We start from the raw sequence: 576716 nt of genomic DNA, 5'->3' as shown, positions 1-576716 counted from the left end.
TGATCCTGTCTAAATGCTACCGCTACAGAAGTATGTTCCTACGATCAGTACGGGATGTACAGAGCGCGGATATCTACTTGTAATGAAACATTTGTTAATGATGGGAGTACCTTACACAGCGTTACTGTACTTAAATATTCCTGACATAGGTTGGAGATTAAGTTACATGCGTCTCACTCCATTGCAGCGCTAGATTACTGGGTATTTTTTCCATAGCAAATTACATTTACAAATCAGGATGGAGCCTGTATGCACATATATGGCATGGAAGACTGTAGTTTTAATGGAAGATTTGTTAATCGAAGAAGGGACTACCACACACAGCGTCATTGTCCTTTAATAGCACCGTCTGATGTTTGGAAACTAGGTGACAGTATTTCGCAAATGGATGAAACATCGATACTGATTGGTCTAGCTTCTACCTGTTGGTTAATTGGCTCTCTACGTACGATAGACTGATAAGCGTGTAAGTATTAGTTTACTTCTAATTAAATAACTACACTAAGCATATGCATACTGTCATGTGGCTACACTCTGTTCTAGACAGAATACGCTACCATGGCTGGTCCACTCCCGAAGAGCACGAGGGCACCAAATGAACAATTCTGTGATTAAACCTCGAATCTGCCCCTACTCTCGTAGTACCTCTGTATAGTGCGTGGATGTGCGAGGCGCCAGTCATTTCGATATCGATGAACTGCAGATGTATCAGATTTTCTTTGTGCAGTCTTCGTATAGTAAAGGTGCAGCATTAAAGATTACTTGGCAATTAAAAAGCCTATATCTGGAGTAGCGATCATAGAACAGATTAGGGTATATACAGAGGCATACATACATTCATTTTCAATCGATCATTACGCACGTGAGTGGAAAAAGAACAGAAGAAATTGATAATGCTGCTAGAACACAGTACACGCCGTGTTGTGGTTTGCGAATTATAAACATTCAGGTTCAGAAGAAACGGAACACCCTGAACGACTGGAGATAGTACGTTCATATTCACAGGACACGTATATTAGTATCTTCTGCAGAAATGATTAGCATTTGAACCACGTCAAACGGCGGGTTCAAGGTCCACATCAACATCACGGCGCAACACCACCTACCGGTAAAGCGTGCTTGCGGCTCTCGTTCTAGCTATAAAACGTAGGTTTGGAGTGTGAATTTAGCAGATGTGTAGAATTCCTCGCAGACATATGCGCTAACCGCACCGTCAAATCAGTCTGAAACAGAGCTCATTGTTGGCATGAGAGAATGTGATGCATCCATCTTGGAAAATGCTGTTCGTATGGGACGAAGTGTTTCGGCAGTCCAACGAGTGTGTGCAGAATGGTTAATCGAAGGTCATAGAACACGACGAGTTGTGTCAGGTCACACTACCAGGACCATCTCCCGAGAAATGGACACCTGTGGCTAAGCCATGTCTCCGCAATATCCTTTCTTTCAGGAGTGCTAGTTCTGCAAGGTTTGCAGGAGAGCTTCTGTAAAGTTTGGAAGGTAGGAGACGAGGTACTAGCGGAAGTAAAGCTGTGAGGACGGGGCGTGAGTCGTGCTTGGGTAGCTCAGCTGGTAGAGCACTTGCCCGCGAAAGGCAAAGGTCCCGAGTTCGAGTCTCGGTCCGGCACACACTTTTAATCTGCCAGGAAATCTCACCTATGAGGATATCTGAAGTCATTTGTGTTTGACGCCCCAGTGGATACGGGATGGAATTAGTTGCCAGAATTGTACCTGCCTGTAATGTGATTCGAAACACACCAGGGATATTTGCCACCGGGTGTCAGAATCTTGTTTACCGATGTCATGCTTGCATTGGGATTCAAGGCCGTCAATTTCGGAACATTTTGTAAGATACAATACAAATGTTACGTTAATTATGTCAATGAGGCTCTTTGAAGTTAACTGTAACTAATGCAAATAAAAAAGTACACAGTAATGTGATTTTATTTCTATTATCTCCCTTAGCTAGTTGCTCTGACCCCAGGTTCACATGATGGATAGACGCCTGGACAGCTTTCTAAGTAATGTAACAATGCCATCACAAAGTGATGCGATTTCGAAAGAAAGCAGAGGTATGTGATTTGGTGGGAGTACATATTACTATATTGTATATCGAAGACTGGAAGTTTCATGCAAATAAGGGGGTAAGTGATAGTGTGACAAAATGGAGGCAGAGATGAGATCTGTTTACCGCTTCCTCAAATTTTTATGAGTAAACGTATTGGTCCCTCCCACATATGTCCCACGAAGTGACTGAAATGACAAAATTAGCGACTATACGTCAACTGATCGAGAAAGTATAAAAATATTCACGGTAAGACGGTATTAGAGTTATGTAAGTACGGCGAAACAGTGCAGTGTAGCCATGACGATTTAGCTGTAGGAAAAAAAAGTGAATAAATCTAAAAACAAATGATCGTCAGGAGGACTGACGCAGCTTAGAGAAAAGTAAAAAAAAAAAAAATCGTTCGTTGGAGTAAAATGGAAGGGTGGTAACATTAAGAGTGCAATGGGAATCCCGCTGTTAAACTCAAAGGAAAGAACGAATAGGTGGGAAGAGTACACTGAAAGACTCTGTGAGGGGGAGAACTTGTCCGATTACGTAATAGATACAGAAAATGCAGTCAATAAAAGTATCCAGTATTAGAGTCAGAGTTTAAACCTTCTATGGAAGACTTGAATATAAATAAAGTAGAAAGGATAGATAACATTCCACAGGATCTTTTAAAATCATTAGGGGAAAACGCGACCAAATATCTATCCAAGTTGATGAGAAGAATCTATGAGACTGATGGCATACCATCAGACTTTTGGAGAAATATCAACCGCACAATTCTGAAGATAGAAAGGGCAGACAGGTGTGAAAACTAATGAACGATCAGGTTAACATCTCATGCAGTCAAACTGCTGACAAGATTAATTTACAGAAGAATGGCAAAAAATTGAGATTGTGGCGACATCATTTCGATATGTAGGACATATTACGTTTACAGATCTGTTGAGTATGTGATGAAGTTGTGTGAATAATTATCTAACAGTGACTGAAAAAAACTATTCGACAGAAGAAGGTTGCTGATGATTCATTAAAATCTACAGCGTTAGAGACATACATTTCAAAATCATGATGATGTAAGTTACAAATGTATATGTAGTCTCGCATGTTAATATCCAAAATGGGTGTTTGGATGCTTCTGGATAGTGTCACATCAGCATGTGTCGATTTCATTAGCTTATTGGAGTTCCATCTACTCAGAGGTATGTATACTAAAACTCTGCCTACTAATCTGGTGGGGTCCAACCGGAATACTTATTAAGGGGTCAAACCCAGGCCTGAATTTGGTGGGAACCAATAGGAACGCTTCTAGAGGGGGAGGGAGGGGGGAGGGGAACCCAGGACTGTAGGTTCAGATACACTCCTGGAAATGGAAAAAAGAACACATTGACACCGGTGTGTCAGACCCACCATACTTGCTCCGGACACTGCGAGAGGGCTGTGCAAGCAATGATCACACTCATGGCACAGCGGACACACCAGGAACCGCGGTGTTGGCCGTCGAATGGCGCTAGCTGCGCAGCATTTGTGCACCGCCGCCGTCAGTGTCAGCCAGTTTGCCGTGGCATACGGAGCTCCATCGCAGTCTTTAACACTGGTAGCACGCAGCGACAGCGTGGACGTGAACCGTATGTGCAGTTGACGGACTTTGAGCGAGGGCGTATAGTGGGCATGCGGGAGGCCGGGTGGACGTACCGCCGAATTGCTCAACACGTGGCGCGTGAGGTCTCCACAGTACATCGATGTTGTCGCCAGTGGTCGGCGGAAGGTGCACGTGCCCGTCGACCTGGGACCGGACCGCAGCGACGCACGGATGCACGCCAAGACCGTAGGATCCTACACAGTGCCGTAGGGGACCGCACCGCCACTTCCCAGCAAATTAGGGACACTGTTGCTCCTGGGGTATCGGCGAGGACCATTCGCAACCGTCTCCATGAAGCTGGGCTACGGTCCCGCACACCGTTAGGACGTCTTCCGCTCACGCCCCAACATCGTGCAGCCCGCCTCCAGTGGTGTCGCGACAGGCGTGAATGGAGGGACGAATGGAGATGTGTCGTCTTCGGCGATGAGAGTCGCTTCTGCCTTGGTGCCAATGATGGTCGTATGCGTGTTTGGCGCCGTGCAGGTGAGCGCCACAATCAGGACTGCATACGACCGAGGCACACAGGGCCAACACCCGGCATCATGGTGTGGGGAGCGATCTCCTACACTGGCCGTACATCTCTGGTGATCGTCGAGGGGACACTGAATAGTGCACGGTACATCCAAACCGTCATCTAACCCATCGTTCTACCATTCCTAGACCGGCAAGGGAACTTGCTGTTCCAACAGGACAATGCACGTCCGCATGTATCCCGTGCCACCCAACGTGCTCTAGAAGGTGTAAGTCAACTACCCTGGCCAGCAAGATCTCCGGATCTGTCCCCCATTGAGCATGTTTGGGACTGGATGAAGCGTCGTCGCACGCGATCTGCACGTCCAGCACGAACACTGGTCCAACTGAGGCGCCAGGTGGAAATGGCATGGCAAGCCGTTCCACAGGACTACATCCAGCATCTCTACGATCGTCTCCATGGGAGAATAGCAGCCTGCATTGCTGCGAAAGGTGGATATACACTGTACTAGTGCCGACATTGTGCATGCTCTGTTGCCTGTGTCTATGTGCCTGTGGTTCTGTCAGTGTGATCATGTGATGTATCTGACCCCAGGAATGTGTCAATAAAGTTTCCCCTTCCTGGGGGAATGAATTCACGGTGTTCTAATTTCAATTTCCAGGAGTGTATTTTATGAACTGTTCAAATCCTTCATATCAACTTACAAACAGAACGTTGGTAGGAAGACAGGGAACATACCGTCAAACAGCCAGTCTTTCTAGGAATGTCTTTGATCCATTCACTTCCAATAAGGTGTCCCACATCAAAGCCAGCCACCACTAGTGCAACATTTTGGATGGGGTGGGTGTTCCAGGATGGTTTTGGAATGTCTTTGAAGCGACTGCTACAGAAGAGGGATCTAGTATTTCACCCCAGTTCAGGCGGTCAGTGACACTTAAAGAACTGACCAGCTTTTATGAGTCTGAGGAATGTCTTTGAAGCACCTGTGTGTGTGTGTGGGGGGGGGGGGTGAGTATGTGTGTATTTGTGGAGACAGGAAATGCACTATTCTTTCGTTGGTGTTTCGATGATCAGCAATATTTAAGTCCCCCAAGTGTTCGCCAGTCTTTCCTGAAAGAATGGATTGTCTTTGTTCTACTTGCTAGAGGTATATACAAGCCAGAGGCCACCACACATTTCTTTGCTAACCTTTGTGAGAGAGGTCAGAAGCGTTTCATTCTTTGTCAGTGCTTCAGGCAGTCATCGGCAGGGCACTTACGTGTGCAGGAGTCCCAGAGCTGCCACTAGCGCACTTCTCTAAGAGGATTACAGCGGTTCGAAGGCTGTGCTGAAGGCCCAGACGACTAGAAACAATAGCCAGGAAGTCTGCGGGTAGCGTCTGGCTCTTTAACAAGGCAGTTCTCTCCGCAGCCACCGTGTAATGCGAATGTGCGGTCTCGTGTGCCGAGTGCAGTGCGAGTTAGTTGCCCGTCCCGCCACACTGTTGCACTTGCGATGCGCGGTGGCGGGTGGCAGATAATTGTCCACTGATTGTCACGGTGACAAATGGTTCAAATGGCTCTGAGCACTATGGGACTTAACTTCTGAGGTCGTCAGTACCATAGAACCTAACTAACCTAAGGACATCACACACATCCATACCCGAGGCAGGATTCGAACCTGCGACTGTAGCGGTCGCGCGGTTCCAGACTGTAGCGCCTAGAACCGCTCGGCCACCGCGGCCGGTTTACCACGGTGAGTGGATGAAGAGGTTACGCACTCCGAGTACTTAGTGCCGCAGCTCAACGTATTGGCACAGCTGTCAGCAGTCCCACTGCACGGCGCAGTATAGTAATGCTGTTTTCTAGTATCGTGCATCTGCTCACAGCTGTTGGCAAACCGTGCAAGTATTATTACTGACTCCATTTGCAGAACGTCGGCTGCGTGTTTAAGATCTGTAGGTGACGTTTAGAAGTGTCGGCGAACTATATTTCACCATATTTGCAATATGTTTAGCTCTTTATTTTATTTGTAGGTGGAGTTCAGGGGAGGTTTTTAGCCATGTTGGGGTACCGTGTTCCGCAGTATTCAACGAATCTTTGCACGAGGTTTTTGTTCCCGTTTTTTTTCCAATGCGTGATTGGATCTATAACTGTGCTTACGATTTTTTTAGACTGATGATCTGTAACAGTGTAATTGGGACATGTAGTTGTTGTTTGGCCCAATAGGGAATTACTTGCACCTTCCATGCCAATAGCTGAGCTTTCCCGCCATTTACCACCTTCATCTTAAATAAACTTGGCAAAAATGCAGAGTGGCTCAGTTGTTACCTAGCACCACTACTTGTGTATCTGCAGTGTTTGCGCTACACAATTCTTTTGCATGTTTATTTATACTGCATGTCGAATTTCATGTTGCGTAATGCAATTTGCTATAAGACATGAACAGGCACATGTACATAATTAAGTCAGTTAGCTATGAGCAATCAGCAAAAGTACGCAGAATTTCATTGGTGAAGCATTTAGACATGTGAAAGCTTTAAATCTGATAGATGCACGTTGTTTGATGTTTGATTACATCTCCGAACTATGATATTCCGTGGCCATTTCAGGGTGTTGCTTAAATGTTTGGTGACTGTCAGTAATTATCGTAGTCCAGGTGAGCGTAATATTCTGTGAATCCCGAGGACAGCCAAAACTGCTTTTAGTTATTCCTAATTTACAAGTTATAAATCTTCTGCTCATTTAATTGTAAACATATTAGGTTTCCAAAACTTTTAATATGTTTTTTGGTCATATAATGCTTCATTTACAAAGATTAATCACTTTTATTAATAATTTGTATATGAACATGACCATTTCTGTTTTCAAAAAGTTGGTTCCAAGTTTTGTAGCAGTCTTAGAAATTTTTCCAGTGTTCATCTTAACCGTCTCCTCACAAGATATGCTTTAAAAATATCAACCACTGATCGCAAACTTTAACAGGGAATTGAATCTGCACGCCTAATATTGTTACGTTTTACAGATAGCAGACGCTCTACCTTACGCAATAGATCAAAATTGGGAAATACCAACTCTCAAGTATGGAGACTAATCGTTTCACTGTATTTTGTTACCTATACCCAGTGGTCCACAACCCCACGACGACTACCGCAGTCCACTTCACCCCTCCGTGTGCGATTCGGCCCCCGGTGGACCCCCCAGGGAACGTCTCACACCAGACGAGTGTCACCCCTATGTTTGCGTGGTAGAGTAATGGTGGTGTACGCGTATGTGGAGAACGTGTTTGCGCAGCAATGGCCGACATAGTGTAACTGAGGCGGAATAAGGGGAACCAGCCCGCATTCGCCGAGGCAGATGGAAAACCGCCTAAAAACCATCCACAGACTGGCCTGTTCACCGGACCTCGACACAAATCCGCAGGGCGGATTCGTGCCGGGGACCAGGCGCTTCTTCCCACACGGATTCGTGTACTCTTACATTCAGTCACTGATTTGTAATTCCATCATCATACTACTATGTACTTTCTTATATTTTTATTAAAGTAATTTTGCATTTATAGGCCGGTGGGATGTTGAGAACATGCGCAGTACGCTACGGTCACTCCACAGATATACATACTCTATGGTTATAACTACTGTGTGCTCTCATCGTGTATGCATAGCTGTTTTGGCTATTAGGCGTATAGGCCATCACCAGTCTAGGGGGTTCCGTGACTTTTTATCATTAATTCAAACTTTTTCCTTGCTTATGTTTTCACTTCCAGTACATCTACATTACACTCCGCAAGCCACCCTATGGTGTATGGCGGAGGGTACTTTCTATACCTCCAACCCTGTTACACTCGCGAATAGTGCATGGGAAGAATGATTGTCGGTAATCCTGTGTATTGGCTCTAATTTCTCGAATTTTCTCCTCGTAGTCAATACACGATATGGATGTGGGGGGAAGTAATATGTCGTCTGACTCCTCCTGAAAGCTGCTGCCCCGGAATTTCAATAGTAACTCTCTACGTGATGCACAACGTCTCTTGTAACGTCTGCCAATGGAGTTTGTTTAGAGTTTCCGTAACGCTCTCTCGCCAGCTAAACGATGCCGTGACGAAACGCGCCGCTCTTCGTTGGATCTTCTCTATCTCCTCTATCAGTCCTACCTGACAAGGATCCCAGATAGATGAACAATACTCAAGAACCGGGCGAACAAGTGCCTTATAAGTCACTTCTTTCGTGGATGAGTTACACTTCCTTAAGATTCTTCAGATGAATCTGAGTCTGGTATCTGCTTTTCCCACTATGTGTTTTATATGGTCATTCCACTTAAGGTCGCTCTGGATAATTACTCCTAAACGTTGTCTCTAGCTATTTGTCACCATTAGTGTAGCTGTACAGTAGTGGATTTCTTTTCCTCTGTATGCGCAATATGTTACATTTATTTACGTTCAGGGTCAACTAACAGAGTCTGCATCATTCATCAATTCTCTGCAGTCGTTCTGCAAATTCCTTACATCTTCTGGCGTTGCTACTTTGGTATAAACAACTACATCATCTGCGAATAGCGTTAAAGAGCATCCGACCCTTTCTACTAGATCATTTATATATACTGTGAACAGCGACGGTCCTATCACACCTCCCTGTGGTATTCCGGGAATTTCCTTTACATCTGTCGATTTAGTTCCATTAAGAGCGACGTGTTGAGTTCTATCTGCAAGAAAAGTCTTGAATCCAATCGCAGGTCTGCTTCGATACTCCGTAAGCTCATATTTTTTTCATTGAACGGCAATGCGGGACGGTGTCAAATGTCTTACTGAAATCAAGGAACACGATATGAACCTGAGCTCCATTGTCCACTGCGCTGTGGATCTCATGGAGGAACAGAGCTAGCTGTTTCGCAGGATCTCTATTTGCGGAATCCAACTTGATTTTTTAGAGGAGCTGTTCATTTTCCAAGAACATCACAATTCTTCAACATAAAACATGTTCCATAATTCTACAACAGACTAACGTCAACGATATAGGTCTATAATTGTGTGGATCTGTCTTACGGCCTTTCTTAAAAACTGGAATGACCTACGCTTTTTTCCAGTCATTAGGTACCTTTCGTTGCTCAAGCGATCTACGATTAATTATTGCTAAAATGGAAGCAAGATCTTTCGCATAATCTTTATAGAATCTAATAGGTATCTCATCTGTTCCTGAAGCCTTTCCACTACTAAGCGATTGTAGCTGCTTTTCAATTCCGCGATCGGTTATCTCAATATCTGCTATTTCGACGTTCGCACGACGATTGAAAGGAGGGACAGTGTTACGATCTTCCGCGGTGAAATAACTTCGGAAGACCGAATTCAGTGTTTCGGCCTTCTCTCTGTTATCTTCCTTTTCGGTGCCAGTGTGGTCGCTGAGAGAATCAATAGGTGATTTTGACCCACTTACTGATTTTACATACGACCAAAATGTCTTAGAGCTTTTACTCAGGTCGGTTTACAACGTCTTACTTTCAAAATCATTGACCGCTTCTCTTATTGCTCTCGTTATGCTCATTTTCGCTTCGTTCAGCTTTTGTCAGCTAGGTTTTTACGTATCTTGAATCTGAGATGAAGTGCTCTTTGTTTACCTAGCGCTTTTCTAACACGGCTATTAAACCATGATAAATCTTTCCCATCCTTTGAAACCTTACTCGGAACATACTTGTCTAGGGCATATTGAACGACGCCTTTGAATTTTTTCCATTTATTCTCCACATCTCCGTCCTCATCTCCGAATATTTGTTGATGATTGCTGAAATATTATGAAATTCGTAACCTGTCACCCTTGCTGAGGAAATATATCTTCCTACTTGTCTTAACATTCCTTGTATGACCCGTCGTCATACATGCTGTCACAGCCTTATGATCACGGATACATTCCTCTACGTTAACTGATTCGATAAGTTCAGGTCTGTTTGTTGCCAGGAGGTCTAAGACGTTAGCCTCAGGAGTTGGTTCTCTGACTATCTACTCAAGGTAATGTTCGGACAAGACATCCAGAACAATACCACACGATTTCCTGTCCCTGGCACCAGTTTTGTTGGTATAACACTCCCAATCTATAACTGGCAGTTGAAGTCACTCCGTATTACAACGCCATGATCAGGAAAATTACTAATGATGTTCTGCAAGTTCTGTCTGAAGCTCTCTACAACTACAGCTCCTAATGCAGGTGGTCTATAAAAGCATCCGAGCACCATTTTTGATCGTTCTTTGATACTCAGTTTCACCCAGATTTATTCACATTTGGAATCCGTGATAACGCTCTCTCTGGCTTTGGCTCTCTTCTCGGGAAGACGTTTCTCCTTTCCTATCTCTTCTGATGGTTCGCGAATTTCGTTCCGTTACTAAATGAAACTGTCACGACCACGACCGTATACCATTCTGGCTGATTGTTAGTTCTTTCTCCATACGACCTTCTACCCTTCTGACTGACTGTTAGTTTTTTCTCCAACTGTAGAGTGCCTCCATTTGTATGTCGTAGATGGTAGTGTACTCTGAACTTTGGTTCTGAATCCCCTGTTTTCAATTACAGCAGCCCTGACGTCCACTTCCCTGGCAAACATCCCAGATTCCACTCGATGCCTGAATGTAGTTTATGGATGTGACATTATAACAATACAGCCCGACCCGTGGGTTAACTGAAATGACTGATACCAACTGTTTTTTTGATATGTAACTGTGTAGTTATTGGACAATTCAGTGCCCTAGGGATTTGTATGTGTACCTATGTGTATTTATATATTAGTCTGTCGCATTTACTAGTAAAATTCTGTATTCGTTGTGAAAAGACTTTTATTGTCGTCATTGTTGTCATTAACGGAATTACATAATAAATGCCAAATTAAATGATTCATCAGCAGGGTGAGCTAAGAAATGTAAAGTAACAGATAATAAGATACTGTAGAAGTATTGGTATAAGTGGTCAGAGCCACTAATTACGATCATTTGGAACAAGAAATGTATTAGTATAGAAAAAGCTTCATTATCTTGAGAAACAGCTTTTTAAGTGATTACCAAGCAATGTATTCGTACTTGTTATTCATTTTATATCCTATTTTGAAATTAATGTACTTTGTAAACACATTTTGATTAACTCTCCAATTGTTTGCATCACACAATGTTCAGATTTTTCGTATTTCAGGGCGTATTTGTAACTTCCTTGTATACAGTCTGATAGAAAGCAGAATTTGTGATGTCATTAAATGTTAGTATCTGAAACCGAACTGTAATTAATTAAATAACTCAAAATTCACAAAAGACATTATTGTAATTAGAACCATATCGATTTTTAATATTTAAACCTAGTGATGACACTACAAAAATTACGTCAATTAATATTGTTAATTTTTCCTTATTCGGATGTAATGTCTGTTCGCAAACATTTTGTACATTTTAATTGTAACTTTGAAATTCTTCAGAATTAATAATGCAATATTTAGTGAGTGATTGTTAAAATTCTATATAAGCAGAGATGATGCGAGGTCAGGGTCAGTCAGTTGTTTGTGATGATTTCGGCTGGAGAGTCTGTACAAGTGACGCCTGTAAATAAATAATGTGAAGTGTGAAGAATTCTCCGATTTCTTCATCTAAAAATGAACCCCCAAAAGTTAAGTTTATAAATATAAAGCTGCTCGACGAACAAGTAGCTTTATAACATGTTAATATAACAGTTTCTATTTTTTCTCCTAAATAATGGGAAATGTATAGGTAGGCCGCCTCCTTGTATATGTTATTCATCTAGAATTCAAAACTTTTGTTTCTTTATTGTTTTCAAGACTGCTGCTACCTGCTGTAGGTGTAACCATATCAGTTGGCTCCATATTCTAAAGTTGTCTTTCGAGGAGTTATTCCATGCTGGGTACGGTATTTGCTCTCAACAGCAAATATTAGTAACGTTACTTGGTGTGGCGCGACTTAGGTGACTTACGAGGTGAACAGCAGCAGACTTTTGCAGTTTTGTTATTTAGTAGTTTTGAGTGATAAGTGTTAGTAAATCATTGTTCAGGTAGCTATAGTTCTAATAATAATATCCTGATCATGGTTCTTCGACATGACATGATTTAAGATACTTTGTATCTCCATTAACTTTTGTCTGAAAATTGTATTATTTTCTCGTCAATGAGCCTTTGTATTTTAAGAAGATCTGAATTTCGCTGAATGTTACTTCCAGCAAAGAAATCCACCTTTCCCGCATATATTGCGCTTTCACCATTAATATAAATGAGCGTTTCACTGTTCATATTTAAGAGCTTTTGTACAATAGACATAACCAAATAAGAACATAAATTTGAAACTGTGCTGGTAATTATTCCTTCTGTCCATGCAACAGATATTAAGCACAGGTTTTCACCTTTTCCACTAATAAGTAACTGTTATATTTAAATACTGCCATTTAGTGCATCACTAACGTATCTCCTAGTGCACAGCTGATAACAAAACTACCAGAAACAAAGAACTGCCCCCTGCAGCTACTTGATTTGACTCAAACAATAATCACGCAAATCCACTGCGGCGACAGTCGGCTGATCAGGACATGAGCAGGAATATTTTCTATATGTAGTGATCAGGAACATATTGTTCGTAAATGTATTAAGGGCTGCCGAAGACACGAAGCACATCTTGCATATAATGCAATGTGACTTTCACACTTGATTCTCTAGCCAGATACAAATTATGCAAGGTACTGGTGTGAGAGCTTATGCGTTACGTGTTGGTAGAAGCACATCAGCCCCTATCCATCACTATCTGGGTGCCAAGTGAATGTGGGGTACAACTTTAATAACCAAATAGCTAAAGAGCCTACACTTGGAGAAGATGCGACACATTGATTTTACATTGAAAGGATCGATATTCCACTGTCCAACGCGGCTTCATGCCTCTGAAGTTCACCAATATTGTTGTTATTGCTTCACATGAAATCTCCTCTGTAGGAATCGACATAGGTTCCAAAAACAACGATCGTGTAAAACTCAGCTCGCACTTTCGTCCGCGAGACCCTGGAAGCAGCAGATAACGGCGTCCAAGTCGATGCCGTGTTCCATTACAGGAAGCCGCTCGATACAGTTACGCACTGCCGTCTAATAACAAAATATGCGCGTACGGGATGTCAGACCGACTGTGTAATTGGACTGAAGAGTTTCTAGCAAACAGAACTCAATATGTCATTCTCAACGGACAGAAATCTTCAGACGTGTAAGTAGCCTCGGGCGTCCCCAAAGAGTGTTATAGGGCCATAACTTTTCACAATACGTATGTATAAATCACGTAGTAGACAAAGTTCTATGAGGCTTTTCGCGGATGATGCTGTTGTATACAGACTGGCAACGCTAGAAAATTGCAGGAACATCTGCAGAGGAACGACACTTGGTAGAGAAAGTGGCGATTGACTCTGGACATTAACAAATGTAGTGTACTGTGTGTACATACCCAAAAAGACTTATTATTCTATGATTACACGAGTACAGAACAGTCGCTCGAAGCAATTACTTCCATAAAATAATTAGGAGTATGCGTGCAGATGAATTTAATGTGGTACGAGTACATAAAAGTAATTGCAGGTAAAGCAGATGCTAGATTGAGATTAACTGGAAAAATCCTCAAGAAATGTAGACCATCAACAAACGAGATGGCTTACAAAATTATGGCTCGATTTGGAAGTTGCTTGTCAGTCTGTGATACGTATCAAATAGAATTGATTGAGGGATCAGAAAAGGATCAAAGAAGAGCAGTGCGCTTATTCACAGGTTCACTTAAGAAGCACGAAACGTCAAGGAGATGCTTCGCCAGCTGCAGTGACAAACGTTGCAAGAAAGGTATCCCCACGGTGAGGTTTACTGTTGGAGTTACGAAGGCGTATGGTCTCAGGAACGTCAACCAATATATTGCTTCCTTCTACATACATCTCTCGAAAAGACCTGGAAAATAAAATTAGAGAGATTAGCGTCCGCACAGGGGGGTAACCAGCAATCCGTCTCCCCACGCCATTCATGATTGGAACGGGAAAAGGGGAAGTGATAATGGTGCAAAAAGTATCCTCCGCCACTCACCATAAGGTGGCTTGCGGAGCATAAATGTAGATGTAAACAACTTAGCCCCCACAACCTTACTGGCAGATTTGTAGTTACTATTACTGTGGTCATCGGTTTAGTGACTATTTTGGTGGACCTCTCTATTCTATGCTATAATGTGCAAGTCTTCAGGTCTATGTAACTTCTGCAACCTTCATCCACTTGATTCTATTTACTTTTGTAATGCCCTCGTCTGTACTTACGATTTTTACCCCTTACTCTTTCATGCCTAACAAAATCTAAATATTCCTTGATGCTTCAGGCTATGATCTATCAACCTATATTTTGTTTTAGGCATGTTATGCCATAAAGCCCCAATTCAATGGAGTATCTCTTCATGACTTGATACATTTACCAATCCAATCTTCAGAATTTTTCTCTAAGGCCAAATTTCAAAAGCTTCTATCTGCTTTTTGTCTGTACTATTTGTCGTGCATTTTCACTTCCATATAAGCCTCCACCTCCTGATACTTAATTTTATATTGCATGTTAACAGTTTTATCTTTTTCACAACGCTTTCTTCGCTGTTGCCAGTCTGCATTTTACATACCAGTACTTTTTACTTCGTCCATCGTGAGTTATTTTACAGCTCAAATAGCAAAACTCAGCTACTGATGTTAGTATCTCATTTCATAATCTAATTTCATCAGCATTTCCGATTCAATTCGACTACATTCCATTATTTTAGTTTTACTGAAGTTCATCCTGTAGTCTCTTTTTAAGACACTGTGCATTCTGTTCATCTGGTCTCCCCATTCATATGCATTGTCTGACAGAATTTAGCTGTCATGAGAAAGTCCTAAAAGTTTTCATTTCTTCTCACTCAACTTGAATTCCTTTCCAAATTTCTACTTGGTTACGTTTAATACTCGCTCAATGAATGACTACGACAGTTTCTATGACGTGTGTTCGCCATCCTCAACTTATCTTTTTAGCTAAGTCTTAGATCGTGATTACAAGCGACGTGTTTCTCATCGCGAAGTACGTCAAATGTAGTTTCCATCATGATTCGTACAGTCTCAAAAACAACCAGTGGATATAGGGAACGAGGCTGTCATCGTGATTTGCAACTGCAGCGCTCTCCAGCTTCAGTTTTCGGCTATATGTCGCAGGTGAAACACATTTTGTTACGAAAATGGAAAAGCTTAAAATCACTATGTTCCCATAAAAATGAACATCTGCTATCTTGTCTATACGCTAAGATGTTGTTATGTCTCCGTCATGTTGCTGCTTGAAAGACCCGCGGAACTCGCATCAGTATACATAGCCACTAGTAATGGTTTGCATACCAACCTTTTGCCTTAACTGCAGCTGCACAGCATGACGGCATGGCGCCGACGAGGAGAGTCAGAGGATGCAGGGGGATTTTCTGCCATTCTTTAACCAAAGATTGCAATTATTGGTCGCGGCTGAAGAATTTTCGTCGCCTTAGCCTTAGATCGAGTTCCTCTCATAGGTTTTCAATAGGATTCAGATCTTGGCTTTGGCTAGGTTCTTTGATCGCTTACTTACAATTAAAGTTCAGTAGGACCAAATTGAGGAACAAATAAGCTCATGCAACATGTCAGTACATGACACTATAACATAAAAGTAATAACGGACAAAAATAAAATGTTAACGAACCCAGAAATGTCAAGCCATAAGTTAAAGTAAACGCAGTCAACAATGTAACATAAGAATCAGCTTAATTTTCCAAGGAACTCCTCAACAGAATAGGAGTGACCTACGACGAAACTCTTCTGTTTCGATTTGAAAGCGCGTGGATTACTGCTAAGATTTCTGAATTCTTGTGGTAGCTTATAGAAAATGGATACAGCATTACACTTGACATCTTTCTGCACAAGAGTTAAGGATGTCCAATCCAAATGCAGATTGCATTTCTGTTGAGTACTAACTGACTGAAAGCTGCTTATTCTTGAGAATAGGCTGCTATTGTTAACAAGAACCGACAAAAAAGAATATATATATATATATATATATATATATATATATATATATATATATATATATATATATATATTATTTTTGTTGAGAGAGACCAATGTCAAATTACCCAGACTAGTGAACAGGGTTAGACATAAGGTTCGCGAACTTACACCACTTATTACCCGAACCGCTCGTTTCTGAGCCAAAAGTATCCTTTCAGAATGGAAAGAGTTACCCAAAATATAATACCATACGACATAAGCGAATGAAAATAACCAAAGTAAACTAATTTTTGTGACGAACGATCACTCGCTTCAGATACCATTCGAATAGTAAAAATGGCAGCATTGATTCATTAAACCAGATCTTGAATGTGGGCTTTTCATGACAGCTTACTATCTATCTGAGCATCCAGAAATTTGAACTGTTAAGTTTCGCTAAGCATATGCCAATTTTGTGAAATTAAGACGTCAGGTTTTGTTGAATTATGCATTAGAAACTATAAAAACTGAGTCTTACTATGATTTAGCGTTAGTTTATTTTCTACAACCCATTAACTTATGCCATGAACTGCACTATTAGAAACCGAGCCAATGTTTCTAACATCCTTTACTATCAAGCTAGTGTCATCAGCAAACATAAATATTTTAGAGTTACCCATAATATTAGAGGGCATATCATTTATACAAATAAGGAAAGGCGTTGCCCCAATACTGATCCCTGGGGCAGCCCCCCCCCCCCCTCCCCCATTTGACCGTACCCCACTTAGAACCCACATCACAGCCATTCTCGACATTGTGAATAATGACCTTTTGCTGTCTGTTGCTAAAGTAAGAGGTGAACCAGTTGTGAGCTACTCTCTGTATTCCGTAATGGTCCAGCTTCTGGAGCAATATTTTGTGATCAACACAATCAAACGCCTTAGTTAAATCAAAAAATATACCTAGTGCTCGAAACCTTTTATTTAACCCATCAAGTACCTCACAGAGAAAAGAGTTGTTAAACGACTCCTAAAGCTGAACTGTACATTTCATAGCAAACCATGTGATAAAAATGATCAATTATCCTAACATACACAGCCTTTTCAATAACTTTAGGAAACACTGATGGCATAGAAACAGGTCTAAAATTGTCTACATTATCCCTGTCTTCCATTTATAAAGTGGATTTACTACTAACTATTTTTATCATTCAGGAAACTTACCATTCCTAAAGGAAAAATTAAAATATGCCTAAGTACAGGGCTACCATGTGCAGCACAGTACTTTAACATTCTGATAGGCACTCCATCCTATCCATGAGAGTCCTTAGTCTTCGATTATTTAATTATTGACTCAATCTCCCCATTGTCAGTATCACAGAGGAGAATTTCAGACATCAGTTTTGGAAAGGCACTTTCCAAGAGTGTTATACTGTATGTTTCCCTGTGGAAACTAAATTTCCATTTAATTCTCCAGCAATGTTCAGAAAATTGTTGCTAAATACTACACATATATCTGACTTATCAGTAACAAAAATATTTTTGCTTCGAACTGACTTTATATCATCGACCTTGTGCTGCTGACCAGACACACAATTGACCATATGGTTTTAATTTTATCCTGTGAATTAGCTATTCTATTTGCATACCACATACTCTTTGCCTTCCTAACAACATTTTTAAGCATCTTACAATACTGTTTGTATTGGGCTACTGTAGCTTGATTGTGACTACTTCTAACATTTTGATGTAATTCCCGGTTTGTTCAACATGTTATCCTTATTCCATTAGTCAGCCACCCAGACTGCCTTTTACTGCTAGTACCGATTTTAGAACGCTCTAATGGAAAACAACTCTCAGAGATCAGAAGAAACGTTTTAAGGAAAGCATTATATTTGTTATTTATGTTACCGGCGCTATAAGCATCTTGCCACTCTTGTTCCTTGACGATTTTTAAAAAACATTCTATTGCCGATGGATTAACTTTGCTACATAGTTTGTAATTATATGTGACATTTATTTGAGTACAAAAGCCTTTTAGTGTTAAATTTCCGTATAATGGTCTGAAAGGCCATTCACCCTTTTACTAACAGAATGCCCATCTAGTATTGAAGAATGAATAAAAATATTGTCTATGGCTGTGCCACTGTTCCCTTGCTTCCTAGTTTGAGAAAATAAAATCTGCGTCAGATTATATAAATTTAGCAGGTCTGCTAACATCCTTTTTCTTGCACCATCATATACAAAATTTATATTGAAGCCACCACATTTAACTAATTTCTGGTGATTCCTATAAAGCTTGAGCAAAAATGCTCTGAAGTCAGAGTTAAGGGACCTATAAACAACAAAAATTAGAAATTCAGTTTCACTAAATTCAACTGCCCCTTCACAACATTCAAATATCTTTTCAGTGCAGTGCCGTGATACGTCTATGGACTCAAGTGAAATACTGTTTTTTACATACACTCCTGGAAATTGAAATAAGAACACCATGAATTCATTGTCCCAGGAAGGGGAAACTTTATTGACACATTCCTGGGGTCAGATACATCACATGATCACACTGACAGAACCACAGGCACATAGACACAGGCAACAGAGCATGCACAATGTCGGCACTAGTACAGTGTATATCCACCTTTCGGAGCAATGCAGGCTGCTATTCTCCCATGGAGACGATCGTAGAGATGCTGGATGTAGTCCTGTGGAACGGCTTGCCATGCCATTTCCACCTGGCGCCTCAGTTGGAACAGCATTCGTGCTGGACGTGCAGACCGCGTGAGACGACGCTTCATCCAGTCCCAAACATGCTCAATGGGGGACAGATCCGGAGATCTTGCTGGCCAGGGTAGTTGACTTACACCTTCTAGAGCACGTTGGGTGGCACGGGATACATGCGGACGTGCATTGTCCTGTTGGAACAGCAAGTTCTCTTGCCGGTCTAGGAATGGTAGAACGATGGGTTCGATGACGGTTTGGATGTACCGTGCACTATTCAGTGTCCCCTCGACGATCACCAGAGGTGTACGGCCAGTGTAGGAGATCGCTCCCCACACCATGATGCCGGGTGTTGGCCCTGTGTGCCTCGGTCGTATGCAGTCCTGATTGTGGCGCTCACCTGCACGGCGCCAAACACGCATACGACCATCATTGGCACCAAGGCAGAAGCGACTCTCATCGCTGAAGACGACACGTCTCCATTCGTCCCTCCATTCACGCCTGTCGCGACACCACTGGAGGCGGGCTGCATGATGTTGGGACGTGAGCGGAAGACGGCCTAACGGTGTGCGGGACCGTAGCCCAGCTTCATGGAGACGGTTGCGAATGGTCCTCGCCGATACCCCAGGAGCAACAGTGTCCCTAATTTGCTGGGAAGTGGCGGTGCGGTCCCCTACGGCACTGCGTAGGATCCTACGGTCTTGGCGTGCATCCGTGCGTCGCTGCGGTCCGGTCCCAAGTCGACGGGCACGTGCACCTTCCGCCGACCACTGGCGACAACATCGATGTACTGTGGAGACCTCACGCCCCACGTGTTGAGCAATTCGGCGGTACGTCCACCCGGCCTCCCGCATGCCCACTATACGCCCTCGCTCAAAGTCCGTCAACTACACATATGGTTCACGTCCACGCTGTCGAGGCATGCTACCAGTGTTAAAGACTGCGATGGAGATCCGTATGCCACGGCAAACTGGCTGACACTGACGGCGGCGGTGCACAAATGCTGCGCAGCTAGCGCCATTCGACGGCCAACACCGCGGTCCCTGGTGTGTCCGCTGTGCCGTGCGTGTGATCATTGCTTGTGCAGCCCTCTCGCAGTGTCCGGAGCAAGTATGGTGGGTCTGACACACCGGTGTCAATGTGTTCTTTTTTCCATTTCCAGGAGTGTATATGGCCACCCCCCCCCCCCCCACCCTTCAAGGATCTCCTTAAAAAGCAGCCAGCTAATCTGTATCCTGGTAAAGTAAGGCTCTCAATTGTCAAATTATTTAAGAGGTGCCCTGATATACCAGTAATTTCAGAGTCAACATCTATAAGCAGTTCACTAACTTTTTCTCTATTAGCTCTTATATTTTGATGAAATATGCTAATACCTTCTCTACTTGGATACTTGACGTCCTCTGAAGGTGATTCCTTACTTAGAAGACTTTCTTTAAGCAGGTATTCCCATCAGCTAATTTCAGTCTAAAAAGGTGCATCTCTAATACCAAGTAATACAGGAATTTTCCTGTGAGTGATCCCACCACCCCCCACCACACCATTATCTATAAGCTTTGCCAGCCTCCCCTTCGCATACCTGTTGATGTCCAGGCTATGCCTAGTGAAAGCTGATCTAGTGATAGACTCAACTGGCACCACTCCAATGTGACCCATTCCCTTTCCCATCAGTGCCTTCTCCAGCCCCATGTTAACATGCCTAATAGATTCGATCTCCTGAACCTCTTGTCGCCATGGCTTTGCATGTCCATCTGCAATTCAACTATCTGTGCAAAGACACTTTCTGGGGTATGCCATCTTCTTCTGTTGTCTCCTGTCCTCTTTCGCCCCCATGACAATACTAGATTTCTCTGCACCCAATATCCATCACAGTAGCCAGTTGGTTGTGGCAGGGCCATCATGTACTCATTTGGTGGTAGCCCCCTGACAACACAGGGATCGCACTGCTGATGCCTGAGCTGTAAACTCGCCATGTATGCCAAGGAGCAGACGTCTATCCTCCTGGGGCATCAGGACTCCCAGCAATGGCCATCGTGTCAGGTGGCCTTTGCTGTGCCTGGGTGGCGCCCGTGGGGGGAGCCCCTGATCGGAGTGGGTGGCATCAGGGCAGATGACCCACGATGAAGTGGACTAAGTCATTTTTTGCTGGGGACCGATTGGTCCAGCAGTCTCTAAGAAAGGAAAGGTTGATTTCAATGCTGACAGGTATGACTCTAAATCGTTCCCCTCCCTAGCAACACCTTGAACGTAGGGCTACAGAGCGGCAGGATTCATATTCGCCACGTTACTTGGTGTGGTGCATAACCGATGGTTACTCCTTTCTGGAAACAAAGCCTCTGTTTTTTGTTGAGCACCTGGAGAATAAGTTTGGAAAGTGACAGCGCTGTCCAAAACACGCAATGGGTCGATTTTGATTCAGACAGCATCCCCAACCCAGTCCCAGGCGTTACTCGTCTGTGACAGGCTGGGTGATATTCCTGTTTCAGTCATTCCCCACAAAAGCCTCAATATGGTCCAGGGAATTATTTTTCATCGCGACCTACTGTTACAGTCAGGTGATGAGCTACATGCTAAATTTAGAATGACAATGTGTTCACTTCGTTTGGTGCGTTTACAGAGGACCCAAAATAATAGGGCTGCCACTAGTGCCTTCATCTTGGCCTTTGAGGGTGATTCATTACCTGAAAAGGCCAAGGTGATGGTGTGCCGATGTAACGTCAACACTCTATGTCCCCCACCCTATGTAGTGCTTTAAGTGCCGGAAATTCGGGCACATGTCCTCCTGGTGCCCTTCCAGCACCACATGTAGAGACTGCAGATGTTCGCTGCATCCAAATACTCCATGTGCGCCTCCTCCCACCTGTGTGACGTGTGAACAGCATCACTGCCCCTGCTCACTGGCCTGCCCAGTACTCTAAAAGGAGCGCAAAATTATGGCGTACAAGACCCTGGACAGGCTGTCTTACCACGAGGCTAAACTCAAATGTGAAAGACTAAAACCTGTTCCCATTCTGTCCTCTTATGCTGCCGCCACAACAGCACAGTTATTGATGACGCCATTACACCCATCATTTAAGGTTACTCAAGTGGACCCTCAAGGTCACCTATCTTCCTCCCTTCTCCAGTTGCCTGGGGGCACGTCTTCTTCCATTGCTCCCAAAGTATCTACGTTGGGAGCAACCCCCCCCCCCCCAACCCAGGGGACATCACAGAAGGGTTCCCTTGGGACCCTCTCTCCCAAGGTCTCCACTGATGCCACAGTGGACACTCACCAGTGGCTAAAGGAGCCTAAAGCTACTGGACAAAGAGCTTCACGATCTCCCTACATGCCTGAACCTACTTTGGACAAGTCTTCCCAGCAAGCCCCTAAAGAAAAGCGAGAGGATAAGCAAATGAAGAAGAAGTATAAGAAACAGCACCCTCAGTTGGCCCCCAACACCACCACTCCCTACCAATTCTGCTTCTGTGGATGAGGTGGAAATCTTAGTGTTCCCTGAGGACCTGATCTCGTTGAGGCCTCATCCACCATGGGAATGGATATAAATAGTCACTCGGTTGCAGCAGGTGACCCTGAGCCGTAACCTGCCTCCTTGTGAGCTTCATGCCCTCCCAGCCTCACGATAACGTCATCCTTCAGTGGAATTGCTGTGGTTTTTCCACCACATGGCCGAGATACAGCAACTGTTAAGCTTTTCACCTGCTTTCTGCATCGCCCTCCGGGGAACCTTGCTCCCAGCAGTGGGGACCCCTGTCCACTATGGCTATAAGGGTTATTACAAGAACCGTAGCGACTATCATAGAGTGTCAGGTGTAGTTTGCGCTTGTGTCCTGAACTCGGTATTTAGTGAACCTGTGCCCCTTCACACTTCTCCTGAAGCTGTGGGTGTCAGGATAAGGGCAATGCAGGAAATAACTGTTTGCAATGTACATTTCCTTTAGATGGTGTGGTACCCCTGAACGTCTTGGCTGCACTGATTCAACAACTCCCTAAACCATTCCTACTTCTGGGAGATTGTAATTGCGGGGTAGCACCATGCTTATTGACCGAGGTAGAGGTGTCGAAAATTTACCATCTCAGCTCGACCTCTATCTCCTAAATACTGGGGCCTCCACACATTTCAATGTGGCTCATAGTACTTACTCGGCCATTGATTTATCCTTCTGCAACCCATGACTTCCAGTCTGTCCACTGGAGAGCCCACGATGACTTGTGTGGTAGTGACCACTTCCCCATCTTCCTGTCACTCCCCAGCGTCATGCCCACGGACCCCTACCAAGATGGGTTTTAAGCAAGGTGGACGGGGAAGCTTTCACCTCTGGTGTCACTGTTGAATGTCCCCCATATGGTACCATCGATGTGGTAGTTGAGTGAGTCACTAGAACGATGGTTTCTGCAGCGGAAAACACGAGCCCTTGTTCCTTAGGGTTGCCTGGCGAGAAACAGTACCTTGGTGGTCGCCGGAAATTTCTGAGGCGATTAAAGTGAGTAGGCGGGCTCTACAGCGACATAAGCGACACCCTTCTCTGGAGGACCTAATAGCTTTCAAACGGTTCCGTGCCGGCGTTCGCCAGCTTATAAAAAGACGGGAACAGTAGTGTCTGAGAGATACATCCCGACCATTGGGTGTCATAATTCACCTTAAGTCTGGATGAAGATAATGGCTTGTTATTCACTGAAGCAAAGGCGATTGCTGCGCAATTTACAGAGCACTATTCTCGAGCCTCTGTGTCGGAGAATTACCCCACCCCCCCTCCCCCCAGGCCTTTCGCACTCTCAAACGTCAGATTGAAGGGAAAGTGTTCTCGTTCACTACACGCAACAGAGAACCATATAACGCCCCATTTACAGAGTGGGACTCTTCAGCACTCATGCACATTGCCCCAACACAGCTCCTGGGCCAGATCGGATAGTTAAACATCTCTTACCCAACTACAAGCGACGTCATCTTCAACTGGATCTGGTGCGATGGCGTCTTTCCATCGCAATGGCGGTAGAGCACCATCATTCTGGTGCTCAAACTCGGTAAAAACCCGCTTGATGTGGATAGGTGTCGGCCAATCAGCCTCACCAACGTTCTTTGGAAGCTGCTGGAATGTATGGTGTGTCAGCGATTGGGTTGGGTCCTGGAGTCACGTGGATTACTGGCTCCATGTCAAGCGGCTTCCGCCAGTGTCGTTCTACCACTGATAAGGTTGTGTCCCTCGAGTCTGCCATCCGAACTGCCTTTTCCAGAAGCCAACACCTGGTTGCCGTCATTTTAATTTATGTGTATGATACGACCTGGAGACATCATATCCTTGCCACATTATACTAGTGAGGTGTCCAAGGCCCACTCCCAATTTTTATCCATAATTTCCTGTCGCTTCGTGCTTTCCATGTCAAGTTGGTGCCTCCCATAGTCCGCAGTGGTTAGCACACTGGACTCGCATTCGGGAGGACGACGGTTCAATCCCGTCTCCGGCCATCCTGATTTAGGTTTTCCGTGATTTCCCTAAATCGTTTCAGGCCAATGCCAGGATGGTTCCTTTGAAAAGGGCACTGCCGATTTCCTTCCCAATCCTTTCCTAACCCGAGCTTGCGCTCCGTCTCTAATGACCTCGTTGTCGACGGGACGTTAAACACTAACCACCACCACCACCACCACCTCCCATAGTTCCTCCAATATCCAGGAGAATGAGGTCCCACAGGGCTCTGTATTGAGCGTCTATTTTTAGTGGCCACTAATGGTCTAGCAGCAGCTGTAGGGCTGTTCATCTCACCTTCTCTGTATGCAGACGACTTCTGCATTACTTACTGCTCCAACAGTACTGGTGGTGCTGAGCGGCCCCTACAGGGAGACATCCACAAGGCGCAATCATGGGCTCTAGCCCACGGTTTCCAGTTTTTGCAGCAAAGTCGTGTGTTATGCAATTCTGTCGGCGTCGTACCGTTCACCCAGAACGAGAACTTTACCTTAATGACGATCCACTCACTGTAATGGAGGCACATCAATTCCTAGGACTGGTTTTCGATGCCCGATTGACTTGGCTTCCTTATCTTCGTTAGCTGAAGCGGAAGTGCTGGTAGCAAATCAGTGCCCTCCGCTGCCTGAGCAACACCAACTGGGGTGCAGATCGCTCTATGCTGCTGCAGCTCTACAGAGCCCTTGTTCAATCACGCCTTGACTATGTGAGTCTGGTTTATGGTTCAACGGCGCCCTCAGTTGCGTTTACTCGACCCTGTGGACCACTGTGGCGTTCGACTAGTGACAGGAGCTTTTAGGACGACTCTGGTGACCAGCGTACTGATGGAGGCTGGAATCAGTCCATTAAAGGTTAGGCGTACACAACTGTTCGCCAGTTACGTTGCACACATTTGTAGTTTTCCTGAGCATCCGAATAACGGTCTCGCGGGCCAGGTCAGGGCTTATGATTGCGGTTCATCTCCGATCCCTTTTTTCCGAACTGGAATTCTTATCTTTACTCAGTTAACCCCGCCACTCTCTGCTGCCACTTCCTTTCGATTCTTGACGTGTTCTGGGCCTCTGAAGTGGTTTACACCGACGTCTCGATGGCTGGTGTTCATGTTTGCTTCGCCTACATCTACAGAGGCCATATTGAACAGCATTCCTTGCTCAATGGCTGCAGTGTATTCACTTCACAGCTGGTGGCCATATCTCTTGCACTTGAGTACATCTGTTCATGCTCTGGAGAGTCGTTTCTTCTGTGTACTGACTCCCTGAGCAACTGAAAAGCTATCGACCAGTGTTAACCTCGTCATCCTTTGATAGCGTCCATAGAGGAGTCCATATATGCCCTGGAACGGTCCAGTCGTTCAGTATTGTTTACCTGGCCCCGGGTCACGTCGGAATCCTAGGAAATGAACTTGCTGACAGGATGGCCAGACAGGCTACACAGAAACTGTTTCTGGAGATCGGCATCCCTGTCACTGACCTGCATTCATTATTACACCGCCAGATTTTTCGGCTTCGGGAGACGGAATGGCATAGTCTCGTTACACATAATAAACTGCATGTCATTAAGGAGGTTACGAATGTGTGGAAGTCTTCCACGCCGGCCTCTCCCACGGACTCTGTGGTGCTCTGTCATACGTGGCTAACACATGGTTACCTCCTACGTCGCAAGGACTCACCTAGATGTCGCTGTGGCTCCCCTATGACAGTCGTCCACATCTTGCTGGACTGCCCAATTTTAGCTGCTCTGCTGAGGACTTTTAACCTTCCCAGCACCCTACCCCCGGTGTTGGGCGAGAATGGCCCAACAGCAGATTTAGTTTTACGTTTTATTCGTGAGTGGGGTTTTTTATCGTACCATTTAAGGGTGTGTGTTTGGCCTTCTCTCCGGGGCCTGCACTCTTCCTCGATTTTAAGTCTCACCCTTTCTTTTCATTTGCTTGTCCTGGTGTTCGTCTTCTCCCTTCATGTGTTCATCTTGCCTTATCTTTTGAGGTGGATATATTAGTGTGTTGCAGAGTAGCTGGTTCATCCTCTTTTATTCTTGTGACCAGCCAGCCCAGATCTTCTACTCTATGGTTTTAATACCTTCTTCTACTTTTGCTTGTGGTGTTGGTTTTCCCCATTTTTTGTTCGTTCCATTTATTTTCTTTTTGGGTGTGGTTACGCATTCCTTTTCCCCCTTTCCCTTTCCCAAAAGTACTTAGGGTCTTGTTTTACCCTGAGCCTTTTTTGCGTCAGGAAAAAGGGACTAATGATCCTGTAGTTTGATCCCTTTATAACTCAAACCAACCAGCTAATACCAGTACCAACAAAAATTCACAAAACGTATTAGCTAAAGCCAAAAATTCAAGTGGCCACTGGAATACTCAACAAATTTGAAACAGTGAATGAAAATTTAATGTCCACCATAAAAAACTTCAAAAAATACAAATTTTGTTCATTGCTGTTGATTTTTACTTCGAGATACTTTTTAAAGAGATATTGAAGCTGGAAACATGGAATATGACGTTCACTAGAGAAACTGACATTTACTAGTGAGATTCATTTTTTTGTTTCAAATTTAACCGAATAATTTAAAACATACATATAATCTGATAGAAGAATTCATTAAAAACAATAAATATTTTTTCATTTAAAATCTAGAGTAACTTGCTAGATTACAATATTTTAAAGAGGTGGGCATAAAGTATCACCCCGCCCCCTCCCATCCTTTGCACTGCAAGGGTTAATGTCAGCTATTGGGTTGGATATTTTCGATCAGAAAGTGTATATTCATAGATAGTAAGTTATAATATAAAAACCACATATCATGGGTTTCATCTGCAAATGATGTAATCCAATACGGCGTCTCCTAAGTTCTGCTTGTGACGTAAAAGCGATTGTGCGCCTCACTGGGCATTTTTGTCTGATGGAAGCAAAAAACCGTGTCTGATTATGCCATTCCCACCTTAGAAAGCTATGTGAAAATCTAAGTTCTTACGTTACAGAACAGGGCCATCTACACGTCCGTGCTCGCTTTCATGTCTCGTCTGAGGATAGCACTACGGTCTACGTCTTTACTGCTGCTAGTGTTTATACACGATTGTGAAACCCAAACTGATTTTCACCAAGGTGGACGTGTTGCGGTTTTCCAGCAGCTGTTGGATACGGTGCAGCGAGTACTGCATGCCAGAGTGGTGATGCTGCCGCCGGAAGACGACACGGGCTCCGGCCAGTTCAGGGACGGCTCGTGGACGGGGCTGCTGGGCGCGGTGGTGGCGGGCCGGGCGGACATGGCGGTGAACGCGATGGCGCTGGTGCCGGAGCGGCTGCCCGCCACGGACTTCACGTACCCACACGTCGTGGACGGCCTGGCGTGGACCGTGCGCCGCGCCGGGCCCAGGCCGCGCTGGTACTCCCTCGCTGTGGTCTTCCCGCTCTCCGGCTGGGGCTGCTTCGCCATCCTCTACCTGACCGCAGCGCTGCTGCTGCGGGCTTCGAGAAACGCCCAGTCCGTCACCTCCGGGTAGGTCTGCCACAACACTCCGGTGCTGATAAGCTCACCAGGAAAAAAATCTGTTACCTTCAAGGCTCATACTCTGTAACACCGCCTCTAGTCGCGGTGAGCTCCCCACCAAGATGTGAAGGGCCAAGGGACGCCTACCACATCCACATGAGACCAGAGGGCACTGAGGGGTGTGGTCAGCACACTGCTCCGTTGGTCATCTTACAGACTTTTCACAATGTTGGAGCCGCTCCTACTAGGTCAAGAAAATCCTTATTTCGCATCAAGAGGCTAAGTGCACCCTGCACCAGTCCTCCCACCAAACAAAAATCCTTGGCAGTACCGGAAATCGCACCTGGTTCCTCCAAATGGCAGCCACCTACGCTGATCACTCAGTTACGAAGGCACACTCGAGCCCTGATAACTGCTCCAATTTGGAGAGGATGGGAGTCGCAAGTGACTTCAGCAGTGCTGTATCCACCTGACGACACTCAACCGTGATTAGATTCCTTTGTCCTGCCAGTCTGCTGGGATGTTAACTGCTACGTCGCATCCGCTATTGAAAATACTGTCAGACATTCTTTATGGTGTGGTGATCGAATGATTTAGCACAGCGCTCAAGATGAGATAGTGTGCATGAGCGTTCGTTAAATCGAGAACCAATCCATGTGGCCCTGTGATCACACCTTTTAATATTTTGGAAGGCAGAAGTGTACTCATCATGTAGGCGTAGATCTAGGGGCAACACACGATCACCAAAAGTGTTGAAATAAATATCCTGGTTCATGTTCACGTTATCTTAATGAATGGGCCCAAGTCTGAGTGAGAAAAACAGAGCCACCTCCAGCCCATCACAAAAAAATGGTTCAAATGGCTCTGAGCACTATGGGACTTAACATCTGAGGTCATCAGTCCCCTAGATCTTAGAACTACTTAAATCTAGCTAACCTAAGGACATCACACTCAGCCATGCCCGAGGCAAGATTCGAACTTCGACCGTAGCAGTCACGCGCCAGCCCATCACACTCTGTGTATTAAGCTCCTCATGGAGCTGTTGATGCCCTCTATTTCTTCCATCGTTTGAACAGAGGCAAAACTACACTCATCGGATCACACTACACGCCTCCACTCAGCTAGTGTCCAGTTTCTGTATTGTCTGGCGCACTGGAGACGAATAACATAATGTACCACTGTGAGTAAATCGTCCTTTTTGAGGTACCCGACTCCAAATGTCCATTTTACGCAATTCTCTTCACAATTTACGCTTGCAAACTCGATGAAGTGGACCTGTTTTCACTTACATCAGCAATTCCTATCGGGTTTGAAACCGATTTCAGTGATAAGGCGTGATACTCGGCTCTGATCCATCTGGAAAGGATCTTTTAAGACGGCTGTCCTTACACCACGTTACGTGGTACACCACTCGTACTAGACGTGTCGGATAGTCCATATCGAAACACCAGCTAATCTGGGAGCTTCATTCACGGTACAGTTATGGAGACGTCCAAACAAGATAGCTTATTTCTGTCATTCTACCTTCTCCCACGTTGGTCCCTGTGCTGATACCACACAACGTACTGACACGTACGCACCACTTCACTGCCATGACTTATGTGAACGGTGAAGGATCACATGACCGCTTGGTACCAGTTCTACACAAGCTACAGCACTCCACAGCGACCAGTGTGCTCCTTTTTTGTTAAGGGGATGGCTAATATTTTGTCCAGTGGGTTAAGATAATTTTTTTTGCTGCACTGTGTAATACAAACAGCTCATTGAAACTTTTGCACCATCCTCATGAGTTGTATAAGTTTTTTTATCGGTATCTTGATTTTCTACACTCTTTTGACCACATGAAATCTTTATGTCAAGTCTACAGTGTACTGGAGGTAAAACTAAATATTAATCGTCAATGCAGATTAGTAGCATGCGTTCTCTCCAGTCCTAAAAAGTATGAAGTAGCCTATGTACATTGTTTAGTGTTCAAATGTGTGTGAACTCCTAAGGGACCAAATTGCTGAGGTCATCGGTCCCTAGAATTTTGCACACACACACACAGACACACACATGCCTGAGGGAGGACTCAAACCTCCGCGGGAGGGGCCGCGCAATCCTTGATATGGCGTCTCAAACCGTGCGTTCACTCCACGCGACAACACTGCTTAGTCCCTCAACGTACCTCGAACACTAAATTCAAGGTTACACAAAGCGAACGGTGACACTTTACAGCAAGAAATCTTTTCAGCTAGAGAAGCAGAATCAGCGTACGCAACACATAACATAGAGGATCTGTCTCGTAGTGGTCACTCGCAGTGAACTGCTATCCACAAGTAATGGATACCGCGAAGGGTATGCGACGCTGCATTTTTGGGAGGCATTGTGATAGATGTGTCTAATGAGACAGTACGCAACTGTCTCAGTATGACCAGTTTGGCAAGCAGGCATCCATTTTAAACAACTCCGTTCGCTATGACCGTGGTGCTTGAATGACGAGTGCAAAGTAACAGTTGAAGTGGAACCTGGATAACTAGCGTCGGATTCCCTTCACCGATGAGTGTTGTACGTTGAGTGTAGTACGTAGAGAAATCTGGAGGTATCCAGTCCCAAAGGGTCATGTTTTTGGCCGGAATCACTTATGGATTTTACGCACCTCTAATCGCTGTCGAGGATAATTACATTACTGCGACACTATCCTCCAAACTATACTCCATCGTTACAGTCTATATTTCAACGATGTGTACAAGGAAATGATGCACGAGTACACCACACCTGCCTCATGCACAGCTTCCTCTAGGAGATACGAATCAACCGAATGGAATGGCCCGTGCAACATGACGACATGAACCGACCGAGCATGATTGAGGCCACTTGAAACTTGCAGTACGTGGTCACCGGAACCTCTGACACGTGGAGGGCCACCGCCTAAGAGTGGCACATACCTGAACAACTACGTCTCGATCATCTCGTGGTCACATGCCAAGGAAGATTGGAGCGTGTACAACGCGTGGAATGAAGCAGCATGGTGCTGAATGTTATATGCCATAGGCATAAATACTGGACCAGGTCCACTCGTGGAGCAGTCTCAGGTCGCACCTGATGAAGGTTACGAGCTACGTCACCGAAATATCGTGCAAGTACGACGCTGATATCCGGCAGAGCACCCGACAACCCAAGATGTCATTAGATCGCCGGGAAAGCCTGAAGAGTTGTACCAATGCTATTGGTTTCCATTCAGATTTCTACGCGGATTTGCAATGTCCATTTACCCGGAAACATTTGGTAACAATGAGACTTTTTAAGACTTTGTTAACATATAATCCTTGATTTTCATTTATGAATTCATATATGTTCTCACCAGATAATAGAGTGAAGACATTAACAACATTAGCCCAGGGAAATGTAGTAGTAAGTATGCACTTCCATACAGGTAGTCATTGTTTGTTAAATCGCTTATTAATTATCATAGCTACCAACTATTACAATGACTGTATCGTTAGGAGGTCTCCTTCTTTTTTTTTTTATGGAAAGCTTGACTTCAGTTGTGGCAAGTGAAACAAAAGAGGGTCATGCAACCCCATAAAAATTTTTCAAATCATAGTCACTCAAAGTAGAAAGTTTAGTGCATCCCCATAGCAGGTTAGTAGGGAAAACATAGTGCTGTTTCTCGCCGTGAGGGTTCGCCACTATTATAGGGAGTAAACTGCTGTACCTCTCTGATATCTGACAGAGTATGCTTGTGCGCAGTGACAGTCGCATGACTTTTTGTCTGAGACAAAAGCACTTTTTTCCAAACCTCACAGTATCTTGGTGGAACCATTAACAGTCTCTCGAAATGACCACGCTACATATTAATGCATCAGTAGTAATCTTGAGAGCACTTATTATGTTAGTATTACAAGGGTGGCTAGAAATGGTCACTTGTTCTTCGCAAATTCTGATATTGACGCGTTTCGGACACAGGCCACCTTCAGAACGTCTGCTAAACAAAATACAAAGTAGTAAACACAAGTGTAATTTACAGAAGACGTTAAGAATAAGGATACGGAAAGTGTTACAAAAATATTCAGAAAACAAAGTAATCATGCAACATGGAATAGCCTTTATACAAAGCACGTCGTCACATGTATGCGTCCTCATCATCAGTGCTAAACTGATGGAGAGTGGCCGTTACAAAACCTAGTTCAGAAGTACGGTATATCCAGACATAACGCAGTACAGCGTGCTGCACGCAGGCAAACAGGTGGGCTCACCTGGTGCCGCAACTCTCTCTGTCTCTCTCTCTTTCTCTATCACCTGTTGATAAATTCGTTACTCGGAAAGTTCCTCATGCCATTTTAGGCTCCTTCAGAAATATCCATTCTTCGCTATTCAGTGTTCCACGTTTTTACGGTGTGGTTCATCGGAATGTTAACTTGTTTTGTGTAGAGTTCAGATGCCATATATCAAATGTGACAAGGTCTTAGATTTTATAAAAATATTTGCTTAGTGCCTTTTCCTGTCTTTTTGTGTTATATGGAAGCTGCGAATGTATTGACGTTAAAGAACAATACAGTTTCCCTTTCCCAAATCTAATTATGAATCGTTCTTCTGTTTACTTGGTAATACTGTTGATCTGCATTTAACATGTATACATACAACGCAAGCGACTGTATAATGCATGGCGGAGAGTATCTTGTACCACTACTCGTAATTTTCATTTTTTATAGTCATTTACTTTCCTATTCTACTCGCAAACAGAGCGACGGGAAAACAACTGCCTGTACGCCGCCGTATGAGCCCTAATTTCTTTCATCTTGGGGTCCTTAGGCAAATGTACGTCGGTGGCAGTAGAATCGTTCTGCAGTCATGCAGGTTCTTAGTTTTCTCAAAAGTGTTTTCCAAAAAGAAAATCATCTTTCTTCCAGGGCTTCCGAGTTCACGAAGCATCTCCGTAATACTCGAGTTTTGATCAAAACTACGGCTAACAAATCTAGCACTCCGCATCTGAATTGTTTTGTTGTCTTCCTTCAGTCTGGTCTGGTGGCGTCTCCAAACACTCGAGCTGTACTCAAGAATGGGTCGCACTAATGCTTTATGCGCGGTCTCCTTTACAGATGAACGACACTTTCCTAAAAATTTTCCAGTGAAACGAAGTCGACCATTCGTCTTCACTAACACCGTCCTTAAATGCTCGTTCCATTTCACAATGCTCTGCAGTATTATGCCCAGATTTTTAATCGAGGTGACTGAGTCAGGCAGCACATTATGAGTACTGTATTCGAACATTACACGGCTGTTACACCTAATCATCTGCATTAATTACAATTTCCTACATTTAGAGCAAGCTGCCATTCCTAGCACCAACTAGAAATTTATATCCTCTTGTAGTCAGTCATCTACAACAACGCCTACATCAACAACACCCCGTAAGCCACTTGCTGCTTTGTGGCGGAGGGTACTTCTGTGCCACTAATTGGTCCCCCTTTCCCTGTTCCACTGGCGCATGGCAATTGGGAGGAATGATTGTCGGTGAACCTGTATATTAGGTCTAAATTATAGAATTTTTATTCGTAGTTATTTCGCGATATGGATATGCGAAGAAGTAATATGCTGCCCGACTCTTCGCGGAGAGTACACTCTCGAAATTTCAATAGTAAAGCGCTTCGTCGTGCATATCGCCTGTCTTGAAGCGTCTGCCATTGCAGTACGTTGAATGTCTTTGTAATGCTCTCGGGCCGCGTTTAGTCGACTAAACGCGGCGATACCTTCTCGTACATCACAGCATCTTCACCACAAACTAGTCGCGAATTGGTGCTCAAATTGGTGCTCACCCTGTCCGTCAGATGATTCATGTATGTATAGAGAATAAGAGAGATCCTGTCACGCTTTCGTCGGAACTCTTGGAGATGTCCTTGGCACTAATAAACACTCGCGGTCGAGGGCAATGTAATGAGTTCATTACTTAAAATACGTTCGACCCACTTACTTAAGATACGTTCCAGCCAATCACATATCTGGGAACATATTCCGTATGGTCGTACTTTATTAAGTCTGCACTGCGGCGCTATGTCAAACGTTTTCCGGAAATATAGGAACATGGAATCTATCCGTTGTGTTTGGTTCATGGTTGGTAGGATACCGTGCAGGAAAGGGAAGGTGACTTTTCCACTCTACATGGCGCCCAGTGATTCCTTCCTCTTTTCTCGAATGACGAAAGCATGGCGTGACATGATTTTCCAGAATGACGAAGGGGTGATTTTCGAGGCGAAAGGTTTCCTGAACAGAAAATATATTCATGAAATCATGTATTGTAGAGACAAATATGTCGCGTTGAAGGGTGGACATCATCAGCAAGTATGATGGTGATAGCTTGCTTGATTTTACCAGGATGATGGTTACAGCTTTGCGACTTGTAACTTATATCAACAAATTTGCCGGCCGCGGTGGTCTCGCGGTTCTAGGCGCGCAGTCCGGAACCGTGCGACTGCTACGGTCGCAGGTTCGAATCCTGCCTCGGGCATGGATGTGTGTGATGTCCTTAGGTTAGTTAGGTTTAAGTAGTTCTAAGTTCTAGGGGACTAATGACCACAGCAGTTGAGTCCCATAGTGCTCAGAGCCATTTGAACCATTTTTCAACAAATTTACAGCAGCACAGGCTAAATATAGCGTGCATAACGCTGTGTGTTTCTTGTAGGAGTGTCAGTTTCATTGTCAACAGATGGTTGCATGAAAAACTTAACACTAACATTTGGATAAGCTATCTGACTGCGTATTTGAATATGAAAAACTACAGGAACAAATGAGCCTGCAACAATGAATACCTAAGCTATCTGACTGCGTTTTTGAACAGGAATTTTCAAGCGATACAGAATCTGACTTGTGCAACGGAATTTCCTGGACTAGAGTGCATGACATGTTGTAGTGCGTCAGTGTCTCTGTTTTGGCCCTACGTTTTACACTCACCTCTTTAGATGACTGTGCCTTTTTCCATGTGGTTTACAGCATGCAGCAGCAGCGGCCAAAGCTTATTGTTAGTAAGAATGAATTTAATAAAAAGGAGTTTGCTGGGGCCCTGTTCATTACTAAATAACTTTTGAGAAGGGACTTTATTAATTAAGTCTAGTTAAAACTTCAGAATCATCATGAACAAATATTAATTATGACAATGACAAATGACATAAGTGTTAATAATGTCTCAGTGCCAGATTAGCAAATTATTTCGATTTCAAAATTGCATTAACATTTAGTAACCACAGCTTATTATTTAGTTGTGGAGAATAATTATTCTTATTATTTGGAACATAAGTAGACTTCTTTCACTGACAAACAAAACATGGGATTATTGCAAACTCAGACTAACAATCACGAGCCTAATCCTGCAATTGCTTTTACGCTCTATTTCCGGATCCCGCTCCAGCTACTGCCGAGTCTGGGTCATTTGGCTCGGTCGTCCCACCACCTTTCTTCCTCCACTTGTTGTCAGGTCACACCTCTCCTTTCCACAGATATTTTCACTTCCATTTTCCACCGTGTTCTTGGGCGCCGTCTAGGTCCTTTCCCATCCATCTTTAGTTCTTCCATAATTTTGGGGAGTTTCTGCCCATGCATCCTCTTAACATGCTCATACCATCTTACTCTATTTTTTTTTCAATTTCTTCTCTCATACTTTCTTTTTTAAGGTCCTTTCTAATATCTACATTCCTTACTCTGTCCATTCTTCTTTTTCCCTTAAATGATCTGAAAAATTTCATTTCTCCTGCTTGCAGTCTGCTCCAGTCCCTTTCTGTCATTGTCCATGTTTCTCCACCATAGGTGACAATAGGGAAGTAATAATTCTTATACATAAGGAGTTTTACTTTTTCTGAAACCTCTTTATTCCAAATAAGGTGTTTTAGTGTTTGGTAGAAATTACATCGCTTCTGTAACCTCCTATTAATTTCGTTAGTTATTCTTCCATCCCTTGATATTTAACTCCCTAAATAAAAGAAACTTTCTACCACTTTGAGGGGTTCTCCATTCAAGGTAATATTTCCGTTGATCCCTTTCTCTCTACTAAATACCATTACTTCATTCTTATCTTTATTTAGTTTTAATCCGTACCTTTTCATTATTTCCTTCCACGCATCAAGTTGCGCTGTGCTTGAGAATTTTAGCGTGAGTTCCATCTTCAAGAGTAGTTAAGCCATCTGAACCTCTCCTGGCTATATGAATGAAATCAGGCCTTGAGTGTGGTAAGATCTGCCACCACCGACGTGAGGGCACCGTTTTCTGTCTCCGAGCTCTCGACAGACACTACTGCTTCCACTCTCGCAGACAGACTTCGTCTCACAACAATGCTTAGAATCGCGCTCCCATGTTTCGCCCTCAGATTGTTACTATCGATATCTGAGCGCTCACAGATTGCAAAGAATAGCGTTAAGTTGGACGTATTGTTTTATGTAATGGAAAATTCTGACACACTCCATACAGACTACCCCTTGTAAACACGACTGGAGTTGCAAAGGGTGGTCTAGTGGTTCTAGGCGCTTTAGTCCGGAACAGCACGGCTCCTACTGTCGATGACGAGCAAAATAGTAGGAAATACATTTGAGGATAACTGAAGGAGGACTGGCAGCGAATGAACAACTGTCCGTGAACCAATGTTTGTTGGCAGCCTGTTGACTGCGTGGGCGGGTCTGATGCAAGTGCCGTCGGCGGATCCACGTCGGTGGCGGCGCTTCTACGCGCCGTGGCTGGCGGCGTGCTTCCTGCTGGGATCCGCCTACAGCTCCTGCCTCGTGGGGCTGCTCGTCGAGCCAGGCTACGAGAAGCAGGTACATGATGAGGCGGGCCTGCTGTTTATTTGAATTAAGAGAAAGTAACCACATCAGCCGCATTCGGGTTTTGAAATATATCTAAAGACGACAGGTGACAATTTGTGTCGGACCGGGACCTCGTTCCGCATTTCCCATTTAACGGAAGCGGTAGCCCTGATCGCTTCGGCTACCCTGGCATGCTTACCATCCGACCCAAATTCCTATCTTATCGTACATAAGTAGCGTCCCTGCCCATTCTTCTGCTGGCGGCTGATCCTGATTCCTACGGGAGTTCTGACGCAATGTGCATGCACATTGAAATAATTGTACGCGTTAGAGCCGTCGTGCTCATAGACATAAAGAGCCTGGTGTCTGTTCTGTAGGAGTTGTCCGACAGAAGAGACATCCAGCGTATATACGAGGGTCACTCCAAAAGAAATGCATACAATTTTTTTTTAATCCATCTTTCATTTTACATGTTTGAAAGTCTTACAGTGTGTACATACATCCTTTAGGAATAATATTTTCATTTCTCCACATATCTCCATCCCTCTCAAATGCCTTAAGCTATCTTGGAACCAGCGCCTGTAAACCCGCACAGTAAAATTCTGGCCCAACATGTTGGAGCCACTGTTTGGCAGCGTGCACAAGGGAGTCATCATCTTCAAACGTTGTTCCACGAAGAGAGTCTTTCAGTTTCCCAAAGAGATGATAGTCACATGGAGCCAGGTCAGGACTGTAAGGCGGGTGTTTCAGTGTTGTCCATCCCAGTTTTGTGATCGCTTCCATGGTTTTTTGACTGACGTGTGGCCGTGCATTGTCCTGCAACAGCAAAACATCCTGCTCTTGCCGATGAGGTCGAATACGACTCAGCCGAGCTTGAAGTTTCTCCAGTGTCGTCACATACGCATCAGAATGTATGTTGGTTCCACTTGGCATGATGTCCACAAGCAAGAGTCCTTCGGAATCGAAAAACACTGTAGCCATAACTTTTCCAGCAGAAGGTGTGGTTTTGAATTTTTATTTCTTGGGTGAATTTGCATGATGCCACTCCATTGCTTGCCTCTTCGTCTCTGGTGAAAAATGACGGAGCCATTTTTCATCACCTGTCACAATTCTTCCAAAAAATTCATCTCCACCTACTGTTCCAAAAGTTTGCTGCATACCGTTTTTCTTACTTCTTTGTGACCCACAGTCAACATCCTGGGAACCCACCTGGCACAAACCTTTTTTTACGCCAACACTTTCAATTTCTGCAAACACTTCCTTCCCCTATCCCAGCGTAGCGTGACAATTCGTTCACTGTGATGCGTCTGTCAGCAGTCACCAATTCGTTAACTCTCTACACATTGTTTGGAGTTTGTGCAGTACGAGGCCTGCCGCTGCGAGGACAATCCTCAATATTGCCATGCCAGCTTTCATCACGTAACCTGCTTGCGCACCAACTAACTGTACTGTGATCGACAGCAACATCTCCATACGCCTTTTTCAACCTCTTGTGGATGTTTCCCACTGTCTCGTTTTCACAGCACAGGAATTCTATGACAGCACTTTGCTTCTGACGAACGTCAAGTGTAGCAGCCATCTTGAAGACATGCTGTGATGGCGCCACTCACGGGAACAGGTTGAACTAAGTTTTAAAACAAGCGGGAAGGATGTATCTACACACCGTAATACTTTCACACATGCAGAATGAAAACTGTATTTTTACAAAAATAGTGTGCATTTCTTTTGGAGTGACCCTTGTATATGTATATCTGTTTTTGTTTCCTTCACTTCAGGCGTGGCAAGCTGTGAGTGGCGTGGTCTGTGCGTCTCCCGAGCGTCAATTTTTTGGATACGCCTCAGGACAAGCGAGGATGCATCTCTCCCTCCACCTGCTGTTCTTAGGCATCACTGTCACATGGCAGAATGTCACTATGACGTCACGGGTAGTTTTCCTTTTCATGGTATCTTCTAGGTATTCAGCCAAGTTGAAGATTCCATTTTTATGTTTCGAGGACCGACCCAATCGTCGTCTTCACATGCTACTGGATGTGTTGTTGATCACTCGGTGCCTGGGCCCCAACCAGACTGTGAACTATTGTTAGTGTGGATCTGTTGTTTGTAAGAGAGTTTGACTCCCAGCGCCCGCTAACAGCTTTGATTCTCGTTTATTTTCCAGACCCCGCACATTCTCTCGACGTTACCAGCTCTGGTGGATAAAATACGCGGCAAGACCTTAATAATCTGAGAGCGGAATCCCAAGGCTTATTTAAATGGAAACTTCTGTCCCTGTTTATTAAGTTTTCTATGTTTCGATAGACTCTGGGACATTACATACAGGCAGCGGCGAGACGCGCTAGATGCATGCTGGTTTGACAGCTGACTGGAGTTCAGACACAGGAAGCATCACCTGCGAGCAGCTGGCCACTGGAGTCGTTTGCTTCACTCAGAGGGTGACACTTTCAACCGCTGCATCTGGAGGTAACGAGAGACCACCAAGTTAGTCGGGTGGCAGAATGGGGAAACAGTTCACGATAGCTGAGGCAAACGCGATGTTATATTGTCGTCACATGTTGCATCGAAATCGGTAGGCTCTGTCTATCAACTTTCGTGCTCGTTCGATATTTAGGAGATATCATGTTGGATTTTGTAGTTTATAGCTGAAGCTCCTATTGTTGGGTGTCATTTGTGTCATATAAATAAATTCTGTTTCGAGTCGCCAGCACATTTAGGTCCTTTCGAAAATGAGTTGTTATTGATACTATTCCTTGCAATAAAATGACGAAAATCGTAAAATTGATGGTTAAAGAATGTTCGAATTTGTGTGTTTTCGTATTCTGACTTGCATGCTATGAAAGCATTCCGTTTCAAGTCAACAGCACACTGAATATTTATCAGAAACACGTCGTTTTTGGTACGATTTATTACAATAAAATTTGAGATAATGAATATCGGCGGTTAAAGCCTTCATAAATCGAAGTTAAAGGATACAGTTTAAACTTGTATTAGCTAACGGTGGTACATTGGATAGGAGCATGGAGTTACGAAATGTAGAGCAGGTGGCACGCATCATACTACTTCCAAATATTTTTTTATTCGGCTTCACCTTTCAAAAAGACTGACCTCACGCTTTCGTCATAGTTCGGTTCACAACGTCTGAGGAGAATGTGACGGTGAAAACAATAATATTCGCCGCACAGCGAATTGGAGGTTACGCTTTCTCTTTATCACTGGGTACGGTAACCTCGAAGTTTTGTTATTTATAAATGTGTTAATTTCTGCATTTATGTGGTCAGAACTGTCGATAAGGGAGTGATTAAATTGTTTGTAATAGTAATTCTGAAACCTACTGAAAGTGTTGTAATATATTTTTTTCCCTAATACTCCTACATTCATCGCGAAAGTGAGACGCCTTGGTGATTTACAACCAAAAAATGAGTTGAAGTCAGCCAGCACTGAATCGATTAACGCATGTACGCGACATTCGTCATTAAGACGACTCAACAAAATCAGTTTATTTTATAAAAACTGAAAAATTAGTTTCGTGAGATGGCCTATGATTAGAAAGAATGGGATGTCTTTCTTCCAGTATTAGCTAGGGGAATTACTTGTGTAACTCCTTTATTTATTGTGGATAATGACTTAAGCTTCAGTATTAGAAAATGGAATGTCTCCAATGGAAAAGTGAGAAACAGTGCCTCGTTTTACAAATAAAATAGACTTTGTAGTTCAGAGTGTACGGACAATACTAAATCACGAAAGTCGGTAGCAGGTCCTCCGCTTAACAATACAGTGTGTGACGAATAAATGACGTTACGTTGTCCCAGCCATTGACAACTGAGTGTTAAATACAGAAGGGCAGCAAGGAGTCTCGAGTGCTACTGCAAGTCGGTAAGAGCCCGGCCGCTTGGCAGTTGCAGGACGCATTCATTTCACAGTCACATAATTCATAAAATTCAACCATTATAGCTACAGATTACTCAAAAATACCAAACTAAACAGGTAAACGAGATGAGGAAGTGCATATAAACGCTTTCATGGTATACAAAATAGTACTTAAGATACTGAAGGTATAAACGTTGGAAATACCAATTGATTTAAAATTAATAGCTTCTAAATGTCTTAAGCGATTTTAAAAATCCAACTGGCCATAGGTGTCGCCTGATAAGTTCTATCGAAATACGGGGGTGAGCAAAATTATGGAAACACCAAAAGCACAACGCATTACTAAGCAGGCGAAATACGATGTAGGAAAACCGTTGGCTTTCAAAACTGCTTCCAGCCGTCTCGGAACGGATAAATTCAGGTCCTGTACAATCTTCAATATCATTATTCTTGCAAAATAAAGGAAATTTGATGTAACGATGATGGAGATCGATAGCGATGCCACAACGTTCTCTCCAAAGCAGACTACTAAGGCTCAGTAATATTGAGAACTGATGACAGTGGTGGTCAGGGTAGATGCAACAGTTGATCCACGTGCTCACAAAACCAGACTTGGACGATACGAGCTGTCTGAACACGAGCCCTGTAGTCTTGGAACACACACTTACCACATGGGATGGACTTGATCAGCCAAAATGGTGACATAGTCCTTGACAGTAATGCGACCTTCCTGAGTGACCATGGAGGTAACCAAATACCACGATATGGTTGCCCAAATCATCACCGAACCCCTGCAATGTTTCATTCCCGGAACGAGAACTCCGCCAGAAGGTGGAACCAATGTGAAACAAAACTCATCCAACCAAATGACTTTCTTCCGTTGCTCCACAGTCCAGGTTTTATGGCAGCGGCACTAAATCGTACAGTCACGGGCATTTGCATGACTGATCAATGGTTTTGCAATTTCAGCTCCATGCCATTCCCTGATTTTTAAGCTCCCTTCGTGTTGTTTTGGTGCTGATAGTGGTCGCGAGTCCGGCATTCAGTTCTGCAATGACTTTTTGTACCTGCCGTCCTCTTATCTTCCGTCTCATTTCTCTTCATTGGCCGTCCTTCACGATCACTAAACTCACACTTTATTCCGTGTTGTGACTTATCGGAAGATGTTTTTCCGCTTTTTCTGTATGCCTTATAAATCTTCGATAAAGTGCCTCTAGGAACCCCAAACACTTCAGCTACCTTGGTTACGGAAGCACCCGCCATGGGAGCACCGACAATTTTCCAGTATTACAGTCCACTTAGCGGCCGGCCGCGGTGGCCAAGCGGTTCTAGGCGCTCCAGTCCGGAACCGCGCTGCTGCTACGATCGGAGGTTCGAATCCTGCCTCGGACATGGATGTGAGTGATAGGCTTAAGTAGTTCTAAGTCTATGAGATGTTGAGTCCCATAGTGCTCAGAGCCATTTGAACCATTTGAATCCACTTAGCTCAGACGTAACGCACTCATACCTACACAGGACACTGTTCTGACCACAACTGACACTTGCAGCCTATTGAGGACACGGCACAGGCGCCGTCTGCAATAAAACACAGCAGCACAGCCTGCAGTCTTGGCTGGCATCTTCATTTATGGTCTAACACGCAGGTCTCACAATGTTTCCGTATTTCTGTCCAACCCCTGTAACTTTCTATTCACGCAATTGTGGTGTCTAACTCTCTTCGTGTTTTTGTAGTGCGTGTATCACGCCATAAACTGCAGCACAGTGTTCATATCTTGAAACTTCCTGGAAGATTAAAACTGTGTGCCGGACCGATACTTGAACTCGGGACCTTTGCCTTTCGCGGGCAAGTGCTGTGAGGACGGAGCGTGAGTCGTGCTTCGGTAGCTCAGCGGTAGAGCACTTGCCTGCGAAAGGCAAAGGCCCCCAGTTCGAGTCTCGGTCCGGCACACAGTTTTAATCTGCCAGGAAGTTTCATATCAGCCCACACTCCGCTGCAGAGTGAAAATCTCATTCTGTTCATATCTTTTTCATTTCATACATTGACGGTGTCAAGCTCACGTCGTTCATTACCAGCACAGCGCACTGCATCTGCGAGGCCCACTTCACATTATAGACTGCCCAGGTCTAGAATAAATCATGTACCTCAAATGTGTCAGCCTGCAGGTTATCTACCATATCAGGTGTTTCATGTCACATGACACAATATTTAGCTGAATTTACATCCTTCACATTTGAGTTACTTACCGCGTGATCGAAATTTAGAAGATTGCTTTTACTACTCAAGTGAATAACTTTACTTTTTTTTTTATTCAGGGTCAATTGCCACTCTTCGCACCATGCAGATATCTTATATAAATCATTTTGTAATTCCGTTTTGGTTATCTGATGACTTTACAAGACGGTAAATGACAGCATCATCTGCAAACAATATAAGACGGCTACTGAGATTGTCTCCTATGTCGTTAGTATAGATTAGGAACAATTTTACAGACATGTTTAATCCCATACCCTTGTATCAGTTCAGCCTGTGTCCCATGGGTTCCCTGTAATTGTCGGACATTATTTGTCCCATGAAATTGTAGTATACATTTTCAAAAGCAAGCCCAACTGATCTCTCAGAATCTGTCAGCAACAGTTCAAAGGTAATATCTTTCATCAAGTCACGGATCTGTGGCCCGATGAAAATATCTTCTTTAATTTTTGTACTACTAGTAGCAGGAAATTTAGATAGTAAAAACTGAAAACCTTGGCCATTTTTGTCCACTGCTTTCATAAAATTCTTCACGAAGCCTATTTCAGATGGAGTAGTGGTAGCAGCACACTGTCTTTATCAACAACGGGTTCATGTGACAGATGTTTTACACAAGAATTGAAAATTTCTCACAGAGGCCACTTTTTGAGTACACAGTGGACACAAGATTCAGCAATATTTGATGTAACCATTGTGCGTTCCCAGAAGTAGTCCCAGAACTTTGAGACCATCGCGGATTTTCCGTTTATGATTCGAATAGCTAGTATACTTCAGGAGTATCCTTATGTTCTCGAAAGTTTCCTGTAACTGAACGGAATGAGCGACCGGTGTGGAAGGTTTCTCGTTTCCATTATGTAAGAGAACAGCCTTGAGAGTACTCTCTGAAGAATTTATAATCAGGCACCATCGCAAATTCTGTAAGCAAAGACCAAGCTGTCGTTCACGGAATGTAATATTAGAATTTAGCTGTAACAGGTCATTTCTAGAAGACGAGACTCAAGTAATTCTGCTTGCCTCTTTGAAAGATCTATGTCTCTCACTAGATAGTTTAGTTCTGCCTGCGACAATGGCTGTAATTCTGCTACAGATAGCGTGTATTTAAAATTTTTATGATTGTCACGATCTGTTGACCTGTCACTATCATCGTCTGTTCCATTTTCCAGTATCCATTCCTTTGGCGGTTTTAAAATTGGGAGAGAATCTGGAAGCGGAAGTTTGAGAATTGCAGATTCCAATTTTGGATAAGAAACTGTGTGTTTTGATTTACTTGAGATATCTTTTACTTTCGCTAGGCAATCTGTAATGTGGTCTCTCGGTTCCCTCCACAACTGTGGTACGGCAAATGGCGTAGATGGGTGGGCTCCATGCAGTTGCCTCTTAAATAGCGGGACCGACGTGAGCAACAGGTCTGTGGTCCCTACACTTACTCCTACCTACCTCTGATTCAAAATACAACTCGTATGCCTTTTTGACGACTGGTGAAATGGGATGTCTTTGATACTTAGTCGTAAGGTCGCCACGCTCCTAACAGAAAAGATTTGGTGAATTAGCACGCTTCGTAGACAAAGCTGAGTATAAGAAACACGTGAATACGCACAAACAATATTCTTTACGTTAGCAGATATACACACGTCAAGAATCAATTCTGTGTGATCTCATAGTGAGATAGTCAGTGGTCGATAGTCGACTGACTGATGCAACTGCAACTTCCCTTTACCTACCCCAAGTGTTTATCTCCCCTTTACCTACTCTCACCACTAGGCAATAATATTCCTAAAACTACAGAATATGATAAGCGCCACTACAACATAAAGAACGCAGCCGAGCGCAGGTTAAACTCACATTTCCAGAAGAAAGTATGGGTGATAGCGAGCAGTGGTTTTCACCATTGCTATCAGGGCATTAAACTACATATTTTTGTTCTGCTGCAGATTTGATTGTCGCACTGTGTAATTTCATTAGTGACGGTTTTGCTTTTTTTGTTGGATCATGGCCGATATGAAACGACACCTCCTTCACCCATCCAACAACAGAGGCCACGAACCGCTGTACCAAACTTCTCAGAAAATATCGCTGCACAACCTCATAAATTTTATTGGAGTTCAGGTTCATTAGCTATAAATGGTTATTAGTATGTAAGACGAAACATAAGTGCTCAGCGGTGTATTTATGTCTTTTCAGGTGGACACAATGGACGAGATCCTGGCGAGTAAAAAGAGCTTTGGATTCCAGAGTGTGATTGATTACTTCCTGGAGGGTGACGACTGGCGACTGCGGGCGCTGCAGCGCGAGTACGCCGTTGTCTCGGCTCAGATGGTGGACTGGGTGGTCCAGCACGACTACGCCTACATATCGTCACGCCGTGTCGCCCGCTACTACCAGAGCTACGCCCCCAGGGACACAGCAGGGCGCTCACGCATCCACGTGTGTTCTTTCAACTTCGTCACCTACGGCAGCACCACGTATATCACTAAGGACCATCCGCTGCGCGACAGAATCAACGATATTGTCTTCTCTATTGCTTCCGCCGGTCTGGTAAGTCACGGAATCTGGTGGTTATAGCATCAAAAAACTAAACGTGCTCTCTCTGCTCCTGGAGACTTTTTGTTGACCAGAGCATTCACAAAGGCAATGTGATCTTTGTTATACAGCCATTGATTAAACGCGGGTGTTAGTGTAGATCACATTGACATACACTGAAAGGGAAAAATGAGGCATGAACACAATTACAAAGAAGAGATGCACAAAGAAACACCATTTTGTATCAAGTGTGATGACATGAGACAGTAAAGGGAATCTTTCCTTTCACCATGCTCCTTACAGAGCAAGAAGTACATTCGGAGCGTGTAGACACTGAGCTCCTAACACACACATTTGACTTCTACATCTACATCTACATACATACTCCGCAATCCACCATACGGTGCGTGGCGGAGGGTACCTCGTACCACAACTAGCATCTTCTCTCCCTGTTCCACTCCCAAACAGAACGAGGGAAAAATAACTGCCTATATGCCTCTGTACGAGCCCTAATCTCTCTTATCTTATCTTTGTGGTCTTTTCGCGAAATGTAAGTTGGCGGCAGTAAAATTGTACTGCAGTCAGCCTCAAATGCTGGTTATCTAAATTTCCTCAGTAGAGATTCACGAAAAGAACGCCTCCTTTCCTCTAGAGACTCCCACCCGGTTCCTGAAGCATTTCCGTAACACTTGCGTGATGATCAAACCTACCAGTAAGAAATCTAGCAGCTCGTCTCTGAATTGCTTTTATGTCCTCCCTCAATCCGATCTGATAGGGATCCCAAACGCTCTAGCAGTACTCAAGAATAGGTCGTATTAGTGTTTTATAAGCGGTCTCCTTTACAGATGAACAACATCTCCCAAAATTCTGCCAATGAACCGAAGACGACTATCCGCCTTCCCCACAACTGCCATTATATGCTTGTCCTACTTCATATCGCTCTGAAATGTTACGACCAAATATTTAATCGACGTGACTGTGTCAAGCGCTACACTACTAATGGAGTATTCAAAAATTACGGGATTCTTTTTCCTCTTCATCTGCATTGATTTACATTTATCTATATTTAGAGTTAGCTGCAATTCTTTACAACAATCACAAATCCTGTCCAAGTCATCTTGTATCCTCCTACAGTCACTCAACGACGACACCTTCCCGTACACCACAGCATCATTAGCAAACAGCCGCACATTGCTATCCACCTTATCCAAAGGATCATTTATGTAGATAGAAAACAACAGCGGACCTACCACACTTCCCTGGGGCACTCCAGACGATACCCTCACCTCCGATGAACACTCACCATCGAGGACTTTCTGAGTAGTGGTCTGCTGTTTCGAACATTTCACTTGGAAAGTATTGTGGTTCGCAAGCCTAGTTAAACTTTAAGTCCTGCTGCAACTAACAGGGTAAGACAGTTCAAACGTCAGTGGAAGGACAGGGCACATCGTCTTCCGTAGGATTATGTTTATCATAGCACAATACTGTGAAATATTCCTTCATGTTGTCGATAGCTTTAATTTACTGTGATAGCAAATATTACAGATATTCGAAGATTTACCGTGCCCTACGACAATGCGTTGATTTCGTTTTAGTTCACTAGTGATCAGTTACATTCTGCCAGAGTATAATCGAAAAAATGTTCAGGTAGTCTATATCTGTAACGCAACATGAGTGAAAATTTGTAATCAAATACTTTAGTAATTAAGTTGTGCCAGTTATTTTTGAAGCACCAAGAGTAGTAGGACAGTGTTCTTTCTGGCCAATTTTATCTGATTTATGACATGATCCCTGATCTCTGATAAAATTGGAACTTAAGTGATTGGTCTCTAAGTAATTGCACTCACTATCTACTCCCCTCTCACTCACTCCTTCCCTCCCTCCCACCCTCACTCATTGCTCCCATCCCTCCCTCACTCACTCCTCCTATCCCTCCCACACTCCTCCCCTCCCACCCCCTTGGCCAAATATTTTGAGGAGTTCAACAGCGTTATGTACTGGCGCCTTTCGGCCAATGGGGGCTTAGTGCTCGGATGCCCCTGATACTCTGCATTGTGTAGCTGTTCATACTATCGGCTGGGTGAGCAGTGGCTTAGTCAGACATCGTCCAAGTGCATCAGCACCGGCATCCAGTGACAATTAGCAAAAAGAATGTAAGTAACTGACAAATATTGAGACTGCCAACTATATTGTTGCTGTTATAACTGTTTTTTGTTCAGCACCTGTACATCAGTGTCCGATTCAGAGAAGCCTGCACTGAACAAGAAGGAATTTAACGAGTCTGTTTGATGTAAACATGTAGCAGAGAAATGTGACCACAGCTTTCTAAATCAGGACTGGAAGGGTGTGATAGTGGCGGAGACTGCAGAATGGCGGATAATTGTTCAGAAGATAATGGCTGTGCAGCAGAATGACAGGAAGGTGCATTAGGTGACAAGGCTTGAAATGATGGCGTCAGAAGATGGCAACTGTAAGTATTTGAAATGTATCATTCTCACATCGTAGTGCTAAGCATTCAATGTTTTCTATAACTCTTTAGTTGTCCCACAGCACGATTTAAGAGGACGATGATGATGATGATGGCATTTTCAGTACTGAAGGTACGATTGAAGCAACCTGTAAGTGAATGTCTGAAGAAAGAGAGAGAGAGAGAGAGAGAGAGAGAGAGAGAGAGAGAGCAAAATGCTATGTTTGCAGGGAACTGTAGCTGTCGAGAGTATGCAATGCAGAAGAGTCAAGACTAGGAGAGAAAAAAAAACCGTGAGGAATAATACTCTCGGTGAAACAGCCTTCAGAGTGATTACTACATGTGTTGTAGGTGTGTAAAAAAAGTTCTTGTAGAAAGACACATTTTTAACAAGTGCAATCACAGTCATACCACAGGCATGTAAGTGCATTCAGTCTTTTAGGAAGAGAATACACTTCCAGAATACATACCTGTACGCAGAAATTAATGCTGCACTCCCCAGACGAGTAAAAAATTCTTATAATTGAGCTCCCAGACTGTCTGTATAATTTTTTCCCCTTCAGCTTCATTACAGAATGCTGTGATTATAATAATAATTGCTGTCTGGAGCTAGCAGCGACATCACCTTGCGTTATAAACCAGTTACAAAGATAGCAACTTCTCCTAATATAACTTTCGGGCCATAATTCAAAGCACAGACTTTGTACAGGGTTGTTGTTCACTCGTAGCTGCTTCTGTGTCAAACGAGATATACTGAGACAGCTGTTTTTTTAGAGTGCTCCATAATTTTTTTTTCTCTCATGATATGAGGTCCCCACAGATGCCTGAGACATGCAGCTGCCCAGTGAGAGATACGGTAGGTGTAGCAGACTTCTTCGAAAAACTTTACATTGTTGTTGCATTTAAACATACACTAAAAATATAAGGCTGTATGTGTTCACTGCAGCTCAACCGTTATAAGGCTAGATTCAAATGCAGGTGGTAAGACCGATCTGATCTATGCTGATCACGTACATTTTGAAGAATAAAAAAACATGTGTAACAAGAAAATATTATTGTTAATATTCTTTTCTACAGCCAACATAACTCATTCTCATGAGTGGTGGCCCATCGATTGGACATCAGTCATTTGCATCATGATGTTTGCAACTGGTTTCATTTTTAGGAAGAACACAGTCATTTTTGAACACTTGCAGCAGCAAATGAAATCTGTGTGAGGTATCACACAACTGTGGTATAAGCTGCGTCGGTACTAGGAAATAATCTACAGCACTTAGGCATTGTAGTATTTTTGCAAGTTCTTTGTATACATCAGTGAGCACTCACAACACCAATAATACATTCACTGCCTGCACACAAGCCAGCTGTAAGAGCGAATGCCTGGTCTTAGTATCCAGAAACATGGCGATGCTATTCTTTGCTACTGTGCTCATTGTGTGTTTATATTTATCTGCCTCAAACGTTGCAACACTGCTAGCGGAAAAAAACCATAAAGGCAGCTGCCAACAGTTCAGTCACTGTCATGTGATTGAGTGAACGTCAATACATAATTTCATCGCACTGTTTAGCAGCAAGAAAGTGATCAGGGTAGTATTAGCAGTGATGGACATGGTAAATGTAGTCGGAGGAAAAAAAGGGATGGTTTTATATTCTATTACAGGTGTGGTGAAATCAGTGCCAATCCATATCAGAATGTCTTCAGACTGTGAGGTCTTTCCTATAGTGGTATTGGAAAACCCCAAATATAGTGACATCAAAGTAATACTTTCCAGAGACGAGTGGAATCACCTGTGTGATAATTCAATGCAGACTGCATCAGTGTTCCGTGGAAGTGCACAAGCACACTCAGTTGAGTCGAGAAACCATACAGCTACAGCAGGAATCTTGCAAACAATAAAAATCTATAATGAGAGCGAGTGCATGTACATACAGGAACCTTCCTTTCCCACCATAACATACGCTAATTATGCGATCCAGCAATAGCTACACTCCAGACTCAGCTGAAATCAACTGTTTAGAGTCTCTATGAGAAACGCCCTACACCCTGTCTGAGGAAATGGTTACTCAACAATATGACACCTGCAGCTTATTAGTGGATGGAACTATATATGATACAACTGTGGGCAGATAATGACATGGAGCTCAGATCCTATTTAATTACATTTCTATATCCAGCAATATGTGAGAGTTTATAATACAAGAAAAGCAAGTAATTCACATATGTATCTATGAAAAAGCCCAGCACAATAATACACTCCTGGAAATTTAAATAAGAACACCGTGAATTCATTGTCCCAGGAAGGGGAAACTTTATTGACACATTCCTGGGGTCAGATACACCACATGATCACACTGACAGTACCACAGGCACATAGACACAGGCAACAGAGCATGCACAATGTCGACACTAGTACAGTGTATATCCACCTTTCGCAGCAATGCAGGCTGCTATTCTCCCATGGAGACGATCGTAGAGATGCTGGATGTAGTCCTGTGGAACGGCTTGCCATGCCATTTCCACCTGGCGCCTCAGTTGGACCAGCGTTCGTGCTGGACGTGCAGACCGCGTGAAACGACGCTTCATCCAGTCCCAAACATGCTGAATGGGGGACAGATCCGGAGATCTTGCTGGCCAGGGTAGTTGACTTACACCTTCTAGAGCACGTTGGGTGGCACGGGATACATGCGGACGTGCATTGTCCTGTTGGAACAGCAAGTTCCCTTGCCGGTCTAGGAATTGTAGAACGATGGGTTCGATGACGGTTTGGATGTACCGTGCACTATTCAGTGTCCCCTCGACGATCACCAGAGGTGTACGGCCAGTGTAGGAGATCGCTCCCCACACCATGATGCCGGGTGTTGGCCCTGTGTGCTTCGGTCAAATGCAGTCCTGATTGTGGCGCTCACCTGCACGGCGCCAAACACGCATACGACCATCATTGGCACCAAGGCAGAAGCGACTCTCATCGCTGAAGACGACACGTCTCCATTCGTCCCTCCATTCACGCCTGTCGCGACACCACTGGAGGCGGGCTGCACGATGTTGGGGCGTGAGCGGAAGACGGCCTAATGGTGTTCGGGACCGTAGCCCAGCTACATGGAGACGGTTGCGAATGGTCCTCGCCGATACCCCAGGAGCAACAGTGTCCCTAATTTGCTGGGAAGTGGCGGTGCGGTCCCCTACGGAACTTTGTAGGATCCTACAGTCTTCGCGTGCATCCGTGCGTCGCTGCGGTCCGGTCCCAGGTCGACGGGCACGTACACCTTCCGCCGACCACTGGCGACAACATCGATGTACTGTGGAGACCTCACGCCCCACGTGTTGAGCAATTCGGCGGTACGTCCACCCGGCCTCCCGCATGCTCACTATACGCCCTCGCTCAAAGTCAGTCAACTGCACATACGGTTCACGTCCACGCTGTCGCGGCATGCTACCAGTGTTAAAGACTGCGATGGAGCTCCGTATGCCACGGCAAACTGGCTGACACTGACGGCGGCGGTGCACAAATGCTGCGCAGTTAGCGCCATTCGACGGCCAACACCGCGGTTCCTGGTGTGTCCGCTGTGCCGTGCGTGTGATCATTGCTTGTACAGCCCTCTCGCAGTGTCCGGAGCAAGTATGGTGGGTCTGACACACCGGTGTCAATGTGTTCTTTTTTCCATTTCCAGGAGTGTATAAATGCACAGTTGTTATCATGGCTGAGTGGACAAAGCACTGCTGTCGTAAGGATCTTGTAGTAATAAACTGGTCATGTGGTGATGTTGGAAGCCTGAAAAAGAAGAATGGATTGTTATTTCCTGACGAATTCAGAGTTTAATTTTTGGTGGTTCAGGGCGCGAAAAAATTAATCTAATTCTGCCACTGCTAAAATATCCCGAGGGGATTCTATTCAAGCGTGTGTATATATATTTTCAAGAACACTATTCAACCAAAATATCACTACTACAGAATATTTTACGCTGTATTGATGGAGTTACACACCAGCCATTCAGCGAAAGCAGTGATGTTCCACCACCAGAAAAGATAAAACCGAACACAGTGTTTATATTCGATGACATCACAATCGAGAATCAGGATCAGGTAGATAGATATTTCTGCTTTGGCCGACATGTAAAAGTAAACATTTTTTTAAGGCAGACGTACTCCTGGATTCCAAAGCAGCCAGTTATTGATAATACTAACTTCATCATCGCGTTCAAACAGGATAATATGACTTTATATCACATTTACCATTTCATATAGGGACTGACACGACATTCAATGAACGTTTAAATATCTGCACAGATTGCTGAAATTACACGTAGTATTGGTTTCTGTTTATAGACAAAACAAGAAATTTAATGATGGCTGGTATAAAAGAAATTTCCAGGAGGTCCTCTTTATTAAAAAAAAAGTATTGTCAATTTACAGTATCGAATGAATGTATTCAGATAGCATAAGAAATGACCAACATACCTCTAGGCTATATATATGATGATGACCCAAATGAAATAGTAGAAAGGTTGTATATGCTTGCAGCACCAGCTAGTATGAGAAATATGGCCCACTTGAATGAAATTATTTCAGTAATTTCAGAGTTATGGGGAAGATGCATCATCGGGTAAAATAAAAAATGGTGGTGGTCGTTGATGAATTACATAAGGCAGCACACTAAACATTGTCATGTAGATGTGTTATAACAAAAGGTTTGGACGATTGATGGAAGGTGGATCTTGTTGATATGAGATAGTATTTAAGAGTGAATAGTTATTTGAAATGTATATTAATGGTTATAGATACATATTCCAAACTCGCATGTGATCTGTCTGTTAAAGCAAAGATTATTTGTGAGGTTACACAGGTTTTTGAACAGCTGCTGCAGACGGAAATGAACTAATGCCTGCATAACCTGCAAACTGATCATGGTGGTGAATTCTACAATTAATATTTAAAGACTGTAACAGATGGTTATGGAATAAAGCACTATTTAACATATTCACATTTGAAAGCAAGTATTGTGGAGCGTTTGAACAGAACAATAAAAGCACGTATGTGGAAACAATTCGATCTTGACAGCTCATGGTTAGATATTCTCCTACAAATAATCGATCAGTATAACTGTGCTCAACACAGAATGGTCAAGTGCGTCCTATTGATGTCTGTGATAATGTTCTTATAAATATGGTGTATGTTGAAACTTCCTGGCAGATTAAAACTGTATGCCGGTCCGAGACTCGAACTCGGGAGTTTTGTCTTTCACGGGCAAGTGTTCTACCAGTGTTGTGGTCTTCAGTCCAGAGAATGGTTTGATGCGGCTCTCCATGCTTCTCTATACTGTGGAAGCTTCTTCATCTTCCAATAACTACCGCAGCCTACATCCTTCTGAATCTGCTTAGTGTATTCATCTTTTGGTCCCCCTCTATGATTTGTATCCTCTACGCTTCCCTCCAACACTAAATTGGTGATACCTTGATGCACAGAACGTGTCCTACCAAACGACCCCTTCTTCTAGTCAAGTTGTGCCACAAATTCCTCTTCTCCCCAATTCTATTCAGCATCTCCTCATTAGTTACGTGATCTACCCATCTAATCTTCAGCATTCTTCTGTAGCACCACATTTCGAAAGCTTGTATTCTCTTCTTGTCTAAACTATTTATCGTCCATGTTTGACATCCATACATGGCTACACTCCAAGGTAGAAATATAATGTAGGTTATTTGCTGCTTATTTGAAAATACAAGGGAGCATTCGAAAAAACATTTTTACCTCACTAGGCACTGGAGATAATTACAGTTTCGAAAGTGCAACGTACAAATCCAAGAGCTTCCATTTTTAAAGGATGACAGTGGACATGAAATAGCTTGGAGTTTTTACGCAGAAGGCTTACAGAGAAGTTATGAACCAGACGGCTATCTCACAGAACGTGTCATAAGACATTGAAGAAACAGGGCTGTGGTAAATTAGCTTGGATTCCCTTTTTCATGCAACTATAGGATGAATGCTAGAGATATGGTACATAACAACGTGCAGAACATCAAACAGTGTGGAATCATACCACGCATGGCAGGAAGCATATTATCATTGGAGGGAGAAGAGTATTCTGGATAAACCCTCTCTAGAAAAGCACCTCCAGGGATATAGCTTTCGTAAAGCTGGAACTAAGCTGGAGAAGCATTTGGTTTGTGGTGTCAAAGGTATTAATTTACTGGACGATGTGTGGAAGGAGCATGATATACCCTGTGCTGCTCATAAAGGTTCACAGAATGACATGCTGCAGACAGAATGTTATCATCTAAAGCTAGTGAAATACGTTGGGGGTATTGATATGGTGCAGTGCATTGCTGCTTTCACAGGTGATAAGGCAATGCAAACCAAACTTAAATTTGGAGCCGGAATAAACCTCAGTCACATTATTGGATGCATCCCACCGTGCATTAAAGCAGAAGAAAAACATGGAGAAAATAGTATTCAGACAGCTATTTATGCGGCTAAAAGTATCATGAAGTGGCAGAAGGGTGGAAGAAGGTGCTGTGTTAAAACGCTCAAAATTCGACAAATACCCAAGAATTCCGGTGGAATTGTCCCTCTTCTAATTCCAGCGTTTGCAGGACTATCTGCAGTTGACTGGCTGGCGGGCATAGTTGTGGCCGTAATTTGCACTGTGATGAACGTAAGAAGCAAAGAAGAATAGCTGAAGGAATCAAAGAGACGTTATAAAGCTATGGAATCAATATCAGGTGGTAAACGACTATACTTGAAACCGTACATCAAAGGTCTTGGACAATTTATTAAGAAAAACTCTGAGATCAGCCAGACCCTTGGCTAATACAGATGCTCACAGTGATTTTGAGTGGTCCCGACCACTTAGATCCGCATAATGGTTCGATTCCCAAGGTGATGACCACTCTGGCTAACAAACAGAGACGTCTCATTCACTACCATAGCCTACAGCAATGCCTCAGATTGGGAATGATACTTTTTAGAATCATCTGTAACGTCTCCTTCAACCCGAGTCACTGGTTAAAGGGGTTTATTGATTTAGGTACCGCAAATAAGGCACTCACGACTTGTGGTTTTGAATGAGATTTTTTATAAATTAATGAACATTTCGATTTTCGAAAAAATTATGGAAAATATTGGAGAATATCGTGATATCCCTTTTTTAAACGGATCACATTCTTCACAAAAAGATTAGTTGCTCTGGAGATGGTTAAGGGTTTCGTGTGGTTCACGAAGCCTATTTATGTTAGTATATGTGAGGTGGACCTCTTCAAACTCCACAAGTACCACTTCTATTACAGGTCCGCTAAGCATCACCTTGCTAATCCAAAGTAATTTTACATGGATTCAGAGTATCATCAGCTGTGTGCATGGATGCGGTCAATATAACGTAATTAGGTGCCATCCTGACGAATGAGACGCATCTGGATACACGCCCATTAATCCTTACGGTATAACACCACAAAACAATAAGGTTAATGGTCTGACGTAAAACAAGGCGAGTGGTTTGCAGATTGTGAAATTTATGGGCCTTTGATCTAAGAGAAATGCATGCTGTACAGGCATAGGCTCCACCCAAAGGCAGGCTAAGGTCTGCAGCATGTTGCCTCACTATCTCTGCTTGAGACGTACATGGCATGCAATTTAGATGGCACATATTGTGTATCGAGCAGACTTTCGATTGCGAGAGTGTGGTATACTGAAGGTCAGACTGTCACGTCATGATGACAAGAGATTCATCTCACAATACTCACTTGAATGTGATTTAATACAAGTGTTTAGATGAGGTATTTATTTATTTGTGAATAGAGATGGAAAAGTTTGTATGTGAGTACGCAGAATAGTAGTAGAATGAATTGCTTGTCATAGATATTGGTGAATGTGTACTTTCCTATCTACACATATTGTGTGTCAATAAAAAAATTCTGTGTGTGTGTGTGTGTGTGTGTGTGTGTGTGTGTGTGTGTGTGTGTGTGTGTGTGTGTGCGTGTGAGCGCGTGCGCAAGCCTTTGCTGTTGCAGATACGTACATACAATGAGTGAGAGGAGAGTAGACAGAGTGTAATTACATAAGATACCAATTAAGTAAGTTATAATCTTTTCAGGGGTCAGGGTCAACTGCAGTAAATGGGACAGAAAGAGCACTATTCTACTACAATGAAGTTTTCAAATGAATTACAAAAATGACGGTCAACATCTTTCGTTCTAAGCGTCACAGTTGCCGTCCGCAGCCCACTGCACAAATATTTTAGTAGCCAAAGTGTTTCTTTTCGCGCCAAACGTTTGTGTTGTCTTAAATGCAACAATGGAATTCACAGAAATTTTAATTGACACTCAGCTACAAATGTAGAAGTTACAATAAATGACCAATTAGTCATGAGATCCGTTCTAAAAAGAGGAGTGTATCGTTGCTTCTGTTACACGTGCCTAGAACTGAAAACATTTGAAATATTAAATGGCAATGTAGGCTCTCAAGGCGAATTTCACTGATGAATTGTTCTCGGGATATTAGCCAGTTGGTCGATGTGTAGTGACACTTCAGGACGTTTCTTACTTCCACCTTCTGGCCCCAAGATGCCAATTAAGGTATTTAGCGAAATATCGCTCCACATCAACCAGATGTTAATATACAGAAGAATTGCTCATAATATAATTCCATCAAAATTACAAAATAAGTGAGATATATTTGGTGAGCGTTTCGAGATATCGAAATGAGGTTTTCGTCAAATAATACTACACAGAGGGGCATGCAGTTTAACTCTTGCAATAATCGAGTTTCTGAAGCAAGAATTTTGTTCCTCAAGTGGAATGATATACCTTTTAGTGACGCTGGAATACTCTAGAAATGAAGAGTATAGTGACATAATGGTTAACGATATTGGCGTTGAGACTGTGCACAGATGTATCGACGAAATGTGAAGTTAAAGTGGGGGAAACGGAAAGTTGCGCTGTAAACATCACCATGTGGGGCTCGTGTGCCAGGCTCCATCGTTATATGCACCAGGAAGATAGACCTACACTACTAGGATGAAACGAGTTACCTCTTAGCCCTACTTCATGCTGCATATATTGTATGTTGCAGGAGGAATGGTCAATAAGCAGAGCTATGACAGGAACGATCATTCGAAACGAAAAAGTCTAGCAAACATGAGCTCCAAAATGGATACCGTAAGAACTATTAGAACTTCAACTTCGATAATCTGAAACAAACCTCTTCTACTGCAAGCTGAAGCTTTCCATATTTTGCGAAGACGCAGTATGGACCGTAACACGAAATAAGATGTCTAGTAAACATGCGCTCCAAAACAGATTGTTCAGAGAGGTAATGTGCTTCATAGTAGTAAAGATGGTCATAGCTCTTAATGTTCGCATTTTAGAGCCCATGTTTACTGGAGTTCTTTGCTTCGAATGATCGTTCTTGTCATATCCCTGAATATTGATCATTTCTCCTGTGGCACCCGTTATATAGACAGGGTCAGCTACTATTGTTCTAAATTGTATGCTCGCTACTAGCCTATCATATTGGGGTTACGAAAACCATTTCAAATGGTTGCATGTGCTCATTTTTAACTGAACTTCTTTTGTGGAAACAAGTAAGCCGTCGAAAGGGTTCAAACAAGGACGAGGCCTGTGATGAGTGATCCACGTGACGGTATTTGCGCCGTAATAACAGGTTCCATCCACCTAGTCTTTCAATTTTAGCCCTTTTCTCAGATATTTTTGTGAATAATTGTGTTAAAAAATATACTTGCCTAACTATCTTGGCTGATACAGCGTTACGTAGAATAAACGTAGGACAAAATTACGTGCCCCCCTCTGCATAATATCAGTTCCCGAAAGCCTTCTTTCGAAACATTGAACTGTTCACGGAACGAATGGGTTGTTGTGCTACTTACCCAGCACACACATGCCTAGGAGGAGCTGTGATACCAAGTCCATTCTCTCTCTCCCACTCACACACACACACACACACACACACACACACACACTTGCGGAAGCACTGAACCAATGGACACAATGGACCAACGAAGGCCAACGGATGACAGCCAGTGGATTCGGCCGAATGTTGGTCGCCAACGCATTGGCGTTCGGCCTCGGCCAAGAGATTCAGCCATGTGGACTCGCATTTGGCTCTGATAACTTGCCGACGCTGCTCCCGTTTTGTAATTGTTGTGAAGTGGCGAATTAATTACAATTTCACAGGCCACTGTTATGAGGGAAAAGGAGGATTTAGGAATTGTCACTTGTACAACTTTTATTTTACTGTAAGAAGCTGATCATCAGAAAACTCTGGTGAACGATCTCTCTTTTAAAAAATATGGAGCGGTATTGTGTAACAAAATTAATGTCTGACCTTAAAGCAGATCAGGATATGGGCTATTTAATATTTCTTTTCAGATTGAAAGCTAAAAATTTCGAATCAGTATTGAATTATATAGGCTTCAAAATTTCCAAAGATGACACCTCTTTTAGGCACCCTCACAAGCATCCCAAGTTTCTCTTTGTTGTACACGACGAAAAGACGTCAACAAAGACCTCATATTCTTTATTACATCGTCGCATTATTATCTAACAGCTCGCTTATTTCCCTCGGAGCGACTAACCTTTTCAATTTGGTTTTATAATCGCAGGTTGTAGGGTCCCATAAACATTATCGTTCATGATGATACTCTATCGGCTTTAATGTTGTATCCATATTTTGGTATTTTTAAATACAATAAATACAAGCCCTTTCAAGAGACACAGCAGATAGCTACGGAACCAAAGAACATTCGACCTGGCGTCCACAGTAGGAGAGGGGTCCAAAGGCCTACCAACCACCAACGCTTTGATGTTACCGCCAGCAGACGGAACCGTTGAAAGGGTCCTATAGTCCCCTTTCATTATCATTTTATTTGCTTTCCAGTGCACTTTGCATCCTACAGAAAAATTCGGGTGTTTTCGTTGCTAAATTTCGTACCAGAGAAGATTGAACTATGATTCAATGTAGCCGTAGCCTATTTCATTTTACGATTTGCAAGCATCGTATGGCTGTTATGTTGGTTCTTTTCAGACTTGTAAATGCGTCTAGAACTTCATTATCAGTCTCCCATGTTTTTGTATATAACTCGACTCACGACTATGATTCCACATCTTGTGTATCCCGTGTTCTCTTATTCCAAAACTCTATGGCATGCGTGAGTGAATGAATGTGGGTGTGTTTCATTTTACCGTACGGTGGTTTAGCCTGCTGCAGAGAATCAGCAGTAGTCTTACAGAATGGCCAACCCTTGTAGTTTTCAGGTAGGCAAAGAGGTTTTTCCCCTTGTGTGGAAGTTACCGGTGTTAGGCTGGTGGCGGAAGCCTTATCTCTGGGCTTTCCTGGCCACGGGGTTGTGTGTGAGACCCTCTCCGAGGGTCTGCAGCCGAGGTCTGTTCGATTTAACCGCGTGGCGCGTTGTCTCACAGCGAGAGGGGAGCTTTTAGATTTTGGCCTCGCGTTTTGTCTTATAAATATTGTTTTGCTGAGTCGCAGCAAGGAAAGCAAGGCTTTTGCAGACTTTCAGTTTGATTCCTAATGCAGACTTTGGTCCGTAAGAAGAACGCAGCACAAAGGTGTTGCGTATATTGAAGCGATATCACGTAGGAAGTGCACCCTTGGCTCAGTGTGAATGTCTGCGTGCCTGCGACTGCGTGTTATACATTCTAATCTTTTCCGAATCTTGATAATTTTTGCCTCTTCGTGAACTTTCTTTGTTTCATTACTATATGTCCGTTGGATACCATCCACGTGGGTTAATATTAGAGTTTGTTGACCCTCTGCCATTACCCTTTGTTTATTCAAATGTGTCCTCTGTAAAATGTTAATTTTTCGCGGCTGCGTGGTTTAATGTTGCTAAAATTTGGCCTCGGTATGTAGAAATTGTGTTTCCGCCAATCTCGCGGCCACATGAGTTAACTGTGAACCTGTCCCGTGGCTCCCTGTCTCGGTCATAGAGTTTACTTATTGCTCTAATTTTGTAATATTAAATATATCCTGTCCGGATTATTCAATTGTATTTGTGGTTTGTGATTTCATGTTAATGGGAGGTTTACTATCTCTGGCCCGAAAAAAGCATGTTCTTTGAGAATTTTTTTCTCAGGATGTGTTATAGATATCAATGTGAAATTTAGTCAAAATGTTTATTGATATTTTCTCTACAAGCTGGAAGTTCTTCGACCGGAAATGTAGAAGAGCAAAGGCGGAAGTGCCGTCGGAACGAAACAAAATTTCGATGTAGACCTCCACGCGCTGTATGTCAAAGGTCAGCCGGCTCGTCTGAAATCAAAATTGAGTTGACGTTAGGGAAGTATATAAGATTCTCTAGGAGTTGTACCTCGCTTAAGTTATTTGGACCTTAGGAAACAAAATGGCGGCCATTTGAAAAATATAGGGTATTTTTCATTGATTTTTCAGTTTCGGCGGCCAAGTAAAAATATTTATAGTTGATGGATCGGAACAAAAGTGGTACAACTCCTAGACAATTTAGTTAGCTTCGTCGGGAACAAAGAATCATGCCAATCGGTTCAGTAGATTTGAAGTTACCATACCGCGCGATAAAAAGAAGTAATTTCGAGAAAAACGAGTTTGAAGTTTTGACTACATATAAATGCAATATTTTTCTACGTACATTCAATCCGCCTTCCGGGTCCATAAACTAGTCCTTCCTCTTCCTCATAGAGGGCGTTCTGCTCGATCTGGGCCATCCTGCGCTGCTCCAGAGCCGCTCGTACGGCCGGTGACAAGCCGTTTTCGCCCGCTTGAATCCGGTGGTCGTCCGAATGCCTGGCGAACTGCGTCGAACAGAGTCCCAGGGTGACGTCCATCGTTGTCACTGTCTTCAGAACTGCTGAATACCCTTCGCTGAAGCTGCTCACTGCCAGGAAAGTCGCAGTCTCCAGTCTTCGCACCAGAATGCTAATGCTTGGGGGTAAGCTTCCAAAAACACGCATTCAAACTTTCATTTGAATTTGGTGTGTTTCCTCCCAAGCACCGGTACAGTAACTCGTCCTCTTAAAGAAAAAAAACAAAGACTGGTGCGTGAAATAGGCCGATTTCAGGCAGGTGCATTTTTTCGTTCAACCGCGAATAACAAACATTTCCGTCCCGTATTCGGAGAAACCGTGTCAGGGGTGGATTCTAAACGCTTTTATGGATCCAAAAATCTAATTCAAAAAAATCATTTTTTTAACCAAAAGATAGTAAACCTCCCCGTAAGTGCGTTAGCGTGTATGTGTGGCCCTCGTTGAGGCGGTTTCCCCAAACCGAGGTTCAACTTTAAATGCAAACGTGATATTCAGATCTACTCTTTTATTTAATCATTTCTCAACACAGCGGAACAAACCTCCTAGCTTCGTTGCATGTTGGTGCTGGGGCCGTCCTTACTGTTCTTTGAATGAATGTGGATCTGAAAGTGAGTATCAAACTTTTCCCTTACCCATCTAATTACGACCGCGAATCTAAATTAAGAGATGCTTTTGTGAATCATATATTACATTACACTACATTTATCATTTTCCATAGCATTTCACAAGCAATCGTACTTAGTTACCAGGCAACAGCAGTTATACAGATGTCTTACATCAATGTCTTAAGAAATAAATAATTTTTTTCATGTCCTATTCAGTGTACCGATGTTATGTCTCCTTCAACTACGCCATTTACCTTGTGGTTTCCTTGTTAGCCCATCCACAGCGTCTGCTTGCGCACAGGTCCAGTAATTAGTGTTCCCTTTTTATTTAAAACAAATTCTTTAGAATAGATCTTGTTTTCAGGAATGTTACTGCAAACTGCTCTTATTCACAATGTTCACACAGTTTTTACTTTATTTTAATGTTTGGTTCATGTAAACAGTCCCTGGATCATATTGATTAGATTTTATTTTAACAGGGAAGCTGAAACAGCTTAGGTCTAACCCACCACCGCCCCCACCGAAACGGAGTTTATTGTGCGGTATTGCCCCCTGCATATCTAGTGAAGCCAAGCAATGCCCTTGAATAGTACAAGGAGTCCCTCTTCCAGTTTTTTGTTAGACGCAATTTCTTCAGGTCTAATTGTTGCGAAGATTCTGTATCTTTTGCTCTCCAATGCCATGCATTCGAAGATAAGGTGTGATGCAGTTTCTTCACCCTCATCACAGATCCTAACTGGATCATATTATTAATTACATCCCATTTTTTGAGTGACGTTACAGTGAAAGTTCTTTTATGAGTTGTTTTCTTATAACTAGATTAATTAATTTTCCGACTCAGTCAAACCTGTTGTTTGTAGTGTCGCTAGAGTTGGTGGCGACCCAATCTTTTACTTTGATTTTAATGTCCGACAGCATTTCCATTTGCGTGTGGCTCTTTTAGCCATCAGGATATAGGGCAGAGCTCCAGTGATCTCATAAACACTACTTGAGTGTACGTCACTTACACCGCTACCAAGGCCAACCACTTCGCTGGCTCCGATCTTTCGTCCGTGGACATAAGCAAATCGTGGTCAACGTAGCAATCAGCTGTCGTTCTTTAGCCTTCGCTGGCCTTATATGTGTGCACCATAAGATGGGTTCTTTTCCAGTTTTTGAGTAGTTGTGTCTAAATTACATCTACATCTACATCCATATGTCGCAAGCCACCCGACGGTGTGTGGCGGCGGGTACTTTGAGTACCTCAATCGGTTCTCCCTTCTGTTCCAGTCTCGTATTGTTCGTGGAAAGAAAGATTGTCGGTATGCCTCTGTGTGGGCTCTAATCTCTCTGATTTCATCCTCATGGTCTCTTCGCGAGATATACGTAGGAGGGAGCTTGACTCCTCGGTGAAGGTATGTTCTCGAAACTGCAACAAAAGCCCGTACCGAGCTACTGAGCGTCTCTCCTGCAGAGTCTTCCACTGGAGTTTATCTATCATCTCCGTAACGCGTTCGCGATTACTAAATGATCCTGTAACGAAGCTCGCTGCTCTCCGTTGGACCTTTTCTATCTCTTCTATCAACCCTGTCTGGTACGGATCCCACACTGGTGAGCAATATTTAAGCATCGAGGAACATTATACTGAGTACACTATCCGAAAATTACCTCGAACAATTAAACAGAGAACCGACTCGTGGAGATAACATCTTGGACCTACTGATAACAAACAGACCCGAACTTTTCTACTCTATAAGTGCAGAACAGGGAATCAGTAATCATAAGGGCGTTGCAGCATCCCTGAATATGGAAGTTAATAGGAATATAAAAAAAAGGGAGGAAGGTTTATCTGTCTAGCAAGAGTAATAGAAGGCAGATTTCAGACTACCTAACAGATCAAAACGAACATTTCTGTTCCGACACTGACAATGTTGAGTGTTTATGGAAAAAGTTTAAGGCAATTGTAAAATGTGTTTTAGACAGGTACGTGCCGAGTAAAACTGTGAGGGACGGGAAAAACCCGCCATGGTTCAACAACAAAGTTAGGAAACTACTGCGAGAGCAAAGAGAGCTTAACTCCAAGTTTAAACGCAGCCAAAACCTCTCAGACAAACAGAAGCTAAACGATATCAAAGTTAGCGTGAGGAGGGCTATGCGTGAAGCGTTCAGTGAATTCGAAAGTAAAATTCTATGTACCGACTTGACAGAAAATCCTAGGAAGTTCTGGTCTTACGTTAAATCAGTAAGTGGCTCGAAACAACATATCCAGACACTCTGGGATGAGGATGGCATTGAAACAGAGGATGACACTCGTAAAGCTGAAATACTAAACACCTTTTTCCAAAGCTGTTTCACAGAGGAAGACCGCACTGCAGTTCCTTCTCTAAATCCTGGCACAAACGAAAAAATGGCTGACATCGAAATAAGTGTTCAAGGAATAGAAAAGCAACTGGAATCACTCAACAGAGGAATGTCCACTGGACCTGACGGGATACCAATTCGTTTCTACACAGAGTGTGCGAAAGAACTTGCCCCCCCTTCTAACAGCCGTGTACCGAAAGTCTCTAGAGGAACGGAAGGTTCCAAATGATTGGAAAAGAGCACAGGTAGTCTCAGTCTTCAAGAAGGGTCGTCGAGCAGATGCGCAAAACTATAGACCTATATCTCTGACGTCGATCTGTTGTAGAATTTTAGAACATGTTTTTGCTCGAGTATCATGTCGTTTTTGGAAACCCAGAATCTACTCTGTAGGAATCAACATGGATTTCGGAAACAGCGATCGTGTGAGACCCAACTCACTTTATTTGTTCATGAGACCCAGAAAATATTAGATACAGGCTCCCAGGTAGATGCTGTTTTCCTTGACTTCCGGAAGGCGTTCGATCCAGTTTCGCCCCGTCGCCTGATAAACAAAGTAAGAGCCTACGGAATATCAGGCCAGCTGTGTGGCTGGATTGAAGAGTTTTTAGCAAACAGAACACAGCATGTTGTTATCAATGGAGAGACGTCTACGGACGTTAAAGTAACCTCTGGCGTGCCACAGGGGAATGTTATGGGACCATTGCTTTTCACAATATATATAAATGACCTAGTAGATAGTGTCGGAAGTTCCATGTGGCTTTTGGCGGATGATGCTGTAGTATACAGAGAAGTTGCAGCATTAGAAAATTGCAGGGAAATGCAGGAAGATCTGCAGCGGATAGGCACTTGGTGCAGGGAGTGGCAACTGACCCTTAACATACAGAAATGTAATGTATTGCGAATACATAGAAAGAAGGATACTTTATTGTATGATTATATGACAGCGGAACAAACACTGGTAGCAGTTACTTCTTTAAAATATCTGGAAGTATGCGTGCGGAACAATTTGAGGTGGAATGATCAAATAAAATTAATTGTTGGTAAGGGGGGTACCAGGTTGAGATTCATTGGGAGAGTCCTTAGAAAATGTAGTCCATTAACAAAGGAGGTGGCTTACAAAACACTCGTTCGACCTATACTTGAGTATTGCTCATCAGTGTGGGATCCGTACCAGATCGGGTTGGCGGAGGAGATAGAGAAGATCCAAAGAAGAGCGGCGCGTTTCCTTACAGGGTTATTTGGTAAGTGTGATAGCGTTACGGAGATGTTTAGCAAACTCAAGTGGCAGACTCTGCAAGAGAGGCGCTCTGCATCGCGGTGTAGCTTGCTCGCTGGGTTTCGAGAGGGTGCGTTTCTGCATGAGGTATCGAATATATTGCTTCCCCCTACTTATACCTCCCGTGGAGATCACGAATGTAAAATTAGAGAGATTCGAGCGCGCACGGAGGCTTTCAGACAGTCGTTCTTCCCGCGAACCATACTCTACTGGAACAGAAAAGGGAGGTAATGACAGTGGCACGTAAAGTGCCCTCCGCCACACACCGTTGGGTGGCTTGCGGAGTATAAATGTAGATGTAGATGTAGAACAAGTGTACTGTAACCTACTTCCTTTGTTTTCGGATTGCATTTCCTTAGGATACTTCCAATGAATCTCAGTCTGGCATGTGCTTCAACGACGATCAACTTTATACGACCATTTCATTTTAAATCACTCCTAACGCCTCTCGCTTCCCACGCCCGGGTTCCCGGGTTCGAACCCCTTCGGAGTCAGGGATTTTCGCTACCTCGTGATGACTGGGTGTTGTGTGATGTCCTTAGGTTAGTTAGGTTTAAGTAGTTCTAAGTTCTACGGGACTGATGACCATAGATGTTAAGTTGCATAGTGCTCAGAGCTATTTTTTTGAACTCCTAACGCCTACTCCCAGATAATTTATGTAATTAACTGCTTCCAGATGCTGACCTGCTATATTGTAGCTAAATGATAAAGGATCTATGTATTCGCAGCAAATTACACTTGTCTGCATTGAGATTGAATTGCCATTCCCTGCACCATGCGTCAATTCGTTGCAGATCTTCCTGGATTTCAGTACAATTTTCCATTGTTACAACATCTCGGTATACTACAGCATCATCCGCAATAAGCCTCAGTGAACTTCCGATGTTATCCACAAGGTCACTTATCGTGAATAGCAACGGTCCTACGACACTCCCCTGCGGCACACCTGAAATCACTCTTACTTCGGAAGACTTCTCTCCATTGAGAATGACATGCTGCGTTCTGTTATCTAGGAACTCTTCAATCCAATGACACAATCGGTCTGATAGTCCATATGCTCTTACGTTGTTCATTAAACGACTGTGGGGAACTGTATCGAACGCCTTGCGGAAGTCAAGAAACACGGCATATACCTGGGAACCCGTGTCTATGGCCATCTGAGTCTCGTGGACGAATACCGCAAGCTGGGTTTCACACGATCGTCTTTTTCGAAACCCATGCTGATTCCTAAAGAGTAGATTTCTAGTCTCCAGAAAAGTCATTATACTCGATTATAATACGTGTTCCAAAATTCTACAACTGAGTGACGTTAGACATCTGTTCGACGTCCCTTCTTGAAAACGGGGATGACCTGTGCCGTTTTCCAATCCTTTGGAACGCTACGCTCTTCTAGAGACCTACGGTACACCGCTGCAACAAGGGGGGCAAGTTCTTTCGCGTGCTCTGTGTAAAATCGAACTGGTACATGCAAACGTGTCACCTGATGCAGCAGGCGCAGAAAAGAGTCCCCTGTTGGGAACGGTGGTATGTGTGTGCAGGTACCCAAGTGGTCATCAGACATCGAGTTTGCGGCGCGGCTGCAGCACAGCCGTACCACGGAGCCTGCAGCAGACGGGGGTTCCCCGCAGCCGCTGCAGAGGCGCCACCTGGACGCCGCGCTGGCGCTGCTGCTGCTGGGGCTGGTCGCGGCCGCAGCCGCCTTCGCTGGAGAGCTGGGCGCACACACCTGGCGGCGAAGGCGGAGGGTGGGAGCGACGCGTTCCTTTCACTCACGCCCGGCTGCGCTCTTCGGAACGGCTCCTGCATTTGGAAAACTCTTGGATATGCAGCCGACATAAGCCAACTACAGATCTGCTTACAAGCTGCAACATGGTCACGAATAGGACAGAGATTCGAAAAGTGTGGAATAAATTTCTTTATTTGCATCTATGATGACAAACTTGTTAGGCACTCAGCAATGACCAGCTTCAGACTTGTTTTAAACACACTTTCTAATAAAATAGATCGATAGTGGCATCATCAAAGAATAAAGAAAAAATCAGCTCATCATAAAAATGGTCATCAGTCCCCTAGAACTTAGAACTACTTAAACCTAACTAACCTAAGGACAGCGCTGCCATAGGTCAAACGGATATCAACTGCGTTTGTCTGAATAGGAACCCCCATTTTTATTACATATTCGTGTAGTACGTAAGGAAATATGAATGTTTTGGTTGGACCACTTTATTCGCTTTGTCATAGATGGCACCGTAATACTCACAAACATATGGCTCACAATTTGAGACGAACAGTTGGTAACAGGCAGGTTTTTCAAATTAAAATACAGAACATAGGTACGTTTGAACATTTTATTTCGGTTGTTCTAATATGATACATGTACCTTTGTGAACATATCATTTCTGAGAACGCATGCTGTTACACCGTGATTACCTGTAAATACCACATTAATGCAATAAATGCTCAAAATGATGACCGTCAACCTCAATGCATTTGGCAATGCGTGTAACGACATTCCTCTCAATAGTGAGTAGTTCGTCTTCCGTAATGTTCCCACATGCATTGACAATGCGCCGACGTATGTTGTCAGGCGTTGTCGGTGGATCACGATAGCAAATATCCTTCAACTTTTCCCACAGAAAGAAATCCGGGGACGTCAGATCCGGTGAACGTGCGGGCCATGGTTTGGTGCTTCAACGACCAATCCACCTGCCAAGAAATACGAGGTGCATTCAAGTTCTAAGGCCTCCGATTTTTTTTCTAATTAACTACTCACCCGAAATTGATGAAACTGGCGTTACTTTTCGACGTAATCGCCCTGCAGACGTACACATTTTTCACAATGCTGACGCCATGATTCCATGGTAGCGGCGAAGGCCTCTTTAGGAGTCTGTTTTGACCTCTGGAAAATCGCTGAGGCAATAGCAGCACTGTGCTCCCATAATGCCGCACCATACATTAACCTGCCAAGATCGCTGATGTTACACTTGTAGCACCCATCGTGGATTTTCCGTTGCCCAATAGTGCATATTATGCCGGTTTACTTTACCGCTGTTGGTGAATGACGCTTCGTCGCTAAATAGAACGCGTGCAAAAAATCTGTCATCGTCCCGTAATTTCTCTTGTACCCAGTGACAGAACTGTACACGACGTTCAGAGTCGTCGCCATGCAATTCCTGGTGCATAGAAATATGGTACTGGTGCAACCGATGTTGATGTAGCATTCTCAACTCCGACGTTTTTGAGATACCGATTGTCGCTCAATGTGTCTGCTACTGAAGTGCGGATTAGCCGAGACAGCAGCTAAAACACATACTTGGGTATCATCATTTGTTGCAGGTCGTGGTTGACGTTTCACATGTGGCTGAACACTTCCTGTTTCCTTAAATAACGTAACTACCCGGCGAACGGTCCGGACACTTGGATGATGTCGTCCACGATACCGAGCAGCATACATAGCACACGCCCGTTGGACACTTTGATCACAATAGCCACACATCATATCTTTTACGTAATTGGTAAACGGTCCATTTTAACACGGGTAATGTATCACGAAGCAAATACTGTCCGCGCTGGCGGAATGTTACATGATACCACGTACTTATACGTTTGTGACTATTACAGCATTATCTATCTCAAAGCGGAAAAAGTGGTCCAACTGAAACATTCACATTTCTTTACGTACTACAAGAATATGTAATAAAAATTGGGAGTTCCTATTTTAAAAAACGCAATTGATATCCGTTTGACCTATGGCAGCGCTATCTAGCGGGCCAATCATAGCGCCATTTGGTTTCCCTCTTCAAGCTAGACGAGTTTCGTTCTTTGTAGTTTTTTCTTTTGATGCTTATTTCGTGAGATATTTGGCCCGGTCACTATCAATGGACGACCCTGTATAAAACGTTTTATGTATACGCGTAGATCTGCGCTGGTCTACTGCACTATGGACAGTGTGGCAACAAAACTATGAGGTAGGTAAATCACAGCGCTTAGGGCATGCGGATCACAAGCATCGGGTGTGACCTTGAGGTGTCTATTTCTGTGACGGTCATTTTAGCATTACTGCACATTAATATGAGCTGTGTCCATCCTCCACCCTTCTCATGACTGCAGCTCTGTTGGTGACACTTCCAGTGATGTATCCGAGTGTCTGTGGAGCAATGGCAGCCCATTGTTCCTCAAGAGCAGAAACAACAGAAAGTAGTGGTGCTGGACGCTGGGAAGTCGACGTTCTAACGCGCCTCAAGGTGTTCCACTGCGTTCAGATCGAGGCTCTAGGTAATTGATTATAGGAATATTATTGTCCAAATCATTGCGTCACTTTTACCGTCATGCTGATATAATGAATGATCTCCCTGAGCTGTGGCCGGCCGGAGTGGCCGAGCGGTTCTAGGCGCTACAGTCTGGAACCACGCGACCGCTACGGTCGCAGGTTCGAATCCTGCCTCGGCTATGGATGTGTGTGATGTCCTTAGGTTTAAGTAGTTCTAAGTTCTAGGCGACTGATGGCCTCAGAAATTAAGTCCCATAGTGCTCAGAGCCATTTGAACCCTGAGCTGTTGCTCTACTGTACGCGGGACACAGGAGTGTAAAAATCATAGATATTAAGAAAGAAATAACACGTTTCACTTGTTTATTACAATCAAACTGTGAAAGAAATACATTTCGCATGTCACTAGACAGGGGGAGCTTCAAAGTTTTATGTTCACACAGACACAATCCCATGCACTCAGCAAGAACACGATCCGTTGCTCGAGAAACATCGAAACGGTAGTCCATTTTATTCCACACACGAATCTACAGGTCCAAATTTAATAAATCGACAGCTTCAAAACTCAGTTCAGATGTTTAAGAGTAGCTGCCTTGGGTGGGACAAAGACTCTCTTAAGTAACCCGACGGAAAATACCGCATGGTGTGAGGTTTGGTGACCTAGGAAGCCAAATGCAATGTACAAGATCTTGTTGTCCAGCACTCCCAATCCAGCGTTGTGGGGTAAGGTTGTTAAGGTAACGGCATACCTCAAGGTGAAAGTGAGGTGAAACGCGGTTATGCATAAAAATAAAAAAATGGGAATATTCGTGAATTTGAGGAAACAGACAATTCTGAAGCATGTCTCAGTTTGCTCTGCAAAAAAAAGAAAGGTCCATTTACTTTGTGAACAGAAATGGCATAAAACACAATCACTTTCGGTGAATCTACACTACTGGCCATTAAAATTGCTACACCAAGAAGAATTGCAGATGATAAACGGGTATTCATTGGACACATATATTATAATAGAACTGACATGTGGTTACATTTTCACGCAATTTGGGTGCATAGATCCTGAGAAGTCAGTACCCAGAACAACCACCTCTGGCCGTAATAAAGGCCTTGATACGCCTGGGCATTGAGTCAAACAGAGATTGGATGGCGTGTACAGGTACAGCTGCCCATGCAGCTTTAACACGATACCACAGTTCATCAAGAATAGTGACTGGCTTATTGTGACGAGCCAGTTACTCGGCCACCATTGACCAGACGTTTTCAATTGGTGAGAGATCTAGAAAAGTGCTGGCCAGGGCAGCAGTCGAACATTTTCTGTATCCAGAAAGGCCCGTAAAGGACCTCCAACATGAGGTCGTGCATTATCCTGCTGAAATGTAGGGTTTCGCAGGGATCGAATGGAGGGTAGTGCCACGCGTCGTAACACTTCTGAAATGTAACGTCCACTGTTCAAAGTGCCGTCAATGCGAACAAGAGGTGGCCGAGACGTGCAACCAATGGCATCAATTGCCATACCATCACGCCGGGTGATACGACAGTATGCCTATGACGAGTACACCCTTCCAATTTGCACTCACCCGGATGTCGCCAAACACTTATGCGACCATCATGATGCTATAAACAGGGCCTGGATTCATCCCAAAAAATGACGTTTTGCCATTCGCGCACCCAGGTACGTCGTTGAGTACACCATCGCAGGCGCTCCTATCTGTGATGTGTAGCTTCAAGGGTAACCATAGCCATGGTCTCCGAGCTTATAGTCCATGCTGCTGCAAACGTCGTCAAACTGTTCGTGCAGATTGTTGTCTTGCAAACGTCCCCATCTGTTGACTCAGCGATCGAGACGTGGCTGCACGCTCCGTTACACCCATGCGGATAAGATGCCTGTCATCTGGACCGATAGTGATACGAGGCCGTTGGGATCCAGCACAGCGTTCCGTATTACCCTCCTGAACCCACCGATTCCATATTCTGCTAAAAGTCATTGGATCTCGACCAACGCGAGCAACAATGTCGCCATATGATAAAGCGCAATCGCGATAGGCTACAATACGACCATTATCAAAGTCGGAAACGTGATGGTACACATTTCTCCTCCTTACACAAGGCATCACAACAACGTTTCACCAGGCAACGCCGGTCAACTGCTGTTTGTGTATGAGAAATCGGTTGGAAACTTTCCTCAAGTCAGCACGTTGTAGGTGTCGCCACCGGCGCCAACCTTGTGTTAATGCTATGAAAAACTAATCACTTGCATATCACAGTATCTTCTTCCTGTTGGGTAAATTTCGCGTCTGTAGCACGTCATCTTCGTGGTGTAGCCATTTTAATGGCCAGTATGGCGACGACGCCAGGTTTTTGTGGCCCCCAAATTCTTACATTACAGCGAATTACATTTATCCGCTGCAGGAAACGCCGATTCGCCAGAAAAGATGAGTTGTTCGGAAAATTTGTTCTCTGCCATGTCCTGGTGAACTGAAACACAAACTTCGTACCTTCTGTTATGGTCGCCTGGACGCATTTGCTGTAATAACTGGAACTTGTTAGGCTGCATATCCAGGCGTTGTTTCAGAGCGCTCTACAATCTTATTTGAGGAAGCTAAAGTTCCTATCCTCCCCGGTTTGTAGACATCTGAGGGCTCTGTGTGAACACATCTCGAATACGTTCGACGTTGTCGTCAGACGTGCGCGGCCGACCTTCCATTTGCATATACAACAAACTTCGAAGAAGTTTTTTATGCAGCTCATAAATCTGCTTGTGCAAAAGCTACTCATCTTGCTGAATCGACACGGAATGCACGTTGTTCTTGAACAATGGATTCAAAAATGGTTCAAATGGCTCTGAGCACTATGGGACTCAACTGCTGTGTTCATCAGTCCCCTAGAACTTAGAACTACTTAAACCTAACTAACCTAAGGACATCACACACATCCATGCCCGAGGCAGGATTCGAACCTGCGACCGTAGCAGTCGCACGGTTCCGGACTTCGCGCCTAGAACCGCGAGACCACCGCGGCCGGCAACAATGGATTGCCTTCACACAAATTCCAGAACACTAAATGGTTTCTCTTGTGGCGTAATCGGGACGTTGCAAGGAAAAAAATAATAATACCACCACAGGCCACGAAGACCCAACGGTTCCGACCGGCCGCCATGTCATCCTCAGGCCACTGGCGTCACTGTGGACGCGGATATGAAGGCGCATGTGGTCAGCACACCGCTCTCCCGGCCGTATGTCAGTTTCCGAGACCGGAGTCGCTACTTCTCAATCAAGTAGTTTCTCAGTTTGCCTCACAAGTGCTGAGTGCAGCCCGCTTGCCAACAGCGCTCGGCAGACCGGATGGTCACCCATCCAAGTGCTATCTCAGCACGACAGCGTTGAACTGCGGTGATCTGACGGGAACCGGTATTACCACAGCGGCAAGGCCGTTGGCAATCGGGACGTTGCTACAAACAAATAACAGTGCAGCTGTGTCAAAACTCTGAAGCCCCGTCTATTCAGTGACGTGTGCAAAGTGTTTTCGTCTTTTATAGTTTGTAATAAACAACTCAGATCTGTTCTTTCTTTTTTAATCACCCTGTGTGTTCGTATGCTTCCATATTTAACGTTTTCTTAAGTGCAGTAAGTGAGAAACATCGCCATACCATCATACTAGCTCCACGGTACGTCATAGTTGGCACTACACGTGATGTCAAGTAACGTTCTCCAGGTATTTGCCAAATCCAAATGCTTCGAACGGATTGCCAGAGTCTAGTGTGGTTCGTAACTCCAAGTTATTCGTTTCCACTTACACACCGTTCTGTGGCGTAGCTCTTTATACCACCTCGAGTCTCGCTTACCACTGACTACATGAATGTTTAGCTTTTCAGGAATCGCTCGAACATTATGTCCCATTATTTTTAGCTGTCAGCTCAACTGATGGTAGCTCTCTGGGACTCACCGGTGACTACTTGCGCTGATTTCATGCGAGTTACAACAACGCCACTCGCAATACTGGATTGTCTTGATTTATCTTGTTTCTCCAAGTTCCTGCTTCACAGTCGTCTTGGGCAGCATTAGAAGAGTTGAAATATCCCTGACGGGCGTCTTACTCAAATGACTTGCAATGACTAGCCCATATTTGAAGTCAGTGATGTCTCCTGGCCGGTCCTTCATGCCGTTTCTGCTTCTCTCTTAACAACACAGCTTTCCTCGCCTTCTTTTATACAGGTGCGACCGGCTCTAATAATATCTAACAGCCAATTTCAGATTACGTTACGACGTCCGGATATTTGTGCTCAGATAGTGTACTATGCATGGTGCACCGTAATTAATAGCGAAAATTGACTTAGGTGAAAAAATACGATAACAGAAGAAAAAACTTTCCAATAAAAATGGCTCCACGATGATCCATTTGTGAGGTAACTGCAAACATGTGATTACGAGCCACTGCTGACTTCAGTATGAAATGTTGTTCCAGTTTTTATAACATTAACTCAATGTAGATTTTTCTATTAGGTACCTGTATAATTGTATTCAAATGTCATCTGTTGTCTATCTTAACAATAAAAGCAATACCATGTCAAAACATGTTACAGTTTACTGTACACTCTATCTGTTAAAAAGTAGGATTTCGATGTGTCATCAACATGCAATTTGCACTTGTCTCTACAGTGAGTTACGTCTTCTTTCAACACCCAGAATCATCACGTGAATGTTTACAAGACTGTGCCACTCACTACTCCCGTTCTTCGGTAGTATCAGTGGGACTGTGACAAATAAGCGCATTCTGTTAACAAACAGCATTGGTATTCAGCACACTCGGCAGTGGGGTGGGGTGGAACGGTGAGCCCACAGAGATAGAAACAGCAGCATCATTCACAGTTCGAACAAATACAACAATTTATACAAATAAGACATTTAGCAAAATGTGTCAAGGCATTAGACTACTGTAGCTTAGTCACTGAGGTGACAGTCATGACTTATTGCACGAAAATCTTACAATAATTCTTTGGATTATTTATCATAAATGATAAAAGCTTCTACCTGAAATTCAAAATTATTTACAGATGTTAAGTCAATGAATTTAACAACATAACAGGAAACAAAATTCAGAATCTTAAAAACTTTGGTATAAATCAGTTGATAGTAGTAGGGTGACATTCATTCTGGTGCATTTTGTTAGTGCAGGTTGCATACATTTAAGGGCAAACTTGATCGATTTATGACCTCTCCCCCTCTCATTAACCTATTGTTCTGTTAATTGATTTATGATCTTGTTGGAGTTAATCTGTCTTTCTGAGAAACCCCCCACCCCTCCCCCTCCATGTCTGCCACCTCTCTAGTAAATCCCCTCTTCAGTACAAGCACATCTTTGATATCAAATTAATTGACTAATTAATTAATAGATAAATTAATTAACCCCTCCCTTCTGGTAAATCCCCCAGGCCTGCTCTCAACCATCACTCCCCTCCCCTCCAATGTCTAGAAATTAGCGGGAAAAGGACTCAGGCTATGCTAGAGAGGAGGAGTCTCATGACAAAAAATTCAGATCAATGTCAATTACATAGCAAAGGATTCACTGTTTATTTATAAAATTCAATTTCTAAGGGTTGGATCTCCCTTTTATTTTGTGGCAGAAGCTCTTCATTATCGGACACATTGGGTGATGCGGATCTTGTAAAATACATCGAAAAGAAGTAATTAAATCGATCGCTTTTTTTCAATCACGAGACGAATACTGTCAAGATATCAATATCAACATAACTCACCACACATAATTACACTGTTGAAAATTGTTCAATCCTGTCTCCACACTGACTGCAAGCCAAACATGCCAGGCAGTACAATGCGCACTCACGCACTGACTGCTTTGCTGGGCAGCACCATGCCCACTTGGACCCATGACCACTATCACTGGCAGCTGTCTCACAGTATTACCATATCCAAAGTGGCTATTTTCTGTTGCATGCCACTCCTTGAGAGAATTTCGACCAACCTGTCCAAACCAGAAGACCACAGTGTTTCAAAATACTGCGCTCATTACTTTTATGACTGTCCAGCAGCAAGACAATAGCCACAATCCCGGTCCCCTTTGTTCACAGTGGTGTCTTTACCACCTCAACAGGTTACTTCTGGTTGCAGCACCTGAACAATCTGCTCCCAAACACACACCTTCCATGTAGAAACAGCTGCTCTATGTACCCGCCTTGCTGTGCAGTTGCTCATTGTGTTCTGTCACATTACCACTGTCAGAGGACCCTGGGAGAGGAAACACCCTCACCTCTCCTCCCTCCAATTCCCTTCTCCGCCCCCCCCCCCCCTCATCACTCTCTGGTTGCTTCCAATCAGATAAAGCATCAGATGGACATAACTCTTTGATATTGGTACCTTACAAACCATCCAGCTGTGCATGTCTCAGAAATGTTCCCCCACTTTATCAGACTGATTGAATAATTATCTAATTAAATGTATACTCTTTCAATTAAATTGACACCCTTTGTGTGAGGGAATTTTTTTCTTGCATCCAACTGGTGAATACTACAACTGGTATATGTGGTGAGATTCAATCCCACATATGCGTGGTTTCCAGACACTTATCGATTTTTATCTTTTTTCTTTTGCCCTTGCCTGCTATTGGCAGATAATGCCACAGTTAGGTCATTTGACAGGAGATAGATTACTTTGGAGGTAGCTGAAAATTTCAAATTTCAGTTCAAAAGCATACTGTGTCCCTAAACTATTTGCTGAGGGTTCGATTGATGCGTCAAGTCTCTGTATCACTACTGGAAACAATAAATTGACCAACCTTAGATTTCACATCTCGGTTAGGAGCGTGCGGCATAAAATGATTACTGGAATTTCAAATTTCGGCTTGAATTTATAGCACCACAGTTGTGGAATTCCTGACCGCTGCAGGTGTCTTAAGTGTATTTTATAAAGTCGTAAAGAATTACAAAGTTTGTTGTGTCAGCTACACTAGGATGAAGGAGGAGAAGAGGGACTATCACGTGATAGGATATTAACATCAAATAGCACTACAAGACAGATTGCACTGCAATGCACTGAGAAGCACTAAACCACTGTGCTAGTATTTGTCATGGCTAGATGCCTGTGACTGATTAGAAAACTTGTATGTACAGTCCACTCTCCTCCCCTCCCAGATGTCCAAACGAAGCATGCCTGACCCACTCATACACCTACCGTGTCAACGCTCGGAAGCCAGAGAAAACAGCCATTGTGATCACAGTCACAGTAGTGAATGCACATATTAATTCACTATTCACCCATCCATAGAGCGCCGAAATTGGGACTGTGGGAAAGAACCGACTAGACAGCGAGTTGGAATTTTTATTACACCCACCACTCACAGCAGCCTTAAGCCAGAAATGTCAATTTGTTCTGGGCACTAGCTACCTCTGGCCTACGCCCTGCAAATCAAGTGGTGTCGTCCTAGGAAACAAGCTACATATTTATCAGTGTAATTACAATTAAATATTATGATTACAGCCCTAATCTGGTGGCATTGGACAATGAGCAAAATACTGGAAATACCTCCTTTTGATGGGTGTGGCTCTGGCAATGTCAGTTGCTCACACAAATCTATATCCTTCTCATGACTGGACGCAATTTTCCATGTAAAACCTTTCATCTCCCTTACGGCTATCGATGCATTGAAATAGCAATTTTCTATGTCAAATCCATACGTCGCTTATGACCGGACATAGTCATTTTCTTTGCACATATCAGAATACTAACCACAGTAACTTATACCGCAACACATATTTTATAAGCCTGCTAATTATAGCGAAATATCAAACATCCCCAACTAAGTATAATAACTCACAAATAACTGAATGCAGGTGCAACCAACCAATATTGCGCGAAAATTCAATGGTGGATGGACATGCTCCATTTGTTGCCCTTGCGAATAGTACCAGTGTGACTTAGAGAGACGTAATCATCTTGTAACCAACCAGCAATTAAAAACACGATCAAAACGACTATGTTACTGACACTTTGCATAAAAATCGGTCTTGATTCTACAGGCACACACAAGTATTGCTAACGTTATCCATGTTAAAAACAATACATGCTCTATAAATCGATAGCCGTGCAGTCTCAGGCGTCTTGTCACGGTTTCGCGTGGCTCTTGACCTCAAAAGTTTGGTCCCATAGTCCTTACCACAAATTTCCATTTTCTATAAATCGAGATATGGCATTGGTTCTGATTAAAGTGGCCTTCCATACAAATATCGTGACTTTGAATACATTCGGTGATCGCTGAGTGCACGTCGCCAGTGGAGTGGCCTCGTAATAAAATCACCATTCTCATCAGATTTAGAAAGTGATCTGCTAAGGAATGTGATATTAGCCGATATTTGCAATTCCCTCATGCCACTGCCAGATATTTTTCATGCTAACGAACAGTATTTGTAATGCATTCTACCTTGATGCCATGTAGACAGTGTAACAGAGGTTCTGCAATACATCCACAGGAATGTAGGCCAGAGAGGATGATGGTTGACTGAGAATGATAACACACAGTAGATGGTATTCTATGTGAAGAATCACTTTAAAAAAACCAATGCTAGATTGAATTCGTTAGAAATGTACAAAATCCTATGACCAATACTTTGGCTTTTCAAACATACAATGTTATGCTTTCTGATAGAAACTCTGTGTAGAATGATCACATACAGTAGATGGTGTTCTATGTGAGGAATCTCTAATAAAATCCAATGCTAGATTGAATTCGTTAGAAATATTCAAAATCCTATGACCAATACCTTGGCTTTTCAAACATATAATGTTATGCTTTTTGATGGAAACTCTGTGTGTGATTTGGAACCAAGTCTCTCCATACAACCACGCACTTGCGTTGGATCCTATGGAGATATCTTTTAATAATTACATTCACAGATGAATCATATTCGTGGCACTATCATGTCTCTCAATGAGTCATCTTTTTCGAACCTATCTGCTAAGAACCTCTTACAGCAAAACTCCATCGCGGTTTTAGACAGTCTCTCTACATCTTGTGACTGTTCCTCGATCTCTCCCACATCGTCCCTGCAGCTTTCTCCATCTGATCATTCCAGTTTAAGTCAGTGACTGATCGGAAGTCAGAGAGCACTATGTCTACAATCTTCTGCTTCTCATGGAGAAACAACATGAGCTGGGTTAATGTAAGACGACAGAGTTTTGACCACTCATTGAAAATGGAAATATGTCATAGATCGGCCAGTATGTACAATGTGAAAAACCAGCGCCAAACGAAGCTTTATCCTGCAACGCGAGGTAGTAGAAAAGACAGTGTGAGGAGTTACAGTGGTGTTTCTTAGCAGGAAAATTAGACAGACTTCACATCATATGTGAACTGGAAGAAGGATGAGCATTTAGCTACTGTGTTGTAGTGCATTTCCAAACTACATACAGGTACTGTAATCCAAAGATCTGTGTCTCCCAGGACGCATTCCTAAAGATTCTGCCCCCATCGTTATTTTGTACCATCCAACAGAGAAAAACTATAAAAACTACACTAATGTTGCCTAGTAGAGAACTCGGTAAGACACTACCACATAGCTGTCTTCCGATACATCAAAATCAAATACCACCTGTATGCTGACATCGAGCATATGTATGGTCCTATTAAACTTACAGGTGTTGATCTATTGGAGAAGGTGGCCAGTGATCGAAGTTACTTGCACAGACTAATGTAAAATTTCTTTGCCCGTACTGCAGGAGAACCATATCCCACAATCTATCAATCATGAGAGAGGGTTCCTGTTTTGTTCTTTCATAAGCAGTCTAGTACATGGTTTTAGTGATGTAACACATCTAAGCAGTATGACTACAGCTTTGTACACTGGCATACATTTTGTCTTTCCACCACTACTTCAAGGTCTGTGACAGATGCTAAATCAACATTAACATCTTTCGATCTATTGGCTCTCACAGGAAGCTGGCCATCACATGGTGTAAAGCACGTTGCTCTCACAACACACAGGATGGTTGAAATAAAAGACAGAGGCGGTGTTTCTTATTGACAAAAATGTGGAGGACATCACAATACATGGAAACTGGGAGCGTTTCTGGCATTGTGGAGCCTTTCGAAACAGTTGTACGAAAGTGATGGCCTGTACATTTACTCTCATCTTTCCCAGTGAAGGGGTAGCAGATGTTTCAGTGTTTCATTTTTCGAAGAGAGCTAGAGCATACATTCCTCATCCTGTCGGTTCATCTTCCAGCCAGCTACATAATCATTGTTTCTTAGGTGATTGTCAGACCTCCACGTCTTTGAACACTGCAACTTTCATTTTTATGACTTAGTGCACAACCGCATGTGGAACACTGGAATATTCCGTAGGACCTAAATCCATGGAGCACAGATGGTACGCACCATCATTAGTCAATTCCTCCAGTGGAGAAATGGCATGAATTTCATACACCCAGGCGAGCATGTAAGTACCCTCACCCCTCGACTCTTTTGTCATATTTTCTACAGTTTTATGTATCTGCCATCATATTTGAGTTCCTACAATTTTATCAGTGTACTTAAGTGCAGTGAGTCGTGTTGACATCGATTTCGAGACAGTGTTCCTTGTGTGTTTGCGAAAAAAAAAGCGATCGATGTAGTTTGCAAGATCTGCATTCCCCAATACAGCAGAGAATGACGAGCATTTGCCATCAAATGAAATGGAGATCCAACCCCTGCAAACTGAATTTTATAAATAAACAGTATATCATTTGCTATGTAATTGATATTGATTTGTATTTCCTGTCAGAGATCTTTCCTTTCCAGCATAGGCTGAGTCCTTTTCCCTTCGTTTTCCAGTAGGGGAAGGGGGAGTGGTGGGATGGCAGGGGAGAATTGGGGTATTTAGTCAATTAATTTAATATTAAAGGCTCTCTTGTATCAGTGAGAGGATTTCCCAGGTAGGTGGGGCTGGTGAAGGGAGAGGGGGAGAGGTGGGGCGTTTTCAGAAAGACAGATTATGTGCAGGGAGTCATAAATCAGTCAACATAACAATAGGTTAATGCGAGTGGGATTGGTCATAGATCGATCAAATTATTCCCTGAATGTATAGAACTGACACTATGAAAATGGACTAGAACGAATGTTACCCTACTACTGTTGCTAACTGCATCAGCAAATAAATAGTTTAACTGTTAACATAAAACTCAGTGAAGTGGCTCAGTAAAAATCTCAATAATTAAAGCTAACAATACTAAACAAGATATAATAATAATAGAATGTTTAAGCAAATTGTTTAGTTGGTCAGTGCTCCATATTAAGCCACAACGATACAACCATGTACGACATGACGCGGCTGCATGAGAAACAATGGCCGGGTCAGTGCAGCAGTGCTTATTAACAGTTGGTCAGACCAGACAGAGCACTACCGAAATCTGTAAAAAATGAAACTAAAGATACATTACACAATAACAGGCCAATTAACATACAATGCAATGCATCATTAGAAGAAGACCCAGAGAGAGTCGAGGAAGTAGAATGGCCAGGCTCAACTGACAAGGTCCAATCCTGCAGAAGACCTTTTAAGATGTCTCAGAAACCACAATAAAACTGACTTATGTATTAATTCAGAAATTCAAGAGATCATCTCATAACACGCCAGAGAGTGAAGGGCTTAAATACGTGGCCTAAATATAACGCCATCTAGCACTGAAATTAAAATTAAAAATTGGGCCAGTTCTCAGGATTCTGCTACTTCAAATAAGCAATTAGAAATATTCGTCTTACAACTAATGGCCGTAAGGACAAACAATAGACCCATAGAAGTCCAACTCAACACATACTCATATGGTTCAAATGGCTCTGAGCACTATGGGACTCAAGTGCTGTGGTCATTAGTCCCCTAGAACTTAGAACTACTTAAACCTAACTAACCTAAGGACATCACACACATCCATGCCCGACATACTCATACTCAGGTCATAGTTTACTGACAACTGTGAACCCACGATATAACAAGCGACCAGAAAGATTAATCAATATGCTCCCTTAAAGCTACTTATACAATAAACAAAGAAAGATTTCTGAATTTCAAGACCTTTAAAAACCCACAATAAAATGACCATTGCAGTTTGTAGAAGAATTGTATTTTAAAGTCACCAGTTTACTTGAGAATGGTAGAATTTAGAATAAGCACAGCTTTTGATCTATCCTGGTAGAGCGCCTTGCGGCCAACTGCACAACAATAACTGTCACCATTTAACGACCGAAAGATTCATATCAAAGTTTTAATTCGTTGGGGCAAGGTCCAGACAGCTCCTCCACAAGAAGGCAACGTCAGTCCGCAACGTAAAACAAGAGTTTCAAATTGCTCACCAGTTTTTTAGAACAGGAACCGGCCGTTCGCACCTGGTAGGGGATGTGCTTCGTAAGCTGGCTTCCTGAGACACAGCCCAGCAGGCACAAACAGTGGACGTGACTCAATCATCGCCGCGTTCCTTGCATGCAACACAGCTGGTGGCCCAAAACGTCCTCCTGCCCCAACTGGCTCGTGGTAGCAACACAGCGCTCCTCGGCCACTTCCTTGACACCGCGGCCCTTACTCTGACCCCTTACTTCTTGCAGCTTGTCTTCAAACTACTGAGGCGCCGCTGGCGCACCGCGGAGGTGCACTTGGCCAAAAACGGGCACACAACGGCACAATCGAGAGGCTCAGAGAGCTGTACTCTTCAAATTTCAGGTGACTCCAGGCAGAAAAATTCAGAGGGTTGAGGTCAAATGCTCATGGAGCCTGTTCGACTTTCATATCTTCGACTATACTGGGGCGGTAGATGTCTTACTCCAGCAAAAAAATGCTTGCATCATTAGACCTGTACCTTTTCTCAACCAAGGGCCATGTGTGAAACTTGAACCCAATTTTATGAGAATTTACAAGAAAATTTAACATTTGAAATAGATTTGTACTAACTAGGCTCATAACCACGGAGTTGCAATTACAGCTGTACTTGAAACTTCCTAGCAGATTAAAACTGTGTGGGACCGAGACTCGAACTCGGGAACTTTGCCTTTCGCGGGCAAGTGCTCTACCATCTGAGCTACCCAAGCGCAACTCACGCCCCGTCTTCATAGTTTTACTTCTGCCAGTATCTCGTCTCCTACCTTCCAAACTTCACAGAAGCTCTCCTGTGAATCTCGCAGAACTAGCACTCCTGGAAGAAAGGATATTGCGGAGACATGGATTTGCCACAGCCTGGGGGATGTTTCCAGAATGAGATTTTCACTCTGCAGCGGAGTGTGCGCTGATATGAAACTTCCTGGCAGATTAAAACTGTGTGCTGGACCGAGACTCGAACTAGGGACCTTTGCCTTTTGCGGGCAAGTGCTCTACAATCTGAGCTTCTGTGAAGTTTGAAAGGTAGGAGACGCGATACTGACAGAAGTAAAGCTGTGAGGACGGGGAGTGAGTCGTGCTTGGGTAGCTCAGATGGCATAGTGCTTGCCCGCCAAGGGCAAAGGTCCCTAGTTCCAGTCTCGGTCCGACACACAGTTTTAGTCTGCCAGGAAGTTAATATCAGCGAACACTCCGCTGCAGAGTGAAAATTTCATTCTACAGGTGCACTTCCTTTTAATGACATCGGTTACAACGACAACTCGCCTATAACGCCGGATTTCTGTGGTACGGCCGCATTCCTTGCAAGGAACATACTTGTCATCCTTGCTTAATACAACAAACTTCGTACATAACGTCATTTTCAGCCTCAGTTAGCAACAATATTTTTGAATAATCAGTGTATTATTGAAGAAAATCTGTTGATGTAATATGACAATCTGTCCTGTTCTTCTTCCTGCCCAAGTGTAGTATAGAATCCTCACCTCATTGTTACCCTAGCGCATTCATACTACGGTAGTGGTGACAACCATAGAACTCGTCAGCAGCACACGTGATGCCAGTTTCCATAACAATTCGTTAGAAAGTGCAACACATTTTAAAACAACATGCCCAGTAAAGGAAAAGTTTTAACGTTGGAAGAAAAAATGAAAATTGTTTGATGCAATCGAGAATGGAGTTAAATAGGTTGACGTGTGTCGTCAGTTTCTGCTCATAAAGTCCGCAATCCAAATGATTTGGAAGAACTGGTATAAAACTGTTAAGCTTTTGAACAAAATTGATCTAAATTCAAGCGGTTACGAAAAGATGAACGGAGCGACGTGGATAAAGCGTTGCTTGAGTGTTTTACGCAAAATAAAAACATCAATTTATCTGTTAATAGACCTCTCATTTTCGTGAAAGCAGACCAATTTACCAAGAAATTAAAAGACAAGGAATAGTGTGCAGCAGTGGCTGGACTGACAGATTCAAGCAACGTCATGGCATTACTTTTGGCAGTGCTTGGTGAATCCAACGATGTGAATACTGAAATAATCCAACAAAGGCTCGCTATCGTGTGACCTACAATGCGTGAAGGATATGCAGACTGTGAAATCTTTAATGCAGACGAGAGCCGGCCGTGGTGGCCGAGCGGTAGTAGGCGCTTCAGTCCGGAATCGCGCGACTGCTACGGTCGCAGGTTCGAATCCTGCCTCGTGTATGGATGTGTGTGATGTCCTTAGGTTAGTTAGGTTTAAGTAGTTTCTAAGTTCTAGAAAACTGATGACCTCAGATGTTAAGTCCCATAGTGCTCAGAGCCATTTGAACCATTTTTTGAATGCAGACGAGACCGGCATTTTCTTTAAATTGACACCTGACAAAACTCTGAATTTCAAGGGCGAAAAATGTGTTGGTGGCAAGTTATCTTAATAATAAATAACAGTTCTGGTTTTTTGCTAATTCAGATGGAACTGAGAAAACAAAAATACTCGTGACCAGTAAATCAAAAAATCGTAGGTGTTTTAAGCATGTAAAAAATCTGTCAGTACACTACAATTCTAATAAAAAGTCCTGAATGGCATCAGAATTCCTCGAATCTGAAATAAGGCATTAGGATCAGGAGCTTAGAAGCCCGAAGAGGGACACAGTAGTTCCTGTTGACAACTGTGGAGCACATCCTGCACTCTATTGGCTGGAGAATATTAAGCTTGTTCTTCTTCCCGAAAATACGACAAGCTTATTGCAGCCCATGGGCCAAGGAGTAATCAGGAGTCTGAAACCCAACCATCGTATGCTCATATTACTGAATATCATACGATGCATTGAGAAAAAGCATTATTCTATTACACTGATAGATCCCATCAGACGCATTACTCAAGCTTGGAGCTGGGTCACAGCCAAAACCATCAAGAACTTGTGGGATTTCAAAAATCTATGTACCCTCAGATTCAGAGTAATATTAAAAGTTTTGGCTGGTTTCGTTGTCTAGGGGCTGGGATATGTAGTTGCTGCATAACAAGTCAAATACTGCTGAGTCTACAGTATATAGTATAAATATACACATGAATCGAATGGTCAAAGGTTCCTATCACTCGGCAATTGCGAATTTTGAATGTAACATATAAATTTATAAATGAAAGACTGAAATTAAGTAAAATCTGTAGGTACTATTTTTAACGATTTTAAATGATGAGTACGACAGCAGAAGTACCTTTAAAATGCCGTTTATTGCTGCAAAACACTTAATGGTGTCGATGGTCCAGCAATTAAATGAAATATAAGTTGAATAACAAGGAAACAATAGATTCCTACTCCACGGAATTAGTTATGAACAACAGAATAGCTCGTGAGATATTCACTTCTAAACGTATACTACGTCTTCACCGGAGAAGCCACGGAAATCTCACAAATGCACATTCGTCTTTACAAAATATTTCTATCTCCAGCACAAACTGCTCAACACTCTCCAAGTATTTCCTGCGACCGTCCGTTACACCTTCCCATCCAGTACTCCCTCGTGTCCTGTGCGACCTGATGCTCCTCCCCCACTTCCATACAGTCTCTCCATTGACTTCGGCAGTGGCCTACCGAGTAATGGGCGCCGTGATGGGCTAGAGCGCTCCCACCAGGTCTCCAAGCCAACGAACGCTCACAAACGTATTGAAACACATACGAAATACTGGATTTACATTTAAATAACCTGAAATTAAATAAATATTCCTACAGCTGGACCAAATACACTCTCTAACGCACATTATTAAATACATAAACAGATTAAATAAACATATATCAAAGGAACAGAAGCGAAAGTAGGCAAGCAGCCTAATGCCTCTGTGATTTCTAAAACACAGTAAATATTTGGCCAGTTTATTTATTAATAACATATATCGGATGTAAACAAAGACACAGACGAATAAAAATATTTATAAGCATGCTGCTACCGTTTTTTCGTGTAACCGCGGAGTACTTATGGCGAACGAGATCAATAATAATTGGCCAATTTGACCTCCAGCAGCTCATGTACTATTCAAGTTACATGCCTGTAATTCATACCAATTTAGGTTTACACTTTGTAAAGACATGTCGATCGACAAAATCGGATGAACCGTTTAGATTTGGGAACTTCGTTGCTGAGTGTTACTTGTATAATTTACAGTCAGATATTAAACATTAAACTAATAAAGATATTGAAAATCTGAGTACACCGTCAGAATCGTCGTACAAATAATGGTAATGTACATGTTTCTTTTTAAGGCACCGTATCATGATTCCTCTGGCTATTATTAATATCTACATGAACTGTAAAATGTGTGCCATAATGGTTTCACAAAGTCCGCCATCTTTGGCAGTCTCGGCATGCAAATCTCCTTCATTGACACAAAGCACAGTCCTCGACACAGCTTCAACATGAAATTCCCATCCATGTGGTCGGCCTGGACCACACGCTGGGGCTACCCCTCTTGCTCCGGCTATGTTCAGCCCCATGTGGTTGCTGACGAGCCCTGGCTTGCTGAACGACCCATAAGGCCACGCCAACTCCGAATTTAGAATATTTTCAGGGCGCCGCAACTCGCCTGTTACCTCACAAACTGTTTTTGTAATGTGGGAATTACAACTGAAGGAATTCATCTCACCGAAAACTAAAGACACATCCGATGACATTGATGATCTGCCGCTGTCTGCAATGCTGCCAGAAATAAACGGTGATATTCTCAATCAGCGAAATGTATGCAACTACAGATGATGACCTTGTCACAATCAGAGTGCAAACTGAAGAGAAAAACGGAAATTGAAGAGTCAGGGTCACAGTGACCATGAAGTGAGCGAGGGAGATGAAGAAGAAGAGGAAGAAGAAAGAAATACGGTGCCGACCCCTACTGCGAGTGATGCTTTAGAAGCCATTAGAATTTTAAACATGTTCTATGAAGGGAGTAGTGAAATTTTAATGAAATGATAAACATAGGACGTAATTTAGAAAGGTGTATTCGGCAAACAGACAGCAGGGTAAAATCACTGATTTCTTCACTCCTAAGTAAAGAAGTTTGCTGGGTGCTCAACATATTGCTAGATACACTGTATTCATGTAAGCTTAAGAGTGAGTACTGTATGTAAACTAAAACAAGTCTAAATAAATCTGTTTTTTTTTCTTTCATTTGCCACCACAATAGACTGAAAATCCGAATCAACGACATAATTTTCAAGATCCCTTGAATGAACATCCAGGTTCCACTGTATCTTGCAACGGCTCGTTTGGCAGACTCAAGCTTACAGGAAAGTTTTTGCTTATGTTATAGTATATTTTCACATATGTCAGTATTCAACATTAATCATGATACACCTTGGATAAAAATCAGAAATGAACTTGGATGAAAAAGTTCTGTGACATATATAAAGCTCTTTATTGTGTAAATTATGATACGGTGATGAATATTTGAAATATTGTGGCGTAGTCAAAACTAGTGGCTCATTGCTTACATTGTATGTATAATTCACAAGGTACTGTGAATCATTTCCGAGACGATCACAAAGCGATCGTTATTCTGAATTTGAAGTAATCAAGTATGCTATAGCAGAATGATGTACCAGTGTGGTGTACCACCTGGTTCACTCTTGGACCCTTTATTCTTTCTAGTCTTCGTTAATGACTTCCCACTAATAATGTCATAAGATGAAAATTATGTCCATTTTGCATATGATAAAAGAATGCTAATAAAAGGGGCCATATCCTACTGAGAGGATATTTAACGAAATCCTACCTCGAGATGAAAGATAATGATACACGCGTTGCTAACAAGCTATCAGTATTATGCAGTAGCTGGTTATGTTGTGGCACAGTCTGCATTGTTGCCAAATTTCTTCATCCCCCAAATGACATAATCTATGATGTCATGGAACATAACCAGACTTCCTCCTGCCCCCTGACATAGGCCAATTGCATGTATATAAAACGGCGCAAGATTCAAAAATTAGTGGGAAATTCAAAACAGCCACGGTTTTCTCCAACTCCTATGACGTCACAGTAGAGGTATGGCAGTAACCCCAAGTGCAAAATGACAGGAAACTAAAAAACTCGAATAGCTATCTCATTGGATTAAAGTCAAAGGCGGCAACCTAGGGATTACTGGTAGAGCTCTATGACGTGTTGAATAGAAGATGGCAGACGTGTGGATACTGGTGGAGCCATGCAATATCAGAATCAAAGATGACGGACCAAGTGATACTGGTGCAGCTCTATGACATTGGGCCGGCCGCGGTGGTCTCGCGGTTCTAGGCGCGCAGTCCGGAACCGTGCGACTGCTACGGTCGCAGGTTCGAATCTTGCCTCGGGCATGGATGTGTGTGATGTCCATAGGTTAGTTAGGTTTAAGTAGTTCTAAGTTATATGGGACTAATGACCTCAGATGTTAAGTCCCATAGTGCTCAGAGCCATTTTTTTTTTTTTTTTCTATGACATTGGCATTCAAGATTGCTCGCCTGAGGATACTGGTGCAGCCCTATGAGATCAGAGTCCAAGATGGTGCTCCAGGGTGGTGGACTTGGTGATACTGCCACAGCGCTATGATATCAGAATCCAAGATGGCGGACCCTGGGATATTGGTGAGCCTGCATCTTTGTCAGATTCACCAGCCCAATGTCACAGCCTGCATGATTTCCAGGTCACATGTGCTAAGTATAGACCCCACCTCCAAGTTTAAAATGGTGGAAAATTTAAGAAAAAGGTTCACCTATGATATTATGCTTCATTTACCAACAGTTTAAGTCCTCTTGTGCTACGCTTAAACAGCTGGAACAACAGCTTTGATAAGAAAGGAATGTTTGTGCCCTTATTTAAACAACTATCACACCAGAAGGCCCCCACACAACCCCACCATTTGCTGCACATGCACAAATCCAGCCAATTCACCTGCAACGAGGCCACCATCAGACGTCTGAGTCATGATCAGCGAGACCCACTCGCATGGGAGTCTCACCAGTGTTGGCTGGTGACTGCTCAGCACCCAGGTCAATACAGGAATACTGTCAACTAAAATGCCTAACACATTTCTGATTTGCGACACTAGTATGATATTTCTGATGGCGCTGCAGTCACAGCCCGTATGCTCTAAGTTAAAATGCTAGATAAATCTGAAAATGCAAGAGTCACACTTATACTTTAACCCACATTAAAAAGAACAGCCCGTATGCTCTAAGTTAAAATGCTAGATAAATCTGAAAATGCAAGATTCACACTTATACTTTAACCCACATTAAAAAGATGACAGAAAATTGAAAATGACTGATAGGCCACACATATGTCATCCAGCACAGTGTTATTTCAAATTTCATGGATGGAAATCGAAAAATTGGAAAAAGCGCACAAGTTCATTGGTAAGAACCTGTGTAAATGGCTCACAAGGTAAGAAAAAAAGATTAAGGTTTTACGTAAAATTCACCACAAAAAATTTGTGTGTGTGTGTGGATGGTAGCTATTAACCCTTTGATTGCCAATTATATTTCAAAAAACTAATGCATAGCTATTTTAATTAACGTCTCAGTGAGAAATAATGATATAAAAAGAATTTTTGTGCTGTGTCGTTTTCCATAGGGGCTGGGGTTTGGGGTTGATGATTGGGATACCACATACAGGATTACTCGTGAGTTTTCTAGGTTACAGAAGAAGACTGCGCAAAAAGTGCTGAAAACGGACGCACAGCAGTGTACAGAGCATCTCTCAAAGTTCGTAATTCGCATTACAGATGTTCAGTATGAGCTTTGTTTGTGATAAGGCAAGCGTCATTTCGATTCAGCCGAGTCGACTGACGAAAGAAACGAACGAATAGTGTGCGGTCTGACTGGCGGGGGAGGCGTGGGTGGCTATTCGCGCGGCTCCGCAACCGGGGGGGCCACTGATGTCAGCGTAATCTCTTCATTGGTGTAACCTCTGCCCATGGTGCCTTTACGTTCGTAACTGATTGTGAGGCCGGTACGGCTCAGTGCACAGAGGGAGAAAAGGGAAATAGTTACGCATGCGTAAACAGATAGTCGATACCAACGTAAATATCCCGAAATCCTGTGGCGTTTACAGTTGGTTCCCAACTCGAATTAATGCAATTAATGCAATTGATTAGAGGACCCATGTTTATTGGAGCTTTTTAACTACTTTTGGCCCGTACTTTCCATGTGTGAATTACTGACCATCACTTCTAAAAGATCCTGCATACACCAGATATTTATCATTCAAAATGAGAACAAATTTTATACAAAGTGACAAGTCAAAATGTGACCATCAGACTGGCAAAAATACAAATTTATAAAAGAATGAGATTGTTTACGAGGCTAGAGCTCGGTAGCCTACTTGCATGAAACAGTGTGCAGTGGCACAAACTTGTCCAGCTGGGCTGAAATCTAGGAGCTGCTGCTACAGTGGTTTTTCCATAAATAGACTTCTTCGAAAATCAAAAGAACTGTTTACATTTTTCCTCCCTGACCAAGCCCTGCTACTGTGTCTGTACCTGAAGAGGTTTCCAAACCAAGGACGTGGCACTAGTTTCTCTGGCTGGCATCTCTTTCTGGCTCTAAAGTCTCATTTGATCGAAGGGGAGGAATGTCGCGAATTTCACGTGAAAAAACTATCAAATCTGTTCTACCGATTGCCACATTTTACTGCCTTCTGATCATGTATCTAAGACCTAGATGGGAGCTTAACCGAGCATAAGTCTCAACATATGTGGAAAACCGTTTGAAAACCACACCTGTGCTCTGCTCAACACGTTTCTAAAAATATTTTTTATGCTAATAGTATTTGCGCCTATACGTGGAAATTTATTCTCGCTTAAAGGTTACCGAGAATAGAGTTGTTAAACATCTTGCTCTCCATATAGTGTCTGCACCAACAGAGACATTACCACAACCAAGCTTGTCATGATGTAACTGTGTGGATGCGACTGAATTACGATGCTAAGTGACTTGAGGAAGGGCAGCTGAATACTCTGGTGGCTGCAGTCCTAAGTTTTTGTTTATCATGTCTATGTGTACTTACGGTGATATATTCATAGAAACTGTCATCCCCTAACACATATTTCTTTATTCGAACCAATAAATGAAATACCAATTTTTCACAGATTTAGTTTTAAATTATTTTAATACAACGAAATATTTTCACTTGAATTTTCATTGTCCATGTCAAATGCCAGTTTCATAGATGTAGCTTCAAAAATATTTTAGTAGTTCCTTAATAACTATTTATTAAAAAAGAAACATTTATTTAAAAAAAGAAAAACTACTAAGTGGCTGAATTTTCAAAAATGGTCAAATAAGTATTTGAAACTTCCTGGCAGATTAAAACTGTGTGCCCGACCGAGACTCGAACTCGGGACCTTTGCATTTCGCGGGCAAGTGCTCGGATACTGGCAGAAGTAAAGCTGTGAGTACCGGGCGTAAGTCGTGCTTCGGTAGCTCAGATGGTAGAGCACTTGCCCGCGAAAGGCAAAGGTGCCGAGTTCGAGTCTCGGTCGGGCACACAGTTTTAATCTGCCAGGAAGTTTCATATCAGCGCACACTCCGCTGCAGAGTGAAAATCTCATTCTGGAAATAAGTATTTCTTTATTTCTGACTGGTAAGCCAAATACCAATTTTCGTGATTCGACCTTCAGAATTACCGTAATAGCGATATTTCCAAAGAACCTTTCATTTCCTATTTCATCCTCTTAGAGGTGGAATTGCGAAAAATCCCTCCTTAAATGACGCCTACAGTGTACAATCAGCACCCTCTCCAAAATTAAGTTTCTGTCCTTAGTGCTTTGGGATGGGCGATGATGAGTCATGGTGTCGGTCGGTTGGGACATCGCCTTTTATATACAGAGATATTATGGCTAACACCTAAACACATACCTACCGAATAAGAGTATTCGTTTGAAACATCCATGTAATCACCATAACGTCAAGTATAAAAGTCGATATTGTAAGGACTACAAGCATGCATGCAGCGAGTCGTACAATCAAGCGAAGCGCGCAAGCTGCCATCATCTCGGATTCGTGATGAACAACTTGTGTCAGTAGAAGTGCATTCCGTCAGCACAATGCTGCCACAGCTGGCCTCCCGCGCGAGGACTTCGTCTCATCTCAGCTCGTTTTAGTCTCGATAAGTCTGTAATTACTCAGGGCTGCGGTGACACAGTGATGGCGTGGTGTGCATGTTATTATAGACTGTGTCTGGGAATGAATTGGTGGAAGTAACTTACTTGACGTCCTCGTATATTTGCTCCTCATGAAACCAATGCCAACATGGCCTAATAACTAGCACGTGAGGTCCTCAGCCGAAGATTGCCGCTTTGTTGTACTTAATCTCATTTCTGTAGCTTGTCGCCAGGTACAAGTTTGTCGTCTACAGCCCTTAAGGCCATACCGATACTCACACGACGCTTCAGGTCTAGGGCCTCTGGAAGAAATTAGTCGGGTCGACAATGGCGTACACGAAGACTATGTTTAGTTGACGTCAGATCATCGTTGACATACAGTCTGCCAAAGAGCAGAAGTTTCAATCCAGAAATGTAAGCCGATTAATATGAACGAATTTCATACTATTTCATGTTTCAGAGGCGCTAATCCAACAACTATGAATAGAGTTTGGCAGGAGAAAACATGCTGAGTTGAAATTATGGGAAGAGCAGTAATGTTATTTGGGAAGGCTGAGTATTCAGGCAAAGCTCTGATTTCCATTAATAGTCTCGCTCATAGTTTAAATTTGTCATGTGGGTTCGCAATATTTCTAAAACAATGGAATGACCTACAGAATGCAAAATATACTATTTCATTTCGTAGACTCAGCTTTTCTCGATTATCTTGTAAAACCTTTGTTTTCCGACAGTCCCTTATTACAATAGCCGAGTATCTAAACGAAATGTTGTTTACTCATTATTGTACTGTGAAGAATTTTTAAAGGAAACTTTAAAGTTTACGACGAGTATTTATTTAGATATAAATTAACCTAACACTGCCAAAACTACCGATAACGGCGGTAACGATTAATATATACGGTATTCTGTACGACGAAAGACGCATTTTGTCATCTCGTTCGGTTCGCTTTGGAAGTGTAACACATTTCATCCTTTTAGCTGTACGCATTCTCCACCGTGAAAATCCTTGCTCTGCATAGGAAGTTAGACAAGTGCAAGAGAGCGTGGAATGTTTTCACAGGAGTCGCAGTTCGCTGATTACCGTAGCAATTAAGATAATTAATTAGAAGATATGTTCGTTCAAATTGGAAGGAAAATTTACTTTACGAAAAAGTAACAAACACTATTCTAGATTACTTCGCAGTCAAGCTACATACTTTTGTATTGATTCGGAAATAAGAATTAGGTCCCCATTCCTTCTCTTCGACTCGACTTCCATATTGTCTCGTTCGGACACATCTTTTTTTTTTTTGCTTACTACATCAGGCTAACCAAAAAGAGGAAAAAAAGGAAATGACGTCTTAAATTCTTAGGAGCTTAAGAATCGTTAAGTTGTTGAAAATCACTGGCACAAGACGGAACTCCTGTCTTGATTATTGAATATATTAATGTCCTCTTGGCTTATTAGCGCCTCCCGGTACCTGGATACCACTGTAAACTGAGCACAGTGGCCTTAATTACCATCATCATCTTCTAAGATCTCGTCAGCCCCGATAGCACGGTAGTTCAGCGTGTGTAGTCAGAGGGTTAGCTGCCCTCTGTAATAAAAGGACTTAGTTAATGGATCAACGACGAACTGAAGCGGGTGTCTTGCAACGTCCGCCCCGAGCAGCTCCAACAAACGAAAACGAACAAATTGTGATTTAAAAAAAAAAAAAAGTGATTGGTCAGCGTGCCTGATTGCCGTCCTAAAGGCCCGGGTTCGATTCCCGGGTGGGTTGAGGATTTTCTCCGCTCAGGGACTGGGTGTTGTGCTGTCTTCATCATCATTTCATCCCCATCCGGCGGGCAGGTCGCCCAATGTGGCGTCGAATGTAATGAGACCTGCACCAAGGCGGCCAGATCTGCCCCGCAAGGGGTCTCCCGGCTAAAGACGCCAAACGCTCATTTCCATTTCCAAGGTTCTGTGTTGTAGTCACCTATTTCAGTCTCTGTCACCCATCCAACCACCTCTTACGAGGTCTACCTAGTTCGCTCTTTTCAGTCGGCCAATACCATTGTATTTTTCGGCAATCTATTTTCTATCATTCTATCAACATGATCCTACCATTTCATTCTATTCTCTTCTATCTTGTCATAAGCGGAATAGATCCTGTCGGTTCATTTCTTATTTTACTCATTTTGTTACAGCCCCTTGCATATGTCATGAACTTCATCTCTGCTGTCTGTACACATGATTTTTCTTTTTTTTGTTGCTGTTCATGATTTGGAAATATATTCGACAGTAGGTAAAGTTATAACAAAATAAACGCCAAAAAGTTGTGGCCATTATTTTGTAAATTATTATTACTTACCAAAAAAATGGGCAACAGCTAAGCAAGTAACCGCTGTCTACCAGGTTTACCGACTGCCATGCTACATGCGCGCTAACAGAAACATTTTCTTCTGATTTGGTCTCAAAATGCTATTTGTTTGATTTTCGGATCTCATAGCACAAATTTCATTGTATTACACCAAAATAGGGATCTCCCTGTACTCATTACCATCTAACATTCGGTAACGCTTGGGATATTTAAGTCGGCACCCTATAATGCACCAATCGCTAGTTGTCACGAAAGTTGTCTTTTTTCCTCTTGATACGTCTTTTCATTCTTAGATTGTAATATACCCTGCATTAATTTATACAATCCTTCCTTGCTATTTTTAATTGCGAGGTCTGTCTTTTATTCTTTTCACATTTCGAATATCCTTCCGATGCCTCGCTGCACCTTATTCCACCTTCCTTGACACACCATTACTTCTAGTTAAAACCATTACTGTTACTTTAGCCTTCCTGATTTAATTGAGATACATCCTCGCAATTTCTTTTTATTTCTCAATGCAGATGTACAATAACTCTTTTTCTCCTCGCTGAACGATTACGCTCTAGCAGAATTTTTGCAACAGTGCAACCGTTACTCCGCTGACCCCGAGAGAGCCGTCCCCGTACAGAACACTGATAAACAGCAAACATGCGTTTACATGCGATACATCTTCCGAAAGATGAAAAACCGAATTTCTGACACCATTTTTCGCTCTCTTGTTTACATGTTAAGGTCTGAAGCGGATTTGCTAGCCTGGTTCGGCGTGGCGCCTGGAAAACAACTTTACCGGTTTATAGTTTAATCAGCATAGTCGTTATTTGTTTTCACTTAAGTATTATGGGGGGGGGGGGGGGACATTTCGGAGGCTCACTCCAACATTTGTGTTTCTTCTTCACTTCATAGTAAGTCTCCCGACCCATCCATATTAATCGAGTATTTTGAAGAAAAAAAAGAAGAAAGACGTAACCTGACAATCCAAGCGCGTTTTAAAAACGGTTGTGCATTTATATGAAAGCGAAAGTCGATTGTGGAAGTGGAAAAGCGGCAGCTAGGAAAAGTTTTCCAGAAAAGTTTTGGACAGTTTAGATGACAAACCAGGAACGGTATTGTGAAATCGTTTTACGAAATCCTGTTTTGGGAACACCATGGGAACATAGTCGAACCACAGAAAGGTAGGATGGGAAAACGGCGTAAAGCGTGTGACTGGAAACTGAAAGGTCGAGCTGTCGAATTCCGATAGGACCATGAATTTTCCAGTTTGCGTCTTAACGTAGCATTCACCTGTCAATGATGTGCATATTCAGCGGAAACAACACTTGATTTGGAGTCCGCGGTTGAACTAGGGTCTCCGAAGTGGCGTCCAGTTCAAAGACTTCCAACAGACCACTGAGATACGCGAAATAACATTAATATTATTGTTATTAATCAACAATATTTCACACAACAGAATACTTCGGCTGTGAATAGATCAAGGAGTACCGGTAGTCAGTGAGAATCGGAGTTATTGCATATATAACACGGTAAGTCACACGGTTTATTCTTGTCAGTTGAGAGTTCCACGATAAACCGGGAGACAGCAGCTCTGTGTCTAATTTCACTACTGAGAACGTCGCCAGAACTTGTGCATGTAAGCGCTGGAGTGCAAAAGAACATTGCTGCCAACAGTAGTAAAGCATGTAAGTGTTCGGACCAGAAAAATGCTTTTCAGGGACAATTTATACAGATCTAACGATGGTTTGGGCAACTACGACTCTGATAAAGTTCTTGAATATGTTGCTGAACGCTAATGCACCTGAAAAATGAAGCTAATGAGGCAAAACTGAGTATTTATTTAAGTAAGTAAACAATTTTGTGCCGGCCGCGGTGGCCGTGCGGTTCTGGCGCTGCAGTCCGGAACCGCGGGGCTGCTACGGTCGCAGGTTCGAATCCTGCCTTGGGCATGGGCATGGGTGTGTGTGATGTCCTTAGGTTAGTTAGGTTTAAGTAGTTCTGAGTTCTAGGGGACTTATGACCTAAGATGTTGAGTCCCATAGTGCTCAGAGCCATTTGAATAATTTTTTAAAAACAATTTTGTGGTCCTTACCATAGTTTGCATTCCTTTACGTAACAGGGTGACGGTAGAAATGTTGTCATCCTGAACGCTGTTTGTGCTGCTGTAACAGTAATTTTATACCGCACTGAATCATGAGTGTGATTGTTGTACTTTATTATTGCAAAAACAATCAATGTAAATCTTAGTACCTATCAAAAACTGAAACAATTCGGACCTTTAAAATGTGCATTTTTGAGGGATCTCGCAGTAAAATTTCTTTAATTCGCCCAGAAAGTGAACAGTGGTAACCATGTTAAATGCACCCAGTATCGAAGTAAACGATGTCAAATAGCCACGAACTTTTAAGAATAAAATGTTGGGTAGAATTTATCATTTTAAAAATATGTAGTTACTGTAACCATATTTGAAAACTACGACTTATCTGGAAAAAATAGCACATTGCATGTAACTGAAATGACTTATTTATGCGATTTTATTCAAACTTGTGCATTTTCTCAATACAGCCATCTTGTCTTTTACCATTATTTATCTCGGATGACGCGTCTTCCGAGTTTGAATCTCACGTGTTTATAAATCTTTAAAATACTTAATCCAAGATGTACACACAAAGACAGCTTGCTTAAAATTAGTATAAAGCTATTACATTCGCACATTCTGAGAAAGACTAGATCATCAACTTTTAATGGCCAGTGTTATTGGGAGTGAGCGCTAATTCGGTGACTGAACTGTGACACGCTGTATACGACCCGGGACAACCGGGAAAAACCCGGGAAATTTTTCATCCGGGAGAAAACTGGGAAAAACCCTGGAATTTTTCGGAATTCCGGGAATTTTTCATTGTTTTAGCTTTCAGTTAAATTTTTGTAATTTTGACTGCAGAATTGATTCTCTAGCAAAGAATGTTATTGTTTCCTGCTACTGGAGAATGATACTGCAGCAATAAAATATAAACGAGAAGGAAAAAAATAAATCTTCAGTGGCAAAGGAAAAGTGCAATTTACAACAACAAAACACCGTGCACGCACAAGCGTGTGCAAATAGCAAAAATATGTCAAAGGCCGTAGGGCGCAGACTGTAATTCTTCGTAACAATAAACTGCTTGCTATGAGCATGACGTCACAACTGTTCACATTAGGTTCGTTTGACCTAGTTGCCAGCGGTCTGCTGCGCATGCGCATTTGATCGCGTATAAGCAGTACCTTCTCCAGTCTCTCCACTACTTGAAGTTTGGCTGTTAGCTGTATCGGTAGTAGCAGCAAGCAGCCAGATGCAAATGAGAAGATTTTTTCTCGCGTGCCATAGCTGCCAGATTCGCGCTTTCACAGAGTTGTCTGAGTTGTAGTGGAGAAGGGGTTAGTCTCCACCTGACCCGTGTTTACGTTAAGTAATTTCGCTGCTTCTCTTCGTGTACAGCTCCCACGTCAAATGAAAACAAAACGGATTTCTGTGGCCGCGAGCTATCAACTGAATTAAAATACATTCACATAATTACGGAGGGCAAAAGTATATTATTAATTTCAATTTTCTGATTTTATTTTATTTCCAAGTTAGGAGCAGTCAAGCATTAATCGCCTTGCAGAACAATGGAGTTATTTTTGCAAGTTTACTAAAGAAAATTGGCTTTATTAATCTTTCCGCTGAGGAAATCATTTTATTTGAAACGAAGTGTTTCATTCTACAGTATTGGCTAGTTCCAACTGTTCGCTGAATTTCAAGTGCAATTTCAAGTGCACGTTATCATCTTCTGCCATAATAAAGAACCAAAAATGAGATCGTAGAGTACTGGTACTCCAAGAAAATTTACATCCCAAAAACCACACTGAAAAGCTTAATATCAGATGGGACCTACTTCATTGTGAATCTGGAAAAAGCCAATTTGCACTTCAAGCCGAATTATGCATTTTAGTGTGGTTTACGAAATTCCGGTGCTCTTTGGAGTATCCTCTGATGCACTGTTGCTTTTATAATGTAATGTAAGCTCTCTTAGTGCTTTATACACACGAGCATGCGGGCTTCCTACACCACTGCAATTGCACACGCACAATAACGCCTGTTTTCTGGCGCTCTCTGGCAACTGGCAATTTGAACCTATTTCTAACAGTCTCCAGGAAGTACTGCGAACGGTGGTTAGAAAAGCGTTACTTTCAAGGTAAGTTTCTTTTTACGCAAGATGAAATAAGTTACGTGTGAGAAAGTGGGATGGATATCTAAATCACAGAGCGTTCGAAACTGAACAGTTTGAGAACCAGCCACTTACAAGAATTTCGAGCCGAGACATTTATGTCATAATTTTAAATTTACTGGCACAGTTGTGTGATGTATCTTAAAGTATAACATACGCAAAATAGATCAATATTACATGTGAAAGCTTAACTTCTGTTGTAGCGTGTTAATCTTAGAGACCAATATAATATGTGAAAGCTTAACTTTTCTTCTAGATATACGGTACTGTGTACATTAATGTAAACCGTTAACTTTTCCTCTTGTGTGTTCGCGCTATGTTACCAGTGATCTTGCTATTGGCTGACTATAACACGTGTCCTATGCTCTGAATAGCTGCTGTCATCGGCTGGCGAGACCTCGTGTCTTGAGATATGACTCGCTTACAAAAGGACATCGCAACCTCGGTTTCAACGCTCTGGAAACTAACGCGCTGTGTTTGGTGCAATTCGAATTTATACTTTCGTAATACGAAAATATGCAGCGTATATGTTGCTGCAAATCAAAGGCCCTTCCAAAACTTCTCTCATTTTTTAATTAAAAGTCTCTCCATACTTCTCTCCCCCGTCTTTTCTTTTTTTCCGGAAGTTCTGCGCGATTGTATAAAACGTTAACCATTCAAAGGATTGATAAGTTTTGCAGTTCCGAGGGAAAATCTACTGAAAACCTACTGTCACTTAGCACGGAAAAAGTATATTTTTTAAACGGGATATCCGGGAATAATCCGGGAATTTTTTTTCCTTGTCCCCGTATACACCCTGTGTGATCGTTTGTGTTGGTATTGCTCAATGCGGATTTTTCGAATCAGATTGAGGAGCACCATAGGCTGCGGCATCTCCATGAACTTTTCTTAATATCTACTTTCTTGTGCTACATGGGAATTCTTATCTGTAGTTTACATTTACGGTTTTTTTTTAAACAAAATTACGTACATGATACGGAAATGTTTCAATAACGTCGTAATTGACCTTAACTGGAAGTTTTTGATGGTGGATTAGTGTTCTAGGTACATTAAATTAGCTTTTTTTGAGCCATCTCCCTATTTTGTGGAATCAGTATAATAAAAGTATTAATTTAAAAAAACATATGATGAGAGGTAGGTTTTTGTCATTCTGTTTGTGCTAATCTAATTACTCTACAATTTTCAGCATGGCCTCATTTTTTATATCATGATGAGAGCTTTACTTTGATATATATGTATCCCCTACCTGCCTACAGTACAGATTTCAAATCATGTATCATGCAGTATGACCGATGTTTCAACCAAGCAAGGTGGCGCAGTGGTTAGTTCTCTGGAATCACTTCCGGGAGGACAATGGTTCAAAACCCACATTCAGCCATCCTGATTTAGGTTTTCCGTGATTTCCCTAAATCGATTCAGGCAAGTGCCTGGATCATTCCTCTGAAAGGGCACGGCTGAATTCCTTAACCATCTTTCCCTAAACCTATGGGACTGATGACCTAGATGTTTGGTCCGCTCCCCTGAATCAACTAACCAACCAACTGAGGATTCAGATCAGTGGTTACATGGCTGGCTTTAGTCGATGCACTCACAAAGGGACTGACTATGTGTTTCCAGTGCAATTGCCGTGTTTCTACTCTGACAGGAATATCTCTTGGCACATTACTTTGGACAGATACATGACAATTTATGTCATGTGTACATTGTGTAAAGTTACCTCCCCATTTCTGCAAAGAGGCCATACCTGCGCAGTTTGAAACAACTGTAATTCCACCAACCTCTCCCTCTGAAATCAGTAAAATAATAAACTCACTGAAAAGTAAAAGCTCTTACGGAATTGATGGCATTTCCAGCAAAGTACTTAAAGCTTGTTCCCCACAGATAAGTAGGATTCTCAGCCACGTATGTAATAGCTCTTTGGAGCAGGGTGTTTTCCCTGATAGACTGAAATATGCCATTGTAAAACCATTGCATAAAAAGGGGGATACGTCGGATGTCAACAACTACCGCCCAATCTCTCTTCTGACAGCTCTATCAAAAATTTTTGAGAAAGTAATGTATTCAAGAGTAGCCTCCCATATTTGTAAAAATAAAGTACTAACAAAATGTCAGTTTGGTTTTCAGAAAGGCTTTTCAACAGAAAATGCTATATATGCTTTCACTGATCAAATATTAAATGCTCTGAATAACCGGACATCACCCATTGGTATTTTTTGTGATCTCTCAAAGGCCTTTGATTGTGTAAATCATGGAATTCTTTTAGATAAGCTAAATCATTATGGTTTGTGTGGGGCAGTGCACAAATGGTTTAATTCATACTTAACTGGAAGAATGCAGAAAGTTGAAATAAGTGGTTCGTGTAATGTTAAAACAACAGCTGATTCCTCAAACTGGGGTGCTATGAAGCACGGGGTCCCACAGGGTTCGGTCTTAGGTCCTTTACTGTTCTTGATATACATTAATGACTTACCATTCCACATTGATGAAGATGCAAAGTTAGTTCTTTTTGCTGATGATACAAGTATAGTAATAACATCCAAAAACCAAGAACTAAGTGATGTAATTGTAAATGATGTTTTCACAAAATTATTAAGTGGTTCTCAGCAAACGGACTCTCTTTAAATTTTGATAAAACACAGTATATACAGTTCCGTACAGTAAATGGCACAACTCCAGTAATAAATATAGAATTTGAACAGAAGTCTGTAGCTAAGGTAGAATTTTCAAAATTTTTAGGTGTGTCCATTGATGAGAGGTTAAACTGGAAGCAACACATTGATGGTCTGCTGAAACGTCTGAGTTCAGCTACGTATGCTATTAGGGTTATTGCAAATTTTGGTGATAAGAATCTCAGTAAATTAGCTTACTATGTCTACTTTCATTCACTGCTTTCGTATGGCATCATATTCTGGAGTAATTCATCACTGAGTAGAAAAGTATTCATTGCACAAAAACGTGTAATCAGAATAATTGCTGGAGCCCACCCACAGTCATCCTGCAGACATCTATTTAAGGATCTAGGGATCCTCACAGTAACCTCACAGTATATATATTCCCTTATGAAATTTGTTGATAATAATCCAACCCAGTTCAAAAGTAATAGCAGTGTGCATACCTATAACACCAGGAGAAAGGATGATCTTCACTATGCAGGGTTAAATCTGACTTTGGCACAGAAAGGGGTAAATTATGCTGCCACAAAAGTCTTTGGGCACCTACCAAACAGCATCAAAAGCCTGACAGATAGCCAACTAACATTTAAATATAAATTAAAAGAATTTCTAGATGACAACTCCTTCTACTCATTGGCTGAATTTTTAGATATAAACTAAGGGAGGGGAAAAAACTAACTTAATCATTAGTGTCATGCAATATTTTGTGTAATGTAATTTCTTGTACAGACATCTTTTATTAACCTGACACGTTCCACATCATTACGAAGTGTCGTATTCATGATCTATGGAACAAGTATTAATCTAATCTAATCTAATCTAATCTGTTTGCTGAACAGTCACTCCTACTACTGTCAGACTGATGGCTGCACTTGGATATGGAATTTCGCAAGCACTTGTGACTGTTATATTTCACAGACAACTGACACATCAGCACTTTCCTGCCATCAAGCACCCCCCCCCCCCTCCCCCCCACATACCCGCTCCCTGGACTGGGTGCCCTCGTGCACCTGCTCCTCATCATTCTGTCAGTTGATTGCATTAATACAGTTTTCTTGTCACTGTTATAAAGAAACTGTATTTTGGAGAATGTACAGTTTGTGAGACACTTGCATTAAGCAAAGAAGAATTTGGCATTTCTATCTTTTTTAAACATCTGTCAGGGAAATGAATACAAAGCTTTCTTCATCAAGAATGAAAAAGCATAATAGTGGAGGAATGTATGACTGAAAACAGGAGGAATGCTGTTCAACAAGTAATGGCAATGCAACAGAATGGCAAAAAGATGCATTACAAAATTGGGTTCACCATCACACCATGCTACATGCGTTTGGATTGTATATCCATCTTAAAATGTCTCCTCAGTCTCCCACAGTGCAAGAAGCACCAGCAATTGCAGAAAATATTCATCCACTATGTTTGTTTGAGACTATACTTAGGACTTTTTGTTATTTTTACAGTGCTAGTGGAACTACTACTAGACCAGGAAATGATTTGTTCACAGCAACAGGAACAGTCCACGCTCAGGGGGAATATTGTAAAAAAACTGTAAATAGATATATCCCTATAAAGTGTTTATTTTATTTTAAACTCAGTCAGTTGCAGGTTGTAAAGAGGGTGTGCCTTGCCTACTGATAGGTCCAGGTTGTAACAGTGTGACAATGACTTCAAATGTACAGTGCCAAGGATGGTGCATTCTGTGAATGTGCCACCTCTTGACACTGAGGCACTTATCAGCCATGCAGTATAATATTCAGTACACAGCATATGTCATCTCAACAGTCACAGCTGTAACTACAGGACACACAAACCACCTATAATATTTTCCTAAATGTTTCAATCACTTATGCATAGACATGGGTGCCCCTAAATGTAAACTCAGTGAGGTGGCACAGTGCCTAGCATACTGGACTCATATTCAGTAGGATGACGGTTCAATCCTGTTTCTGGCCATTCTGATTTAGATTTTCTGTGATTTCCCTAAATCACTCCAGGCAAATGCCGAGATGGTTCGTTTGAAAGGGCATGGCCAACTTCTTTCCCTGTCCTTTCCTAACCCGATGAGACCAATGACCTCACTGTCTGGTCTCCTCCCCCAAACAACCCCAACCCCTAAATTTAGTAATAATAATAACAGTGATGAACAGGCAGTAGAGGTCACAAATTGTTTATGTATTTACAGTGATTGACAAATGGTTCACCAAGTTGTGAGACAACTGTCAAAGGTTAAAGATGTTGAGGCATATATCAATGCTTCCTGTTGTGAGATAGTGTAAATAATAGCATTGATGGTTACAAATAGGAAAATATATATATATATATATGCTTAACTAATAATTCCTTGCCGTGTAGGCAAAGTGAGATCATTCCAGCAATAGTCATGTAATGTGGAAATACCACTATTCATCCAAACACACTATTTGAATACCAGTGGCTGTAAGGTATGTCAGTAAGAAATCAAATTAGGAGTTCCATCCAGTGCTAGTATTTGAAAACCTTTGATTTTTGATATCAAAGTAATATTACCTATGTATGAATGGCATTGACTTGTCAATGTAGAATTCAGCCTTGTTGTATGGAAATGTGTATTCTGCATCAGTGATACTGGAAAGTCATACACTTTCTATAGGGGACTTCCCCAGGACAGTTAAAAATTTTAATAAAAGAGAGTGCAGCCATATGTCCACTGATTCTATGACACATTGTGGCATAATCTGTTGGAGTTAACCCTGCTAAATTCTCCACCCATCAGAAGAATCCATTGTGCCACTCTACAATGCTTATCAGGCATTGTGAACATCGAGATGTATGAGGGTTGTTTTTTAAGTAAGGGCCCTTTTTATTTTAAAAAAAAAGGATACAAATACTTTTGTAAAAAAAAACTTTTATTTTCTGATTCTACACACTTTTACCTATTTTTTTACATAGTTGTCTTGTTTATTTAAGCACTTGTCATACCGTACAACTAAGTTTTTAATACCCTCTTCAAAGAATTCGGCCGCCTGCTCCGACAGCCAAGAGTTCACGGCCGCTTTCACTTCATCATCATCATTGAAGCGCTGCCCACCAAGATGGTGTTTCAGTTACCGGAAAAGGTGAAAATCGCTAGGAGCAAGGTTGGGGCTGTATGGTGCATGGTCCAAAACTTCCCAGCCAAAAGAATCAATCAAATCCCGAGTCTTTTGAGAGGTGTGAGGCCTAGCGTTATCGTGCAGGAGCAAAACTCCTTTTGTCAGCATGCTGCCCCTTTGGTTTTGAATTGCTCTGCGGAGCTCTTTAGAGTTGCACAGTAGGCATCTGAGTTGATTGTCGTTCCTCGTGGCATAAAGTCCACTAGCAAAACATCCCGCCGGACCCAGAACACAGTTGCCATAATCTTGCGCTTTGACAGCGTCTGTTTGGCTTTGACCAGACAGGTGAGGTTGTGTGATGCCATTCCATCGGTTGTCGCTTGCTTTCGGGAGTGATATGGGATACCCATGTTTCATCTCCAGTGACAATTTGACTCAACATGTCATCCCCTTCTTCCTCGTAACGAATCAAAAAGTCCAATGAAGTGGCAAATCTCTTCCCTTTGTGGTCCTCTGTGAGGAGTCTGGGTACCCACCGAGAACACAGTTTTTTAAAGTTTAGGTTTTCAGACACAATTTTGTACAAAACTGATCTTGAAACCTGTGGAAATTCCAAAAAAAGAGTGGAAATTGTGAATCTTCTGTCCTCAGGAATCTTTGTTTCGAATGCAGCCACCAAATCATCAGTGATCACAGAGGGCGAGCCTGACCGTTCTTCGTCATGGACGTTTTGATGGCCATTTGTAAACTCTCTAACCCATTGACGCACTTTACCTTCACTCATTGCATTGAAGCCATGAACTTCTGTTAACTGACGATGAATTTCTGCAGCTGATAGGCTTCTCGCGGTCAAAAAACGTATCACTGACCATATCTCACACGTGGCAGGCGATTCAGTAATCGTAAACATTATAAAGTAGCACAGCGATGCGTACATGTCAGCTACAGAGCTCCAACTTGCATCAGTGTGAATGGGAAGGATGCCGGTAAGTGGCGCGGTGGCTTGTTGCGGTGTCCGCGCGAACTACGGGACTATACGTGCGAACGGCCCTTACTTAAAAAACAACCCTCGTATGATTCAGCTTTACCAGATGTGGGTGCAGAATTATGATCTTATTTAAGTTTGTTTCTATATCCAGCTATATGTAAGAATTTATAAAGTTTAAGAACTCCATGTGTGTTATCTGTTTCCCTCTAAAACACACTGCATCCTAATTTAAGTGAACAGTTCCCATCATGACTGTGTGGATGAAACAACCTCAAGGCAAGTGTCCTATAGTAAGAAATGATGCTGCAACCAGAAGACGAAGAGGAATGTGTTATTATTTCCCTGTAACATACGTGCTTTAACTGTCAGATCTTCAGACTGCGGGAAGACTAATCTTTTTCTAACACTGTTAGCACATCCTGAGAGAGTCCTTTTGAGCATGTATATGTTTTTTTCAAAATCCCTGCTTTAGCCAAAATATCAGCTATTACAGGAGATTGTGCTTGGCATTGAGGGAGTAACATACCAGATATTCAGCAAAAGCAGTGATATTCCGCTGCCTTGAAAAGGAAAGCAAAGTCATATTTGATGATGCTGCAGTGGAAAATAAGTGTGAGATTTAGGGACATTTTTGCCTTGGCCACCATGTGCGAGTCAATACATTTCATTTGAGCCAGATATAATCAAGCATCCCGAAGCAATTCGGCTGGGTCATGCAAACTTTTTTATTGCTTTCAAACAGGACAGTCTGAATTTAAAGCACATTTTTCAAGCACATGTAGGACCTGACATGTTTATTTATTTATCTACACATCAAGTTCCATAGAATCAAACTGAGGAACAAATCTCCTAGGTCATGGAATGTGCCAGTACATGAAGTTACAACATAAAAGCAATAACAGATAAAAGTAAAATTTTTATGAATCCAAAAAGAGTCAAGCCATAAGTTTAAGTAAATGCAATCAACAGTACAACAAAAATCAGCTTAATTTTAAAAGGAACTCCTTGACAGAGTAGAAGGAGTGACTCATGAGGAAACTCTTCAGTTTCAGTTTGAAAGTGTGTGGACTATTAATAAGATTTTTGAACTCTTGTGGTAGCTTACTGAAAATGTATGCAGCAATATACTGCACATCTTTCTACACAAGAGTTAAGGAAATGTGATCGAAATGAAGGTTTGATTTTTGCCGAGTATTAACTGAGTAAAAGCTGCTTATTCTTGGGAATAAGCTAATGTTGTTAACAAGAAATGACAGTAAGGAATATATATATATTGAGAGGCCAATGTCAAATACCCAGAATTGTGAACAAGGGTCGACAAGAGGCTCGTGAACTTACACCACTTATTACCCGAACCACCTGTTTATGAGAAAAAAATATCCTTTTATAATGGGAAGAGTTACACAAACTATAATACCATATGACATAAGCGAATGAAAATAAGCAAAGTAGACTTATTTTTGTGTCGAACGATCACTAGCTTCAGATACCATCCCAACAGTGAAAATGGCAGCATTAAGTCTTTGAACAAGTTCCTGAATGCGGGCTTTCCATGACAGCTTACTATCTATCTCAACACCTAGAAATTTGAACTGTTCAATTTCACTAATCATATGCTCATTCTGTGAAATTAAAACGTCAGGTTTTGTTGAATTGTGTGTTAGAAACTGTAAAAACTGAGTCTTACTGAGATTTAGCATTAGTTTATTTTCTACAACCCATGAACTCATGTCATGAACTGCACTATTAGAAACCGAGCCAATGTTGCACACACATCCTTTACCACCAAGCTAGTGTCATCAGGAAACAGAAATAGTTTAGAATTACCCGAAATACTAGAGGGCATATCATTTACATCAATAATAAATAGGGGACAGGAGTGGCCCCAACACTTATCCCTGGGGCAAATACCCCCCCCCCCCCCCCCTCCACTTGACTGTACGCCACTCAGACCCCACATCACAGCCATTCTCAACATTGTGAATAATGACCTTTTGCTGTCTGCTGTTAAAGTAAGAGGTGAAGCAATTATGAGATACTCCCTGTATTCCGTAATGGTCCAACTTCTGAAGCAGTATTTTGTGATCAACACAATCAAACGCCTTAGTTAAATTTAAAAAAAAAAAAATGACTGGCATATGAAACTTTTTGTTTAACCCATCCAGTGTCTCACAGAGAAAAGAGAATATAGTATTTTGAGTTGTTAAATAACTTCTAAAGCCAAACTGTACATTTGATAGCAAATTATGTAGTATAAAATGATCACTTATCCTTACATACACAGCCTTTTCAATAACTTTAGCAAACACTGATGACATAGAAATAGGTCTAAAATCGTCCACATTATCCATTTCTCCCTTTTTATAAACTAGCTTTGCTACTGAGTACTTTAACCGTGTAGGAAACCACCCATTCCTAAAGGAAAAATTACAAATATGGCTAAATACAGGGCTAACATGCGCAGCACGCTACTTCGATTTTCTGTTAGGCACTCCATCCTATCCATGAGAGTCCTTAGTCTTCAACGATTTACTTATCAACTCAGTCTCCCCCTTGTCATTATAACAGAGGAGTATTTCAGACATAAATCTCGGAAAGGCATTTGCCAAGGGAGTTGTATGATTCCCAGTGGAAACTAAGTTTTTATTTAATTCTCCAGCAGTGTTCAGAAAATGATTGTTAAATACTGTACATATATCTGATTTATCAGTAACATAAATATTTTTGCTTTGAACTGACTTTATATCATCGACCTTGTGCTGCTGACCAGACACTTCCTTCACAACTGACCACATGGTTTTAATTTTATCCTCTGAATTAGCTACTCTGTTTGCATACCACATACTCTTTGCCTTGCTAATAACATTTTTAAGCATCTTACGATACCATTTGTAATGGGCTACTGTAGCTTGATTATGACTACTTCTAACATTTTTAATATAGTTCTCAATGTTTTCTACAAGATATCCTTAACCCACTAGCCAGCCACTTGGGCTGCCTTTTACTGCTATAACGCGGTTTAAATGTTCTAATGGAAAGCAACTCTCAAAGAGCATGAGTAATGTGTTAAGGAAAGCATTATATTTGTCATCTATGTTATCTGCACTATAAACATCCTGCTGCTCTTGTTCCTTTATGAGGTTTAAAAAATTCTCTATTGCTGTTAAAATAACTTTACTACATAGTTTGTAATGATATGTGACATTTGTTTGAGTACAAAAGCCGTTTAGTGTTAAAATTTGTGCATTACTGTCTGTTAAATACTGTTCATATATCTGATTTATCAGTAATACAAATATTTTTGCTTCTAACTGACTTTTACTAACAAGATGCCCATCTAGTAACGAAGAATGAATAAAAATATTGTCTATGACTGTGCTGCTGTTCCTCTGTACCCTAGTTGGAAAAAACACAGTATGCATTACATCATATGAATTTAGGAGATCTACCAAGGTCCTTTTTCTTGCACCATCCTACACAAAATTTATATTGAAATCACCACATATAACAAATTTCTGTTAATCCCTATAAAGTGAAACAAGAACCCTCTCTAGCCTGAGCAGAAATGCTTTGAAGTCAGGGTTACGTAACCTATGAACAACAACAATTAGAAGTTTAGTTTTACTAAATTCAACTGCCCCTGCACAACATTCAAATATCTGTTCAGTGCTGTTCCCTGATACGTCTATGGATTCAAATGGAATACTGTTTTTTCTGTACATGGCCACTCCCCCACCCCGCAAGAAGCTCCTTAAGAAACAGCCTTGTAATCTGTATCCTGGTAAAAGAAGCCTCTTATTTGTCAAGTGGTGCTCCAATATACCAGTAATTTCAGAGTCAACATCTATAAGCAGTTCACTAACTTTATCTCTAACACCTCTTATATTTTGATGAAATATGCTAATTCCTTCTCTACTTGGAAACATGATGTCCTCTGAAGGTGAGACCTTAGTTAGAAGGACTTCCTTTAAGCAGATATACCTGTCAGCTGACTTCAGTCTAAACAGGTTGCAGCTCTAACACCAACTACTACAGGAATTTTTCTGTGAGTGATCCCACCACCACCCACTACAGTGTCACCTATAAGCTTTGGCAGCCAATATATGGGAACTGCTGGAATAACTTGGAATATGGCTTTGTTGTTGCACATAACTAGGAAATTGAATTTGAAGAGATTCCACATAAATGGCAGTGTTCCAAATTGTTAATGTTTCAGTATACTGTAGCCAGAGCCAGTAGCTGAGTGGTCAGCATGATGGAATATCATGCCAAAAGACCCGGGTTTGATTCCCAGCTGGGTCAGAGATTTCCTCTGCTCAGTGACTGGGTGTTGTGTTTTCATCATCATCTCGTTCCCATTGACACACAAGTCGCTGAAGTGGCGTCAACTCGAAAGACTTGTACAAGTGTTGTACACTCACTCACAGGATGCAGAAAACATCCACCTACACATTGGCAGAAAATTAGAAACAGCCAGTGCTAAATTAATGGAACTGGAAAGTCTTACTGAGGGGGTGGTGAGGTGTTGAATGCTACAATGAAGCATTGTACATTATACGTCAATGAGAAAATTGAAGGAGTCAGCACAGAACTAACTTACATGCATGAATATATCAAGATGATAGCAGAGCACTTGACTCTCATGACCACCAGTAGTCTCAGTAAGTTGTCCACAAAGTTAGCATGTAGTTATAGAAGTGCAAGAGGGCTATTCTACAGGAATTAGAATTGTTAAAATTATGGTAGTTACAACAAGATCGGTCACTTTCAGAAATATTTAAACCAGAAGGAGGAAGGAGAAGAAGAGGGAGTATATGCTGTTACTAAATTCATTAACTGTCACAGTAATGCTGAGTTAGACAGAACATACAGTGTCAGGTAATCCCCCCGATACATTTAACTGAGAAAGCAGTATGAGTTGGGAATAAGAAATTTGAAAGAACATCTGGTTTGGTAGAGCTAATACTCATAAAAACTTTGAATGTCACAAAGTATTTTTGAAAGTATGCATATGGTGAAGTGTTATGCATTTGGAAGGGTAAGACCTTGAAAGGACAAATAAAAGCCACAATGACTCACAAATACTGGAATGTGAGTACACTAACGTTGGCAGCAGCACATAGTGCAGGCAAAGAGGCTGAAGTTCAGCATAAATGACCAAACAATCTACCTCTGGAGTATATATATACTACACTGACTTGAATGAAATCAGAATGATTTGATTTAATTTTTTATTTGGTCCTGTTGATTACATACTGTATGAAGAATATATTAGTACTATAGGACAAGTAAAATGAAATAATTTAAAATTATGTGAGCATTTTATATATCATACAAATACTTATTTTCTATGTATGATAGATTGTGGACAATATTACAACCTGCATTTTACTGATATAAGTTCAAATGAATGCTTTAAATAGCAGAATGAATTGAGGTACACATTTTTATTCCATTGCCACAAATAAATAATGAAATTTACATTTTGACATTATGATTTACATTAAAATACAATATTTTTATCTTCATCACATGAGTAACTTCAACTAAATAATTAATAGTGTAGAATAAATGGTAGTATACATTTTAATCTATGGTGTAAATAAATTTACATTTTATCTTTACAATTTATGTTAAAAGTACACAATTTTGTCTTCATGAAATAAAGATTTGCTTTCCTGTATTTTTACTCAAAAAGATCTCTTATTACTCTAGGAATTCATTCATTTTGTAATAAGTTTGTTCTCTGACAAATATTTTCAGTTTCCTTTTGAATAACTCTATGTTATCAATTTCCTTTTGTATACTGATGGGAAGTTTGTTATATACTTTTATTACTGACTCAGTTACTTCCCTATGGACTTTTATCAGAGTTGCAGATCCTAAGTGGAAATTTTTCCTCTGTTTTGTGTTATGCTTGTGAATATTACAGTTTTTCTGGAATAATTCCTTGTTGCTGGCTACAAACATCATCAAAGAGTATATGTATTGATTTGTAACAGTAAATATCCTGAGAGCCTTAGAGAGACTCTGTTAGAGACCCTATATATCAGCCTCACTGCTTGTTTTTGTAGCTCGAAGACTCTTTCAACCCCTGTAGCATTTCCCCAGAAGATAATTCCATAGGAGCTCACAGAATGAAAATATGCAAAATATGAAAAATCAATTTTTCTCTGTTAACAGGGTGAGAAATAGTTCTCAGGGCGAAACATGCAATGCTGAATTTTTTGACCATCTGGTCAATTTGGGCTGTCTATCTTAGCTGGTTGTATGTCTGGATGCCTAAGAAATTTGTATGTGTGTTTTCATAAATTTTTTGGTTGTTGATCTTCATTTCAGTAACCCGGAGTTTTTTATTTACTCAAAGAAACTGTATAATGTTAGTTTATGAAAAATTTATGACTATTTTTGCTCTGTCATTAAGTGTAAATGATGGATCATTGAGGTAGATCAGGAAACACAGTGCCAATCATCAAGCCTTAGAGGACTCTGTATTTTAAATTTCCCTAGTCTGAGTTTACTGTTACACCTGCCACCATTGAAACAATTCTTTGCTTCCTGCCATGTACATGAGATTCTAGCCTTGTCAAAGATTTGTCTTTGATGCCATAATGTGGAAGTTTTTTTAGCAACGTGTTATGATCTAGAAGTTGGCAAGCTTTAGGAAGGTCACAAAAGATCCCCACTGGGTACCTACTGAGATTTAATTCACCTAGAGTTTCACCTGTTAGACTAAATATAGCTCTCTCTGTGGAAAAATCCCTTACAAAAGCCAGACTGTGTAGATGTCAGTAAGCCATTTAGTGTCATATGGCCATAAATCCTATAATAAACTACTCTTTCAAGCACCATTGAGAACACTTTTTTGGATGGGCATCACTATTGAATAGTTCAGTCTGTCTTGAAATGTCCTATTTTTCGTTGACTGGTAACATAAATAGCATAATATGTGACTGCTTAAGTGTGCACATGATTTTAGTATCATATTTGATTTTCCATCATATCCAGAAGATCCAGAGCTTTTAAATAATTTCATGATTTTTTAAAATTTCTTTAGGAGTTGTGTTTTTGAAATTAAGTCCTGTATTTGGTGTGATTTGCATGTGATTTAGTAGCTCTGTGTCTTCTGTGGGGGACTGTTTATTATGGTTCACTGTTCTTTCAGCTGCAATGAGAAAAAAGTTATTAAATTCAGAGGCTGCAACTTTTTGATTGTTGTTTTTGTGGTCTTCAGTCCAGAGACTGGTTTGATGCAGCTATCTACACTACTGTATCCTGTGCAAGATTCTTCATCTCCCAGTACCTACTGCAACCTGCATCCTTCTGAATCTGTTTAGTGTATTCATTTCTTGGTCTCCCTCTACAATTTTTACCCTCCACACTGCCCTCCAATACTAAATTGGTGATCCCTTTATGCCTCAGAATGTGCCCTGTCAATCTATCCCTTCTTCTAATCAAGTTATACCACAAATTTCTCTTCTCCCCAATTCTATTCAGTACTTCCTCATTAGTTATGTGATCTACCCATCTAATCTTCAGCATCATTCTGTAGCACCACATTTTGAAAGCTTCTATTCTCTTTGATTATTCCTGTCTAATCCACCACCAATGACTGTGGAGTCCCTGCTTGTTCAGACTTATTTTCATATTTGTCTCACTTTTTTTATGATTTTCCATATGGTTTTTACTTTACTGTTTGACTTGCTGATTTTTTCAGCATAATGAATTTGTTTGGCCTTCCTGATTACACATGTTAGAATTTTACAGCATTTTTTTGTAGTCTAATTTCATTGCTAGATTTCTACTAACACTTTGTTTTATATACAGGTCTCTCTTCTTAGCACATTATATTCTGATGCCAGCTGTTCTCCACTCCTCCCTTCCACAACAAATTGATTTCAGTTTAATCTGTCTATGGGGGGAGCTTTCTTTGAGTTTTAACTTCAACAAGAATATGCTATGGTGGCAAACAGTCAATATTCTCTTTTTTTTCAGTGGGAGATATATTTTTTTTATGAGTTCTCTTGCATCTGGCATGAGAGAATTACATGTGATTGTTTTGACTATTTTTTGAGCTATGAACTTTTTCCCAAGGCCATTCAAATGGAGGTAATGTGTGGTATGGAACCTTTGGCCAGTACTATTGATGTCCAGAACATTCACATTTGCCAACTGACTGCATATGTTTCGAGAGCTGTTCATTTGCAGTGCTGACCTCTTTGTTCACACTTTGTGTGTACCAGATAACCCAAGCACTTCTTTTTTTCTTGACAGGCTACCGAAGTTTCATTCCAGTACACATCATTTGAGCCACCAAATAGTACGACATAATCCTCCAATAATAACTTACCAGTTTCCTCCAAATGAATGTACTTCATTACTTGAGACAGTGTTGCCCCAGGCTTGATGAAGCCTGTTGCTTTCTCTGTTAATTATGACTACTTACAGCATCACCTACTGCAGGAAAGAAGGATCACACAAACAAAAGCACATCAGCCATCTCAGAGCTTTGTGAAAGATACATTACTGCGTAATTATGAAGATGGCTGTTCATGAGCTCCACAGGCTAGCATGGAAAACATTCCCAGACAGACATATGATAATAAAAAGTCTGGATGATTTAAGGCAGGCTGATCTCATTAATATGTGAAAACATTCATGATCAAATAAAGGTTTTAAGTAATGGTAATAGATACATATTCTAAATTCACTTGGGCTCTATCTGTGAAGATCAAGACAGGAAGGAGGTAGTGGAGGTTTCTGAATAATTGCTGCAGACTGAAATGAATTGGTGTATGCACAACCTTCAAACTGAGTAAGGGAGGGACTTTTACAATAGGAATTTCAGAGTGATAATGAAACAGTAAGGAATAAACCATAACTCAAAAGTCTCTCATTTGAAAGCTAGTATTGCTGAGTGGTTGAACAGGACACTCAAAAACCCTATATGGACGCAATTTAATAATCAAGAATCATACAAAAGACTAAACCGTCTATGGCAAATCATTGACGAGTATAATTGTACCACCCATCATGCAATGAAGATTAGACCTATTGATGTTCATGGTAAAGGGCTTCTAAATACATTATACAATTGTATTAAGATTGTGGATCCATGCAAGCAGAAGATCAACATAGGTGGTTTGGTACATATTTTGAAACGAAAATTGCATTTGACAAGTCCTATGTACCAAACTGGTCAATGGAGATATTTTGTTTCCAAAGGGTAGCACATAAATCAAGAACTTAACATCTTAAGTGATGGTGCAGAAATTGCATGGAGCTTTTACTCACAGGAGTTACAGAAAAGCTCTGAACCAAATGTGTTCCTTTCAGGGCAGGTCGTAAGTGTCAAGCGAGGTTAAGGATGCAAGCGATTAGTGAATTGGCTCTTCTTATCAAGGCACAACAGTTGTGTGAATGCTTGCAATTTGCTGTATTATAGGACACACAAACCTCCTCAGTTATAAGTTGACAGCTCATGATTTCACTATTAACCAACTAACAAAGCAGTTCCTCCTCAATAAGCTCTTTCATGGGTGGTGATGACATTTTTTGTACTCTTCGTGAAATATAACCCACGATGAATATTTATGAGATGGCTGTTACCAGGCTGGAAATCAAAACTGGTTCTCTGCATCCCTGCCAAATGGAATAACTCAAAATCTGTTGCCACTTGATTCCCTTCAAACCTCCGAAGTTCTACAGATGCATGTTCTGTTGATGCAGAATCACTTCTGGAATAAATGACAAAGCTCTTCACAGTACACTGCTATGTGAGAAAGATACAAGAGGTTATTCCTGTGTGCCCATCATTATAGACCAGTACTATGAATACACAAGAAAACATGAGTTATCTGACACTCATTAACCAAAGTTTCTAAATCATCACAGCACAACTACAGGCCTAGCCAAAGAGCAGATGACACTTGTTGTGGACTGACAACATGCAATTATGTTAGTCTATCACATTACAGTAAAGTTACATCCTTATTGCTAAAATGGATAACTTAGGATTCTTTGGTGTACAATTTTCTTTCATAAAATTGTATCTTAAAGATAAAAAATGCTTAACAAAGAGAACAAACAACTCTTACTATAGAGGCATAATAGGTTGGGGGGATCACACAGGGGTGTGCCTGATGTGTTGTCCCTGTGATATAACTGCTAAGTTAGGAGAGCTACTTAATGATATACATGAAGGCAGATCCATGTGGGGGTAGGTGATGTGGTGCTCAATTGAACTAGACACCATACAAGTGATGAAATCTACAAGTATCACTGATGGTGTCAATCACTCAAAGCTTTTTGCTACTTGATAATCTGACGGATGTCCCATGGTACAAGGTCAGGCAATATGGTAGGTGCTCGAGTATCTACCAACAGAAATGTCCAGTCTTGTTGTTAATGAAAGTCATAACATGGGGAGTATTTAGTTATCGAATAGCCACCCTATGTTGATGTTTGTCATGAAGAATAGAAATAATTTGACTAGTGCTTCAGCCTGTTTTTTTTTCCATTAGAAGTCATCCTGATTGGTAAAGACTTCACCAACACAACACTCTGAATGCCCCAGAACAGTCATAAGAAACTTATCTGAGATTGTTATTAGTAATCTCTTTTCTGGTTAAAAACTGCTCCACACCATTAAGACCAGCTTGTAGTGTTATGGTTAAAAGTTAAACCTGACAATGTGTTTTCCATAAAGTCATGCTGTGTGCTAAATGTTCAAGTCATGCTTTCATCCTCTGGTTCTTGAGGTCCACTGTGATAATTTTGTTGCAATATGAGAAGCTGCTTGATGAAGCATTCTGTTGAACGTGTCACTGCAGAGCTTCCGGATTTACTCAACAGATTGAGGTGACCACAGAGGGGTGTGCCAAATGTGTTGCCCCTGAGATACAACTGCAAAGTTAGGAGGGCTATGTGATGATTTACCTGATACCAGATCCATGTTGAAGTACTCGCAGGTGATGCACTTTTCAATTGAACTATACAGTAACCACAACTATGAGTATTCAACATGTAATATTTTTATTATGTTTATCTGTTTTGTGTGTTCACATCTCTTACTTTCACAATTTTACATGCTATTTAAGAGCTTTTAAAATAATTTAATGACTTGTAGGCAACACAGTTCATCACTTCATGTCATATACTAAATAATGAAAATGTAGAAATAAATAATTCAAATAAACTTGTTTCAACTCAGTCTATTTATTCATTTCAATGTCAGTCTAATTATTTAATACAATCTTCCAGAAAATTTTTTTACCATGGAACTTTCTAGAAAACAATGTAAAACGTGGTGGTTGCTTATTTGATATAAAAATAGTTCATGTGTTTATGACCATAAACATGACTTTGGAAACATTTCTGTGTATTGCATTAGTCATACTATTATTGCATTAGTTGTAGATTATCTGTAAAGAAAAGCAACTGAAACCTAAAATTATTTTGTCTATAAAACTAATATTGGTATTTCATTATTTAAAACAGGAAGTTCTCAACTTTTTGTGTAGAAATACATAATGTCTAACAAAAATTATCATCCCAGATTTTTCATTTTTCATACAGAATATGTAAACATACAAAGAATTATATGAACATTTAATTTTCCATTGAAAATTTGTAAATGTACCGACTGCTATAAGGTGTGTAATACTGTGATTGTTATTCAGATATTGAAGGGATGAAGCTCCTCACATGAAAGTTTCAGTATCAGTTACAGTAGTAGTTACAGAGCAAGTTCCAGTTTGTCTATGATGGTTTTGACACACAGTCCATTTCAGTCTATCATTGCAGTGTGGACAGCACACCACAATGCCAAGGCATTTTGGGACACAGTGATCCACCTAGTGTCTCAAAGGACCTAGGGTCTCAAAGGTATGGGGCTGACAACACAGATGACCTGAAACCATCCCACACATTATGTGGACATGTGGGAATGTCAGATCGATGCAGCATTGTGTCAATCGACTGAGCATGCCACTGCTTCCTGTCAGCGAAACTTCTTAGTATGAGGGTACTACAAATAGCTGCCTATCAGCAATGAATGGGTCAGTAAAGAGTTTGTTAAGAGAGTGCAGCAAACATGGGCGTCATGTTAGATAGCCTCCTTTAGTCATTTACACTCTTCAGGAATAAAGTAACTCAAAAGTCAGTGTTTCATTCTATAATTTATGTATAATCTTAATTGATTTCAAATAGCAATGTATTTGCATCAGTTAGAATTAAACAAGAAGTATGTCAGTTCTCAAGATAGCTATACAATCTATCATTCAAGCATATAAATGTTTAAAACTGTGCTTTTATAGCCATGTAATGAAAAAAGAATGAACATTAAAATAAGACTACCATGATTTATGTTTCATGTCAGCAACATTTTGTAATAGTACTGTAGTAAAATTGTCTAGAAAATTTACAGCCTTTTATCATGGTGTGAAAATATGCATATGTGAGCTTGGGTGACAAGATTTTAAATCTGTATGACAGAATAGCACCATCTATATATGCTGAATACACAAATATTGTATGGCTGTGTGTACTTAGCATAAGGTTCTTGCAACAACTGATTAATATTGATAAGCTCCCATAATAATGTAGCAAATATTTCCAAATTTATGACAAATAAATATAGTAATATGCACAACAGTGATGAGCACAGGAGCAGGAACCTGTACGGCATAATGTACCACTGTACATATCTTGAGATTTGACATTCTTTGTGTTTAATTATTAACTGATGCTAATACTTCCTGTATATGATGCTTATGTTTTAAATACTTGAAAATGATCCAGGATCAGAATCATATGATAGTGGGAAAAATAAGTGAAAATGACAGATGACTGACGTATGAAATCATTTAAAGAATTCTGTAGAAAATAAGACAGGAAGCTGATTATTTTAAGTATGTTAAAAGTAATACGTACTCCTGTCTTAACATGATTTGTGTAATTTTCCTCAAATTAATAGTATTTTTAGAATACATTTTATATTATGGTTTGGAGAGTATACCAGACTCTTCATGTGGTAGCACTAGGCATGGCATCATCTACATATGAATTTTTCCAGTAGTATATTTTCACAGCTGATTTCCAGAAGTGTTCAGTGTCAGCAGAACACTGTTTGCCAGCCACTGTAATTTCCAGTATACTGGTTGGGTCACTTTAGGGCAAATTTTTATTAAAGGTAAAGCTGCCAGATAACTAGGGACAGTTGCAACAATCAGTGTAGAAAGAACAAATGGCAAATTGCACAGTACAAATGGTAACAATCATAATGCATTTAGACTTTTCCATTAACATGCAAGATGCTTGTTCAGTAAGAAAAATGAGCTCCTTATATCTATGTATGTCACTGAAAAACCAAAACCATTTTGGAAGGTTTGCTATGCTTGATAAAACATCATCTGAAAGTCACAGAAGTTGAACAGATCCACTAAGATGGATGTAAATTATTATTACATTACTGTTGGTGTAATATGAGGGGAGAGTGGCTAAATACCAGAGGTGGAATAAAATCCCAGGCCATAGACCACTGAATGTATTGCTCTATGGGTGTTACGCTTCTGTAATAAATCTGGCAGCATACACAGTAGGAGTCCAGACTGTCTGTATGTCCCCATCAGAAAATGTTTTAAACTTCAGTAAGCAATGAGATAGGATACTGATAAGACTTCATAGAAATGACACGAATGTGATTGTATGTGAAGATTTTAATTAATAACACTGGTTGACTACATATTTTACTATACAGGGTGTTACAAAAAGGTATGGCCAAACTTTCAGGAAACATTCCTCACACACAAATAAAGAAAAGATATTATGTGGACATGTGTCTGGAAATGCTTAATTTCCATGTTAGAGCTCATTTTAGTTTCGTCAGTATGTACTGTACTTCCTCGATTCACTGCCAGTTGGCCCAATTGAAGGAAGGTAATGTTGACTTCGGTGCTTGTGTTGATATGTGACTCATTACTCTACAGTACTAGCATCAAGCACATGAGTACGTAGCATCAACAGATTAGTGTTCTTCACTAACGTGGTTTTGCAGTCAGTGTAATGTTTACAAATGCGGAGTTGGCAGATGCCCATTTGCTGTACGGATTAGCACGGGGCAATAGCCGTGGCACGGTACGTTTATATTGAGACAGATTTCCAGAACGGAGGTGTCCCGACAGGAAGACATTCGAAGCAATTGATCGGCGTCTTAGGGAGCACGGAACATTCCAGCCTTTGACTCATTACTGGGGAAGACCTAGAATGACAAGGACACCTGCAATGGACGAGGCAATTCTTCGTGCAGTTGACAATAACCCCAATGTCAGCGTCTGAGAAGTTGCTGCTGTACGAGGTAACATTGACCACGTCACTGTATGGAAAGTGCTACGGGAGAACCAGTTGTTTCCGTGCCATGTACAGCTTGTGCAGGCACTATCAGCAGCTGATTGGCCTCCACAGGTACACTTTTGCAAATGGTTCATCCAACAATGTGTTAATCCTCATTTCAGTGCAAATGTTCTCTTTACAGACGAGGCTTCATTCCGACGTGATCAAATTGTAAATTTTCACAATCAACACGTGTGGGCTGACGAGAATCTGCATGCAATTGTGCAATCACGTCATCAACACAGATTTTCTGTGAACGTTTGGGCAGGCATTGTTGGTGATGTCTTGATTGGGCCCCATGTTCTTCCACCTATGCTTAATGGAGCACGTTATCACGATTTCACACGTGATACTCTACCTGTGCTGCTAGAACATGTGCCTTTACAAGTACGACAGAACATGTGGTTCATGCACGGTGGAGCTCCTGCACATTTCAGTCGAAGTGTTCGTACGCCTCTCAACAACAGATTCATTGACCTATGGGTTGGTAGAGGCAGACCAATTCCGTGGTCTCCACGCTCTCCTGACCTCAACCCTCTTGACTTTCATTAATGGGAGCATTTGAAAGCTCTTGTCTACGCAACCCCGGTACCAAATGTAGAGACTCTTCGTGCTCTTATTGTCGACAGCTGTGATACAATACGCCATTCTCCAGGGCTGCATCAGCGCATCAGGGATTCCATGCGACAGAGGATGGATGCATGTATGCTTGCTAACGGAGGACATTTTGAACATTTCCTGTAACAAAGTATTCGAAGTTATGCTGGTACGTTCTATTGCTGTGTGTTTCCATTCCATGATTAATATGATGTGAAGAGAAGTAATAAAATGAGCTCTAACATGGAAAGTAAGCGTTTCTGGACACATGTCCACATAACATATTTTCTTTCTTTGTGTATGAGGAATGTTTCCTGAAAGTTTGGCCGTACCTTTTTGTAACACCCTGTATCTGGGAGGGTACATCAGGCTCCTCACCCCAAAAGTAATAAAATTTTGTGCTGGCTTGAGATGAAGATATCAACGTGACCTCTAACTATGGACCAATTTCCATCCTTGCTGCCTCCTTGAAAAGTTTTTAGAAAGTAGTTTTCTGAGAAGAGCCTTTTAACAGCAGCTCAGTTTGGCTTCCATAAGGGCTTCCCTACTGAGAAGGCAATATATGATCTTATGAACTCAGTTCTAGTAGAAGTAAAAAATAAACATTAGCCTTTTCATCTTTTTTGTGATCTTACCAAGGTCTTTGATAATATAATCATGAAATTCTGCTAGGGAAACTAAAATGATAGGACATTAAATATTGCCCTCTTACATGGCTGGACTGATATCTTAACATTAGAAACCAGAGGATCACATTAGCAAATGAATGGACAGGAATAAAATTAAATATAGTTGTGTTCAGTGCTTGGCCCACTCCTGTTCTTGGTCTACATAAATGATTTATTTGGAATGTTGGAGGGCTCATCAGAAACTATAATGTATATTAATGAAGGACCAAAACACATTCACTCATGGCAGACATGCTCAGAAGGATAATGAACAGGCTTAACCAGGTTCACAGGGAACAGGTGAAGCCTTAATATTTGTAAAACTCATATTATGTAATTCTGAACGAATTAAAACAACTTACGGGTACTATAAGTAGAGATAAATGGTTATACACAGGATAAATATCCGTATTGGAAGTTCCTGTGAATCCATATGTATTATAAGGTGAGATGACGGTAGCATGTGCACACACTAATGATAAGGCTCATTCCTGCATGCACCGTACTGAGAAAGCCTTATCATTGCGCTGATCTGCAGACAAGATTACTATCACATTTTGCATACTTTAATTCAGTTCTGTCCTGTTGGTCCTAAGGTATAATCTTCTGGCACATTACAGCTAAGGTTAGTCTACAGAAGTGTGCAGTAAGAACATTGTGTGAAGCTGATAATAAAACATATTGCAGATGCCTCTTCAGGGACCTGGGGATTCTTATAGTTACATTCCAGTACGCACATTCCCTGATCAACAAACTCAAAAATTCACAACCACAATACCAGGAGTAGAAATAAATTCCTCTAGAGTACATGTCCCTCTCAAGGGTTCGGAATCCAGTTTTATATTCTGGTGCACAAGTCTGTAACAGGTTGTTGGTGGAGACTAGGCAGGGAATTGAAGATCCCCGAATATTCAAATGCAAAGTACAAAAACACATCATTACCCACTTCTACAATTTAATGAAAACTTGGACTCAGGAATATAAAATTTCGCATAACTAATATTTGTATTCAGATGGAAGCTAAATTTTTCAATACCTAGATACCTTTGTAAAGTTATATAAAAACTTTTATATAAGTGATAGATGAAAACAGCATATAATTAGCATAGGAAAAGCAATTGGATTTTGGAAAGTAGCTATTTCTCTCCTATGTATTTACATAAAGTTATCTAGAAGTAATTACTATAATTGTCAGTGTAAGTAGAACAGCACTAATCATATGTTGTTAGTACACTTTATAGAAGTAGCCAGCAGTAACTGTTTCTACCTGTTGTAATATATAACTTGACTCATTCTACAGACCTAAAGGCCTTTCTTCATGTTGAGATTTATAGAACAGGGTGAATGAATGAATGGTTAGATTCTCTTGTTCCCAGTGAACACTGAATTTTTCAAAATGCAGTTTCCCATGCTCACTGAAATAGAAAATAAGTAATCTCTCAAGGCTCACAAATGATTCCTTTGGTCATTCTCAGTCATCTGATGAATGCGTTGAATGTTCAGTGGTGTTGCCACAGTTTACATTTGGCTGTGATGTAGTTAAATGGCAAGGGTTACTTCGTCAGCAGCAAATTATATGTGCTACATGCAGCAGGCACAGATCCAGGTTTCAGTTGTGTTGTAAGGACAACACATACCACATTACCTTATTGGCTCCTCTGCTCCCCCTCCCCCCAAAAAAGTATATATCCATTACTTCCACTTTTAACAAGCCTGAAGTTTCTACAATTTTAATGATAATAATCATAAAAACATGTTTTAGTATAATAAATTGTTTTAACAAAACAATAATACTTTTTCAGATCAGTGCTTAATGTATTGCTTTTAACATGACATCAAAGAAATTGCAGCATCTGAAATGCATACGTCCAAAAATTTGAGAAGTACATGAGTACATAGTTGATTCAATTAGTTTAACAACTATAGTAACAAGAAACTCTCACTACTTTGGCAAGTCATAATTTATGCAATATAGAAGTATGCACTCATCATTATGAATTTTTCACTTGGCTCTATGATTGTGAACACAGGTCTGCAGACTGTGGCTGTGTGAGCATGTAAATGGGAGATGCTATTGCCTTCGGATGTTTCTGACTACATTCCAGAAGTCAGTATGTACCTGGATCATTTCAAAGGTATTATGTGTCAGGACACACACGGATGGATATGTGTGTGTGTGTGTGTGTGTGCGCGCGAGTATATACCTATCCTTTTTTCCCCCTAAGGTAAGTCTTTCCACTCCCGGGATTGGAATGATTGCTTACCCTCTCCCTTAAAACCCACATCCTTTCATCTTTCCTTTTCCTTCCCTCTTTCCTGACGAAGCAGCCGCCGTTTGCGAAAGCTCAAAATTTTGTTTGTGTGTGTTTGTGTGTTATTTTATTGTGCCTGTCTACCGGCACTTTCCCGCTTGGTAAGTCTTGGAATCTTTGTTTTTAATATATTTTTCCCATGTGGAAGTTTCTTTCTATTTTATTAACTTGTCATTAACTTACAATGTCACTACCAGAATGAACATTGTCAAAAAGTCTGATGTAGGATTTTGGGACTACTAGTTTCTTAACTTCTAGCATTGTGTGCACACTAACATGATATGGGAAGGTACATTAATTTTGATCTACCTTATGTTTCATTTTAATTTCCAATATTTAGATGTGTGAACAGAAAATCATTCTTATTTTGTCACTCCTTGCTCTTGCTGTAACCAAATTATCCTTTTTTTGTGGAGATACGTAAGTATCCAGAACTATCTCCATTTGGAGGTTCTCATAGTCACTTCTCACAGCAGTTACACTGCATGCAGTTTTTTTTTTTTTGTTGATGTCACAGTCAAATGGTAGGAACATTATCACTATATTGATTGATCAATTGAAGCTTTGTGATTAGTTGGTGTGCATATACAAACATCAAAACAAATTTTGCATCACCCCAGTTCCCAGAACTCCTGAAGACAGATGATGACTGTGGAGACTGTATCAAAGACACAGTCCCTTTGACTGTTCAGAGAGCCATTAACACCTCCCATAGTTGTAAAGAAGCATGGATGAGCAATGCCTGTTAGATGGAGAGGTCCGACAGCCAATCAGTTCCAGTCATTCCACAAGGAAGGAGGTACATAGCTTGTGTTGTCTGCAGCTCAACCATGCCTTGATGGTCAATGCCGCAGTTTGATCATGTCCGCATTGTTTCTTCATGCCAGGAAGGGCTGTTAACAAGGGATGTGTCCAGGCACCTTGGAGTGAACCTAAGCGATGTTGTTTGGACATGGAGGAGATACAGAGAGACAGGAGCTGTCGATGACATGCCTCACTCAGGTTGCCAAGAGTTACTACTGCAGTGGACGATCGCTACCTACAGATTATGGCTCGGAGGAACCCTGACAGCAATGCCACCATGTTGAATAATGCTTTTCGTGCAGCCACAGGATGTTGCGTTATGACTCAGACTGTGCGCAATAGGTTGCATGATTCACAACTTCACTCCTGACTTTGATGGCGAGGTCCATCTTTGCAGCCACTACACCATGCAGCCCACTGCATATCGGCCCAACAACATGCCAAATGAACCACTCAGGATTGGCATCACGTTCTCTTCACCGATGAGTGTTGCATATGCCTTCAACCAGACAATTATATGAGATGTATTTGGAAGCAACCCGGTCAGGCTGAATATCTTTGACACACTGTCCAGGAAGTGAAGCAAGGTGGAAGTTCCCTGCTGTTTTGGGGTGGCATTATGTGGGGACGACATATGCCGCTGGTGGTCATGGAAGGTTCTATAATGGCTGTATGGTATGAGAATGCCATCCTCCATCAGATAGTGCAACCATATTGGCAGCATATTGGCAAGGCATTCGTCCTCATAAACTAAAGCCGCACCCCCATTGTGCACATCTTGTGAATGACTTCCTTCAGAATAATGGCATCGCTCGACTAGAGTGGGCAGCATGTTCTTCAGACATGAACCCTGTTGAACATGCCTGGCATGGATTGAAAAGGGCTGCTTATGGACAACATGACCCACCAACCACTCAGAGGGATCTATGCCGAATCACCATTGAGGAGTGGGACAACCTGGGCCAACAGTGCCTTGATGAACTTGTGGATAGTATGCCACCACAAATACAGGCATGCCTCAATGCCAAAAGGACCACAGTGGGTATCACTTTCATTTGAAGTTACACAATAACTGGAGTGATAAATGTCAACATCAGTAGATGCAGTTTAATATTAAGTGCACTGTTCTCCAGTTATTCATATCAGGTAAACTATTGAGGTAAGTATGCTTACAACATTGCATGCCTTTTGAGGAGGATTTTGGCTTAAATTTTACATGTACTTTCATGGAAGGAAGCAAATGGCTGCAAGGCTTGATTCATTACTAATGTCTGTGCTCATGATTTTGGACAAATCCTTAAACAGCATTTGAAACACTGGTAGCATTTCAGACTGTGTGCACTTTTCATCAATATAGTTGAACTGAGTAAAAGAGTGACTAATATGTATTTTTCTTACTGTTAATTGACATTTCAATGTATATGAACTTATGAAAACAATATTTAATATTGACTGAATTAAAGGAAACCCCTTACAAATGCCTTTGTCTCTGTTGCTGTGATCTTCAGTCCAAAGACTGAAATTAACTATTTTCCTATGCCTCAGCATAAGTCCTAGCAACATACCTCTTCTTTAGTCTCATTATGCCACAAGTTTCTTTTCCTCCTACTTTGATTCAGTATCTTTCATTAATTATCCTATCTACTCACCTAATCTTCAGCATTCCTCTGTAAGCTTATGGAGCTGTAATTCACTTCCTTGCATTGTGCTTCATCCTGTAATTGTTTCATATGGAAGTTCAAATATTGTAACTTTCTTGGTGATTTATTGATAATTCTTAAACCTGTCACATGAAAGAAAATGCACTGATTCTTTGGTGCTGCTATATCTGTACCATATACTGCTACTGTTCACATTTAATCAGAAGAAAGATAAATTTGCATTGATACAACCTTTTAGACAATGAGCCATTTTTGCAAGTACTTACAAACATATTTATTTGGTAAAGTGCCAAATTCATACTTACCACGTTTTTTTACCTTAGAATTTTGAACCATTTTTTATATTTTAGAAGAGCCAAGCATGTTGTTGGATATTAATAATATGGTAAACAAGTTTTTCTTTCTTTATTAGGGTTTTAAAAAATAACATGGTCTTTACAATTGGCAAGTACAATGTGCAGAAAATAAATAGAACTCTTATATAAAGTAACTGCAACAACTGTACAGCATATGCAATTGATGGGTAAAATCTCCAATGCTTTTGGCACACAACTCTTTACTTTTGTCACATATGTTATTAATCCAAAAGGATTTCTCTCAAAAAATAAAAATGTGCTTATATTATGTTGACAGTGCACTTGAAATGAAATTAATGATCTGTAACCAGAATTTTTTGTTTCAGAAATGCACAGTTGTATCTCGCATCTAAGTTTGCAGTATGAAATTGTATTAAAACGTGGCATCTAAGTTGTAATTGTGTTATTTATTATAATGCATATCAATGTATTGAGGAATTATTGGCAATTTAACTTTGTGAAGACCACATTAACTGTGAATAGAAACACCACTGTTATCTACTACATAAAAAAGTAAAAACTGGCAAGGGTTGTACTTATTTTGTTATGGTGCACTGCTAAATGCCTTACTAGGATGAACGAAGTTTTCAGATTTAAAGATAGTTCATTGTGCTTAGTTTGTGTGCATTGGAGCAATGCTGTACATAATACTTTACAGAAAAAATGGCTGGATGGCAGAACAGAACTAATGTTCAGTTGTGTCCATTAGTACAGCTGTGCTGAATGTCTCAGTACCTCTTTGGTATAACATTATTGTGCGAATACTGCTTTGTATATTTCAACGTACAAAATAGGCAGTTGTCATTGATTGGCAGTGAAAGTAACTCATTGTCATCATTCACAGATTCTCATCATTCGTGTCCCGTTTTTCAGGCATCGTTCGAAAATTATAAGTCAACATTTTTGCACTCACTACAAAGGATTACCTCAACTTTTTTTCTTATAAAGCTGAAGTCATTGCTATGACTTCAAAGGAAAGGGAATTTTCTTTGCTGATATTCCAGAAATCTTGTATTCTTAAACTGTGTTTGCTGTATGCTCAGCAGCATCTCTGGAAAACTACAGTAAAACAATTTTACTGAAACTGAGAAGTGACAAGTAATTGCAACAAAAGTTATTTGGCGTGACATATGATGCCTGTTTACATGGAATAGTCCTGTATTAATTAATGACCACAGGAGGCATGCCTTTTTATTCATTCTTCCTTCTTCTTGGTTCCAGTGAACAAAAGTTGTTGCACAGTAGGGTGATTGTAGAGGTTTACCGAAGCTGCGGCTCCAAGGCAGGATCCTACCCAGTAAACAATTATGTGCTCTTCATATGTATTTCCAGGGCAGTCATATTTCAGTGATGAGGCCAACACTGGGTTGAAATAGCCACCTGTGTAGTTGAATGCTGAAAACCAACAATTTTTTGAGATAGTGTGTATTTACTCTTTTGTAGAGTATAGACTGAAATGAATATTTGTGACAATTGAAACTATTTGCTGGATGAAAACTCAAAGCTTTATACTTTCATTACATGGGCAATACACTACCAACTCAGATCCCTCAGTATGGCTCATGAATCTTCTCAGGGCTTCAGCTAATTTGGAAGTTGTAAAGAGGAACTAGTGACAAGGTGAAGCGTTGAATCAATCAATGGCCAATCCTCAGGTAGCACAGTTGGTAGGATGCTGTCCAGGACAGGCAGATACTTCAGCAGGTATCTTGGTCTGGCACACAGTTTTAGCTTGTCACAAATATTCAGCAAGTTTGTGTCTTCATTGTGAATTTCAAAAATAAGGAAAACATACTAAGACCCATTGTTTAATTTTTTACATTGCTTAATATTAATTAATCGGGCAGGTAGGTTAGAAAATTTAAAAAGGGAAATGGATAGGTTAAAGTTAGATATAGTGGGAATTAGTGAAGTTCGGTGGCAGGAGGAACAAGACTTTTGGTCAGGTGACTACAGGGTTATAAACACAAAATCAAATAGGGGTAATGCAGGAGTAGGTTTAATAATGAACAGGAAAACAGGAATGCGGGTAAGCTACTACAAACAGCATAGTGAACACATTATTGTGGCCAAGATATATATGAAGCCCATACCTACTGCAGTAGTACAAGTTTATATGCCAACTACCTCTGCAGATGATGAAGAAATTGAAGAAATGTATGATCAAATAAAAGAAATTATTCAGATAGTGAAGGGTAACGAAAATTTAATAGTCATGGGTGACTGGAATTCGGTAGTAGGAAAAGGGAGAGAAGGAAACGTAGTAGGTGAATATGGACTGGGGCAAAGAAATGAAAGAGGAAGCTGCCTGGTAGAATTTTGCACAGAGCACAACTTAATCATAGCTAACACCTGGTTCAAGAATCATAAAAAAAGGCTGTATACGTGGAAGAAGCCTGGAGATTATATAATGGTAAGACAGAGATTTAGGAACCAGGTTTTAAATTGTAAGACATTTCCAGGGGCAGATGTGGACTCTGACCACAATCTATTGGTTATGACCTGTAGATTAAAACTAAAGAAACTGCAAAAAGGTGGGAATTGAAGGAAATGGGACCTGGATAAACTAAAAAAAACAGAGGTTGAACAGAGTTTCAGGGAGCAACTGACAGGAATGGGTGAAAGAAATACGGTGGAAGAAGAATGGGTAGCTTTGAGGGATGAAGTAGTGAAGGCAGCAGAGGATCAAGCAGGTAAAAAGACGAGGGCTGGTAGAAATCCTTGGGTAACAGAAGAAATATTGAATTTAATTGATGAAAGGAGAAAATATAAAAATGCAGTAAATGAAGCAGGCAAAAAGGAATACAGATGTCTCAAAAATGAGATCGACAGGAAGTGCAAATTGGCTAAGCAGGGATGGCTAGAGGACAAATGTAAGGATGTAGAGGCTTATCTCACTAGGGGTAAGGTAGATACTGCCTACAGGAAAATTAAAGAGACCTTTGGAGATAAGAGAACCACTTGTATGAACATCAAGGGCTCAGATGGAAACCCAGTTCTAAGCAAAGAAGGGAAAGCAGAAAGGTGGAAGGAGTATATAGAGGGTCTATACAAGGACGATGTACTTGAGGACAATATTATGGAAATGGAAGAGGATGTAGATGAAGATGAAATGGGAAATATGATACTGCGTGAAGAGTTTGACAGAGCACTGAAAGACCTGAGTCGAAACAAGGCCCCCGGTGTAGACAACATTCCATTGGAACAACTGACGGCCTTGGGAGAGCCAGTCTTGACAACACTCTACCATCTGGTGAGCAAGATGTATGAGACAGGCGAAATAGTCTGGTCCCTTTAATCCCACAAACCAACAACAGGCGAAATACCCTCAGACTTCAAGAAGAATATAATAATTCCAATCCCAAAGAAAGCAGGTGTTGACAGATCGGGGAAGATCAGTTTGGATTCCGTAGAAATGTTGGAACACGTGACGCAATACTGACCCTACAACTTATCTTAGAAGCTAGATTAAGGAAGGGCAAACCTACGTTTCTAGCATTTGTAGACTTAGAGAAAGCTTTTGACAATGTTGATTGGAATACTCTCTTTGAAATTCTGAAGGTAGCAGGGGTAAAATACAGGGAGCGAAAGGCAATTTACAATTTGTACAGAAACCTGATGGCAGTTATAAGAGTCGAGGGACATGAGAAGGAAGCGGTGGTTGGGAAGGGAGTGAGACAGGGTTGTAGTCTCTCCCTGATGTTATTCAATCTGTATATTGAGCAAGCAGTGAAGGAAACAAAAGAAAACTTCGGAGTAGGTATTAAAATCCATAGAGAAGAAATCAAAATGTTGAGGTTCGCCGGTGACATCATAATTCTGTGAGAGACAGCAAAGGACTTGGAAGAGCAGTTGAACGGAATGGATAGTGTCTTGAAAGGAGGATCTAAGATGAACATCAACAAAAGCAAAACGAGGATAATGGAATGTAGTTGAATTAAGTCGGGTGATGCTGAGGGAATTAGATTAGGAAAGGAGATACTTAAAGTAGTAAAGGAGATTTGCTATTTGGGGAGCAAAATAACTGATGATGGTTGAAGTAGAGAAGATATAAAATGTAGACTGGCAATGGCAAGGAAAGCATTTCTGAAGAAGAGAAATTTGTTAACATCGAGTATAGATTTAAGTGTCAGGAAGTCACTTCTGAAAGTATTTGTATGGAGTGTAGCCATGTATGGAAATGAAACATGGATGATAAATAGTTTGGAGAAGAAGAGAATAGAAGCTTTCGAAATGTGGTGCTACAGAAGAATGCTGAAGATTAAATGGGTAGATCACATAACTAATGAGGAAGTATTGAACAGAATTGGGGAGAAGAGAAGTTTGTGGCACAACTTGACCAGAAGAAGGGATCGGTTGGTAGGACATGTTCTGAGGCATCAAGGGATCACCAATTTAGTACTGGAGGGCAGCATGGACGGTAAAAATCGTAAAGGGAGACCAAGAGATGACTACACTAAGCAGATTCAGAAGGATGTAGGTTGCAGTAGGTACTGGGAGATGAAGAAGCTTGCACAAGATAGAGTAGCATGGAGAGCTGCATCAAACCAGTCTCAGGACTGAAGACCACAACAACAACAACAATAACAACAACAACAATAACAACAACAACAATATTAATTATGTGAAATAATGATGCAACTTTTGATGAAACAAATTGATCTGATGTACGTGGAGGACTAAAGCAAACAATTAAGGTTATAATGGTTCCATTAAAAAAAAAGTGTTATAATATGATTCGCAGTGTGTTAGTCTGAGGTTTTATATCAACATTATGAGAATAAATGTTTTATCTTTTTAAGGCTCTGAATATTTTCTGAGACTGACATGCCTTGCCTTTTAATATGGGTGTTGTAAACCAATAAGTTTAAATGAACTGCAGTTGTGAATTTTTTATATCGGTTAACTTTATCTCCGAATCTTCTTCTATCTTCACTTGCTCTTGATCTTGCTACATGTAGAAATTTACAGACAGTATAATGGCCAGTCATATCTTTTATCATACTGGTATGTCTGTTCTTTTCAGCATATGTAGTGGCCCTCAAGATACTTGTTGGATAAAGACTTCAGTCTAACTACACATACATGCAAATAAACACACAGATGTACAAAACAAAACTGTTCAGTTAAAAATTGTGGGAAAGGAAAGAACGAATAAAAATGAAGAAAAGTGTGTGTGTGTGTGTGTGTGTGTGTGTGTGTGTGTGTGTGTGTGTGTGTGTGTGTGTGTGTGTGTGTGTGTAATGGAGAGAAAGAGAGTCTAAAATATGAGCAATAGATCTTAAACCGGTGCAGTTTTCTGAGTGGATGTGTGTCTTTCCTCGGTTTTTTTTTTGTATAACTATATTTTACTTTTTTTATTCATTCTGCCTTTTGTTTCTTTGCAAGGAACAGATATTCAGAAGGGTTTGTTATTTATCTGCAACCCTGAAAAATCCTTCAGATTTTCGTGTATCTGTAATGTATTACAGATGCGTGTAACTATTGATGAAAGACATTGAGATGTAGTTAGATTATTAAAACAGTGAATGCAGTACATCTTCATGGACTTGGGCACATACACAGCCACAAACACAGAGATAATCACAACATATAGTTTAAGCAAAGCACATTAATCTGAGGCACATGACATCAATTTGTCATTCTAACAATAATTTAATCTTTGTAATTACTGGGATGGGCCAAGGGAGATGGGTCTATAATTGGAAGTGACTTGTTCACCTTCCCTTTTGCAAATGGGTACTAGTACCGCAAATTTCAGTCTTTCATAAAATACACTTCAACAAATATTTGAAACAGTTAATCGAGAGGGCTATTATCAAGTAAGCATCAGATTGTAATAACTTGATTGAAATATAATCTTACTTAGAAAACTAATTGGTTTTCATTGAGCTAATGATATTTGTGACATATTTAACACTTAATTTTGTGAAACAGATCATACTGGTGCCTATAAATATTGCAACTGGCAAACTTGGTGAATAGGAGTGAGTACAGATATATTGCATCCATCTCTTCCCCATTCTTCCTTATAATGTAATTCCTTCTAGAGTATTCATGCATAAAAATTTTAGGTAGAACTATTGTTGATATCCTGATCTACTATACAGTGGTGTGCTATTAAGTTGTGAGCTGATATGCTGTTCTGTATAACCATTATCAATTACCTAAGATGAACTCATTACAGCATGAGAAGTTTGCCACTGTTCGTAAACAAGGAGGATAAAAGAAATTTGCAATTCCTTTAGAGGATGACCTCACCTGTAACATGTCAAATCCATCTTGGGGCAGATCCTATATGCCACTCATCACGTCTCATATCATGCATGTCTGAAAGAACATTGGATTATTCTTCTTAAGCACCCATATACTCCAATATACCTGATACTGGGCAATGACTTTGAGTTCAAAAGTCCTCCACTATATGGGAATTATACAGCATGTGTAAAAGGACAGGTTGTGATGCAGGAACGATGACATATGGAAGTTTTGGTCTGGCCATGAGTCATGCACTGATGCCAATGCGGTTAAGGTGACCGCTTGAGTTAAGTGAGAAAGCGGGATTTGAATCCCAGTCTGGCACAAATTTTCATTGTTGTCATTCCCTTATACAGCAGATGGTTGTTCATATGTGCAACTGGAAATAAATTTTGTGAACTGTACTGTAGTCTCTGTGAATCATATGATGGTCCCCTGGACATTAAAAACACAGACAGCAATGCATACTTTGCAAAGTGCTCCCATGTTGGCCACAACATTGGTAATGCATTCCATTTCTCCAGAAGCATGATTGACAACTGCTGGCTGATTATTGCTACATTTGGACAGGTTGCTATACACCTCCAAATTGCATCCCATAGATGCATCCCATCCATGGGAATTACCGGTACATCATGCAAACATGCAGGCCAATCCATTCACCGAATATCTTCTCGGTCCAAGGAGCTCCTCCACTTGCACTGACACCTGATGTCATTGCCATCCATCGAAATGGAGCCAGGGCCAAATGCAGCCCTGGATGGATGCACATAGAGAAGAAGTTCAGAGTCATTATAATGTTGACTGCTGAGTGTGACATGTTCAAGAATAAGGTCATGGCACATTATATGTCCCACACCATAACATTTGGACCACCAAAACTATCATGTTTGACAATTTTCCTGGGTGCATTATATGTTTCCACCTCTTGCCATATGAGAATAGACCAAGAATCACTACTGAATCTGCTTACATATGAGTAGAGCACATGATCCCACTCCTCTGCTCTTGGCACCATCAAAAATAGTGCCATCATTGTACGGACATCACAATGTATTGGTCATTGACAAAGTGAGTCCCCCACGAAATCACTGTGCCACTGTGGAGGGTGCAGTACATTTGGCATGGGTTCCTTGTTGTCTATTGCACAATGTACCAATCATAAGCCACTGTAGCTGACCATGTTCAACCATCTTCTCTCCTTTGAGCCACAGCACCTATGGTTTGGAACACTCCCTATGCACTTGAAACAATGCTGTGAGCAATACCATACTTTTGAGCTACACATATCATGCCTCATTCTTCTTCAAGTTTCCCAACGATTCTTCTCTGTGTGAAGCTGTCCAAATGATGTTGTGAACACCACCACAGTGCATTGGAACTGCTTGTTGATTGACACACACTTTACTGGGAGACCTCTGGCAACATGGTCCTTCACTTTCATTTGATTCCAGTGATTGCTTTATCTATCTCGTCCTCAAATTTTGCAGAGCAATGTATAATGTATCTGAAACTTTTCAGTGTTTCCAGATCTCTTCGACATGTACAACACTCTTTCCTGATACTGAAACCAAGTGTTTGCAATGATTAAATTACGCTTTCAGTAAAATTCTACCAGGTGGTTTCTCCTGCTATTCACATTCACCAGGCCATGTTCTACTATTTTTTTCTTTTCCTTTACTAGTACCAAATCAAAATTAAAGTTCTGTCCAATTCAGTATCTGAATAATTAGTTTTGTCTTACATACTTTTTTCAATCTATATGCATAAACCAGTACTAGGGTGGCTACTACAATGTAGTAATGACACTGATCATAGTAGCTTACTCATATTTCTTATTTACTATTCATTATTAGATCTACTTCAGCATTATCCATGGTTGATTCTGTATTTGTAATCCTGTACCACAAGTCCTGCTCTTCCTGTCATTGCACTTAATTAATTCTTAGTGTATCTAATTTCAATTTATCTCTTTCCTGTTTTAAATTCTATAGTCTACTTACCCAGTTAGGGGATCTAAAACTCCATACTCTGAACCATAAAATTCCAGTTGTGTTTTTACTGATGAGGACACCATCCTGAGCAGCTTCTATTAGAGATCTAGATGGGGATCACTCTAGAGAATGCTATCATCATTAAACCATACAGTTAAGAATGCAGGGCCTTGGGGAAAATGACATCTGTAGTTTCACCTAGGTTTTAGATGTTCATCATACTAACATAACAATGGCTAATGTTACAAGGCCAGATCAGACAACCATCCTGAACATCCCTGAGACTACTGAAAAATCTGCCACACTTATTCAGGGATCACAGGTTTGTCTGACCTGTTCACAGATACCCTTCCATTGTGACTGCAAAGCCACCCCATCTTGGCAATGTCAACAGTTCATGGGGGAGGAGACAAAGTTAACTCTGCAATAAAGTCCATGGTACCATAAAAAATTGTCACTTGGCTGGTGCTTCATCCTTTGCCTTAGCAGCATTGAACAAAGTGTTGAAGAGAAAAATCATCAACAGAACCTTCTCCGGCCATCAGTACTGGTTTTCCAAATTATAAGCACTGCTTAACCTTCAAGAACTTTATTAGTTGTCATCAAGAGGGTGTATGGGCCCATTCTATTCATCTTATTTGCATTTTTAAATTTTGTAGTTGGTATATGAGTTAATTTAATAGCAGCTCATACAGTGTCACTTGAAGATAGCAGTCTTTTTTTATCAAAGGACAAAATGGAAATGATTCTCAGCAAAAATGGAATAGCAACAGAAGGTGATGCATTTGATTACCTGCAACAACTAGAGCTGTCGAAAAGAATGCATCGAGTACATTGGCTAGCGGTGTCTCCCTTTCGCTCAACGCACGTGAGACAAGTCGACAGGCACAGGTTGCTGCACCCTCTATTGCAGCACCAGTGAACATGGGTACCTGGAATGCATAATTTACTTGACATAGAAAACAATAAACATATATCACGTGTAATACTGCTTACTTGCTGAGCGTACACTGTAATGCCCTCTTTACAAATTGATAAACATAAGTTACATAGGTTAAATACAGTCTTTTGCAACTGTAAGAAAGTCTAATTAAGACTAAATGTATTTCATGTCATTTTAAAGCATCTGCAGTGGTCACTGTAACAAGATAGTTTTTCTCACCATTTTGTTTTGCTAGTATCATGAACAGTTCTCATGCTTTAACTTTGTACTATAAATAGTATTTATTACTCTCAGTTTTTTGTTTCTTACATCATTCTTCAGATTCATCCATATATGTGGTAAATTTTAGCACACAAAACTTTCACTAACATTAAATATATTCATATTTTTGTGTTGTGAAAACTACTGCAATCTCTCCATTTTGTGCACTTTGTTTTGATGCGTGGATTGTGTTCCTTTTTTGTTTATTTATGGTGTAAAGGAGATCATTTGCCATTGCTCTTTTTGACTGGTGCGTGTGGGTTTATGTGAGGTTGTATTTATAGTTTTTGACTGACTGTCAGGTGTGTATTATTGCTTTACTACAGTACAATTGTGTATGATCTGTGTGCAATTCATGGGCTACAACTCACAGAAATGCACAACACACAGAACATCCTAGGGCACCCCTGAGAACTACAACACCAAGAATTGTTTGTCGACTTTCGGCATGATCAATGTGTGGATTGTTTTCAAGATAATACTTTATTTATGTAAATGCACACTCAAATCACCAACAAAATTTACATTTTCACACACACCATGTCTTTTAGATCATATTTCCATGCTCTTGTATGTTCTTGATACCTTATGTCAAAAGTGCTGCTGGTCTGCTCTAACTAGAGTTGATAAATGCCAGATTTTTGGTAAATGTTGCTCTTGTCTTCCTTCTTGAGGCATTTCTGTGCTGAGTTGGTATGCTGTTTTTAATCATTGTTTCTTGAGGATGTCCCCAATTATGTACATCAGTTTGTGTCTCTATGTGAGTGTGTACCAGCTTGTCTGTTGAATTTCTGTGTTGTGCCTTGTTGTGTAGTGGTGGTTGTAATAAATCAGGATCTGACAGAACTTTAGTTCAGTTAACAAACTATATGATACCAAAATTCCAGCCAGATTTCAATTGATTTTTGTAAGTAAATTATATGTTCCATAATTGTGGATGTTCATAGAGTTTTCCAGTTGCTGTGTGCAGTTTTCCAGGAAATATAATTTTTCCATGTATGTATCAATATATTTTCGCAATTTAATTTCGCACAAAGAAAAGTGGTTGGCAAATAATTAACAGGAAGTGCTCTTAAAACAAATTGACATTATTTTTACTATTTTTATCATTCAAAATGCAGACAATGTAAATGTTCCTACTTATATTTTTATTTATTTTACTGTCATTATGTGATCAATATTGCAACATAATAGGAAGTTTCCAATTTTTATATTTGGTACTTTTGTAATCTTTGCTATCAGAGATTATTGGTAAAAATCTTCACATAATTATGGATCTTCTTGAGACATTCTGTAAACTAAATCTAATATATAATTCAAAAAACAGAAGTTATCTTAATATTATTTTGACTTATGGAATGTTATGGAACAAAGTACTTAAAAAAAACTAAACACTGCCCATACAGGCCATGAAGACACAATGGTACTGACCACCTGCTGTGTCATGCTCAGCCCACTGATGTCACTGGATGCAGATATGGAGGGGCATGTGGTCAGCACACTGCCCCTCCGGCCATTTGTCAGTTTACAAGATTGGAGCTGCTACTTCTCAATCAAGTAGCTCTTCAGTTTGCCTCACAAGGGCTGAGTGAACCTCACTTGCCAACAGTGCTCGGCAGACAAGATGGTAACCCATTCAAGTGCTAGCCCACACTTAACTTCGGTGATCTGACAGGAACCAGTGTTACCACCGTGGCAAGGCCATTGGCTGAACAAGGTACTTATGAGATCTGATTGGCACCAATTGCATCAGACTAATTTCCACTTGTGTTCAGTTCTGGTCAGACTCATACTTACTGCTTTTGACATGGCTTAAGTTAACAGCTAGGAACTCTTTGTAATTGATGTGGAGTTCTAAATTTTATGTTTTGATATTTACCTGTGGCGTTTTGAAAAGGTGTGAAATGTGTTGTGAGAGAATGAATAAAAGACATTTGAGACAGAAAAATTATTATTTCTGTGTCATTTTAAACTTTGGACCACAAACTGGACATTATGCAACATTACTACACTTTTATGTTTTGATGCTACTTTCCTTCAGCTCAAACACCCATTGCCTGTTAAACTCATACAATGTCAACATGAATTATAAACATACAATTAGTTAACAATTAGAATAAGCTACATCATGGAATTGTTGGTGAGCGTGTTTGTTGTGGATGTTGTTGGTGTCTGAACTTGTGTGATGTTTTATTTTTTTATTTTTATGTTTCTCTGGGTGTTCTTATACAATCTCATATTTAGAGGTTCAGCATTTTTTTCCTGCTATCTGAATTATAATGTCCAGCTCCTTATAGTTGTTTTTGTCAAGTGGTACTATATTTAGTCTGGGGAACATATCTCTCAGAGCTGCCTCTTTTTTAGGAGTGTGGGTGACTAGATGATTGGTGCAGTATTGTGTCTATTGTGGTGTTTTACATGTAGCTGCTGAGTGGGTGGTTATTTTTCATTGTGATGGATATATCTAGCTAGTTTATTTGACCCGATTGATCTTTCTCTAAAGTGAATTTTTATTTCTGTGTAATTTGATTAACTCTATATGCAGTTGTTCTATCTTCTTTTCTGGTGCAGCTACAAAGCAGACATGTCATCCATGTATCTCCACAGGCACAGTGTATCATATTTTACTGGTTCTATTTTCTGGTATATAGTTCCTACTGCTTTGTTCCTGAACATTTTAGCTAACTTTAATGAACTAGGGGATCCCATTGGTAAACCTTCTTCTGGTAGGTAGGACTCTTTATTAAATTCAAAGTAGGTTTGGCCAGTAATGAGGTTTAGAGTGTGCTTATCTCTGTTATGTGTTCCTATGGTAACTGATTGTAAGCGTCTAAGTCTTGTTATATTATCTTGATTGCTTCTTTGAATGCAGTTGTGTATTATGTGTTTTCTGCAGCAAGTGAAGCCAGTATAGTTGCATCTGGAATATATAAGTTGCTTATTTGATATAAGATACTTTTGACATTTCAGAGTGTGACTGGGCCAATGGTGAATGAATATAAATTACTGAAGATGTGACATTGAGCCAAATTATGATTACCTCCCTTTGCTATTTACAGTTAATTACTTTTTTTCCAAAAACACATGTGTCAAGGTTATCAATCGAAGATACACATAAATATGAGACTGAACAATTAGCACACTGAGATATTTAAACAAATACACCAATATCACATGCAACAAATTAGCAAAGAGTGATGTTTTAACAAATGCACATTAAATAAACTGGCCACTGCAACAAATACATGTCATGGATACAAGGATCTCACCCCAGCATCATGACATTCTGCAAAATGGAGGAAAATATTAACATAATATCTGATATAAGACACTTTGACATTTCAGAGTGTGACTGAGCCAATGGTGAATGAATATAAATTAATGAAGTCGTGACATTAAGCCGAATTATGACTATCTCCCATTGCTGTTTACAGTTAATTACTGTGTTAAAAACAATGACCTGACTATAAGGTTTCCGTAGAGGAATGTGACACTACAGCAATGTAGTAGACTTGTAAATAATGACAAAAAAGTGCACTCATAACGCATCGCCAAATTTACAATGTTAACAGTAACCACCACCACCGCTGCCATAGGATGGGGATAGCGTAGACATGGACTTCATTTACAATCCAAAGTAAAACAAACTCGACATGGAGATCCACATGTAATGGTCTCCATGCTTATCTTGCCATAGCACGCTGCTGTGCTGTGGCTCAGGAGCTATTGCTGATTGCTGCTGTGACAGCCCAATGCTGCCAGATACAGTGAACCATCTCGTCTCATCTTGAAAGCTGGGTAAGTATCTCCACGTATGCCGGAGACAACCCATGCAGGTAGCTGCTTTCAACAGGACTCAATATGCCTTAACTAACTGCTGAAAGCATCCCACACATCTGATAAATGAGAGAGAGCTGTGTAATAGTCTCTCTCTCTCTCTCTCTCTCTCTCTCTCTCTCTCTCTCTCTCTCTCTCTCTCTCTCTCTCTGTCACATGGGTAACAGCCAAGAAGCATTCCAGGCACTTGTGACAAGATTGGTGTGCTATCAGAAGCAGCCAACAGCAATGGCAAATGCAGACAGTCTGAAAAATGCATCTCTCTAATTCCCCAGCATATTTTCAGTAGTGAGACTTTTTTTTGCAATCATTACATCACAAGTGGGGAATCAACCATCAGTGTTGCACTCATTTGTATTTTCCTAAGAATGATCCTACAACTACAAAATTGGCTGGTTTGTATGATTTCTGCATGACAGCAAAAAACCGCTAAGAACTGTGGTGGAATCATTAAATTTGTTTTGTTGGCATATGCAATGTTAATCTATGGTCACTGTAGGTAACGGGCTGTCCAATGACAATACTATTTATCGTGTATCACATGTCAACAGCAAGACAACTCCACACATTGGTGCATATGGTGTAATGGTAAATGTTGTTACCTAGAGGAAGAAAATCTTGGTTTCCCTGTTAGGAACAAAATGTCTGTAAAGTAAAATTTTACATAGTCATTTGTTACAACAGCCCCGAATCTGTCTATCGCTATAAATTAACAGGGACTTTAGAAATACGAAGAATAGCAAAACGTTAATCCATACATGTCATCTTCCCGATTCCAGCCTTCTTATATAGCATCCCCATATACGTATTCCTCATTTATAACCGAAAATTTCTCAGTAAAATACCTTGCACTGACCAATGTTAGTATCTAGAGACCTACTAGTGGACATTTATGTTGGGAGTGTCTTCTAGAACAAATGCAGGCCATAGTTAAGGAATGCAAAACACAACTGATGAGGGTGTGACATGCGTGTAGGATTTGTGAGCATTTGCCTGTTTCGCAGTTCAGTTCGATAGTTGTTCATACATACACATATGTAATCCCTGTTTCTTAGCTCCGCAGTAAAATAGGATTCTATGGAAGAGTGTCAACACCCTACTCAAGAAAATCTGCAGGGTAATTTCAGGAAACATGCATTTGACGTAGGCTCTGCAATAGTTCTACAACAGTCATCATATATCTCTCGTAGAGTCCATAGGAATAAGATAAAAGTGAGACAGATGGGACAAAAAGTAGCTTTAAAAGTGCGAGGTATGTATCGCTTAACAACATGACAAGCAGAACAGTGAGATATGTAAAGATTTTGCACATTATTAATTTTTTCTACACTACGTTTAAGAGAGGAATGACTTCGATATCGGATTTAGTGTAGAGTAGCACCTATCTCTTTCATTTACTGAAGTAACCTTGAAGTCTATAAGACACATCAGCATGTTTTCTTAAGATTATGGAATAACAAGATGTACATTTAGTTACAATGTAATATCATCTTTAAGCGTATTTTGAAATAAGGAAGACAGAATTTGCTGTATATCTCGTAGACAGTAGTGAAGGGGGGAATAGAGTTATAGTTCTCCAGAGCAACAATCAGAGGAATCTTGCTTTTGTTCCTGTTATTTTACTGTACTTAGTACAGTATCTGCATGATATCACATTTAGACTAGAGTAGAGCACCCCCCCCCCCCCCCCACCCCCCACCCTTTCCATGGGTAGTGCATGAAGTCATCCCCTTTAGTTCTTGATGGTGCACTATGCAATCTACATATGATTTTTAGAAACTTAAACGACATACAAAATAAAACACGTGTCTGAAATCATTCTAGTGCTTCTACGAGATCAGTACTGAGAAAGTTTTTAACATTCACATACCCCCTCATGGTAGGTGGTGGAGAGTACATTAAGACTCATGCTACCTGACTCATGCAGAAGGAATTGCTGGTGGTAAACATCTGTAATTCCTCATTGCACTCATTTCATGAGCCATATGTGAGAGGAAGTAATATATTTTACCCAGTACACTCACTCCCATTTTTACAACATTAAACTTCTCTGTGATACACAATAACTCTAATGCTGTCACCTATTAAGTATGATAGATATAGTGGAGAAGCACTGTAAGCCAGTTTGAGGGTGTATGAACAACATGCGCCTATGTCATATAAAATGGGTTCCGCTGATGTTAAAATGCATATTCTAATCAATCAAGTGCATCGGCTATTGCATCAGCTTTTTGGATATAATGGAAGAGTTTTTTGGGATTCTTAACAAAATGTAGATTAGTGACTACCAAACATCAAACAATGACTTCTGCATGCAAGAGGACACAACCAGGGAAGTGCTACTGTTGTTCACAATTCATAAGGGCTATATAGATATGTGGAACTCACAGCTCAGCTGGTATGGTGTCAGATTATACAGTAGAAAAATAGGTTACTTCGATTACAGTACTGCAACAGCCAGTAATAGATTCAAATGAATTCATGCAGAGAGATGGCTATCACCCCTCAACTGGCTAGGCTGCAATGCCTGCACACAATTTTTCTAGAATCTTCTCCATGACTCTGATAATTAACTGAAAGTAGTCCTTGGGATTTGACTAATTTTAAGCCAGTTATCATAATTTTAGACATTTTTTTCGGTGTTCTTTCCAGCAGTGTCAGTGGTGAAAAATTCACTACTTTTGAAATATATAAAGCTGACTGATTTTGACATAAAACTACTCATTTGGGTGAGGATGATCACATATTGTTGATCTTGCAAAAAATAAAAGACAAAAATGGTTTGATGCTATTTACTATGTGCATATTACTTTACATGATACTTTGGACATTTGGGAAATTTAAAATAAACTGGTGTTTTGGGGGTTCTGCATAGTTTACACTGAATTAGAGAAACAAATTTTCAATTCATTGGAAATGGACAAAGATGTGGTACATGTGAGTCTCACTCATATCACATCGCTGTGTGGTAGGTCAAGCTGCTCAAGCTGCCTCTGACATTAGCGGCTCTGTTAATGCAGATTCCAAAAAAGATGATACAAGTATTAATATTAGTGCTATAATAAGGCTGTAGAAAATATTTTCTCAATCCATTCTCTACAGTATAGTCAAATATACATCCATGGTTTTCTGTACTCTAGGATGACCCAACTAAACTCCAGGCAAAATCCATAAGGCTTCATTCTTGTGGTATCACAAAGAAAAAGCACTAGGAAATTACTTCATGTTGGTATGGGGACACAACTATATTGAACCACTGGAGAAGAGCTATATGTTGGATGCATCAATATCTTTTAAATGCAGAATGTTCATACATGTACAAGATATAGATGGTAAGAGAGTGAGCCCCATTAGTGTGAAAATTTCAGTGTTGATGGAGTGAGTTTGGTTAAGGGGTTGTTAGTTGCTAAATTAGCTGTGGTAGACTGGCCAATTATGGACCATAACCAGCAACAAATCATCATGTTTTACTGCAATATCTTACTTCCTCCCACAAACATCTTGTGACAAGACAGCAATGGGAAAATCCTGAAAATTAGGGCTAATATCTAGGTTTATCGAAAATCGATCTTTAGAACCATTGTTGATTGTTTTTAAACCCATGGAATAATATTACAGATGCCGTTTAAGTTCCCAACAATCATATGAAAATGCACTGTGCATTTTCACACAACTAAGTGGACGACTGTGTTCAGTTAAATGGAGGGAGGATATGCTCTACTCTAATCTAAATCTTATATCATGCTGATACTATGCTAACCACAGTATAATTGCTGGTGCAGAAGCAAGATAACCCCTGATCATTTCTCTGGAGAACTATAAATCTATCTCCCGTACACTACTGCCTGCGAGATATACAGCAAATTTCGTCTTCCTTATTTTGAAATGGTGTTACCTTGCATTGCTGTGACAGCCCAATGCTGTCAGATGCAGTGAGCTACATCGCCTCATCTTGAAAGCTGCGTAAGTATCATCACACATTGGTGTCCTATGGCAAGATAAGTGTGGAGATCATTATGTGTTGGTTTCCAACAAACTTTTTGTTAAGTAAAATTTATCTCTATCCTATTCCTATCCTATGACAGGGGAGAAGCTGTTTATTATTTATGTTGTATATTTAGTGATTTGTTGTGAGGGGATTTTCTTACCATTATTTACTAATGTACTAAAGCTCTATAGTATCATTTTCCCTAATGGAACTTTATAGTGAAGTCTTTGTTTTTGACATTGTTATAATGCAGAGACAAGTTACTTATGGATTTAGTATGTATTTGTTGCAGTTTGCTATATTTTCAATGTGGGATGTGGGTACATTTGTTAAAATAACATAGTTTGCTAATTGTTTAACATGTGACATTGGTGTATTGTTTAAATATCACACTGATATAACTTTTCAGTTTTGTATTATATACGCCATTGCTTGACTATCTGGAGAAGTGTGTATTTGGAAAAATGTAATAAATTTTAGCAGCCAGAGGTGGTTATACTTTGGAATGCTTACAAAAAAGATATCATGACATCATTAATTTATATTAATTCAGTGCAGCCCAGTCACACTGCAATCTCTAAGTGTCTTATGTCATAGTTTACATTGACATTTTCCACAGTTTTCCAAAATATGCCATGATGTCATTAAATAACAATTAATCAGGTACTTCCCAGTCAGACACCGTAATGTGAAAATGTTATGGCATATACTGAGTTAATCTTTCCTGCTGTTTGTGAAAATATTTATGATGTCACTACATTACAGTAATTCAGCAATACCCCAGTCACACACTGAAATGTGAAAGTGTCACATAATATGTTAGATTAGATTAGATTAGATTAATACTTCTTCTATAGATCATGAATGCAACACTTCGTAATGATGTGGAACGTGTCAGGTTAATAAAAGATGTCTGTACAAGATATTAAATTACACTAAATATTGCATGACACTAATGTTTAAGTTGTTTTTTCCCCCTCCCTTAATTTATATCTAAAAATTCAGCCAATGAGTAGAAGAATTTATTTTTAAATGTTGGTTGGCTATCTGTCAGGCTTTTGATGCTGTATGGTAGGTGACCAAAGACTTTTGTGGCAGCATAATTTACCCCTTTCTGTGCCAAAGTCAGATTTAAACCTGGACAGTGACGATCATCCTTTCTCCTGGTGTTATAGCTATGCACACTGCTATTACTTTTGAAGTGGGTTGGATTATCAACAACAAATTTCATAAGTGAATATATATACTGTGAGGTTATTGTGAGGATCCCTAGATCCTTAAATAGATGTCTGCAGGATGACTGTGGGTGGGCACCAGCAATTATTCTGATTACACGTTTTTGAGCAATGAATACTTTTCTACTCAATGATGAATTACCCCAGAATATGATGCCATACGAAAGCAGTGAATGAAAGTAGGCACAGTAAGCGAATTTACTGAGATTCTTATCACTAAAATTTGCAATAACCCTAATAGCATACGTAGCTGAACTCAGGCGTTTCAGCAGACCATCAATGTGCTGCTTCCAGTTTAACCTCTCATCAATGGACACACCTAAAAATTTTGAAAATTCTGCCTTAGCTACAGACTTCTGTTCAAAGTCTATATTTATTACTGGAGTTCTGCCATTTACTGTACGGAACTCTATACACTGTGTTTTATCAAAATTTAAAGACAGTCCGTTTGCTGAGAACCACTTAATAATTTTGTGAAAAACATCATTTACAATTACATCACTTAGTTCTTGGTTTTTGGATGTTATTACTATACTTGTATCATCAGCAAAAAGAACTAACTTTGCATCTTCATCAATGTGGAATGGTAAGTGATTAATGTATATCAAGAACAGTACAGGACCTAAGACTGAACCCTGTGGGACCCTGTACCTGATAGCCCCCCCCCCCCCCCCCCCAGTTTGAGGAATCAGCTGTTGTTTTAACATTACATGAACCACTTATTTCAACTTTCTGCATTCTTCCAGTTAAGTATGAATTAAACCATTTGTGCGCTGCCCCCCTCAAATCATAATGATTTAGCTTATCTAAAAGAATTCCATGATTTACACAATCAAAGGCCTTTGAGAGATCACAAAAAATACCAATGGGTGATGTCCGGCTATTCAGAGCATTTAATATTTGATCGGTGAAAGCGTATATAGCATTTTCTGTTGAAAGGCCTTTCTGAAAACCAAACTGACATTTTGTTAGTACTTTATTTTTACAAATATGGGAGGTTACTCTTGAATACATTGCTTTATCAAAATTTTTTGATAGAGCTGTCAGAAGAGAGATTGGGCGGTAGTTGTTGACATCTGACGTATCCCCCTTTTTATGCAATGGTTTCACAATGGCATATTTCAGTCTATTCGGGAAAACACCCTGCTCCAAAGAGCTATTACATATGTGGCTGAGAATCCTACTTATCTGTGGGGAACAAGCTTTAAGTACCTTGCTGGAAATGCCATCAATTCCGTAAGAGCTTTTACTTTTCAGTAAGTTTATTATTTTACTGATTTCAGAGGGAGAGGTTGGTGGAAATACAGTTGTTTCAAACTGCACAGGTATGGCCTCTTCTATTAGTAGCCTTGCCTCTTCTGGTGAAGATCTAGATCCTATTTTCTCCAGAACATTTAAAAAATGATTATTGAAAATATTTTCAATTTCTGATTGTTTGTTAGTACACTTGTCATTCAGTTTTATGGCACTAAAGTCTTCCTGTGCTCTTGGTTGCCCTGTCTCCCTTTCAATAATATTCCAAATTGCTTTAATTTTATTATCAGAGTTACTGATTTCAGACATGATACACATGCTTCTGGACTTTTTAATAACTTTTCTTAGTAACGCACAGTAGTTTTTATAATATTGAATGATTTCGGTGTCAGTACTCCTTCTTGCTGTTAGATACAGTTCTCTTTTACGGTTGCAAGATATTCTTATTCCTTTAGTTATCCAAGGTTTTTTTATAAGTTTTCTTGGAATTATGTTTAACTATTTTCTTGGGAAAACAATTTTCAAATACCCTTAAAAATGTATCGTGAAATAAGTTATATTTCAAGTTTGCATCGGGTTCCTTATACACTTCATCCCAGTCTAGCTGCTGTAGGCTTTCCCTAAAGTTCGCAATATTTAAATTTTTAATTGAACGCACTGCTTTGAAATTCTCACCGTTTTTCAGAATATTTACGGTGCCATTACATTATAGTAATTCAGCAACACCCCAGAAGCCCGTTGTAATGTCAAAGTGTCTTACATCATAAATCATGCAATTACAGTGCACAGAGCACAAATGACGAATCTTGAACAATTTGAATAGTAATACAGAAGGGGGGAGCTTGATTCCCATTGATCTAGAGAGAATGGATGGAGGGAATGGGAGGAGGGGGAGGGCGACCTTAATGTACCCGTTATTTTATGTTTTACAGTTACGTGAAAGCTGTGACTGGGGTATCAGGTTACACACTGCCCTACAGGTGTGGGTGGTGCATGAGGGAGATACTCGGCAGATATACGGTTATATACTGACCATGAATGTACCATACACAACTGTCTGGCAGGTGGTGGCAGAGGAGGGGGGCTTCCCCAGAAGTGAGTGCACGATCTTGGTATAAGACCATCATCTTGGCCATTGCCAGAACTGCCCCGCTACTCTCACCTATGTTTATATTTTCCATACTTTCCCTAGATAAACTAAGGTGAATGATGAGACGATTTCTATGATTAGAAAACGACTCATTGCCTTCTTCTGGAGAATGACATTATCTCCCAATCTTCCTTGGAGGTAGATACATTTTTAAGGTGCAGAGTCGAATTCCAACTTCTTTTTCAGATTTATTGCTACTTATACCTAACTGTATTTATCACATTTTGACTTTCAGTTGCCGGTACTTATATGGTTGTTGCGTGGTCGTCACCATACATGAAATTTAATTCTAAAGGAGTTTCGTATACGAGAATAGTATTATATTAATATGAGATTGTGCCTCGTCTTGTAACTGTCTAAATAAGGTAGTCGCTCAGCTTTTTCCGTCGCGATTGAATAATAGTGTGCTTCCGGGTGCCTGGCCTAGTTGTGCATAAAATGGAAACAACAAATGGGCAGAACTGCCAGAAGCACACCATTAACGTAAGCAATCTGTTTTAAAGGCTGGTGTGACAAATCTCGCTCAATCCGGCTATGGCCATACTAGTTTTATGATGTTGAGGCCGCCCTGTCGTCAAATACCTGCTTCATTTCGTGTTCCATTGGCAGTGGTTGGCATTTGACAGCGAGAAAGCTGGACCGCTGCTGCCAGCAGTACACCAATGAGAGTCTGGCATTGGCGGCTCTCACTGCGTTGCCACCTCCACTACGCAAAGCTTTGTGGCAGACGTGAAAATTTCACCTATTTCACGAAAAAATATAACTCCGGCCGTAATTAAAATTAAGAACAGATTTTTGACATGCTTAAACAAGAAACAGAGACCTATATTAGCCGGGATTGTCAGAATGCTTTTATTTTTGTAAGAGATATGAACTTTAAATTTTGTGCATGTCATGATTTAAAGATCCTCCACTCCCAAGAAAGCTCTGTTTTTCGAAGGTTAATCACAGAAACGCAATGCGATACGATCCAGTGCCGAGGGTGGCAGTTTGGTAGTCAATGAGAGGACGTTTGTGAGAGTGGGAAGTTGTTTTTGAGATGTTGTGTGATAAGTTTGAAACCATTTCTAAGACGTGCAAATTTTTCGCGTTTAACAAAAAATGAAGCATAACTACGAAACCAATTAAATTTAAGATCAGATTTTTGACATGCTTAGAGACGGTATACAGTCGTGTACCATACACGGTTTTTCGTTATTATTGTAGATGATAGAGACTGGGAAACGATTTCTTACTGGTGAGGAGAGCGGAACATTGTGGCGGGTGCCTGAAAACTGCACTTGTCGCGATTTCAGACCTAAAACTTCAGGTGGCAAGTAATTTATTTCATAGTATGGTAGAGTAGTTCATACAGCTCGAACTGTCAAGTCGAATTAATCACTACATGAAAGGCGTTTTCATACCAGACATCAGTAATTCAAATGGTTTAATGTGAGTCCCTCTTCTCATCTTGCGTCAGATTTTTCGATTCTGAATACTTCCTGGAACCAATATCATTACTAATTTGCGTTAAAGGATTTTCATATTCTACATCTGTAATTGGAGTTGGGAAACTAAAATAAAGGGCACAGTGGAGAACAGATAGCGCCCCACTATAATTTTCTTCCTCCCCTCTTCCAGCAACGGACGGCCCTCGTGAACGAAGATGTAGGTAGCCTCCATATAGTACAGTATGTCCTCATTTTTACCCTGTGACCATTATGCTAGGCGTTTGTTGGATGCACTAATATTTTCTTGATTTGAAACGTGATCTCTTGGGATTTTGAGAGTAAGGCTCACTGAGATACACGACGTTTACCTTGTAGTATCTACCACAGTAATTTACTAAGAAATTAATTGACGTTTTTACGCTGACTGAAACGTAAGAGCAAACTGTACATCTCTTCTATGAATCTTCTCTATCCCCTTCGTGGTACCAATTTCGTATCAATGGTCCAGAAAGCTCAAGAATCTGTCGAACAAGAGCAACATTCTATTCAGTATATTTTACACCTCTGTAGTATTATACCGACAAATCTCATGCCAAAATCTTCCTTCTTCGCGGCTAAGCTTAGCTAGACATTCTATAGTGAATCATTCCCTCACTGCTTGACAAATCAAACGAAGTAAAACTTCAGGGGTTGAGATGATATACACTCCTGGAAATGGAAAAAAGAACACATTGACACCGGTGTCTCAGACCCACCATACTTGCTCCGGACACTGCGAGAGGGCTGTACAAGCAATGATCACACGCACGGCACAGCGGACACACCAGGAACCGCGGTGTTGGCCGTCGAATGGCGCTAACTGCGCAGCATTTGTGCACCGCCGCCGTCAGTGTCAGCCAGTTTGCCGTGGCATACGGAGCTCCATCGCAGTCTTTAACACTGGTAGCATGCCGCGACAGCGTGGACGTGAACCGTATGTGCACTTGACGGACTTTGAGCGAGGGCGTATAGTGGGCATGCGGGAGGCCGGATGGACGTACCGCCGAATTGCTCAACACGTGGGGCGTGAGGTCTCCACAGCACATCGATGTTGTCGCCAGTGGTCGGCGGAAGGTGCACGTGCCCGTCGACCTGGGACCGGACCGCAGCGACGCACGGATGCACGCCAAGAACGTAGGATCCTACGCAGTGCCGTAGGGGACCGCACCGCCACTTCCGTAGCAAATTAGGGACACTGTTGCTCCTGGGGTATCGGCGAGGACCATTCGCAACCGTCTCCATGAAGCTGGGCTACGGTCCTGCACACTGTTAGGCCGTCTTCCACTCACGCCCCAACATCGTGCAGCCCGCCTCCAGTGGTGTCGCGACAGGCGTGAATGGAGGGACGAATGGAGACGTGTCGTCTTCAGCGATGAGAGTCGCTTCTGCCTTGGTGCCAATGATGGTCGTATGCGTGTTTGGCGCCGTGCAGGTGAGCGCCACAATCAGGACTGCATACGACCGAGGCACACAGGGCCAACACCCGGCATCATGGTGTGGGGAGCGATCTCCTACACTGGCCGTACACCTCTGGTGATCGTCGAGGGGACACTGAATAGTGCACGGTACATCCAAACCGTCATCGAACCCACGTTCTACCATTCCTAGACCGGCAAGGGAACTTACTGTTCCAACAGGACAATGCACGTCCGCATGTATCCCGTGCCACCCAACATGCTCTAGAAGGTGTAAGTCAACTACCCTGGCCAGCAAGATCTCCGGATCTGTCCCCCATTGAGCATGTTTGGCACTGGATGAAGCGTCGTCTCACGCGGTCTGCACGTCCAGCACGAACGCTGGTCCAACTGAGGCGCCAGGTGGAAATGGCATGGCAAGCCGTTCCACAGGACTACACCCAGCATCTCTACGATCGTCTCCATGGGAGAATAGCAGCCTGCATTGCTGCGAAAGGTGGATATACACTGTACTAGTGCCGACATTGAGCGTGCTCTGTTGCCTGTGGCTATGTGCCTGTGGTTCTGTCAGTGTGATCATGTGATGTATCTGACCCCAGGAATGTGTCAATAAAGTTTCCCCTTCCTGGGACAATGAATTCACGGTGTTCTTATTTCAATTTCCAGGAGTGTATGATATTTCAGTGATTACAATATCGAGTCAAAGTTACCAAGAACTTGGCAGTATGAACCCACTTATGAATATTACATTACATCCACTCTGTAATGTATACATGTACTGATTCGATATGGAAGGCTGCGATAAATCCGTTGTATCCTCTACTGAGGGAAGCTGGCCCACAACTGTAGCTATTGGTCCTTGATATCCTGCATAGTGGCACTGGGAGAAGGTTAACGTCCGAGTTGGTCCCACCCTTGTTCTATCAGGGACAGATCTGGGGATCTTGCTGGCCACGAGATTATCCCACCATCACGCAGACAGTTCATACAGACAAAGACATGAGTGGAAGACCACGATACTGTCAGCTGACGGGGGAAAAGCATTAGCACACAGGATATCCGTGATGAAGTGTGGTGTGATCGCTACCAAGCGTGACTTGACGTCATACCCGAAGGCCCCACACACGCATGACGTCAGGAGTAACACTATTGTGCCTCTCCAAAAAAGTGGAAGAATGGTACGTCTCCACTGTTCACCGTCATACTCGCCTACAATGGTCATCGAGGTAAGCGCAGAACTGCAATTCATAACTGAACACATTGCGACGCCACTCATCAACTGTTTATGCTTCCCGGTCATGCCGGCCGCTGTGGCCGAGCGGGAACCGCGCTGCTGCTGCTACGTTCGCAAGTTCGAATCCTGCCTCGGGCATGGATGTGAATGATGTCCTTAGGTTAGTTAGGTTTAAGTAGCTCTAACTCTAGGGGTCTCATGACCTCAGATGTTAAGTACCATAGTGTTTAGAGCCATTTGAAGCATTTGATTTCCCGGTCATGGCATCACTCCAGCAACACAAACTGCCGTGACTGGAGTGATGCTATGACCGGGAAATAAAATGGTTCAAATGGCTCTAAGCACTATGGGACTTAACATCTGAGGACATGAGTCCTGTAGACTTAGAGCTACTTAAACCTAACTAACCTATTGCTGCTATTATCCGAACAGTGGTAGGGAATGACACATAATATTGCACGTAATAAGGGGACGCAGATGTGGAAGAGTTTCGAAGTGCTTGGTGTACAATACAGCGATCCTCCCTTGTGGCGATCAGACGCGACCGACCGGAACCTTGACGGAGAGCATGTCCGTCCTCACGTTCCTTTGTTGTCCACTTTATGACCACTATCATGTCCAAATGTCCATAAATTGCACTATTCGACCAGCCAGCCATATGAAGACCAACAATGAGACCCCTTTCAAACACTGTCATGTGCTGTTAGCGCTGCCTCACACGAAAATACACATCGCCGCGTCCTGCACAGTGATCACTCAACGTCTCACTTTGTTCACGCTGCTTAATACAGGCATGGTAACAACACTAAACACAAACAACCGCTGTGGTGACCGTTCTATCTGTCACACAATAATGCAACTCTAATCATTTTGATTCTCGTTGACGGCGTGTACGTGTACGAAGTTACATTGGCACCCGAAGTTCTCTTCTGGGTGCTTCAGTTTCTTTGTCAGGTGTGTATTTGATGACTGCTTCTGATCAGTCATTGTGCAGTTAAACGATGACGGATATTTCGTCTGTTTACGCACACTGGAATAATGGTTCAAATGGCTCTGAGCACTATGGGACTTAACTTAACAGCTATGGTCATAAGCCCCCTAGAACTTAGAACTACTTAAACCTAACTAACTTAAGGACATCACACAACACCCAGTCATCACGAGGCAGAGAAAATCCCTGATCCCGCCGGGAATCGAACCCGGGCGAGGGAAGCGAGAACGCTACCGCACGACCACGAGCTGCGGACACACTGGAATACTAATATTTATGCTTTATATCGTATATCAGTATCTCAATTGCGTGCTAATCGTCTTCACGGTCTTTGCATACTGTAATAATTGTCTAATGACTGTATGTTTTTGTGCATTACTGCGTTGCCCTCGAATAGTTTAATAAAGTGACAGACGCCCTTTGAGAGTACATTGTGAACAGTAACGGCCCCGTCACCCTACCTCGAGATATGGCTGATGTTACGTTCGCTTCTCATGAAATCTTTCCATGGAGGACAGCTACTGAAGTTTTGATAGGAAGTATTCAGTCTAATCACATGTTCAGGCACCCTATAAGCGGGCGTACTGCATGTTGCGTATTGCTGCGGAACTGTACCGAAGGCTTCCTGGAGTCAGGGAACATGGGATAACTCTGGAGTCTTCTGTTTATATACTGACAAATCTCGTCAGAACACAAAACAAGATGCATTTCATACGTTCGAACCTTCTGGAACCAGTATCAATTTCTGGAGAGGAATTATAGCTCCAAAAACGCCATCATCGTTTGCATTAATATTCGTATCTAACAGAAATAATTATCCTGAAACCTTCCACAAACATATCCTTCATTTTAGTATTTATTTCCTTATCACTTTATCGCTTAGTGTCTTTGGTGTCAAGCTGAATTCTAATATTCCTTTCTGGCTGGACGTTTGGATTGCTTTCAAATGCCTTTTCTGGAACGTTGGATATGTGGCGCGTACCGAGAATGTACAAAAGTTAAAGAGATATGAAGAATTAACGAAAGATAATTTTTTTGCTCTTCATAATTCACTCTGACATACGATTCGAAGCTAACAAGCATCAACCACTGGCTGAAAATGCTCTACAGCGGGCTGATATTTTGATGGCAAAGGTTAGCCACGATCAGAGGCACGAGCACTACCAGCCCAGAGCCTTGAAGCTCCTGCCAATTGAGGGCTACCCAGCTGGGGGGACAACGGAAAGTGCGCTTGCTGTGTACATCAGCACTTGGCCTGAGTGGAACTATGGAATTATGTGCGTGAAGGGTTTTAATGGGATGAGATCGAAAAAAATCGATTGTGGTATTCTGTCGAGAGTTGACGCAACACTGGGTTTCATTCGACGAGATATTTTTAGCACAGCATAAGGCAGAGGAGGACAGAGATTTGTGTAAACAAGACTTGGGAAACTTCGGTTTACAGTTTTCCTACAAGACAACTTACGAAATTAATCTAAGAGTACTCATGTGTTCAGGAAGCCACAATGGCGGCTTACATGTTTTCGCTATTAGGAGAAAACTACGGTGTGATACTAATTAGATAATGTATCTTTTCGTCCAGCGTTTACCGTCCAGACACAAGTTCATTAGAAGCGCACTTTGCTACTTATTATTCGTGACTTTGTGTGGCGTGCTTGGGGTAAGAATGATGTACAGCTCAGTTGTTGTTACAGATGATTTCGGGAAGCGATTTGGTCCTAACTTACGAAGACACGCCTGCTGACCAAACTGCGTGTTAATAACGTAGACCAATACTAACGATTTGGCAGTCAGAAATCGTTGTACGTTTTGGAGCAAAAAATTGTTCGTATGTGTTCCTTGTCATATGCAAAATTGATTTCAGTATGCAAGGATAAGAATAGCTAAGAATGTTAATTAGTGAGTGTTACTTTTTACTTATATTCCACTACATGTCTACACATTTTATTCTAAATGTGTTAGTGACGTCATTTCAAAGTAAGGTTAACAGTTGTTGCTCAAGGTACTCAAATCTCTGATCATGGATCGACAGAGATTTGTCTGACTCTGCCTTAATCTTGCACTGTGTTTCAATCGCAACCTATGATGAATGCTGCGAATTACTTATCAGTGCTAATCTGTCATGCGTGTTAGTCACAACACAAAACTCATGCTAACTTTGTTAGTCAATATTATATACAATGAAGGAACTGTTTAGATCTTACTTTAGTGTAATGTTAATTTCATTTATGCCAAGGAACACGGCTTTTTCTGAATGTAATGTACATCTCTACATCGCAAGAACACGCCAAATCATTTACCGAATGGACATGAAATAGGAATCACCATTGAAAATTTTCTTCTCCGAACACGTCCTGCTTCAGAAAAGAGCTGATAATGTTACTGACAAACACAGCTTCAACCAAGTGTACTTTTTCAGTACCGTTTCGCAGAGGGGGGAGGCGGACCAAGATCACAAAAGTAGGAGATTGGCGTTGGGTTTATTCGCAGAACCAACTTCCTATTTGGCTCAAGTAATGTAGTGAATCCACGAAGAAACCTAAATGAGATTGCCTGTGCCATAGAATGGGGAAGAAATTATTATATACATCACATGGAGGAAACTAAGGAAACTGTGGATCCTGACAAACTCATCGAATATTGGACGACAGACCTGTTTCCAGACTTTTATAAATTTAATCATAAGTATGTCACTGATATGAAATGATACTGATAATGTTACTGACAAACACACCATCAACCAACTGTACTTTTCCAGTCCCGTTCCGCAGAGGGAGGAGTCGGACCAAGGCCACAAAAGAAGGAGACTGACTTTGGATTTATTCGCAGAAGCAACCTCCTATTTGGCTCAAGTAATGTAGTGCATTCGTGAAAAAACCTAAATGAGACTGCCCTTGCCATAGAAGGGACAAGAAATTATTATATACAACACATGGAGGAAACAAAAGAAACTGTGCAGTCTGACAAACTCATCGAGTATTGGACGACAGATCTGTTTCCAGACTTGTATACAGTTAATCATAAGTACACTCCTTAAAGGTACAGTTAAAGAAACCAGGAAATACAATAATATCCATAAATCAATGAATTATCATTAAAACAGCAATAACCTGGGAAAACTAAGTAAATGACGTGGAAGGCGAATACCTATATCACATGGCGAGCAGAGGAAACTGGGAAAATAAGCGATGTAGAATGATATCGATGGAGGAGCCCTGGTAGATTATCAACACGTCTTATTGAAAGATACAGGACCAGGTCGCTGAGAAACAGTGAAAACAATTTCTAGCCTTAGGTACGACAGCCAGAAATCTTGGTCAAGGACTTCTATGCTTGTCAGTGATACCTGCTGTAATTACTCATAGAAACAAGTTTGCGAATCCATCCAAGCTAAGGGCTGCCTCTGCTTTCACCAATGGAAACTTGTTATCATCTAATTCCGAACACGTCACCGTAGCCGCGGTCAACAACGCAAGCTTGTGCTGTGGCTCTTGACCCAGAGGCAGCCATTTCGAATCCTGATATTGAAAACAATTTAATCTCCAGTCAGGGGAGGACAAGTGATGGTGTACAGTTCCTGAAAGCCAGACTTAACGTGTCGCTGTCGATGGGGATCCGTGGTTCATATGGAGACGATAAGTTCGGCGATCCCATTTGTGCTATGAGAGGGGAGTGTGCTATAAGCTGGCAGCAGAATTCAGCCTCCTCCTTTACTCTCTTACCACCGTCAGCAGTAGAAACACGATGTCCAAACTTAAAACGCAATCATAACAGTCACCTACATTTAACTTATGTACCTAAGATACGTTTCTCACACGTAGCGGATAAAGAAGGAATCTGTCTCATGGAGTCCTCTAGCCAACAGCTCCAAACGACTCTTTTTTACGACTCTTTCTTTCGACTCTTTCTTCTCTCATCATCATAATCATCATCAACAACAGTGCCATAAAACACACATTAATTCCTTTACTTACAGGGGATACTTACACTCAAGGCACTTGAGTACAAGCCACGCAAGTGGCGTCAAGTGTAAAGCATTACATCAAGTCTTGACGCACATGAGTTAGTACATCGAATCTGGAATGTGTCAGGCTTCATGAAAGAGATTCATGGAGAGGCGCCCAGTCACATGTGCAGTGCTTAGCCCTAAACAAAGCAGTGTGCGTATGTTGTGGTACGCTGCGATGTAGACTCAGTTTTCTTCACGTTTCAGTTTTTTTTTTAGTTGTCTTACTGCTAGTGGGAATGACACTGTGTTGAAGTTGTTTATGTTGCATCGAACTAATGCCTCTACATAGTATACCCGAAACACGCTCGTAATTTTAACACCACCCTGGAGCTGTGTTTTCGTGCATTATTCATACCATGTCATACGTTCTGCAATTTGACGAAGTTTATAATTTTAAAGCTATCGTGATATTTGTGATGTATTTTTGATTAATATTATAGTTACGTTTAATTAATATTCTGCTTGCGGTACGCTTTCAACACTCTGTTGTAAAGTAAGATATTTGAAACATTCAAGACAACGAGACTGAATTTGATACACACAAACTTCATGACAGTAGCAGCTACTGAAGCAATTACTCCTTCATTGTCGACTGTAAAGCGTCCTACGGATATGAACACATACACACAATTCCGCGTAGAATGCACGTACACAGGGGAATACATGTGTTCAAAGCACTCATGAAATCGTGATATGGAGGTACACTTCTCCGCTCTGCAATTAAGACAATGGATAAAAGCCATGTTTTATCGCCTAACCGTGGATTGCATCTTTCTCGTACGGACAGACTGACGTCGAGTAGTCCCTGTGGAAAAATTGTGCGTTACCCAGGCTACAATTTATCGGTTCACTTTGTGGCAACAAAAAGTGATGGAAAATTAAAGTTAATGTAGTATTGTAGTATTGACCCGACGGTTAATAAAACTGACGCATTTGGCTGACAAAAGAGCCTAATGTATTACAGTGGAACAGTAAAGTCTGTATTCCAACAGTCAGAAATGTCTTGGAGCTTGAGTCTGAATGTCATTTGCTGGTTGAGAACGCTGTAACGTTGACTTCTCATTTCCTTAAATAGTCAACTGGTTGTCAGTTGTGACAGATGCTGCTGAAAGTCTAGGGCAGTGGTTCAGAGTTTTTGTAAATATCGAATATGTCATGGTCTAACGTTGGGCGGCACGGGTTTTCTATATTTTCGTGTAGTAACATCATCACTACTCAGACTTATTTTGACTTCCACTTGGTTGGTCGTTTATCGCAGTAGTCAGAAGGAGGTACTTTCTTGACAATGATTCTCGCTACTGTCACCGTTCTCTATTTTGCGACAGTAGTGGTAGCCTCTCTCTACGTGTCCAATACGGACGAGTCGCTATGGATCGGCGTGAGAGCAATTCTAACATACCCTTCCAGTTTGGTTGTTCTAGTTGCGTCAGACTACAGGCATGTTTCGATCTTCCCGTTTCCACACCCGATCATGATTGTCAGAACCAGTGACGGAAATGAGACGGAGCGCTTCGGGGGTGAGTCGACACCACAGGCATATGTCATTTTTCTTTACAATGACGCCATAATGGACACGATCCAGGCGATGAGGCAACTACATTCCTCCTCACACTGGAATGCAAGGGCAAAATTCGTGTTGGTGCTTCCACAGGACGCTCCTCCCACGCGTTTCTCAGACATCTTCAGAGTGCTTTGGGAAAAGAACGTTGTTAACGCCATTGTGCTAGAGCCTAGTTACCGACATGGGGAATTCACAATGAAGGTACACTCTCCTGTAATTTACGATCGCAATAGCGGTTGTTCTACAGTATCTAGTAGGCACCTGGGTACTTGGTCCTCTGGAAATCCTAACCACTTTGTGGGTAATTCTGATCTGTTTCCAAACGAAATGCTCATGGACCTACACGGTTGCCCGCTGAAGGTCTTCGCTAAGGAGGAACCTCCGTACATCATCCAAAAGAGGTCTCGAGACGGGAGGACGATTATTTACGATGGCTTGGACTTCAAGGTAAGCACACAACGACAGGAACTGAAGTAGCAGTTGCTAAACTTGATAACACTGCAGAAAGATACTTTGTAATATATCGTTATTACAAAATAACTCATCTCGAATATGATCTGTCCACAGAGGTTGCACAGAATAATATGAACAATCGCATAATGTGTTGCAGAGCTACTTTCATTATTCAAAATAACCTGGATTTCTAGGTAAATGGCATAAAAACGCTGAATGGTGGTCACGGGATTTCGTGTTGTTCCTCACAGAAAAACTGTTCCAGTCCTCCAGAGACATTAAATGAGGGTCACAGACAAACTATTTTTTTTTCATCGCAAATTAAAGAGTTTTGACTGTTTCAAATACAGTGGTTGTAGGTGCCAGTCTCTAGCTCTTGGCAGTGCTAGGAGGTATTGGCCATATAAACGGGCTTGGTGAGGCTTATTAATGCATGACTAAACCATGTTACGTCCGTGGGAACGATGGTGTTTCTCTTCCTGTGACTTATGTGACATTTACCCATCCCATTCCATTAATATTTGTTGCAGATATCATGAATAAGACATTTCATAAAGACGTGGAACGCGTCAGTTAACCATAAGTTTTCACTACACAACATAATTATTTTAGATTTTTTTTACTTTTTTTTACAGTCACTACTTCATAGCTTGAAATTCATCTATTGAGTACGAGTTGTCATTCAGAAATTATTTTAATTTGTTTTTAAATATTGTTTGGATATATGTCAGACTTTTAATGCTATTTAAAGAACGACCAAATATTTTTGTGGCAACATGATTCATCCCTTTCTGTGACAAAGTGAGCTTCAACACAGAATAGTGAAGATTATCTTTTCTTCTAGTATTGCAACTACGCAGTTCGCTGTAGTTCTTTTGTGCAATGAATACATTGTCTCTTAATGATGAATTACGCCTAAATATTATGCCATATGATAGCAGTGAATGAAAATAGGCATAGTAGGCTAATTTACTAATATGTTTATCATCAAAATTTGCAATACCCCTAATAACGTAAGTAGATGAATCTAACCGTTTCAGCAGATCATCGATGTGTTTCTTCCAGTTCAATTTCTCATCATAACATTCACCCAGAAATTTTAAATATTCTGCTTTAGCAACAAAATTCCGTTCAAAGTCTGTATTTACCAACGGTTATTATTTAGTGTACAGAACCGTATTTACAGTGTTTTCTCCAAATTTAGTGAGAATTCATTTGCAAAGAACCACTCAATAATTTTCTGAAAGACATTGCTCACAATTTCCTCACCTAATTCTTGTTTCTGGATGTGATTACTACACTTGTATCATCAGCAAAAAGATCTAGCTTTTGATCTTCATGAATACAGAATGAAAAGTCATTAACATATATTAAGATCAATAAGGGATCCAAGACTGTACCCTGTGGGTCACCACTCTTGATACCTCACCACTCAGAGGACTCTGCTGATTTTAGCACACTATCTGTACTGTTAATTTCACTATCCTGCATTCGTCCAGTTAAATATGAATTAAACCGTTTGTGCACTGCCCCACTTATACAACACTAGAAGAATTCCATGATTCACACATCTCTCTTTGAGAGATCAAAAAATATCCCAATGGGTGATGTTCGGTTATTCAGAGCAATTCATATTTGATAATTGAAAGTATATATAGCATTTTCTGTTGGAAAACATTTCTGAAAACCAAACTGACATCCACAGTGTCAAGACTACCATATTTCAGGCCTTACTTTTCCCCAAGCACCACGGACAGTGCAGCGGTCGACGGCCGTCTCTTAATGACAGAGAGCAGCAGCTTTTGAATACAGTTCTCAGCGCTAACAGACAAGCAATACTGCGTGAAATAAACAAATAAACACAGACATCTATGTGGGACGTACGACGGATGTATCCGTTAGGGCAGTGTGGCGGAATTTGGCGTTATACGGTAGCAGACGAGCGATGCAAGTGCTAACAACACGACATAGCCTGCAGCGCCTCTCCTGGCGGCATGACTATATCAGTTGGATCATAGACTACTGGAAAACCGTGACCTGGCCGTAATAACGGCCTTGATACGTCTGGACATTGAGTCAAACAGAGCTTGGATGGCGTGTATTGGTACAGCTGCCCATGCAGCTTCAACACGATACCACAGTTCAGCAGGAGGAGTTACTGGCTTACTGTGACGAGCCAGTTGCTCGGCCACCATTGACCAGAAGTTTTCAGTTGGTGAGAGATCTGGAGAATGTGCTGGTCAGGGCAGCGGTCAAACATTTTCTGTATCCAGAAAGGCCCGTACAGGATGTGCAACATGCGGTCGTGCATTATCCTGCTGAAATGTAGGGTTTCGCAGGGATCGAATGAAGAGTAGAGCGTTTGGTCGTAACACATCTGAAATGTAACGTCCACTGTTGAAAGTGCCCTCAATGCGAAAAAGAGGTGACCGAGACGTGTAACCAATGGCATCCCATACCACCACGCCGGGTGATACGGCAGTATGGCGACGACGAATACACGCTTCCAATGCGCGTTCACCGCGATGTCGCCAAACACGGATGCGACCATCATGATGCTCTAAACAGAACCTGGATTCATCCGAAAAAATGACGTTTTGCCATTCGTGCACCCATGTTCGTCGTTGTGTACACAATCGCAGGAGCTCCTGTCTGTGAAGCAGCGTCATGGGTAACTGCAACCACGGTCTACGAGCTGATAGTCCATGCTGCTGAAAACTTTGTCGAACTGTTCGTGCAGGTGGTTGTTGTCTTGCAAATGTCCCCATCTGTTGACTCAGGGATCGAGACGTGGCTGCACAATCCGTTACAGCCATGCGGATAAGATGCCCGTCATCTCGACTGCTCGTGATTCGGGGCGGTTGTGATCCAGCACGGCGTTCCGTATTACCCTCCTGAACCCACCGATTCCATATTCTGCTAACAGTCTCGACCAACGCGAGCAGCAATGTCGCGATACGATAAACCGCAATCGCGATAGGCTACAATCCGACCTTTATCAAAGTTGGAAACGTGATGATACGCATTTCTCTTCCTTACAGGAGGCATCACAACAACGTTTCACCAGGCAACGCCGGTCAACTGCTGTTTGCGTATGAGAAATCGGCTGGAAACTTTCCTCATGTCAGCAGGTTGTAGGTGTCGCCACCGGCTCTAACCTTGTGTGAATTCTCTGAAAAGCTTATCACTTGCATATCACAGCATCTTCTTCCTGTCGGTTAATTTTCGCGTCTGTAGCACGTCATCTTCGTGGTGTAGCAATTTTAATGGCCAGTAGTGTAATTCCCGTTTGTCTTACCAAATTTAGGTTTTCCGAGATTTCCCTAATCCGCTTATGGTGCACGGCCGACTTCTTTCCCCATTCTTCCACAGTGGGAGAACCTCGACGCTGACCGGACGTCAAACCATAGGCTCTCTCACTTTCTTTCTGGCTCGTGGAGTGCAAATCTAGACTGAGTAGAGCGGCCACTTTGGCGTCAGATGCTGGAGATGGTGCAGCGGGGCCTGAGTGCCGGGGTGGCGCTGTCGCCTGCAGAGGAGGTGGGCGGCCGCGGCTACGCGCTGGGAGCCGTGGCTGCCGGCCGGGCCGACGCGGCGCTCGGCGCCTTCCTGCTGGTGCACGGCCGCCTGTCCGCGCTCGACGCCACCTTCCCGCACGCCCTGGACGCCCTGGTGTGGGTGGTGCGCCACGCCAGGCCGAGGCAGCGCTGGTGCATCGTCGCCCAAGTCATGCCGCCCTCTTGCTGGGGCTGCGTCGTGGCCGCCTCCGTGCTCGCCGCACTCTTCCTGCGTTACTCCGGCAACGACAACTGTCTCCTCAGATGGTACGTTGCACCACTCAGCTTCTTGCCGCGTCACTTCAGAATAAAACCTCGAGCTTTCGACGAGTGTCACCGTCGTCTTCGTATAGAACGCCCGAATGTCTGGCAGTTGCTGTGGTTGTCTTATAAAGAGTGATTCAGCTGCCCCTGCCAAAGGGTTTCCCGCAACCCGCAATACCTTCGAATATCCCGCACAAGATTTTCATGTTCTTTTACTAGCTACATATAACCAGAAAAGATATATTCACTAAGATGGTATCTGTTCTCCTACAGGAATCGGCAACGCGCCTCGAGTAATGAGTATAACGGGCGGGGGCACTACGAATGTAGTCGCGCTATCCTCTGTGTCCTCGGTGGCTCAGATGGATGAATCGTCTGCTCTGTACGCAGGAGATCCCGGGTTTGAGTCCCAGTCGGGGCACACATGTTCATCTGTCCCTGTTGACGTATGTCAACGCCTGTAAGCAGCTAAGGGTGTTCACTTCATTGTAACCAGAAAAGAATTAGTACACTATTTTACAGGTTACCAATTCACTCAAGATTTATTGTTGCATATGGATACAGGAAACGATTACATTTACAGATCACTGGCATAGACGATTCTGAGGTACCAGGTATCTATCCATGATGAAACACCCTTATTATTATGTGGTGTGACCCCCACGGGCGGCAATGCAGGCACTGACTCTTTCATCCAGTCTACATCTACATCCTGACGGTGTGTGGCGGAGGGTACCCTGAGTACCTCTATCGGTTCTCCCTTCTATTCCAGTCTCGTATTGTTCGTGGAAAGAAGGATTGTCGGTATGCTTCTGTGTGGGATCTAATCTCTCTGATTTTATCCTCATGGTCTCTTCGCGAGATATACGTAGGAGGGAGCAATATACTGCTTGACTCTTCGGTGAAGGTATGTTCTCGAAACTTTAACAAAAGCCCGTACCGAGCTACTGAGCGTCTCTCCTGCAGAATCTTCCACTGGAGTTTATCTATCGTCTCCGTAACGCTTTCGCGATTACTAAATGATCCTGTAACGAAGCGCGCTGCTCTCCGTTGGATCTTCTCTATCTCTTCTATCAACCCTATGTGGTACGGATCCCACACTACAGATGGCGAATACTGTCCAAGGATACGTTTTACCACGCCTGTTCCACTTGCTCACGTAGTTCCATAACAGTTGTTGGTTGAAAAGTTTCACGAACCACTTCTTGTGCCATCATATTCCACACGTGCTCGATTGCAGACAAGTCTGGAGATTGCACTGGCCATGGAAGTTGCTGCTCTTCTTGCAGAGCATGTTGAGTTTCACAGGCAATGTATGGGAGATCATTATCCTGTTGGAACAATACATCACTTTGCAACTGCAAGAGCCGGCCGTGGTGGCCGAGCGGTTCTAGGCGCTCAGTCTGTAACCGCGCGACGGCTACGGTCGCAGGTTCGAATCCCGCCTCGGGCATGGATGTGTGTGTTGTCCTTAGGTTAGTTAGGTTTAAGGAGTTCTAAATTCTAGGAGACTGATGAGCATACTGCTCAGAGCCATTTGAACCATTTTGCAATTGCAAGAACCGCTCAAGAATTGGGTCTAACAACATTCTGCACGTACTAAGTCCTGGTTAGCTCCGTCTCCAGAAACACTAGACATGAACGAGAATTGTAGCCTATAGCACCCCAGATTATAAGGCGTGGGGAGGGCTCAGAGTGTTTTGGACGAATGCACTCTACGAGACAGTGCTCACAATGTCTGCATCGTACGGTCAAACGACAATCACTTCATTGCAGGCGGAACCTGCTTTCATCGCTGAAGACTATCCATCTTCCAAGTGACCCTCTGACAGCACAAGTCGAGCCGTGCAAGTCGATGCTGTGGCGTAAGTGGAAGACAGGATAGAGGTAGTCCTTCTGCTAATATCCGTTTGAAGCCCTCTTATCTGTGATGTGGTAGCTGCACGATCTGCCACTGCTGCCCTTATAACATAACGATTCTGGCGGGTGTCTGTGCTACGTGGACGTCCAGATGCTCGTCTATGTGTCTGAGAATGTTCAAGTGACCACTGATACCAGTATCGTTGCACAGCAGCAACAGGTCCAAATAGTGTGGCAGTTCTCCGAAAGGACCATCCCACAACTCGGAGGGCCACTATCTGACACTTTTCAGATTCGCTCAGTCGGCTGTAGGGAGCACGAGTGTGTCTCTGTGGCATGGGTGCCTGATTGTTTCACACGTCTGCACCGCACTGAGTCCCTGTTAAAGGGTAGACACAGGTGGCTCCCTGGTAGTTATGCCACTGTGGACAATGTTGAAACCTTTACTACTACATCCACTATTCCCAAGGGGACATGTGCCATCATAAGATCAAAATCGATGTCGTCTTTCTAGGCGTACCTATTTTTTGCCGGTAATGTGTTACTCTTACAGATTAGCCTAGAGGTCTAAGGCGGTGCAGTCATGGACTGTGCGGCTGGTCCTGGCGGAGGTTCGAGTCCTTCCTCGGGCATGGGTGTGTGTGTTTGTCCTTAGGATAATTTAGGTTAAGTAGTGTGTAAGCTTAGGGACTGATGACCTTAACAATTCAGTCCCATAAGATTTCACACACATTTGAACATTTTTTGCTCTTACAGAAAGAATAAACACGACTTTGTAGGAGATTTAATGTTGTTAAAATTTTGTCCTAGGATACGTTTTCACTAGAGGCCATAGTTTTCGAATTATTCAATAAAAAATTAGACAAGTGATCTTGAAATGCGGTTTTCTTGTACAACTCGAAAACCGTCGCTTCTAGCGAAAACGTATCTTAGGACAAAATTTAACTTTAAACTTCCCACAAAAAGGTCTTGTTCATTTTGTCTTTAGGGCTACTGGTTTACATCTAGCGTGCGAGAGAATATGAAAATGTCGCACATGGTTCCTAAAAGCGTTGCGGGCTGCATAAAACCCGATGGTATGTACAGCTGAGTCACCCTGTATACTCTATCTGATGAAAAGTATCTGCACACCAAATAGTGGACATTATTATGTGGTAAGTCCACCCCAGTTTTTAATTTCTAAAATTTTGGATGCCTTTTCAACCATTCAACCCCTTCTCCCCTCCCCCAGCCATAACATTAATAAGGTCCGATTTCTGAAAACTTGTTATAAGACAGACTGAGAAATAATTTTTTACAAAATATTTTTCTTAAATTCTCGTTAATAAAAATTAATTTCTGATACTCAGGACATTAAAACCATAGGATTTAAAATAAACAACAGCTGTTAGTGCCGTCCCCATAACAGCGTCACTTTGCTCCCTAATTCTGCTCGGCACATGTCTGCTCAAGTCCGTAGTCTCCGCGAGTGCGAAGTAGTGCTTTTAACTGCTGCCAGCCGCAACGTTCAAACAATTGCACTGTAGCAGCTCAGTGAAGTGTGTGTAATATTACGTAATAAAGCATTTAACGATGAATGACAATGAAGATGTTCCTGACCCATCTGGGTCATGTAAAATTCCGACTTCCCGACGAGTTTGGAAAAACAAAATAACATTTGACATAAAACACGGAGTTAGATGTTTAATAACTGCTTCAAATGTCATTGTCTTCTACTCACTGAGTTGTATTACATCTAGTTTGATTTAAAATCCTATTCATTAGTACAAATATGCGACACATTTGAACACGAACGTCTCTGTAATACAAGTGTACTATTTTAAATCTCCGGTGCCAACTTGTTCCGGTGAGTCAAGAAACATTCCCTGGCAGATTCCAGAACGCCGTTCCGGCGCGTTCCTGCCGCAATTAAGCTCTAGTCCACCCTTCATCTTTATGACAGCTTGGCCTCTGCTGGGGACATTTTTAGTGAGGTGTCTGAATGCCTGAGGAGGAATGCCAGCTCATCCTTCCCCAAGAGGCGAATCTAGAGAAGGTGGTCTCTGGGGTATGGTGCAAAATCAACGTTGTAACTGATATCGAAGGTGATCCGTTGGGTTCATGTTGGGCCTGTGGGAAGGTCAGTCCATTTCCGGAACGTTATAGTGCACTAACCACTGCCTCACAGAAGCTGCTTTATGACAGGGTCAGTTTTCACGCTAACAAAAACAGCTCCCATCTCTCAACTGTTCCTCTGTCTTACGCAGTACACAATGCTCTAGGATGTGTACATATATTCTTCCGTGGTTAGAGATTACTTACGCGCCATGGTGGGGCCACAACCATGAGACCAAATTCCCCCCTATACCATTACACCACCTCCTTCCTACTTCACCATCGCCACAACCGCGATAGCATGTACCGTTCACCAGGCATTGACCGAACCCAAACCGTTCCATCTGATTGCCACTGGGTACAGCGTAATTCATTACTCAAAACCACTAGTTTACAGTCATTCACAGTCCAATGGCATCATTACTTACACTATCTCAAACGTGTCTTGGCACTGACCACAGAAATGTGTGGCTTATGAACAGCTGCTCGACCATTGTACCCCAAACTTCGTAACTCCCAGTACAAAGTCATTGTGCTAGGTGGAGCTCTGGTAGCACTTCGTAACTCAAGAGTCACTGACCGATAATCTCGCTGTTTGGTCGCCTCTCCAAATCAACAACCAACCAACCAATCAAGAGTCATTCCTTCCGCTGATTCCATGCAATTTTGTTACAACCACCCTCCATAACACTCGACAGTTCCCTGTCCGTACGTACATGAGATCTACCTCTTTTAGGTTTAGCTGTGATTGTTCCTTTGCGTTTCCACTTCACAATATCGTCAATAACAGTTGACATGGGAAGCCTCAGATGGGCTGAAATGTCCCTGATATACAGGGAAAATTCCCGTTACAAGATCCTAGGACTTAAAGAGAGGAGTAAGTACATAATATTTTGAATAGGAACCCATGTCCGGAAACGTACCGTTTCCGTTCTACGTCAGTTTCAGTTCACATTTTTAACTTACCATCTTCTGCTTGAGGAACTCAATTAGGTGCGTTACAGCACATTTATTAGGCAACAGTTTGAAAGGAAACATAACGAAACACCAATTGTCACTTAAGCACATTTGTTTGTATTAACACTTAAACACGACATGTTTACATTATTCCCAAACAGAAAGGAGCCCAACTTACTGTACGTACAGAACAGTGCAGATGCATTACAACGGCGGCTCGATGTGGCTATCACCAACGTTGTTACAGACACTGTAACTACGAAACATGTTCTGGCACACTCCCTCCATATCATCTGATGTCTCATCAGTTGCTAGTGCACCACACGTGAACCGCTACGTTTCCAAATATGGATTCCTATTCAAAATATTATGTACTCACTCCCCTCTAATAGCCCTACGAGTTTGTAACGAGAATTGTAACACCCTGTATTTATTACTCGTATGACATATGACATGCAATGACTAGTCCATGTCTGAAGCCACTGAGCTCTCCTGCTGTTACTGCTACTCTGGTGACAACAGAATACTATCCGCTTTCTTTTATAATGGCATTCCCGCCTCTAGTGACATCTAGAGGTCATTTTCGCTTTACATAGGAGTGTCCGGTTACTTTTTATCTGATTGATCGTCTTTTATATCATGCTGCCATAAACAGTGGCAACATCTGAGCTGGTGGCGCCACCGTAGGAACGTAAAAAACAAAAAACAAACAAAAAATGCGGTAGATTTCTTTGTTTCTCCTCAGAGATGAGAGATCGCTCTCACGTACCACTCAGATTGTATCCGCTGTCTTGTCTGGAGCTGTTCTCACACATTCTGATTTCTACAGCCTCGCAGAATCCAAGTATGTAAAAATCTGTGACAAAAATTTTGTCTCATCAAACAGTATTTTGTGTTTACTTGTGAGGCTGTGTTCAGCAATTGCTGATTTCCCGATCTTTAATGTTCCCCTCCTGTTCTGCACAGTGATGTAAAAATGTACCATTGAAGAGACCCATGTACACACATCAAAAAAAGTCACCTCGGTTCCGAGAGTTTCGGTACGTGTACAAAAAAATTGGGATAGAGATCAACATGAACATTATTTCCGTCCTTTCTATTACTCATGAAAACCACACATTGTATTTTGTACCACCACACAGCGAGACCTTCAGAGGTGGTGGTCCAGATTACTGTACACACCGGTACCTCTAATACCCAGTAGCAAGTCCTCTTGCATTGATACATGCCTGTATTCCTCGTGGCATACTCTCCACAAGTTCATCAAGGCACTATTGGTCCAGATTGTCCCACTCCTCAACGGCGTAGATCCCTCAGAGTGGTTGGTGGGTCACGTCGCCCATAAACAGCCTTTTCGATAGGATTCATATCTGGAGAACATGCCGACCACTCTAATTGAGCGATGTCATTAACAAGATATGCACGATGGGGGCACGAACTGTCGTCCATGAAGACGAATGCCACGCCAATGTGCTGCCGACGTGGTTGCACTATCGATCGGAGGATGGCATTCATGAATCGTAGAGCCGTTACGGCGCCTTTCATGACCACCAGCGGCGTATGTCGGCCCCACATAATGCCACCCTAAAACGGCAGGGAATCTCGACCTTGCTGCACTTGCTGGATAATGTGTCTAAGGCGTTCAGCCTGACCGGGTTGCCTCCAAACACGTCTCCGACGATTGTCTGGTTGAAATCATATGCGACACTCATCGGTGAAGAGAACGTGATGCCAATCGTGACCGGTCCATTCGGCATGTTGTTGGGCCCATCTGTACCGCGCTGCATGGTGTCGTGGTTGCAAAGATGACCTCGCCATGGACGTCGAGAGTGAAGATGCGCATCATGCAGCCTCTTGTGCAAAGCTTGAGTAGTAACATGACGTCCTGTGGCTGCACGGAAAGCATTATTCAACATGGTGGCGTTGTTGTCAGGGTTCTTCCGAGCCTTAATCCGTAGGTAGTTGTCATCCACTGCAGTAATGGCCCTTGGGTGGCCTGAGCAGGCATGTCATCGACAATTCCTGTCTCTCTGTATCTCCTCCATGTCCGAACAACATCGCTTTGGTTCACTCCGAGACGCCTGGACATTTCCCTTGTTGAGAGCTCTTCCTGGCACAAAGTAACAATGCGAACACGATCGAACCGCAGTGTTGACCGTCTAGGCATGGTTGAACTACAGACAACACGAGCCGTGTACCTCCTTCCTGGTGGAATGACTGGAACTGATCGGCTGTCGGACCCCCTCCGTCTAATAGGCGCTGCTCATGCAAGGTTGTGTTCTTCTTTGGACTGGTTTAGTGACATCTGTGAACAGTCAAAGGGACTGTGTGTGCGATACAATATCCACAATCAACGTCTATCTTCAGGGGTTCTGGGAATCGGGGTGAAGCCTTCCGCTGTGGCCCAGCGGTTGTAGGCGCTTCAGTCCGGAACCGCGCTGCTGCTGCGGTCGCAGGTTCGAATCCTCCCTCGGGCATGGATGTGTGTGATGTCCTTAGGTTAGTTAGGTTTAAGTAGTTCTAAGTCTAGGGGATTGATGACCTCAGATGTTAAGTCCCATAGAGCTTAGAACCATTTAAACCGTGGTGATGCAATTTTTAGTTGCTTCCGCGCTCGCAGCGGGGTATTATAGATCCCAGGAACACTGAAGCCGAGACTGTCCTTAACTGGGCGCAAGTTGACCTAAGATCTTCTTAGGCGGTCGGAAAAGGTAGGACCAATTCTTTTTCCCTAGTAATGTCCCTATTTTGCGAGATGCAGTACTGTAGAAATGAAGGAACGTAATCGGTGGCCTATCAAATGAATATTCAATATTTTCACGTTTCCGTTTATTGGGGAGCGTCGACTTAATATCACGTGAATTGTAGCCATTCTTTCAGAATGATTCATTCTTTCAAATGATTATTTCGGAATCCAAGTGCTCCTCCTCTGAAACAGTTATAGCTCTGTATATCAGTGTATTCACAATGGCGTTCTTCTGTACTGGATGATGGAAACTCTGCCCACTTGCTAAAAACCAGTGTATGGTTGCTTGTATTACACAGAGTAAGCGAGACGTTTATCCGACTTTTGTTGCATCAAAACATTTAAAAATGGTAATTTTCCTCGTCGCTCTGTCTTGATAGTGAATTGGATTTTTGGACGTATGCTGTTTGTGTTTTAAAGGAAGTGCGCAAGAGCTTCAATGCCATGTGGTCAGACCATAAATACGTTGTCAGCATATCGATAAAATGGAAACGAGCAGAATGGAGTCAAATTTAATGTAAGTTCCCCGAAGTGTTTCTCACCTGCATCTACACTCCACAAGCCATCTAGTGTTGTGACGTAGAGGGTACACTGCGGGTCAGAAGTTTTCGATCACCTATCACAACTATAGATCTGTGGTTAAGACAGGGATTTCATTTTCAATATTCTATCATATCCCCAATCTGATATTAAAACAAGTATGAAGATGTATATACTAAGCGCCTCTGTTGTGTATTTGTCTGGCTGTTCACATGGGCCGGCCGCGGTGGTCTCGCGGTTCTAGGCGCACAGTACGGAACCGTGCGACTGCTACGGTCGCAGGTTCGAATCCTGCCTCGGGCATGGATGTGTGTGATGTCCTTAGGTTAGTTAGGTTTAAGTAGTTTTAAGTTCTAGGGGACTGATGACCACAGCAGTTGAGTCCCATAGTGCTCAGAGCCATTTGAACCCTTTTTTTGTTCGCATGGAGGGGCGCTAATGAGTATCCATAACAACACTGACTTGCCTTTACTAAGACGGTTTCATTCGAATAGGCCTCATCCTTCAGCTTTCTGTGTATTCATCATTTTGCATTACTTTACAGTACATTATGTGCATCTAGCGATGTGTTTGTATCCCTGATGAGGTTCATATGGTATTACCTCCTGATGGGAAGGAAGCGCCAGACTGGAATTGAAAAAAGTGCGTGAAAAACGTGTAGTTCTGCATCAGGAATGCTATTCTAGTTGGGCAATAGCAACAAAACTTGGTATAGCCCACTCTACAATTTTGTTTGCATTACAGTGGTTCAAGCAAACTAGTGCGACTGCAAGAGTTTCGTTACCTGGAAGACCCCAAATAGCATCATACAAAGAATATCAGTTCTTATGCGTACAATGTAAACGTGACGGGACTCATACTGCTTCTGAAATTCGAGAGGAAGCAAACAGTATGAGAGCAGCTCCAATCTCTGTCTCAAAAGTGCAACACTGTCTCCGTGAACAAGGTTTAAAGGGGTACATAGTGGTCAAAAAACCTTCATTACTCAAACGAAATAAGCTGATGCCTTTACAATGAGCACAGTAACGTAAAAACTGGAGGGTACAGCAATAGTTAAAAATGTTATTCACTGAATAACATAAATGTGACGTATATTTGTTCGTCGACTTCGTGGAGAACGTATGAAGAGTCAATGTGTGTCGCCAACGGTGAAACATGGCGAAGGGTTGGTCATAGTGTGGGAACGTTTTGCGGATGATGAAGTCGGTGTGAGGAATAATGGAGCATTAAGGAAGGAAATATATGACAGAATACAAGAGACTTATTAGACCTGGGTTTGCGTAGGGCAATGATCCGAATCACGTTTCTAAACTGAGCAGAGGGTATGTCAGTAGCAGAGGGAAATTTGGGGAACTGAGAAATAGGATTTGGCTAACTCAATTACCTGACTTAAGTTATACTGAACTCTTAGGGGATAAACTTGACATAGTGGTCAGAAAACGAGGTAGTATAATGTTGAAGAACAGTGGAATAATTTACAGACGTGTTGGACTGAAATATCTGCAAAAACACTACAAAATCTTATTTTCAGAATGTCAAGGGTTTGCGCACCTCCACTGAAGACAAGGGTGGATACTCTGAAGAGGCTAAAATCTAAATCATGCTGCATTGCACATATTGATAAACAGAGAAAAGATTTATTATGTTGGTTTATTTAGTTTCGACGATGTTAGTTGTACATTGAAATAAAGTACATAGTTTTTATCATGAGTTTTCGAAAGCTTTTGACCGGTAGCGTACGTCTGATACTATTAGCATCTCCTACTTTTCTGTTTCAGTCGCTAACGCGCATGGGCAAGGCCACACACAGAAATTCAAGAGGGTGTGAGACTGTGAAATTGCCATTATTTTGTGCAGCTGTTTGGATGAAACTGAAGAGGTTTCGTGTCCCAAGAACTAAATTTCAAAATGGGTACACAAAACTTATTGTATCCTATACGACTATTAATTCTCCACTCAATATATATTTGAAGATAGATTAATTTGATATCCAAAAGATAAGAAAATTACATTAGTAAATGTAAAGTATGTCTTTTTATATTATTAATAAGACAATGGATGTAAGATTTTTACTTAATGGCCAGAACTAACATCCTCATATGATTCCATCAAGCGTATCAAACAAGATAGGAACTATATTTAGAAATTTTTCACTAAAGAATTGTGATCTTAAATCAATAATAATGGATTGCATTGGAAATACAAAAAAGGAGGCTGCAGTAGAAACAGGAAAGTAAAAGCAACGACAGAGAAAATGCTGTAGTTACCAGAAAAATAACCAACAAAAATGATTAAATCTCTACAGAGTGAAGGAAGGAGACAAAAACTTAAAAAAAGAAACTGTTGTATCATCTACAACAATTTGCTTCCAAAACTTCACACCCGATCAAATTAATGGATGTAACACGTCATTTTCATTCTTGCAATATTTTTAATATTGACTGTCGTGATTGAAGATCAACAAAATGTTTTTTGAAGTTACAGTTTTTTGGGCTCTTTGCGTACAGAGAAACCGAGGACCAGCACGCAAGTAGATGACTGTGAGTAAGCGCTAAATCTGTGGTTTAAATCATTTCTACAAATGCATTAGAAGTCTGTTGTGGATTAATAGTTTGTACCCAAGATCCCAGGAGGGCGAGAGAGCCTCCTCTTGCCTCCGTCTTCCCCTACACCGACCCTTGCGGATGGCGGATGCCTATGTGTGCGTGAAGAAGGAAGGAAGGAAACCATAGAAAGCCGGAATCAGGATGGCTGGACGGGCATCTGGCCGCAAACCTCCAACACCCGGGTCCAGCGCTTTAACCACGGCGCCGTCTCTCTGTTTACGTGGGATGAACGACTGTCGGTAAACCTCTGTTTGAGCTCTGGTTTTGTCATCTCGGTCATTTCAAGAGACTTATGTTGGAGGAAATAATAGACTGACCGACTCTTTTTGGAATATACTCTCTGGGAATTTCAACAGCAGACAATACTTTCCTTGTAGCGTTTACCACTGAGTTTGATTAGTCTCTCCATTTCAAAAGAAACCCGTGATGAAGTGCATTGGAATTATTCCATTTTCTCTAAGAGGGCTATCTTTTATTTCAACTTCCGATCGGTCGCGAAATGAAAAGCACAGTGGAAATCTGGAGAAGCTTTGCGCAGTTATGTTTTGAAGTGTGTCTATTATGTCTGACTGTCGCACTTTTCAGTTCTGAGCGCACAGATGCCTACAAAATGATGTATTCCGCCAAGTGTGAAGTCCTGTTGAGAAATTTAGTCTCATTTCGTAGAGTCCACCTAACATAGCTGTCATGCGTTTCCTTATTCATGAGAGCTGTCGGCCACACACTGCAAGCACAACGAAGACACTCCTGCACCCTTTTCGGTAGGAAGTGTTTGATCACCCACCATACATCTCCCACTTGGCACCCTCTGATTTTCATCTCTTCACTCGCATAAGCCGCTTGTTATGAGGATATCATTTTGCCACAGACAACGATCTGCAGACAAGAGTAGGGAACTGGCGGAAATCAGAGGTGACCGCCTGCCATGGCGGGGGTATTGGAAACTTGGTGCCACACTACGATAAATGTGTAAGTCTGAGAGGCGACTATGTAGCTGGATGGTGTAGCTAAAGGTTTCAAATAAAACGTTTTTGTTTTCCATTGTAGTTTCCATTTCGCAACAAAGTAGAGGTTGAAAAAAATAGTCATTACTTATATTACTTGGGAAGGATACTAGAGAGACGAGCAATATTCAAGAATCTGCCTTAATCTGTATGTCTGGAGTATAATTTGAGCCTCTCTCTTCCAGAATGAGACTCCAATGTCTAAAACTACTGGACCATCTCGTTCAGTGAAGCATTGCAGAGTCCGAGGAACTTATGATTTTAGTCATATGGAGTACAAACACACTGTACATTCGATTTTTAGGGACATTTCTGCGAAGTGTATACCATCATGTAAAAAGATTATGTGCGAGACACATGTGCGACTATAATACGAGCTATCCCACCCATCACATCGTATGAAGAGAGCAGATTGAAAGAATTTATGAGCTAGTTGCTTTATTCTTTATAAATGTTCTAACGACTGCATCTAGGGCAAACACAGTCTCAACTTTGGTGCCATGTCCTGAACCGAGCAACGACTTGTGAACTGCGGCGCCTAACGTGTCCGCAGTTTGATGGCGGCGTGGGCGGTGATGATGCACGTGCCGGTGGCGCCACCTCGGCGCCTCCGTCGGTTCTACGGTGCGTGGTTGTTGGGTTGCTTCGTAATGGGATCCGTTTACAGATGCGCCATCGTGGGAATGCTCATCGACCCTGGCTACGAGAAACAGGTACGTGCTCAAGATACATTCGGATTTACGCTGCGAGCCCCGCCCGTCTACGGGTGACTTATACCTAAAATGTTTAATGAAATCATCGTAGGAATGGAACATATACAGTTTACATCATTTGCTGTAGGACAATAAAATAAACGCCTGAATATATTCTCAGCGAATGAGTGAAAGAATCAATGGTCAGGAAGGCTGAAAGCAATGCTGTTTACAAGGACATAAACACGCACAGCGTTATGAGTACCTTTATTTCGAGGTTTCATAAATCTCAAAATTTTAATGTACGCTATCCACGGATCTTGTAAACATAATGCAAAGTAAAAGAAATTTAATGTTAACATCTCACATGTTTGCCCTTTTGGGGGATAACATCAGGCAGGACTTCATTTTAAGGAAGATGACTACATGCCAGGACCCAGGAACTCTATGGATGTCAATAACTGTAGGCCGTTGCTATTAATTTTTCCATGGCAATGAGAGATTATTAACAACAAACGCTCTTGACTGCAAAAAGCATCAAGTCTCTTTCATAAAAAGTCTCACTGCAGCAAGAGTGATGGTCATTGTGACTGGAATCTCGACGTCAACAGCGACAAAACCAGTTATTAGCAACGAGAAGGTTAATGTCGATTTATGAAGTCGACTTGGACAATCAATTGATCTGAGACGTGGTCGTTAGCCGTAGTTTAACATAATATGTATCTTAACAACATTCGAATCCTGAAAGTCAACTAACATCAAGAGCTTCTTAATAACGTAATTTTCCTGTTCCCTGCTCAATAATAAACAAAAATTCTTACATAGACAATAATATTTTAAACTCGGCCCGAACAGGTCTCGGAAGGCCAAACAGTACCGACCGACCGCCGCGTCGCTGGATGCGGGTGTGGAGGGCATGCAGTCAGTACACCGCTCTCCCTGGCGTTGTCAGTTTTCTAGAGCGGAGCCGCTACTTCTTAACCAAGTAGCTCCTCTGCCGGTGTCACAAGGGCTAAGTGCCCCCCCCCCCCCCCCCAACCCCCGCTAGCGCTCGGCAGACTCGGACGGTAACCCATCCAATTGCTAGCCATGCCCGACAGTGCTTAACTTCGGCGATCCGACGAGAACTGCTGTTACCACTGCGGCAAGGCCACTGGAAGCAGTATTTTAAGATGTGATTAATTTTAACTGACATTGGTAAATTCGGCCCTGACCAAATTAGACTTTGCCGCCTACCTCAGGGATAGAAGAGTAAGTAGTGCTGCCACTCCAAGTTTCGAGGGTGTAAGAAGGGGTCTTTTATTGTTTGTCTTCCAGTGCTGATACTTCATGGTGGAATATTTCTCCTATCGATCAGCTGCCATGGCATAAATTTGGAATGCAAGCAACATGGATTCCTGAATGCACATTACGGGAACAGTCGTCTCAAATGCGACGATATCTGGTTTTGTCATCTCGGTCATTTCAAGAGACTTATGTTGGAGGAAATAATAGACTGACCGACTCTTTTTGGAATATACTCTCTGGGAATTTCAACAGCAGACAATACTTTCCTTGTAGCGTTTACCACTGAGTTTGATTAGTCTCTCCATTTCAAAAGAAACCCGTGATGAAGTGCATTGGAATTATTCCATTTTCTCTAAGAGGGCTATCTTTTATTTCAACTTCCGATCGGTCGCGAAATGAAAAGCACAGTGGAAATCTGGAGAAGCTTTGCGCAGTTATGTTTTGAAGTGTGTCTATTATGTCTGACTGTCGCACTTTTCAGTTCTGAGCGCACAGATGCCTACTAAATGATGTATTCCGCCAAGTGTGAAGTCCTGTTGAGAAATTTAGTCTCATTTCGTAGAGTCCACCTAACATAGCTGTCATGCGTTTCCTTATTCATGAGAGCTGTCGGCCACACACTGCAAGCACAACGAAGACACTCCTGCACCCTTTTCGGTAGGAAGTGTTTGATCACCCACCATACATCTCCCACTTGGCACCCTCTGATTTTCATCTCTTCACTCGCATAAGCCGCTTGTTATGAGGATATCATTTTGCCACAGACAACGATCTGCAGACAAGAGTAGGGAACTGGCGGAAATCAGAGGTGACCGCCTGCCATGGCGGGGGTATTGGAAACTTGGTGCCACACTACGATAAATGTGTAAGTCTGAGAGGCGACTATGTAGCTGGATGGTGTAGCTAAAGGTTTCAAATAAAACGTTTTTGTTTTCCATTGTAGTTTCCATTTCGCAACAAAGTAGAGGTTGAAAAAAATAGTCATTACTTATATTACTTGGGAAGGATACTAGAGAGACGAGCAATATTCAAGAATCTGCCTTAATCTGTATGTCTGGAGTATAATTTGAGCCTCTCTCTTCCAGAATGAGACTCCAATGTCTAAAACTACTGGACCATCTCGTTCAGTGAAGCATTGCAGAGTCCGAGGAACTTATGATTTTAGTCATATGGAGTACAAACACACTGTACATTCGATTTTTAGGGACATTTCTGCGAAGTGTATACCATCATGTAAAAAGATTATGTGCGAGACACATGTGCGACTATAATACGAGCTATCCCACCCATCACATCGTATGAAGAGAGCAGATTGAAAGAATTTATGAGCTAGTTGCTTTATTCTTTATAAATGTTCTAACGACTGCATCTAGGGCAAACACAGTCTCAACTTTGGTGCCATGTCCTGAACCGAGCAACGACTTGTGAACTGCGGCGCCTAACGTGTCCGCAGTTTGATGGCGGCGTGGGCGGTGATGATGCACGTGCCGGTGGCGCCACCTCGGCGCCTCCGTCGGTTCTACGGTGCGTGGTTGTTGGGTTGCTTCGTAATGGGATCCGTTTACAGATGCGCCATCGTGGGAATGCTCATCGACCCTGGCTACGAGAAACAGGTACGTGCTCAAGATACATTCGGATTTACGCTGCGAGCCCCGCCCGTCTACGGGTGACTTATACCTAAAATGTTTAATGAAATCATCGTAGGAATGGAACATATACAGTTTACATCATTTGCTGTAGGACAATAAAATAAACGCCTGAATATATTCTCAGCGAATGAGTGAAAGAATCAATGGTCAGGAAGGCTGAAAGCAATGCTGTTTACAAGGACATAAACACGCACAGCGTTATGAGTACCTTTATTTCGAGGTTTCATAAATCTCAAAATTTTAATGTACGCTATCCACGGATCTTGTAAACATAATGCAAAGTAAAAGAAATTTAATGTTAACATCTCACATGTTTGCCCTTTTGGGGGATAACATCAGGCAGGACTTCATTTTAAGGAAGATGACTACATGCCAGGACCCAGGAACTCTATGGATGTCAATAACTGTAGGCCGTTGCTATTAATTTTTCCATGGCAATGAGAGATTATTAACAACAAACGCTCTTGACTGCAAAAAGCATCAAGTCTCTTTCATAAAAAGTCTCACTGCAGCAAGAGTGATGGTCATTGTGACTGGAATCTCGACGTCAACAGCGACAAAACCAGTTATTAGCAACGAGAAGGTTAATGTCGATTTATGAAGTCGACTTGGACAATCAATTGATCTGAGACGTGGTCGTTAGCCGTAGTTTAACATAATATGTATCTTAACAACATTCGAATCCTGAAAGTCAACTAACATCAAGAGCTTCTTAATAACGTAATTTTCCTGTTCCCTGCTCAATAATAAACAAAAATTCTTACATAGACAATAATATTTTAAACTCGGCCCGAACAGGTCTCGGAAGGCCAAACAGTACCGACCGACCGCCGCGTCGCTGGATGCGGGTGTGGAGGGCATGCAGTCAGTACACCGCTCTCCCTGGCGTTGTCAGTTTTCTAGAGCGGAGCCGCTACTTCTTAACCAAGTAGCTCCTCTGCCGGTGTCACAAGGGCTAAGTGCCCCCCCCCCCCCCAACCCCCGCTAGCGCTCGGCAGACTCGGACGGTAACCCATCCAATTGCTAGCCATGCCCGACAGTGCTTAACTTCGGCGATCCGACGAGAACTGCTGTTACCACTGCGGCAAGGCCACTGGAAGCAGTATTTTAAGATGTGATTAATTTTAACTGACATTGGTAAATTCGGCCCTGACCAAATTAGACTTTGCCGCCTACCTCAGGGATAGAAGAGTAAGTAGTGCTGCCACTCCAAGTTTCGAGGGTGTAAGAAGGGGTCTTTTATTGTTTGTCTTCCAGTGCTGATACTTCATGGTGGAATATTTCTCCTATCGATCAGCTGCCATGGCATAAATTTGGAATGCAAGCAACATGGATTCCTGAATGCACATTACGGGAACAGTCGTCTCAAATGCGACGATATCTGTCACAAGGAATATGAGATTAAATTAAGGCTACTGCAATACAACCCAATGAGTAGAAGAAAAATGGCATTCAAAACATTTACTAAGCATTTGTGATCGTGTATCATATTGCTTAATGCATTTAAATGAAAGTTAAATTATTGCTGTTAATCAATTAATCACACAGTTAACACAACAACATCTCGTCTGGCTATAGCAGTATCACAACCTTGTGGAAGCTCAGCTTGTCAGGAATCTGAAACAAAGAACAGTCGACACGAAGAATTCCAAACCATGTGGAGTTTAACAATTCTTACCCGGGTGGCCGGCGGACAACTTATCGTGCTCTTACTGTAGCTACACTGCGGCCTCATAACATGCTGATTTACGTAGTTACCAATTTACAATAAGAATGATACATAAGCGGTCAAAGGTGCCGCACCACAATCTCAGTATTCTTCTTGAGTAAAAATTTTGGTGACCATCGCTCTAGAATGACAAAATTCAGATTCCAGAACCCATCCTGCGCTAAACTTCAACAGTTAAAATTCCACTAGCATAAAAAAGTTTGGAAACGCTAATGTTTTTTTGTATGACAAAAATATTTCAGACTTACAGTTGGTGGGCAACAAGGACTAAGAACGGGTGTGCTGAGATGTTCATACTGTCTCACGTATGCTGTTTTAGAAGTGTTATAGGATCTGACAAGTAAAATTCACATCCTCATATAAATGGTTGTCTAAGACACTCGAATGAACCATGAACATCATTAACAATCACCGAATTTGCAACGATGCAGGAAGCCATTCCTTACAAAGGTGTACGTCCTGGGCCATGTTTACAAAACATCGTCGTCGTCGTCGTTCTTCAAAAATCGTTCAAATGGCTCTGAGCACTATGGGACTCAACATCTTAGGTCATAAGTCCCCTAGAACTTAGATCTACTTAAACCTAACCAACCTAAGGCCATCACACACACCCATGCCCGAGGCAGGATTCGGACCTGCCACCGTAGCAGCCCCGCGGTTTCGGACTGCAGCGCCAGGACCGCACGGCCACACCGGCCGGCTTTTGAATAGGAATCCATATTTGGAAACGTACCGTTTCCGTTATACGACGGTTTCAATTCAGATGTGTAACACGTCGTTCTCCTCATTGTTTGTTTAGGGCGCTCAGCACCGTGGTTTCCAGAAGCCCAAGGAGAAATTGATGCACCCAACTAATTTTTGCCCAATTAGAAGCGTCATTTTAACTTTTCTAGCAGTTATGAGAGACTGAGCTGGTCCAGTCACCATTACTAATGAGGAAAGACGAAGAAATGTAGTGACATCAGATACATTGTGCTTCATGTAGCTATTGGGTTGGTGCATACGAAACAGATATACAGTGAATAAAAAAAAAACTACTTAAAAAAGATGTAAGCAGATTAAAAAGAAATAATAAAGTAGAGAAAGTAGCTACGAATGGCAAATTATGATATGAAATTATAAAATTGAAAGAAAAATTCATAAATGGAAATAGAATTCGAAGGAAAACAAACATCACGCAGAGGCCAATAACGAGAGAGAAAATTCGCTATTCGGCCAGAAGTATCGGCTTAAAGCCTTCAAGGAAAGTCTACTTGAAAGCTGGAGTTGATCGCTTAAACTATTGCCGCCTTCGTTCCTTAAGTGATTGAAAAATTTCAAGTTGTCCCCATAAATCTAATACCCACCCTTTTACCTCTTTGCGTGCAATTACGATATTCTCCAAATTATTCGGAGAATGATCACCAATAAGTAAATGTTGTGCGAAGATAAAATTTTGTACATTGTACCTATATTTAAATTTATTATGTACTGTCAGACACTACAGAAAATGTTTTCTAAACATTTTCAGTGAGATTTTTCTTCTGTTCATTACTTTGTTTTATATCAGCAATAATTTACTTTCGTATTCGTTGCCACAATAAACATTGTATTTGAAGGCAACCGCCTTTGTAATGCGCATTCACAAATCCACATTATTTCCGTGTAAAAATTTATACGATAATAACCAACCGGTACCACTCGCGCACGCCCTTGAGTTATCAGCACTGGACGACAACTATAAAACATCCCTCCATCTTACATCCTCTTATCGCGCAGTGGCCGCGCTGTTTACCCTTCTTTTCCTGAGGTAAGCAGCCAACTTCGCTTAGTTCACAACCGAAGTCACCAATGTCAAAATTAAGCACATCTTTAAATGTCACTGTCTCATAATGAATCATCATTTAATAGTGATACGTGGGCGGGTAAGATTACACCCTGTAAGTATTTTTGTTTGTTACTGAGCAGCAACCTACATTCTTAAGAAGCTCTTAACGTTGGTTGGCTTTTCTTGATTCTACAGGTTGTTGCTTGACGAATATTATTACACAATACGACTGTGAAATGAGGGGTGCATGAATACTTGAGTGGTCTGCATACGACCATTGCGCGCAGTTTAAGGACCACTGCTGTAAGTAGTTAGCAACGGATAGCATTCTTATAGAAAATTTTCTGTTTCATAGAACTGATGATAATCGGCGTGACGGACTACGTGGGAAAGTAAAACTTTTCCTGCTTACAGTTCGGAAAAAATAGATAGGGATAGCGTTATGACCTAGGCAACGTCTTCGTGAAGACTTTATCAGAAGAGGCTTCAATATGTGTGATACGGCGCAGTTGGACTATAACTAGTTGCCAACACAATGTGATCTTAAACTGCGTTTTGTACTTCTTGAGACTGATGATCATGGGCGTGATGATTAAACATTTTTCAACTATTGCTTGGGGAGTACGAAGGAAGATCGGAAAGTAACGCACAATAATTTTACTACCAAAAAGTTTAGCACGTGACAAAACAAAAAAGTCAAAAATGAACTTACATCTCTCACATAGTTTTCTACTTAATAACCAACGTTCTCAACACATTTCTCGTACCAATCTGAATATGTTTCATTCTTAGAAGTCCTTTTGGATAGAATGTTGCCATCTGCGGACCATTGATTTCACTTCTGCACCTGTAGCAAAACGTTGGCCGGCCAGGAATTTCTTCACATGACCAGAAAGATGAAAGCCACACGGAAATCTGGCGATTTTCTTGCGAACAGGTACAACAAAATGGGTGCGGGCACTCTCAAGAAGTTTGACACCGCCAGCATTAAAGTTGTGGCGATTGTCGTGAAGTGCATGAGGCAACTTAACCGAAGTCTTAATATGGGCTGCAGTATTCACAGTGGTCCCGTGTACACCACCAATAACTTAACTGTTACGGAGATGCTTCGGTAACTCAAATGAGAATCCCTGGAGGGAAGGTGGCGTTCTTTTCGGGAAACACTGTTGAGAAAATTTAGAGAACCGGCATTTGAAGCTGACTACTGAACGATTCTGTTCCCGCCAACATACATCGCACGTAAGCACCACGAAGATACGAGAAATTAGGGCTCATACGAAGGCGTACAGAGAGTCTTTTTTCCCTCGCTCTGTTTGCGAGTGGAACAGGAGGGGACAAGCAGTGGTACACGGTACCCTCCGCCAAGCACCTTACGATGGCTTGCTGAGTGTCTATGTAGATGTAGATGTGGATGTAAATGTAGATGAACACTGTCACAAGCACTTTCCTAGCAGACCTAGTCACTCCGAATATTTTTCGTACTAAGAAATCAGCATGTTTCCACTCCATAGAGGGTTGCTTGGTTTCAGGCGCGTAGTGGTACGGCCACGATTCATCACCAGTGACGATTCCTTTCAGAAAGTGATGTCCTTCTGGCGGCGTAACGTGTTAAGTGATCCATGCTTGTCATCATTCTCTGGTCCTTGTGGTTTTCTGACAGGTTCTCAGGCACTCAGCGAGCACTAACTTTACGAATTTAAACTTGTCAGGAGCAGTATCTCACACCCCATCAAAGGGGTGAAGGGTTGCAATAAGGTTCCCAGTTGTACACGCCGGGCTTCCAAAAATGTTGCCTCAAAGGCTACGATGGCCGGTGAGGTTGCCGCTGTTAGTGGCCGCCCTGAGTGCGCCGAATCACTAAGGTTTACACGGCCCTCTTGAAGAATAGACACCATCTGGAGACACTGCTGTGGTCCACACGGTCGTCCTTCATACACGCCACTCACGTCTCTGTGAATATTACTCGGTTTGTGCGCTTTGGTCTATGAACATCGAACTACGCGGCGCTGCTCTTCACAAGTTGACGTTTGTAACATGCGCGCCATGTTTGTTTCGTAGTTCAGGCTTCCTTAGCCATAGCTGCATGTGAAAATAAAATACCCTCTGTAGCGTAAATTTCCAACAATATAGTCAGGAAATTGATACATTCCATTTGCAATACCAGGGGAGAAAGAATTATTGTGCGCTGCTTTCCAGTTCTCTCTCGTTATAATAATAATACTGTGGGCCCAGCTTTATGGTGTGGGGCATGTATTCGTGAAGACTGTGCCAGAAATGTGGGCTAATCAGCGGGATACTCCAGGTGGACACCTTGGACGAGGTGCTGGCGAGTGCTCGCGGTTTCGCCTTCCAGGCGGTCATGGAGTCCCTCATCGTGGAGGCCGATGACCCGCGCCTGCGCAACGTACTCAGTCGGTGCAGCATCTCCCCGTCGACACCGCAGCTGCTCGAGAGGGTGGTGGCCGAAGACTACGCCGTGCTGACGTCACACCGTGTCGCCAGCTTCTACGAGAGCCACCAATACTGTTCCCAAATCCACATCTCTAGAGCTAACTTCTTACCCTTCAGCACTACCATCTACGTAACCAAGGACCACCCGCTGCGAGAGCCCATCAACGCCATCATACACCGAACAACATCCGCTGGCCTGGTAGGGACATTTATTTTCTGCGAAAGAAGATTAGTGATTAGGTAGATTTTCCCTGCTTAACTAATGTTGATGCTCTTCACTCGTATGCATCCGGATTTCATCGTCCTGATGACGCGTTGTGTCGAAGGTCCAACTGTCCGCCATCTTCAGGTGAGATTGCAGGTGCACGGTCACTCTGGAACTGAGGGAGCATCAGATACAGCGGCTCCTTTATACTCGGGAACAGGCCACTGCGCATGCGCGAGAAGCGAAAGGGCTGCCTTCTGCGAAGCATCACCTGCGGTTCCAACTAACAAAAGCGATGAATCACAGATTAATATGCAGCCGGGCAATAACCATTCATTTTCGAAGAAATACTACCCACAATCTGTAGTCCAAACTGAAAAACATGAACAATTTGACGGTCAGTACATCCATTTTGTCTGAAAACAACCTTAAAACAATTCAGTTCCTGCGTCAAATTATGAGAATCCGAAACAGCATAAACTCTCCTGACGAGAGTACGTAGAACTCCAATGCGTTGGTGTGGTAGGTGACAACTAGTACCATGAAAGTAGCCGTCGGTATGCGTAGGTTTACGCTATACACTGTGTTTTTTGTACTAAAACATCCAAACAAGGTAACTTCCCATCTTCTTCAATTTCCAATGATTATTTGATGCATGGATGAATGCAGTTAAAATGGTCCATTGTATATGGCCAAACGATAAAAATACCATCCACGTCTCTCAAGAAACATGTGGGCTTAAGAGAGACCAAGTCCAGAGTGCGGTACCTTCAAAATGTTTCATGGAAAGATTCACGCAGGAACAGGATTACCTTAAGGTTGTTTTCAGACAGAATAGACGTACTGATCATCAAATTGTTCGTGCTTTTCAATTTGGACTAGCATGCTAACCAACAATGGACACTTGTAAATCAGTTGCTTTTATACCCCTTGCGGGGAGTATTTCTTCGAAAATTTCAAGAACCCTCAGAAAATAGGATATTAAAAGTGTCCTTTTGCCTTTGGCCAAAACTAGAGCCCTTCTTGGATATGTGAAAGATGATTTGGGATTGAGGAAGCCTGGTGTAAATAAAATTCCTTGTCATTACGGAAAGGTTTGTGTTGGAAAGGCTGTCGTATGGTTCATGTGGAACATGTAAGTTACACACGTTTGTTCAAGTCCGAAAAATCTGCAGTCACTGAACATTGTCTCAATGAAGGACGTAATATGTCATTTAAAGAGACGCAAATTATTGCTCAGGCTTCCCATTAGTGGGATTGTGTACTTAAGGATTCCATCGAAATACGATTATCCGATGACATTTTTAATGACATAAAGGTTTCCATTTAAGCAAGATGTGAAGCCTAATTTTATCAGATACAAAACAACAACGGTCTGGTTTTCGACCGGCTGCATATTAATTTGTGATGTACCGCTTTTGTTAGTTTCAACCGCCGGCTGCGCTGATAATTCTTCGCTTTCCGGTGGGCAGTCTTTTCGCTCCTCGTGCACGCGCAACGACCTCTTCCTGCAGTATGAAGGAGCCGCCGTATTTGATGTTTCCTCAGTTCCGGTGGGACTGTGTACCTCCAATTTCACATGAAGATGGTGGCCAGTTGCACCGTCGAAAAATCCTGCCGTCAGGACGGTGAAATCCAGCTGTATACCTGTGAAGGGCGTCAACAAGAAAGATTAATGTTTAACGTCCCTTTGACAACGAGATCGTATAAAGGAGGGATGGGAAACGAAATCGACCGTATTCTTTTAAAAGGTACCAACACGGCATTTGCCTTAATAGATTCAGGAAAATCACGGAACCTATATCAGGATGGCCGGATGCCGATCTGAACCGTCAGCCTCCCGAATCATAGCCTAGTTTGCGAATCGCTGTGCGCGGATTGTTTTCTTTCACTCTAAGCAAAATGTCATTCGCACGTCACGTCCAGCTCGATACTTCATTGTAACGGAACGTCTCTCCAGTACTCAAAACTCCAAAGTGGTTAGTCTACATTATTTGTTTGGTTAACAGTTATGAGAGGATAGCTGGCAGACTGCAGCAGACTGACATCTCTTTCCTAGTGTTTGTAGATGGAGAAATGTGTCCTGGATACTACAGTTTACTTTTCATCTGCTGGAGTGAAGCGCTCTCAGGGAGTCGAAACAGAGGAGGAGTACTGCACTCTAAACAGATCTCATCTGCTCCACTGTCGTAAAGATGGCGTATAATTCCATATCGTATTCAGGGAAATCTTTAGGTAGCGGTTTTTTGAGGCCACGATCGTTGAAAACAAGAGAGCATTGTTAAAAAGCGTTATCTAGTTCTGTAAGTGTTCTGACTCCTTTTCAGAACATATGCTCTCGTATATCGTATACGTTTAACTTTTGGGCACTAGTGCCTCGTATATTTTGCTTAAAATGGCAGAGAGCTGTTTGCTCATTTCTGTAAATCAGAGTGCTGCAATTAAGCTAAAAGTTCTTGGTTTGGTACAGCTTTATTCAGCTCAGAGTCTTAAGATCCAGCGTTTCGACCTTCTTGCTGTGTCCTTCTCCTCGTAACTAGCTGCACTTTGTTATTCCGGTTCCTCATGAAGGGGCAGGCAACGGATAAATCTACACGTCTACCAAAGGCTATACCAATTTTAAAGAACGTTTCAGTACATAAAAACAGATAACAATATATAATGGTATAAAAACACATTGATTTAAAATTTTTACGAGTTTTAGAGGTCTTGGGTGATTTTATAGTACACATGTCAAAAAATGATTTGTATTACCTCGGTCCAAGAGTTCCGAAACCTGTACAGAAAATTGGAATACAGATCAACATAAACATCATTTTCGACATAAACACCATTTCCGCCTTTACTACTGCTCGTGAGAACCACACATTGCATGTTGTACCACCATACAGCGAGACCATCAGAGGTGGCGGTCCAGACTGCTGTACACACAGGTACCTCCAGTGCCCAGTAGCACATTCTCTTGGCATTGATGCTTGCCTGTATTCGTCGTGGCATACTATCCACAAGTTCATCAAGGTACTGTTGGTCCAGATTGTCCCTCTCCTCAACGGCGATTCAACGTATAGCCCTCAGAGTGGTTGATGGGTCACGTCGTCCATAAATAGCCCTTTTCAATCCATCCCATGCATGTTCGATAAGGTTCACGTCTGGCGAACATGCTGGCCACTCTAGTCGAGCGATGTCGTTATCCTGAGGGAAGTCATTCACAAGACGAGCACGATGGGGGCGCGAATTGTCGTCCATGAGACGAATGTTTCGCCAATATACTGCCGATATGGTTGATCTGTTGGTCGGAGGATGGCATTCACGTATAGTATAGCCGTTACGGCGCCTTCCGTGACCACCAGTGGCTCCTACGTAATGCCACCCCAAAACAGGAGGGAACCTCTACCTTGCTGCACTCGCTGGAGAGTGTGGCTAAGGCATTCAGCCTGAGCGGGTTGCCTCCAAACACGTCTCCAACGATTGTTTGGTTGACGACATATGCGACACTCGTCGGTGAAGAGAACATGATGCCAATCCTGAGCGGTCCATTCGGCATGTTGTTTGGTCCATCTGTACCGTGCTACATGATGTCATGATTGCAAAGATGGACCTCGCCATGGACGTCAGATGTGCAGTTGCGCATCATGCATTATTCAATATGCCAGCATTGCTGTCAGGGTTTCTCCGAGCCATAATCCGTAGGTAGCGGTCATCCACTGCAGTAGTAGCCAGTGGGTGGCCTGAGCGAGGCATGTCATCGACAGATCCTGACTCTCTGTATCTCCTCCACGTCCGAACAACATCGCTTTGGTTCACTCCGAGACGTGTTGACACTTCCATTGTTGAGAGCCCTTCCTGGCATGACGTAAAAATGCGGACGCGATCGACCCGTGGTGTTGACCATCTAGGCATGGTTGAACTACAAACAACACGAGTCGTGAACCTTCTTCCTGGTGGAATGGTTGGAACTGATCGGCTGTCGGACCCCTCCGTCTAATAGGCGCTGCTCATTCATGTTTGTTTACATCTTTGGGCGGGTTTAGTGACATCTCAGAAGAGTCAGAGGGTCTGTGTCTATTATACAATATCCACATTTAACGTCTGTCTTCAGGAGTTCTGGGAATCGGGGAGATGTAAGACTGGTTTTGATGTGTGTATATTTGATATATAATCACTGACGAAAATATTAATGTTGATGTGGTACAATGACGATGCTGATATTGCACTGAAATGTTTATAACCATGATGGTGGTCGTGGAATGATGAAATACCTATGGGACCCTGTGGAACTTCATGCAGCGTCTACAAATAATCGAAGAGGAGGTAGAAAGAGGGAGGAGAGTGGAAGAATGGTGTGAGGTGGAGTATTGTGACTAGAGCTGGAGAGAATAGTATATCTCGGGAAGGATTTTATAATTGGGTAGTGGGAGTGGGTTAAGATCCCCTGGAAGAGGGTGGATAGGATAGAGCGGTACATGGAGGATGGGATATTGATTTAGTGCCGCAACAGGATATTTCGACTGGTGATTATTGGGTAGGATATTGGGAGCCATGGCTAGGTTTTGCGTTTAATATATGGGGTCCGAATGAGCTCTAAGAAGAGAAAAATTTGCTGGAAGTGGATGCGTTGTTACAGGATGCGAGTTGGGGAAGTTAGGCAGATACAGAAGGCGAGGTGGAGTGCATGTCTTTCCAGGATTTCCAGGGATTTACAGAATTTAGGGGAGGCAGAGATCCAGACAATGCATAAGTTAGAATGGGGCGGATGAGGGATCTGCAGGTGAGGATACGGTAAAGGATTTAGACCGCAAGTGGGCGCACTATCTGAATTTCACAAATGTTAGGACAGTGTTTCCCGCGTTTAACGCTGTAAACCTTAATGCGTGGATCTTCAGTGGGGTTTTCATGATTGGAGGAAGTGTTCACCAGTGTACTGCTAGCTGGAGGGCGCAGCATGATAGGCTCCTTGTTTTCGTACGCCTGTGGCGCCCTCGTATCTGTTACGATCACTAAACCCCGGAAGCCTAAATCCTTTGTCACGATGAAATTCTTAAGGCGCTTCGTAACCTCCACTGTGTTTCTGACTTTTCGTTTGCATTTTATGGTGTTTTTGCTAAAACGTTTACGTTAGCAAAGCCTATAAAATGGGAGCATGTTTCACTATGTTAAATGTGTGATAAAGTATACACTGGCGGGTGGATCTGGCAGTTAATGGACGTTTAATACGGCAGTGACGGCACGTAGGATTGAGCCAGCCCGGCATGTTAGGCGTAGCTGAACAAAACGAAACCTGTAGTAAGTATGAAGAGTTTGCTTAGATTCGCCTTTTAGGAAAATCACCGTAGCAATGCAAACGAAAAGTCAGAGAAGCAGTCGAGATTGCTATACGCCCGAAGACGAAGGTTTTATTCTGCCGGTGACTTTGTTACCGGTCGTCAGTGCGCAGGCCAATACAGGGTGTTCGAAAATTCCCGCTAGAAACTCTTAAGACTTGTAGATGAGAGTGGGTACTTAATATTTTGAATAGGAATCCATATCCAGAAAGGTCATCCAGCGATGCTACAGAGCGTCGAAGTTACAGGTGCCGCCGCATGTATATTCAGGGTGATTCCGTGATGATGGTACAAACTTTCAAAAATGATGGAGAAGGATGTATGTATCAAATTGAGGTAAGGGTCCGTATTCCAGAAATGAAAGAGTCAAAAGCCATAAAGCAAAACCGTTCTAATACCTCTGACAGTGGAGTACATGAACCGGTACTGTTGTAGCTAAGATCGTAGCGTAGGCAACTTTCAGAGGTGGAAGTATGGGCTAAAACAAGAAAAAACTTTCTAGTGACACATGGGCTCTAAAAGGCACACCTTAAGAGCTATGGGCAACTTATTCAATACGGATGTGTTTCACATCAGCGGAAATGACATTTCTGGACATTCGTTACTATTCAAAATATTATGTATTCACTTTCATCTACTAGTCCTAGAAGTCTAACGGGAATGCACGAATACACCTCGTGTAATACATAAACACAAACAGGGTGCCACTCACGTCCCGCCACTCCAGCCAGTAATACACAGGTAAAGCTTCCTCCAAGAACGGAAACGTAGATGAATATACAGCCACGAATATTCACGGTGATAAATGCTGAAAATCTGAGAGTGCGCCACATTATGCAGTCAGTTCCCAGAAGAAGGCGTCAGCAAGAAGACCGAAGCACCAGACCCAAAATTCTGGATGGAACAATGCGATACGAAAACCTCAGGACTTTTAACTTCATCGACGACGACCCCGAAGCCTACGTTTTTTAAGAGTGTTGTCAGCACAGTGTGTGGTTGCGCAGGTACCGAAGTGGTCGTCCGACATGGAGTACGAGGAGGGGTTGCGGACCAGCAGGCGCTGCCGGCCCGGCAGCTACCCTCAGCCCCTGCAGCTGCTACACCTCGAGCCTGCCCTCAAGGCGCTGCTCTTCGGACTCATCATCGCCACGCTTACCTTCGCTCTCGAGTTTTTTCTCCACTGCTGGCGACAGACTAGGACCCTCCGCATTGGAGGCCCTGAAGACGCCGGCTATCGTCGCACGAGCAGTGCCCATCTATGAATTCGTGTGAGCTATCAAGCTGTAAACGGCACATTTGATTGTTTGTATTGTCTTTTGCAAGCCACCGTTATGATCCCTGTGGAGAGATAGATCGCAAATCCATGCATCAACTCCCAATGAAAGTAAGTTGGGTCTCTCGCTGCTCCATCACCGAAGTATTTGTCTCATTACTTGTAGCCGTTTCATATCAATCATTAATACATTCGCGTCCGTTCTTTTCAGTCTACATAGGATGAAGCGAAATTCACGCAATTTGGCTTCGCAGCACGACTCCTCACTTGACAGCGATTAAAAAAAATGTCTGTCGCAAAATTTCTTCCGGCAAGTACATCCGGCAGAAAAAGGACGTTAAAGAGTGGCAATCTGGCAACACTGTAACCACATGTATAGCAACTAGCTCTGTCAACACATAAGGATTTACTGTAAAGTTGGTGCAATGGATAGAGTTTTGGGTTAGCATGAAAGAGGTGGAGGGTTCGATACTGGGTTCAAGACTATGTTTTTTATTTAGTGAATGTAGTCCAAGTGGTGCAGTATCTGACATCTTAATCGTCAACAGCGATTGCAGCGGCTCCTCTGGAAAACATTTGCACTTACATGCGACAATTGTAGAAATGGAACATTGGTCAGATCTGAAAGACGTGGGCTCGAATTAATTCGCACCACTTCCTCTACTAGAAGCGAAACCTGTTTTCTTTGTACCCTGCTTTAATGGTCTCACAGATTAGTACCAACTACTATTCTTGCCTCGTTCAGGTCCATTACATTTCGTTAGGACTTTAACATTACCAATAACACTAGCAACGTGCTGTGCGAATAATGTCCAAACTCGGTTACTATTTGTATGTGTTATCACCATGGTCCCATTAATTGTTTCAACTGTCTATTTCTCATTTGTCTAACCACGTATTTGTTGTGTTCAGCGTTACAAAATGTTGTAAATTTAATGTATATGTGACATAAGAAACGGTGTATATTAAAGTATGAAATGTCAGAATGAAATCAGCAAATAAAAAATAATGCATCCCAACCCAGGATTGAACCCTCGACCTCCTGCATGCTAACCCAAAACTAAATCCACTGCTCTAACTGTGCAGCAACGATGAAAGCTGTGTCAGAGGTAGTTACCATACGTGTTGTTACAGTGTTGCCAGATTGCCACTCTTTAAATTCCATTTTCTGCCAGATGCACTCGCCGGACGACGTTTTATAACAGACAATTTTTTTTATCGCTGGCACGTGAGGAGTCGCGCTGCGAACCCCGAGTGCACGAATTTCACTTCACCCTGTATATTGCCGAATTGCGAGAGACAAAATCACGTAAAATTGCATATGTGGACAACCTGGCCATCCCATATCAAAGTAAAAATTTTAACAATCTCGACAAAATATTGAATAAAGACCTGGCAGTACTGATCAGCGAACACACCAAGTGGCATCTACATTCAAACCCTTTCAAAACGACCAACATCATAATGCACCTTAACAACAGAGACTCAACCAGAAAAACACAACTTTCTATCAACGGCCAAAGCATTAGACATGGGGATGAGCCTAAATACATAGGAGTGAAATTATGTCGCATTCTAACGTATAGCTCACATCTAGAAGATACAAAACGGAAACTAAAATCCCGTAACGTTATCCTATCGCAACTATCTGGAACTATATGGGGTTGTGAAGCGTGGCTGAATACTGATCGCTAGTTTGGATGAGAAGTGCACACCTGTCTAAAGTGGACGTCCAACTAAAGCAGAAAATGTGGATAATCTCTGGAACACTTCGGGCCACCCCATTTGCCTGGGTTCCCGTCCTAGCAAAAATAAAGACCCCTCAAAACTAAGCAATCACAGTTAGTCACAAGATCATACAGAAAAATCCTAGAGAACCCAGAACTCCCTATAAAACAAGATCTAGAACCTCTAAATAGATTTAAATCTAGGTCATCTTTATGGAAAATCGACTAAGAACAGCAAGGCTCCGATTCGAAGATACCTACGGGCTGCAAGTCGGCATATGAACCAATACTTAATGGACGACCCCAACAAGAAGATGGATGGATTCAACATCCCGTGTCAGGACCAGTGTTGGTATGTGCATGAAACTGATGAATAAATGTGGCCTGTCAGACAGCCTTGAGCATGAGTGCAGGGAAATCCAATACATGAATCATTTACTTGTGCGTGAAGTGCATCAGTGTGATCTACGTAACTCGGTGTAGAGCTATTAGAATATTTTAGTTAATACATCATGTGATGAAAGCCTTTGTAAATGCTGAAGAAGTAAATAAATTAATAGAGTGTAACACACAGGACGAACCCTTGACAGAGCTCTCACCTTCTACCTATCCTAAAGAAAGCTGCATCAGACTGATATACATCATGATTGCATCTCTCCACAGTCCATTACACCTATAAAACATCAATATAATCCATCCTAACCACTGCACAGCCTCAACTGGACTTCTACAACACCAGAACTATAAAGTCTCTCAGAATTCTTGAAAGCCTATTTTCCCACATCTGATTACTTTGTAGCCCAGTGCAAATCACATGCCGAATGTCCAAGTCAGGTACAGCCAAGAATTCTGCACACGTGCAGAGCCCTTTCATGTGTGTGGAGTTCCGTCGCCTGAGTGTACACCTCCCCCACTACTACGCCATGCTCTCTGAGCTGGAAGAGGGAAAGAGAGGAGGCAACTGAAGCGCGCCACAATTTTAAGTATTACTTAATTATTTTTGACTTGCTGAAGACCTAATAAAAATTTATACCTGGTGCAAACCGTCGGCATACAGACAGACGCAGAGGATTTCACCAATTTGCATCAGTTAGCTTTCCATGCATCAGAAATAACTTGTCTCTCACCATACGCCTTATAGTGGGCGGTGAAAGTCCACTTTAATTCGAGGTCTGCCACCTATTCCAGACGTTATATTTATGCATCCCCTTTTCCTGCCGAAATTCAACAAATGCAGGTCTTAATTCCAAATATCTTTCCAGGCATGCCCCTTAACTTATCAATGTATTTTGCGGTAATGTGTAACGCCCCCATACTTTTCATTCATTTCCATCAAAAACTGTTGCAATTACTTTACATAATGCATATACCTTCAAAATTTAATCCTACCACCAATTCTATTACGTGCTTCATGCCTCCAAATATAGCACAAAGTGCTTCTTGATGTACAAAACAATGAATCCCGTACGAACTGTCTGTCGATCATTGTAATATTTTGTTCTTTCTTTATTAACTAAATATTTAATATCTTTGTGCATGGTTTCGTAATGCAATTCCACGGCAAATTTGAGATAAGCTTCAATTATGCGACTGAATGTTACATACAGAGAATTATAATTGTGACGACAGGTCCCTAGACTCTTACGCTTTGTGTAAATAGACACTGGACCTGCAAAATTACGTTATACCAGCAACAAATAGACAAGGATAAAGAGCGCTGAAAAAATTGGAAATTTGTGGTAAGATCTTATGGGACCAAACTGCAGAGGTCATCGGTCCCTAAGCCTACATACTACTTAATCTAACTTAAACTTACGCTTTGGACAACACACACACACAAGCCCGAAAGAGGACTCGAACCTCCGAAGGGGGGGTGGGGCGGGGGGTGGGGGGTGGAGGGGAGCCGCACGCACCCTGACAAGGCGCCCTTATCTGCGCGGCTACCCCGTGCGGCAAAACAGCGCTGACACCAAGATTCTACCGAACTGTAAAAAGTTGTGCCGACCAGAAAATGCGGCATCAAATTCCGCAAGAAACAATGTCGCATCGCACTGCTAAATGGAACGTCGCGCTGTACCGAGCAGTTCCGAGAAGGAGCGAGTACGGTCGAGACGTATCGAGTAGTGCCGAGGTAGGGCGGACTTCACGCGTGCAGCACTCTGTGCACACTTGCTGTTTTTTTAGGCCGTGGGCGACACCAGGATAAAGCTCCTTTCTCTTCACCCATATTGAAAATATGCATTTTACGATATCGTTTCTTCTTAATCTCCGAACCCGGTTCTCAGCAAGGCCTGCACCGAATACGTCCAGCTTACCCACCCCTGGCAGCACACCCCTTATCCGTGTGCAGAAGTGGGGCATGAAATAAGAGTAAATGAAATTCTGAGATAGCTAACATTGTGTAGCCTCTCCCCCACGTCGTTTCTGTGTTAAATCTCAGTTTGACAGTCTCTGAACTTCAACAGAAAATGCACTTAACTATACCTTTCGATAGCCTACCATAACAACAGAGTGTACTACACTCCTGGAAATTGAAATAAGAACACCGTGAATTCATTGTCCCAGGAAGGGGAAACTTTATTGACACATTCCTGGGGTCAGATACATCACATGATCACACTGACAGAACCACAGGCACATAGACACAGGCAACAGAGCATGCACAATGTCGGCACTAGTACAGTGTATATCCACCTTTCGCAGCAATGCAGGCTGCTATTCTCCCATGGAGACGATTGTAGAGATGCTGGATGTAGTCCTGTGGAACGGCTTGCCATGCCATTTCCACCTGGCGCCTCAGTTGGACCAGCGTTCGTGCTGGACGTGCAGACCGCGTGAGACGACGCTTCATCCAGTCCCAAACATGCTCAATGGGGGACAGATGCGGAGATCTTGCTGGCCAGGGTAGTTGACTTACACCTTCTAGAGCACGTTGGGTGGCACGGGATACATGCGGATGTGCATTGTCCTGTTGGAACAGCAAGTTCCCTTGCCGGTCTAGGAATGGTAGAACGATGGGTTCGATGACGGTTTGGATGTACCGTGCACTATTCAGTGTCCCCTCGACGATCACCAGAGGTGTACTGCCAGTGTAGGAGATCGCTCCCCACACCATGATGCCGGGTGTTGGCCCTGTGTGCCTCGGCCGTATGCAGTCCTGATTGTGGCGCTCACCTGCACGGCGCCAAATACGCATACGACCATCATTGGCACCAAGGCAGAAGCGACTCTCATCGCTGAAGACGACACGTCTCCATTCGTCCCTCCATTCACGCCTGTCGCGACACCACTGGAGGCGGGCTGCACGATGTTGGGGCGTGAGCGGAAGACGGCCTAACGGTGTGCGGGACCGTAGCTCAGCTTCATGGAGACGATTGCGAATGGTCCTCGCCGATACCCCAGGAGCAACAGTGTCTCTAATTTGCTGGGAAGTGGCGGTGCGGTCCCCTACGGCACTGCGTAGGATCCTACGGTCTTGGCGTGCATCTATGCGTCGCTGCGGTCCGGTCCCAGGTCGACGGGCACGTGCACCTTCTGCCGACCACTGGCGACAACATCGATGTACTGTGGAGACCTCATGCCCCACGTGTTGAGCAGTTCGGCGGTACGTCCACCCGGCCTCCCGCATGCCCGCTATACGCCCTCGCTCAAAGTCCGTCAACTGCACATACGGTTCACGTCCACGCTGTCGCGGCATGCTACCAGTGTTTAAGACTGCGATGGAGCTCCGTATGCCACGGCAAACTGGCTGACACTGACGGCGGCGGTGCACAAATGCTGCGAAGCTAGCGCCATTCGACGGCCAACACCGCGGTTCCTGGTGTGTCCGCTGTGCCGTGCGTGTGATCATTGCTTGTACAGCCCTCTCGCAGTGTCCGGAGCAAGTATGGTGGGTCTGACACACCGGTGTCAATGTGTTCTTTTTTCCATTTCCAGGAGTGTATTATGGTAACCGCTGAATAGTTCAGAAGCAGTATGTAGCTGGATCACAACAAGAAATTCATGTGGCCAAATTACTAGAAAAAATCATGTTGTAAGCATGGTAACCGCCATGATCACGCCGACAGATGTCACTGTCCAATAGAGGTGTGTTATAGGGTCAGTTGTTATTCGCATGAGTACCTGGTTTATCAGAGGGTTGCCTGAAAATCACACATTGTAACGCCAAAATCAACAGCAAATAAAGCAAGAACCTTCAATACAACTGAATGACTCATTCATGGTCCAGAAGTATATAGTAAGAAATGGCGTCCCCAGATCGATCTGAAGTTACATATACGATAGCAACTCGGTAAGAAAACATAGAAATGTCTCCTCGGGGTTGGTTGAACTATATTAAAAATGCAAGTAATGTTCATCATTATGGAAACACTACTCAGTTGTACATAACCTTGGTGACAGCTGGAAATCTGGCTCCGAGTGGTCAGTGGCAGACCCGAAACCTAGTATTACCATCCGCTTGTACTCTCTGAAATCATCATAAGTGGGAGACTAGCTACCTTTTCTCAGATTTCGTCTAGGGAGCAAGAAAGATTAGTGATTAGTGTCCAATAGGCATCGAGCACTCTAGAACCGAAGCACAAGTTCGTATCAGACAACGCTGTAGATAAAGTCTACCTTGTCCTTTTAAAAGAAACGTTGCCCCCATTCGACTTGATCGATTTCGGGAAACTATGTTAAAACTAAGTAGAGTTTACAGGATGGGGTTTTGAATAGCTAGTCTTCCGCAGCGTGGAGCCTAGTGTCTTAATCATTGAGCTTTGTTGCTCGGTGCTCTCACCTACGTTCCGATGACGTGCTGTTGCTTCAGGGATTCTCTTCGGCCTTCTTCTTACATATTTCGCAAAATAAAGTGCCAGTGCCCTCATCGCAATTACAGGTTTCTCGTGTGATGACTACAGTTAATCAATGTTACACTGTTTTGTTGGCAAGGGATGAACTCGCTATTCTGTTGACACGAGATCTATTAAGATCCAACAACTTTCAGTGTAGAATATGTTATGTAACTTTTCTGAATGTCATTCTGTGTACAGCCTCTAAAAAGTCTCACTGCACAGTCGTTATCAAATTAGAAGACGTTGCACAGTACACGCCAGAGCCTAGCTCAAAGAACTAAGTGAAGGATAAAGCTCTACCTATTAAGAAATGTTTGACTTGATACTATCATGCCGTGACTACATCCAAATACATTTCTCCATAACGATTTACAGCTCTTCAGCATATATGAATATTCCAAAGTTCAATTAGTTTCTCATTTGCGTTATTTTATGAGGTTGCGAGACGTTGATTCGACGCTTGCTCGTACAGAGACGATGTGTCGTAGAGTGTATAAAGGAAAGAGAGGCAGATGAACAAGAAAGTGAGAGTAGTAGAGGAAACGTTAATTACTTTACCGCCGAGGGAATTTTTTCCATGAAGACTACTCTCCGGACTTAAAAAGATTAAACCACACGCAGAAATCGCTGATTGTAAAGGTGTTATTGGGTCCACCAGCGTGTTCTCTTGGTATGAGTTTGGCCTTTCACCTTTCCATAAATGATATATCAAAATCCTTGCGTCAGCTGTCTAGGAATAATAGACCACGCCATGGGGAACAACTTAGAGACAAAATGTCGTTGGCGCTTACCGGCAATATTAGGCGTCTTTAATGATTAGTTATGTCCTTGAGAGGCGGCAGGACATAGGCACTTTGTGGCATTTGTATGCAATGTGTGTCGCCTGTAATCCAGTCAACTGCGCAACGTCAAAAAGTATGGGCCGCGCTTGAAAATATCTTTCTCCACTTAGAGACATTCATCCTTAAGGTTTTATTGTTGCGAACCACTATGGAGATGCAGTGCAGCCTGGTTAGTAGATCCAGCTAGTTCCTTTTGATCTAGTTGTCCCAGGGCCGACAAATTCAATAACGTGTCTGCGAACATTTCTGTCACCAACAAAAGTTGTTGCAGCTGAATTGATCCATCGTCCCTATGAAAATGTGGCTAATTAAACGAATATCAAGACTGTACGTCTTCCAAAGCCTGAATAACAGCTTACGATTTACTCTTAAAAGAAATAGACACTAACACATAAACTACTGCTCATATACGCTCTAATTATAAGAAAAAAGAAAGAAACGCACTACGAAACAATTATCTAATTGGGCTAGAAATCGGTTGCTATGATTTAGATGTACAGACAAACAAAAGACTACAATTTTTGGAAAAAATTGGATGATTCATTTAAGAGAAACAGCTTCACAAATTGAACAAGTCAATAACGCTTTGGTTCACCTCTGCCCCTTATACAAGTAGTTATTCGTCTACATCTGTATCTACATCTACGTGATTACTCTGCTATTCACAATAAAGTGCCTGGAAGAGGGTTCAATGAACCACCTTCAAGCAGTCACTCTACCGTTCCACTATGGAACGGCGCGCGGGAAAAACAAGCACTAAACTTTTTCTGTGCAAGCCCTAATTTATCTTATTTTATCGCGATGATTATTTCTCCCTATGTAGGTGGGTGCCAACCAGAATGTTTTCGCTATCGGAGGAGAAAACTGGTGATTGAAATTTCATGAGAAGATCTCGTCGTAACGAAAAACGACTTTGTTTTAATGATTGCCTCTACAATTTACGTATCATTTCTGTGGCACTATCTCCCCTATTTCGCGATAATACAAAACGTGCTGCCCTTCTGCGAACTTTTTGGATGTCATCCGTCAGCCCCATGTGATGGGGATCCCACACCGCACAGCAATTCTCCAGAATAGGGCGGACGTGCGTGGTGTAAGCAGGCTCTATAGTAGACCTGTTGCACCTTCTAAGTGTTGTGCCAATGAATCGCAGTATTTGGTTTGCTCTACACACAACATTATCTAAGTGATCGTTCCTATTTAGGTTATTTGAAATTGTAATCCTTATGTATTTAGTTGAATTTACTGCCATAATATTCATGTGACTTACCGCGTAATCGAAATTTAGCGGATTTCTTTTAATGCTCACGTTAATAACTTCACACTTTTCTTTATTCATGGCCAATTGTCACTTTTCCCACCGCACAGATATCTTATCCAAATCATTTTGCAATTCAGTTTGGTCATCTGATGACTTTGCAAAACGGCAAAACTCTGCCAATCTCGGGGATTTTGTGTTCTTTTAAATTTGGCATGCTTTTTTTCGTTGCTTCTGCAACAGCGATCTGACCCATTTGAGTACCGTGGGGGATCACTACCATCACTTGTTATTCGGTTTGGCATTAACTGATGTATTTCAGATTCTTAGGATTGCAATGAAGAGTAACAAATTGGGGCGTCGAATATCGTTGACGTATAGCTGTGCTGTAAGGGAGACGCGGGTGACAACGAAATGGGTCCTGCTATGAAATCAAATGACACCACAGAGAATAATTCCTGGTTGTCGGGCCGTATGACGGGCGACAGTCAGGTTGGTATACCACCGCTATCCGGGAGGTCTCCAGACACTTCTTCGGCCTGCAGTCGCATTGAATGGAGCAGAATTGTCTTCAGTAATCCGTCCCGCTCCGAACTGAGTCTCCATAAACAGCACCCTTACCGCACAACAGTACGTCCACGATTTTCTACGCCCCGTTTTGTTGCCTTACATGGAAAGCTTTCCTGGGCTTACATTTCAGCAAAATAATGTGCGTCAGCACACGGTGAGAGTTTTTACTGCTAGTGTTCATGCTTGCCAAACCCTGAATTTGCCAGCAAGGTTGCCGGGTCCCGCCCCGTTTGAGAACGTTTGGAGGCTTATGGACAGGGTGCACCACCCAGCTCGGGATTTTGGCGATCTAACGTGCCAGTTGGACAGAATTAGGCAGGATATCCGCCAGAAGGACATCCAACAATCATTAATCAATGCTAAGCAGAATAAATGCTTGCGTAAGAACCAGAGATGGACCAAGGCGTTACTGATTTTCCTAATTTGTAAGGCAGTTTCTCTTCACTAAATCACTCAGTTTTTCTGAAATCGTAATAATTTGAAACTTCCTGGCAGATTAAAACTGTGTGCCCGACCGAGACTCGAACTCCCGAGTTCGAGTCTCGGTCGGGCACACAGTTTTAATCTGCCAGGAAGTTTCATATCAGCGCACACTCCGCTGCAGAGTGAAAATCTCATTCGTAATAATTTGTTTGTCTGTACATGGACTTCTCATCTACCGAGGTTCTATCCCGTTCGGATAATTTCTGCGTCGTGCATCCTTTGTTTGGCGTAGAGAGTCTGGATTTTGTGAACCACTCAGGAATTGGAATTGGTTTAAGTGGGTTTGCGATATCGGGAGTAACAGCTATGTTTAAGGTAAAGTGAGCTGAGGGTAGAGCGTTTACCTGAAGGTCCGCGCTGCACTCCTCCCATGCTTTGCCCACGTGCGTCTCCGCGAGTTCCAGGTCCCACAGGTACTGGACGTACCTGCAACACCAGTAGGCAAACGCTGAGGCAGCACTGCCGAATCAGAGGTGCGTATAGATTTACTGAAGCAAATCAATATGCAGAGTGACCACAGATTATTGGACGAGTTAACAAGGCTATATTTTCATCAACAGGAAACACAGATACACGATCCTCGACAAGATCTGAAATGGAATGTTGAAATACTGACGTTAGTATTTAATTATCTATTCCGTCTAGTGTTAAACTTGCATTTTAGTTGAAGACAATAGCGGCCCTTCCAACGCGTAGCAAGCATAGCTCGCTGAGCCTGAATGCACGTGACGATTGTCACTATTCTAACAATACACTGAAGAGCCAAAGAAACTGGTACATGTTCCTAATATTGTGTAGGGTCCCCGCGAGCACTCAGGAGTGGCGCAACACGACGTGGCAAGTACCTGACTAACGTCTGAAGTAGTGCTAGAAGGGACTGACACCATGAATCCTGCAGGGCTGTCCAACAATCCTCACGTTGCAAGGTATCGTAGATATGCTCAATAATGTTCATGTCTGTGGAGTTAGATGGACAACGGAAGTGTTTAAACTCAGAAGAGTGTTCCTGGAGCCACTCTGTAGCAATTCTGGACGTGTGAGGTGTCGCATTGTCCTGCTAGAATTGCCCAAGTGCCTCGGAATTCACAATGCGCTTGAATGGAGGCAAGTGATCAGACAGGATGCTTATGTACGTGTCGCCTGTTAGAGTCGTATATAGACGAATCAGGGGTCCCATATCACTCCAGCTGCACCCGGACCATACGTCCCACACCATTACAGAGCTTCCACCAACTTGAACTGTTCCCTGTTGACTTGCAGGGTCCATGGATTCATACCCGTACACGTCCATCCATTCGACACAATTTGAAATGAGACTTGTCCGACCGGCAACAAGTTCCCAGTCATCAACAGTCGAATGTTGGTCTCGACGGGCCGAGGCGAGGAGTAAAGCTTTGTGTCGAGCACTCATCAAGGGTACTTGAGTAGGCCTTTGCCTCCGAAAGCCCATATCAATCATATTTCTTTGAATGGTTCGCACGCTGACACTTGTTGATGGCCGAGCATTGAAATCCGCAGCAATTTGCGGAAGGGTTGCATTTCTGTCACGCTGAACGATGCTCTTCAGTCGTCGTTGGTCCCGTTGTTGCAGGATCTTTTTCCAGCAGCAGCGACGTCGCTGATTTGATATTTTACCAGATTCCTGATATTCACGGTACATCCTAATGACGTGAGTGCTGTGGTATCTTGCAGATTAAATGCTTATAAATGATAAAGTGATATTTCTGGAGAAGGTAAGAGAAACGATCTTTGAATACCAGGACACGACAAGCCCCGCCTAAGAACAAGCAATACATGACAATGCCAAGGTATTCTGTTTCGAAATATGTGAATGTGGCTCTCTTTTTCACCCAAAAATCTTCACAATAAAAATATATGTAGACATTTTTGTACATTGCTTAAAGTCATAATTCTTGGAGGAGTAGGAGGAATATAATGCGTTGCAAACAAGACGACATTTGTATGAAAACATCGAGATTACAGAAATCGATATTACGCACGTCGAAGTGCTGACACATCAGCTGTGCACAACAAGTTGGCTGCACCACTCACCGGATCCCCAATATGTGAGTTCTTTGAGTTAAGAAAAATATCTGCTTCTAAGACCGTTGTCTGATTCAAGGAAATCCTTTGCCGAAAGTACTGATTACGTGGCACCAGAACTGTTGAGAGGGCTTGATGAGATTCGGCATCTTGCGTGACGTCAAAATTAAATTTCTTGAAGCTTCAAAAAATGGTTCAAATGGCTTTGAGCACTATGGGACTTAACTTCTAAGGTCATCAGTCCCGTAGAACATAGAACTACTTACACCTAACTAACCTAAGGACATCACACACATCCATGCCCGAGGCAGGATTCGAATCTGCGACCGTAGCGGTCGCTTGGTTCGAGACTGAAGCGCCTAGAATCGCTCTGCCACTCCAGCCGGCTCTTGAAGCTTCATTTCTCTCATCATTACGAGATACATAGTACAATGGGCAAATTAATCTCACTAAATCGTCCAGCACTCTTCCTGTATAATCCGTTTTGTACTCAGAAATTCCTCATATTTCTTGTTAAAATGCATTTAATATTCTAACGTAAACATAAAGTGAAATTGTTTTAATGTGACATATGGTAACATGTATGGCATGTAGGAAAGCTCCCTATTCTTTTGCACTGAAAATTTTCCATGTCAGTCTCGATTCCTTATGATAGTCGAAAGGGGCACCGGTGCGACTACGCTGGAGTTTGCGAAGTTCATCGCCGCACGTCCGCTACGTACGGATAGCACTACATGTTCTGTGCGTGCGTGCACGAGGGCCGGAGGAGATTTCGAGAATGGTGCACTTCACCGCAAGACGATCTGCACCCATCGATCCATCGTCCGTGATGTGATGGATCAGATTGATGGAGTTATCCGGGGGGGGGGATCGACGGATCACGGACGAAATTCGTGTTCAAGTCAGCTATAGCCGTGGCACCGAGCATGTCATCATCAAAGACCACTTGCATTACTGCAGAATTTGTGATCAGTGGGTGCCGCATTACCTCAAGGAGGAACAAAAGATAGACAGAATGGCTACAAGTCTAAGTCGTCTGTAATCACGAGAAAGGGCATGCGTCTTTGTACTATATCGCCACAGGGGACGAAACGTGGTACCACCATTTCGAGTTCGATTACAAATGGAAAACTCAACACTGGAAATATCCCACATATCCCCCGCCAGAGACATCCAAACTGTTCACACAAGTTCCTATAAAGACATGATAACCGTCTTCTTCATCTACAGGTGCCCTCTGCTCGTCGAGTTTCTCGAACGTGGAACCACAATCAATGAGCAGAGCTTTGAAGACACCTCGCAGAAACTACAACACACCATAAAGTCAAAACTCCCAGGAATGCTGTCAGACAGAATCATCCTGTTGTACAATAATACACGTCTCCACACGGCTTATCGAACGAAGTAATACACTTCACCAATTTGATTGGGAAACACTGCAACATCCTCCGTAAAGCGCGGATCTGTCACCGTGTGATATGATTTTCGTATCTTTGACGACCTGAAGGAAGACATGCATGGACGTCGATTTCAGTCAGACGAGGAAGTGCAAAAGTCGGTGCATTTGCGAAACCGTCAAGGGCCGACCGCGTTTTACGAAACAGGAATTGATCGTCTCATCACCCAATGGGATGAATGTCTTACGGCTTTTGGTGATTACTTTTGAATGAAACCATTGAATTGTCCCGTTGTGGAAGGGGTTTCTTTTTCATTTGACTGCACAGGAAGAGCCAAAGAAGCTGGAACACCTGCCAAATATCGTGTAGAGGCACCGCGAGCACGCAGAAGTGCCGCAGCACGACGTGGAATGGACTCGACTAACGTCTGAAGTAGTGCTGGAGGGAACTGACACCATGAATCCTGCACCACTGTCCCTAAATCCGTAAGAGTACGATGAGTTGGAGATCTCTTCTGAACAGCAGATTGCAAGGCATCCTAGATATGTTCAATAATGTTCATGTCTGGGGAGTTTGGTGGCCAGTGGAAGTGTTTAAGCTCAGAAGAGTGTTCCTCGAGCCACTCTATACCAATTATGGACGTGTGGGATCTCGCATTGTCCTGCTGGAATTGCCCAAGTCCGTCAGAATGCACAATGGACACGAATGGATACAGATGATGAGACAGGATGCTTACGTACGAGTCATCAGTCAGAGTCGTATCTAGACGTATCAGGGATCCCATATCACTCAAACTGCACACGTCCCAAACCATTACAGAGCCTCCACCAGCTTGAGCAGTCCCTTGCTGACAAGCAGCGTACGTGGATTCATGAGGTGGTCTCCATACACGTACACGTCCATCCGTTCGACACAATTTCAAATGAGACTCTCCCGACCACGCAACATATTTCCAGTCATCAAGTGTTGACGGGCTCAGCCGAGGCGTAAAGCTTTGTGTTGTGCAGTCATCAAGGGTACACGAGTGGGCCTTCGGCTCCGAAAGCCCATATTGATGATGTTTCGTTGAATGTTTCGCACGCTGACACACGTTGATGGCCCAGCGTTCAAATCTGCAGCAGTTTGCGGAAGGGTTACCTTTCTGTCACGTTGAACGATTCTCTTCAGTCGTCGTTCGTCCCGTTGTTGCAGGATCTTTTTCCTGCCGCAGCGATGACGGGAAATTTGATGTTTTACTGGATTCCCGATATTCACGGTACACTCGTGAAATGGTCGTACGGGAAAATCCCCACTTCAACGCTACCTCTTGAAATGCTGTTCCTCATCGCTCGTGCGCCGACTATAATAGCACGTTCAAAGTTATTTAAATCTTGATAACCTGCCATTTTAGCAGCAGTAACCTATCTAAAAACTGCGCCAGACGCTTGTTGTTTTATAAAGGCGTTGCCGACAGCAGCGCCGTATTCTGCCTGTTTACATATCTCTGCATTCAAATGCGCGTGCCTATACCAGTTTCTTTGACGCTTCGGCGTGTATTCAATTCTTTTATCTGTAACGTTGTTTTACCCCTCATAAGTGTCATGGATGAAAAGCTGATCATCTGCATGTCTTAAAGATGCATAGATTTGTATAACTGTGTTAACGTTGTGCAAATGTTCTTTAGAAAATGTTCACTGCGTAATGAACGCCAGAAAATGATTATGGTAGGATCATTTTGATAGGAGAAAGCTTATCAGATTTCGTTTCTAACCGTAAAGTTATTTTTAAACGAACCCGCTCTGTTCTATGTCACTAGGCGTCTGCATTACATTTTGTCCACTAACTAAAAATTGATTTAAAACTTGTGAAAACGAAACGACTTTCAAACAAGCCAGCAATACTTACGTTTTCGAATATTTGGTCACATTGCTGTTATCCGTAGCACATTCGCTCTGCTCTTTCAGGTGTGGAAATTGACTCAAATTCTCGTTGCATAATTGAGATATGATTAGTTTTAGTATAATTTTAAATAAACTGATGCTTTTGCCTTCTTGTTTTGAATTTACGCTTTGAGATGGCACCTAATTTAACTAAAACTGCCAAGTCCAATTACTTATTGTCATGTCATAGGGTTTTCTTTCCGTGATGTTTTTTCCTGTTCTAAAAAATCAAAACAGAATTTTTCAGGTTCCAAAATGTATTCAGAAGCTTCCTTTTAAAAATACTGTGCCTTATAATACAGAGCAAGTTCACCATATTAAAAATCCAATAATTCACAGTAGCCTCAGAATTATCGTGTAGTTAAAGCCGTAATTCTAGGTTTATCCGCACATTTCAGAACCGGTGGGGTAACATGCTGCTTATGTATTGATGACTTAACTATCGCCTAATTTTAAATTTTTGCAGGCATAAATTTAGTTCCCAGAATGAGATTTTCACTCTGCAGCGGAGTGTGCGATGATATGAAACTTCCTGGCAGATTAAAACTGTGCGCCCGACCGAGACTGTGGCTAAGCCATGTCTCCGCTATATCCTTTCTTTCAGGAGTGCTAGTTCTGCAAGGCTCGCAGAAGAGCTTCTGTAAAGTTTGGAAGGTAGGAGACGAGATACTGGCAGAAGTAAAGCTGTGTGTACCGTGCGTGAGTCATGCCTCGGTAGCTCAGATGGTAGAGCACTTGCCCGCGAAAGGCAAAGGTCCCGAGTTCGAGTCTCGGTCGGGCACACAGTTTTAATCTGCCAGGAAGTTTCATAAATTTAGTTTTTAGATTTTTATGATCTTCTTGTTTTAGCATGCAGTGTTTTGAGACAGGCAAGATCCTCGAGTGCATTAAAAATAACATAAATTCCAGTCATAAAAGCAGTAAATTGGGCAGCATTGCGTATGACTGTTGATTCATCCGTAGCTAGAGAAAAGGAAGGACAGTTGTTGAGATACGTCCTGAGAGAGTTCCTGGCTTCGTTTGTAACTGGCTGCCTTGATATATCAGTTTCTTTTCGCTTTCATTTCAATACGCGTATTCCCAAGGTGGTGTGCAAATATTTGGAGACCACGTATTAACTGTAACTTCCCCAGTTTTTCTTATTTTACTAATGCTAAAGAAGATTCATATCTCACTTATGGCATAGCCAACTCTTCACAACTTACTTTAGCAAATATAATTTGTCTTTTCTGGCTTCATATTTTTTCTAAGTCATATATTTTTCCCGTACGCTGAACCCAAACTTAATTTCTTCCATGTTAGGCTGATTTTGTGCTTTGTAGTGTCTATCAAAGTCATGCCGTCTGTCACGTGAAAGAGTACTTCAGCAGGCAATGCAAAAGTCTGTTCCTGAAGAAAGCGCTAAAAAAAAAAAAAAAAAGGAAAATGCGGAGCTGAAAGCTATGAAGTGAAGTCCACGAAAAATTCTGCCATAATTAATTTCTGGTGTTCATTATTCAGCGAACATTTCCTAGAGCTAAGACTCTCTCTCTCTCTCTCTCTCTCTCTCTCTCTCTCTCTCTCCCCTCTTCCTTACGCGCACACACACACACACACACACACACACTTCCAATTTAGAAACCTGGCGCAGTGTTTTCTTCACCAAGTGACACTCTCCGGCAGCTGCAGCACCGTAAGTGGGTCCCAATACAGCACCAACCCTCTCATCGAGGAGATGATTTTAGACTATTGATGGGTGATGTTCCAATAAGCATATATCTTTTAAACTGGCGTAAATTATTCGATGTAATTCCGTGAATGAGTTATTGTTTTACCTCCACCAAGCGATCACGATCCTACCCCTGCCCCTGTTTTCCAACCCCGACAATGAGCGTATGAAGGTAATAAACGTCCTTGAATTGCACGATGCACCTGAACTCGTCTGTGAAAGAAATGACGTATGTCTTACTAAATGTTCGAAAATCCCAGTATGTACCAAATACTGAACTAACAGGAGTTCGTAGTAGCACATTACAGAGACAGCTATCTTCAGATCAGGTACTTCATTACAGCAAAGAGTATCAAATTAAATTAAAGTATTTGTAATACAATGCAATAAGTAGACCATAAACGATAACTACCGTTAGATTGCTGAGGCTGTCAGCAATCAGATGTATAATGACAGTCGACACTATGTGTGCACACTTGTACCTATATGCACCGATCACAACTACGGCAGCGACGCTCAGCTTCCGATCGAAAATCTGTATGTTAGTCAAGTGGATCCCACATTATTGCAATTATAAATATCATCGCAAGAAATTACATTAGGTTTTTCGATAAAGCTCTTGGGGTTCTCTCCAGAAGTGTGATCGGAACTGTCATCAGAACTCTAGTGTGATTCCGTATATATTATTTCGTGGGAATGGTTCCTCTTTATAGCAACTATCTCGTAAACTATTACCTCCACAAAAAAGATATCATTGAAGTTTTGTGTAGAACACTTGGGGAGCTCTTCAGAAATGTGAAGACAATTTTTTCGCGAAATTATGCAGAACTATTTAAATTTTGTTCTGAGAACTCTAGAACTATGGCATATCTACCCAGATCGCTAAAAGAAATGCTAATTTTTTGAAAGGTGGGTGTGAGCTTCACAGCAAGTGAAGGAACTCTGAAAAAATGCATATCATTGGAAAACCCGTGGCCAACTTTACAGGCATCCAGCTATTCGAAATGTGATCATAGCCTTTTTTCGCAGAATTCAACAGAAGAACTAAATTTTTTTTTACAGAGAACTCTGGAACTATAGGATATGTATGAAGAACTCTGAAAAGAGTATATATTCCTCGAAAGTCGGGTACCAACTTCATCAGACTGCTTCTGAATCTTCCTTCACTCCGCGTTCCGTCCGAGTCCTCTGCACCGGCAGGTGACTCCGTCGTCCTTTCGAGTTTTCCATACCGACCGACGACGTCTTCACTCCGGGTCGCGTCCGAGCCGTTTCTCCGCGTCTCGATCGAGTTCTGGACATTGGGATCGACGTCGGCCTCACCTACTGGGCCCGCCTGAAAGCATCTCACCGTCGCTTCCTGCTTCGCCGGCAGCATCATCAGTCCGTCCGAGGGGGCCATCTCTCCGCAGTCGACACCTCTACCTACGACCGGCTACGAGCTTCCCACTCACTGGGACCTCGATCTCTTCTTGGACCAACCTTAGCCCCTTCGTTCTCCACCCATACTGTTGCACAGACGCACGCAGGGGCATTTTGCCCTAAAAGGTGGTCAAAAGTCCACTTTTCAAATGCGAATAATTCCCGGAACGCGGAACTTATTCTTATGGTCTGACATATTGGGCATTGCCGAAGCAGTGGTATTTGCTTAGTGTAGCAGTGCAGCTGAAGCTTCTCTACTGACTTGAATTCACTCTGCGTGTCTAAAAATTTTAAAGTATATGTGTTTTCTTGAAGTGTTGTGAAAAGTAATGTGGATTCCGAAGATTAGGTAAGTGCCGTTATTTATAATTATTTTCATTGATGTTATTTACTACTTTTATTGGTAATATTTTTTTGTTATAGTTCAGCGTATTTCCTTGCGTGTTTGTTAATATAGTGTGATAGAAAAATGCCGCTGAATACCGCACTTTGATTTTGTGCGACTGTTTTACATTAATGAGTTGTCAGCTATAAAAAATTTCATCTCCGAAATGAATTCTGAAAGCATATTGCATTTATCCTAGGTCCTGCGAAAGTCAAAGTCATGACAGGACTCTGTGACCTTATGAAGAGAGGTTCTGAAAAAGATTTTGGAGAAAGATTGGACTTTGTGAAGAGTGATATATTATCAGACTCCACTTTCCATGATGAAGAAAAGAAAGGTTTTAAACGTAAACTGTCTTACATAAAGTCATAGTTAAAGAAATAAAGTCTTGTTTCACACAGACTTGGAAGTAGATTCTTAAGAAATAAACGTAACTGGCTGCAGAGTACCATTAAAATTCCATGCTGCAAAACTGGTGTTGGTAGGCCAGCAAAGAGAATCTGGAAATGTTGAGGGTTCCGTAGTGGATAAGGTATTACTTCATCTCCTGCATGAGAAGCTAAATACAGACAAGCATTATGTCGGAATCGTAAGGACTTACAAGCTAAAAGACGACTTTAATGTATACAAGCCTAGTGAATCTTTGCGGAAACCTCACTGACAAGAAAACAATACGAAATAATCCGAACATCTGGTAAGAAGGTCTGTCCATTTTACATTATCCTTCAAGAGGCTAAAAAGCAAGGCTACCCTGTGACTGATTCCCATCAGGTGACTGCCAAATGTGCAGAAATTCAACTTTAATCTTTCCTTATTTGCAAGAGGTTTTAAATGATCTTCCAAATGATGACATAAAAACTTTGTACCTTATCTATAATTGGGTTGTGAGGGTTTACAGCAAATTCTGTTCAAACAAAAAATTTAATACAGCCATGATACCGACGCTAACATGTTTCAGTCATCTTTAGTTCCTTTGCAGCTATTAATCGCAAGTATAAAGACCTAACTGTGTGGAAAAATCCTCGCCATTGAAGACTGGGACGCGTCATCTGAATAATACGCAATACTGCAGCTAAGAAATAATGAATCTATTAGAAATACTATACTTTTGTTTTATTTCATGCCACAACTTGTGTAAATAAATTATCATCCTGCAAATAGCTTCTCTGGTTCTCACACTACAGAAAACACGAAATACTAATTTTGTTCAACTTCTTGCATGAAATGCCCCTGCATGCGACATCTCTCTTGTAAGTGCAACGTCAGTGAATCTCGGTGGTTTGGTGCTAACTAGTGTGTATTGACGTCCGAATGATTGTAGTTGTATCGAGTTTGAATATAAATGAAGTTAATTTATTTCTTGCTACCTGGCGGACATTTTTGGCGTGGCTCTCTAGGCCACAACACAAGTTTTGATGCTGTTAGAGATCCCCCCTTGCTTCCACGGAAATGCCCTGATGGTAGGTGGTTTGATTACCTTTCTTCGAGTACTGTAGTTTTTATTACTCAACAGGAACCGAAACAGAGACCCTGAATTGCACGCAGCAACCTTCAATTTAGAAGCTCGTAGACGTACTGATGTAGTGATTCCCAGCCATCAAAAATAGTGAATCCTTGAGTAGTTGTGCAACAGGGCGAAAATGACTTACTTGCTAGCAACTTTTAGAAGGGACAGATAAATTTCAGGGATCATATTCTACATAATTAATGATAATCTGCTGGAAATCAAAGAGAGAGAGAGAGAGAGAGAGAGAGAGAGAGAGAGAGAGAGAGAGAGAGAGGGAGAGAGAGAGAGAGAGAGAAATGAGTTACTTTTGTTGCTGGAGTTGTGGTGCAGTAAGTGAATGCAAGCTGCAACTTGGCATATACATTAAAACACATTATGTACCACACGTAACAGTTTTGCAATGTAGGGTGCTTCTCCTAAGAACCATTGCTGACCTTCTCTTTCACATTTATGAGAAAAAATTTCCGCCGGCATTTCCACGCTATTAACAGTATGACAGAGAAGTCAATTTAGTTCTTATTGTTAAAAAAATGTCTAAATAGAAATTTTTGTGTAAAGTCCATAGTATAACTTCTAGTTAGTGTGTTGTGATACTAAACCCAAAGGTATTTATTGACAATTGCAGAAAAATACAAAAATTATGCGACTGAGCATGGCTGCGGTATCTTCTCAGTCCAGTCATAACGCGTGGCACGGCAGCCGTATGCAATAGCTGCTGGAAACACAGGTTTTTATATGTTGTTACTGTCAAAGAATGTTGTTGGTCTCAGTACAGCACCAGGCTAAGTAGGTGCTCTAATGATTTGCAACATATACTTACAATTTAGACACTATTTTGTTTACAGCGAGAACGATAATGAAGTATTTTGTTGACACTGGGTGTCCTATGAAGCTCTCCACGAGCAGTCTTCTACGAGCACATCACGAAGTGAAACTGAAAACATATTTAGAAACATCAAAAGAAAGGCAGCTGACGACTCGTAGGAGCGACAATCATTGTATACTCGTTCGTATACAACCCATCTTGGCACACTGTACAGACATCTTCGTTTGAGGAGTTCTGTTCCCACAGACAACCCAAATCCCATCCATTAGAGAACTGGACAGAGATTTCCCTTTCTGTGGGATGATTAATTTAGCACTCGCTCACGGTTTCGCAGCTATAAGTGAGCTGTGAACTACTTTGCGGTGCGTACGAGGAGCAGTTGAAAAAGACTTGACGGGCTCTTGTTTTGTACAAACTAGAATTTTAAAAACATTATCAATACTCATCATCATTGGTGTCATTGGGTTCTGACATCGACAGGTGTTATTATTACGTTTTACATCATTTAGAAGGTGTTAGTGACTATTCTGAGGATTAAGTTTTGTTCTCGCGGGAAACGCGATGTAGCTAATACCACAAGACAAAAAAGTTATTTAACAGTAGTTGTCAATAAGTAGAATAGACAGCAAAGTCTACGAACCAGTACCTCGCATCAAGTACCTAATCTTGTAGTAATCGAAACACAATGGTTCAAATGGCTCTGAGCACTACGGGACTTAACATCGGAGGTCATCAGTCCCTTAGAACTTAGAAATACTTAAACCTAACTAACCTAAGGACATCACACACATACATGGCCGAGGCAGGACTCGAACCTGCGACCGTAGCGGTCGCGCGGTTCCAGACTGAAGCGCCTAGAACCGCTCGGCTACAACGTCCGGTGAAACACAATGTTCCACTTGTCTGGCACCCCAGCTGTCCTCACCCTTCAATCAAAAACTTGCGCCAACTCGCTCTCTGTTGCTGCTGTCCGCTTATGGAAAAGGCTGCCCTGCACCCTGCTTACAATTCAATTCTTGTTGCTTTTGAAAAGAAGCTGAATCACACCCTTCAGCTAATCTCATAATGTTTTGCCAAAAAATAAATAACGTATGTGGCCAGTTTACCTCTCTGTGAAACACTAAGCAGATGTTCCAATCTTCTCCCAGTTACTCTCCTTTCTTTTTTTTCTGTATCATTCACGCGACTTTCTTTTCCACTATCAATATTATTTGGTTTTGATCTCGTTTCCCTTCCTTACTCTTTTTTACCACTCCCCTGATGGCCATTGCTGCTAGTACTCATAGTTTAAATCTGACAGCCTGTAAAATTTGTTTTTATGATTGTATTATTAATGTCACAGTAGTTTCCACACGTTAAATGCACACTACAAGTAACTTATAAAATACCTGTCTTGTAACATCAAGCATACGTAGAGTGTGTGGTTAGATGTCAGAGAGGGCAACATGACCCCAATCTTGATATATTACGTAAGTAATAAGCCAGTAATTAAAACTTCCAGGCAGATTAAAACTGTGTGCCGAACCGATACTCGAACTCAGGACCATTGCCTTTCGCGGGCAAGTGCTCTATCACCTGAGCTACCCAAGCACGACACAAGCCCCGTCCTCACAGCTTTACTTCCGCCAGTACCTCGTCTCCTACTTTACAAACTTCACAGAAGCTCTTCTGCGAACCTTGCAGAACTAGCACTCATGGAAGAAAGGATATTGCGGAGACATGGCTTAGCCACAATCTGGGGAATGGTTCCAGAACGATGACAAGTTATATCATTTAACGAAGTTGAGAGTTATTATTAAATGATCCAAACAAGATAACATTTATGAAAATACGCAACTGAGACTCTTACAATATGTATTTTGTTAGATATAATATTGTTACATATATATGATATTAATGTATTCTGATTTTCCTACAGTGAAACACTGCCGGGGCTCTTTTCTTTCTTTTTTTCATCTTTTTTTCCTATCCAAGAGGACAAAGAAAGCTATTGCGGGACTCATTTATTTTGAGCCAACCCTTCTGACTATGATAAAATTTCCTGTTCTGGAATTCGTGTTATAATCGAGGGAAACTTGTCGCAAACTCTGGATGTTGAATTGTACTGAATACGGAGGCTCTTATGTAGATAGTAACAAGGACATATGATGTAAGGAGTTTTATTATTCGCAACTTTAATAATAATTTCGTGTTGTTCAATGGCCAGGTAAAAAATCTCAATTGGAAGCCCTTCAACGACTTGCGTATGCCTAATCTACCCCATTATAGAACTGAGAAAAGGGTAAATTCAGTTAGAAGGGGAATCCGAACTACATTTTATTCCTGACGACTTCTGACAATGTTGACAGGAGATGCTGGATTAAATGAAAAGTTCCGTGCTCTCACCTGGATTCCTTCCGACGACTTCCCGGTTCCCACGGACGCACTTTACCACTACACGATATTCGCTACTGCCAACCAAGAATAATTTAAACACTAAATGCATTGTCCGCCACATTTTATTGACGAAGTGCTATTTGATATGCACATGCGACGTAGAACGTAGGGAACTGACAGGTTGTACACGTTATGCTCATTATTGTTGCCTTGGGTAAGCTTTGTGTGAATTGAGGAATGTTTCTGGAAACAGTATGGTTACGAAATGTTTTCTGCCTCTGCGGTGAAGGCAATCCATGGACCAACTTGGGCAAAATTCTGAATAACTTTTTCACGTGACACTATTGTTGCTAGTGTGCATCGGCTGTAAACGTGCTTGAAGGCCAACTGAAGTGCTTAAGTGGATCGACACACAGCCCGTTAGCGGAGCCACCAATTAACTTGGCGAGCACTCCTGTATGTGCACGCTTGGTATTTGCATCCAAGCTAATGATACCGCATCGACGGAAAAGAATGGCATTAGCTTGACATAGTCGAAACGAGACTTCTGATACTTCGTGACAAATGACCAAATATTTTGTTCCTCATCTGACGGATGAACCTCCAGTGACCAACGAGGGAGCTAATTCTGAAAGAAAACATTGTGGTGGGGCAGGATTACTGCCAGAGAAATATTTTAGTGGTATTCCTATGATTTAGAAACAAATTTAGATGGCATTCATGACCAACCTGATCAATCTAGTTTTAGACATCTCTTTCCCCTGTATGACTGTCTTCTCTTTGGTGTAAGATAATGATCATTTTCACGTTGTTGCATTTTTTTTTTTCACAGAAGAACACCTATAAGAGAGCAGACCTTAATCCGACTGAATATTGAACCACTTAGATTGTGCTGCTCGCTACATTCAGCAGCTGTAGGGCTGTCTGCAGACAGTGTGCCTCCAGATATCCGTGGAGACCCATCAGCACTAGTTTGAGTCTTTCCTGCTTTCGAGCTATTATGTGTGCTGCTAACGGTGGTAACTAAATACACAAGCACGCGGTCGTATTAATGGACATAAGTGATGGAAGCTACTGGACATTAAAATATGAAACACTAAGGTCAAAACCGGCCGGTGTGGCCGAGCGGCTCTAGGCGCCTCAGTCTGGAACCTCGTGACCGCTTCGGTCGCAGGTTCGAATCCTGCCTCGGGCATGGATTTGTGTGATGCCCTTAGGTTAGTTAGGTTTAAGTAGTTCTAAATTCTAGGGGACAGATGACCACAGATGTTAAGTCCCATAGTACTCAGAGCTATTTGAACAATGCAAATATTTACTTATTGTATTCGCACAGCATAGTAGGAAGAATATATGATTAAATTTGTGGGTGAGTTGGGTGCATGCCGTGAGTAGAATTTAGTTCTCAGCCTCGTCACATCTGGTAACCTGTAATAGGGCTGAGCATGGATTCAAAATAAGTTTGGATAGTAAGTACAAGTGCTCCAATTCCATGCCAGGTTCATCAGTCTTAGTTCAGAGAGCCCCATTGTTGTTGCTATTGTACTGGCTGGACTCTTATTTCTTGTCGTATTATTTGTAACGAGTCTTGGTATGATTGGAGGAATACAAGTTATGTAAATCTTATGCCTACTGTGACAACTTGTTTGCTAATCATTTCTGCTCCTGTCCAGCTTTCCTACTACGGCAATTGGTGCACCGGTCTGCAGCCCGCCTCTTCTTTTGTACGAGGCAGTACACAACGAATCCAGTGAAAACGCCAGGGTGCTAACGCCGTACAACGATTCGCAGGAAGGCAGAGTGAGATGAGTAGACAGTCTTGCCTGAAGATGAAGACTCCCCCGGCGAGCTCTGCGCCGGTCATGAGCAGGGCGGTGAGCACGTCGGAGCAGCCCCGCAGCACGTCCTCGAGGTGGGTGTACGGGCACGCGGTCGCCTCTCCCCAGCTCGACGACCACCACACCGTCAGCAGGAACAGGAACGCCGCGTACGCCCATACGCCGTAGTTGTCGGCCACTGCAACAGCAACACACGAAGCCAATCACGCCTCAGCTTCGAGTGAAAATCGCGCGCTCATCATTCTTGCAAAGTCAATACATGAACGGTGCATTAGCCTTCACATATCTTCCAAATCAAGCGAACCGACTAATTTGCGTATTTGTATTACAAGTCCTGTACTCAGTGCACTACCGAAAGTAAATGTTCCAAATGGCACAGAAAACAAAATCATACACGAAACGTCCTGGCAGATTCTGAAATCGTACACATTTAGTGCCATGTATTCGAGCTAATGGTGATGCTGAAAGGAGGGACCAATATCGCAATAGGCCTGCACATTTCTCCCAACTAAGTGCCCTGTATATCCTACAAACATCATTAACAAAACAAATGTTTCAAATGGCTCTGAGGACTATGGGACTTAACATCTGTGGTCATCAGTCCCCTAGAACTTAGAACTAATCAAACCTAACTAACCCAAGGACATCACACACATCCATGCCCGAGGCAGGATTCGAACCTGCGACCGTAGCAGTCGCGGGGTTCCGGACTGAGTGCCTAGAACCGCGAGACCACCGCGGCCGGCCATCATTAACAATACGCTGTTAGTGCTAGTATGATGGAGTCTCTTGCTACGCGATAAGCATTGACTTTCAGTTACTATCACAGGAAATCTTCCGCAAATTTCAAAAAGAAGTAATGGACAAACATTCTGTGAAACTTCTACAGTGAGATGACGAAACTTATGGGATACCTCCCAATATCGTGTCGGACCTCTTTCTGCCCGGAGTAGAGGAGCAGACCGACGAGACGTGGACTCAACAAGTCGTTGGAAGTCCCCTGCAGAAATATTGAGCCATGCTGCCTCTATAGCTGTCTATAATTATGTGAGTGTTGGCAGTGCAAGATTTTGGCACGAACTGACTTCTCAATTATGTCCCATAACTGTTCGATGGAATCATGTCAGGGAATATGAGTGGCTAAATCATTCGCTCGAACAGCCCAGAATATTTTCAAACAAGTGGCGAAAAATTGTGGCCTGTTGACATAACATTGTTGCTCGGGGACATGAAGTCCTTGATTGGAAATGGTCTGAAAGTGGCAGAACATAAGCATTTCCAGTCAATGATCGTTTCAGTTGGAACAGCGGATCCAGTCCATTCAATGTAAACACAGCCCACACCATTATGGAGTCACGGCACCAGCTAGCACAGAGCCTTCTTCACAACTTGGATCCATGGCTTCGTGAGGTCTGCGCCACACTCTAAGAGGCCATCACGTCCCACCAGCTGAAATCGGAAGTCATCTGACCAGGCTATGGTTTTCCGGCAGTCTAGGGTCCAACCAACATGGTAAAGAGGCAAGGCGAGGCGCCACAGGCGATGTCGTGCTAATAGCAAAGGCACTCGCTTCGGTCGTCTGCATCCATAACCCATTAACCAGAAAATTTTCCGCACTGTTCTAACGGATACGTTCGCCATACGCTTCACGTTGATTTCTAGGGTTATGTGTTGCTTGTCTGTTACCACTGACAACTCTATGCAAACGCCGTTGCTCTCGGTCATTAAGTGAAGACCGTCGCCCACTGCGTTGTTCATGCTGAGAGGTAAAGTCTGAGATTTTGTATTCTCGCCACACTCTTGACACTGTGGGTCTAGGAATATTGAATTCCCTAACGATTTCAGAAATGGACTGCACTAAGCGTCTAGCTCCAACTACCATTCCACGTTCAGCGTCAGTTAATTGCCATCGTGAGGCCATAATCACGCCGGAAACCTTTTCACATTAAGTCACATGAGTACAAATGACAGCTCCGACAATGCACTGCCATTTTTTCCCTCATGTGCGCTATACTACCGCCATATATATACGTGGATATCGCTATTCCATAACTTTTGCCACCTCAGTGTAAAATTACATCCACTAAAGCTCTCACTGGAGCAAGCGAAAGCCACGTCAGAAACTGGAGTAAGTCTCCTACGAGTGAGTCAAGTCTAGGTCATCACCAGTAAGTATCAAAGCTGACAGGCGCCCATGTTTTCTTACTTTTGTACATCTTTTCCGATATTGGCCGAGTTTTACGATAGAGATGTTGGCCTAGCATACTTGTGTTCCAGATGTGATAGTTCTTTTTTTGTATACTTATTTTTGTCAGCTGTCAAAATTCAGCCGTCATAAGCAATTCAAATATTCACTGGCGGGTCAAAAATTAAGTAATCTATGTATGTAGGTAGTTCCCCAAGCAGAACGGTTCCACTCCTTCCATCAGAACCTGTCAGTGTTAACCGCAGAAGCAAACCCATTCAACGCCTGTTGTCAGCAGTGCATATAGACAACCATTCTCATATTGAAAATGTACTCCCGACGTATAAAATACTCAAACAACTTATGGAAATTCAGTCAGGTGACGTCTTCGCCAATTGCCGGTGTTCGATAGGTGAACACCTTGTTGTTTTCAAGCCACAGATCCAAAGACCAAACGCTGTACAACGAAATATATAATATGGTGGCACTTAAGTAAATGGCATTTTCGCCTAATGCAGGTAGTATTTCCAACAGGATTGGTCACATTCTGCGGAAACGCGGGGTGAAGTGTGCTTCTTAGACCACCATCTACGATTAGGGGCCTTTTAGGGTCTGTAATGAGTTATCTTGGTCTGCGTAAGACGGGTATCTACTGTATCCCACGCAAGAAGTTATGACATTCCATAGAGCGGTCAGACGATCAGGACCGTGGAGAACTGTTATATTGGGCATAAGCGGCACAGACATTTACAAAATTCGAGCAAATTTGCTGTTGCGGGGTACTGCCTTGGTACCGATCGTCCTAGGGAACACAACGATACAGAAATTCTGGCTTGCACTTCCAGCTCTTTAGGACAGTGTTACGATGGAACCAGTCGAGATTAAATTTGCTAGTGAGCTTATAAATAGTCTCTGTTTACAAGTTCACTAGCAAAGTTAGCCCGTTGATAATCAATATTCACCTTCTGAATACGGTTATCTCTGGTTTTGTGGTGGCACTAATTGTTGGTTTATGTGTCGTTTTTCTGTATATGCCGTGTTACGGTTCTTGGACAGGGCAGCCATGTTCTACCGGGGACTTAAATTTCGTTACACACCGCTTCCTCGTGTCGTTTGTTCACTGAAAATGGCGGGAAGTTCACCTGTCGGAAAATTGGCAGCTGCCGAAGACGTCATCCAGCTGTATTCCCTTAAGGTGATCATCTTATGAATGTAAAGCCAAATGCGGATAAGCTGCAGTGGTGTGGAACTTCGGTGAGTTTTATCTGCATTCCGTACCATTTCAACAAAACTAGTGTGTGGAGCTCGCTGCAAAGAACGTAACAAACAACGGGCTGTTCCTTCTCTCTGGTTACAATGCGTTTGACCACGTCCATGCATTGAAATCACGAGGACATATCGCAGAGTAGGAAGACACACGTCAACAGAGGGTCTTTCAGTACTATAATTAGCAACCTGTTCCACGTAGAAAATCGCGGTTTACTGACTGAACATGTGACAGACTATATATTTCGATCGCAATACCACTAGCAAAATGTAATTTGTGTTTTGAGTCACAGATCGCACGGACAACTTGCCGAATCCCTGTTGCTTATCTTTAGGAGGTCACCATAAACGCCGGCCGGAGTGGCCGAGTGGTTCTAGGCGCTACAGCTTGGAACCGCGCGACCGCTACGGTCGCAGGTTCTAGCCCTGCCTCGGGCATGGATGTGTGTGATGTCCTTAGGTTCGTTAGGCTTAAGTAGTTCTACGTTGTAGGGGACTGATGACATCAGAAGTTAAGTCCCATAGTGCTCAGAGCCATTTGAACCATTTGTGGCCATAAACGCGTAATCGTCCCATGATAAGAACTAGTCATATCTACGGGATAGGGATCAGGAATTAGGTAATTTCTCTGAGCATGTTATTCTTTTCTAGCGACTTTCACAGGGCAGACAAGAGAGGTTTGGCAAACTGTCCGTCAGACCTAATATCATGTGATTAAAATCACAAACAATTTTTTGTTAGCGGTATCGTGTTCGAAAGTAACATTGTACAAATGATTACAATTAAAAAATCTATTTTCCGCTAATGTACACTGAAAAATTTGAAAAATTTTCCTGATTCACTGTTAAGTTTGTCTTTGTTTACCATGTTGCTCCACTTCTTTATTTGTATACTTCAAATCACTTTTCTCTTTATATACATTAGTTAGCATTAGAAAAGTAAGTAACTGGTATTCGACGACCACCTGGGAAATCTATCCGAAAGGAAACTAACCTTGCTTACAACTTGGGTATGGAGACGACTTTGCTGTCAGTACCAGTTTCAAAGAGAATACCACAGAGTGTGTGGATCGCTCAAATTATCTTTCTTTATAAAGTGAACCGATGTGAAGGAGAGTAAAGCGAATCAGGATCATTGCCTTTCGTGAGAAATTCTAAATCAGCTGAGTGTTGAGCACACCACGCAGCCAACACCAAGATTAAATCTGCCTGTAGTCCAGGTGGAATGCCTGTAGCAGGCACAAAGCCACGTACTCATGACAAAAGTGTTGGCTTATTTTGTCCTTAATATCAGTTGCGTAGTAAATTGTCTGAAGAAGAAACTTGATATGTATTTAGACTGCCCAGTCTGTAGAGCGTCGTCCATGAATGACAAAATGTCTGGGGTGGAGTCCGAATTTGTTAAGTAGTTACCTTTTGCCAGGGGAAGTCTGGGCCATTTCATTACGGAGACTGTCCATAGAAATGTATACAGTTTTTGAAAATTTGTAATCTGAAATTTGGTTTTGCGTCCTTTTCTTAAGCATTTATAGCTTTTTGTTGCAATATTTACGCCTTTCTCTGACATTTTGCGAGGTAGGCTACTTCATACATGCTTCTGAACATCTCTAGATGAGAAAAATGGTGATTTTATTCTTTGGTGGCGAACTGCTTTATGAGATCAAGCACTGAATCTGTACCTATCGGACCATAGACCTACAAAATGTTAAAGAACGAGCATTTGTCCTTAGTAGATGATCAGTATAAACAGAGTTGTAGGATTGTGTAGGAAAGCTAAAAATTCTTTCATGCATCTGGACTTGCTGCTTTTCGTTGCTGTTCACACTACTGTGTCATAATAAGAATTTTTTTTCTGCTGCAGAGTGTCTGTTGCAACAAAACGTCAACACTGATGCAAGACATGTGTTGACAGAGAGCTAGAAAGAATCTCTTTCTTCTCGCAAGCAAAGCTCTTACGGACAAGCAAAGCTCGTGCCATTGATTTAGACTAATGCACTCCATGGCTCAATGAGAGTCTGAAAAGCAGGAGACATGCACTTCTGTTCGGGTAACTGCTTTGATATAGCTTTGACATGGGCTACGGTAGGTGAGTTGGTAAGAACATTTCCCGAGCAACTCATCATTTAACAGTTTTGATTTTGTTGCTTCAATTGTGAGTGTGTATATTTTTACATTATGGACACAGCTTCCCAATTACACGAACTTCTAATTTATTCAATAGAGAGTAATTGAGGACATAGCGACTTTCACTTGCATGGTATCGTGTACAGGTGACGGTATTAACTGATTGCAATACACTGAGAGAAATGGAAAGTGTGAAGCTATGAATACCTTGAGCCCATGCTACCAAACTAGAGCTCCAGTATTTCCATGCCTGTGGGATACATCCTTATGGAGCTTATTTTAAGTACAGAAAAAGCTATTGTTCAAGAAGAAAAATGGTGTGCTTACCCTATATGACTGTAGGGTGTGTCCAGTTTGGGAATATTCAAATGGACACAGACGGCATGTCTAGAGGACATGCACTGCAGGTTTTCGCCTTCTTTCGACTTAGAGAAAGATCGAATCGTACTGACAGATTTCAAGACTATAGCGCAAAGACTGGAGAGTAAGTGATTTCAGGATGGACTGAAGACAATGGTGTGGCAACAAAAATAGGCGAGGGTCATTCTAGAAATATTACACAACGTGATTATAATGTGATTGATTGACTGGCTTCTGAGAAGAGGGTGGGTAACAACAAACAAAATCCGAGCAGAAGTTACAGACAGAGCGTCACCAAGAACCGTCAGGAGCAGATTACTGGAAGCAGCGTTTAAGTCTCGAGTTATGGTGAGCCGTTTACTGCTGACGCCATACCACATGCTACATAAACTTGCATAGTAGAGAGCCAGAACCAACTCAGACACTGAGTGGCCTTCTGTGGTGTTCGACGATGAGTCACGTTTCTGTTCGTGCTGGACAGATCGATGTCAACGTATTCGTAGACGACCTCGTTAAAAGCCACTGTATGCAGCGATTCTCGAGAGCCATACTACTAAAACCCCTGGAATAAGATGTAACAACAGGACATATTTGGTAACTGATGAAGGGAGACTGAGTGCCCGCCAGTTTGGTCAATAATAGCAAATCCTGTAGTCGTATCTTCATCAGGGTTCTAGTCGACATATTCCAGCAGGATAATGCATGACCCCTTACTAAAGATCGGAGAACAAGTGCCTCCAGGAATGTGCAGATCCATTACTGACCTGCCAGGTCCCCTGATTTACAACTCATAGATCAGCCCTCGCCAAGATTTGTGGTCCCCAGCGCAGTCGACTCTGCTCACCGCTCCGGCTTTCCCTCCACCACTGCGCTAATCAGAGCAAGTGTGTGAGCAGACGGCTGTAAGCTAAGGGCTCTACACGCGGGAAACTTAGGAAACTGTGTTTGCGAAACAGTGAAACTACTTCTGCAAGGGGAATACTGCAGCACAAGTTTACAAGGAAGATTTTATCACATGTGTTTATTCTCTATTTTTTATTTTTCCTCCAAAGCTATAACTTTATTACTGAATTCAGTAACTACATTAGACAGTGCTAATACGGTAATCGGAACTACAAAAACATTTACACACTGTCATTTAAACTTGCGGTGTTTACAAGTTTATACACATTTCAGTTTTAGAATACGCAATATATTTGGAACTATGGTTCGTGGTACTAACACATGGTGTTACGCACATTAAAATCTATTAAACCTAAAAGTTAGAGGGACTTTCTCGATTTCACAACAGAAAAAAACCGTTCGTGCACATGCGTTGAACCAAAAACTGAAATAACGTTAGCGACTTGCATGTGGAATCGAGGATATTGCTGTTATGGTAACATTTTATGAGAGTCTTATTAATTCCTGGGCTGGACAAACAAGTCATTGAGCTGGCTCCTACACAAGACGGCAACAGCTCAAGCTGTGAGGTACTGAGGAGGTACATCAGTAGCCAAAAGCGTGAACAGATTGATAAATAAATTGAAGCCAGTCTTCAATGTACAAACTCTGGGAGTCTCTTTCAGAACTAATGATGAAATGTTTCATTTATTGCGACCGATACGGACGCAGGTTCGAATCCTGCCTCGGGCATGGATGTATGTGATGTTCTTAGGTTAGTTAAGTCTAAGTAGTTCTAAGTTCTAGGGGACTGATGACCTTAGATGCCCCATAGTGCTGAGAGCCATTTGAACCATTTGAGCCCTTCCTTTATTGAAACATAATCAGTCTTGTCTGGCTCGCAAATAGCTGCTTTTGGTTTCGGAAAATGCTTCAGGTCATGAATTTGAAGGTGATTTTTCCATAAGATTGATTTTTATTTGATAAATCAATCTTGTCCGCCGTATCTGTTATGAAATTATTCTCCCCTTGCATTAAAAGATTTAACGAAATTAAATAATTGGTGATATAAGCCATAAAAATGTTGTCACTGCTCTATTTACTCTTAACACACTTTTTTCCTTAATGAGGCAACATACACTCTAGTTGGTCAGAAGACAAGTGCATGATATCGTTTGAGTGGGTTGTGTTGTAATGATGTTCCAATGAAATATTTTCCAGCTCGAGATAGGGCGATGGCATATTAAACACTTTGGAGAGACTTCAGTCTATATGATGGTTCAAATGGCTCTGAGCACTATGGGACTTAACATCTGAGGTCATCAGTCCCCTAGAACTTAGAACTAGTTGAACGTAACCAACCAAGGACATCTCACACATCTATGCCCGAGGCAGGATTCGAACCTGCGACCGTAGCAGTCGTGCGGTTCCAGACCGTAACGCCTAGAACCGCTCGGCCACTCCGGCCGGCAGACTATATGAAAAGTAAAGCGACTGCCATTCAGCTTTGAATGATGTGGCTTCTCCACATTTTATTCTTTTGACAAGTGCGTAGACGCCATGGTATTCCTAATGCAGAACGTAAATCTAATTAAACAGAATTGGTATTTTTGGCAAACTGTGACAAGCCGACTGCTTTGCCCTAGAGCCGTCTGGCTGCAGGCTCTTCTCGTTCCTCGCTACCCCTCGGCCTCACTCGCCACTACGTTCAGAGCACTACCTGGGAGCCCGGCCGGAGCGCTCGCGTTAGTGGAGCGCTGTTCCGGCACCCCTGCCATAGATAGGGTCTGATATTAGGACGTATACTTTCATACCACCCTCCAGCCAACAACCACCATGGGCTGGCGTAGCCCATGTTTCAGGCACCGCAAGAAATACTTCTATGCCACAACGAGTACAACGGTTTGTGACGTTTGTGCTCGCACCATACACCGACGTTAATGACGGTTTGAAACTCTAATCGTTCAACAGCCGTTATGTGATGAACATGTCCTCAAAGTCTGACGAATGTCGAACTGGTGCTTCTTGGCGTAGCACCTCGCACCTCGGTCAACGTATTATGCAAGCAGAGCAGCAGTCGGCGCAGACTTTGTGGTTGTGAGGAGGCGCGGGGGATCGGGTCGCCGAACAGCGCAGCGTGCGCTAGCCAGTAGTGAGCGCCGACCTGGCCGCCCAGCCGCTCTACCGTATATATAGACAGCCGGCCGCGCTGGCCCACGGCCACGCCTCGCCACGCCACGCAGCCCGACCCTGCTGACAAAACAAGCGGCCGTGTTGCACATCGCTCCGACCCCACTACGGCCTCCTTCATACTCTCAGACAATGAATACACCTTGGACAAGATGTAACATACGAACGGACCAAGTGTTTCCTGACATTAACATTTCCTGAAGCCAGTAACATACAACTTGCGAAAATTAAACTGCCTTTCACATCTACAACATCTACATCTACGTGATTACTCTCCTATTCACAATAAAGTGCTTGGCAGAGCCTTCAACGAACTACCTTCAAGCTGTCTCTCTACCGTTCCACTCTCGAACGGCACGCGGGAAAAGCGAGCACTTAATTTTTTTTTGTGCGAACCCTGATTTCTCTTATTTTATAATGATGATGATTTCTCCCTACTTAGGTGGGTCACAACAGAATGTTTTCGCGATCGGAGGAGAAAACTGGTGATTGAAATGTCATGACAAGATGTCGTCCCAACGAAAAACGCCTTTGTCTTAATGATTACCAGTCCAATTCACGTATCATGTCTGTGACGCTATCTCCGCTGGCCAGAGTGGCCGAGCGGTTCTATGCGCTACAGTCTGGAGCCGCGCGACCGCTACGGTCGCAGGTTCGAATCCTGCCTCGGGCATGGATGTGTGTGATGTTCTTAGGTTAGTTAGGTTTAAGTATTTCTAAGTGCTAGGGGACTGATGATCTCAGAAGTCCCATAGTGCTCAGAGCCATTTTTGAAACTATCTCCCCTATTTCGCGATAATACAAAACGAGGTGGCCTTCTCTGTACTTTTTCGGTGTCATCCGTCAGTCCCACCTGATGCGGATCCCACACTGCACAGTACTCCAGAGGAGGGCGGACAAGCGTGGTGTAAGCAGTCTCTTTAGTAGACCTGTTGCACCCTCTAAGTGTTGTGCCAGTGAATCGCAGTCTTTGGTTTGCTCTATCCACAATATTATCTACGTGATCGTTCCAATTTAGGTTATTTGTAATTGTAGTCCCTAAGTATTTAGTTGAAATTACAGCCTTCAGATTTGTGTGGCTTATCGCGTAATCGAAATTTAGCTGATTAAAAGTACTCATGTGAATAACTTCACACTTCACCTTCACCTTCCTCTCAGGCATCGATTCAGTAATTACAACTTAGAAAGTTGCTACTCTATTTTTGTGTCGAATTTGAGCTAGCAAATGTTCTGGGAGCTGTATTTACGGCGGCGGGCCGTCGCTTTGTGGGAGTTAGCCTCTTCCGCTGCCTGCAATATGGTGCCTGTTAGGTCTGGTAGCGCTTGTTCTACTGTTCCGGCAGTAGGTGGCGGAGCGCGAGCGATATCCTAGGTGACAGTTTCTCGGTATCGCTCCCAGTCTGTGCTTTTGTGTGATGACTGGTACCGCGGGAGTGCTACCCATTCTCCCACATCGACCTCAAAGATAGGAGAATTGTGGTCGGAGGACATTCTGTTTACTGTACTCACAGCCACAAACCCTGTGATCCTCCCAGTGAGAGCTATGTCTAATACGTCGGGCCTAGCTCCATTTTTAGGAAAGTGAGTGGGCTCGAAGGGACCCCATATTTCAAAGTGGTGGTTGCGTGGTAGTTGTTGCTGTTTGGCGCCTGCTCTGGAGGTTATTCTAGAGTTCCAGTCTGGGTGCTTGTCATTGATGTCACCTCCGATTAGGAGTTTGCCCTCAATTTGGCCTTAACCTGCTGTGTCTCCCTCATCGATTTGAGGGTTGGCAGACTGCAACTACTGTTAGAGGTCCGGTGGCAGTGGTTAAATCTACTGCCACTGCTTTGATTTTATTGGTAGCTGGTATTTATACGTGGTGGTGGGGGATCCCTCTTTTTGTGTATATGACCACTACTTCGCATTGGGTTGGCCTATCTACACGGTAACTGTTGTAATTGGGAATTGTCACTTTGTTTCCCGACTTGAGATGGGTTTCCGCCGTCCTGAAACTCTCGACTGAGAATTCCTTCATGAATTCTCTGAATTTGATCACTTGATTAACAATGTCGTCTGGGTTAAAGGCGCACATTGTCAGGCCTTGGATATTTGGTAGTCTGTCCATGATGGGGTTTTGCTGTTGCTAGTGAAATCGAAAAGGGAAGCGACTACTGGACTATTGCATGAAGGACAGTGACGATCTGCGTATTTTGCCTCTGGGCCTCCCTGAACTCCTTCGTCATCTCCATGACAAGGTTCATGGTCTGGATCATCATGACTACCAGCTGATAGGAGGAGGGGGGGGGGGCGGGGTTGGGGAACTTCTGGCGTGAGGTTTGCATTCTCCGTTGCAGCTTGTGTTACGCGTTCCCTAGAGCTTTCTCTGTTGGGGACCTGGTCGTTGTTTTGTCTTACCTGGTGTTCTTCTTGTGGTTGTGGTTGATGTTGTAGTGACAGGGCTACGCTTTCGTGGCTTCTTTGTTGGAGAAACGACTTCAGCGTATGGTGCCCTCGGAGTGTCGGGTCTTGGTTTAACCCAAGTCGTGTCTGGGTGCTGCCTTTTGCATAATTACATAGCCGTTGGGCCCCTGGCTTCTTCCGCGTGAGGGTCAACTATGCGCTTCCGGAAGAGCGTGCTGCGCCGGTATTGGGTGAACGGGACGCTGCCGGTGATGGGGCAACGCGGCGAGGTCCTGATGTGAGCGTCAAATCCCGGTGTCTGTCCATTCTGTGCGCGGACGCCACCGCCTTTAGAACGGAAAATTTTTCTGATATGGAAATATTGTGATAAATGACGCCACCACTTTGTTGATAATTTGAGAAGTCTGTCGCCTTAGATGAGTGGTCAATATGTCTGACTGCCATGCAGTGGGTCCGGGTTTGATTCCTAGCCGGGTTTGAGGTATTCTCCGCTCAGGAACTGTATCCTCGTTATTTCTTCATCACTGAGACGCAAATGGCCTAATGTAGCGTCAGCTAAAAGACTTGTAACTCAGTGGCTGAACTTCCGTGAGTGAGGCTCCCGGCCATCAATGCCATACAATCATTTCAACTTTTTTTTTTTTCACCGAGAAGATTTTATCGTTAGAGTACGCCGGGAAAGCCTGCAATCACAGAGATTTTTCGATTGATATGCATTGTCTGATAAACACTTCATTAGTCGATACCAGTTTACGAAATAAATTATTGCTGTAGAACTTGTACAACTTCTGTATTAATTTTATAAATTTGTGGGTATAAAATAACTTTTGGCAAAACTTCAACACTGAGAATCATAAACGTGTCTTTAATTAGCCTTACTCCATAGATTTATATCAACGGTGCACATAAATTGTCACGATTATATAGCATGATCTTTTAAATTCAGGATGGTATGAAGTCCCATCATGCTGCAGCCAGGAACTCGCAATGTTGTGGCAGAGAATCTACGTTGCTGTGGAATATCCCTTCACATAGAGTTTTAACAGAGGTTGCTGGAGGGCCATGTCGCAGACACATTTAGTGGGTCACATATGAAGTTAACGTACGTGCCAGCGAAGCGATAATCTTTGTATCTGGCAGTGATTCAAATTCTCCACTCAGGCTGAGCATCGATACAGATGTGTGGTTAGAGATCCTAAGACGAGGTAGCCATCGAGTTGACACATGTTTCGATGCAGGCGTGTGTAGTAGGCATGGCCACTGAGTCGACATGTCTGATAAATAATATAGGCCCATGTTTGCCAGTCACTCTTTTAGTCTATTATATATTTAATTCTGTACTTCAACAGTGCTTCTCAGAAGCCTGTGCTCGTGAACGGTTACACATATCGAAACGCGGTTTTCGGCAAACCTTGCACCGTCTAGGGCACAAATTTTTATTTGGTTAATGTTTTTAGCGCTGGTATGAACTGAGATACTGAAATAAGAACTTTTTTTAAAAAATGGAACCGTATTTTTTTAGAACTGCATTCGTTAGCTCTTGAGAAGACAATTACAGTGATACAGTGTTGATGTTGATGCTGAAACCTGTGGTAAAAAAGTTCGAGAATTGACCTAGAATGTGAGAGTACGGTGGTCGAAGTCGGCATTAACGGTGCAAACACCGTCAGACACAGCTGTCGTGCTATGCTGTGTCAGAATGTCAGCACATTTGCCTCTGTACTTGTCTGCAGTGCAGGCCGCTCATTTCTACTTCAGTATTTGTTGCGTGCAGACATGTACACCAATGAGGAGAAGTTGCATATACTACTTTTATATCGAGAATGTAAAAAAAAATGTCGCAAAAACAGTATAGCGGTATAGGACTGTGTATCTGCATCACCAATGTCGGATTCACTAGGCAATTACACGAAGTATTAAGATGATAGTGCGGACAGGCTGCTTGAACGTCAAAAAGAGGACAAGAAAGAAGACTGCAACTGGCAGAGAACACTAAGAAGCCGTTCTGGCTACGTTGCTAATGAATCTGCACAGTGGTAGGAGGGATATATTGGCAAGAAATGTGGAATCAACCAGACAAGTATCATTCGCATCCTCCATTGACGGAATTTCCGTCCCTGTCACCTGTCGTTACATCGGGTACTCGACAACGGTGATTTAGGACGTCGTACAGAATTTCGTTGATTTGCCATTAAACAACTGATGAAGCGACGTTTACTAACCACGCTAACGTAAATTTCTATAACGTGTACTACTTGGCAGCCGAAAATCCACACTGCCTTCGTCAAGAGCAACATCAACGACCGTGGAGGGAAAACATATGGCGTGGAATCATAGAAAAATTACACTGTGGGACCTTACTTCGTCTCAGGATTTCTAAATAGACATTCGGTAGTACACTTTCTGACCACCATTCTGCCGGTTCTTCTGAAGGAGGTACCCACTTGATATTAGACACTGTATGTGGCTGCAAAACGACGATTGTCCAGCTCACTCGTCACTTGTTGCAATGCAGATACTGAATGACAACTTTCTCGGACTGTTGGACAGGACGAAAGTTTGTTTTCAAATGGCCTGCGAGGTACCCTGATTTGATTCCTCTTGCCTTCTTCCTTTGGGGAGCACTCAAAGATGCAGTCTGTGACGAAGCCCCAACTACGCCAAACGTTATGCGTTGTCGAATTGCTACAGCTTGCTCTATTCATATCATCCATTGTAATTACATGTGTTCATCGTTCTTTCGAACGGCGATTGCAAAAATGCCTTTCTGTCCACGGTCAACAGTTTAAACACATGCTTAAATAAAGGATAAAGTCAGTTATTGGAAAAAAAAAATATGTTGAGTGGTGTGTCGTTACCAGTTCATTGTTTATTTCATATACGTGTCTACGTAAAATACGTCGACAGCGTGTTTTGCACGTAGCTGGTAGTTCTGTCATTGAGCGCTTACGTTCAGCATGAAACGGTTCGTTAAGAATATTTTATTATTTTTTTATTTTTTGCGGTGTAAAGGAGGTAACAATAACCAAAGTCGCGTACGACAGTGATAACTTCTACTGACGAAACAATAGAAAACATATTTATTTTTGATGATATTAGTTTGGTTTTATAAACACAAGGCACTGAAGTGACGACAAACTTGTGGTGACTCGTCTGTGGTTTTTTACAGTCTTTGGCCATGACATTACGTACCCTTCATGTGTTGTAGTTTGACTATAAACTAGCGACGGCTTTACGACAGAGATAGGAGGCGAATCAGCGTAGCTATTTGCGCTGAAACTACAACGTGCCGCCTCCTGGCAGGCTGTTTACTCCGACCAGGTTATTCCTGCGGCTGTTTATATCACTTTCGTCAGCCGTTTGACTTAGCCAATGCCTTTCCAGCCTTGTCGTTTGTGTGTTCTGATATGTCATCCTTAGAGGCGTAACATTTCTAAGCAGCGGACATGTTTTGAAAGACGTGCTACCACTCTTTCTTTTAATTTGATGCCTTCATAAAATTACAATAACCTCTGCCTATCACAACAGTAACTGAGGATTCCCGCATATGAAACCTCGGCCGTGTTTCATTTAGTAGAGTTGAAATTTACTGTTCTTGTTTGAACTAAATTCAAGAAACCACAAGCTTATAGATTCTGGAATACATTTTATCGGTATGAAGTCTAACGAGGGATGCTTATGTTTACTTCTCTGTTACAGGTTCCTCCTCTCCAATTCAGGTCAATAGTTGAAAACCCATTCCGTATGAAACACGCAAAACGAAATTATTAGTACCACACGTCTCCGAACATTTGAGAGAAGGTATATGTGGGAGACGTGCCAGTTAAATATATTACAAAGCGAGCGTGTAACAAAACATACTGCTCATGAAGTGAGATAAAAGAACTACACATATTATTCTACTATTATGTCACCGATGTCAGAAACAGATGAAATGATTCATAGATCGAGCGAGGTGGCGCAGTGGTTAGCACACTGGACTCGCATTCGGGAGGACGACGGTTCAATCCCGTCTCCGGCCATCATGATTTAGGTTTTCCGTGATTTCGTTTCAGGCAAATGCCGGGATGGTTCCTTTGAAAGGGCACGGCCGATTTCCTTCCCAATCCTTCCCTAACCCGAGCTTGCGCTCCGTCTCTAATGACCTCGTTGTCGACGGGACGTTAAACACTAACCACCACCACAACAATGATTCATAGCTGAACCTAAACGTATATCCACGTAAATAAAACGAGGTGATTTGGAACAAAGTTATCGTGAAAAATGCGTTACCCATGCTATGTAGGACTAGACTTATCCTGTCCTTTCTACATTACGCAGTACTATTGCTTCTTAACGACACAGAAAAGGTAACCATGCTACCCTCTGTTTCTTTCTCTGCCGCTCTCTCTGTCCCTCACACACTCACTCTCTCTCTCTCTCTCTCTCTCTCTCTCTCTCTCTCACACACACACACACACACACACACACACACACACACACAAAAGCCCATACATACGTGCGAACGCGCCAAATCACAAAAAGCGGACGTACACTTATAGTAAACGCGTCCTACATACGAGGGTTGGAATTTTAATAGTGGCAACTATATATTTACAGCTAGTACAAAATAGATACGTGTTTCAAAGTTTTACTGACCTCCTGAGTAGTCATCAGCATTGTGTATAGCCCGTTGCCAGCTACGTGGAAGTTGTAGGAGACACTTAGCAGTGCCGATTGTGTAGACAGTTCGAGCGGCGCGGTATATTGCCCAACGAATTTGTAGCAGTTCTGTAGCGAATGCCGTGAAGCGTTTCCTTCAGTTCATTTTTGGAACACAACCTACGGCCAGGTTAGAGACAGACTTGATGACACTTTCTGCAGGACCTGAGCATCATTTTACAGGACTATGCTCAAGCACGTACAGTGCAAGTTGTTACTGACTTGTTTGACTGATGGGGCTGCTAAGCGGTATACCACCTACTACACCCCCCTCACTTAAGCCCTCGTGAGGACAACTCGATTTCTAAACTGAAGTAAACACTTCACGGCATTCGCCTCAGAACTTCTACAAATTCGTCGGGCAATAGACCGCGCCACTCGAACTTTCAACACAATTGACACTGCTAAGAGTATCCTACGACTTCCACATGGCTGGCAACGGGCTATACACAATGCTGGCGACTACTCTGAAGATCAGTAAAACTTTGAAACACGCATCTATATTGTACTAGCTGTAAATAAATAGTTGCCACTATTAAAGTTCCAACCCACGTATGAAGCTCATCTCTACACTGTCTATTACAGGATGAAAGTTAACGGCTGGCCACGATTTTGTTCATCCATGTATAGTGGGATGAGAAGTCTGCATTTAGATTAGCATCAATACTCTACAAGCCACCTGACGGTGTGTGGCGGAGGGTATTTTTGATTCTACTAACTGATCCCCCGTCCCTGTTCCATTCACGAACGAAGCATGGGAAGAATCATCGTCGGTAAAACCTCTGTATTAGCTGTACCTTCTCGAATTTTCTAGTTGTGGTCATTTTGCGAAACGTATGACCTGTAGGTTAAAACTGAAGAAACTGCAAAAAGGTGGGAATTTAAGGACATGGGATCTGGATAAGTTGAAAGAACCAGAGGTTGTACAGAGTTTCAAGGAGAGCATAAGGGAACAATTGGCAGCAATGGGGGAAAGAAACACAGTTGAAGAAGAATGGGTAGCTCTGAGGGATGAAGCAGTGAAGGCAGCAGAGGATAAAGTAGGTAAAAAGACGAGGGTTGCTAGAAATCCTTGGGTAACAGAAGAAATATTGAATTTAATTGATGAAAGGAGAAAATATAAAAATGCAGTAAATGAAGCAGGCAAAAAGGAATACAAACATCTCAAAAATGAGATCGACAGGAAGTGCAAAATGGCTAAGCAGGGAAGGCTAGAGGACAAATGTAAGGATGTAGAGGCTTATCTCACTAGGGGTAAGATAGATACTGCCTACAAGAAAATTAAAGAGACCTTTGGAGAGAAGAGAACCACGTGTATGAATATCAAGAGCTCAGATGGCAATCCAGTTCTAAGCAAAGAAGGGAAGGCAGAAAGGTGGAAGGAGTATATAGAAGGTTTATACAAGGGCGATGTACTTGAGGACAATATTATGGAAATGGAAGAGGATGTAGATGAAGACGAAATGGGAGGTAAGATACTGCGTGAAGAGTTTGACAGAGCACTGAAAGACCTGAGTCGAAACAAGGCCCCCGGAGTAGACAACATTCCGTTAGAACTACTGACGGCCTTGGGAGAGCCAGTCATAACAAAACTCTACCAGCTGGTGAGCAAGATGTATGAGACAGGCGAAATACCCTCAGACTTCAAGAAGAATATAATAATTCCAATCCCAAAGAAAGCAGGTGCTGACAGATGTGAAAATTACCGAACTATCAGTTTAATAAGCCACGGCTGCAAAATACTAACGCGAATTCTTTACAGACGAATGGAAAAACTGGTAGATGCAGACCTCGGGGAGGATCAGTTTGGATTCCGTCGAAATGTTGGAACACGTGAGGCAATACTGACCTTACGACTTATCTTAGAAGAAAGATTAAGAAAAGGCAAACCTACGTTTCTAGCATTTGTAGACTTAGAGAAAGCTTTTGACAATGTTGACTGGAATACTCTCTTTCAAATTCTGAAGGTGGCAGGGGTAAAATACAGGGAGCGAAAGGCTATTTACAATTTGTACAGAAACCAGATGGCAGTCATAAGAGTCGAGGGGCATGAAAGGGAAGCAGTGGTTGGGAAAGGAGTGAGACAGGGTTGTAGCCTCTCCCCGATGTTTTTCAATCTGTATATTGAGCAAGCAGTAAAGGAAACAAAAGAAAAATTTGGAGTAGGTATTAAAATTCATGGAGAAGAAATAAAAACTTTGAGGTTCGCCGATGACATTGTAATTCTGTCAGAGACGGCAAAGGACTTGGAAGAGCAGTTGAACGGAATGGACAGTGTCTTGAAAGGAGGATATAAGATGAACAACAACAAAAGCAAAACGAGGATAATGGAATGTAGTCAAATTAAATCGGGTGATGCTGAGGGAATTAGATTAGGAAATGAGACACTTAAAGTAGTAAAGGAGTTTTGCTATTTAGGAAGTAAAATAACTGATGATGGTCGAAGTAGAGAGGATATAATATGTAGACTGGCAATGGCAAGGAAAGCGTTTCTGAAGAAGAGAAATTTGTTAACATCGAATATAGGTTTATGTATCAGGAAGTCGTTTCTGAAAGTATTTGAATGGAGTGTAGCCATGTATGGAAGTGAAACATGGACGATAAGTAGTTTGGACAAGAGGAGAATAGAAGCTTTCGAAATGTGGTGCTACAGAAGAATGCTGAAGATTAGATGGGTAGATCACGTAACTAATGAGGAGGTATTGAATAGGATTGGGGAGAAGAGAAGTTTGTGGCACAACTTGACTAGAAGAAGGGATCGGTTGGTAGGACATGTTTTGAGGCATCAAGCGATCACAAATTTAGCATTGGAGGGCAGCGTGGAGGGTAAAAATCGTAGAGGGAGACCAAGAGATGAATACACTAAGCAGATTCAGAAGGATGTAGGTTGCAGTAGGTACTGGGAGATGAAGCAGATTGCACAGGATAGAGTAGCATGGAGAGCTGCATCAAACCAGTCTCAGGACTGAAGACAACAACAACAATGAGGAAGGAACTAATATATTGTCCTATTCTTCCCGGAACGTACACTCCTGGAATTTCAACAGTAAATCTCTCTGTGATCCAGAACGCCTCTCTTGTAGCCTCTTAACTAGAGTTTCTTGAACATCTCTGTAATACTTTAACGCCGACTAAAAGTTCCAGTGTTAAAGCGAGCTGCTCTATGCTTGATCTTCTTCAAATCTTCTACTAGTGCTCCCCGTGAGGGTCCCAGAGTGATGACCGACACTCAAGAATCTGTCGCAGAAGTGTTTTGTAAGACACTTCTTTCGTGGATGAGCTAAATTTCCTTGAGATTTGTTCTATGAATCTCAGTCTGGCAAATGCTTTTTCTGCTACACTACTGGCCATTAAAATTGTTACACCAAGACGAGATGCAGATGACAAACGGGTATTCATTGGACAAATATAGTATACTAGAACTGACATGTGATTACATTTTCACGCAATTTGGGTGCATAGATCCTGAGAAATCAGTACCCAGAACAACCACTTCTGGCCGTAATAACGGCCTTGATACGCCTGGGCATTGAGTCAAACAGATCTTGGACGGCGTGTACAGGTATAGCTGCCCATGCAGCTTCAACACGATAGCACAGTTCATCAAGAGTATGACTGGCGTATTGTGACGAGCCAGTTGCTCGGCCACCATTGACCAGACATTTTCTATTGGTGAGAGATCTCGACAATGTGCTGGCCAGGGCAGCAGTCGAACATTTTCTGTATCCAGGAAGACCCGTACAGAAACTGCAACATGCGGTCGTGCATTATCCTGCTGAAATGTAGGGTTTCGCAGCGATCGAATGAAGGGTAGAGCCACGGGTCGTAAAACATCTGAAATGTAACATCCACTGTTCAAAGTGCCGTCAATGCGAACAAGAGGTGACCGAGACGTGTGACCAATGGCACCCCATACCATCACGCTGAGTGATACTCCTATGTGGCGATGACGAATACACGCTTCCAATGTGCGTTCACCGCGATGTCGCCAAACACGGATGCGATCATCATGATGCTCTAAACAGAACATGGATTCATCCGAAAAAATGGCGTTTTCCCATTCGTGCACCCAGGTTCGTCGTTGAGTACACCATCGCAGACGCTCCTGTCTGTGATGCAGCGTCAAGGGTAACCGCAGCCATGGTCTCCGAGCTGATAGTCCAAGCTGATGCAAACGTCGTCGAACTGTTCGTGCAGATGGTTGTTGTCTTGCAAACGTCCCCATTTGTTGACTCAGGGATCGACACGTGGCTGCACGATCCGTTACAGCCATGCGGATAAGATGCCTGCCATCTCGACTGCTAGTGATACGAGGCCATTGGGATCCAGCACGGCGTTCCGTATTACCCTCCTGAACCCACCGATTCCATATTCTGCTAACAGTCACTGGATCTCGACCAACGCGAGCAGCAATGTCGCCATACGATAAACCGCAACCGCGACGGGCTACAATCGGACCTTTATCAAAGTCGGAAACCTGATGGAATGCATTTCTCCTCCTTACACGAGACATCACAACAACGTTTCACCAGGCAACGCCGGTCAACTGCTGTTTGTGTATGAGAAATCGGTTGGAAACTGTCCTCATGTCAGCACATTGTAGATGTCGCCACCGGCGCCAACCTTGTGTGAATGCTCTAAAAAGCTAATCATTTGCATATCACAGTGTCTTCTTCCTGTCGGTTAAATTTCGCGTCTGTAGCACGTCATCTTCGTGGTGTGTCAATTTTAATGGCCAGTAGTGTATTTGTTTTACATGGTCATTCCACTTAGCGTCGCTCCGGCTGGTTGCTCCTAGATATTTCACGGCATAAGTTGTTTCCCGCAATTTGTCATCAATGATGTAGTTGTAGAACACTGGAGTTTTTCTCCTACGTATGCGGAATATGTTACATTTATTGACATTCAGGGTCAGCTGATGGAACCTGCACTACACATCAGTCGTCTGTATGTCATTCTGCAAACCAATACTATCATCCTGGCGTTGCTATTTTCTTATAAACAATTGCATCATCTGCGAACAGCCTTATGCAGCTTCCGACATTTTTTATTAGATCTTTTATATATATATTGTGAACAGTAATTTTCCTATCACACTTCCTTGAGGTACTCCTAAAATTACATTTACATCAGTCGATTTTGTTTCATAAAGATCGGTATGTTGAGTTCTATCTGCAAGGAAGTCGGATCCAGTCAGAAAGCTGGTCCGATATTCGGTAAGATCGTATTTTGTTCACTAAATGGCAATGCGGGACAGTGTCAAAAGTCTTCCTGAAGTCAAGGGACAAGACATTATCCGAAGCACTGATATTTACAGCACTGTGAATCTCATGGAGGAACAAAGCGACCTGAGTTTCGCGAAGACCTCTCTTTGCAAAATCCATGTTAATGTTTGTAGAGGAGATTTTCGTTATCCAAAAGCGTCATAATACTTAGGAGCGGAACATGTTCCATAATTGTGCAACAGATTAACGGCTATAATTATGTACATCTGTCCTATGACCCTTCATGAAAACAGGAATGACTGGCCCTTTTATCCAGACTCGAAATATCCTAACTAGCTGTTGGAAGGGGAGCAAGTTCTTTCGCATAATCTCTGTTGAATCTTGTAGGTACCTCACCTGGTCCTAACACCTTTCCATTACTACGCGATTTTAGTTGCTTGTCTGGTCTGCAATCACTTATCTCAGTAAATGCCATTTCGACGTTTATACGATGATTGAAAGGTAGGACCATATTACGATTTTCCGCAGTAAAATAGTTATGAAATATTGAATTCAGTATTTCGGCACTCTCTCTGTAATCTTCCGTTTCGGTGCCAGTAGGGTCACTGGCTGAATGAATACATGATTTCGATCCGATTGCTGATTTTACGAATGACCAAAATTTCTGAGGCTTCTTAGTCAGATCGGTTGGCAAAATTATACGTCAAAGTCATTGAACGCTTGTCTCACTGCTGTTATTAGACTGTGGTTATAGTGGCGTGGCGTGGCACAATCAGAGCAGTGTGGCGCTGCGAGCAGAGTAACGTTGCCGGAACAAACGAGTGCTGCTCTGTACACGTGATTATAGCAGCTCTGCAAGCGAAGAGGCGGAGAGCAGAGCGGTACGGAGCGGCGCTGAGCGAATCAGATATGTTTGATTCGAGAGCGGCGACCAGAGCGTTCCAGTGACAGCTGCGACTGTGCGGCTGGTCCCAGCGGAGGTTCGAGTCCTCCCTAGGGGTTGGGTGTGTGTGTTTGTCCTTAGGATAATTTAGGTTAAGTAGTATGTAAGCTTAGGGACTGATGACGTAAGCAGTTAAGTTCCATAAGGTTTCACACACAATTTTGAGTGACTAGCTGCGGCTGGACAACACCAGCAGCATTCGGCTGTTGCTGAGGGTAGCAGAGTCTACTGTTTGTAACAAATGGCTCTGAATACTGTGGGACTTAACTTCTGAGGTCATCAATCCCCTATAACTTAGAACTAATTAAACCTAACTAACCTAAGGACATCACACACATCCATGCCAGAGGCAGGATTCGAACCTCCGACCGTTGCGGTCGCGCGGTTCCAGACTGTAGCGCCTAGAACCACTCGGACACCCCGGCCGGCCGTTTGTAACAGAGTCACTACTCCTGCTAGCGCCTCTGGTTCTTTCGTTGTACTGTTCAGAGAACAGCATCAGCCGAAGCTTCGATAGCAGCGGTTTTTACTCGGTGTCCTTTATGGAACCAGCTGGGAAAATATCATCATGACCGATTCATTTTTGGACAAGTTATCTGATGAGGTGGCAGCAATATTACAACCTACAAGTACAGAATACATTTCCTTAATCTCTAATTTCTTTCATTGTCTTGAAACGAAGGGGGATAATAAAGTTGATGGAACATAGCTGATAAACACATGAAAATCGTGTTTTATCATGTGAGAAAAAAATATTCAAAAACGTCTTATTTCGACAGCTTCATTTGGAGCTCTGTTAAAGTTTCGCCTTTCTGATAAGTGCGTTGCTTAGAACGCCGTTTCTGCTGCATGTTGCTCAACGACACTCAGGAATCCTTCCACGACTATGACAGGGTTGTGGCGAACATGTGTATTTCACAGTATTCTGATATATATGTGTACTGGCTTTTGAAATAGGCTGCAATTAGTGCTCGTTATTTCAAAAGCACATTCAATTAATCGTTGTGGTCTGGAAGAGCGTTTGTCCACATATTCCTTCCCTGGACTTAAAACCTATCGACTTTAAAGAGTTGATGAAATGCCTTTACAATGGATGTGCCTCATCTCCAATGAATACAAAAAGCAACCACCTGACGGCTTTAATAATGGTGTGTCTGGCAGTATATTAAGCCCCCCTTCTTGCATCAAGCGAAATGCCACCTTCTCTTTCCTTCCCATATCACTCACCACCGATCATAAGGGATTTCCTCTGACGATCTGCAACTGCTTGTAGGATGAAAATGTTTTATGGATTGTAGAAGAATATCTCGAGCGTTTTAGAAGAAGATATTTTCTGTCAACTTCAGCAACTGCATTTGGAAACTTCTGTATATTGTATAATTCATTTATAGTGTTTAGAAAATCAAGTACTGTGACTGGAGGCAGTCCCACCACACTTTGGTAGTTGACACCGCAGTTCTTACAATGGCTATAAATCATATAGTGAATGACAAAACCATGTCTCGAAAGCTTTTTGTGGTTTCTAGGAAGCGCGTTTCACCAGCTGTCGGTGACCCTTAAAAATTAAATTGTTCCACTGAAAAAAAAATCTGAAGCTTTTTGTATATTGTACTAGATAAGGAAGTTACACGCAGTTACCATAAGACTGCATACATTCCTCTTTGTACACTATCATTTGGCAAAATCTTTTTTTAAGATATCAAACCACTTATGAACACAAGGGTGTTATAAATATTTCATTCTCACTTTATCGTCTGGGCTCACGTGTGGAACGAAGGCTATAGGGCTTATACGAATCATTTTCGCGTGTTACAGATCCCATCCCAAATTCAAAGAATTGTTCAGCATGTTAACTACACTTGTTACGCAGCAACATGTGACCTAACGTGCACAAAACGAAAATTCATAGCGACCTTCATTTTTCATTGAAAACTATTTGATTGTCCCGCGTAGCTTGATTAATTTTGAAATATCGCAATAACTATGACGATTAACGAAATGATAAACAGTTCATTATGAAGACGACAAATAAAGCTCTGAAATGCGCGAGAATAATTTTTTTTTACCTAGTAATTTCTTTAAAATCGTTTGAGAAAGACTGGCGATCGGGCGGCCTGAGCGTTTGCCTCCCACGCAGTTACGCGAGCTGTTAACTGTCGGGCTGCTCCCTGCCCCGCTATTCATGATCGCAAAACAGCGCCGCGGCAGCTCGCCGTCGGGCTCTGTTGCGTCGACTCACTGTAAACCGGGACTTAATGATTATTTACACTCCGTTCACTATTTGTTGTCAGCTAGATTCGGACTTCTGTCGAACCTGTGATGACATACCCTTTATTTGCTTAGCATTTTTCTAACGTGGCAAATAAATCACGCTGGGTCCTTCCCATCACTTAAGACCTTGCTCGGAACATACTTGTCTAATCCATATTGAAAGATGCTTTAAAATTTTTCCATTTGTGCTCCAAATCATCGGCCACAGCAATGAAGATCTGATGTTGACCACTTATACAGTCAACAATTTGTATCGTGCCACTCTTGATAAGCAAACATTTTTTCCTATATTTCTCAACCTTCCATGTAATACCCGTAGGCAGAGATATTATCACAGCCTTATGGGTACTGATAGTGGTGTCTTAGTATCACTAAGTACTAATGCAGGGAATCGTCAGTAAACGGGTAGTAACCCAGTATATGAGTGTGAGGTTACGAGCAGTAGATTTTTTATAGGTTATGGTTTAACCGATATGTGACAGCGCACCGACCAGGCCAGGCCAGACCGATAACGCGCTCGGCGAGAGAGGTGAGAGGTATCTGGTTGGTCAGTGAGCGGTTATCGGTTTGACGCTAGCGGAATGGCGAAGTTCTGACTGACTGACTGAAAAAAAAAAAAAAAAAAAAAAAACTTTTATTAAAAAAAAAACTCTAGTTCCCAACAGGATACAGCAAATCTAAAGAAGACAGCTTTGAAATAGCAATAAAGAGACGTTACCTATGAAAATATTACAATGTTTATTCCATATTTATCAATGAAGGTATTAAAGTCTGTATGTAAAATTCTATATAACAGAAGTAACAAAAGCACCAGACATACTATAAATGCGTATGCTACATCATCTCTTAACGTTTCTGATCTGCTAAAAAACGAGCATATTTGACATACAGACAAACATACTATGTATTTATTGTAAATAAATATGTATGTTGCTGAGTGCGGCAATAAAGACTTCTCCACAGCTGCAAGAAAAGGTGTGCCGCAGCATGAGTTGTTTATACTACTGTTTTTTTTTAATACTTATACTGATTTAGTTATTTGAAAAACATAGTGCATAACCAACAAGAGAAAATAAGGATCTGTTGACTAGCAATGGATGTTTCAGCTTGTGCAATATAATATGTAACTTTATATTACCACTTTAACAAGGTGTAACTAAAAAGACATAATATTCAATTACTGCTGTTGAGCTATTCAAATATATATTGCAGGGAATCGTCATTAAACGAGTTGAGCGCAATTCGCGCACTCGGGCTTCCCACCACAGCTCCTCACATGCCAGCGATAAAAAAATGTCTCTCTTAAAATTTCGTGTGGCGAGTACATTCGGCAGAAAAAAGACATAAAATAGTGGCAATGTGGCAACACTGTAACCATATGTATGGTAATTACCTCTGTCAGCGCACATAAGTTATGCTGTGCAGGTAGTACGTGGATAGAGTTTCGGGTTAGTATGCAGGAATGTAGGAGATCGAGGGTACGATCCTGGGGTGGGGCGCAGTTTTTCATTTGCTAATTTCATTCTGATATTTCATACTGTAATATACACCGTTTCTTAGGTCACATGTATCCTAAATTTGCAACATTCTGTAACGCTGAACATAACAGATACGTGGTTACACAAATACGAAATAGACACTTGAAACAAATGACCTGTCATAGAACAGAATAACTACAAAAGCAATATCAGTTTCGAGATGATAAAGATTGTAGCGCACTACAATAACACAAAATCTACTTGTCATTTGTACTACATGTAACTGACCGCTCAGATGTCGCACATTACCAACCATTGACAGTAATAATGTCTATATTAATGACCGAATGTCCTTCACATCAGAATATGTTTTCCTCAGAACAAGAGATGCTCAAACCGACCTCCCTGCACGTCCAAACAGTGCGCAACCTGCCGGATCATACAGCTCTGTACTGTTCACAACTTGAACATGCACTAACAATTCTTACGCATTCGTCGGCGGACTAGAGTACACGTGCTCCTTCAGGAGTCCCCACAGGAATAAATCCAGGGGATTTATGTCAGGCGAAGGCGGTGGCCCCACAACTGGACCTCCATGTCCGAGCCATTTCCCTCGAAATGTTATGTCTAAATACTGATGCAGATTAATTCCAGGGTGTAGAGGTGCACCATTATGTTGGAACCACATTCTCTGCCAAACATGTAGTGGAACATCTTCCAGTGCATCAGGCAGATAGTTTGAGAGAATTGTATGATACCTATGTGCAGTCAACCGGTCAGGAAACATGTAGGCGCCAAACATCTGTCGCCCAATATTCCGACGCAGACGGGACTTGATATCCACGGTCGCGGGTGACGTGCAGGTTAACCTCACACAAATGGTGGGGATTGTGCATATTGAAGACACCCTCACGAGGGAATGCTGCTTCATCCGACCGTATTATGTAGTACACAAAGTCATAGTTGGCTTCCTACTGTTGTTGGAACCATTCACAGAAGTGCATCCGCTGTTGGCGATCAGCAGGATGCAGGTGTTGCGTGAAAGCATAATGATAGGGGTGCAGCCCATGCTCGTGCAGCAGGTTAACGACCGTGTGTTGCGAGACACGCAGCTGCCTTGGTACACTGCGTGTACTTCGCTGAGGTTCTTGTTGTATGACCTCCAGAATAGCTTCCTCAGTAGCTGGAGTACGGCGAGTCCTTGAACGATCTCTATCACGCGATAGTGGTAGGAGAGAACCTGACTCCCGAAGACACAGCTCCAGACAACGGAACACATTTTTATCTGGATTGCGTTGACGAGGATATCTACACTCTTGATCATAAATTAAGGATAGTTGCAGAATGCCGTGCCACACAAGGTGGCACTACACAAAACTGGCGCTAATAGCATAGGCACATAGGGAACACACACGACACATATCTCTAAGACCACGATATTTGTGATAAGTTGAGAAAACCGTCCCGCAACACATGTGCTACAAAGCACCACTGTTTCCTGCGCATGAACCCCAATATCAATACGGGATATGATCACCATGCACACGTGCACAGGCCTCACAACGGGTTGACATACTCTAGATCAGGTGGTCGAGCAGATGCTGTGGTATAGCCACCCATTCTTGCACCAGTGCCTGTCGGAGCTCCTGAAGTGTCGGAGGGGTTTGAAGATCTGCAGCGATATGTCGACCGAGAGCATCCCAGACATGTTCGATGGGGTTTAGGTCTGGAGAACAGGCAGGCCACTCCATTTGCCTGATATCTTCTGTTTCAAGGTACTCCTCCACGATGGCAGCTCGGTGGGGCCGTGCGTTGTCATCCATCAGGAAGAAGGTGGGACCCACTGTACCCCTGAAAAGGCGGACATACTGGTGCAAACTGACGTCCCGATACACCTGACCTGTTACAGTTCCTCTGTCAAAGACATGCAGGGGTGCATGTGCACCAATCATAATCCCACCCCACACCATTAAACCACGACCTCCATAGAGGTCCCTTTCAATGAAATTAAGGGGCCGGTATCTGGTTCCTGGTTCACGCCAGATGAAACCCGGCGAGAATCACTGTTTAGACTACTCATGGACTCGTCTGTAAACATAACCTGGGCCCACTGTTCCAATGACCATGCACTGTGTTCTTGACACAAGGCTTTACGGGCTCTCCTGTGACCAGGGATCAGAGGAATTGACCTTGCAGGTCCCCGGGCGAATATACCATGTCTGTTCAGTCGTCTGTAGACTGTGTGTGTCTAGAGACAACTGTTCCAGTGGCTGCGGTAAGGTCCCGAGCAAGGCTACCTGCAGTACTCCGTGGCCGTCTGCGGGCACTGATGGTGAGATATCGGTCCTCTTGTTGTGTTGAACACTGTGGCCGTCCCGTACTGTAACACCTGGACACGTTTCCTGCCTGCTGGAATCGTTGTCATAATCTTGACATCACATTTTGTGGCACACGCAGGGTCCGTGTTACGACCTGCTGTGTTTGACCAGCCTCCAGTCACTCTAGTATTCTACCACTCATAACGTCATCAATATGTGTTCTTCGAGCCATTTTCAACACACAGTCACCATTATCACTTCTGAAAACGTCTGCACACTTACTCGCTGCACCGTACTCTGACATGCACCAACACACCTCTGCGTATGTGGACTGGTGCCAGCGCCACCTTGCGACGATCGCAGGTCAGATGCACCGCATGGTCATACCCCGATGTGATTTAAACCCACAAACCGCCTACCAGAGCTTTGTTTCAGCGTGTATCACCATTATCCATAATGAGCGTGAGTGTAGAAGCTTATTCACGAGCGGCAACAGCAGCCCTTTTATCAGATGCACCAAGGACCAGAAGCTTATTCACATATTAATCGTTTGTGAATGCCTTATGTCTGCCACACTGGTTTAGAGTTTTACACGTATGCATGTACACTGGAGTCTCTAACGGACGTGTTACTCCGTTCGCAACTAGTCCCTGTCTAAAAAAATGGCTCTGCGCACAATGGGACTTAACATCTATGGTCATCAGTCCGTTACAAATAGAACTACTAAAACCTAACTAACCAAGGACACCACACAACACCCGGTCATCACGAGGCAGAGAAAATACCTGACCCCGCCGGGAATCGAACACGGGAAGCCGGGCGCGGGAATGAAAACGCTACCGCAGGACCACGAGCTGCGGACTAGACCCTGTCTGTTGGACAGCGCATGCAGTATAAACACGCCATCAGTCCTGCGCACTGTTCCACCTAACGAGCATTACCCCTCTGACAGGTATTGTTCTGCATGATTCATCCCGACACCGCCAATTATGAAACTTTCGGTTTAAAATTACATTGTTTCCCTAACGGTAATAGTCTTGATGTTTCCACAATCCCATTGATAGTATAATAATAATAATAATGCATTTAGATACGTACTAAGCAGCATGCGGCTACCCGACTCATTGTTGAAAGACATAATTAGTGGGACAATGGTGATAACAGATACAAATAGTAACCGAGTTTAGATGTTATTCGCAAAGCATGTTGCTAGTCCTACTGGTAACGTAAGGCCCTAACGAAATGTAATGGACCTGAACGAGGCAAGAATAATAATTGGTACTAATCTATGGGACCATTGGAGGAGGTTACAGAGAAAACAGCTTTCGCATTAAGTAGATGAAGTGGAAAGGGCTTTTTTCAAAGTTGACCAATCTTCCATTTCTACGATTGTAGTATGTAAGTGCAAGATTTTCACAGGCACAAATGATTTTTGGAAGGCCGAGAACACACTGACGATGAACCTCGCTCAGGGAGATCTTCAACTTCAAAATCCAACGAAAATGTTTAACGTGTGCGTTGTTGTGAGATCAGACCGTCATTTACTAATGAGGATGATGGGTGACGTATTGAACTTAAACACTTCCAGCACACATCAAATTTTAAGCGATGATTTGTTCATGCGAAAGTTTTTGCCAAGTGGGTGTTGCATCATGACAACGCTGTGTGTCACATTGCCAAGGCTTCCATCACGGAATTATTGACCTGGAAAGGTATCAGTGTTATTCCGCAGCCCCCTATTCACCTGTTTCGAGTGCTTCTAACTTTTTCCTTTTCCCAAAATTGAAAAAGTCTTAAAAGTACCTCATTTTGGGACCATGGAGAACATTCAAAAGAACGTGACCGATATGTTAAAGAACCTACCAATTAAAACCTCTAAGCGCTGCTACCAAGACTGGATACAACGACTCCGCCATTGTGTATCTGCCTAAGGGAGCTACTCTGAAGGGGACAATTTGTTGTTTGAAAAGAATAAAAACTTGAGTAGATAAAAAACCAGTCTCATTACTTTTATCATACACTTCCTATGACTGTACGACACACAGTACAGGAGATACCACGTCGTAAACAATGAGATGCGTCAAAACTAGTTCCTGGTTAAAATGGAGCGCAAATTACGCAGACTATATTCATCAAGTGTTCCATAATGAGCGCACGTAGCGACTTCCAACAAACTTTAAACGCACTTTCATACCTTTTCTAAACTTTCTTTCGTTTACATGTTTAACGTAATGCATTTAAGACAAAAGTAAATAACTGGCATTAGTTGCTAGTGGGAATTGATTAAATCAACGAGAAATGTTGAATTTTTTTCTGGACTGGGATTCAAACACAGGTTTTCTGTTCACTAGGCAGATGTGTTGACCACTGCGCCATCCGGACACAGTGGTCAGCACCACCGCATGAAGCATCCTGGCTCGCCTCCTGATAGACCCAAATACTCAATTTATCCACAAACTGCTAATGTAGTGCCATTTGCCCATTATCCGCATTAATCGCGGCACTTTGCGGGTTCCCATAAGCGTTCGAGCGTCGTGTGCATCTGCACTGAAGTGCAGACGCAACACTTATAATTAAGCTTATAATTAAGGTGAGAACTACTAAATGATCACTTCAGTGCAGATGCGCATCACAGACCAACTCTTACGGGAATCGGCGAAACGCTGCGACTAATGAGAATAATGGGCAAGGTTTCCACATCATTAGTGTGTGGATAAGTTGAGAATTTGGGTCTGATGGGAGGCGTCCTAATAGAGTCCATGTGGGTGCGATGACCACTGTATCCAGAAGAAGCAATGTTCAGCACATCTGTCTAGTCACCAGGAGACCCAGGTTCGAACCCCAGTCTGGCACAAATTTTCAGTTTCCCCCATTGATTCACACAATGTCCATCAGCAGCTAATTCCAGTCATTTCTTTGCATCTTGATTTATAATGAATGTGGGAAAATAATGTCCTTCTTGCTCGAACAGTCCACGGGTATACTGCCGGTTCATAGTGTCCAACGGGCACAATATTTCGGCGATCAGACATGTCGCCGTCCGGTGCGCTGACGAACTGAGCTCCTGAGCCGCTGCAGAATATATTGGAGCATCAAGGATTGCCCAGTCTGAGAATAGAAGTTCAAGCCATGCGGCTACGCCTTCAGTAATAAAAATTGTCATTAAAACAATAGCTTTTTCGTTGACATGTTTTTTTCTGCTTTTAAATGATTTAAAAATACATTAGCTGTATCGTAGATTTTTAAAAATTTTTGTTTGTTTATTTATTTATTTTTCATTCGCTCACACATTCACGCAATATATACATTGTACACAAACATACATATTACAGTTAACACATTCTCACACTCTATCATTCACCTTTTATATAGATAAATAATAATAATTAATAGATAAATAATAAATACATGAAAATAGGATTAAAATATAATTAAAATAAAATAAAATTAGGATTGAAATAAAATAAAAATTAAAATTAGAAATTAAAATTATTAAAACTGTTAAAATTATATAAAAATATATACACAAGATGTGCAGTCTTGTTATTTGTGTAGATCATCGGGCCATCTGGTGGAGGGCAGGTAGTGTACCCTATGTCCAAGTTCTCGTACAAGTTCGTTATCTGACTGTTGTGTGTTTTCGTAAAAGGTTTTGGCAGTGGTTCTGAACCGGTCTTTCAAATAGGGTACCCCTGCGAGTTGGTGAAGTTCATTCGTTGGGAACCGGTATGGCAGATAGAGTGCCCTTTTCAGAGCACGATTCTGGATTCTTTGTAGCCATTGTATATGGGTTGGAGCAGCATTGCCCCACACGGCAGCAGTGTAGTCTTAGATTGGTCGCACCAGTGGAAGGTACAATATCACCCCCAATCTTGATGCTAGTGTTGACGTTGGATTTAATAATGGGTAGAGCTGTACCATTCTTCTCCTGGCTTCCTCTCGAATATTTTCTATATGAGGTTGCCATGTTGGGTCACACCCAAGTATTTTGCTGTTTCTGACCACGGGACTGGGGTGCCCCTTATCTCAATGGGCTGGGTGTTACGTGGAAGTGGTCTTCTACAAATTGCTATTGCCTGCGTCTTTGTGGCGTTGAAAGACAGTCGCCATTTCGTTGCACATTCATTCAGCTTATTACATGTTTGTTGCAGTCTTGCCTGGAGGTGTGCAGCATTCATACTTCGGGAGTAGATGGCTGTATCATGGGCGTATAAAGATAGGTGTGTTCTGGCCGTCGATGGTAGGTCGGATGTATACAAGATGTATAATAGTGGTACCAGAACACGTCCCTGAGGTACTCCTGCTTTGATTGGTCTGGTGGACGATGTACCATCTTGAGTGCGGACATGAAATGTCCGATTTTCTAGATAGCTCTTCAGGAGTGTTGCGTGTGACACGGGGACCCCTATATCTAGGAGTTTATACAGGAGTTCCTCGTACCACATGCAATCAAAGGCACGAGAAACATCCAGAAATACAGCCCCGAAGAATTCTCTCCTTTCCATGGCGCCGAATGCTTCCTCAACTAGGTGTCGTAGCTGCTGGGTGGTGGAGAGGCCTCGGCGAAAGCCGAACTGGACGTCTGGTATCAGGTGCTCCGCTTCCACATGCTGATGCAATCTCTTTATATATAAACGTTCAAAAAGTTTCGATATTGCTGGTAGAAGACTGATTGGTCTGTAGCTGGCAGGTGATCGAGGGTCCTTTCCTGCCTTCGGTGTGGCGACGACCTCTGCATGTTTCCATGTGAGGGGGAAGTCGCCAGTTGCCAGGATCTCATTGAAAGCGGCCGCTATTAATGGTACTGCGGTAGGCAGTAATTGCTTCAACAGCTCATTTGTTAGAAGGTCTGGTCCTCCAGCCTTCTTTCCATCTAGTTCTTAGAGCTGTTATGTAACTTAAGCAGTCGTGATCGGTTGAATATGGTCATCTTCGGCTCGATTGGCGAGGAATCTTGGAAGTCTCTCGTTGACTAGGCCAATGTGAGCTGCGTCGGCAGGGCCATTCATCGGCGTAAAGATTTTTGCGAATACGTCTGCCAAAGCATTTGCTTTGGCATCTGGTTCGCTAATTATATAGTTGCCCACATGTAGCGGGGGTACTTCTGTCCGTTTCTTAGAAGAGACTTCGTCATCTTTTAGGCCGATTGGTCGTCTAGTTGTAGCAGTGCAACCTTATCTGCCCAGACTTGATTATAGTATTTTTCTACTTCTGCCTTAATTTCTTGTTGCAGTCGATTTACTAGGCGCTTCGTGGCTGGATTGCGCGTTGCCTGCCATTCTCTGAATACTCGGTTTTTTTCCCTGATGGCTGCTATGATAGGTGGAGGCAGTTGATGAGTTTTTGGTCGTGTAGGCCGTCTCGGAGGCGTATCTTCTGTTACAGTGTCTAGTGCTTTAGATGTAAGGGATAATAGAGTGGCTTCTGCTCCTGCTGTCTCTGGGTCTGGTGTATCCGGAAGGTCTCTTTCAAGCAGTTGGCGATATGTTTCCCAGCTGATTCCTCGAATATCAAGATAGTGTCTTGGCGGTTTATTGATGCCGACGAGGTCGACATCAAAGATGACAGATTCGTGGTCAGATGTAAGGGCCCTTCTGGTAGTGGCAGTAACATCATTGGGAAATCCCTTAATGATGGCTATATCCAGCACGTCACTCTGGCCTCTGTTCGTAAAGCAAGTGGGGTCGTATGGTCCCATGATGATGACGTGGTTTCTTTCTGCAACTCGTCGAAGACGACGTCCGCTGATATTAGTGATGCGGCTGTTCCAGTTAGTATTTTTGGCATTAAGGTCATCAGCAAGAAAATAATTTCCTTGTTGTGACAGCAGCACCTCAAAGTCTGCTTCTTCTAGATGACCACAGGGGGGCCTGTACACTGCAATGAATTCTATGCGGCCTCTTGATGTTTGGACTGCAACCGATGTGGCTTCTGCTGTGACTAATGCTGGGAGTGGCAGTTGGTGACGCATCAAGGAGTTTGTTCCTCTACCAGCAGTTGGCCGGTCCATCCGGAAACAGCTGTAGTTGGCGACTCTTACTTGGATGTCGGGTTTCAAGTGTGTCTGACCAGGCACAAGTCGATTCTTTCATCTTGGAGGAATTGACGGAACTCTCCTACTTGGTTGCGAATTCCATTGGCGTTCCATGTGCACACAGTTAGCCCAAATGTAGCTGCCATATTGTGTGGTGGAGGTTGGCTTTGGAATGGCCTGTAGAGCAATTTGTCCGAGAAACACGACATGGATTATGAGCGTACCAAGCTCCTGGCTCAGACCTCTAAATATTGGGACAGCGTTATAAGGGAGGCTATAGAAATTCGCACCTGGGAAGATGCGATCAACCGAGATTGCGGCTACAATCTCAGCAAGGCTTGGGACCCGGCATTGAATGTAATTAAGAAGACTCTCAGCAAGAAGTACGAACTGGCGACCAGGGCGGACGTAGCAAGCACATCGACGCTACGACAGATTCCGACGCCCACGTCTTCGCGACCGCCGGCGCGCGGGCGTGGACAGCGAAGAGAGCGGCCCGCAGGGGGAGGGGATTTAAATCGGCCGCCCGCCCTCAGGACCTCAGTTCGTCAGCGCACCTGACGATGGCGACATGTCTGATCGCCGAAATATTGTGCCCGTTGGACACTATGAACCGACAGTATACCCGTGGACTGTTCGAGGAACAAATACGCCGGGAGAAACTGAAGAATCACAATGTCCTTCTTCTTTTGACCTATCAAAGAACAGACACTACATGTATAAAGCCTTTACACGTTAACTCATTTGTTAAGTAATCAGACGTCTGAAGTCGTTAAACACGTGGAAGATCGATTCTTTGAAGAATCGAGAGTTTTGATGTTAACCAGAAGAAGGCAGATAAGAGAGTACGCACCGATGATGAGTTCGAAGCAGCTGCCGCAGAGCTCGGCGGCAGCGACGGCCTCGAGGGCGAGCCGGCGGAGCAGCGGCTGCTCGAAGAGGCGGAAGACGACTCGGCGCAGTGCGGCGGCCAGCAGCGCCGTCAGCAGCAGGTAGCTCACCGACACCGCCAGCGCAGGGATCGCCATGGCCACGCCCGCCTCCCTGCCGCACACACACCACACCTGCTCAGACCGCTCTTCGTCATTACCACACTACATCTATATCTACATGAATACTCTGCAAATCACATTTAAGTGCCTGGCCTTCATCAAGCCACCTTCACAATTCTCTGTTATTCCAGCGCGGAAAGAACGAACACCTATATGTTTCCGTACGAGCTCTGATTTTATCATGGTGATAGTTTCTCCCCACATAGGTCGGCGTCAACAAAATGTTTTCGCATTCGGAAGAGAAATTTGGTAAGTCCTCCGCAACGAAAAACACCTTTGTTTTAATGATGTCCATTTCAAAAACTGTACCATTTCAATGACACTCTCCCCCCTATTTCGCGATAATACGAAACGTGCAGCCCTTCTTTGAACTTTTTTCATGTGCTCTGTCAATCCTGCATGGTAAGGATACCACACCGCGCAGCAGTATTCTAAAAGACGACCAACAAGCATAGTGTAGGCAGTCTCTTCAGTAGATCTGTTACATTTTCTAAGTGTCCTGCAAATAAAACGCAGTCCTTGGTTAGCTTTCCCACAACATTTTCTGTGTGTTCTTTCCAATTTCAGTTGTTCGCATTTGTAATTCCTAGGTTTTTAGTTGAATTTACGGCCATTAGATTAGACTGATTTATCGTGTAACCGAAGTTTAACGAATTCCTTTTAGCACACATGTGGCTGACCTCACACTTATCGTTATTTAGGGTCAACTGCCATTTTTCGCATCATTCATATATCTTTTCTAAATCGTTTTGCAATTTGTTTTTGATCTGATGACTAGGCGATAAACAACAGCGTCATCTAGGCGATAAACGACAGTGTCATCTGCAAACAACACAAGAGGTTGCTCAGATTGTATCTTAAATCGTTTATATAGATAAGGAACAGCAAAGGGCCTATAATACTAACTTGAGGAACGCCAGAAATCACTTCTGTTTTACTCGATGACTTTCCGTCAATTACTACAAACTGTGACTTCTCTGACAGGAAATCACGAATCCAGTCACATAACTGAGACGATATTCCATAGGCACGCAATTTCACTACAAGCCACTTGTGTGGTACAGTGTCAAAAGCCTTCTGGAAATCCAAAAATACGGAATCAATGTGAAATCCCTTTTAAGTAGCACTCAACACTTCATGCGAGTAAAGAGCTAGTTGTGTTTCACAAGAACGATGTTTTCTAAATCTGTGTTGACTCTGTGTCAGTAGACCGTTTTCTTCGAGGTAATCCACAATGTTCGAACACAATATATGTTCCAAAATCCTGGTGCATTTCGACGTTAATGATATTATAGTTTAGTGATTACTCCTACTATCTTTCTTGAATACTGGTGTGGTCTTTGCGACCACAGTGCAAGTACAGTAGAAAACGTGAGCACATATCCCAAACAGAACGTCAGGACTACAGAACAAGAGATATAATTGTGGCCGGTTTAAGGACAAAGCAATACAAGCGGTTGATTGGAGTGCCAAGCTGAGCGGCACAAAATTTAAATGTAGGGCATCTCTTAATTAGTGGCATAAACAGATACGAGTATATGTATATGTTAATACTTTGTCAAACCATATTAATGAGGTCATGGATGTGTGTGATGTCCTTAGGTTAGTTAGGTTTAAGTAGTTCTAAGTTCTAGGGGCCGATGACCTCAGAAGTTAAGTCCCATAGTGCTCAGAGCCATTTGAACCATTTTTTTCTGCTGGTAGTTGCCATTGCAGCAATGAAAAACAAACTTCATGCAGGTGTGGACATAGTCCGCTAGAATAGAAGTGTGCTTCTCTTGATCCATTGTGGCTTTCAAAATTATCAGATCTCCAAGGGAATGCCACGAAAACAGCCCCCAGACTAGATCGCTCCCTCCTGGTTTAGGGTGCTCTCAGACGTTTTACGCCATAATGCCAACTGCCATCTGTCCGATGCAGCACAAAACGTGATTCATTTGCAAAGACCACCTTTCACCACTCAATGGTGTCCAATTGCCTTCGTCGCTGACGAACAGGTGTCAGCATGGGTGCGTGAACCAGGTGCCTACTGCTAAGGCCCAGACGCAGCAACGTTCTCTGTATGTTCGTTGAGAAAACACTGTCGTTAGCCTCTTGATTCATCTGGGCGGTCAGTTGCTCAACAGTTGGGCGTCTATTCGCCTGTGCACACATCCATGGCCGTCGTTCACTCGTGTCGCCTATGGCCTATGGTGCGCCACAGCTGCGTTGGTCTCGGTTTTGGATAGCGCCATTTTGCCATGCATGGTATGCTTTAACATGGGGGCACGCAAACAGTTAACAAACGTAGCCGGTTCGGAAATGTCTCTACCCTTGGAAGCGACCACTATCGAGTGAAGTGTAAAATTTATATACTCTGTTTTTACAGGAATATTGGCAAACAGAAGAGATCACAAAATGCTGACCAGCTTGAGATCATGAAGTATAGCATGGTCAGTTTAAGGGAAGGTAGTACTAAGTACTTATACCAACAGCGTTTGGCAAACAAATTGGTGAGTGCAGAGAAAACTTTAGAAGAGGAATATGAATCTACAAAGAAGGCCATAAATGAAGCAGCGAAAGACGCCCTTGGAGAATGTGAGAAGATCAAGCCACTTTGGTGGGATGTAGAAATACCACAGATGAAAAGAAGAAGCTTATTCGACGTTCCTAAATGTGAATAACTAACAAATTAGAGACAGATGTAGGACAGTAAATAGAGAAGTAAAAAAGAGGAGTGTTAAAAAGGATAGATGTGGGTACGTGAGGGGATGACTGGTGGGGCCCGAAGTGCTGAAGCATGGAGAACAATCAAGTCAGTTGAGTACCAGGTAGTGATAAGCTAAATCATAATTATAATAGCCATGGTAAATGAACAACGTATTTTGACGACTTATTCCAGTTAAAGCGGCTTGAGCATTGAGACAGATGTGAGGTGAGTATGCAAAAGGAGGAGTTACGGCGTTTGGATGTAAAAGTTCTTCAACAGGCTGTAAGAGTTTTAAGATCAATAAGCCACCAGATATTGTCAATATATCCACAGCTGGTGTAATTTGGTCCACAGAAATTATTGGAGATGCTAAAGAGGTTGTGTGAAAGAGTATTAAATAGAGAAGATGTTCCATTGGGATGGGAAACGTGTTATATAAGACTGGTGCGTAAGAAAGTGTCGCCGGCCGCGGTGGTCTCGCGGTTCTAGGCGCGCAGTCCGGAACCGTGTGACTGCTACGGTCGCAGGTTCGAATCCTGCCTCGGGCATGGATGTGTGTGATGTCCTTAGGTTACTTAGGTTTAAGTAGTTCTAAGTTCTGATGACCACAGCATTTGAGTCCCATAGTGCTAAGAGCCATTTGAACCATTTTAAGAAAGTGTCATAAGGAGCAAAATATTTATAGAGGATTGGCAGTGATCTCTTGAGTTGGAAAAATATATTTGAAGGTAGCGAAAGATATGGTAGAGAAAGAAAGCAGTCACTAGCAGCAAGAAGAACAAGTAGGATTCCACGCAAAAAGGGCGGTAATCAAACTGTGAGAAAAGTTGAAAGACATAGACTCAGATCAAAGATTGCCACCCTGATTTAGGATTCCCGTGATTTCCCTAAATGCTGGGGCAAATGCTGGGGCATGGGTGTGTGTGTTGTTCTTAGCATAATTTAGTTTAAGCAGTGTGTAAGTCTGGGGACCGATGATCTCAGCAGTTTAGTTCCTGAGGATTTCACACACATTTGAAAATCCGTGTTGCGTCCACGCGTCCACATTACAACACATGACCTGTTGCCCATAGGTAAATAAACATTAATGGCTTGCTCTTGCCACATGTACTTTGAGGTAGTAACCAATATAAGAACATACAACTTGTAATGGCCATGGTTTGAAAATGACGTAAACTGATGTAATGTTCTTTAGTACACTATCCTCAGACAGCAATAGAAACGTGTGCACTTATTCAAGTTACACTCAGTGTTTGCATGAGGGCGTGCTGTAAAGTAATGCCTCCGAATTTCTTAATTCTGTTCTCAATATCGGTTGAGGTATTACATGTCATGCACATTACTCGGTCGAATTTCACATTTCGATGATGCAAGTTACAATCCGCTTGAGGGCTCCAAGTTGCTACATGTAACATGGCGGTTATGTAATGTAACTATGGCAGTGCGTGAGAAACAGCGTACTGTAATCGACATTCGAATTCGAAGATTTCATCCACACATGGCGGACCCTCTCCTTCAGAATGGCAATGCCAGACTACGCACATCTGTGACATCTGCAACAAACCGAAGCCTTGAATTCACTGTCATAGAATATTCTCCGTACAGTACCGACTTGGCACCATCCGATTTTCGTCTGTTTCCGAAATTTAAAGATCAACTTCGAGGACTTTACTTTGGAAGTGATGAAGTGGTGCAAGCGGAAATGAGGTTCCCTCTCCGTCAACAAAGTCAAACATTCTATACTGACGGTATCAACAAACTGGTCTCTCATGCGAAGAAATATCTTCGAAGCCAGGGTGAGTATACTGAGAAATAAACATGTAGACATGAAGAATAAAGATGCAAACTTTTAATAATGTCTGTTTTATTCAAAAAGCTTTAAGAATTTTTACACAAAAGTACTTTTCAACATTTCCTCGCACTATCATACGAGACAGAAATTGAAATCATAGGGCCTTCAAGCGTAACCCAACTCCCGAGGCGTACGAAGCTTATAGGAAACTCCGAAACAGAACCAAGCAAAGCGTGAGGAATGCCAAAATCAGACATGCCCGCTCTGTCGTATGCGGCATATCAAAACCTGCTGCACTGTGGAAAAAGCTGCGCAGTTTCGGTATAGGGAAGCGAAGATCTGACGCTGTTTATCAAGCGTCTGCAGAAGAATTAAACGATTTCTTCTCAACAGCTGCAAACTGCCACGCAGCGACAAATTACCAGCCCCAAGATATCAATCTCTCGAGAGACAAGTTTTTCCTAAAACATATCACTACCGGCACAGTACACAAGGCAATTATGAGAATCTCTTCCGAGGCAGTAGGAAATGATGGAGTGAGCATTGGCATGATTAAGAACGTCGTAGACACTATTATTCCAGTTATCACAGACATCTTCAACCTGTCTCTTGTCAGTAGTACATATCCTACTGAGTGGAAGCAAAGTTTAATTAAGCCTATACCCAAGACTGACAACCCTAAGTCGCCAGGTGACTACAGGCCGATCAGCATACTACCTGCAATTTCTAAAGCCCTAGAGCACATCGTCCATGAACAACTGACGGATTACCTCAAAACTCATAACATCCATGACGAATATCAGTCAGGCTTTCGAAAGCACCATAGTACAGCAACCGCATTAATCAAAGTAACTGATGACATTAAACATGCTATGGACAGACGTGAAGCTACTATCCTAACACTGCTTGACTTTAGCAAGGCTTTTGACACAGTTGACTTCGATATATTACTAATTAAAATGAAACAGCTGAATTTCTCAAACAGCGTAATACACTGGTTCGACAGCTACCTCAAAAACAGAAGTCAACAAGTCATTTGTGGGTCGGAAAAGTCATCATGGAAAAGCGTGCGCTCTGGAGTTTCCCAAGGCTCCGTCCTTGGTCCACTACTCTTCTCACTGTACATTAATGATATTTCTTCAGTGGTTCACTCCTGCAACTACCATCTTTATGCCGACGACATCCAACTGTACATAAGTGCAAGCCCCAAAAACATTGCTGGCGCAGTAGCGAGTATGAACGCAGATCTTTGCTCTGTTTCTCGATGGGCACAGAACCTAGGTCTGAAACTAAACCCCAAGAAATCCCAGGTCATATTTATATCTCATCCAAAGTTAATCAGCCGGTACTTTCGCGAAACAGTCCCTAAAATACTCCTCAATGGTACCCAACTACCATACCAAAAAACAGTAAAAGACCTTGGAATAATCTTGGATGAACACCTAAACTGGGAAGAACAAACAGTCACAGCTTGCCGGAAATCGCTCTCCTCCCTACATGCAATTCAAAAATTTAGAAAAATATTTCCAACCCATGTTAAACTAAAATTAGTCCAAACACTAGTCTTGCCTAATCTTTACTACTGCGATGTAGTTCAACACGGCACAAATAGTGAAAATTCTAGATGCCTCGAGCTAGTGATGAATGCTTGCGTTAGATACGTGTGCAATATTCGGTTGTATGATCATATCAGTCCTTCATACTCCCAGCTAGGTTGGATACGCCCACATACGGCACGCGATCTCCACACGATGTGCTTACTTCATCGATTTCTTAGCCACTGGTGCCCCCAATACTTATCTTCTCACATTAAACACCTATCATCATTCCATAATCGCAACACCAGATCGGATACGTCTATCATCTTGGCTGTACCTTTACATAACACAAAATCTTTCTCCGTGTCATTCTCCATCTCAGCCATACGACTATGGAACGCGCTCCCCTGTGATCTGCGTCTTATGCAGAACTACTCAACATTCAAGAGGGAACTCAAAACTTACATATTAGGGACGGTATAGCCACCATTCTTGTGCCCCTCCCATCTCTTTCTTTCTCCTCTCCATCACAGCTTCGAATTTTACCGTTCTATTTCTCTTCCTCTAACCTATCTACCTCTTATATATCTCTTTCACCCCATTCTATCGTCTTATGTCTCTGCTCGATGAGAATAACTCACAAGCTGCAAGAACATAACGAGAAAATTCCCAACTAACAATGGGACTGACATTCAGAAAAGAAAAGTATGTTTACTTTCATATACATAGTCATTATTATTATTATTACTACTACTATTATAATTATTATTATTACTATTATTATTATTATTATTGATTGTTATAATTATTTTTATTGTTATAATTATCATTGTACTACTGTTATAATATCTATTTTTTTTCTTTAACATCAATACAGCATAATAGGCTATATATCCTTAATGTTAAGTAGAAACTGTAACTCGTTCAATCTGAGTATGCCTGGTTAGGTGTAAGAGAGGGCCTGAAGGCCCTAATCTTGCCAGGTAAAATAAATGCATAAATAAATAATAAATAAATAAATCACAAGAATTTTGCTATACATGGTGTCCAAGGTGTAGATTTAGAAAAGCAGAAGATACACATTTCAATAAAATATCACAAAATTGGGAAGTCACTTCCTGAACGACACATTGCTATCGCTAACTGTAACACATGCTTGTCAGCGAAGTGGTACAGCCGGGGGTATTAGCCGAGCGGTGGGCGCTGCAGTCGTGGACTGTGCGGCTGGTCCCGGCGGAGGTTCGAATCCTCCCTCGAGCATGGGTGTGTGTGTTTGTCCTTAGGATAATTTAGGTTAAGTAGTGTGTAAGCTTTGGGACTGCTGACCTTAGCAGTTAAATCCCATAAGATTTCACACACATTTGAACTTTTTTTTTTGTTGAAGTGGTGCATTCTCTATGAAGTAGTACAAGATCTCTGTTGTCGCGTATGTATAGTCATGACTGACAACACAGTAGGCGCCCAGTTCTAGAATCCTTGATCTAATGGTAGCGTCTGTGATCAGTAATTAAACCGTTTTCGGTCCCGGGTTCCAACTCCGCTACTGCCTAAATTCTGAATAAAAATCATCAGCAACGGCGACCGAAAACTTCCGGTATAAGAAGTCAACCATATTCAGCCAACGGTGGAGGAGCGAACAGAGGTTCAGGGTACTGTTTGCCTTTAGTATGGGAAACTGCCCCTGAAGGGGAAAGAATCAGCAATGACCAACGGCACGAGGATGCAGAAGAAAATAGAAATCACTGCATTAAAGACATATGATGTGTATCCATAGGACATGTGACCTGAAATCGAGAAAGCGTCATGATGATCTCCCTATTGGCAAAAGATTCCGGACTAGTCCCCCATTCCAACTGTGGGATGGGACTGTCAAGAGGGAGGTAACTACGGGAAAAAGATTGAATAACCAAGCAGGGGTAACATTCTGCGAGTCAAGGCGTGGAAAGTCTGAGCGTGGTAGGGAAGCTAGAAAATCTGACAATGATAGTGCTCAGATTAAGTCTTGATATAGTGAGGGTCAGTGAACTAAATGGAAGAACGCAAGGATTTTTCGTCATATGAATAAAGGGTAATTTCAACAGCAGCAGAAAATGGTATAACAGGAGAAGAATTCGTTATGAATAGGAAGTTAGAGCAGAGAGTGCGTTCTGTGAACAGTTCACTGACGGTTATTCTCATGAGAATCGACAGTAAACCAACATCGACAACTATAGTTCAGATATACATGCCGATGTCGCAGGTTTAAGATGAAGAGAGAGAAAAAGTATATGAGGATTTTGAACGAGTAATTCAGTACATAACGCGAGATGAAAGTCTAATAGCCAAGGGGGACTGGAATGCGGTTGTAGGGGAAGAAGTCAAATGTAGGGTTGAAGGGAAATATGGGACTGGTACTAGCAATGAGAGACAAGAAAGATTGAGTTCTCCAGTAAAACTCAGTTACTAATAGCGAACACTCCGTTCAAGAATCACAGGCGGAGGAGATATACTTGGAAAATAACGTGAGATACAGGACGATTTCACTCAGATTACGTCATGATCAGGTACTGGTTTGCAAGGCTTAGCCAGGAGCAGATATAGACCCTTATGGCAATTTTGTAGTGATGAAGAGCAGTCTGAAGTTTAAGATACTAGTCTGGAAGAATCATTGCGTAAAGAAGTGGTTATGCAAGTACTGGGGAATGAAGAGATTCGCTTGAAGTTCTCAGAGGCTATAGATACTGAGATAATGAACAGCTCGATAGGCAGTTCAATTGAAGAGGAATGGACATATCTAAAAAGGGCACTTAGAGAAGTGGGAAAGGAAAACATAATTACAAAGAAGGTAACGGCTATGAAACCATGCCTAACAGAAGAAAAATTTCAACTGATCGATGAAAAGAGTAAGTACAAAAACGTTCAGGGAAATTTGGGAATACAGAAATACAAGTTACTTATGAATAAAATAAACAGGAAGTGCAGGAAAGCAAAGGCGACATGGCTCCATGAAAAACGTGAAGAAATAAAAAAATCCGAACGACTGACACGGCTTATAAAAAGTCAAAACGCTCTACAGGAGTCGTTATAGAGGAGATACGGGATCCAGTATTAGAATCAGAATTTAAAAGAGTTTTGGAAGAGTCAAGATCGAATATAGGCGAAGTGATAGCTAACATCCTATCAGGATTTCTGAAATAATTGGGGGAATGGCATAGAAATGACTATTTACGTTGGTGTGTAGAATGTATGAGTCTGACGACATACCACCTGACTTTCGGAATAACATCATCCGCACAGTTCCGAAGATTGTTAGAACCGACAAGTACGAGAATTATCGCACAATCAGCTTCACAGGTGATGCGAGCAAGTTCTGATAAGAATAATATACAGATGAATGAAAAAGAAAATTAAGGATGTGTTAGATGACGATTAGATTAACTTTAGGAAAGGTGAAGGTACCATAGATGCAATTCTGACGCTGCTGTTCATAATGAAAGCGAGACTAAAGAAAAATCAAGGCACGTTCATAGCAGTTTTAGACCTGGAAAAAGCGTTCGATAGTATGAAATAGTGCAGGATGTCCGAAATTCTGAGAAAAATGGGCGCAAGCTACAGGGAAAGACAGGTAATACATTTTATGTACAAGAACCAATAGGTAACAATAAGAGTGGAAGACCAAGAACGAAGTTCTCGGATTAAAAAGTATGCAAGACGGAGATATACGTAGTTCTTTGCCCCTACTGTTCAATCTGTACATCGAAGAAGCAATGACAGAAATAAAAGAATGTTTCAAGGATGGAATTAAAATTCAAGCTGAAAGGATAACAATGATAACATTCGCCAATGACATGGCTACCCTCAGTGAAAGTGAAGAAGAATTACAGGGTCTGCTGAATGGAATGAACAGTCTAATAAGTACACAATACGGATTGAGAGTAAATCTAAAAAAGACGAAAGCACTGAGGTATAGCAGAAATGAGAAAGAAGAGTGACTTAACGTCAGGATTGGGATCACAAAGTAGATTAAGTTAAGGAATTCTGCTACGTAGACAGATGGAGCAAGGACTTAAAAAGCAAACTATCACTGCCAAAAAGGGCATTCCTGATCAAGAGAAGTGTAGTAGTGTGAAACACAGGCCTTAACTTGTGGAAGAAATTTCTGAGAATATACGTTTGGAGCACAGCGTTGTGTGGAAGTGAAATATGGACTGTGGGAAAACGGAAAAAGAAGAGAATCGAAGCATTTGAGATGTGGTGCTACAGAAGAGTGTTGAAGATTAGGTGGACTGATAAGGTAACGAATGAGGAGGTTCTCTGGGGAATCGGCGAGGAAAGGAATATATGGAAAACACTGACAAGAAGAAGGTACAAGATAGCAGGGCATCTGTTAAGGCATCACGAATAACTTCCATGGCACAAGAAGGAGTGGTAGAGTGTAAAAACTGTAAAGAAAGACAAGAGACTGGAATGTTTCCAGCAAATAATTGAGGTCGTTGGTTTCAGGTGCTAATCTGAGTAAAGTTTTTTTTTTTCCAAGAAGTTGCATGCAAGCATACCGATACAACAAAAATATAACTATAGGTAGCAATATCTTTGTGTTGAGCGTAGAGTCCTACACATTTCGCCAACATCGAACGGTCAATGTCACGTGCGGTTCTGCATAACGTGATTTTGCGTTAAGACCGAAACTTTTATATTACACCTATTTAAGCTGTTTCTGCGAATTTAGCAATGTTGAGTAAGTGTGGTCGCAATGGACGCAGATCGAAATACGTGAAAGTAGTACTTACTCCTCGATATAAATTCTATGAAGTCACGTACTTTTGTAGGAAACTCAGTTCAGGGAGAAAAGACAAAATGTCAGTACATGCAAGAACGCAATTACTATCCACCAAAAAGCTATTGTAAAGATATACTCTTTACTGTAGGGACATAGTGCTATCATCTTAAATTATCCTAACATTTATAAAAGCTTGGAGAACGTTTCTGAACAATCTTCAGGATAGTGATAGTTTGCATGTTTTTGTTCACTTCAAATATTTAGCAGCTGTGGAACGTATTTAGGATTCATCTTTTGTTGCATCTTTAACTGAGCGACATTCTTTGAAATACAGAATAAGGGACGTACTACCGGCGAAGTGGTCCTGCCATTGGATTCTTATTCGGGACGACGACAGTTCAAAGCAACATAATACCATCCAGATTTCAGTCTTACACAGTTTCCCTAGATCACGCAAGTGAAATGACGGTATGCTTTCTGTGAAAAACATACGGCCGACTTTCTTCTTCCATCCTTCTCCAATGCAAGCTTATGTATCATCTCTAATGAGTTGCTTGTCGACGGAACGTTAAACCATAGTATTCTTTCGTTCATTCAACAACCATGCTCTGATATTTCAGAAATCACAATCCTCAACACACCGTCAATTCTCGCAGGTAAGCTATAGGTCTTCTGAGAATCAGCTGAAGTAAATCTGGTAGAGAATGTAATGATGGCTGACTGGATGCAGTTCGTCTTCCCAACTGACACTAGATATGGTCTGTAGAATTAAGACGTTATACCCCGAGGCCAGTCCTTGATATCTTCAGCTATGAGAAATTAAACCGTCATAGATGTTCGATGTAAACGTGCATTACTGTCCACCAAGGTTAAGTGTTTACCAGCTGTACATGTGAAAAGTGGGAGTAGTCTCTCATAATGTACGTTTAGGCATAATCTATATGGCTCAAAGACGTAAAGGTGCGTGAATCCATTAAATAAGGTAGCCCCCCCCCCCACACACACACACCAGGATACGACAGACACCACCAAACTGGTCTCTTTCTATGACACTAATGTATTGTGCTGGCTACCCCAAGACTGTACACAGAAAGGCACAGGACTGGCAGTTGATCTCCCCCTCCCCCCGTCCCCCGCTACTTAGAAAAAAAGTCTTTGCAAACCAATCCTTCATTCGAATGTGCAACGAGGATCATTCTGCAAATAAAAGCGGGATTCTTTTGCGAAGATCATACTCGCCATCTCGCTCATGACTAACTCTCGATGTTGCTGAGTCCTGGGCCCTTCTCTGCAGTGCAGCGAGCAGGTCACACATTATCGAACGGGTAGCGTATAGATCTACTGCTCTGAACCTCTGATGCGAAGTTTGTCTGGAAACTGTAACTCCTGAGGCAGCTGTATACTTCCTGGGCTATTTGCCAGCAGTGATATTGAACTTTTTTCCAACTAAGTTCAGGTGACGGTCCCTTTGTAAAATGAGAAAGGGATAGTGTTGTACCTACAGTGCGACTAAAATTATGTGGCTAGTTGCGCAGTCACTTGGCGCTACCGTGTTAATACATCGGCTGCAGCTCGGTTAAAGGCGAAACGCATACAGGCAGGTCACTCCACAAGTTAATGTAACGCGGAGCAATGTGGGAGGAGGTTGCCGTTGTATATGGCGGGAACATGAGGAGCTCTGTCCGCAGCTGATTATAAGCGCTTAGGGTTAAGTGACCAATGACTAAACTGAGGCAGACGACGCGTTAGTACACCTGAATTTACACTCGTGTCCTAACCGAACCACAACTTCTTGATGTTCAATGCATCCAAGAAAACGGCAGTTAGCAACACGCAAAAGCACCAAGAACTTCAATTTCCCCCTCTTTTGGTTCCTTCTGTTACGTTGTCCAAGTGTTACACGACCACTCTCACGTAACTGGTTGAATAAGTTGCCGAATGACTGCCAAGATGGTTGACCTCTATTGGGATGTCTTGCCACATACACCGTTTAAAAACGAACCGCATTGTCCCTTTACTCTCCATACATCACGAACATGTCTGCTTTTTCTGCATTGATAAATCCCATCGTCCACTCGCGACCTACTGCTTGGACCGGCACACACTAATTGATAAGCAAGTCCAAGTGCACTCAACGAACACACATGCTCACTGTAAGCAAACATAAAACATCGTACCTAGCAACTACACAGGTTAAAAGGCACAAACTAGTGTCGGCGTGGAAACTTTTCAAAATGTGATATCTCGTAAACGACTCACACTAGACCTGTGAAACAAACACCACTGACATTCTAATTTACTCTACTAGTAGTCTATTAATGTCAATAGGCCTTTCTCCATTTAAAAAAGTGTATGTTTGTACAAAAAATACACTTTCTAAGGATTACCCAGATTTTTTGATTGCCTAGCAACACGAGCCCTTGGCTACCAATCCATTTTGTGAAAACCGCACATCAATAGTGCTTTTCTTTTCTGCAATATTTGCGGTGCACGTTTCAGGTGATTCACAATGTATAGCATTACTTTAATGTCCTAACAATGTCCCCCACATCGAAAATGGAAGCTTGTATTAGTCTATTTCAAAATGTATTTAACTTGTAATTGGTCTGTGACAGAACTTCTCCTTAACTGGATTTCACTTGCTGATTATTGATGTGTAATAGAGGAATATTCGAACACATAGTCAGTTAAATACTGACACTATTTTGTCGACTGCAATAGCTTTAAATCTGAGTAGAAAATTTGTTCCTAGGTACATATCTATGTTGCATCTTGGAACAGTTCTTTAATTTTTCGGAGTAATTTTTGTACTTTCAGAGAAAGACTGCGGTGCACTTAAAGTGAATGCTATCATTTCAAAATGGAATCAGAAAATACATTAAACTTCTGTTACGGTATTGGCTAGAGAGGGAAGTCTGAAAAGTGTTCCATGGTATCACACTCTCACCCAATCTTGGTACTGGCCAACGACGCAACCATTCCGAGAGTCTTAAATTCAAGCTGCTGAAAAAGTTTGGCCTGCTTCAATTCGTCTGAGCCTTCTCAGTAGTACCGAACGACTGAAATTAAAGTGCAGCTACTCACAGAGGTTCAGAGTGGGCTTAATTACCATATGGCAGCGAAACTTGGTAGTTATGCATTGATATGGAACTGATTTAAACCGGATAAAATTGGTTCCAGTTTTGGCCACTGGGCGCAAATATGGCACCGTGAAAGCAAGAAGGACGTATAGAAATGTCTCCACATGGAATAAATTTTGGTTGTGCGCAGAAAAGATCAAACAAACGAGAAAGACATAATGCTAACGTTATTAGTAACCGCCACTTACACAGTTTCTTCAATATCGGTACCGGAGATCTAGGCGTGATGCTGCACAGCATCAGATTTGCACCTGGTGGCTAAAATTAGAACTATTTTTTTCTAACGTAAGTCGACACCACATCAATGCATGCATTAGCATATCTACGAAGTTAGGCTGCAGTAGGTAATTACAGGATACAATGGACCTCCGTGAGCAGCTCCATATTAACTATAACCACCCAGTATAACAAAGAATCCTCGGACGGTTTGAAGTAGGACAGACATAGAACACTGTTTCAGCATCATTGTCTTCAAGACTTTGGGAGTGGTCGCAAGGTAAAGAAAATTTCACTGTAGGCCAGTATCAAGAGTATGTGCCCGATACCAAACGGCTAAAATGGTTATCCAAATCCTGTTTCAGGTTGCATGTCTAACGGCTTCCAGAGATGCTAAGAGATATAATTTGCAGTTAAAGGTTTAAAGCAGTAAGTAAAATGTTGAAGAGGGAAACTGTGTATTTCTCTTGAGGCAGCGTAACTCCTAGCGCGCTAATAACTCAGGCTATATTCATCCAATATTGGACAAAGAGAGCACTTACGGTCTTCCAACAGACTTTAAACGTAATTTCAAATCTGTTAGAAACTTTTTCGCGCTGATATTATGCACAAAATAATGAAAGGAAAAAGATTTATTGCTTACTACACTTTCGCTGTCCACTGCTTCAGCATTTGGCACGACATTTTAATTTATTACTTCTTCCCTACTAACTTTGTTTGAAACACATTTTTCTGTCGGTATCCAGATATACTTCTGAATGTATCTACAAAATTATATCATTGTACAACACGTAGTCCAGGAGAGATGATATCAGAAACATTGAAATGCATGAAAAACTGGTTTTTCAAATTACCCATACTCATACAAAATGAGATCACTTAGAGACTCTCAACAAACTTTAAACACAGTTTCAGACGTTTTCTAACCTTTTCCTCACTTACTGCACCACAAAATAATAAAAGGAAAACAATTTATCACTCACATGTGGCGAAACGTCGGCGTCGAGCATGACGTTTTAATTTATTATTTTCTATTCCTAACTCTGATCACTACCCATTTTTCGGGCAATTTTGCTTTTCATTTTTTCATTAGTCTATGAGCGAATACTTTGAATTTTAAGAAACCTACAAAGACATATCAGATTTCAAGGTGACTGTCTCTATAATGCACATTCAGGAATCTATAATACTTCCATGTCAAAATTTATACAGTAGCAGCTGATCGGTATGAGTCGCGCACGCCAGTGAGTTGCGAGTACTAGAAGATAACAACAAAACACTCCCCCTCTCACAGTCTCTTATCCCGCTGTGAACCCGCCACTTACCTCTCTGCCGCTGAGGGAAGCGGCCAGCTTTACTTAGCTCACGGTCGAATTCACCAAAGTCAATTAAAATTAAGCACCTCTTAAAATGTTACTGTTTCGGTTAGTATATTTGTTACTGAGCAAAATTTTGGAAATTTTTGGTAAGTTACTAATGTGAGCTGACGTTTTTAGGTTTAGCTGTTAGTTCCCAGATGCGAATTATTATAAAATACAGCGGAGAACCGTAGACCGCACGAATTCTTGATTCTGTCTGCATGAGGCGCGCGGGCCGTAGTTTGACGGCCATTGGTTTCGTACGCTTTGCGTCAGTTATTTAATGATTATCCTCATTTGTAAAGTAATTAGACGTTTGATGCTGTTTTATGCATCAAAATTCGTATCTTTAAAGAACCGAGGAGTGGGGTGGAGGGGTGGGTGTTACTTGTTCTACGCTAATAAACAGGGGCAGTTCCTATCTTTGTAGACCCACAACGTAAATTTCGATAATAGATTTCAGTCTGTTGATAACGAAATTACGTTTGAATCATGTACAGGATCTAGCAGGGTTAGTACGATAACAAGAAGATTCGGATAACAAAATCGTGGGTTATGTCTGCGTTCTTTAAGCAAGTATGCCGGTACACCCTACTCCCACGTTAACGGAGGATAAAGGCGCATACATCCAGGTAAATACAAAATACTTCCGATGGAGCAGATAGGAGTGGCTAACACGTTCTTATCTGTCGACGCAAAGATGTGTCGTCCTAGCTAAGAGGCACAGCCTTGATAAACAAACAGGTTCATCAGGAGATCTCCAGGTGGAAGCACCGTCACTTGAGAAATCTATCAAAATGCTGGCATCATTTTGTAGGTACGTGGGCTACTCAGAGCTCCAATACTGAAAGATGTTAATGCTCCTCTTAACGAGTAACAACAATTATCAGTTATATCACTGTAATAATTTTATAAGCTAAGGTAACTCAAAGTAAGCGGCATGCTACAATTCTTTAACAAAGTATCTTGCTGATTACTTTGGGTCAACGCAGATCATCATCATCATCATCATCATCATCATCATCATCTCAGACTTTTCCCACTTATGTGGGGCCGGCGTTGCTTTGCTGGATGCTCCTCTTCCATAAATGCCTATCCAGTGCTTCTTCTGAGCCATCCCTTCTTCCGTAGGTCCTCTACTACCTTGTCTTTCCATCTCAGTTTCAGTCTTCCTCTTCTCCTTAATCCTTCGATTTCTAGGTCCTCAACTCTTCTCCCCACGTACTACTCGACTCTTCTCTGCACATGTCCATACCATCTTAACCTACTTTCTCGGATCTTCTTCCCTATGGGCCGCACTTTCATTGTTCCCCTGATGCACCCATTCCTTAGGCTATCCTTTCCTGCCACCCCACTCATCTACCTTAACATTTTCATTTCTAACTTTTCCATCTTTTTCTGTTAGGATTTTGTAATTGGCCAAGTTTCTGCACTATACAGCATCGCAGGCCTCGCCACAGACTTGTAAGGCTTTGCTTTTATTTTGGAGCTAACGTCCTTATCACAGTACTCAGCTCACTTTCCTCCACTTCATCCACCCACTATTTATCCTGTGCTGTATTTCGGCGTCCAGTCCTCCATCACTTTCCATGTAAGAGCCTAGGTATTTAAATTTCTTGACCAGCGTCAGTTGTTCTCCTTGCAGGTTAATATATAGATCTTTAGCATCCTTTGTACACATATGCTCTGTTTTCACTGTTTTAATTCTCATTCGCCTTTCCTCTAGAGCTTTTATCCACTGTTAAAGCTTGTCTTGGAGTGCCTCCTGGGTGGGTTCACAGATTACATCACCGGCAAACATCATGCTCCAAGGTACCTCTTTTTTTACAACTTTGACTAGTACATCCACGACAACGTCAAAGAGATATGGGCTGAAAACGGATCCCTGATGTAGTCCTACTCGCATTGGAAATTTTGCGGCCGGCCGGAGTGGCCGTGCAGTTCTAGGCGCTTCAGTCTGGAACCGCGCGACCACTACGGTCACAGGTTCGAATCCTGCCTTGGGCATGGGTGTGTGTGATGTCCTTAGGTTAGTTAGGTTTAATTAGTTCTAAGTTCTAGGCGACTGATGACCTCAGAAGTTAAGTCACATAGTGCTCAGAGCCATTTGAACCATTTGGAAATGTTGCACCTGCACTGCTCCTGACTTGTGTCATTGCACCTTCTTACATGTCTTTTACCACCCTGATATATTTTTCTGGCAGGCTCAGACATCTCCATATCTCTTGCATCGGCACTCTGTTATTATGCCTTCTTTTTCAAGATCGATAAAGCCCATATGCAGTTCGGCTAGTACTTCTCTGTGCTTCTCCATCAGTTGCTTTAATGCAAATATCGCGCCGGTTGTTCCTCTTCCCGGCATAAATCCAAACTGTTCTTCGCATACTTCAGTTTCTAGATGCAACCTCTTCTCAATTGTCCTTTCCCAGATCTTCATTGTATGGGACATCAGTTTTATCCCTCTATAATTGGGTTCACGCAGATGACACTCAACAAATGAGTCTCTTCCGGTGGATTTTTCGAGCATGCAGAACAGAAGCGTATCTCGAAAACTCCATAGCCAACAGTGTCATTCTGCCGATTACGGCAGCGCGTGTGCTTGAAAGTATGTGTTAGACATTTGCTGTGACAACAATGTTAGTAGTTTTTGATGACGGCTATGTTACTATCTTTTATCTGTATCTGCTTTACAGAGAAGCGTCGTTAGAAAAATCTAATTACACGATGGACATGTTCCAGCGATGCTAGTTACCAAAAGAGAATAGCTGACGCATCAGAAACAGAGAGTTAACTGACGACGTTGCCTCTGCCTTTCTGTCCGCAGAACTCCGCCTTCATAGTTAAAAATTATGAGGGAGCAGGAGGAATCAGGTTATTCTGAGAAGGGAGAGAATCACAGAAATCTTGGGAAATGTGAAGAGGCAGACGCTCTAAGATTTCCATTGACTGATGCACCAACATGTGCTTTAAAAGTTGTAACCGTCTTTTCACGAGGCATCCGGTAACTTACTGCAGGCCGCCTTCGCGCTCTTGCTGTTGAACTTATAAAGATAACGACAGACATTTTACAGTCCACAAAGAATTTACAAAAGGTCGTCTTTCCCCTCGCTACGTCTATGGATGTAATGGCAAGAGGTTGTGTTGTAAAATAGTGCTCTCTGGGATTAGTTGGAAGTCCGCTGCATGTGTATAGTTTATGCAAGTAGGTTGTAAACTTACGAGTACAAGTCTAATATTTTACTTGACAGGTTGTTTTAATTCAAATAAGTACATTTTAGAATTTCTGTTCCCCTTTATTGCCAGTTCATCTAAACATTTTTAACAGGGTAGGTTGCACTAATATGGGGAAGGCCTCAGATACGGCCAACCGATGTGGCTCATATTTGGCAGATAAAATAAAAGACTATGAGATATTTTGGCCCAAATCTCCTTTTATTTATAAAAATTACCCCCAAAGTTTATGATGTGCAATCGAGGGGATCGACAGATAACTGAAAATTGAACATTCTTAATCATTATACATGGGGTCCGTAAACGCATGTTTTAGAAACAGAGGAAAGATACTGTGTCGACTGTCGCTTGTGTACACACGAGGTAAACGCAGTTCAACGAAAGCGCAGCTGGAGCAGTGACCAAGGCATATGGCTGCAAAGTAAAGAACCTGTGTTTCATTCCGAGACGCATTCTGCAGTAATTTTCTGATTTTTGATTTTTTTTCCGCTTCGAACTAAATGGGAATTGGAGTGTTAATAATGGAAATAAATTAAAAAAAACGTAATGAAAACGTAGACAAATAAATTTCTCAAACAACTTGGATTAGTAAAGAACTACAAATGCCGGCCGGAGTGGCCGAGCGGTTTTAGGCGCTACAGTCTGGAATCGCGCGACCGCTACTGTCGTGTTCGAATCCTGCCTCGGGCATGGATGTGTATGATGTCCTTAGGTTAGTTAGGTTTAAGTAGTTCTAAGTTCTAGGGGTCTGATGACCTCAGAAGTTAAGTCCCATAGTGCTCAGAGTCATTTGAACCTTTTTTGTGGAAGGTACAAACAGAGATATGGGAGCCATGAAGTCACATTAATGTAACTGGACAGTGTATATCGTATGATAGGACTGTCTGGTGAGCCATTGGATGTCACAGGTGATAGATACCATTCCCAAACGACTTTTATGTCAGTGACCATTGATAGAGCTCGTAACAACAACCAGATACGGGTTCTCCCATGGTCCTCTTAGTCTGTAGCACGTCGCTGATGGAAAATGTCTGGGATTTTGTCTATCTGTATTTTATCTATGTAACATCACTACGGACTTAAATAAAACATGTCTGGAATACCTTCCCTCGTATGTGATACAACGACGAAATATTCGGAACAGGCTCACCATTCTATCTGCCTCAGGACTCAGCATAAATCCTTTTTGAAGATGATATAAGCATTATTGTCAAGCTGAACATAGAAGCAACAACAGGGAGTAATAAATGATATTTTTGATAAAGTTGCAAAACACTTTATATGCTGTGTAGCCCCAGACGTGGAAGTACTTGTATTCCGTTATTTATTACACCATTTTTTAACTTGAGGTGTAGACAATATTGTTTATTATATTTCTTCCCCATTTTTCTGCTCTGGTATGTACCGGGGTACGTAACTGTAAGCTGTAAAACAGATCGTTTTAATACAGTAGAATTATTTAACAGCTGTTGCGGTTACTCGTCTGTTAAGTTCTGTTGAAGCTATTAACTGGTTCTGCACAAATATATTAGCATTAAACACTGAAAGAAAGAAGAAAGCTCCTCCAGTGTTGTGCTGCTGGAAACACCCCACTTCCTATTGACGCAGTGCAAAATAAAGAAGAACATTTCATAACAATAATAAACAGGGTAGAAATTTCTAAGTTATTTGGAGCGAATAATGACGAAAACTCAAACTGAAGAAGAAACAACATATAATTGATCTGCGAAGACATTAAGCTTCATCTACTTCTGCAATAAAAATAATTGCCAATTAGGCAACATATATAACAAAAAATTAACGTATTTCATAAAATCTTTCATATTCAAAGCGAAAATGTTCTGGGTAACTCCACATCTAGGCCTAAGGTATTCATATCAGACAAGAAAGTAATTAGTATCATTGTAGGGTTAACATGTTATATTCATTCACTGGGGAAATCTAGTGGTCACAAACCATTGTAGGTTGAGAGTAATAGAGAGATACACAAACACAACAGAAAAAAACAACTAATCTACACATCCCCCAAGTGCGTCAAACTTTTCACAAGAAGGAGTGAAATACGCAGCTACAAGACTCTTTGACAATCTGCCTATGGAAACAGAATGTCTGACTCTGTATATAATTATCTCTGTAATTTTTTGTTCAACTGACATGTTCCGTGCCATAACTATAATCTTGAATATGATCTACAAAACATGGAATTGACTAGCTAATAAATAGGAAGACACAGATTTTCGGCGTTTATTAACGAAGGGACTGTATGTTCATAACGAATCACCTTCAAATCGTCAAATGACAAAATGCTGAAAGAGCCTTTAGTTGTTTGCCATCCAGAATTGATAAGTACAACGAACTATCACTTCTAGCTTCTTGATTAAAATTTCATTTATTCACAGCATTACCATTTTGCGTTACAAAATTCGTTTTTAGTATGCCCGTGAAAAACCAGAGACAGAATTCTCGAAGGAATTTATGCTGATTTCATGATCCGAGACGTCTCAGTTTCAACATACATGTTCTGCAACTCAAAATGAATCAATGTGATGTAAAGAAGCTCTTAATCAAGCCACTGGAGGTGATATTTCATTGTGCTTATCAACTTAGAATCTCGTTAAAACCACACACATATGTGAAAATAATCAAAACTATAATAGATTTATATCACATGTCCAGTAAGTAAACATAGCAATCTTTGCTTCAAATGTCTTTTTATAATGTGTCATATATTCTCTGTAGCAACAGGCCTGCCCATACTCAGTGCCATATTCTTGAAATTAAGTTGTTACCCTTGTTTTTAGTTCTTGAAGAACAGTACATTTGGAGGACAAGTTCAGATGTAACTATAACTGTGACGCAACACACGACAAAATGGCATTTAATTTACAAGTAAATTAAAAACCGAAATATTTCCACGAATTAGAAATTCATCTTCGCCGACTTCTTCGTTTATCTTGGCATTAAACAGTTCGTAAACCTGTGTTTCCGTCGTTTTGGCATCTCAATTACGTTCCCTCATACGCAAGCCGAATCTAATGTTCATCAAAAATGTTATGATAAGTCAGTCGACAGAATTTGTTACTTAGCATTTAATGCGTATCATTAATTCAGAGTGCTAAGAAAGACTAAAAGGCTGTCGTGGAAAACAGCACTAAAACTTGTACGCAATTTCCAGTAAACACAGTGTTGTAACACTCTAAATGTTATACATTAGAAAAATTCTCTTAAGTCATCCAGGAAACGCAAATGATTTATTCAACAGGGGTTGTTCAACACTTTCAAGGATCCCACTGCTATAACTTTAAATCTCTAGAGTTTTTATGTGTTCTCTAAATATCTATTTTTAGAACTGAAAAGTCTCTAAAGGGAATTACTGCATCTCTGACATTGTATATACCTCTATGAAATTTGCTTTTAGTCTTCCCTCCCTCCCTCTCTCTCTCTCTCTCTCTCACACACACAAACACACACTTGTACACTTAATTCCAGTGGAATAAGGGGAAAACAGATTCCAAGAAAGCCACTACAGTTTACAGGGGATGTGTGTACATGATCTATCTCTACACGACCGTTTGTTTATATTACAAACTGTTATTGTTGTCGATCACATTAAAGGAAAATTAAGATCGAAAATATCTCTCTAAATAGCATGTGAAGCTACGAGTCCGGATGACGATGTCACAAATCAGTTTTGTCACGTCAGTGCTCATTTGTAATCAAATAACTAGCATTTCATCGCTTGAATTTCAAGCCATATTTCCTTAAATTCTAGAGATTTCTGTTGCGCTCACCACAGAACTTAAAGAGACACATTTCAAACAAATACCATTCGAAACATAGAGAAAATGAAACATACCAATTTTTTACCCGAATTGTCAATAGTACCAAAATTTTGATAGTTACTCATGGTAAGTGCACTTCTCAATGAAACAGATATCAGATTACCTTTATTGCTACTCGCATTGTTGTCGGTATTCATTTTCTTCACCCACCAAAACTTAAAACAGCGCCGATCGATAAGAAAACCCAACTGTGCTATGTTGGTCAGAGAATCTCGTCCTTTATAATAGTTTTGGACACAAGTTTTATCTCTGTGGAAGCGACTTGTTACTGTAGCAAGTCAGAGGCACATTTTGAAAATAATGTTTCCTCTTTCCTGTTCTTTGCACAATGCCTGTAAAATGAAATATGCTTTTTTTTACGAGCCATGTCGGTAATACAATCTTTTCATCACTGTTCATTAGTCAGATCCAAAAACTCAAAAGAAGGAAGAAAGAAAATCTATATCCAGGAATTGCCTATTTCTTTTAGTAAGTGATTTCTAAGCATTATGCATCATTCGCGATGGCTATCAAGTAGCAAGTTGCAAGCTGATAGTATGATACAGTGTAGTATAACAGTTTATCTTCGAAAGGAATAGACATTATTTAGTTGTAAACCCTGATCTTCCTGATGGCGTAGCAGTATGATATCAGCGTGCGGTTAGATTATCAGGGTATACTGGACAGCAGCACGGATACCTCGGATTTGTTCAAGTCACTGGAAAGTGTCACAGAAATGCCCAAATAACCAGCATATGGAGACACTGGTTCCCTTCAGAACATTTATTTATAAGGTTGTCTATATTTTAGTGATAAATTTGGAAATTCCTTGCAGCTCCCTTTGTACTGGTCCATTAGGAATCACTTAAATAAGATCAGATCGATCGCAGCCCTCAGAGAGATACACGAGCATGCTTTTTCCATGCTCTAGCCCTGAATGGAACTGGAACATCACTTAAAAGAGGTACAGTGAGGAATACTCTGCCATGTATGTCTCAGTTATTTTCAAAGCTCGAACATTATGGTGATATAAATGTAAGGGGCATACTCTTTTGCGTGGTATACAGTCTTCAATATTTGCTCCTAGTTACAAACTATAGTTGTGGTTTTTCCAGAGGACGTATGTTGATATAGGTGCCGGCAGTGATTTCTATACAACTTGCGTGGTGAACTCTAGACTGGTGCCATAGATGTTCCACATCACTGCAGATTAGCGTCTCCGAATAGTTTGCCATTTAGCAAGTAGACAAAAAGTTTCGATCGGTCTGTACATGATTAAGGATAATCAACTTATTTCTGGTTATAAGCCTTATGCTACCGACTGCAGCAGTTACTAAATCATGGGACTAGACTGCAGTACTTGATTAGATGTACCCTACTACCTCACCACAATAATTCCTTCCTTCCACATGTGAAAAAAGAATTGCAGTCTGTTGTGGTTTTGCTCTTGAAAACAAATGAGAAAGATTTTGACTAACAAAATAAATTAAAATTTTGATGGTGCTTTTATTGGGTGCGTTCTGTGGGAAATTGACAATATTTAGTAGTTTTCACCCTAGTGGGTAACAGTTGTCCAAACATCACTATGTAACAAACAAGTTGTTTCTTGTGATCACAGAGGACAGCCGATTATGACAATCGTTAGTAGCACACTATCAGGGATAATTCAGTCCTTTGTAATCGAAGAAGGCACTTTGTAAACCTTTCTTGGCTGGGGAGGAGATGGAACTTTGACGCGAGTAATTTTATGCGACAAACACGTCAGAGCTCTACCACAGTCGTGATGGAATGTCGAGACTATTTTCATGTCGTACTGAGACGCAGTTTGCTACCCCAGTAGGTTCAAATTTGCAGCCGCATATGCTGGAATAGTACTAGTATGGTCGCGCCGTGAGATCTCTGCTGTCAGACGGCGGAGAAGCTAATTTCACTAGAAAAAAAAGAAAAAAAATGAAATGATCGTGTGGCATTGATGGCCAGTAATACCGATATGGCAAATTTCGGCCGTCGAGATGCAAGTCTTATCAGCTGACGTCACATTGGGTGACTTGCCTGTCGATGACGATGAAACGAAAATGAGGCCAACATAACATCCAGTTTCCGAGTAGAGAAAATCTCCGACCCAGACGGGAATCAAACCTCAACCGACCACATTGCAGTAAGACAAGCTGATCACTCAGCTAAGACGGAGAACAGTACACCTCGAAGCTTACAGGTAAGTAACGTTAAAATGACTTGTCCTTCGTAACACTTGAGTCGACCACGAAACTCTACAGCTGTCGACAATTGACGAAGTATGGAGACGCCATACTGGATTTCGTTGTTTACTTGCATCATATGAACATATGCTGTCATACACGCGTCACTCTTGGTACGATTTGTTATATTTAGATTTAGTTAATGACATACCGGCGGTAAAAGCGTTCAGGAGTTACTAAGACGAAAGTGTTACGTGAAAATCAGTAGTTGTACAGTAGTCGAAATGACGTGCAGTTACAAAGCCGAACGAAGTAGGTTGGTGTCTTGCTACATTCAGATATTTTTTGATACACCCTCGCGTACAGAACTTCCTTATTACTTTAATAGATGTATGTTTTTCAATATTTGATATTATACACATCTATCGCAATATATAAAGGGGAAACGATGTTCCCAAAAATCTTGCAAAGTTCTTTCCCAGTTTTCTTAAAATTTTTACACAGCACTGTACTCTTAATAAACGTTTGTACGGAAACAGGCTTACATGGTTTCCGGTCAGTGTGTTTTTACCGTGGTCAGTTATAGTGCCCTTTCATTACCTCTTATCATACAGTAACCCAAAAATAAAAACTGTGCTTTACACTGTTAACTCATTGTACAAACATTTTTTAAACAATAATTGTGTAGTTGTGCTTTGAATATTCGTTGTTTTGCTTTCTACCTAAGATTCAGTTTTAACCGCGATATCACAGCATTTCGACAAGAGACAAATTTTTCGTGTGGTCAGTTGTATGTTGTTCTTTCACGAACTGTTATTCCAAAAAAAACCGTTCACATATGTACCACAAAGTATCTAATAAACAAAAAATGTTGTATATTCTGATGTTTTGTAAATGTTTTCTACACAGTAACTTGAAAAACCTTAAAAAGAATAAAGCCAAAATTGACAACGAAGGAATCTTTCCCATTCCTATTTTATATCATTTATAATTTCGAGTCCCATCCCTTCAAAAGTTGGCGAATCAGGAACCAGAATCCAAAATTTGTGTCCTGACTTAATTCTCAAGGATAATCCAAATTAGAACGTATATGCAGTCACCATACATATTTAGCGATTTCAAGGCATTGCTGGGTTCGTTGGTATAGATAGAAGAGATCTCTCCCTCAAGAATGAGTTTGTTCGATTTTGTGAACATGCCAGGGACCAGAAATTAACTGCGAGAATGGTCGTCTCGCATCCACATTAACTGCAATAATCTCGGAGGTAATGAGGTAGTGAATGTTATAAATGACTTGGTGATGTATGTACCTGCAAATATTCATTAGTCTATATAGACAAAGCAATGGAGTCGTGTGACAACTTTAGTTTTTTTAATGGGATTGATCGGTATATTTTGGAAAAAATGCCTTTCTTCTTTTTTTGCCGAAGCAGTTTCATGCATTTTTAATGTTTCACTCACTGTTTCTGAGTACGTGTACCAATGTTGCATTTCGTAACTTAGGTACAGAAGGAACGTAATATTCTGTAAATATAACTGGAACATATTTATTGCATGGATTTTGTACCACGAATGAATCAACAATTTATTCTAATAGACAATATAAGACTTTATGATTTATCCGCATATTAATTACACGTGTTTATGAATTGGCGTTCAGGTGAAACGCGTGAACTCTTGCACATTTTGACACTTGCCTTTCATCTAGGAGTCTCTTGAAAGCTTTTAAGGGCGATGTGTCATTAACGCGTCACGTGGTACTAACTTCTCCTTTACAGAAACGTTACCTATGTTCTGGCGTTGTATGAAAGCGATCAAGAGCGCCTTTATCGTTTGGAGAAGGACCTCGTCACAACAGAGTCGGCTCATCCAACGCCTCTTCCCCCTTCAAACATGCCTTATTTCCGTAAAACTCCATGTGACCAGGAAACTCGATAGCAGTCGACAAACGAGCTGGAAAGTACACGTCATTTTGGCGTCGCTGCCAAGTAAGATTCGAGTTAAATTGACATATCCCTTCAGAGAGCCGAGGGGAAAGATGGGAGGAAAGTACTATGCGCACAGACACAACGCCAGTAGCCAAGTCGTAGTGGCAAACTCAGTCGTGCCTTCGTTAGTAGTTCTGACTGTAGCGTCGGCGCCAGCTGACATGCCTACAAGCTGTTGCAATTTCTCCTGACGCGCAGGTGGTACGACAGACATTCAATAATTAAAGAGAGAAATTGATGTATAAATGAAACAGTTGTAGGACCAGCTTTGTACTTTCACAAATTTATCTTGGCATCATTGGGATGGGCTGAGAATACCTGACAGATAAATATTGTTTTGCTTATATACTCAATATTGCATTTGACGTTGGCGTGTCTGCTTAAAGTTTCGATGTGAGTTAAACAACGTCCAGTGATCATTATTTTTTCTTTCCTGAGTATGAAAACCAGCTAAAAACTTTTCTCGAATGATTTTACAATATGGTGTAAGTAGTATGAAAAATGATTCAAATGGTTCTGAGCACTATGGGACTTAACATCTGAGGTCATCAGACCCCTGGAACTTAGAACTATTCAAACCTAACTAACTTAAGGACATCACACACATCCATGCCCGAGGCAGGATTCGAACCTGCGACCGTATCGGTCGCGCGGTTCCAGACTGAAGCGCCTAGAACCGCTCGGTCACAACGGCCGGCTAAGTTGTATGAACCGAGGAATTTTTTTATAAGTGGGTAGAACAGTTAACGGTAGAACCTGTGTGACTGACGAGCAACGTCTCTGGCCGGCCAATTGAAGTGTCTGCGCCTTTGCTTAAAACTCTTACGGCATTATTCGTGTAGACCGACGTGTTACAATTGAAGATATAGCGAAAACCGCTGCAGTACGTCCTCAAGCACAGCAAAATAAGTGCAGTGTGAGTCCCTAAAGAGTTAACGGAACAACACATGGACAAAAGACTTAACATGTGAAAAGAGTTTTGAAAACGCTATAAAAAGGAAGGTGACCCCTTTATAAACAAGATTTTAAAGTATGATGGATCATGGCTTTACCAATTTGGACCAGAGTCCGAAAGACAAGACAGAGAATGGAAACACACCAACTCCTCTGTCCGATTAGAAATTCAGAACTCAAGCATCAGTGGGAAGAGTCATGTTGACCGTCTTTTGGGATGCCCAAAGTGTGGTCTTTTGTGATTATTTGGAAGACTGGTGTGCTATAAAGACGTCATGTTGCTACATGACAATGTTCGCTCTCATACTGCCCAGCTCACCAAAGCAAAAATTGAAAAAGTTTGTCGAGAGATATTGTCTCATCCTACCGACATTTCAGGTTTTGCTCACTCAGATTTTCTTTTGTTTACTCCACTCACAGAGGCATTGGGCGGACAAATGTTCGTCAGAAACAATGACCTTGAGGCAAAGTATTAATATTGGTGAGGATTATGCTGAGAAGTAGTGAAAGTTTCATTTTGTAGAAATAGACATTTTTTTCTAGAGTTATTAGTCGCCTTAATTGTTGAATGTCCCTCGTTCATATGGAACCTGGTCTTATCTCTGCTTACCACTGCGCACTGTCTTCTTTCCAAGGTTCAAAAATGACTCTGAGCACTATGGGACTTAACAGCTGTGGTCATCAGTCTCCTAGAACTTAGAACTACTTAAACCTAACTAACTTAAGGACATGACACACATCCATGCCCGAGGCAGGATTCGAACCTGCGGCCGTAGCTCTTTGCAAGGGTGTCGGTAATTTCATTTTCTCTTACATAACAGTGCCCTTTCAACCACATTTTCATGGCTTTTCTAACACGATGATATAATTCATACATGACCGATTCCTCCTCCCACCATCCTTCCCCTCTCACTTCTTTCTCACCAATGCCCACCTCTCCAGCATTCGCCACGGACAACGCACCGCTCTTATTGTCGAGGAAACGTTTGTAACAGTCCGTCATTGAACAATTCCTCCAAATGACCACAAGGTGTTTTTTCACGCTATTATACAAACGGAACGTAAACGAGGGAGATTTAATAAGTAATGGCACACATTTTTTTCTGAAAGCAGTTTGATTTTATTCATGACTGGAATACAGCATATTACTTGCCACTCTTTTGGCTACAGTACCGCATTGCGACGGTTTTGCGCCACCTGCATACTGGGTGACGTCTGAGCCAACGTCTCGCTGCATCAGTAACCTCCTCATTATGCGTCTACTATTTCTCGTGGAGTGCATCCTTCATCGGGCCAAACAGGTGGAAGTCGGAAGGTGGGAGATCCGAGCTGTAGGATTGATGAGGAAGCACAGTACAAAGAAGTTTTGTGAGGTCCCGTTGGGGCGCAGGATTGTGGGAGGCATTGCGTTGTCGTGGAGAAGTAGAAGTTCGTTTCCATTTTTATGGCGACAAGCCCGCTGAAATTGTTTTCAGTTTCCTCAGGATAGAACAATACACTTCGGAGTTGCTAGTTGCACCATGTGGGAGGGCATCAGAGTCACAGAAGACCGTCGCCATGAGTTTACCGGCCTTGAACTTTTACTTAAGAGAATTGGTAGTGCTGGAGGTGCGCCATTCCATGGATTTCCGTTTTATTTCTGGTTCGAAGCAAAGAACTCGTGTTTCATCATTTGTGAGGATCTTCGACAAAAAAAAGTCACGATCAGCCTCGTAATGTGCAGGCAAGTTGGACATTTGTTGTTCTTTATGGTCTTCTGTTGCTCGGCGAAGAACCTAGCTGTCACCTTTGAGTAATCCAAGTAGTGGAAGAGTGTTTCAGCTCCACCAACAGAAACGTCCAGTTGTTCAGCGAGGTGTTTAGTTGTGATGCATCTCTCACCTCAAATGCGAGGTGGCGCAGTGGTTAGCACACTGGACTCGCATTCGGGAGGACGATGGTTCAATCCCGTCTCCAGCCATCCTGATTTAGGTTTTCCGTGATTTCCCTAAATCGTTTCAGGCAAATGCCGGGATGATTCCATTGAAAGGGCACGGCCGAATCCCTTCCCCATCCTTCCCTAACCCGAGCTTGCGCTCAGTCTCTCATGACCTCGTTGTCGACGGGACTTTAAACATTAACCACCACCACCATCACCTCATTTGAGAATGTCTGCACGTTCCATCAGTGCATGAATCACAGCTATGTGCATCCGGCTGGCACACGGGAGATTGCGCAGGTCTGTACGACCTTGTTGCAGTGATGATAGACGCCTCACCCAACGACTCTCCGTGCTTTTGTTCACTGTGAGGTCTCCGTACACATTCTACAAGCGCCTGTGAATATCTAGATGCTCTAGTTTTCCCAGAACAGAAAAATAATGACATCTCTCTGCTTGGAATGCACCTCCTTTGCAGACGCTACTTTGAAGGCTACGTTGAGCGCCGCCAGCTATCGGAACTTCATGAAACTATAGGGGCTGAAGCGGGAATATTCCACGATGTTTCGCAACAAATTCCGCAGTTTTTCAACCGAAACTGGCAGAGAAACAAATGTGTTGGATTACTTATTGAACGCCTCTCGTCATTTGCGAGCCTACTAAGGTGAGATAAGAGAAAAGTAGAAAACTTGGAAGCACATGTTCCCGAGCAGATGGTAGCGGGCTTGCGCGCATGTGAGCGGGCTTACCGTAACGAGTGAGCCACCGCGCCGCCGGACTGTGACTGCGCCCGCTATCCCGGAAGTGTGCGTTTAGGCCCAGCCTGGGCCCGGTGGCTTTATTATGGACCACCGAGCGGCGCGCCAGCGGAGGCAGCCTGCCCGCTATTTGGAACAATTGCGCGCCGTGCCAACTGCCGAGCCGGGATTCACAGACGCGCTACAGTACAGCGCGACCCGTGGGCGGCGACACTCAGCTGTCACATCTGCCGGCCCCTCTCAGTCTTTATCCGGCATGTTTATAGTCTCAACAAAAACGTGAAGACCAAGTACGCAGGCAGCAATACCGCTGCTGTCGGGAGGAAGAACGTTTGTGTTGGGACAAAGTGGAATTTCGTAAAACAAACCACCTTTTCCGATGCTATTTAGTGTACACTGACGTTAAACAAATCGCAACGCCAATGAGGAGGTGTGCGACAGAAACGAAATTTGGTAGGCGAGATTCTGCATCTGAAAGGTGATGTCTACTCAGATTTCGTGCCAGTCGGATTACAATGCTGTAGCGGTCCTGAGCGTTATTACCTTTGAGATCAAATGCGGTGAGTTGGTGTTAGTCAAGAATGCCTTTAATGATACAGTGATGCCATTGTCAACACCTCACTGAGTTTGAACGAGGTCGTCTAATAGGACTACGAGAAGCTGGTTATTCCTTTTACGATTTTGTGGAAAGACTTCTCAGGAACGTAGCCACTGTACATGATTGTTGGCAGCAGTGGTCACGAAAATGCACGGTCGCAACAATACCGGGCTGCGGACGGTCATGTGGCACTATTGAGAGATATTGCTGTGACGCATGACACTGCATCTGCAGCAGAAATTTGAGCAGCAGATGACACCACAGTGACACAACAATCTCTTCCAAATCGGTTATTTCAAGGACAGCTCCAAAACGGACACCTGCGTTGTACATTCTATTGACCCCAAAACACCACCATTTGCGACAGCAGAGGTGTCAAGCGGGAACTCATTGGAGAGCAGGGTGGAGGTCTGTTGTGTTTTATGATGCAAGCTGGTTCTTCCTTGCTGCCAGTGATGGCTGTGTGCTGATTAGAAGGAGGTCAGTTGAGGGCGTCGAACCAATCTGTCTGCATGTGAGACACCCTGGAACGGACAATTGTGGTCTGGGGTGCGATTCGTATAGCAGCAGAAACGTTCTCGTGGTCGTCCCATGCACCCTGATTGCAAATTTGCACATCAGTCTTGTGATTCGACCTGTTGTGATGCCATTCTCGAACAGCATTCCCGGCGGCGTTCTCTAACAGGATAACGCTCACCCACATATCGCTGTTGTAACCCAAAATTCTGTGCAGTGTGTCGACATGTCGTCTTGGCCTTCTCGACCAGCAGATCTGTCTTCAATCGAGCACATATGGGACATCATTCGACGACAACTCCAGCGTCATCCACATACAGCGTTAATTACTCCTGTACTAACCAACGAAGTGGAACAGGCATGTAACACCATCCCAGAAACTGACAGCTGACACCTGTACAACAGAAATTATTGCACATCTATCTCCTTGCATTCAGCGTACTGCTGGTTACACCGGTTATTAAGGGACCAACATTTCATTTTTGTAATGGCTTAACTTGTGATCTTGTAATATTAATCACTTAAATATGTTACCTACACAAATGTATTCCAGAAATTTCATTACTCTACAAGAACTTTTTTTTAATTTGATGTTACTATTTTTTCCCCAGTGCATATGATGATCAAATAAGTCTTCATTTGTTTCAATATCAACCAAAAAATACAGCACGTAGCAGCTTATAAATTGCTTGTGTGATAAGATCACAGTTCGTAATAATAGACATTCTCTTAAAAGAGATCAGTAGTAGGTTCGGAGCGCTGCGGACGGTGTAAGACTGGTACCAGAATCTCAGGTGACCACAGATAACGTAGGTCAGTCAGCGGTGTGTATATCAGTGAGTTGTATGGAATCAGCGCAGGCAGATGCTTCGACGTGAAGACGCAACAGAATGGCGGGAAGGAGATATCGTGTTGGGCCGTATTCGTGACCACTCCGTGAATGTAGTTGCCCGACTTGTTGGCAAGACATCTACGAGGAATAGTGTACCACTCGGAGCCATGTAACGTGGCATAAGAACGATCTTTGTAAATGGATCTTAACCAACAGGGACCAGAGACGGGTATAACCATTGTCAATGACAGTCGGCTATAAACCTGACGGGAATGTTGCTCTCAATGAGTGCAGGCCGACCTCAACCAGTTTCTGAGTGATCATAGCGAAGGGAAAGGCATGCACTGGAAATTCCAAGTCAGAAGCCTCTTATAATGCTATCGCTCACAGTGGCACATAGAGAAGTACGTCTTTCGTGGGTCAGATAATACAGAAACAATAACTGGCTGGAGGTATGTAGTGTGATAGGAAGACTCACGAGTCCACATGTTTTCAAATAACGCAAGCCATCAAGATTACCGGTAGCCCAATGAACTGCTTAATCTCTAAAGTGTGGAGGCCATAGTGATGTTTAAGGGTATTTCCTGACCGCGTCCGTTAACATCAGCCAGAAGTTTATTTCAAATTGTCGGCAGCCAAGTGTTGTTCTTCTACATTTTAACGATGAGTATGCTGTGGACATTCTCGTCTTCCAATACGACAACAACCGTGTTTACAGTACTGCACACATACGATTCTGGTATGACGAACACACTCTATCGAAACCCGACTCATAGAAAATAACTCATAATATTTGGAACAAAAGATAAAACGTAGCCATCAACATTCTCCCAGTTTGTGAGTTCTGTGGCATCTAATTATCTAAGTGATACAGGAACACTATCACATCCAGAAAGCTATGGCAGACAACAAAAAAGGAGTTGTAAATTGTTGTAGTTGTGCTGGGAAAGTCCCTGAGCTTCAAGCACTAATAGAAAGCACAGAAGCTGAAATCGTTATAGGTACAGAAAGCTGGCTAAAGCCTGAAATAAGTTCTGCAGAAATTTTTACGAAGTCTCAGGCGGTGTTCAGGAAAGATAGATTAGGCAGAATTGGTGGTGGAGTGTTTGTGTCTGTCAGTAGTGGTTTATCTTGTAGTGAAGTCGAAGTAGATACTCCGTGCCAATTGGTATGGATGGAGGTTATACTTAACAGCCGAACTAAGTTAATAATCGGCTCCTTCTACCGACCCCCAGACTCCGATGATATAGTTGCTGAACAGTTCAGAGAAAATTTGAGTCTCGTAACAAATAAATACCCTACTGATGCGGTTATAGTTGGTGGGGACTTCAACCTTTCCTCGATATGTTGGCAAAAATACTTGCTCAAAACCGGTGGTAGGCAGAAAACATCTTGCCCTAAATGCTGTCTCCGAAAATTATTTCGAGCAGTTAGTCCACGAACCCACACGAATTGTAAATGGTTGCGAAAACACACTTGACCTCTAAGCCACAAACAATCCAGAGCTGATAGAGAGCATCCTGACTGATACAGGGATTAGTGTTCACAAGGTCGTTGTAGCTCGGCTCAATACCGTTTCTTCCAAATCCACCAGAAACAACCGCAAAATAATTTTATTTAAAAAAGCGGATAAAGTGTCACTAGAAGCCTTCCTAAAAGACAATTTCCATTCCTTCCGAACTGACTATGCAAATGTAGACGAGATCTGGCTGAAATTCAAAGATATAGTAGCAACAGCAATTGAGAGTTTCATACCTCATAAATTGGTAAGGGATGGAACTGATCCCCCATGGTACACAAAACAGGTCCGAACGCTGTTGCAGAGGCAACGGAAAATGCATGCAAAGTTCAGAAGAACGCGAAATCACGAAGATTGACTAAAATTTACAGACGCGCGAAATTTGGCACCGACTTCAATGCGAGATACCTTTAATAGGATCAACAACGAGACATTGTCTCGAAATTTGCTAGAAAATCGGAACAAATTCTGGTCGTATGTAAAGTAAGGAAGCGGTAAGACGCAGTCAATACCTTCGCTGCGCAGTGCCGATGGTACTGTTACCGACAACTGTGCCGCTAAAGCGGAGTTATTGAACGCAGTTTTCCGAAATTCCTTCACCAGGGAAGACGAATGGAATATTCCAGAATTTTAAACACGAACAGTGGCTAGCATGAGTTTCTTAGAAGTAGATACCATTGGGGTTGCGAAGCAACTCAAATCGCTTGATACGGGCAAGTCTTCAGGTCCAGATTGTATACCGATTAGGTTCCTTTCAAATTACGCTGATACAATAGCCCCTTATTTAGCAATCATATACAACCGCTCGCTCAGCGATAGATCTGTACCTACAGACTGGAAAATTGCGCAGGTCGCACCAGTGTTTAAGAAGGGTAGTAGGAGTAATCCATCGAACTACAGACCTATATCATTGACGTCGGTTTGCAGTAGGGTTTTGGAGCATATACTGTATTCAAACATTATGAATCACCTCGAAGGAAATGATCTATTGATACGTAATCAGCATGGTTTCATAAAACATCATTCTTGTGCAACGCAGCTAGCTCTTTATTCGCCCGAAGTAATGGCCGCTATCGACAGGGGATCTCAAGTTGATTCCTTATTTCTAGATTTCCGGAAAGCTTTTGACACCGTTCCTCACAAGCGACTTCTAATCAAGCTGCGGGCCTGTGGGGTATCGTCTCAGTTGTGCGACTGGATTCGTGATTTCTGGTCAGGAAGGTCGCAGTTTGTAGTAATAGACGGCAAATCATCGAGTAAAACTGAAGTGATATCAGGTGTTCCCCAGGGAAGCGTCCTGGGACCTCTGCTGTTTCTGATCTATATAAATGACCTGGGTGACAATCTGAGCAGTTCTCTTTGGTTCTTCGCAGATGATGCCTTAATTTACCGTCTAGTAAGGTCATCCGAAGACCAGTATCAGATGCAAAGCGATTAACAAAAGATTGCTGTATCGTGTGGCAGGTGGCAGTTGACGCTAAATAACGAAAAGTGTAAGGTGATCCACATGAGTTCCAAAAGAAATCCGTTGGAATTCGATTACTCGATAAATAGTACAATTCTCAAAGCTGTCAATTCAACTAAGTACCTGTGTGTTAAAATTACGAACTACTTCAATTGGAAAGACCACATATATAATATTGTGGGGAAGGCGAGCCAAAGGTTGCGTTTCATTGGCACGACATTTAGAAGATGCAACAAGTCCACTAAAGAGACAGCTTACACTACACTCGTTCGTCCTCTGTTAGAATATTACTGCGCGGTGTGGGATCCTTACCAGATGGGATTGACGGAGGACATCGAATGGGTGCAAAAAAGGGCAGCTCGTTTTGTATTATCACGTAATAAGGGAGAGAGTGTGGCAGATATGATACGCGAGTTGGGATGGAAGTCATTAAAGCAAAGACGGTTTTCGTTGCGGCGAGATCTATTTACGAAATTTCAGTCACCAACTTTCTCTTCCGAATACGAAAATATTTTGTTGAGCCCAACCTACATAGGTAGGAATGATCACCAAAATAAAATAAGAAAAATCAGAGCTCGAACAGAAAGGTTTAGGTGTTCATTTTTCCCGGGCGCTGTTCGGGAGTGGAATGGTAGAAAGATAGTATGATTGTGGTTCGATGAACCCTCTGCCAAGCACTGAAATGTGAATTGCAGAGTAGTCACGTAGATGTAAATGTAGATGTAGATGTAGACAAACGACCTGACGCACTTAAACTCAAACTCTCTGTTAAACTTAAAAAAGAAGTGAAAAAGTAATTAAAAATCCTTTTGTACACACAACCATGTTAAAAGAAATACAAATTCACATACACTCACGCAAGCACTCACGCACACACACACACACACACACACACACACACACACACACACACACACACACTAACGCGCACACACCGGGATACATCACTGACACCACAAACACACATTACATTCGACGGTTGGTAATAATATTCAGCAGCCGGTGACGCCATCCAGAAAATAACATGAAGTAAGCAAATGTTTACTTCCTTCTGCTGCGAAACGAAATTTCTTATGGCAATAAAGAGACGAAGATACGTGTATCTTCCGCGCCTCTGAAGACGCCTCAGATGAACGGCATCTCGTTCAAGTGGAGAAGGGAATCCTGACTCGAAAGGAATTTTTCATTGCGTTGGTAAAAATGCTAAATATGCTGATCGGCTCTTATGGGGCATAGCAATTAAAGAATTTCATAGATCGAGTGCGTCTCATCTGCTCTAGTGCCCTCACCATTTAACACCTGTGAACGCAATTTCTAGGCGAATCCTGTGAACAAATCCACCAAATACCACTGAGCAACCGGTGAAATCACCATGGTTAGGCCTATGTATTGCTCAGCCGAGATATTATAAAATATTCACCTAAACTGTTGTCAGGTGTACAGCGTTCCTGAACCTCAATAATTTTTACGTAAATTGTTCTGTACCTCATCTACGTGGTAATTGACTGTATCCTCCTTTTAAGATATTAATTTGGTCCGAACCCATAAGCAGTGACGTAGCTAGGGAACATGACGTCTCTCTCAGCACAACTTAACCTGATTATTTGTTTACTGTGATCGACACGATTTTACAATAAAGTAAAAGGTACATATTCGACAATAACCGCACACACAGCAAAGTCACGTTGCCTGCGATTATAATGTGATACATTTTTGTTTCAGTGTCATTTAATGTCAAGCCATAACAAAGACAATAACAAGCGCTTCACGTACTTCCTACACACTGACCACATTGGTTCGCTTTGGCATAACGAGAACGACTGAATCTATACCGCGCAGCACAATTAGGGACCACTTTTTCTAAACTTCATGATTAACTCCCAATGAGATGCAAAGTCTGAAATTTCTCTCAAAGGTGTCTACAACATTCTTCTGTTATGGTACAAAAGAGTGGAGCCCTGGTAACAGTACCCTCAGGCTGGACGACGCTTCAAATCGCAAGGTGTTGACAAGTGCGGGAAAAACATCGACGTTCAGGAGCTTGTGTGATATGTAACGTGGGGCAATGAGGTCACGTTGGCACATCGCCACCGCGGATGAATCACTCGACAGATAGTTCGTTACACTACCCCTCACGCACGTTTAACCCCTTCTGTTGACACGTCTGAAATGGTCAGAATCGCGACACCCAGCGTTGAAATCACGCAGTTTTCTTATGGATGGCATAGCAAATCGTTTCAAACACATCGGTGCCCATAGTCGATACGAAAATGCCTGAGGGGGTAACATAAATGAAACCACCCCTTATTTTAGGGCGTTTATTCCGAGACATTTCACATCCGTTTACGTTACCTCACAGCGCAATGAGCAACAGGATGCCGTTGTTGAAGTTGTTGAAAATCCTAAGAAATTTTGGTCTTATGTCAAAGCGGTAGGTGGATCAAAACAAAATGTCCAGACACTCTGTGACCAAAATGGTACTGAAACAGAGGATGACAGACTAAAGGCCGAAATACTAAATGTCTTTTTCGAAAGCTGTTTCACAGAGGAAGACTGCACTGTAGTTCCTTCACTAGACTGTCGCACAGATGACAAAATGCTAGACATCGAAATAGACGACAGAGGAATAGAGAAACAATTAAAATTGCTCAAAAGAGGAAAGGCCGTTGGACCTGATGGGATACCAGTTCGATTTTACGCAGAGTACGCGAAGAAACTTGCCCCCCTTCTTGCAGCGGTGTAAGAGCGTAGTGTTTCAAAAGATTGAAAACGTTTTCAAGAAGGGACATCGAACAGATGTGCAGAACTATAGACCTATATCTCTAACGTCGATCAGTTGTAGAATTTTGGAACACGTATTATGTTCGAGTATAATGACTTTTCTGGAGACTAGAAATCTACTCTGTAGGAATCAGCATTCGTAAAAGACGATCGTGTGAAACCAAGTTCATGTTATTTGACCACGAGACTCAGAGGGCCATAGACACGGGTCCCCAGGTAGATGCCGTGTTTCTTGACTTTCGCAAGGCGTTCGATACAGTTCCCCACAGTCGTTTAATGACCAGAGTAGTAGCATATGGACTATCAGACCAATTGTGTGACTGGATTGAAGAGTTCCTAGATAACAGAACGCAGCATATCATTCTCAATGGAGAGAAGTCTACCGAAGTAAGAGTGATTTCAGGTGTGCCGCAGGAGAGTGTCGTAGGACCGTTGCTATTCGCAATATACATAAATGACCTTGTGGATAACATCGGAAGTTCATTGAGGCTTTTTGCGGATGATGCTGTGATATATCGAGAGGTTGTAACAATGGAAAATTGTACTGAAATGCAGGAGGATCTGCAACGAATTGACGCATGGTGCAGGGAATGGCAAATGAATCTCAATATAGACAAGTGTAATGTGCTGCGAATACATACAAAGAAAGATCCCTTATCATTTGGCTACAATACAGCAGGTCAGCAACTAGAAGCAGTTAATCCCATAAATTATCTGGGAGTGATTTTAAATGGAATGATCATATAAAGTTGATCGTCGGTAAAGCTGATGCCAGACGAAGACTCACTGGAAGAATCCTAAGGAAATGCAATCCGAAAACAAAGGAAGTAGGTTTCAGTACACTTGTTCGCCCACTGCTTGAATACTGCTCACCAGTGTGGAATACGTACCAGATAGGGTTGATAGAAGAGATAGAGAAGATCCAACGGAGAGCAGCGCGTTTCGTTACAGGATCATTTAGTAATGGCGAAAGCGTTACGGAGATGATAGATAAACTCCAGTGGAAGACTCTGCAGGAGAGACGCTCAATACCTAGGTATGGGCTTTTGTTGAAGTTTCGAGAGCATACCCTAACCGAGGAGTCAAGCAGTATATTGCTCCCTCCTACGTATATCTCGCGAAGAGACCATGCGAATAAAATAAGAGAGATTAGAGCCCACACAGAGACATACCGACAATCCTTATTTTCACGAACAATACGAGACTGGAATAGAAGGGAGAACAGATAGAGGTACTCAAGGTACTCTCCGCCACACACTGTCAGGTGGCTTGCGGAGTATGGATGTAGATGTAGATATGATGTAGACACTGCTGGCACAGCTCGAACGGCTCAACCCTTCTCTAAGAATATCCTCGGCCTGCCACCCCACTGAACATGGGCGGAGAGGGTTTGTGACACTGATAGAAATGTGAATGAAATGGGAAGCGGTCCGTCTAAGACCCCCTGTTCGGCAGCACTGTAGGCACTGGCGTGACAGGAATATCTTTCGACACCCCTCAGACCTCCGTGTGCTCAGCAGGCTCTTAGTAGAGCGACGTAGCGCCACCCAGCTGTGGTGTCTTTAAATAGATGACCATCACACCGGCGCCTACGATTCAGTGATTAGCTGTCTCTGTACAGGGATAGTTTTAAAGTGCCCAACAAACGTGTGCAGGTGGCCGCGGGTGCTGCCGACCTACATGGTTTTTAGAGGGACCCTTTGCTGTTGTATTCATACATGTGTCGATGACAACTTCGGACACCGCCCTTCCTGAGATCATTCCACAGAAGGGAGTGAAACAGGAGAGCTGTAAATGCATGAGCTGTCTTTGGTTCTTTGGAACACGTTCAAATTCCATAGAGTGGTTTTAACGGTCCCTAGCAAAAATTCCTATTGTGTTGCACTCCAAAGGGTAGTGATCACGTACAGTGGGATAGCAAGCCCACAATGTCCTTACAGAAGTGTTGAGTCGTTCGTGGTGTGTCAGCAATGTCTTGTTGCTCATAGTGCCGCGAACTGTTGTTTTCGACTGTGAAGAGTATGGCAATCAATCTCCAAAGGGAAGTGATTGTTTCGTTGACATCCTTTATGCCACCCCATAGGGAGTTTCGTGTAGATATTGAGTGGCAGAGTGCCTGAGATGTTTTCCTCAGCTAACAGTAAGAAAATCGCTTGATTGCATCGCTGGGAGTCATCGATCTGAACTCCATTGCAGAGAGGTCAATAGAAGGGGTGAAATGTGGAGTAAAATACGGTGCGACGACCTTCCTATCGTGTGAGACGTTCACGTTGGACAGGAATGCCATCTTCGCCTCTACCATTCTGCTTTTTATGTCCCCTTGATTCGCCTGTCGTGAGTTATTTTCGTTACCAGGTAACAATTTTTTTTAACTTAGCCTATTTCGTGGTCATCAAGTTTATTGCTAATATCACGTCTGATACTCCTAATTACGTACGTCGTTCTTCAGTTTGCTCTCGATTCTTAATGTGTGCTCATTAAAATTTTCTTTCCATTCAACGGGTCCTGCAGTTCATCCTCACTTCCACTGAGGATGTCAATGTCATGAGCGAATCTTATCATTGATAACCTTTCATCCTAAATTTTAATCCTAAACATGAACTTTTTTTTATTTTGGTCATTGCTTCTTCGATGCGTCCGTTGAACAGTACGGGATATACACTCCTGGAAATTGAAATAAGAACACCGTGAATTCATTGTCCCAGGAAGGGGAAACTTCATTGACACATTCTAGGGGTCAGATACATCACATGATCACACTGACAGAACCACAAGCACATAGACACAGGCAACAGAGCATGCACAATGTCGGCACTAGTACAGTGTATATCCACCTTTCGCAGCAATGCAGGCTGCTATTCTCCCATGGAGACGATCGTAGAGATGCTGGATGTAGTCCTGTGGAACGGCTTGCCATGCCATTTCCACCTGGCGCCTCAGTTGGACCAGCGTTCGTGCTGGACGTGTAGACCGCGTGAGACGATGCTTCATCCAGTCCCAAACATGCTCAATGGGGGACAGATCCGGAGATCTTGCTGGCCTGGGTAGTTGACTTACACCTTCTAGAGCACGTTGGGTGGTACGGGATACATGCGGGCGTGCATTGTCCTGTTGGAACAACAAGTTCTCTTGCCGGTCTAGGAATGGTAGAACGATGGGTTCGATGACGGTTTGGATGTACCGTGCACTATTCAGTGTCCCCTCGACGATCAGCAGAGGTGTACGGCCAGTGTAGGAGATCGCTCCCCACACCATGATGCCGGGTGTTGGCCCTGTGTGCCTCAATCGTATGCAGTCCTGATTGTGGCGCTCACCTGCACGGCGCCAAACACGCATACCACCATCATTGGCACCAAGGCAGAAGCGACTCTCATTGCTGAAGACGACACGTCTCCATTCGTCCCTCCATTCACGCCTGTCACGACACCACTGGAGGCGTGAGCGGAAGACGGCCTAACGGTGTGCGGGACCGTAGCCCAGCTTCATGGAGACGGTTCCGAATGGTCCTCGACGATACCCCAGAAGCAACAGTGTCCCTAATTTGCTGGGAAGTTGCGGTGCGGTCCCCTACGGCACTGCGTAGGATCCTACGGTCTTGGCGTGCATCCGTGCGTCGCTGCGGTCCGGTCCCAGGTCGACGGGCACGTGCACCTTCCGCCGACCACTGGCGACAACATCGATGTACTGTGGAGACCTCACGCCCCACGTGTTGAGCAATTCGGCGGTACGTCCACCGGGCCTCCCGCATGCCCACTATACGTCCTCGCTCAAAGTCCGTCAACTGCACATACGGTTCACGTCCACGCTGTCGCGGCATGCTACCAGTGTTAAAGACTGCGATGGAGCTCCGTATGCCACGGCAAACTGGCTGACACTGACGGCGGCGGTGCACAAATGCTGCGCAGCTAGCGCCATTCGACGGCCAACACTGCGGTTCCTGGTGTGTCCGCTGTGCCGTGCGTGTGATCATTGCTTGTACAGCCCTCTCGCAGTGTCCGGTGCAAGTATGGTGGGTCTGACACACCGGTGTCAATGTGTTCTTTTTTCCATTTCCAGGAGTGTATAAAAAGTGTTCAAATGTGTGTGAATTATATGGGACCAAACTGCTGAGGTTATCAGTCCCTAAGCCTACACACTACTTAATCTAACTTAAACGGCCATTACGCTAAGTACAACACACACACACCCATCCCCGAGAGAGGACTCGAACCTCCGATGGGGGCAGTCGCGCGAAGCGTGACGAGGCGCTCAAGACCGCTCGGCTACCCCGCGCGGCTGGGGGAGATAGACTGCATCACTGTCTTACACAATTTTTCATACGAGCACTTCGTTCTTGGTCTCATTTTCATTGTTCACTCTTGATTCTTATACGTATTGTACATCACCCGTCTTTCGCTGTAACTTAACGTTAATTTCGAATATCTTGCGCCATTTTACCCTATTGAATGCTTTCTCTGTCGACAGATCGTACGAACCGTTTCTGAGTTTCGTTGAGTCTTGATTCCATTTTTAAGCCAAGTCAAGATTGCTTTTATCTCCCCTAAAAACTCATCGTCATCTAACAAATCCTCAAATTTCTTTCCTATTCTTCCAAATCTGTCGTAAGCAACTTGGATGCAGGAGATTGAAGCTGATTGTGCCATAGTTCTCGCTCCTACCTGCACTTGCTCTCATCGGAATTAAATGAATGATACTTTTCCGGAAGTCTGATGATATGGCGTGAACCTGATATAAGCTACACACTATCTGAACACTCGTTTGTTGCCACTTCCCCCAGTGATTTTGGAAATTCCGAAAGAATTTTATCTATCCCTTCTGCCTTATTTGTTGTCAAGTCTTCCAAAGATGTGTTAAACTCTTACTCTAATAATTGATCCCCTTTGCCTTTCATATCGACTTTCGTTTCGTGCTGTCATGTCATCAGATATTTCTTCGCTTTAATAGAGGCCTTTAGTGTATTCTTTCAATCCATCCGCTCTCTCCTCTACATTTAACAATGAAGTTCTCATTGCAATGTTGCCGCCCTTGCTTTTAATTTCAGCGAAGGTTGTTGAGACTTTTCCAAATGTCATATCATTCCTTCCGACGACCATTTCCCTTTCGATTTCATCACATGTTTTCATGCAGACATTTCACCATGAATTTCCTGCACTTTCTATTTACACTATGAGATGAAAAGTATCCGGACACGCCTATGTAATGCGGAACTGACCACTAGATGTCACAAGAGGAGGATTCATTAGTGTAAACTGATGCGGGGAGTAGAGAAGCAGTTAATGCATAATGAGTCGGTCAGTAGAGCTCAGCGACTTCGAACATGGACTAGTTGTTGGATGTCAACCTGATTAACAGGTCCATCAGGCACATTTCAACCTTTCTAAACCTGTGCAAGTCTGCTGCTGTTGACGTGATTCTGAAGTGGATCAATCACGGCTAAACCAAGACAAGGTAGGCGTTATGTACTGACGAGTTTTGCGGAGGGAAGTTGTAATAAATTTGTAAAGAAGTCGCATGATATCATCAGAAACGATCACTTGTGCTACCAATAATGTACCTGGCCCAGTGACTGTGCGTGAGGAGTTAAAATGTCGAGCAGATCCACGTAAGCCACATTGCTATGCGGCAGTTGAGATCCTGCAGAGAGCGACGCTGCTGGACAGTAGATGACTGAAAATAAGTGACCTGGATGATAAATGAAATGAAATGTCGTGTGGCTAGGGTCTCCCGTCGGGTAGACCGTTCGCCTGGTGCAGGCCTTTCGAGTTGACGCCACTTCGGTGACTTACGCGTCGATAGGGATGAAATGATGATGATGATTAGGACAACACAACACCGAGTCCCTGAGCGGAGAAAATCTCCGACCCCGCCGGGAATCGAACCCGGGAACCTGGATGATGATTCAGTTACATCCTGTGGGATTCCGAAGGAAGTGTTTGGGTTTGTCGAATGTCTGACGTAAGTTTCCTCCATCACGTGTAGTGCCTACAGTGAAGTAAGGAGGAGGTGTGGTACTGTATAGGGGTGCTTTCCGTAGCTGGGATGTGGTTCCCTTATTGTTCAATAATTAAAAGTTAATTACGGAAGGATACGAAGACATTCTATACCATTATACTGTATATTGGTTATAGTAGAGGAACAGTTCGAAGACGATAATTGCTTCATTATGACAATGCACCCTGTCATAAAGCAACATCTGTGAGGCAATAGTCTGTGTACAATAATGTTCCTTATAAGGATTGGCCCGCTCAGTGTCCCGACTTGAACCCAATGGATTAGCTTTGGGTTGCGTTAGAAAGTCAGCTTCGCTCCAGATCCCACTATCTAAACTCACTAATTTCTGCAGTTTCGCAGCTTGAGGAAGAATGAGCTACCAGTTCTCCACAAACATTCGGGCACCTCATTCAAAATGTCATTAGCAGAGTTCAGGCAGTGATAAAGGCGAAGTGTGGACGCTCTCCATATTCATACGTGTCTGTACACTTTTGACCAGACAGCGTATTTTATTCCTAAATGGCATATTGCTGTATCCCTATCTTTTCCTGAAGATTTATGTATTTTCCTCTTCCATCGACCACTTGCGCTTGTTCTTCTTTAACGCAAGGTTTCTTCACAAAGCCTTTCTTTGTTCCTGTGTTTCTGTCCAACTTGAGTGACTGCCGTTTTTAGAGAATTCAGCTGAAATGGCTATAGCGGTACTTGTTATCAGAGAAGCTACAGCCTTAGAGAACTTCAGCTGGCCGCTGTGGCCGAGCGGCTCTAGGCGCTTCAGTCTGGACCCGCGCGACTGCTACGGTCGCAGGTTTGAATCCTGCCTCGGGCATGGATGTGTGTGATGTCCTTAGGTTAGTTAGGTTTAAGTAGTTCTAAGTTCTAGGAGACTGATGACCTCAGATGTTAAGTCCCATAGTGCTCAGATCCATTTGAACCATTTTAGAGAACTTCAAACGCGTCTTGTTGTTCCTCAGCACTTCAGCAACCCACTTTTTCCACATTGATTCTTCTGGGTGATTCTTTTAAACTTCATTCTCCTGTTCATCGTTTTGACTAGAATGTATATGTGCTCCTGAGTACGCCCTACAATCCAATAGCTGATTACGAAATCTCCGTCTGTCCAATTCGTAATCCAGCTATTGTCTTACCACCTCTCGGGGCCTTGTATAATTTTTGAACAGTATATTTGATGCTAACATCTGAAATGTGTCTGCCCACTTAGCTTAGTGGTGACATGCTTGCCTACCATACCAGCGGCTCCGGGTTCGATATTTTCTTCATCCGTGGAAATGGGTGTTGTGTTGTCCTCGTCATCATTTCATCGTCACCACCAGCAAGCGAGTCCCCCAATGCGGCATCGACCGAAATAATACCCGCACTCGGCGGACGAACCTCCCCGCATGGGGCCTGCCGGCCAACAATGCCACACGATTATTTCATTTTTTTTCTGATACGTGTTTCAGAGCTCAGTCTGTTTCCTCTCTCATTACCAATCATATATCCTCCAATAACTCTTTTCTTTCTTTTCTTACACTTACTACCGCATTCCAGTCCCTCATGATTATTAGATTATCACCTATCTTTACTTTTTAAATTACCCATTCAGTATCTTCATACACTTTCTCTTCCCATTTTAATTCGTTGCAATCGCTTCCCTTTTTCTGCCATCTCCTCTCCCTCCTTGTTTCCGCCGTCACAAAACAGCCTCCTCACGGAAGCGGTACCCCGGTCTAGCGTCACCTTCTGCTCCTTATTTGTACAGAACCAAAATGGCCATAGTGTTTACCGTCGGTTGTGAAGTTGCATTGCACTGCAAAGAGAATTATAGTATGAGAAGGTGCTGACTACAGGGTGGCCGCTGCAAGATAAAGTGGCGGCCCCACAGACTCAGCACAGAGGCTAAGCGTAGAATTGGTCTTCAGTTTTCTTCTTTCAAGTCTTCATGTTGAAGAACTTTAGCGATCTAGACGTCTGAAACTTCTGCTGGCACAAAGATGTGCAATCACAATAAACAAGGAAGCTTAGGATTAAACAACCAGTTGGCGACGAGGTCATTATGAACTACGTGCAGGCTTGGACCAGAGAAGGATGAGGAAGGAAGTCAGCTAAGTCCTTTAAAAACAAACTATCCTAGCATTTGTTTAGACGATTAAAAAAACCACGAAAAATCTAAATCTGGATGCCGACAGAGAACAGAAAGGCCAATGCAACTTCAACCCCCACCCCCACACTCTCTTAATACTACATATCTGCAGTTTTTTCTCTACTCAGATTGAGCCAATATTTTGATTTTGCAAGTAATTATAATAACTATTACAAAAAACTATTGAAACATATAACTTAATTAGGATATCCTAATGAAAGGTATTCCAAACAATGAGTTTAATGCATCATTGCAGCAAATAAATTACAATTTATTTAAACGTGATAAAACAATGAAAGTAAAACAAAATCTACATATAATTGATTGCAGCACCAACTGTACATTGGTTTTAGTATGATACATAAATAACCCAAGGTCTACATTAACAGCGCAGTTACGCGAAGAGAGACACAGCATTATAAGCCCTTCAGAAAATTTAAAAATACTTCCTAAAAAAGAGTAAAGCCATACCATGAATATTCGAGGGTTGGAACTTCAATAATGGCAACTATTTATTTACAGCTCATACAAAATAGATACGTGTTTCAAGGATTTACTGGCCTTCAAAGTAGTCGCCAGCAGCGTATACAGGGTGTTACAATAATGTACGGCCAAACTTTCAGGAAAAATTCCTCACACACAAATAAAGAAAAGATGTTATGTGGACATGTGTCCGGAAACGCTTAATTTCCATGTTAGAGCTCATTTAAGTTTCGTCAGTATGTACTGTATTTCCTCGATTCACCGCCAGTTGGCCAAATTTAAGGAAGGTAATGTTGACTTCGGTGCTTGTGTTGACATGCGACTCATTGCTCTACAGTACTAGCATCAAGCACATCAGTACGTAGCATCAACAGGTTAGTGTTCATCACGAACGTGGTTTTGCAGTCAGTGCAATATTTACAAATGTGGAGTTGATAGATGCCCATTTGATGTATGGATTAGCACGGGGCAATAGCCGTGGCGCTGTACGTGTGTATCGAGACAGATTTCCAGAACGAAGGTGTCCCAACAGGAAGACGTACGAAGCAATTGATAGGCGTCTTAGGGAGCACGGACCATTCCAGACTATGACTCGCGACTGGGGAAGACCTAGAACGACGACACCTGCAGTGGACGAGGCAATTCTTCGTGCAGTTGACGATAACCCTAATGTCATCGTCAGAGAAGTTGCTGCTGTACAAGGTAATGTTGACCACGTCACTGTATGGAGAGTGCTACGGGAGAACCAGTTGTTTCCGTACCATGTACAGCGTGTGCAGGCACTATCAGTAGCTGATTGGCCTCCACGGGTACACTTCTGCGAATGGTTCATCCAACAATGTGTCAATCCTCATTTCAGTGCAAATGTTCTCTTTAAGGATGAGGCTTTATTGCAACGTGATCAAATTGTAAATTTTCACAATCAACGTGTGTGGGCTGACGAGAATCCGCACCCAATTGTGCAATCACGTCATCAACACAGATTTTCTGTGAACGTTTGGGCAGGCATTGTTGGTGATGTCTTGATTGGGCCCCAAGTTCTTCCACCTACGCTCAATGGAGCACGTCATCATGATTTCATACGGGATACTCTACCTGTGCTGCTAGAACATGTGCCTTTACAAGTACGACACAACATGTGGTTCGTGCACAATGGAGCTCCTGCACATTTCAGTCGAAGTGTTGGTACGCTTCTCAACAACAGATTCGGTGACCGATGGATTGGTAGAGGCGGACCAATTCCATGGCCTCCACGCTCTTCTGACCTCAACCCTTTTGACTTTCATTTATGGGGACATTTGAAAGCTCTTGCCTACGCAACCCCGGTACCAAATGTAGAGACTCTTCGTGCTCGTATTGTGGACGGCTGTGATACAATACGCCATTCTCCAAGGCTGCATCAGCGCATCAGGGATTCCATGCGACGGAGGGTGGATGCATGTATCCTCGCTAACGGAGAACATTTTGAACGTTTCCTGTAACAAAGTATTTGAAGTCACGCTGATATGTTCTGTTGCTGTGTGTTTTCATTCCATGATTAATGTGATTTGAAGAGACGTAATAAAATGAGCTCTAACATGGAAAGTAAACGTTTCCGGCACATGTCCACATAACATATTTTCTTTCTTTGTGTGTGAGGAATGTTTCATGAACGTTTTGCCATACCTTTTTGTAACACCCTGTATAACCCGTTGCCAGCGATGTGGAAGTCGTAGGATACTGAACCGCTCGGCCACAACGGCTGGCTCAGGGGGTGCAGTATGTAGTATAGAACTTACAAGGGAACCTCCCCATCGCACTCCCCACAGATTTAGTTATAAGTTGGCACAGTGGATAGGCCTTGAAAAACTGAACACAGATCAATCGAGAAAACAGGAAGAAGTTGTGCGGAACTATGAAAAAAAGAAGCAAAATATGCAGAGTGAGTAGTCCATGGGCAACATAGGTCACATCAAGGATGACGTGAGCTCAAGAGGGCCGTGGTCCCGTGGTTGGCGTGAGGTCATGGGTTCAAGTCTTCCCTCGAGTGAAAAGTTAAAATATTTGTTTTCAGACAATTATCAGAGTTCAGGCTCTCCAAAATTCCAGGACATGTTCAGATTTGCTTGGACATATGCAGGATTTGACGGTCCACACACGGAAAAATTTGAACACGTTAAAAACATATGTTTTGGCAGAGCACAGAGAAAACCGTGCGACTGTGAAACTGTTGCATTCATTTGTTGCAGTTTATGTGACACACTCTTATGTTTTCATCACTTTTTTGGGAGTGATTATCACATCCACAAGAAAACCTAAATCGGGGAAGTTAGAAGAATCTTTTTACCCATTCGCCAAGTGAGCAAGTTAGGTGGGTCGACAACATATTCCTGTCATGTGACGCACATGTCGTTACCAGTGTGGTATAGTATACATCAGACGTGTTTTCCTGGATCAAATGTTTTCGGTTCCCATTGGAGAGGCACGTCCTTTCCTCTACTAATCGCACGGTTTTGCGGTGCGGTCGCAAAACACAGACACTAAACTTACAGTAAAACAGAGACGTCAATGAACGAACGGACAGATCATAACTTTGCAAAAAAAGTGAGTAAGCTTTTCGCTCGAGGGAAGACTTGAACCAAGGAGCTCTCGCTCCCCAGTTGCTCACGCTAACCACGGGACCACGGCGCTCCTGTGCTCACATCCGCCTTGATATTGCCTATGTTGCTAATGGACTGCTCTGTTTGTATATTTTGCTTGTTTTTTCATAGTTCCACACAACTTCTTCCTGTTATCTCGATTGATCTGTGTTCAGTTTTTCAAGGCTTATCCACTGTGTCAAATTAAAACTAAATCTGAGTGGGGGGGGGGGGGGGGGGGTGCGATGGGGAGGTTCCCTTGTTAGTATCCCATCAGTCAAACAAATCAGAAACAGATTGCACTACACGTGCTTGCGCATTGTCCTGCAAAATAATGGTCAGGTCCTGCAGAAAGTGTCATAACTTTTGTGTCTATGCTGTTCAGTTTTGAAACACGGCCTACGACCAGCTTAGAGACACTTTTAAAATTCCAACCCTCATATTAGAGGAAGCAGAAATTGTTAGATATAAAAAAGAAAACGCACAGTTCACAGTGAATAAACAATTGGAATCAAAGCACCTTAGCATTCTGGCTAATTGTGGTTGGTAGTATGATTAGATGTTAGTACGTAATAAAATTCTGTGCTATTCTCGCTTGTAAAGGTAGCGACTGAGCTCTCCTAGTCACAAGTATATGGCGTCACACAGTCGGCATAGAAAGCTTCCGTTCCGATAGCCATCTGATCTCTCTTAGTCGTTCGTGCAGGTCGTTTTTGCTTTGCCCTGCCGTCACATTGGTAAGGCACTGACACCTGATGCTTTCCACATAGTAATTTGAACAGTGATGCGACTAATCATGTTAGCAGTGACAATTTAAAAAGTTTTAGCCTCCGCTCACTATAAAATATTTTCCGTTTTCATTTTATATACAAGCAACTTTTTGAGAATGTGGCACGTCTTGTTTACCTTCCACTCACCATAGAGTTGACAACATTCATTGAATAGTACATTTTGACTAGGAGCGATGACTATGGCTATGATATTTTAACGTTTTGAGTATATTTTGGACATTCATTTATTAATTTTAATATCCACAAAATTCAGCGACACAGTACTTCGCTTTATACCATGTGGGTTGTACATGATGATGCGGCTTTAAGTTGCGAAACCGGTTGTGTTTTAATAAACAACAGTTTTAAGAACTGTTAGGGGAGTTCTTCCCAACATCATACACTACATTCGTGTGATGATGAATTGTGAGTAGCAAGCAATTTTCAGTTCTTTGACGTGTTATTTATGAAATACCTCATATGTTAAGCAGAAAAACAATCGATAAGAACCCAAATTTACGGTACTATGAATCACTGCAACTGCATTTCTGTAAACATATTGAAGCATCAAAGAAACTGGTATAGGCATGAGTGTTCAAATACAGAGATATGTAAACATGAAGAATATGGCGCTGCGGTCGGCAACTACTACATAAGACAACAAGTGTCTGGCGCAGTTGTTAGATTGCTTACTGCTTCTACAATGGCAGGTTATCGAGATTTAAGTGAGTCTGAATGTGATATTATAGTCGGCGCAAAAGAGATGGGACACAGCATCTCTGAGGTAGTAATGAAGAGGGGATTTTCCCGTACGGCTATTTCACGGGTGTACCGTGAATATCAGGAATGCGGTAAAAAATCGAATTTACGACATCGCTGATGCCGGAAAAAGATCCTGCAAGAACGGGTCCAACGACGACTAAAGAGAACCATTCAACGTGACAGAGGTGCAACCCTTCCGAAAATTGCTGCAGATTTCAATGCTGAGCCATCAACAAGTGTAATCGTGTGAACCATTCAATGAGACGTCATCGACATGGGCTTTCGGAGGCGGAAGTCTACTCGTGTAGCCTTGATGACTGCACGACACATAGCTTTACGCCTCGCCTGCGCCCGTCAACACCGACAATGGACTGTTGATGACTGGAAATTTTTTGCCTAGTCGGACGAGTCTCGTATCACATCGTATCGAGCGGATGGACGTGTACGAGTATGGGCACAACATCATGATTCAATTGACCTGCATCTCAGCAGGGGACTGTTCAAGCTTTTGGAGGGTTTGCAGTTGGTGTGACATGGGACCCCTGATACGTAGATACAACTGTGACAGGTGACACATACGTAAGCATTCTGTCTGATCACCTGGATCCTTGCGTATTCCGACGGGCTTGGGCAATTGCAACAGGACAATGCGACACTCCACACGTCCAGAATTGCTACAGAATGGTTCCAGGGACACTCTTCTGAGCTTAAACACTTCCGCTGGCCACCAAATTCCCCAGACGTGAACATTATTGAGAATGAAACTTCCTGGCAGATTAAAACTGTGTGCCCGACCGAGACTCGAACTCGGGTCCCGAGTTCGAGTCTCGGTCGGGCACACATTTTAATCTGCCAGGAAGTTTCATATCAGCGCTCACTCCGCTGATGCAACAAGTCCACTAAAGAGACAGCTTACACTACACTCGTTCGTCCTCTGTTAGAATATTACTGCGCGGTGTGGGATCCTTACCAGATGGGATTGACGGAGGACATCGAATGGGTGCAAAAAAGGGCAGCTCGTTTTGTATTATCACGTAATAAGGGAGAGAGTGTGGCAGATATGATACGCGAGTTGGGATGGAAGTCATTAAAGCAAAGACGGTTTTCGTTGCGGCGAGATCTATTTACGAAATTTCAGTCACCAACTTTCTCTTCCGAATACGAAAATATTTTGTTGAGCCCAACCTACATAGGTAGGAATGATCACCAAAATAAAATAAGAAAAATCAGAGCTCGAACAGAAAGGTTTAGGTGTTCATTTTTCCCGGGCGCTGTTCGGGAGTGGAATGGTAGAAAGATAGTATGATTGTGGTTCGATGAACCCTCTGCCAAGCACTGAAATGTGAATTGCAGAGTAGTCACGTAGATGTAAATGTAGATGTAGATGTAGACAAACGACCTGACGCACTTAAACTCAAACTCTCTGTTAAACTTAAAAAAGAAGTGAAAAAGTAATTAAAAATCCTTTTGTACACACAACCATGTTAAAAGAAATACAAATTCACATACACTCACGCAAGCACTCACGCACACACACACACACACACACACACACACACACACACACACACACTAACGCGCACACACCGGGATACATCACTGACACCACAAACACACATTACATTCGACGGTTGGTAATAATATTCAGCAGCCGGTGACGCCATCCAGAAAATAACATGAAGTAAGCAAATGTTTACTTCCTTCTGCTGCGAAACGAAATTTCTTATGGCAATAAAGAGACGAAGATACGTGTATCTTCCGCGCCTCTGAAGACGCCTCAGATGAACGGCATCTCGTTCAAGTGGAGAAGGGAATCCTGACTCGAAAGGAATTTTTCATTGCGTTGGTAAAAATGCTAAATATGCTGATCGGCTCTTATGGGGCATAGCAATTAAAGAATTTCATAGATCGAGTGCGTCTCATCTGCTCTAGTGCCCTCACCATTTAACACCTGTGAACGCAATTTCTAGGCGAATCCTGTGAACAAATCCACCAAATACCACTGAGCAACCGGTGAAATCACCATGGTTAGGCCTATGTATTGCTCAGCCGAGATATTATAAAATATTCACCTAAACTGTTGTCAGGTGTACAGCGTTCCTGAACCTCAATAATTTTTACGTAAATTGTTCTGTACCTCATCTACGTGGTAATTGACTGTATCCTCCTTTTAAGATATTAATTTGGTCCGAACCCATAAGCAGTGACGTAGCTAGGGAACATGACGTCTCTCTCAGCACAACTTAACCTGATTATTTGTTTACTGTGATCGACACGATTTTACAATAAAGTAAAAGGTACATATTCGACAATAACCGCACACACAGCAAAGTCACGTTGCCTGCGATTATAATGTGATACATTTTTGTTTCAGTGTCATTTAATGTCAAGCCATAACAAAGACAATAACAAGCGCTTCACGTACTTCCTACACACTGACCACATTGGTTCGCTTTGGCATAACGAGAACGACTGAATCTATACCGCGCAGCACAATTAGGGACCACTTTTTCTAAACTTCATGATTAACTCCCAATGAGATGCAAAGTCTGAAATTTCTCTCAAAGGTGTCTACAACATTCTTCTGTTATGGTACAAAAGAGTGGAGCCCTGGTAACAGTACCCTCAGGCTGGACGACGCTTCAAATCGCAAGGTGTTGACAAGTGCGGGAAAAACATCGACGTTCAGGAGCTTGTGTGATATGTAACGTGGGGCAATGAGGTCACGTTGGCACATCGCCACCGCGGATGAATCACTCGACAGATAGTTCGTTACACTACCCCTCACGCACGTTTAACCCCTTCTGTTGACACGTCTGAAATGGTCAGAATCGCGACACCCAGCGTTGAAATCACGCAGTTTTCTTATGGATGGCATAGCAAATCGTTTCAAACACATCGGTGCCCATAGTCGATACGAAAATGCCTGAGGGGGTAACATAAATGAAACCACCCCTTATTTTAGGGCGTTTATTCCGAGACATTTCACATCCGTTTACGTTACCTCACAGCGCAATGAGCAACAGGATGCCGTTGTTGAAGTTGTTGAAAATCCTAAGAAATTTTGGTCTTATGTCAAAGCGGTAGGTGGATCAAAACAAAATGTCCAGACACTCTGTGACCAAAATGGTACTGAAACAGAGGATGACAGACTAAAGGCCGAAATACTAAATGTCTTTTTCGAAAGCTGTTTCACAGAGGAAGACTGCACTGTAGTTCCTTCACTAGACTGTCGCACAGATGACAAAATGCTAGACATCGAAATAGACGACAGAGGAATAGAGAAACAATTAAAATTGCTCAAAAGAGGAAAGGCCGTTGGACCTGATGGGATACCAGTTCGATTTTACGCAGAGTACGCGAAGAAACTTGCCCCCCTTCTTGCAGCGGTGTAAGAGCGTAGTGTTTCAAAAGATTGAAAACGTTTTCAAGAAGGGACATCGAACAGATGTGCAGAACTATAGACCTATATCTCTAACGTCGATCAGTTGTAGAATTTTGGAACACGTATTATGTTCGAGTATAATGACTTTTCTGGAGACTAGAAATCTACTCTGTAGGAATCAGCATTCGTAAAAGACGATCGTGTGAAACCAAGTTCATGTTATTTGACCACGAGACTCAGAGGGCCATAGACACGGGTCCCCAGGTAGATGCCGTGTTTCTTGACTTTCGCAAGGCGTTCGATACAGTTCCCCACAGTCGTTTAATGACCAGAGTAGTAGCATATGGACTATCAGACCAATTGTGTGACTGGATTGAAGAGTTCCTAGATAACAGAACGCAGCATATCATTCTCAATGGAGAGAAGTCTACCGAAGTAAGAGTGATTTCAGGTGTGCCGCAGGAGAGTGTCGTAGGACCGTTGCTATTCGCAATATACATAAATGACCTTGTGGATAACATCGGAAGTTCATTGAGGCTTTTTGCGGATGATGCTGTGATATATCGAGAGGTTGTAACAATGGAAAATTGTACTGAAATGCAGGAGGATCTGCAACGAATTGACGCATGGTGCAGGGAATGGCAAATGAATCTCAATATAGACAAGTGTAATGTGCTGCGAATACATACAAAGAAAGATCCCTTATCATTTGGCTACAATACAGCAGGTCAGCAACTAGAAGCAGTTAATCCCATAAATTATCTGGGAGTGATTTTAAATGGAATGATCATATAAAGTTGATCGTCGGTAAAGCTGATGCCAGACGAAGACTCACTGGAAGAATCCTAAGGAAATGCAATCCGAAAACAAAGGAAGTAGGTTTCAGTACACTTGTTCGCCCACTGCTTGAATACTGCTCACCAGTGTGGAATACGTACCAGATAGGGTTGATAGAAGAGATAGAGAAGATCCAACGGAGAGCAGCGCGTTTCGTTACAGGATCATTTAGTAATGGCGAAAGCGTTACGGAGATGATAGATAAACTCCAGTGGAAGACTCTGCAGGAGAGACGCTCAATACCTAGGTATGGGCTTTTGTTGAAGTTTCGAGAGCATACCCTAACCGAGGAGTCAAGCAGTATATTGCTCCCTCCTACGTATATCTCGCGAAGAGACCATGCGAATAAAATAAGAGAGATTAGAGCCCACACAGAGACATACCGACAATCCTTATTTTCACGAACAATACGAGACTGGAATAGAAGGGAGAACAGATAGAGGTACTCAAGGTACTCTCCGCCACACACTGTCAGGTGGCTTGCGGAGTATGGATGTAGATGTAGATATGATGTAGACACTGCTGGCACAGCTCGAACGGCTCAACCCTTCTCTAAGAATATCCTCGGCCTGCCACCCCACTGAACATGGGCGGAGAGGGTTTGTGACACTGATAGAAATGTGAATGAAATGGGAAGCGGTCCGTCTAAGACCCCCTGTTCGGCAGCACTGTAGGCACTGGCGTGACAGGAATATCTTTCGACACCCCTCAGACCTCCGTGTGCTCAGCAGGCTCTTAGTAGAGCGACGTAGCGCCACCCAGCTGTGGTGTCTTTAAATAGATGACCATCACACCGGCGCCTACGATTCAGTGATTAGCTGTCTCTGTACAGGGATAGTTTTAAAGTGCCCAACAAACGTGTGCAGGTGGCCGCGGGTGCTGCCGACCTACATGGTTTTTAGAGGGACCCTTTGCTGTTGTATTCATACATGTGTCGATGACAACTTCGGACACCGCCCTTCCTGAGATCATTCCACAGAAGGGAGTGAAACAGGAGAGCTGTAAATGCATGAGCTGTCTTTGGTTCTTTGGAACACGTTCAAATTCCATAGAGTGGTTTTAACGGTCCCTAGCAAAAATTCCTATTGTGTTGCACTCCAAAGGGTAGTGATCACGTACAGTGGGATAGCAAGCCCACAATGTCCTTACAGAAGTGTTGAGTCGTTCGTGGTGTGTCAGCAATGTCTTGTTGCTCATAGTGCCGCGAACTGTTGTTTTCGACTGTGAAGAGTATGGCAATCAATCTCCAAAGGGAAGTGATTGTTTCGTTGACATCCTTTATGCCACCCCATAGGGAGTTTCGTGTAGATATTGAGTGGCAGAGTGCCTGAGATGTTTTCCTCAGCTAACAGTAAGAAAATCGCTTGATTGCATCGCTGGGAGTCATCGATCTGAACTCCATTGCAGAGAGGTCAATAGAAGGGGTGAAATGTGGAGTAAAATACGGTGCGACGACCTTCCTATCGTGTGAGACGTTCACGTTGGACAGGAATGCCATCTTCGCCTCTACCATTCTGCTTTTTATGTCCCCTTGATTCGCCTGTCGTGAGTTATTTTCGTTACCAGGTAACAATTTTTTTTAACTTAGCCTATTTCGTGGTCATCAAGTTTATTGCTAATATCACGTCTGATACTCCTAATTACGTACGTCGTTCTTCAGTTTGCTCTCGATTCTTAATGTGTGCTCATTAAAATTTTCTTTCCATTCAACGGGTCCTGCAGTTCATCCTCACTTCCACTGAGGATGTCAATGTCATGAGCGAATCTTATCATTGATAACCTTTCATCCTAAATTTTAATCCTAAACATGAACTTTTTTTTATTTTGGTCATTGCTTCTTCGATGCGTCCGTTGAACAGTACGGGATATACACTCCTGGAAATTGAAATAAGAACACCGTGAATTCATTGTCCCAGGAAGGGGAAACTTCATTGACACATTCTAGGGGTCAGATACATCACATGATCACACTGACAGAACCACAAGCACATAGACACAGGCAACAGAGCATGCACAATGTCGGCACTAGTACAGTGTATATCCACCTTTCGCAGCAATGCAGGCTGCTATTCTCCCATGGAGACGATCGTAGAGATGCTGGATGTAGTCCTGTGGAACGGCTTGCCATGCCATTTCCACCTGGCGCCTCAGTTGGACCAGCGTTCGTGCTGGACGTGTAGACCGCGTGAGACGATGCTTCATCCAGTCCCAAACATGCTCAATGGGGGACAGATCCGGAGATCTTGCTGGCCTGGGTAGTTGACTTACACCTTCTAGAGCACGTTGGGTGGTACGGGATACATGCGGGCGTGCATTGTCCTGTTGGAACAACAAGTTCTCTTGCCGGTCTAGGAATGGTAGAACGATGGGTTCGATGACGGTTTGGATGTACCGTGCACTATTCAGTGTCCCCTCGACGATCAGCAGAGGTGTACGGCCAGTGTAGGAGATCGCTCCCCACACCATGATGCCGGGTGTTGGCCCTGTGTGCCTCAATCGTATGCAGTCCTGATTGTGGCGCTCACCTGCACGGCGCCAAACACGCATACCACCATCATTGGCACCAAGGCAGAAGCGACTCTCATTGCTGAAGACGACACGTCTCCATTCGTCCCTCCATTCACGCCTGTCACGACACCACTGGAGGCGTGAGCGGAAGACGGCCTAACGGTGTGCGGGACCGTAGCCCAGCTTCATGGAGACGGTTCCGAATGGTCCTCGACGATACCCCAGAAGCAACAGTGTCCCTAATTTGCTGGGAAGTTGCGGTGCGGTCCCCTACGGCACTGCGTAGGATCCTACGGTCTTGGCGTGCATCCGTGCGTCGCTGCGGTCCGGTCCCAGGTCGACGGGCACGTGCACCTTCCGCCGACCACTGGCGACAACATCGATGTACTGTGGAGACCTCACGCCCCACGTGTTGAGCAATTCGGCGGTACGTCCACCGGGCCTCCCGCATGCCCACTATACGTCCTCGCTCAAAGTCCGTCAACTGCACATACGGTTCACGTCCACGCTGTCGCGGCATGCTACCAGTGTTAAAGACTGCGATGGAGCTCCGTATGCCACGGCAAACTGGCTGACACTGACGGCGGCGGTGCACAAATGCTGCGCAGCTAGCGCCATTCGACGGCCAACACTGCGGTTCCTGGTGTGTCCGCTGTGCCGTGCGTGTGATCATTGCTTGTACAGCCCTCTCGCAGTGTCCGGTGCAAGTATGGTGGGTCTGACACACCGGTGTCAATGTGTTCTTTTTTCCATTTCCAGGAGTGTATAAAAAGTGTTCAAATGTGTGTGAATTATATGGGACCAAACTGCTGAGGTTATCAGTCCCTAAGCCTACACACTACTTAATCTAACTTAAACGGCCATTACGCTAAGTACAACACACACACACCCATCCCCGAGAGAGGACTCGAACCTCCGATGGGGGCAGTCGCGCGAAGCGTGACGAGGCGCTCAAGACCGCTCGGCTACCCCGCGCGGCTGGGGGAGATAGACTGCATCACTGTCTTACACAATTTTTCATACGAGCACTTCGTTCTTGGTCTCATTTTCATTGTTCACTCTTGATTCTTATACGTATTGTACATCACCCGTCTTTCGCTGTAACTTAACGTTAATTTCGAATATCTTGCGCCATTTTACCCTATTGAATGCTTTCTCTGTCGACAGATCGTACGAACCGTTTCTGAGTTTCGTTGAGTCTTGATTCCATTTTTAAGCCAAGTCAAGATTGCTTTTATCTCCCCTAAAAACTCATCGTCATCTAACAAATCCTCAAATTTCTTTCCTATTCTTCCAAATCTGTCGTAAGCAACTTGGATGCAGGAGATTGAAGCTGATTGTGCCATAGTTCTCGCTCCTACCTGCACTTGCTCTCATCGGAATTAAATGAATGATACTTTTCCGGAAGTCTGATGATATGGCGTGAACCTGATATAAGCTACACACTATCTGAACACTCGTTTGTTGCCACTTCCCCCAGTGATTTTGGAAATTCCGAAAGAATTTTATCTATCCCTTCTGCCTTATTTGTTGTCAAGTCTTCCAAAGATGTGTTAAACTCTTACTCTAATAATTGATCCCCTTTGCCTTTCATATCGACTTTCGTTTCGTGCTGTCATGTCATCAGATATTTCTTCGCTTTAATAGAGGCCTTTAGTGTATTCTTTCAATCCATCCGCTCTCTCCTCTACATTTAACAATGAAGTTCTCATTGCAATGTTGCCGCCCTTGCTTTTAATTTCAGCGAAGGTTGTTGAGACTTTTCCAAATGTCATATCATTCCTTCCGACGACCATTTCCCTTTCGATTTCATCACATGTTTTCATGCAGACATTTCACCATGAATTTCCTGCACTTTCTATTTACACTATGAGATGAAAAGTATCCGGACACGCCTATGTAATGCGGAACTGACCACTAGATGTCACAAGAGGAGGATTCATTAGTGTAAACTGATGCGGGGAGTAGAGAAGCAGTTAATGCATAATGAGTCGGTCAGTAGAGCTCAGCGACTTCGAACATGGACTAGTTGTTGGATGTCAACCTGATTAACAGGTCCATCAGGCACATTTCAACCTTTCTAAACCTGTGCAAGTCTGCTGCTGTTGACGTGATTCTGAAGTGGATCAATCACGGCTAAACCAAGACAAGGTAGGCGTTATGTACTGACGAGTTTTGCGGAGGGAAGTTGTAATAAATTTGTAAAGAAGTCGCATGATATCATCAGAAACGATCACTTGTGCTACCAATAATGTACCTGGCCCAGTGACTGTGCGTGAGGAGTTAAAATGTCGAGCAGATCCACGTAAGCCACATTGCTATGCGGCAGTTGAGATCCTGCAGAGAGCGACGCTGCTGGACAGTAGATGACTGAAAATAAGTGACCTGGATGATAAATGAAATGAAATGTCGTGTGGCTAGGGTCTCCCGTCGGGTAGACCGTTCGCCTGGTGCAGGCCTTTCGAGTTGACGCCACTTCGGTGACTTACGCGTCGATAGGGATGAAATGATGATGATGATTAGGACAACACAACACCGAGTCCCTGAGCGGAGAAAATCTCCGACCCCGCCGGGAATCGAACCCGGGAACCTGGATGATGATTCAGTTACATCCTGTGGGATTCCGAAGGAAGTGTTTGGGTTTGTCGAATGTCTGACGTAAGTTTCCTCCATCACGTGTAGTGCCTACAGTGAAGTAAGGAGGAGGTGTGGTACTGTATAGGGGTGCTTTCCGTAGCTGGGATGTGGTTCCCTTATTGTTCAATAATTAAAAGTTAATTACGGAAGGATACGAAGACATTCTATACCATTATACTGTATATTGGTTATAGTAGAGGAACAGTTCGAAGACGATAATTGCTTCATTATGACAATGCACCCTGTCATAAAGCAACATCTGTGAGGCAATAGTCTGTGTACAATAATGTTCCTTATAAGGATTGGCCCGCTCAGTGTCCCGACTTGAACCCAATGGATTAGCTTTGGGTTGCGTTAGAAAGTCAGCTTCGCTCCAGATCCCACTATCTAAACTCACTAATTTCTGCAGTTTCGCAGCTTGAGGAAGAATGAGCTACCAGTTCTCCACAAACATTCGGGCACCTCATTCAAAATGTCATTAGCAGAGTTCAGGCAGTGATAAAGGCGAAGTGTGGACGCTCTCCATATTCATACGTGTCTGTACACTTTTGACCAGACAGCGTATTTTATTCCTAAATGGCATATTGCTGTATCCCTATCTTTTCCTGAAGATTTATGTATTTTCCTCTTCCATCGACCACTTGCGCTTGTTCTTCTTTAACGCAAGGTTTCTTCACAAAGCCTTTCTTTGTTCCTGTGTTTCTGTCCAACTTGAGTGACTGCCGTTTTTAGAGAATTCAGCTGAAATGGCTATAGCGGTACTTGTTATCAGAGAAGCTACAGCCTTAGAGAACTTCAGCTGGCCGCTGTGGCCGAGCGGCTCTAGGCGCTTCAGTCTGGACCCGCGCGACTGCTACGGTCGCAGGTTTGAATCCTGCCTCGGGCATGGATGTGTGTGATGTCCTTAGGTTAGTTAGGTTTAAGTAGTTCTAAGTTCTAGGAGACTGATGACCTCAGATGTTAAGTCCCATAGTGCTCAGATCCATTTGAACCATTTTAGAGAACTTCAAACGCGTCTTGTTGTTCCTCAGCACTTCAGCAACCCACTTTTTCCACATTGATTCTTCTGGGTGATTCTTTTAAACTTCATTCTCCTGTTCATCGTTTTGACTAGAATGTATATGTGCTCCTGAGTACGCCCTACAATCCAATAGCTGATTACGAAATCTCCGTCTGTCCAATTCGTAATCCAGCTATTGTCTTACCACCTCTCGGGGCCTTGTATAATTTTTGAACAGTATATTTGATGCTAACATCTGAAATGTGTCTGCCCACTTAGCTTAGTGGTGACATGCTTGCCTACCATACCAGCGGCTCCGGGTTCGATATTTTCTTCATCCGTGGAAATGGGTGTTGTGTTGTCCTCGTCATCATTTCATCGTCACCACCAGCAAGCGAGTCCCCCAATGCGGCATCGACCGAAATAATACCCGCACTCGGCGGACGAACCTCCCCGCATGGGGCCTGCCGGCCAACAATGCCACACGATTATTTCATTTTTTTTCTGATACGTGTTTCAGAGCTCAGTCTGTTTCCTCTCTCATTACCAATCATATATCCTCCAATAACTCTTTTCTTTCTTTTCTTACACTTACTACCGCATTCCAGTCCCTCATGATTATTAGATTATCACCTATCTTTACTTTTTAAATTACCCATTCAGTATCTTCATACACTTTCTCTTCCCATTTTAATTCGTTGCAATCGCTTCCCTTTTTCTGCCATCTCCTCTCCCTCCTTGTTTCCGCCGTCACAAAACAGCCTCCTCACGGAAGCGGTACCCCGGTCTAGCGTCACCTTCTGCTCCTTATTTGTACAGAACCAAAATGGCCATAGTGTTTACCGTCGGTTGTGAAGTTGCATTGCACTGCAAAGAGAATTATAGTATGAGAAGGTGCTGACTACAGGGTGGCCGCTGCAAGATAAAGTGGCGGCCCCACAGACTCAGCACAGAGGCTAAGCGTAGAATTGGTCTTCAGTTTTCTTCTTTCAAGTCTTCATGTTGAAGAACTTTAGCGATCTAGACGTCTGAAACTTCTGCTGGCACAAAGATGTGCAATCACAATAAACAAGGAAGCTTAGGATTAAACAACCAGTTGGCGACGAGGTCATTATGAACTACGTGCAGGCTTGGACCAGAGAAGGATGAGGAAGGAAGTCAGCTAAGTCCTTTAAAAACAAACTATCCTAGCATTTGTTTAGACGATTAAAAAAACCACGAAAAATCTAAATCTGGATGCCGACAGAGAACAGAAAGGCCAATGCAACTTCAACCCCCACCCCCACACTCTCTTAATACTACATATCTGCAGTTTTTTCTCTACTCAGATTGAGCCAATATTTTGATTTTGCAAGTAATTATAATAACTATTACAAAAAACTATTGAAACATATAACTTAATTAGGATATCCTAATGAAAGGTATTCCAAACAATGAGTTTAATGCATCATTGCAGCAAATAAATTACAATTTATTTAAACGTGATAAAACAATGAAAGTAAAACAAAATCTACATATAATTGATTGCAGCACCAACTGTACATTGGTTTTAGTATGATACATAAATAACCCAAGGTCTACATTAACAGCGCAGTTACGCGAAGAGAGACACAGCATTATAAGCCCTTCAGAAAATTTAAAAATACTTCCTAAAAAAGAGTAAAGCCATACCATGAATATTCGAGGGTTGGAACTTCAATAATGGCAACTATTTATTTACAGCTCATACAAAATAGATACGTGTTTCAAGGATTTACTGGCCTTCAAAGTAGTCGCCAGCAGCGTATACAGGGTGTTACAATAATGTACGGCCAAACTTTCAGGAAAAATTCCTCACACACAAATAAAGAAAAGATGTTATGTGGACATGTGTCCGGAAACGCTTAATTTCCATGTTAGAGCTCATTTAAGTTTCGTCAGTATGTACTGTATTTCCTCGATTCACCGCCAGTTGGCCAAATTTAAGGAAGGTAATGTTGACTTCGGTGCTTGTGTTGACATGCGACTCATTGCTCTACAGTACTAGCATCAAGCACATCAGTACGTAGCATCAACAGGTTAGTGTTCATCACGAACGTGGTTTTGCAGTCAGTGCAATATTTACAAATGTGGAGTTGATAGATGCCCATTTGATGTATGGATTAGCACGGGGCAATAGCCGTGGCGCTGTACGTGTGTATCGAGACAGATTTCCAGAACGAAGGTGTCCCAACAGGAAGACGTACGAAGCAATTGATAGGCGTCTTAGGGAGCACGGACCATTCCAGACTATGACTCGCGACTGGGGAAGACCTAGAACGACGACACCTGCAGTGGACGAGGCAATTCTTCGTGCAGTTGACGATAACCCTAATGTCATCGTCAGAGAAGTTGCTGCTGTACAAGGTAATGTTGACCACGTCACTGTATGGAGAGTGCTACGGGAGAACCAGTTGTTTCCGTACCATGTACAGCGTGTGCAGGCACTATCAGTAGCTGATTGGCCTCCACGGGTACACTTCTGCGAATGGTTCATCCAACAATGTGTCAATCCTCATTTCAGTGCAAATGTTCTCTTTAAGGATGAGGCTTTATTGCAACGTGATCAAATTGTAAATTTTCACAATCAACGTGTGTGGGCTGACGAGAATCCGCACCCAATTGTGCAATCACGTCATCAACACAGATTTTCTGTGAACGTTTGGGCAGGCATTGTTGGTGATGTCTTGATTGGGCCCCAAGTTCTTCCACCTACGCTCAATGGAGCACGTCATCATGATTTCATACGGGATACTCTACCTGTGCTGCTAGAACATGTGCCTTTACAAGTACGACACAACATGTGGTTCGTGCACAATGGAGCTCCTGCACATTTCAGTCGAAGTGTTGGTACGCTTCTCAACAACAGATTCGGTGACCGATGGATTGGTAGAGGCGGACCAATTCCATGGCCTCCACGCTCTTCTGACCTCAACCCTTTTGACTTTCATTTATGGGGACATTTGAAAGCTCTTGCCTACGCAACCCCGGTACCAAATGTAGAGACTCTTCGTGCTCGTATTGTGGACGGCTGTGATACAATACGCCATTCTCCAAGGCTGCATCAGCGCATCAGGGATTCCATGCGACGGAGGGTGGATGCATGTATCCTCGCTAACGGAGAACATTTTGAACGTTTCCTGTAACAAAGTATTTGAAGTCACGCTGATATGTTCTGTTGCTGTGTGTTTTCATTCCATGATTAATGTGATTTGAAGAGACGTAATAAAATGAGCTCTAACATGGAAAGTAAACGTTTCCGGCACATGTCCACATAACATATTTTCTTTCTTTGTGTGTGAGGAATGTTTCATGAACGTTTTGCCATACCTTTTTGTAACACCCTGTATAACCCGTTGCCAGCGATGTGGAAGTCGTAGGATACTGAACCGCTCGGCCACAACGGCTGGCTCAGGGGGTGCAGTATGTAGTATAGAACTTACAAGGGAACCTCCCCATCGCACTCCCCACAGATTTAGTTATAAGTTGGCACAGTGGATAGGCCTTGAAAAACTGAACACAGATCAATCGAGAAAACAGGAAGAAGTTGTGCGGAACTATGAAAAAAAGAAGCAAAATATGCAGAGTGAGTAGTCCATGGGCAACATAGGTCACATCAAGGATGACGTGAGCTCAAGAGGGCCGTGGTCCCGTGGTTGGCGTGAGGTCATGGGTTCAAGTCTTCCCTCGAGTGAAAAGTTAAAATATTTGTTTTCAGACAATTATCAGAGTTCAGGCTCTCCAAAATTCCAGGACATGTTCAGATTTGCTTGGACATATGCAGGATTTGACGGTCCACACACGGAAAAATTTGAACACGTTAAAAACATATGTTTTGGCAGAGCACAGAGAAAACCGTGCGACTGTGAAACTGTTGCATTCATTTGTTGCAGTTTATGTGACACACTCTTATGTTTTCATCACTTTTTTGGGAGTGATTATCACATCCACAAGAAAACCTAAATCGGGGAAGTTAGAAGAATCTTTTTACCCATTCGCCAAGTGAGCAAGTTAGGTGGGTCGACAACATATTCCTGTCATGTGACGCACATGTCGTTACCAGTGTGGTATAGTATACATCAGACGTGTTTTCCTGGATCAAATGTTTTCGGTTCCCATTGGAGAGGCACGTCCTTTCCTCTACTAATCGCACGGTTTTGCGGTGCGGTCGCAAAACACAGACACTAAACTTACAGTAAAACAGAGACGTCAATGAACGAACGGACAGATCATAACTTTGCAAAAAAAGTGAGTAAGCTTTTCGCTCGAGGGAAGACTTGAACCAAGGAGCTCTCGCTCCCCAGTTGCTCACGCTAACCACGGGACCACGGCGCTCCTGTGCTCACATCCGCCTTGATATTGCCTATGTTGCTAATGGACTGCTCTGTTTGTATATTTTGCTTGTTTTTTCATAGTTCCACACAACTTCTTCCTGTTATCTCGATTGATCTGTGTTCAGTTTTTCAAGGCTTATCCACTGTGTCAAATTAAAACTAAATCTGAGTGGGGGGGGGGGGGGGGGGTGCGATGGGGAGGTTCCCTTGTTAGTATCCCATCAGTCAAACAAATCAGAAACAGATTGCACTACACGTGCTTGCGCATTGTCCTGCAAAATAATGGTCAGGTCCTGCAGAAAGTGTCATAACTTTTGTGTCTATGCTGTTCAGTTTTGAAACACGGCCTACGACCAGCTTAGAGACACTTTTAAAATTCCAACCCTCATATTAGAGGAAGCAGAAATTGTTAGATATAAAAAAGAAAACGCACAGTTCACAGTGAATAAACAATTGGAATCAAAGCACCTTAGCATTCTGGCTAATTGTGGTTGGTAGTATGATTAGATGTTAGTACGTAATAAAATTCTGTGCTATTCTCGCTTGTAAAGGTAGCGACTGAGCTCTCCTAGTCACAAGTATATGGCGTCACACAGTCGGCATAGAAAGCTTCCGTTCCGATAGCCATCTGATCTCTCTTAGTCGTTCGTGCAGGTCGTTTTTGCTTTGCCCTGCCGTCACATTGGTAAGGCACTGACACCTGATGCTTTCCACATAGTAATTTGAACAGTGATGCGACTAATCATGTTAGCAGTGACAATTTAAAAAGTTTTAGCCTCCGCTCACTATAAAATATTTTCCGTTTTCATTTTATATACAAGCAACTTTTTGAGAATGTGGCACGTCTTGTTTACCTTCCACTCACCATAGAGTTGACAACATTCATTGAATAGTACATTTTGACTAGGAGCGATGACTATGGCTATGATATTTTAACGTTTTGAGTATATTTTGGACATTCATTTATTAATTTTAATATCCACAAAATTCAGCGACACAGTACTTCGCTTTATACCATGTGGGTTGTACATGATGATGCGGCTTTAAGTTGCGAAACCGGTTGTGTTTTAATAAACAACAGTTTTAAGAACTGTTAGGGGAGTTCTTCCCAACATCATACACTACATTCGTGTGATGATGAATTGTGAGTAGCAAGCAATTTTCAGTTCTTTGACGTGTTATTTATGAAATACCTCATATGTTAAGCAGAAAAACAATCGATAAGAACCCAAATTTACGGTACTATGAATCACTGCAACTGCATTTCTGTAAACATATTGAAGCATCAAAGAAACTGGTATAGGCATGAGTGTTCAAATACAGAGATATGTAAACATGAAGAATATGGCGCTGCGGTCGGCAACTACCACATAAGACAACAAGTGTCTGGCGCAGTTGTTAGATTGCTTACTGCTTCTACAATGGTAGGTTATCGAGATTTAAGTGAGTCTGAATGTGATATTATAGTCGGCGCAAAAGAGATGGGACACAGCATCTCTGAGGTAGTAATGAAGAGGGGATTTTCCCGTACGGCTATTTCACGGGTGTACCGTGAATATCAGGAATGCGGTAAAAAATCGAATTTACGACATCGCTGATGCCGGAAAAAGATCCTGCAAGAACGGGTCCAACGACGACTAAAGAGAACCATTCAACGTGACAGAGGTGCAACCCTTCCGAAAATTGCTGCAGATTTCAATGCTGAGCCATCAACAAGTGTAATCGTGTGAACCATTCAATGAGACGTCATCGACATGGGCTTTCGGAGGCGGAAGTCTACTCGTGTAGCCTTGATGACTGCACGACACATAGCTTTACGCCTCGCCTGCGCCCGTCAACACCGACAATGGACTGTTGATGACTGGAAATTTTTTGCCTAGTCGGACGAGTCTCGTATCACATCGTATCGAGCGGATGGACGTGTACGAGTATGGGCACAACATCATGATTCAATTGACCTGCATCTCAGCAGGGGACTGTTCAAGCTTTTGGAGGGTTTGCAGTTGGTGTGACATGGGACCCCTGATACGTAGATACAACTGTGACAGGTGACACATACGTAAGCATTCTGTCTGATCACCTGGATCCTTGCGTATTCCGACGGGCTTGGGCAATTGCAACAGGACAATGCGACACTCCACACGTCCAGAATTGCTACAGAATGGTTCCAGGGACACTCTTCTGAGCTTAAACACTTCCGCTGGCCACCAAATTCCCCAGACGTGAACATTATTGAGAATGAAACTTCCTGGCAGATTAAAACTGTGTGCCCGACCGAGACTCGAACTCGGGTCCCGAGTTCGAGTCTCGGTCGGGCACACATTTTAATCTGCCAGGAAGTTTCATATCAGCGCTCACTCCGCTGCAGAGTGAAAATCTCATTCTGGAAACATCCCCCAGGCTGTGGCTAAGCCATGTCTCCGCAATATCCTTTCTTTCAGGAGTGCTAGTTCTGCCAGGTTCGCAGGAGAGCTTCTGTAAAGTTTGGAAGGTGGACACGGATACTGGCAGAAGTAAAGCTGTGAGTACCGGGCGTGAGTCGTGCTTCGGTAGCTCAGCTAGTAGAGCACTTGCCCGCGAAAGGCAAAGGTCCCGAGTTCGAGTCTCGGTCGGGCACACAGTTTTAATCTGCCAGGAAGTTTCATATCAGCGCACACTCCGCTGCAGAGTGAAAATCTCATTCTGGATTATTGAGAATATCTGGGATGTCTTGCAAGGTAATGATCTCCACCCCCTCGTACTCTTACGGATTTATGGACAGCCCTGCAGGATTCGTGTTGTCACTTCCCTCCAGCACTACTTTAGACATTAGTCGAGTTCATGTCAATTTGTGTTGTGGCGCTTCTATCTGCTCGCGGGGGATGTACACGACATCAGGTAGGTGTATCAGTTTTTTTGGCTCTTCGGTATGTAAGCTGTTCCCTGTCCTCAATCACACTGAAATTTCGCATTACCTCTTCATAATTAATGTAAATGATAGCTTTATGGGCAATGCCTAACGAATATTTGCGTTGGAAATGAAAGAATATGAACAAATTGTATTGCCCTTCAGCAACTTGCCAGAGGAAAACAGCACTGAATTTTGCAGCTATTCCCGCTTCTCAATGAAGTCATTTTTCGTCACTAGTGAAGCCATTCTAATTAGTCTGGTTCGTCATTACTATCTTTCTAGCGGCTATTCTTTGTAAAGCAGTATGTTTGCGGTTGCTAGTTAAACAGTATGACAGTAAGTGGCGAAACGAAAGTGAATTGCAGTTTTTTTATTACATTCTAGTCAATTCTGGTCAGAATTATTTTGCACTCGTCAGCAGTAAATGTACATGACGCCCGCGGGGTGTCACCGACGACCACGCATCCCTCTAGCGTCCAATCTATAGAGTGGTGGCATTTTATTCTGTGTGACTGCGAGCCGGTAGTATTAGGACGCTGCAGTGATTGCGCCACGTGCTGCATACGGCACTGGCCATAGTCTGATAGCCCAAGAGGTCACTTATTATAGAATGCACTTGCATTTGATCTTAGTTGCTGTTTACAGAATCATCTTTGGACTGCTTCGCGTTGTTTCTTCATCACAGCTACGTTTCTACCGCTATGCAGAGAGGAAACGATGCGAAGATTGCACTTAGCAGTGTCATGACCATTCTGAATATTAGCCTGATCTTTATAAACAGTTGCCATCCTATCCACCACGTGCCTTATTATATGAGATTAACTCTTAGCTGCAACAAAACGCATTGCATTAAGTTTTTGACACGGAACTCATGTAAATGGCGAAACTTTCTTGTCCCAGTGTGGTAAAACAGTCAATGAAGTCGACCTTTTTAAATTTTTAGCACTGAGGGTTGGTGGAAACCTCCCTGAGAAGTAGGACGTTCAAGATTACATTGCTGCTACCTTCAAGGTAAGGTTAATGCCACCGTCTCAGACACGAAAAGGCGAGAGGTCACTCACTTTTCTCAGTTTCACTCTGTTATCTCGTACGTTGTTATATGTTTGAGCAAATCTGGCAAATTCACCAGTAATATTCTTTGAGCAAAAAATTACTATCAGACTGATCTGGGTGTCAGTTCACGAACTTCGGGTAGACCGTTGTTCAATTGTGTCTCGGAATTTTAACTCCCTACACATAAATTCAGCGCGCCGTTTGCGAAAATAATACGATACGATATATCATTTCTTTCCTCTCTGCTTCTTTCTTTTCTTGTTTCCTGCTTTCTTTTCTTAGTATGTTGGAAGATTATATATAGTATGGCTTTTGTAATCTAATTGCTTTGTGTATCTATGATTCTGTATACGTAATGGAATTGCTCTTTTTATTTATGTATTGTTTTGACTTTGTGAGCTTGCACGTTTATCAACACAACATTAAAATTATTATCCATGTACATGATAAGGCGAAATTATGGTTTTATATGAAATTGTAAATCATGTATTCTGTGTAATGCTAAGAGCTGTAGAAATATATCGAGAGGTCGATAGAGGAACACCAACAAATAAAGGAGTCCGTAGAGCGAGAAGGGATTTGACTGTCGTCTCGTGTAAATGTGGTGCTGCTGAGTTCTCGGTCGATGTTAAAAACTGTTTTGTCGATCATATACGTCTACACTGAGACATGTAGCATTGCTTCTCATTCTAAACTGACATTCAGAACATTAATGTTGAAATTACGATGTACAGATTGCCAAGCCGAGTGAATGCCGTGCGTGTACGGTATCTAATGTGAGCAGCACGAAGTGTGTAATGCATACCGCGAACTGTGAAATTAAATCAGAAATATGTTAATTTAGTTTACCGTCGTGAGTTGAGATTTAGAACACTGGTAAATGTGCTGGTCTCCGCATGATTACTCTGAGCATACGTTATCCACTGTGGACATTATTGACAGTTTGGCGTATACCGCGGATTGTTAGTTAAGTCATATTATCAACAGAGAAATGTGCTTTATTATTGTAGACTATGTTACTTTGAAATTTTCCGATTCGTGACTGAATGGGAAACACCAAATTCAAAACTGTGACTAAAAGCGGTTAACAAAATCTATGAATTCGGAATACGATACATGTTAATTGAAAGACGTTTGTCTTATTTACATAATCAGTTATAGATACGTTAATCTAGAGGGTTCTACAAAATTCGCATGGCCCTGCCGCAGCCATCAACGAACGGTTACGGTCAAGAGGATTAGCACGACGGCGATAATTGCTGGACTGTATGCTCACACACTATAGAGTGTAGACCAACAACGTGGACCACGACGACACGCCGACAACACCAGTTAAGCGAAGGCTTTATATATTCCAGGAAAGCTCAACCTTCACGAGCTATTACTGCAAAGAATTTTGTAACAAAATTGTTATTTGTGTTAAAGCAGGTGTTAGTTTCTCATTGTCGATGTTATTGACGTCACTCAAAATCCACTCAATTTTGAACAGCTTTTTACAGGAACTTCCTGAATTGAAATTAATTTAGTACTTTAGATAATTTTCTACTGCGGATGTTACTTTTTTGCCTATTTCGACTCAGTCCTCATCACTGCAAATGAATAGGCTACTATTATTAGCAGTGATACTAAAGTTCTCAGTCTTAATATTTCATTCAGTTTCATTGCATATACATATAGATTTGTGTTGTCTGCAAGTACTGTATTCTGTATTTTCCTGTTGATTTGGTTTTGTGTTCAATTTTGTGTTTGTTATTATCATGTGCTAAGAAACAGTGTGCAGTGTCTGGCAAACAGCTAGCAGGCAGAAGCCAATCTCGTGATGGCCGGTGTGTTCCCACTGGCGAAGTACTTGAGAAGTGGGAAAGTTTAGAGTTTGGTAGATGTCAAATGATTTGTGGTTATTCAGATATCAATATTCCTCCTGCTATGTTTTTTTGAGCCAGGCTAAGGACTTGCTTACAAGTGTGGTAAAGATCAGTAATTATTTCAATCTGTGTTGGCAAATTATTTTACTAATCCTGGGAAACGTTAAATATTCTTGGTTTCAGTTTCCTCCAAACTTATGTGCATGAGGTACTGGGTACACATCAGGGGAGACGTATCAGTGTCCTTCCAGTTGTGTTGCTTGAACGCCATCATTTATAGTAAGAAATGGATCCTATTTCGTTACACGTTGACAACATCGACTCATTCAGACAAACTGCGTCCATTCAGTGAACACTAGATGCATAAAGCATATCAGTCGGATAACGTTGCTTTTTTTAGCATGGTACAGAAAGTTGTGCATTATTCAACAGGTTTGAATTTAAATCGGTTCCAGCAGAACATGGGCGTCCGCAAGAGGGGGCACACCCCGTCCCCCTTCCCTGGAATCTGGAATACAGAGATTTTATTCATTCCACAATCTACCTTCAAGTATTACAAGTATTGAGTAGAGAGCCACCAGTTCTCCTTTAGCCACTCTGTTATTTCCTTTTCCGGTGCAGAATTACACAGGAAAGGTGAAAGACCACCTCCCTCTCTTATTCCTGCCTTGACTTCAAAACTTATTAAAAGTGTTCCTCTGAAATTTACTCGTGATCTAGCGTTCAAAGTTTACTGGATACGATTATAGGTCTTCTGGTTACTCGTAATTTCCGCAGGATATTCATGAGATGAGGGCCTGTCAGTAGAAACATACACCTTATTAAAATAACGAAGACGCCGATACACCTCTTGTCACACACTTTCATTTATTGCAGCACTGATTTCGGGTATCCCCTCAGTACTCCTCCCTAGGAGTCTCCTAGTTGTGTGTTCAGTTGGCATTCGTTCTGTGTAATATGGTCTTGGAGAAAATCTTGTGAGTGACAGGCATAAGGGTGATTCCTCGATAATTACTGATGTCAGTCAAGTCTGATTTCTTGAGCAAGTGATGAATCAACGCAGAAGCCCAATCACAAGGTACTACCGAGCGAGGTGGCTCACTGGTTGGCACACTGCACTCACATTTGGGAGGACGACCGTCCAAACCCGCGTCTGGCCATCCCAATTTAGGTTAACCGTGATTCCCCTAAATCGCTTCAGGCAAATGCCGAGATGGTTCACATCTACATCTACAGCATACTCCGGAAGCCACACCTAATGGCGTATGGTGGAGGGTACTTTCGGTACCGCTGGTTCCTTTGAAATGGCGCACAGTCGATTTCAAAAAAATGGTTCGAATGGGTCTGAGCAATATGGGACTTAACATCTATGGTCATCAGTCCCCTAGAACTTAGAACTACCTAAACCTAACTAACCTAAGGACATCACACTACATCCAGTCATCACGAGGCGGAGAAAATCCCCGACCCCGCCGGGAATCAAACCCGGGAAGCCGGGCGCGGGAAGCGAGAACGCTACCGCACGACCACGAGCAGCGGACACAGTCGATTTCGTTCCCCATCCTTCCCTAATCTGATGGGACCGATGAACTCGCTGTTTGCTCCCCTCCCCGAAACTAGCCAATAAACAAGGTACTGTCTCAGTCTCCCAAAGGTTTTTTGTATCTCCGTCAACTTGCTTGCCTATTTCCGACCTGCTTCCACAGTTCAGCTACTATAGAGTTGTAAGGTGTCAGGCAAATCCAACACCTTCCATGAAAACCCTGACATAATAAGCAAATCTAGTAGTATGTCACATAGCTCCGAATAAATCGTGACATTAAATTAATCAAAGTAATACGAGTAACGAGTGAGCAAATGGAATACCAAAGACTTACACAAGAATGCCTAAATTCATGTCGTACCTTCCCACCGTGAGACCGACGCAGTTCCGAGGGGAGAAACGAGAACAGAAGCCGAGAGCAGAACCGTGTTAAGCTAGAAGGTCCTACGATAAGGGACGGACTGAACACCCACGTCGCCAGCTAATCACTAGGGCCACACCACCCGCAGTTTTAGTGTGAGACTTTTTCGCGTCTCTGTTACGTCAAGGATCACCCCCCCCCCCCAGCCCATGTTAAAAGCTAGAGCCCTCCAGAAAAACAGTATAGATCTTACGATAACACAAAAATGGCCACTACCACCCGCAAGTTTTAGTGTGAGACTTTTTCGCGTCTCTGTTATGTTAGGACCACCCCCCAGCCCATGTTAAAAGATAGAGCCCTCCAGAAGAACAGTATAGATCTTACAATAACGCTAAAAGGACCACACCAGCTGCAGGTTTCAGCGTGAGACTTTTTCGCGTCTCTGTTACGTTCCAAACTTTAAAAACATTGTCCCACCACGAAAAGTATAACGTTTCTCATTGGATAGACAGAATTTTTGTAGGTGGAGCTTAAGGTTAACATTGAGACCCTGATTGGTCAGATGAAAACACAGCCAGATAGTTTTTTTAAACCAGCTTCGGTAAATTGTAGTAAGGGGAGAGTTAGTTCCGAGATGGCGAGGTGAGCGGAACTGTGCTGCCCCCCGCCCTGACGCTGCCTAAACACCGACAAGGTAATGAACGCACGCGATGCCGCGTTTTTAAGCGCATAAGGCTTCACTCAGAAGTCTCATCTGTTACACCCCCTTTTTGCGTAATACTAGTGTCAATCGTAAATTAAAGCTCATGGTGTTCACATTTGCCACTTGAAGTAAAAATCTGAAACGCAATGATTTCTCTGTTATCTAGTTATTAAGAAGCCACATCAGCCACTGTAATTTAAGACAAGTTAGATAAGTTATTAAAGATAATTGAGGGTCACTGTAGACCATTTTGATAGTTTTCTCTTTTGTGAAACTTAATTTAAACCTAGATTACAGATGTGATATGGCATAGGTCATCCTTCGATCGATTGTAGAACTTGGAAACCCATTCAGGGAATATTCGTTCACATTTTTGTTGAACACAGTTGGTTTTTACCATCCTGTATTAAAACATTTCCTTTTATCAATAGGGCAATTTATAAACGATGTTTTGTGAGTAGAATAAAATTTCCAATGGTAAACTTAACTGCTTTTTCGACGTTATTTTACCTGCTAACTAAAAATAGGAAAGCCTTCAACCCCTTCCACTAAATTTAGTTAGTATTAAGATTCTTTTACAGGAAGTGCAGTGGAGCTGACGCTGAGATCATTAAGTATTTGGTTATATCATCGCTAGTCTCACTGAACTCTTCTGAATTCTACATGTCATGTGTGGTCTGGCGTCTCCTTACCAGCAACAGGTCCCAGGTTCAAACTAGTCAGTTCCCTAAAAAACACGCTCAGAGCGTCGTTGCGCGAAAGTGGTAGGGAGACACGATATAGAACAATCAGACACCACCATGAATGTTTAGAGAGTTTCCCCACATGATTTTTTTTTGTTTTGTTTTCCAAGGACTACCTGGTTTTTATCACTTCTGTTTTAGTCGGTAGTTGAGAGTTTGGTTACTTGATGTTATCTTGAGATAACTATGGAATGTATCAGGTGAATCATAGTTAAAGAGATTGTCAAAGTAATTGGCTAGAGGGTGACAGTTGTCTACATCATTGTAAAATATCTTTCTGTCTGGTTGTCTGAAATGAAGGCCTATTGGGCTATGACGGCTGAGATCCCATTTCAAGCTTCTGTAGAAATTTCTGGTATTGTTCTTTTTGAAGTCTTGGTTTTATTGATGTTTTACACCAGTAAAAAGAAACAGGTAAGGTGATATAAACATCATATTCTAGTAATAGCAAAGACGGAATTTAAGCATCTTCAACAATATAATAAGTTCGAGCTTCAGCACTGTGCACAGTTTGTGGAATAAATGGGGAGCTCAGGCAGCTTCACTTACAATCAGAGCACAGTGTTCAAACAGTAGCACGGCTGTGATTCGCAGTTGCCGTGCGGAGTTTGAACTTACAGTTAGCGCGGCAGGTCTAATCACTGCGCAGATTAGAGCAACTCGGAGGAAGTGTGTGCTGTGCCAGAACAGTGGCAGGCCGAGAATGCCCCACGAATCTGATTTCTGCCTTAACAAAGGAAAACTTTGCCAATGACGGCCTTGTATCTCAAATATTGTACATCGCAGATAAATATCAATAGAGCATAATTTGTATTGTTTATAAAATAATTTTAGGGCTTCAATCAATTTTTAGTAATATTTATTAGCACGAGTTTCGGCACCATTATCAGGTGATCACAGTTACATGTATATGACAGTACTGCAATGCACCTAATTATGGTTGGCATGTTGCCAAAAAGCATCGTGCTAATAAATATTACTAAAAAGTGACTGAAGCAGTTACAATTATTTCATAAATTTAAAATACGCGATAAAATTAAGTTTATCTGTTCTGTATTTTTATATTTTAAATACGCATTCTATCTACCAGGAAGCGACCGAAGAAGCCCATAATACAGTCCCCAACAGCCATAATTCCATTATCAACAGGCGTTTCGTTCTTGCTAATTTTAGGTCAGTTAAATTTAATTAATAATGTAACGTTTTCAGTGTCAATATTTTATTTTTGTATTAAAGTTCATGTTTTCCGGAGCTGCAGCAAGCGTAATACATTCCTATTTTTAGATACATATGGAACATATGCACACAATTATAATCTTATATCGACGATGTCGGTCTGTTTTGGAATTTTGGAAGACGTTTTATGCTGACATAAACCGGATGTCTCGTATGTAGGAATCAACATGGACTCCGCAAACAAGATCCCGTGGAACCGACCTCATCCTGTTTGTTCGGACCCAGAAGCTGAGAAGGCTGTATACTTGTCCAGGTATAGCTTTCTAAAGCCCTCTATACAGTTTCACATTGTCACCTAATCGACAGAGCACGGGCGTATAGAATGTCAGATCAGATCTGTGAGTGCATTGAAGAATTCCCAGCTAACAGAGCAGATCGTCATTAACCGATATAAATCTGCTGGCGTCGAAGAAGCTACGAGCAAACCCCGAAGGAGGATTATAGGGTCATTGTTATTTGCGGCGTAGGCTACACAAATACAAAGCGAGTAGCTTCGGAGGAGCTTCATGAGGCTTTTTGTGAATGATGCTGATGCATATAGAGAAGTCGTAATCTTGCAAAATTGTAGTGAAACACTGAAATTCTACCGGGTATCGATTCTTGGTGCAGAGACTGGCTCAATATTAAAAAAACTTAACGTTCTGCGCCTTAATAGACGGAAAATGACGTTAGTGTTTGATTATACGATTATCGATCAGTCAATGGAAACAGTCAGGAAACAGACAGGTATCTGGGAGTGAGCGCACTGAATCACTCAAAATGGAACGAGCACTCGAAACTAAGAAGGTAAGACAGATGCCAGAGTGAGATTCGTGGAAGAATCCTCAGGAAGTATCGTCCACATTCGCTTAACATTCTTTCGAACGGTACTTGTGTGTTGCTCCGATAGGACTGATAGAGTAAGTAGAGAATATCCTAAGAAGAGCAGAGCTTTTCGTCATGGCTTCGTTTAGTAAGTGCTAAAGGGTCGCAAAGAAGTAACAATTAATAAAAAAGAAAAAAAAGACACGCGTCACACGTCCAACATTACACAGACTTAACAATACACGTAAGAGTTCAGGTGAAAAACCGGCAAGTGTCCGTCACACCTCGCTGAAGAGGAGACACTGCAGGACGGTGGGAACGCTGTGTGTGACGTGACGCAGGCGCACTGCCTACAGCTCTCGGTTGGAAGACGTTTGTAACGGCGTTAGTACGGCGGCTTATCTGCTGTCTCGTTGTTTCCTCGTCGCTGCCAAATATAGGTGGCATTTTCTGGGTGACGCCGAGGGCCTTGACCCAGTGCGGTCAAAGGTCCTTACCTGGTGGTCTTCACAAATCGATTCTCGCCTCAGGCGCCGGGCCACGGCGTCCTTTTGCGAGATCGCATGCTGTTCAGGCGGCATTTTGCACGAGTAAAAGACGCCGTGCACATGATTTATACGCAGAATGTGTGAAGGACGTAAGAAGTAAAGTAACCGTGAAGTGAGGACCCTATAGCAAACTAACAATGGAGTTACCTGGCGGAGTGAACAGTTCACCGCGTTCCGTAGTGGCACGTTCGCAGCATACATCACGCCGCTGTCGACATAACTGCCTTGATTGAGCTCAAAACGTATTCTGACTCCTACAAACCGCTATGACAGTTGAATTATTATACTTATGTAAACGAATGGAGACAATGTGGCATTTCCTCCCTCTCAGTGAGATTTTGTTCAACCGAAAGTTTCTCAAATTGATGACACAAATTAGCAATTCATAAGATAAAACACTAACCTAAACATTACCTTCATGGGACCATCATTATATCATTGCTCTCAAAATAGGGGCTTCATCATGCCCTGAATAGGCTGGCAGGCGCCATTGTTCGAAGGCGGAGATCAAGCAAACACACACAACTCTCAGGAAAGAAACGTTACGTATAACAAGGGAAGCGATCGGATAAAATATCTCAGGGGGTTCTAGCTTCCGAGAGAGAAGCAGTTAACGAAAGAATACGAATAGCGTTCTGTCGTTGTCCCCCGAATAATTCGCCACCATATTTGGCCACTGAAAAATATTAAAAATGCAATTAAAATTATTTATATTATGAGAAGACAGGATGGTTGTTTTCTTTCAATAATGAACTCAACGACTTATAGTAAAATAGGAATTAAATCAGCCACTTATAATGGATCCCAACTTGCATGCTGACAACGCAAACTCTCTGCAACGAAAGACAAGTATTAGACTCTATAATGTTTCTCGGCGACATAAGTTTAACTTTTACTACAGATTCTGGAAGCTTCGATATATTTAGTACAATTATTAAAAAAATTCGTTGGTTGATTGAGAAGTAATACCTTCAGTCACATAATTTTTAATGAATAAATTTTTCTCTCGTAATGTATCATTACGAAGTATCAACACAGATTTCACATTTCTCCATCTTAATTTCTTAACGGAACGGAAAGACACTACATTAGTAACGTGTTCCAGTAGTAAACTGCAGGGATTTTATTTACAGCAAACAATCACATATTGAAGAAGCAGGTTACACAATTTGAGCACTTTCTGATTGTATACTTATCCTCAACTTACATATTCAGTTTCTTTCCATGTCAAATGTCGTTGTGTTTGATTATACACTATTAGATTAATCGATACCTTCTGAATTGTATTTATGCCAGAAGTCTGACAATGTGTCTTAACATGTATTAGGGCTTTGTGTGACTACAAAACATTCATTTTCTGGGATGTTTACCTTTCGTCACCATGTTATCGTGTGAAAGTATTGTTTTCTAAAGCCAGTTTTTAAGCACCTGACGAAGAATGTGAACTCAGACGTAGAAGCCAAAATCATTAGAAACGGAGATATAATATAATGGGGAAAGTGCATGAGTGTGAGAGTGTTTAAGGAACCATTTTGATCGTGCTTTCCATTAATTTAGTAAAATCACGGAAAATCTAATTAAGATTTTTCAGCTACTGAGCAGGTGATTTCTTTCACTGTGTCACTGTTGTAATTGTAGTTCTTACTATCAAAAGTTACATCAGTGAAAGTAGGTTTTCATTTCCTGGGACACACATCACTTCCCTGAGCAGCATACACCCACGATTAACGCTGTAAATAAGTATGCTTCAACGTCTATTTAAACTTTTATAAACTATGAAATGCAATTCAGAGGGAAAATTTATGATTTTGCGTTATGTCTTCGATGTCATTTTAATGCTGTATGACGAACGCCGTACAACCTTCCTTTCTAGCTGTCCGTTCACCTTTAATAATATTATTTTATTCGTCCAAAGATCATTTTAGAATGTTACAAGATATGTCAGCTTAATACAAGAAAAAGCTTGTCATGTACAAGGTGTCCCAGGAGGAATGCTCAGTATTCAGATATACTAAACGAAAGACCATTAGAAGCAGAAGTAGTTTAATAAACATCAGCTCTATTCACACTTAGGTGGCAAAAGTCTTGAGATAGTGATATGCGCATATACAGAGAGCGGAGGTATCGCGTAAGCAACGTATAAAAGGGCAGTGCGTTGGCGCAGCTATCATTTGCACTCAGGTGATACACGTGAAAACGTTTCCGATGTGATTGTCGCCGCACGGCAGGAATTAACAGGCTTTTAACGTGGAATGGTAGTTGGGGCATTCTGTTTTGAAAATTGTTAGGGAATTCAGTTTTCCGAGAGCCATAGTGTCAAGACTGTGCCGAGAATACCAAATACACGGAAAACGCAGTGGCCGACGGCCTTCATTTAACGGCCGAGAGCAGCGACGTTTGCGTAGTTACCATTGCTAACTAACAAGCACCACCGCTTGAAATAACCGTAGAAATCACTCTGGGACGTGCAACGAACGTGGGGCCATATTAGTGGTTTGAACATTCTGGACAATCCCAGCGAATTATTTGGCCACCTGGATCGTCAAATATGAATACCATCGAATATTCGTGGGACATAATCAAGAGGTCAGTTCATGCACAAAATCCAGCATTGGCAATACTTTCGCAGTTGTGGACCAACTTCCACGGTTGCTAGAAGACGTTTCTCTGCAGACTAGGAGGAACTTCTGGTACCAACGTGATGGCTGTCCAACCCATAGTGCACAAAGTGCTACAGGATGTCTTCGCGGATTGCTTCCAAATTGTTGGATTGGACGCGGAGGATCTCTACCTTGGCCGACCCGTTCTCCGGATTTGACGCCTAAAGACTTTTTTCTGTGGTGAAAGCAGAAAGACGCTGCCTACAAGGACACACCAGCTACACCCGATGGTATGCAACGACGTATTACAGTAGCCTCCTCGGACATCTTCGCTGAAATTCTAGCACGTGTGCAGCAGTCGTTCCATACCAGACTGGGAGAGTGTATTGCCACTGCTGGTTGTCATTTTGAATACAACGTGTGATGGTCAATGGTCTCGTTACTGGAGAAAATCCGTATAAGTAATGTATGCACTTGTGTTGTTCTTTAGTGTGTGTTACCACAGGTCTCGTACGAGTGTCGGTGTGAGAATTTTACAAAATACGATTTCTCATAAACGAATCGCATCAGAATCCTGCTAGAAATGCTACTGACATTTTAATTTACCCTACTTTTAGTCTGTTAATATCATGCTTGCACAAAAATACTCTTCTTAAGTATTATTACAATCTCTTGATTAGTTAGCAACACGTGCCCCTGTCTGCCCATCCATTCTGCGACAACCGCACATCAAGAGCACTTTTCATTTCCGCAACATTTACGGAGCAAGTTCTTTGTGATACATTCTGTGTACACAAATGCTTTAAAAAGGACAGGACAGGACAGGTGATATAAGTTGCTAACATACAGTTACCTTACATTTGTTCTTCCTTGGAAAAAGTAAATTTAATAACGTGAAAAATGTTTTTACTACAAAACTTGGGAACCTGTCTGATGCGCCGCAGTACACACACACACACACACACACACACACACACACACACACACACACACACACACACACACACACCATTCTTCACACTACGATACTGATGGCTCTAATCAATGTTGTTGCTCATTTTTAAATATTTTAATAGTTCCAAAACGATCTGTTAGAAAGTTAAACGAAATCTGCCATGTCCGCCCTGTGGTGTAACATCACACGATAGAAGCCTCACCATTATTTGTCGCCCGCCTTAGTTTTCTGTGGATCTTGGCGATAAATGTAGTAGCTGTTTATACTATCAGGTCCTCAGAATACAGTTGTTTGAGAGCTTAGCCGCAGAAGAACTGATAACGTGTGCATGACATGTACTGTATGAACAACATGCAGTAGAGCCAAACTTCGTCGTACACTTTAATAATTTACCAGTCGATTCGTTAATGTAGAAAAGCAGTGAACACGATTTATTCAGTACATTAATACAAGTAAAAACTTCATGCTATAAGTCATACGGAAACACAATTTTAATGGTGCCATGGACTTTCTGAAACAACTTTCAAATCCATGATATTAGATCCTTCAATGCACTTCTGTAAAGTAACATCAGATAACTTTCAGGATTGCAGGACCACATACTAATTTAATCGGCTGGCCGCTGTGGCCGAGTGGTTCTAGGCACTTCAGTCCGGAGCCGTGTTGCCGCTACGGTCGCAGGTTCGAATCCTGCCTCGGACATGGATGTGTGTGATGTCGTTAGGTTCGTTAGGTTTAAGTAGTTCTAAGTTCTAGGGCACTGATGACCTCAGATGTTAAGTCCCATACTGTTCAGAGCCATTTGAGCCATCTATAAGCAGTTCACTAACTTTATCTCTAATACCTCTTATATTTTGAAGAAATATGTTAATTCCTTCTCTACTCGGGAACATGACGTCCTCTGAAGGTGAGCCCTTAGTTAGAGGGACTTCCTTTAAGCAAGTATGCTTAGGTTAGTTAGGTTTAAGTAGTTCTAAGTCTAACGGACTGATGACCTCAGATGTTAAGTCCCATAGTGATTAAAACCATTTGAACCATTTTGAACTAACTTAATTTACATGCTGTACGTATCATCCAATATGATTTCACAAAGATCCCATGCAATTCTATTCCGTAACTCTACACAGGATTTATTTACTTTGGCGTAACGTAAACATAAACAGATCAAACGAACCCCAGTAGTAAAGTCCAGGTGCCAGGGTAAAAAAGAGGAGGGGGGGAGGGTTGAGGTGTTTCCGATCAGTCAATATACCTTGAAAATCGCCTCTACATAACCAACGTTCAGGTCCCTGAGCGACTGCTCTCCGTCAATTTACATAATTAATAACATTGAAATGAAGCAAGAAAGTAATGTGTGGGCTGCAGTGTCACTGAAAGAGGATGGTCGAAGCACATGGCAATAAGTGACAGCACGCCAAACATTTAACTTCAGACTTTTCCTAAAACAGTCCCCAAAGACGTGAGGAGCAGAACTAAGCGGAAAACAAGAAACATAAGGTAATGTTCGTCTTTATACGCCTGCAACTCCCGAAAGTTTTGCGAGTAAATTTTTGGCTGTTTACTCTTCTTTTTCTTCTTAGCCTTATTTGCTGTTAGTTTAGGAACTGGTAGTTGCAGGGTAGACTTCGGTATGTTATGGGGAATTGTCCTTTCCATTACTGCATCTGTCAAGCACGGCCTGTCGCTCACTTTAGAAAACGCTGTTCGCTTCTTGAAATTCTTTCAGTTTACACTACAGCAACTGTTCTGTAAGCAGTTCTATATTATATTCTATTCCCTATCAATACTGAACTATCATAGAAGATTTTGGTTCTCAAAAACAGAATATGCACGTTTCTTTCTCTACGGTCGCCATTATTGTTGCCTCCTCCTAGTGCAAGACACGATTCAATCTCGTCAATAGCCTGTGAAATTCTTATCCAAACGTCTCGATCACTGCCATTAGGAAACTACTTTTTTAAAATTTTCCGTATCTAACATTAAGGATTATTGAATGATTTTTGACTCTGGAGGTACAGCAATATTTATGACTTAATTTTGTTTGAAATTAAAGTTATATTTATTGGTTTGTCTGATGTAGTTTTGCGAAATTAATGCTATAGAATTTGAGTTTTTAACTACCAATTTATCTTAACACAAATGTTATACTCTCTCATCGTTCAAAGCTGAAAACTCTGAGTATTGCATTACCACTTTTAGCTACACACGAACACGTATTTCGTTCACGGTCACTCAGTTACTAATCAGTATACATTTTTGTCAATGTCTAGATGATTGACAGGGATTTCGGTTTATCTGGTGGAATGGTTGCAAATTTTGAAAACTATGTGTTTACTAGCATAACGTTTCGTATCGATATTAACTCTGCAGCTAAAGTAGCTGGATGTCTGTGAATTCTATACACACCAACTATGTATTTCGCAAGTAGCTGTACTATTCGCACAATCCAAGATCACTCTCGGAATATTAGCTGCTGTGAGTAACTCAAACGATAAAAGACAAATTACTTCGACAAGTATTGAATGCTTTCCAGTTGTTGCCAACGTTAATTAGCAGACAGCGCAACTACGTAACCAGAAGGGAAACTCAGAGTTGACGATCGCTGAAATGTTGCGAGTAACTGAGTTAGAAATTATTCCATTTCTTAATTTATTACATGCATGGTGCATAATGTTATGTGCTAGCTAAAGCTGCCAGATATTGGACTGCGCTGACAACCAGTCAACGCATTTCGACTTTATCAATTCAGCAAATCCCACTACCCACCTCGCCTAAAGACAGCGAGCAGTTCGCGAATAAGGTACATCGGAAGGTGCTTCGTGCCGGTGTTAATCGCTGCATTTCTGGCACTTGCTGATAATTGAGACAGTTGTGACAGTTTCTATACTACGCCACGTTTCCAAACTGTCATGTTATCGTCGTTTACAAAGATGTGTATTTAGTTATTGTGCAGCTTACCTCGAAAATTCGTTCACTAAATTTATACAGCTGCATTTCATGAAATGAAACTACCTTTCTGGGAATGATCGTAAATTTGCTGGGAGGCTGCGTATTGAGTAAAGTGGCCGGAAATAATCTTAGCAGCGCGTCGAGAATCCTTGCAGCTCTGCCCTCAGTACAACTTGGCAACGGATGTCAAACTCTCATACAATATTCAAGCATGGGTCACACAAAAGTTTTGTGCAGTACATCTCTTACAGTTGCTTTATACTTGGCTGTTATTCTCCCAAGAAGTTTTAAGTTCGCCTCCCTATAGCTGATGTCATCCGATCGTTCCACTTCATATTATCTCTCGATACTAACCTTCGATACTTTGAGCAACGTATTGACATCAGATATGTTGCGCGTACTATGTATATATTTTTTTTGAACTTTATTTCCTTTGAGAATATTTAAATGTTAGTACTCACATAACTGAAACATTAGAGATTTAAAGCTTGGAAATTTTTACCCACAATACGTCGTACGTCAGAATAAAACACCACTAAAAGGCGGTATGTCATTAAATAAAACAGCCGGATTCTAATACGGTGGATAGGTTCTAAACAAATCATAATATAGTGATGTCAACTGTCACTATTATATTCTACAGATGATTATTCTACAGATGATTTTCCAAAAAGTTTTTCTACTTATTAACCCAACATTCCTTGTTCTCATTTACCTTTTGTGTATCCCCCAAAGCGCATCATTAGAGCATGCGCGAGCTAACTAAGGGCAAACCGTTTACTTTCCTGCCGCCAGTATAACACAACTCGCGGCTTGCACACCCTTTTTGCGATTGCACAAGCGGTAAGTGAGGTTTTCAGGATCTACTTTTCCGTCAATAGCTGTTTACATGACGGTTTTTATTCAGGTAGAATGTCCCTCCATTTTATGGCAACCGCTACTTGGTTTTTCATTCAAGTCCAAAATTGGGTCTTAAAAGTTTTTCATTTATTTTTACCTTACCAGTGGATTACTACGGTATGATTTGTTTAGGAGCTATCCACTATATTGGAATCCGGCGGTTTTAATCTATGACATACCGCCTTATAGCGGTGTTTTGTGGTGACGGACAACGTATGTTGGTTAAAAAGTTCCGAGCTTGTTAGCTCTAATATTTTAGTTATATAAATACTAACATTTTAATATTCTCATCTAAAAGTTATTCAGAGTTTTTAAATTTTTTAAAATCTTAAAATAATTTACCATACCATTTTATATCTCAGGGTTGTTATTCCTTCTGGATTTATTGTCATACAGATGTTCACCTGAAGATGGGGATTAAATGCCATAAAACCGGTAGTGATCCAATAGTAAAGGACTAAATGCAGCTGAAGCGGTTTACTAATATCCAAGATGAGTTCTTGCTACTATAGCAGTTGATCCGCTCGTTAGCTCCCGCAAATTCGCACAAGGAAGTGGCATGATTCAAGCAAATGTCCTACACATTCTCCATCGTCATAGGTTCCATCCTATCACGTCTCTCTCCATCTAGACCTGCATGGAAACGATTATGAGAATCGTGCACCTTCTGTGCAGAGATATTAAAACAGGATACTCCAGATGTATCACGTATCTTTTGTAGTTATGAAGCCACATTTAGCACTAATGACCAGGTAAACCACCGAAACATGCACTATTAGTTTGCTGACAATCCACATTGACTTTGTCATTTGAAATGTCAGCATCCGTGGAGTGTAAACGTGCTCATAGGCACGTGTTTCATAAACCGAACACCGAAAGCGTCCTAATAGACAATCTTTCACGGATGCTAGAAGATGTTCCCCTGCAGACTAGAAGGAGCTTGTGGTACCAATATGATGGCTGTAAAGTGGATACCTTAGAGCTCTGAGGACTTGTTCATCCTCGCTAGTGTAAAGCACATCCCTTTTACTGACCAACTGCTCTTGAATCGTAAGGTACACATTTTAGAGCCCGCATTTACTAGACAATTTTCCTCCTCCCAAAATATGGTAACCGAACAGCTTGCAGCAGAAGTGATTTGTTTCTCAGTATCGAAGATGAAGTAGTCGTTATAGCCTTTAAGGTATCTTTGAGTACTGGCCATTCCTCCAGACAGACACACACACACACACACACACACACACACACACACACACACACACACACATCTCATCACCGAGAAAGAGCTAAGGAGCTGTGTAATATGAACGAAAATAGGTAGGTGTGCTTCTTCATCTGAAAGATGTCTATTCAAATTTAGAGCTAGTCGCAAGAGAGTGGCGCCAGCAGTGCCAGTACGAAGATACAAATCAGATTTGGTTTCAATACGTGCTATAATGGTTCTGAACGTTAATTACTATTGAGATTTGGCGTGGTAGGTTGCTGTTGATCAAGAATGGTTTAAGGCGACAGAGGCGCCATTGTCAATACCTCACTCAATTTGAACGAGGTCGTGTAATAGGGCTACGAGAAGCTCGATGTTCCTTCTACGATACTGCGGAAAGACGTGACACAAATGTAGCCACTGTACATGACTCCTGGCAGCGGCGGTCAGGGGAATGTGGCTCCGGAAGGCCACGGGGAACTACCGAGACGGAAGACCATCGCGTTCGGCGTATGTCTCTGGCGCATCGTACTGCAACTGCAGCAGCAGTTTGAGCAGCAGTTGGCACCACAGTGACACAACGAACCGTTACAAATTGGTTAGTTAAAGGACAGCTTCGAGCCAGACGCCCTGCTGCGTGTATTCTACTGATTCGAACTACGTCATTGATGGTAAGTGAGATCCTTTTGGCGGACGGAGTGGACGTCTGTTGCGTTTTCTGGCAAAAAGTTGCTTCTGCCTCGGCGCCAGTGATGGCAGTGTTTTGGATAGGAGGCTAGATGAGGAGTGAACCTACATCTGGAGTTATTGTCTGTGGCACGATTTTGAATGACAACACGAGCACTGTCGTTGTTATCCCACGCACCGTGACTGCAAATTTGTACGTCAATCTGGTGATTCGATTTATTAAGCTGCCATTCATGAACAGCATTTCAGGGGCTGTTTTCCAACAGGACAACGCTCATTCACATAGCCTGTTGTAACCCAACATGCTCTACAGAGTGTCGCTATGTTGCCTTGGCCTGCTCGATCACCAGATTTGTTTCCGAAATTTGAATTATAATATAATTCAAATTTCAGCTGCTTAGGGCGTTGATATATACCAATGGGGACAGGTGAAAATGTGTGCCCCGACCGGGACTCGAACCCGAGATCTCCTGTTTACATGGCAAACGCTCTATCCATCTAAGCCCCCGAGGACGCAGATGAACAGGGACTATCTCGCACACGCCTCTTGCGAGACCCACATTCTCACCTTGTATGTCCACACACTACATTCGGAGTGTCCCACCGCAACACACTCATTATTCGTGGATATGGTGTCTGTTCTTTCGGACATAATCCCCGAACTCTTACGGGACTTGGTAAGAATGTCTTCCACGAGTAATGAGTGTGTTGGGGTGGGACACTGCGAATTACTCTGTGGACATACAAGATGAGAATGTGGGTCTCACGGGAGGCGTGCCAGAAATACGTCCCTGCAGGTGGACTATCCTCTGTCCCTCGGTGGCTCAGATGGATATAGCGTCTGTCACGTAAGCAGGAAATCCCGGATTCGAGTCCCGGTTGGGGCAGACATTTTCACCTGTCACCGTTGATATATATCAACGCCCGTAAGCAGCTGAAAGTATTAATATAATCCTAATTTCGTTCCTAAACGGCTGCAGGTCATCAATGGTGTCTATTCTTTCGTACATGTCCGAAAGAACAGGCACCATATCCATATAAGATTTGTTTCTAGTAGAGCACATATGGGACATCACTGGACGACAACTCCAGCGTCATCCACAATCAGCATTAGCCGCCCCTGTCTTGACCGACCAAGTACACAGACACGGAACTCCATCCCACAAACTGACATCCGGCACCTGTACAACACATGTATGCAAGTTTGCATGATTGCATTCAACATCACGTGATTACATTAGTATTTCACTATTTCACGTTTGCAGTAACCTACCGCACACTTACATTAACCTGTGATCCTGCAATTTTACTCACTTAAACATGTTACCTAGACAAATATTTTCCAGAAATTTCATTACTCTAAATTTATTATTTTTTTGTGTTGCGATTTTTTCATCTAATACGAAAACACAATTACAGGACCACTTTTTGAGAAACTCCGTGATTATTTACCATTCCGATGTATATGTTTGAAACTGGGCTCAAAGGAGCCTATGTCCTTCCTCTGTAATGGAGGAAAAGTGTGGCGCCCCCGATCTCACTCTTGGGCTCGACGACGCTTCAAGCAGAAAGGTGTCGACACATGCAAGGAAAAGGCCACAACTCAGAAGATCTCGTGAACTGTACGTACGTTTATCGTGTCATGTTGGCACCAAATTTCACCACAATTCTGCCCAACGCCACTGTCAGTGTGTCACATGACGGGAACGCCATCGCAGCCACTTTTACCCTTATTTTAAACCTTCTTTTGACGCCTCCTAGAGGGAGGTTAAAACCGCCACACTCATGTTGAAATCACGTGGTTATCTTATTAGTGTCCGAGAAAACGTTTCGGACACACCGCCGTTCAGCATCGACACGAAAAGGTCTCAGAGTGTGGCATGAAGGGAGCCACCTCTTCCTTTGAGGCGTTGATTCCCACATACATCGCGGTTGGAAAAGACAGTTAGAAGTGCGATGAGCAACAGGACGACGTTCTCGATATCCTTGATACTGCTGACACTCTACGAACACTTGAAGCCCTCTCTGAGGAGATTGTGGGTTAGCTATCCCAATGAAATCGATTGTATCCCGTTTGGAGTGCAGTGTGACCATAATTTTTGATCTGGTGTACAGTAGGGATCTACAAGGGACTGTTAAAAACCATTCGACGAAATATGGCCACGATATGAAGCAGCAAAGGATCTTTACCCTTTTTGAGCCCTTCTGTTTTGCGCCCTCCTGTGGCGTGATCAAATGGTTCAAATGGCTCTGACAAGGGGAAGGCCACAGACACGGCCAACCGATTCGGCTCAAATTTCTCAGGTGGCTTGTGTACAACCTAAAACGAAGGACTCTAAGATATTTTGGGTCAACACACGCGCAATTTTGAGAAAATCGCCCCTAAAAGTTATGACGAGCAATTGATCGATAGGTAATTGTAAATAGAGCATTTTTCATCACCAGATATGGGGTCCGAAAACGCATACTTTTCGAGAAATCGAGGTAAGAAACTTTTATAACTGCCGTTCTGTAACCACATGGTAAACGCTTCTCGCCGACAGCACCGATATCCCCGGCATGTTAGCTGAACGTGTTTGGTCAGAGGGTGCGCTGCCCTCTGAAATAATAAAAAAAAAACTGAGTTAGTCGATCAACAACGAACTTAAACGGATGTCTTATGACGTCCGCCCCGAGCACATGCAACGAACGAAAGCGAACAAAATGAGATCAAAGAAAAAAAAACAGCGCAACGGCCAAGGTAAGTGTCTGGGAAGCGGAGAACGCGCGCTCGAATCTCGAAGAAACCTAGCGGATGTTCTTCTTTTCGTTTGTATTTTTCATATATCAATTGTTAGGAATAGGAGAGTTAATAAGGTAAGTAAATCAATCAATAAGGAATGATGATAATAAGGTAGGCAAATAAATTTCTCAATCCTCTTGGGATAGTCAACAACTAAAATGTTACTCCAGGTCACTTTACAATGGCTCTTCCAGTGACTGTTACGTGTCCTCACTTTTCTTCGAACAACTAGATTGATGGTACTTGTCATATAAATATTCGAAACAAATATACTCACGACACTAAGAACATCTAGTGAATGCAATCTTCGACAGCTACACTGTTCCTTCCGACGAGTCGACGAAAAGCGTTTACCATGTGGGTACAGAAGCGGCAGTTGTAAAAGTTTCTTTCCCCGATTTCTGGAAAAGTTTGCGTTTGCGGACCCCATACCTGATGATGAAAAATGCTCTATTTACAATTATCTAACGATCCCTCCAATTTTGAGTCGATTGCTCATCATAACCTTTACGGGTGAGTTTCTCAAAAACGCGGGGGTGTTGACCCAAAATATCCTAGAGTCCTTGTACACAAGCCACGTGCCAAATTTGAACCGAATCGGGTAGCCGTGTCTGAGGCCTCCCCCTTGTGAGAACTATGGGACTTAACATCTGAGAGGTCATCAGTCCCCTAGAACTTAGAACTACTTAAACCTAACTAATCTAAGGACACCACACACATCCATGCCCGAGGCAGGATTCTAACCTGCGACCGCAGCAGTCGCGCGTTTCAGAACTGAAGCGCCTAGAACCGCTCTGCGAACGCGGGTGGTGTGGCGTGATCATAAAAGTCTGCTACATTGACACATGCCTCAATAAAACGTCAAAACGTTTCTCTGAGACTATTCGATAACAGTGCCAGTACCATTCACCCACGTTTTCTGAGCACTGAAAATGTGAGAGCGTCCTGGCCGCCTGCTAGTAGGGGTGCCGGAACAGAGAGGTGTCTAGTGTTTGCCTACCTGCAGGCGCCTAGGACTCTCGACACGGGTTTTCTCAGTACGTAAAAGATAGATAAGGGCGTCGTTAGGCATATCAAAGACTGCTGTATATTCGATTTTGCGGCCTACGTTGAAACTCCAAATTAAGCTCTTGTTTATTGGTGTAAGAACTCGCTCAAAAAACTCAAATCTAAGCGACTATCAGCTGTAGGGAACTGCTTTGGTGTTCCGAGACGAATCTAAACCAACGAAAGTCGAAAGTTCTAAGAAAAAGCTGTCTTGTTTCTTCGGTTACTCTGCGTAGGCCGCGACTATTGCTTTGTTTGCCACTCGTCATCAGTGGAATCGAGAAAACAACAGAAAACGTCGTATCATTGTTCATAACACTGTTGGCTGTCGGAAAATACATAATGCAGCTTATTATTTGCCAAAGAAAAACTTTGAATTAATGTCTCATTGTCCATATTCATTTGAGTCATCGCCTAATAGCTTTTTTCTGTTCCCTAACGCCAAAGAAAAAGTGCGTGGAAAACGATTTTTCATCACCACAAAGAGCCGCTGTATGTTGTGCAGCGTAAAACAAAATGCCATTTTAAAAGTGAACACTTTGAAAAACAGTAAAACGATTTGTACAAACATGTTTTTTTTTTTGAATTGGTGTGAAACCTTAAAACGCGGCATTTGTATTTTCCTTGATGTAAGAGCCTGAACAACAAGAAAAAAGTATTTAGTATTGCCTACTTCGATTGTTGTATGCAGTGTGGCAAAATGAAAATTTATAAAACGGTGTGTGAGACACTTGCAGTCAGTTTTTGCCCCGTATGACCAACTGCAGACTATGTGTCCGGCATAGGTGCGACTCAGCAAAGACAGAATGATACTCGCCACATCTCTCATAAACGTTTAGAATGTGTGTGTGTAACCAGAAAATTTGCCTTACCTGGAAGACACATTTCACAGTACTTCGTATACTTGTTTTGGACATAAAGCAGTTATCGACAAACAAAGATTGTAATGTTAGTTTTGTAAAGGATGTTACGCAAGATTCGTCGACGCAGTCGAAATCGAAAAGGTGTGCAATAAGCCCGTGCACTGTCCCAGAGCAAAGTAGGAACCTACGAATGGCAACAGGCATTGCACACAAGCGCCAATTCTACTCGAGTTCTGTAGTGCACACTTGCGAGGACTGTTGTCTTGTCCTGGCATGCTCTTCTTTTTAACCTTTTTTAATTAATCTTTTTAATCTTTAATGTGCTCCATGTGAATATCCGTAAATCAGTTATGTTGTTCTCAGGCAACGATAAGGAATTGTGTGACGAAAATACTAATAAAATAAAGCCAAGCTCTATCGTAGTGCTTCTGTTGGTAATGAATGCTCAGGCTTCAGATTACGGAAAGTACAAATCATCTTTCTGTGCCACGCTCTGAACGTGGTCTACGTATTCCGTAGGATAAAAGTGGTGGATGTGGCGTCACAATTTACCTAGTACATAGTTTAAAGTCTTAGTTGCACATCACAGTTTATCGTAGACCGATACGGGATGGCAAGTATCCATTATAAAGTTTCAAGCATCGACGATATGTCGGTTTCATCACTATTCCAAACTTGATAATAGATGCTTGCTATTTCAAATCGATTGTCTATAAATTATAATGTGCAAGCGAGGCTTTAAACTACATACGACAGTCTAGCCACCTGCTGTTGCTACGGACTATTGCAGCAAATATCACCTGAGCATCATGGTGTGAGGACTTATCAGTAGGTTGATAACCTCGCGCCACCTTGCCGTAATTTGAGGCAAATGAGCGTTGGATTAAGCTTCTCATTGTAGTCGGCTACACCACAAAGTTGAATGCATTGTGGACTAAAGCGAACACGGATGGTGAACACTGCTGGTTTTTTTTTTTTTTTTTGTTTTTTTTTTTTTTTTTTTTTTTTTTTGGCACAGTGCTCTCCAGAAACATGGCTATCAGTCCATCGGATTTCTGAAAGAGCGAGTCCGCAACCATAGAGTGTCAAAAATTCAGGATCACAAGACATTTAACAATGGTCCACCCATCAGAGAATCCATTTACGAGTGGGCACAGAAGATTAAAAAAACAGGATGTATTCGTGTGTTCGTAAAGACAAAAACAGTGAACGGGCATCAATAGCTGAACAGTTTGACTGCATCAAGGACACATTCCTCAGAAGTTCACAAAAGTCAACGTCTTGTGTCAGACACGAGCTAGGAATTCCATACACGTGCTGAAAAACTGCTTGGAAATGAAACCATATCGTATTCAGTTGCTGCAAATCATTACACACGGCGGCAAACGTTTGCGGAAAGAGTTTTTCATTAATGTGCAGCACTTAATAAAAGAAGTCGGTTTCATTCTTAGGTTAATTTTCAGCGACAAGGTTACCTTTCACCTGAACTGCGCAGTAAAGCGGCACAAAGTGCGAACAAGGGGAGCAGAGAATTTCCACATTACTGTCTAGCATGTCCGTGGGTCCACAAAGATTAACGTGTTTTGTGCTCTGTCTAGGCAAAAAGCATATGGACCCTTCTTCTTTGCAGATGCGTCGATCAATGGTCATTCATACCTCGACATGCTTCAGCTATGATTCATGTCGCAATTGAAAGAGGGCAGTGAAGATTCCATTTTTGAACAGGAGTGTGTTCCAGAATTCCACAGTGATATTCTTGATTTCTTGGAGTTACTTCAAAGACATTGTTCTCAACATCTCCACTTCTCCACAAGTCGCTGACTTACGACGACGTATCAGACTGATACCGATATGGACATTTTGGGACGAGTGTGGGCCGAACTGGACTATAGGTTGGACCTGTGCAGTGTGTCTAACCATTCACACATCGACGTTTTGTGAACGTGACACAAAACACACTGAATTGCTGTTTCTGTACACGTAAGTCATATAATATCTTACCTCAACAAAAACATTTTTACAATCCCTTTCAAGCGATCATTTCGAGTAATAATCACTAGTAATATTTAAAAAAAATTAAGACTTATAGTGGTTAACTACCTACGGAAAGCCTTTACCAGTATCACGCGAAATATAATTTTAAGAGCTCAGAGGACAGTAGTGACAAAGTACTAGAGTTTGAATAGTAAATTAAAATATCTACAGACGCTAAGTGTGAATTACAGAGGTTAACAGTTATAAGTCACATTAAACGAAATGCATCATTTCTGTTGAGTAATGAAATGAAGGGACAGGTTCAAATATAAATGAAATTACGAACGTAAGAGTTATATATGTCAAGGTGGGAGAGGACATTGCCTTCAGGCTGAAAGCAGGAAAAGTTAGAACTATTGCTTGGAATAATCAGGCTTCTTACTACATAATTTGCATCATGTACAGTTAAAGCAAAGATAGAATGAATCAAGAACGAACGGACTAGAACGAAAGCTTTCAGTGGACATACGTTCGTGAAGCAGTAATGGAAGGAGCTTATTCTAGCAGCATGGGGCGTTGTAAGAAAGGTACTAATGGATTCATTCGTCGACGATATGTGGAATATCTGTGGAGGAACATGTCTTCTGAGAGTATTATGCAGCAGAGCATTCACAGTCTGCCTTTTCGTTCATAAAAGATGCAGATTTAAAAATGGTTCAAATGTCTCTCAGCACTATGGGACTTAACATTTGAGGTCATCAGTCCCCTAAACTTTGAACTACTTAAACCTAACTAACCTAAGGACATCACAAACATCCACGTCCGAGTCAGGAATCGAACCTGCAACCGTATCAGCCCCGTGGTTCCGGACTGAAGCGCCTAGAACCGCTCGACCACAGCGGCCGGCTTGCAGACTTAAATAGCTGACTATCAGAAAAGAACAAAACTTCTCTCACAAATATTATACTAGTGGCCTTCAATCATACTCTAGAATTCAGGAAGAAAAATTCAGTACTGTCTGTCTGAAGTACAAAAATATGCGAAAGTGAAACGTGGACAGTGAAAAAATCGGCAAAGTATTTTAAAGAATTACATTAAAAATTGTAAGCCCGTCGCTTGAAGTTGGAAATCTATCATTCGACGCCTCCCCATTTATCGGCAATGGATTTCTGGATGAGCCGGGCGATATACTACGGAAACTAAGGTAATTTCAAGACGATAGCCGATAAACGAATCGACAGTGGTGCTCCACCTGTCGGCATGGTCTTTATTGTGCACAAAAGTGCAGTAAACTCTGTTAGAGAAATTCTCACCCACAAACTACCACTTCAGCACTAAGCGTATTCAATGTGCTAACAAACTATACACACTGATTAATATCGATACGCTTCTCAACGTCGACAACATAAAAATTCACAAATGACAGAAAAATTCCGAACTAAACATCAAAATTCTAAGGCAAAATACCCCGAGAGTAAGTTAAAATTTTACAGAGAGACTTAAACGCACGAACTGGCAAAGACGAAGAACGAAAAATACAGTACATAGCCGTCCATGTCCATAGCCAACATTCAATAGAGACAGGCAGTGATTTATCGAAATATATCAATAAAACAACATAAGAGTTATGTGAAATAGCTTGAGATCATTTCCCAGACAACGGAAGGCGAGTAGCCTCCTATACAAGAAATCGGTGAGTACCAGATCGGTCATGACGCCATCTTCTCGTTCCTACAGAAAGAAATACAAGACGAAATCATAGACTTAGATCACTATTTAACACGAATTAAAGTGAAATCCATGCTAAACAAGCTCCACTACAAGGAAACGGAGTTATCTAAAGTTGACACAAGAAAGGTCAGACCCTCGGAAAAAATTTATATCAAAGTTTGAAAAGGAAGTAAAGAATTTATTTCGTTCGGAAAAAAATGGCCACATGCAAATAGCTCAGCCGCACTGAGGGTCCCGTAAATATGTAATTATGTATAAGACAGCTCATCCATTTCGGGAATGGAGAATAGCGACGATTTTTGCCAGTTATAGACACTGATACTCTCAAATATCGATCCCAGGGAAGCCAAGACTTTCGAGAATATTTTAATTTAAAGTTTGAAGTCGGGTACGAAATGAAAAAAGCAGTATTGTTTTCGTGTTCTATAAATAAAAATTAATAATTTTCTGATTTCTATCCTTTACTTGTATTGTGAAACCTTGCTTCTTGCCAAATTTCGTGATTCTAGGTCAAAGGGAAGTATCCTACATATTTTAATGAGTGAGTTAGCGAGTGTCAAAATATGTGAGGAAATGGACGTTTCATTTGATTACATTGACTTACTTAACTTTCTTACTCCACGAAAGGGCTGTAGACGTCTGTTGGTGACGTAAATTTCAACTTAATACGTCTATCCGTTACTGAGAAAAAGGGATCTTAACAGGCGGAGGGACAGAGAGTCTTGTAACAAATGACAAAAAAGTTTTTTCATGCGATATAGTAAAAAATTAACAATTTTGCAATTTTTCCCTTTGGTTGTACTGTGACACCTTTCTTCTTATCAGATTTCATGATTCTAGGTCAACGGGTAGTTCCCTATAGGTTTCGATGAGCGGGTCAGCGAATATCAAAACATGTGACATAAAGAGCAGTATTTCTTGATTGTATTGATTTAGAGGCTTCAATGTTTTATGCCACCAAAAGACCGCAGACCACAGTGATATAAATTTCAACTTTGATCAGTCTAACCTTTCCTAAGGAAAAGGGATTTTAGCAGTGGGACTGACAGACAGACAGACGGACAATGAAGTGATGCTACAAGGGTCCCGTTTTTAAAGATTTAGGTATGGAACCCTTAAAATACGAAAACACCCGAGGTGTCAATAGCAGTCCACAAGAATAATAGAAAACAAACGATTTTTTGTTTCGTGTAACTTATATCAAAATAATAGAAAACAATGCCTTTTTTATCTGATGTAACTTCTATCAAAGTGACAACAACTGTAGTATATTCAGGCCTTAAATTGCATTTTTAAATTTTATTTTGATGAGTAACAGTTGCATTTTACACGGCGATATGGGCATATACATGGGCTCACCAGTGGCGTTAAGCGACGACGTGGGTGGGCCGTGATTTCACTGGTTATTTAAACTACGTTCAGTGCAGAGGCTTGTCTCACTCAATAGTTGATTTTGCAGAGCATCACCGATATTTTCGTGTCAGCCATCTCTGACAAAATTCTGAGCTAGCGGGACAGCGACAGTACAGCAGGAGCAGCACACGTGGGATGAACGCTAACCGGCGTGGGTGTGCTGCTGTTTCCCGCACAGCCCCACAGGGCGTCGCCTCATTACAAACAGGGCAGCGCCTCGCTCGGCACGTGAGCTGCCACACTGGCGTACAGAATATGAACGTGTTAACCGCAAAATCTCCAGCGGTCTCACGCACATGCACACTTATGAAAATATTCGGGGCTATTGTGCCGTCGTCGAATGAATTTCTTGGAGAAACCCAAAGTTTCGTCCACATCTTCGGAGGACATCCTGATGGGAGGTTGTGTAGACCATGTGAACGTCGGATTCACACCTTTGCTCGCTGCTGAATCGATTGATTATGGCTTTCATAGAGGCGGAAAATGAAGCTGAGCGTGTGTTAGGCACCAGAGCGTCAATTTTGAAGTTTCAGTTGGCACCTGAGAGGCAATTTTGATGTGGCGGTCGATAATGACAGCAAAGAAAAATCAGGACGCATTCAAAGGATTTGTCGACCTGATAAAAGCGATCGACAACGGAAAATAGCGAAAGATGTTTGAAATTTTGAGAAAAATGGGGATAAGGTGTAGAGAAAACAAGAAATATACAATACGTACAAGAGCCAAGAGGAAATAATAGTATTGGAAGACCAGGAAGTAAGTTCTCTCATTAAAATGGATGTAAGAGAGGGATGTAGTCTTTCAGCCCTACTGTTCAACGTATTATTCGAAGAAGCATGACGGAAATAAAAGTTTGGTTCAAGAATGACATTAAAATTCAGGGTAAAAGGATGTCAATGATACGATTTGGTGCTCACATTGTTACCCTGAGTGAAAGTGAAGAGCAATTACAGGATCAGCTGAACAGTCTAATGAGTACAGAAAATGGATTAAGAGCAAATCGAAGAGAGATAAAAGTAGCGAGAACTGGCAGAAATGAGAAGTGCGAGAAACCTAAAAGCAGGTTGATGATGATGTAGATGAATTAAAGAAATCTTCTGCCTAGGCAACAAAATAACACATGACGGACGGAGAAATGAGAACATAAAAAGCAGACTAGCTGTGGCAAAGAGGACACTCCTGGCCAACACACTTCTGCTGGTATCAAGCATAGGTCTTAATTTGAGGTAGAAAGTTGTAAGATGTATGTTTGGAGCACAGCATTGTATGATAGTGAAATACGGACTGTGGAAAAACCCGGAACAGGAGAAAATCGAAGCATTTGAGATGTGGTTCTACAGAAGAATGGTGGAAATTAGGTGGTTGATAAGGTAAGAAATGAGGATATTCTCGGCAGAACCGGCGAGGAAAGCCGGCCGAAGTGGCCGAGCGCTTCTAGGTGCTACAGTCTGGAACCGCGCGACCGCTACGGTCGCAGGTTCGAATCCTGCCTCGGACATGGATGTGTGTGAAGTCCTTAGGTTAGTTTGGTTTGGCCTCCAAACTACGGTCCGCGGGCTGAACCGGCCCGCGAGGGCCGGCAAACCGGCCCGCGTTAGCTGACCGGACATCCCCAGTATCCGGCCCGTCAAATATTTCAGGTGGTACCTATACTCCCAACAATTGAGTTTCGAGGCCTGTCGCGACCAATACACCGAGACATTGGCTCTGCTACTCGCTACAAGACTACACAACTAAACTTATTGTTGCACCGCTTGAAATAACAATGCGTTGACGTACTCTACCTCTGTTAGGTCTTGCAGCAATAGTGTTGCTAACAATGATTTTGAGATTTCTTTAACTTTGCAGGACGCTTTCGTGAAGAACGTGCAGTGACATACTTTTTTTGTCGGTGAAATTCGCCAGAATTTCGGTCAGGTACGTCCGACAATCAAAATTATGTAATTAAATAAAAATCGTAGTTCTTTTTAGTGCTAGCTATTCCCACAACCTTAGATTTTTGCGATTTCATATTTCCTTTAGTCTTACATTACGGTGATCATGGAGTGCTAGGGTGCTTTAATCTCACTAGGTAGATCTTGGCCCTTATGTCTTCGTGGAGGAGAAAATGTGGCCCGTGGACTAAAAAGTTTGGAGACCCCTGGTTTAAGTAGTTCGAAGTCCTAGGGGACTGATGACCTCAGAAGTTAAGTCCTATAGCGCTCAGAGCCATGTGTGAACCGGCGAGGAAAGGCGTGTATGGAAAACACTGACAAGAAGAAGGAACAGGATGTTACGACAGAGGGAGCAGCAGAGGGTAAAAACTGTAGAGAAAGACAGAGATTGAAACACATCCAGCGAATAACTGAAGACGTAGGTTGGAGGTACTACTTTGAGATGAAGAGGATGGTAAAATGGCTTTGAGCGCTATGGGACTTAACATCTGAGGTCATCAGTCCCATAGAACTTAGAACTACTTAAACCTAGCTAAACCTAAGGACATCACACACATCCCTGCCCGAGGCAGGATTCGCACCTGCGACCGTAGCGGTGGCGCGGTTCCAGACGGAAGCGCCTACAACCGCTCGGCCACAACGGCCAGCGAAGAGGATGGTACATCAAAAGAGTCAGGAGAGTGATAACTTGAAAAAAATGAAGCGACAAACCCTCTTCGAAGATCTACTCCACAAATAGGATGAGATATTGAATTCCTACAAGGAATTACGGCAGTGAAAGGCTACATTTTACGACAGCCCCTGGGAGAGGCTGATAAGAGGCGCCTCTGTAGTAGCTGCTACGCGCGTGCGATAACTACGGCGTGGCCATGCAGCGGCGAGCGAGTAGCAGAAGCCCGTGTGTGGTGTGTTGGCAGACCTGGGCGCCGGTGCGGCTGAGGCGGCGGTGGCGGCATCCCGCGCTGAGACGCGCCGCTGCCGGCCCGGCGCAGCGTGGAGTGGCGCGGTCGAGCCCTGCGCCGCTACTGCTGGCAGCCCGCCAGCCGCACAGCCACACAGGAGCACAGCGGGCCGACACACGGCCAGCACGTGGCGCCGCGGGGTAGCCGCAGCACAGCGGGGGACGCGCCGCTGCCTGCCTGCCCTCGTCGGTTGTGCTTCATAACTGCGGTTCGCGGTTCCTCGGTGACGGCGTATCGGAAGCTAACCTCGTCTCGCCTCGTTCTCCCACATGACAGTAGCGGATGATTGGTTCAAATGGCTCTGAGCACTATGGGACGTAACTTCTGAAGTCATCGGTCCCCTAGATCTTAGAACTACTAAACCTAACTAACCTAAGGGCATCACACACGTACATGCTCGAGGCAGGATTAGAACCTACGACCGTAGCGGTCTCGCAGTTCCAGACTGTAGCGCCTAGAACCGCTCGGCCACCCCGGCCAACGACAGTGGCGGATTTCACGCTTTTGTCCCTCCTTTATTTTATCAAATATCTACATTATTAATCTTTATTTTATCAAAGATCTACATTAGTAAACGGCTACCCCAGGGCACGTCCCCAGTCGCAGGTTGACTATTACAACAAAAATTTGTTTCTCAGTATTTCTTACAGTTAGTGAGCGAATTTAAAAATTCCAAATTCTGTCTCATTAAGGGATGTAACCTTATGTTAAAGGTTCAACAGCAAAAAAAATGTTCAAATGTGTGTGAAATCTTATGGGACTTAACTGCTGAGGTCATCAGTCCCTAAACTTACACACTACTTAACCTAAATTATCCTAAGGACAAACACACACACCCATGCCCGAGGGAGGACTAGAACCTCCGCCGGGATCAGCCGCACAGTCCATGACTCCAGCGTCCCAGACCGCTCGGCTAATCTCGCGCGGCTCAACAGCACACATTACGTCAAAAGTTACAGTTGGGAACTGTGTGAACGCCTTGAGGCAGTGTAACTGCGCCCAAATTACTCAGACTATGGCGCTATTCGTTCTCCAACGGCCTTGAGACAGTGGTAGTATTTGTTCCCGTCAGATCGCCAAAGTTAACCGCTGTCGGGCTTGGCTAGCACTTGGAGGGGTCACCATCTGCGTCTTCCGAGTGCTCTTGGCAAGCTGTTTGCATTCGGCACTTTTGAGGCCAGTTGAGGAGCTATTTGACTGAGAAGTAGCGGCACTGGTCACGAAAACTGAAAACGGCCGGGAGAGCAGATGTGCTGACTGCATGTCCATCCGCAACCGGTGACGCCTAAGGCCTGAGGATGACACGGCGGCCGGTCGTTATAGTTGGACTTTCAAGGCTTGCTCGGACGGTGTTCGTTTGTTTATAGCCCTAATCATCCGGTATCTGAGAACACTTAGTGTCTTCCAATAAACTTTGCACACAATTTCGTAATTTTACAAAACTTTTCCTTCGTCGTACTTCCCACAAAACGACGAAAGAAAAATCCTTAATCGCTTGCTACATTTTCGCTGCCTTGTTCTGTTGTGTGGTCGTATTTTAACCGTTTGGAGGTGGAAATTTGAGGAGCAGCCGAGCATTTACCTCAACGAGTGTGGGAAACCACCTAAGAAGCGCAGTGAGGCTAGTCGGTGCGCCAGCCGCGGTCGCCAATCCGCCGTGGGGATTCTATCCTCGTATAGCTCACATATAGCTCACCTGTCTTGCAAGCTAGTGCGCTGTACGTTACACTACACGAGCAGGTCAAACTTGTTCAATGCCGCTTACAAAAAATAGCAGTAATCCCCGACCCTCATTCTCTGATTCTGGGTTTCTCAAACTGTGTTGCACGGAAACGGATGTTATGAGAGAAATGAATAACTGCTCTGCGAAAAACTGTTAATAACATGGCGTTTTTTGTCGACAGTTTGCCGATACTAATTGTTAATTTCACATTCTCTTACTATTTATTTTTTATTAGTTATGTTTTAAAATTCTAATTATCACTGCAAGATTCAAGTTTTTCTTATTTTCAGAATTCGTATTAAGCTTCAAAATAAACAATTTGAAGTGTTCCGTAAGAATATATAGGTTTGGGAACCCCTGCTTTAAAGAATCGAACTCCCACGTATAAAAGTCACATCTCTCGTACTATGTGTCGTAAAATGAGATAATTTTGCAGGTCCATTCAGTAATATACGTGGATATTGTCCGCAAAATGTGTAGCAAACAGTTGTAAGCACGCGGTTTCCCTCGCTTACGTAACTGACGACCGCGGAAAAGAAAGGGCATCGAGTTGCAAAGTTAAATAAGAATAAATCTGTCAAATCTTGAGTACAGTTGAGCCCATACTTGATCAAAGCTAAGAAGATAGCGAAGGTATTGAACAGCTTTAATAAAGGTTAATATCTGCATCACGCAGTACACAGCTCTAATTGTTTTTATTTTGATAATAGATTTCGGTCACAATCTGACAATCCGCAAGTCATCTGTACCGCAGGTCAACAGCTGTGTAATAAGTGCATAAAATAACTCTTTATAGAGCCTCATAAAACATTTTTCTTCAATTATACACCAACATTTGATTATAAAAAGAACATACATGTAATAGCTGTATTCAACTCTGTATTCCACAATGGAAATAATTAATCAATATAATCGAATATTCAATTTTGGTATAAACTGCCATATAGCTAATCATGCACTTCTATCTTCCGTGTAAATAATCAGCAAGCTTGCAAACACCCTGATGCCTTATCTATTCCTTCAACTGCCCAAATAATATAGATCACTCTCTAAATATTCCAGAGCGTGTTGACAGTCGACATAACGTAACCAGCGACATGGGCAGGGTGTCTACTGGTTTAGAATTCGATAAATACTTACAGGATTTAGTAGTTACTTTAATTACTCATTCTTTAGAAAGAAACAACAATAGCCACATGTGAAGTTATGACTACGTAGGAACAGTAGTAACATACATAATACGTTATAAAATCTTCAGCATTATTTTTCCACTAGGGTCTTCCGTTAAGCTTATACGGGTACGTTATCAGCGGTTCAAAAGGCCAAAATTTTATTTCACTCGTGTATAATTATGTACCATTGTTTCATTATGCTGCATTAATACGAGTTGCTTTTATTACTTCAGTGCATTCACAGTTATATGCTTTTAATGTTCTTATATCAGTTTCGTTTGGATGATTATTACTGTGTATCGAAGTAATAAATGATGAAAAGTGTAGCTCATTTAATGGTTTATATCATTTTAGAGCGATATGATGCCATCGAAATATTGGTCAGAGTATATCGATACTCAAAAATTTGGCATACGTGGAACCTGTATAATAAGATCTTTGGCCAGCTGTAAAAGTAGACAGATCTCTACGGCTGTCCCAATCATGATGATAGTTCAAATAAGAAGATAGAAGTCATGGTTACTTAAATTATAAGTTATGCCAATATATAGCATTTCAAGATTCTGATTAATTATTGCAGGTATGGGTAGGCTACTCAGTTAAATAAATCTTTCGGAAGTATATTATTTGTATAATTAAGTGATACTAAATGGCTCTGAGCACTATGGGACTTAACTTCTAAGGTCATCAGTCCCCTAGAACTTAGAACTACTTAAACATAACTAACCTAAGGACGTCACACACATCCATGCCCGAGGCAGGATTCGAACCTGCGACGGTAGCGGTCGCGTGGTTCCAGACTGGAGCGCCTAGAACCACTCGGCCACCCCAGCCGGCAATTAAATGATGGAATGGAGGTATAATTGAGGAAATTTTTTTATGAGCTCCTATATACAGTTAGACAGCGTGGGGCAATCCCGGACGAGTGGCAGTATTAACGGAAAAGGAAAAGACCTACAGCTACTTTCAAGATGGAGCAACTGCCCGTACAGCCTGCCGACCTTGGAGCACATTTACACAATATTCACACCAGACAGAGCTGAAAGTACATGTCAGTTCGGTCGGTGCCCCTACCTGGCCCCCAGGTCACCTGATATGTAGTGTGTGATTACATTGTGTGGGAAGCTCTCAAGTCTAGCAACAACTCTCATAGTCTTCAAGAACTGCAGCAAAACATTTGGGATGAGATTCAGCAATCCCTGCAATTCAGTTTCATTCTAATTTTGATGATGGACGTCAATTACAATGGAATGAAAGTTTTGTTATTTAGTATCTGTTATACTATCAACATTGCCATGAAGTTTGTTAAATATTAGACTGGTGGAAGACTTTCCATTTCGTTCTGTGTACGTAGAAAAAGTTTTTAAGTGAAAATTCTTTTCAGAGTGAAAAACTCAACTTCACTAAGGGAAGAAAATACAGTTTTACTTGTTTGGGAGTCAGTAAGAAAACAATGACAAAATGGCAAGAGCAGGCATTGCCTGCAAGGGGAGCGACTGTTAAAATTAAGTTTTTGGAAACAGCCACAAGTCGCACTTAGTATCTTTTGTTTACCGGTTACGCTCTTAAAATGAGTAAAAGCATCATCAGAGCATACACTGCGAAAGATGCAGACTGACATAATACCGAAAACTTACATTGACGTTACGTAAAGTACATATTCTGTATCCAGTACGGTGAAAATGGGTCAAATGGCTCTGAGCACGATGGGACTTATCATCTGAGGTCATCAGTCCCCTAGAACTCAGAACTACTTAAACCTAAGGACATCACACACATCCATGCCCGAGGCAGGATTCGAACTTGCGACCGTAGCGGTCACGCGGTTCCAGACTGAAGCGCCTAGAAACGCTTGACCACAGCGGCCGGCCTCCAGTACGGTGACTTACGTTTAGAGTAGGCTGACGTCATTAAAGGTTGCGTTTAAAAGTTGCCTGACAGATATGTAGACAATCAACCGAAATGTAATACAGGCAGTATTTTTCTAACAGAAATATTTTTAAACACTTTAATTTTCAATGCATATTTGTAAAAGCATTTTTAAATATGCATTTATTTTGAAACATATTTTAATTTTTACACACGTATTCATATTTTTTGAAAGATAGGCAGATGTGTACAGATATGAGATGTCTATACAAACGTCCATAAAAGAGGCGATTAAAACGTAAATGTAGTTTTCTGTAGTTGTTAACTATCTTTGGATACACTATACCATAGACGTACTGTTGTCCAGTCAATTTAATCTTTAAAGCTGTCAATTTCATCATTTACTACTGTACTTTAAACTTAAGTTTAAGTACTATAGTACAGCCAGTTTAATCTTTAGAGTTCTCAACCAGCCAACTTTAAACGTAATATTTAGTGCTGTCAGTCATCTTTAAACTTAAGTCGCCATACTGGAAATAGAATATATACTTTACGTAAGGTATATGTAAGTTTTCCATTTTATCTCAATTTGTATCTTTTACAGTGTATGTTCTGGTGATAATCTTGTTCATTTGTGGAGCGAAACCGGAAAATGAAGAATACTATGAGCGACTTGTGACTGTTCTCAAACAAAAATGACATCTTCTGTTGTGTTTACATGTATGTATTCTCTCGAGCACATCAATATTACTGTTTTGAAATGTTTATTAACTACCTGTCCTTATTCTTCCAGATCCTAGTGGCGCGTGGAATTCACTACAAGACTTTAGTCAACAACACCTGTTAAAAATTTTCTTTCGTCATTACTAATCTATATTTCTATTCCTAGTTTTTTTCGTGCTGAAATTATATTGCTCGTTTTTGTAAAGTGTACGTCCGCAGAAAATCTCCGCTTTTCTGGCCAGTACTGGCCTGAGTAACGCAACAAATGTTAAAAGTTCTGGCATCTCAATGAACAGCAAGTAATCAAGGAACGCTTTTCGCCAACTGCGTGACTCTTGGAGCATTCACGAGACAAGGTGTTACTTAAGAAAACTTGCACTCATTAACGGACGGTACAGTGGAAAGCATCATATATACACACTCTGCATTATTTTGGACTTAAAAATGCCAAGTAAATAACTAATTTCGTTTATTTGCAAGAACTAATGTCTTATGACATCATGTTATAGGGCAACTGTTTGTTGGGGAAACAAATATTTGTTACACAAAACCGTCTGGTAAGGATCGTATCTAATGTCACTCTTTCTGTCAACTATCAAACAACAATGGTAAATATAAAATTAGCAGAACAAATTGGTTGCACTATCCATTACTCAGTCTTAGAGTGTCACAGAAAGCAGCGATATAAATCCATAAAAATCTTGGATCACGCATCATGTGATGTAGAGAATGTTATAAATAATAAAACTGACTTAAAACACGAACTGAAATTATACCTGCTTGACAATCAAATCAAATCACAGGTTTACCTGAGCATTTGCTGTGTAAAGATAATACTACGATTGTAAACTCAATTGAAACAATGTTTGCAAGAAACACGTAATGTGTATAGACTGAATCACCTAAAACTTGCAACGCAAATATTGTGGAAATAAATAGTGCTATTGATGTGCGGATTTCACAGAATGGATTGGTAGTCAGAGGCTGGTATAGTTAGCCAATAGACAGATTGTAATAATACTCAGAAAGCATAATTTTTGTACAAATATACACTTTTTAAATGGAACAATGCGTATTGACAATAAAAAACTAGAAGTAGGGTAAATTAGAATGTCACTGGTGTTTGTTGCGGGATTCTAATTCGTTTACAAGATATAGTACTTTGAAAAGTTTCCACACAGACACTCTTTTATACCATCCAGTCTGCGTAGTTGCTAGGTGCGATGTTGTTACGTTCGCTTACAGTGTGCTTTGTGTTCCTTGAGTGCATTGGGACTTGCTAGTCAATCAGTAAGTGAATGTCCACGCAATAGGTCGCGATTGAACGACTGGTTATATCGATGCAGAAAAAGCCGACATGCTCATGGTGTACGGAGAGTGTAGGAAGAATGAAGTTCATTATGTACGGTGTATGCGGGAAGATATCCCAATAGACGTCAGTCAACTCGGCAGTTATTTATCGACCTCTGCAACCAGTTATATGAAAGTGGTAGTGTAACACTTAGAAGAAGTAACTGAAGGAAACAAGTGACGACAGACGAGTAGGAAGCTAATGTTCTTGCTGTTGTTGCAGCTGTTCCGCTCGTTAGCCTCCAAGCAATTACACGAGGAACTGGTATGAGTCATCATCATTGGTTCCATCCCTAACACATCTCTCTCCATCAAGAGCTGCACAGAATCGTATTAAGTTCTGTACATGCGCATTAAGATAGGAAACTTGAGGTGTATCAAGTATCTTGTTCAGTGATGAAGCTACGTTTACCAATCATGGCCAGGTAAAAACCTGAAACATGCACTGTTGGTCTGTTCACAATACCGTTGGCTTCGCAGGTGGAACGTCAGGGTCCATGGTGTGTAAACGTGTAGTGTGGGATAGTGGACCGTTCAGCTCATACGCCCGTTTTTTCATAGAGGGAACGCTCACAAGTATCGCAGCCTCATAATAGGATATCTTCCACGGATGTTAGAAGACGTTTCTCTGCAGACACGACGGATGTCCAGCCCACAGCGCAAGAAATATTACAACATGTCTTTAGGAATTGTTTCCAAATCGTTGGATTGGACGCAGAGGACCTGTACTTTGGCCGTCCCGTTCCCTGAATTTGACGCCTGTAGACTTCTTTCTATGTTGAAATCTGAAAGACGCTGGCAGCAAGGACTTGGCAACTACACCACGATGATTTGCAACTACATGTTGCAGCAGCCTGCTCGGACATCTCTGCTGAAATGCTAGTACGTGAGCAGCAGTCGTTCCGTACCAGGCTGAAAGCCGTATGTTGCCGCTGCCGGCGGTCATTTTGAACACATCCTGTGGTGGTCACTTGTCTCGTTACAGGTCACAATCCACATAACTAGTGTATGCACTTGTTCTCTAGCGTGTGCTACCACAGGTATTGTATAAGTGTCGGTGTGAGAATTATTCAGAATACAATATGTCGTAAACGATTCGCACTAGAATCCTGCAACAAAAGCTACTTATATTCTAATTTACCCTATTTCTAGTTTTTTAATGCCGATATGAACTGTTCCACTTAAAAAGTGTATGTATGCACAAAAAATACACTTTATACGTGCTACTATAACAACACGAGCCCTTGACTACCAATCTATTCTGTGAAAACCGCACGTCAATAGCACTTTCCATTTCCTCAATATACACTACCGGAAATTGAAATAAGAACACCGTGAATTCATTGTCCCAGGAAGGGGAAACTTTATTGACACATTCCTGGGGTCAGATACATCACATGATCACACTGACAGAACCACAGGCACATAGACACAGGCAACAGAGCATGCACAATGTCGGCACTAGTACAGTGTATATCCAACTTTCACAGCAATGCAGGCTGCTATTCTCCCATGGAGACGATTGTAGAGATGCTGGATGTAGTCCTGTGGAACGGCTTGCCATGCCATTTCCACCTGGCGCCTCAGTTGGACCAGCGTTCGTGCTGGACGTGCAGACCGCGTGAGACGACGCTTCATCCAGTCCCAAACATGCTCAATGGGGGACAGATCCGGAGATCTTGCTGGCCAGGGTAGTTGACTTACACCTTCTAGAGGACGTTGGGTGGCACGGGATACATGCGGACGTGCATTGTCCTGTTGGAACAGCAAGTTCCCTTGCCGGTCTAGGAATGGTAGAACGATGGGATCGATGACGGTTTGAATGTACCGTGCACTATTCAGTGTCCCCTCGACGATCACCAGAGGTGTACGGCCAGTGTAGGAGATCGCTCCCCACACCATTATGCCGGGTGTTGGCCTTGTGTGCCTCGGTCGTATGCAGTCCTGATTGTGGCGCTCACCTGCACGGCGCCAAACACGCATACGACCATCATTGGCACCAAGGCACAAGCGACTCTCATCCCTGAAGACGACACGTCTCCATTCGTCCCTCCATTCACGCCTGTCGCGACACCACTGGAGGCGGGCTGCACGATGTTGGGGCGTGAGCGGAAGACGGCCTAAGGGTGTGCGAGACCGTAGCCCAGCTTCATGGAGACGGTTGCGAATGGTCCTCGCCGATACCCCAGGAGCAACAGTGTCCCTAATTTGCTGGGAAGTGGCGGTGCGGTCCCCTACGGCACTGCGTAGGATCCTACGGTCTTGGCGTGCATCCGTGCGTCGCTGCGGTCCGGTCCCAGGTCGACGGGCACGTGCACCTTCCGCCGACCACTGGCGACAACATCGATGTACTGTGGAGACCTCACGCCCCACGTGTTGAGCAATTCGGCGGTACGTCCACCCGGCCTCCCGCATGCCCACTATATGCCCTCGCTCAAAGTCTGTCAACTGCACATAGCCACGGCAAACTGGCTGACACTGACGGCGGCGGTGCACAAATGCTGTGCAGCTAGCGCCATTCGACGGCCAACACCGCGGTTCCTGGTGTGTCCGCTGTGCCGTGCGTGTGATCATTGCTTGTACAGCCCTCTCTCAGTGTTCGGAGCAAGTATGGTGGGTCTGACACACCGGTGTCAATGTGTTCTTTTTTCCATTTCCAGGAGTGTATGCTGTGCACGTCTTAGGTGATTGACACTGTATATCCTGGGTTTCTTTACATTCCATGAAAGCATGTACATTTTTCTGTAAGTTAAGTCGCTGCGTGCGTGTTAGCATCTTGCTATTTGTAACTGTAAGGGGTAGATTAACTTTAACCCAACAGTCAATTCCTGGAGATATGCAGTCTGCTTTAAAGAGGATTCATCTCTGGGTGCCTGTTGAGTGCAGTTGGTGGAATGATGAAGATCGCGAGTACATGTGAAACGCTTACATTAGATACCTGATGTGCTAGTTGTTACGTAACTGGCTCTCTGTGTAGCAACGGACACAGTCGTCAGTTAAGAGGGATTCCATTCATAGCTAGGATGCCGTTGTGATGATCCAATGTGATCCATTTAAAGAAAGTCTGGTGATCACATGTCTCTCCATCATACAACAACATCACTACTACATCAACATCGACGTCGGCATCGTGTGCATAAGATCGATGTAAAGAGCATTTAGACTTCGCAGTTGCCCCAGTCGTTAATTTCGACATTTAATTTCAGAAAATAGTTATATCTAATTCTAATTTATTTGTGAACACTTATTACGGGATAGGATCCTATTTCTAGAACGGAGCTTACAGAGAAGCTGTAGAAGAATTTAGCACAACTGGACAAGTCAACACAGAGTAGTCTGGAATATGACGCAACACTGTGGCCAAGGAAGGAGATAACATTATGGGTATTCTACATTAGTGAAGTGTCAATATTTCTGCCGCTTCAGTCGACAACAGCTACAGCTCTCACACGTGGCCAAGTGAAAACTTAATTTTCCATGGGGAGTATTGTTCACACGTCTCAGTCAACCTACTATAATAATTGATAAGCAGTTCCTTGAATGAGCTAGTGTCAAGTCGATGAACGTGTTAACGGAACCCAGTATCATCATTTCTTTCAGATTCTTAAATAATCCTGAATGATTCTTGAATGAACTTGAACTAATTTGCAAGAGGATGGAAAAATGGTTCAAATGGCTCTGAGCACTATGGGACTTAACATCTATGGTCATCAGTCCCCTAGAACTTAGAACTACTTAAACCTAACTAACCTAAGGACATCACACACTTCCATGCCTGAGGCAGGATTCGAACCTGCGACCGAAGCAGTCGCGCGGTTCCAGACTGAGCGCCTTAACCGCGAGACCACCGCGGTCGGCAAGAGAGGATGGAACTTTTGGACATTGTTCGACCAGGACCTCCATGAAACGCATCCTGAGATATGAATCGACCGAGGCGGAATTGATCCATAGTCTCAAATATCAACACCTTTCTTCTTTAGATTATTTTGATGAGATTAGAAACTGAAGTCTACAGATAAAACGTGGCAAAAAATGAGAAATTTGTTACTCGTGTTTGAAATGTCTGTGCACAAGTTAACGTAGAGTATCCACACCTCAAAGGTCAGCAACAGAGGATCTGTTTGCCTTGTGCTGCAACATGTATTGAAGAGGGAAATTGACAGCTAAATAAAAATTACAACGGTATGTTAATTTACTATCACTCCCGGTACACCCACACCTGACAGTTTCAAGCAGTTATTCCTTGCAGTCTATAGAGAATGCAGCGTATGTTTATACGACGGTTTGCTTCAGAACAGCGTTTTTACAAGAGCCTCCGATGTTCGAGAGGTCGCAAGGAACAGTTTCAATAAATTATCAGTGACCTTGTCCCGATAGTAACGGAACTTGTTTAAAACAGAAATCTGTATTTTAGGCTTAACTTTTACGTGTTTTTGTATCTGCATTGGTGTCCAAAATTAAAGCAATAAACGGAAATTTTGCGAAGTTGCTTTTATTCCGCCACAAAACAGTACGATCAGGTGATAGTAAAGCAGGAAGAATATAAAGAATACAGAACGTAAACAACTGCAACATGTTTAAAGGTAGACAGAAATGTTGTTCGTTCTTTCCAACTTAACGGTTTTACACACACATTCCAACTGGTTGCTGTGCCCATTATGGTGTGTGACCACCTCTGGTAGCAATACAGTCCCGACAATCAACTGGGCATGCTTTGAATGATACTATCAATCTCACGCTACGGCAATAACGCCCATTCTTCCTGCAGCGCTGCTCGGAAGTCTTGGAGAGTGATTGGTGGATGCTGACGTGATACAGCCCGTCCCCGTAGTGCATTCCCGCCACGTTCTATGGAACTGAAATCGGGAGAGCGAGCAGGCCACGCCATGCGTGCAATATCTTCCGTTTCCAAGAAACATGAACCACTCGTGCTCTATGAGGTCAAGTATTCATCAATACGAAGTCTGGGCCCACAGCACTTCGCAACAACCGCAAATGAGGTCCCTAGATCTCGTCACTATTTACACGTACAATTTCGAGTGGTAAACACACCACTAGGAATCCTCCTCCATATCGATCTCTTTCCACAATGTTTGAGTCCCGAAACCATGTTTCCTGTTCCCTCCAGATGCGAATCCATCGGGAATCACTCTTCAGACTAAATAAGGACTCATCTGTGAAACCAACGTTGGCCCTCAGTTCGACAGTCCAGGTGGCTTGTTGATGCCTCCACTCTAAACGTTCCCATTACTGAAGACGTTTTAGAGGTAGACATCAGCAGGCCGATCTACCGAAGTCTTCTGCACACAGTTTTCCTTTATACTACGCGTCCAGTGGATGATGCGAGCTCACATGCCAGTTACCGTGCAGTACTAAGGCCGTACTGTCGTGACCTTACAGCCAGATACCGGTCCTGTGTTCCGAAGTCACACGTGGTCGGCGCTGCCATGGTCTTCGGGACACAGTTTCTGTCTCTATGAACTGTCGCCACATCCGAGAAACAATAGGACTATTCACATCGGGCCACATCAGTTTGCGAATGTCCCGCTTCCTTTCTTTATACCACTCTCCATCGCAGAGGGTCTGGTAGGCATGTTCTCTGTGTTGTACTGCACCGTCTGTGACTATGTACACAGCGATTGTAGATGTGGGACTACACGGCATACACTACTTCGTTTCATGGGTGTCCTGAAATTATTACTGGCATGGTTGTCCATTGACCAGAATGCCATCTTCCGTGCAGAACACGATCGTGCGGACATCTGGTTGACAGTTTGTACGATTATATCGTGAATTGGACACTGGACGGAGATACAGCGATTTGTTGCTTTGATTTTGGGCAGTAGTGTATGCCTGTAATGATACGAAAATTCTATTGTAGGCGCCGTCCTGTGGACGTCTGCCACTCAGCATTCTCAGAGAGCTTCTGTTTCGGGTGGGATAATAGCAGTGGATGCAGTAGCATTTTGAAGCTTTGGGGTGGTCCGTGAGGCATACTTACGTGTGTCAAATGGTAGCCAACTAAGCGCAAAAGATAGGTGTCCACTTCTGAGTCAGTATGTAGTGTACAGCACCTATTCAAGGTGAAATTCGTTACAAATAATCCATCTGAATTCGCCAAGAACCGTGATGTTCATAATTACAACGCTAGAGGCAAAAATGACCTATCCGTTATTGAAGCTGTCAGTTGCTCAAAAAGAAGTACATTACTCAGCAACAGAAATCTTTGATAATTGCCCAACAACATAAAATGTGTGGCATGTAGCAGATCAAGTTTTAAATCTAGCTTAAAATCATTTCTTTTGGACAACTCCTTCTACTCCTTGGACGAGTTTCTGTTTCAGAAATGTTAAAATTCCCAACTAACAATGGGACTGACATTCAGAAAAGAAAAGTATGTTTACTTTCATATACATAGTCATTATTATTATTATTACTATTATTATTATTATTATTATTATTATTATTATTCTTGATTGTTATAATTATTTTTATTGTTATAATTATCATTGTACTACTGTTATAATATCTATTTTTTTCTTTAACATCAGTACTTAACATCAGTACAGTCTTTAACATCATGTCCTTAATGTTATGTAGAAACTGTAACTCGTTCAATCTGAGTATGCCTGGTTAGGTGTAAGAGAGGGCCTGAAGGCCCTAATCTTGCCAGGTAAAATAAATGCATAAATAAATAAATAGAAACAAGAAAATATATCTCTAAATGTAGTTGCTTGTGTAGAACTGAAAATTTCAATAATATTAATATTATCACTATTCACGTGTATGTATATATTTTGAAATCTGACTTGTTCCACACCATATCGATAAAATAATCGGGAAAACGATGTACAGAACGTGACATAACTACAGAATTACATTGTCATACACGATTCAGTAAAATTATCATGATTGTCTCCCAAGTGGCAGCGTACGAGGGGCGTTCACTAAGTAACACAACACTTTTTTTTCTGAAAGCCTGTTGATTTTGTTCATTCCATCATATTATCCCCTATTTTTTCTGCTGGATCCTGTTTTTCAACATAATCTCCGTTTGGCATGACAGTGTTACGCCACCTTACTGAGAGCGCCCACATAGGCGCACGATACCTCTCTACCGGTCGACTCCGAAGCCAAAGGCTTACTACATCAATAAAATCCCCATAACATACATACTGTTCCTCTCGGAGTACATCCTTCATTGGGCCAAACAGATGGAAGTCGGAAGTTGAAAGATTCGGCCAGTACGGTAGATGAGGAAGAACCGTCCAATGAAGTTTTGTGAGCTCCTCTCGGGTGCACAGATATGTGTAAAGTGTCGCGTTGTCGTGGAGAAGAAGTTCGTTTGCATTTTTGTGGCGACGAACATGCTGAAGTAGTTTCTTCAGTTTCCTGAGGGTAGCACAATACACTTCAGAGTCGATCGTTGCAGCATGGGGGAGGACATCAAACAGAATAACCCCTTCTGAGTCCCCAAAGATCATCGACATGACTTTACCGGCTGACGGTGCAGCTTTGAACTTTTTCTTCGGAGAGAAGGTGGTGTACCGCCACTCTATGAATTGCCTTTTTGTTTCCTGTTCGAAGCGATGAACCCAAGTTTCATCGCCTGTGACAATGTCACAGTCAGTTCTGCGATATGTTGAATCGCGTAGAACCAGTGGCAACGGAACTGATACCGAACGTTGGGGTAGGCACTGATCTGTGCACGATGAAGGAAACGTTGAAAGGATGAGAGCTGCTATCACAAACAGCCCAAAGAAATTTGCACAGAGGTTGTCACAAGAAACTGGTGTCAATAGAGAAACGGAAAGCAACAACCTGAGAAAATATCTGAACATGTTTCCATATGAACTTCAGGTATCCCACAAGTTACAGCCATATGACTTTTAAAGTCATTTGTCGCTATGTAACTCTGTGAGTGGATTTAAGTTAGGCAATCACAATTTTGGAGAGAGGATCATAATGACTGATGATGCACACATCCGTTTATCGTCTTACACGAATAGAATATGAGATTATGGACTTATGGACTAGGCAAACCCGGCATAGGTTCATCAACGTCCAGCTTACTGTATGGTGTGCAATATAAAGAGCACAGATAATACGCTTACATTTTTTTTTTTGGAAACGTCAATTGTGTTACAGCAACTGTTAATGGCGGTACTTACAGACAAATACTTAGAGAATTTTTTAATCCATTGCTACAGCTTCGTGCATGCATGTCTCCAACTTCAGGGATATGTTCTTTGAGCAAGACGGTTGAACAAGCCACCTACGACTTGAAACAAGGAAATTATTGCGACACACATTTCCCAGCCGTATGATTTCGAGCTTTGATGACACTGAATAGCCTTCTAGGTCTCAGACTCAACTGCTCCAGGTTTTTTGGAGTTGTGTAAAGTCTAAAGTATGTTTCAATAAACTAAACAACTTACAGGAACGTAAAGCAGCCGTAAGAAATAGAACTCAATTGATATGAAATGTAATACTTGCAAAGTGTTAGTCCGCAGTCAGGATTTCATAATATTAAAAGGACGATATTTAAAATATATAATTTTCAGAAAATAGGCTATGTTTGGTATTTCCTGTATTTTCGTGAGTCTTACTACTTAGTTTTTTCAATTTTTTAGCTGAAAGAATAACACACGTACAATTACACTAAATATAAATTTTGATTATTAATTAATTTTTCTACTGTATATGCGGCTACCGTTCACCCTGCCTACACTTACACTGAGCTAAAAAAAGTCATGGGATACCTCCTAACATTGTGTCTGACCTCCTTCTGCATGGCGTAGTGCAGCAACTCATCGAGTCGTTGACAGTTCCCTGCAGAAATATTGAGCAGTGTTGCCTCTAAAGCCGTACATAATTGCAGAAGTATTGCCAGACCAGGATTTTGTACACGAACAAACCTCTCGATTATGTCCCATACGTGTTCTATGTGATTCACCTCGGACGATCTGGGTGGTCAAATCATTCTCTAAAATTGTCCAGAATATTCTTCAAATCAATCGCGAACAATTCTGGCCTTGTCACATGGCGCATTATCACCCATAAAAATTCCATCGTTATTTGGGAATATGAAATCCATGAATGGCTGAAAGCCGAACATAACCATTTCCAGTCAATAATCGGTATAGTTGGACCAGAGGACCAAATCCATTGCATGTAAACATAGCCCAAACCACTATTGAGCCACCAGTATGTTGCACAATGCTTTTTTGACAACCTGGGTCCATGGCTACAAGAGATCTGCACTACGCTCGAGAGCAGCTCTTCCCAACTGAAATCGGTACTCATGTGACCAGGCCACAGTTTTCCAGTCGTCTAGGGTGCAACCGATATGGTCACGAGCCCAGGAGAGGCGCTGCAGGCCGTGTCGTGCTGTTAGCAAAGGTATTCGAGTCGGTCGTCTGCTGCCACAGCCCATTAACGGCACATTTCGTCGCGCTGTCCTAACGGGAACGTTTGTCATGGGTCCCAAATCGATTTCTGTGGTTATTTCACCCAGTGCTCCTTGTGTGTTAGCACTGAGAACTCCGCCGCGGAGGATTAGCTGAACTCTACGCAGACGCCATTGCACTCGGTCGTTAAGTGAAGGCCGTTACCCTCTGCGTTGTCCGCGGTGATAGGTAATGTCTCAAATACGGTATTCTCGGCACATCCTTGACACTGTGGACCCCGGAATATTGAATTCCAAACGATTTCCGAAATGGAAATCCTCAGGCGTCTAGTTCCAACTACCACTCCGCGTCTGTTAACTCCCGTCATGCCGCTTTTTACAGGAATGTGTAGTGACCTCCTGCGATGCTCTTGCTTTCTCGGAGTTTTTTTCTGTCTGAACGATATTCTTCGCGATGCGCTGGTTGGCGAGCGCCCCCTTGATATGCGAGGCCCGACGCTCTGTGGAAGGAGGATTACGGAGCGTCGCTGCACAGGGCATCGCAGGGGATCCATTGGCACGTCGTGTACTGCTGTGTAGCACTGTTGGTGAGCGGAACTGGAGTGTGGCTGCAGTGAGCAGTAAATAAGGGCTCTGTGGAGTAGTAGTTCCCCTTTCGTGCTGTGAAGAGACCCTCGAAGTTTGGCCTGGCTTGCACATGTACGCCAACTCTCTGGATTAATTTTCAAATGGCGAGCTTTTTGTCTTGTGGGTCAGTTTCTAAACTGTGATTGCCCCGTGTGGCCACTCTGTTTGTTAGAAGAGTGTTCTTCTAAATCTCGAATTTGTATCTTATCTGAATGAATTGCTAGTCTCACGATCTGTCAGCGAATTCCTCGCCTGCGAGCTAAATATTAGCTTTCAACTTGGATTTTGTTGTGCCACTGTCCGCTTGTGGGATGTTGTTACTTGTTGAAAATTTTGTGCGTATTCTTAGTAGTTAAAACAGTGCATAGGTTTTTGTTCTTTACAAAATCAAAATCCTGAGTGACTCTTCATATTACCCTTTACGAATGTTAACTTGATTCAAGGTGTCTCAACGGCAGAATTGACATCAACTGTAGCTGCAAAACCGAATTTAAGAAACTTTGATCCGAACCTTACCTCCATTTGTTTTGTGCCTTGACGATCCTGTATTTTACCTTTATGGTGATTTGTTTAAGAGAAATGTATATTAACGTTGGTTTTGCGTGTATCATAGAAGCTGCTGTGGTGTAGAGCCCATGCTGTTTGTTGTTTCCTGTCGAGTCTGATGCACGAAATTCAGACTCGCGGCCGCTGTTAAACGCCCACCGGCAATAGTGATCAAATTTGTGTTTACTCTTTTCAGGCTACTGCAGTAAGTAATGATCACCCGATATTTGTTTTTATACTTTTCTCAGTAAGCTTCAGAGGCTTTGGTTTTAAATCAGGTTGCTCAATGTGCTCAACTGTGATAGAGACTTTTGCTATTAAGACAATTTAAGTAGAATAGTTTGAAATCTTCTAGCTTGCTATATACTATGTTACCGTATTGACATTCGTAAGGAACTATCAAGTTGTGTGGGTCAGAATTCGTTCATTCAACTTACATCAGTAGTTAAGGTTTTTTTTTTTGTAATTTTGGATTTAATTCAGTGCAGCAGTAATACAGTTTTCATTAAAGGTTTGGGCCGTTAGGTTGTTTATCTTGCACACCCTCAAGAATTGTTTGAATTGTTTGCTTATATGGATGGTAATTTAAAAAAAATTGTTTTATTTAATTCTGTAGCCATGAGTATTCCAGCGGTTACTTATGATAGTATTATTCTGTAACTGGGCTGTTACCAGTGTTTTTTGTCAAATATTTTTTTACTGTATCCTGAAATTGCGGCTCAGCATTCCACACGACGCTGGCAGCCCTGTGTCCTGCTCTCTACCTTATCAAGAAAAAACCTGAGTACAGATGACAGTTCCGCCACTGCAGTCATTTTATACCCTGTGTACGCAATACTATACTACTGCCATCCTTAAATCAGCATATCGATCTGCCATGACTTTTGTCAGCTCAGTGTATAGCAGTAGCTTGTAGTTCACGGACCCTGTGATGATTACAGTCCCTCCATTCCCTAGGAAAAAGCTGCTCAATTCCGCCTTCTGCAGTCTTCAACATACTCATCTGTTCCTTCCTTCCACAGCATCTCTGTTATTTTTCGAACTTTCCTTGGTCGCTTACTGAGGGTGTCGCACAAAGCACAAAAAGCTGTCTCCGCTTGGCGCGTAGACTACCGAGAGCAGTAGGCCGTTGCTGGGGGCGTTGGCTCCGCTTTGCTGCCTCGCTCCTCCTGCTGCTACTGCTGCTGTTGCTGCTACACCTGTGTTATACGGTCTGTACCGAGCATCAGTTCGAAAACAGAAGAGACACAAGAAAGTAACTAACGCTTAAACATTCCGTTAAAGTTCGTTATTGAGACGATCGTTTTCCACAATACTACTTACTGCTACAATTACGCATTAGTTCTCACAAGCAGAAATCGACGGCATTGTTAACTACCTTAACTACTTCCCTCGCTTCACTTTGTTTCCTAACAAATTTGTTTCAATGGGTCTTTGTAACATCCACAATGGATCTGCAATTGCTAGATAGCACTGTCTGAAGCAAACAATCCCGGCAGCGAAATGCGAAACGACTGCCTCCTGGAATTGTCTCAGCAATGCTACATAGCGATTTGTTGTTGTTATATCTGTAACGTTGGTAGCGGCCGAACAGGAAAATGGAAACTCGAAGTACTACTACCAACCTCTACCGATTTAGATGTGGTGACCCACTGACCATAAGAAGATCGACCAACAGAATCCTGCTACAGTTTCCACAAAACCTGGTCAAAATGGCTCTCCACCACGTCTTCCGGTGTACTGCTGGACCACTATTTCGATACATCCTCAACGGACCACATTTACTGGTTTCTAATTTGGACATAACTGACAATGAAACTTCTGCGGTTTTACGTCAGGAGCAAAACATGAGAAAAAAGGTTGGGAAACAATTCAGGTTTGGCTCTACAGAAGGATGGTGAAAATTAAACATTGTGAGATGATTAAAATGAAGAGCGAATACGAAGGACAAATGAGGTTCGAAGTACTTGTGAGGCCTTGCCTAAAGAAGAGCCAGATAAAAGTTGAATTTGTGGAAATACCTGGGATAATAAACACTGTACAAATCGGTGAAGGGCAGAAATTTGGAGGAGGATCAAATACTACAATATATAAAACAATGCAAGCGTACTATCATCAGTTCTTTATTCTACTTTATTATAAAATTGCAGTCTTAACTCAAAGGGGAACGCCTGCTTTAGATATTTAACCCCTTAAAGCCATAGCGTGCTAATAATGTTGTTCTCCACAATTGTTACGTGATATACGTAATTGAAATCAAAGACTTTTATCGTTAGGAGTTTTTTATTGACATTTTAGTTCATGTGCAACACTGTTGTTATTGCATCCATTCTGTTCCTTTAATTCCGATTCTGTAACCACACTACGGGTGCCCATAAGTTTCCTTCGTGTTAAATGTTTTAAAACCGGCCGCGGTGTGAGCGGTTCAAGGCGCTTCAGTCCGGAACCGCGCGACTGCTACGGTCGGAGGTTCGTATCCTGTCTCAGGTATGGATGTGTGTGATGTCCTTAGGTTAGTTAGGTTTAAGTAGTTCTAAGTTCTAGGGGACTGGTGACCTCAGATGTTACGTCCCGTAGTGCTCAGAGCCATTTGAACCATAAATGTTTAAAAATAAAGTTACTGACCTCTAAATTCTAATTTTACTGTATTTCAGCTTATTAATTCCTATATTAATGCAGTACAGCTTTCTGATCGTGCTGGTGTCTCCCTATTACTGTAACTGCACTTTAATTAAGCTCAGTGTGCGCAGTTTACATCCACTAGGTACCCTGACCTGAATCTTCATCACAACACTTATCTGCAATCAACACCGAATAAATTCGGCGATCTTAGTGTTCATTCAGTATCTACACAGTTGCATATAAGACCAATCCCACCGATACACACAACGCAACTACCTCACTGCTCAACTGTCCCTTAAAGTACTGCGTTATCTAGATGCTCTTGACAATACTGAAACCCAGAACGACATGCAAACTACGTAATAAATATCTATGAAAATGTCGCTATATCAAATGAGCTCACACGGCCACGGGTATAGAGTAGAAAGATGTAATATTCATACAACACGTTGTTGATGTTAGTGTAGTAAGTAAGCTGATACGAAAAGAGCAGGAGAGGATAGGAAACTAAGGTGGCCAACATTAAACCTGTTCTAAGGAAGATGAAAAAATGAAATAAAAAAGTGAATCCGATGTTTGCTTTTTTCACATCATTCATAATACCCACCATCTCAATTCTGTGACATGAAATTCTACTTAACACATAAGCTTTAACTCCTGGGTACGTAATAGCTTTCCCACAGACGCTTCTTCTAATCGCTTCCTTCCATTTCCGGTTGTGTACATTAATGATTTCCTTCATGTTACTCAGATATTTGCTATCATAACCACTGCCTTCACTGGTTGATAATCCTATAGCATCAATTTCTTATCAGTTGGAAAAGCCTTCATTGCCTTCGACAAGCATTCCATATTTTTGAGTTATTAGCTTCACCACATTTACGAATGTTTAAGGTATCTCTGAGATAAATATACTAGTTTCCAAAAGTTGAGGACAATCAGAGAAAATAAGAAAATGAAAAGAGAAAATGGGAGTGGTCACTGTAAACTGAATGAACATTGGTATGTTCTCAGAAATCGAAATTACGTTATCCGTATGTAAGAAACTACTTCCTGCTTCCAATAAGTAAGTTATTCAAAGACAAATCAGTGCATCAGATCTGTGATGTCGCAACCATGTTTTCACTAGTGTTGTCAGCAAAGTGTTGTCTCATGCTAAAGTTTGCAACATAATGCCGCAAAGATGCCAACGGGACTGTGTTGGGCGGAGTAAACTCCTCGCACGCTTTGGAACTGATCCAATGCACACGCAGTCTCAGGAGCATTGCGTGTTCCTCGGCGTTACATTTTAAGGCTCTGGCGGCAGTTTTGACTCACAGCAAACGTTCGTCGCGGGCAAGTACCTCCACAAGAGTGCCTGCCCTTAATTTCATGACGGAAACCAACAACGTCTGCAAGACAATTATCTGCAGTACTTAACGTCACCTCTGCAATTAACGTATCCTAACAGATTGTCTACCAGAGGCTGGAAGCAGATGTTCTGTGCACAGGTGTTCTGCACAGCGTATTCTCCTGACACCAGTATAAACACGAGTACGTTGAGAGGTACGAAGGACATTTCGTAAATAATGCTCACGTTGGTATTGCTGTGGATTCTTTGGTGAAACAAGAGTGAAAATTACGTCAGGTGTTATTGGGAGCCTGACGAAGAAGCTCGTGTCTTTTTTTCTGCTCTATACCCTAAAAAAAATTGGCGAGAGGTGGACATGGTCCCTGCAGGGATTCTCGGGTACTGAGATTGTTGAAGACCAGAGGTCGTACATTAAAATCGAAACTTTACGCGGCAAAAACCTGACAGGAATCCAAATTAAGTGAAGTCTGTGAAGAGTTTACAGTGGATCTTTGTACAGTTTAACTTTGGGTTAATCGTTTTCGTTGTGGCCGTATGGCATAATCCAAGACCCGGAAGGCCAAAAAAGTCAATAGATGAACGGAGAGTGAAACTTGTGGTAGATGCTCCTGGAGAACTCTCTGAAGCCACGTGAATTCCCCCAACATCAATATTCTTTATTTTGACAACTGCTTTGAAGAGGGGAAAATTTCACCGAGTTGGGTCCCATACTGTTTAGCTGCTGAAGAGAAGCAGAAACGCCTGGACATTGCAACCTTGCTCAAACAACGATTCGACCGCGAAGGTCAAGGACTCTTGTGTCGCGTTGTTGCTATTGATGAAACGTGGATTAGACACTTTGAACCGGAGTTGGAATCAGAGTCAAATGGCTGGAGAGCTTCAGATTCTCCACATCCAAAAAATGTCGACACAATTAATCAAAACTCAAACAAATGATGATTTTTGCTTTTGATCATCAAGGAATCATCATGACAGATAGTCACATGTGGGGCACGTGTCACAGCTGTGTATTATTCGAACTTCGTGCAAGGCCCGCAGAGAAAAATGTACAAAACCCGACATCAGTTGCTCGAGGCTGGGCACGCATTCTTCACAACAATGCTTTCCCGCAATCGGCAGTGTTGTAGCCTAAATACTGCGCGAATACGGATGGGAAGTGTTGCCGCATCCTCCATACAACCCGAACATGAATCCACCAGATTTCAACTTGTTCCCGTAATTCGAAAAATCCTATGCTTGGACATCGTTATCTTTCTCTGGACGAGATTTCTACCACCGTTACCTGAGCCATTCGACAGATGAGCAGAAGTGATGTTATGGGTGTCATAATGGAGCTTCCGACACGTTCAGGGAAACGATATTAAAGGACTGAAAAGTGATACTGAAAAACAATCAGAAAAGCAAAAAAATAAACGTGTATACAAAAAATATTAATGTGCATTATTTATGAAATGTCCCTTGTAATGCAGCAACTTAGAGTGAATGTAGGGAGATGGATTTGGCAGATGAATTCTGTTTCACTTTAGTGTATTAAATTCACTGCACATTTGTCTGGAGAGATGGTCTACTTGTACAAGGAGATGAAGTTCGTGGCAAGATCTTAGTTCGACGGTGGCGAAGTCCTGACACGAACATTAATCACGATGGACGTACGGAGCTACACGTATTTTATTTTTATTCATTTACACGTCAAGTTCCGTAGGACCAAATTGAGGAGCAAATATCCAAGGTCATGGAACGAGTCAGTACATGAAATTAAAACATAAAAGTAATAACAGATAAAAATAAAATGTTTATGAACCAGAAAAAAGTCAATCCATAATTTTAAGTAATCGCAATCAACAATACAACAAGAATAAACTTTATTTTTCAAGAAACTCCTTGACAGAATAAAAGGAGTGACTCATGAGAAAACTCTTCAGTTTCGATTTGAAAGCGTGTGGAATACTGCTAAGATTTCTTAATTCGAATGGTAGATTATTGAAAATGGGTGCAGCAGTATACTGCACACCTTTCTGCACAAGAGTTAAGAAAGTCCGAACCAAATGCACATTTGATTTCTGCCGAGTATTAACTGAGTGAAAGCTGATTATTCTTGGGAATAAGCTAATATTGTTAACAAGAAATGACGGTAAGGAATATATGTACTGAGAGGCCAATGTGAAAATACCCAGACTCGTGAACAGGAGTCGGCAAGGGGTTCGTGAAATTACACCACTAATTGCCAGAACCACCCGTTTCTGAGCCAAAAATATCCTTTTAGAATGGGAAGAGTTAACACAAAATATAACACCATACCAGATAAGCGAATGAAAATAAGCAAAGTAGACAAATTTTCGTATCGAAAGATCACTCACTTCAGAATAGTAAAAATGGCAACATTAAGTCTTTGAACAAGACCCTGAACGTGGGCTTTCGATGACAGCTCATTGTCTATCTGAACTCCTAGAAATTTGAACTGTTCAGTTTCACTAATCATATGCCCATTCTGTGACATTAAAACGTCAGGTTTTGTTGGATTGTATGTTAGAAACTGTAAAAACTGAGTCTTACTGTGATTTAGCGTTACTTTATTTTCTACAAGCCATGAACTTAGGTCATGAATTGCATTATTTGAAACCGAGCCAGTTTTGCACCCAACATCCTTTACTATCAAGCTAGTGTCATCACCGAACAGAAATATTTTAGAGCTACCCATAACACTAGAGGGCGCATCATTTATATAAATAAGGAACAGAAGTGGCCCCTACACTGATCCCTGGGGCACCCCCACCTGACTGTACCCCACTCAGACCCTACATCACAGCCATTCTCAACCCTGTGAATAATGGCTTTTTGCTATCTGTTCCTGAAGTAAGAGGTGAACCAATTGTGAGCTACTCCCCGTATTCCGTAATGGTCCTACTTCTGGAGCAATATTTTGCGATCGACACAATCTATGGCCTTGGTTAAATAAACAAAATATGCCTAGCGTTCGAAACATTTTGTTTAACCCATCTAGTACCTCACAGAGAAAAGAGAAAATATTATTTTCAGTTGTTAAATGACTTCTAAAGCCGAACTGTGCATTTGATATCAAATCGTGTGATATAAAATGATCAATTATCCTTACACACACAGTCTTTTCAATAACTTTTGCAAACACTGATGGCATAGAAATAGGCCTAAAATTGTCATTATCCCTTTCTCCCTCTTTATAAAGCGGATTTACTACTGAATACTTTAATCGTTCAGGAAACTGACCATACCTAAAGGAAAAATTACAAATATGGCTAAATACAGGGCTAACATGTGCAGCACAGTACTTTAATATTCTGCTAGGCACTCCATCATAACCATGAGAGTCCTTAGTCTTCAGTGATTTAATTATTTACTCAATTTCCCTCTTATCTGTATCACAGAGGAGTATTTCAGTCAACAATCTCGGAAAGCCGTTTGTCAAGAGAATTGTATGATTCCCAGTAGAAACTAAATTTTTATTTAATTCACCAGCAATGTTCAGAAAATGATTGCTAAATACTGTACATATATCTGATTTATCAGTAACATAAATCTTTTTACTACGAACTGACTTTATATCGTCGACCTTTTGCTGCTGACAACACACTTCCTTCACAATTGACCAAATGGTTTTTAATTTTATCCTGTGAATTAGGTATTATATTTGCATACCACATACTCTTTGTCCTGCTAATGACATTTTTAAGCACTTTACGGTACTGTTTGTAATAGGCGTCTGTAGCTTGATTGTGACTACTTATAACATTTTGATATAATTCCCACTTTGTTCTACATGATATCCTTATCCCACTAGTCAGCCCACCCACGCTACCTCCCCGTTTAGAACGTTAAAATGGAAAGCACCTCTCAAATAGCATGAGAATTGTGTTAAGGAAAGCATTGTATTTATCATCTATGTTATTGGCACTATAAACATCCTGCCACTCTTGTTCCTTGACAAGGTTTAAAAAAACTCTCTATTGCTGTTGGATTAACTTTCCTACATAGTTTGTAATTAAATTTGACATTTGTTTGAGTCCTAAAGCCTTTTAGTGTTAAAATTTGTGCATCATGGTCTGAAAGGCCATTCAACTTTTTACTAACAGAATGCCTATCTAGTAATGAAGAATGAATAAAAATATTGTCTATGGCTGTGCTAATGCTCCCCTGAACCCTAGTTGGAAAAAACACAGTCTGCATCAGATCATATGAATTTATAAGATCTATCAACTTCCTTTTTCTTGCATCATCATATACAAAATTTATATTGAAGTCACCACATGTAGCTAATTTCCGGTACTTCTTATAAAGTGAATCAAGAACCCTCTCTAGCTTGAGCAGAAATTCTTTGAAGTCAGGGTTAGGGTCTCTATAAAGAACAACAACTAGTAATTTAGTTTCACTAAATTCAACTACCCCTGCACAATATTCCAATATCTGTTTAGTGCAGTGAGATGATACGTCTATGTACTCAAATGGGATACTGTTTTTTTACCTACATAGATACTTCCCCACCCCGCAAAGAACTCCTTGAAAAGCAGCCAGCTAATCTGTATCCCGGTAAAGGAAGCCTCTCAATTGTCAAATTATTTAAGTGGTGCTCTGATATATCAATAATTCAGAGTCAACATCTATAAGCAGTTGCCGGTCGCGGTGGCCTAACGGTTCTAGGCGCTGCAGTCCGGAACCGCGCGACTGCTACGGTCGCAGGTTCGAATCCTGCCTAGGGCATGTATGTGTGTGATGTCGTTAGGTTCGTTAGGTTTAAGTAGTTCTAAGTTCTAGGGCACTGATGACCTCAGATGTTAAGTCCCATAGTGTTCAGAGCCATTTGAGCCATCTATAAGCAGTTCACTAACTTTATCTCTAATACCTATTATATTTTGATGAAATATGTTAATTCCTTCTCTACTCGGGAACATGACGTCCTCTGAAGGTGAGCCCTTAGTTAGAGGGACTTCCTTTAAGCAAGTATGCTTATCAGCTGACTTCAGTCTAAAAATGGTGCAGCTCTAATACCAACTACCACAGGAATTTTTTTCGTTAGCGGTACGAGGTATACTTCTAACAAAGATATGTACTATAAATATGGGCCTATTTTTTCATTTGTAGCATTAGTGTAGACATGTTTTCATAAATAACTTCCGTATAATGCTACTATGATGATTCGTCGAAAGCGAACATACCTAATGCATGGACTGTTTGATTCGTCTGTGGATGTAAATTTTAGATCTCGTGTAGGAGGGTAATTATAAACCGGCTGCCGCAACAAACACTGTTCCTTATTTCTGTGCAGCTGTTTTTCTGGAACGAGAACGACTGTCAATAGACCCGATATAAAATAAGCTACTAATGATTTTATAGTTGAGGTAGTGATGCAGTTTAAAAACATCACAGCTCAATTGTCCTATCTGTTTCAGTGTTTTCGTTCTTTTAGATGGAAGAAATGTGGAATGGATGAGCTGTATCATTTTCATATGATATATACTATACATCGAATGTGCTGTACATTGATTCCCGAATTATGTACCTGAATATGAAGGTTTCTGGCTTCCAAATCTATTGCAATTAAAGAAAGATAAAAATAGAACTGTTTGTATATAGAAACAAAACGTCAATGAATGGTATTTATTTTCTACCTTGAAACGGATGCCAAGTCGCTACCAAGCATGTACAGAAACCAGGAGCAACTGACGATGTCCTATATTAACTCTTTGGCTCTTGTTTTGTCACTGTTCTCTCTCTCTCTCTCTCTCTCTCTTTTTTAATGCGACTCTCTGTTTCATAAATTTTGTAACTACATTTTACAGACATTGCCAAGGAGCATTAGGATTTTGTGATTAAGCGTTATCTAGTGTCACTTGAAATCAAACGTCTGCGGCTTCCACAGTGTCAAATTACCATTATGTTGTTCATTCTCACTATCAGAAAATCCTAACTCTCTATCTGCCATTCTTGTGGTCACTAGTTTCTTTTCTCCATGATTCTTATCTTGGAGCCTCAGAGGTCCTTCAATGTACACAGCTCCCCGTCTTTCTAATTCTTTTCTATCCAGCGATCCGAACAATACATTTAATTATGTGAAAACAACAACGTGCTCCTAGTTTGTCTAACAACAGGACCACAATCAGTGAATAATAGCAGTTAGTACCTCTTACTCATACTCAAGACTTGTACATGTCCAATAGTTGTCGAATTAATTAGTAACTCCACGTTGCGATGTCTGGACTCTTGTATTCACAACTATGGGGGTCCGACATTATTACACGTACATTTTGTGACCATGTAGCGCAATAAACAAACTGTCCTTCAAAGTTGAAAGTGTAATAAATAATAGCGTGGTACAATAGTCAGAAACATCTGTATCGTCAGGTTTAGTTTTAGTATCGAAATTCTCCTCGTTGCTCTACTCAGCTAGTCTCTCTAATCATTTGTGCATAGTCGTGTGGGAACTTTTGTCCTTTTATAATAAAAAAAAAATATGGAGAGAGAAAATCCACCGCCGCGCCGGCGAGGTCAGTAGCACAAGTAGCTGTTGGTAGTGTCCGGCATGTCACGCCTGTCCTGGTAGCGACATATGAATAATGCAAAGTTATTTCCTCAATAGTTAATGGAATGACTATCATCAGGGTTTAATTTCGGTGTATTCCATTCTCACGTGAAAGCTGTTACTATTGCCATCGCTTCTTACTTGCCGTTTTTAAGACAGAGGTTCTTCATGGAACAGCTTCCACGAAGCTGATCTTTGTTTATTGTAGAAATTGCGGAAACACGTGATGCGACAGCAACGTCTCACTGTAATTAGTGTACCGTCGCAGTAGTACATTACAGAGAGTACATAGCCGACGTGAGCAACAGTGAAAGAGTATTGTACTCAAGGCAGAGTGAGAGCAAGCAAGAGAACAACTTGATATGTCATGTGAAGGAAGTCAGTTCTTCCAGAAGTGAACTAGTGACTCATGATAATACTAATTGCGGGAAAAGAGACTTGCATAGTATGCTTCAACTTCCTAACTGAATATCATATACCTTAATGTCCTCCTAAGTATCATGTATTATCCAGTTCACGTGGTGACAAACTGGCGATAAAACGTTCTCAAGGTGATCGTTTGGATAGCTGGTAGAATGACAACAGCAAATGGATAATACGTTGGTTTGAAGCAGACTAGTCAATTAAAAGACTTCTTTGTTAACATTGGAAGTACGATTTGAAGCACTAACGTAACGTTTGAGCTTTATTTATTATCGTGAACTAAAGGACACTTTTGTTTCTCTCAAAAAACCTGTTGTCACAAACAAGTATGTTGTAGTGTAAAATCAGAGTAAATGTTTGTTGTCAGTCAGTCAGTAGGTTAGAGTGTAAAATCAGAGTAAATGTTTGTTCTCAATATTTGGGCAAAAAGTAATTTTTTTTAATGTTTATGTTAAGAAGGAGAGAAAGGGGAGGGCTGGAAAGGCAAATAAGAGACTAAATGTTGCGGGGAAAGGACGTGTAACTTAATAACCGTAAGTGGACGTTGGCAATGTTTCGAATGAACAAGAGGGAAAAAATGTCAACTATTTAAAAATTCAAATACCTCAAGTAACAAATTTGTGGGCTACTGACTTTTGTCCAATGTGGATATCTGTACTTGAAGAAGCAGTTACAAAATTTACTACTGCCTACTGTTTCCAGTACATTTGTTAGCAAATCATTTGTTAACGTGTACAGAACAGACTTTTTAATTGGGTATTGTGTACTCCTCTAGCAAATTGTTGTATCCGAGAAAGATCGTCCGCTAACTTTGGAATCGGAGGACATAGCTAGAGTGTTATCGAGTTTTCTGATGTCTCTATATGACTGAAAAATAGCGCAGCTCATAAATTTTCGTCTTATAAAGTGTCTGCGTTGAGGCAAGCAGCCATCCTGTGCACATCTGAAGTGTGCAGTAACTTGGGGAACGTGAAACATGATGATTGAAGAAGTCATTAAAATAGGCGGAGGATTTAGAATTTATTACATTTTCAATTTCGAAGGACCAATGTTTATTGCGCTACGTGGCCACAACATAACATCATAATCTACCAGCTGCCACCGTCAAATAAAATCATCATGAAATCCATACCTTATTCAATATATTTAAAAAAATGCTTTAACAACTCACTAGAACCGGTGCTGTCTCCTGATCTGTATTTCAAGTCGACCGATCCACTGCGAAAGAGGAGTGTAGGTAGGGCATAATAACGTCTGCATCGATTGATATAAGAGAGAGATCCCAAACGGCCTGTACGATACAGCGTATCGTCACTAGAGCATCACCTGAAAGTGCACTGTGCCCAAGCGACAATTGCAGCGAGTTGCCCAGCTAGACGAGTTCGAGAGCGGCCGCATCGTGGGGCTGTGGGAGCGCCATGCGGTGGTATGGGCACCATTATTGCCCGCTCTTGGCGGCAATGAATACAGGCAGCAAGCATGTACAACGTGTAGAATCCGAGTGTCCGATATGCACCACAAGGTGGGAGAACCCATAGATTGTTAGCCACGCGCGAACAGATCCAGCGGCAACGATAGGGCCCATGGAGCGCGTCGTTCTGCCTTCTATGCTACATCCCGTTAAGTGCTAGTATTATTGGCAGACTGTTGCATGAAGCAAGACTTGCTGGGAACCGATCGTTACTACGCCTGACACTCACACCACAGCAGCATCGCTCCCTACTCGCCTGGTGTCGACAACGACCGACATCAGGCGCTGTAGGCTGGCAGCGAGTCAGCTTTAGTGACGAGTCCTGCTTCTGATTTGGTGGCGACGGCTACCGTCCATGCCTCAAGAGACAGTAGAGACCGCCACGAAGAGCGGTTTGTGGTCCCACCACACGTTCCGTCAGCCTTGCATGGCGGTATAGGAAACGACATTCTATGGTGCTCGTCCACCGTTAGTATTCCTAACGGACTCTGTCACAACAGTACGGTGCAACCAGTGGCTCTGCCGTTCGTGAACTCTCTTAATCACGCCCTATTTCAGCAGGACAATGCTCTTTCTCATACTGCTGCCCCCTTCCGTGCCCGCCTAGATGTGGATACCCTGCCACGGCCAGCCACATCTCCCGATCTCTCCCCGACAGAGAACGTGTGGGGTGCCATGGAGCGTGCCATCACGACCCCAAATCCTACACACCTGTCTGTTGGAACTGTGCGCTCAGGTGCACGCGGTATGGGATGGATTACGACAGGACTGTATCCGAGACCTGTACAACTCCCTGCTGCGGTATCTGGACACTTATATCCACAATTATGGGGGTCCGACATTATAACATGTACATTTTGTGGCCATGTAGCGCAATAAACACTGGTCCTTCAAAGTTGAAAGTGTAATAAATCCCATATGTGTAGTACCATCTACCCGCCTGCCAACAATAATTGCAACTGGCCTTGTCTTTCTAGGCGCAGCTCTGTTTATGACGATGATTGTAATATCACCTGCCCTCTTAGCTGAGTGTTGCCGGCACGGTAGCTCAGCGTGTTCGGTGAGAGGGTTAGCTGCTCTCAGTAATGAAAGAGAACTGAGTTAATATTTCAACGACGACCTTAAACAAGTGTCACAGGATGTCCGCCCGAACAAATACAACGATCAATTACAGACACAATGAGATTAAGGAAAACGAGAAGTGTCAGCGCGTATGACTGTCATGCAGCAGCCCCGCCCCCCTCACTATTCTATTCAAATTTCAGAACCACACTCAGCAAGAAGTACCAACCCAATACTTCGCTGCAGTCGCAATCACATCGAACAGCAAAGAAAGCAAGGCAGTTTATACTAGAGCTCCTGTACGCTGAATTGTTTGATGCATGTGTGTTTTCGGAGATTTTTTTCCGCTCGCAGAATGGATGTTGTATTGTCTTCATTATCGTTTGATCACCATTGACACGCAAGTTGCCCAGTCTGGCGTCAACTGAAAAGACTTGCAACTCAGCGGGCAGACTTCCACATGTGGGGACGCCCGGCCACGAACGCCATATGACCGTTTTATTTCAGTGTAATATCACTATGAGCGCTTTCTTAACCAGTTAATTGTTATACCGTTTGTCAAGAGATGAAAACAGAACAGTGGAGTAAGAACTGACGTCATATAATGCAGACAGAAAATTATTCCTAGATCACTGAACAGTGGAACGAGTGTAGTCTACTGGAGTGTAGATAATCTTTGCTGTCTCGGAAGGAGCAACATGGAAGTATTATGACAGCTATATGCAAACTGAATGGCCTTATCATAAAACAGGTTAACTGCTGCCAAATGAGACAGAGAAAAGCTAAATATCTCATTATCGTAACCAATTCAAGATTTGGAATGGCACCATGTGAATGCTCATTGTCAGGATACGGAACAAAGCTGGTAAAAGTGCAATGAAGCAGGTTTAGATTTAATAGCGTTTCTCTAAACACTAAAATAATATAGTGAGTATGTTTGAAACTTTCGTGTATATGAATTACCGTGTACAGGCTGCTGAAACCACTACAGAGTAGAACGAAAGCGTGTCGTCTTCCAGTCGCTTTATAGCAACGGAAGGCATGAAACATTAGCGTAATGCTCGAGTATGGATAGCTGCAATTTATGAAGCTTGCTACATGGTTGGATAAACTTATTCACAGCCTCATTGACGTCATTTTATAAAAAGAGTCCGCACTGAGCAGCGCTATAAAAGTCTTCTTAACCGTTATTTTCATTCTTGCAGCTGACTTCTACATTATTTTCATTTGTAAATACAAACAGAACCACTGCAGATATTCGCCAACATTGGCTGAAACGTCATATATGTTTTGTATGAAATGACACTGAAACCGTCTAGAATCACGAAGTGCAGTTATATAGAACAGCATGGAACTCGCATAGTCCTAACACAGCTCACGCCTCACAATTCCATCAGCAGACATTCTTACATTAGTACTACACGAAGCCACGCTACTTGTGCGCGTAAAATAACCTTAACATTACAGCATAACAGTTGTCTCTCTTGACTGACTAAAACAAAGTGTATTTCTGTTCGCAGACGTTTACATCATATGCTGCCCTCCTCCACTCCCTTCTCCCCCTGCCCCTCCCACTCCCTCCCCCCCCCCCCGATCTCCACCCCCATTCAAATTTCAGAACCACACTCAGCAAGAAGTATACCAACCCAATACTTCACTGCAATGACGTCGAGCAGCAAAGAAATCCGGGCAGTTTACACAAGAGCTACTGTACGCTGAATTGTTTGATCCATGCGTGTTTTCATCCGAATGGACGTATGATGGTAAAACAGCGAATGTATCAAATCTTATTCTCCTGAGAAAATCATTACAGCCTTCACTTTCTCAAGTTCAATGAAAGTTTTATAGGATTTTTTTGGCATCTGAGGTTCCATAGGCATGCATAAATTAGAAACAGTAAAGACGAAAAGGGGAGGGGGGCGCAAAATATTGAACGAATTACTTCGACAGACGGCTGGTCTCTGCCAGGGATGGATTGATCTGTGGGTTGTTTTTAGTTTTTTATATCTTTATGTACAACACATGTAAAACGTGTATCAATGTATTTAACTCAGAAGAACATAATGACCCACGCTGACGACATATTGAACACGTAAATTCTAAAAGTTCATTACGGTAAATAGGAAGACTAACAAGAGGGTTCGGAGAAGCTCATAAACAAATCAAGCAATAACAATATTTTTTGAGTACTTCTACTGAATTGAAAGGGATGTAATCGATTACAGAACTTGATAAGAGCAGCATTTCACTTACAAAAATGTAATTACGCCGAATACAGGTTTTGCCCATTGTACGTTACATTTTTTAATTTGTAGAAGGTCGTAGACGTTCTTCAATATAAAATGTTCGAAACTACGAAAAGAACCTTCAAAACTCATCATTGGTTACGATTGTCATTAAGTTTGGATTGGAGGAATCATTATAAAGAAGACTAACATTCCACGTTACATAAATCTCTTGGATAACAGTTCAGTTTCAGCCTTGGTGTGTGCCACGTGATTCCCTCGTGTCAAAATCTACCAAATCATATCATTTATTCTTTTCTTCTCTGATGGGCCAGATGAAAGGATGTTCGTATGATCCTTCTAACGTAATGTGAACATATCTCGTAACCAATCATTACAATCACAACTGTTTTTGAGCGAACGCGTCACATATCGCGCATTATATTTGTCCAAGATTTTATGTATAAGCTATAGCTATACGCTATGAATATACACACGTCAACCCACAATTATTTTAAGTCTAAGTTTAAGAGAATGGCACACGAACCAGCCGCTATCTAAAATAAAACGTTGGCCCTCAAATTAGAGCCAAGCTAGCTAGCATTCTTGACGGAAATATAACGCTACTAAAACACTTGAATATAAAGTAATTTATAAAAGATATACGACTAGGTTGGCGAGGAAATTCAATCGCGAAGTATAACTTGAAAATGGATAGGAGAGAATTCTCGTAAAAGTGATAACGAAACCTCTGCTTTGAATCTTATTAGGCTTCTGCTATGTCATCTAAACTGCTTAAAATTATGTGCAGTTCGTACCTGTCAGTTATTTGAAACACCAATGTTTAAACCTCATAAAGTATATGATTATTCATGTACCATAAACGCTACTTCTAAATTGCAGTTTGTGAAAGTTTCCAGGATATTGGAACCACTGACGAATATTTTATTACATAAAAGATGAAACGGGTACGAGGACGAAGCAGTTCATTACAGCAAGTTCATAGACATAGAATACAGGCAATAAAGTATTTGTACAGCAGCTACGGATGCTGGGTCTGCACAAGTGAAGAAACGTATCTTACTGTCTCACTACTACTCTTTTTTGTGTGTCTGTCTAAGGTTGGCCATTACATCTTGTACTGAAGACGGATGTTCACATTTGTGGACGCCCGTAAGTTGTTCCGTTTGTAGTGAGTAACGAATCGTGGGGTGTAGTTTATGGACAATATTTTCAGTTAAATTATAGATTGTTTCTAAACAAACATATAGAAACTTTTCGAAAACCTCTAGTAAGGAAGGGGACTCCCGTTTTGCCCACGAAGATGCAGTATTTTCTTTTACACTGCACCAGCATAAAACTTCCTGGCAGATTAAAACTGTGTGCCGGACCGAGACTAGAACTCGGGACGCGGTACTGGCAGGCGTAAAGCTGTGAGGAGGGGGCGTGAGTCCTGCTTGGGTAGCTCAGTTGGTAGACCACTTGCCCGTTCGAGTCTCGGTCCGGCACACAGTTTTAATCTGCCAGGAAGTTTCATATCAGCGCACACTCCGCTGCAGAATGAAAATCTCATTCTGCACCAGCATAGTTTTGACAAAGTTTCATAATGCAGAAAATAAGCGAAATAATATTCTTGGTAAAATTTGCTTTGGAGCTTGTGCCAAAAACGTTGGGAAATGTCACAGAAAGTCAGGACATCAAGGGAAAGGTATATTCTACCTCTATACTCGATGATTACTTCGCAGAGCATCGAGCATACGCATCTGCATAAGCGTACACCACGCTCATGTTATTACACCTCACAAAATTTGAATTTTGAGTACATAATCACTCGCTCTCTAAACTGCCGACTTGTTTGTATCAAAATATTGTCAAACACGCAACACCATTCACGAAATGAAACCGCTGTTATAGAAGTCATCCAGCGTGTAGTGCTTTGCTCTGAGCACGAGTAACCAGCACCGACGAAGGCACACTGCGGTGGAATCGGAGCTGCCGTTTTTATCGTCGGATTTTGTAATACGAGCACGTGTCCCCCGGTAGCGAGGCGACAGTAAGCGATGGTATTAGCGGCTGTCGTGTGGCCTGGTGCCTGCTGGCCGCCCTCTCATCGACGTGGGAGGGGATCGCGGCGAGCGGCGCCAGCGCTTTGTATTACAGGGGGGCCCGGCGCACCGAGGCCAAAAAACGTATCGCCGCGACCTCCCAGCCCGGTGCAGCTGCCGCGGTGCGCGCAACTCACCCATACTGCTTGTTGATGGTGACGAAGGCGTAGGGTTTCATGGCGAGGCCGCGGCGAGCACTGGTGCCTAGCGGCACTCTGGCGAGCGCTCGCGTTATTTTGGGCGCCATCCGGGGGCGTGCTGATCCGTGCCGAGCTCTGGCCGCTGCTCCTCGCCTCTCCTCTCCTCTCCCGGACCGAACCGATCCGGCCCACTCCGAGACGCGCCGGGCAGTGCGCGCCGCCCGCCGCCGGCGCCGACGACGCCGACGTCGCGGGCGACGGCGCACGAGCGCCGCCGGTCGGGGCTCGAACCCTCCCGGCACCTCCTCTGGGCTGGGGCGCCACCACAGGGCCGCCTCGGAGCTGAGGGCACTCGGCGGCCAGCTGCGCTACAGTGGACGCGAGGTGTCACGTACCCACTAGCGCTGGGGACCTCCTTCGCACCAATGCAAATGAACTTTGAAAGATACTCAGTGCATTCTTCTACCATACAGCGACATTCAACTAATGACGTTTCTCCATTTCCTTAAGCGAACCTGGAAGACGATAACAGCTTCTTCTTCGTTTCTTTCTTGTCAAATATTACAGATCTACGGAAACAAGACTGCCTGGAAGCTACAAAATGCATTTTGTCCGAATTTTCATAGCCAAACGAAATGTCCAAAATCATAAATATGGGGTATCAAATTGACCAGCCTGAGGCAAGTTTTGTTACATAATTGAAAATAATTAGAGTCCATGAACCATGGACATTGCCGTTGGTGGGAAGGCTCAGAGATACAGATGGCTGTACCATAGGTGCAACCACAACGGAGGGGTATCTGTTGAGGCGCCAGCCAAACGTGTGGTTCCTGAAGAGGGGCAGCAGTTTTTTCAGTAGTTGCAGCGGCAACAGTCTGGATGATTGACTGATCTGGCCTTGTAATACTAACCAAAACGGCCTTGCTGTGCTGGTACCGCGAACGGCTGAAAGCAAGGGGAAACTACAGCCGTAATTTTTCCCGAGGGCATGCAGATTTACTGTATGGTTAAATGATGATGGCGTCCTCTTAGGTAAAATATTCCGGAGGTAAAATAGTCCCCCATTCGGATTTCCGAACGGGGACTACACAAGGGGACGTCGTTATCAGGAGAAAGAAAACTGGCGTTTTACGGATCTGAGCGTGGAATGTCAGATCCCTTAATCGGGCAGGTAGGTTAGAAAATTTAAAAAGCGAAATGGATAGGTTAAAGTTACATATTGTGGGAATTAGTGAAGTTCGGTGGCAGGAGGAACAAGACTTTTGGTCTGGTGAATACAAGGTTATAAATACAAAATCAGCTAGGGGTAATGCAGGAATAGGTTTAATAATGAATAAAAAAATAGTAGTGCAGGTAAGCAGCATAGTGAACACATTATTGTGGCCAAGATAGACACGAAGCCCATGCCTACTACAGTAGTGCAAGTTTACATGCCAACTAGCTCTGCAGATGACGAAGAAATTGATGAACTGTATGATGAGACAAAAGAAATTATTCAGGTAGTGCAGGGAGACGAAAATTTAATAGTCCCTGGAATTCGAGATTAGGAAAAGGGAGAGGAGGAAACATAGTAGGAGAATATGGATTGGGCGTAAGAAATGAAAGAGGAAGCCGTCTGGTAGAATTAAGCACAGAGCATAACTTAATCATAGCTAACACTTGATTGAAGAATCATAAAAGAAGGTTGTATACATGGAAGAATCCTGGAGATACTAGAAGGTATCAGATAGATTATATAATGGTAAGACACAGATTTAGGAACCAGGTTTTAAAATGTAAGACATTTCCAGCGGCAGATGTGTTTTCTGACCACAATAATATTGGTTATGAACTGTAGATTGAAACTGAAGAAACTGCAAAAAGGTGTGAATTTAAGGAGATGGGACCTGGATAAAATGACTACACCAGAGGTTGTACAGAGTTTGAGGGAGAGTATAAGGGAACAATTGACAGGAATGGGGGAAAGAAATACAGCAGAAAAAAATGGGTAGTTTTGAGGGATGAAGTAGTGAAGGCAGCAGAGGATCAAGTAGGTGAAAAGACGAGGGCTGGTAGAAATCCTTGGGTAAACGAATAAATATTGAATTTAATTGATGAAAGTATAAAATATAAAAATGCAGTAAATGAAGCAGGCAAAAAGGAATACAAACGCCTCAAAAATGAGATCGACAGGAAGTGAAAAATGGCTAAGCAGGGGTGTTGAATAGAATTGGGAAGAGGAATTCGTGGCACAACTTGACTAGAAGAAGGGATCGGTTGCTAGGACATGTTCTGAGGCATCAAGGGATCACCAATTTAGTATTGGAGAGCACTGTAGAGGGAGACCAAGAGATGAATACACTAAGCAGATTCAGAAGGATGTAGGTTGCAGTAGGCACTGGGAGATGAAGAAGCTTGCACAGGATAGAGTAGCATGGAGAGCTGCATCAAACCAGTCTCAGGACTGAAGACCACAACAACAACAATCAGGCTAGGTAAAAAAAACTTTACTAGCGGTTTCACGGAAAACTGAAATATTTCACGAACAGCTCCTATTAGCTACGTAAATGAAGTGTCAAAAATTTAATCTCTTCAAAGCCTACTTATTTACTCGCAAAAAGGCACATTGGTGCTGAAATGGTGAAATTGCTTTTTTCATGTTGAAAAAGTAAAATAAATATCAAAGTCAACTTGCATCATAAATTGAGACCATTGATTTCTCTTCATGTGCATACTCTTGATTATACAGACATAGTAATAATAATAATAATAATAATAATAATAATAATACTCGTACTTGGCTGGAGTACAAAAGTAAGACAGTGTGCCGTAATCCACCCATTACACAAAAAGGGACATACCGCATAATACACAGAGGTGACGAAAGTCATGGGATACAAACTAACATCGTGTCTAATTTTTGCCCGGCGTAGTGCAGCAACAAGACGTATCATGGACTCAATGAGTCGCTGAAAGTCCCTGTAGACAATTTGAGCCTTGCTTCCTCTACAGCCATCCATTATTGAGAAAGTGTTGCCGGCACAGTATGTTGTGCATGAACTGACCTCTTGACTGTATCCCATAAATGTTCGATGTTGGGCGATCTGGGTGGCCAAACCATTCGATCGAATTTTCCAGAATGTTCCTCCAACCAATCGCGTCCAATTGTGGACCGGTGACACGACATCATATTTTAAGATCATGAAGTCCATGAATGGCTGCAGATGGTCTCCAATACCTGAACATAACCATTTCCAGTCATTTATCGGTGCAGTTTGACCTGAGGACCCAATAAATACAGCCCACACCATTGTGGCGCCACTATCAGCTTGTTGATAACTTGGATCCATGGCTTCGTGGGGCCTGCACCACTCTTGAACCCTACATCAACCCTTACCAACTGAAATCGGGTCTCATCTGACCAGACCACGCTTTCCGAGCCGTCTAGGATCCAGCTGATATCCTAAAAAGCCCAGGAGAGGCGCTGCAGGCGATGTCATGCTGTTAGAGAAGTCACTTGCGTTGGTCGCCTGTTGCCATAGCCCATTAACACCAAATTACGCTGCACTATCCTAATGGATACGTTTCTCGTACGGCTCACATTCATTTCTGCGGTTGTTTCTCTCAGTGTTGCTTGTCTGTTAGCACTGACTCTACGAAAACACCGTTGCTGTCGGTCGTTACGGGAAGGCCCTCGCCCTCTGTGTTGTCTGTGGTGATAGGTGATGCCTGAAATGTGGTATTCTCAGCACTCTCTTTACACTGTAAATCTCGGGATACTGAATTCCCTTTGATATCCAAAATGGAATGTCCCGTGTGTCTAACTCCAACAACCATTCCGCATTAAAAGTCTGTTAATTCCAGTAGTGCGGCCATAGTCACGTCGGAAACCTTTTCATGCGTAACGCTTGAGTACAATTAACAACTCCGCCAATGCACTGTCCTTTTATACCCTTTTTTACTTTGTATTCGCGATACTACCGTCATCTGTATATGAGCAAATCGCTATCCTATGACTTGCATTGCTGACAGTTACAATTTTTTTTCAAAAAGTACTTAAAAAGCTTGAAGTACAGACAGACCATTTAAAATTCAAATGTCAAGCAGTTTTTAGAATCGGTTAGAGAAGCATTTGGTTTTGCCTTTGAACGATACTCAGTATCAGAGAGAGTAAATACCCTCTAGTACTCTTTAAAATTCTAAATTTTAAGTTAAACATTAAACTTTAAATTCTCAGTCGAATCTCATTTGCTGTGTAAGATTTCGAGCATTATTGACAAGCGCGTAAAATGTTCCTCAAATCTATTTTATTCCTTACTTCAAGGCATATCATTTCTCAAAGTATTTGACAGTTGATTCATTTTTATTTTCGAAATCATTTTTGTTCCATTACGAGACACAGCGGCTCAGTGGCATACATAACTCGCAACTGTGCAGGACGGGAAAGACCCATTGCTTCATGCTACTGTTTATAAAAGAGGGAGTGAAGGAATATTACAGTTCAACGTTCTGTCAACAACGGGGCCTTTATAGAAGGAACGCGAGTTGGCATTAGGTAAAAATTGGGAAGCAAATCGGCGGTGCCTTTTGAAAGCAACCATCCCAACCCCAGTCCTAAGTGCTTCTAGGAAATTACGGAAAACCTACGTTTGGTTGGGTGGACGCGGATTTGAACCGCCTTCCTTCCGAGTTTCTGGTGAACAGTACGAGGTCTATTCGGAAAGTAAGTTCCTATCGGTCACGAAATGGAACCCACGGTGAATATCAAAAACGTTTTATTAGCTACACCTTCCAGATACTTCTCTTCGTAGTCATTGCTCTGACCTAACCATTTTTCGTAGCGTTTGCGAAGACATCGCTAGTTGCGACCTATAAAAAAGATTTTTTTTCTGTTTTCTTTTTTTGCTTTCTTTCTTTTTTCGTAGCTGTTCATGAATTTCTGATGATATATCATAGTGTTTATTTTGTTCTATAACGCAATTCAAAATAATAATAAGCACGTGATAATATTTCCCTTTTGGACATTACTATTTAGGTTTTCTTTTCTACTAAGTATGTAAAATATTTTGTTTCTTCATTTACCATTTATTGCATTGCCCGCGGAGTGGCCGCGTGGTTTGAGGTGCCTTGTCACGGACTGCGTGGCCCCTCCCGCCGGAGGTTCGAGTCCTCCCTCGGGCATGGATGTGTGTATTGTTCTTAGATTAAGTTAGTTTAAGTAGTGTGTAAGTCTAGGGACCGATGACCGCAACAGCTTGGTCCTTAAGAATTCACACACATTTGAACATTTTTTTTTATTTCATAAATTGAGTTTGGAATGACTTTGAAAAGTTAACTGTATACTGAGATAATGTACAAGCAGACTGAAAGCGTTCATAATATCGATTGTGAGGGTCGAACAGTGTGAGCAGAGCGTGTGTGACACCCATGTTTGAACCGAGAAGGCGGAAGGAGGTTAAAAGTGTGCTGAATGTCGTGTTGTGAAACAATTGGTGCGGACGAAGCTGATTAACAATGAGATACATTTCTGCACCTTCCTGTAATGGAATGTAAAAACGTTTAAAATGGACAGAGACGTCGGACTGCGTGAAACCTCCAAAACGAAATGTGTCGCGTAACCATGACAATACAACTATGGGCAGAACGACATTGTAATTACGGTGTTCCGGAAAGAACTGTGTTCACTGTGACATTGCCGTGTGCATTTTAAAGGCTATATAATTTCAATGCATGAACCGTTAATTGTGCCACAGGCATACAGAAACTGTTTATTATGTGTGTGCATGAAATCGCCAACAATGCCGAGTTCGCTGTCACGTTTTTCACATGATAAACGAACAGACTGTAATTCCGCGATCGAAATAACTTTAAAACCCTCTATTGAACTGTGTTACTTCAGCGTTGTGCGTGAGAGACATAATAAATCGCTCTTGCAAAGCTGAATGTTGGGAACAACTGTAACAACGTCTAACTATCCAGTGACCTATAACACACCACTGATTAAATCATGGAAAGGAAATTTCCACATGAGATAATTCATCTGCGGCATCTACACATGAAGGAGCTGACTTCAACACACCGTCTGCAAAGATAAGTTGCCGACGACAGTACATCTCACCGCTTGCATCGTAACAAATAAGGATAGCTGCTTTAGCTCTCCCCAAAAACAACTATTAAAATTGTAAACTCTTTATTTGGAATTTGTACAAAAAACTAATCTTTAATTTGATTCTTCTTTAAAAAAAATATCATGTTAACGAAATCTTGTTACTAATGTAAACATTGTTGACCTCCATTAGTGTTGTTGTTTCCAATTCTTTGCCTATTTCTTTCATTCATAATTTTAGCGCTACTGCCACTGCCTGATATTTTAAGTATCTTTTGGTGTGTGTGAAACATATATGCACCGTAATTTCTGTGAGTGAATTTAATGCGTAATTGTTCAGGCATTGTATTTGTTCGAATTCTGACGCCCGCCATTAAGCTGAATGCAACAGCCAATGACAGCAGAGCTGCTTACTCTCTACTAGCGGAATATATGCAGATGCGAGTCAACATAATAAGTGTCAAACTGAGCACTGTGTGTTCTCTTAGAAGTAAATGTCCTATTACGACATCATCATAACCATATATGCATTCAGTTGTACCGTACTTAACTGTCTATGCATAGTTAATGTTAGGCAAAACGGTCAAACTTTTGTTATAGAAATCAGAGAGTGTTTTTCCCACTTCCCATCAGATTTGCAACGAGCAGTATTGACTCAATGTTTTACGGTAATTGGGCGAAAATTTAGTGGCAGAGCTGAGTGACTGTCACTAAATATGGCTTAATTCATAAATGAACTGGTTACCACAGCAGGTTATGCCTTAATTCTGTTAGCCATTTGTATCCAGACCACTTCACGTTGTGCCAGGTTTGCAATACCTTCGTCATAGAAGGAAGCCGCCTATGGTTTTCGCCATTTCTCTACGCTCGTTTGCAGCTCTTTGTCTCCATAGGCAGCGGTTCCTGTGAGCAGAGATAAAATGCAGGAGGAGCCAGTTACGAGCTGTATTGTGGATGATCAGAAGCAATGTTAGATGTGGAAACGTTTGTGAAGTCTAGTAGTGATAAAAGCAGATAGGTACGGGTCGGACAGAGAGATATTATAAAATATACTCTTAAGAAACTGATGTATCTCTTTGTTTTCATCTTTACTGACAGACTTTCTTCTTGTACGCTCTCTCTACAGGTTATAACACAACATGGTGAGCAGTAAATCTTGGATATGAAACACCACAAAGTCACCCTATATGTGAACATTCTTTGTTCAGAGCAAAAGTAACCATATCATAGAGCTATATCGACAGTCCAATCACTAAATCACTAAATTTTCAACTTTATTAGTTTTTTTTACAAAGTTCAAAATTGGATTTCACTTTATTTAGAATAGTGGGTGAAAGGATAGTACGGGAACTTGTTTTAATTTACCGAATCATAGTTTACTTCAAATGAATTAGATCTTTACATCGGCAAACGTTGATGTGAGCGAGCGACCACTACGCGCCCCAACCACCACTTTCAAGCTCAAGTTAAGATCAGATTTTCAAAACTCAACGACTTCAGGTCTTGGCTTCTCGCGTACCCACTACAAACCTTACTGAACGTCACTCATCGGTTACTACTGGAATAATGGCAGCAGTTGGATTTTCCGTCTTCAAATGGTTCAGCTGGGGCAAGGAAATCTCTAGAACTGCGTCACTAACAATGAGTATAGGCTAAATACACTGGTAATCACAATTCACTTTCAGTCCGTTTGTTCCTGTACTTGATCCCACGATCAAGAAAAACTCGAGAAAGACGCTCGATTATTAAATAATCCTCTGTATACAACAAGTTACTACCTCGCAGTAATGCTATCCTCCACAAATCTACAGAAATAACTAACACTTAACTACCTTAGAGTGTGCTTATCCCAAAACCTTCAAACTATACGCAACACGCAAATCCTTGGCCGTGTGCAACCAATTATTACTGGCAACAAAACCGCAATTCGTCAGACAAAATGGATGACGTTAAAACTTTAATTTACGGTCGTATCTACTACACGCAAATACCAGTCTTCAAACTAATAGAGCTACACTAGTCATTAAACACTTCCTCTGACTTTGCTCTAGTACCGTTACTGCGTCATCTAATCTTGAATTTAAAAGTCGAAATCCACACATTAAGCTTCGGAAACCTATCCAACAAAATCCTTCGAAAATCTCCATCTGTCTTTATAATTGATACCGAATTATCATGACAAGGTATCGATAACGACACACGTAAAAGTGTTTCGACCCGCATGCAATACCACAACAGACTTGCTACCGACTCAAGCTCACGTAATCCTCGGCTCCTCGATAGTGATTAAGTGCCTCTTTCCACAAAACCATAGCTGAACCATAAATCCAGACAAACGTAGCGTGCTACCATTATTCTTTAATAGTCAATATATAATTTCTTGTGGCTTCTTTTTGTGTAGCTGGCAGCCTGCCCAGGACGATCTCTGGTGTGGGTTGCTGCTGTCATCCACCGCCGTATACATGGTCTTGCCGCTTCTGGGTGAACATTTAAACAGCTAGTTACAATACTAGTTTTCTAGAACATATACACACACTGACTTCAGTTACAAGAAATGAAGCATGTTTACATACTTTGTCCGCTCAAGACATTTTGCTTCTGTCATAATATGTAGATTGAAACGACCACGTTATTTACATAACGACAAGAAACTGTTCAAAATTAATTTTGACACGTTACAGTCGCTTGTTACTTTTCATTTATAAGAGGTTTGGCCATAGCAGATAGCTGTGTATGAACTGTTTGTTGATATAATCCTAGATTTTATTGACATAGTTTTATTTAATGATTTATTGTAATCTCAACAACCACTCTCTAGGAAGCGCCCCTCTGGCTGGAGCTGATACTTACCTGTAACGCTCAAGATATGAATTTAGTTTATGTGTGACACAATCACGTTGAAGAACACAGCTACCCATTGTTTAATAAATGCTAAATTGAATACAGTCTTTGATCGTGGCGGAGTATTCACACAGCGAATACAACCATCAAGGACACCCGTAGATGTTTATTTGGATTAAGATTCGTGAAATTTGAGTGCTAGAAAAGAACTTTGTCATTTAATATTTGTTGAGTAGTTGTAGTGGATACGAATCTGATAGTTGCTTAGAGTGTCTGGACGGTGGCATGTTCTAACGTGGGACGTTACTTACGCTTTGGGTATGCTTGTAGTCAGCATTCATCTTTAACGTCATTGACACTCCGCAGTTTCCATGACGGTTATGAGCAATGGTGTCTTTAATCCACTCACACAATAATATTATCACAGAAGCAAGTGAAGGTTCAGAAATACTTCCTGTTCATGCCGATAGCCAATGATGGATCTATGTAATTCGCTACCTTTACTCATAGCAGCAGTGAGTGAAATTCAGACAAACAGCCTGACAGTCTCCTTATACATCACCTCGGCCAGTGCACAATACCGACGTATGTCAAGTCAGAATGGACGAAACGATCCGTCCGCGGGAAATCAACTTGTTATGTCGTGACATTTCTTTTCGTATATGGTATTTTGATACAACAGTAATATTTTTGTTAAGTTACTGGATAGCGCTGAAGCAGGAGATACCTAAAATTTTTTGATTCATCCTGTACGCTCCTGCGTCGAGGTGGTCTAAGTTCTTCCATCATTCTGTCTTAACTCTTTGAACATCACGCACTCACATGCCTTGCTTCCACTTCTTGTTATTATCTGTAGCATTTAGCATCCAGCTGCATCCTATTTTTTTTCATCTCCCCGTGTTCTGTTACACCATTGCTGAGGCCGTTTCCAATAACGATGAGTGCAGCAAAGAATCTAAGGAAAGCGCTTTCTCTTGGTTTGGTTATAAGTTCCACCTCAATCCATTCCAATTTCTCATCAGTAAACAAGACCTGTTCAACTGTGTCCTTTCCTCTCAACTCCTCTCCCTGTCACTATTTATTATTTCTAATATACACCCTTGTATTGAGGAGAATCTCAGTTTTTAGGTGAATAGAATAATCAAAGCCCATTGCATATTATTGTACACAGCGTTTGAGAATAGATGCACATAACAGATACTTTAGTCACCAGTAATATACTCTCCTTCACTATTTACAACAGTGTGCCTACGCTGGAGTAACTTTTCGATTCCGTCACTGCCGAAATCACATGGTTTTGAGTCGAAGAACTCGTCGAGACATGTTCGGTGCGCATTTTTCATCAGGAAAAATGGTTCAAATGGCTCTGAGCACTATGGGACTTAACATCCGAAGACATCAGTCCCCTAGAACTTAGAACTACTTAAAGCGAACTAACCTAAGAACATGACACACATCAATGCCCGAGGCCACACAGGCCGGTTTTCATCAGGAAAGCAAGTTCCTTGAAGGCTGCTCGAGAGAAAGCGGAAAAGGTGAAAATCTGAGGGAGCAACATTAGGTGAATAAGGTGAGTGCGGAATGACTTCCCAAACCAAGTCCTGTACATCGTTTTTTGTCAGTCTTAGCAGAATGCGGGCGGGCCTGTTGTGAAGTAGCATTTCTTCAAGTAGTCTCTGGTCGTTGTTCTTGAATGCGTCTGCAAGACGTCTCATTTGTTGACAATAAATATCAGGAGTGATGGTTACACCACGGGGAAGCAATTCTCTGTACACTACACGGCCATTGTTCCAGCAGATGCGAAGCTTTATCTATTGTGAATGGGTGCAGGTCTTTGTACGGAGAGTTGCTGTTTTATTTGGGCCCAATCATTCCTTTCTTTTGCTTATATTAGGATAAAGACACCATTTCTTGTCACCAGTAGCGATACCGGGATAAAAAGGTCGGTGTTGTTCACGAGCCAGTTGATGACGAGCAAGCACTGATGCATATACGGCCAACCGCTCAGTTTTGTGGTTTTGGCTTAGAGCAGGCGGTATCCATACATCCGATTTTTGAACCTCGCCATTGCATGCAGATATCACGCGATGGTTCATCACGTTTGCCAGTTCACGAGCACGATGACGTGGATCATTGTGGATTAAGGCGTTTAAACGATCTTCATCAAACCCCGAAGCGGTCACTCCAAACGTAGATAGTCAATAATGTCAAAGCGATCCTCCTGAAACGAGTAAAGCATTTTCTTACCGTGCTCTGTCTAATGGCATTATCCGTGGACACGGTGCAAGTGTTTCTGATTGCCTCCTCTGCTGTCAACCTTCTATTGAACTCAAACAGGAAATATATCGGAAATATTCCGATTTCTCCACTTGGCATTCCATTTTCTAGCGTCCACAGCTCCATTCACTACCTCTAAATGACAAAATGCGATACTTGAACTTAGACAGCGACAGAAACTACAAATAAAAAGCGACAATCGATAAATAAATCCATAGCAACAAGAACACCAATATGCAAAACAAAACCTCAACGCCCCTATGCACCAACCTAATATACCACGGCATTTTTTTCCAGCGTTATTGGCTTTTTCTATCGTTGAGTCCTATAACAATGTCGTTTTTAACAATAAAAAACACAAGGTAAGAAAGTCCCATTCACTTGTTTTGTTGTCACCTGATTTTTGGTTTACAAGATCATCTTCAGACAGAGTGACAGTTATTCTCAAAGTGACATAATATTGGTGAATATCCTTGCAAATAAATATCCATCAGCAATGTGAGTTGCGTAGCTATCAGAATGTTATAGTTCAACAGTAATGGTAGCATAATGCATCAAAATGAAAATAATTAAATGTAGGAGAATGCGTAAGTTTCATATTCTGCTAATTTGTTTCTGATATTAACCTCCCCATTTCCGTGTGCCATAAACAAACGATTCCATCTCATAATGTATTAATTTCTGCTGCTGTACATTGCCCTCTTTTCATGAAGTTAGATGAAGTTTTTTTGTAATTTAGTTTATATTCAACCCTATTCTTGTACGAGCGCTGTTCAGTTATTCTCTGTTGAAGTTATTCTGAAGTCTAAACGACAAAAACAACGCTACACATAAAATGGAGATGATTCGTATACGAATCGATTAGGCGCATTCGTTTTTCAGCCTATTTTATTAATTGCAAAACCTTTTCGAAATCAATAGAATATAGGCTTAGGTATTATTAAATAAATTTATGTATTCAATATCACAGAAAAAATGGTCAGGATGAGTCCCAACTTGCAGCAGTTCTAGAAACAGTTTGCTGCTGAGAGATGGCGTAAAAGTAGACCTGGCTTCGTCCTCTCTTGAGTGACCTTCGACCATAGTGTTATTCCAAGAGTTGTCTCTGTAGAGCTGTTGAAGAGCAAACTTGAAGCAAGTGCCAGTGTTATTCATCATTATCACCTAACACTGCTATGAGTGAGATGAAATGGCGAAACGATCCGTCTGCTGGATATCTGCTTTTAATTTCGTAACGTTTCTTTTCGTATATGGCATGCTGATGCAACAGAATATTTGCATTCAATTATTGGATAGTGCATGACCAGAGGATATCTTAAAAAAAAATCTTGCTTCGTCCTAGCCTCTCCTGTACCAATATGGTCTAAATAGTTTTTGTCATTTCCACCGAATTCTTGAACACCAAGCAATCACACGTCTTACAGCCTTATCTGTTTACCTTCTACCACAATGTTCTTTTTCCACATTATTAAATTCAAACCGCACCTCACCCACGGTGAGCACATCGGAAAATTCTTCACCATTCGCAAGTTGATGTCTACAATACCATTGTTTCCCCACCAGTTTCCTAGTCTGGCACGCTGTTGCCCCTATTGACGCATACCACGTATACTAAACTTACACCCTCTTCAAATGACCTCCCAACGAAGGTTGAACCAACTCCCTCTACCAGACAATGAAATTCACCCGACACTTATTCTTCCTACCAATTCTAGACCTACCCTCCCAATTCCACCCCACAGGTGAACTCCCCACTCCCTTATCTATTTATATCTTTCCTCTTAATTCAATTGTCTGGTCCATACTGCAGTCACTTACTCCGTTTATGCACATACCATCCACCCTTGCAATCACCTGAATCACCACAAACTGGACCCATTTCATTATCCAACACCCTACGACGCTACGCTTTAACCTTCATTTCCTATCCTTTACCAGTTCAAAACCTCCAATTTAAGTGTAAATGCAGTGCTTCATTTTAAGATATTCATATTTAGGCACCCTTTTTAATTAGGTATTTGTTGTTATCTTCTTCTTTGTAATTCAAAAATCAATTAGTGAAGTTTATTTTCCATTTTAACATCACCATGAACTCATCTCTTTAACGTTTTTGATAACGTATATATATATATATATATATATATATATATATATATATATATATATATATATATATATATATATATATCTTTCGGTGTTGCGTATTTTAAACTCATTGACTGAACAACCCTCCCCCTGCCTGTATGGGGTGAGGCGGATAGAATAATACAAAGAACTGCATATAAGTGTGCTGGAAACAGAGACGAGTGATTGATGATTTACACAACGTGACTATAAGACCAGAATAACACCATATCGTTCAAATCGCGCTAGCAGATTGTACAGTTTTGTCCACACTGCAGCTTGGACACTGGAGTTCTTTAATGAGTGTAGACGTGCTTGCGTAGGCAGTTCAACGCCGTCTGCTGGGATGCTACCGCTACTTCAGTTTTAGATAACGAGGTATTTCTCTTCCTTCAGGCAGCTCCACTTGCCTTATCGCAGCAGGGAAGACCTAAACACACGTGGCAAGTAAAGTTATAACCTTGTTCGCAGAAAGTCGATTGCCATGATTCCCTGGTCTGCACATCTGACACGTCGCCTGTTGAACATACGAGTATCTGAAACAGGAATGATCGGTAACATGTTCGTCACCACTCTTCAGAAACCACTAAAGACGATAGACACTCAAAACACCTGGAACATATCCAATCCCTCTATGATCCACGTATATTTATGTAGAAGATTTGATGACAGCACGCAGCGGCTCGATAGTCAGTTATGCAAAACTAATGATCTATGGATGTTTAAGGGACTGACAATGGGAGAGTCGGTGGGATAGTGTATGTTATACAGCGTGAAAAAGTCGGCTCGAGAATGATACAAAGCACATTTTGTATTACTTATATAGAAGTATTTCACGCCACTATTCACAATATACAATGTAGTATTCACAAACACCATTACAACGAAATAATTTTTAAATAAATGGATGTCCACCAGTAACTTGAAAACCAAAATTCTACTTGTTCCAAATACCTCCTCTGCTGGTAGGGATTTTCTGGCGGCACTTTACTGTAGCCGAGTTTTAACGGTTGCAAAGAAGGATTCTTTTGAGGTAGGGAAGTCGAGAAACATGTAATGAGCTTAATTATGTAGGAAATAAAAGTGGTGAACTAAAAATTATTTATTATTTTCTTTACTGTCATCTTGACAACATTTACAACAAACAGTTTAAAAACAGGATTTTTTCATGATTTGTTGTTGGATATATTACTGAGCTACACACAAGATTTTTTTTTCTTGCAGCACAGTTACCACAAGGAAAATAGGGATTTAGCAGGAAACTACGAAACACCATGCAGTCGCAACAAAAAATTATAATTAAAGGCCTATAATTAAGGCAGGCTGCATCTGAGGGCAGCATTTATTCTTCATTAGACGAACAAGTCTCTCATTACTGCAGCTGGAATCTGTGACACCATCACCGTCGTACAGACACATTCTCCTCAAACTAATAGGTATGAAATGTACAAGCAAGAGCACATTGCCTTAAATAATCCCTTGAACATTAAACTATTATCAATTTTGCCTTACTACGGCTTTCAGCACCGTCTGAGCCGCACTCTTTTCATCATCCCCTTCTCTTCATTGCATAGTATCCAGTGCATCGCTCTTCATTCATTTAAGACTTACATTGTCATTTAACTATTTCATAGTCTGCAGACTGCCTGACTATAAGTACACTGCTATGTATCGTCTAGTTTTCAGAGTCAACCATCTCTGCCTTGTAGTTTGTTCACCTTATATTGCATCATGTGTAATGCAGAGGGACCACAATCTCATATGGGGAAACTACCAACGATACTTTAGTTTCTATTCACTGGCTACAGATCTATGCACCTCCATCAGTTGTTGACCAGAGTTTCGAAACTCCGTCTAGCGTTATTAATTATAACATAAAACGTAATACAGTACTCTCTGTTACACAACAGGAATGATAGAGGGGCAAACATATTTTTGTTCTTTTACTTTATCAGTTAATGCCATGTTGTTTCCCACCTTAGGTAGGTCAAAAATCCTTCAATAATTTGACATTTAGGAAGAAATGATGTGACCAATTAACGTGCACTTCATAACGACATAGCGAAAGAGTATTCGAAAGCAAGTTCGAAAAGAACGTTGTGTACTTATCCGGAAAGTATCATATTTTGGCAACTTCTTGCTCATTAATGACGAATGAAAAGTTACTTAGTTAGTATAGGAGCCTCACAAACCAAGCATGAAGAGGATCTTGGTTAGGGGTTTTTGGTTAATGTAAAATAATCTGTGGAAAACCTGAAACACGACTTGGAAGTCAACGACTCATGGAACATAAGAACCTATGTAAGAGCAAATTATCTTAATATCTGAATACATCGATGAGTGTACCGGAATTGGAGGTCATGTTCTATAAAGATGAAAGGTTGCATGCTTATTGTTTGAAAGTCACATAAAAATTCCGGTCTGTACCCGCTACTTCGCTCGGTGTAATGTATCGAGTGTACAGATTTTTTCGTCTTTTTTTATTTCTTTAACTTAATTTTTACGCTATTCACAAATTACTCTTTTCTCGAATGTACTTCTGACCAAAAAGCAATAATGGTCGCCGGAGTCAGAGATCCTTGTTAATCCTGCGTTTTGAGTTTCTGTAGTGATATTTCCATAGAAACTTTCATTCTATAACACACATTTCTTTTGAAGCCAAATACTAACTTTTAGCTTCAAAAATATTTTGATGTAACGAAATATTTTCAAAAACATTGAAAGATGTATTTTTTATGTCTAACAGCAAAGTCGAGTCGAATTTTCATAGATACAGCAGTAAATATACTTTAGTAGTTTTTTAAATAAAAATTTGTTTTCAAACAAAAAAATTTCGTGCAGTATTTTATTCCCTCAGTTACTTTTGAATACATTGTGGGGGTGAACAGTGATCAGTGTTATTACAAATATTTACTATTAGTAAGAACCTCCTCCTGGTGGTAAATCAATTGATTTACCACCAGAGGGAGGTTCTTACTCATTGGTCTAAAGATGACCATAGCAGTGGTCGAAACCGGTCACCCAATAAATAAACTATGATCAAGACTATTTTTGATAGTAAATTATTCCCTTAGTGGTTGAGCTTTCCATTTCTGACAAAAATACCACATCCGGATTTTCATAAATTTAACTTTAAAAATTCTTTCATAACGAAATATTTTCATAAGATTTTCATCCTCTTTTTAACCCCTTAGGGACTGAATGTCCAGAAGCAATGTAACACGTATTTTTTGTTCCTAAATGAGAAGTAAAATGCCAATTTTCATAGATGCAGCTTGTTAAAATGCTCTAGTAGTACTTTAATAATGACTTATTTAAAACAACCCTTTCACTGAATGTCTCGAAGTTTCAAAAGTGCTGAAACACGAATTTCTTAATTTCTGACAGAGGTAGCTGAAGTATTCTTTATTCTTCCCTTCTTCATTAGGTCAGAAATCTTATCTGTTACATTCACTCTTCAAAAAGATCCAATTATCATTTAGATATTTTAGTCAGCAATTCAAGATAGGAAAGTAATCTTTCAATAGATGTCAAGCACACCGAAAAAAAAATTAGTCACCTCCAGCAGTCATCACGCTAATACCGTGTAAGAAACAGTCAGTTCTTAATAACAATATGTGCATGTTGTTCAATGCAGTTGGGCGTGGGTGAGACTACACAAGTTTCTTCAAGTATGCCATATCCAGCTGTAGCCATTAACTGATGATTAGATACCGTAGAACAGCCATTAACTGATGATTAGATACCGGATCACTGCCGAATTGCTACATTTTACCAGTTGTTTAAAATATTCCAAGACTTTTCTATGGGATTTAGGTCCGGTGTTTAAGCGAGCCACTCGAGTTTCTATAGAATGCCTCAGTGTCCATTAAACCAGGATCTTATGCATGTAGCCCTGCGAACTCACCTGTTGTCATCTTGAATGATGGGAGTGTCCCCTACATATTGATCATCAAAAATCTACGAGAAACAACGGGAATGATGGAATAAACATCCTGGTTCAAATTCAGAATACGATTGACTAGCGAGGCCAACTAACTGCACGAAAAGCTCCCCCGAAACATCGCGGAACCACCTCCGGTCTGAGCTACAACCTCTACATAATGCCGGTAAAACGCCTCTCATTGGGCCGTCTGGGTACTAGACGTCTTGCTCCATTTGAAAAAGCAAAACCACGTCTCCAGCTGCCGTCGAGTTTCTGTATTATTTGCGCCGCTGAAGACATGCATCTTGTTGTGTCGCTGAGAGCAATGTACCTGAGTACAAACGAGAAGGTGACACGCAAATACAGACATGTCGATTAAATGCGGGTTTTCACAATCAACATAACTTTTATTTCAGGCACAGTTGTAGATAAAAGTAATATGTTGCAATGCAAAAGCCTTTACTTTTGCGCGAAAACATTTGATGTATGTAAATCAAATCTACAATGGAAATATCGCTTTAAAAAGTATATTTAAATATGAACATTTTCTCATTTGCTTAAACCATTTAGACATGTTCGGCTTTGAATGATTTTCAAAAGCAAATATGTTGTTTTTTGAAAATAACTTGTGTATTATTGTGTAATGCTTGCTATGCTATATCATATACGTACTTACAACAATTCAGTATCTGACATCAAGGAAAAAGTAGTAAATGGCATCTGTAATATTGATATTCAGCATTTTACCGAAAGTTTTTATTTTATTGGTACTTCAGAATTAGTTAAAATACTTCAAATCACCGTAAGGGAATACAGTGATGTAACAACGGGATTATCAATTATTAGAAAGGTGCTTTGAGGTAACTGTTAACACTTAAACGTATAAACCAGAAACATCTTCTAAACAAGTACGAACAATCTTCTCCAATTCTGCACTGAGCAACATGCGTACCGTATATCGTCAACCGTATATACCAACTTAACTCTTCTCAATTTTATTAGTCTTCCACGAAAATAGAATACAATCAACATCTTCCTTCTTGTCATCTGAGGTAGGGTGGCTGAGAAATGCTTCAGCTCGTTGTTAAGAAAAGAGTTTCGTAATGGTAGATACGCGTTTCTAAAGAAACTTCGGCTCTTATGCATTCAGCTGAGACCTGTAGAATGCAATTGTCTTCATATCACAATGAGTGTTTCCCACATCTGCGTTCTGCAAATAAAAATTCGTTTCAAATCACTTACGTCATCTAAAGTTCGTAGGCCATTACACAGGGTTTTCCCGTTATCAATCTCCAATCTTCACCAAGGTTTCTTACTCTACCCACTGATTGGTAGACCTTATTATATTTCCATTTTGATACAACTGTTGGCCTTTTTCGAACAAATTTCTCAGATTTAGCGAACATGCGATTAGCAGAAAAGTAACTGTGTGCTCGTATTAGTAATTAATGATGTTAGTCAATTTGATTATGAGAGAGCACATAAGCACAAACTGATGCTAACAGCTGCTATGCACAGGAACGTCTTGTCCTGAGTGGAACAGAAATCACGCGACTGGAGTCAGCGTCTGTTCACAGGCCTGTATCTTAGCACATGTTGGATTTCACTCAAATTGCACAACGCGTGTAGATTCTGCTTATGCCGTGTGCACCATTCGATTTCATTTCTCATTTTTTGCAAATTATGTACATGTTCGACTTTGCGTGTTAACCTCCTCATATGTTCTTTGTATACAGTTCCCTTTGCAATGTGCACTCGGAAACTGGTTGAGATGGACTTGCATTCACGCTAATCTTACTCCATTTTACATGGCTGTGAATGGTACAACATTCTTCTTAGACACATTGGAGAGTCCGCGTTGAATCATCAACAAATCGAGCAACTTCATTCCCGGTGTTGTCATGGGCGCTTCCAGCTCATTTCTGCCATTCTGTCACGTCTCCACATCTTACTGAATTTATTCCACGCAGCTGACAGAGGCGCATACTTCACTGCTATGACTTTCGTCGGTGGTTGAGGGTCGAATGACTGCCTGATTCCTGCTCTGCACTGCCTGTAGTGTTACACGGCGACCACTGTGCTCTTTGAAAGGGGTGACTGAAACTTAGACCAGCGAGCTTATTTATCCCCTCTTAGGCTGCACCAGTAACTCCCAGCCCCACCACAGATCTTTAAAAACTCGAACTTCCACATATAAACCACCTCCGTTTTAGAAAAATTTAGTTTTTCACTCATCTCAATGTTCATGACGGTTTACCTTCTGAACTATGTATCGTAAATGATACAATTTTGCAGGAACATTCAGTAGTACATGTAGATATTGTGTGCAAAAATCTATTGCGAATAGAGCTAGTATGGACTGTGGGCCTGGTCTCGGCTGACGATCGAGTCCTCCCTCGGACATGAGCGTGTGTGTTTGTCCTTAGGATAATTTAGGTTAAGTAGTGTGTAGGCTTAGGGACTCCAAATCCAAATTTTAAAACCTACGTAACCCACTTTCTGACACTTTTGAGTGGGTGTTTTAAGACTAACTATCTCTGGTATTAGTGCTACAGAAGTGGTTTATACATGCATGCAAACAATCTGTTTATTCTGCTACTTTGCAAACTATATATGAAAAGTCGGCCTCTTAGCCTCTCTGGTATTTTGCCAGAGAGTTGCCCGTCCCTAGCCACGTGGAGGCGGGCCGCCACTACTAGAAGAAACCACTCCATTGTGCTACTCTTTTATTCCCCCCACCACCATACTGAACTAACTACAACTACTAGCTACTACAACTCATGACTTAAACAACGTAGTATTTACATATTTACAATTGCGCATTAGATCTGACGCGCATTTACCCTCTCCCAAGGTAGGCTCGCTGGGCCTCCCTTGAGATTTTATTCACTAACTTTGCGAAATTTCTAAATAATTCGCCATTCGTTAGTATAACATTTATGTCTGGAGAAGCTGTCTCTCAACTGAGACAGCCTGTTCACATATTGGACACTCAAACACTGTGTGTTCTGGCGATCCTATGTGGGCACCACAGTCACATTCCGGTGTTGGCCTTTTACCTATTTTATGCAGGTACGTGGGGTAGGGGCCGTGGCCTGTGAGGAAGTGGACTAGGCCCTGTGATGGCTTCATTATCTTGTTCCTTAGTCTTTCCCTTACTGTGGGTAGAAACCCATGGACTCTACGACCCGTACTGGACCCATCCCATTCGCCCCGCCAAATGTCGAGCATTTTATCTCGGATGGATTTAACGCTAGCCAGAGGAGTGCCCATTATATTTTCCACCATGTCAATATTTTGTTTGCGCAGCCAGTAGGAGGCTGCGTGCTGTCTTATTAACAGGCTAGTGGACATAGACCCATAATTACCAACAGTGCATCTGTTGGACTTGTGTTGAATGTACCAATGCATCTCAACAGAACATTCCCCTGTATTCGCTTGACGGCAGCCGCAGGCTTCACCAGAGCTAGCCTGTGGGCCCACACACTGGATGCGTGCCCTACTACAGGTGCCAATATACTGTTATGGTAGATGTTTATTGCCTTTGACGGCAGATGAAACCTTCTTTGTCGTATCGATATTATCTTGTTGAACAGGGCTAAGGACTTTGTCGCTATTTGTTGAATATGCGGAATGAAGCTCCAATTCTCATCTAGATATACCCCTAGGTAACGGGCATATCTCTGTCGCGACACCGCCTGGCCATTAATTCTGACTGTTGGGTCCCTATTTAACTTGCCTTTTAAGAGTATATATAGCGATTTTTGTGGTGCAATAGACATTTTAGTCTTCTCACACCAATCAGCTAACAGTCTAACAGCCAGTCGTGATCTGTCTTCGATCACATTGCGAGTGTCACCTTCCACTAGAATTGCGAGATCGTCCGCATAAGCAACAACACCCAGAACTGCAGTCTCTCCCTGCAGAACGTTCAACAATGTTTCCATGGTGATATCCCAGAAAATGGGACCACACACCGATCCCTGGGGACAGCCACGGGATACTCTTTTTGATACGACGGCTCCGGGAGCCGTTATTTTAGTAGTTCTTGCATCACAGTAGGCCACCAGACAACCATACAGCGGCTGCGGGCACCCAATCTCTCTTAGTCGAGAGAAGAGTGCCGACCACCACAGGTTGTCGAAGGCCCCTGAGATGTCTATCATTATGCCAAGGACATACTTCGATGTCGCAGAGTGAACAACCCGTCGAACCTCATTGATCGCATCCTGAGTGGAGCGACCCTTTCGGAATCCGAACTGCGTATCACTCATACCATGCAGTGTTCTGTGCCTCAAAAGTCGGTCAGCCAGCAACTTCTCAAATGCTTTGCCCATTACATCTAGCAGACAGATAGGCCGATAGGATTTCGGCATCGTTGGATCCTTATCAGGGCCTTTCCTGATGATTACAACTTCTGCTGTTTTCCACCTCTGTGGATAATAGCCCGTCTGTAAACATACATTGTAAATACGACTTAGTGCTGGGGCGACCAAGTGCGCGAGTCCCTGTAATATCTCCACAGGGATCCCATCAGGACCAGGTGCCTTCTTCCTTGCAAAGGTGTAGATGGTTGCTTCCACCTCCTCTGCAGAGAAAGGGCACACGTTCGTATCGTTAAGATACGTATTTCCCGCTGCTCTTGAGAATCCTGGTCGTCGTTGTCATCTGGTAGTAGTGTATCCAACAGCAGTCTTGCTGTTTCTACCCAATTCTTGGTCATGCCACCATCCCCAGCATGTAGTGTAGACAACATCATGGGCGACCTGATTTTTTCTCGAACGATTTTGTAGGGAACTCCCCAGGGGTCTGTTCCCAGCTGATCGTTAACAAATCTTTCCCAGGATTGGCGCCTTGTGATGCCCAACTGATCCTTGTATCTCTGCTTCAGACGACGATAAGTACCTAGGTGGTATTGTCGTTCGTCGTGGGAAAAGCTCCTTTGATAGTTGCTTCGCGCCCTTCTGACCGTCCGTTTAAGCACAGTCAATTCAGGGGTCCATGGGGTGGACTCCCTGCAGATGTATCTCGCTATTCGAGGTACAGCCAGTGTGATAGCCGTTTGCACGGAGCTTACAAGCTCCTCCACAGCTTCATCAGTGTTACCTGTGTCCTCCCCGAACTCTGGAGGACTGAACGCCTGCACGAGGCGGTCCCAGTCTGTCCGAGCATAGTTGAATCGTTCCACCCATTCGCCTGGCACATCCGTCATGGTTGTCGCTATTTCAAATGTGATACAGTTATGATCACTGACAGTTAGGTGTTCCCTTACTTGCCAGTTATGGACGTGGGGTGCTGCCCTCTCGCTTGCAAGTGTGACATCAATATATGATGTTGCACCCGCCCTCCCTGAATAGATCGGGGGGGTACCCAGGCAAGTTTAGCACATGCATGTGCGTTTGCATTATCAGATCAACAAGCTGCGCACCCGTACCGTCCTGTACATCACAGTGCCAGAGTTGGGATTTAGCATTGGCATCCAGAGCTACAATTATAGCCTGCCCGGCTAAAACTCTTAGTATCCAATGCAACTGTTCAAGATAGATCTCTATGTCATGTCTGAATTGACAGTAGACGTTAACAACGTACATACTGTAAGACAACAAATTAAGTTGTGCAACCGTAATATGCTCGGTACAGAATTGACATAATATCGTAGTTTTTATAGTTTTGTTCAATATTATAATTGCACTCATAGGATTCCCGCCCGAGGAAACCACTTGTGCTGTTGCAGGAAAGCCAGGGACTCGACTCGCACAGGAGTTCGGTTCTTGTATCAGAAGAACATCTGTTCCATCTTCTTCCGCTAATTTCCTCAGCTCATGCGCAACCATCTGGCTGCGCATTGCGTTTACTTGTAAAAACTTATACATCGCCGTAATCTGTTCTTTGAATAAGTCTATCTAGGAACATCTCTTGGGTTGGACACTCTTCGGTTCCACCGCACTTACGGCCTCGCCTTCTGCATGGTACGCATACTCCTGCTTTGTCCTTATTAGGGCAACCTTTCTTAACATGTCCGGATAGGCCACAATGGCCGCATATGACTTCTGGTTCAGTGCAATACTTATTAGTGTGGTTTATATCCTGGCACTTAGTGCATCGTGGCACCACCAGATAATCTTTTATGTTCAACGCAGAGTAGCCAACATACAACCGACCCATTCTCGTTAGTGATTTCCATAAACCTGGCGAGACTTCTACCACGTGGTGTACTGTTAACTTCTCATGTGGTCCTACTTTGAAGCGCAGCTTGAAGTGTTCGTCAAATTCTCCTCTTGACATTTCTCCATCAAAGTTTTGTGTATATACTGCGTCCACCAGACTGTCTGTTGTCATAAATGTAGGCACATCAAAGGTCGACGCTTGCGAGGAGGTTCACACTTCACTTTACTACTTAGTTGTTCATTTCTTAAAATCTTTTGGCAGTCCTCTTGTGAGGCTGTTTCTACTATCAGTACATTCTTTGCTGTACGTACATTGTCAATCTTTATCTTATCCTTCTTAGGATCAATGCACTTCTCAAAAACTGACTTAACAGCCTTAATGTCATCGCCTGGTTTAGGTTTTAAGAATACTGTGGGACTAACTTTTTTGATATTGTCCTCTATAGTTTCTTTCGCTGTCGGTGCTTTGGTAACTGGGGCTCTTGCAACCGCAGCGTAAGTCCGGACCGGTTGACCTCTGAGTCTTTCATTTTCTTTCTCTAACTCAGTTACCCTACCCTCTAACTGAGAGTGGGCGATTGCCCAGTTGGCTACAAAGTCCCTAATATGATTAATAGCATAATTGCATATTTTGCCGTTTTTATGCTGTTATCCAGTAATCGAAGGAATTTCGCATGGCGCTCAGCGACAGATACATTTTCGAGGCTCGATATTACACCAGTATCCAACGCATTAACACTCTCTTGATTTTCAGCCATATTAGAAGATTTAGAGAGTGAAAAAGTGGAGGCCCGTCTCTTGCCCCGGACCGGCCTCTCTGGCATGGGGGGAGGCTATATGCAGCCCGCTCACCGGTCCCGCCCCATGACCAAGAGCTATCAGTAACTCAGCTGCCAGGTTTAGCACGCCGTGGGTACAGCGCACTAGTCCTCCTCAACAGCCACACCACCGCAGTTTTCACCCGCTCCCTTATCGGCGAATGCCACCCGCATTCCGGGAGAGCGGATTCACTCTCCGTCCTTCGCCCCCTACTAGGCCAGGTTCCCACCAAAGGCCAGGGACCCGGTCCTACTCAGGTGCCGGGCCGGTCCCCCGGACGTTCGGGGGTCTGGACCCACCTAACCTGACCGGGGACATGTCACCACGCCCCGGCTTGGCAGAGCATGCCCTGAAGTCCAAGACAAGGCGAATGGCCTTCGCCGACTTGGGGCAGGATCCCACCACAGCAAATGCAGCCATCAGAACCAGTGTACAAGTTGTGCAGCACACTGTCGCGCCCATACCCTTCAGTTGCCCGAAGGCTTAATAGCTCCACCTCAAGAAGGCAAATAAGGGCACTTGAGAAGGAGAGGCTGTTTGAGACGCATCCTTCCCCACACTGCCTTTTACCAACCGAGAGCCCGCATAGTTTGAAGGCCCACAGTATGAGACAGCCGGAGCTTAGGGACTGATGACCTTAGCAGTTAAGTCCCATAAGATTTAACACAAAACACACTAGAGCATCCATGAATAGCGAAAACATGGCAGTCATAGACTTTTTTCTTTCATAATTTTGTAGTGCTGTCAGCGAGTAAAAGTTTCTAAAAGGCTTGAAATTATTTGTAAAGCTTCTTGGTAGGCGCTAAGTGTTGTCGTTCTCAAATACTGGATGAGTATAACATGATATTTTGCTCGACGTGAATTGCATTGCCTCGAGGCACATAGGGTACACAGATTCTAACCTTAATACACCGATGAAAAAATAAAATAAAGAAAGAAAGAAAACATTGTGACCACCTATTTAATAGCTTGTTATTCCTCGTTTCAAACACAGTAAATAGATATTCTGCTTAGCATGGATTGTAGAATTCCTTGACAGGATTCCAGAAGTATGCTGCACTAGTTTACTACCCACAGATCAAGCAATTCCCGCAAATTACCGAATGGTGATTCCCGGCACGCAGCTGGTGCCCAAAATGTGTTCCAATGGGTGCAGATCAAGCACATTTGCTGTCCAAGACATCAGTGTGAGTTCACTGTCATACCCCTCAAACCAATGTAACAGGATTCTAACCTTTCAACACAGACAGTTACCTGCTGGAAGATGTCATCGGCTCATCACCATATTGGGAGACTTCAAGTATGAAGTGATGTAGTCGATGTGCAATAATGTTCAAGTAGTTCACTGCTGTCGTGATTCCTTCGATTACCACTACAGATCCCATGGAAGCCCAAGTCAATGTGTTCCACAGGATGATTCTGCCCTCACCGGCGTGAATTTGTGACGCTGTGCATTTTTTGTGCGGCCGTTCGCCAGGATGACGGCGTATAACGACCCAACCATCTACCTGGTGCAAAAGGAAATGCGATTAATTCGAAAGGCCAAACCACGGTGAAAACTCGGTGATGTCGTGCCCGTTGCAGTCATAACCGACGACGTCGTTGTGTCAACACAGAAACGCGTAGGGACTCAACAATGTTCAACTATGGTCTTCGAACGGAGTGCTCCGAAACACTGTACCCTGTCATATCTGCCACAGAACGCTGCCTAGACTGGATTACACTACGGGGGATCCTCCGACTTCTGTGTTTTGTGATGAGACGTGGTCGTCCAATACCATACGACCTACTCGTTACTTCACCATCCTTCGATCACTTTCCGTAGACTCTCGCGACAGTAGTATGCCAACAAGTGACCAGCTTGGCCGTTTCAGAGATTATGGTTTCCATAGGCAGCACTACAACAATGCGCTCTTTGTCAAAACCGATTGCATTTGCGGCCCGTATCTTCGCTCTAATGACTGCCCTTTCGTCTCTCTTCCTTGGAGCGTCACGAGGCCGCAACACCACCAGAAGGAATGCAGCCTCGCGGTGAGCGATGGTTATAATGTTTTGGCTCTTCATTGTAGTTTATTTCTGCGTTAAACTTTTAAGGTAAGATTGGACTTCTTAATGGGTAGATTAAGATATTGTTGTTGTTGTGGTCTTCAGTCCTGAGACTGGTTTGATGCAGCTCTCCATGCTACCCTATCCTGTGCAAGCTTCTTCATCTCCCAGCACTTACTGCACCTGCATCCTTCTGAATCTGCTTAGTGTATTCATCCCTTGGTCTCCCTCTACGACTTTTACCCTCCACGCTGACCTCCAATAGTAAATTGGTGATCCCTTGATGCTTCAGAATATGTCCTTCCAACCGGCTCTTCTTCTTGTCAAGTTGTGCCACAAACTCCTCCCGAATTCTATTCAATACCTCCTCATTAGTTATGTGATCTACCCATCTAATTTTCAGCATTCTTCTGTAGCACCACATTTCGAAAGCTTCTGTTCTCTTCTTGTCCAAACTATTTATCGTCCATGTTTCACTTCCATACATGGCTACACTCCATACAAATACTTTCAGAAATGACTTCCTGACACTTAAATCTATACTCGACGTTAACAAATTTCTCTTCTTCGGAAACACTTTCCTTGCTATTCCAAGTCTACATTTTATATCTTCTCTGCTTAGACCATCATCAGTTATTTTGCTCCCCAAATAGCAAAACCCCTTTACTACTTTAAGTGTCTCATTTCCTAATTTAATTCACTCTGTACCACCCGACTTAATTCGACTACATTCCATTATCCTCGTTTTGCTTTTGTTGACGTTCGTCTTAGATCCTCATTTCAAGACACTGTCCATTCCGTTCAACTGCTCCTCCAAGTCCTTTGCTGTCTCTGACAGAACTACAACGTCATCGGCGAACCTCAAAGTTTTTATTTCTTCTCCATAGATTTTAATACCTACTCCGAATTTTTCTTATATTTCTTTCATTGCTTGCTCAGTATACAGATTGAATAACATCGGGGAGAGGCTACAACCCTATTATTATATTAAGATAGTGTTTTAAAATTTTAAATTCGTTGAAAATCTGTAGGAAATCCTGAAAAACAAATTGGTGTTGCTCGTGCAAGTCGTTACACAGCAAGCCTTCAGCTGGGACCGACAGATCAGGTGACCGATTTAGGTGTCTAGCAATACAGATAAACAGATTTACGCAGTACTGCCGTATCTGTTTGGAGGGTGGTCTCTTATTGCATAAGTTCTGCACACAAATTCAAAATGACCTTCTAGTTACTATACATGACACAAGTTATGGGAAATCCGTTGGTAATTCAACGAGTCATAATGATTCTTTTACATCAAATAATTCAGTTCTTTATCGAATTTCAATTTCGTTACTGTATCTTCTTTCTCCTCCACATTTCCTTTCTTCACTTGCTGTAAAGCTACGCTTTCCTTTTGCGCTCGAAATAGGTTTGCCACCCTCACTGCAGATGAGCACTCCTATTTCGGAAAAAATGAATTAACTTGCTTCATATCCAGTGACAAATCTATGTACTAGCCCTTCTTATTGTATTTCCTTACACATACTTCCCTTCAATTCCGATTTGGTTCTTTGCTTTGGTGTCATTTCTAAGCTACATATATCCCTGCAATGCCATATGACTATGTGTTTCCTAAATATCCGATTCAGGATAAATGGTCTGCGATGTACATTTGTAAATCTCTAAACGTCCTGGTAACGTTAGCTTCGTTTAAAACCTTTGAAGAATAATGTGGTCATTACGTTGTTCGTAGCAACTCTCACTTCCTCGTCATTAGAGGTTATTGTCCTATTTTCATTTCACTTCACTGACCCTACCAAATCTTAATTTCGCTAGTCTTTTTATCATTTGAGATTTTCCATTGTTACTACTATATTCAGTCTTTCAACGTTCCACACCTGGATTCGTATAGTATTCATTCACTTCCTGATAACCCACTCCTGAGCAGTCGAGAACTAATTTACCGCTGTAGTATACTTTTTTTTATTTTGTGATGAATATGAGTTTATGTTAGAAGAGTACATCCTGTGGCTGTATTTTTGCCACCTTCAATTCGTTGCTTCCATTGCCCTCTATGTACGCATGCCGTTGATCATTCCTGTTTTAAGAATAGTTTGGCAACCTAAGAGCAAGCCTGTATTCTTCACCACTTCGCCTTTTTCCACTTGAAAAGGTCATTGACAGATTGCGTCAGACGCCTTAAACCATGCTTTTTCAAAAGCTAGAATCAGAGGACTTTAGGTTGGTAGTTGAAACCATTGCCCATTAGACCGTAAAAACAGCGAGAGGCAACATTTTCCTAAAAAAATCTTTTTCTGACTGTTACGAATTTCACTTGATATGCTGAAAAAAGGATGTTCGGCGGTTTGAAAAGGGTGCAATGGGCAATAACAGTACCTTACAATTTTAAACGTTTAGGAACTATTAAGAGTATTCACTACTTAACTTTAAATTATTTTAAAATTGGTGATCTTATATGAGTACAAATTTTAATAGTCAGAGATGGCACCAGGTGTTTATCAAGTACAAGAGTATGTTTTCCGTATTTTTTCACTGCCAAGGACAGGTTACAACAAATCAATGCAGGGCCGTAAGCTCATCGTCTGGATGCCTCCATTACTCACACGACGCATAATAGCGGATGCCCCTTAAAGAGACTTCCAGGACCGGTTTCCTATAGTACTCTAGCTTTGGTTACGTGTAACGGTACCCCGTGGTTCGTTCCAAAGTCGGATCAATACGCATCTGAACAGGCTTCCCGGCCCACCCAAAATATTTCACCAGGTACGTGCAATCGATGAGCCCATTTTAGCTTCATGCAGTGGCGCTACCTTCACTGACCACACCCTATTCCTCGGAAGTAACTACTGTAGTTTGATTATGCTATCACATCTCATATATTCGTATGAGATAAAAATACGTGAGGGAAACTCTCGCATTATGCTGTGACTTCATAGAAATCGCAACGATGTCATTCCGTTAATCCATTTTTTATGCTCCTCGTCACTCACTGACAATTGAAGTAACACTTTGGAAGACAAGGCGAAAGCTTACTGGCAAAACTTATCACTGATTTAGGATCAAATGTGTGGTTGTAACAGACTTATTGGTGAATGACGCAACCAGCCACAAATACTTTAAAGATCTTTTTATTTCATAGCCATGTGTAGTTTCGAGCATTCATTCCCCACATTTATATGCCTGACGTTTCCATTTACATAAATATTTTCATCAGAAGAATGTCATCAGTTCTCTGTCCAAGAATATTTTAATATTTAGTGCCACTTTCATGTTGTTTCGAAGGCAAAACATGCTAACGTATCTGTATTTATTTAGATATAACGTGGAATAGTTGTATATACTTACACACGTTACTGTGGACGGCGCTTCGTCTCTTCATGGTCCCTATGCCCTTCTAGGCCAAGTTTGCAGTCTGTGGCCTGTAAACAGCACACGTATTTTAACCACATAGCTGTGGCACGTAAAACACACTTCAAAATGTCTTTCACGTCAGTTTGAGCTTCACACATGTGCTTTACACTCGATGTTTTTATTTACAAAGTAAGGAGCATCCACTGAGAAAAGATATAATTGATTTCTTACTGAGCAAAGATCTAAAATAAGTAAAGGGAATATGGTGAAGGTACAATGTGTTAAAAAGAGAAAAAAGCTTTTACTCGAAGACTGAATTACTTTCTTAAATAATAAATTTATTCTTGGAGTAAAATTTTTTTTCTATTTTTAACATGTTGCACCTTCATCATAATTTCTTCATTTAGTTTAGATCTCTGCTCAATAAGAAATCAATGATATGCTTCCTTGGTGGATGTTCTTTGTTTTTTGAATAAAAACATCGAGTGTAATGCCCGCGTGTGAAGCCCAAACTGACATGGACAATATTTAGAAATATGTTTTGCGTGCCACAGCGATTTTCTTAGAATATTTGTGCCTTTGCTTGTACATTGACCTGTAAAGTCATAGGGACCATGGCAAGACGAAGCGACGTCTAGTGGAAAATATGTAAGGGCGTACAACTGTTTCTCCATATATATATAAATAAATGCTGACATAGTAGCATGTTTTACCATCGAAACAACATAAAAATGGCGCTAACGTTTGTGCAATTCTGGAGCTGACGACATGCTGCTATTGAAAACATTTATGTAAATGGAAACGTCAGCCATCTGAAAATGGGCATGACTGACCCAAACCAGTTTTGGGTCTGAAATAAATGCATTTTAAAAGTATTTGTGGGTAGCTGCATTAATCACCAAGTTCAGAAATTCCAGAATAGGTAAAATAACACATTAACAGAACTTCCTGCACTGAAAGTTTTATTCATTCATTAATTTTCTGTTAACAAACCGATATTGATTCACCAACATTTAATTATTTGACAGATCTGAATTATTTCTGTTGAAAATTTTATGCAAAAACGGTACATTTCAGATTTATTTACTTTTTTACTTTGTTGGGTTTGAGTATAACTGCGCAGAGACATACAGTAAAACTGAACTTACTTAGAGAGAAGCAGTTACAGAAATAGACTCCTAGATGGTGAATAAAGTAAGGAATAACTTGTACATTCAATCAAATTTAAAAGAAAGATATATTCTCGTTTCGATTCTCCTGGAGCTCAGAAGATAATATAATTTAGGAGAATTGACGTTAAATGGGAGAACCAGAGGACAGTATGCATTGGGTCATTCCTCCTTCGACAAGTAACTGTGGAACTTAGTAAGAAAATAACATCACTGCTAAATAGTAAGTACTATTTATTCAATACATCAGCATGTTGAGTAGTACTTTGTTTTCATATCTTACTGATTGTTTATGAAATATTGTTTTGCATCTTCCATGTTTCGTTAAACTGACGAAACACTACCGACATCACTTTCACATGGTATATCCTCTTAACCAGATTTTTTCTGTGAAAGATACATTCGTTAAGGAGAAGTGGGTAACGACTTTGTGTTGAGATACTCTACAATGAAGATGGCGTACTTTATGTGTCTCAAATACTAAGCAACGATCGATTTGTTGAGAAGAAGATGTTAAAATCAGTCAAAGTGTGAAAAATTTGGAAACTAAAAATTTTTGCATAGAGCAATACATAGAAGCATGACAACGTGAGCTTAAACTAAATAAAGGTACTTTTATAATCGTTGCCGTGTATAGCTCCCCATTGAGAAATTTTCAACTATTTTTGAAAAACTTGAGTTCTTTGTTGTGCTACCTGTCAGACAAAGGAAAGCAAATTATTGTTTGTGGGGATTTCAACGTAGATTTTCTGAAAGAGTCAGAAAGAAAGCTTGGCCATGAAGTATGACTTGGTTCTTTCAATTTGACATTAGTTATTGATCTTCCTACTCGGGTGGTACAGGAAAGCAGCACAGTGATAGATAATGTTTTCATAGAGCAAGATAAATTTAATCAAGTAAAAACTTTTCCTGTTAAGAATGGTCTGTCTGATCATGATGCACAGCTAGTTACAGAATATGGTATAGCTCCATGCAGTAATGCAAAACAGTCCTCCAAAACAGTGCATTCCATTAACGATTTAACACTTCAAAATATTAGGGAAATTTTGCAACAGTTGGCCTGGGATGAGGTATACAGGCAACATGATGCTGATTTAAAATTTAACCTATTTCATGGTACCTTTGTGAGTGTATTTGAAAACTTTCCCTAAGAAAACAGTGAAATATAATTGTAAGAAACCATGTAAAAAGCCATGGCTTACTAAAGGGATAAAAATATCTCATAAACAGGAAAGGGAAATGTACCTTATAGCTAGAAGGAGTTGCGATCTGAAAACAATGAAACAGTATAAAAACTATTGCACGGTATTAAGAAAAATAATTAAAAAGTTCAGAAATATGTGCATTATGTCTGAGATTAGCACTTATGATAATAAAATTAAAACAATTTGGAATATTGTGAAAAGGGAAACAGGGCAACTGAGGGCACAGGAATACTGTATTTCTGTGAAACACAGTGAAAAGTTTGTTAACAAGAAGTCAGAAGTAGAAAACATTTTTAATAATCGTTTTTTAAGTGCTGTAGTGAAAATGGGTTCCAGCTATTCATTAGAAAATTCAAGGCAGTGTATGGAAGAGGCAGTATCTACACAATTAGATAAAATTGAAATTCAACCCACCTCTCATACTGAAATTAGGAAAATAATAAATTCACTCAAAAGTAAAAGCTCACATCGAATTGATGGCATTTCCAACAGAGTACTAAGAACTTACTCACAACAAATAAGTAGGATTCTCAGCCACGTATGTAGTAGCTCACTGAAACAGGGAATTTTTCCAGACAGACTGAAATATGCTAATGTTAAACCATTGCATAAAAAGAGTATAGATCTGATGCTAACAACTACCACCCAATCTCACTTCTGACAGCTTTATCCAAAATTCTTGAAAAGTAATATATTCAAGAGTAAAATCACATACTTATAGAGTAGAATTACATACTTGTAAAAATGATGTACTAACAAAATATCAGTTTGGTTTTCAGAAAGGCTTTTCAACAGAAAATGCTATATATGCTTTCATTGATCAACAATTAAATGCAATGAATAAATGAACATTACCCATTGGGATATTTTGTGATCTCTAAAAGGTTTTTGATTGTGTGAATCATGAAATTCTTCTAGATAAGCTTAAGTATTGTGGTGTGAGTGGGACAGTGCACAAATGGTTTAATTCATACATAACTGAAAGAATGCAGTAGGTTAAAATTAACAGTACAGATAGTGTACAAAAAACCAGCAGAGTCCTCTAACTGGGAAAGTATCAAGAATGGTGTTCCACAGGGTTCAGTCTTGGGTCCCTTATTGTTCATGATATTTATTAACGACTTGCCACTCTATATTCATGAATATGCGAAGTTAGTTCTTTTTGCTGATGATACAAGTATAATAATCGCACCCAAGAAGTAAGAATCAGCTGAGAAAATAGCAAATAATGTCTTTCAGAAAATTATTTGGTGGTTGTCTGCAAATGGACTCTCACTAAATCTCGAGAAAACACAGTTTATCAATTCTGTGCAGTAAATGACATAACACCATTGATAAATATAGACTATGAACGGAAGTCTGTTGCTAAGGTAGAATACTCAAAATTTCTGGGTGTGTGCATTGATGAGAAATTGAATTTGAATAAACACGTCGATGATCTGCTGAAATGGTTAGGTTCAGCTACTTATACTATTAGGGTTATTGAAAATTTTGATGATAAACATATCAGTAAATTAGCTTGCTATGCCTATTTTCATTCATTGCTTTCATATGACATCTTATTTTGGGGAAATTCGTCATTAAGAGAGAAAATATTCATTGCACAGAAGTGTGTCATCAGAATAATAGCTGGAGCCCACCCAGATCACTTTGCAGACATTCATTAAAGGAAGTCAGGATATTCACAGTACCTTCGCAATACATATATTCACTTATGAAATTTGACATTAAACTCATCCCAAATCAAAAACAACAGTGATGTGCATAGCTACAACACTAGAAGAAAGGATGCTATTCACTATTCTTAATTAAATCTCACTTTGGCACAGAGAGGGGTAAATTATACTGCCACAAAAATCTTTGGTCATTTGCCAAATAGTATTAAAAGTCTGACAGATACCCAACCAACATTTAAAAGCAAATCAAAAGAATTTCTGAATGACAAGTCCTTCTACTCAATAGATGAATTCTTAGGTATGAAGTAGTAACTGTAAAAAAAAAAAATTATTAATTATTTTGTGCAAAAAAAACTTATGTTAAAGTGGCACTTTCCACATCATTACGAAATGTCGTATTCATGATCTATGAAATAAGGATTAATATATGTATGTATGTATGTTTCCAAATGTATTTCAGTGTTTCAGTTACTCGGCTTACAAACATTTAGCTATCAAGAAAATAATCTCTTCTCCCTAGTTGTGGCAGTAGCAAGAAAGGTAGCAGATACAGCTCACTTATGGCCGTAGAACCCAATGAATCTTTCTTTTTCATTACTACATCTGTGTGTAAGACAGATGGGACAGAACTGTCTGTGACTGTTGGTGATCTGTCATTGTGAAAAGAATGAGTATGACAAAGAAACTGAACATTTGTTCATAACACCCCTCTCTTCTCTAGACTGCCATACTCTTGAGGTTTCGCACAATAACACAGAAATGAAAATAAGATCAACTTAAAGCTACGTATGTCTAGGGTACGAAAGCTTAGTGGCAGAAAATTATGCCTCTTCATAATACGGAGTGCTATTCACACAGTCCGAGAATCTTGAAAGAGCTGTGGGAGATGTGGTTTCCGACGTGGTTGTCAAACGCACGGAAACGCTATCATATACAGGTTCTTCGGGAAACCCCATTATAATCTTCTAGTACTTGTAGTGGCGACTGGGTGCATAACTTTATGAACAGGAACCCATGACCGGAAACGTACCGTTACCGTGTTGCAATCATTTGAAAGTACGTTGTTAACGCAACCGCTTTCACAAATAATTTATTAGGTGTGACCCAGTACATCATTTGTTCTACAGTTCCACTCACTTTTAACCAAAGAAACTAAAAGGAAATTTAAAAAGTTTTCACAAACACTGTTGTTCTGTTGTTCACAGTATGGTCTCTTACAATTCGGTGTGTCGCAAGCCCTTGGAGCACCACGATCACGCTTGCTGAAGGTGAGGTAACCCTTTCTCGAAGCATAATTATGGCGAAATGGGTACGCGATCGAGTCGACGTCGTGGGTTACGATCTTGACGAAGGCGACGAGCAGCTCTTCCATTACCGTGGAATTTTGGAAATGTGTGTGAATTCTTATGGAACCAAACTGTTGAGGTCATCGGTCCTACTGCTTAATTCAACTTGAACTAACTTACGCTAAGGATAAACACACACACACCCATGCCCGAGGGAGGACTCGAACCTCCGCCGAGGGGCGCCGCGCGAACCGTGGCAAGGCGCCTGAGACCGCGTGGCGCCCCTGCGTGGCCCGTTACCGTGAACCTCGCCAGAAGGATCATGTCGGTGTATTCTGCAAACGTGTACTCAATCATGTTGCCCTGACACTCACAGACACGTGACTGCACGTGGAAACATGTTAGAGAGTGATGTCAAATGACATCAGTCAACCCGTCGTAAGCACCCCTCACCATAACTACCCTGTTGCATACCTCGTAGCAGATACGTTTTCAAAAGGCTATAGCACGGAAACTGTACGTTTCCGGTCATAGATTCTTGTTTAAAGTATTGTCCATTCAGTCCGCTTTGCAAGTCCTAGAAATTTGTAAAGGGAATTTCAGAACACCCTGTTAAAGTTGGGCAAAATAAAGCTGGTTTGTAAAATATTTCATGCTCCTTAAGACAGGCAGCCTGGGCGGTATGATGTAAGTTGGATTTGCTGTCTTGAGGTGCACGAAATATTTGACAGGGCAGTTTTATTTCATCTACCCTGTATTTACGGGGCAACAACACATGAAACATATGAAAAGAAGTAAATTAGTTCGAAACTACGGCTTGCACACACTTTATTCAACATTTAAACGTCACTACAGATATTGGAATTTATGTCACGACATGTTAGATATGCCTTCCAGCCGGCCGCGGTGGTCTCGCGGTTAAGGCGCTCAGTCCGGAACCGCGCGACTGCTACGGTCGCAGGTTCGAATCCTGCCTCGGGCATGGATGTGTGTGATGTCCTTAGGTTAGTTAGCTTTATGTAGTTCTAAGTCCTAGGGGACTGATGACCACAGATGTTAAGTCCCATAGTACTCAGAGCCATTTGAACCATATGCCTTCCACCATTCGCGATAATGTGGCGCAGACGAATAGCGAAATTCGACATGGCCCGCTGAAGTATCGGAACATCGATGACCTCCTGGATGACTGTCTTCAGTTCAGCAATGGTTTTGGGGTCATTGCTGTACACCTTGTCTTTAACGTAGCCCCACGAAAAGGAGTCGCTTGTGTTCAGATCCGGAGACTATGACGGCTAATCGAGTCCCATACCAATGGCCCCATGGTATTCCAGAACCAGAATGCAGTCCCCAAAGTGCTCCTCTTGCAATGAAACACTCACCTGTCACAATTGGGTCGAGCTCCGTTTTGCATGAACCATATATTGTCGAAATCAGGGTCACTTGGGATAATGGTGATGAAATCATCTTCCAAAACCTCCACGTACCATTCGGTAGTCACCGTGCCATCAAGGAATATCGCACCGGTTATTCCGTGACCGGGTATTGGACACCACACTGTCACCCGTTAAGGATGAAGAGACTTCTCGGTCGCAAAATACGAATTCTCAATCCCGCAAATACGCCAATTTTGGTTATTGACGAACCCATCCAAATGAAAGTGGGCGGCCAACCGCGCAGTTTGAACGTCCTGACGCAAACCGTTCAAAAGTTATGGGTATTGTATTCCTTATAGTTCAATAATTGTCACCTTATAACATACATGGTAAGTTAAACAATAAACAAATAATTCGTAGTAATTTTTGTTGCACAGACATTAGCATATTGCGTAAGGCATGCTTGACAGTCATGGTACGGTACCAACAGCAGACTTGATACACATTTAACTTCACGGTGATATTAAAAGATAACTTTTAGTTTCATGAAATAAAGCTTTTCGAGATAAACAGTCCTCGTGATTTGGAATGCGAACTGACTAGGATGCCTTTAGATGATGGACGTCCTGCTGAGTATAGGACCAGAAAAATTGATACGTATTCTCCGGGAAACTTTATTTGTGTCTAAGTAATGTTAAATGTTTGAAAATTAAACAGCCATGTAGCTGTGAACTTCTACTGTGAGAGGCGGGGGTGACTCACATTTACATTTAGACTTGTTTGATTATTGGTGTCAGTCTGTAACTTACATCAATTCTGAGCTAGTTGCGAGGCTCTGGATGAGTCTTTCTGCGACCAGTACTTTAGTAGGGTCACTGGTCTGATGTTAATTGGAGCCTAAACCTATAATCTGGCGATGTCAACCACGTGAGATCCAGTGACCGGCGGCGTTTCGGCGAGACGTGGTCAGATTCCCTCTCATTTGTCTGCATCGGAGAGCTGTTGGGCTGTTATTACCTCGTTCGCCCATAGTGGGCTGCTGAGCCGATTCACAACGTGGTGCACTGGCTTAAATAGACGAAGAAATTCACTACTGGTCGAGTACACTATTGGCGACAAGCTACTGTAAAATACCTACAGCAGAATCGTCGACAGAAAATCCCCAACAGTTGCAGTGGGCTTGGAGCGGTTTCTTCGAGCATCTTCCGCAACCAATCACGTAACGCCATTTTGTATACGTCTCTATGGCAAGGCCTCAATGTTGTCGCAGCAGCACAGCTTCTGTCGCCAACTATGTTACAGTCGTACCTATCTGGAACGACATAAAGTGGGATGACAGTAAAAAAAAAAAAAGTAGAAATTAGCAGTTTCAGAATGAAACCGAAGGAAATATAATTAATCAACGAAAGAAGTGGCTTACGAAATATTTGCTCGACCGATTCTTGAATATTTCTCGAGTGTTCCCCATTAGCCTGGCGGCTTCATGAGATTGGAATTATAGAAGAAATAGAGAAGAACCAATGAAGAGTGGCACGTTTCGTCACAGGGTCGCTTCGTAGGCAAGGGCGTTAAGGAGATGCTCAACAAATTACAGTGGCAGACGCTAGCGGAAATCCGTTGTGCATCACACAGCGGTTTAGTGCTGAATTTCCGTGAGAAATCTTCCAGCAAGAATTGAGCAACATGTTAGTTCCACCAACATATGTCTCGTACGTACAACGACCAAATGAGAGAAATTAGAGAAATCAGAGCTAACACATAGGCTTACCGATACTCATTCTCAAAACGAGCAGAGAAATGTGTTAAAAATGTTGATGCTAGAAGAACCTTCCACCACATACCGCAAGATGTTTTGTGGACTATAAATGCAGGCACAGATGAATGTTGAATGTTGTGGTTAGAATCTCTAGGCTCCCTTTGGTGTTAGATACTTTCTAGTGATACCGTAGTACGAGAGCCCATTGACCAAAATTTTTGACTTGCAGCAATACGACCGAAAGATTCGATGACCCTTAATCAGAAAATAATAATTTCAGAAATTTTTTGCGTCAAACCTGCTGTGACTGCATTTTCAAGAACGTCAGGATCTTTTATCGAGCTGCATCATAGCAATAAGTCTGATTTTAGGAATGTAGTTGAAAGGTATTTCTCTGATTACGAAAATATATTTTTGAGGCGCCTATAGCGTAGCGCAAACCCGAAGAACCATTCGAAAAAATAGAAAATGAGAATAAAAAAGAGAACCATTACAAACCGACTGAAAATCTGTTCTAGTAGTAGGTTTGGGTCAAATAACACTGAAAATCATTTTTCAGAAGAAAATCTGACAATCTTCCGTTTTGAGACCGTTCTAAAAACGTTAAAATTTTTTACCGATATTTAACTGTTGTACGTAATAAAATAACTTATATAGATGTAGAAAAACTATATCAAACAAATCATTGAAAATTGTACGGAAATAACTGAAATTCTATGCTCCAACACTCAAATTCTGAGATGAATAAGAAAGAACTTAAGTGAAATGAAGTTGCAGGATTTTTAAAATAAATTGCACAAAATGAAAGTGGGATATAGTTTGAAAAGTATGCTTGATTGAAAGTGAAAAATGTTAACGTTTTTAATCACTGTTGGACTCATCATTATTATTATCTTAATCAAAATCACCCACCAGGCCACTACCAAGATCTTCAAGGACTTCTTCTGGAAGACCAATGTAGTTAGTCAAAATCATTCATTTATCTAAAAAAATCTTAGAGTAACATTCGTGTCAACTATACCTTTTGTGACTGTTGATTCTTTGTCTAAAATAACGTCTCTCATTTCTGGTAGTTGACTGTCGGAGAACCACGAAAAATCGTAATCTCCCTCACTGTCATACCACCCGAAATCTGTGGGATTTAGATCTGTCGGATTTTTCGTATGAGAGTTGTTCCGTATTTGCGCAATAAATTTTGTTCTTAGCAAATGCTATTCTAGCTCTCTTTGACGCGGCGGTAGATCTCGCGCGTCTTAATTAGATAAATCCTGATTAAGAGTTGTAGAAGAATATTGATATTTTACATGTTTTTGTAAAAACGCTTGATCTAGCCGAATCGAGGTCGTTAATTTCTTTTTTCTTTGCGTAATCTGCGCATGATTTTTCCTAAAACGTTCAATACATGCCACACTGGAATTCGAACCTGGAACCTGTGTCTTTTGCGGGCAATTGCCTCAACCCTATCACACATTCTTCTGAGTAGGAAGAATGTAACATATAAGCTCTATCTGGGAAAAATACATACAGGCCTTCGGCCAGGAATCTCATTGACTGGAGTAGAATGTCTTCAGTGATGAATCCCGCTTCATACTAGGTCCCGATGATCTGTCTCGAGACACCGCAGACAGCGATGGGATAGCAACACCACGGACACCGATGGGATACGAATCTGACTGACATCCGGCGCTCGGCTCCGCAGGCAGGAGTGATGGATGGTCTGTGGTGCTATTTCACTTCATAGCAGAACCTCTTTGGTTTCATCTGCGGCACTCTTACGGCATAATTATACGTCAACGATATTTTACGTCTCGATTTGTTGGTCTTCATGGCAGATCATACTGAGACCACATTTCAGCACGATAACATCCGCCTGCACACGATGAGAGTTTCTATTACTTGTCTTCATGCTTGCCAAACCCTACCTTGACCAGCAAGGTCCCCGGATCTCTTGGATCATTATTGGCACGGTCCGGCAACCAGCTTGGGATTTTGACGATCTAAAGCGCCAGCCAGTTGGCAAGCTATCCCTCAGGACGTCATCTAGCGATTCTATCAATCAATTCCAAGCCGAAGAACTACTTGCATAAGAGCTGGAGGCGGAGCAACGCGTAATTCACGGGCTCAGGTTGTGAAGTTCTTTCTCTTCAATAAATCATCCAGTTTCTCTGAAATTGTAATAATTTGTTCATCTGTACATGTACATCACATCTACCGATTCCCGTCCCATTCTGATAATTCCTTCGAAGAGTATTTTTTCTCTTAGAGTGTATATTTTGACGTTAAAACGGTGTTCCCATAGGAGCTGGGTGAAATAAAACTTTGGATGGTTGCTGGCGCCTTAAGTGAAGTGGTTCTTACCAGATGAAAGTCGTCCTGGCAGTCAACCGACTTTATGCTTAGCAAGGAGCGACAAACGAGGAGATTCACACCGAGAAAGAGAATTCAAGGTAATTTGAGGAGAGACAAGGTCTTTCCTAGGTTGGGATCTCTGTTAGCATCAAGAAATCGGGTTTACGAAACAGGATTTGTTCAAGAACTCGATCGAATCAAAGGAATAGAGAACTCCTCACTTCCTCCTCGCAATCTCGTCAAAAATCATGATAGAAGACATTTACAGACTTTCAAGTGTCTTTCTATAGCAAAATGTAATTTTTGGCTGCCACATTAATTTACCATGATATTTAGCTCAGCGCCCGGTAAGTTACCATGTGAAACTTAGTTACGAATGTGCCGTTGTCTGCGCTGTAGCAGCAACTTCAGTTTCATCGATTCAGTGAGGGCCCGCCCCCCTCCCCACCACCACCACCTTCCCCATCCCCCCCCCCCCCCACACACACACACACATACATTTACCGCTGAGTGCCAGAAATATCGATTAGCAGACTTCACGCAACGTTACTCTTCTATAAAAGCCTTATCTCATTTATAAATCCGTCCACATCTTGTGGCTGTACTTGGTTAATGCATGGTCGCTTATTCCTGAATTGTCAGTCAGTTGTTTGACACTTGCGTAAAATACCGTCTCTTCGAGGTGTTGCATTATAACAGCATTTATTAAGCTTTCCTTGCAGCTCCAACAACGGAAATAAAACTTTCTCCATGACCTCATAACCTTCTTTATTATTTACCGCAAACTCACCTCCTCCATGTGACTCGAAAGCTCTCACATTTGAAAAACAATCAGAATCAAATTATAAGTAGCGATGAAAAGTTTCCATTTGAAGTCGGTACAGTCCAGAATCTGCACGCCAATCAGGCAAAACCGCCGTGAGCATTGAGGCAATCATCCCACCAAAGCACCTGACTGAAGATACATGTCTGGTGAAGCACCGTGTCCTGCGTGAAGAAATCCGTAAGTGCCTGCTGCATATTCTCGTCCGACATGTAACGTCGACCCTTCAGAGCCTTTTTTAAGGGACCGAAGGCGTGAGAACTGCCATGGGAGAGATCAGGCTTATAGGGTGGTACCTCGAGTTTCTCCCACTCGAGTTGGCGTAACTCCTGCGTTACGACATCTGCTATAGGAGACGTGCTTTATCAACAAGCAGCAGCACCCCTTATGAATGGTGGTTTTCGACAGGCATGCTGCCTCGTACACATTCTTCATTCTTCGCTGGATGTCTACTGGTGTTTGTCCTTCGGCAGCCAAGAAAAGAAAAGCAACACGATGGTCCTGTTTGGACGCATTTGGTAATAATGTCTCCATTGCTCGCGTTTCCGCATTTAGCGCACGCACGTCGGAGAGACACGAATGCCGAACTAATCCCTTGCCTACTTATCTGTATTTATATACAAGGGGGACGCGCTACGTTGCATATGCGCTCTAAAACGATAACTTTTTGATCGTCCCTTATAATAAACAAGGAAATGTGATGTAGAGGAGTCGACCTTCTCATTCAGAAGTCACGTTATTTCTGTCTACAGGTAAGAGGAATTCTACACGAACATGGATTACGTTCACTTTTTTTCATAATATTAGCAAGATGTCGGGATGAAGCTTTAGAACTAACTCCGGCAACATCCAATGTCATATCAGTGCTATTCGGAAAGGAAGGTCCGATCAGTTGTGAAAATCAAAAATGTTTTATTTGCAACAGTTAGATACACCTTCCAGCTAATTCTCTACATAGTCACCGCTACGACTTATACATTTGTCGTAGCTTTCCGCCAGTTCTCTACGCTGGTCTAAAGCTCGTTGCCGGTGCACAAATGTTGTCTTCGTAGCCATAGAGATAAAACTCAGTGGCAACCAATTAGGGGCTATATTGTGGGTGATCAAACGCTTCCCATCGGAAGCATTGAGGAAGCATCTGCACTGACCCTGCAGAATGCAGCCGAGAATTGTCATGGAGAAGGAAATGCATGACAGCTACGTTGTATATGGTGCGTGAAATAGGAGAAATCTCTCATACATCTTCATTTCTCAAGGGAGAGACTGTTCAGCTAGGCATCTTTACGAGCTTATTGTGCGCTCAGAACTGAAATGAGCTACGTGACACAATCAATAGGCATACTATAAATCCAGCTGAACACATCTGTGCAATGCTTCATTGGATTTCCACCATGGTTTTCATTTTCTGCCCAACCAAACCTTACTTTCCAAATAGCCCTCATATTAGGCCAAGAATATTTTAAATCGGGGCTTACGTTGTTTGCGCATTATTAGTAAGTTACACGTTATTTTTCTACGGTTATCATCATTTGATGATGACCTAAGAAGGTGAAAACTAGTCTGTGCGTAGGAAAATAATAGTTGTTGAACACCAGGAAAGTGTTTCTTTTTTTTCTTTACTTAAGGAAATATTACACCAGCTGCATTTCTTCAAGCATAGCATGGCGACTTTCAGGAATTTATTCCTATTTTCAAGTGGTTTGGGTCGTTGTTTGATCTCTCTCTCTCCATCTGTGCGGGGAGGGGGGCGCAGGGGGTGAGGGGGGGGGGGGGGCATACGCGCGGCTGCACGCCTCTTTCATTAGGAAGAAATCCATAACTAAGATTTCTTTACGTGAAACCATAAAACACACACAAACCATCACTCAAATTATCTGTACGTGAAATCATAACTTGTTACGATATCACATAAAGAGCATGCACTGATGATTTATTTGTGTGTGAATTTTTGCGTAATAAAGAAGGCACAGTACCTTAAAACCAAAATCGATGAATGCAGGGCAAGAGAGGAAGAAAGCACAACATAGATATGTCATAAATGCGCGAGAGTGATTCAGGATACGTTTGCAAAATAACATGGTGCATCGGGCATACAGCAAGAATCGGTGATAATATCGGAACCTGAGGTCTCATGAGGGCGTTGCTATACAAACGCGGTCGTAATGAACAGAGACCACCGCCATTCAGACTGTGGAAACTTTGGGAGTAATGTGGCTAGCTACACGTACCGCGAAACGCCTGAGATGCATTTGATTTATGGCGAGTCAACTCTCTCCCATTTCCAGAATCCAGGGTATGAAGGACCAGTTACAAATGATGTGGGCCAGCTTATGTCAGGAGAGGGTAGAATGGCTGTATGACTCACTTCACAATCGAAATCGAGCATGCAACAACGCCAAAGGGGTATGACAAGATACTGATAAGTCGGCTCATACTCGCAAGTTCTTTGAAAATTTGACATCACATATTCTTTCAACCTGTGAGATTTTATCCGCATCCGCCTTCCGTCCCCCATGCGCATCCTCTACGACCTCATCCTCTTTTCCCATCTTCTCCTTTCCCTTGAACACATCCGCATACTATATAGGCCTATTGCCCGCTGAACTGTTTCCCCTCACTCCCTGGTGTCACCCAGCCCACTGCCGCGCCTTCACCGCTGTGTCCCACCCTCTCTCCATCTCCACATCCTCCGACTCCTTTCTCAACGCAACTTCCACCATCTACTCCTACTGGCTGATGAGCTTCGCCCTGACATCTACCCTTCCTACCAACTCTTACCCCATCTTCCTCCTGCCTCCTCGTCAGGGCTCCCTCTTCTCCCCCTCCCTTCTCCTGAGCGGGTTTCCCCTACTACACTCCCCCTCTCCCTAGCTCCCCTTCAGTGTCTCTGCACTCCGTCCTGCCTTGTCTTCTCTCTTCATCTCCTGCTCCACCAGTCTCCTGCCTCTTATTGTACCTGGTCTTTTCAATTTCGCCACCTCCCCTGCTGCCCCTTGCTCTCCCCTCCTTTTCCGTCCTCTCCCTCGGCAGGTCCCACCTGGCAGTTTTATTATTCATGGTGTGTGCTCCAAGTGGGTTTTAAATGTGCTGTTCTGGAGTGTTTTTAATACTGTGGGCGACTTTTAACATGTGTGTGTGTGCCTTCAGTGTCTTCTTTGTTCAAAAGTGGCTCAGAGCACCAAGGGACTAAACTTCTGAGTCCCCTAGAACTACTTAAACCTAACTAACCTAAGGACACCACACACATCCAAGCCCGAGGAGGATTGGAACCTGCGATCGTAGCGGTCGCACGGTTCTAGACTGTAGCGCCTAGAACCGCTCGGCTACCACGACCGGCGTGTTCTTTGTGTTTTAAGAATCGTCAACTGTGTTTATTTAACTTTATGTCAACCTTTTTTAATTGTCCCCTCATGATCGTCTCCATGTCTGTGTATTTTTACCTCCATTATCTCGCCTTTCCCTGCTTTATGTCCCCCTTTTTTATCGCCTTCCATGTAACATTTTATTCTTGTCTTAGTTGTCGTATCGCTCGACTGAAGAGCGGCGGATTGTGCCGCTGACAGCGCTCCCCTGCCTATGCATGGCAGGGGAATGAAATAACAATAAAGAAAAAAAAAAAGAAATTTTATTTCATTTCCTGTTCACCTTGTACGGGCTTCACGTTTTTGTCAGACAGAGTAGTTAGTGGCATCAAATGTTAATAGTTTTGTAACTCATTGTAGGGGTCACAGATCTCCTTTGGAGTTTTTGGTAGTTTTTTTCAGAATAGGAAGGAGAAGCCTCGGAAGAGACCGGAACGGCCCGGCCGTCGTCTCGGGCCAGTGGCTGTGCGCCCGGTGCAGCGCTAGCTCGGCCAGCAGCACGGCGGCGGCGGCCGCCTGCAGCAGCCCGCAGACCCAGAAGATGCCCGCGAGGTGGCGCAGGCGCCAGACGGCCACCTCGTCGTCGCCGGCCGGGCGCGTCGCCGCCCCGCCGTAGGCTACGGCCGCGGCCCAGTGGCGCACCAGCCCCGCCTGCACCGCGCGGCTCACCAGCGGAGCGAGGCGGTCTCGCAGCGCGCTGCCCCTGGCCACGTACAGCACGATGGGGTAGGTGGCGACGGGCCGCTGCAGGCGGTAGTAGGCGGCGGAGGCGGCGCGCGGCGTCTGGTACTCCACGGTCTCGGAGCACAGCAGCGCCAGGTCGCGCGCCGCCGTCAGCCGGCGCACGCACTGCGTCAGCCGGTCCGCGCACAGCACGGGCGGCCGGCCGCGAAACCCGCGCCACAGCGGCTCCCCCTCCACGTCGTACAGTTCCAGCAGCCGCTGCCGGGACCCTGCCGCCGACAAAACACCCAGCTGTCATCTCTCCAGAAAAAAGGATCGGTTTCGCTCCATGACCGGACCTTCAGATTTGTTAATCACGGATTTTAATGAGTCTAACAAGGAGAGGTCCCCTGGGACACGGGACTGAGTTTTTGAAACCATCTGTAAGGTGAAACTTCCTGGCAGATTAAAACTGTCTGCCCGACCGAGACTCGAACTTGGGACCTTTGCCTTTCGCAGGCAACTGCTCTACCATATGAGCTCCCGGAGCACGACTCACGCCCCGTCCTCACAGCTTTACTTCTGCCAGTACCTCGTCTCCTACCTTCCAAACTTTACAGAAGCTCTCCTGCGAACCTTGCAGAACTAGCACTCCTGAAAGAAAGGATATAGCGGAGACATGGCTTAGCCACAGCCTGGGGGATGTTTCCAGAATGAGATTTTCACTCTGCAGGCCCCGAGTTCGAGTCTCGGTCGGGCACACAGTTTTAATCTGCCAGGAAGTTTCCTATTAGCGCACACTCCGTGCAGAGCGAAAATCTCATTCTGGAAAAATCCCCTAGGCTGTGGCTAAGCCATGTCTCTGCTATATCCTTTCTTTCAGGGGTGCTAGTTCTGCAAGGTTCGCAGGAGAGCTTCTGTAAAGTTTGGAAGGTAGGAGACGAGGAACTGGCAGAAGTAAAGCTGTGAGGACAAGGCGTGAGTCGTGCTTCGGGAGCTCAGATGGTAGAGCAGTTGCCCGTGAAAGGAAAAGGTCCCAAGTTCGAGTCTCGGTCGGGCACACAGTTTTAATCTGCCAGGAAGTTTCATATCAGCGCCCACTCTGCTGCAGAGTGAAAATCTCATTCTGGAAACATCCGTAAGATGATTGAGTCGTAGTAAAGTTAGCTTTCAAAATCGCGCCGCAGCGCTTAGCGTGATGCAGTCGCCCTCCGTTCTCTGCCCGGGGCACCTTTGTCGCAGTTGAAGGTTTCGGTGTCTCCCTCTAGTGGAAAAGGGGAAAAGTGGGCTGCTCGCGTGGGTTTAAGTAGTGGCTGTATGGGCTCTCGTGTAGAATTGGCAGTCGGGACATCAAGAAGCGACTTCTCTGCCGGTGCTAGAGGGGTAGCGCGGAGACCCCGGCATCAGCGTAAGCAACGCGAGCAGCGGCTCCGTGGTATGGTTCGTCAACTGCTCGTCGCAAAAGGAATCTTCCTGACAAGGGAACCTCCCAATCGCACCCCCCCACCCCCCTCAGATTTAGTTATAAGTTGGCACAGTGGATATGCCTTGAAAAACTGAACACAGATCAATCGAGAAAACAGGAAGAAGTTGTGTGGAACTATGAAAATAATAAGCAAAATAAACAACGTGAGTAGTCCATGTGTAACATAGGCAACAACAAGGATAATCTGAGCTGAGGAGCGCCGTGGTTCCGTGGTTAGCGTGAGCAGCTGCAGAACGAGAAGTTCTTAGTTCAAATCTTCCTTCGAGTAAAAATTTCAATTTTTTATTTTCATACAATTATTATCTGTCCGTCCGTTTGATGTGAGGTAACTGCGCCGTAGTATGGGGACGCTACACCTAAACAAACATCGAAACACGCGACGTCACTCGACTACAGCGCACGGAAGAGAGAGTATTCCTGCTAACGAGGCTCCCTGGCTGGCAGTTGACTGTTCGCTACTTTGGACGAGAGTGCATTAAATACGTGAGATGTATTTCGTGGGCAATATGTTTTCGGTTCTCATTGGAGAGGCACGTCCTTTCGTCTACTAATCGTACGGTTTTGCGGTGCGGTCGCAAAACACAGACACTAAACTTATTACAGTGAACAGAGACGTCAATGAGCGAACGGAGAGATCATAACTTTGCGAAAATAAAAAAAAGTAAACTTTTCTCTCGAGGGAAGACTTGAACCAAGGACCTCTTGCTCTGCAGCTGCTCACGCGAACCACAGGACCACGGCGCTCCTGACCTCAGATTGTCCTTGATGTTACGTATCTGGCGCATGGACTACTCAGTTTGTATATTTTGCTTATTATTTTCATAGTTCCACACAACTTCTTCCTGTTTTCTCGATTGATCTGTGTTCAGTTTTTCAAGGCCTATCCTCTGTGCCAACTTATAACTAAATCTGAGGGGGGTGCGATGGGGAGATTCCCTTGTGAGCGTGGGTCCGCGAGGGCCCTAATCTGCAGTTCGGCCGTATGCTGTCGACCGGCGAGGAGGTTCTGAAAATCGGCGCGCCTTCTGCGTCCGTTAAAACGGTTGGCAGCGGGCGGTTCGGCAGAGCATTTGAAGGTGCTGCGTTGGTTCAATCCTGGGAGTCGTAACGCACCAGAACTTGAGTATTGATTGTTAACAGATTTTATGAAGTTTAATTGCATTCAATTTACTTATTTTTGTTAATTATACCAGCCGTATGTTTTGGGGGTTTGCCACCGTTCATTCTCGTCTGCCCACCCGCGGCAGGTGGTAATATTAGAAAGCGTGGTCCGTTTGTCCCCTTTTGAGGACGAAAGGGGGGGGGGGGAGTCAGAATAAATCTGTGGTTGGGCTTGCTTCTTTCCCCTCCCAGCTTACCTACGGCTTTATTCGACTGTTAGCCTCTGCCATGTCCGTGAAAGTCTAAGGCACCAGTGACAGTACTGTTTAAAATGCAAGGCACTTAAGACCTGATCCGTTCTCTCGCCTGCCATAACTATTATTATTAGACTCACGGGTAAAAGGCACTCTAAGACAGAAGAAAAATTCCTTTTGCCTCGTGGTAAGAACCAGTCATTTGCATAACGAATTCCTGCTCATCTGGAAGCTGTAACTTACGGAAAATGGTGTTTATGCATATTTGGCTATAATCAAGCAAGGTTGTTAATGTACGCCGTAGTGGATCTTTTTTGTATTGTTTCTAGTCAGCAAAAACTGTTGTGTGTTTTTCCAACTCAATACCTTTTAAGGCTTTTACTCAACGTGCTTATGTGTTTTATACAGGTAGTTGGTTAAGAGGGTTTTTTTCTTGCCATGCAAAAGTTTGCCGTTTCATTACGGTTAGAAATTGTTGCCTTGAAAGGAGAATGTTGTAAAAGTTCGCAAGTCCTACCTGGCGAGCGTGTGTGTTTGCCGCAAGCTCTCTGGCAGAAATTTGTAAAATTTCTTTCTTTATATATTTTGGAAATCTTAATGTTATTAACTGTGAGTGTCCCAAAGTGTGCATGACTCATGCTTTTTGGTTCTTCTATTTTGAGAACTTTTGTAAACAGAATTGTCTTTATATGTTTGCAGACAAGTTAGACTCTGCGCCATTTAATGAATGGAGTGAAATTCACCTGTAATTTAGCTGAGCTTAAATATATTATGCAGCGTCGCGTTGTATACGTTAAATTTCTTGCCTGTACTTGCCTTTTACTGGCGTGAAATTTTTTATAATAATTTGAAAGTCCTTTCATATCATAAATTGTGACTTATTTGTTAAATGATTGTTGTTTTTTGTTTTTGATTGTTGTTTTTTTTTCAAATATCGTAAAGTCTTGCACCAAATTTGAATAAAGAGTGTAACTGAAAATTGTGTGTAATTTCACCAGTTATTCCTTGGCACCTACTTCCACTTTACATTTTGTGTATTGATTGAGATGAATAACCTTTGGTGAACTGGTAGCAATTTTACGGTTCAGTGATGTAAGCCAGCGGTCTTGCCGCACCGATAACACCGGTTCCCGTCAGATCACCGAAGCCGAGCGCTGTCGGGCTTGACTATCACTCGTATGGGTGACCATCCGGGTCTGCCGAGAGCTGTTGGCGACCGGGGTGCAATCAGCCCTAGTGAGGCCACTTGAGGAGTTACAGGACTTAGAAGTAGCGGTTCCGGTCACGGAAACTGGCAACGGCCGGGAGAGTGGTGTGCTGGCCAGCTGTATCCGTATCCAGTGACGCCTATCGCTATCGTTTCAGGATGACACGGCGATCAGTCGGTGGCGTTGGGCCTTCAGAGGCCTCTTCGGACAGAGTTTCGAGCATAAAGTGATTTATGTTAGGGTCCAAGGTATCTCACCCTGTAGCCTTTCACCATGGTGGGCCTTCGTTAGCGAGTAAACGACGAAAAAATATTTCATTATTTTGCATGATATTCTAGAGCCACAAAATTGACAATTGTACACGTAGTGTTGATGTAGGATAATATGTAGTGTATGACTCCGTTGTGCACAAGAGTGGTTCGAATCTCATTACCTGATTCAAAAATTTTTATTCAATTAATTGGTTTAAATTTTGTATTTTTAGATTTCTAACCCTTTATCGCGTAATTTTAATCATTGCAAACCTCTTACATTTACTTTTATTTTTCCTTATCACCTTTCCTTTTTTCGTTTGGAATCTTTCCGTTTGTGATTTTCATTAATCTTCTGCATTAATTTCGATTTCATTTCTTCAGTTTGATCGTCTTACATTTTCTCCCATGTTATTGCATTGATTATTTCTGATCTTCATTTTGCACATTCATTTATAATCCCTTCTTTCGTTTAAATCTTTATCTGCGTTATTTTGGTGGTAGTGCAACAGGAATTTGTGTGACGATTGCTATCCAGAAAAATGTACACCTTGTAAGTGATGAAAAAATATATTTTTGACACCACTGCCGAGCCAATATAAATAGATTACTTCGTGTTTTGATTTTTAACTCATAGATCGGAATTTTCTGACATGAAATATCGTGATAGGTAAGTAAAAATAATTAAAATCACATGCACAAAGATTCCAGATCCAAACAGAATGATAGGAAGAAAGAATTAGAGCAAATGAAAAAGTTAATACTATGATTAAAATGACGTGACAGGGATTAGAAATGTAAAGAAAGCTAAAAATAAACCCATTCATTGTATAAAAATAATGATCAAAGTTATTTTGACAACTAATTAAAAATACAAAAATTAAAAGCATCCTACAACATCTGAGCGTGCAGTCTTCAGGTCAACAGCTTCAGATGCTAACGAAAACGCTACATCACCACTGCAGGCTGCTCCTCAAATTTGATACTCTAGAGCTTCACTCAAAATTATTAAATTTTTTCTTCCGTAGCTCGGAAACGAGGGCTAGCCAGAGCGAATGGCATCAGGGTGTGATATGTGGGGCCCTTAAGTTCATCACCAGGATGTGCCACTCCTCCACACGTGTGGCAAGCAAATTTTCTTTACAATACTGCTTCGTGAAGAAGTTGCACTGATCAGACACTTTACAACCAAATACTTTTAGATGAGAGGTAAGCCGGCCGCGGTGGTCTCGCAGTTCTAGGCGCGCAGTCCGGAGCCGTGCGACTGCTACGGTCGCAGGTTCGAATCCTGCCTCGGGCATGGATGTGTGTGATGTCCTTAGGTTAGTTAGGTTTAAATAGTTCTCAGTTCTAGGGGACTAATGACCACAGCAGTTGAGTCCCATAGTGCTCAGAGCCATTTGAACCATGAGAGGTAAGCATGTGCCTACACCATAAATATTATCTTAAGCAAGCATACTCCATTTTGCCAACATTGTGATATTTTGGATTTGAGGTCCGCCAGTTATGCAAAACACCGTTTTTCTTTAACACCCAAACATGTTTCGGCACCACTGTGCCATCATCAGTGGGTTTCCTTTTTATTTTGCACTTTACATTTGATGAATGTGAAATTTACAGATCCCTTTTATGTTGTAGCTTGTCATAGTTTTCCGTGGCCAGCACTCTCATTTCCCGCATTATGTTGAGGTGTAGTGATGCACACGCAAGTATAGCCGGTTTTATCACAAATATTTTGATGAAAATACTTTCCCACCTCGCCAAAACACAGTATGATCGCGGTTTTTTTTTTTTTTTTTTTCATCAAAATATTTGTGATAAAACCGGCTATACTTGCGTGTGCATCACTACACCTCAACATAATGCGGGAAATGAGAGTGCTGGCCACGGAAAACTATGACAAGCTACAACATAAAAGGGATCTGTAAATTTCACATTCATCAAATGTAAAGTGCAAAATAAAAAGGAAACCCACTGATGATGGCACAGTGGTGCCGAAACATGTTTGGGTGTTAAAGAAAAACGGTGTTTTGCATAACTGGCGGACCTCAAATCCAAAATATTTTTTAACTGCAAACACGGCCAATACAAGGAGTTGCACATCAAAATGATGAATACAACATTGTGATGTTTATTTTTACAGGCAGGTTTAATTTTCACGAAAAAAATTCGAAATGTTCCTGACTTGCTAAACAGTAACATAGAATCGCTTCGAGTAGAGCTTCGTATCAGATTAGTGTATCTGCCTTCATAGGGATGATCAAGTACTCGTGGTTGACATCAAAGTTGACCACAGAGAAGAATCTGTGTTTTCTGGTATCGCTTCCGAAAAACCCTTGTGTCTGCAAGGCAGCAGCTTTAATTAAATGTGCGTAGCGGTCTGCGAATTTGTGGTTCGCTTCTAGGGCAAATACCATTCAGAATTCTGTCCTAGCACATCAGCCGATGCAAGCGATAACTAGGAAGGGGATTCTGTAATCTACTTCGTAACAAACGGAATACACATTTCAAAAGCCGGCCGCAGTAGCCGAGCGGTTCTAGGCGCTTCAGTCTGGAACCGCGCGACCGGTACGGTCGCAGGTTCGAATCCCACCTGGGGCATGGATGTGTGTGATGTCCTTAGGCTAGTTAGGTTTAAGTAGTTCTAAGTTCTAGGGGACTCATGACCTTAGATGTTAAGTCCCATAGTGCTCAGAGCCATTGGAACCATTTGAACATTTCAAAAAAGTTTGCTGCAAATAATTGTTTTATTGACGAAAGTAGTAGGGAGGAAATAACAGTTTTTGAATAATTTTGCGTTACATATACTGATTAATGGTATTGTGTATATTGAAACCGAAGGAAAAAAGTAAAATGACATGGACAATACCGGCAGCGTTGTAGCGATGAAAATTAGCCGTTGCACTACACTTGGGTCTTCGGAAAATGGCTAAAGTTATCGGTACAGAAGGTAAACATAAAACTTCAACATCGATTTTCTAGCAACCTAGGAGCCGTCGAATCAAAAGCCGTTACAGAAGTACTCGGCACACCTACAACATACATAAGACTTAATCTGTGATTGACAGGTCTGATCGTCCTCTTGTTAGTAACATGTTGCTAAATAGCGAGCCATCTAAAGCCGCGTTCACACACCACACGCAGCTAAAATGACGGCACAGGTAGTGGCATAATGTAGCGGCACTACAGTCACATGTGTTAACAGCCAGATACCTGTAGCGTTACTCAAGAGGCGCCATTTTTGTCACGCCACGAAGAGTTCAACTCGGCTGTACTTCGTGAAGTAAGTAGCATTCCCCCACTACTGAATAACATTATTTGACTGCTCTCTGGTGGCTGCACTTCGAAATACCAGCATTCTGTAGCAGTTATCGTGAAATGATTGCTGCTATACTCCATTCGCTTTCATAGTGTTTTCGTTTTCATTCAGTAAAAAAAGTCTGCATTCACACTTTCTTAGCTTCTGGAACTACAAGAACAACCTGACATTACTGTTAAATTTTCGTTTTCATTCAGTAAAAAAAGTCGAAACAGTGGTCTACAGACACACTTTCGCAGCTTCTGGAACTACAAGAACAACCTGTCATTACTGTTAAATTTTCTGTAGCAGCAAGTGCTTGTATGTATATGTGTGTGTGTGTGTGTGTGTGGATAGTATTTGCAAGTGATGTACCTCAATCTTGGAAGGTTTTTGAATGGATAAATAAATAAACTTAATATGTACCATATACAAACAAGCGATTTGTGCAAACCTTATAGTCTGAGAAACCAAGCATTTTATAAATTGTAGATTATATGCAGAAAATATCCCCCAAGTGTGATGTGGCTGCTGCCAAACTAAAAATTACAGCTATCCTGTTAGAATGACTGCATTAATGGATACAACAAAATTATTTACTTGTCAGCTGTTAGTTGGTTTGCCATTGCAGATAGCATTTTCGACCCCTGGAGTTATTTAATTTATAATTCTTTTCTACCATAATTTTATTGATATGTCAGATCTATTTTCGTATCCAACATCTGCGTTTCATTGTCCTTGTTACAAGTCTTTTCACAGTTCTAAGGCCATAACATACAATATAACGTTGATATCCGCCAATATAATTTAAGTTGAAGCCTTACTGAAAACTGTGAAACAAGGTCTAGGTAGTACATGTTGTACTCTGTGTGAACGGTGCAACTACAGCATGCAACGAGCTATGGCGTCACTGTTATTGCATGTGTGAACCCAGCTTTGCTGTGGAATAAGAGACTTTCACACCATCTGTTTGAGTCTTATAGAAAACTGTTAACTGTGCTGCCCTCTGCACCAGGTGTGTGTGTGTGTGTGTGTGTGTGTGTGTGTGTGTGTGTGTACGCTGTAATTGTAATGGACGCTGTGAACCAATATGTAAACTGAGTTGAAATTACTGTGTTGAATTCTTTTAATAGTCGGTGGACATAGAGACGTTATCACATTATCCATGGTGGTGTGGGCACCATTCTCAGTTTGCTCAAAACGATACCAAAAGAACCCAGTGAGATCCGTCCTCTTCGTTCAAGGTCAGCTGCAAAAAGGCTTCGTCCACGTCACACACAAATCCTGTCAGAAGTTTGCGGAATCTTACAATATTGCGAGTATGTCCGCCAGTAAATCAGGTTCTGTTTAGAGGGTGTCAGTCAAAGATGGAGAGTTGTGTGATGGGGCACTGAACAAGGTCCTGTATTTAATGCTTCCACTCATGCATTTCTTGACTATGATACTTGGCAGGTATAATATGTTTTCAACCGCATAGTCCTCAGGTGCAACTTCTACCTGATCTCTCTCATTGTTGTTTGAATTGGTCTCATGATAAATGAGCTTCAGTTCTTCAGTCCGTTGCAACTTGTTTTGTAAGGAATGAACAAGTACTTCAGCAGTGGTGGGGTTGCTAGAGGAAAGTATATCCTACCAATATCCTACCCCCGAGCAGGCGTACAAGCCTTCGACTGTTCCCCGTGTGGTATAACTCTCAGAACGTTTGCGATACAGCGTGGTATGTGAGTGTCAATGATCGCTCTTGATCCTCTGTTATTCAACTTGTCTTCAAGTCCCATAACGGCACACTGACTTATCGGTCATCTCATTCGAGCTACTCTGATGAAGTTGACGGTCGTCTTGTTAACTGTAATACCATTTCTGTTTCCACAAAGAGTGTACCCGGAAGTTGTGGGAATAAGAATAAATGACGTTGATACTTTAATTGCTTGCTCTACGATCACAGTTTTTCAGTAGTAATCAGCTCCAGTCAGGACTTCTATACGTAGATCTTCAGTGTCTCCTCTCGGATATGCTACCCATATACCCCCCTTAAGTCCCTATTTCCCACATGTGGTACTGTCAGTGTATGTGATTATCTGTGGCTGCTTTCGAAAGCTGTAACTGATATGTGGGTGCTGGAGTATCTCATATCAAAATGAATCTTCCTCTATGAGGATTTTAAAGATTAGGATAACCCAAATTTCGTTACCTACCGATTTTAGTTTCCAGTGAGATTGAGTTGGAGAGATTAGTTTAGTAAATGGTGGAGAAAGAATGATTGACTCCCTGTGTCTAAGACGGCACGTATTAGTTTAGCCTTACTGGTTGGTCTTCTGCTACTCACACGATGAGCTTCTAGATATGTGAAGTTGAAAGTCGTCGTTTCAGTCTTGTTCACTGTCCTGGGCTGGCTACTACAGATGGAATGTTGTGCTCATTCTTACACGTCGCACAGGACGCCTTCCCTTATTCGTAACACTTATTTGTGTTGTGGTTACGTTTAAGGCACAAGAAGCAGCGAGACATTTTCTTCACAGTAGCTGCTCTTGTCTGTAAGTTCGCACCATGAGGGGAATGTTATCAGTGTTTAATGTTCATTACCTTGAAGTATGCGTGATCTTGAAAAGGCAGTTTAACCTGAGGGAATTTTCTGTTTGTGATTGTCTTTTTCAGTTCGCAAGACTGTAATGCACTTTTTGCGATCAAGACAATTAAAAGCTTTGGTAAAAGTTTTAAAAATAGTTTAGGTAAATTGGTTCACCTACGTAACGATACTGGTGTATACTAAAGCCACAGAAGGAACATATAGGAGCCTGCTGCCTGGATTCCACGCATGCAATTATAACATATAATTTCTGGACCGCACCGCTTGCTCGTTTCGCTGGCTATTGTATATGGGAGTGAATGAAGTTTCCTCCAGTCTGCAGGTAATGGACTGGGTGTTTCCCTAATTCCCCTAAATGGGTAGCCGTCGGAGCATACGAGGCCGTTGGGGTTGGGTTGTTTGGGGAAGGAGACCAGACAGCGAGGTCATCGGTCTCATCGGATTGGGGAAGGATGGGGAAGGAAGTCGGCCGTGCCCTTTCAAAGGAACCATCCCGGCATTTGCCTGGAGCGATTTAGGGAAATCACGGAAAACCTAAATCGGGATGGCCGGACGCGGGATTGAAACGAGGCCGTCTCCAGGGCGAGTGATGTCCGTATGACAGCTGATAGCATCCAACGTTGCAGGAAACTACTAAGAGACCTGGCAGGTGGCAGCACCTTACAGAAGCTATGTAACAGAAGCAGGAAGTGGCCAATGAGAATGCCAACATTCTACTCCTGACTCTGACTGGGCCTAAATGGCACTGCTCGTGGTGTTGAAGCTTCAAGTCGCGATCCATCTGGGGCAGAGTATGTGTTGCAAAGTAGTCGTCATTTCGGAGTACTGACGTCATCAACGAGTACGGAAAGCTTATGAAGCTCTCGAAAGTGATTAAGCATGCGCAACAGCTTTGTGGATTAGTGAGCTTTCGGTCGAAAGAGACCTTAGTGTAGAGCTAGAAGCTATTAGCTAGCTCGTGTTAAATAAAGGTGACCGACGTGGTTAGGGTTCACTTATGCCAATAAATTTCATTGGCTGCTGTGCAGATCTGAGTGTGGTGTTTCCCTATTGGCTTCAAAATGTGCACCTGTTTTGTTGTTACGCTGATTATCGACGGCAGTTACTGGAAGCCAGATGAAGGCGGTGTACTGAACTCTTAATGATGAACATATTCCAGTGCAACAGTCGGATCGCGCAACATTTCCTGAAGTCATGAACTGTGCGCAGTTGCGAATATGGACAACCATGAGTTGTATATGGAATTACGACAGCGAAAATTTGCACCGGACTGAGACTCGAATCCAGATTTCTGGCTTATCGCAAACGGTCGCCTTATCATTCGGCTACCCGAGCCCGCTTCACATCCAATCCCTAGCTTCCATCTGTTATCATCAACCATGTGTCCACAACCTGTTCTCGTGCATCCATTATGTATATTCCCGTACAGAGGAGACACTTTAAATGAAAGTTGGATGGTAGGTGTCTGTGGATAAATACGATATTGCAGCGCCTATGTTGCTCAGAAGTATAATACAATGTTCCTTACCTTACATCATACTGCTGAACATTAGAGGTGCTGAAATATCGTATTTGATATAAGCACACTACTGGCCATTAAAATTGCTACACCAGAAGAAGACGTGCTACAGACGCGAAATTTAACTGACAGGAAGAAGATTCTGTGATATGCAAATGATTAGTTTTTCAGAGCATTCACACAATTTTGGCGCCGGTGGTGACACCTACAACGTGCTGCCATGAGGAAAGTTTCCAACCGATTTCTCATACACAAACAGCAGTTGACCAGCGTTGCCTGGTGAAACGTTGTTGTGATGCCTCGTGTAAGGAGGAGAAATGCGTACCACACGTTTCCTACTTTGATAAAGATCGGATTGTAGCCTATCACCATTGCGGTTTATCGTATCGCGAAATTGCTGCTCCCGTTGCTCGAGATCCAATGACTGTTAGCAGAATATGGAATCGGTGGGTTCAAGAGGGTAATACGGAACGCCGTGCTGGATCCCAACGGCCCCGTATCACTAGCAGTCGAGATGACAGGAATCTTATCCGCATGGCTGTAACGGATCATGCAGCCATGTCTCGATCCCTGAGTCAATAGATGGGGACGTTTGCAAGACAACAACCATCTGCACGAACAGTTCGACGACATTTGCAGCAATATGGACTATCAGCTCGAAGACCACGACTGCGGTTACCCTTGACGCTGCATCACAGACAGGAGCGTCTGCGATGGTGTACTCAACGACGAACCTGGGTGCACGATGGCAAAACGTCATTTTTCCGGATGAATCCAGGTTCTGCTCATAGCATCATGATGGTCGCATCCGCCGGCCGCGGTGGTCTCGCGGTTCTAGGCGCGTAGTCCGGAGCCGTGCGACTGCTACGGTCGCAGGTTCGAATCCTGCCTCGGGCATGGATGTGTGTGATGTCCTTAGGTTAGTTAGGTTTAAGTAGTTCTAAGTTCTAGGGGACTAATGACCACAGCAGTTGAGTCCCATAGTGCTCAGAGCCATTTGAACCATTTTGGTCGCATCCGTGTTTGGCAAATCGCGGTGAACGCACATTGGAAGCGTGTATTCGCCATACTGGCATATCACCTGGTGTGATGGTATGGGGTGCCATTGGTTACACGTCTCGGTCACGTCTTGTTCGCATTGACGGCACTTTGAACAGTGGACGTTACATTTCAGATGATTTACGACCCGTGGCTCTACCCTTCATTCGATCCCTGCGAAACCCTACATTCCAGCAGGATAATGCACGACGGCATGTTGCAGGTCCTACACGGGCCTTTCTGGATACAGAAAATGTTTAACTGCTGCCCTGGCCAGCACATTCTCCAGATCTCACACCAATTGAAAACGTCTGATCAATGGTGGCCGAAAAACTGGCTCGTCACAATACGCCAATCACTATTCTCGATGAACTGTGGTATCGTGTTGAAGATACATGGGCAGCTGTATCTGTACACGCCATCCAAGCTCTGTTTGACTCAACCCAATCGTATCAAGGCCGTTATTACGGCCAGAGGTGGTTTTTCTGGCTACTGATTTCTCAGGATCTATGCACCCAAACTGCGTGAAAATGTGATCATATGCCAGTTCTATTATAATATATTTGTCGAATTAATAACAGTTTATCATCAGTATTTCTTCTTAGTGTAGCAATTTTAATGGCCAGTAGTGTAGTTAGATAGCTACGGGGTTCTTAGTTACTGACCTTTGATCTATGAAATATAGCCATTTTCACGGGCAAAATCGAGGCTGGCGGACCATATTTATATTTTTTTGATAATGTGTCAGTGCAGACAATTAATCCGGGTTCGCCAGTAAACTTTTCCCATTAGTTCAAGGAGCAGTACGTAACTTAATTTGGTTTGATTGGAGAACACTGGCAAGAAATCGTGGATCCAGAACGCGGCCGGAGTGTGATTTCTCGTGTGACTCCACGGAAGCTCCGAAAAATGTACGAATGGAACATTCAAAGTGATTGTTGTCCTGATACACAAGGTGCTCTTGCGTTCATACATCACTGCACGCATACTTCTCGTAAGAATACCTCTACCTTAGAACTGTACCTCGGCATTTACTACAAAATGGTGTGTAATTTGAGAAAACTTACCTATCTCGAGAGACGATGAAGCCAGCTGGTCGATGGAAGTGATCTTGGGCTTCTGCGGCGGGTTGTAGATGACGTCGAACAGGGAGGAGGTGTAGGCGGGGCTGAGCACCGCGGGCACCAGCAGCCACGGCGCCAGCGACAGCTCGGTGGCGGAGTGCGCCCAGCACCGCCTCACCACGATGCCGCTGAACAGGTGCAGCGCATGCGCGGCACACGCCCTCCAGCCGTAGCGGGGCCCGCCGCGCCGCAACCACACCTCCACCTGTCGCGGTCGCCGGCATCGTCACCAGTCTGCAGCTTTACCTCGTAACAGCAGCTGCTCTAGCATTACATCACAGCCATAGATATGGGAAAAAATAACAACTCTAGGTAACCAAAGCAGTTTGACGGTTTTAGTGTATGTAAGATAAACTATCTGATCAAACGTATCCAGTACACACATTTCATAAGTCTTAAAGTACGATTCTTGATTTCCAACATCCTTTCCCACAAATCAGAGCCCCTAACCACTACTCATTATTCCTTTTCATCATAAGAAATACGTAGCATAATCAAATTCCTCATATACGGTAGCATCATCTTATTGACCATAAACATATCTCAACAGCATAATACACATCGTCGTCGTAATAATATCATAACATCTCAGTCAATTCTCAAAATCGCCGTAGCTTCCTCCAATGATTACAAAACCTAAAAAAAATTCTCTGCTCATTTCAATAATGTCATCTACCTCAAACGTACTTTAAAAATCATGATCCCATACCAAATACATCATTCAAAGCTCTCATAGTATCACAATGGTTCCGAAAAGTATGAAGGGTTCACACAGTACAGACAAAATACAATTTCATAAGTGTGAAGTTATCCAGCTGTGTAATTGCGTAAACATCTGTCACTGACGTATTGAAAAAAATGTTTGTCTCTCTCAGTTAAATGATCAGATAGCTGTGTAATTTATATGTTAGAGAAATATGGTACCGATGTGTAAAGTTGTATAAGCAAATACCATATTAGCTAGGGCTCCTTGTGTTTGCCAGACTCATGGCACACAAAGTAAGCGTGTACCCCCATGAGGATTAATGTAATTATACCCTCAGATGTTACAGATTACAGCAATGGAATGGAATGTATCACGGAAAACCTTTGTATCATTGTACTTCAAATATCATTAAAAATAAATGTTGTAAGTACAAAATTAATAACTCAAATACGTGTACTGTAGCGATAAACTGTGCGTCGTATTGTAAGATAATCTCTGTGGAAGTGTCGTAGTTATTGTCCTGCGAAAGCTAAGTTCTGCGGAAGTCAATGTACTTACCTCATGATAAACAAAAGTGAAATGCTTTGCGTATAGATATCTTAGTTATTACGCTTATTGCCGTGATGAAGAAAGTACTGTGCTGTAATTTCTTTCATAATTTCCGAAATGTCCTGTGTTATTATTTTGTGGCTTTTCCGTATTTCTACGTCCGTCTTCCCGTGTTGGAGCGCGAGTGTCCTCTGAAATATGTAATTTTTGTATTACTTGTGCCAATTGATCTTGTACTTCTCGGATTTATCTTTTGTGTTGCGTATTAATTTGATTCTGATTTTGTTTGAATTTCTTAATTTGTTCATAATCATCTGTGTCAGTGATGATTACAGGTCTTGTGTCATTCAGATCATCATCTACCTTTGCAGAAGTTAGTGAACTGATCCGAAAGTTCGGCTACTTTCTCCGATAGTGTACTTATTTCCTCAGTGTGTTTTTCTAAACCAAGTTTCAGAGTGTCCATTTGTGTTGAAATCGTATCTACTGTGTCCTTTAGGTTTTGCTGAGTTTTTGCAAGTAGTGTAACCGAATCGGTAGATGCAACTGAGTCAATTTTAGTCCACAAGGTCTCATGATTTTCATGAACAATGGTTTGGAGTTCTTTTATGGCTGCTTCGTGATTCTGTAATGCATTTTCATGCAGCGAAAAGATAGATCGAAAATGCTCACAAATTTGTGTTTTTACGTCATTACAGACTTTTTGACATTTCGATTCAATGTTATGTAACTCAGTAGTTAAATCTTCATATGTTTGTTCAAGTGTGTCTAACTTTTGAAGCTTTTGCTGTGTTTGTCTCTGATTTTGTTCCATTCTGTCTAACTTTTGAAGATTTTGCTGTGTTTGTCTCTGATTTTGTTCCATTGTGTCTAACTATTGCTGTGTTTGTCTCTGATTGTGTTCCATTGTGTCTAACTGTTGTTGTGTTTGTCTCTGGTGTTGTTCCATTGTCTCTAACTTTTGAATCTTTTGTCCCATTTGTTGCATTAATTGTAATAACAATGCACTGGTGTCTGAAACATGTTCCTCGGTGCTATTCGTCAATGCATTTGAACCGGCAATATTCGCATTTTGAAAAGCAGTAAATATGTCTTGACTTATTTGAGAAAACGGCGAGGACACAAAATCTGAATCTACAGTATTTGCAATATTGTGTTCTGTCATTTCGGATTCCTGACGCGAGCTGTTGCCGATCGATCGATCGATAATGCTTCCCTGTCCACTAATTGTTTCACTGCCTACACCATTATTTGCAGCCTGCTCCATTTCCCTATGCGCTATTACCAAATTACTACTTTGAACATTAGTTAATTCATTACATGGTGGCGCTAACACACTGTTTTTCTTCTTCACTGTCATTTCTCAGTTTACTTTGGAGCCTAGTATTACGTTTTTCACACGCCGTTATTGTCACAATATTTCACACGACAACACAGAAAAGCACAATTTGAAGAGCAAAATAAGAAAACACATTAACATAGCATTGAAAATGATATCTCTTAATTTGCAAGCGCGGCTGCGAAATACTTGGTGCAAATCTACATGCATACCACAGCTGTTTTACTATACAAGAATGAAAAACTACAACTACAAAGGAAATTCTCTCTACAATTAAGCGCTAGCAATAAACAGAGGCTGCACTAATTACACAAACTACAAGAAAAATCAGAAGATTCCAGTGAGGTATCCTCGGCTAAGGGTCCTTACAAAAATTATACATCACTGTGCTGAAACTGCCACACAGTATTTTTAGCGCAACGCAATCTGACTTTCAAAAATCCCTACAAAAGAATAGCCCTGACTAACATTAACCTATACGTTTCACAAATTACTTACCTCACAAAAATCTTCGTTACTCGAACTACTGCAATACAGCGAGCGCCACTACTGCCAGCTAAATAAAAGATTTAAACTACGGAAGGCACTAACTACTGATAGGCATAGTTAGCAAATGAAAGATTTTAATAGAGAACAAACAATGTATTTACCCTAATAATCATAATATATATGATAGTTCATGACATCCAGTCTTACAAATTTCAAAACTCCGCCATTTCTCTCGCCACATCCACCACTGCTGGCGGCTCACCTCCAACTGCGCTACGCTACGCGCTGTTAACATCCAACTGCCCAACACTACAATGGCAGACAACAATGCAAACAAGCCACAGACTGCACACAGCACAGCCAGTGATTTTCATACTGAGCGCTACGTAGCGTTACCAATAAGAAAACATAAACAGTAGAGATGGCCGAACTGAAACACGTAATTGTTTCGAAACAAATGAAGCAGTGCAACGTAATGTTTCGATACGCTGTTTCGAAACAGTGAAACAGTTTCTGTTTTGTAATCTAATAAACCAACACAATTTATCATCTTGAATGTCTACTGTATAAGTATGTCCATATAAACACAAATGAAGTACGAGAGCGCTAATCATATTGCAGAAAGTATGAAACTAACACTTACGCGTATTGGCAGTTTCGTATTTCCTGCAGCAAATGGGCTGCTTTTGTGTCGTGTGACTTTCATACTTTTCAATTGGCTGAGGACAGACATAGCTGAAGACAGAAGAACCACCACGAACGGAACTGGTGGTGGTGCAATCTGCAGAAACAACGGATATGCTACTAGGATTCCCACATTCCTTTAGTATGGGTAATATACCCATCCTGCTAATTTCCATGCACACAAAGGGAATCATTGTGGATAATAGGCACAGTGACTATAGACTCACAAATAATGCCAAATAATTCTAATAAATAACAAAATATAACAGAATTTTTTTTTGTTTTTCAAGGTGTTTCGAACCGTTACTATAAATTCACCATGTTTCCCAGCCCTCACCATTACACTATCAGTGATATGTCAAACAGATTGCTTGCAATTATACCTACATCAAATTTATGTATATGTCTAATAACTGTCACTCTACGCCTTCTTTTATTCATAACGTTGTAGGCTTACTTGCGTTTCTTAATATGATTACTGTACATGAACAATGAAGCGTATGTTATAAAAAAAAGTGGAATTTAACTGAATGATTATCACATATTTATTATTTTGAATGTGAATAGTATGCGTTGTTTTATAGTTTGGTTAGTGTTTATAAAGCAGATGTTAAACCATTTAGGAATAGGACAGTCAGATAGAAACGAAACTTTATTTTCGGATATCTTAAGCTTCATGCTTTTGCTTGTCAAAAAGATTTGGACACTCTTGAAAGTGTTTCACGAAGTGGTCTGTTGTGTTTCAGTACCTGTGCCGAGCCCGAATCTCGTCCGACACAGAGCGGAATGAAACATCACTGTTTCGATACAATTAGTCCCTTCCAACCACAGGTGGACTGAAACAGCCTTATTTTGATACAACGATACAGTTTCTGCGTCTGGCTTGAGATCGAATCTGGTCCGGTTATCCGAGACGGGGGCGAAATGAAACACTACTGTTTCGAAACAGTGAACCACAGCCGTTCCGAAACACTGAAACAGTTTCACGTATCGATACACTGTATCGAAACATAGAAACAGTGGCCAAGTCTAATAAACAGACTACTTTAAAACTTATAAAATGTGTGTACATGCGTGAATGTATTACAATGCTGTCGAAAATTTTTTGGACACTGTTATGTTTATAGGATTTTATTTTGTACACATTTGTAACGCAAATTCTCAACCTGCGAAAATATTTTTATATGAGACTATCACTGTAGCGGAAGCTGCTGTCGTAAATATTTCAGTAAGAAAGGTAAGTGACCTTGACGTAATGCGTTTTGGGCGCCCAGCTGAGAGATAGTAATCTGACAAAAGAAAGCCATTAGGTGGAGAAGAAAAAGAGGCTATTATCCTCGCTATTGGCATTTCTTTGTCGAAAGCATCGCAAATACGACATGCTCAAACTTGAAAACATGTGATTACACTGTGGAGCTCTTAATTTATGATATTTACTAAAATGCCTAATGAAATGATGAGAAACATTTTACATCTATTGCCTTTGCAATTGAGAGATTGCTCATTTTGTTTAATATCTAGTTTCTAGCTGCACTGCTATTGGTTAGAATAAAATTTAATAGATATGCTAATATAGATATTTTATGCTCACAAATCCAGTAAATAATAACTTTGTGATCTACTTAAAAACAAAACAAAAACGAGGGAGCACAAAAAGACATTTCCTCTCACAGGAATTGCATACATAATTTTTGTCAATGACTGGTAAATTTTTAGTAGTGTACATTAAGGCGATGCATCACTCTAGTGTTAAGATGTGACATAGGTATTAAACATGGCCATTTTTACTGTAATATTTTTTCTGCTTGAGCTTTGTCATGATTAGATATAAGTTATTGCATTTGCTGCTGCTGTTTGCCAGGCATAGTGCTACTGAATGCCACTTTGAGTTACTCTGTTAAGCCAGCTTTACTACTGATTTATTTTTCTTGTCGCTGCACATTGCCTTATATTAGTTGTAATGTTGCATTTGATTTGCTATACTGCTGCTTGCTTTGGCAATTTCCATTTTTTTGTCATTGCTGTTTGTTTTAATTGTTATGTGCTGCTGCATTGTCTCGTCCCTTAGTATATATATCTGAGCTCAGTAGATTTAAGTTAGCTTAAGAGGGGGCAGACTATATAAGAAACTAACTATGATGAATTTGAAGAAATGCATCGAGAAGCTATAAGAAAATGGTTTGGCCAAAAAAGCTGTGTACAGTGGAGAAAAACTATTTTTGAAAGAGGATGTGAACAGAATACAGAAAGGATGCTTGGATAGAATTATTTTTGGTGGGAACAAATGTTGAAATAAGAGGAAAGATCTACAGAATGAAGTTTTGGGTTGGACTGCAGTACCAAATGTTACACTGAAAACAAACCCTGTCCTGTACCTTTGTGTTGTTATGCTATGTGAATTTGTGTTTTTCCTGTCTTTATGTGTTTAGCTAATAAGATTTGCATTGTAGAATTTTTCTGACGTTTAGACATTATTTATTCTGTTAGACATTATTTATTCTGTTTTGTTTTAATGCTCATGTGTGAAGTTGATGTTTTAAAAGTTATTCTGATCTTTTATGTATTTACTTATGTCATAATTCCACTAACACTGATGTATATGTTTATTTCTATTGTTTTGTGAAGCTTGTATTACTACAAATGTTATCTGTATTATTATGTCTTTAATGATGTATTTTGTACCTTTGTTATTGTATTCTTATGTTATCAAATTGTAATTGACACCAGTTCATCAAATTAAGTAACTTGTAAGTTACATTTCACTGCACACGTTTCTGTTGGTTATAGTATATGGACAAAATGTGAGAAGTAGGGATGCATAGTGTTTGCACATGTGTTAATAATTCAGCAAGGAACTGGATAACAGCATTGCTGGTTCTAAGGACAATTCCAAAAACTTTGTGAATGCCTAAGTGGTGGTTTATGGACTTGCTATATTGTACGCTAGACTCTTCGATGGTGATTGTGCACCTGCACAGTCGCAGCAAATGGCTGCTGGCCATCTCTACAAGGACTACAGTGGGTCTGCATCTTTGATGACCCACCAATACCATTATTTCTACAAGCATTACAGTGGGTCTACATCTTTGATGAGTCACCAATACCATTATCTCTACAAGGACTGCATTGGGTCTGCACCTCTGGTGGCCCACCAATACCATACTCTCTACCAGGACTACAGTGGGTCTGCTCTGTGATGACCTACCTACCAATATTCTTCAACATCGACTGACTCTGCTGTGGGTTTGCTCTGTTGTGGCTGTCCGCATGTCAAGAGTCAGTACTGTCTTTCCATTGGAAGGACAACACTACTTCTTTAAGACTGCATGGAAATCCACTACTTCTGTGTGCATTTTCTTTTACTGCTCAGACTTTGAGAGAAACACTGCTATTTTACTGTGATGAACGATCAGGACTGTCTTTATTGACTGTGGGATAATTTTAGATTTTGACCAACATTGTATCAATAAGTGTGCACATTTGATTTCTTTGTTATTATAATTAAGAAAAAATTTTTCATATCTGTATTGGCCACTGCCCAAAACAATTTGTAAAATTATTTTTGGGGAGCATGGGGGCTGTGTATGTAGGCTGTTTATGTTTTCTTATTGGTAACGCCACGTAGCGCTCTGTATGAAAATCACTGGCTGTGCTGTGTGCAGTCTGTGGCTAGTCTGCATTGTTGTCAGCCATTGTAGTGTTGGGCAGTTGGATGTTAACAGCGCGTAGCGTTGCGCAGTTGGAGGTGAGCTGCCAGCAGTGGTGGATGTGGCAAGAGAAATGGCGGAGTTTTGAAATATGTAAGACTGGATGTCATGAACTGCTATATATATTATGACTATTAAGGCAAATACATTGTTTGTTCTCTATTAAAATCTTCCATTTTCTAACTATGCCTATCAGTAGTTAGTGCCTAGTTTGAATTTTTTATTTAGCTGGCAGTAGTGGCGCTCGCTGTATTGCAGTAGTTCAAGTAACGAAGATTTTTGTGAGGTAAGTGATTTGTGAAACGTATAGGTTAATTTAGTCAGGGCCATTCTTTGGTAGAGATTTTTGAAAATCAGATTGCGTTGCGCTAAAAATATTGCGTGTCAGTTTAAGCACAGTCACGTATAATTTTTCTAAGGGGACCTTTCAATCCATATGTAGTGTGTAATTGACTACTAGATGCCACGAGATGTGGACTTGCCAATATACAGGGTGAAAAGTATTTAAACCGACAAACTCTGGGAGGCTGTAAGGGACATAAAAACAAATACTTTTCCCTAATGTCATTTTTTCCTACGAGGATTATTTAAACCGGTGGAGGCCGTATTACGCTCACCAGTTGTTAGAGGCCGTATTACGACCTTCAGTTGTTAGAGGCCGTATTACGATCTTCAGTTGTTAGAGGGCGTATTACGCTTTTCAGTTATAGGTATCTGCTGTCCTCCAGTGTAATAGTGCATTATCTCTGTTTACTAATGGAGTGTTACACATGGGGTGAGTACACTGATATGGTTGGTGCGTACTACGCAGCTGGCTAGTGTGGCCGTGCGGTTCTAGGCGCTTCAGTCTGTAACCGCGTGACCGCTATAGTCGCAGATTCGAATCCTGCCTCGGGCATGGATGTATGTGATGTCCTTAGGTTCGTTAGGTTTAAGTAGTTCTAAGTTCTAGGGGACTGATGACCACAGATGTAAAGTCCTATAGTACTCAGAGCCATTTGAACCATTTTCGTACTACGTAGCACACCACAACGAACGAGCTGCACAGCTGGTTTATCAACAATAATATCCTAATCGCCGTATACCGCATGATACGTCCTTTACTGCTGTGTACCAACGTCTGCATGAGACCGGGTCATTTAGCAAATTACCTGGAGTGGGGCGCCATCGCGCGTTAAGAACGCTGCAATTTGAGGAAACTGTCTTGCAGCATGTGGAGCAGGATCCTTCAATCAGCACTCGTGCAATTGCACGTAACATGGGGACGAATCAGACGAATGTAAGAACAGTCCTTCGAGAGCAATTGTTACATCCATTTCACTTACAGCGTGTCCACAACCTTGAACCAGTTGATTATCCACCCAGAGCACAGTTTTCGCAGTGGTACCTGGAATAGTGTGAAATGCATCCTTCATTTCCATCGTCGGTGTTGTTTACCAATGAAGCAACGTTCGGGCGTGATGAAGTCTTCAACATACACAATTCGCATGTTTGGAGTGAGAATAACCGACATGCCACAGTTACTAGCGCTCATCAAGTGCGGTTCTTCGTTAATGCGTGGGTCGGTGTTGTTGGGGACTGTTTAATAGGGCCGTATCTGAAACCTAGGCCATTAAATCGTAGGAACTATTACAATTTTCTCGCCGGAGCGTTACCAGAACTGCTGGAAGACGTCACGCTCCCTACAAGACAACGCATGTGGTTCCAACATGACGGGCTGCCGGCACATTTAAGTCGTCGTGTGCGTCGATTCCTGTACCGATGGTTCCCAGAAAAGTGGATTGGCAGAGATGGACCTGTACCATGGACTGCTCGATCCCCAGATATGTCCCCTCTGGACTTTTTTGTGTGGGGAGAGATGCGCAACATTGTTTACGTAACTCCTGTTGCATCAGAAGAGGATCTCGTTGCCCGGATAGTAGCAGCAGCAGGAACAATTCAGGATATACCTGGAGTTTTTGCCCGCGTTAGACAGAACATGATCCGACGGTATAACCTTTGTTTACGTGTCAGTGGAGGCACTTTTGAAAATCTACTGTAACTGAAATTGGGTTGTGTTAATGTGTTGTAACTTGGTCACCAAAATAAGGAAAAGTGTTTGTTGGTTTAATTAATTTGTCGCCAAAGAAATCTACCTCTACCGGTTTCAATGCTCCTCATAGGTGAAAATGACATTAGGGAAAAATATTTGTTTTGATGTCCCCTACAACCTCCCAGAGATTGTCGGTTTAAATACTTTTCACCGTGTATATCAGGAGGTGGGGACGATTCTGTTCCAACCAGTCAAGTTGGAGCCCTGACAGTGTTTGCTTGCGAGCACGTGCGCGTTGTTCGTTATGGTCACGACTGTTTCTCAGCGTTGTTTAGTCGTAGTTGATTTTTCGTTCGCCTTTTAAGGCAATATTGTTTTTTCGTATGTGTCCCGTTGCTCTGGGTAATTATAGAGCGACAGCGTTAGTGTAGTTTGCCTGCCAGCGCCCTGCCTACGTCAGTCGGGCCGAGGCAAAGCATGAATAGGGCCAAGGACAGGAATCCGCGGCTAGACAATTCTTCCGCAGACCCTTTGCGCGGCAATGTGACACCACCTGCTCGGCGGCCGTCCCGGCGAGCTGCTGAAAGCGCCGATACCGACACCACCTAACGGGCTAAGGACCGAGCGCATCGTGTCTCTCACAAGTCACTAATAACCACTCACAGTGATACCGATCGTGAACCCTGTCCACAGCCTTGCTTGAGGGACTGATCTTCCTCTTCACCATCCAACGATTCCCATGGCCACTTGCTGAAAGACCTCTCATCCAGTGACGGTCATGTCGGCCGCCATCATTGATACAACTCACCGCCACGTGGGTGCCTCAACAGGTGCTGCTTCATCTAAATCACCTCGTCAGCCCAAAGGGCCTTCTGGGGATTCCGACCCGTGGTCGAAAATCTAAATGGTCTTCCACTCGCGCCCATCGCAGTGACCATGATTGGGATTCAGATGCCTCCAAAGTTGGAGCAGCCGCACCTGTTGGTGTCATGGACCAGGACATGGGTCCCCCTCCCGCCCCCACTTCTTGGAATCCACCGCCACCACCACAAAAGAAGGAGAAGATCCCTCCTACCGTTGTTTGCAGTCCCATGAGCTACATTCAACTGAATACTGAATGGCTGCACCTTATTGTGGGCCAACTGCGGGCATTTTACCAGGAAGACTTCATCAAGTATCTGTTCGACACAAAGGTCGATTATCTCCACGTCCACAACTTTGTGAAGTCAAGGGCTTTGGTCTACTACACTCATCAGGCTTTTGAAGACAGAACAAATATTGTCATCAAAGACCTTCCCTGCGAAGTTACAGAAGCAGACTTTAGGTATGAATTACTCTGTTTCAAGTTCCTGGACCCTTTGGCCCATCAATACAATAAGAGGGACGCTGAGAACCGGAAATTAATCCCTATGCCCACCCATGTTGTCTCCCTTACAAGGAGAAAGGACGTCAAAGACAGTTACCAAATTATCTACTGTGCACCAAGGTGCGTATTGCAACTTTTGAAGGCCATAGTCGCACCCATATGGTGTCAACGTTTGTGACACACCAATAATTACTGCTCACTGCCTTTTCAGTGTGTCAAGTGTGCAGCCTCACATGCATCAGAGGACTGCGAACTCCACATGTGCCTGCTATTTGGGCACCTCCCATGATCACCACCATCTGGCTTCCTGTAAGGGTTGCCCTATGTACCAGAAGGCTATGAAGTCTTCCTGCCCCTACAAGAAGGAAACCAAGTACGAATCATCTATCCCCACCATCGTAGGGCCGTACTTATTTGCCTGTCTTAAGGGGTAAACTCGACGACCATCCTACCATTGAGGCTCGGCCACCTCATGTGTCTGTGACACAAGAGGTCTCTCTAGCTACACCCCCTATGACCAAATTTGCTGCTGCAGCTCAGTTTCCTCCTGCTCAACCGTCTTCTGTCATGAATGCCAACGCCTACAAAACTGAAAGAGTGTCTGCAGGCCCCTCAAACCCACATGTTGAAGTGGCACAGGCCTCCTCTTCAACACCTTCACTAGCCACTGCACACACTTCTGCCCGCCACAGGGTCAAGCAGCCCACCTGTTATATGGCCTCACTGGTAGAGACAGATGCTTCTTTGTGGGATGACATGAGAGGGATCCTCCAGGTCATCTCTCTGTTCAAGCAGTCCCACATCAGGGCTGTCATTTGTGAAACAGCTCAAAAGATCCATCAGACAGAGGGTAGGCTCACTAACGTCATCGCCCTTGTTGATGGGCTGAGCCAGATTTTGTTATAAGGCTAATAGCCCACTGCACAATCATCAGCCCCCTATAGATCTAGTTGTCTGTATTTTTAATGCTGATGACATTGAAGTATGAAGACTGAACTAGACACCTTCCTCTACAGCCACCATGTGGAATATACGTCAGGCTATGGTGGTCACTGTTTCTACCCACCTTGGAGCTATTACTTTTGCTGGTGCGTATTTGAGCCCTAACGTACCACTTCTTGAAGTGGACAACCATACCTTGACATCATTTGACAAACTCATTATTGGCGCCAATCTCAATGCCAAGCATCCGCTTGGCATTCTCACTTTGCTAATCTCAAGGGCAGACTCCTCCTTGACTTGGAAGATCCTCTGGCGCTGCTGGTCTGTGGCCCACACACTCCCATCCATATACCAGTCCATTCTGACTGCCAGACAGATGTTCTGTATGTGGCCATTTCCAAGAGCGTTGCATGAACTGGCCTCTGACCATGACCCCATGCTCCTGCATCTTACCGACTTTGGTCTGTCTTTAGACATCCATTCTACCTTGACCATCACAGATTGGGACAAATTTTCCAGGATCATCAACAACACCACTCGGCAACATTTCGACCTGACAATGTCTGCTGATCTGGTTAGTCCTGTTGATAACACCAAAAATCCTGAAGGCGATGAAGGCCTCTACTTCCACAGTCCCAAGGGCATTAACCCCATGGATGATTTGCCTCCCCTATTGCGTGAACTCAAAATCCAGAATAACGACAACCACAGGCAGTGGAAGCAGTTTTGTGATCCCCGGGATAAGCATCACATGAAGCGTCTCCAGCATGAATTATGCCACAGAAGAATGGGAGGACAATTTGTACGCCTTTCTCCTCCAACACAAATCTGAATGGACTGTTGTCCGAAGCCTTATGGTGCTCTGCAGTGAAGACTAACTGTCCCATCTGCACAGTGGATGACTTAACTTGTGATGCCCTCTGTGTGGTAGAAACAGTGGCTGATACATTTGAAGTCCAGCTCGAATTGCTCATCCAGGAGCTAAGGCCTGATGAACTCCAGGATGAATGCTATGTTCTGGCAACTGTTGCTGCTTTCAGACAAAAACTACCTCTGACTTCCCCTCATCTTACACCCCCGGTGGAAATACAATTGATCCTTCAGCAGAACTGTGGGCAGTCGTCTCCAGGTTAGGATGGCATCTTAAGCGAAGACCTCTGCTGGCTCCCAGGCAAACCATTGGTCTTATTTACCAGCATCCTGATCCACTGTCTCACAACTGGCCTTTTACCCCCACAGTAGAAGCAGGCAAAACTGATTGCCATCCCCAAACCCTCGAAGTATCCTATGGTCCCTACTAACAACAGGCCCATTAGCCTTCGGAATAACATGGCAGAGGTTGTAGAATCTTTGATCCTGCACCGCATTTTCCAGCCTCTGGTGGTGGCTAGAACAATCCGTCTGGAACAGTTGGGACTCGCTTCCCACCTGTCGGCCGAACTCCAAGTTCTTAAGATCACAGAACATGTTACAAGGGCTTGAAATCCGCTATGTCGAATCAGCTTTTGCTGGACCTGCAAAACGCGTATGACAAGATTTGGCAGGACAAATTGCAAGGAAAACGCTCAAGCATACGTCACATGCCGATGGGTACCGTACCTCTCAAGGCTCTGTGCTGTCTTCCGTCCTCTTAAACATTTATGTTAATGGTATGCTAGTCACCCCACACTGCCACCTGGTGCAATACGCTGATGATACGGCGCTCTGTACCATCGCCTGCAACACAAGCCAGCTCAATGCTCATCCTCAGAGGCAGGTGGACGTGACAGTGACCTGGTGTCGTTCAAACAAGATTGTCCTCCGTGCCGCCAAAGCTACGGCGGTCTGCTTCACTAAACAACGTCCAATCCATCGCCACAATATCTCTATTGCAAGAGTCCAGGTCCCATGGTCCCTGATACCAAATATCTAGGTGTCCAGACGGATAAAAAATTGCTCTTCCAACGGCCTACAGAATACGTCACCAAAAATGACAGAAACTAATAAAAGGGTTGTAATCAACGTTCAACAGCAGGGAACTGGACCTAGAAACCAATCTCCGACTGTACCAGATGGTTGTACGCCCTTCCCTCACCTATGGCTCCACTACGTAGGCCCCAATTAGTGCGTCCCAGCTGCAGACCCTCCAGCGTTTACAGAATAAGGTCATCGGTGGAGTCTGCATGCCCCTCTTACCATGAGGGTAGTTACCCTCGATGAGGAAACGGACATGGTCACTCTGAAGACGTCCATTCGAGAGAAGGCAAAGTGCCTCTGTGACAAAGTGAATGCCCTGCGCAGCATGGTCACTGACTTACAAAACATTGGCACCACGACTTCCCAGCACAAGCAACGCCACCCTGTTCCTCTCGCCATCCTTGAGGAATCAGATTCCGAACATGGCTAACGATAGCTCTCTTACGGCCACTAATGAAGTGTCGAAATGACCACTCGATATATCTCGATCATTATAAACCACCAATTTCGCTACCTAATGCAGGTGTGTTACCTATTGCCAGCAACTTGAACTTTCACTATCGGAGAGTGGTATGGGACTTCAGGTCCCACCACCACACCTTCAACGCACTCTGATGATGTCTTTGGAACGACATCATTGTAGGAAAGAACAATTTTACCTTCTACCAAGACAATAAGACCGTGATCCACTGGTGACGCTGTATTTCAACCTAAGACAAAATAAAGGATTCTGTTGTCAGTAAAGGCGCACTAATAGCAAGTTGGATCGCCTAAGAGTTTAGTGACTTCGAACTTGGATTATTCATTGGATGTCACCTACGTAACAGTCCGTCAGGGACATTTCAGTCATTCTAAAGCTGACCAATGTTGCCAATGTGCTTGTGAAGTGGAAACGCAAACGAACAACCACGTCTAAGCCAAATCCAGGTAGACCTCATGTACTGATTGACAGGGCTATCGTGCATTGCTAAGAGTGTTTGTATAAAAAAACGTATGAAATCAGAGGAACGGGACACTCGTGAGTTCCAGAGCGCTATCAGCAGTCTGCTAGCACAATGAATGTGCATGTGGAGTTGAGAAGAATATGGGACAATGGTCGAGCAGCTCCAAGCCACACACTTCTGTCGTCAGTGCTAAGCAAAACTTCAGTTTGTATAAGGAGCGACACCATTAGTCAGTGGATGAGTAGTAACGAGCGATCTGGAGTGATGAATCACGCTATACCCTGTGGGATTCCGATGGAAGGGTCTGGGTTTCGCGAATGCCTGGAGAATGTTACCTGCCATCATATGTATTAAAATAAGGAGGAGCTCGTGCATGGTGTTGGGCTGCGAAAAGATATGAACACATTTTACGACATTTTGTACTGTCTGCAGTGGAGAAACAGTGCGTATATGATGATTATTTGTATGAGCATAACAATTCATCCTGTCATAAGACAGTGTCTGTGACGAAATACTTTGTGTGCAATAACATTTCTGAAGTGGACTGGACTGCCCAGTGTTCCGACCTGGACCCAATGGAACCCCTTAGGACGTAGACTTCACTGCAAACCCAGGGTCCATCATAACCACCTCTTCTGGTTTCGGCTCTTCAGGAAGAATAGGCTGCCATTCGTGCACACACGTCTGGACACCCGACTGAAAATGTGACCAGCACAGTTCAAGCGGTCATAAATGCGAGGGCGAGACATGATCAAATAGTGGTTGACTGTGACGCTTTATCGATTCAGACTGTTGTCTAGAATACATTCGGAAATAGAGCAACGGACAAAAATTGTTTTCTGAGCATTTCAGCTGCAACGATGAAAATGCATTCGATAAAAACGTTGAACTGACGAAGGTATTAAACTGTTAGGTCAACTGAAGATGTAGGAACACTCGTAACAGCTCTTTACATCAATAAAGCTATAGAAAATGTGGCTGTTTGCAATATTTCTTCAAGTAATTTAATGCACAGCTACGGAGCTCGACCACCATTACCAAGCACAAATTAATGTACGATCTTTGAAATTCTGAAGGACATCATCATCATAATCAGAAGTCGATGTGCTCAGTGCTGAGCGTCGTGATCCCACGAACCAAGCATCTCTATCCCCAGTGGTCGCTGTTATCCCTTTTCATATCGTGCCCTCGATCTTGTTGCTGATTTTTACCTGTGGGGCAAATTTGACGGTTACGTCTATTCAGATAATCCCCACACAATGGAGCAGCTGAAGTGGAGAACTGAAAACGCTGTTCTCGTTATCCGACATGCACAGCTGTTAAGCATGTCTCATTGTTGTTGTGCGCTTCAGTTTGAACAGGTCTCCATCCCCACCCCTCCATTTCCCTCCAAAAAGTATCCTATCAACCGATCCTTTCTTTTAGTCAAGTTTTGCTATAAATTGCTTTTCTCGCAAATACTGTTCATTATCTTCGCACTAGTTATGCGATCTACCCATGAACCATGGACCTTGCCGTTGGTGGGGAGGCTTGCGTGGCTCAGCGATACAGATGGCCGTACTGTAGGTACAACCACAATGGAGGGGTATCTGTTGGGAGGCCAGACAAACATGTGGTTCCTGAAGAGGGGCAGCAGCCTTTTCAGTAGTTGCAGGGGCAACAGTCGGGATGATTGACTGATCTGGCCTTGTAACATTAATCAAAACGGCCTTGCTTTGCTGGTACTGCGAACAGCTGAAAGCAAGGGGAAACTACAGCTGTAATTTTTCCGAGGACATGTAGCTTTACTGTATGGTTAAATGATGATGGCGTCCTCTTGGGTAAAATATTCCGGAGGTAAAATAGTCCCCCATTTGGATCTCCGGGCGGGGACTACTCAAGAGGATGTCGTTATCAGCAGAAAGAAAACTGGCGTTCTATGGATCGGAGGTGGAATGTCAGATCCCTTATTCGGGCAAGTAGGTTAGAAAATTTAAAAAGGGAAATGGATAGGTTAAAGTTAGATATAGTGGGAATTAGTGAAGTTCGGTGGCAGGAGGAATAAGCCTTTTGGTCACGTGAATACAGGGTTATAAATACAAAATCAAATAGGGGTATTGGAGGAGTAGGTTTAATAATGAATAAAAAAAATAGAAGCGCGGGTTAACTACTACAAAAACAGCATAGTGAAAGCATTATTGTGGCCAAGATAGACACAAAGCTCATGACTACTACAGTAGTACAAGTTTATATGCCAACTAGCTCTCCAAATGATGAAGAAATTAATGAAATGTATGATAAGATAAAAGAAATTATTCAGGTTGTGAAGGGAGACGAAAATTTAATAGTCATCGGTGACTGGAATTCGTCAGTAGGAAAAGAGAGAGAAGGAAACATAGTAGGTGAATATGGATTGGGGGGGAAGAAATGAAAGAGGAAGCCCTCTGGTAGAATTTTGCACAGAGCATAACTTAATCATAGCTAACACTTGGTTCAAGAATCATAAAATAAGGTTGTATACATGGAAGAATCCTGGAGATACTAAAAGGTATCAGATACATTATATAATGGTAAGACAGAGATTTAGGAACCAACTTTTAAATTGTAAGACATTTCCAGGGGCAGATGTGGACTCTGACCACAATCTATTGGTTATGAACTGTAGATTAAAACTGTAGAAACTACAAAAGGGTGCTAATTTAAGGACGTGGGATCTGGATAAGCTGAAAGAACCAGAGGTTGTACAGAGTTTCAAGGAGAGCATAAGGGAACAATTGACAGGAATGGGGGAAAGAAATACAGTAGAAGAAGAATGGGTAGCTCTGAGGGATGAAGTAGTGAAGGCAGCAGACGATCAACTAGGTTAAAAAAACTAGGGCTTATAGAAATCCTTGGGTAACAGAAGAAATATTGAATTTAATTGATGAAAGGAGAAAATATTAAAATGCAGTAAATGAAGCATGCAAAAAGGAATACTAACGTCTCAAAAATGAGATCGACAGGAAGTGCAAAATGGCTAAGCAGGGATGGCTAGAGGACAAATGTAAGGATGTAGAGGCTTATCTCACTAGGGGTAAGATATATACTGCCTACAGGAAAATTAAAGAGACCTATGGAGAGAAGAGAACCACTTGTGTGAAGAGCTCATATGGCAACCCAGTTCTAAGCAAAGAAGGGAAGGTAGAAAGATGGAAGGAGTAAATAGAGGGTTTATACAAGGGCGATGTACTTGAGGACAATATTATGGAAATGGAAGAGGATGTAGATGAAGACGAAATGGGAGATAAGATACTGCATGAAGAGTTTGACAGAGCACTGAAAGACCTGAGTCGAAACAAGGTCCCGGGAGTAGACAACATTCCATTAGAACAACTGATGGCCTTGGGAGAGCCAATCATGACAAAACTCTACCATCTGGTGAGCAAGATGTATGAGACAGGCGAAATACCCTCAGACTTCAAGATGAATATAATAATTCCAATCCCAAAGAAAGCAGGTGTTGACAGATGTGCAAATTACCTAACTATCAGTTTAATAAGCCACAGCTGCAAAATACTAACGCGAATTCTTTACAGACGAATGGAAAAACTGGTAGAAGCGGACCTCGGGGAAGATCAGTTTGGATTCCGTAGAAATGTTGGAACACGTGAGGCAATACTAACCTTACGACTTATCTTAGAAGAAAGATTAAGAAAAGGCAAACCTAGATTTCTAGCATTTGTAGACTTAGAGAAAGCTTTTGACAATGTTGATTGGAATACTCTCTTTCAAATTCTGAAGGTGGCAGGGGTAAAATACAGGGAGCAAAAGGCTATTTACAATTTGTACAGAAATCAGATGGCAGTTATAAGAGTCGAGGGACATGAAAGGGAAGCAGTGGTTGGGAAGGGAATGAGACAGGGTTGCAGTCTCTCCCCGATGTTATTCAATCTGTATATTGAGCAAGCAGTGAAGGAAACAAAAGAAAAATTCGGAGTAGGTATTAAAACCCATGGAGAAGAAATAAAAATGTTGAGGTTCGCCGATGACATCGTAATTCTGGCAGAGACAGCAAAGGACTTGGAAGAGCAGTTGAACGGAATGGATAGTGTCTTGAAAGGAGGATATAAGATGAACATCAACAAAAGCAAAACGAGGATAATGGAATGTAGTCGAATAAAGTCGGGTGATGCTGAGGGAATTAGATTAGGAAATGAGACACTTAAAGTAGTCAAGGGGTTTTGCTATTTGGGGAGCAAAATAACTGATGATGGTCGAAGTAGGGAGGATATAAAATGTAGACTGGCAATGGCAAGGAAAGCGGTTCTGAAGAAGAGAAATTTGTTAACATCGAGTATAGATTTAAGTGGCAGGAAGTCATTTCTGAAAGTATTTGTATGGAGTGTAGCCATGTATGGAAGTGAAACATGGACGATAAATAGTTTGGACAATAGAATACAAGCTTTCGAAATGTGGTGCTACAGAAGAATGCTGAAGATTATATGGGTAGATCACATAACTAATGAGGAAATATTGAATAGGATTGGAAGGAAGAGAAGTTTGTGGCAGAACTTGACCAGAAGAAGCGATCGGTTGGTAGGACATGTTCTGAGGCATCAAGGGATCACAAATTTAGCATTGGAGGGCAGCGTGGAGGGTAAAAATCGTAGAGAGAGACCAAGAGATGAATACACTAAGCAAATTCAGAAGGATGTAGGTTGCAGTTGGTACTGGGAGATGAAGAAGCTTTCACAGGATAGAATAGCATGGAGAGCTGCAACAAACCAGTCTCAGGACTGAAGACCACAACAACAACAAGAAAAACAACCCATATTACCTTCAGCATTCTCTGTAGCACCACATTTCAAAAGCTTCTATTCTCCTCTTGTCTGGACTGCATACCGTCCATGTTTCACTTACGTACAAGGCTTCACTCTAGACAAATGCCTTCCGAAAAGATTTCCTAACGTTTAAATTTATATTCGAGGTTAACGAATTTTCTTCTTCAGAAATGCTTTGCTTACCATTGCCAAGCTGCATTTTGTATCCTCTCTACTTCGGCCATCATCAGTTATTCTGCTGCTCAAATAGCAAAAACCATAATCTACTTTAAGTGTCTCATTTCCTAATCTCATACCCTCAGCAACACCTCATTTAATTCGACTAGATTCCGTTACCTTAGTTTTGCTTTTGTTGATGTTTGTCGTACAACGACCATTCAAAACACTGACTGCTCCTTTCAGCTACACTTCCAAGTCTTTTGCTGACTCTGACGGAATTACAATGTCGTCGGTAAACCTCAAAATTTTTATTTCTTCTCTCTGAGCTTTACTCTTGCTCGAAATTTTTCTTTGGTTTCTTTTATTGCTTCCTCACTGTACAGGTTGAATAACATCAGGGTTCAGCTACAACCCTGTCTCTCTCTCTCTTCTCAACCACAGCTTCCCTTTCACTCCCCTTGACTCTTATAACTGCTGTCTGGTTTTTGTAGAAGTTCTAAATAATCTTTCGCTCCCTTTTTTCTATCCCTGGTACCTTTAGAAATCTAAAGGATGTTTTCTAGTTAGCATTGTCCAAATCTTTCTATAAGTCTACAAATGCTATAAACGTAGCTTACAGTTTCTTAACATATATTCTGAGAGAAGTCGTAGATTCAGCATTGCCTCAATTGTTGCTACATTTTTCCTTCGGAATCCAAAAGGATGTTTCCCTCGGTCGTCTTCCGGCAGTTTTCCCATTACTTTGTAAATAATTCATGTCAATGTTTTCCATCCATGAATTATCAAACCGATAGTTCGGTAGTATTCAAGCTTGTTAGTACCAGCATCCTTTGGAAAAGAAATTATTAGATTCTTCTTTTCAGTCTGAGGTTATTTCCCCTGTCCCATATATCTTGCACACCAGATGGGATAGGTTAAACCTGGATGGCTCTCCAAGGACATCAGCAGTTTTGGGGAAATGTTGCCTACTCCAAGCGTCTTGTTTCAGCTTAGGTGTTTCCGTGCTATGTAAAAATTCTTCTCGCAGTATCATATCTCCCATCCTATCTTCGTCTACGGCCTAGGCCTTATCTATAATATTTACTTTCAAATTAATTTCCCTTGTATAGCCTCTCGATATATTCCTTCAACCTTTCAAGTTTTTCGCCTTTGCTTTGTACTGGTTTTCCATCCAAGCACTTAATAATCGTACTCTGCTTCTCTTTTCTCGAAGGGTATTTTAATTTTCCCCTAGTTATGCATGTGTACTTCTATAAACTTACATTAGCCCTTTAGCCACTACTTATTCTCATTTTGCAATTCCCGTGAATCTCATTTTTTAGACGTTTGTATTTCCTTTCGCCTAGTTAACTGTAGTACCTCACATCTTAAACCCCCAAAGAATCGTTCAACTTTTCGGCCATAAATTCTACTTTTCCGTTGTCGATGCTATATCAGAAGGTACTCAGTTGAGTATTTCTATTGTATCAGAAACACTGATATTTCATTCGACAGAGATTTTGTACCACGTTTATGATGTCACCATTAAGCCTCCTTTATATCACCTAGTTTTCTGTCGACAGAGATTTTGTAAAGTTTTGATTGTGAAAAGACAGCTGGAAGTTTGCACCAGGCTGGGGCTCGATCCGCGGTTCCTTACTTTTGGCGAGGAGTCACCTTAGGCATCGTGATATTTGAGCGGGTCTCCAAACGTGACTCCAATTTTCATTGTCACTCATGTTGCCATCTATGATTTTCCAAGAGCGGAAACAGAGATTCTTTAGCGGGATATGTGAAATAAGCACCACTAGGGGAACGCATTTATTGGATGGCAATGCCTTATTGTCAATATGAATTGAAATTCACATTAAGACAGTTCTCAATTCAAAGTCATGTTATACTCCTCGGCAGAAAAGTGTAAAGGACCCAAAAGATATGCGCAGATACCAATGTAATTTGGTATACATATATACCATCGGCGAGTATGCAAAAAATGTTCAAATGTCTCTGAAATCTTATGGGATTTAACTGCTAAGGTCATCAGACAGTAAGCTTACACACTACTTAACCTAAATTACCCTAAGGACGAACACACACACACCCATGCCCGAGGGAGAACTCGAACCTCCGCCGGGATCAGCCGCACAGTCCATAACTGCAGCGCCCGAGACCGCTCGCCTAATCCCACGCGGCGGGGGGTATGCAAACGATTAGAGTTGCATTTCCCTGTGACACGTAAAACTGTCACCGGGATTCATTACAGGCGTTCGCGTTTATTATTGTTACCAGGGCTGGTGGGGTTTTATAAGCGGTGTGGACAGTGTCAGGTGTTATCACTGCGATGACATAGAGTGCTGTGTACTTTTGTGAGGCAGCAATATCATCATCTGACAGAACTTGAAAGAGGGTTCATGGTGGATCTTCATAAGACTGGCTTGTCAAATCGTGCAATATCAAGAATTTGGGGTATATCAGCTGTATCAGTGGCCCAATATTGGACTGCGTGGGGAGCGTGAGTGCAGGAATACTAGTCGTCAAGATTCCAGTCGATAACTTCTAACCACCACAAGGAAGAATCTCCGTATTGTGCACCAAGAACATAGTAATGCCTTCAAATGTGCTTCCGCCACCCGGAAGAAAGTAGTGTTATCCTGCAGCACACCACAAATGACTCCGTTTGGAGTGGTTCCGTGACAGGGAAGCATGGACTGCAGACGAACGGTACCGCATTGGGTTCAGCAATGAATCAGCAATGAATCGCGGGACGCAACTGTCAATGTGTATGCCGGCGACTGTTCTTCCAATGTGTTGGACAGGTAGAGCGATGTTACTCCTGGCGTCACGGCGGGCGAACCATCGAGCACATGAGGTCACGGTTAGTAGTGGTTGAAGCAACCCAGATGGCGTAAAGGTATGGACAGGCCACCATGTGTCCTCACATGTTACATCCCATGCGATAGTATCATGGTGAAATTTTTCAGCAGGCCGTTGCTTGTCCTCATCTTGCACGTGTCTCTATGAAATGTCTCCATTACTCTGAAGCCTTCCTGTGGTCAGCAAGATTCCCAAATATACGTACGACAGAACAAGTGTGGCATGAGCTCAGTGGTCAATTCCATTCTAGAATCCAAGGACCAGATAAAACCGTTGTGGGCCAGCTTGCCTACGGAAAGGATACAATGACTTTATGACGGCCTTCGAAATACGATCAGTGCATTCATTGGTCCCTAGGGACGTGCATCGTCATATACATGTGAGAGCTCATTCTGCCAAGTTATTTGTATATTTGACTCAATTCTCAAATGATTGAAATTACATCCTCTTCACTTATAAAGTTTCATTTTGTTATCTCGTCAGCTTTGGGAGCCTCAATTTAGGACAGGTAGTGTATTTGGTAAAATAATGAAAATATATTTCGCATTTTAGAAATAAACTGTAAGACAAAAAAGGACGCACTACGGAGGAATGATCTCCGAGCGGGACGTAAATCGGTAGATGTAAAAAAAAAGGATGATTTATTCGCGAGAACACAAATTGAGCAAGTCAGGAACATGTTGGTCCATTTCTGGTCCTTATGTAACCAGTTATCCGGCTTGGTATTGATTGATAGAGTTGTTAGATGTCCTCCTGAGGGATATCGTGGAAAATTCTGTCCAACTGGCTTGTTAGATTGTCAAAATCTTAGGTGATTGGAGGACCGTGCCCATAATGCTCCAAACGTTCACAATTGGGGAGAGTTTGGTAAGCACGAAGGCAAGCTGTAGAAACTCTCACCATCTGCAGGTGGACATTATCTTGCTGAAATGGCTTGCCAAGAAGGGAAACAAAACGAGACGCAGAATATCGTCCATGTACCGCCCTCCTACAGTGGTGCCGTGGATGGCAACCAAGAAGGTCCTGCTATGAAAAGAAACAGCAGCCCAGACCACATTCCTTGGTGCTGGACGAAATGGCGGTCGAGAGTCAGGATGGTATCCCACCGCTGTCCAGAGCGTCTCCAGATATGTCTTCGCTGGCCATTGGGGCTCAAGTAATCCCAGGGCGAAGATGTGTCTGGAGACTCCTTGGACAACAACCTAACTGTTGGCCCGACAACCAAAAGTGACGATGTGGGATGCAATTTCTTTTCATAGCAGGACCCCTTTTGGTGTCATCCGTGGCACCATTACAGCATATTGGTACATCGACGATATTCTACGCCCCGTTTTGTTTCCCTTCGTGGCATCCATACAGGGATTACATTTGAGGCTCGCCGGATCTCTCCCCAGGTCTACAACTACATCTACATCCTTACTCCGCAAGCCACCTGATGGTGTGTACCTCTATCGGTACTCCCTTCTATTTCAGTCTCGTATTATTCTGACTTTATCCTCATGGTCTCTTCGCGAGATACACGCAGGAGGGAGCAACATACTGCTTGACCTCTCGGCGAAGGTATGTTTTAGAAACTGCAACAAAAGCCCGTACTGAGCTACTCTGCGTCTCAATTGCAGAGTCTTCCACTGGAGTTTATCTATCATCTTCGTAACGCTTTCGTCATTACTAAATGATCCTGTGACGAACCGCGCTGCTCTCCATTAGATCTTCTCTCTCTCTTCTATCAACCCTATCTGGTACGGATCCCGCACTGATGAGCAGTATTCAAGCAGTGGGCGAACAAGTGTACTGTAACCTGCTTCCTTTTGTTTTTGGACTGCATTTCCTTGGGATTCTTCCAATGAATCTCAGTCTGGCATCTGTTTAGCCGACGATTAATTTTATATGGTCATACCATTTTAATTCACTCCTAATGCCTACTCCCAGATAATTTATGGAATTAACTGCTTTGCAGTTGCTGACCTGCTATACTGTAGCTAAATGATAAAGGATCTTTCTTTGTATGTATTTGAAGCACATTACACTTGTCTACATTGAGATTCAACTGCCATTCCCTGCACCATGCGTCAATTCGTTGCAGATCCTCCTGCATTTCCGCACAATTTTCCATTGTTACAACCTCTCGATATACCACAGCATCATCCACAAAAAGCCTCAGTGAGCTTCCGATGTCATCCACAAGGTCATTTATGTATATTGTGAATAGCAACGGTCCTACGACACTCCCCTGCGGCACACCTGAAATCACTCTTACTTCGGATGACTTCTCTCCATTGAGAATGATATGCTGCGTTCTGTTATCTAGGAACTCTTCAATCCAATCACACAGTTGGTCTGATAGTCCTTATGCTCTTACTTTGTTCATTAAGCCACTGTGGGGAACTGTATCAAACGCCTTGCGGATTTACAGAAACACGGCATCTACCTGCGAACCCGTGTCTATGGCCCTCTGAGGCTGGTGGACGAATAGCATGAGCTGGATTTCACACGATCGTCTTTTCCGAAACCCATGCTGATTCCTACAGAGTAGATTTCTACTCTCCAGTAAAGTCATTATACTCGAACATAATACGTGTTCCTAAATTCTACAACTGATACACGTTAGAGATATAGGTCTATAGTTTTGAACATCTGTTCGACGTCCCTACTTGAAAACGGGGATGACCTGTGCCCATTTCCAATCCTTTGGAACGCTAAGCTCTTCTAGAGACCTACGGTACACCGCTGCAAGAAGGGGGACAAGTTCCTTCGCGTACCATGTGTAAAATCGAACTGGTATCCCATCAGGTCCAGCGGCCTTTCCTCTTTTGTGCGATTTTAATTGTTTCTCTATCCCTATGTCGTCTATTTCGATATCTACCATTTTGTCATCTGTGCGACGATCTAGAGAAGAAACTACAGTGCAGTCTTCCTCTGTGAAGCAGCTTTGGAAAAATAAATTAAGTATTGAGGCCTTTAGTCTGTGGGAACGTTTGCATTATTATAGGCAGGGTCCTCTAACCATCTCGGGTTTTTGGCAATCTAACACGCCAGCTGGGCAGTATGTGACATGATATCCCTCAGAAGGTGGATCAACACATTATTGATTTGCTCAATTTGTGAAACTCTTTCTCTTGAACAAATCATCCATTTTTTTCTGAAATTTATTTCCCTGTACATGTACGTTACATTTACCGATTTCCGTCCCTTTAGATAATTCCTTTGTGGCGCGTCGATTTTTTTTTTTTTTTTTTTTTTTTTTTTTTTTTTTTTTTGCCTTCGAGTGGATATTAGTCCGCACTGAATGGGATTTTCACTCTGCAGCGGAGTGTGCGCTGATATGAAACTTCCTGGCACATTAAAACTGTGTGCCGGACCGAGACTCGAACTCGAGACCTTTGCCTTCCGCGGGCAAGTGCTCTACCAACTGAGCTACCCAAGCACGACTCACGCCCCCTCCTCACAGGTTTACTTCTACCAGTACCCCGCCTCCTACCTTCCAAACTTTACAGAAGCCCTCCTGCGAACCTTACAGAACTATCACACCTGAAAGAAAGGATATTGCGCAGACATGGCTTAGTCACTGGCGGGGGGATGTTTCCAGAATGAGATTTTCACTCTGCAGCGGAGTGTGCGCTGATATGAAACTTCGTGGCAGATTACAACTGTGTGCCGGACCGAGACTCGAACTCGGGACCTTTGCCTTCCGCGGGCAAGTGCTCTACCATCTGAGCTAGCGAAGCACGACTCACGCCCGGTACTCACAGCTTTACTTCTGCCAGCACATTGCCCGCGAAAGGCAAAGGTCCCGAGTTCGAGTCTCGGTCCGGCACACAGTTTTAATCTGCCACGAAGTTTCATTAATCCGCAATGTTCTGAACTTTTGCGTTCAAAGACCCACAATTTATGCCGTGGCCAGTCACCGCCACCCAGGTAAGGGAGTGAAACTAATGAAAATAAAAATAAAAATTATCATTGTGCTGATAACTGGGGGAAGTTGGTCCAGTTCACGCGCTGTCCAGTGTTAGGCAGAGCCGCGCCCTGACCTGGTACAGCACGGCGGCCAGCGGCAGCAGCGCGGCGGCCACGACGGCGACGGAGGCGGTGCCCATCGGCGGCCACGAGGAGGTGGCCCCCGCGGGCATCGGCAGGTACCAGTATGCGGCGTCGTGGAAGTGCGGGTGCAGCCAGTCGAAGTAGGGCGCGCGCTCGGCCATCAGCCAGAAGCCGCCGGCCAGCACGTCGGCGTCGCCGCGCTGCACGTTGCCCAGGCAGCCCGTCCAGCGGCCGTCCGCCTGCAGGTCGCCCCACGCGTCCTCGCCCGCGGGCGGCGCCACCGTGCGGATGGTCGCGCCCAGCCACGACGCCATCGTCTGCAAAAGCCGCGCCTCCAGCCCGTCGTCCGACGGGTCCGCGGGCGACTCCGTCATGAGGAACGGAGGCCACAGGAACGTCGACACCACGATCGGACAGCCACCCATGTCCTTCGGCAGCTTCTCCGCGAACAGATCTGCACCCGACTGGAAGCCTTCTGGATGGACCCACCTGCACAGTTGGACAGCACCTATTGCTTTTCGTGTTGCTTTATGTCGCATTTTTTTTACACTAACGAAGTAAATGAGATCTGAAGTTTCCCCGGCATATTTCCAATTTGAACATCTCTCGGGTATCCGACCGGGTAGCGTCGCAATTTCTCCACAATATTTCGGCAGACACACACGCTGCCATCTTCAGGTGGTTCCTGACGAATGCTGTGCTGTTACTCTCGGCGCCCTATATACATGCTGAGTCACCTAACGTTACCGCTGGATATATTACGTAAACCACATCAAATACTGACGAATCGATTCCACAGACTGAACGTGAGGAGAGGGGCTAGTGTAATTGGTTAATACAAACCATAAAAAAATGCACGGAAGTATTTTTTTTAACACAAACCTACCCTCTTTTAAATGGAACCCCGTTAGTTTTGTTAGCACATTTGAACATTTAAACAAATACGTAATCAGTGTCGTTTGTTGCATTGTAAAATGTTAATTACATCCGGAGATATTGTAACCTAAAGTTGACGCTTGAGTACCACTCCTCCGCTGTTCGATCGTGTGTATCGGAGAGCACCGAATTACGTAGGGATCCAAAGGGAACGGTGGTGGACCTTAGGTACAGAAGAGACTGGAACAGCACATTACGTCCACATGCTAACACCTTTTTATTAATCTTCCTCACTGACGGTCATGTACATTACCATGAGGGGTGAGGTACACCTACACACATGGTTTCCGTTTTCAATTACGGAGTAGAATAGAGTGTGTCCCGACATGTCACGCCAATAGATGTTCAATGTGGTGGCCGTCATTTGATGCACACAACTGCAATCTCTGGCGTAATTATGTCGTACACGCCGCAGTACATCTGGTGTAATGTCGCCGCAGGCTGCCACAATACGCTGTTTCATATCCTCTGGGGTTGTAGGCACGTCACGGTACACATTATCCTTTAACGTACCGCACAGAAAGAAGTCCAGAGGTGTAAGATCAGAAAAACGGGCTGGCCAATTTATGCGTCCTCCACGTCCTACGAAACGCACGTCGAACGTGTACCGCACCTCTCATGGTAATGTAAATGTGCGTCAGTGAAAAAGACCAATAAAAAGATGTTAGCATGTGGACGTAATGTGCTGTTCCAGTATCTTCTGTACCTAAGGTCCATCCTTTGGATCCCTACGTAATTCGGTGCTCTCCGATACACACGATCGAACAGCGGAGGAGTGGTACTCAAGCGTCAACTTTAGGTTACAATATCTCCGGCTGTAATTAACATTTTACAATGCAACAAACGACACTGATTACGTATTTGTTTAAATGTTCAAATGTGCTAACAAAACTAACGGGGTTCCATTTAAAAAAGCGTAGGTTTGTGTTGAAAAAATACTTCCGTACATTTTGTTATGGTTTGTATTAACCAATTACACTAGCCCCTCTCCTCACGTTCGGTCTGTGGATACGATTCGTCAGTATATGATGTGGTTTACGAAATACATCCAGCGGTAATGTTAGGTGTCAGGAACCACCTGAAGATGGCAGCGTGTACGTCTGCCGAAATATTGTGGAGAAATTACGACGCTACCCGGTCGGATACCCACGAACTGTTCAAACGAAGTAAATGGTTCAAATGGCTCTAAGCATTATGGGACTTAACATGTGAGGTTATCAGTCCCCTAGACTTAGAACTACTTAAACCTAACTAACCTAAGGACATCACACACATCCATGCCCGAGGAAGGATTCGAAACTGCAACCGTAGCAGGCTTGTGGTTCCGGACTGAAGCGCCTAGAACCGCTCGGCCACAGCGAACAGCACTAAAGAAGTAATTTCCTTCACGTTCACATTCAGCTCTCCTCAAATGGTTATTCCTTGAGTGAAGAAAATCAGATTTTTACAAAGGTGGCATTCGTGGAAGGTAAGTGCAGAGAAAGTCGAATAGTTCTTTGTATGACCCAGATGTCCTTGTGAAGTCAATGGAAAGTTTTGCACCTCCTCAAGAAAAGTCTTACTAGGTGATCGAATAGTATAAATTTGAAAACTTAATAAACAGGTATGCCTTTTCATATTTAAAGCGCACAAATGCAAATTTTGTCAGTACTACTTTTCATTATCGTCTATGTATAGTTTTTAAGCTGTAGACAATCTGCGAGTGTATTTATGTTTTTCCCATGTTCGCTGCAGATCTTATGATGGTCATTAAAGACCGAAACCGGTAACCTGTTAACAAAAAAAAAAAAAAAAAAAAAAAAAAAAAAAAAAAAAAAACGTTTGTGACCATAGACGTAAATTAAAGGAAACTTAATAAATCTAAAGTGAGTTGGGAACCTCTAAAATTGTCTACTATTTTTTCCCCTGGTAGTTTAATGTATCAGCACGGTCCTCTGTTGATTCTACAATGAAATCCAAATTGCCTGTTTTGAACTTTCTCATTGACAGATGAGAATAACTAAATAACCCCACTAACGCATTGTTGCCTGGCCTTACTATTTCGCTCTGACAATTTCTGGTTGCAGTGGAAAAGGGCTTTTTGTTTGGCTGAAGGCCGGGATTTCCTAATACACCTAAATGAGTATCGGAGGGAGCAAACTAGGCTGTCCTTAATGGGGTGGAATTTCCCCAATAACGGCCGGTTTTTTTCCAACTCGTTGCAGAAAAAATTCTGTAAGTGCTGCCAAGGACATCACGTTACATAAGGTCTGTAAGCAGAAGCAGGAAATGGCCAGTGAGAAAGCCTACATCAGGCTCCTGATTCTGATTGGCTGAAAGACGTTTATGTTAAATAATTTCTTGGTGTTTTGAGAAGCTCGCGTAAATAGGGGAATCGACCAGCGGCAAGTCGTGTGCACTTCCGGCTCGGAGTTTGTCTTTTCTAGTGCCCATTTTGAAAGTCGAGAATTAGTGACCCACTGCGATCACCGGGATTACTGGTACGGAAAGCTCACAAACTATTTGAAGGTGCGTTCTCTTCTGTGCGCATCGAATTCTGCTTAGATACTATCCTGTTTTGCTCAGCGAGTCTTGTAAACAGGTGAACATGGACTTATTCGGTCAAACGAAGCCTCAGAGCAGAGCTTGGAGCCATCAGCTAGCTGGAGATGGTGTTGGATAAAAGTTATGGTCTTGGATAGGGTTAATGCATATTTAATCGCAGTGTTTTTAAGTGAAATTTTCCTTGTTGACTTTTAACTATGGTTATGGCAATTATCAACGTCAATTATTAGCAGCCAGTACGGCGGCTGATTAACAAAGGCTTAGACTGAATTTTTTCCTGTAGTTTTTGAGATATTTTCCTGTATGTATAATCAATATTTAAAAAGAGCAGGTTATTGCGTGTAGTGTTGATAGGTGGCAGAACTCCCATGTTGGGAGGTTGGTAGTACGAGGTGCATTCAAGTTCTAAGGCCTCCGATTTTTTTCTAATTAACTACTCACCCAAAATCGACGAAACTGACGTTACTTCTTGACGTAATCGCCCTGCAGACGTACACATTTTTCACAACGCTGACACCATGATTCCACAGCAGCGGTGAAGGCTCCTTTAGGAGTCTGTTTTGACCACTGGAAAATCGCTGAGGCAATAGCAGCACGGCCACGGAGAGTGTCTTTCATTGTTGGAAAAAGCCAAAAGTCACTAGGAGCCAGGCCAGGTGAGTAGGGAGCATGAGGAATCACTTCAAAGTTGTTATCACGAAGAAACTGTTGCGTAACGTTAGCTCAATGTGCGGGTGCATTGTCTTGGTGAAACAGCACACGCGCAGCCCTTCCTGGACGTTTTTGTTGCAGTGCAGGAAGGAATTTGTTCTGCAAAACATTTTCGTAGGATGCACCTGTTACCGTAGTGCCCTTTGGAACGCAATTGGTAAGTATTACGCCCTCACTGTCCCAGAACATGGACACCATCATTTTTGCAGCACTGGCGGTTACCCGAAATTTTTTTGGTGGCGATGAATCTGTGTGCTTCCATTGAGCTGACTGAGGCTTTGTTTCTGGATTGAAAAATGGCATCCACGTCTCATCCAATGTCACAACCGACGAAAAGAAAGTCTCATTCATGCTGTCGTTGCGCGTCAACATTGCTTGGCATCATGCAACGGGCAGCCATGTGGTCGTCCGTCAGCATTCGTGGCACCCACCTGGATGACACTTGTCACATTTTCAGGTCGTCATGCAGGATTGTGTGCACAGAACCCACAGAAATGCCAACTCTGGAGGCGATCTGTTCAACAGTCATTCGGCGATCCCCCAAAACAATTCTCTCCACTTTCTCGATCATGTCGTCAGACCGGCTTGTGCGAGCCTGAGGTTGTTTCGGTTTGTCACACAATGTTCTGCTTTCATTGAACTGTCGCACCCACGAACGCACTTTTGACGCATCCATAACTCCATCACCACATGTCTCCATCAACTGTCGATGAATTTCAATTGGTTTCACACCTCGCAAATTTAGAAAACGATTGATTGCACGCTGTTCAAGTAAGGAAAACGTCGCCATTTTAAGTATTTAAAACAGTTCTATTCTCGCCGCTGGCGGTAAAATTCCATCTGCCATACGGTGCTGCCATCTCTGGGACGCATTGACAATGAACGCGGCCTCGTTTTAAAACAATGCGCATGTTTCTATCTCTTTCCAGTCCAGAGAAAAAAAATCGGAGGCCTTAGAACTTGAATGCATCTCGTAATGCTCTCTTTTATAAATACTCTTTGAATTTCGCATACCAAACAGTGGTGGAGACGCCAGAGGAGCAGTACAGTGCAATAAAATTCTGTGCTTATTTAAACCACACAGCCTCCGAAACTTACGAAAAGCTTCAGCAAGCGTTAGGCGAAGGTGCGCCACCTCCTGAAACTATGTTTAGGTGGTTCAAGGTGTTCAAAGAAAGCCATCTTGTCTGTGTTAACCGAGATGGGTCTGGTGTTTCGGTTTCTGCTGAGACTGAATTCAACACCAACACAGTTGCTTTGATTGTCCACGAGGACTGACAGATATAATTACGTACTTTCAATGAAGTGCTGAGAATTTCATATGGCCATGTCTTTGCGATTATGAATGTTCACCTCCATATAAGTCGCGTTTGTTCCAGTTGGGTGCCACGACTGTTGACTACCCAACAGAAGGCTGTGCGAAAAAAGACAAGCCGTGAGGTACTTCGTCTTTGCTGTTGGAGGGGATGCGTTTCTGAAATCGATTCTCATCGCTGATGAGTTTACATCATTATGATTCTGAAGGAAGCGAGCCATCACAGTGTGGGAACGCGAGTTTTTCCAACTCCAGAAAGGGCAAAACTTGCTCCATCTGTAGGGAAAGTGACGATCACCACAATTTTTAACTGTCATGGTATGTTTTACCAGCATTTCCCCCTCAAACTACTGTTAACAGCAACATATTACACGTCAGCATTGCCTAGATTCAGGAAGCACATTGCAAGGAAACGATCAGAACTTTCTGAGACTTCATCATGACAATGTGTGGCCTCCCGTCACAAATTAAGTCATGCACTTTCTGGCTCAATTCAGCATGACCTGTGCTACACCCGCATTATAGAACACATCTTGAACGCTGTAATTTTTTTATTCCCATCATTAAAGGCAAAGCTTTGGGCATTCGATTTCAGAACTCTGAAGAAGTGCTCAAGAAGAGTGACGCGATTCTCATGGACGTGACAAAGGACGGCCTGCACTATGTGTTCCGAGGACTAGCAGAGATGCTACAAAAATTGTTAAGGCTTTCGTGGGCCACATGTTGACAAACTGCCTAGTGGCTTCTGTCTCGGGTTCTTCGGCCGACGTTCATCTAATGATTTTTCTGACGTTTCGCCAGCACGAGTGGCTGGCATTGTCAGAGCTTCACCCTCCATTGCCGGTGGTGAACTGGAGCCGAGCTCGCGGCCGCAGACTATATGTACCTGGCGCGCCAACGTCCGAGGACTTCTCCGCGGTCATTTCCGGTGCGGTCCTCCTCTTGCTACCTGCGACGGTCGTTCGCTGCAGTACGGGAAGCCAGGATCCGTTGACCTTCAGGCTTTCCTCTTTCTTGTTCAAACTGTTCGCGTGTGTTTTTTTTTTTCTTTCTTTCTACAGCTTCTCTGAACAAGCGCGTGTGATAGTGCTTCTCTACAGCCAGAACATCCGTGTCGCCGATAGTGCAGGGACACTTCCAGACAACATTTGGAAGGAACAACATTTGGAAGGAATCCACCTGATGTCAAGAGCGTTAAAGCGTGGTATGAGAAGTTCAAGAACACAGGATCGGTTGCTGACCTTCCGAGGGCTGGTCGACCAAGAACCTCAGCAGACAGGGGGGAAGCTGTAAGGCAGTTTTTTCTGCGAAGTCCGAAGAAATCGGTGCGCAGGGCCTCACGTGAATTACAGATGCCAAAAAGCTCTCTACATGACATTTTACACAAACGTTTATTGTTTCGTGCATACAAAGAGCAAATCGTTCAGGCCTTGTTGCCCAGTGACAGTATACGTCGATATGACTTTGCGGTCGAAATGCTGTCACGTATTGAGGACGATGATGGTTATCTCAGACAAATTGCCTTTTCCGACGAAGCGACCTTTTTTGTCAGTGGAGTAGTGTGCGCATTTTGGGTTCACAAACCCCTGGCGAGGGCATGGAGTGCACCAGAGGCAGTCGAGAGGTGGATGTTTGGTGCGCGCTATTGCAAGATCGAATTATCTGGCCATTCTTCTTCGCTGAGGCTACCATCACATCTGCAGTGTATCTGGACATGTTGCAACTGTATGCTTTTCCTCAACTGCTTCAGTATCATCCCGATGTCTTGTTTCAGCAAGACGGTGCACCGCCTCATTGGGGTTTGGACGTCAGTGCTTATCTCGATATGACCTTTCCTGGGCGTTGGATTGGTCGTGATGGGCCAACGGTTTGGCCTACACGCTCTCCTGACATAACCCCATTAGACTTCTTTATATGGGGTTATGTCAAGGACGAGGTCTACCAAACACGTGTACCAGATCTTGAAGCCCTGCGGCAATGGATAACCACAGTCGTTGAATCGACCCCTCCGTGATGTTGGCTAATGTTTGGACGGAAATTGAATATCGCCTAGATGTGCTACGTGCTACCAATGGTGCTCATGTGGAAGTTTACTGATGTGTGAAAAAAACTTTGATAGTTTGTAAACAATTAGACACCAGTTTCATATTAGTATTTTACTTGTAGCCTGAGTTATAAATTTAAGTAATCAGGGAAAGACCTTTGAGACACCCTGTATTGATATGGTAATGTAGTGGTGCATACAATGAATCCCAGCATGTTAATAAACGTTCCTGTTTAAATTCACGGTGCAGTACATTGCGTAATTTGTCCCGTAGGTAACACATCGCCAAGAGTGTTCGAATTCAGACCGTGGACTCGAGTATGACTTCAAGCAACGTCCCAAAAGCTCCAACGAATACACGAAAGAGTTTCCACCCTCCACCACCCCCCAACCCCTTATTTCCAGCCGGCCGTTGTGGCCGAGCGGTTCTAGGCGCTTCAGTCTGGAACTGCGCAACCGCTACGGTCGCAGGTCCGATTCCTGCCTCGGACATGGATGTGTGTGATGTCCTTAGGCTAGTTAGGTTTAAGTAGTTCTAAGTTCTAGGGGACAGATGACCTCAGATGTTAAGCCCCATAGTGGTCAGAGCCATTTTGAACCATATTTCTTGCATTAAAATTGGTGTAAGGAGCATCGGACTAGTTCTCTTGCACTCGCTCCAGAGAAAAGTAAGCCGGCCGTTGTGGCCGAGCGGTTCTAGGCGCTTCAGTCTGGAACTGCGCAACCGCTACGGTCGCAGGTTCGAATCCTGCCTCGGACATGGATGTGTGTGATGTCCTTAGCCTAGTTAGGTTTAAGTAGTTCTAAGTTCTAGGGGACAGATGACCTGAGATGTTAAGCCCCATAGTGGTCAGAGCCATTTTGAACCATATTTCTTGCATTAAAATTGGTGTAAGGAGCATCGGACTAGTTCTCTTGCACTCGCTCCAGAGAAAAGTAATCTTTTGCAAGCAGACCCTCAGCAAGACTTACCTGTCCACGAGGGTGGCGGCATGCACGCTGCGGTGGCAGGCGCCGTCCTGGTACGGCCTCCAGATATATACGGCCAGCTGCTGCTGCTGGTGCTGTTGCTGCCCCGCCAGCACGGCAACCTGCAGTGCGCCGGTGGCCCGCAGTCTCTCCAGCACGGCCCCCGCGGTCTCCTCCAGCCACAAGTCGCCGCTGGAGCCCAGCAGCGCCACCACGAACAGAGCCCGCACCTCCAGCATCCCGGCCGCTTCGAGGACCCGTACTTCTTCCCCCAGTAGGCTTGCAGCTGTTCCCCTGTTACTGCACGCAAGAGGAATACTCCATTGCTCCTCTGTTTGCGCCTCAACAAAGTAGGTAAGCAGTTCAGTTCCGTAATAGACCCTTATCATATTTCCTTGCTTTTACAAAGGTACCGGGTGGTTACAGTTAAGGTGTTGAGATAAAAAAGGGGACTTGTCATCACTTTTCTGCTATATGAGTTATTTCTGTTGTTGTTATTTTCACACGATTTGGCATCTGTTGATTCTAAAATGGGACACGTTCAGTGATTTTTTCCCCTGTCTAAACCAGAGTTGAAATTTCGTTTCTTGAAGAAAGAGGCATTGCCACAGAGACAAGTTCCTATAATGAGTGAAAGAAATTGAGGCGTCATGGCAGCACTGTAGCGGGATGCAATAAACAAATGTTTAGTCATAAAGCGTCTCTTTTTCACCCAATAGAAGTCGAATGGTGGAATACGAATTTCCTCTGGTTAATAATGGAATAGTTCTTCATTTTCGGAATGTGCCTAAAGCATATTATGTCACTCCTCTGAAACCTCAGAAACTACAGGATATTTCAAGCATGACTGAAGTTATCCCTTTGCAGTTTCATGGATATTTTGATAATATTCTAAAGAAATGCCCCATTAACAGAGTTACTGGTAGAGCAGAAGACAATGCATCTGGAAGTGAAGTTTGGGACAGTGATCAAAAGTGACAAGTTTATGAACGTATGTGTCTGTCAAAATAAATAAGGTTGTTTAATAAGTAAAAAATGCGGAACTCATTCTCCCATGTTACAAGTCATGTAACTAGAAATGATATTGTCTCCCACAGTATTATGTATTTTGATTTGTATTGTTTGGTTATGAATTTTTATACAAGTAGTAGAAATTTGTATGAACATGCTGAAATGATTAGAAAGAATATTTTGCTTGATGTTATGCTATTTTTTTAAATACATATTACTTATGATAAAATGTGTTTGTTTAAATCAAAAATGGGATATATCAGTCATTTTCTATACCATTTTCTTTTATTTGCTTTTATCAATGTTTACATATTTTGGTAAAAGATTGTATTCTTCCTGATGAGAATATTGGAGTAACTATAAGGTTTGTGAATAATACTATTTAAGATAACACAGTTTTTTCAACATATGACAAAACTACAGTTGTGTGACATGTCCCTCTTTTGATCTCAATGCCTGAAGTGCAACTGATCACAGAGATTATTGTGGTCTGTAATTACCGTATGACAGCAAAACTCGGTAGATATTCTAACGTGTTAATGCAGAACTCATTTACGCTGGAAAAAATTAGTTCCAAGTTTGGCGCCAGTTACAAATCTGGCGCTGTGAATGCAAGAAAGATGTATAGAAATGTTTCCATATATAGTGGATTAACAACGGGATGCGGACAGAAAAAATTAAACAAGTGAGAAATACATAATATTGATTTTATTATTTTATCCGCAGTTTGTTAAATATGAGCGCCAGAGTCAAGGAGTTGCTTTACAGCTCCGGATTTGCGTCTGATAGCCAAAATTGATTTTTTTTTCTGACAGAAATCGCTTCCACCTTAACGCCTTAGCATTTCTGCCAAATCTCGCTGCCATACGACACTTACAGCCCTCACTGGACCTCAGTGAGTAGCTGTTTGGTGTCACCGCCAGACACCACACTTGCTAGGTGGTAGCCTTTAAATCGGCCGCGGTCCGGTAGTATACGTCGGACCCGCTTCTCGCCACTATCAGTGATTGCAGACCGAGCGCCGCCACAAGGCAGGTCTAGAGAGACTTCCTAACACGCGCCCCAGTTGTACAGCCGACTTTGATAGCGATGGTTCACTGACTTCTACGCTCTCATTTGCCGAGACGATAGTCAGCAAAGCCTTTAGCTACGTTATTTGCTACGACCTAGCAAGGCGCCATGATCAGTTTCTATGGATATTGTAAATCATGTACCGTCAAGAGCGACGTTCGTCATTAATGGATTAAAGTTAAGTATTCCACCAGCTACGTCGGTTTTTCTCAATTCTAATTCCCTTGTCATGTTCCAGATCCCACGCCAGCCTGCGTCGGCTAAAACGCGTGCATTTCGTCTTCCTTTAGTAAAGCAGTGTCGGCTCTCCTGCCAACCACAACATTGGCGACGGGAGTAAAAGTTTTATTATCGATATTGTCCTGATTTACTTGTGTAATGGCTTCGCCACAATCTCCAGATATACTGTCCGAATTTTATCGCTTACAGAATCAGCAGATGCAGGCTTTACTGCATGCCCTTGGACAGCTCGTCCAGGGTCAACGTGCGATGCAAAACGATGCGGCAGCAGCCGCTTCACCGCCAACACATCAACAACACGCTGTTGCACCAACTTTTCGACCTTTTGATACTGCACTGGAAAGCTGGACGGAGTGGTCACGCCAATTTGGATTGCATCTCGCCGCCTACAAAATTCAAGGTAACGAGTGCCAGCCTTTTTTGTTATCTTCCGTCGGGGTGACCACGTACCGTGTGATAGTCAAATTATTTCCCCGCCGCGACGTAGCAACTCTGTCCTACGAAGAAATTTTGTCCGCCTTAGATGTATATTTCAAAGAATCACTCAATGTAGTTGCCAAACGGTATACCTTCTTTTGTACAAAACGTACGGCAGGTCAGACTAATCGGGAGTGGGTTGCAACCTTGCAAGGCCTTACTAGGGATTGTGCTTTTGAGTGTCAATGTGGACTCCCTTATTTAGATACTATGGTACGTGATGCAATTGCACAGAACGTTTCTGATATTCGTATAAGGGAACAGATTTTGAAACTAGTAAATCCCTCCCTTCAACAAGTGATGGACATATTGGATCGGCAGGACACACTTGACTTTGCTCAGGAATCATTTGAAACTTCGCCAGCAGTGTGTCAGATTAACCGGCCCGCCGGGCGAGCTGCACGGAGCAGTAAACAGCCCTCGCGTCCGTCTGCGCCGCTGCCGCCAGGCTCTCAGCCACGTGTACCGCGCCGGCAAGCAAATGCAGTGATCAAATCATGCCCGATGTGTGCTACTAAACATTCGCGTGAGAATTGCCCGTCACGCCAAGCTATTTGCTTTTATTGTCATAAAAAAGGACATGTTCAGAGCGTTTGCCAGAAAAAGCTCAGATCGGAAGCTCAAAACCGTTCCAGGCCCTTTGCTTCGCGCCGGAATCGGAATCGAACCAAGGATACTCAGGCTCGCGAAACTTCGCCCATGGAAATTCATGTAGTTCATTCCACTCATCAGTGCCACTCTCTCTGACAGTGACTGTGTTCGTCCCAAAAATAGTGTGCGTCGACATCGCCGGAACACCCGTCAAGTCGCAAGTGATTATGTACCAGTGTCATTTCACGTTGCACGAGACAGTCGCTCTTGTCGTCAGCAGGACAAAATTTTTGTGAACTTGGACATTAACGGCAAAATGACACCATTGAAGCTCGATACCGGTGCTGCAGTTTCACTGTTCAATCAAGACACTTACAAACTGCTGGACCCACCTCCGTTGCGTGCCGCAAATGTTAAATTAAGTAGTTATTTAGGACAAAAGATCCCTGTGTTAGGACAGTGCAGCCTTCTTGCAACATACAAAGGACAAACAAAACTTCTGTCATTTTACGTCCTTCGGTCTTCTTCTGCAGTGAACTTGTTTGGTTTCGATTTATTTCAGTTGTTTAACTTGTCTATAGTAAATGAGGTCCTATCAGTGAAACACTGTGCCTTCAGGCAGTGTTTCTCGTCTATGTGAAGAATTTGCAGACATTTTTGCACCTGGCCTCGGTTACGCTAAGAACTATAAAGCACATTTGGAACTGAAAGTAAACGCTTTTCAGGGCGCGCAATGTTCCCCACGCATTGCGTGATGAGGTCGCAAACACATTACAAGATTTGGAATAACAATGTGTGATTGAACGTGTGCGGGCTTCTCTCCGGGCATCACCCTTAGTAATTTTGCCAAAACCGTCCGGCAAATTGAGACTTTGTGTGGACTCCAAGGCAACAGTGAATCCACAACTAGTGATTGAAACTTTTCCTTTACCCCGCCCGGGAGATCTTTTTGACTAACTGTGCCAGGGGAAATATTTTTCGAAGTTGGACCTAGCAGATGCGTACTTGCAGACACCGGTGGACGAAGAATCCCAGCGCGTTTTAGTGGTTAACACGCAACTTGGGTTGAATCAATTCAAACGACTGCTATTCGGGTGTGCATCCGCCCCTGCATTGTTTCAGCAATATCTACTAACTGTTTGTGCGTCGGTCCCTGCTGCAGCTAATTATCTGGACGATATTGTGATCTCTGGAAAGACGGAAGGACATTTGCCAATCTCCGAACATTATTTCAGGTCTTGAGACAAAATGGTCTTCGCTTGCGGAAGGACAAATGTGTTTTTTGCTCGGGACTTGCCATACTTGGGAGATGTACTCAATGCCCAAGACATACATCCCGCCGGCCGCGGTGGCCGTGCGTTTCTAGGCACTCCAGTCCGGAGCCGCGCTGCTGCTACTGTCGCAGGTTCGAATCCTGCCTCGGGCATGGGTGTGTGTGATGTCCTTAGGTTAGTTAAGTTTAAGCAGTTCTAAGTTCTAGGGGACTGATGACCACAGCAGTTGAGTCCCATAGTGTTGAGAGCCATCTGAGCATACATCCCAGTCCAACGCACCTCCGTGCCATACAAGACTTGCGTCGCCGCAGAACTTGAAGCAGCTACAGAGTGTGCTGGGAAAAATTACGCATTATAACAGATATATTCCGCATGCCTCTTCCATTTCAGCTCCGCTTTATCGCTTACGCCGTAAAGGTGTTCCGTTCGTCTGGACGACGGAATGCGAACGCGCCTTTCGCCAGTTGAAATTGGTGTTGCTTTCCAATACTTGCCTTACGCCATTCGATCCCCAGAAGCCCCTTTTGTTGATGGTGGATGCATCGGATTTCAGGATCAGTGCTGTGCTTGCGCACAAAGATGAATCGCACGATCGCCCTATTGCCTTTGCGTCCAAATTGCTCTCATCTGCGCAAAGAAATTATTCACAGATCGAGAAAGAAGAATTGGCTCTCGTATTTGGTGTTACAAAGTTTCATGATTTCTTGTATGGTCGTCACTTTACCATGATCACAGACCACAAACCTTTGACATCGCTTTTTCATCCGACCAAGCGTGTACCTCCAAGTACAGCGCAGAAATTCATTCGCTGGTCTATTTTCCTCTCGCAGTACCGCTACGATATCTTGTATCGGTCCACTGCTAAGCACGGAAACGCCGATGCGTTGTCTCGCTTGCCTGTTGCTGAGGATAGGGCATTCGATTCCTCCGAACTTGCTTGCATGTTCATTGATGCGGAAACCGATGACGTGGTCGAATCGTTTCCGATTGATTTTCGTCGCGTAGCTACAGCCACAGCTGCCGACCCTGTCCTTGCTCCCGTTCTGCGTTTTGTTGCAACGCAATGGCCCTTGCAAAGTCACGGATCGGGGACCCGTTGGTTCGCCGATTTTATGCCCACAAGGAGAGACTTTTTGTACGACGTGGTGTTTTGCTGTTGCGTTCTGATAACGGTGAGTTCAGGGTCGTGGTACCACGTTCGTTACAGTCCTCTGTCTTACAGCTTCTCCACCAAGGACATTGGGGTATAGTGAGAACGAAACAACTTGCTCGTCAGCACTGTACTTGGTTCGGAATCGATGCCGCGATTACGAATATGTGCTCTTCTTGCATGGTGTGTGCCGTACAACAATCAGCACCACCGCGGAAATTCTTTGCATGGCCAAAAGCCACTTCCCCATGGCAACGCTTACACATAGATTTTACTGGTCCATTCTGGAATGCTCGATGGTTGCTTGTGGTAGATTCCTTCAGTAATTTTCCTTTTGTTGTCCGGATGTCTTCCACGACGTCATCTGCCACCATCCAAGCGTTATTTGCTATCTTTTGCATTGAAGGTCTCCCACAGACTATTGTTTCCGACAATGGCCCACAATTCATGTCCGCAGAATTTCAGTTATTCTGCAAGGCCAATGGTATTCAACATCTGACGTCCGCGCCGTTTTCGCCAGAGTCAAACGGTGCCGCTGAACGATTGGTCAGGACTTTCAAGTCACAGATGTTGAAGTTGGAAGAGTCGCATTCTCGGGAGGACGCATTATTGCTCTTTTTGTCCTCGTATCGCTCTCAGCCCCGAGATGGTCGCTCGCCGGCAGAGTTGCTCCACGGTCGTCATCGTCGAACCTTGATGTCTTTGCTACATCCGCCACATCAGGTTCCTGTGCAGCAGCAGACACCTGCTTTTGCTCCAGGCGACGTTGTCCACTATCACCACTACCGAGGTTCACGGCGTTGGCTCGAAGGTCGCATTCTTCGCTGCCTCGGTCGCGCTTTGTATCTGGTTTTGGGGGCCTCTGGTGAGGTGCGCCGGCATCTCAATCAGCTGCGCCTCTGTCGTCGCACGGGACCTGCCGCTCGCCGTCTGCTTTCAGAGACGGTGCCGTCCGGTCAGCGCCCCAGGTACCCATCTACTGGCTCGCCTCAGCCCCAGGTGTTACCGACGCTGGCCTTCCGTTTTGCCCCATGGCGACGCGCCGCCGCCGCCACCACCGCCGCCGCCGCCTGTTCTCCCGCCGGCGACGCCTGTAGTGGACGCGTCGCTGCAACCGCCGGGCGCCTCCCTGGGTCACGCGCCGCCGATCGCTTCCCGTGACCAGTTGTCCTCCGACATGGAACTCTTGCCCGCTCCGGACCATATGTCGTCTTCTCCCGTCGGGTGCCCCGGCCCGATGGAGGTCGACCCTTCGGCCCCTCCTGTCTCTCTCTACGGGAGCATACACCGCATGTTGGCGTGCACCCTGGAGCAGGTTTTCAGGCCTTTCCTAGTTCCCCGCGGTCCGAATGGCAGGGTGCGGGTGGTGCAGCCTCGCCTGTTGTTAGGCTCCCCACCTCGTCGCATACGTCAACATGGGGTTCTCCCCACGGCGGGCGGAAGCCTTATGCCACAACCGTACGCCGATTTGCGGGGGAGGAATGTGGTGTCACCGCCAGACACCACACTTGCTAGGTGGTAGCCTTTAAATCGGCCGCGGTCCGGTAGTATACGTCGGACCCGCGTGTCGCCACTATCAGTGATAGCAGAGCGAGCGCCGCCACACGACAGGTCTAGAGAGACTTCCTAGCACTCGCCCCAGTTGTACAGCCAACTTTGCTAGCAATGGTTCACTGACTTCTACGCTCTCATTTGCCGAGACGATAGTTAGCATAGCCTTCAGCTACGTTATTTGCTACGACCTAACAAGGCGCCATGATCAGTTTCTATTGATATTATAAATCATGTACCGTCAAGAGCGACGTTCGTCATTAATGGATTAAAGTTAAGTATTCCACCAGCTACGTCGGTTTTTCTCAATTCTAATTCCCTTGTCATGTTCCAGACCTCACGCCAGCCTGCGTGAGCTAAAACGCATGCATTTCGGCCTCCTTTAGTAAAACAGTGTTGGCTCTCCTGCCAACCACAACAAGCTGCACTTACAACCCCCCCCCCCCCTTCCACCGTGTTTGAGGAGTTGCTCAATACACACTTACATTTTATCCATTAAATCTTCAACACCAGGAAGGATGGAAAAACCATACTTTATCTGTTGTCCGTATGTAGTATAATAAATACATGATAAAATTTGTTGGTGATTTGGAAGTATACACAAAACTACCACCTCTGGGAGCACAATAGCTCTAACAGGATGGGCATCGAATAGCATTGAGCTCGGATGACAGATTCGGGTACGTCATTCCATTACAGCGTTCATCTGTCGCATTGGCTGGTGAGTTCCCCGTCTCTTGGTAACCTGTGGTCAGTTATTTTCAGTGGATGAAATATCTGGAGAAAGTGCTCTCCAGGGCAACAGTCGAACACAAACGACATCCACTTAGGGCAGGACATACTGGCAACATGCAGTCTCGCATTCTTGTTGAAAGATAAACTCACAGAGACCTCGAAGATAGGGAACAGCTCCAGCCTTAATATATTACAAATGTAAATCCTCCTGTATAAACAGGGGCTCGCCTGAAGAGACCACATGGTGCCACTTCTAGCTCCAGTGTTGCCGTTTAGTGCACCGCTGTCGCTGCAGCTCTCACTGTTGCCATGTCAAGGGAGGAAAGAGGCGATTACTGCGCTCTCTGTCTGCAGTGGTCCAGATGTCGTCACACTGTCTTGTCGCAAACAAAGCTGTTTCTTGGCCCACGGTACATAATGGCTGTATGATCCTACATGGCAAGTGAATCTGTGTTCGTTCCCTCGGGCGCTAAGCGAATATGGCTATCTAGAACCTGCATTACGTAGAGTATGGTCTTCCTGAACCAACCAGTTCCATCTTCGAATGACAGTCGAAGGATGCCGGCCAATACAAACGATAAGTTGAAGTGCCAATAAGCAACGATTCTCCTTCTGTCAATTCCTAACATGAGGTGAGCCATCGCACGGCGTTCTCACAAAAAACAGACTTTAAAACGCTGTGACTGAATGGCAGATCCATTTTCCTTACACAGGGTTTCCTGGGAAGAATGGTCAATATTCAGGAATATGACAGGAGTGATCATTGTAAGCAAATAAATCCAGTCAACATGGGCTCTAAAATTCATACCTTAATAGCTTTGAGCACTTTATCTTTGATACTGTAAAACAGATCACTTCTAGCACGCCCCTTGCTTTCCATATTTTGGGAGGATGTAATACGCATAAAAAAACAGAAAATGGCAAAGTAAACATGGGCTGTAAAATGCGAACCTTGAGAGCTACGAGCACAATAGCGAAGATGAACAGGTGATCATAACTCTTTAAGATATGCACCTTAGGGTCCATGTTTAGTGGAATTTTTGTTTTGGGCTATGCTACCATCTCTGAAAAAATGAAAGGCAAAGAGCTTGCAGTATAGGCCAATTTGAGATTTGTTGTATGCCACCTTCATGGAACTGCAGTTTCAATGACGAGCACTGTAATTTATACCCTGTCGTACAACTCATGTGCTTTGCGGCTGCATGTTTGTGTGTTCGTTACGTTTGACTGGGCCTGTGCTATCACGCTGCAGAATTTGGCTGTGTAATTTGTCTACTCCTGCATACAATGAGTAGAAAATAGATGTTGAACATAGGTCAGTATAATATATCGCTGGTGGAACCGAGATTACAAATCAAAAATGTTTGACTTTGTGGTAGTTCTTTTGTATTTGTTTCATAGGGTGGCGGAAGGTACTACAGAGTGTTCAAAAATTCTCTTCGCAATGCCGGTGCCGTATGACTGTTGGCCTACCTGGGTTACTTCCCTTCAAGTGGACTCTATCCCAACGTTCGTCTGTTACGTTTCGTAGTATCTTTGGTGTGTGTCGTTACGTGTTGACGTGAACGTTTAAATTTAGTTCCTTTGTTCATTTGTTCCGTTCTTGTCACTGGTAAAATGCTAACTATTGAAGAACGTGTGTTTTTAGTCGAACAAGTGTTCAAAGCTGGCGGTAAATACACAGTTTCAGTTTATCAAACATTTAATTCAGCTTTAACGGTGACAACACTCCCACATCGCGATAGTGTGCGAGATTTAATTAACAAATTTCGAGGTACGGATTCAGTGACAGATGCACCGAGAAGTGGTTGTCCTAGCAGTTTGTCTTAGGATAAATTACTCGATATTTCCGATGAAATGTGCATGGGTCCGAAGAAGTCAGTAAGAAAACTCGCCCAGGAAATCGATGTTAGTGTCGGAACGGCTCACACAGTTGTAAGGAAAACATTAGAACTTTTACTTTACAAGTGACAGTCGTGCAAGAACTGAAAAATACTGATCATAGCAAGAGGCTGCATTATTGTCGAAGGTTCAAAAATTTCGTTCAAGAAAATGGAAGGGATATTCTTAATTAAACGTTTTTCACTGATGAGGCGTGGTTTCATTTATCCGGGTATATGAGCTCGCAAAGTTCTCGTGTATTCATGAGGAACCACTTTATTCTGTGAAAATAGGAGTTTGGATTGCAATTTCTAGATGTCGGATTGTGGGTGCCGTATTTATCAACGAAACAATAAACGCACAACGATAGTGCAGTGATATTCTGTACCCAATCATAGGAGAACTTGTGTTAAGTGAAATACTGAACGGTTATTTTCAACAAGATGGTGCAACCGCGCATACAGCTCTCTTTTCAATGTCACTGCTTGCTGATGTTTTTGGTGATCGCATAATTTCACAGGGACATTGGCCTCCACGATCGCCTAACCTAACACCACCCGACTTTTTATTCTGGGGTGCAGCGAAAGCAACTGTCTATAAAAACAAAATCCATCGACGAACTAAAAACTGCGATATGCACTTTCCTGCTTCTATTCCATAAGGGATGTTACAGCATGTGTTTGGAAGCATGATTATGGTTCAAATGGCTCTGAGCACTATGAGACTAAACTTCTAAGGTCATCAGTCTCCTAGAACTTAGAACTAATTAAACCTAACTCAGTCTCCTAGAACTTAGAACTACTTAAACCTAACTATCCTAAGGACATCGCACACATCCATGCCTGAGGCAGGATTCGAACCGGCGACTGTTGCGGTCGCGCGGTTCCAGACTGTAGCGCCTAGATTAGACGAACTGAACTGTGCATTTAACAGGGGGGACACTTTCAGCCTTTAAAGTGAGAAATTGTAAGTAAAAATGAATATTGAATAAATTAATAACTTATATTTCACTGAGTTTCATTTCGATATATTCTATGTGGCACAAGGCACGCGCCGCTAACAAGCATACGGCACTGCGGAGAGACTTTTTGAACACCACATCCTTTTCTTCATGTGACAAGGAAATTAAGAAGAGTACGAAAATTCTCTGTGTTCGTTTACAGCATGAGGTGGCAAATATCATTTAAGACAACTTTCAATAAAATAAATTTTCAGTTGGAAGTAAAAAGGTGCCCAATAGCGATTGCTCGACATCGATGTAGTCATGGACACGATACCTGGAGTCCTGGAGGTGCCCCACAAGCACGTAAGCACCTGGCTGCTGTTCTAACGTAGCACTGACCATAGGATGAAGTCCGGAACGCACTATTAGCGGCCAGGAAGTGTGTGCCTGCAGCCGCTGCACGATGGCCTCAAAATTGTGCGCTGTTGCGAATGGGGATTCCCCCAGCCAGCTGACGACCACGCTGCGCCCTCTGGGGAAGTACCGCGCCGCGATGTCCGCCACACACTCCGAAGGCCCCTCAGTGTCGTTCTCGCCGCCTTTGAGGACGAGTTGAGCAGAACAGCCGACGACCAATAGCGCGACGAGCGTCGTGCCCGTCTGCATCCTGCCCATTGCCTTGTATGTTGTTTTGCTGCACCTGCATGTACCAATGGCAGTTTTGGAGGTAGGAGGGCAATACGTCTAAGAAGAGTGTGACAGTAGGAGGTGACGCACACAGACTTAAACGGCATTTGCTACGTTAGTATCGTAAGTCGAGAATACAGTAGATACATAGAGCAAAGACTCGAGGATGTTACACAAGACCACAATTTTACTTAAAATGCCTCAATTTCCTAGGCACAGTTCATTATTTTTATGTACTTTTCTCAGTAATGAACAACAGTTTATACACTAACTAACACAATAACTTTCCTATGTACGGTGATAATTCCAAAAGTCCTGCACACTGTTCATGCATGACAGACATGGTGGCGTGATCGAAATGAAATTCCTGTCACTTTTAAGTGAGACTTTAGGTGCGACGATCGAATATGTGTTTGCTGGTTCGCGTGGCTGTGCTGTAATTCAGTTTTAAAATGACAGCCGAATCCAAGTCAGGTCGGATAACACGTAGTGACCAGCCTTCCTACATAAAATCGAATCCCTCAATGGAAAATCGCCAACGGAATTTACAACCATTTGAGAGTGGTGTGTGGGATTAGTGTAGTTGGTCGTAGCACAGCGTCATGGTGGTCTGTTCGTTTCTATGAAGGTCGGGTTAGTACTGAGAACTATCTAAGAAGTGGAAGGCCATCAACTGCAACACACAGCAGCTCCAATGACATTGGAGGGTGATCGACAAAATACACGTGAGGAAACTGCATACGAGGCCAGAATGTCTATCACTTCGGTTTACAGGATCATTACTGAGAAGTTGAAGATCAGAAGAGTGGCTACCAGATGGGCTCCGCATGATCTGAGTGAACAGCAGAAAGCAGGTCGTAAAAGAATCTCAGAAGAATTGCTTCAACGATATCGAAAATAAGGAGAACAGTTTTCGAAAAGGATTGTTGCACTTGTTGAAACATGGACACGAGATTTTGAGCTAGAACTGAAGTCTCAGTCGTCTAAGTGGAAACGTTTCGACTCTACACAGCCCCGAAAAAACTCCGTCACCAACAGCCAAGGGTGTATATGGTGATGATTTTTCCGTATCACATGAATGGAGTCATAGCTACAGATAGAATGTCCCATGCGATATCTGTAACAGGCGCATACTACATCCTGTTTCTGCATATTGTTTTACACCCTAAAATTCGTCAAGAAGGCCTGACAAGTCTGCAACTGGTATACTCGTTTTGCACGATAATGCAAGAAAGTATGTTGTCCTAGCAATGAGAGAAACGCTCGACAAATAGAGGTGGCAAGTGCTTCTTCACCTACCATACAGTCCTTATAAGAGCCCATCAGACCAAACTAGCTCTTTACTCACTTGAAGTTTTGAGTACTATGGATAAGGGCTTTCATATCGATTCCGTATTTCTGGATTCCGGAAGGCACTTGACACAGTACCACACAAACGGCTTGTAGTGAAATTGCTTGCTTATCGAATATTATCTCAGTTATGTAACTGGATTAGTGATTTCCTGTCATAGATCACAATTCGTAGTAATTGACGGAAAGTAAAACAGAAGTGATTTCTGGCGTTCCCCACGGAAGTGTTACAGGCCATTTACTGCTTCTTATCTATATAAACGATTTGGGAGACAACCTGAGCAGCAGTCTTAGGTTGTTTGCAGATGACGCTGCCGTTTATCGACTCTTAAAGTCATCAGAAGATCAAAACAAAAGATATCTGTATGGTGCGAAAATAGGCAATTGACCCTAAATAACGACAAGTGTGAGGTCATCTACACGAGTGATAAAAAGAATCCGTCAAACTTCGCTTACACGATAAATCAGTCAAATCTAAAGGCCGTAAATTCAAGTAAATACCTTTGAATTAGACTTAAGGACAACTTTAGTTGGAAGGAACATGTTGGGGGAAGGCTAACCAAAGACCGCGCTTTATTGGAAGGCACTTAGAAAATGTAATAGATCTACTAGGGAGACTGTCTACACTGCGCTTGTCCGTCCTCTTTTAGAATACTGCTGCGCGGTGTGGGGTACTTCCCAAATAGGATTGACGGAGTACATCGAAAAAGTTCAAAGAAGGGCAGCACGTTTTGTTTCATCGAGAAATAAGGGAGTGAGGATCACTGATATGATATAGGATTTGGGGTGGACACCATTTGAACAAAGGCGTTTATCGTTGTGGCGCAATCTTCTCTCGAAATCCAGTCACCAAGTTTCTCCTCCGAATTCGAAAATATTTTGTTGACACCGACCTACATAGGGAGAAACGATCACCATGATAAAATTAGGGAAACCAGAGTTCTTACGGAAAGATATAGGTGTTAGCTCTTTCCGCGCTCAATGCGAAATCGGAATAATAGAGAATTGTGAAGGTGTTTCGATGAACCCTCTGCAAGGCACTTAAATGTGATTTGCAGAGTATCCATGTAGATGTAGATTTGTTTCCCAAAAACTGAAGTAACGACCTCAGCGAAAACATTTTGATACAGTTGATGAAGCTTCCAGTGATGCGACCTGAGTAATCTGACAGCTCAACAATGGAAGTGCCCTAACCGGAACACAGCAGTTGCCAAAACGTTGGAAAGCTTTATTAAGCAAAAATGGAAATTATATTGAAAGTCTGTAAAGGTAATTTTAAAATAAAGTATTTTCTTCAACGGTATTTTGTAGTGTGAAGAACTTTAGACATGACACTTGTATGTATTTACGAGATGATATTGCCAAAAATGTCTACTTCTGACAAGTGCATTCGCAGTGACTTCGGTGAACCCAGAAGTATTTTTGTAACCAGCGTTTTTTATCCCATAACAGTGAAAAAAGAAGCAAAATATAAACAGTAAACGGTCCAAGCTCAAGATATGCAAAATCGAGTGAATGAATGGCTACGGCGTCATGGTTATGAAGGCCTGGTGTTGGACGGCGAAGAATGAGATCCCTTTTAAATCTTCCTCGTGCCTCATTTCTTTCTCTAAATTATGAGTTCTGCGTTTGTCATCGATTTCTCTGTTCACTGTATTCAAATTTGTGTCTGTCCGTTTGCAGCGTCCAACAGTACTGCGCGTACCTTCTATTTGTTCCACGAAAGTACCGCATATTATGACTTTTGCGTTCCGTTTTGGAATTTTGACTCTTGAATAACTTTGTTGTAAAATAGTTCGCAGCCGTTTATTTGTTCTTTTCATTTCTATGAGAGGTCTTTGTGGCATCTCGCCTGCTCTTACTATTCAACACAATTACTTGCAACGGTGATATATTTTAACCACGTGACCCAAATTTTATAACCATTGTACAGTATGACAATTGCGAAGGCTATAGAAAGAGAACAGACACATCAATGACCGGGCAGACAGTTCACAAATGTGTGAAAAAAATGTTGGATACGAGGGAGATTTAAACATGGATCTTTGCCTTTGCAGTACCACACCATGACCACGCAACCATGACGCCATTATGCTTGCTGTCCGCTCAATGTTGCACAGCTTGAGGTTCGACAGTTCACTGTTTATATTCTGCTTCATTTTTTACATTTCAGTATACCTTTTTCCAATTTTTGTGCTTGATCTATGTTTAGTTTCTGACGGGCTATTCACTGTGCCATTTTACAACTACACCTGCGGGGGAAGCGATGGGGAGTTTCCCTTGTGAATAGGACTGAGGCATGGTACTTTGTTAACTCCTCCCTATGTAGGTCTAAAATTAAATGATCAGCAAGCAGGCTAATTTTGGCCAATGTTACAGGCTCAACTTCAGGAAGGGTAATAACCATTTGTAAACAGAAATTCCATTTTGAATTTGCAAAAATCACTAAAGAGAGAGTTAAAAGTCCATCCACTTGATACTGTAATTACAACGTTGTATTTCAGACAATGCCATATCCCGCAAAGCAAATTCCTTCATCAGAAATTCGTAAAAAAAGATTTAAAATAAACAAAGACCTCGTATCATTCCTTCACACGGGAGCAAAATAAATCAAACGTGTAATGATTTTCATTACTTTTATTACTCACACGTATCAATACTGCCGTTGAACTTTTATGCATATACACAAACAATACTATACAAGGGCTCTGACTTCCCAAAAATTTCTGTAGGTGCGTATCAATGGCGGAATGCGTTATGTTTTCTGGGGAGTCTCGATATTTTTTAAAATGATTACCTTTCATTCGCAATCTTTTATAAATACTGCATGTACCCTAAAGACATGTTCTGTGATAAAGTATAGTATACCGGTAGTATAAGCATACGTTGAGACAGCCCTTCCTCAATCGGTAAAATTCACTGTACTCACCTTGAACTCTAGTGAAACTGCGTCATGAGGTGTACTTTCTATGATGAAAGGTACTGACTATTTCACTGGCGCCAATACATCACTTTGGATACTGTGGACGCTGAGTTCACTAACTCTGTCTTGGGTCACAGAATTCCATAGGTAGTTCTTTGTAAGTATGAGCCTAAAAATAAGAGTTTCGTCGAAGAAACAGCATCAGGAATAGTTAGAAACAGGTAAAATTTTGTGCATTACTCTGGAACACTATCATGATAACGGAATTCTCTGTTACTAATAGCACTGTTAATCAACTGCCGAATTTAATGAGGGCATTCCTTTTTTCAAAGCTTTTTGGGTCTGGGAATTTTCTGGATAAATCTTCCTCATATTAATTTCGAAGAATTACTACTCCATTGTTAACCTCTTCTTCGGAAGCAATGGTTAACATTATGCATACTCTCAAATTTGCTCGTTTGGTTGACTAAAATGATGTCCAAACAGCCATTGCAATGTCCCATTTGTTTGTCAAAGATGTTGACAGTGACATTTCTTCTTAAAAACTGTGTCGACAGCAAGATAAATTATCAGCTGCATCTGAACGAGAGAACATGCTTTATCAAGCTCTACATTTTCCGATTGCTTAATTTGAGGTGCTAAATTGCAAAGTTTTGATTGCAGCACTTTCTGAAAAACGAATTCACATTTCTCTAATTGGTTTTTCAAAACAACAGCTTGTTCTTTCTTCCCTTTACTCAGATGTCAATACTATTTTTCACAGAGCCTTAAGTAGTCTAATACACATGAGGATAACGAAGGGCTTTTACAGGCTGGTACCTGGAAGACAAAAGTGTTGGGCCAAGTAATTTAAGATACAAGAAGATACCAAAAGTTCCCATCTTTTAATTCTATGACTGACGAAAAGATACCTTTGGAAAAGGACCTAGCTTCTTGAATTCCATATGTAGCATCGTCAAGTGCTAGACTTAAAGCGTGTACTGCACAATGCACATATTTTGCAGTCTTTGTTGAATTCTCGTTCTAATAGCTCTGTGTATGACTGGCATATTGGCACAACCGTCATAACCTTGATCACAATATTAAGTTAGAAATTCCCTTTTCGTCTTCTGCACTTAGTATTTCCTTTTCTTGATCTTTTATTTCATGAAACCTTGAACAGCTTTTATTTATCTTCACCTCAGAAGGCTTTCCACTGTGACATATCTAAATATCTGAGTTCGCAGCGAGAAGTTTGATAGTTGCTAAAAGGTTTCTGCTGTTTAATTTCCTACTTTTTCCCTATGTCCCCGACTTTTTTTTACACCATGAACTAAATACAACGCATTGCTTCAGACGTGCATATAGTTTCCCGTCACACTGTACTTTTTGTTAGCCTCCTCCTACCTCGAACCACTGCCCACCAAGCTGAAAGATTTTGTCGAATAAAGAACTTTTTACTTGCATCATTTACATCCAACTGACAATCTGAGCGGTCATTTGAATAGTGTGCCATGTAAACATGCTAATTACATTTACGGCGATTTTGTTGCGTCTTCTTTTTCGCCTTGATAATTGCTGTTATAACTTTTCACTTCAGAATAGCACACATTCGTGACACTGCGTACTTGTATAACCATTGTGTTAGAGTTGACTGCCCGTTATAACACCACTACTTCGTATTGGATAATAAAGATAAGACAACAGTTAAATGTTTAGAAAAATGTGCATTATGCAGTTTCGTGTATTCTGAACATCAAGAGTGGAATTCTATCTAAATGTGATAGTTCGATAAACGTTTTCGTTGTTGTCATTGTTTTGTAGTAACTAAATGTACTGCGCGTTTGTGAGGTCCGAGGAAAATGCTGCAATTAAAGTGGTACTAGAGACGACAATGACGAGCACTGTTTACATACTCTGTGATAAATCATGATAAACTCAATTTAGCGTTGACTGGTTCTACGGAACCGCGTTGACCTGGCCATTTCCATGCGTTTTACTTTACTGCTTATCGTGTACACGTTTCTGTGTGTTTATTTGTATATATTTTAATTTTAATTCCGAGTAAAATAACGATCTTTTGCTTTCTGTTTGCCGCAAAAGTATCAGGCCGGCCCACACTGCAGGCCCTGCAGTTACACGCCTGCATACCCGCACAGACTGTACGTTTCCGAGGTCTACTCAGTCTGAAATGAGTACTCGAGCAACCCTGGGACCGAAGCGACTCACTGACCACGTTTTCGCCCACACTCAGGTCTGTCTGACAGGTACTGGCCCACATGGGCTGTCGCGCTAGTAGGTTTGGATTATAAGGATAAGTTAACGAAACGAAATTCTCAAAATCTGCAATCGTAACGGTAGTCGATTCTTTGTGTATTAAACTGTCTTTTTTAAGCCTATAATTCACTAACAAAATGCCAGTTAGATCAGCATCAGGTATTGTATACAACTCACGTGCACAGTGATTACAAGAAAAAAAATGATTCTAATGGCTCTGAGCCTCCCCCCATGAACCATGGACCTTGCCGTTGGTGGGGAGGCTTGCGTGCCTCAGCGATACAGATGGCCGTACCGTAGGTGCAACCACAACGGAGGGGTATCTGTTGAGAGGCCAGACAAACGTGTGGTTCCTGAAGAGGGGCAGCAGCCTTTTCAGTAGTTGCAGGGGCAACAGTCTGGATGATTGACTGATCTGGCCTTGCAATATTAACCAAAACGGCCTTGCTGTGCTGGTACTGCGAACGGCTGAAAGCAAGGGGAAACTACAGCCGTAATTTTTCCCGAGGACATGCAGCTTTACTGTATGATTAAATGATGATGGCATCCTCTTGGGTAAAATATTCCGGAGGTAAAATAGTCCCCCATTCGGATCTCCGGGCGGGGACTACTCAGGAGGATGTCGTTATCAGGAGAAAGAAAACTGGCGTTCTACGGATCGGAGCGTGGAATGTCAGATCCCTTAATCGGGCAGGTAGGTTAGAAAATTTAAAAAGGGAAATGGATAGGTTAAAGTTAGATATAGTGGGAATTAGTGAAGTTCGGTGGCAGGAGGAACAAGACTTCTGGTCAGGTGACTACAGGGTTATAAACACAAAATCAAATAGGGGTAATGCAGGAGTAGGTTTAATAATGAATAGGAAAATAGGAATGCGGGTAAGCTACTACAAACAGCATAGTGAACGCATTATTGTGGCCAAGATAGATACGAAGCCCACACCTACTACAGTAGTACAAGTTTATATGCCAACTAGCTCTGCAGATGATGAAGAAATTGAAGAAATGTACGATGAAATAAAAGAAATTATTCAGATAGTGAAGGGAGACGAAAATTTAATAGTAATGGGTGACTGGAATTCGAGTGTAGGAAAAGGGAGAGAAGGAAACATAGTAGGTGAATATGGATTGGGGCTAAGAAATGAAAGAGGAAGCCGCCTAGTAGAATTTTGCACAGAGCACAACTTAATCATAGCTAACACTTGGTTTAAGAATCATGAAAGAAGGTTGTATACGTGGAAGAACCCTGGAGATACTAAAAGGTATCAGATAGATTATATAATGGTAAGACAGAGATTTAGGAACCAGGTTTTAAGTTGTAAGACATTTCCAGGGGCAGATGTGGACTCTGACCACAATCTATTGGTTATGACCTGTAGATTAAAACTGAAGAAACTGCAAAAATGTGGGAAATTAAGGAGATGGGACCTGGATAAACTGAAAGAACCAGAGGTTGTACAGAGTTTCAGAGAGAGCATAAGGGAACAATTGACAGGAATAGGGGAAAGAAGTACAGTAGAAGAAGAATGGGTAGCTCTGAGGGATGTAGTAGTGAAGGCAGCAGAGGATAAAGTAGGTACAAAGACGAGGGCTGCTAGAAATCCTTGGGTAACAGAAGAAATATTGAATTTAATTGATGAAAGGAGAAAATATAAAAATGCAGTAAATGAAGCAGGCAAAAAGGAATACAAACGTCTGAAAAATGAGATCGACAGGAAGTGCAAAATGGCTAAACAGGGATGGCTAGAGGACAAATGTAAGGATGTAGAAGCTTATCTCACTAGGGGTAAGATAGATACTGCCTACAGGAAAATTAAAGAGACCTTTGGAGAGAAGAGAACCACGTGTATGAATATCAAGAGCTCAGATGGCAGTCCAGTTCTAAGCAAAGAAGGGAAGGTAGAAAGGTGGAAGGAGTATATAGAAGATTTATACAAGGGCGATGTACTTGAGGACAATATTATGGAAATAGAAGAGGATGTAGATGAAGACGAAATGGGAGATACGATACTGCGTGAAGAGTTTGACAGAGCACTGAAAGACCTGAGTCGAAACAAGGCCCCCGGAGTAGACAACATTCCATTAGAACTACTGACGGCCTTGGGAGAGCCAGTCCTGACAAAACTCTACCAGCTGGTGAGCAAGATGTATCAGACAGGCGAAATACCCTCAGACTTCAAGAAGAATATAATAATTCCAATCCCAAAGAAAGCAGGTGCTGACAGATGTGAAAATTACCGAACTATCAGTTTAATAAGCCACGGCTGCAAAATACTAATGCGAATTCTTTACAGACGAATGGAAAAACTGGTAGATGCAGACCTCGGGGAGGATCAGTTTGGATTCCGTCGAAATGTTGGAACACGTGAGGCAATACTGACCTTACGACTTATCTTAGAAGAAAGATTAAGAAAAGGCAAACCTACGTTTCTAGCATTTGTAGACTTAGAGAAAGCTTTTGACAATGTTGACTGGAATACTCTTTTTCAAATTCTAAAGGTGGCAGGGGTAAAATACAGGGAGCGAAAGGCTATTTATAATTTGTACAGAAACCAGATGGCAGTAATAAGAGTCGAGGGGCATGAAAGGGAAGCAGTGGTTGGGAAAGGAGTGAGACAGGGTTGTAGCCTCTCCCCGATGTTATTCAATCTGTATATTGAGCAAGCAGTAAAGGAAACAAAAGAAAAATTTGGAGTAGGTATTAAAATTCATGGAGACGAAGTAAAAACTTTGAGGTTCGCCGATGACATTGTAATTCTGGCAGAGACGGCAAAGGACTTGGAAGAGCAGTTGAACGGAATGGATAGTGTCTTGAAAGGAGGATATAAGATGAACATTAACAAAAGCAAAACGAGGATAATGGAATGTAGTCAAATTAAATCGGGTGATGCTGAGGGAATTAGATTAGGAAATGAGACACTTAAAGTAGTAAAGGAGTTTTGCTATTTAGGAAGTAAAATAACTGATGATGGTCGAAGTAGAGAGGATATAAAATGTAGACTGGCAATGGCAAGGAAAGCGTTTCTGAAGAAGAGAAATTTGTTAACATCGAATATAGATTTATGTATCAGGAAGTCGTTTCTGAAAGTATTTGTTTGGAGTGTAGCCATGTATGGAAGTGAAACATGGACGATAACTAGTTTGGACAAGAAGAGAATAGAAGCTTTCGAAATGTGGTGCTACAGAAGAATACTGAAGATAAGGTGGATAGATCACGTATCTAATGAGGAGGTATTGAATAGGATTGGGGAGAAGAGAAGTTTGTGGCACAACTTGACTAGAAGAAGGGATCGGTTGGTAGGACATGTTTTGAGGCATCAAGGGATCACAAATTTAGCATTGGAGGGCAGCGTGGAGGGTAAAAATCGTAGAGGGAGACCGAGAGATGAGTACACTAAGCAGATTCAGAAGGATGTAGGTTGCAGTAGGTACTGGGAGATGAAGCAGCTTGCGCAGGATAGAGTAGCATGGAGAGCTGCATCAAACCAGTCTCAGGACTGAAGACAACAACAACAACAACAATGGCTCTGAGCACTATGGGACTCAACTTCTGATGTCATCAGTCCCCTAGAACTTAGAACTACTTAAACCTAGCCAACCTAAGGACATCACACACATCCATGCCCGAGGCAGGATTCGAACCTGCGACCGCTCGGCCACTACGGCCGGCTGTTGCAAGAGGTAGCGAAATTATCAACACGCTACTAAAAAAAAAAGATTTATTTGTGAAAATAACTACAATAGAACCCACTTTACATACTAAATAATAATCAGGACATATTAACTTTCAGTATAAAACACTTTCCTTCTTAGGTCATTTGTACGTATGAATTTGTTTGCAATTTTCGCAATATCGATATATTTAGTCATATTTTATGCACATGCAAAATTGCCAAATGTATTAAGTCATCTTTTTGTCACTGTTGACCGCAAAAACGTTTTCAATCGTCTAAGTGCTGAAAACGACCACTCAGAGGTACAGGAAGTAGTAGATATACGAGTAGTTAAAATCATCCGAACAACCTTCACAAATTCTGTGAGCATTTCGCGCATTGGAACACTGTTTAATCTGCTTAAAATATTTGTTAATTCTGACAAACTGGCCACTTCCTCTTTCTTCGATGTGCACAGATCTAGATACACGTCCCCAGGCAATTTTTAGCTTATCTTTATCGAGGTCTGCCCCATAGAACTGCAGGAATCGATCAACAGAGTTCCAAAACATTTGAGTCAAATCTACGATTTGGTAAATCCACAGTCAGATCAATTATTTCAATATATATTTGCCTCTACATTTCCTTCGGCGTTTGATACGTATGAGAATCACTACCTTCGTCGTAGCTTTTTTGGCATGTCCCTTTTTCCAGGCAAAATTGGTTCCTCCACTTTCATAATCATTTCATTCCACACTCAAGAAATATATCCCTCTGTGGAGGTAAACTTGTATGCAAAATTTCCACCAATGTTTTGATTTATCGCTATGACGATTTCTTCTGAAAAGAAGAATGAAGTTGCTCAATCCTACCCAAAACATAAAATCATCAATTTCAGGGAAATAGGAAATCTGAATCGACGCAGGTTTGACAAATATCCACTAGCTTTCCCAACGACTTAACTTTCTTCTTCTGACAACTTCCAATAATTTCAAGAGAACGTCATAATTACTTCCCAACGATATTAGTGATTGTATCCTGACACACCTCGTAGCAGGACAGAATAGTCACAAAGTCAGTCTGTGAACGTTTTTTGAAACACCATCTTCGCTATCTTCCGTGTTCTCGAAGCGATGAAAACACCGCTAGCCACTTTGGCGAATGTCTTACAAATGTTAATTCACGACGAATCACCAGAAAGACTTTCACATAACTAATACCTTGCAACGCATCTCGTACTATTAATTCAAATAATTCACCGAATTATGAACAAAATAGCTCTTGGCTCACATCGAATTATTCTGCTTTGTAATACTGTTAAATGTCCACTGACATTGCTCTCACATCATAACATTAACACAACTGTATTTTATGTCGAGGGATAAACGTCTTATGACATCCTGGACGACTTAAAATAATGCCCTAGATCTTGCTGAAGCTACTACATAGAATCCCCTAAAATCTTCTTCAACCTGAAGATGTTTATCGAGATATCTGAAACATATGGATAGTTGTTCCTTCACTGATACGTCGGAAGTCTTATCCACAGTAAGAGAAAAATACAGTGTATCCTTAATAGATTTCACAATATTTTGCTATACATCGCTGGGTACTAACGACACAATTTCATTCAATATGTCGTGAGAAACCCACTTATATGAAATTCACTGCAGCCAAGATCTCAAGTCAGGAGCTCTAAGCAGCATAAACTGATGAATATTTGATGCTTCATCGATGTGACCACGAATTACTATTTCTTGCTGACTTAAAAAGTGGAGGAACGTTATTATCTTTCAAATCATCTTGCATGTATTTTTACATATCTTATAGTTTATGGGTTGAGATAAAGAATTCAAATATTTCAAATGGCTCTGAGCACTATGGGACTTAACATCTGAGGTCATCAGTCCCCTAGAACTTAGAACTACTTAAACCTAACTAAACTAAGGACATCACAAACATCCACACCGTAGCGGTCGTGTGGTTCCAGACTGTAGCGCCTAGAACCGCTCGGCCAACCCCGGCCGGCTAAGGAATTCACATTGGTACATTATTTCGTAGCAGCCAAAGCTGTACGTGACGAACGTTGAAGTGTATGAAATCTAACATGTACAACTCCCTTTTGTTACTGGGAAAATCCATTTGCAACATATGCACAACCCGCATTCCTGTCCTCAGAAGTAGCAGTTGCAGACGGAAGCGCTATACTGGAATCAAAAGCGTTTTTACACGCACTACAGAACATTTTGTCCAACTGTCGTAAAAAATCGAAGGAAATGCGTTTTTCCATCCTTCATGGTGTGACCTACCAACGGATTCTTGGACTTCCTGCTGATGTACTACAGAAACTGGCAGATGACGTATTCTAAGATTCTTTATTGATGAATGTTCTGAGCACTACGGGACCCAACATCTGAGGTCATCAGTCCCCTAGAACTTAGAACTACTTGAACCTAACTAACCTAAGGACATCACACAGAACCATGCCCGAGGCAGGATTCGAACCTGCGACCGTAGCGGTAACGCGGTTCCAGACTAAAGTGCCTAGAACCGCTCGGCCACAATGACAGGCGATTCTTCATTATTTGGCTGAATTGCTTCTCATTTTTGTCTATGTTAGTAGTATGCACTTGTGACGACAACGACAAACGTATGAAGAATTTATCCATAGCGACTAGGAAACTTTCCGAATTCGAAACTTTCCACAAGCGCCCAGTAATCGCGCAACATCAAAAAACTGCGAAAATTTTGGCCCTGCGAAAAACTTGTGTTCCACGCATCCCGTCAGTATACCCTCTTCTTAGTATTTACTATTAATCCATCAACACCGCTTCAGTCTATAATCTAAGCTCTCGCGTCCTTCAGAACAATTGTCTCACAAACGAAATGAAAACAATCCAGATTATGTGAAAACAATTTCACTGAAATCTTAGACTACACCGCTGTTATGTTTAAAAAATAACTATTTAGGTAGTCTGAAGCAATCGTCTTACTTGTATCTCGGATTATTCTTTATCATTGATCAATATGACAAGCATTTACTTTGAAACAATTGTTGATGAATTGAGTGGACGTATTGTATCGTGTCACTTGTAAGGAAACTTGAAAGCAAGCCGAAAATATGGGCGACTGTTGTTCTAGCGAGTGCCTTCGACTTGACCAGAGAAAGGCAAGAACGTGGGAGAGTGTGGCTTGGCTGCCTTTGCTCAGACATTTGAAACAAACAGATATATTTTAGGGGTCACAAGATTTAACTTCCATCTCAATGTGTTAATATTAATTACTTTTTGTTAAAGGCAAGTGAGAAATATTTGTTTTATTTTGTATTTACGAAATTCAAAATTTTTTGGTTGCGGCACGTGCACAAGTTTATGTATGTGGGTGCTCGAGTCCCTTTGCACCGTCGTAGTCGACGCGCACGGTACTGCACCAAATACCAGTATCTTTTAGTTTCAGTCACGATAGTCCAAGAGCATAACTTAATCATAGCTAACACTTGGTTGAAGAATCATGAAAGAAGGTTGTATGAATGGAAGAGACCTGGAGATACTAAAAGGTTTCAGATAGATTATATAATGGTAAGACAGAGATTTAGGAACCAGGTTTTAAATTGTAAGACATTTCCAGGGGCAGATGTGGACTCTGACCGCAATCTATTGGCTATGAACTGTAGATTAAAACTGAAGAAACTGCAAAAAGGTGGGAATTTAAGGACATGGGATCTGGATAAGCTGAAAGAACCAGAGGTTGTACAGAGTTTCAAGGAGAGCATAAGGGAACAACTGACAGGAATGGGGGAAAGAAATACAGTAGAAGAAGAATGGGTAGCTTTGAGGGATGAAATAGGGAAGGCAGCAGAGGATCAAGTAGGTAAAATGACGAAGGCTAGTAGAAACCCTTGGGTAACAGAAGGGATACTGAATTTAATTGATGAAAGGAGAACATATAAAAATGCAGTAAATGAAGCAGGCAAAAATGAATACAAACGTCTCAAAAATGAGATCGACAGGAAGTGCAAAATGGCTACGTAGGGATGGCTAGAGGACAAATGTAAGGATGTAATGGCTCTGAGCACTATGGGACTCAACTGCTGTGGTCATCAGTCCCCTAGAACTTAGAACTACTTAAACCTAACTAACCTAAGGACATCACACACATCCATGCCCGAGGCAGCATTCGAACCTGCGACCGTACCAGTCGCACGGTTCCGGACTGCGCGCCTAGAACCGCGAGACCACCGCGGCCGGCTGTAAGGATGTAGAGGCTTATCTTACGAGGGGTAAGAAAGATACTGCCTACAGGAAAATTAAAGAGATCTTTAGAGAGAAGAAAACCACTTGCATGAATATCAAGAGCTCAGATGGAAACGCAGTTCTAAGCAAAGAAGGGAAAGCAGAAATGTGAAACGAGTATATAGAGGGTCTATACAGGGGCGATGTTCTTGAGGACAATGTTATGGAAATGGAAGACGATGTAGATGAAGACGAAATGGGAGATAAGATACTCCGTGAAGAGTTTGACAGAGCACTGAATGACCTGAGTCGAAACAAGGCCCCGGGAGTAGACAACATTCCATTGGAACTACTGACGGCCTTGGGAGAGCCAGTCATGACAAAACTCTACCAGCTGGTGAGCAAGATGTATGAGACAGGCGAAATACCCTCATACTTCAAGAAGAATATAATAATTCCAAACCCAAAGAAAGCAGGTGTTGACAGATGTGAAAATTACCGAACTATCAGTTTAATAAGACACAGCTGCAAAATACTAACGCGAATTCTTTACAGACGAATGGAAAAACTGGTAGATGCGGACCTCGGGGAGGATCAGTTTGGATTCTGTAGAAATGTTGGAACACGTGAGGCAATACTGACCTTACGACTTATCTTAGAAGAAACATTAAGAAACGGCAAACCTACGTTTCTAGCATTTGTAGACTTGGAGAAAGCTTTTGACAATGTTGATTGGAATACTCTCTTTCAAATTCTGAAGGTGGCAGGGGTAAAATACAGGGAACGAAAGGCTATTTACAATTTGTACAGAAAACAGATGGCAGTTATAAGAGTCGAGGGACAAGAAAGGGAAGCAGAGGTTGGGAAGGGAGTGAGACAGGGTTGTAGCCTCTTCGCGATGCTATTCAATCTGTATATTGAGCAAGCAGTAAAGGAAACAAAAGAAAAGTTCGGAGTGGGTATTAATATCCATGGAGAAGAAATAAAAACTTTGAGGTTCGCCGATTATAGCGTAATTCTGTCAGAGGCAGCAAAGGACTTGGAAGAGCAGTTGAGCCGGCCGCAGGTGTCTAGCGGTTCAGGCGCTCAGTCCGGAACCGCGCAATTGCTACGGTCGCTGGTTCGAATCCTGCCTCGGGCATTGATGTGTGTGATGTCCTTAGGTTAGTTAGGTTTAAATAGTTCTGAGTTCTAGGGGACTGATGACCACAGATGTTAAGTCCCATAGCGCTCAGAGCCATTTGAACCATTTGAAGATCAGTTGAATGGAATGGACAGTGTCTAGAAAGGAGGATATAAGATGAACATCAACGAAAGCAAAACGAGGATAATGGAATGTAGTCGAATTAAATCGGGTGATGCTGTGGGAATTAGATTAGGAAATGAGACACTTAAAGTAGAAAAGGAGTTTTACTATTTGGGGAGCAAAATAACTGAAGATGGTCGAAGTAGAGAGGATATAAAATGTAGACTGGCAATGGCAAGGAAAGCGTTTCTGAAGAAGAGAAATTTGTTAAAATCGAGTAATGATTTAAGTGTCAGGAAGATGTTCTGAAGGTATTTGTATGGAAGTGAAAAATGGACGATAAACAGTTTAGACAAGAAGAGAATAGAAGCTTTCGAAATGTGTTGCTACAGAAGAATGCTGAAGCTCAGATGGGTAGATCACATAACTAATGAGGAGGTATTGAATAGGATTGGGGAGAAGAGGAGTTTGTGGCACAACTTCACTAGAAGGGATCGGTTGTTAGGACATGTTGTGAGGCATCAAGGGATCACCAATTTAGTACTGGAGGGCAGCGTGGAGGGTAAAAATCGTAGAGGTAGACCAAGAGATGAATACACTAAGCAGATTCAGAAGGATGTAGGCTGCAGTAGGTACTGATAGATGAAGCTTGCACCGGATACAGTAGCATGGAGAGCTGCATCAAACCAGTCTCTGGACTGAAGACCACAACAAGAGTCCAATTTGCCTTTCCAATTAATTAGAGAAAAGCGGTTCAGAGAAGCTACTTTAGTGCAACTGAAGAATAAAATTTAACTGGTTGTTTTTTACAGTCCTGGTACTATCAATAACGCTGAACTGTAATTAGTATTAACTAATAACAATGGCAAAGATTTCAGTCGGATTGTGATTCAGGGCGAATAACAATTCACAGCAGACGTTTGCCCTGAGCTCACTTTCAGGTGCAGCAATAGATTGCTCTCCTTTTATACAATTATTGTCTACTTGACCACTCACTTCAAGTAGACAACTTTATAGAAACGGTGTCGGTTTAAGTTAGGTGATTACACGAAATGTGAGGATGGCTCTACAATAAGGTGCGCCTCGAAATTTATGTAAATGGTGTCAAAGGACACAAGCAAAATACCTTTAAATATCTTCAGAGCAATCTTCTTCCGGAAAGAAGTCTCAGGTCTACGGCGTGTGCCGAAATGTGATTCATTCACGCATCTTCTATGGTTAACCTACAGCACTGCAGGTCGAATGCGTGTCACTCTCGGCTGCGAGCGGTCGTGTAGTATGCGTCTCTCGCCCAGCAGTGCTGTCGCTGTGAGTTTGCGTATCGCTGAGAATCATCGTTTCGTGTGTGCTGTGACAGCGTTCTGCAATTAAAACGTGGAACATAAATAGAACAGACCGAATGCATTGAACTTTCGATCGGAACTCTGCGCTTCCTAATGCTTAGACATTTTACAAATGAAGTCTGAGGAACTTAAGATTGCCTATAATGGTGTTTCGCTTTTCAATTGGATATCGCTTTGAACTCTCTTTTTATAAGCTTCAAGAACACGGAATGACTTGGAATTATTATAACTTCCGCAAGTAGCATTCGAAAATTTAAACATGATGGCTAGATTAGTGACGAACTAATCGTACATACTATACTGGCTATGGGATTCATAATGCCCCTAGAAAGCTAGAATGACGATATCTCACGATAGACACGTCCCTATTTAATTTCACTTATTGTACATACTAGACTGGCTATGGGATTCATAATGCCCCTAGAAAGCTAGAATGACGATATCTCACGATAGACACGTCCCTGTGGAATTACACGTATTGTACATACTATACTGGCTATGGGATTCATAATGCCCCAAGAAAGCTAGAATGACGATATCTCAAGATAGACACGTCCCTATTTAATTACACTTATTGTACATACTAGACTGGCTATGGGATTCATAATGCCCCTAGAAAGCTAGAGTGACGATATCTTAAGATAGACACGTCCCTATGGAATTACACTTATTGTTAGTGTGGTTAAGGAAAAAGGTCTCTTTGAATGTTTAAAAAAATCGATTTTTGGTTTTTTGTTTAAAATGTGCTCTAGGATGTCTGCTTTATTGTGATGCTCATCTCGAATTCGCCAGTAACTCCGTTATCGAGTTACAAGGCGATTTGTGAAAAAGTGTCTCCGAAAACCATTCACAGGGTCAAATAAAAAAAAAAGGTCGGCATCGCCACCTATGTCGCAGCACATAACTTTAACAACGATCTGACAGGCACGAGGGTTGTCCAGAAAGTAAGTCACGATCGGTGGCGAAATGGAAACCACTGGGAAAATCCGGTAAAGCTTCGCACAGAAGCTTCTTCAAGCCAATTCTCGGCCGCAATCTGCAGGGACAATGAAGACTTTCCTGCAGCGTTTCCGATGAAAAGTGTTTGATCACCCACATTACAGTCCGTAATTGGCTCCCCTTGAGTCTCATCTCTGCTCACAAGAGCCGCTGGCTAGGAAGACAAAATTTTTCCACAGACAACGAGCTGCAGACCAATGCAGATAACTGGTCGAGAGCACAGGCGGCTGCTTTCTATGACAAGGATATTGGAAAGTTGATACAACACTACGACAAAACTCGAAGTTGGAGCGGGGCTATGTAGAGAAGTAGGTGGAAGGTGTACCTAACTGTTGCAAATAAAATGTTTCTGGTTTTCACTGTGGTTTCCGTTTCGCGACCGATCGTAACTTACTTTCTGGACAGCCCTCGTATTACGGAAATTCTGAACATTCTCGAACTACAGATCGGACCAGCTGATTACAACGTCTGCACGAAAATAGACGAAAAGCGTATCGAGCAAGCAGAGAAGCGGATGACAGAGGCTATCAAAGAGGCCCCCAGGACAACCATGGCAACGAAGAAGAGTGGTGAAGGACGTCCATTTGGACCTGGATGAATTGCTATACAGCCAGGCATCGCTGACTAAAGGTAAGTTTAACTTTAATACAAAAAAAGGAAACCAAACATATTTTTTGAATTGGCGAGAAACAGACGCTGAGGACACAGAAATCGTGGCATACTTCCCAATACCGTGCCGTACCCTCTTCTGCCCAGCACTGTGTAACAACTTGACGTGGCATTGACCGAAGAAGTCGGAACTCCCCTTCAGAAATACTGAGCCATGCTATCTCCGTAATTGTGAAAGTGTTGTCGGTGCAGTATTTTCTCCCGATTATGTCCCATAAATGAGACATGAAATTAAAGTCGACCGATCTGCTTTGCCAAATCATTCGTCTGAACTGTCTGAATGTTCTTAAAATCAGTCGCGAACAACTGTAACCTGGTGACATGGCGCATTGTCCTCCATAAAAATTCCATCCTTGTTTGGCTGCAGATAGTCTCCGAGTAGCCGAACGTAACCGTATCGAGTCAAATGATCAGTTCAATTGGACCAGAGAATTCGGCCCATTCCATGTATACACATACGTTGTTGACAACTACGGTCCATGGCTTCTTGGTGTCTGCGCCACATTCAAACGCTACCATCAACTCTTACCAACAGAAATCGCGAATCGTCTGACCAGGAAATTGTTTTACAGTCGTCTGGTATCGAACCGACATGGTCACAAGGTCAGGAGAGGCGTTGCAGGCGATGTCGTGCTGTCAGCAAAGGCAGTTGCGTAGGTTGTCTGCCGCCGTGGCCCATTAAATCAAAATTTCACCCCATTGTTTGTCAAACGTCCCACATTGACTTCTGCGGCTATATCACGCAGTGTTGCTCGTCTGTTAGCACTGACAACTCTACGCAACTTCAGTCATTAAGTGACAGCTGTCCACCATTTCGTTGCCAGTGGTGAGAGGAAATGCCTGAAATTTAGTATTCTTGGCACACTCTTGACACTGTGCATCGGATTATTTCCCAACGATTTCCCAAATGGAATGCCTCATTCATCTAGCTCCAAGTAACACCCCGCGTTCAATGCCTGTTAAACCCCACTGCGTGCACATAATAACGTCGGAAACCTTTTCATATGAATCACCTGAGTAGAAATGACAGAATGCTTCCGCACCGAAAAATGGCAACAGCCAACCAGCCGCTACCATGTGAAAAAAGTATTGACTGTATTAATACTAAGATTGTGTTGCTCCTACGAAACGTAAGGTCCATCTACAGCAGTGAAACACCAATTCCTTTCAGCTTCACTTTATTGTTGGTAAACATAGTACCTGTAGCAAAGGTGACATTACCAATGGCCTTCTACACCGTACGCGATACTACCGTCATCTGTGTATGTGCATGACGCTATGTCTCGGCTTTTGTCACCTGAGTGTAACTTGAGGACAGTACATACGATTTTGAGTGGGATTTGATGCCAGATTCCTAAACTAAATTCTGAATCAGCATATGTAACTGTTTTGGGATATCATAAAATGTTTTTTTTAGATTCACGCTTTTGTCTCGACTTTATGGGTGATGAAAATGACGTTTATTTCTACACATTTCAATTATGTTACAATTTAATATTTTTCGATTATCCTATGCATATTGATAGAGAATATATTGAAAATGCCTTATGCAAAATTATTTTGTTACAAACCCGGACTTCGGGAATGGCATGACTTCGGGAATTCCCACCGACGACCAGTGTTCCGGCTGTAAGGGTTCCTTCAACCAGATGCATCGGTTACCGCGAGTGTCCAGTGTGAACACAAAAATGCAGGGAATAAAACTGCATCATCAGAATTAGTATTACTCTTTATCTTAGTTTGAAAAGTAAAAACGTCACAAAAATCACCCATTTTTGATACAATGATGTCAGGAAAAGTTTACTTGTTTATATCAAGTTGACAGCGGTGATAGGAATGTTGTTACTGGCCTGAAGAAGCATATCCTTTCGTAGATGGTCGTTAGTGGGATACGAAAATTCATCTCTTACAGTGGGCAGCCCCACTTCAGATTTTTTTGCGAGTCGCCAGAGGTCTTGCAGGTAAACTGTAGCAAGTGCAGATAGATCCAACTTCCCCGCGAAGCGCACCAGCCGCTAGTCCCCTATCCCCAACAGCCGAACAGCTACGCTGACGCCCTCTCGCGCAATGTTTTGGTTGACACGTCGAATGCCACAGCTGTCGCTCCGTTGTCCGAGCTGGTAGACGCATATCCTCTTACCCCGGACAGTACTACAGAGTGAGAGGAAGATACGGTGACTGAGGAGACGTGGAAGAAGTGGGTGATACCACAGGCCCCAAAACGGTTTAATCTGAAAGTAATCCGGGCATTGCATTTCCTGGCGAAACAAGCAATGTGACTCCCGTTGTAACTAATGACAGTGTCGTCTTGACCGTAGTAGGCTCCATTCGGCATTTGGACGACGAAACGCCACACAAAGAGCGACGTAACAAGAACACGAAAGGCAAAGGGAAGGGAGAGACCCTACAGCTGTCACACGATAAGAAAAAAATGTGTCTCGCATTCCGGTGCACAGAGGGAAGCTGAATAATTAAAACCTACTCTACTGAAAACGGTCGCATCCCTCAAGGGAGCTGCAACGCTTCGGAATTTACACCTGCTGTCACTGCTGGAGCAATAGCCATGGAAGAACACCCACCTGCAAAAACCGAAACGTCGTCCTGGTGGACAGAAGTTACGGGTCGACAACCAACGCTGCAATACAGCTCAACCGTCTAATGCAATACCGAACTTATAGCGTCATTACAGTCAACATCAACCGTATTACTTGTGTCCATAGTATCATTGCTCTTGTAGACTTTCTACACATAACTGCGCTTGGAGTAGCTCTTCTTCAGGAAGTTACCACTGCCGATATTTTTGTTGCGGGATGTACTGGCATTTTTAAAGCGGGTAATGCAGATTCTGCTGGCGCCTTCAGTAATGTCCAGCACCTTCCTAATGGCCTCATGCACGGCCAATGAAACACAGATAATGCCGGCCAGGGTGGCCGAGCGGTTCTAGGCGCTACAGTCGGGAACCGCGCGACCGCTACGGTCGCAGGTTCGAATACTGCCTCGGGCATGGATGTGTGTGATGTCCTTAGGTTAGTTAGGTTTAAATAGTTCTTAGTTATAGGGGACTGATGACCTTCGAAGTTAAGTCCCATAGTGCTCAGAGCCATTTGAACCTTTTTTTTTTTTTTAAGCACAGACAATAAACCATTAAACCATTACGCTCCATCAGGGTCAACCAAACGACACGAACATTCCTCGTTTTTAAAGGAGAGCTACCCTCACTTCAGTAAATGTCACAATCTAGAAACTCTGACCGTCGGTCTTCTCCTCGTTGAGATCGCGCACGCTTGAATATTAAGATCGTGAAGTCAAGTAATTATTTCTGTAATAACTGTCAATTAAGTTAATATTACACTGTACCGAAGTTAATTATATTATCTATTGAAGGTTTCAATCGTTTCAAAGTATTCTCGAAAAAAACATAAGTCCGGTTTTCGTGTACTTCCGACGTATGTTTACATAGAAATTTAAGACATTTCTTTAAGTATTAAGTGAAGAATTTAGTTGTTTTAATTAGAAATATATTTATTAGTGCCATGTCTACTCGGGGAATTAAAGGTTTTCAGTTCTTTTATTTCCTTTCAAAATACCTAAAGTACATATCGCTCAAACACGATCTTAGGCCTAATTTTTCGGGTATACAAGTTTTTATTTTTAACCTTAGTTTAACTGCATTACGTTACTATATTAATACTATACACGTGTTCAACATAACTTTAGTGACTTTTATTATCTGTAGAGTATTACTGTTATTGCCTAGATAAATTTTGTAAAAATTATTGTAAACAACCATGAGCGAGAAGTGTTTGAACTGCCGTAGGAAAGTCAGTTCTGGCTTTCTGTGAATCTGTTGTGGTAGATGGTTACGTTGGGGTGGATGTAGTGATATGGGAATCGGGGAAGTAAATGGGTCTCTTCCATGGTTTGCAGATTATGTTCAAGGGATAGGAAAATAGCGGAACAGGAATGGAAGATTACAGTCCTTCAGGCTGAACTGGATAGTGCTAGGGAGGATCTGATGAGATTAAGGGGGGAGGAGGGTGAAGACAGGTGGGAAGTGGTAGCAAGGAACAGGGGCCACAGAAAGAGAACAGTATCAGACAGTTCCATCATTGGCACAAACAACAGATTTGCCTTGCTACTTCAGTCAGCTAAGGAATAGCCTCAAGTAGATGTAAGTGTAGTCAGCACTCAACGGACTTTCACTAGAAAACCAACTGCTGCAAAAAAGTAGAAAGTAGGAGGAAAGTTCTGTTAAGTAGTAGCAATGGAAGAGGTGTGGGCCAGATCATGCTGAAGAAATTAGGTGACAGGTACCAGGTCACAAGTGTATTCAAGGCCAGTGCATGTCTTAGCCAAGTGATAGAGGATGTAGTACCATTGTGCAAGGGTTTTACAAAGTGGGATCATGTTGTGCTAGTGGGTGGAGCGGGAAACAGTATTGATAGGGATCAGGGCTACAGTATTGAGTGTGATCTGGTAGAAATAACATCTGCAACCAATCATACAAATGTTGGCTTGGTTCCTGCTTTCATGCGGTATGACTGGCCCCAGCTGAACAGCTCTGTCAGGATGGTCAATATGGAGCTAGATCAGGTGCTTCAAGCAGCTACTTTGTCAAGCATTGGTTTGGTTGCTGTTAATGGTATTGGTAGGTAGAACTTCACAAGACATGGCCTGCATCTCAATAGGGAAGGTAATTATAAACTGGCTGGGACGATAGCAAAATCTTTAAGGGTCACTGAAACTCATCGCAGTACTTTTTTAGGTTAATATAAGTGTTCGGTCATCCTACATTGATTGAAATTAAGCTTAATAGGAAGTTAAGACAGGCAGGTACTACAGATGCGAAAATATCACAAGATTCTTATAAAAGTACACTGAAAAATGTTAGTATGTCATAAGGTTCACATAAAAGCACAGTGAAAAACAATGTTAACATATTGCATCAGAATATCAGGGGATTAAAAAACAAAGTAGATGAGCTTCTTGTTTGTTTAGAAGATCTAGAAACTTAGAGTGGAATAGATGTACTATGCCTGTCTGAATATCATAGTCACAAGTATGGAAATAGTAAATGTAGGTGGATATAAGCTTTCAGCACATGTGAGTAGAGACACTGTGAAGAGAGGAGGAGTTGCCATACATGTTAAAATCAGTCATAGTGTGAAAAATTTGGAAACTAAAAAAGTTTGTGTATAGCAACATATAAAAGCATGTGCATGTGAGCTTAAACTAATTAGTGACACTTTTATAATTGTAGCTATGTATAGGTCCCCATTGGGAAATTTTCAACTATTTTTGAAAAACTTGGAGTCTTTGTTGTGCTACTTGTCAGACAAAGGAAACCAAATTATTGTTTGTGGGTATTTCAACGTAGATTTTCTGAAGGAGTCTGATAGAAAGCTTGACCTTGAAGCATTACTTGGTTCTTTCAATTTGATATCACTTATTATTCATTTTCCTACTCTGGTGGTACAGGAAAGCAGCACACTGATAGATAACGTTTCCATGGACAAAGATAAATTTAATCAAATAAAAACTTTTCCTGTTAAGAATGGTCTGTCTCATCATGATGCACAGCTAGTAACAGTAAATGATATAGCTCCATACAGTAATGAAAAACAGTCCTCCAAATTAGTGCATTCCATTAGCGATTTAACAATTCAAAATTTTGGGGAAAGCTTGCAACAATTAGACTGGGATGAAGTGTACATGGAACATGATACTATTTTAAAATTTAACCTGTTTCATTATACCTTTGTGAGTATATTTGAAAACTTTTTCCACAAGAAAAAAGTGGAATGTAATTGTAAGAAGACATGTGAAAGCCCCATGGCTTACTAAAGGGATAAAAATAACTTGTAAACAGAAAAGGGAAATGTATCTTACTGCTAGGAGGAGTAATGATCCTGAAGCAGTGAAAAATTATAAAAACTACTGCACTGTATTAAGAAAAGTTATTAAAAAGTTCAGAAGTATGTGTGTTATGTCTGAGATTGGGGCATCTCATAATAAAATTAAAACAATTTGGAATGTTATGAAATGGGAAACAGGCCAACCAAGAGCATAAGAAGACTGTATTTCTATAAAACACAATGAAAAGTTTGTTAATAAGAAGTCAGAAGTAGAAAACTTTTTAATAACTGTTTTAGGTGTTGTAGAGAAAATAGGGCCCAGCTGTTCATTTGAAAATGCAAGGCAGTATATGGAAGAGGCAGTACCTATGCAATTCGATAAATCTGAGATTCAACCCACCTCTCCTACTGAAATTAGGCAAATAATAAATTCACTCAAAAGTAAAAGCTCACATGGATTTGATGCCATTGCCGACAGAGTACTAAAAGCTTGTTCCCAACAAATAAGTAGGATTTTCAGCCACATATGTAGTAGCTCACTGAAACAGGGCATTTTTCCAAATAGACTGAAATACATTATTGTTAAACCATTGCATAAAAAAGGGCATAGATCGGATGCTAACAACTACCACCCAATGTCACTTCTGACAACTTTATTCAAAATTCTTGAAAAAGTAATATATTCAAGAGTAGCATCACATATTTTTAAAAACGAAATACTAGCAAAATGTCAATTTGGTTTTCAGAAAGGCTTTTCATCAGAAAATGTTATATATGCTTTCACTGATCATATATTAAATGCATTGAATAATAGAACATCACCCATTGGGATATTTTGTAATCTCTCAAAGGCTTTTGATTGTGTGAATCATGAACTTCGTCTAGATAAGCATGAAATATCCGATACCATTTTTTTTTTATATGCATCTGGATAGTTATCAGGCAACTCAGTGTTTGCTAAAGCCTTTATGTGTGTCTTTATATGTATTATTCTGTCCTATTTAATAAAAATTTCATATTCATTGAGAAGGTGTGTGGAATGTTCTGGAAGAATGTGCATTGTCGTAATTATCTCTAGCACATATACTAAATTAAGTAGCTAATCAAGAAATCGAAGTAATGAGTCTTTAGAAATAAATAACTAGTGACTGCAGAGATGTTAGCATGAAAAATCAATGCTTCTAGTTAACAAAATGGTAATATAAAAATCCAGTAACAGAAGGCCTCACTATGTTGAGAAACAGCTTTAAAGTTATTACCAAGCGATGTATTTTCATTTATTAATTTTTATGTCTTCCTCTGTAGTTAATATTTTTGAAATTACATTTCTAAATAACTCTCCAATTGTTTACATCTCGCAGTTTTCCCATTTCCAGAATCTGAGTCCTCATTTATGCATTTTATGTAATTGGATAAAGTATGAGCTCTGTACTACCACTAAATATTAGTAACCAAATCCAAACTGTAACTAGTTATGTAACTGAAATAATATGAGAGACATTGTTGTAATTAAAGTTCAAAATGATATTCTTATGGATAAATAAAGATATTACTATAAAAGATTGTCATTGAATATTGTATTTTATACCTTATTCGGCTGTAAAAAAGTTTCTTTACATTTTGTATATTTTAATTGTAACATCAAATTTGTACAAAATTAATAATGCTTTATTTTGGAAGTTAATGTTAAAATTCTATATATAGTGATGCAGTGATGCTATGACGAGTAAGTTTTGAATTTACATTTGGAAGTCAAAGAGATCAGTGAAGTCTGTCCGTGTTTTGTTTACATGACGAGTGTGCAGTTCAGATGTCAACTACTGTGAATAAATTTTGTGAAGTATTAAAATTTTGCATTCATTCATCAATGGACCAGCCAGAATAAACTTACGTAACATTCAACGTGAATCGTTACAGTGGGACAGTGCGCAAATGATTTAATTCATACTTTACTGGAAGAATGCAGAAAGTTGAAATTAACAGTGGAGATAGTCTGCCAAAACCAGCATAGTCCTCTAACTGGGGAGCTATCAAGAGTGATGTCCCACAGGTTTCAGTCTTGCCACTCTATATTCATGAAAATGTAAAGCTAGTTCTTTTTGCTGATGATACAAGTATAGTAATCACACCCAAGAAGCAAGAATCAGTTGAGGGAATTGTAAATAATGTCTTTCAGAAAATTAGTAAGTGGTTCTTTGCAAATGGACTCACAATACATTTTGAGGAAACACAGTTTATACAATTCTCTACAGTAAATGTCATAATACCATTGATACATACAGACTGTGCAGTCTGTTGCTAAGGCAGAACACTCAAAATTTCTGGGTGTGTGTGCACTGATGAGAATTTGAGTAGGAAGAAACATATCGATGATCTGCTGTAACAGTTAGGTTCAGCTACTTATGCTATTAGGTCTATTGCAAAGTCTGGTGATAAACATTTCAGTAAAGTAGCCTACTATGCCTATTTTCATTCACTGCTTTCACAGTGCATCATATTTTTGGGCAATTCGTCATTAAGAGAGAAATATTCATTGCACAAAAGTGTGTAATCAGAATAATAGATCATCTTGCAGATATTTGTTTAAGAAACTCGGTATATTCACAGTATCTTCGCAATACATATACTCACTTATGAAATTTGTCATTAATAACCCATCCCAATTCAAAAATAACAGCAAAGTGCATAGATACAACACTAGAAGAAAGGGTGATCTTCACTATTCTGGATTAAATCTCACTTTGGCACAGAAACGGGTGAGTTATGCTGTCACAAAAATCTTTGGTGGCAGAGCTAAAATTCTGACAGATAGCCAACTAACTTTGACAAGCAAATTAAAAGAATTTCAGAATGACAAATCCTTCAATTCAATAGATGAATTCTTAGATATGAAGTATTAACTGTAAAAAAGAATTAATTAATTATTTTGTTAACGAAAACTTATGTTAAGGTGACACGTTCCATATCACTACGAAATGTCGTATTCATGAACTATGGAACAAGGATTAATGTATGTATGTATGTATGTATGTATGTATGTATGTATGACACTTGGGAACAACTATACGGCCCAAGCATAGAATTTACCTACATGCCTCATTGCACAGCAAGCAGGCTGCATAGAATATACAGGGTAGGGAAAATAAAAGTGGTCTGGAGAACAAACTTCCAGGGTACGAGGAAACACAGCAGAGGAAAGGAAATACAGTACTAATCTTGACTATAGCAGATGGTGAAAGTGACCACCATTCATCTCTTTACACTTTGGGCCCTGGTCAGCAAGTTGGTGAAGGCGGATCGGACTGGTGGAATTGCTGGAATCTCATCCGAAATGTTCTACTGCTGTTCTTGAAGACTGTGAAGGTTGTGGCGATACACCTTAGACTTGAGGGCTCCATACACAATGTAATGGCACACTGACAGAGTATGTGATCTTGGTGGCCAGCAACGGCCTCGACCAGATTGACCTCTGCTAACAATACTGTCAGGTTTGAAGACTGTGTAAACGTGCTCCAAGGTTCGGCCACCTGTAAGGGCAGTTGCACCATCCTGTTGGAAGCAACTGTTTTCCTCCTCCATTAATCCTGCCACAGATTCACGTCCAATCATATCCACTCATCAAGGTCACCTTCATTTGCCACCTTGTATGTCTCTCCTGCTCTGCAACTATATGTCACGAACGATTTCATAGTCCGTCATTTTTCATGACCATTGTCTACTCCTTTTTTGTAAATCTTCAACTTCAATAGGTCTCTTGCTATTTCAGGTACTGGTTTAAAACTGAAATAAGACTGAAGTTGGAGAAAATTTTTTTACAAGGGCACCGCCATCCCTATGCTCTGACATGGTGGATTCGTTGGGCAAAGTTTTCAGTCCATAGTGCAACAGTACGCCATACGGAAACGCTTCTCGAAAAAAAATCTAGCATAGAGGTTTACTATTAATGGTTCAGGGGCTTGCACCAAAGAACTTGTGTCAGAGACGTTATGACAAACGAAAAACTCGAGTATTTTAAAAATAAAAAACTGACATGTGGCTAAAGAAACTCTCTAGAGTGTTCGTTCAGTCTCGACCAGCAGACATAGCGGCAGAAGAAAGTGTTGGTATTCCATGTTTTGCGCCTGTGAAGCTCAGTTAATCACAGATGCTGCGTACGACTCCAGCCAGCGAGTGGATCCCACAGATGAATTACAGACTGTAACCAACGTGTTACTGTATCCTATATGGCAGGATCGACGATCAGCTCGTCTCACACGACTCAGCACTGTCCAGGAATAGCAAGACAGACAGGATCATTCTGGAACCCCCACTCACGATCGACGAAATCAAGAACGCAACCTTGTGATGCTACAGGAACGTCACCAGAGCCTGATGGCCTCGGAGTAGGATTCTACCAATGCTATTTGTATATCCTCAAAGATTCATTTAAAGCTGTTACTAACGACGTACAGCGAAGCACCACGGAGGAAGGAATAGACAGTTGTTCTTCTCCCAAGGACTGGGCAGAGCACACATAGATGGAACCTTCAGCCTGTCACTATGCTTAATGCAGATTTACGAATTTGTATGTGTATGGACAAGACTATTTTGGAAGCACTTTGGGAGAACACTAAGCAACTACCAACATTGTGCCGTCTCTCTTAGATGCATTCTCTCTGCAGCGTGTAGACGACAGGATGTGATATGCTCCACAGAAGCTGCTGGAATTGAAGGACCAGTTGTGTTTTCAGAATCTTCGAAAGCGTTTGACCATGTGAGCCATGAGTTTTTAATAGAAGTGATGAAGAGTATTGCGTGTGGAGACCACCTCACAATAATTATCCATGGTGTATTATCAGACGCTTCCTTTCGGATTTTAATCAATGGTTATCTCACAAAATCTTTCGTCATTGGTCAGTCTCTCTGCTAGGGATACACGCAATCGATTTCCCTGTACGTCATAGCTATTGAGCCACTACAGCGCCTCATTGAAAGCAGAATTAGGTGTTTAGTGGTTCAGAACAAACAGATCTGCCGCACAGCATATGCAGACGACTCATCTGTTCTTATGCCTTACCAACAAGACTAGGCCTTCATGGAAGACGTAACTGAAATCTACATCGGGCGATTGGCGTTCAGATCAAGAACTGGGAGACAGTCATACTTCCTCATAATGGAGACTCTGGCGAAACACCTGAAGCGACATGGCCCGGGCCACAAACGTTGCACCTTTCTGTGGGCATCCACTGGGAGTCACGTATTGTTTTGTGATAACTGAAAATTGTGTCGACCCCCCTGAATCACATTAGGGCCACTCTAATTCTGCACTCCGACAGACATCTGAAACTCGTGCATAAGGTGCAAGCTTTTCATGTGTCCATTGCAAGCAAACTGTACTTAATGGCCAAATTTCTTCCACTTCCAGAAACTTTTGTGACAGATATTCAATGACCATTCAGCTGGGTTCTTTTCCATGGTAACATCTTCAAAGTACAGTTTGTGGTACGCACTTGGCCTTCCTTGTGAGGTAATTAGCATTCGACATCGATGTTTGGCGTTAATTATCAACCAAATGATGAAAGAAATACTGTGGCAGGGCGCTTGAAATCTTCGCAGTCTCTTAATCAGCTTGAGACCAATGTTCCTTTCAGGAAAAATACACCTCGCAATGTCATTCCTGAATATCAGCACACTGGGAAATGTTTTCTTGAATTTACCTATGTGCACAGAAGTACAGCAACCCCCCCACAGCTTCTTAAGAATACAAAATCATAATAAAGACCACACCTGGAAACCCCAGTGGCGAAAGGGGAATCGCTTGTCAACTGGAAAGTACTGTGGCGAAACATTCGCCAGGTGTACCTGCCTTAACGAATTCGTCCACGATGATATCTGATTGTCAACGATATAATACCCACGAATGACATATTGCACAGGACCCACCTCAGTGCAACAGTGGCCTGCAACAAATGCAGGAATGTTGACTCACTTCCAGACAGCTTTGTTTGTGGAGCAGAGCATGATGTACGGAATTTTCTCAGGCACCAACTGTCTGTCATCGACAGGGTCACCACACACCATCCGAATGTTTGAGGAACCATGTGGCGATACCCAATCACTAACCAAATTCAGTTCTATGTGTCATTGGGCATACAGTCCTTAACGTATTGACAACCGAGCTGCCGTATTCTTGGAATGCTTGAGTAGTGGGGCAGTGAGCACACAAGTGTAATCAAGATCATCTGAGGTCCAGGTCGCCTCCTTATCTCCAAGGTCAGGAGTCAGTGTCCTCCATTTGGAGGACCTGGAAATCAAGGGTCAAGAGGACTATTGTTCTCCAATAGTTAGCCACTTAGCTTGTCACTTTTATTAATGATTTGTCATAATTAATTATTCTATTAGTATAATTAATGTGTATCACCATTATCAGCATTATTTAATATCTTATTATTATGAAGATGTTGACATGGACGGTATAAAAAATCAGATGCAGTCATATGACTTATGGGAGAGAGAGAGACAGAGACAGAGACAGAGACAGACAGAGAGAGAGAGAGAGAGAGAGAGAGAGAGAGAGAGAGAGGGGGGGTACTTCCATCATTTAACCCTCTATGTAGAGGTCTATTATGATAAGTGATCACCAGTAACACCTTTGTACAGACAGAAGCACTTCACAGCAGCCATTGAGATTGATTACTGACACAGGTTGAGAGTCTACAGAGACATTTATTACTTCTTCACTGAATGCCAGACAAAGTGCACACCATGTATACATTAGAATACATGACCATCGTTCTACAAAAGCTGTAAGAGGGTTCTACTGCTTTTCTGCGGTGTTGGCTTATGGATCACATGCATAAATGGTTATTAATAGACCTTAAGCCACACCAGTACAGACAATTAAGCTAGACTATTGCTCGGAAGGTTCTGGTTTTGATCCAACATCGATCTGTTGCCGGATTTGTATTTTTCACATCCTTCAACCTTATTGCGCTTCTTTGTTATGTAGTAATTTATTAATGCTGATTATTAACACAGTTCTTTCCCATATGTCTGGCATCTGTTTTTCCAATTATTTGTCTTATGGAGTCACTATAACCCAGAGCGGGTCCCAGATTCGATTCCTGGTCAGGTCGGAAATATTCAAGGACTGAGTGCTTGTGTTATCCAAATAATTTCATCTCAACTCAATCATAAAGACGTGCAACACGCCAGAGCCGCGTGAAAGAGAAAGACTAGCAACAAGTGGCCGATCAACCCAGGTGGTGTCTCCCGGGCAATAATTGCATACCATTATTTTAATGAAGTGATGATGACTTGCAGAAACGTTCATTCCTATAAGGGAATGGTCCAAACCCGAGATGTCGAAACCTGCCCTGATATTTTTTGTACATGGAGAATACACCGAAATAAACACCATGTCAAAATTTTAGCTTCTAAGACAAACTGTAAGAATTTCAATTTTTTACAACTGAAAATTGTCAAATTTGTAGTTTCATGTACACCCGTAGCGTAGCTATTAAGGACAGTGCACGTGTAACAGGGCAGGTTCATAGCTTTGGTTCACGGCTTATCGGTAAACAGATAACAAGGCATAATGCGTTCGTAATTTGTTAAGAGAAATTTATTTACCATTCAAATATTCTCTGACACAACTGTTCACAGTAACCATTCGCTCAAATTTGCTAGTCATTTAATATCCATAATACATGACTTTAGCAGAGGCCTTTGTGATATCGCTAAGTGTTGACAGTGGAGATAAAACTGAATTAATTTTCATTGTGTTCTCTCCGTATTTGCTTCCTAATAGTATCTACCTTTGTGCAGGTTCTAGACTTTCACAGTAATGTTAAATCCAGTTAATGCTTCCAACCTGCAAAGAAGAAATTTGAAGAAAATTATGAAGACCTACATTGCGTTACATAGTACTTAATTTCTTGGATATTCATTTGAATGATGCTGACATTTCGTTAGAACTTGTGAAATCATTAGAAGAAACAGCAAATAACTATAAAGATGCCTTTCACTCTAGTTCGAACGATGATTGATGTACTGTTTAAGTCCAGAACAAAAATGCAGTACATTCCTAGCCCAAAGAAAACATTACAGTAATCGCTTTCAGTGAGAAAAAAGAGGCTGTAAATTTTTTGGTTAAATGGCAGAAGTTGAAAACACTTATAGTTAAGCAGTGTACAAAGCCGGTTACATTTCGCGTGTGAATTGTGTAAACGGAAGGAAATGTTACAAGGGCTATGAACCATGCGCCGAAATGAAGCTTTCAAAAGTGTGGAAGAAAAGCTTCTCTAAAGATAGATATATGAGACTAGGCCCTCTGATTTGCAAATGAGATGACATGACTAATTTCCTAACTTCTTCGAATTGGTTAAACAGATGCAGAAAATTATAAAGAAAAGATAGTCGCAAAATTACGAAGTTTAGTTCCAGTGAACCTGTAGAAGAAGTCTCATTGATAGGTGATGTTATAAAGAAATTGACAGTTGACGTTAAGACGAAGCTTCTTGCTAGCCCATAAAATCTTGTGAGTAAAGCCAATCAGTCGGGTTTTGGGCAAGAACTGTGTGTAGACCGCAGTTTATCATTTTTAGTGAAGAAAGACAGAGTTGCTTTGCAGCTGATGAATGATACACCACATTCGTATACAACAATGCTTGTGATAAGGAACCGCAAGGGAAATTAGGACCAAAAATAAAGAAAGACGTTTGTTTAGTTGCAAAAACCCTGTAATCGACATAGAAAAATCTGCGAAAATGGGAGAGAATAAGTTCCAGTATTACATCCGGAACTTCTTCTTATCAGTTGCACAAAACAGTTCGTTGCTTTTGTCGGTCTCTTGGCCTGGACACGACAATACCTTGGATTTACAATGAACTCAGATCTTTAAATATCAACGGAGACAGTTGAAAATATGTGCCCCGACCGGGTCTTGAACCCAGGATCTCCAGCTTAAATGGCAGACGCTCTATCTTCTTTTAGTCATAAATAATAAATAGTTACAACAAGATTATGAAACTGCTTATTGTAGTGACATAGCCCTAACGACAGTCTTCTAAATTACTGGAAGCGTTTGCGAAAACAAAACACAAAGGCTTCCAGTAATGTAGAAGACTATCTTTAGGCCTATCCGTCTGAGCCACCAAGGACACAGAGGATAGTGCGACTGCAGCGCCGTATCTCTGGCACGCTCCCCGTGAGACCCACATTCCCAGCTTACCCGTCCACACTCTACATTCGTAGTGCCCCGGCCCACTATACTCATTACTCGCGGCAGTCAGTCTACCGATTCCCGTAAGGGTTCGGGCAATGTGAGTGCATCCGCACTGAAGAAGATCATTGGCCAGTAAACCTTATCTATATGATCTTGCAGGCGCTGCTAAATATCAATGGGGACAGTTGAAAATGTATGCCAGGACTGGGACTCGAACCCGAGATCTCCTGCTTACGTGACAGACACTCCATCCCTCTGAGGCACCGAGGACACAGAGGATAGTGTGACTGCAGGGACTCCCAACTTTCATTCTTCGAGAACTCCACGGTCACCAGTGGTATCTGTTCTTTCGGGCATGTCCTAAGGAACAGATACTATCTTCATATATGGATAAGGCTTACCGGCTAATGATGTTGTTCAGTGTGGATGCACTCACGTTTCCCGAACTCTTACGGGAATCGGTTGATTGACTGCCGCGGGTAATGAGTATAGTGGGTAGGGGTACTACAAATGTAGTGTGTGGACGGGTAAGCTGGGAATGTTGGTCTCACGGGGAGCGTGCAAGAGATAAGTCCGTGCAGTCGCACTATCGTCTGTGTCTTCGGTTTCTCAGACGAATACAGCATATGCCATTAAACAGAGGATCCCGGGATCGAGTCCCAGTCGGGGCACACATTTTCAGCTGTCCTCATTCATATTTATCAAAGTCCGTAAACAGCTAAATGTCTGATTTCATTGTAATTTCGTTCTTCGAGAGCTGCAAAATGACCAATGGTATTTGCTCTTTCGGACATGTACGAAAGAACAGATACCATCTTCATATATGACAATACCTTTGTCTTTAGGAAGACGACAAAAGACTGTTAATATAATTCGGATTCCACACGGAAGTAATAGCGTGATTCAACCTATCGATAAAGAGCTTGTGTTATAGAGTAAAGCATTTTTTTCAGAAAATTGTCAGACAATATAACTTTCGACAGTTCTTTCTCATTTCAGCTTTTATTGCTGGACATTATTGCAAAACTTCAGACAGTTGTGCTATCTCAGTCTCCATCACCACGTTTCACGGATTTGACCAACTATGCTGGTACGGTGCACAATATGCAAAACAATGGCCACAACCATTTCTTCCTCCATCTCAGTTTTGTCTATATAAAACTAGTAATTAGTGGGAAGTTCCTGAATGTATTAATTTTCCTTTTATCAGGTATTCCTGACGTACGGAAAATGATTTCGTCATCCAATAGACACTTCACTTTTTTGTGATAACTACAGAGAATAAACAAGGAACTGTTTAATTGTTAATAAAACACACATTTTTTAGAAATTATTATAAGATCTATGTTACAGGAATTTCACAAAATATTTCATGTCAACATATAAAAGTCCCGATTGATAGAAGTCGCCTGTTATGAAACATAATGCAGTCGATTTTCTTTCCTTTGCCCGTCACTACTGTTACGGTTACATCTGCAACACTATACCTGTCGATAGGAAATGCATTTTATTCAAAAATTTGTGATTTTGGGCTTCTTGGTACGGATTAAGTGCTTAAAATTCGCGTTTGTGCACTTTGGACTTTGAACTACGCAGCACTGCGTCGTTTTGTCACTGCTGCATCGGCTTACTCGTCGATTCGCGCGCTAGGCCGGAAGGCCTGTACGAACAGTTGTTATAAGCGGCTCTTTACGCAGATAATATGACTAACTTCACCATTTTGTAAAAAATATGTGAAACGCAGCTTAGAAGCTAAAATTGTGATAGCGCATTTCTTTCGGTGTATTCTTCCTGCGTGAAAAATTTCAGATTCGGTTTCGACATGTAGGAATGGTTCATTCCTTTGTTAGTCACACGACGACGTGCTCGTCATTTGTCTATATGTGGATCATTTTTGTTAAAAATGTATCTATTTCAGACAGCCATCCGAAAAAAAGTATCTTTCCGCTGATGCAAAGTTGATTAGATTTGTAAGACAATAAGATTCTACAACTAAATTGTGAACTGGTAGAGATACATAACATAAATGATTTGAAAAGGTTGTTATAACTCACTTGGTGCAAGTTAGTGTCACTGATCAGTCGTTCGCTGTTCCACAAGCTCTGGCCTGTGTATGACATTTTCCGGGCTGGTAACCAGCCACATCACCATGTAGATGATTAATGGCGGTAAGGGAAGTGCGATAAAAGCTTTCTCAAGACGAAGACTTGTGTCACGTAGTTTTAAATCGCCCCAACCACAATGTCCTGACTCTGGAAGAAAGCTTTGCGGATAGGCCCTACTCAATGTACACAAAAAAAAACCTATTCTGGTCAGGAACAAAAGTTACCCTTTTGGACGGAACGAAGCCTTAGCTACTGTCTAAACCGGTGCTCCGTAAACTTTTGTTATTCACGATATGCACAGAAGGTCCTAGACTCAGCACTGCGCACCAGAATATCTGTTTCCACCAAATCGCGTGATTCTTAAGCAATCAGTTATTATTATTATTATTATTATTATTATTATTACTACTACTACTATAAAACAGGAAGTGACTCAAGCATCAACTATCAACCTACTACAGTTAAGCACTATAGAAAACAGACATTTATAACATGAATTTTAAAGTAAATGACTCTACTTTGCATCTTCAATGTGAACTTGAGCCTACTTAGCTGCACACAGACAGCTGAATCGTTGCCAAAGCGAGCCTCATTTCTTCATCGATGAATTTGACTCTCTCTCTCTCTCTCTCTCTCTCTCTCTCTTTGATGTTTTAATTTTAGTCAACGTCGAGAAGTCAAGTTCACAAAAATGTGTAGTTTAAAATGGTAATAACACATTAACTGCCATCTCGAAGGCAGCCTGGTATTCACTGCTTATTGACAACTGCAACGTATACACAAGCACTTTTGATTTCAATTTTCTGTCAGCTTTCAAATGTGCCACTTCTTCTCGTAATCCTAAATTTAAATTACTCGGAAGATGTTCCAATCCGCAAATGGATCACGAACCCAGTCGAAATCTTCAGTACTGTCTCCAATATTTTTTAAAAAAATTCTGCTACAGGTGTACTAAATGTTCTTTAATTGTTACCGTCAGTAAGGATCATATATTTGGAAACACTCACACAATCCGTTTTCAATTTTATGCATCCTCAAATTTAACATATTAATAATAAATCCTTGAATATTATCCATAGTAATCGAAATATTTTCCTTTAGCTTGCATTTTTACATTTGCTTCATTTAAGTGGAGATATCTGAAAGATATGCCAACTTAGACACCCGTTCATCATACGTAAATAAATGCACATACTCATGTCACTCAGTAGTTAAATTGCAAGTATCTCATCTTCAAGTTCAAACATTCACGTTGACACTTTACCTCGACATAACCGTCGTACTTCTGTACTTAGCAGAAATGTAGTGTGCTACGACCCCTTTTTTGACACAAAACGTTAAAAAGCCATAAATTTAGTGGCTACGATTTGATTAAATTCACAGATTTTACTACTTCACCCATCACAATTTCCACAGGAAATGGTAGACTTAGCAACAATGGCTTCGCTGTGAATGAGACAATAGTCTGTTTGTAGGTTGGGATTTACGCATCATCTTTGCTCAGTCTGTTGTAGACGCGGCTCCATCAGTACACACACAAACGAAGTCCTCCTAAGTTAATTCATTACCAAATATTAATGACTCATTACCAAATATTAATTAATTGCATGAAATAATTTTTCACCAATTACTCGTTTACATAGTTTCTTGCAAAAAAAGAAATTACTTGCAGTGGCATCCCCATCAACATAGTCTATATAGGAAAGAAGTTCTCTGTGACTGCCAATATCGGTGGGCTCGTCGATCTGAGGTGAGAACTTAGGACTACTCTTTACGTTCTCCTTCAAAATGTCTTTGATGTCACTGGACATGTCACTAGCTCGGCGGCTCATTGAGTGAGCAGAGAAATTTCGGTAGCATCTTCTGAACCAAAGACTATTTTGACAATTTCCTTATATGCTGGCATTAAAAAAATTTCTGCTGTTGTGTATGGTTTTTTGTCCTTCACGATAACTTCGGGTACCCCATAGCTGGCGTCCTGTACTTCTCGTGAAACACATATCAACGTAGCCCTAAACTTCAATTTTTTTTATATTCTGTTCCAAAAAGCAACGAAAATAATTCACATCTTTATTAAAGAGAGAGTAACCTTCTGTTGGCAAATGTCTTTCAGTTTACTGGGAAACATAGCAGCATTACTGATTGTTTCACCACATACAGCACAACCAGGGATTGGAAATGTTTTAGCACCACATTTTCGTGGGGGGGGGGGGGGGGGGGGGAGGGGGAGGGGGATTTGGATGGTTTCATTTCCTGCATTAAAGGACAGGCCACTCTTACAATGAACTGAACCATATTGGAGAGAAATACTGCTGTAGCAATCATAATATTCACACAGCTGTATAATATACGAGGGCTATCCACAACTTACATTACGTTTTGGAATTAAAAATAAATAAAATATTGGAATTTTTTTTATTATATACAGATGAAAGTCACACTTGAACACTAATTTTCTACATAGTTGCCGTTTAACTCAAGGCAACTTATCGTAGCGATGGACGAGCTTGGAAATTCCTTCGTCGTAAAATTCGGCCGCCTGCGCCTTCAACCACGTGGTTACCTCTTCTTGAAGCTGTGCGTCGTCATCAAAATGCTGCATAACCAACCACTTCTTCATCTCTAGGAATAAGTGGAAGTCGCTCGGTGCCAGGTCGGGACTTTACGGCGGATGAGGAGACAAGTCCCACTTAAAAGATTCGAGAACTTCAAGAGTGGCATTTGCCGTGTGGGCCCGGGCGTTGTCGTGAATCAGCAAGACCTTTGAGCCCAACTTTCCCCTGCGCTTGTTTTGTATTGCTCTTCTGACGTTGTGCAGAGTTTGGCAATACCTTTGAGAGTTTATTTTAGTGCCTCTTTCCAGGAAATCCACAAAAATCACACCTTTTCTGTCCCAAAAGACACTCGCCATCACCTTACTTGCCGACATTGTCTGCATGCATTTCTTGGGTTTTTGGGGGGAATTTGTGTGCCCCCACTGCACTGACTGCAATTTTGTCTCGCAGTTCACATGCTTAACCCACCTTTCGTCACCAGTAACGATGCGATCGAGTAATGAGTCGCCATCTTTCTCGTAAGCGTCCAAAAACGTTAACGCTGCAGCCATTCGCTGATTTTTGTGAATCTCTGTCAAGATTTTTGGTATCCATCTTCCACAAAACATGTGGTAACCAAGCTTTTCCGTAATGTTTCGTGCAACAAACTTCGTGAAATTTGTGGAAAGCTCATAGAGAGTTCCGTTATTGTGAAATTACGGTTTTCACGGACCGCGGCATCGAATTTTTCGACAAGTTCGGCAGTCACTATGCTGGGTCTTCCACTTCGCACTTCGTCGTTTGGCCATTTTTAAATTTTATGACCCGTTGACACACTACTCCTTCAGTGATTATGTTGTCCCCATACACTTCACAAAGCTGCCGATAGATTTCTATCGGTGTACAGTTTTTTTCAGTCAGAAACCTTATTACAGCACGCACTACACGCTTCGCGGCATTTTCAATTAACGCTGACATTTCAAACTGTCACAGTAACTCAACGGAGTACAACACAAACCTCTCACTAGCACGGCACGATGCCGACTGAGGAGGCGGAATTCCTTGGCACCATGATGGCCGCGCTAGCCCCGCCCCTAACGGACACAAACGAAAACGCAATGTACTTTGTGGATAGCCCTCGTACATGGGATAAAACTGATCTGAAATACTCAAACAATGGAAGGTCCAGGATGGAATAACACAATATTGTTGAACTGAAATACTGTGTTGTTGTATGACAATGTGTGGGTCTTCGTTGCTGAACGAAAAGAGCAATGAAGTTTAAGAAATGGTGCAAACTCGAACAAATATCAAAACAAGGCACTAAAAATAATATGACATGTACATCTATGCTAATTCCCAGGATATTAGAAAAAAGCACGTACAGCTAAGAGTACAAAAAAGATGCGATGTTACGAGATAATGTTATTGTAGCGGCATAACCAGTGCTGTGGTACATGTGAGAACACAAGTAACTTAAGCAAGGTATATCAACAGTATTGAGTAAATACTCAGATTTACTGTATATTAAATGATGATGGCGTCCTCTTGGGTAAAATATTCCGGAGGTAAAATAGTCCCCCATTCGGATCTCCTGGCGGGGACTACTCAAGAGGATGTCGTTATCAGGAGAAAGAAAACTGGCGTTCTACGGATAGGAGCGTGGAATGTCAGATCGGGCAGGTAGGTTAGAAAATTTAAAAAGGGAAATGGATAGGTTAAAGTTAGATATAGTGGGAATTAGTGAAGTGCGGTGGCAGGAGGAACAAGACTTTTGGTCAGGTGACTGCAGGGTTATAAACACAAAATCAAATAGGGGTAATGCAGGAGTAGGTTTAATAATGAATAGGAAAACAGGAATGCGGGTAAGCTACTACAAACAGCATAGTGAACGCATTATTGTGGCCAAGATAGGCAGGAAGCCCACACCTACTACAGTAGTACAAGTTAATATGCCAACTATCCCTGCAGATGACAAAGAAATTGAAGAAATGTATGGTAAAATAAAAGAAATTATTCAGATAGTGAAGGGTGACGAAAATTTAATAGTCATGGGTGACTGGAATTCGGTAGTAGGAAAAGGGAGAGAAGGAAACGTAGTAGGTGAATATGGATTGGGGCTAAGAAATGAAAGAGGAAGCCGCCTGGTATAATTTTGCACAGAGCACAACTTACTCATAGCTAACACTTGGTTCAAGAATCATAAAAGAAGGTTGTACACATGGAAGAGCCCTGGAGATACTGACAGGTTTCAGATAGATTATATAATGGTAAGACAGAGATTTAGGAACCAGGTTTTAAATTGTAAGACATTTCCAGAGGCAGATGTGGACTCTGACCACAACCTATGACCTGTAGATTAAAACTAAAGAAACTGCAAAAAGTTGGGAATTTAAGGAGATGGGACCTGGATAAACTAAAAGAACCAGAGGTTGTACAGAGTTTCAGGGAGAGCATAAGGGAGCAATTGACAGGAATGGGGAAAAGAAATAAGGTAGAAGAAGAATGGGTAGCTTTGAGGGATGAAGTAGTGAAGGCAGCAGAGGATCAAGTAGGTAAAAAGATGAAGGCTAGTAGAAATCCTTGGGTAACAGAAGAAATATTGAATTTAATTGATGAAAGGAGAAAATATAAAAATGTAGTAAATGAAGCAGGCAAAAAGGAATACAGACGTCTCAAAAATGAGATCGACAGGAAGTGCAAAATGGCTAAGCAGGGATGGCTAGAGGACAAATGTAAGGATGTAGAGGCTTATCTCACTAGGGTACAGGAAAATTAAAGAGACCTTTGGAGATAAGAGAACCACTTGTACGAACATCAAGAGCTCAGATGGAAACCCAGTTCTAAGCAAAGAAGGGAAAGCAGAAGGGTGGAAGGAGTATATAGAGAGTCTATACAAGGGCGATGTACTTGAGAACAATATTATGGAAATGGAAGAGAATGTAGATGAAGACGAAATGGGAGATACGTTACTGCGTGAAGAGTTTGACAGAGCACTGAGAGACCTGAGTCGAAACAAGGTCCCCGGAGTAGACAACATTCCATTGGAACTACTGACGGCCTTGGGAGAGCCAGTCCTGACAAAACTCTACCATAGATGGTGAGCAAGATGTATGAGACAGGCGAAATACCCTCAGACTACAAGAATATAATAATTCCAATCCCAAAGAAAGCAGGTGTTGACAGATGTGAAAATTACAGAACTATCAGTTTAATAAGTCACAGCTGCAAAATACTGCCGCGAATTCTTTACAGACGAATGGAAAAACTAGTAGAAGCCGACCTCGGGGAAGATCAGTTTGGATTCTGTAGAAATGTTGGAACACGTGAGGCAGTACCGTCCCTACGACTTATCTTAGAAGCTAGATTAAGGAAGGGCAAACGTACGTTTCTAGCATTTGTAGACTTAGAGAAAGCTTTTGACAATGTTGATTGGAATACTCTCTTTCAAATTCTGAAGGTGGCACTGGTAAAATACAGGGAGCGAAAGGCTATTTACAATTTGTACAGAAAACAGATGGCAGTTATAAGAGTCGAGGGACAAGAAAGGGAAGCAGAGGTTGGGAAGGGAGTGAGACAGGGTTGTAGCCTCTTCGCGATGCTATTCAATCTGTATATTGAGCAAGCAGTAAAGGAAACAAAAGAAAAGTTCGGAGTGGGTATTAATATCCATGGAGAAGAAATAAAAACTTTGAGGTTCGCCGATTATAGCGTAATTCTGTCAGAGGCAGCAAAGGACTTGGAAGAGCAGTTGAGCCGGCCGCAGGTGTCTAGCGGTTCAGGCGCTCAGTCCGGAACCGCGCAATTGCTACGGTCGCTGGTTCGAATCCTGCCTCGGGCATTGATGTGTGTGATGTCCTTAGGTTAGTTAGGTTTAAATAGTTCTGAGTTCTAGGGGACTGATGACCACAGATGTTAAGTCCCATAGCGCTCAGAGCCATTTGAACCATTTGAAGATCAGTTGAATGGAATGGACAGTGTCTAGAAAGGAGGATATAAGATGAACATCAACAAAAGCAAATCGATGATAATGGAATGTAGTCGAATAAAGTCGGGTGATGCTGAGGGAATTAGATTAGGAAATGAGACACTTAAAGTAGTCAAGGAGTTTTGCTATTTGGGGAGCAAAATAACTGATGATGGTCGAAGTAGAGAGGATATAAAATGTACACTGGCAATGGCAAGGAAAGCGGTTCTGAAGAAGAGAAATTTGTTAACATCGAGTATAGATTTAAGTGTCAGGATGTCATTTCTTAAAGTATTTGTATGGAGTGTAGCCATGTATGGAAGTGAAACATGGACAATAGAATAGAAGCTTTCGAAATGTGGTGCTGCAGAAGAATGCTGAAGATTAGATGGGTAGATCACATAACTAATGAGGAAGTATTGAATAGGATTGGAGAGAAGAGTAGTTTGTGGCAGAACTTGGCCAGAAGAAGGGATCGGTTGGTAGGACATATTCTGGGCATCAAGGGATCACCAATTTAGTACTGGAGGGCAGCGTGGAGGGTAAAAATCGTAGAGGTAGACCAAGAGATGAATACACTAAGCAGATTCAGAAGGATGTAGGTTGCAGTAGGTACTGGGAGATGAAGAAGCTTGCACAAGATAGAGTAGTATGGAGAGCTTCATCAAACCAGTCTCAGGACTGAAGACTACAACAACAACAGATTCATGCAAACAGAAATTTAATGTTGCTGATTTCATTTCACATTTGCAAATTCTAGGCTGTATTTGAGGAGTCGTACTTGCCAAACTGGTCCACAGTGATACTTATAGTTTGGGAGGTGAAATTAATAGAACTACACACATGTAGCTTGAAAGACTGCTGGCAGTTTCTATCCAAACTACAGAAAACTAGTGAGCTGGATGTGTTTCTCATAGAGTGTATCATTCAGTGACAAGGTAAAAGGCTATTGGTTAAGTGACTTCCGATTCCATCATAGTAAAACAGCAGGGTTGATGTCAAGTGTGTTACACATGGTGAGGCATGTAAATCAACAAATTGCAATGATCCACAGCAGTGAAGCACGTCATATATGGAAACGATAATTCAATCAACAAAGTGCCAGTGACACTCTATATTCCAGTATATAACTGTTGCGGTTCGAGAACAAAGGTACAAAATCAGTTGGTATGAGGTGATTAAAGAATTAACCCATCAGACAGCACCTGTAAAGATAGTATATTGCATATGCTAAAACTACAGATACAAAAGAGTGTCATGTAGCAAATCAAATTTTATCCAAAAAGGCCAAGAAGATGTGCAGCAGAAGGGATACTGGCTCTAGACACTATACTGCAGCATTAGCAGTGCGCCAGAGTCAAATTCGGTGCTGAAATAATTTTTTGATGAGTTATGCGTCCTACTCATTGTCATTCATATTTGATGATGAGTTGTAAAGCAAAACCTAAGGAACAAGTTAGTTAAAACACCCAGAGATCTAACCAGTACCTAAAACATCGTGAGAATTTCTTTTATTCCTAACACCAGTGTTACTTTCAGCCGTAGGGCCCCTTTCAGGTGAGCTTCAGTAATCACTCAGATATTTAAAAATGCTAAAGCTCCACAAAAACAGCTTTACAAAGCCAAAAGACGTAATCCACTCACAGAAGTTGCAGCTATCATGAGAGGACTAAGTTTAAAACCGCACTGGCTTTACTGGGGTTGTTCATAGTTTTTAAAGAAGCTCCTGACTATTCTGCCAGATAGACCTCTCACAAATAGAGATCTGTCTAAAAAAGTCAAAAAGATCAATTATCAAGAATCTGCAGAGTGTTTACAAGGAGCACATGGCCCATAACTACACACAATACGAAATAATGTGGAATTCTGAATTTAGGGAATGATGAAAGAAGTTCTGGGATGCACTGGGTTGCTATGTTTAGATAAATGAATTAATGTATATTACTTTGATGCATCTGGAGATTTACAACCACCTGAAGAATTACAGTATTGCTTAGCCAACGACTGCTTTTTCTATAAATTTCACTGCTATCAAAACTTTGATACATGTGTGGACACATAATGTATGCCTAAAGTTCTCATGATGACTGCAATGATGAATTAAATATAAAACAGAATCCACTATACATCCATTAATCAGTTGAAAGTTAAGTGTTTGTAGTGTCAGGCACTCTTATATTAAAAGGGTGATCATCAGTTCCTAATGCAAATTATTTTCCTCTGACAGACTTAAGCAAAGGATAGTGGTCTTTTTCGTTAATAGGGCTTGATATGTGCAACTCAGTTCTAAATATCATATCGTCAAACTGTACACTACTTCAAAAATATCATGAGGTGATACAGATACCTTATGGAGGATATAAAACTGTTGATTTAAACACCTATTCCAAATAACCAATATATACAAATCTAAATACACTTAAAATGGAAATACAAACGATACATGAAACTATTTACTTTGGAAAGAAAGGCTTGATAGAAAAACTTTTAGGCTTGTCAAAGGACCAGCAGCTGATGTCAGATGAAAAATTTTACAAGTCAGATCAGACAGTGGATGTATTAGCAAAAAACATAATTCATATTAAGTGTAATATTGCAACTAATTCCTACCTCAATGATAAATTCATTCATACAATTTACAGTTGTTTCTCCATACTGGGTTCAGCATCTCATTCCACAAGTAATGTCTTTCACACTTATTTCAACAAATGTGATAAGAGCTGAATTGGGTAGAAATTGACCACAAACTTGATGTAGAAAGTACATCAAATTTAACAGCTCAAGTTCCAGCGTCGAGACCCTACCTAAATGACCGAGCGAGGTGACACAGTGGTTAGCACACTGGACTCGCATTCGGGAGGACGACGGTTCAATCCCGTCTCCAGTCATCTTGATTTAGGTTTTCCGTGATTTCCCTAAATCGTTTCAGGCAAATGCCGGGATGGTTCCTTTGAAAGGGCACGGCCGATTTCCTTTCACATCCTTTCCTTACCCGAGCTTGCGCTCCGTCTCTAATGACCTTTCTGTCGATGGGACGTTAAACAGTAACCACCACCACCTACCTAAATGAAATGGAAAACGTTGGATAGATCTCTAATGAAACAGAAATGCAACCTATACCTGAGTTCAAGTGTTTAAGTGCAAGAACACTATTAAAAACGTATACAAAAAGAAGTGAATAACGATGAGGAATTCTGTAAAATCATCCTTAACAAAACTGTTTGGAAACTGCCACATACTTTAGTGAGTGATGAGCAATACTTAAAATAATTATGACATTTGTTTTAGGCACCCAATTACCTTTAATGTTCTGCTCATGGACTACCCCCTATTGCCTACAACCATGCTACAGAAATAGATTATTAAAACATGGATTCTAGTCAAAATACCATACTTCATAATACTAGCTTTGCAGACTAACACAACACAAACTTGAAAATTAATTCAAGCGTATTTGACAAAAGTAAATTAACAAAACTGAATGTGTGCCTTACTTTTGAATTCTATCCGTGTTATAATCTAAAACAGGAATATGATCTGATCCTTTGCTATCTGCAGTTTGATACATATGCATGTTTTTGCAAGTCATGTTATGAAGTCAGTAAAGATGGCAGATGTATATTAAGTCCAAGTGAAATTAAGAATGTTGCCCCCAAAAAATGACACATAAATTTTACAAGAAGAAAATTAGATTTACCATTATGTAAATAATGTTGAGTTGGCAGTTTCCATGACCTATTAAATACAAATACAAACAAATTTACGCAACAAAATAACATTACTCACCATAGCCATGATAATTTACTCTGATAATTGCATAAGTTATTATTTACATTAACCTAATGTCCATACAGTTATCTGCATGATTTCATCTCAAGAAAATACACACCAACCATCATCCTTTAAATTAATTTTAAAATTGTTATGCCATGACTTACCAACTAAAACAATATATTAAATATTTGTCACTTAAGGTTCACTGTAATTTATCAACCTCATTGCAGTTTTCATCAAAAGTTGTCATACACAATGGGACACAGAAGAAAAGTTAAAAAAACTGAACTGGCATTTTACTGTAAAAGAAATATTAAATAAACCTAGAAAGTACTGCCTCATAGCTTTTCCACTTTAAATTATACATAACACTTTTGAGAAATCAAGTCTTATTTAGAGCCAGCAACAATATTAGCCTAATAAATATTTTCATAGGTAACCATTTACATTAATCCTTGTTATCTCAACAACATGTTCTCACCTGCATAATTCTTTCTTTTAATATATACATACTTTACAATTATCAGACCCACTATTAGGACATCATGACGTTATCTATCTCACTGCAAGAAATGAATATGAATAGTCCCAACTCAGAATTAAGAATTCTAGCACTGACATTGTCATCAACAACATAATTATCTTTATCATTATAATACTTTAAGATAACACACACTTCACATCAGCCTACATTTCATCATTAGCATCATCTAAATAACATCACCAGCTCCTCATTACAAAAAAAAAATTATGAACACAGCATATTCATATACAGTTCGCAAGCATCTAGTACATATACAGACCCATCAGCTTTCATCCCAAGCATTTTCAATGTCACTCCAGTCTACTCTCATAGTACTCCCATAACACATAAGATGTCACAGTATGAAATTACACTTACAACCTTTTACAGTTTGTAAACTTACTACATAAAAGGAGAGAAGCGACTGACAGAATAATATAACTTGGAAAGATATGCAGAGTAGGGATAGTAATGATCCAGCAACAAAAAATGTGGAACAGGAAAATGGTGCTACATGGCTCAGAGTTCTGTGCTTGCCACCACACTATTCACAAAGTAACACGAATGCTCATGAGTTCTCGCATGCTAATACTCACTGGCATTACCACTGCCTCCACCATCATCTATTTACGCTAACAACATAAGTCTGTTTAAATAAGATACATCTATTATCTCTATAAAGAAAAATTTAAACAAATTAGAAAATTTCCCTTCTAATATTTATTTATAAAATGGCATGTCAACATATTATCTTCAACTCTGGCTGTACACATATTTCTCCAAATTGAAGTTTCTGACACTCTCAAATATTTGGAAAAATAATTACTAATAATTTGAGGATTTTCAACACCAGTAAAATTAAATACACAGTTGTGATTACAAGGTAATATGGTTATCATGACATTTTCCTCCTTTTTCCTATGCATAATTTCAATATATAAATGTGCCAATTCCTCATATTTGTTGAAATACATTTTTGTTACTAATGTTTGGATACATTTTTTTTTTAATTCTGCTACTTTGAACAGGATGCCAATCAACATTAAGTGGAATGTAGTTAACAATTGACATAAAATTCTCTAATTTTTCATCATTATTTGAAACTTTGCTATGCTTATGGTCACAAAATGCTTTGCCATTTGCAACAAGTAAATCACTGTCCTCCATACATACGGTTTCCCCTCTTTTGGTTAGTCCCTTAAGATTCATATCATCATTTTCTTCAGTTTAAGCAACAGCTTCTGATATATCCAGTTCTGTACTTTTCTTGTGCCATATATCAGAAACAGGTTTATGCCCTCTGTTTGTATTAATTGGTGTTTTACTTTCTTCTAGTTCACATAGCTAAACATTACCATTTTCTACTACGACTTCACTGTTCGCTCTTTCATTTATTTAATTACCTATTTGCTTTACCATTTTATCCAGTATTTGACCAGTTTTTTTAATTTTCTGCATTATGTTGTCCACCTTCTTGTTGAGACTTGGCTTCCTATTTCTATCTTCTTAGTTAGGCTCCTGTTTCCTGCGATAAGGTGCTGCGTCATTTGCATTATGTATGCCATTCTTTTGTAGACAGCATCCCACTTCTACGTCTTTCATTGTTGTTTGACTCTAAAATTGCGTTAAATTACTTTCAATCAATAATACTCAAGAACAGCCATTAGGTAAAGAAATTGCTTGGCGTTTGGCAGCAGCAAATCTCAACTGAACTGTATGGTGCACAATTCAGATCCCAAGTTCTGTCACACTATTGTTCATTAATATCTCTATTTAAGAAGTCTACAGTAGTCTCAATATAAAGCCCAACACAACTTTTGGAAACAACATCAAACAGATATTTACATGGATAATTGACACAGTAAAGTGAAAATAAAGATATGTAATGTCTAAAATCACTGAGGACAGAACACAGAATAAAAATTTTTTATTCACAGTCGCTGTTTGTCAGGTTCACTTTATACTTTGTTATAAAACTAATTGTTTAAGTTGAAGTTTAACTAGGGTCTTCGTAATCTGGAAAGTTCAAATTTATGTAAAACACCTTTGTTCCATGATGGATGCAGTCACTGTAATCAGAAACTGTAAAAAATCTAAACTGGGAAAGAAACATATGAATGAAAATAACTTTGTTTTATTAAAACTTGTACACACTTGATTATAGTAACAAGTAGCTATTATCACTTTAAAATAATTCGAAATACTGAACTTTCGTAAAATGTGTGTATTGGTTTGTAAAATAGTGTTTACAATAGAGAGTGTACATAGTACCATAAAATCGACAAAAACTAACAAATTATATCACATCTGTGATTATTTAATTTCCTAAGAAGCCTGAGAGATACAAAACAGTGCATTAAAGAATAGTTTATTTACGATTCTCTTGTAACATACAGACATTTAATGAATTATATCATTTTCCTTTACTAACAAAACTTTACTAGTAAACAGCAGAAGACCTGTCCTTTTACAGAAAGCGGTCGTATATCTATCTAACAAAGCACAATTTTACTCACTACAGTTACAGTGAAATCAGTGAAAATGGAACGTAGGAAACTTACATGGAATGTAATGTACACATAATTTAACGTATCAAATAAGCAGTCCCGACTTAACTTAAGGGAAAACCCTCATAGATTTGACAATAAATCTTTAGAAGCAATAAAACCGTTTCCCAACACAGGAGAAAGTAGTTTCTCAATTTTGCTAAATCTGAGCCACAAACGACAGGAATTTTCAACACATTTGATTTTAAAGCAAACGTGATTACATTTACAAAAATATTTATGTATTAGAAACTTGAGGGAAGTGTAAAACCATTCGACTTGATAAAAAATTTTAAGTGTCAAGAGAAAAAAAATGGTTCAAATGGCTCTGAGCACTATGGGACTTAACATCTGGGGTCATCAGTCCCCTAGAACTTAGAACTACTTAAACCTAACTACCCTAAGGACATCACACACATCCATGCCCAAGGCATGATTCGAACCTGCAACCGTAGCAGTTGCGCAGTTCCAGACTCAGCACCTAGTACCGCGGACCACCGCGGCCGGCTGTCAAGAGAATAACAATAAGCAACAACAGAAATATATGCTTCTCATGCATGAAATGTGTTTATATTCTCTTGCTGTCAGCGGAATAAGCTGCAAATATTGACATACGTGAAAGTATTTCTTGATGAATGAATTGCAGCTTATGTCACTGTATCAGCGTGGTTCGACTGTTTTTACGTATATTTCACGATAATTGATTTATCTTGGTAACTTACTAATGGATGGAACACAAAAATATACCAACTATTTAGTTAACTGAATAGAAATAATTAAAAACAAACATTGCCCTTATGGCTTCTGTAACCGTCCGCTTACTGACCACTTGGGTGTGCTAGTGTCGCTCCAGCTGTGAAACTGTAACGACTTTCGCCCCAGAGAGTGTCGTGACTGTATTTGTTAGACTGTGACATAACTCTTCATACTCGACTGTCGTTTCTCCTTTCAATAGTCTGGTTCCACACTGACTGGTCGATACTTTCTGCTCGGTAGAGCACGCCCACCATCCAGTGCTGTACTTTAGTGGCAAAAAAAGGAAGTCAGCTGAGAGGGTCTTTCAAATGTTATTCGGTTTCAGGGTCGTTGATCTACAGGTTGAATGTGAATCTAAAGAGAATTTTCTTGGTAATACAGCCACATCTGCACCAGTTTTGCGTAACAGGACGGTTAATCATTCGCCAATCATCAGTGTAGCATAAAGAGTTGCGTAGAAAGGTCTTCAGAACCATTTCAAAATCGAACCTCGAAGCGTAACATCATTGCAGACGTGCATAGGTCTAGGAACAAAATATGAATTCATAATTAAATCCGCTGCTTTCATATCATCCAAAAATGATGAATGCACTATTGCAATTTGTAACATGAGTGTTGCACTAACAAAGTTGTTCAGAGACCCTAAAGCCACCAAGAACTGCCATGTAGCTGATTGAAAACTGTCATGGATTACACTTAAGTGATGTTACACTGATATGTTAAAAATGCTCTAGGCCTTTTATAATGTAGACACGATTGTGTATGAGAAAGGTCACGAAAAAATGACTTAGATGAGAGCCATCTATAAAAATGCGTCAATGTGAAACTTTGAAGACTTAACCACTCAGCCACATGCACTTTGAAGAAAGAAATGACATAAATTTTACGAAGTCATACTAAAACGGATTGTTATTATTACGTTGGATGGTGAATAAATGATTCATGTCGTTATTTGATGTGTAATTTACGAAAGTCAATGAAAAACGTACAGCTATTATTAATGAATACATGATTTTAATAATATATGTGAACTTTTATTTAGTGCCATACACCTCAATAAGCATACATACCTTGGCTCATGGAAGCTATGTCAGCAGGAATGCTCTTAGGGAAACTGTGTAACATTTCATGATCACATATAAGGAAGCTGCTGGAGGTGTTTCCAGTCTCATTTGTCAGGCAGCCAGTCAATCATCCATCCTGCTATAGTAAAAATACAAATGTCAGCAAGTTGTAGAGATAGCAGATTAAAGAGATCATGCCAGGACTTGAGTTGTAAGTATTTGAATTACATTTTGGATATTACAGGAGCATTTTCATTTGCTCATCACCTAAAGATATTACAGTTGAGATGTTGATGGACAGTGGGAATTCTTCCCATTTCCGCTGAAAGGGGTGGCAATGATAGAAATTAGTCGGCTGTAAGCAGCTGAAAGCTCAGTCCGCATAAGTAATAACTGTTATATATGAAATGTTATGGACTATTATGTGCATTTAGGTCTGGAGAATCTTTTTTCATATGTTACAATGATGACTGTTGATGATGATGATAAGGATATATATCGCTTCCCCCTATGTGGTTGTGTCAACAGTGGCAATGCTCGATGAGAACGAGGTTTTTGTGTCTCTACCACAAGCGGTTTTCGGTAAGCAGGCTGTTTAGGAATGTTTTATTACATGTAAGTAGTAATAACATTTTGCCCTATTTCATGTGTGTGTGTGTGTGTGTGTGTGTGTGTGTGTGTGTGTGTGTGTGTGTGTGTGTGTGTGTGTCTGTGTGTCTTCTTTGTATAATATTCCATTCCATATATGTTATAGCTGATGTGCTTGAAAACAATGATAGGGTTTTTGTGGCGATTACTTCTTCTCAGGAAGCAGTAGCAGATGAGAAGAATGTTGAGGGGAGAAGTGTCCTTATACGTCCCACTAACACTTCTTTCTCTCCTGGAAACTCTTGTATTTGTATATTATATTTAGGTATGTGTGGGGTCGTTTTCTAATGATTCATTCTATATGTTACAACATACACTCCGAAAATGTAAAAAGAGCTGCATTAGCAACTGAATGTTGTACATCTGAAACACATAAATAATGTTGCTGTAGATATTGCACAGAGGGTCAACATACTTCATGTAAATACTGGTTATACTTCTTTGTCAAACTTGTACGTGTATACACTTGTTCATATAATACCAAAGTATCAATTCTATATGTTGCAGGCTGTGTTTTTTAAGCACAGCAGATGCTGCAGCAGCTGACCAAAGCAACATTTCGCAATGAAATAGGCTTTTCTGTGTAAAATTATGGGTGAGGTGGGACCTAAGCATGCACTAAATCACTTTAGATTATAGGTTAGCAGGATGCTAGCCAAAATAAGATTGGAACAGTAACAATAATGAATAGTGAAAGGTGATAAATAGTGGAACACACTTTTTTAACTTATGTATTTTTTATTCAAACTCTAAAGATTCTTTTTCGATAATTTCAGTTATAAGTAAGACTGTAGTTTCAAAAGTCGGTCTTACATATGAAGACTAGATATGTGAAGTAAATACTTTGTATTTTAATTAACCTTTTTTTTTATAAGGTTGCTTCTTATCCAGTGCATCCATCAACTTCCACCATCTGCAAAGGAACACTGGGGATGACGTATCTGCCAGTATTGTGTGACACACTGTGCTGCAGCATATAATCACTGTTGTCGACGTTGGTTTTGCAATATTAAGAATTATACGGCAACTGCTTTCAGTCAGATAGCCTTTAGACTATATGCACCAAAAGGTAAGTATGATATAGATGTAGAAGGGAATCTAATAAAAAAGAGTTAATGTAAAACGTGACCAAAATTAAAATAAATTATAACTATAATGACAGACGGTGGCGGTGAACAAACCAGCTATTGTGGACACATGAATGCCAATTGCTGCTTAGGGTAGAGGACTGGAAACAGCCAACCAGACATACAGTACGTAATAATCATTATTACAGATAATGTGCAGGTAAAACAATTGTACAAAGATTAAGAGAAATGTTACATAACATTACACAAATATCTACCATATAAAACAATTTGTCAAATTACATTTAAATACACTCCTGGAAATTGAAATAAGAACATCGTGAATTCATTGTCCCAGGAAGGGGACACTTTATTGACACATTCCTGGGGTCAGATACATCACATGATCACACTGACAGAACACAGGCACATAGACACAGGCAACAGAGCATGCACAATGTCGGCACTAGTACAGTGTATATCCACCTTTCGCAGCAATGCAGGCTGCTATTCTCCCATGGAGACGATCGTAGAGATGCTGGATGTAGTCCTGTGGAACGGCTTGCCATGCCATTTCCACCTGGCGCCTCAGTTGGACCAGCGTTCGTGCTGGACGTGCATACCGCGTGAGACGACGCTTCATCCAGTCCCAAACATGCTCAATGGGGGACAGATCCGGAGATCTTGCTGGCCAGGGTAGTTGACTTACACCATCTAGAGCACGTTGGGTGGCACGGGATACATGCGGACGTGCATTGTCCTGTTGGAACAGCAAGTTCCCTTGCCGGTCTAGGAATGGTAGAACGATGGGTTCGATGACGGTTTGGATGTACCGTGCACTATTCAGTGTCCTCTCAACGATCACCAGAGGTGTACGGCCAGTGTAGGAGATCGCTCCCCACACCATGATGCCGGGTGTTGGCCCTGTGTGCCTCTGTCGTATGCAGTCCTGATTGTGGCGCTCACCTGCACGGCGCCAAACACGCATACGACCATCATTGGCACCAAGGCAGAAGCGACTCTCATCGCTGAAGACGACACGTCTCCATTCGTCCCTCCATTCACGCCTGTCGCGACACCACTGGAATCGGGCTGCACGATGTTGGGGCGTGAGCGGAAGACGGCCTAACGGTGTGCGGGACCGTAGCCCAGCTTCATGGAGACGGTTGCGAATGGTCCTCGCCGATACCCCAGGAGCAACAGTGTCCCTAATTAGCTGGGAAGTGGCGGTGCGGTCCCCTACGGCACTGCGTAGGATCCTACGGTCTTGGCGTGCATCCGTGCGTCGCTGCGGTCCTGTCCCAGGTCGACGGGCACGTGCACCTTCCGCCGACCACTGGCGACAACATCGATGTACTGTGGGGACCTCACGCCCCACGTGTTGAGCAAGTCGGCGGTACGTCCACCCGGCCTCCCGCATGCCCACTATACGCCCTCGCTCAAAGTCCGTCAACTGCACATACGGTTCACGTCCACGCTGTCGCGGCATGCTACCAGTGTTAAAGACTGCGATGGAGCTCCGTATGCCACGGCAAACTGGCTGACACTGACGGCGGCGGTACACCATTCGACGGCCAACACCGCGGTTCCTGGTGTGTCCGCTGTGCCGTGCGTGTGATCATTGCTTGTACAGCCCTCTCGCAGTGTCCGGAGCAAGTATGGTGGGTCTGACACACCGGTGTCAATGTGTTTTTTTTCCATTTCCAGGAATGTAGATACACAGGAGAATCGAGAGAAGGGACAACTGAAATCAGCTGTCAATACACAGATTTCGCTCTAAATGGACGTACACGAAAACCGCTGAAGAATTTTGTGGACTAACCAATACAGTGACTTACCACGGAAGTGTATAACATTTAGAGCAGTATCTTGCGTGGAGGATGACAATGCTATCATGACTGGTAACAGAAGAGTACGTAATTTTAGGTGTAATGTAGTGTTTTGCGTAAAGAGTAGTAAATGTCGACTGGTAGAGTACTATAAAAGCACCAAGGAAACATAAAACCAAAATGTCAGAAGTTATAAAATAACAAGTCAAATGTCAGAAACATTAAATGTATCATTATCAATCATGAAACTAAAATTACATATAGAATAAAATACTTGAAAAGCATTTGACAAGGAGAATAAAAATATACTAAAACTACAACTACAAGTATAAAGGAAAAAATAATAGGTTGTTTGGATTTAAAAACAAGAGAGCAAGAGTGTTCTATAGCAAGTAATCAGGTGATCGAAAACATCTGTTTTTCTGAAGTCAAATTACTCATACAATGAGGACAAAGGTTTATTTTATTAATGAGCATAAATTTCTACCTTTTCAAAGGTGTTCACTAAGTCCTTTTCATGTATCGTGGAGAATTTTCAAATAATCCATAATGGATCTTTCAGAATCGTTGAGGTGTGTTAAATGTAGGCGAAATACTGATTTACTATGAGAAGTTCATGATGTATATACCTTAAAAAGGATATTAAGGTATCGAACGGTTTGTCCAATATACGTAAATTTACTAAAATTACCTACGTATGTGTGGTATTTGAGAAAATAAACTAATTGTTTAAAAATATGGAACAGACTATTGCCTTAAATATCAACCATGTTTTACAAATAGGCGAAAGGACGCAACTGGTAAATGCAATATAATTATCTGGGTTCTGGTGTTTCCAAAACATGATGTAATGACTGTCATCCACAATATATAGGACAAACAGCTGTAAACTTCAATATCCACCTTCAAGGACGTACACCAGGCACTTCTCATGATAAATCAGTGTTTGCCAACGTGTAACACATCATAACCATTCCAAAGGATCCATTACGAATAATCCGAAAATTCTTCACAATGCACCTAAAGGGCTTACTGAACACCTTCAACGAGATAGAAATGTATGCTCATTATAAAAATAAGTCTTTCCCCATATTGAACGAGCAGTTAGACTTCAGAGAAAGATACTTTTCCGTTCAGTTACATGACTTACCATAGAATGCTTTTGCTTTCTATATTTTAAATCTCGACAATATATTATTTTTAATGTTATACTTGTTATTTTCATTTTGTTATATTTTTATTCTACTTCTCAAATGCTTTCCAACTATTTTCACCCTGGATATAATTTTAGTTTCATGATTGATAATGACACAGTCCTTTTTTAAATGTTTGATCGGATATTTTTACAACTCCTGACTTTAGAGTTTATGTTTACCTAGTGCTTTTACGGTACTCTACTGATCAATATTACTAAACTTTACGTAAAATACTATATTACACCTAAAATTACGTACGCTCCTGTCACCCGTCATGATAGCGCTGCTGATCTCTATCTAATTTACTGTTCTGTACTTAATGTTATATGCGCTTCTGTCGCCATTCATGATAATGGTTAGTTCACAACGTTCTCCGTTGGTTTTCAAGCACATCAACTGCTTTTCTTGCTTGCACACTGACCCTCTGCAGCTCCCAATTGCAGTCGCATGTTCGTCATCGTTCTTCTTCAGCCCTGAACTGCTGGGTCGATACCTTAAACTCCTTTTCCATGGAAACCAACGACTTCACATAGATCTGTCTTCCCTTTGATATATCGATCAGTTTTCTTCAAATGCACATAGAGGGCAATTTGTGTATCTGTTTGAATGTAATTCGACAAACTGCTTTATACAGTAGATATTTAGGTGTTATCATGAAACGTTTTTCTTAATCTTCGTACAGTTGTTTTATCTGTACATTATTTGTAATAGTGCTTAATACATACTATATGTCTGACTGGCTGTTACTGACGTAGTGCAATAAGCGGTGGGCAGAGCATACAGCACTTAACCGACAGTGACGCTACACGAAGCTGCAGGTGACTTTAATGCATCCACGATACCTACTGTGTTCACTGCCACCACCTACCATCATGGATGTAACTTATTTTGACTCTGTTCATATTTTATGTATCTTACATTAACTGTTATTATTAGATTTTCCTCTAAAACGATATCGTACTTACATTTTAGTGCATATGGTATCAAAATAGTTGCTGTTTGATTAAAATCGGTTCCCATTTTTAATAAATATACTATTACAGTGAAGTCTATTCCAGTTTTGAAATACCCCAGATGCCTGTTCTGACCAGCACAGCCACCTGCTAGTGCCTCTCGAGGCATATTAGTATGTAACTGTATTCAACCAGTAGCAGCTTCTGAGCCTGCTCTACTAGAAACAGGGATGTTGATCTGTTACAAAGCATAATGTCATAGCACTACCATTTTCAGTAATAACGGTGGCGTTTGGAGATCTTGGACGCCCATGTTGATTATTCAATCAAGTAGCTCGACCTGATCATGTTTGTAAATGCATGTCAAAGTGTTTTGGATCGTTAGATTCCCAAAATCATTGATTATCGTGATATGTGGCCGTAAAGTGCTGCACTTCTCTTTTCTGCAAGGGGAATGATGAGATGTGCTGCTTGCTGAATGGCTCGAAAAGTCAGTTCTAACAAGGATCCAAGCTCCATTTTCTGAATTCCAGAAAAGAATGTTCGGAAAAGCATTAGTTCATATCCTGTGGCTCGATGTTCACTCTCATGTTTAAGATATTTTATGTGGAGGTTCTTCAGATTCCTCTTCCAAGTGATATAGCCAATAAAAAGGCCATTATTAATTGAAAGCTTACTGAAATGGAATGTTTCGCTTGGTCCCTTCTAGCTTGTGTGAGAAATATTCAGCAAAACTCTGAGTGTTCAGCTATACAAAACATACATGGTTTGATGAACATAACAATTTTGCTGGTATTGACTTTCCAGGAAATCATCAGAACATTTCAAAATTTGAGGCAAAAACCCCAATGTTCAATTCATGTACTCATATACAGACCGAAAGAAGATGAGTCTACAAATGAGATACAGCATAAAATTGTCAGTCTGCTCGAATTACCACCCACATACAGGTCACTGTGGAAAATATGATGATTTTCTACTAACATCTAATGCTGCGCGACGGCATTATTGCTTGATCAAAATCATTTTACAATAATGATCAATTGACTTAGCATCTGAGAGACTGACCTACCGATGAGCCGGAGAGTGTGTTGAGAAACCTTCTGGGGCTAACAAGATCTTAAAGTTCAACATACGAGGTGAGAACCTTATGTAGCTTACGTAGATTTTAATGTCTTCTCGCTCCTCTAGCGAGCTGTAACAATAATCCCATCGCCTCTAACGAAATTCTTGAAAAACAAGAAGTAACCTTCTCTGCAGCATATTATGTGAGTGGTTCGATTCGTAATTTTTATCGATCATGTATTGGGGAGAATACTGTGAAATGGTTGCTCTCTGAGCTTAAAGCACTTGCAGAGAACATTGATGTGTTTTATCACACCAAGGTTTCTCTAACTAAATTGCAGGAAGCTTAGGATCAGTATAACAACACCGTTAAATCTTCTATGAGTAACCAGCTGTTATCAAATTCCAGCGATCACTGATATCTGACTGATAAGTTCCGTGGGGCAGTGCACAACTCATGAAATCTAAATTATCAATAGCCTTATTACACAATTCCATAATTTCTTCCATACTTTGAGTCGTAATGATGCTCATTTTATCAATGAGCAGTTGATATGTTTAGTACCACGTAGTAATCGGGTTAGTGCCTACCTGTGAACAGGGAGAATTACATTTTATTTTCTAAGAGGATTACCGAAAATATTATGCAGCGATTCCTGCATTCATTAAGATTTATGCAGGCCACACTACAGAAACGTGCTGAATCTATATATCAGAAGGACGTACACCCCAAATGAGCTACATATCGTGTTTAATTAAGGTTTCAGATCGTTGTGACAAAGGTGGTACTCCCATAGAAACTCCATACAATGCCCAGCAACATACGATCTGCATACCGCTTTTTACTGCACCGCACCTGTGTTTTCGTGGGTCACCATGCTTAAGGACACACATATTAAACTCGAACTTTTGACTGATGTTGTCATGTTGCTGTTCTACAAGCGAAGGGCTTGTGTAAGATGTATAGAAACGAATACTGATTCAAATAATATGCAAATGGCAGATTTTACACATGAATGTACACACATGCAAAAAAGTTTTGCACCGCCTCGGTTCCGAGAGTTCCGGAACCTGTACAGAAAATTGGAATAGTGATCAACGAAAGCATCATTTCCGCCCTTTTTATTGCTCATGACAACCACACACTGCATGTTGTACCACCCTACAGCGAGACATTAAGAGGTGGTGGTCCAGATTTCTGTACACACCGGTACCTCTAATACTCCTTAGCACTTCCTCATGCCTGTATTCGTCGTGGCATACTAACCACAAGTTCATCAAGGCAATGCTGGTCCAATTGTCCTACGCCGGCCGAAGTGGCCGATTGGCTCTAGGCGCTATAGTCTGGAACCGCTCGACCGCTACGGTCGCAGATTCGAATTATTCCTCGGGCAAGGATGTGTGGGATGTCCTTAGGTTAGTTAGGTTTAAGTAGTTCTAAGTTCTAGGGGACTGATGACCTCAGACGTTAAGTCCCATAGTGCTCAGAGCCAATTGTCCCACTCCACAAAAGCGATTCGGCGTAGATACCTCGGAATGGTTTATTGGTCACGTCGTCCATAAACAGCCCTTTTCAATTTATCCCAGGCATTTTCGATTGGATTCATTTTTGGAGAACACGCTGACCAATCTAGTGAGGCGATGTCGTTATCCTGAGGGAAGTCATTCACAAGATGTGCACGATGTGGGCGCGAATTTTCGTCCATGAAGATGAATGCCTCGTCAGAATGCTGCCGATAAGGTTGCGCTATCGGTCGGAGGATGGCATTCGAGTATCATACGGCCAAAACAGCACCTTCCATGACCACCAGCGGCGTACGTCGGCCCCACATAATGCAACCCCAAAACAGCAGGGAACCTCCACCTTGCTGCACTCGCTGGACAGTGTGTCTAAGGCGTTCAGCCTGACTGGGTTGACTCCAAACACGTCTCCCACGATTGTCTGGCTGAAGGCATATGCGACACTCATCGGTAAAGAGAACTTGATGCCAGTCCTGAGCGGTCCATTCGGCATGTTGTTGGGCCCATCTGTACCATCTGCATAGTGTTGTGGTTGCAAAGATCGACCTCGCCATGGACGTCGGGAGTGAAGTTGCGCATCATGCAGCCTATTGTGCACAGTTTGAGTCGTTACATGACGGCGTGTGGCAGCACGAAAAGCATTATTCAACGTGGTGGCGTTGCTGTCAGGGTTCCTCCGACCCATAATCTGTAGGTAACGGTCATCCATTGCAGTAGTGGCCCTTGGACGGCCTGAGCGAGGCATGTCATCGACAGTTTCTGTCTCTCTGTATCACCTCCGGCATCGCTTTGGTTCACTCCGAGACGCCTGAGGACTTCCCTTGTTGGGAGCCCTTCCTGGCACAAACTAACAATGCGGACGCGATCTACGGTTGTATTGACTTCTAGGCATGGTTGAAGTACAGACACACAAGCCATGTACCTCCTTCGTGGTGGAATGACTGGAACTTATCGGCTGTCGGGACATCGTCTTTCCAGGTGTACTAACTTATTTTTTGTACAGAGTGATCAGAAAGTTTCTGAAAAGCTTGTAAGAGTGTTACAGGTTAGGTTATTCTGAGTAATGACTGTTAATAAATAAATTTGATACGTTGCACCGTTTTTGAGTAAATTAGCGCTTCGATTAGCCAATCAGGCCATTGCGTGTGCGTATTCTAGCGCCCCGCCTGAGACGGTGTCGCCAAACGTGTTCTTCTTTTCATTTCCTAAAACCGAACAACAAAATGATACAAAAATTGAATATGGGATGGTAGTAAGGATCGAATCCCAGGCAAAGCCTGAGCTGTCTCGTCCGCTATCATCTATACTTTGAGAACTACTGACCCTAATTGAAACTGGCGGGCCGCTTGAATTTGCAACGGTTTGATTGGATAACTTCATTGGTAATTAACTCTGAAACGGCGCATCGTATCAAACTGTTTCTGACCACCCTGTACAGTTTCCAAAGGCTGATGATTCCTCATTTAATTATAAATCCAAACTAAATATCTTAAACTTCACTATTTATGACCTCAAGATAAATGCGCGTGATTACGTTGTTTAGGATGAGTCAAATGGTCATCGTGGAGTGAATCAGTAATGTTCATGTGTGATAATGTATTTAAAATAGACAGCTAACACAACCGGTGGTGAAATCATCTATTCTGATAATTTTGCTAGCCAACAAGGAAATAAGTATATGTTGGGCCTGTATTTTTATGCAGTTCGTTTTCTTGAAATAATATCCATTTTCCACAAATGTCTTATAAAAGGGTGCACTCAGAATGAAGGAGATTCAGCTCATTCTCTGATGAAGAGAGAAGCGAAGAGCCAGTTTAGAAGTGGACCAATGTACACCTCTGAAGTGTTTGTAGCTACTGTACGATCTGCAAAAAAACAGGGCGAACCTTTCCATGTGCACGAATTATGACATGAGGACTTTTATGATTTAAAATACATAGTGGTCGGTCGTCTTAATATGAAACCTTTGAAACTGACAGATGTAAAAGTTGTCAAAATACCAGTGACTCTTCCTATTCCTTATCTATATAAATCAAAATCAGTTGTCGCATGTATGAGAGATGATCACCTGACTACGGCTTGACCGTTAGTTGATTTTTTTTCATTGCGTTAGTTATCGTCAGGACAAGACTTGTATGAAAGAAAATTTTTGGAAACTCCAGCGTAAAAGTCGGAAATTAACATAAATTGCACCGTATATGCGAAGTATCATCAATTAAGAACGGATCGATAGATTTGGTTGATTTTTGTCTTTGTTTTGTGTGTAGTTGTCAGGACATGGTTTGTATAAAAGAAAATTTTTGGAAAATCCACCGGAAAAGTCGGAATTAAAATTAATTGTGGAAGATCATTGATTGAGAACGGCTCGAGTGATTCGGTTGATCTTTTTTTATGCCGTAATTGTGGATGGTAGTTGTATTTTTGGTGTGAAAAAGAAAATAAAAAACTTGCGTTCAGTTTGAAAGCTCTGCTGTGACATTTTTGGATAAAAAAAATTCAGGAAAAGATCAACAATGGTTTACTACAAATTTTTACATGACAGTCTAACGGACGTCTGGATTGACAAATGCTATATTCGTATATTTTTGTAATATACATAATGTACACATACACATGAAATGTATAAAGGGTAAGCCTGGTTACCATAAATCTCGAAATGTTTCGTCCGATTTACTTAAACTTTTTACATGATACCCTAATGAACATTTACAGGGAAATGGAAATGGAGAGAGGGGACGGGGGTGAAGAGGAGATGGACAGGAAGAGGGGGAGGTGATTATGCACATAGAGATGGGTGAGAGGAGGAGATGTATGTGACTATGCACATAGAGATGGGTGGGAGATGTATTGAGAGAGAGGGGGTGAGAAGATGGGCAGAGAGAGAGAGAGACAGAGAGAGAGAGAGAGGGAGAGACAAGGAATTTAGAATGTACATGCAATTTCCATACATATATAGCAATTGCGAAGCATTGCCGGGTTTGTTAGTTTTTAATTATTTCTACAGCAGAGCAGAGATTTGCAAGAAGTAACCGTACCTAAGAAAAGAAAGATAATGTAAGAAGTGGCTCTGAAACCAGCCTTTCTTTCTAAACCATGCTTAGGTTCTAAGAAGAAAGAAGATGTTCAGGACTTATTGGCACAGAATGTTATCCCATATGCTTACACAAAGTATTACATACGTTCATACGCTCAGTGATATGTTAATAAGCAATTAAATTATCTTCAGATTACTGATGACAGTCCATAGCTGACGCCTAGAGTTTGTTGCACGTAATGGAACTATATCAGTGCATAGGGAGTCATGGACGCCAGTGACGTAACTACAACTAATATGATCCCAATTCGTGTCAAAAATGTCGGGTTTTGATTTGTGTGGTACTTTGAGGACAATGCTTCAAGTAACTATCACATAAGTGTGCATCTGGAGCACTATTGGTCTCATAATATAATGTTGGAAACAAATAAAATAAGTTTGATACTCTCATAATTACTGAAGTGACTTATTTTGTCGAATAGTCAAATTTGATGTTTTTAAATATTTTGGTCTTGAAACGGTATTCCTTTAAAAATTTAAAAATCTCCCCCCCCCCCCCCCCCCGTAATGACGCCACTTTTTTGAGTTGTGACAATGTATTTAACGAGCTTAATACCCAACAAAAAAGACTATGTCCCATCCAACTGTTTTGTCTTCCTGCCATTTTCTATACCACATAATTGGTCCACAGACGTGAGAGAGGGAGAGGACAAATCTGCCTTTCCTCATCCCCCACTCACACACAATAAGAATACGGAATATTCCGTCATTGTTTGAATTTCCCAACAAATTTTGAACTTCGTGCTATGTTATACGAGGGCAATTGGCCAGCGTCAGAGGGTTGGAGGAGGGGAAATCTGGGGACAGTGCCTGATGTCATAGGGAGACGGTGGACGGGAGGAGAAAAACTGGCAACAGTATGGACTGTCTTTGAAATGATACACCGCCACCAGTGGTAACTAGAACCCCAATAGTTCGAAAACAATTTGGGTACATAAGAGGTCTCTTCAAAAAATTCCGAAACTTTGTCCATAAAATTTTTCTAAGATTACCTTTCACATATTGTGTATGGCCTCCTTCGAAATACTCTTCCCTAAAATTGATACACCTCTCCTAACGCCGTTTCCATTTCCGGAAGCAGTCTCGGTACCACTCTTGCTGGATCGCGCGGAGCGCCGTCTGCGAATTTTCTTTCATCACGTCTATAGTTGCAAATCTTTGTCCTTTCAATGGGATTTTCAACTTTGGAAATAAAAATAGGGGCCATATGATTCTCTAAAGGAACATCCCGTTCTCATTTGCGTGATCCAAAAGCTCTTGACAGATTGCGAGGTGAAGATCCTTCTGGTCTTGACTCCTGAGCCGTGGGGCGAACTTGTCGGTAACACGATGCATTCCAAGATGCTGTGTCGGTATTTCTTAACATGATCCAACTGAAATGTTACATTCTTCTGCTATCTCTTGGACAGTCTTTGACTGACAGGCACAATTTCTTTCATGTTCCTGACATGAGAGTCGTCGGTAGACATCGAAGGGCGTCCTGAAAGAGGGTCATCTTTAACTTTCGTCGGGCTATTTCTAAATTGTGTGAACCGTAACCTCGAGTACGCCTTAAGCAATCATCACCGTAGGCTTTGTGCGTCATTTGGTGTGTCTCTGTAGAGGTTTTCTTGAGTTTCACGCAAAATTTAACGCAGACGCGTTGCTCCTCTAACTCGGCCAACTCGAAATTCGCAAACTGTGCAACACATCAGTCTTCTCAATTAGCACTGAACATTAACTAACAAACACACAACAACGTAACTTCCGGCAGTTATGCAATAAACACAGGCTTGTACAGGGATGCTAACTGCATTTCGCCCGAACACACCACTGGAGCGTAATTCCGAATGTTTCGTAATTTTTTGAACAGACCTCGTATACTGCTTTTAAAAGACATTAGTATATCACACACTCATCCCACAAAGCAGTTAGTTTTTGCCAGAAAAACTAATAAGTACGAACAAAACTGAACAGAAAATTATTCTGAATTAATTACAGTTTGTAAAATTTTAACTTGTCTTGAGCAGTTCGTGAAATGAGTTGTACAGATAAAAATTTCCAGTGGATAACAAATACATACAAGGTCAGCTGCCCATACATAGGTTCGTGGCAACATTGCAGCATATGTTAACATACCGGAATTGAATGTTTGTACTGAACTAATATCTCATTAGGATTGTGCTGCACTCTGTACTTCATTTCAAGAGACTTTTCGGCTGGGAGAAACGAAAACACGGTCTTCACAATATCATTTCACTAATTTCTAAGTCACTCCAGTTAACTGTCTGTCATTATCAGTTTCATCTTACCTTCCTGGTTTTAAAGATACTCCTCCAGGTGCTGACACTTTTGTGACGGACAGCTTAACGTATTTCTGCTTTAAAAAACGTTCGAATTGTAATGTCGAGTGGCTGAATAATGACAATGTTGCACGCAAGTCGCCTTACTACTGATTTTCCAGTGATAAGAATCTCTCCGAAACTCATAATCTCTTTGTGCTTTTGTGTTATTACATTGCCGCGTGTCAGCGGTCACGATTGTCATTGCCACTCGTAAAGTGCGTCACAGCAAACCGCCCGTTGTAGCCATAGTTTACTTACCCCACAAAGAGAGGTGTATCATAGCTATCGTGTGACGCATTGCACACACACACCGTCACATGAGACATTAATTATTTTCGAGTCTTTGTATCGATATTACTGTTTACCGTTCTCGGTCACTGGTGACCGATTTTTATCGGGACCAGATATTTTGCAGTGGTTTCTTCCGTCTTACTTCTTTAAAATTCTCCTCGTACGAACGTGAGAAGCTTCCATTTTAATCACTGAAACAGTGTCTTTAATTAGTTCGGAGAGATTAAAAATATGAAACGAACAACGGTTGTCTCACAATACAGTTCCAGTGGCTGCTCTTTGGTGCCATCGCCTGTGTAAGTTTTATCTTTTAATATTCATCATACACAACTTCACAGGATTTAAATCGTTTGGTTCCATATACGTTACTATGTTTCGGAGCTACGGAAAAATTGAAGTTTCTTTCCGTTCCGCTCTCGCGGGGAGCGCAGGAAGCACGACTGTTTAAATGCTTCTACGTGAGTTGTAATTCGTCTAATCCTGTTTCTACTGTCCCAATGGAAGGGATACGTAGGGGATAGCCATACATTCCTGGATTGAACTGATTCTTAGAACCATGTAAGAAGGCTTTCGAGCGATGGTTGCTATCTTCAAACGTCTGCCAGTTCAAGTTTCTCATTTCCGTGACGAATTCTTGTGGATCAAATAAAACTGTGACCAGTCGTACTGCGCTTCTTCCTATGCGCTCAATATCTCTCGTTTGTCCTGTTTCGTACAGATACTACTTACTTGAGCAATACTCGAGTACGCCTGCACGAGTGTTTTTAAGCTATCTACTTTACAGATTGATTACACTTTACCTATGTGACCTGTTACTAGTCTTATGATGTGAAAGTCATCTCCGAAACAACGGAAACCACACAGATTCCGCAGCTGTGATATATATTATTTAAATTGAAGGTACAGGAGAGCGAACCTTAAGGAAAGGAGAAGAAATGAGGATATCAGCTGCATCCGGACTCTAAGCGGAATGAGAGGTGACGAGTGAAAATCTGTGCCGGAGCAGTAATCGAACCCACGATCTTCTGCTTGCTAGGCGGTTGTACACTGCGCCATCCGAACACAGTGCTATAGCAAATTAGCGGACTATCTCTGCATGCTCCCCAGCCGACTCACACTCTCACCTAGCGCCACCTATCTTCAGTCACCGCAGGCCGTTGTGGCAGAGTGGTTCTAGGCGCTTCAGTCTGGAACCGCGCGACCGCTACGGTCGCAGGTTTGAATCCTGCCTCGGGCATGGGTGTGTGTGATGTCCTTAGGTTAGTTAGCTTTAAATAGTTCTAAGTTCTAGGGGACTGATGACCTCAGATGTTAAGTCCCATAGAGCTCAGAGCCATTTGAACCATTCAGTCCCCGTCCACAGCCCCCATGGTTGCTAATTTTGGATTACTGCTTGAGAACGAACGTAATTGTGCATCTTCACAGAAGGTCGTGTATTCATTGCCCATCGATGCGAATCAGTTATATCAATGCGTGGTCCGAAAAAACAGACACCAAGCATTCATACAATTGATTCGCCTCGATGGACAATGAATTCACGACCTTGAATGCGGATTCAAAATTACATTCATTCTCAAGTGGGAATCCAAAATTAGCAAGCATGGAGGCTGTGGACGGGTACTGCAGATAGTTGGCGGTAGGCGAGAACGTGAGTAGGCTGGGGAGCGCGCTGAGATAGTCCGCGAATTTTCTGTAGCACTGGGTTCGGATGGAGCAGTGTTTGACACAACTGTGTAGTAAGCAAGGGATCACAGGTTCGAGTCCCAGTATAGCACACGTCGCCCCTGATTCCACATGAAGTCCAGAGGCAGCTGATATCATTAGTTCCTTCCCTTTATTTTGCTCCCCCCTTCCTCCACCTTCAGTTTACTTAATTTTTCATGAAATATTGCGTCCTTTGAAACATCTCAGGACAGCGTGAAATGGTTTCAGAAACTTCCAAGACACGTTACTGAAGAGTCTCTACTTCGGAACGTCAGTTGCATAACCCAACAGTTTTAAGTGGTCCCACAGATAATAATCCAAAGCGCTTGCGTCTAGAAGACGTGTAAACTGGGCAAGTGCTCCTCTGCTACGTATCCATCTGTCTTGGAAGATATCATTCAGTGCCCCTCGAACAATGTTGGAATCGTCCCACACATAGATCACACGATTCCCCCTATTCACGGGTACACATCTTACAACGAAGTCTAGAAGCGTGTACTGTATAGCATCCTTGCAGAAAGCACCTGTAGGACGTTCTGGAACAGCATACAATCTGCCAGTGGCCTACAATTTTCTCTCAGATTAAATTGGAACTTTTGGTCGTTTGTAGGCCGCATTGTTCCTTGGGTATTTAGGTTGGGAAAATAGCTATTCCACTTCGTCCGTATGTTTGCTTTATCTGTATGCAAGACTGAAGCTAAAAACGGCTGACTGGTTGTATGTTCAACAAACCAACGGACGGAAGTATTTCTGTGGTTGGTGATCGACAGACGGTAGACGTTACACATGTTGGAAATGGTGCAGATGCATGAAATGTTCATGAAATACGCTATATGCGGCGCTATGAAAAGCAGAACGTGCTAGAAAGTCCTTCCTTATCAGGTGTACCCACGAATCTTACTCTGTCTCGTTCCATCACTCGTGGTTTTAAATATCTTGTGTCAGTAATGCGACGATAAACACCAGAAAATATTAAGTAAATAGGCTCTCTTCTATAGGGAAACACGTTTTCATACAGCTGTTCCATCTCATGTCTGTCACCATTCGCACACTTACACAAGGTTATTAAATGTACCTCCAGTGTTTCAGAAGAAAACTGCAACAATACCTACACGAAATAAACACATATAAGTGAACAGAACAGCTCTCCTAGTTTATAACTCAGTTCACAGCCTCTCATTAAGGGCATTGATTCTAATGCGACAAACGTGAATACGATACCGGTAGCCAAACTCTTGCTGTACACGTTCCAAAAAGTCATGGTTGACATCAGCAACCGCATTACTTATCTGTTCTTGCAACTCTTCGAAATTAAGTGGCATTGCAGGCAGCAAGCCACGATCTCTTACCCCATCAGAACAAATAACACGGAGTTAACCCAGGCGAGCATGGGATCACTGAAGAAGAGGAGAGCCATGATGAAAGAAGGCACATCCAATCCAACGCCGAGGCCGTCTGTCATTGAGGTAAACACGAACGCTTGATAGAAAACACTGTGAATTACCATCTTGTTGGGAAAGGGAGACGCCACCGTCTTACTGTAATTGTGGCGTAAGCCGTCGCTGCAGCAGCTCCAGGTACACTAAATGAGTCACTGCTTTCTTCACATACAAAATTGGTCTACGAACTTGTGAAGAAGACATGGCACAAAAACACGTTAACTTTAGGCGAATCACCAATGTGTTCCACAATCGCGTGTGAATGGTCTGTGCCCCAAACATGCACTTTATGACGATTCACCTTTCCAGACACGTGACACGAAGTTTCTTCATTGAGAACAAACTTCAGTGAAAAACAGTATTCCTCCAGACGCTCCTGCAAACCATTGCAGTAGTCAGAAGCTCATTCTTCCGAGGAGTCTACGCGTGCATCAGCTGCAGCGGTACTATTTTACACGCGAAGATTTGCGTAGAATGCACCAGTTATTTGACAATGGTATCTGCAGATCTCTGCCTCCATGCGTCGTCGATTTCTTCGGTCTTCCAACGAATGATTCCTGTGCAGGCTCCATCTTCTCTGGTTGTGGTCCTGGCACCCTGTTTTCTTCGCATGACATAAGCAGCCACTGTCACGGGAATTGGTACGAAATCAACAGCAAACTATCATAATTAAGTCACATTTAACGAAGTCAAGGACACAAAAACGCCACCCATCGCTCAATTACACGACGTGTTTTGAGACGCCTGGCTCCCAGTGGTGCGCTCTGCACTTGCATCATAGCACATATGAAGCCCTTTATACCGAAGAAATCGCAAGCGAACACGAACGAATGCGCGTTTGCGCAAACTACACACAAGGGTTCACTACTGTGTAGCATCCATCCCTGTACCAGTGAATGGTCATGTTGGAACAAGGTCTGAGAGTCAAAGGCTCCGATTGTCAGGATGAGTTGCAGTTTGTCATCCGTGATAGTGTAGGCTTCAAAACAAAGTTTTAGGATCCGGAAGTATTGATCTGGTTATCTGGCATGCACGTCGGGGAGAAGAATTCTCCACGGAACGCGGAAGACGAGATGTAGCTTGTTAGCGAATTGTCCGTAAGTTGTATATTACGCAAACTGCTCGGCTCTTAACCTAAAACTTAACATCGTGTGTGCAAGATAGTGGCTTCCTCTGATACTGTCATGAAGAGGCAAAATGCATAGTAACCGGTGAAGTAAACTCACTTTCGATGTGTTTGTCAACTGCCGTGGTGTTCGTCTGGGTCACCATTTGTGGGAATGACAATCCACAGTTAAATACGAGGAGTGTTAGTACCACAAACTTCTTTAAATAATGAAAAACGTGCCTATAACACACAAAAATATATAAATTACGCCAGCTGATTACACAGACACAAGGCGGTAAAATTGAAAGAATTCTGTTGTGGTTGGCAGGAGAGCCAACACTGTTTTACTAAAGGAGGCCGAAATGCGCGCGTTTTAGCTCACGCAGGCTGACATGAGTTCTGGAACATGACAAGGGAATTAGAATTGAGAGAAACGGACGTAGCTGGTGGAATACTTAACTTTAATCCATTATGGAGAGCGTCGCTCTTTATGGTACATGATTCACAATATCAATAGTACGGATACTGGCGCCTTGCTAGGTCGTAGCAAATAACGTAGCTGAAGGCTATGCTAACTATCGTCTCGCCAAATGAGAGCGTAGAAGTCAGTGAACCATCGCTAGCAAAGTCGGCTGTACAACTGAGGCGAGTGCTAGGAAGTCTCTCTAGACCTGCCGTGTGGCGGCGCTCGGTCTGCAATTACTGATAGTGGCGACACGCGGGTCCGACGTATACTAACGGACCGCGGCCGATTTGAAGGGTACCACCTAGCAAGTGTGGTGTCTGGCGGTGACACCACAAATTCCAAAGAAGGTCTCTAAGTCAAAGCAAAGAAATTAATTTCTTTTTGTCATAATGTGTGACTAGTTGCGTCACCACAGGCATTTACACAGGAGCGAACGGAAGAAAACACGAGATAACCGTGCAACCGACACACTGAGTTCAGTGTTTGCAAAGTTAAGCTGACCGAAGTAGCCGCGCGGTTCTAGGCGCTTCAGTCTGGAACTGAGCGACCGCTACGGTCGCAGGTTCGAATCCTGCCTCGGGCATGGATGTGTGTGATGTCCATAGGTTAGTTAGTTTTAAGTAGTTCTAAGTTCTAGGCGACTGATGACCTCAGCTGTTAAGTCCTATAGTGCTCAGAGCCAATTTTTTGGAGAATTGTTAACATTCCACATTTGGTGGTTTTAGTATTTATGCTTACGCATTACGAAAATACGCAGTTTTAGAGATACAAGGTACCAAAGATCTCCCTAGAAGGCGTCATTTTTAGTAAAGTTTTCTGTGCTAATGTGTCGGGAAATGTACGTTAAACGCTTGGAGGTAGTGCACTACAGACTGAATTCCAGCTCCAGTTTTCCTTAGCACTAGTCAAAAGCATTGCACGTATGTAGATTGACGCTTTTTGCAGAATTTTCATTGCAACTGACGAGGGATTTGAAAAGCAGAACAGTGATCACTGACGTTCAACATAAGTTTAAGAAAGGATAGAAGTAATATTCTGGCTATTAGCAACCAGAGACATTTACATTAGTGATTGTTTTGTATTTTTTTAGCTGTTATATATCAGACAGTTTCTGATGTGTGCAGTGACATATGTGAAGCATTTCAAGGATTTTATTAAAGTAAATATGAGGAAAATAGTGTCAATAAAATTATTAATGAAATTTGAAACATACTGCGATACCTTCACCTGGGACCACCTACGCCGGCTCAAAGAGCCAGTGGCCCAAGACAAGGAGAGAGGGCACCCTCTGCGGTGAGCGTCCAAGATGTGGACATTGGCGCAGCTCAGCAAACGCTAAGGGTGGAGCAGGGCGGGCGCACTCGCCTCGTTTAAGAATGGACACCTCGCGATGACTTTGGCGGACAATGAGAAGGCTGCCGAAAACTGATGGACCCCGTATCCAAGGAGATGGAGCTTCAATAATGCACACGTGAAGACATCTGGATTCTTCTGGTCAGGCAGCAGCCATTTCACCCTCCTTAGAAAGCAAGAATGTGTCGCCAATTCAGGAACCCTGCACAGACAAAAGCGCCAAGAATTCGCATAGGTAGGCATGCAGAGCTAAAAGAACTGTGGAAAAAGTCAACCTGCTTAAAGATACACTCCTGGAAATTGAAATAAGAACACCGTGAATTCATTGTCCCAGTAAGGGGAAACTTTATTGACACATTCCTGGGGTCAGATACATCACATGATCACACTGACAGAACCACAGGCACATAGACACAGGCAACAGAGCATGCACAATGTCGGCACTAGTACAGTGTATATCCACCTTTCGCAGCAATGCAGGCTGCTATTCTCCCATGGAGACGATCGTAGAGATGCTGGATGTAGTCCTGTGGAACGGCTTGCCATGCCATTTCCACCTGGCGCCTCAGTTGGACCAGCGTTCGTGCTGGACGTGCAGACCGCGTGAGACGACGCTTCATCCAGTCCCAAACATGCTCAATGTGGGACAGATCCGGAGATCTTGCTGGCCAGGGTAGTTGACTTACACCTTCTAGAGCACGTTGGCTGGCACGGGATACATGCGGACGTGCATTGGCCTGTTGGAACAGCAAGTTCCCTTGCCGGTCTAGGAATGGTAGAACGATGGGTTCGATGACGGTTTGGATGTACCGTGCACTATTCAGTGTCCCCTCGACGATCACCAGAGGTGTACGGCCAGTGTAGGAGATCGCTCCCCACACCATGATGCCGGGTGTTGGCCCTGTGTGCCTCGGTCGTATGCAGTCCTGATTGTGGCGCTCACCTGCACGGCTCCAAAAACGCATACGACCATCATTGGCACCAAGGCAGAAGCGACTCTCATCGCTGAAGACGACACGTCTCCATTCGTCCCTCCATTCACGCCTGTCGCGACACCACTGGAGGCGGGCTGCACGATGTTGGGGCGTGAGCGGAAGACGGCCTAACGGTGTGCGGGACCGTAGCCCAGCTTCATGGAGACGGTTGCGAATGGTCCTCGCCGATACCCCAGGAGCAACAGTGTTCCTAATTTGCTGGGAAGTGGCGATGCGGTCCCCTACGGCACTGCGTAGGATCCTACGGTCTTGGCGTGCATCCGTGCGTCGCTGCGGTCCGGTCCCAGGTCGACGGGCACGTGCACCTTCCGCCGACCACTGGCGACAACATCGATGTACTGTGGAGACCTCACGCCCCACGTGTTGAGCAATTCGGCGGTACGTCCACCCGACCTCCCGCATGCCCACTATACGCCCTCGCTCAAAGTTCGTCAACTGCACATACGGTTCACGTCCACGCTGTCGCGGCATGCTACCAGTGTTAAAGACTGCGATGGAGCTTCGTATGCCACGGCAAACTGGCTGACACTGACGGCGGCGGTGCACAAATGCTGCGCAGCTAGCGCCATTCGACGGCCAACACCGCGGTTCCTGGTGTGTCCGCTGTGCCGTGCGTGTGATCATTGCTTGTACAGCCCTCTCGCAGTGTCCGGAGCAAGTATGGTGGGTCTGACACACCGGTGTCAATGTGTTCTTTTTTCCATTTCCAGGAGTGTATGTTTTCTGGACAGGATAGACATCCCCTATAAATCACGAACTTGAGACGGTCCAGGCCTAATGCAAAGAGAGCCATCATAAAGACGTGTTGTGTGGCTGCTTTCACAACAAATTAGGAATGCAGAACAGTCTTGACAGTGAAGTGGTTCTCTAGTCACACACAAGCGCACACAAGAGAGGAAATTTCCTCTGTGAACTGGGAGGCGTGGTCATGAAACGGCGATCAGTCATTGGGCGGTACTGCAAATTTAGTCCAACAATAAATAGGCCGACTGGAGGAAAATTTTGAGGAGTCGTTAGCTTAGAGGTATTGCAAGGCACAGCGACCTGGCAACGCGGTCATCGTTCCGGGTCCTCGCCGCACAGCCGCGGCCCACCGACCAAAACGGCCGACTCGCGCCGCGTACCTGCGAGGCGATGCGCCGCCCCGAGCCAGCGTCTGCCACCGTCATCACCGCACGGCAAACGTCTATGAGGAATGGTGAGATGATTCATCCCTCCTCCTTCCACTTAATAACTGAGTCGTTTCCAAGCTCAATCAAATCGGCACTTATATTTCTACTTTTTTTTTCTTTTATGTGCGAAAGTTACTCAGATGAATGGAGTCATTTCATGTCTTATTCGTCTAAACAGTCTGTTGCATTTGCTTATCATTCCCTTTCATAACGTTTTGTGCTTGATTTCATTTAATTATTAATGTCACTTAATTATTGACTTCCAGCGTGGGGCACTCTCATTAATCATTTGCATGTAGTTCGTTTCACTACATTTTGGCGCCCAGCATGCTATGTGACATCACAACCAATTTCGATTCACTACAATACATACGATCTACCACGTTGACTGTTTGATAAACTCTGCTAAGTAGTTTGTCAGAGGGCAGATAGAATGATCCTGGAAAAACCATTTTTATTTACCGTCGAAGCTCAAAGCAAAGCAATACATTAGCCATATAATTACTTTTAGCATGAACGTAACCAAGGACAATGATCAGCTCTTTAGTTTATCTTTAATTTTATTCAGCATAATAAATACATATTTACATCTAGCCACCGTAAGGTGCATGGCGGAGGGTACCCTGTACCCCTACTTGTCATTTCCCCTCCTGCTCCACTCGCAAATAGAGCGAGGGAAAAGCAACTGTCTGTACGCCTCCATATGAGCTCTAATTTCTCGTATCTTATGTTAGTGGTCCCAATGCGCGATGTACCTTGGCGACAGTAGAATCGTTCGACAATCAGCTTCTACTGCCGGTTTTCTAAATTGTCTTTCTAGTGTTTCCCGAAAGGAACGCCGCCTTCCCCCCAGGGATCTCCATTAGTGTTCCCGAAGCATCTCCGTAACACTCGCGTTTTGTTCTGACCTACCGATAACAAATCTAGCAACCCTCCTCTGAATTGCTTCTTCCTTCAATCCGACATGGTACTGATCCCAAACACTCGAGCTGTACCCAAGAACAGGTCGCTACAGCGTCCTATATGTGGTCTCCATCACAAATGAACCACTCTTTCCTAAAATTCTCCCAAAAAACAGAAGTTGGCAATTTGCTCTCCCTACCACAGTTTTCACATGTTCGTTCCACCTCACATCGCTTTGCAACGTTACGCCCAGATATGTAAAAGACCTGACTGTGTCAAGCTGAACACTAGTAATACTGTATCCGAACATTACAGATTTCTTCTCTGTACTCATCTAACTAAAAATTTTGTCTAAGTCGTCTTGTATCTTTCCACAGTCAGTTAAATTTGACAGCTTACCGTGCACCACGGCGTCCTCAGCAAACAACCGCAGACTGCTGCCCACCCCGTCCGCCAAATCTTTTGTGTATATAGAGAACACAGCAGTCCTGTCACACTTCCTTGGGGCGGTTCTGACGATACCATTGTGTCTGATGAACACTCGCTATCGAGAGCAACATACTGGGCTCTATTAATTAAGAAGTCTTCGAGCCTCTGACATATCTGCCAACTTATTTCATATGCTGGTACATTCGTTAATTGGGCACCGTCTCAAATGCTTTCCGGAAATCTAGAAATACCGGATCTGCCTGTAGCCCTTCATCCACAGTTCTCAATATATCATGTCAAAAAAGGGCACACTGAGATTCACAAGAGCGATGCTTTCTAAAACCACGCCGATTCGTGGACATAAGCTGCTTAGTCTCAAGAAAGTTTTTAATATTAACTGAGAATGTGTTCTGGAGCAAACAATAGACTGTGCGGCTGGTCCCGGCGGAGGTTCGAGTCCTCCCTCGGGCATGGGTGTGCGTGTTAGTCCTTAGGATAATTTAGGTTAAGTAGTGTGTAAGCTTAGGGACTGATGACCTCAGCAGTTAAGTCCCATAAGATTTCACACACATTTGAACATTTTTTTGCAGCAAACAGAAGTTATGGATATTGGTCTGTAGTTTTGCTTGTCCGTTCTTTTAAATTTCTTATATACTGGAGTCACCTGCGGTTTTTTTCAGTTGCTTGGGACTTTGTGCTGGGCCAGAGATTCAGTATAAATGCGAGTTAGTTGCTAGTTAAGGAGCAAATGCAGATTACTGTTTGTAAAATCGAATTGGGATTCATCCGGACCTGGTGATTGATTTGTTTTCAAGTCTTTAAGTCGCTTCTCCACGCCATGTATGCTCATTTCTATGTCGTCCATACGGAAGTCTGTCCGATGGTCAAATGACGGTATGTTTGCACGGTTCTCCCGCGTGAACAATTTCTTGAACATGAAATTTAAAATTTCGGCTTTCGTTTTGCTAGCTTCAACTGCCACACCAGATTGGTCAACAAGGGACTGAATGGAAACCTTAAACCTGCCGTCTGATTTCACGTACGACCAGAATTTTTTCAGGTTCTCTGTCAGATCTTTTGCTAAGGTGTGAAAGTGGTAGGTTTTGTATGCTTAGCGCATACATCTTTCCACAGAGGCACGAATCTCTACTAACCTTCGCTTGTCGTCGTTTGTGCGTCTCCTTTTGAGCCTAGAGTGCAACAGCCTCTGCTTTCTCAGCATTTAATGAATTTCGTTATTAAACCACGGTGGGTCTTTTCTATCCTCTATCCTCTTACCAGGCACGTAATTCTCCAGACCACGATTTACAATGTGCTTAAACTTTGCCCTTAATTCCTCTACACTCATTTGCTGGTACTAAGTGAAACCAATTCACTGTCTAAGCAAGACGTTAATAACTGCTTATCTGCTCTATCTAGCAGACTCAATCTCCTAGCCTTCTTTGACTGATTTATTAACTTTCGTAATCACTGTTGGTATAATGACATCAGGAACGCTAGTCCCCGTTTCTATACTGACATTGTCGATAAGGTCCGGCCTATTTGTGGCTACAAGGTCCGAGATAATTCCATTGCGTGTGGGCTGCAGAGCTAGCTGCTCAAGACAATTTTCAGAAAACGTATTCAAAAGTATTTCGCATGACTGAAGCACCTAGAACAGCTCGGCCACAGCTGTCGGCTGCGAAGCTTGGTAGATATGGTACGTGGCTGATGGAGAACGGATTTTTGCTGGGAAAAGAATTACTTCGAGTTCCGCCAAAAATTTCTCTACACTGTATGTATGACGGTATGACACCCATGCTGTCATTTGACAAGCGACAACGTGAATGAACAGTTTGACTGTCGAGAAGAGAGACTGTGCACTGTTAGTGAAACTGTTTTATGTGGTGCATTGAGAGAGCATCGCCCACTGAAAGGTCTGAGAAGAGGCCCCATGTCATTAAATGGTTAAAAGAAGATGATAAAAAAATTCGAAAACGCGGGTGAGCTTGGTGTGGGGTCTGGAAGAGGAAAGCGTCGTGTCCTGGCGGAAGTTACTGCCGAGGTTGCTGTTCCTGTCACTGACATTGCAGCATGTGGTCCGGGTAGGGTTAGTACTCTCGCAGAGCCACGAGAATTGTCCATCTCATGGTCACCATTACATAAAGTTGTGTACAAAATCCAGATGTTTCCGCAACGGGCATGATTCGTAGCAACATTCTGAATTTGCTCGAAGTTGATAACATGTGGCTGGGCAATATGCTATGGAGTAATGAGGGATGTTTTACGCTACAGGGTGTAACTACACAGTACTTCCGAATTTGCTACACTGTTAAACCGCATGTTGCACTCGCCGTATGTGACTGAGTGGCATAGACAGCACCTTTATTCTTGGTCCGTTCTTCTTTGAAGAGAATACACGCTGAGGGCCTTCCAGGTGTACCGTGACCCTATTATCAATACCTTCTACTATTGCATGTGATTCCTGCTTTGAAATAGCGTCTCTCGTCTCTCGTCTCTCTCTCTCTCTCTCTCTCTCTCACTCACAAACACTCACCCTCTCTCTTTTGTTTTATAATTATCCCTTGCAATCCTCATCCTCAATTATTTGCTGGCTATATTTCAATCTCTGCCTTCCTCTACAGTTTTTACCCCTTACAGCTCCATCTAGTGCCACAGAAGTTATTCCCTGACACCTTTAACAGGTGCCCTATCATCCTGTCTCTCCGATTCTCCGCAGAATCTTCTCATTCCTTACCTTATCAGTTCACCTGATTTTCAACATTCGTCTGTAGCACCTCATCTCAAAAGCTTCGGTTCTCTTCTTTTCCGGTCTTCTCACAGTACATGATCCACTACCATACAACGCGATGCGTCAAACATACATTCTCTGAAATTTCTTCCTCAAATTAAGGCCTATGTTTAACACTAGTGGACTTCTCTTGGCCAGGAATACCCTTTTTGCCAGTGCTAGTCTGCTTTTGATGTCCTCCTTGCTCCGTCACCCATTGGTTAATTTGCCGCCTAAGTAGCAGAAGCCGTTAACTTCACCTTCATCCTGGCCATGAATCTTGATGTTAAGTTTCTCGCTGTTCTCATTTCTGGTATTTCTCCATATTCTGTACTCATTAGACTGTTCATTCCATTCAGCAGATCATATAATTCTTCTTCACTTTCACTCAGGATAGCAATATCATCATAAAATATTATCGTTGATATTCTTTCCCATTTACTTTTAATTCCACTCTTGAACCTTTCTTTTATTTTCATCATTGCATCTTTTATGTATAGATTAAGTAGCAGGGGGGAAGTACTGCATTTCTGTCTTACATCATTTTTAATCCAAGCACTTCATTCTTTGTCTTCCACACGTATTATTCCTTCTTTCCTCTTGTACATGTTGTATATTACCCGTTTGTCCCTATAGCTTACTCCCATTTTTCTTAGAATTTCGAACCTTTTACACTGTTGAACGCTTTTCCCAGGTCGACAGATCCTATGAACGAGTCCTGATTTTTGTGTAGTCTTGCTACCATTATCAATCACAACATCTGAACAGTCTCTCTAGTGCCTTTTTTCCTTTCCCAAAACCAAATTTATCGTCATGTAATGCATCCTCAGTTTTCCATTCCTCTGTATATTATTCTTGTCAGCAACCCGAATGCATGGGCTGTTAAATGCTTATGCGATAATCCTCGTACTTATCAGTTATTGCAGTATTGCGAATCGTGTGGATGCTATTTTTCCGAAAGTCAGATGGTATGTTGTCAGACTCATACATTCTACACCCTAATGTGAATAGTCGTTCTGTTGTCACTTCCCTCCAACGATTTTAGAAATTCCAGTGGAATGTTAACAATCCCTTCCGCTTTATTTGATCTTCTTCTAGTACTGGATCCAAAAACTCCTTTCTATCCACTGCTGTTTCTTCTTCTACCACATCAGACAAGTCTTCCCCTCATAGAAGCCTTCAATGTTCTCTTTCCACCTAGTCCATCCCCTCTCTCCTCTGCCTTTTAACAGTGGAATTCCATTGCGCTCTTAATGTTACCACCCTAGCTTTCAGTTTCACCGAAAGTTGTTTCGAGTTGCCTGTACGCTGACTCAGTCCTTCCGACAATAATTCTTTTTTGATTTCTTCACATTCTTCATGCAGCCATTTGGGCTCAGCTTCTCTCCACCTCCTATTTGTTTAATTTGTGAGTGACTTGTATTTCTCTATTCCTGAATTTCCCTTAACATTTTTGTACTTCCTTATTTCATCGATCAGTTAAGGTATTTCTTCTGTTACCCATGGTTTCTTTGCAGCTACCTTCTTTGTACCTATGGTTTTCTTTCGAAATTCTGTGATTGCTGTTTTTAGAGACCTCTGTTCCTCTTCAAGTGAATTACCTATTGATCTATTCCTTATCACAGTATCTATAGGTTTAGAGAGCTTCAAGTATAATATATCTCTTCATTCCTTAGTACTTCCATGTCCCACATTTTTTCGTATTGATTCTTCCTGAGTAGTCTCTTAAACTTTAGCCTACTCTTCATCATACTAAATAGTGATCTGAGCCTGTATCTGCACCTAGGTAAGCCCTACAGTCTAGTAAAAGCGTAACTGTGTAAATACAAAAGTTTTCATGCAAGATGAAATAGCAACTCATTTTGCTCGTCCAGTGAGAGATCTGCTTAATTCAGCTTTCACGAACGTGTAATTTCAACAGGTGTTTCAGATCACCTGATTTGAATCCATGTGGCTTTTGGCTCTTGGGATATTTAAAAGAACGTGTTTACCAATGACGCATTCAGTCTCTACTTTATCTGAAGACCAGTACACAGGAACACATTGCTCAGATTCCACCGGAACTGCGGCAAGAAACTGTTGATCACATTGTTTTATAGCTGCAGCATCTCATTGACATCTCTGATTCTCAAACTGAACAAATTGTGCCTGCGAGAGTGGCCGAGCTGTTCTAGGCGCTACAGTCTGGAACCACGCGACTGCTACGTTCGCAGGTTCAAATCCTGCCTCGGGCATGGATGTGTGTGATGTCCTTAGGTTAGTTAGGTTTAAGTAGTTCTAAGTTGTAGGGGACTGATGACCTTAGAAATTAAGTACCTTAGTGCTCAGAGCCATTTGAACCATTTGAGCAAGTTTTGTAAGTGGCAGTTTATAATAAAATCAGAATTATGCTTTCTCACTTGTTTGACCTTTTCTGCCCACATCTCGTTACAAATCCATTAGATATGGTAACATTTTTATAAGTCTTTCCTGCATTCACAGCGCCAGATTTGCACCTGGTAGCCAAAATTGGAACTAATTTTTTCCAGGAGAAATCAGTTCCATATTAACACATTACCATAACTACCAAGTTTTGCTGCCATACAATAATTCAGCCCATACTGGACCTCTGTGAATAGATGCTCTATATTTATTTCCACCCTATAGTTTTCAGATATGAGTAACTCTATACTCTGATTAAAATTATTTGTCAGTTGACACTTCACAGGGTGGACCTTGTTTCCTCCAGTCAGAGCACTCAGCGTCACGTAGGAAGTCATAGTTTAGAAACTATGAAACATGTCAATTTTTTTTAGTTTCTAAAGTTAAACAAAAGAACTTAATTACTATTTTATTCAATTACTGATTTAAATGTATTTGTTTAACATTGCAAATATGTTGCCATGTCATTTTAATTTCATATTGGTTTTTTTATTTGTTCTTTTTTTTCTTCCTATCATTCTTTTTACATTTGCTAGTAGCACCTATAATCTTCAACCAAGTGCCAACCAGTACTGCTCCTCAGTTGGTAAATAGCACTTTGTGTAGCCAGCGTAAGGTTAGTTTCTGGTAACCAATGAATGACAGCAGGAAATTAAGGTTTGTTTTTTAGCACTGAAACTGAAATTATTATTCTCGGTTTTGCTTATAGACGTTACCTTTAATCATAGTGAACAAAGTGATCGTGGTTTTACTTTTACCACTGTTTGCTAACCACCATTTTCTCAGATACATTGAACATCATGAGATTGTGGCTAGATTGGGACATAAGTTTAAATTCAGGACTACAAAATGCTCCATCTGCCCCAGTTCAGCCATTGGCCACTTCAAATCAACTATTGACAGAACATCATTCCAACATTGTTCTGCATTACACATTAACAGCATTTGTGAAGTGACTAGCTGTGTATTTGTATGTCACCAATAACTGAGTGGCAGCCAGCAACCAATGTGGCAACACAGTAGTGGCAAGTGACATAACATCAGCTGCTAACTATTGTGGTAATTAGTGATGTAGTCAAAAACTACATTTTTATGTTTCGTGGGCATCACTTCAGATTTCCATATTTTGGCCCATTTGTGCCATACATATAATGTCTTGGGTCAAGAGGAATATTTGATATGAGTAGTCAGCTTTGATCAGAGGTGTCATGTTACCTGCAGTCACTTCACATTTCTTTGTGTGTATATTCTCAGTTTTATTGTCAACTGGAGAAGCCAACAAATATGAAATGAAAGGGTCTGGTTATGGTGACTGGAGAAGCCAACAAATATGAAATATGAAATGAAAGTGTCTGGTTATGGCGGCAAACTAACAGAAGAAGACAGTTTGGCTGTGCAGTGGAAAAAAAAAGAGGAAGAGAGATTTCTCTTTATCCAGTTTGTCAAAGATAATCATAATAGTAGTAGTAGTAGTAGTAGTAGCAGTAGTAATAGTAGTTAGCTTCATTTGACAGTAGATCACTGTTATAAAGATGCTAGTGGACATGGCAATGCCTCACATTTGAAAAATATGAATGGGAATCAGATATACATTCTAATCTCCTTCTCCTCCCTCTCCCTGTTCATTTTCTCCCCCCCCCCCCCTCTGCCCCCATCATTCTCTACCTCCTCCTCCCCACTATTTTTGTCCATCTCCTTTTGCCCTTCTCTCTGACCTTGAGCCAGTGCCGCCAATAGTGCAGTATGGGTTGTACATGTGCAATAATTGGAAATGGAATATGAACATCTGAGCCACTCTTCAGAGCATACATGTATTGTACGATCTTATGAATTGCTTACTGTTAATAAGATTTCATCTTTCTTATTATTTTTAGAGTTTATTTAATTTTGGACAGTTTTTTTCACAAATGTGATTTTGAAAGCACACATGCCAGTCTGTACAGTCATGGAATTCCTAAGTTGTATTAAACAGCAGTTGCATAACAGAAATCAGTTTATTCCCATGGATGAATCCCCTGGGGTATTCATCATATTGATTTTGTTGTACCATGTAGTGCTCATACATAAGTGAAAAGGATTACAGTAACACGTTGCCTCACGTGAGCACAGTGACTGGCAGTGATCAGTTAACAAGGTGTTAAGGAGTACAAAATAGTGTCATTGGAAACAGAAGATAGTGACAGTGGTCCTAGTACTCCCAAGGAATCTACAGTGAGCATACGTAAATATTAGAGGTGAAAATAAAGATAAAGAAACTGCTGGGAAACTAATCATGAATTTAAAGGTTGGTTGTGTGACAATCACTCAAACTAAGAAAGGGCAAGTTGTAGAGTCTGTAACCTGACTTTTGCATTTAAGGGGACTGCATTAAAAACTGTGGAACTTATGTAAAAAAAAAATTAAACAGCAGACAATTTTGTGTACATCTGTAAAATCAGCTATCACTGATACCTCTTTAAATAATCAAGCACACATTGCAGAAATTAAATTGGTGGGGCCCTTGGCAGAATATTGTCATTCTCTCAGTGTTGTAGATTACCCAGAGGTTGTAGTAAAGAGAAGCTTTCTTATATTTTACTGAAATTCAAATATTTAAATATGTATTTCCAGAGTGGTAAAGTTGTAATCATTGATTTATATTAAAAGAAGGTGGATGGTTACGTGGAGAAAATTCCTTGACCCAGTCGGGAATCAAACCTGGGCCCAGATGACTGACAATCTGTCACGCTGCCATTCAGCTACCAGGGGCAGACACCATCCAATTAAAAACAATCAATAAACTGATTGACATGGACCCCAACAGAAGGTCTAATTTTCTTTCTACCAACCGAAGTGTATTAAGAAATTTAAGTTTCAAAGGCACTTCCAGAAACTAGAAATATATAATGAATGGAATGTCTTTAAAGTCTTTTACCACAGATGTAGGGATTTTATGCTGATGGGATCATGAGAGATGAAGAATAAGTATAATTTCGATGATGATTTATTACCATTGCTTGCAGTTTTTATGACTAAAATGGCTCTTTCAAACAAAGAAAGGGAAAAACCTCTTAGACCTGTTATGTAGAAATTGCCAAGAATAGTCTCTTTCGTTGATGATGATAATCTCCTACAACAAATCAGTGATGACTATAGGAACCTTCCTATTTTGCAATTAGATGAAAATTTTTAGGACTGGTCAGAAGAGGACATGCTTTGGGGGATCAACTCAACATAAAATTTTTGTTTGGTAAGAGAGAATTCCCAGCCCTACCAGAGTTTGAGCTCTCATATTTATCCATTCTGTGTTCAAATTCTGGCTGCAAAAAACTTTTCATTAAGATGAATTTTATAATGTGAAAACTGGCATAGGCTCATTGCTTACACATTGAATGGATATTTGCTTTTTACCACCTATTGTGTGAAGAGCAGCATCTCATGCTAAAGTTTAGTTCCTACTGAAAATATGCTTGAAAGCATGTAGAAAATGCAGTTATATTCAAGGCCATTCACTTGCAGTTTTTTCTGTTCCTGGCCTTCCAAATAATGATGAGGATTTATTCCATTTTTAAATCTTCTTGCAAGATAAGCTGATAAAAAAGTAATTTTTATTTAATTTTATGAGCCATACATATTAAATTTTTATAAGTTATTTCTTAACAAATAAATTTACAAGTCAATAGCATTAAAACATGGAGAGGTTAATGTGAAACAATCAAAACTGGCCTATTTTTATGTTGTGTATGTACAACCACCAAAAGAAATGTCTGATACTTTCAAGGAAGTTATGTACTCCACTAAAATTGAAATGTTTGCAAAGTTGCCTTGAGACTTGACTGTTGTTATTGCCAATGGAACCTTGATTGGGAATTTAAGTCACTTAACATGAATAGGTAAATTGGTTGGGATAATTGGTATACAGGATATGAGAGACCTCCCTAGCTGCTGTGTCTGTAAGATTTGATGACAGTATTTTGCTTACGGTAGTGTTAACCTGCAAATAGACTGGATTAAAAAGTTTTGGATTATACAGATTTCATAGTACTATTTTAATCATAAGCCAATAAGCCACAAATACAACTTTCCTGTTTTCTGTTAAAACAGATTGTGGGGAAGAAAACAAAACAGTACATAGATGTGTATGTGTATATAAATTTTTGTTCAAAACAAAGATTCCAAGACTTACCAAGCGGGAAAGCGCCGGCAGACAGGCACATGAACAAAACACACAAACACACACACAGAATTACGAGCTTTCGCAACTGGCAGTTGCTTCGTCAGGAAAGAGGGAAGGAGAGGGAAAAATGAAAGGATGTGGGTTTTAAGGGAGAGGGTAAGGAGTCATTCCAATCCCGGGAGCGGAAAGACTTCCCTTAGGGGAAAAAAAAGGACAGGTGTACACTCGCACACACACACACACACACACACATATCCATCCGCACATACACAGGCACAAGCAGACATATTTAAAGGCAAAGAGTTAAGGGCAGAGATGTCAGTTGAGGCGGAAGTACAGAGGCAAAGAAGTTGTTGAAAGACAGGTGAGGTATGAGCGGCGGCAACTTGAAATTAGCGGAGGTTGAGGCCTGGCGGATATCGAGAAGAGAGGATATACTGAAGGGCGAGTTCCCATCTCCGGAGTTCGGATAGGTTGGTGTTGGTGGGAAGTATCCAGATAACTCGGACGGTGTAACACTGTGCCAAGATGTGCTGGCCGTGCATCAAGGCATGTTTAGCCACAGGGTGATCCTCATTACCAACAAACACTGTCTGCCTGTGTCCATTCATGCGAATGGACAGTTTGTTGCTGGTCATTCCCACATAGAAAGCATCACAGTGCAGGCAGGTCAGTTGGTAAATCACGTGGGTGCTTTCACATGTGGCTCTCCCTTTGATCGTGTACACCTTCCGGGTTACAGGACTGGAGTAGGTGGTGGTGGGAGGGTGCATAGGACAGGTTTTACACCGGGGGCGGTTGCAAGGGTAGGAGCCAGAGGGTAGGGGAGGTGGTTTGGGGATTTCATAGGGATGAACCAAGAGGTTACGAAGGTTAGGTGGACGGCGGAAAGACACTCTTGGTGGAGTGGGGAGGATTTCATGAAGGATGGATCTCATTTCGGGGCAGGATTTTAGGAAGTCGTATCCCTGCTGGAGAGCCACATTCAAGGTCTGATCCAGTCCCGGGAAGTATTCTGTTACAAGTGGGGCACTTTTGGGGTTCTTCTGTGAGAGGTTCTGGGTTTGAGGGGATGAGGAAGTGGCTCTGGTTATCTGCTTCTGTACCAGGTTGGGAGGGTAGTTGCGGGATGCGAAAGCTGTTTTCAGGTTGTTGGTGTAATGGTCGAGGGATTCAGGACTGGAGCAGATTCGTTTGCCACGAAGGCCTAGGCTGTAGGGAAGGGACCGTTTGATATGGAATGGGTGGCAGCTGTCATAATGGAGGTACTGTTGCTTGTTGGTGGGTTTGATGTGGACGGATTGCTGCCGTCCACCTAACCTTCGTAACCTCTTGGTTCATCCCTATGAAATCCCCAAACCACCTCCCCTACCCTCTGGCTCCTACCCTTGCAACCGCCCCCGGTGTAAAACCTGTCCTATGCACCCTCCCACCACCACCTACTCCAGTCCTGTAACCCGGAAGGTGTACACGATCAAAGGGAGAGCCACATGTGAAAGCACCCACGTGATTTACCAACTGACCTGCCTGCACTGTGATGCTTTCTATGTGGGAATGACCAGCAACAAACTGTCCATTCGCATGAATGGACACAGGCAGACAGTGTTTGTTGGTAATGAGGATCACCCTGTGGCTAAACATGCCTTGATGCACGGCCAGCACATCTTGGCACAGTGTTACACCGTCCGAGTTATCTGGATACTTCCCACCAACACCAACCTATCCGAACTCCGGAGATGGGAACTCGCCCTTCAGTATATCCTCTCTTCTCGATATCCGCCAGGCCTCAACCTCCGCTAATTTCAAGTTGCCGCCGCTCATACCTCACCTGTCTTTCAACAACTTCTTTGCCTCTGTACTTCCGCCTCAACTGACATCTCTGCCCTTAACTCTTTGCCTTTAAATATGTCTGCTTGTGCCTGTGTATGTGCGGATGGATATATGTGTGTGTGTGTGTGCGAGTGTACACCTGTCCTTTTTTTTCCCCTAAGGGAAGTCTTTCCGCTCCCGGGATTGGAATGACTCCTTACCCTCTCCCTTAAAACCCACATCCTTTCATTTTTCCCTCTCCTTCCCTCTTTCCCGACGAAGCAACTGCCAGTTGCGAAAGCTCGTAATTCTGT

The 576716-nt window shown here is 42.3% G+C and overlaps 1 protein-coding gene across 2 annotated transcripts; it reads right to left on the bottom strand.

The window, feature by feature from the left end:
- Positions 1 to 125537: 125537 nt before the first annotated feature.
- LOC126319790 (aquaporin-11) lies at positions 125538 to 385086 on the bottom strand. Of its 2 annotated transcripts, none has more exons than XM_049993521.1 (6): positions 384831 to 385086; positions 249963 to 250153; positions 214716 to 214908; positions 199657 to 199738; positions 134549 to 134687; positions 125538 to 126898 (listed from the first exon to the last, which is right to left on the bottom strand). In XM_049993521.1, the coding sequence occupies exons 1-6, from the start codon at positions 384938 to 384940 to the stop codon at positions 126699 to 126701; spliced, it is 915 nt and encodes a 304-aa protein (XP_049849478.1). In that variant the 5' UTR covers positions 384941 to 385086; the 3' UTR covers positions 125538 to 126698. The 2 variants fall into 2 exon arrangements, with proteins under 2 accessions (XP_049849478.1, XP_049849479.1); XM_049993522.1 differs by lacking the exon at positions 384831 to 385086 and adding an exon at positions 349423 to 349528.
- Between the last annotated feature and the right edge of the window lie 191630 nt (positions 385087 to 576716).

This window comes from Schistocerca gregaria, chromosome 2 (genome assembly GCF_023897955.1).
Source record: "Schistocerca gregaria isolate iqSchGreg1 chromosome 2, iqSchGreg1.2, whole genome shotgun sequence".
Taxonomy (NCBI): domain Eukaryota; kingdom Metazoa; phylum Arthropoda; class Insecta; order Orthoptera; family Acrididae; genus Schistocerca; species Schistocerca gregaria.
This window is presented reverse-complemented; position numbering and strand designations above follow the sequence as displayed.

Excerpts from the sequence above, each read along its gene's own strand:
- LOC126319790 (XM_049993521.1), bottom strand. The coding sequence starts at position 384,940 with ATGGCGCCCAAAATAACGCGAGCGCTCGCCAGAGTGCCGCTAGGCACC. Across the intron at positions 214,909-249,962 it reads CTGCTTCGAACTCATCATCG|TGGCCGACAACTACGGCGTA; the intron begins GTGCGTACTCTC and ends TTGCTGTTGCAG. Across the intron at positions 126,899-134,548 it reads GACAGCTCTAGTTGTTGCAG|CATTCAACTACACAGGTGGC; the intron begins GTAATCAAATGC and ends GTTGGTTTTCAG.